General features: G+C 40.4%; 6 protein-coding genes across 11 annotated transcripts; 2 read left to right on the top strand and 4 right to left on the bottom strand.

The window, feature by feature from the left end:
- Positions 1–27,580: 27,580 nt before the first annotated feature.
- EPDR1 (ependymin related 1) lies at positions 27,581–63,411 on the bottom strand. Its single transcript, XM_030444647.1, has 3 exons — positions 62,936–63,411; positions 32,793–33,001; positions 27,581–30,005 (listed from the first exon to the last, which is right to left on the bottom strand). Exons 1-3 carry the CDS (start codon positions 63,409–63,411, stop codon positions 29,815–29,817), a joined length of 876 nt encoding a protein of 291 aa, XP_030300507.1. The 3' UTR covers positions 27,581–29,814.
- Positions 63,412–64,943: 1,532 nt separating this feature from the next.
- On the top strand, positions 64,944–74,903 carry SFRP4 (secreted frizzled related protein 4). Its single transcript, XM_030445476.1, has 6 exons — positions 64,944–65,461; positions 65,608–65,688; positions 65,781–65,846; positions 68,838–69,036; positions 71,510–71,573; positions 74,138–74,903. Exons 1-6 carry the CDS (start codon positions 65,020–65,022, stop codon positions 74,324–74,326), a joined length of 1,041 nt encoding a protein of 346 aa, XP_030301336.1. The 5' UTR covers positions 64,944–65,019; the 3' UTR covers positions 74,327–74,903.
- A 7,337-nt stretch (positions 74,904–82,240) lies between these two features.
- Positions 82,241–99,247, bottom strand: NME8 (NME/NM23 family member 8). Its single transcript, XM_008503397.1, has 15 exons — positions 99,215–99,247; positions 99,065–99,122; positions 98,058–98,164; positions 96,872–96,943; positions 96,063–96,179; positions 95,374–95,461; positions 93,862–93,932; positions 92,161–92,253; positions 90,294–90,445; positions 88,827–89,005; positions 87,600–87,744; positions 86,778–86,885; positions 84,236–84,387; positions 83,070–83,214; positions 82,241–82,463 (listed from the first exon to the last, which is right to left on the bottom strand). The coding sequence occupies exons 1-15, from the start codon at positions 99,245–99,247 to the stop codon at positions 82,241–82,243; spliced, it is 1,743 nt and encodes a 580-aa protein (XP_008501619.1).
- A 31,968-nt stretch (positions 99,248–131,215) lies between these two features.
- LOC103537122 (probable G-protein coupled receptor 141) lies at positions 131,216–132,079 on the bottom strand. Its single transcript, XM_008503382.1, has one exon. It carries the CDS (start codon positions 132,077–132,079, stop codon positions 131,216–131,218), a length of 864 nt encoding a protein of 287 aa, XP_008501604.1.
- Positions 132,080–152,788: 20,709 nt separating this feature from the next.
- Positions 152,789–153,723, bottom strand: LOC103537121 (probable G-protein coupled receptor 141). The gene is given in 2 exon segments (XM_030446072.1): positions 152,789–153,654; positions 153,657–153,723. Coding segments are annotated over 2 exon segments (933 nt in total).
- Positions 153,724–243,609: 89,886 nt separating this feature from the next.
- On the top strand, positions 243,610–555,591 carry ELMO1 (engulfment and cell motility 1). Of its 6 annotated transcripts, none has more exons than XM_030445753.1 (23): positions 243,610–244,202; positions 245,345–245,415; positions 292,041–292,190; positions 305,577–305,617; positions 306,728–306,800; positions 321,157–321,207; positions 331,879–332,048; positions 344,443–344,478; positions 352,224–352,323; positions 358,733–358,884; positions 359,782–359,860; positions 363,168–363,218; positions 364,434–364,556; positions 365,905–366,036; positions 386,782–386,886; positions 401,312–401,420; positions 444,230–444,366; positions 525,391–525,554; positions 531,708–531,820; positions 540,337–540,444; positions 544,127–544,209; positions 549,696–549,773; positions 554,264–555,591. In XM_030445753.1, exons 3-23 carry the CDS (start codon positions 292,113–292,115, stop codon positions 554,462–554,464), a joined length of 2,184 nt encoding a protein of 727 aa, XP_030301613.1. In that variant the 5' UTR covers positions 243,610–244,202; positions 245,345–245,415; positions 292,041–292,112; the 3' UTR covers positions 554,465–555,591. The 6 variants fall into 6 exon arrangements, with proteins under 6 accessions (XP_030301613.1, XP_030301615.1, XP_030301612.1 ...); XM_030445752.1 differs by lacking the exon at positions 243,610–244,202 and adding an exon at positions 244,414–244,732; XM_030445754.1 differs by lacking the exon at positions 243,610–244,202 and adding an exon at positions 244,791–244,875.
- Positions 555,592–576,716: the final 21,125 nt, after the last annotated feature.

The raw sequence follows: 576,716 nt of genomic DNA, 5'->3' as shown, positions 1-576,716 counted from the left end.
CAGGTGAATAGAGATCCCCAGTGCCTGACATTATTCCAGTTTACAAGAAGACCAAGGACAACAACGCAGGACACTATAGACCTGTCTAACCTCCATACCTGGAAAAATTATGGAGGACATCATGCTGCGTGCTATTGGAAGTGATTTAAAGGACAACACAATTATCAGGCACAGTCAGCATGGGTTCACTACGGGAAAGGCTTGTTTGTAATAATTTGTTATCCTTCTGCTATAAGGTCACATGCCCAGTGCATGAAAGGAAGGCAGTGGATGTAGTTTTTTTCTGGATTTTAGTAAGGTTTTCAATATTTTCTCTCAGAGTATCCTTGTGAACAAGTAGTCCAGCTACAGGATGAGCAGGTACATGGTGCACTGGGTGAAGTAGTGGCTGCTCAATGTGTTGTTGGGAATGGGGATACACCTGAATGGTGACAAATCAGACGCAGTGTTGTTCCTCAGGGCTCAATTTTAGGACCAGTTCTGTTCAATATTTTCATCAATGACCTGACAGTAAGTTTGCTGATGATACTAAACTGGAAGGTGGTGGTGCCTCTCAAGGGACAAGAGGCCTTGCAGAGTGATATGGATAGATCAGAGTGCTGGGCAGTCATCCATGGCATCGCATTTAACAGGAAAAAATGCTGGATTCTACACCTGAGATGTAGTGATGTTGGACACAAATCTAAACTGGTAGAGGGTCCCTCTAAACTGTAAGCAGCCCTGCAGAAGGGGATCTGGGGGTGCTGGTTGACAGGAGGCTCAAGAGGAGTCAGCAGTGTGCCCTGGCAGCCAAGAGGGCAAACCACATCTGGGATGCATCAAGTACAGCTTAATCAGCTGGTCCAAAGAGGTGATTATTCCTGGTGCAGCCTCACCCTGAGTATTGCATGCAGTTACAGGCCCCACAGTTTAAAAAGGATGTTAAAGTACTTGAATGTGTCCATGTGAGTGCTACAAAGCTCGGGGAAGGATCCAGAAGGCATGTCCTATGAGAAGTGACTGAGGATATGGGTTTTGTCTAGTTTGGAGAAGGAGACTGAAGGAGGACCTCACTGGCCTCAGTATCTTCCTGAGGGGAAGTGTGGGAGTAGTTCAAAGCTACATCCACTGGGGGAGGTTTGGGCTTGACATGAAGAAATATTTCTTTACCAAGAAATGGTCAAACTCTGAAACAGGCTGTTGATGCTCCATGCCTGTCAGTGATTAAAAGGCATTTGGACAGACCTATCAATGACACATTTTAACTTTTGGTTGGCCCTGAAGTGGTCAGGCAGTTGGATTAGACGATAATTTTAGGTCCATTCCAATGGAAATGTTCCCTTCCCCTTCCGTTTCCCCTTCCCCTTCCCCTTCCCCTTCCCCTTCCCCTTCCACTTCTGCTTCCCCTTCCACTTCCCCTTCCCTTTCCCTTTCCCTTTCCCCTTCTCCTTTCCCCTTCCTCTTCCACTCCCCCTTCCTCTTCCCCTTCCCTCCTCTCACCTCTCTCCCCTCTCCTCCCCTCCCCTCCCCAGCCTTCTTCTTCTGCACTCTTGATGACTGAAATAATTATGCAACTGTTACTTACCTGAAAGGTCAGGGAGGTATTTAGCTCAAAACCACTTCCAAGGACACATAGTACAAAGGATACAAGTGGAACAGGATTTTATTTTATTTCATTTTTCTTACTCTCTTTCAGCACAAATGTGCACAAGCATTTAAAGAGTGTGCAAGTGTAGCCAGGAGCAGGCTGATGCAGTCCTCAGTTTAGCTGAAAAATATCGCTTGGAAGTCTGGCAAGGGAAAGTCAGAGAGCTCCAAGAAAGTCAAAAATCCACTACATCTTGCGGGGAGCTGTGCACTCTTGAGACTGTATGAGGAAAAGGATTCTGGCTGATCCACATTTCTCTTGTGTCAAGGAGTTAGTTTCCAGCACAGATGCTATGACCTCGACCCTCTCCAGGCAAGTTTGCCTGTGGAGTTTCTTGCAATATCATGAATTATGGGCTGATTTTTGTCTTCCTGGTGAATATTTTTCTCTCAGACGCAGCGGGGAATGAACACACCCGTCTGTAAACATAATTCCTTCACAGGACACACTCTATTTTGACCACACATCCTTCCTGAAGCCTGCCATGTAGAATAATCCAAACAATGGGGCTGATGGAGCCAAGAGAAAGGATGCCAGCTGAACCCAGCCTCCTTCAGATCAGAGTCAGACACTGGGTCAGTCCCCAGATGATACTACCATTTTGAAAACATGTAACTAATATTGAAAAAAAACACCCTTAGGCATAGAATATTAACTTTTGACAGAAACAGAGAAGTGGATAACAGACTGATGCACAAAGAAGGTCCTTTCTTGAAAAAAACTCAAAGGTTTTAAGAATACGATTTTATCTCTTTTTGGGAAATTGTTTTTTTTCATATGAATTTGTATTTTGTCACTGGAGAAAAATCAAACTCCAATCAATCCCACAGCTATTTTGTAATTTTTTTCCTAAAATCTTGATTTGACTTTACTTTAGTTTACTTTACTCTTTATAGCTTCTATTTGGGGCAACTATCGGGACATTACTTTGGTGCTCTATTGACTCTCTTTGACTCTTGAATGACTATTTAGATTCTATTGGAAACTATCTGGACTCTAAAGTACTCTATAGCACTCTATTTGACTTTGTTTGGTCTCTGACTCTAGGCTCTGTTCAACTCTACTGGAGTCTGTTAGAGTCTGACATGATACTATTTCATGCCATTTGACTCTATTTGTACTCTGGGCTCTATTTGACTCTGATTCCATTTTACTCTATTGGGACACTATTTGACTATTGGGACTCTCTTTTGTCTCTCTGCTGTCTCTCTTTGAACTCTTTGGGCTCTATTCTGACTCTTATTTTACTAATTGTACTCTATTTTTACTCTTTTCCCTCAAGACTGTATTTGACTTTTTGTTTCTGAGTCTATCTGAATTTCATTTGACTCAATTTTATTTTACCCTTTTAATGCTTTTTGACTCTGTTGGAGTCTATGTGACTATCTGACTCCTTTGGGAGTACTGGGCACTTTTTGGACTCTATAGGACTCTATTTGGACTCTGACTATTTTGCTTTCTTGGTTCTCTATTTGGTCTCTACTGGGATCTTTATTGGGATCTATTGGAATCTGTTTTGACTTTATTTGGATGTTATTGGTCTATATTTGTACTCTGAGTCTCTGACTCTATTTACTTTGATTTGAACTTGGCTAGATTTGAATCTATTTAGCTTAATTTTATTCTCTTTCACAGAATCACAGAACCATTCTGGTTGGAAAAGATTGTTAAGATCATCAAGTCCGACCATAACCTAACTCTACCAAGGCCAATGCTAAGCAAATTTGTATGTCTTTTAAACACCTCCAGGGATGATGATTCAACCACCTCCCTGGACAGCCTGTTCCAGTTTTTAATTACCCTTTCAGTGAAGATGTTTCTTCTAGTATCTAAACCTCCTCTCTCCAACATGAGACCATCTCCTCTCATCCTATCACCAGTTTAGTCAATGGTGGAAAAGAGGCAATCCCCACCTTACCACAACGTCCTTTCAAGTAGCTGTAGCGAACAGTAAAGTCTCCTCTCAGCCTCTGCCTCTCCATACTGAAAAATCCCAGTTCCCTCAGCCATTCCTCCTAAGACTTGTGTCTCTAGGCCCTTCACACTAGGTTTTTTTTACCTTCTCTGCATTTGCTCCAGCACATTGATGTCTTTCTTGTAGTGGGGGGCCCAAACTGAACACAATATCTGAGGTGCAGCCTCACAAATGCCTTCTTGGCCACCTGGGGCACACTGCTGGACCATATTTAGCTGGTTGTCAATGAAGCACCCCCAAGGTCCTCTTCTGCCTGGCAGCTTTCCAGCCACTCCCCCCCAAGTCTTGTTGCATGAGGTTGATGTGGCCCAAGTGCAGGACCCAACACTTGGTGTTATTAAATCTCATACAATTGGTCTTGGCTTACCAATCCATCCTGCCCAGGTCTCTCTGTAGAGCTTTCCTACCTGCAGGAAGATCAGTACTCCCTCCTCTCAATTTAGTTTCATCTTCAGACTTACTGAGGGTGCACTCAATCCCTTCATCCAGACCATGAATAAGATATTAAAGAGAACTGGACTCAGTACTGAGCCCTGGGGAACACCACTTGTGACCAGCCATCAACTGGTTTTAACTCCACAACTCCAGTTCACTAGCTAGACAGTTTTTTTACCCAGTGAAGTGTACACTGGTCTAAGCCATATGTAGATAGTTTCTCCAGAAGAATGCTGTGAGAAACAGTGTGGAAGGCTTTACTTAGGTCCAGCCTTAGTACATCCACAGCCATTCCCCCATCTGCTAAATGGGTCACCTTGTCAAAGAAGGAGATCAGGCTCATCAAGCAGGATCTGCCTTTCATGAACCCATACTGACTGGGTCTGATCACCTGGTTATCCTGCATAATACCACCCAGGATGATCTGCTCCATGACCTTCTCTGGCTCCAAAGTCAGACTTAGAGTCCCATAATTCTCTGGATACTCCTTCTTGCCCCTTCTTGTAGATGGGGGCCACTTTGCAAATTTCTGGTGTAGTGGGACCTCCTTGGCTAGCCATGACTGCGGGTAAATGGTGGAAAGTGCTGTGGTGAGCACTTCTGCCAGCTCCCTTAATGCCCTTTATCCCATCAGGCCCTATAGACTTGTGTATGTCTAAGTGGTACAACAGCTTGCTAACCACCTCCTCTTGGATTATGGAGGCTTCAGGCCCCTGCTCATCCGTCTTTCAGCTCAGGGAACTGAACACCCAGTGAACAACTGGTCCTACTACTAAAGACTGAGGCAAAGAAGTCATTAAGTACCTGTGCCTTCTCCTCATCCTTGATCACTGTTTCATCCTGCATCCAATAAGGGACAGAGGTTCTCCTCCTTAGTCCTCCTTTTGTAGTTAATATATTTATAGTAGCATTTCTTGTTATCTTGGACAGCTGCAGCCAGATTGATTCATAGCACTCCTTAATATACAGGGCAACCCCACCACCTCTCCTTCCTTGCCTATGCCTTCTGAAGAGGTTGCAGACACTGATTACAGCACTCTAGTCATGTGAGTCATCCCACCATATTTCTGTGATGGCAACAATGTCATAGTTTTCCTGATGCACAATGGTTTCCAGTTCCTCTTGTTTACTGTCCATGCTGTGTACATTTCAGGTGGGCTGATGTCCTGCCACGTTTTGCAAGGAGAAGTCCTAATTCCTAGGTGACTGTTCTCAGGCACTTCCACAGTAACTAACCAACCAATGACTCTCACATCTTTCTTTCTGCATCAATCTCCATCCCTTACCTGCACTAGAATGGCAGACTGAAAGACCTCTCTACCACACCATCCCTGAAACAGGTGCTGGCTCCAGGCTTATTTCTAGCAAGCCTAGTTTTGTGCCCTTGCCCCTTCAACTCTAGACTTGTGTCCATCAGCCCTTCTATCTCTTGCACCAGGATCTTCTCCCTGCTTTGAGAGTTTCATTCATTCACTGATCCCTGAAACTTGAATGATAAAGGAGAACATCACCAGTACTCCTGATCCTACTAGCTTTAAGGCCCTGAAGTCTCTCTCCATTGCCTCTGGACTTCTTGTTACTACTTCATCACTGCTTACCTGAAAGATTAATAATGGGTCCAAGGGCTATAATAGGGAAAGGAGCTTTCTCTGAACATTTTTAATCCAGGGCCTAGGGAGGCAGCAGACTTCAGAACTGAGTAGCCTATGATGACTTACCTTTCTTTCTTTACTGGAGTGGTTTTGATGGGTGTAGTCTGATTCAGACTTGCTGACACCTTCAAGCTAGGTGGACCATTGTCTTTGTCAGCACTCAGTTCCCCTTGCAAAGCATTTTACCTGTTATGTAAGGGGAACTGAGAAGGCGTGGCTGAATAGACACCCCTGTGGTGTCTACTGCCATTTACCCCTGTCCTCCAAGTCATCATGTTCATTCAGGTAAAGATAGGCTGGGGACTGGTCTGTGTCATGAGCCCTGGCAGCCTTTGACAGTATTTGACATAATTTGCCTCTATTTGAACTCTATTGGACTCCTCTATTTGACTCAATTAGGGCTCTATTTTGGCTCTGCTTGGCTTCATTTTGGCTTCTATTTGGTCTCTACTGGAAGCCTGCCAGACTACATGTGATTCAGTTTGGGCTTTATTTTGGCCATATTTTACTCTCTTTGAACTCTCTTCAGCTCTCTTTGGACTCTATTTGTCTCCATTTGGCTCTGTTTGGACTGTATTTGGAATCTGTATGGCTCTTTTTGGACTATTTGACTATAAGGACTCTATTGGACTCTGTTGGAACTATTTTGTGTCCCTATTGACACTTTTTGACTGTTTTACTTTTGACTCTATTTAACTCTTTTGGACTCCACTTTGACTCATTTTTTTGTCTTTCTATTTGCTCTCTTTGGGCTCTTTATTTTGGACCGCATTTGGACTCTTTTGGGTTATATTTTTCTAATTTTTTATTCTGTTTAGGCTCATATTGACCCTATTTTGACTCTATTTGACTCTGATTCTTATTTAATTTTTTTTTGACTATTTGATGCTATTTGACTCTACTTTGACTCTGTTTAGAGTCTATTTGCATCTGTTTTACTGTATTTGACTCTTGACTCGGCTTAATTTAAACACTGTTTGGACTGCATTTGGATTCTAATGGAGTCTATTTGACTCTAGACCTTATTTGATTCCCTTTGCCTTATTTTGTCTCTGTTGCCTCTATTTTACATTATTTGACTCTACTGTGGGCTCTACAAGGGCTCTTTTTTTGGACTATTTGAGTCTGACTTCTGATTCTTGACTCAATTTGATTGTATGTAGCTGTATTTCATTCTCTTTAACCCCATTTGACTCTATTTGGTATCTAGGGCTCTGTTTGGTTCTGCTTCTTGCAGCATTATGGGAGTCTATTAGGCTCTGCTGGGGTCTGTTTTAACTCTGTTTGGATTCTGTTTGCTGTATCTAGCAGGATTACCCTTCAGTCCCCACCCTCCACAATTCCAGCCACAAACAGATAGGATGTGATGTTTCAACCACAGACGCCCAGGAGCAAGGGCTACAAGAAGTAACTCTAAGAGCAGCACACAGGGGATACCACAAAAAGAAATGACAGTATTTGTGGTGGGTGACTCTCTCTTAAAGGGCACTGAGAAACCCATCTCCTGACCTGACAGAGAGCCATGAGAGGTCTGCTGCCTCCTGGAAGCTGAGATCAGAGACATCACTGAGAGGGCACCACAACAAGCACACACTACTGCCCTCTGCTATTCTTTCATGTGGGCACAAATGACACAGCAAGCCAGAAGCTAAGCAGAATTAAGGAGGTCTATACAGCTCTAGGGGTACAGGAAAATAATCTGGTCTGCAAGTTATCTTTTCCTGCATCTTACCATATGGAGGAAAAGAGGTAGTCAGAAATAGATGTATAATGCATAACAACTTCTGGCTATGTGGGCTGATGCTGTTGAGAGGGTTTTGAGTTTTATGACAATGGGATTTCCTTCAATGACTATTACATGTTAGGGAGGGATGAAATACACCTCTCTGGAATAGGGAATATTTGGCAGCAGGCTGGTCATCTTAGTGAAGTGAACTTCAAACTGAAGGATTCAGAAGGATTAATTTCCAAGATGGAAATGCTCATGTCAACACTACCACCTGGGGAACAAACCAGGTCAAACAGACTTGCAAAAAATGCTCCTTAGCTTCCTGCAAAAACAAGAACCACAAGGCTAACCACTTAGTGCACAACTATGGTATCTCCTCCCACTCCTCTCCTGCTTGACGACCTCTCTGAATGCACACAGTATGGGGAACAAACAGGAAGAACTAGAGATCTGTGGTGCCATGATCTCATTGCAATTACTGAGACATAGTGTGGTAGCTCAAATGACTGGGATGGTGTCATGCATGCTGTCATAAGCAGTAGTTCAGACAGGCCAGCAAGATGGGATGGTGGAGTGGGCTCTATGAAAGAGCACCTGAAGTGTGCCTAGGAGAGGATAAAGAACCAATTGACTGCTTACAGGCCATAGTCTGCATGGGGGACTTCTTGCATTTGCTGGAAAGGCAAGACAGCAGGAAACATTCAGTACAGGAGATTCCTGCAAAGCATTGAGGATAATTTTCTAACACAGGTGGTGGAGGAACCAATGACAAGAGGTGTACTGCTGGACCATATATTAACAAAGGACAACTTGGGGATGTGAAGGCTGGAGGCAGCAATGGCTGTAGTGACTATGAGATGGAGTTCAGTATCCTCCACCCAGAAGTAAAGAAATATATAGGAATACAACCCTGGGCTTCAGGAGAGCTAATTTCAGTCTCTTCAAAGATCTAATTGATGGAATACCATGGGTATTCCTAGAGGGTAGGGCTGCCCATGAGAGTTGGTCAGTATTCAAATATTACTTCCTCCAAATTCAAGATCTGTGCATCTCTGCGAGCAAGAAATCAGAGGAGGCAGGAGACCTGCATCGATAAGTAAGGATCTTCTGGAAAAACTCAAATAGAAGAAGAAAATTTACAGCATGTGAAAAAAAGGACTGGCCACTTGGGAGGAATATAGGAAAGTTGTAAGATAATGCAGGGATGCAACAAGGAAAGCTAAGGGCTACCTGAAATTAAATCTGGCAAGGGGTATCAAAGGCAACATGAAGAGTTTTCTTACTCTATTTGGACTCTTTTCAACTCTTTTGTCCATTTGCCACTGCTCGGCCTCTATCGACCTGCATTGGCCTCTACTGGACTCTATTTGGATTCTAGTTTTACTTCAGTTTACTTTACTTTTCAGACTGTGTCTCAATCAGAACATTAACAACATGAGTATGTGAAGTCAGGAGCAGGCTGTTGCATTCTTTAGTTTAGCTGGAGAGAGAACATCCCTTGCCACCTGGGAAAGACAAGCCACAGAGCTGCAAAGTAGCAGCAGGAATCCAGGCCAAGCAGTCCCTGTCTCTGGAAGAGCAATCCCTATTCTTCAACAAGGATCAGGACCAACCAGCCACACACAAAAGGAGGTGTGTGGGTACTGGAGGATATTTTTAAAAATTATGACCTGTAGTGAAGACAAGCATGCTTTCTGCCTTCCCATACTTGATCCACTGCTGTGCTTCTTGCCTCTCTTGTGCCTGCTCAGCACTTGTGTTGCACAGATGAGCTAAAAAGTGGCAGCTGCAGATGGTGCATTCGGGCTGAAGCCCTTCCAAGCCCAAGCTGTTTTGCAGAAGCAATTGTGCTTGAAAATTTGGTGGCAGTATTGTCTATATCAGAGCTGCTGGATTCTCAGACATGTGGCTTACCAATTAAATCTGCCTCTCTGGAGGATCTTATTTCAAGGGCATAAGGAAATGTTGGATATTGGCTCCATAATGAAGCCAAGGGAAGAACAATGCTTGTTCCTGCTGAAAACTTGCAATGGGCAGGAGAGCCCAGAAGAGCCAGGGTACAAGTGGTACCATCGAGGTGCCAGAGCAGCAGGAGAGAACCAAAGCAAAAGGGCCCAGAGGAGCACTGGCAAGGGGCTGTGCTCAGTGCTACAGAAGAGAGGAAGCAGCCCCAGGAACCACACGTGGGGCCTACACTGGGGGTCTAAGCAAACTTCCTTCCCCAGATGTGGGGCAGGAGGGCCACCTCCTGGAGCAGGAGCAGCAGCCCCTGGGCACAGTGGCCCAAAGGAGCCGTGGCAAGGGGACGTGCTCGGTGCTGCAGAGGAAGGCAAAAAACCCCAGGGAGACTTGTAAGGCCCCGGTGGGGGAAAAAAAGCCTTCCTCCCCCCAGCTGCAGGGCAAGAGGGGCCAGGGTGGTGGTGCAGGAGCATCAGGCAGTAAGCCAGGCCAAATGGGCCAGAGGAGGCCTGAGAAGGGGTGCTGCTCAATGCTGCAGAGGAAGGCAAAAAACCCCCGGGGCCCAGGGCCAATCTGCCCCGGGGGAAAATTCCTTCCTGACCCCAGCAGAGCTGGCGATCGGCTGCTCCCTGAGCATCTGAGCGAGACTGCCTCCTTGACACAAGGGCACCTCCTGCAGATGCTCCAGCCCAACTCTGCCTCAACCTGGAGCCATCTCAGGGGCTTCCCAGAGTGGCCACATGCACCCAGCCTGATTGGCTTTGGGGAGAAATCCTTTCCCGTGCCTGGTGAGACATCAGTGGGTGCTCCAAAGCCCTGAGAGCCCTTGCAACATCTCTGCATCACTCACAGTTGCTGCCCCTGGCTCAGGAGGGGAAGAAGATGGTGACCTTGGGCTTCCTGGGTGTCCAGCTGAAAGAAACCTTGCAGCCTGGGGCATCTCCATGTGTTGGTGGTGGTTCTCATCTGAAGCAGCCTTCTCCAGCCTCCAGTCCTCCCTCAGCCCCCTTGCAAGGAATTCCAGGAGCTTCCTGAGGACTTGCACTCAGATGTCTTCAGGCTGCCCCAGCGCCAGCTCTGGCAGCAAAGCCAGGAGGATGCCCCCTTTTATAGTGTCCCGGGGCATTGTGACTGCTGCTTTGGTGGTGGTGCCATTGTGACATGGGGGTGATGGGGACAAACCCCCTGCAGAGCCCCTCCCCCCAGGGCTTCCTTTGGGAAGCATTGGGTGCTGACCCTGAGGCAGGCCCTGCCCTTGGAGGCCATGCTCTGGGCACAGCTGCTGGGTGTCCCTGGTGCCTTCTGAGTCTTGGCTCCCAGTGACAAAGCCAGTCAGTGCTGTTGCTTTTCTCTCGGGCCATGGCAGAAGGCTTATTTCTCTTCCTGTTATTTCTTGTATATGGTTGCTGTTTTAAGAAGGCCAGCTCCATCGTGCTCTGCTTTTTCTTTCTTGATAGTGTTCCGGGCCAGACACTTGTGGTAAAATGCACCAGTGGTCCTCTTGCTGTGACACAGGTCATTAACTTTGAGTGTTTTTCTGTTAGTTGCATGTTAGAGTTTTTCAGGGTTAATTTTTTTCTTTCGTAGACGTGGTATGTGGAGAAAGAAATATTTGGCTTTTTAGTGATGCTGGCATTTGTGAATTTCTGAATTCGTAGTTCACAGGGATTGAGCATTTTTGGTTTTGGTGCATTTGGGCTAGAAAGTGGTTTTCTTGATTTCTGATGTTGATCAATTCTCAAGGGTTCAGGCATGAGTTTTTCAGGAGTTTCACACAATTGTTCTAAGGCTTCATTTATGAGACAGAAGGTATTTAGACTTGAGCATTTGAAACTTTGTCAGACCATCCTAGTGAAAGATCCATTTTAATACCTGTACTTGTTGAAATGTTCTACATGATCAAACCTGTTTCTCGTGAGCAGGGTTACTGAATATCAGTGAATTCCCTCAGGAAGCACAGTACTACCAGTGCTTTTGCAGAAGTTTGGTGACATGGTAATGGGACGTCTTGTGATACCAGAAGCTGTGATTCCTCATGGTTAACCAGCAGCATCCCGCAGCTTAGCTGAGTCACTTGAAAGGATCACAGGTGTATTGTTAGTTGAAAAATCTTGTTAGAGGTTACCTTGTGTTCTAAAATGGGTGCTGTTTTTTGTTTTTAATACTGTCTTCCTGAAATGCTCTCTCAAGAACTCCCAGGGCTTGAGTTGGAGAAAACTTTTGCACCGTTTTGTTGAATAGGTTTTGAGGGGGCTGAGGGAATGCTGTGTGTATCCCGCTAGTAGAATAAATGGGCAGCGTATTTGAGGAAGAATCTTGCACTTCTGTGCTAGCCAAAGAGAAGGGCTTTTCCTTGTCCAAGTGGCATCTAAATAGCAGACCTGGGACCCGTCTTTGTTGTTGAATTGGAGAAATGAAACAAAGGTGTCATACATGTTGTTGTATGTAATAAAGCAGTATCCTAGTGGATGTTTGAAGCAATCAGAAATTAACTGCAACTTAGATATTTGAACATTATGATTATCGTACCAGTTACTGTATTAAGCTCTGGTCTTGTAAGGATTTTTCTGTTTCCTGTGACCCATAGTGTGTTGCTGCAGCCTAAACAGGTAACAGAAGTAGAAATGCAAGAGTTTCTATCAGAAAAGAAATCCTTTGGGAAGGACAGGGAGAGGTAATGAACTGGTGGGTTTTCTGTATCCTATATGAGGAAACCATGGGAAGGGAGTGCTTGATTTTTTTTTTTTATCTTGTTAGGAGTGGCTATTGCTATGGTTTAAGTGTCAGCTTTTGATCAGGAAAGACTTCAGTAATGAAAGCTTGTGGTTTTCACAATACTTTAGCATCTTGGCCAGAGTATTGGCTGTATCCTCTTACATTTCTGATTGAAAATTAAAAAATAAAAATCCCAATTTTTTTTTAAACTGTCACAGTAAACTCTTTAAGGTGGAAACTCTTGTGCAGCACTGTTGTCAGAGACATACATAAAGGGTGTTGAGGGTTTGTTTTCGGTAGGTTTCAACAGGAATTGTAGCACAGTGTTAGTTGGGGTGTGTAGTTATGTTTTCCCAGAGCAGGGTCTGTTTCCTCAGTGCACGGAGCCGCTCTGCACAGAGTCGAGGGATTTCTTTATTGCAGTTCTGCAGAGGAAGGGGTGCCTGGTGATAAATGCCCAGAGCTAGCACAGCTTCCTCATAACAGGGTTTCTTTTCTATTCCAAAAATGCTAAATGACCTGATCTCTAAGTATACCCAAAGCATTTGTCTGCAGGATTGGTGCACTTGTTCTTTGCTTGCCCTTAAAGCAGCAGTGCTTCTACTTTTCCCTGGGCATGGGCAGAGGGTGGGGGTCCTTCCACCCCGAGGGAGGGTATTTTAGTGTGTTAATGAGGTAAGTTCACAGTAAGTTGAATTAATGATTGTTTTCTGTTACCTGTTTTACTTAGAGCTAAGTGACTTACGTCTAAGTGATAGAATCATAGAATCATAGAATTGGCTGGGTTGGAAGGGACCTCAGAGATCATCAAGTCCAACCCTTGATCCACTGCTGCTGCGGTTACCAGACCATGGCACTGAGTGCCACATCCAGTCTCTTTTTAAATATCTCCAGGGATGGAGAATGCACTACTTCCCAGGGCAGCCCATTCCAATGTCTGATCACTCTCTTGGTAAAGAAATTCTTTCTAATATCCAACCTAAACCTCCCCCAGCACAACTTAAGACTGTGTCCTCTTGTCTTGCTGAGAGTTGCCTGGGAAAAGAGACCAACCCCCATCTGGCTACACCCTCCATTCAGGGAGTTGTAGAGAGTGATGAGGTCTCCTCTGAGCCTCCTCTTCTCCAGGCTGAACAGCCCCAGCTCCCTCAGCCTCTCCTCCTAGGGTCTGTGCTCGAGTCCCTTCACCAGCCTGGTTGCCCTCCTTTGGACTTGCTCCAGGACCTCAATCTCCTTCCTGAACTGAGGGGCCCAGAACTGGACGCAGTACTCGGAGGTGTGGCCTCACCAGGGCTGAGTACAGGGGCAGAATCCCTTCCCTGGACCTGCTGGCCACGCTGTTCCTGATACAGGCCAGGATGCCATTGGCCTTCTTGGCCACCTGGGCACACTGCTGGCTCATGTTCAGCTTCCTGTCAATCCAGACTCCCAGGTCCCTCTCTGTCTGGCTGCTCACAGCCACTCTGTGCCCAGCCTGGAGCTCCCCATGGGGTTGTTGTGGCCAAAGTGCAGGACCCAGCACTTGGCCTTGTTGAACCTCATCCCGTTGGAATAAGCCCAACTCTCCAGTCTGTCCAGGTCCCTCTGCAGAGCCCTCCTGCCTTCCAGCTGATCCACACTCCCCCCCAGCTTAGTGTCATCTGTGAATTTGCTGATGGTGGACTCAATCCCTTCATCTAAATCATCAATAAAGATACTGAACAGAACTGGGCCCAACACTGATCCCTGAGGGACACCACTGGTGAGCGGCCGCCAACTGGATGCAGTTAAGCACCACTCTCTGGTCCTGGCCCTCCAGCCAGTTCCTAACCCAGCACAGGGTGCCCCTGTCCAAGCTGTGGGCTGACAGCTTTTTCAGGAGAATGCTGTGGGAGACGGTGTCAAAGGCCTTGCTGAAGTCCAGGTAGACCACATCCACAGCCTTCCCCTCATCCACCAGGTGGGTCACCTGATCATAAAAGGAGATCAGGTTGGTCAGACAGGACCTGCCCTTCCTAAACCCGTGCTGGCTGGGTCTAATCCCTTGCCCATCCTGCAGGTGCTGTGTGATTGCACTGAGGATGATCTGCTCCATAACCCTGCCAGGCACTGAGGTCAGGCTGACGGGCCTGTAGTTTTCCGGGTTCTCCTTCCGGCCCTTTTTGTGGATTGGCGTGACATTCGCCAACTTCCAGTCATCTGGGATGTCCCCAGTGAGCCAGGACTGTTGGTAGATGATAGAGAGAGGCTTGGCGAGCTCTTCTGCCAGCTCCCTCATCACCCTTGGGTGGATCCCATCCAGTTCCGTAGAGTTGTGGGGATCCAAGGAGCTCAATAGGTCACTGAGTGTGTCCTTCAGGATTACAGGGGGGCTGTTTAGATTCTTGTCACCTTCTATAAGCTCCAGAAGCCAGCTGTCCTCAGGATAACCTATCTTACTGTTGAAAACTGAAGCAAAGAAGGTGTTAAATACCTCAGCCTTTTCTTCATCTGTGACAACTATATTCCCGCCCATGTCCAGTAAAGAATGGATGTTTTCCTTGCCCCTCCTTTTGCCATTGGTGTATCTGTAGAAGGACTTTTTGTTCTCCTTCACAGAGGTGGTGAGATTGAGTTCAAGTTGTGCCTTTGTCTCTCTAATTTTCTTTCTACACAACCTAAGTGTATTCCTAAATTCTTCCTGAGTAGTTAGCCCTTTTTTCCATAATTGGTAGGCCCTCTTCTTAACCCTTGTTTCTTTCAAAGTCTCCCTGTTCAGCCAGACCGGTCGTCTTCCCCACCGGCCTGCCTTTTGGCAGAATGCATCCCCCACTCAACTTTTAGTCACACAACGATAAGCTGAGTGGACCCCCCTCCCTCATCAACCCTTTCCTGGTCTTTTTTGGCAACTTTAAGTAGATATGGTTTCTCTGATGTTTTAATAGCATTGCTGTTTTCTAAAGTCAACTGCATGTAACACTTCCACGTTTACATTTTTCTGAAAAAATTTTTTTTTTTTTCTCTCTTTAAAGTCAGGTCACAGGTAAATGCTGCTGTGTGTTTTTTATCTTGGAAAGAAAAAATTGTAACTCCAGTTGTGCTGGTGCTTACGTGTGGTATGTTGGTCCATTAACATAGTAAAAACCAATACTATGGAATAGAAGAATCGGGATAGTGTAGTGATAGGAAGGAGAAGTTCCATTCTGATCCTGCATCTCTAAGAGATATGTAAAACTGACATGTGCAATGTGTGCTGTGTGCTTGTGTCAGTACAAGTGAGAATAATGATGTTAAGTAGGAATTTAACCTGAAACACATGGGCTAGCTCTTGCCATGTGTAAGTAAAGTCTTCATGAGGCTCTGAGGGCATGAAAGGAGTGCAGTGCTAACCTTGCTTCTTTTAATTAACTGCAGGTCTGGTAAGAGCTGAACTGTGCCACTCCATCTACTGCCCTCCAGTTGAGTCAAATGAAGGTGAGACTGTTCCTGACCTGAAATGCCAGGGTTGTGTTTTGGTTTTTTTTTTCCAAACTACCGTCAAGGACACATAACACAAAGGATACAAGTAGAAGCATTTTAATTTTTGACATTCTTTTATTTTTTAAGCTTAATTCCATTTTGCTTTCTCTTTCTTACCTTGTTTCAGGAGAGATGTTCTCAAGGATTAGCTGAGTGTGCAAGTGTAGCCAGAAGCAGGCTGGTGCACTGCTCAGCTTAGCCTGGAAAACATCACTTGAAGTCTGTCACAAGAAAGTCAGAGATGGACAGAAAGTGCCAGCACTGTTTGGAGAGCGTGAGCTCTGGAGCCTGCATGGGCAGTGTGGGTTTCTGTCTCTCTCTTGTTTCTTATGAGAAGGAGAAGTTAATGGCACAGATTCCAGCAGGATTGCCATGACCTCGAGCTAGCCAGGCCAGTTGGTTAAAACTCTGTTTGAACTCCCTTTGACTCCATTCAACTGTGTTTGATTTTGTGCCTTTGTCTCGCTTTGATTCTGACTCTCCCTGACCTTGCTACTGTTATTACCAATCCTGGGCTCTGCATAGGGCTCTTCCTGGCCTCTTTGGGACTTTGCTTCTCTCCTGGCTTTTTCTCCTTCTGGGATCCATTAAACTTGGTTTAAATGCTCTTGACACATTTTTCCTTTGCACTGCCCTTGTCTCCAGTGTAGCCACTTACCTGTTGGTGCTGACTTGACTCTTCCTGCCTTGACTTTTTCAGGAGTCTTCCTGAAAATTGAGCTTGTGTGACCTCTCTTTTAGTCTTCTTTTAGTGTTTGTGTCCTCCTCACGGGTGGCTTCTTTTAGTAGTCTTCCCGTAGCCTGTGCAGACTCTTCCTGCCCTCTCTTTGCCTTTGGCTCTTGACTAGCTTTTTCTTAGTAAGATATTTGATCCTTTTTGTTCCTATGGATCCTTTTGAGTCAAACTTACCTTAGAGATTAACTCATTTTGAGGCGTAATTTTTAGTCAGACTTTTGTTGACTACTTTATTCTTCGTCTTTGAGTCTTCTTCTTTTGAGTCAAACTTTTGGGGACTTCTTTATTCCTATTCTTTGCGTCTTCTCTGAATCTTCTCTGAGTCTTTGTGTCCTTCTCATGTCTGTACTCTTTAAGGAGACTTCCTGTATTCTCTGAGGACTGAGTCTTCTTGGGCTCTCTGAGTTTGTCTGTGTTGTCTATTTGTTTCTTTTTGGGTTTTGACGTTGTTATTCGATGCATCATGGCCCTATTTCCCCCTTGGGAATTTGGGACTCTGTTTGACTGTATTTTTATAAAGGCTGACTTCAGGGGTCAAGTTTTGGGTGCCAAGTTTTAGAGGCAGTGTAACCTTTAAGGTTAGCTCTGTTTTGGGGGCTGTGTTTAGACTGTTGTTTGGGTGTTCTTTGAGTCTTTGTGTCCTCCACGTGCCTGCTTGCTTGAAGGAGTCATCTTGTAGCCTGTGAGGACTCTTCCTGGCCTCTCCTTGCCTTTGGCTCTGAAGTAGCTTTTTTCATACCTACCACTTGAGCTCTTATGGCCCCATGAATCCTTTCTGTCTTATTGGGAATGCCATCTGACTCCATTTTCCTGTGCCTTCTAAGGGCTAGCGTGAGGTGCTTCTCTTTTGGTTCTGATTTCTGGATGCTGATTCATTTTGAATGTTGAACTTACCTGTAGAGGTTAGCTGATTTTGAGGCTACCATGTTAGGCTATCTTTTGGGGGCTGCATTTTGCCTCTTCTTTGGGTGTTCTTGAATTCCTCCTTGAGCCCTGTTTGAGGTCTTTTTCAGGCTTCTCTAAGTGTTTGTGTCCTCCTCCTGGCCGGGCTTCTTAAGGAGTCCATCCTGTAGTCCATGAGGACTCTTCTTGGGCTCGCTTTGCCTTTGGCTCTGAAGAAGCTTTTTTATATTAAGCTACTTGAGCACTTAGGACCCCACTCATCTTTTCTTTGTATTTTTCAGAGTCCCATCTTCCTCCATTTGACAGCAGTATCTTTAGGGACTAACTTGAGGTGATGGTTTTTGGGGGTTATTCTTTAAGGGCTAAGCCAGTTGGTTAAAACTGCGTTTGAACTCCCTTGGACTCCTCTCAACTGTATTTGATTTTGTGCCTTTGTCTCGATTTGATTCTGACTCTTCCAGGCCTCCTCGTGCATGGCCTGCTCTTCCCTGGCCTCTATTTGACTTTGGCTCTCTACTGGCTGTGTCTCTCTTTGGGCTTCTCCTGGGCTCTGTTAAACTCGGTTTGACAGCATTTGACTCTGTTTGAAGTGATTTGCCTCATTTGGACCCTACTTGGCCCTCTTTGGAATTTTGGGACTCCAGGTTGACTTTCTTTAACTCAACTTACCTGCACTTTTCCTTTCCTGACCTTTTCCTTCCTGACTTGCTCCTTCTTTGTTTTGGTTGGGACTCTTCCTGGACTGTATTTCATTCTTGATTGATGCTGTTTGGATAGTACAGTTGGACTCCTCTTTGTATCTTCCTGTCCTCTTCCTGCTTTGCATCCTTCAGCCTTGAGTCCTCCTGCCTGACCTCTGTGTGCACCCTTTGTAGCCTCTGTTATTACCATTTGTGGGCCCTGCACAGGGCTCTTCCTGGCCTCTTTGGGACTTTGCATCTCTTTTAGTAGCCTTTCTGTAGCCTGTGCAGACTCTTCCTGCCCTCTCTATGCCTTGACTAGCTTTTTCTTAGTAAGATACTTGTTCTATATATCTCTATATGGATCCTTGTCAGTCAAACTTACCTTGGAGGTTAACTCATTTTGAAGGTAACATTTTTGTCACTTGGTCTCCCTGGGGTCTCTTTACATGATCTCATCCTTTCAGGAGTCTCAGGAGTCCCGATGGAGTCCCATTGGACTCCATTTCATTCTGATTTTGGAGTCTAACTTTTGCAGGCTAACTTGTACACTTGCTTTTGTCCCTTTCTGGCATCCTCTTGCCTGGATTCTTCTAGGACTCTTTGTGGGTTCTGCTGGGACACTTCCTTGATTCTGTTAAGACTCTTGCTGGACTCTCTGACCGTGACTATGAACCTGCTTTGTCTCCCTTAGGGCTTTGTTTGACTGTGCTCTTTGATCAGTTCTGCCATAGTTGAGAACCCTTTGGAATTTTTCCTGAGTTCCATCTGAGTCGATGTGACTGTATCTTTAAGGGGAAACTATAGGGGTTAATTTGGGGGGCTGATTTTTTCAAGGGAGCAAACTTTTTAAGGTTAACTAATTTTAGGCTAATTTTGGAGGTTAACTTTTGGGAGCTGTGTTTGCCTCTACGTTGACCCATCATTTGAGTCTTCTTTTACTCTTCTTTCAGTAGTTTTTGGCCTCCTTGTATCTGGAGCATTTAAGGAGTCCTCCTGGGTTCTATTAAAGCTCCTCTTTCCTCTTCTTGATTTAGCACTGCGTTTGCTTTCTCTCACTCTGGGCTATTTTGCCTGTGTTATTTGATGCGTTGTGACCCTATTAACACTTTCCATCTTTTTAGCAGATGGATCGGATTCCAGGCTGTCTTTATGGGTTAAAGTCAGGGATTATTCTGGGGGGCTGACTGTTTGAAGGGTAACTAAATTTCCCAGTTAAATAATTTTAGGACTAACTTTTGATTCTGAGAAATATGTTTTGATTCTCTTATGACTATTGTCTGACTCCTCTTTTACTCCTGGTGTCCTCCTTTATGTTGGGCTTTTGAAGAAGTCTTCCTTTCCTTACTAAGCTCCTTCAGTAGCTCTTATGACTCTATTGATCCTTTCCATATTTTTGTGAGTCCCACCTGCCTCCATTTGACTGTATCTTTAGGGGCTAACTTGGGGTGTTTATTTGGGGGGGCTGATCCTTAAGGGCTAATTACAGAGATGAATTTTGAGGGTAATTTTTGAAAGGTGATTGTCTTTTAGAGGTTAGCTAAGTTTTTAGGGTTAATTAACTTTTAAATTTTAAGCATTTTTTAACTTTTTAGACTAATTTTGCATCTTTAAGGGCTAACTTGGGGTGTTTGGGGGGGCTGATTCTTAAGTGATTAATTTTGGGGGTAATTTTTAAAAGGTGATTGTCTTTTAGAGGTTAGCTAAGTTTTTAGGGTTAACTAACAAATTTTAAGCATTTTTTAACTTTTTATACTCAGTTTGTATCTTTAGGGGCTAACTTGGGGTGCTTATTTGTAGGGGCTAATCCTTAAGGACTAATTAGAGGAGATGAATTTTGAGGGTAATTTTTGAAAGGTGATTGTCTTTTAGAGGTTAGCTAAGCTTTTAGGGTTAATTAGCTTTTAAATTTTAAGCATTTTTTAACTTTTTAGTCTAATTTTGCATCTTTAAGGGCTAACTTGGGGTGTTTATTTTTGGGGGCTGATCCTTAAGGGATTAATTTTGGGGGTAATTTTTAAAAGGTGATTGTCTTTTAGAGGTTAGCTAAGTTTTTAGGGTTAATTAACTTTTAAATTTTAAGCATTTTTTAACTTGTTAGACTAATTTTGTATTTTTAAGGGCTAACTTGGGGTGTTTATTTAGGGGGGCTAATCCTTAAGGGCCAATTACAGGAGATTATTTTTGGGGGTAATTTTTAAAAGATGATTGTCTTTTAGAGGTTAGCTAAGTTTTTAGGGTTAACTAATTTTTTTAATTAAAGTATTTTTTAACTTCTTAGACTCATTTTGGTGGCTGCATTTTGGCTCTTTTTCTAAGTTTCACCTCTTCTTTCAGGCAAGGTTTTTTTGAGGTTTTGTTGTGTTTTGTGTTTCAGGTGGTCTAATTCTTTCTGGTTGATTAATTTTGAGGTGACCTTTGGGGCCTTTTTTATCTCTATTTTGGCTGTTCTTTAAGGGTTGTGCTCTGAAGTAGTTTTCATTGGGACCTTTTCTCCTCTTTATGCCAGGACTCTCTAAGGCCTTTTTTTCACATTCTTTTAACTCTTCCGCTTTCTTTTTTTTTTTGACTCTTTTGGGGTTTTTTGACTCTTTGCTCCTATTTACTCTGTCTGAGTTTTTCTTCTGAACTTTGAGTTTATATTTTGTCTCTAAGTTTTGAGGGCTGAGTTTTCAGTCTACGTTGATTCCGTGGAGATTCTCTCTCCTTTTGCTCTCCTTTGGGTCTTTGTGACATCATCACAGCTCAGCTCTTTCAGGACGATCCCTGTAAATCTGTTAGGACACTTCCCAGCTTCTTCTTTTTGACTTTGTTCTGTTTTTCCCCTTATGATCCCATTAACCCTTCTGGAGATTAAAGCCCAGTGCCAGGGTTTTTAGGGCTCTTGCTGTTCTCTCTTTGGACTCTTCGAGGCCTTTTTCTGAGCTTTGCTGTGTAGTAGCTTTGTCACCCTCTGGGATGCATTTGACTCTTTTTTTACCTTCTTTATGTGGTTTTGTCTTTTTTTTTGCCCTTTTGGGATTATTGGGAGTCCATCAGGACCCCATATCTGGACTCCATCTGGATGTTTTTTGACCCAATTTTTCTCTTTTTTACTCCTTCTGTCCTCCTTCATTATTTTGCCTCCTCCATGGAGGCCTCTAAACTCTTCCTGGCCTTACCCTTGGAGCCCCCCCTGGGGGTCTAAGCAAACTTCCTCCTGCCAGATGTGGGGCAGGAGGGCCACCTCTTGGAGCAGGAGCAGCAGCCCCTGGGCACAGTGGCCCAAAGGAGCCGTGGCAAGGGGCCGTGCTCGGTGCTGCAGAGGAAGGCAAAAAACCCCAGGGAGACTTGTAAGGCCCCGGTGGGGGAAAAAAAGCCTTCCTCCCCCCAGCTGCAGGGCAAGAGGGGCCAGGGTGGTGGTGCAGGAGCATCAGGCAGTAAGCCAGGCCAAATGGGCCAGAGGAGGCCTGAGAAGGGGTGCTGCTCAATGCTGCAGAGGAAGGCAAAAAACCCCCGGGGCCCAGGGCCAATCTGCCCCGGGGGAAAATTCCTTCCTGACCCCAGCAGAGCTGGCGATCGGCTGCTCCCTGAGCATGTGAGCGAGACTGCCTCCTTGACACAAGGGCACCTCCTGCAGATGCTCCAGCCCAACTCTGCCTCAACCTGGAGCCATCTCAGGGGCTTCCCAGGGTGGCCACATGCACCCAGCCTGATTGGCTTTGGGGAGAAATCCTTTCCCGTGCCTGGTGAGACACCGGTGGGTGCTCCAAAGCCCTGAGAGCCCTTGCAACATCTCTGCATCACTCACAGTTGCTGCCCCTGGCTCAGGAGGGGAAGAAGATGGTGACGTCTGCAGAGCTCTTCAAGAAGCCATTTCCTTGGGCTTCATGGGTGTCCAGCTGAAAGAAGCCTTGTAGCCTGGGGCATCTCCATGTGTTGGTGGTTCTTCTCATCTGAAGCAGCCTTATCCATTCTCCAGTCCTCCCTTAGCCCCCTTCCAAGGAATTCCAGGAGCTTCCCGAGGACTTACACTCAGAGGTCTTCAGGCTGCCCCAGCGCCAGCTCTGGCAGCAAAGCCAGGAGGATGCCCCCTTTTATAGTGTCCCGGGGCATTGTGACTGCTGCTTTGGTGGTGGTGCCATTGTGACATGGGGGTGATGGGGACAAACCCCCTGCAGAGCCCCTCCCCCCAGGGCTTCCTTTGGGAAGCATTGGGTGCTGACCTTGAGGCAGGCCCTGCCCTTGGAGGCCATGCTCTGGGCACAGCTGCTGGGTGTCCCTGGTGCCTTCTGAGGCTTGGCTCCCAGTGACAAAGCCAGTCAGTGCTGTTGCTTTTCTCTCGGGCCATGGCAGAAGCCAACTCTGCAGCCCAGGGACCACCCCTAATAGCCAACAATTAGCAAACCATCTGCTAGCACACACTTTGTGGTTGATTTATTTGCACATTTTTTTGCATTGCAACTTTTGCAATGCATGTAGAAAGGTGCTGGGCTACTTTTGTTCATGTAAAGAAGCTCAACACTTCAAGTCAAGCTCAGTGTGACAAGAGAGACCATGTGTCCCCGTGTCCAGATGAGATTCTGAGAGATGAGCAGGCAGAGCAAGGATTCAGATGAATTCCCTTGTCCTGATTCCACTCTCTATGAAATTCCTGTATAATTGGCACTGATGGCACTACCACACCCAAAGTAAAATAAATAAAGTCACATCTTTGAGCCAGTGTAGATGGAAATTTTTATGGAAGTGCTTGTGTTTTATTTTTCTTGAACAGTTTCTTGGCTTTTCTGAGTGTGGCCAGTGGTGGCCTGCTTTAGGGCTTGTATCTCATCCCAGGTGTTTTCCCATGAACACCATTGCACAGCAGGGCTCTTGAGGGGGGCACTTTTTAGTACAAAAAAGGGGCTGCTTATAGCACTCCAGTGCAACCACTCTGCTCACAGCCTCAGGTTCAGGTGGCCCAAAGTTCACTGTAGCACTTGAGACACCTGCCCAAGCACAGGCCACAGACATCCTCCTCCTCTAAAGCCCATTGCCAGCCATGGTTTCGGGCAGCTGCTGTAGAAATAGAGGAGGAAGCTTTAAAGATGTATTTAAACATCTGCCTGGTGCTTTTGGCTGGCTGGGACACAGGCTGCTGGAGAGGCAATATCCAACATTGCCCGTGCTGTTCAAAACTGTCCTGCAGAGAGGGAGATGTCATTCACGAGCAGCACATTTGACATCGTGGGAGCACTGCTCTAATTCAATATTAGCAGCATTTTTTTAAGCACAATAGCCCTTTGCTTCCTGTGGCTTAGTTTTTGCACTTGCCTGTTTTGCAAATCCAGCTCGGGTGGTTCGTGTGATGGGGAAGGCAGCAGGTGCACAGGATCATGTCCTACCTGGCTTCCTTCTGGGCTTCTCCCTTTGACTGTGACTCCAAATGTTTCCTCTGGGGACCATCTGTCCTTTCCATGCACATCTCTGAGGGTGAGACCTTTGGAACCAATAATCCTAAGAGCAGTAGCATCCTGGCAACATGAGCTCTAGCAGAAGGTGGAAGTTTAAAGGGGAGGGAGTTGGGTGCTTTCAGTGTCCAAATTCAGCAGCTCAGTTAAGAAAACTTTTCTTGCAAAGGAAAGAACAGGGTCATAAGTGCTGACTGTTGATTTCCACTGGCTGGAGATGATTTTGCACTCAGTCTGTCCAGTTCAGGAGGAACTGCAAGTGTTTGGTACTTCTTTGGTATGCGCCTGAAAGGTCAAGTGCACCTAGTGCCCCTTTCCTAAGGAAGAGGTGGAGGCCCACCCAAAGCCTCCTTCCCTCCACAGGGCACCCAGAAGCCCTGCACTGGTCCCTGTGGGGCTGTCAGGCACTGAGTATGGAGCGTCTACGTGAGCAAAATCCACCGTGCTCTGTCAGGCTGGTCAGGTCTTTCAGGGACCTGTATTGCTTGAAAAAAATGCTGATATTTAGGAACCTTTAAATTTGGATTTGATCCTCCATGTCTTTTCTGTAAATCCCCATAACAGGCTGAGAAGGGACAGGTAAAGAGAGTTCTTTCTCATCTTTTTTTTTTTTTTTTTTTTCCTCATGTTTTTTACCTCTTCCTTTATTTGGGGTGTGATTGAGGGGTACCTTTCTGAGCTACCACTCAAGTAACATACATGGATTTTTCCTCATGTCACTTCTTTTTTCACCTTTCGCTTTCCTTGCTGTTTTTCTCCCATTGTCACCCACCTGAAACACAAAGCTTACAGATTCCTTGAATGGGATTTCTAGTCTTAGGATGTCCCCGCAGGCAAGAAACAGGGAAAAATGTCATAAGTTTGGTTAAGCTTACTCCCGTGATAAGGGAGGCTGCCTGTTGCTCGTCAGCTGCTCTTGTGTTCAAGTATGCACATTCAACTTTAAAAATTCTGGGAGAAATCCTGCGCTGGCATAAACAATCATCTTTCTCTGGAAAACTACAGCGTGCCCAGAGTACACACAAGTAAAGAAATCCCATCCCTTTGACAGGATAAGGTGTGTAGAAAGAGGCAGCACCTTTCATTCCCTCAACTGGTATTGCTGGAAAAAGTATCAAATTCGAGGCAAGAGCCCCTCTTGAAGTCCACTACAGAAGCAGCATCTTTCAGAGCTGAGTGCCAGCTGACTTACTGAGAGTTCAGTCCTTTTGACAAGCTTTTCACATTATTTATTTATTTCAAAGCAGGAGTTCTAAGGCTGAAAGACTTCTGCTTAGAGATACAGGTTGCTTCATTAGATACCGGTTTTGGTTCACTGAAAGTCTTTGGAACTTTCTCCATACCATTTTTTAATTTGAAAGTCAATGTTTTCTGCTGGAAACAAAGTTTTTACTTAAGTTCTGTGGAAGTGTGCTGGGAAAAAACATCTGGTTTTCTCTCCTTTTATGAAGCAACTGCTCAAGAGCAAGCTGCAGTCACACGTACAGGATTTAGTACAGGATATTACTGTAATAAAGTAAATGCAATGTGGGCTGCCCAGCATAACTCTGAATGTTCTTTGGAGAGGTGTGGGATATTTTTTGGGGTGAAGCATATACAGCCTCTCCAGAGCCTCCTCCCCAGAGGCTTAGCACTGCTGTCATTCGTGGTAGTCACGGGGGTCACCAGTCACAGGATCTCTGCTGTCACTCATCATTACATCAGTATATTCACCCCATGTGTTCTTAAAAGTGCAAGCTGCTGCCAGGATCAAGAATGTCTATCACTGTACAAGTTGCTGAGTATGAGATACTGCAGCAATAAACAAGAGCTGCTACCTGGCCCCAAAAAATGCTGATTCAGCATCCCTGTGCCAAATTGCCCCATTAAATTAATAGCAGCCTCTCTCATAAAAGGAAGAAAGTAACCAGCTGAAGCAACTATATAAAAATGAATTTCTAAAGAGCATAATGGTGGGAAGAGCTTTTCCCTCACCTTTGCAAGTCCCATAGGAGGGTACAGAAGACCTGACAGCCCTTTGTATTGGGGATAGAGAGGTCCTTGCTAGACCTTTGGCCTGGAGAGTGGGGAATAGAGAGGGGACAGAAGGGACATGATGAGGAGCACTGAGTCACTGCCTTGGGGGTCTGTCACAGACCCCCAGATGGGGGAAGGTGGCACGAACCTCTCCCAGCCTGGCTGGGACAGCAGTGGCAGAGGCAATGGAAGAGGGCATGCTTTCTCCACTGAAAACATAGCCACTTGGCCTTGACTTAAAGATAATTTTAGAGCAGAGGGTGAAACCCAACCCTCTCCTTCAGCATGACACAGGCTGTATGTAATGCAGAGCTGGAAACTCTGCTGCTGCTGTTTTCAGGAACATCAAAGGTGCTTATCAGTGCTAGGCAAGCATAGGAAAACCCCAGCAGGGAGCAGATGAGGCCCGCAACCTCTCCTCTCCTCTCCTCTCCTCTCCTCTCCTCTCCTCTCCTCTCCTCTCCTCTCCTCTCCTCTCCTCTCCTCTCCTCTCCTCTCCTCTCCTCTCCATCTCCTCTCCATCTTCTCTCCATCTCCTCTCCCTCTCCTCTCCCCTCCCCTCTTCTCCCTCTCCGTAGGTGCTCAACTCCTCCCAAAATAATTGAAAATGAAGGTTGTAAACACTATTTTGTGTAGTGAAATGAGGCAACCAGGTGCCACTAATTGCCAGGGAGTGGGCATGAGCTTGTGTTAAGCCCACCTGTGCCTAATTAAGGCGGGCCCTAACTGCACATGAGCAGGATTAGGGGTCCAATAAAAGGTAAGGCCTGAATTCACAAGCTCAGCTCATGCTGGAACTCACAACCTCGGCATGCTTGGCTTTTTACTGCTTCTCTCAGCACCGCGCTAACCTGACTGCGCCCCTGGAGCTTTGTCTCAGCACTGCGCTAACTTGGTTGCGCCATCAGAGCTCTTCACCACTAGGGTGAGGCTCAAGTGGCACAGCCGGTTAGCGCGCGGTACTTATACAGCAAACCCGAGCAATGCTGAGGCCGTGGGTTCGAGCCTCACCCTAGTGGTGAAGAGCTCTGATGGCGCAACCAAGTTAGCGCGGTGCTGAGACAAAGCTCCAGGGGCGCAGTCAGGTTAGCGCGGTGCTGAGAGAAGCAGTAAAAAGCCAAGCATGCCGAGGTTGTGAGTTCCAGCATGAGCTGAGCTTGTGAATTCAGGCCTTACCTTTTATTGGACCCCTAATCCTGCTCATGTGCAGTTAGGGCCCGCCTTAATTAGGCACAGGTGGGCTTAACACAAGCTCATGCCCACTCCCTGGCAATTAGTGGCACCTGGTTGCCTCATTTCACTACAATTTTGGGATGGCAATTCACTGACCCTGGGAAGTAAAGGCTGGTGAGAAAAGAGATGCGAGGCTGCAAGGAGTAAGTGTGAACACTAGAATGAAATGAACTTCAAGGTGAAAAACATACTGGTTTTGTTACAGTGTCCCAAAATAAGAATATTGCACCCAAAATAAGAATATTACAGATTTCTTGTCTAAGGCTCTCTTTGACTATGGGTAATTGTATTTCTTCCTACATTCATGAAAGCTGGCACAGCCTGGTAAATGGCAGCACTTCCATGGTGTGCAGCATGGACTGAGGCAGCAAAACCTGGCCCTACTACTAGAGTTAAGCAAACTGTTAAAACAGGAACTGAACCAAATGCCCAGATCTCCTCCCCAAATTCAAACTTAACCTGTTTTGAGGTTCAGGAATGTTTGGTTAACTTCAAATAAAACAATGTTGTGTTTCTACACATCCTGCTTTCAGCGAAGCCTGAAATACAAAAATATGGCAGGCAGATCTATGTTTGCACTATTTCTGGCCCAGCTGAACCCAGGAAACACTGGAAATCTCACAAAAACATCTTTGTCTGACAGGATATCCAGCCCCCAGGTGTTGTCACTATTACCCAGTAGCATACAATCAAAGACATGTACACACAACTTTATTCTTAATTTTCAACCTACATAATTGGGAAAAATTAATTCCCCAGACTACCACACATATGAAAGCTCAATTTTTACTTTACTGTGGCAGCACACTATATGACGACTTTAATGTCCTTTCTTTGTGCTTATTCTTACTGAGTCATTGGCATAGTCACAAAAAGACACAGTGTCTCTTGTGGTACATGATAACAAACCACAGCAGGTAATAAACAAGGCATACACATTTTGTACTTAATAGTTGGTTCCTATCTGCTTTAAACCACAAAAAAAAAAAAAACCTTTAAAATACAAAAATTTTATTGTTTGGCATCTCTTTAAAACTCTTTATTTTTGCAGAGCATAAATAAGAAGACAACAGCATTGTTTTAGAGGTACATATCTAGGCGTTTAAAATTGCCCTGTAGGTTACAGCAACATTTTAAAAGCACTTCTGTGTACCAGACTTTTGCAAATTCATATTTAAAGGAACTTTTAATGTTATTGCTAGAAATGGTATCACTGTCAGCAAAACATAATTCAAACACCCTGATTACTCAGCTATCTCCTCCACCACAACAAAGTCACCCCAAACAGCTTCATGTTTGCTATCCAGTTTTATTATGTTTTCCAGATTCTAATAAGACACTGATATTAAGAAATGCATTTTAATCATTGCCCTAATGAGAACAATATGCAGTTAGCATTTAGACTGTCACAAAAAAATACAGAGGGCGAGTACAGACTAAATGCATTCTAAATTCAAGGAAACCCAGTCCCTCTTTCCAGCAGCATGTTTCAATGAAATAAGTCATGTCTGACAGAAAAGTTTAAATTAGCTACCTACATTTTAGCAGGTATGTGTATATGCTTTCAGCAGGCACAAGGCAAAGCAAAATGCCATTCTGACCACAACTGTAAAAGTGAAATAATCACTGTACCACTCACTTACATAAAAAGCACTAAATGCCTGCCTAGCATCTCACCTACAGAGACACCAAATTTCCCAGTGGTGCACTGCTTTCAAGCAGACAAGTTCTGGAGCAAAAAGCTATGCCATATGTGTAAGAGGACAAGAATCTGGCTTTAAACATATTTGCAAATAATAAATAAAATGCATGCCTTGACTTACAGAATAAGAGAATAAATTTCTACTGGTAAAAATGCAAACCTCATCACCATGCCACACATCTGAGGGCTTGAAGGCATATCAAGATTTGGTTTGATTTTTCTAAAGCAAAATATGTGCACTCCCTGTGCTTGTTTTGGTTAGTTATTTATTTTCCTTAAGAAACTCTTCCTGCCAGAAAGGATGTGGAGATGATAAGTTTTGAAACGCTGGCTGAACAGCAAATATGGCAGGCATCATTGGAGTGGGTGCAAAAGAAAGCAAGATTGTCATTTCTGCTTCAATTGAAGTGCCTTGAAATCACACCAGGCAGAAGACATCTAAAACCTCTCCCTCCTATTTCTTCTCCCACCTCCTCCCACTGGTCACACAGCTCTGTCTTTCCTTAGGTCCAGATGGCCAGGAACTTTGTAAACACTGATTAAGTCTTTACTAATTATGCATGAAGAACAGCTTCTTGTCACTTCTATCTGGGATTTTAAAGGTATTTTCATACCCTTTGAGTAAGGAAAGGCTTTTGGAAATAGTTACAAAATATTGAAGCCATTTAGAGTGCAGTACCTCTTAATCACTCAATCACTTTGCATAGGTAACAAATAGCAATGCCTTGAAAAGTGGATGCTAAGGTAAAATGACTGAAAAATGTCTCACTGCACTCTACTGCACAAAAAGTGTAATGAATTTAAGAAAACTTTGGCTTTATTTCTGGGGGAGGTCTCCCTCTCACCTTTCCTTCCTTTCATGCTATTCTTCCAAGAAACCGAAAAGTATTTTCTGTATGTCAGCTAGCATTGCATAAATAGAGGTACTCCAGCAGCTTTTCAGAAAGAAATAAAAAAACATCCTAAACATTAGACTACCAGCTTCCTGAACAGCAGGAACAAACAAAACCAACCAACCATCCAAACAAAAAAACCACAAAGCAAAACAAAACCAAAGAATGAATTTCCTTACTTTTGATGTGCATTGTTCAAAACAGAGCATTTTTCAGTTAGGGATGAGGTCCTACTCAGGACACATTTTTGCTTCACTCAAGTCCCCAGAAGCAACAACAACAAAAATAAAATCTAGCTTTTCCTTCTAGATGTTACCATTTATGCTTTGTCTTCTTGAAAAAAATAAATAATGAAACCTTTCAAAAAGGATAATCAGCCACAGTTTAAATAAATAGTATCTATAAACACTACCATAACGGTAACTATATAATACTGCAAGTGCATCACTGAGTAGACAGATGTGATGAAAGAGATTTTTTTGTGTCACATATTTTACTCAGCTAAATGTTTACATACACTTCCAAGTGAAAACTTACTGTTCCCGAAGGATCAACAATAAGCTTGAAAAATCAGGTTAAGACATCAGCAGCTGACTACAAATAACCATCCCCTTGTTTAATATTTGTTTTCCTAGGGCAGCCAGTGTCCGTAATCAGCATTCATCTTTCATCCTCCTTAGCTGGGCTGTCTGGCAGGTGCTGGGTGGGGTAAACACTGAGGGGTCAGCAATGCCCAGCTGGAGATCAAAAAAGCGAGTGGAGGTTGTCACACTGTAGTTCTTCGTATAGGTTTCCTGTACTGGGTAACAGTCTTTGACTGTGTAAACGCCGACCCAGGATTCCACTGAAACCAAGGAGAAACATGACTGCTTTAGATGAGAAGTATGAGTGAATGTGTCATGATGGTGTCAGTCAAAAAATGGCCACCCTCAGGCAAAGCCTGCAGGCTGGAGCTGCCCACAGTTCTGTTTATGTATGATAATACCAAGAAAGGCCACAAAACAAATACTAGACCACAGTGATCTTAAACCTGAACATGTTGGTGTTAAGCACATTTCAAATCATCAAGGCACTGGTATATCACCTTTCAGGTATACCTCTATGGAAGGACCTTCACTTCTGCTTTGTTGTGCTCTGATTTCCCTCATCTCATGCCACTTCCATGTCAGCACTTGCTCACTTTACTGCTAAAGCAATGGTCTATTTTTCCAGAAGGTAAATTTTGTTGCTGTCAGTTTGGGTAGCATGGGGATATTTCCTCTTACACTCTGTTCCTGACAAGTTGGAAGGTGAGATTACTGAAAATCTGTGATCCATTTCACAATGTTGACTCTCAACATAGCCTTTGACACTCTAAAACACTTAATCCTCCCAACTATGTAGGACAGCTGATTGCTTCCCATGCACAGAAAGTTCTGCGCTTACCTACCCGAGGAAGCACTTGTCCTCTGCTGTGCTGGAGATTCCTCTGTACCAGAACTGGCAGCCATAGCATCTTGCTTCCACAGCTTTGGTACTCTATAATCTTAGCTGTCATTCTCATGCTGATGATACTCACCACATCTTTAATCCAAATAAACACAGACTTGGTTCATCTTTTGCCATCTTTCTGTCTCAAGCACAGAGGGTTCGTCTCATTAGAAGAGGAATATTCCTAAATACAACTCCACTGCCTCCCTCTCTTCTTTTAACTCATTCCTTCTGTCCACCATCACCTATTGATACCATCTTTTTATCATGTTAATTTTAAAAATTTCTATCCCTCTCAAACATTTCTACTAGTCCATTATTTCAAGACTACACTACATGCAATGTACCAAGTCTGTCCCTTTCTTTAACTTCAGTTTAATTCCACAATGTGCTTACTTCAGAGATGTTTCCTTGCTCTATTTCCCTCTTATCACCTCTACTTTCATTACTATGCCATTTTTGTAGTCAGTACCATTGCAGTCGTTTACTTTGGATACCCTTCACTTTTATAACTTTTTTATTAACCACCTGCAGCCTCTTCTGATCTTTCTTTACCCCTTCCATCGTATGTCACTTCATTCAGTTCTTTTATGCATTTCAGGTCTCTTGACAGCACAAACTCAGGAGGCTAAAGCACAAAATCACCTTCTGCAGTCATAAATCAATCTGAAGGATGTTGTCACACATTTTTTCAGAGCCAAGGAGGCTTATTTTCTTTCACTCAGCAGAAAAAACTTACATACTTGTTTTCTGTCCTTCCCCTCCTGTGTCATATGCTGTACCACAATCACTTTATCAGAAATAGATAAGCCGTGACAAGAAACACAGATACAGTAGCTAAAGAAAGGATGGAAAGCTGAATAATATTTGAGCATACCCCCCCAGGGCATCCTAACATACAAAAAATATTCTGAACTCAACAAGTTTGGTTTTGAGTATTCAGAAATGGAGGCTTCTTTTCCTCAGTAAGTCTTCTATCAGAATTATGAAAAAAAATTAAGGTAAAATACGATGTTGCCAAAGTAGCCTATATCTGTACTGGAACCTCCATAATTTCAACATAAATATAGTTTTTAGAATTCAAGCCAATAGTAGCTGAAAGGTGGATGGGTAGACAACTGTAAGACATTATTTTTTTGAGTGATCATTCAGAAAAGCACTGTAGATACAAAATACTACAAGATAAAAATCACACATCAATAACTGAATGTATTTGGTTATTAAGTTCTGTAAGAGCTCCAAAAATACTGGATCTCAAAACCAATATTCTTGGCGCAAGTGATAGTTTGCCTCTTTTGGAATACCAAAAGATATACTGACCAGTTTACAGAGGTCTAATGAACTTATACTTCATTTTCTACCTCATTTTTTCTACTTTCATTCAAGAAAGAAATATTCCCTCCCCTGGCTAAATGCTCAGGCTCGTAACAAACCTGTATAGTAGGTGTTTATAACTCTAAGTATGGCCATTAGCTGAATAGTCCTATAAATTTAATGGGGATTTGAAAATTATTTTTATATGTTTCTGGGTTATCAGTAAACCACAGATGAAACTGAAGCCAATAACCTGCTATGCATCCAAAACCTGATACATTGAACCTTGAAAAATTCAGCCTTCCTTTATGACCCGGGTGTTCAGCTGCAAAGTGCAGAACTAAGCCTTTCAAAAAGATGCTTCTTGCTAATGTAGCAGAACCCAAAACTTAGGTGCCTGTGAAGGATGCCCATTGCTGCTGAATGGTGTGTTGGATCCACTCCATAACATTTGATAACAGTGTGTAGACACACACTGACACCTGTTTTGTTTCCATTATGCACACTCCAGTTTTATAGTGCCAGTTCTCCTCTAGATACATTTTGGATACAGATTGCTGGATTAAGACACAAAATTATACTGTTCCAGGTTGAAATCTGTACAGTATGAGCTAAAATACAATCAAGTCCCTTGGATGTATTTGATTCTACTGCAATATGAAACATTTTGCTAATAAAATGCATTGATAATAAAAATACATGCTGTGCATATGGTATATTTATTATTTCTTCCAGCATACTTTATAAAAATATGAAAAGCTAGGGTGAAACATGAATTATTTTATTTTTCCCTGGGTAGCAGAGACAACCATTACTATTAAGATGAAAAAAAAAAGGATGCACATACATTTCCTGGCTGGTTTTCTGTCAGACCATTCCTGTACCATAACTTCATCTCCAGGTCCCCCAATGTAGTACTGATCTTCATAAGTTGAATTGGCAGGAATATCATATGGATCCCATGGCTCTGTCAGAGCAATCTTTGAGCAAAGCTTTGTAACTTGTTCAATCTGAAACATCACTGCATCTTTGTAGAGCAATATGTACTCAAAGAATCTGAATGATAAAAAAAAAAAAAAAAGCAGTTATTAACTGTAGTCTTTTTCTATACTAAGCAGGGAGCATTGTCTTTGACTTCTCAGTATAAGACCATTTTCACTTGCATTAAACTTTGCCAAACTTGGAGAAAGACTGATCAGTTGGACTGAGATTTCCCATGCTGAAAGGTTGTCTCATCTGACTCTTTCCAAAATAAATAAATCAGGATGAACTGGTTCAGCCATTTCTGAGAACAACAGAACAACTTTTCTGAGAACAACTGAGAGAAAAACATGTTATTATTCCTACTTTTGTTTTGGCTTTTTAATAACTGTTTCATTAAAAAGCTCCAGTGCCTCCATGTTTTGGAGAAAGGACTTGAAATTTGGCAGGGGAAAGGTTTTTATTAAAAATTGTCCAGATTTGGCTAAATTATAAGACTTCAAAAAAATCTGCTTGCATTGGCTTGGATACATTCAATTCCCCATGAATGTGGTAGAGCCTTTGTCTGTGATAGAGTCCATCCTCACAGATGTTCCTCCATGTAGCTTTGGTGGTGAAGGGTCCAGGTCCCAAGTGCAGAACTGAGAGTCTGATGGTAAAGTTTCTGGACTCAAGAAGTAATTCAAGGAGAAAGCAAAGGAGCAAGATAGTCAGACAGAGACAGGGAGAACTAGATGGTGAGGTCAACAAAAGGGATAGTTAATAAAGATTTAAATACCATCTTCTATAGAGCATGAAGTGACAAAGTCCTGCTCTGCAAAATAATAAACCTCTTCATGGATACTTTCATTAGTCACTGGTTACAGTAGCTGAGTCTACCCAACACTGAAACCTTGCTGCTGTGCCAGAGGCTTCCTGTAAATATCTCAGCTCAAGTTTTGGGCTGGAGCCTACTGTTATGTAGTAATTCTAGGGAAAAGGAAGGGATGGTATTAATTCCCTTGAACAGCTTCCTCTTGCCTATCTGTAACAGTGGCTTTTTCCACATGTAATTCCTTGCTTATTCATCCTGCCTCCTTTTCCTGAATAAAAGAAAAGGTGTGGGTGTGCTTTGGACTCTACCTGATGGTAGCCCCTAACAGTATTCATCCTCTGCCATCAGCAAGATGGGAAGCTCATGAGAGACAGTGCATAATACATGGCATTGAAGAGATACTGCACAAGAGAAAGAGGAGACATCCTCTGTGGCATTTTCCAACTCCTGAATGTTTCTCTTCACACTCTTCACATTCTTTTGGGAAGGATGTAGAGTTTACAAAAAATAGGGCTGACAACAAAACAATCTGCAGTTTTGATTGTTGCACTACACAACTGCATTAGACAGGAATTACTTCCCCCTAGCACTGACACCAGAGGCATTTAAATGGTACACTACGAGAAGTGTCTAAGCACAGTTAAAAGGATCCAAGCAACATTCCCACCACTTCCTGAGAGGGTCATTTATCCAACACGTGTGGGAAGGCAGGCAGGCTGAATGGCATTAGCCAAACTGAGGGGTGACAAAGAATGTAAAAGGGGAGAAGGGGTTGACACGAGGTAAGCTGGGGCATGCCTCACACAAGACCTTGCACAACAGAGGAGGCAGCTTGTCCCACGTTGTGTGAGGGACTCAGTCACCAGGAGCTTCCCACAGGTGACTCACACACCGAGAGGCTGACAAGCTGCAGGTTTATGTAGCAGCTTCCCTGAGGTATATTGCTCTGCCCATATCGTAAAATATTCCTGCCTGTGTGATAACTTGAACAAACCTAAACTCATCTGCCATCTTCTTGGTCAAAGGCAATGTCTCCACGGTCATGATGTGCTACTGAAGAATTCAGTATATATCCACTGGTTCCTTATGGAAACCCAAACCTGTGCATCGACAAGAAACTGAACATGAGCCAGCAGTGTGCCCAGGTGGCCAAGAAGGCCAATGGCATCCTGGCCTGTATCAAAAACAGCGTCACCAGCAGGTCCAGGGAGGTGATTCTTCCCCTGTACTCAGCGCTGGTTAGGCCACACCTCGAGTACTGTGTCCAGTTCTGGGCCCCTCAGTTTAAGAAGGATGTAGAGGTCCTGGAACAGGTCCAAAGGAGGGCAACCAGGCTGGTGAAGGGACTCGAGCACAGGCCCTATGAGGAGAGGCTGAGAGAGCTGGGGCTGTTCAGCCTGAAGAAGAGGAGGCTCAGGGGAGACCTCATTGCTGTCTACAACTACCTGAAAGGAGGGTGTAGTGAGGTGGGAACTGGACTCTTTTCACAGACGACCTTCAACAAGACAAGAGGACACAGTCTTAAGTTGTGCCAGGGGAGGTTTAGGTTAGATATTAGAAATAATTTCTTCACGGAGAGGGTGATTAGGCTATGGAATGGACTGCCCGGTGAGGTGGTAGATTCTCCGTCCCTGGAGACATTTAAAAAAAGACTGGATGTGGCACTCAGTGCCATGGTCTAGCAACTGCTCCGGTGGGTCAAGGGTTGGACTAGATGATCTCTGAGGTCCCTTCCAACCCGGCTAATTCTATGATTCTATGATTCTATGAATGTAAGGGCATGTGTAACTTTTATATCACTTTGGTACAGAGAACACACTCACAAGAACACCAAAAGACACTTATTTATGTGTTTGGAAGCAGGCTGTAATGACCCAACTACTGTTCAGCTGCCTGCCCAGCAGCTACTGTAAAAGTGGGCTGGGGAATGCCTTACAGACGAGTCTACCAGTGTGTTTGAGCTACTGGAGTGATACTACAGTTATTTTGTAAAATATTGAAAAGCAACATAACAGCAAGCAAAAAACTACAAACTACTGGGAGTAAAATTTAAACAACTACATTTCCTTTTAATTTTACATATTACTTTAAACTTGGATCACACAGATAGTTTACTTGCATTTTTAGCAGTACTTTTTGCACGTTTCCTTTTTCTTTATAATTTCAGAATTCCTAATTGTTTCATGGAATAAATATCTTTCGTTCTAAATTTTGTCAAAAAATTGACACCACTGCATGAGGGTCATGTGCCAAATGAACACTGCCTCAAACTTCAGTCTGACAAATGCGTGCATTTAACTTCCAGCACCTGGAGAGCCACTGGGACTTCACCAGATGGCCTTAATGCTTGCAGAAGGAAGGCCACAGCCCCAAAAAACCCTACTTTTTCTTAACTTTGCCATCTCCCATGCACACAGCAAGATGTGCATTATGAAACAAGAAGGAAAAAAGAAATTAGAAAAATCCAAACAAATCAAAACCATCACCAAACATCTCTCTAGCACCCATTCTTCAGAGCAAGAGTCTCCACCAGCTCCATGTATGGTTCTGGGAGAGGCACAGGGAACACACGTGGAAGAGACACCAGCTGTATGATATGGTGCTACAGCTCCATCTGCACAGGATGGGAACTGCAGAGACTGTGGCTCTGCTCACTGTGCCTGGTAGCCCTGGAAAGGCAGTGAACATGATTTATATGGTTATTATTCAACCCTGATTCAACCTCACACTCAAGTTTTACAGCTCTTGAGTGTTTCCTGGAAACAGCAAGCACAGAAACTGAGATTAACTGCATATGAAAAGTGAATGGTTAAGATGTTGTTTTATAAAGAGAACTGTTTACCAGCCAACATTAATAACAAAATATGCATGAACATAAAAATTACGATCTAGTATATTTTAAAGTGAAATGTTTAAAAATAATTTCCCTGGTTTTCATTTTTCTTTCTTTTTTTTTTTTTTTATTGGCCATGTCCTAAGTATACTGCCTCTATTTATTTTAGGTGCCTGAGATTTCATTGGCTGTCTGAGAGGAAGAACAGACTCCTGAAAATAAGCCTTGGAAAAGAAACAGAAGACAAAATTATTTTTAATTAGTTTAGGTTTTTTTCAGAAAAAGCAAACCTGTTTTCTGCCGGTGCCCACAAGTAATATTATTTTTAAAATAATTACATTCCTTAAACTGAATGAAGTTCAAGAAACTCCAACCTGTTCACTGGGCACCTTCAAACAGAGGAGTTATTTGGACAAGCTACCCTATTTGCCTGATTATTTCAGTTCCTTTCCTATCCTATTCCATCCTACCCTGTCCTATGGCTCCCATCCTTTGCACACTACACCCTTAACAGGACTCATGGTCCTTAATACTCCCTTTGTCTGTGCCTGAAAATGGATCAATTCCAGCACATTAAGACAGAAACATGGTTTTTGCTCCTATGCTTTAAAAAAAGTCTTAACACTGGAGCATATCCTGGGCAAATAATTCCACTGACTTTGCTGGAAGTAATCATGTCAGACATGTGGGACACATGCTGAGTTCAGGGCTCTCTTTTCCCAAGCTAGGGAAGGAATTTTTCTGAATAAGAGACCAACTGAAGTCAACGCAAGGACAGAATACCAAGCCCACACAACCACTGAGGAGAAGCACTTGCGTTGAGAGAATACTGTGAGGCGTGTGCATGAAAACACCATCTTACCTCTGAGATTCCTCCTGAAATTTGGGAGAGAGATAAAGGTGTCTCCAAGGAGACAGTCCAGAGAACACACAGGCAGAGTCTTGGACCCTCATAAATGACTGAAACTCAAAGGTCGCAATAATCCTAAGGAATGCTATAGGCTTGGGGAAGAGGGGCTGGAAAGCAGCCTAGTGGAGAGGGAACTAGGAGAACTAGTGGCTGGATGGCTGTACATGAGCCAGCAGTGTTCCCAGGTGGCCAAAAAGGACAATGGCATCCTGTCCTCTATCAACACCAGTGTGTCCACCAGGAGTAGGGGAGTGATGGTGCCCCTGTACTCGGCACTGGTGAGGGCTCAGCTTGAGTATTGTGCTCAGTTCTGGATGCCACAGCATAAGAAAGACATTGAGATCCTGGAGCATGTCCAGAGAAAAGCTACAAGTCTGGTGAGGGGTTTGAAGGGTGTGTTGTACAAGGAGCCACTGAGGAACTGGGGTTATTTAGTCCGAAGAAGAGAAGGCTCAGGGCAGATCTTATTGCTGTCTACAACTGTCTGAAGGGAGGTTGTGGAGATGCCACTTTTGTCTCTTCTCCCAAGTAACCAGTAATAGGACGAGAGGAAATGGGTTTAAGTTGTGCCAAAGGAGGTTTAGGTTGGATATTAGGAAAAAAAAAACCTGGAGTGAAGGAATTGTAAGGCATTGGAATGGGCTGCCCAGGGAGTAACCACCCCTGGAGGTGTTCAAGAAGTGTTTAGATGTGGGGCTACAGGATATGGTTTAGTGGTTGTGGTAGTTGTAGTACAGTTGGGCTCAATGATCTTGAAGGTCTTTTCCAACTTTAATGATTCAATGATCCTATGAGACTTAAATAAACTTATTTAATGACTTGGATTATTGTTCTGCATGTTATAAATGCAGTTCAAAGCAATGAATTATTTCTTAACATTTTTCAGGGCACAAAAAGTCATTAGATTTAAGACCATGCAATCAGCTCTGTTTCAGGTACTCACTGAGTCCTGCCAAAACGTTCCCTATGTTGAGGCCCTTCCCAGCTGTCTGCCCTGATGCATGCTAGGATCCTGCTCGTCACTTAACACATCTGCCTGGCTCCCAGGGTTCACTTCTGCACTTCCAAAGCCTTCCTCGTGAGCATGAAACCTCACAGGAAGGAGCTGCTTGCTGTGTAGTTGGCTTTGTAGTGACTCAGAGGAGGAGAAGTGCTGGCAGTGGCATGTCAAGACCCACATGATGTATCAAAGCACATCAAACAAGGTCATTTGCTAGAGAGAAGCAAAATAATGGTCTGAGGCTGAGACTGGGTAAAAGAAATTCCTTGTGTGCTAAATCTGGCTCTGCATTGTTTTGCTCTGTGGCTTTGGACAAGTAACTTAAGACTTCCAGAGCCTTAAAATGCTATTCTCGTTATTTATTTCTTGATTGCTGTAGCACCGAAGACACACTAATCAGGAATCATGAACCAGCTGTGTGAGGAATTGTATTGACAAAGAACAAAACCACAATTCCTGCCACAAAGAACAATGGAACAACAATGGTTCTTGTAAAAAGACATATGGGGTTTCATGCATCCAAGGCTTCAACCTGTTGATTCAGTTTTCCCAGCTGCAACTATTCCATCCTTCGAACTCCGAGTCACATTAGCCAGGACTTGTATTACTTAGTATTATACAGAAATTGAAAAATGAAAGCATAATTTAATGTATGATTCGTATCAGAGACATTGCATTACTCGGCAGGGAACAGTATTTGCTCTTCAAGGTATCAAGTTGAGGTCACTGAAATTATTCCAAAGCTAACTTTGCTTTTCTCTTTTGAGATTAACTGAAAGCTTGAAGCATCTATCTGCCTTTGTGTTACTATGTATTTCTTTGCCAGTTCTGTTTGTAAAAAGGAATTTTTGAACACTGTGAACAAATTTAGAGACAATTCCACCTAGCAGAAGCTTGACTAAAAATATCCCAAATTATCTGTTCTAGTGTGCACAGACAGGTACATGCCAATTGGTAATTCTTCAGTTATCTTGTATGCTTTTGATACCCTACCCACGACAATATCATTATTTTTTACACATTTATTATTGAAGAAAGATGCACCGGGAGAATGAGAACCTTTACTAGAAGGATGACTACAAAACCTCATCTTCTCAGCTGTTCAGATTAAGAACATTTTCAAGGGAGTGAAGCTGCCAAGCAGACATGCAGACAGTTGATAAACACTCATCAGGTTAAGAACATTCATCTGCTTTTGGAAAGCTCTGGCGAGCTCTTTTCAAAACTGAGAAGCATTCGTTTTCCAGTATATTTCTGGGAACTCCTTTCCTCTTTCCCATGAAGTTTTCGGTAATTTCAGACTTGTGTTATTCTTCTGGTGTATCAGACCTCAACAACAACAGTAATTTACCATATTTGCTCTCATGATTGGCAGTGGTGTTGGGCTATGGTATATGGTACAAATACAGTATTGTGCAAATGCATGTGACAGCAAATGTAATCTGATATTGTGTAAAAACAGTATTTTTTAGTCTGACTTAAATCACTCACAGACAGTAAAGGACTTTTTTTTTTTATTTCCAAAGCCAGAAACCCCCTTGAATCAGGTACCTAATTAGCAAAGTATATGAGGAACCTTAACAGCACTACCAGTATTCAAAGTAGAGAATATGAGGCAGTTTAAGTCCTGTTAACTATTAATTTCATGCAGAAAGAAAACCTTAAATATGGGAATCAAAAGCTGGCAATTCAAAGCTACACCAGCTAAAGAATTACATATTTTTATGACTTTAATTCTGACACTCAATAAAAAAATTATGCAACGTATTAGCCTTTTAATTGTTTCCCAATAAATTAGATTAGCTGCTTTGGCAAATACTAAGGGCAATTAAGTTCTTCATCAAGAACAATGTTTCCTTGCTGTTCTTTTTTGTCTGTTTGACACTCCCTAATAATCAGTCTGATCCACCAGGTTCCATCCCTGAGAACAACGCAGCCTAATTAAAGTTGAAATTCGGGAAAACTATAAAACATTGTGTTTAAGGGAGTTGTGTTTTGCAAGGGCTTATAAGGTGCACTGTATTTAAGAGAGCATCCATGTGTTTCTGTAAGTAATGGAGCCTTCAGTAGAGAGCATAGCTCAAAAAAAGAAAGGAATAGATGATGTGGCCAGAATATCAGAATGCTTTCCAACAAACCAACAGAATCACCTCCTAGGGAATATGGTACATACTAGCAGAACCACATGATATCAAAGTATACTTGTAGTCAGAAATTATTTTCCTGCTCTGTTTTGGTCAAATAATCTAGTACAGTGAAGCCCTGCTGCCTTGAGAACATTATTAATAATAATAACAACAACAATAATGATAATAATAATAAAGGTTTCTGGAAAATCACAGCAGTGCTTAGGGGAAACCAAAAAAGAATGAGGAAGGCCTCTCATTATATACTAAAAAAATGTAGGAAGCACAGAATAATAAGAAGGGAAATTATAGATGTACACTGTAATTAATTTATTGTATTTCTCATCTTTTTGTCAAAAGGCGAGTAATTAACTGAAAGACTGCATGCTCTAAACTGAGATGTGGAAATGCTCTTTTGAGCATGCAATTGTATTAAAGCACTCTATGAGCTTGAAAAAAATGTAAGAAAAAGGGAGAAGAAATTTAACATGTAGAGAGTGACAGAAAAATTATGGTTACAGTGATTGAGAGTATCTCCAAAAAGAAAAAAAACAACAACACAAAAACTAAAGACAAAAGATTTCCTCTGTTTCTCTTTTTAATTTTACCTCTACTCCCCAGATTTATCTGGATTTTTCACACTTTTCTCTGAATCAGGATCAGAGATGGGATATTCAATTGGATCTTAACTCTGCCCCAATATGATAATATGTATTTTGCACATCAGAAAGACAAAGTAGAATGAGGTCCCTAATAATGAATAGTTAAATTAAAAAGTTAAGTAATCTCCCTTTTCTAGACACTGCCTTTGGATTAAAAGATTAACAAAAAATAAACACCAGTTTTTCAGATAGGACTAGGCACTGCATTTTCTTCCACATCTTAACTTCTGTGTTTAAACAGAGAAGAATTTTCAGATATCATGAAGAGGGACTACATTAAATTCAGGAGATCTAATATTACCCTTCCTTCAGATTGTAAATCCCCTCACACACATACTTGACCCGTTAGTTCCTTTTCAGTATGCATTCCTGTATAAAAAGCAATCACAAAGAAGCCAGAGGAACAGATTTTCTTTTTGAACAGTAAGTCCCTATTGTGATGGAGCAAACCTTTCTTTTATATGGAAAATTTTGTAAGGGTATGTGCTTTTACCAGATTACTGCCCCAAGATGTAATGATTTCCATCTTCCACCTGCAATGATTTCCTTTAGAGGGATGATTCAGGTCTTTCAGATATCTGTCCAATGTAAAAACCAAAAAACACTAGGTCAGTTTTCAAGGGAGTCTGGAAGTCAGGCCAGCTAGGATAATCAGACAACACAGTTTGAAAACTAAGTACACTTTAACTTTCTAACATCCTTATCCAAAGATCTAAATACAGCTTATTTTTAAATAAACTTTGTGAAAGATGGAGATTCACTTCACTGGCAATAAATCCAACCTGAAGTCCTGGCACTGCACTTCACTCTCCCTCCCCAGCTCCAAAATAAAAATAACTTCATTTCCACCAGACGTCTTTGTGCAGGTGTTTTTCTTCTTCCTTCAGCAGCTATCAGTCAAAAGTAATATTGTTTGCTGGGTGAGTGAGTAAATAAGTTACTATATTCAAATACAAAGTGCTGGTGTCTTGAAAGTCCAGATGGAGCTGACTGAAAGTGTGCAAAATGAAATAATTGCAGGAAAGAAAGGAATGTATGTGAAAGAAAACATATCATTAGGGAAAGATGTTAATTGCTTCATAGTTCTAAAGAAAATGGCATTCTGAACACATACCATTAAGACATGGCACAGTACACAGTAATGATTTAGAAAGGCAAGGCCACAGTAATGAGATGAGGTCAGGGTGCTAATGCTGTTCCCAGCTTTGGATGCCACACTTAATGGGACATATAAACAGATGGGATATAATCCAGAGAACAGCAAGAATGGTGTGTTTTTTAAGAAATGGGACCCATGAAGACACTGAGCATGTTTAGTCTACAAAAGGAAGACTGAGGCAGGACATATGATAAGCTATCCAGAATATAAAAAGCTAAAAAAAGAATACCAATTGTTCTCCATGTTAACTGAAGGTAGTGTTGGAAGAAAACAGCATCACTTTCAGCAAGGAGAGCTTACTTACGAGATACTCCAAAAACATCTGCATGGATGCCTTGTTACATTCCAGCTTTTATAAGAACTAGTAAGAACACCAGGTTCCAGAGATATCCCAAATAAAGTTTTGTTTCTCTGGGTTGGAGAAACAGGTTATATGGTGACTTGGAGACTATCCTAGCCTTACATGTAGGTGACTAGCAAATATCAATGGCTGCTCATGTCTTTTGGTAACAGACAAACTTAATCAATCAGTCCTGATATTGTCAGTTCTGTGACTTGGATACTGGCCACTGCTACTTGCTCAGAGATGCTGAACAACCTTTGGGGATCACTTTCTGAGACACCTCAAAAGCAGTGGTGGCAACTGTGCACACTCCCTAAGGAATCTCAGTAGAGGGCTGAGCCTCTATTTTATTTCACATGGCAAGCCTGGGGATTTGAAGGATGGTGCCATGTCCTGCTCACTACTGGACCTCAGCTTTGTTTGCTTTTACAGAAAACCCTCATTATACCATCACATTGTTTTCAGTAGCTAAATGAGTTAAAGACAAATACTGTCTAAAATCAGGATTGAGGAGACAGAATTCAAGTGATACACGCTCACCCTTCAAAGGGAAGAATTAAAAGGTTGAGTTATCTGTTAAAATTGCTCTTCACAAAACTTTTTTTTAATTTTTTTTGGGTTCTCTACTGAGTCATTGTGCTTTTTGTTGTTACAATTGTCAAGTAAATCACAACTTCTCTGCTTTTTCTGGGGGACTTTCAGCAGCTGACACACGTATTCTGCCTTTAGCAATCCTTTGTAAGCAAAATCCATGACGCATCACAAGAAACTGGCTGACCTCAGTATGTTAAGAATCAGATGAACTGCAAACGCATAAATAGTTAATAGATTAATGTGGATTTCAAATCCTTTCTCTTCAAATTATTGAGTACGTGCTTTAAGAGTAGGCTTTGGTGCATTGTGATGCTGAACCATCTCAGTTCATCTGTTAGAAAAACAGTTGTTGAAGAAATAGCCATCAGATAAAGCAAGCATGCTTGAGAACACATCTCTGTTTTTAGGAATGTTTATAACCATTTTGATTGTATTAAAACCCTGACACATTTATTTTCCTTCAACAACTGCCCTGAGAAGTAGTAGCAAGGAAGGCCAGACCTGTAAATAATATTGGTATAAATATACTGCTCTGGCACAGCTGAAAGTTTTCCATTACTCAGGAAAAGGTCACTAGGCCTATTGGACATGTTTAGACTACCCATGCTGCTTAAAACATGACAGAAATAGCTTTACCATTTAGCATCTGACACGAAGACAAACTGAAGTCTTTACAAACAGGTATGCCTACCTAATTTTGGGGTGTTTTCCTGACATGGAGCCCAATGGCATCCACACAGTGCCAGAAAGTCACTGTTTTCTTTGAGCTTTTCTTAATTAATATGAATTCAGAACTTTTGTACGTGCTGAAATAATTTTCCTTTATCATTCCTATAACCATAACAAATACAAAAATAACTCTTGCTTTTAAAGTAGAAATTACTTTATAATTATTTAAAATTTGCCCAGTATCTCATATTTGCATATTACAGTTTTTTGCTGTTTCTGATTACATCATTTTATATATTTAATGGCCAAGATTTTCAAAACTGACCACTGATCTTGAACAGCTTCTTTTTTTGGATGTTCAGCATGAAAATACTTGAACAAGACAAATTTGCAGAGGGACAGTATTAAATATTTTCTATCATTCAGAGTATCAGTGTAACCCTTGCAAAATCGAGATGCCCAACATCAGTAGACAGATTTTTTTTTAATTCAAAGACCACATAAGAAACTCTTGAATTATCTCCCCAGAGAAGTGTAGTAGCAGAAATAACTTTTCAGCCCATCAGATCTTCCCTCCCATCTCTCATGTTTCCCCTGGCTGTCAAGAGACAACTGTTCTTTCCACATCGCAAGAGCAGATCCTCATGTACCTGCTGCTGTTTATAATTTCCATCTACCAGCTGTGTAATTAGAGATAAATCTGGCTGTATCACTCCTTCTCCAAAATTACACATTAACCTGACCCAAAGCCCTCTGAAAGCAGCCAGAAAACTTTCACTGTTTTTTACAGATGTTAGATCAGGTATTTATTACGTGTTCCATTTAGAAAAGAAGCTGAAAAATGTTTAAAATCTAGCACAACTATCAGCTTATCTCCAGTGGGCGACTTGAAAGCAAACATAACATGTTTTATGCACTCTCAGCTTCCCAGAGTGTAACTCTGCAAGTTTAAGCTGACTTTCGAATATTCTGGATTTTTCTGGATTCTTGTTCTCTTCTTTACAGAGTTCCTGTGCTCTGCTTTTATTCAAAGTAATTAGTATCTTTATATCCTTAACTACAAATACTCAAATTATTTGAAATGCCTTTTTGTCATTACAAAATCCTTTTTATGTAGTCATTTTCTACAGCTAACCTTATGGAAATCCTTTAGTTCTGAGAGTATGGCAACTCAGAAAAATTAATTCGCTTATGAGAAATCTTTGCAGAATTTTTATTTATCCATTTGCTTTCTGGTCTGTTGTATTTCCTGGGGTACATGCAGGTTCTCTGCATGACATTAATCCTGTAGCTGGACTCAGTAAAGAAACAGGAAAGTGATTCCTGAGGGAAGGAGATGGTGAGGAGCAAAAAGCATAGAGGAAACTCACTCCTGCCAAGATGGTGATTCGGTTGCTGCTAACAAATTCTTCCAAAAAGCATCTGGGTGGAGGTGTGTGTAGTGAAATGAGGCAACCAGGTGCCACTAATTGCCAGGGAGTGGGCATGAGCTTGTGTTAAGCCCACCTGTGCCTGATTAGGGCACTGCTCATGCGCAGTTGGGGCCCGCCCTAACCAGGCACAGGTGGGCTTAACACAAGCTCATGCCCACTCCCTGGCAATTAGTGGCACCTGGTTGCCTCATTTCACTACAGGTGTGCCCAAAGGCCTTGATGAAATCCTAAGAGTAGACCTGCGTGATACATCACTTTTTTCACCCTGGAAATCCTCTATACCCTTAAAGCTTTACCTATCAGCAAGCCAAGGCTAGTTCATAACATGCTGGTTGTGACAACACGGTCTCATCTCCTCCAGCAAACTCCTTATTAGTGCTGCCACGCTTTGGGCATGAAGTTCTCTGCCCTGAGTCCCCTTCCTGACTGCATCCCTAGTGACACGGGTCAGCCCTTCCCAGCAGAGCCAGACACCCTCCATGGGTGTCAGTGGCCTTGCTGCTGAAGCAAGCAGAGCAACAGAGGATGGAAAAGGCTTTCTGCACCAACAAAAAAGCCCATGTTCTCATAGCCTGCCCCAGCCCTCTGCTCAGCTGGTGTATCTCAAAGGCACAGTAGCCAAAGGCTGCTGCAATCAGGTCTCTCAAAGCTTATCTTCTGCATAAGTTGCTTCAGTATAAACAGTTTGAGCTAATGGTTTACACAGGTTTTTGTCTTTATACCTTATGCTTGCTTGTACAGTAACACTAATTTCCTATGAATGTGTTGTAATGATATGTTCTCCCTCTTTAAATAATATTCTAAGTGACATTTTCAAAAACACAAATATAATTTATGGATTTTTACACCATGAAACTATATTCAAATATTTAGGAGGGATGAATTATGAAGGCCAGACTGATTACAGATGGGTGTATGGCACTTGCAAAGAGCAGATAAATCATTCTGCCAACATGGAGGAGAATACAGGATATTTAGAGAACACTTTTGTGGTTAAAAGTAGTAATCCAAGGGACACAGCACACTGAACAATGTTTATAGTTAATATTACTAGAATATATATAAGCATCTCAGTTACAATACATATCCTGCAGAGACATAACAGTAGTTCTGTAAGTTAATTTTTCCATTCTTTCAGAGGAAGGAAATTCCAAGAACTAAACTGTGTTTCAGAGGTCTGCTAGACTTCTAAAACGCAGGAAGAGAGGAGATCCCACTTAATCCATCATGGATTCCTTTGCCAGGCTCTAGTTAAACAGCTGTGGTACCTACATTTGGCAGTGCCTCAAACAGCAGCTTGTGCCTCCGTGCCATCACTTTTACCTGGCTTGACTACATCTGAACAACTGATGTTGAAGACTGGGTACCCTGAACATGCCTAAATTACACCTAATTCTGCCTCCATCTCTCATGTCCAACTGTTTTGTACTTCAGAAAACTAGATTACTTACATTGAGGATTTAGGAACCCATCTATGAGGTATGTTTCTTGTGAGATCACCTACTCTTAAAAGCAATAGAACCAACCAAAACTAAGATAAATATGTCAATAAATAAGGAATGTATAAAAAGGTGTTGAGAATCATTACCTATATGCTTACATTTGGTTTTGGAGACAGACAGCTCAGATCAGTTTAAAAATAGCAAGTCATTCATCTTCTGCTACGTTGAGGCAGTCAGACAGCCTCTTGCAGTTTCAGTTTTTGATAGCAAGGCGGATAAACAAAATGCAAGGGGTATCTCCACTCTCATACCCTTCTCTCCTTTTGTGCCCCCTAATTCTTTTCACCCTCTACAAAGACACACAGGAGATGCCATACCTTCAGACTTTATGAAGCCCATTATTGAAATTTGCTTCTCTGAATTTTTTTTCTGGGACAGGCAGGGCAAAAGACCAGGTCTGACTTTGCAAATCCATGTGTGGTTTTGGGCACAGGTATTTAAAGGGATACAAGGAGGGATCCAAGTCCTCAGATGCCACCACAGATAAGAAAAATCAAAATATGTTTTATATATAGAAGATGAAGGCCAACAAATCTGGATCTAATAGTGATACATTAATTTAGGAACTAATTATAAGAATTCCTCATTGTGTATGGAACTCTGCCTTCCAAATAATGAACATACTCCGGGAATTACTGTAACTGCATAGCATGAGTAAACTTTCCAGTGCTGGCTGCCTAAAAGTATGGCAGAATCTTAAGTTTCCTGGCAAGAAAAGTATCTGAATATGATAAAACCACAGTTGTAAATGGTATTAGGAGATAATGAAAGAAAAATGGGATCTTTCTTTGCTGTGGTCACTGCATTGACTCTGTGCCTCACATGAGTGTTTAAAAGCCATCAGTACTGCCATGCACAAATCTGCCCTTGGAAAACTTTGGAGGAAACCTGGCCATTACCCCTCAGAAAGACTCATTTCTGAAATAACAGGTTTCCATACGAAGAACAGGTTTCCATGCAAACAGACTACTTAAGAAGAAACTTTCAGCTATTCAGGAGCTAAGCGTTGTATAGGTCTCATACCAGCTTCTCTGTGTAGGGTTTCATCAAAACAAATGGCAAATGCCAAGTACTCCACATTTTTAGGAACTCTCTTACCTACTGGGACATCTGATTTTTGGATGAAGCAGCACCCTCACCATGAATTCCCACAAAGAGCTGACAGGAGGACAGCAGATATTGTTTGCTAAGTCAGAGAGTGAGGGAGCTGACAGAGAAATAGATGGGTGACACAGGAGGCTGAAATTTTAGTGGAATGTCTGGTAAGCAGTTGTTGTCATTGCTATTTTGCACCATTTTTTCTCTGTAACTGGTACCAAGCTCAGATAAGAACAAACCAGGACAAAAGGAGAGCTCTTTATCCTGCAGATAAGTGGCACCATTCTATGGAGGTGTTTGGGGAAGGCTTTTCTTCTGACTCCATTAAAACCTCAAGAAAAAATACATTAGTTCTCAGGAAAAAAAATTATTCAAACCCAGCATTCTTCCCAACAGACAACCTGGGATATTAGTTACAGATGTCATAAAACTTTTCCTGCTTCACTGCTAACTCCAGTAAAGCAGCTGACAGTGTGTTTGGAACATACACCCAAAACCATGAAATAATATTTGTCAAGAGCTATAAAGGAGGAGATTCTGAAGTGCACACTGCTGCACAAGAAGTCAATCAACACAGGTCAGTCAAGCCATTTTTGGGATTAATTACTTGTGAACTATTCAATTGACCAAAGGGTAAGGATGCAGGGTGCTACTGCCCATACAGGGGGCTTGGAATTAGATGATCTTTAAGGTCCCTTCCAACCACAACCATCCTATGATTCTGTGACTCTATGATTACAATGTTATTTTTTAAAGGGAATAAAGAAATAAGGTTCATCACAAAGAGCCTTAATATGGGATGTTGCAATACATGTGGTTAATTCTGGTCTTCTGCATTGTTTTGCTATCAGTCACAGTATCATGTTTCATGAACTGTCCTCAGGATAAAAAATACATGTAGAAAATAAGACATCCAGTAAGTATGCAATATTACCTTCCACTTGAGAAGGGCAAATGAGTTTAATGAACCTAGGGATAAGCCACTTCTTGGATATTTCATGTCAAAAACAATTTCAATTTCAATGAAGAGATTGCTTTTTTTTTAATATATATAATTAAGGAAGGAGCTAGAGTAAAACAGTTTCAGCCTTCCTAGATCCAAAAGACAGAAGCAACAAAGATTTTTACTACTCTTCCAGAATTCTAGAAGCCTTCTGTGCTTTTTTATCTGTAGCTTTTAGATGGCTTTTCAAGGGTACTTGTGTTGAATGAGACAGGCAGTTCTACATGTATTTGAATTAAGTTTTGAAACATGTTATTTTTTTATTAAAAAAAAAAAAAGACAAAGCTCCAGATTTAGAATAATATGGTGTCTATCAATGATAACTGATAATCTTGATCTTCTCAGCTGCCAAAATTTTAGTTTTGTTTTTTTTCTTGAAGACAATAAATTAATAATGTCCCAAGATCACTCAACCTTGAGTTGTTTTCTATGCAAAAGAAATAAGCTATACACATGTAGTTTGGCGGCTACACATACTACTGGTGTTTTTCTCATTACTCTTCCAATATGACAGTGCATACCACTGACTCTCATCCACAGTGGTGATGACTGATAAGGGGCTATTTCCAACCTATGCATCCAGTCCTTTCTGCTCTTCTGGCATGGACACGGGGACAGCAGCACAGGGGGATTCAGGAGCCAAACAACTATTAGTGCAACAAGGAGCTATTCAGTGGGGAAAGGCAGAAGGCTGGATGGAAGTTCCCTCTGGGCCAGAACTGACCAACAAAATACAGTCTGGATGATGCCAGAATGAAAGGGTAAGTTCCACAAGGAATACAAGGGATAAAATAGGGTTTCATGGAATTAATAGCTAAGTAACTTCAGAGACACATGAAATCTTAGTATCCAAAGAATGAAAAAATGTGCACTAGTGTGAGCACTATTAATAAGAAAGTGCATGCCAAATTCATGTTCTGATGCTAGAAATTCTGAAAAACATGAAAATCTGAAAAGAAAACCAGAAGAAGCAAAAATATAGTCATTGCTAGGTTATGGGAACAGCCCTACTAACTGCAGAAATGTTGCTAACAAAATTCTCAGAGCAAAGGCAAAAACTGCAGAAGTTACTCTTACCTTATTCAGTTTTTGTGGCAAAGGGAAGTATTTTTTAATAATCAAGTAGGACATAAAGCCAAACGTGTGCAGATACTCTTCAAAAGAATGATTAAACTAATTGTGAAATAAATCTTTGTCAAGGATCTATATTTATAAAAGATGGGGGTGGGGGTAGGAAAAGTACAAGTGCAGATGAAAACAAGTGATTCTCTTTTTCTTACTCACCTGTCATAAACTAGGTTTTGGACAAGGACAGTTAGGCTGCTATTGGAAATCCCTAATTTACTCCTGGATATGAAAGTAGACATGGTATCAACGCCAGAAATTAATACACTACTGAAAACAAGGACTGTCTTGAAAAGAAAACATATTGAGCCTTCTGTGCTTTCACACATGAGAACAAACTCTTGGCAGAAAATACTGTCCCTGACCTTTGGCTCTCAGGTATCAGAGAGTGACTATGATACAAGCAAAAAGCCACTCTCTAGAGCCTCAGGAGGACACAGTTTCCCTGTGGGATCTAAGATTTCTTGTCAACATACATACATCTCTCTCAGGACCATAAAAATGAAGCAGTAAGCAAAAAAAGCTGGAAGAAACAGGTCTGCTTGGCAGAGATGAGAAGTTGTTTCACTGGCCAGTGCTACTCTCAGGTTATGTAATGCCATGCTGGGCATAATGCTCCTTATTCTAGAAGAGCCAAAATATTGCACAAGGTGGCCCTGTTCCACCCAGACATCACCTCCTCCCCAGCACACCAGACACTATACCATGTCTTAAAAACACTTTGCAGAAGAAAATAATTTCCCCTGTGAGTTAAGAAGAGCAACAGATAAAAATACTTTGAGAGAGAACTTGGCAAGTTGCTGAGTATGCAGCTCCTTGCAAATCTACAGGGAAGTCCAACCCGAAGGTCATCTGAAAACAGGGATGAAGCTGGCCAACATGAAGGTCAGGAGCTGGATGGCTGCAGGAGCCACAGAGATGCACAGCCCAAAAGTCACTGGCCAGATGGCATAAGTCCATTTCTCCAGAAAGCAGCTCTAGTGTGACAGGCATTGGAAAAGACTCTTTCCTCCAGCCCTTGCACAGACTGGATGCTTAAATCCTGGCTTGAGAAGACAACCCTGCCATATATTCTACTGTGCTCACCCCTGCATTGTCAATGGTCCATTTCTAAGACTACATCAGTTTCTAATGTTACATATTTATTTACATGCCTCTGATTCCTCTTCCTACTACTTCATCACACTTGGCCACTGGGGCAAACATTCTTATTTCCCAAAGCTACTTTAAATTTCACATTCATAGAATCATAGAATTGGCTGGGTTGGAAGGGACCTCATAGGTCATCGAGTCCAACCCCTGAACCACCGTTGCGGTTGCCAGACCATGGCACTGAGTGCCACATCCAGTCTCTTTTTAAATATCTCCAGGGATGCAGAATCCACTACTTCCCTGGGCAGCCCATTCCAATGCTTGATCACCCTTTCGGTAAAGAAATTCTTTCTAATATCCAACCTAAACTTCCCCTGGCACAACTTAAGACCGTGTCCTCTTGTCTTGCTGAGAGTTGCCTGGGAAAAGAGCCCAACCCCCCCCTGGCTACACCCTCCTTTCAGGGAGTTGTAGAGAGTGATGAGGTCTCCCCTGAGCCTCCTCTTCTCCAGGCTGAACACCCCCAGCTCCCTCAGCCTCTCCTCATAGGGTCTGTGCTCGAGTCCCTTCACCAGCCTGGTTGCCCTCCTTTGGACCTGCTCCAGGACCTTGATATCCTTCCTAAACTGAGGGGCCCAGAACTGGACACAGTACTCGAGGTGTGGCCTCGCCAGGGCTGAGTACAGCGGCAGAATCCCTTCCCTGGACCTGCTGGCCACACTGTTCCTGATACAGGCCAGGATGCCATTGGCCTTCTTGGCCACCTGGGCACACTGCTGGCTCATGTTCAGCTTCCTGTCAATACAGACTCCCAGGTCCCTTTCTGCCTGGCTCCCATCTTATGTGACAAAGAATTGTATTTTTGTTTTTTTTTTAATAAGTCACTAATATTTGCCATACCAGTGTCCTTTCCTGGACTGAAATAAGTACTCATATCATGTTTAGCCACCAGCTCATAGCAAAATGGAGAGAACAGATGCATATTTGAACCCAGCCTTTCATATCTGCACCAGCTAGTGAACTAGCACAGAGATAAAGGCATAAATTTGTACCATTTCCCTGACTTCACTTGCCTATGGAAATGTTATCCGGTTGAAAACCTGTCCCACGCAGTTAATAAATGGACAAACCGGTTGATATGCAAAACAAATCAGTTCTATAGCCAGAGAAGAAAATTTTCAGATCAGGATGACCTCTGACAGGAAAAAAGCACAAGTGCATCTTCTGCATTACAAAATAGTAAACTTGTACATAAATTCTCTTGTTACATGAACAAATCAATAGGGGTGCTTAACCAATGAACAGCAATATCACAAAAGTTCAGCTCCATAGAAAGCAAAAGGACTGCAAAATGAAATAATAGAATCATAGAATCATAGAATTGGCTGGGTTGGAAGGGACCTCATAGGTCATCGAGTCCAACCCCTGAACCACCGTTGCGGTTGCCAGACCATGGCACTGAGTGCCACATCCAGTCTCTTTTTAAATATCTCCAGGGATGCAGAATCCACTACTTCCCTGGGCAGCCCATTCCAATGCTTGATCACCCTTTCGGTAAAGAAATTCTTTCTAATACCCAACCTAAACCTCCCCTGGCACAACCTGAGACCGTGTCCTCTTGTCTTGCTGAGAGTTGCCTGGGAAAAGAGACCAACCCCCACCTGGCGACACCCTCCTTTCAGGGAGTTGTAGAGAGCGATGAGGTCTCCCCTGAGCCTCCTCTTCTCCAGGCTGAACAGCCCCAGCTCCCTCAGCCTCTCCTCATAGGGTCTGTGCTCGAGTCCCTTCACCAGCCTGGTTGCCCTCCTTTGGACCCGCTCCAGGACCTCAATCTCCTTCCTGAACTGAGGGGCCCAGAACTGGACGCAGTACTCCAGGTGTGGCCTCACCAGGGCTGAGTACAGGGGCAGGATACCTTCCCTGGACCTGCTGGCCACGCTGTTCCTGATACAGGCCAGGATGCCATTGGCCTTCTTGGCTACCTGGGCACACTGCTGGCTCATGTTCAGCTTTCTGTCAATCGAAACTCCAAGGTCTCTCTCTGTCTGGCTGCTCTCCAGCCACTCTGTCCCCAGCCTGGAGCTCCCCATGGGGTTGTAGTGGCCAAAGTGCAGGACCCGGCACTTGGCCTTGTTGAACCTCATCCCGTTGGAATCAGCCCAACTCTCCAATCTGTCCAGGTCCCTCTGCAGAGCCCTCCTGCCTTCCAGCTGATCCACACTCCCCCCCAGCTTAGTGTCATCTGCAAATTTGCTGATGATGGACTCAATCCCCTCATCTAAATCATCAATAAAGATACTGAACAGAACTGGGCCCAACACTGATCCCTGGGGGACAGCACTAGTGACCGACCGCCAACTGGATGCAGCCCTGTTCAGCACCACTCTCTGGGCCCGGCCCTCCAGCCAGTTCCTAACCCAGCACAGGGTGCTCCTGTCCAAGCTGTGGGCTGACAGCTTTTTCAGGAGAATGCTGTGGGAGATGGTGTCAAAGGCCTTGCTGAAGTCCAGGTAGACCACATCCACAGCCTTCCCCTCATTCACCAGTTGGGTCACCTGATCATAAAAGGAGATCAGGTTGGTCAGACAGGACCTGCCCTTCCTAAACCCGTGCTGGCTGGGTCTAATCCCTTGCCCATCCTGCAGGTGCTGTGTGATTGCACTGAGGATGATCTGTTCCATGACCCTGCCAGGCACTGAGGTCAGGCTGACGGGCCTGTAGTTTTCCGGGTTCTCCTTCCGGCCCTTTTTGTGGATTGGCGTGACATTCGCCAACTTCCAATCATCTGGGATGTCCCCAGTGAGCCAGGACTGTTGGTAGATGATAGAGGCTTGGTGAGCTCTTCTGCCAGCTCCCTCATCACCCTTGGGTGGATCCCATCCAGTTCCGTAGAGTTGTGGGGATCCAAGCAGCTCAATAGGTCACTGAGTGTGTCCTTCAGGATTACAGGGGGGCTGTTTAGATTCTTGTCACCTTCTATAAGCTCCAGAAGCCAGCTGTCCTCAGGATAACCTATCTTACTGTTGAAAACTGAGGCAAAGAAGGTGTTAAATACCTCAGCCTTTTCTTCATCTGTGACAACTATATTCCCGCCCATGTCCAGTAAAGAATGGATGTTTTCCTTGCCCCTCCTTTTGCCACTGATGTATCTGTAGAAGGACTTTTTGTTCTCCTTCACAGAGGTGGCGAGATTCACGCAAAGAAGGTTAAAAAAAAAAAAAGCCTTCTGTTCTTATAATTAAAACATCCTGCCTCCTTTCCTGAGAGCTTTCTCTCCTCTAACTGGCAATCGCCTACCAGAACTTATCCTTGGAAGTGGCAGGGTGTGGACCAGATTCAGAGGCACAGGTTTTATCACTACATCTTCCAGTTCCACTCAGATGACACAGTACTGAAAGCTGTGCACCACAGTTATATCATTGCTGTCATCAATAAGGCTCAAGGCTAAACGATGGTTTCAGTTTTGGCAGTGTGGACCAACCTCAGGAATTAAGTTCAAGTTTGAACTGGAAATGGAGAAACGTCTTTCATATATATACCTCCCACTAGTGTCACAAATGTGCATCTAACATAAAGTCCTGGGGTGATAACCTTGTGCCATGGGCAAAATCCTTGTTGACTTCACTGAGTTTGCAAGCCGGAGTTCCAAAAGCAAGCAGAAAAGGAAAAATCAATTTGCTTTTTAACTCAAACTCTTGAGTATCCTCCCAGCTGTAACATATGGAGCTGTCATATTCAAACCCCGTCTTTTTTTTCAAGAAAAAAAAAGGTTCAGCTCCATATGGAAGATAAACAGTGGGACTGAAAAATTCAGTGTTTCCCCTGCTCTTACAGCTCTCTATGAATTCCAAGATGCATTAATACCTCCTAAATCCTCCTCCTGGGAAGAAGCCACAGCTGGTCCCCAGCTGATGGGACAATACCAAAGCAAATTCCCTCACCCTGCAATGCAGGGAACCCCAGCACACAGTCACTGCTCAGCTTGGGTACAGCTACAGCCACAAGAGGAAACTGGTGGCCACACATCACTGGGAAGACACTGTGCCCTAAACCACCCTGCCATGCCATGAGCTGTAATTGCAGTGATCCAGACTGGGGTGGGAAGACATCAAGAGCCTACAGACAGGAAAGATTATAGAGAGTTACAGTGGTGCATAAACTGATTGCACAAATGAATGAATTTCTAGAGGCAGAAATAAATACTCTCTAGAATACCCAAAACTGTTTTAAATTACTGGCTTTTTTACAGTGAGACCTGGATCCTTAACTTAAACATGCAGCATCTGCAGGGCTGACACATCAACTGGTACAGTGCCATTTGGATGCTTTAATCCCTCAGATTTACCTGAAAGCAATGTACAGCCAGGTTTTTTTTGAGCTCACAGCAGTGCAAGATCAGACCTAAATTAGAAGATTACACTTATCCTTCAGAGGAGATACTTTTTACACAAATGGCATTTGGTCCTGTGAGAATAGGTATGATGTTGCCTGTTGTGCCATCTGAATTGCATCAGGCCCCAACCTAAATGGAGCCCAAATTAAAATAATGAATATAAAGACTCCTTTCATCGTTTTTGTTTAGCTGTGCAGTCACATCATGATTGACTGCATGCTGTTTCTGAACACAGAACAAATTATGAACTTGAATCTCTCCTCCTATTCATCTCCACTCTAAGCCTCCACCAAAAGAAAAAAAAAAAAATCCATGTATAAAAATGAAACATGGCAGTGACTTATCTTGTGAAAACACTGGTCCTCTTGGCTGAGTTACAGAAGTGTAGGCACATTATAACTTTGGTGCAGCCCTGGTTTTGCCTTAATTTTTTACCATGATATTCAATGGTACAAAATGAGCCATGAGTTTCCATGCAAATTTGTTTCAACTCAGAGTTCAAATACACAAGGAAAAGATGGTAAGAGGGAGGAAGTACTCGCCTAACTTTAAAGGGTTCAGGCTATATATATTGATTAAGGCAAATATATATATCAACAGTAATATGGTTACAGTGGCTAGTTTTAACAATGTTTTTTAGAAAAACAAAACTTCTTATGGAGAACCTATTTTTTAAAGAACATTCAGTCAAGAATATCTATAACTGATGGGATGGTAATGACCCCAGTCAGTGACTGATAGTGGTTTCTAAGCACGTCAACCAGCATTCCAGCAAATCACCAATTTGGGGTCACTGGACATTGCTTATCTACATTTTCTCTTTATCTTAACAGGTTTTGAGGATCCTGCTCTTTCAAACTTAAGAGCCAGTTCATTTTTTGCAGTTTGGGTGGCTGGTGTGTTTTGGTAGCATATAAAACAGCTCCAGAGTACTTAGCTAAACAGGGGTTTTGAGAACACTACATTAAACAGAATGCAGCATCTCAAAGCAATGGATCTGCTTTATCCATACTTGTTTACCTTTTGGGTTCTTTATTTTTTTTTCTTTTCCACAAGTCTGACAAAGATGCTGCTGTTCAACAAAGTAATCAAAATCAGAGAACACAAAAAAAGCCTTGCTGAGACAAGAGTTCCCAGCTTCCTTTGATCATAGAATCACAGACTGTCAGGTTGGGAAGGACCTCAAGGATCATCTGATCCAACCCTTCTGATATTATTGGTTATATGAGATGTCTCAGCACCCCCTTGAGCTGAGACTGAAAAACTTCCAAAGTAGGGGAATGCACCCCTTCCCCTCGGAGACCATGCCAGTGTCTGACTGTCCCCAGAGTGAAAAATTTTCTTCCTGTGTTCAAACAGAATCTCCCCAGGAACCACTTGTGCCCATTGCCCCTTGTCGTGTCCATGGGACTCCTTGTAAATAGGGAGTCTCCATCTTCTTCTGCTCAGGCTCAATATTATGTTTGCCCTTGGAGCTAGGACCAAGGTTTCTCCCCACCTAATGCGTTCCATCTGGAAGTGAAGTTACTGGAACAGAATATAGCAAAAAGGACGGGGATGTTGATAAAGCCCTTTTGCTTGTTTGTGCTGCAGCTCGGTGGCTGAAGACTGTGAGCCTTCTCCCCTGAGCAGTGATTTCATCTCTTCCCATCAAGCACATCTGTAACAAGAGAGGCAATTCACTGCCTCCCTGAACTGTATGGACTAGCTGATCTACAACAAGATCAAGGAAAGAGAAAAGGCTGTCCCCCCTCGTAGGCAGAGCCAAACAAAACAAACAGTCCAGGTGAGACAAGATGCTCCTCCATGCAGCCCTTTTGGACCATGGATTCCTTTTTGTACAGTGCTCTTCTCCAAAGAACCAGCCACCTTGCCAGGGAGCATCACTGAAGGACTCAGTAAACCTGGCTCATAAATTGGCTTATGATGGAAAACCAAAAGTTAATGATGTACAGCCAGCCCTCCACAAACCAAGGGCACACAACTCCCACTAGAACAACTGCTGCGTGCTTCAGGCTATTGCCTAACATATATTCCCTAACATTTCACTGCCAGCCTGCTTCCATTGCATCAGCTTTCCAGTGCCACCTTTCCAAACTCAGTGGTTACCAGCAGTAGAAACCTGAAAGAATTTGGCACCTATGGAAGGAAAGTAAATGCAGAAGGTTTGAGCACCTTCCCTCAGTTCTTACTCTAAAAAATTACTTATATACAGCAAGCTTACGAAGCATGTTAGACCCCAAGAATTTGTGATAGATTTAGATAAACTGCTGAAAATTCAGTTCTATGTTTCACTGTAAATTAAAGGTCTTGGAAGGTCTGCATGCTCTACATAACCTTAAAAAATGGGGCTTGGGTTCCCAAGTAATGTGGCCAATTCTGAAAATTTTGCCCATGACCATCATTCATTCCCCTAAATGTTAAGCTGCAGAAACCACTCCCAAAACCAAGTATGGGAAACAAATTTGCAGTCACTCAGTGTAGCTCAATACTTAGCCTGTTGAGTCACCATAATGACCACAGAACTGATGGATTATATGATTTTAATAGGTCAGACACCACTGTTTTTTCCTTTACCATCACACATCTTAAAGCAATTGAGAAGCAGTTGAGATAAGTCAGACACACGTGCCCACACCATGTTTATTTTGAGAAGCCATCACCTCTTCTCTAGATGAATGCTGTCATATTTGCACCTCACCACATGCTGCTTCTCTTCAGTCAAGGACAGGGATTGACACATGCATATAAACAGCCTGACACAGTAGCAGATGTATTTCTCTAAGCACAGCTTGTCACTCCTCTATTGTACTATCAGGATTCGTCGCCAAGTGAAGGAGTTAATCCTCTTCATAGCCCTGGGTGTCTTTTGCAAATACAATCAAAACTAATTACCAACGTGCAGCTCTGTTTTTAAATTAACACTGATATGATATCTTCAAGTTGTTTCTCTGCTCAGTGTTTATGGTTGTTATGACAAGAACCCAGCAGTCTCAACCACACAGGCATCCCCTTGTGCTGCATACTCAGCAATGGCCCATGGAGGTTACTATTAAAACACACTCATAGAAGAGAGAAATTAATTTTCTTCTTCCTATTGACTTTCCTGACCACATGGATTTTTTTTTTTCCCCTCCCCACCTGATTTTTCATAGGACAAATTCTTACTGGGCCTCCCTTAAAAATAACTCTTGTGAAAAACAGCATGGAAGATAAAGGTGAAACTCTATGAACACGGCATATGACAAGTAACATTCCAGCCCTCACACACCACCCAGGTGATACCTGCTCTGCTCTCTACTTCATACTTTTCTTTCTTCATTACTGAGCACTAACGCCTGCTGAGTGGCTTCAGCAGAGCCAGGTAGTGTGCTTCTTGCTCTATTTCTCCAAGAAAATGAAAGGTGATGTAGGACATGTGAAGTTCTGGACACAATGGAGTCAGAAGGATTTTTGTTTTAGACCTTTTCTGTGCCAGGATTTCTTGCTGCTTTGCAGTGATGTCATGTTCAAATCTGAACTGGTCAGAATTACCCAAAATGGAACACTTCTGCCTCAACAGCAAAATCGTGCTGATAACTGTTAACTAGTTTGTGAAGTATCCTGAGATAGTGGTCAACAGGATCAAGAAATAATTAATAAACAGAAGGCACAAGAGGAAGTAACTCCATAGCAGGCAATAGAGCATAAAAAACCGTGCTGCATTTAACAGGTAACATGACACAGCCCTCCATCAAGAGCTCAAAGAAACAGCTTCAAATGGTGCCCTTCCACATTATATAATAATCCTACTGGCATGACCTCTTCCAAACAGGACAATCTACTCAATAAATCCTCTTTTTTTTTCCTTTTCTCTTCTGCTAGTATCAGCTGAGCACTTTACAAAACCAAAAAAGCCCTGTTCAACTTGCCTACCCCCAAAATTTTGATTTTGAAGGGCAAAGAAGCACTGGGACAAGACACACACACTGGATAAAGCATAAGGTGAACAGCAAGACAAAGAGTATAGCTAAGGCTGGGGCTGCCACAAAAACAAAGTCCAATTCAGTAATGAATCCAACCGGAATGGGTTCTCCCTTAAAAAGCTGAGCCTAAGATCACCACTAAGTCAACAGTATGACCCAGGGAAACACACATCCAGCAAGTTGGTGAAGACAGCCATCACTGACTGTTTTAGTAAACCAGCTCCATGTGGTTGTACAGTGGGTGAGGCTGTGTGCTCAGGTGGCAGGTGACAAGGCTGCATCTGGCCAGTGGCAAGCAGGCAGCCTTTATGAACACAGTCACTGTGTCCCAGGTCCTCTTGCAATGACTGGCAAGCAAAGAAGTGATGCTATCAAAGCAGCGATGGGACTTTTTACCTTATGGTTACTTTTCTGCAGTTTACTTAAAGCATTGGGTTGATGTAGGTATGAAAGCGCTACATAAAAAATTACATGGATTTGAAATGTTTATCTACAATAAAAACTGAAAGTTTCAGGGTTTTCTGTGGCTATGAGCTTGCAAGCCATTCCACACAGGCAGATCTTTGTGTCCCTGATTAACCTCAGTCAACCAACTTAAATAGGGCTGTCTCTGATGAAGGTCCACACTGGCAAACTTGAGAAAACACTTTGTATAAATATCTGGTTGTCGGCCAGCCCTGATTGCTGCATGTAAGTTACATCTGACTGAAGGAAAATGTGTCTCTTTGTGAGAATTTACATTGAAATTTCCTTAGAGACCAGGACAGAACTGATTTTCTTGTTGCTTTTGTAGTCACTGCCTTGGTGTAATTACCCTTTTCTTGCCAGCGTCCAAGTGAAGTGGGAGAGAGGTTCTCTTTCAAGAGGCAGGATAAATACCCTCGCCTCTGACCTCTGAAGACTTCAGTTTATGACTCACTGTGTCCATAGTGAAAAGAAGTTGTCATCACAACTCTAGACCTGATCCAACTCGCAGTGAAATCAAGGGGAATCTTCCTGGTGACTTCAATGGGAGCTGGGTCATGCCCTCAGCAGGCACTAACTGTGCAACACAACAAAACCACTCTCCAGTTCTGGATGGCAGAAAACATGGTCAACCTGGAAACAGCAGGAGTCCCTGAGCTCAGAAATTGTCGACAACAAAATAAACTAATAGAGGAAAAACCACCAGAGAGATGCTTCAAGTGCACCTGTCTGTGCTCTGCCAATTTCTACCACTATCAACCCAGATGAAGCTTCATCCAGAGCAAATATTTATTAAAAATGTAAAAAGAGCAGATCATAGCAAAAGTCACAATCTTCCCCAGAGTGGAAAATGCAGAATAATTATTCAATCTTAAAATAAAGTTTTCAACTAAAATAAACATAGGCTTCAAGAAATGAGCTCAGTACTGCTGAGAAGATAGCAAATGCTTGCATCAGACTTGGTTGCAGTTTCATGCTTGTCAAACATGAGGCAACCCAGGACTTCTAAAAGAAGGAGAGTATGAGAATGGCCAGTCCCAGACTCTATGTTGTATGTCAGCAGATCATCAAGAAGCAGCTAACTATATGCTGCCTATACCATTCCTCATATGGTACCTATATGAAAATCATCATAATAAAAAAAGCTTAGCTTTAAAATGAGAAAAATAAACATTTTTAAGAGTGTTTTTGGACTGCCAAAGAAAGGACTGAGGAAGGGCATGCACTTTGGAAGGATTAGAAAAATAAGTATGTGATGTTGGTAAGAAACTGATCATTGTCAGGAGAGAAAGCCAGGAATAAAAAGGAATATTGATCTTCAACAGCAGAGACCATTTAGTTTGGATGATACAGCATTTTTAGGCTGTTCTTCACCTTGGCTTACGTATCCTCAGGACTGAAACACTATTATTTGTACAATTTTTAGGTGGGAGAAGCAGACTGGCTACCCTCACACTGGCAGGTACATCTTGACATGGTGTCTGAGAGTTACTGATGCGTGGTACCCACAATGTCTTGCTCATGAAGGCCTCTCTGGGCTGAGCATTTCTTCCACCCAGCCTGTCAGGGCCTGAACTTGGCAGGTTGAGGATTAAAAAAAAAGAGGTTCTTCTTCATGGAGCTTTTTTCTGCACTTACTTGTCAGCAAATCAAGAAATGCACAATGACACAGGGATTTTGCTGGGTTAGGTACAAACTTAACAGAAATATCCTGTATAAGTTAAGAACAGGGAGGTCCTCCAGGGCTGGATGGCCTGTGCAATGTGAATGAGTAGGCTGTAGCACAGGTACCACCTGACACCCTGCAGCAGCTTAACACTTGTAGGAACTGAGAAAAAACAGAGAACTTGTAAAACTTCAAACTTTTAACAAAATACTGAGCTAGAAAAACACACACACTTCCCTCTCCATTACATTATTCCTGCACTTGAGTAAAATCTTTGTTATACGTGTTACACCTCACATTTTGGGCTGTATTTCTGGACTCAGTTCCTGCTCCATTAAAAAAAAAAAATACTTGGGAGAAAGGAATTATCTCCAGAGGTAAAAAGCTGACACTGATGATGATCAGTATCTCAAGATGATAGATATAGACGTAGACATAGAAGATACAGATGACATATATGTAACAGTGATATAAATTTATAGGTGATATATGTGACACAGATGTCATAGATACTATACAGGTAATTTAGATTATACAGATATAGGTATATATATGCTATACATTCAATATGTATTGTAATATACATGTAATATGCAATATGCAATATGTAATATATACATTCAATATGTATTGTATTATATATGTAATATGCAATATGTAATATGTAATATATAGTATATAACAGTATACAATATAACATAACATATGCAACATAAAACACATATATAGTATGTATAATGTATAATATATATGATAGATATATAGATATACGGATGATATAGATGGATATAGAGATATAGATATAGACATATATAGATTATATAGATATAGAGGATATAGATTAGATATAGATACAGATATAGATATAGATATATAATCTTCACGGAGCACGGATAGATATCATGTCTGTGGCAGGTGCTTTAATGCCGATCCTTGCCAGCAGCCACCCCCCGCTGCTGCTCCCCGGGCCTCAGGCAGGGCAGGTGCCGCTCCGCAACGCCGGGGCTCCAGAGACGCCCCCTCCCTATCTCTCTCCTTCCCTCCGCATCCTGCCACACAAACCCCTCCGGGAGCCTCCTCCGGGCTCTGCGCCGACCATCCCCGCCCCGCCCGGCCCGGCCCAGCCCCGTCGCGGGGTCCCACCGCCGGACACCTACTTCTTGCAGGGAATAAGGGCCTTCCTCTCCTCCAGGATGCGGAGGCGCTGGTTGGGGCCGTCGTAGGAGACGGCGGCGCGGGTGTTACGGCCCGTGCTGTGATCGTAGGTCACCGTGCGCCCTTCCCACTGCCGCGGCGCCTGGCACGGATCGGCCCCGGCCCCCGCCGCCCCGCCGCTCCGCAGCAGGAGGCCGCCCAGCAGCAGCAACAGCAGCCCCGGCCGCGGCGGCCGCAGCCGCAGCCCGGCCGCCGCCCGCGCCATACTCCGCGCCCCGCTACGCGCACGGCCGCACCGCACGGCGCGCTGGCAGTCGGGCGGGCGGACAGGCCTGCGCCGCGGGAGGGGGGTGGGGTGGGGGTGGGCGGGGGCGTCCCGCCTCCAAACCCGCATCACCTCAGCAGGGAGAGGCGGCTTCTGCTGCATACAGGCAGGAGGCGGTGGAAGGACGGGCGGCTGTGACTCTCGCTCCCTCATCTCCCCCCTCAGAACCTGGGGGTACTTCTGGGTGCTCTGTGTGGGCTTTGGGAAGGAGGGGATACACGAACAGGAAGGGGACCACCTGGGTGAAGCTGTTTTAATGTTAATGCCGAGAGAGGAATTTACTTTTTCCTTGTCGGTGGCTCCCCACAGACCGTATCAGCGAGCACATACACCCCTTCATCTCCCACCCCACTCTCAGGTCTCTCAGCCGCTGTTCACTCTCCGCTCTGGGTGATCGTTCCTCACACAGAGGGAGGGGGGATTTGCCCCGCAGGTGCGCTGTGGCACCCAGGCCTGCTGGGCCCAGGAGGGGGGAAACATAGGTGGCCACGGTACCTTGTCAGGGCAGGTACTTCTAACTCCGATCCACGGTGGGGTTTTCCCAAGCTACTGCAATAACCCGGCATTGACTTAATCTTTTTTTTTTTTTTTTTTTTTTTTTTTTTTTTTTTTTATCCCATCGAGTCCCTCAAAGACTGGGGTGCATCATTTGCCCCCAATAGAGGAAGAGCCTAAAGGACACTTCCGTGCACAGGGACTGCACGGGGGAGCAGAGGAGGGGAGAGAGCGAGCTTGCTCCTGCATCAGGGGCGTCTGTCCGGGGAGCACCAAGGAAAAAAAATTAAAAAAACCAAAAGCTTTCGAAAAGCCTGAAATTCCTTCTCCCACCCATCTGCAGATGCGATGGCGGGGGGGAGATTGTGGGATGGGGTCCAGAGGCGGAGGGGTAGCACAGCGCAGGGGGTGGCAGCTCGCAGAGCAGCCCGCACCGGATCCGCCGCCCGCTCCCGCCTGGGTCCGGTCTCCGCCTCATCCCCCGTCCAGAGCAAACCGGGAAAAGAGCGAGCGACTTTCCCGCTCTCCTCAAGCGTTTCGCCGTCCGTGACGAGCTCACGGAGGGAACTCTGCAACCTCCTGGAGGCTAAGGGAACAGCCGCCGGAGCTCCTCCAAGCATGTAAAAAGTTTCTGCTGCGCCTCCCTTGGGAAAATACAGCTTAAAGTTCAGACTGAGGGAAGGGGGACTCTGGTCGCGGCTCCCGCGTCCCTCCCTCCCGCCCCCTCCTCCTTTCCCGCGTCGAAGCTCGCAGCCCCGCGGCAGATGAGTGTGGTTTGGGTTTGCGTATCTTCCCCCCCACCTCGCTTTCCACCTGGAGGAATTTATGACACAGATGAAAACTGAAGCAGAGCTGGAGCCGCGGAGGAGAGACGCAGTGATGTCGCTGGGGGATTAAACGGGGTGGAGCTGATGTCACCGTGCCTGCACAGCAAAACACACACACACGCACACACATCTCCTCACTACCACCGCCCCTCCACCTTCTCCTCCCCCCTCCTCTCCCCCCATGACCCCCCCTCGGAGGAGCGGTGCTGCCAAGGGAGCGCGATCGGCCCCACGTCACTCGTGCCACCGGTATAAATGACGTCCCGCGATGTCCATGGCTGTCGGCTCGGCGGCTCCCGACTTGACTTTATCCGGGGCCGGGAGGCATCTCCGCTCCCCACCCTGTTCCGCACCCCGCTCCGGACCCCTCGTCCCGCTCCGCGCCCTTCGGCCGCTGCGGCCCACGGGGAGGCGGCGGATAAGAAGGAGGAGGAGGAGGATGCTGCGCGCCTTGGTGGCGGTGTCCCTGTGGCTGCGGGTGAGCCCGCGGGCGCAGGGCGCGCCGTGCGAGGCGGTGCGCATCCCCATGTGCCGCTCCATGCCCTGGAACATCACCCGCATGCCCAACCACCTCCACCACAGCACCCAGGAAAACGCCGTCCTCGCCATCGAGCAATACGAGGAGCTGGTGGCCACCGGCTGCAGCCCGGTCCTCTCCTTCTTCCTCTGCGCCATGTACGCCCCTATCTGCACCCTGGAATTCCTCTACGACCCCATCAAGCCGTGCCGCTCCGTCTGCCAGCGCGCCCGCGACGGCTGCGAGCCCATTATGCGCCGCTACAACCACAGCTGGCCCGAGAGCCTGGCCTGCGACGACCTCCCCGTCTACGATCGCGGCGTCTGCATCTCCCCCGAGGCCATCGTCACCGACCTGCCGGAGGGTGAGCGCCCCAGGGACGGCGGTAGGGCGGACCCCCACTACCCCTGCGGGGCGCCCCGGGCGAGGGGCGGCGGCATCCCCCCCCACCCTTCCCCCTGGGAGCTTCTCCCCGACAGCTTTCCTTCCCCGCCGCGCCTCTGTTTGCAGATGTCAAGTGGACGGACTTCACGCAGGGCGTGATGGTGCCGGAGAGACCCCTGGAGCCCAACTGCAAGAGCCGCGGCCAGGGTGAGCCTCGGGCATCCCCCCTCGCCTCCCCCTCCCTGGAGCCAGGCCCCCTCTGACACCCCTCAACCATTTCCCCTTCTCTTCCTTTGAAGAGCGATGCCGGTGCAAAAAGACAAAGCCTACGCTGTCGACCTACCTGGCCAAGAACTACAGCTACAGTAAGTGCAAGGGGGTTGGGGGAAACGCCTCACTTTGCCTGTCCCACTCCCTTTCTGCACCTCCCGTGAGGCAGGCAGCTCTCTGGGGGTGCTGCACCTACACCAGGCCCTGACCATCAAGCACAGTGTGATGGCACCTCTGCACCCCATCCTTTCCAAGTGGGCTTTTGACTGAGGGCTCCTAACCTTCCCCTTCTGAATCCCACCCAGGTGGTGTAGGCAGTCATTGCACAGGTGATAGTGTGTTTCTGATAGAAGCAGTGAAAAGTCAGGAATATGCCCTGGGATCAACAGGTTTCTCTGCAGAAATGGTGCTTTCTTCTGTAAAGGTCAGTTTAGTATCTGCAATTGCAGCTCCTGAGAGCATGACCATGCGCTGCTTGGCCAGCTCCTGTTTTCATCCAGCAGGTGGAATTAGCAGAGATTTGCCACCTAAATAAATCTTGTAAATGGGAACGAAGCTGGATCAAGGTAAAAAGTTATAATTTAGAAATGCCTATACTCTTTTTACTTACTACACAGGATTTCTTCTCGTGTGGAACTGTCAGAGATTAATCAAATTTAGTGATAATTTGCACCATCCAGCCAAGGAGTTTACCAATAGTTTTATGATATGTTGCATGACATAGTGGGAATACAAGCAAGCATTCACCTCTCTTCACCCTTGGCTTCACCCCCCATCCCTCTGGTTTTCTGCTGCTGGGAGTCAGGAGGGAATCTAATTAAGTTTAGATAATTACCACATAGAATATCTGCAATGTTAATAGAATATCTCTGTTAAGCATGAATTTAATATGCAGATCGTGGCCTTTTGTATTCTGTGGGCTCTTTCTCAGAGAAAAGTTGTTTCTTCAAGGGATGTATTCAGCTCTTATGCAATAGGATTATTATATCAATCCAGTTCCTATTTGTCTGATACTAGATCAAGTTTGTAGTTATTTGCCTGTTTATTCAGGGGGAAATTCAGGGGGAAAAAAATCCAGCCCTCAGTTTGTTGGGAATAATCAAGCTGAATGCCTGTCTTTAGATCAGTGTATACTTTTTTTGTCAGAGCACCTTGGTCCATTTATGTCATAGATTCTTTTTGTATAGTTCCCTAATCCATCACAGAACAACACAGTGATATGTTCAGGTGGGACAATGAACTTCCACATTTTTCTGAGATATATGAAAAAGCAGTAATATAAAATTACTATTTTATATTCTAAAATGAAATACAGATGTTAGCAACACAAACTCTGATTCCAGTAACTGCAATGTTGTTGCTTAACTAAAAACTGTAGGTCCAAAATTTAATTCCATTGACTTTGTGAAATCAAGTTTTTGTTTTAGACTGGTAGGCTTTTATTCAATCTCCTCTGAAATAAATAGACATGTTCAGATGTAAAATGCATTGAGAGACAAGACAAGGCACAACAAGTTACAAACAAAATTTTTCCTTAAATTCTTTGAAATAATATTTACAGACATGCTGTATTTCCAGCTGGTCAAAGGTTGCTTTCAATCAGACTTGAAAATGGATTTACTTATGAGAAACTCTCTGAAACTGAAATCCCTCATGGTTTTTTCTGGCTGTTACACATGCCCTGATAAAATTAACACATAAACCCCAGACTGCATTGAAATTTCTGATTTATTTTTTTTTTTCTTTGGGTAAAGAAAAGAAAATCCATATATTTGTAGGCTCATCTGAAGGCTTTTTACCTGGTGGCTGTGAGGGGCAGTGTTGCTGAAGGCTCACCACCCTGTGTCACATACATACACAGCTCACGCTGCTTTAGCTGGATAATTTTGTTACAGTCTTATAATTGGACCCTTCCTATTTTGACATTTCCTCGAGACAGCATCCTTTGTGTTAAAACTGTGCTTCCTTTTTCTGATTTGATACTTCTCCCAAGAGAGAACGCTTGAAATGCTGCAGTGGTAGGTACTGCCGGGGTTTGCAGGTGCAAAGTTAGCCAAGGATCATCCTTCTTGCATCCATGCAGACATGCAGTTTTCCTCAGCTAAAGGTAAAAATACGAATGTTTGTATATTCATAGTCAGAAGAACCTGTTTCAGAGCCTGTTTTATGTGAGGATTTTAATACTGATGGATAATCCCAGGGCAAAAGATGAAAAAAAGTATAAACCGAGTCAATCACTACAGTCCTAAGACTCTTCCTTTTTGGCTACTGATTTCTTATACTTAAAAAAAGACTTTTATTCCTGTGTACAACCTATAGGGAAATTATTTTCAGAACCGTAGAATGTCAGGTTGGAAGGGACCTTGAGGATCTTCCGGTCCAACCCTTCTAATATTATTGTTTATATATGTCTCAGCACCCCATCAAGCTGAGACTTAAAAATTTCCAAAGTGGGGGAATCCACTCCTTTCCCTGGGAGACCATTTCAATGGCTGACTGTCCTCATAGTGAAAAATTTTCCTTTTGTGTTCTAATGGAATCTTGCCAGGAGCAACTTACGTGCATTGCCCCTCGTCTTGTGACTCCTTGTAAATAAGGAGTCTCCATCTTTTTTGTAGATGCTCTTTAAGTACTGGAACATCATAATTAGGTCTCCCCTAAGCCTTCATGGAGGCTTTTATTACTGAAAAGACCGGATTCATGCTAACTGTGGGGTAAATGATTCTTTACTTAATTGGAAATAGCTGGATGTGGCTATGGAGTGGGTCCGATGTATGTGGGTTGTTCAAGTCTGAGTCAAAGGAGCTGTTTGTGTGTGTGATTCCAGGCAAGATCACTTGGCCTGATCTGGCAGAGATTTAAGCACATGTTTAATTTCACAGTTGTCAACAGCCCTACTGAAAACCAAATGGGGATCAGCCCTCTGTTATTGTAAGCCACTGTATGTGCCCACACATGAAGAAGTAGTTCTAGTTTCACAGCCGAAAAAAACAGCTTTCAATTTAGTACATTTTATTTGGTTTTCAGATGTGTTTGAATTTCTAAGACCGTTTGTTGTTCTCACGCCTCTGTTTTTTTAATTGCAGTCATTCATGCTAAAGTAAAAAGCGTAGAAAGAGGGAACTGCAACGAGATAACAACTGTGGTGGAAGTCAAAGACATACTCAAGTCTTCAATACCAATTCCTCTGTCTCAAGTGCCTCTTCTTACAAATTCCTCCTGCCAGTGTCCTCCTCTTCAGCCCAAGCAGGATGTTCTCATCATGTGCTATGAATGGCGCTCAAGGTGAGCCCTGGCCATGTGGTGCAGAAAAATGGAATAGATAGCTCTGATACACAGAAAGGAGGGCCAGCAAAGCACGAGCATGTTTTGCTGATAGTTTTTCTTAGGATAATTCACATATATGCCAATATGTTTCAGTTACCTTCTCCGTTAGCTTTTTTCCACTTAATCACCCTCAGCTCCATCCCATGATGTGGTGTTTACAAAACCTGTCTCACACATGGAGCATGAACTCTGGTGGCATTAGGTGAGGTGCTGACAGCATAATCCTTAATGCATCGTGCAGCAGATCAGGCATCTCCAGCTGTTCGGAAGTGCCTCTCCAGGACTGCTTTCCATAGCTGCTTTTCCAACTGCTTTTTATTCTACAAGCCTGGTGGTGGCTGTAGGTGGTGGTCTGTGTTGGCAGAACCATGTGGAGGGCATAATTCTGCCTCACTGATCCCAGGGAAGGGAACAGGAGATGATAACACATCTACTGTCTGCGGAGCTGTTGGAGACAGATCAAGGCCTTGTCCCCCAGCCTATCCACACTTCAGATAGGTGCCATCGGTGAGGTGTTTGTGACCCCACAGCTCTACTGAGACTAACCAAAGCTGTGGCCACTGGAGCTCTGCCTCCCTGATGGTAAATGAAAAGTAAATACTCTCAGAGAGCAGCTTGCCAGTCCTGCTCTACGGTTAAAAGGCAAAACAAAACTAACTTAACCTGACCTTTCGTCTGGAAGTCAGCCTGGCCCCAAGCATGGAAAAAAAATTAGCATGCTGGTCTGGAGTGAAGAGAGTGATGAATCACAAGTCGTTGTTCTTTCTGGGTTCTTGAGGCAGAAGGGGACATTCCCTTCTTCCCCTTATCACCCCATCTGTACCAGTAGCAACAGATGCCAAGAGGACAGGTTGTGTCCTGGTAGGTACGTGTGGCTCTGTGCTGCAAGTCAAAGGTAAGGCTCTTCCCAAAATGTGCAGCCTGGTTTTGTGTAGAGTGATATGGCTGTTAATTGGACATGCCCACTTGTGGGGACAATAGAACACCTACATGCAGATCTTGGTGGCCCATATTTTCAATGTTGATTGTAATGTTTATGTTGATATCTTGAAAGTGGTTTATAGGTGTTGTTCCTAAAAGTTGCCATCTGCTGCCTTATTACCTTCACTTTTTCTTTGTCAGCTAGAAGGCATGGTACCTTATTATTACACAGCACCTTGCTCCTCCAGATCTGAAAGCACTTCACAAAGATTAATTTAGAACCCTTTACTCATGTTAGCCATCTCAGGAATATGTACTCTGAGTCATGTAGAAGGACCAAAACCAAGATTGTGACTGAGGAGCTCTGAGCCACAGAGCTTTGTTGGACATGACCTTCAAGAGGCTGTCAGGGTGTGGAGGTTTCAAAAGTGAAAGATTGCAATCTGCTTCTCCACTACTGTGGAAAAAACCACCATTCACTAAATATTTTGTGATGGATTTTAAAGGTCACTGAGGTTTTTAATTTCATATAGCATACTAAAATGGATTTGAAAAAGAAACATAAACTAATATATGTGCTTCCTGTTGAACTTAGTGGCATTCAAACAGGAGGTTTTGAGTTACAGTAGCTTTTTAAAACATCAGAGGCAAAATGGGTGGACACTTCACTGAAGTCAACAGATAAACACATATTGCCCATCAGCAGGTTAGGGTCTTGCTCAGTAATTTGACCTGAACAGAAGCTGCATCATCTGTATACCCTGCTGTGGCTTCATTCACCATGATGTGCGTTTAACTGCAGTCCTATATGTTAATTCTCTGATGTCTCTTCAGAAGGAAGAGAGTATCTGTGTCAGCTTGACTCTCTGGGGCTTGCACCATCTGTAGTCCTTTCACGTTTGGGCAAAATGGATGCATAGTGTGGTGGCATAGTGTGGTTTTGTACTTTTTTTGAACAGGTATGAGCAGCAACATTTGTTCATGGAAACTGGAGAGTTAAGTCCTGCTACCCTATGTAATCCTCACCCACTAGCAACCTCCTGTGATCAGATAATGTGTTACCATTTGTCAGCTGAGCTGTATTAATTGGTGCACGTGAAGCATAGTTGAGTTTTTGGTTTTTTTTTCATTCAAAAGTAAAATACATTTAAACTACTCTTCTGTACACACAGAGAAACAGATAGTAGGCATAAGTAAAAATATATGTACATACAAATGTAAAGAGTTTCATGGAATGTTACCCAACCCATCATTTTTTAAAGTTTTAGACTTTTAACAGTCTAAATTTTTAGAATTTCAGAAGGGGCGGTGTAAATGTTTAGAAATCCATTAGAAAGCATTTAGAGATGGAGAAAAATATTTTTGTTCATATTGTCCCATACACAGCAACTGTGAGTACTAGAACCTGCTAGTGCATTTCAGCCTTAGTCTGTGTTAAATAATCTGGAACAACATCTCAGGAATCAAACACAGAAATACTTGTAATTTCTATTTATATCTTAATTTCCAGGTTGATGCTTCTTGATGGGTGTCTAGTTGAAAAATGGAAGGACCAACTAAACAAAAGATTTAAGGTAAGTACAACTATAGAGAAGAATGATGATATTCTTGATAAAAAGTTGAACACCTTTGTTCTACTTCAGCACTGAATAACTTGCCTGGCTTTCCAATATCATTAACTCCTCTGGGTATTATTATTTTCACTTCAACATTTTCATACCCCATAGCTTCACATAAGTGGAAGTGAAAATTTGAATATTTTCGTCTTGCATTTTAGGGACTCTGAAACTGTATTTATATTTTTTTTCCCACAAACTGTCCCTAAATAGGACAGTTGGATGATCTTTGTGTGAACTCTGGGTTATTCCAATACTGACTCTGTCAATTCCAGTCATTGCTAAGGCAAGTAGTTGTCAGATGGGTGATATGCAGATGAGTGCATACTGCACATTATCTAAGAGGGAAGTTGGCATCCACTGCGCTGAATAAATGAGCTTTACTGAATTAAAGTTTGCAGGCCCAAGACACATTCTCACCAGCTACTTCCCACTAAAGACCCACGAAAGTATTTGGCATCCCCTTCCTCTTTTCAGGGAACACTGGAAGGGAGAGTCTGTCCTATAGAGACATGAGGGACAGGAGCAGCAGGTGCCCCTGCCTCCTGGGGCTACAGAGTAGGACTTGCTATCAGTCCCTGCTTGTAAACCTCCTCTTTATAATGGAGAGAAAATCTGACTCAGGACAATATCTGGTTCTTCCTCACACTTTAGAGGTGGAAAAAAATTATTTCTGCAATTCAAGAAAGGTTTCAGAACATTAAGGGCATTCATTTTAATTATGGGCTGATTGGCAATTGATAGAGGAAAAAAGGTGCATCTTTCCATCAGCAAAAGATTTTAGCTTAGAGACCAGATTCTTGCAGGAAATAGTATTTGATGCTTCTATCATTCCCTTTTCTTCTCACTTTCTCATCTAAAATTTATGTGTGAAAAAGGAAACAAGCTTTAAATTTAAAAAAACTGCAGTTGATGATGATACCACATGGGATTTAGAAGAACAGTGGTGTATGACCGGGACTCTTGAAGTGCCTTAGCTGTCAACTAATTGGCCTGTTACTGGCACACTACATATTTTAGTGGCCTTCTCCCACTGCTTTGTCATTTCTAATTGTGTCTTGAAACCTATTTGGGTGTTCATTTCCAGACTGTCAAAAAGATGGATGAGTGCCAAACAAAATTCTGCTCAAAGCATTCGGCATTACATCTGATATTAACAGCTTCATAAATTAAATCCTAATGCAAACATTTTTGAGTGGGACACAAATAAATACCTTCTGATAGCTTTTTTTTAATGAAGATGCATATAATGACCCTGACTATACGAATATGGCCAGTATGGAGCTAGGTTTCACAGTGACTTGATTTCAGTGTCCATCATTCATCTCTGAAGACTTGCATCCAGCTTTTGGGTTACCACTGAAAATGAATGTTCTGAACCCTCTGTGGACCACTACAGACATCTCTTAACATAACCACAACGTAGCTGGTCTCTTCTCTAGCCAGGACAAGAGTCTGAATAGCACAAGGGTCAGGCCAGAAATACTAAAGATTAAAGCTGTAGAAAAAACTGTCTCACTCTGATCCCTGAGGAAAGTCCCTGCCTTTGGGAGTTTCAGAAGAGAAAGTTCATTTTTAGAGGAACAAGGTGAGACCCCTTCCAAGTTCTGTTATCTGCCTTGCTTTCCTTAAAAGAAGTAGTATTTCTGTTCCTAGAGGTGAGAGACTGCAGTCTTGTGGATCCCTCCATAGTTTGGAGCACATAACCATTTAATTTCATTATAAAAACCTGTTTTCTAACTGCTGCACTTTTGGGTTTGGAAATCTGACAGCTATGAATTTTGTTGTGCTCACCGATCTACTTGCATTTCAAAATTCCTCAGGGATGATGCTGAGAATAAAGCTGCAGGTGCATTCATCACAGCTGTCCTATTGCTACTTCCATTCTGTGTTTTCAGCATCCACCTCTGTTCTCTGCCTGCTTCTTTTAGTTCTTTCAATCCCAGGCGTCTGTAGCTCAGGAAAAGCAGAAAGGGAAAGTCCATACCACCTTCCTTTTTGGCTTTGTGTTAAAATATATATTGTGAAAATATTGCCTGCCTTCTGCAGACTTTTCTGAGGAAAATTCAGGTAGCAGGTTCAGTGCTAGAGCAAAGAACTGGTTTGCAAAGTAGTCCTGGTGTGCAGACACTGTCTTTTTGATGGCATGGCACCAGCTCTCCTGGATTTCTGATTGGGCAGACACTGAGAGCCTTGCTGTTAATTTCAGTCAGTGCAGCTCCTTATAAGAGACTTAGCTGAAAGCAAAAGTACAAGACAGAAAATCACCTTTATCCTGGCCCAAACCGGGACAGGTTGTGTATTTTCATCAGTTGGTATTGTGGAAATTGCCCCACAGAAGAGTGTATGTCAGGTTCCCCCCGCAGATAGCTGTGTTGAGATGGATGACCCTGCAGGACAGAGCATAAAACCATTCAGAGCAGCACTAGTGTCAGGGGTTCAGGGAAGCTTTGATTAAGGTGCAATTTTTTGGGGTAATATCTTTCTGTAACTCATCCTCTTTGTTTTGTGTGTTTCTACAGAGGTGGGAACAGAGACTTCAGGAACAAAAGCTGCGAACAGCCCGCAGTAAGAACCACAATTCAGGACGCAGTGGTAGGAGTGGGGCCCCAAAATCGTCAACCAAGAACACCAGCACCCTTGTCAGTGGCCCCAAAAAAGCCACCAAAATAAGAAATGGTCCGAAAGAAATCAACCCTAAAAGAGTATGAAATCTCCAAAAAGAGAGACTCTTCCTGTATGATGAGGGTCCAAATCTGGCTCACTCGGCACATTCTTTTGATCCAGAACTCATCAACTTAAAAACACAAGACAGTTTCTACACAGACATTTTTGCTGCACTTTACTTTTAAAAGGTTTGCTTTTCCTCTTCCTTTCAAGCCACTGCAAGCCATAGAGCACAGGTTTGTGCTAATGTGTGGCAGGCATATTCAAGCTGCCTGAACTTCAAGGCAGGGCTCTGATTTGCAGTTCTAGCTAAATGTAGCCTTGGGTCCTTATGCTGGTACCTTCCTTGCTTCTCTGCCAGGGGCTGGCTGCATGGGTGTCTCTTCTCTCCTCAGAAAGTGCACCCCTGGAATAGCTGGTGAGTTAATTAGTCTGTAAGTTTGTCTGTAAGTTAGTCTGCTGAGCTGGGAACCATGGCAGCAGAGGAGCAGTAGAGGGATGATAGCATCTGGCAGACATATGGAGCAGCAAAGCAACCACTGCAGCTGCTGGAGCTGAACCTTATCTGAATCTGCTATTTGGAATCATAGGCTTTGTTCAGAGCATTTGGGAGCACAGTTCACCAATAAGTACCTGGGTATGCATTATGTGGTCATTTTTATGTGTGTGCCAGAAATATGGTATTTGATCTTGTTGATTTGCGTAGCAAAAGTGCATTGAAAGAAGACATTTAATTTTTTATTGTACTTCAGGCTGGCTTCTGTTGTTATATTTTCAAATATATTTAAGCATCTAATTGAAAAATCAGTATTTTTTAAAAGGCGAGATTAAAGTGAAGCACATCCGATGAATTCTTAAAAGTAATACTTATTTTAGCTGTGATATAGCTTTGTTGTGAAAAGTGGAATAGAAGCATTATTCCAAACATAACTGATAGCTACTGTACAGTATGAAAGAGAAGATAGGACTTCTGGTGGCTCAGTGTTCATTTGAATAATTTTTTATCATTTCACGCTCTATTTCTAAATCTTTTTCTGATACCAAATCGTAAATAAATAAATAAATAAACAAATGACTTGTGCCTGTTCCTGAACTTCTCAAAACAATGGGGTACCTGCAGTTTTGTTGATCAGGAGGTAAAATTTACCCTGCAAAGGGTAACAGAGAAAGCAAATGCTTTTATTTGTGTACTGAGTTTTACTGACAATGTCTGCTGTGTGAAGTATTAAAGTAGTAAAGGGGATATAAATGGGGGGTCGTGGAGTCTCCTTCACTGGAGACATTCAAAACCCGTCTGGACACGTTCCTATGCGAAGTGCTCTAGGTGGCCCTGCTCTGGCAGGGGGGGGTTGGACTAGATGATCTTTCGAGGTCCCTCCCAACCCCAAGGATTCTATGATTCTATGATTCTAATAAGCATAACTCCAATGAGAGGCATTCATGCTATTCCTCCCCAAGCTTTACCTAGATAAAGCAGCATAGCTAGCACAGTCTGATTTCTATTGACACATAAGAAGATCACCCACATTAACATTGTAAGAGCTCATGATAGACATCTTAAAGACCTTTAAGAATTCCTGCAGTAAAATTATTTACTTGCCTTGGCAGTTCTGGTAACTGTAAAACAAAACAAGTATTTCTAAAATAGAGGAAATCTATGTCAATAAAAAAAAAAAAACACGCCAAAAAAATTTTGTGTGGGTTAACCCAAAGAATTATAACTGGTCATATCAGTACATTGGCTTATTACTAGAATTCCAGTGAAATTTGCACGCATTAAATTGAAGGCAGAAAATGCTGAAGATATTTTGGTAGCAACAGCAATATACTTGGCAATATGCTAACAACAGCTGATGCTAAGGTTGGATGCTTAGAACAAAGGGACAGAGGTGTTATAGAAATATAGAATAGTAGGATATAGGGTAGTTCAGGGGGAAAACAAAACAGTGCTACATGAGCATTGGTTGAACTTTGAGCAGCTGGTTAAACTATGCAAAGGTCAGCATTTGTATGTAGCCCTTCCTTCTGATTCTGAGCAGATGCAGAACTTCATCTCCTTCAAACATCTGCAAAGTCTGATCCAAAGTTCAACCCAGGTGCCAAGAATGCTGAGCCTATATTGCATCTGTTGATTTTAAGGGGAATGACATTTGTTCAACATGTCTCAAAAATATACCACAAACTTATAGCCTATAGGTGAAATCTTCATCCTGTACTATGAAATGGAAAAAACAAAATCAAACTCAAAGGAGACAGAATTTCACTACAGGTAAGTAGATTAGGTGACTTTGAAAATGCTGACTTAAGTAAGCATGATCTAAAAGGTCAGCATGACTAGAAAGCTTCTAAACTAGTGCCATCAGCTATGTAGCAGAAATTCTTAAGCTTAGATTACCTACTGATCCCAAATTAAAAAAGCCAAATAAATATGTATGTAATTAGCTATTAAAAATGAACAATAGTCCTATCAACGTGACATTGAAATAACAAGTACCAAAGTTGTGATATTTCACTTAAACAAGTTTTTTGGGAACACAGTAAAGTGTGATATTTGTTGGATGAATCTTTTGAAACAGTTAGCAGCTTCCAAGCAGCATTACATATTATTTCACAACTGTTAAAATCCCTCTTTTTTTCATATATTTTGATATCAGAGAAAAATTGTAAAACCTATTTTCTCCAGAGCATTGTCACCATCCCTTCTGGACATTACTATCATTAGATGGACCATTCCTGTAAGTTGCAATAAACTTTGATGCACTGAGCTCAGTGTTTCCAAACCCTTGATACTGTTATCTATGCTTTATGCTATCTTTCAGACTGACATGGTTAAAAAGAAGAAGGAAAGGCAATAGAACCAAAAGCGGGTGATAGCATAATACAAAGCACAGATGTGCAAATAGAAGGGATTAATTAGTAAGGCAGTGTGTTCCTAAGTGCATTTCTTTTTTATACTTTAAAAGAAGCCATAGGTCAGCCCAATTCAACACTAACATAAGTTGTGCCAATCCCTAACAATTAACTCACTGAGATATCAAAGTGTCACCTGAATCCAGACCCAAAACATCCCTGCCCTCCAGCCCACTGCCCTTTTCTTGTGAAGGCATGAAGGAGATACTTGAGCACTGAGGGTTGTTCAGGCAGGCAAATGCATCTCCCTGTGTCCCCATGTGGCCCTCTCACCCCTCCTGCTCCCTAGCATGTGACAAAAAGTCAGACTTGCCTCTCCTGACCCACATCCATGGCCAGGTGTAGTCACTGCCATGCTAGCGCAACCCAGCACCCGAGCCATGAAACCTTGGCTTGGCAGAGTGAGCAAATGGTCTGCTGATGGAGGAAAGTAATTACTGTACCCATTTACATCTGAAAAAATTAACAGCTAAATATTGGAAGTGTAGAATGTTTTTTCTTGGTGTTCCAGCTGCCTTCTTGCCTACTCGAGGGGCTTGGCATTTTTTTTGTATAAATTAGAAAGTGCCTGGAACACCAAACAGAGTTTTCTAGTCCTTTTCTTACTGCCTCCCACACACTTGTACCTGGTTTAGTTTAATAAGAAGTGCCACTGAATACTTTCACTAAATGTTCTAACCTCAGTTCCAAAAGAATGAAACCTGAACAAATATTTATTCTAATTGTGAACCAATTGGCACAGTTTTAGACGCTCACTGTAAATGCAAATCAAAGCTCTTTAATGAATCACATTTTAAAAAACCCTCACAAACACCCCCTCCAACAGGACCTGAATGACCCGGTCACTTTAATTCAGCTCAGTGTTACACATTTGTTACTTTTGTCCAGCCATTGCATGTGACTGAAAAATACTTCCTGTACAAATAAAAAGATTTTCCAGTCCAAAATACCCAAACAGCTCTTAAATTATTTTATCCAGTGTTGTAACCTGGGTTCCAAATGAATGAATCCTGAAAAAATATTTACTCCAATTATGCACAACCAATATACACTTTTTGGCTGCTCTCAGTAGTCGAATGTAAATGCACATCTGAAAATATTTCCTCAACCACATTTTTCTGGTAAACCACATCATTTCTCATTGATTTAGCAAATAAATATAAATCCATGAGTATGGGTCAACAAAGATTCAATACTGTGTTCCATTTAGGGTGAAAAAACAACACAAATAAGTATTTCATTTCTATAGAGACACATTGCTACTAATTAGATGTAGTCAAGACTCTACATTTAACTTCAGCTGCTGACACTCTGTTTCTTGTAACAACTCCAAAATTGAACAGCAGCCTTATTGGAAGGTGAAACAAGATTTCAGACTAATTTCTTAGAGATGCAGTAAATTCAGGATGTTCCAGGTAATCTGTTAATATCAGAATGACTTCTGTTTGTTGGTTTAAAAAGGCTTGTGGATAAAGCCATTAGGATGAATAAAGCAGTATGGCAATAAGTATAGAGGAAAGCACCTGGAAAGGAGGATGTACTCCTTTTGTCCAGATGAGAATACCAAGATCAAAATGCAAAAGTATTTTAAATATGTCAGACTGTCTGTGTTACAGTTAGAAGGTGAATGGATGCACCAGAATGGTCAAGCAATTCCCCATGCCTACCAACATCATAGATATTTCGATTACTTCAGGTTACAGTGTGATGAAAACTTCAATTTGTAGGTAGTCAGAGCACACCAGTATCAGAAAGTAATCAGAAAGCCAATAATTTGCTCACAGAAGAAAGCTGTGGATAAAGTGAATAAATACTTTCAAGGTCTGACCTGACAGGGTAGCTCATGCAGCAATCAGAGCAAGGGAAAACCAGAGCAGCAGTACACAACCACAAGTTGATTAACTCCATCTTCTTGGAGAGGAAAAAAGCTTTTTCCCCACTTCTCTATTTTATTATGCAGTAATTCAGTACAAGTGGTCACTATAATGAGACATACTAATTCTTCTTAAACAGTATTTTGAATTTTATGACCAGATAGTTTATCATTCTCAACTGAAACAGGACTTTAATATAGTCTTAGCATCAGATTATGATTTCCTTCAACTTTCTAAACAAGGCAGTATGTGGTCTGTTGTACAAATAAACATGCCCTGTGGTTCCATTTCTCTCCTGCTGGGACAAAAATCAGAATAATTGTTCTGTTATCTTGTGTTAGTGTTGGAAGAATTTTCATCACATAGCTGCACCACCTAATTCTGTGCTGAACCATGAGCTATTTTCCAAAGAAACCATCATGAAGGTCACATCCTTTTTTGGTATAGCATGTGGACATAAAAGGACAGAGACATATTTTCTTTAAGATCTTTAGGCAGAGGAGTTGTGTAAATTTAATGGCAAGAAGATTTTCATCTCTAAGACTCAATGAAATGTACGTTGGAACACATTTCTTCTGACTCTGGAAATGTGAATGCTTGCCAACACCATCACAAATGCTCTAATCCTTTACATTTGCCTTCATATGTATGCCACAGTAATAAAAAAACTGAAAAGAGTGGATGGCAATCTCAATTATGTGTACAACACCTAAGTGTTGAGTTAAACTTTTAAAGAAACAAAATGATCTCGTTAAGATACTGACAGTCTCTCAATTACTATGCTTTTGGATGCATAATATTTTGCTACCTGTACAAAAGTCTGTATCTCAAAGATATAAAACCCTTGTGGATCTGGATCTCTTCATCAGCTGACTGAAAGAGTTACCTTTATTGTTTTGAAATGTATCTCATAAATAGCTCCTTTCAAAAGGTATTAAAAAGCATCAAGATCAAAAACATATCTGTGAGAAGCAAAAAAAAAAGCATTAATATAGTACATGTTTTCACATTTCAGTTTGGGCTTGGATACTTAATCAATGTGAAGAAAAACTGTCATGGATCTATGTATAGTATTTCAGTGTAATCTGGATCATTTTAACCAAGCACAAAACAGGGATCAGAACTGACAAATGTGAATATATGAACCCAAATAAATGGAATCTTTCAACATCTAATAGTCAAACAGAAAAAAATGCTATACTGCATAAGAGTGATGTAATGGAGGATAAAGAATAATGGTTAAACAGCCAGTAACTCATTATATAAAAATATATCACATTTAAACAGGCAGGGCTAGTGTACCCCTACAGCTAATTTAAATTTTCAAGACCAGTTCAATAAATGATCTGCAGTACTAAAAACCTGTGTATGATGCCTATCAAGCCATTTGATTTGGAACTTACATCAGAATTTTCATGAACTTTTAATTAGACATAAATACATTTTGCTGTTTTCTGCATTTCTTCTCCTGTTAAAAATAATCCCATCTAAACTGTCAACATCGTATTTGCTCCATAGGTAGAAATACCATTAGGCCCAGCAAAGATCTTGGGAAATGAGCTGAATTGACGTGCCTGAAATGGCTTAGTAAGGCCTTTTCTGAAACTGCTTCTTGGCCTAAAGCTCAATGTGCCAGCACCCAAAAGACCCAGAATGCTGAAATAATCCCAGGAAGAACAGTTTTAGTGGAGTTTTGAAGTGAAGGTCAAGCCAAAGAACATACAACTCTGAAGTATGCTTCTCAGAACTCCTCTCACTGAGGTGGTACATAAAATCCCAACTTCCTATGGGCTAGGTAGCCTCAAGTTGAGTTCATGGCACTAAGGCAGCTGCAGGTGAAAATGGGCTATGAAGAGAATGCTCAGTCCAAGTTCTGCTGGAGGAATGTCAATAATAACAAATGCCCCATCACAGCAGAAATATTTGTCAGGAAGCTCTTTAGAACAGCGAGGCTTATTAAATACAATAGGAACAGGAAAGTGTGAGAAAGACTTCACTCTTTCTGGACTTCACACTTGCAATCAATGCCATAAGTAAGTGGCCTTAGTTGAATGTCATTTCTTATATCAACCTTTTGCAGACTCTGACAGCAAAAGTGAGAATAGAGCAGCTGCAGAGGGATATTTGTGTTCTTCGTGGAGGCCAAGTTAGACTAAAACAGGATACACGTTCAGTAGTTTGGCAAGGAGGAATACATCAAGAATAACTGTTATGTAAGAGCTGACTTTATATTTTACTGCCTCTAATATATTTGAACTAAGTAAATGGACTAAAAAGGACCTTTTAGTTTGTTATCCTACCTGTGGCAGTAATCATGATGTTAAAGGAAAGGATAAATAAGCAATTTAAGCTTAAAATAAGCTCAGAGGGAATTAATAGGCCTTAATAGCCCTAAGTAGTCTTACCTGGCATGCACATCCATACCATTGACTATCAGGCCCAGAAGCCCTATTTAAGATCACACTTGGGCTTAATCCTTACATGAGCTGTGTCGTTGGGGTACACTTCTCCATCTCCCTTGCCTTCTGCTCCTGACTGGACCCTTGAATGAGTCCAGGACCTAGCTCATTACTTGCCTTGCATGGGATTATTAATGATCATGGCTGCCCAGTTCTGCTTGGTTGCTGTGGGGCTGCACACCACTGGTAAGGGCACAGCCTGACCTGCGGTCATGCTTGGCTGATGGTTCTTTCTGTGGTATAGAGCATCCCCACACTTGCTACTGCTCCCTGTCAACATTGTAGCAGGGCTTCCACTACCTCTCAACATTTCTCCTTGAACTGCTTGAACTGGAGGACTGGATCCACCCAACAGTGGACCTGTCATTCGTGAAGTTTCAATGACCTTTCTTGACCCCGTTTTTTTTAAAGCTAGTTATATACAAAATACCTTGCAGTCCTGGAAGTATTGGAAAGGTATAAATCTTTTAAGTGATGAAAGAAAAACTATCTACTGAACTCACATTAAGAAATAATTTTTACAGTCAAACTTCTAGCAAGTTGATATGCTTTGCAATATGGTAACACCTGTAACAAAAAACTGGCTGATAAAAAATGGATGGAGTATGGAGGAAAATATGTGTGTATGTATTTGTAGCCTTAAATATAGATGGTTGGGTAGACATATGCAACTAATGACACAAAAATATATTTTCAAAAATTTCATTTTAATTTTTCAAGCTACGTCAAGCTCACCAAATATGTACTCAATGGTTTCCAGAGCATGTTCTTTAGTAGATGACCCATGAACAGCATTAGACAAAATGTCTTTTGCAAACTGAGCTCGAATTGATTCAGGAGAGATCTCTTTTGCCTCATCTGGATTGGTTGGACCCATCAGTTGCCTCCACTCTTCCACAGCATTTTCCTTTGTTAAGACCATTATCACTGATGGTCCCCTGTAAAATCAATATCAGGAAATTCTTACACTGTGCTGAGATGGAGACTTGGTTTTGACTTCAGAGATGCCATGAAGAGTTATGGTAAGCGTTGCACTGAATTTTGTTAAATTGTTTGAATTTATAAATTTGTTTCTCTGTGTTTTGTTTAAGACAACAGCCTGTATTTGAAAGCCAAAAAGGCTATGATGATCAGCTATTTGGATCTGAAGTTTTTGTCCTAAAAAGATTCTCACCTGATAATTTCTGAAGCAAGGCAAGACATACTGCTTCATCAACAGCTACACTAACAACATAATGGGGAAGATATTTGTGCTACATGGAAAGAACAAGGATTCTGTGAGAAATTAGTTCTCTCTCTCTCTTTTTTTTTTTTTTTTTTTTTTAGAAAAAAGTCCAAAATAATGGTCAGAATCCATGCTTGGAAACAATTTTAGATCTTCCTTTGAAAGGAACACTCCGTGCTAGTACCACTAAACTTGCTAGAAAGAGTGACAGAAGGTAAAATCCTTAGTGTCCTTTGGGTACAGCATGTTCTGTGGGCACTGCAAATTCAAAGTTTGATGTATACTTACATACCTCAATATTGTATAATGAGACACTTACTCAGTCATACAAGACACTAAGTCATCGAAAAAGGGTTTTCCTTTGTGCTGATTGTAAAACTTTGTAGCCATTTCATGAGTTAAAGCTTCTTCTTTAATCTTTGAGATAGTAAATCCAGCATTTTTAACTTTCTGCATAATGTCATCTAGGAGAGGAACAAGCAAACTCATTCTTGATTGAAACAGTTTAGACACACAAAAAAATTTTAAAGTTTAGATACATAAAGACACAAAAGTTTTAAAAGTTTTAGAAAATACAAGATTAAAAAAATTAATTTCACCAATAGCTATTAAAATTCTACACACAATATTAAGAAATCATGGACAAAATGGCAAACACTTCAATGGTCCTTTAAAATACCCACAGACAGTTGTCATTGCACTAGTCCATCTCTGTGCAGCTGACAAACCCAGATAGTTGTAAACTGTACCAGTAGCATTCCCTGATGTTTCCCATGGTGTACAGAATGTGGACTGTGTGTGTAGTTGGTGTTATAACACACACTAGGTGGCCTGCTAAAATCAGTCTGGATTGCTACAAGAGTGGAGGGTTCACAAGAGCAATAATGAATTAACATATAGAAAGACAACAGAAATTTGTGAGCACATAAAGCAAGAATGTCAAGAAGAGGCTCTGGAGAGAGGGCTTAGATAAAATGGCAGCAAAAAGCTTTAGGGTAAGATTCCAAATTGTGTGTAGTGTACTTTTTACTTTGATTTCTCCTCTGTATTACCCATGAATGATTGTGAGTTAAAGCAAGGATGGGAATATATCTAATTGAGCAATGGCCCATTTTGGGTCTGTTGAGATACCTGTCTGAACAAAGTAACATGAATCTGAAAAGTCTCCTTCTTCTTTGACTTAGGTGGATGCTTGATGGCTGGTTTGGACAAGTGCCTGGTGTTTAAACAGTTTAACCCAGCTAAAAACTCTCTCTCTTCAATTCACTACCATTCTTGTGAATGAAGAGATACAGGCAGCTTACATATAAGATATATGGTGTTTGAGACCTCAATGTGACTTACTCAAACCCTGTAAAAGCATGTTCCTGCATGGAAAAATATTTCAGAGAATAAAAATAAGACATCTGACATAATCTACTGCATTGTAGATCACTAATATTTTGTAGAAATTATACCTATATCCATACTTCCTAGAACACTTACCTTTATGATTTTTTGCAGCATCAGGTTTGATTAATGCCAGTGTGTGCTCCTGTGGGAAGAAGAACTCCAATTCCTTCTGAGCATCATCACGTGTAGAACTACCATGCAGCTGGTTAATAGGGACGTCATCGAATGCATACTTTGCACGCAAGCTGAGAGTCATTGAAACAGTAAGTTACTTAAAGGAATAGCCATTTTGAGCTTCTACTATGACTTGCCTTAATCAAAGAACCACAGAATTATGAGGATTCGGAAGGGACTTCTGAATATCATCTAGTCCAACCCCCCCCGCACACTAAATCAGGTTCACCAAGAACAGGTTGCACAGGATTGCATCCAGGCAGGTTTTGAATATCTCCAGAGAGGGAGAATCAACATCTCTCTCTCTGCCTTTTCCAGTGCTCTTCCCTCTCAAAGCAAAGAAGTTAAATATCCTGCGTTCCAGTTTGTGCCCATTTCCCCTTGTCTTGTCTCTGGGCACCACCAAGAAGAGTCTGGCCCCATCCTCCTAAGACCTGCCCTGTAGATGTTCATAAGCATTGGTTAGAACACTTCCCAGTCTTCATTCTGAACAAGATTTCTCAACCTTTCCTCATATGTTAGACTCTCCAGTCATCTAATCATCCTAGCAGCGCTCTGCTGAACTCTCTCCAATAGTTCCTGGTCTTTCTTCTACTGGGGGACTCAGAAATTGACACAGTCTTCCAGATGTGGCTTTACCAGGGCCAACTAGAGGGGCAGATTCCCCTCCCTGCACCTGCCACATTCTTCTTAATGCACTGAGGATGCCATTACCCCTCTTTGCAACAAAGGCACATGGATAACTTGATCTCCACCAGGATTCTCAGGACTCAGCTCTGCAGATCTGCTTTCCAGGGCATCAACCCCTAACCCACACTAGTGCACAGGGGTATTCCTCCCCACGTGCAGGACCCTACACTTGCCTTTGTTGAACTTCATTAGGTCCCTATCCACCCAACACTCTAACCTGTCCAGGTCTTGCTGAATGGCAGCACAGCCTTCTGGTGTCTCAGCCACTCCTAGTTTTTTAACATCAGCAGACTTGCTGAGGATACACTCTGTTCCTTATTCCAGGTCACTGGTGAATACCTGAACAAGACTGGATCCATTACTGATGCCAGGGAGCACTGATAACTACCAGCCTCCAACTAGAATATATGCCACTGGTTATAGCCCTCTGAGTTCTGCCACTCCGCAGGTTCTTAATCCACCTCACTGTCCACTCATCTAACACACACTTCCTAAAATTACCTATGGGGATGTTGTGGGATACAGTGTCAAAAGCCTTGCTGAAGTCCAGATAGAAACTATGCACTTTTCCCCCCTCATCTACCCAGCCATTCATGCCATCATAGAAGATTATCGGGTTGATCAAGCATGATTTCCCCTTGGTGAATCCATGTTGACTACTCCTGATAACTTTCTGCTCCCCTTGATTAGACATGATATCAAAAACATGCTGTTCCATCACCTTTCCAGGGATGGAGGTGAGGCTGACTGGCCTGTAGTCTCCTGAATTCTTTTTGACGACTGGAGTGATATTGATTTTCCTCCAGTCTTTAGAAACCTCTCCTATTCTCCATGACCTTTCAGAGATGATGGAGAGTGGTTTAGTAATAATATCTGCTGGTTTCTTCAGCATTCTTGGGTGTATTTCATTGGGTCCCATGGATTTGTGGGTGTCCAATTTTCTTAGATGATCCCTAACCTGGTCCTTCTCAGCCAAGGGTAAGTCTTAACCCAGTGATTATAAACTAAGGTTGATGTGGCCCCTTAAGTGCTTGATGATCTCTCTGTAGAAGTAAGAAGCCTTCATCGTATACATAAGGAACAATCAATTTTCTAATTAACCACTTGAAATACGAATACATTTCTTCCTGTCACTTTGTTCTGTTTCCAATAACAGTTCTTGATTAAGGAAACACAACAGGTAAGGTGATACCACAGCAGTTTCTTAGAACAATAAAATAAGCAGGTAGAACTAAGATGTTGACTTATAGAAACTGTAAAAGAAGCTAGGTCAAATATAAGATAAACTGCTGATGGAAATTTTTCATTAAGCTAAGAAAAAAAAAATATTACCAATATTTTTTGCACTTAGAAAATTGATAGCAATACTTCTGTAGACCACAAAGCCTAAAAAATGCCATGCGGGGTCACAAAGATCCAACTTAGCCAAGTAACTTATATGACCATCTGAGAAGTTCTGTAAAAGGATAGGTGGATTCTTCTGTGCTTCTTTCAGTCAAGGACTTTTCTCTGACTCAAGAGATTATCTTTTGTTTCAATATTATTTTTTAAACTCAGATTTTCATTATGTTTTCAGCTACCATATCTCAAAAAATGCAATAGCACTGTATGCAATAGAGTTCCAAGAACAGCAGACAAACTGCAGATGTATGTATCAACTTCCAGATGATGGCACTGTAGTTACACCAGTTGAAATCTGGTATTCACTGAGAGGAAGAATATGAAAGTTAATTGAAAGCTGTGAATGAGAGTTAACTTCTGTAAGTATTACCTCTCTGGATTTTCCTTCTTAGCCATTTCAACAGTCTTTGGGCCCAATCGATTTCTCCAGTGTTCTATAGCATTTTCTCTTGTTAGAGCAAGTACAAGAGTTGGACCACTGTAAAATGGGAAAACTGGCATTAAACACATCAAATATTAATTTCTCTCTAATTTGTAAAAGAAATTAGATTATATATTGTCCAGGCCAGAGAAATGTGCCCTTGTATTGGAGGATTTAAAAACTCATCTGTATTTAAGGAGCTACAGTCTTACAAAATTTTGGGTGCTTAAACATAAATTTAAAATTCAGAGTTACAACATGTTAACAGGACACCAAGAATGTTGTAGAATTAGACTATGTCTTCATTATTAGTGATAAAAATGCTGATCAGCTCCTAAGGTTTTGTATTTGTTCCAGCCATGTCCCAGCTTCATATGAGAGCAATATCCAAGCATGACTTATTTTTCTTCCCCAAGGAATTCAGCACATAGCCTGGATGAAGATTTCAGAACTGTCCCACAGACAACTTAAATGCAACCTTCCAGAGCAGAGCTCAGCTATTTTCAGCCAGTTCAATGGAACTGGCCACTGACTTCAACATCCTACATACAGAAGTATGGAGTAGCTTGTAATTGTTAAAAACCAGATTTGTTCATCCTCTATACATGGGGGTTATCTGATTATCTGCAGCTGACTGATCCTATTTTTGGCTTGTACTAGACTCTCAGATACATGTGTGCCTAATAGCCATGTACTATTCAGGATAGTTATTCATTGTAAAAAATTCAGTCTTATTTACAGATCCACACTCTCATTTTTCATTCCACATACCTGGTCATTTGTTCCAGAAGGGCTGGGAAGTAGTCTTCATTTTCATGCTCTTTGTAAAATTCACGTGCTTCTTCTTCAGTTAGGATTATTTCTTTCTGCATTGCAATTTGGAAGCCATCATCTCTTATTGTCTGAATTATAGAATCTGTTTAAAATATTGAAATGATGTCATTGCCATCCATTCATCAATCTGCACACTTGCAAAGAAACGACATGGGTTTTCCAATCACAATGTTAAATTTTGTAGGTGAATTAATATCTTAGCAGAAAACTAATTTAAAGAAACTGCTAGAGAGTTTCAGTAGCTGCCTGGACACTCAGAAAGCTGATGCTCATATTCTTAGGTCTTTCTGTCACTTCAGAAAACTCAGTTGGAATTTCTGACTGAGAAATATGGTATGTGTTGCTATCACCAAAAAAAAAGATCTATGGATTCTGAATAGGTGAATATTCATTTGACTAAATTTTAGAAGATCACATGCTCAAGCAAGCAGTGTTTAGTATGAATCAAAACCTATATTTTCTTACATATGAATTGCACAATTGTGGCTCTAGGCAGCATACTAGATAACAATCAACAACATAAATAGACAAGGAGAGATTAAAACTGTAGTGTTCAGATCTCTCTATAGAAGTTATTTCCAACCAAAGATTCTCAAGTTAGAAAGAAAGGTGCCATCTAGAATATAAGAAAAAAAAGGCAAATATTTTCCTGAGAAGAAAAGTAAACTTGTTTGATTGGAGCTTCATGCTAATGGGTTAGATTTTCTGATTTAATCTGTAAAAACATTGTCTGTATAGACCCATCCTTGTGCATCACTGCAGCATAGAAAATCCTGGGTCAGATCTTTTTCACCTTGCCATTGATCTACCTTTGACCTGCCATTCAAGGATAGTATCAGCTGCTTTATTACAGCAGGAAGAACAGTCCCCTACACTATACTTTTAAAATGCTAGGTCCTCTGAGAGCTCTAAAAACAGTCCATCCAAATATACAGTCTAAATACATTCTTGAAAAATCAGGCAGAAGAAGAAATGTTGACATTTACACCCTCTATGTGTCAAATATATTAAGCATGTAATATTTTCCTGACAAAGATTACTGTCGGCTTAATGCTGGGGAGACTATATAACCTAATAACAGTTCACTAGGAGAGTTAGGATTTTTAAAGTTTAAGTATGGGGCTTTATATATCTTAGATGGAAAATATAGTTATTAACAGTTACCTCGTCTTTCCTTCAAGAGAGTAGGTCTAATTAAGGCCAAAGTCTTTTCAGTTTTTGAGTCTGGCCTATTTATATCAAAATTTGGGAAAAAGAAAGCAAGTTGCCTGCTGGCATCTTCTAAACTGTCTTGCACATCACATACATTTAGGATACTCTCAGTTTCCTTGGTTTCTGCCAAGCTAATGAGACACAAAGTAAGACAATGTTTAGGTCACTGCATGAATTATATTAACAGTTGAATTATTGAAAATATATTTTCTTAAAGTTTAGTGGAGCATAAGACTAGAATGCCAAAATAAGCTTTTATTTAATTCAGATTTATGACCGAAGAAATGTTTTTGCCAATTATTAATCTTCTCAAAAAGTGCCTTGTCATGTGCTATAAAAGAAAATCCTAGCCATGCAGCTTTCCTCATTTGTCTCTAGCTTATTCAGAACTTTCTGTTTCCTTAAACAGAATTACTACTGACAAGTCTACAGTGTATAATGAATGATCAATTAAAGGATCTTTCTTAATTCATGTACAACATGATTATAAAAATGAGAGCATCACAGAATTGTCTTTAACACACATGGTCCTCATTGTCACTTGCCTGTACATCTAAGATTTATTTAGCTAAGTAAACACAGTCCCTCTTGGACACCTACAGAAAATGCAGGAATTTCCAGTTGTGCTAAATTATTGTATAAAGGGATAATGCAGACATCAACATAATTATCATGATGGTTTTTTTTTTTTTTAAACAAAGTATTTAAGTTTATGTTGCTTTAAGAAAATCCCTCTCTGTATAAAAAAACCTGATCCAATGTGTTAATATTTGTGAACATTCTTATTGTTGTTTGATGCTGTGTATACAACTTCCATCTTTTCCAAAATACTCTACTAGATACTTGGTACAGGAAACAAAAAGACATTTCAAGATACTATAGTTGTGAAACGGCAAATCCTTACTAAATTTTAATCTATCTCAGGGAAAAAAAACAAAACCACAAAACTCTGCCACTTGTTCAGTGGTTTTCACAGCATGGTCCTAGGGAGCACAGCTTGCCTCAGGTGTCCCCTACTCTCCTCTGGGTCACACCTACAGTTTTCCAGCATACATAGGAGTGCACAGCCTCAGTGAACAATACTGGCACTGGCCTGGTCTGAGTGAACTAGTATGAAGTGAAATTGCACAGGAATTTTAAATTGTACAGGCACTTTGAAGTGTAGCACTGTTCCCATTGGTCTGACAACCTGTTCAAGGCTACTTCAGAAACAACAGACTTTCTCTTTGCTTGTCATCTTTACCTGGGAACACACAGTTTCTATATTCCCACAGGAACTACACTTCTATCTCTAGTGGTGGTCTTGTGTAGGACCTGGTGCACAAGGGCACATGACTGTCTGTAAAAACGTGTCTTGATTTATGGTGTGCTCCAAATAATGAAACTAGATCACATATGCACATTTTCACTGGTATTTACCTCTCTGATGTTTCAGCCTCAGGGTCATCACTCCCACTCGATCTATGTAGTTCTTTCCAGTGAGGAATAGCATCAGCTGCTTCTTTTTTAGTGATTACCAAAACATGGCACGGTCCACTCATCATGAATTGAACAAAATCGTCAAAATCAGGCTAAAAAAACAAATTTTCCCCTAAAAATTGCAGGAACTCCAAATTTATTATCAGAAATGAGACTATTCCTTTGTATGTAAGTTATTACTCCTGTTCTAAAAAGGTATTCACATACTTGAAACTCTGTCAAACTGTTTGGGAAGTTTTTTTATCCAACATTTGAGACAAAATTATAAAATGTCTAAAACATAATAGAGATAAGAGATATTGTAAAGCTACATTAACTAAGTACCAGATCTTAAAAAGTAATCCAGGTTAAAATGTAATGACAAGAGTGAAAAAATGATCTAGAAACTTAATGTGATCAAATATATATGCATATATATATATACTTGCAGTAGCACATATAGTGTGGCATAACAAACTGCAATATAGTTCCAGATACAATTTTTGAAACTAAAAATCAGGTAGTTGGCAGTAAACATATGGCACTGAGACACTTGCAAGACATTTGTAGGGCTTTCTTTCATTATCTTGTCTATGTTCTCTTCGCTCCTTCAGTTTCAATTTCAACCCTTTAAATACACATTTTTATCAGCTTTTCAAGGTGTTGTGCATTTTTAATCATTTTTTCTCTTGTATGTCACTGTTCTCTTCAATATTTTCTCTCCTTTTACATATTTGACTACATCTATTCCTTACCAGTCACTATCATCTGATCGCTTATGATACATCTTTTTCTTCAATAATAAGATGACATATTTATATGAATGCTTTCAATATATATGTATAAACTTAATGTTTTGCACAAGACAAGTAAACTCGAAAAAAGAAAAAAAAGCAGCTAAAAAAAGTCAAGAAACAAAATTAATGCAAGTGCAAAAACATCTAGTACATGCATGAGGGGGGAGTATCTATACTGTTGAGGCTTCAAAAATAGACTTGTTAAGATAAATCAATTTGGCTATTCAGTTTGACCCTCCTGCATCACCCATCTTCATCATTCAAACAAAACAATTTCTTCATCCAGTTATTTCTGAAAGCTGATTGCCCTGAGTCTCTATTTTGATATAAGAGGCAGCCTTTAGAGCTTCAGCAAGCTTGAACAGTACTAAATCAGGCATTGCTGTGCTCACTGAGCGCTAAGGAATCTGTAATGTATATTGCCACTTTAACATAATTACTTTTCAGGTCAGAATTACACTTAAAGCATGGCAAATAATTGACTTCTCAATATGCATAGGGCCTTCTGGACTGCTTCTGATAGTTAATGGTAATTTTATTGTTCTCCTTGTCGTAATGTTGGTATGATCTGCTGTGGTGTGGTAGTGCTGCCATATATCAAACACTGCATACTTTTTCCCTGTTTTTTGTTCCTCCCATGATACCCCTTTGTTTATTTTCTGGCTGGAAGAGTATGTGCTTAATAGATACATATTGTCATATAGATGACACTGTATTTTGATTTTGTGCTACATTTCAGCAACTACCTTAACCTATGCTTAGGGCTATGACTAAAGGTCATACACATTCTGGTAACAGAAATAGCAACAAAATCTTTTGGTATTTAATTGGAGTGCAGCTACTACACCATATTTGTATGAGCTGATAAGGACGAAAGAAAGATCATATTTCCTTTTTTCTGTGTACTAAATCTACATTACTTCATTTCTTCAACAGATTAAAAATTCACGAGCCAGAGATTTGCAAACACATATAGCTACAGTTATAAGTTTTACCTGTCTCTGTTGTTTAGGTGTTTAGTCTGATTTTACCTGCTCTTTCTTTGAGTCATAGAATACTCTGATCTGCTCTTCAGTTAGCATTTTCTCCTCCTCTGCTTCAATGGCAAATCCAGCGTCTCTAATCTGCAATTATTCAGATATTACTCAGTGGCATTTGAAAATAGAAGTACACAAAATCATATGATATTGTAGAACTAAAGATTGATTAATCTCGGGAGCTAAATTAAGTTTAAAATTCTCTGAAATACTCTGAATATAACTCATACATATGACTAAACTAATGTTCTGCCTTTTTAAGGCACTTCACTAAAATCAGGATTACAATGCCCACTGAGTTAATGTTTATGAAAAATATAGTGCATTTGTATTTGTGTATTTGTATTCATTCAGTAGTTAATAATCTCACTTACTTCACTTTGAATAAACTCATTCTAAACATAGGAAGTGATTAACATGGAACCACTTCTAAAGTGTTGTTATAAATTATATTAAAATCACAGCAGTCATACAAATGTGCACTCAATAACAATAGTAATATTAGGGTAAACAACTTGGCTTTGGAAATAAACAAAAATAAAATCTATTTTATGATTACCTATTTTAAGTTACATTAGAGCACTAAATTCTAGTATGTGTAAGAGATGTACACTCGCATGTCCTATATAAAAATTCATAGGTCCACTGCTTTGAGATTTATAACATAGACTGATATTTAAACAACAAAGGCACTACCCAGCCCCATTGCTGATCTTATGCCAATAGCAATCTGTTTACCAGCACTCTGCTCTTTAGAAGCCTGTATGATGTTGCTAAGTGTTTCCAGACTGCCTTGACAATGCCAAGTGTGGAAAAAGTATGGGTATACACCTCTTAAGGCAATACAAAGGCAGATCCAACTAGCAGATCCAACTAGTAAATTAAAGCTAATTTACTTTCAAAAACTGTCTGCCTTGTTTCTGCACTTAATGAAAACCCTTTCTTTCTGGACAAGGTTGAGTAGTTGCAGAAACAACCTGTACAACACTCTGATTTTCATTCCTGCCAAGGTCACTGGCCCTGCCTCAACATTTTTCACAAATAGCATAATTTTATCTTAATATATCGTGCTATGAGACTCCTGAAATTAACATTCCTATAACATCATATTCCTGAATGAATTTTTCATTCACGGAGGACTTAAATAAATACTAAATCCTTGGATGCAGCATTGCATGCATTGTTCTCTTCATTACAGACCAAATATTTCTCTACTGAAAAATATTAGCATACATTCTCTGATTACTAGTCCATATCAATTAATGTCACCATCTACACATATATAGTGTCCTACTCATCTGTGCACACACACTCTTCCATGAGGCACTGGTTACTAGTGCCTACAGTTCTTAAAGATCCTGTGTGAAGAAATATCTCTACCAGTACAGTTTCTGGTTCTTGTTTCCACTGCAATATGAGGCAAAAAAAGACACTATTTGATTGTAGATTTCACACGTTGCTGATTGGCACAGTATAAATCAATGTCATTCCTCACCAACTAACATAAAAGACTAAAGTAATAGTATCAACCTGAATACCATGTTATTTCATGCCAAAATTATCTTGCTTCTATCAGAGAAGCCTTCACAGGTCTTGTTCTAAAGCCTAGGCATAAATTAGAATCTTCTTAATCTTATATCTTGCTACTATGCCTCTTAGCTTAATAGGATGAATGAATCTTCAGATCTGATCTACCCGTTGTTTAATTTCTTCTACACGTCCCTCTAAGACATCGTCAGGTTTTATAATTCCAATAGAATATTTTACTGCTTCTGGAAAAAGGAAAAAACCAAACATGTGTCAATGAATATATTTATAAAAAACATATACAACCAAGTTTTCTGTTACTTGCAAGGAGGTTTCTCTAAAGACTTCTCCATTTCAATGCTGGGATGCCCAAAATGTGGTTCCTAAAAATGAGTGACTCCAGTAATTAAAGTAAGTTAAAGTGTGGGACTATCCTTGGCCAACCCTGGAATTCACATTTCTGTGAACCACTGGTGTTTTTGGGTAATATGATGGAGAAAAAGTTCTCATGGAAGAATATATACTATATATACTAGAATATATACTAGCATACTCCATATATACAGCACTAAAAATATTAAAGGAATGACTATTAAGAGAGAAAATTCACTAAGTAAAAATGCATATGAATATTGGAGATTTCCAGTAAAAGATAAGTTTCTTGTAATAGCAGATGTTTGTTTCTATAGCATTGTGGATGCTGAAGTAATTTGTGATAGCTGTTGAAGTAACACATGCTTGCTAACACAATCTAATATTTAAAACAAGAAGTGTTCCTGGTTGTAGATATGCTGTTACACAATCCATAGTATACAGCTATCTGTAAAATGGCAGGTACTGGTCAGAAGAAAATATAAACTTCATGTTTCTTTGCAGAACCTGATGTTTACGATAAAGGATTAGTGCTTAATTCACTCAGATCCTAAATGCTATAGAAGTACTTAATGATAGTTCTAATGGAAACACTAGGCTACTTACTACCTGTTGCCAGTACTAGAAAAACTCATGGGCACCTTCATGTGGTAAGAAGAATATTACCACCAAGTGCTAGCGTATTATGGCTTCTGAGGGTTCCCCTAACCTGAAGCTGAATCCAAGCTGAAAACTTTGTTTCACTTTTAGGTTCTGTGGACTAGCATGAGGTCTGTATATAATTGCTAAAGGATTTACAATACTGTACTACTAGGTCTCCAGGAGTTTATGATAAAATAAAATAGACTAAAGCTCAGGTCAGGAGTATGTCACTTGGACCACAAAATAAAGATTAAATAAAGAGAAAGGAGGAGTATGACTGAAACCATGAGAGTGATGCCCCACCACAGAAAAAGGCAAGATGAAGAAGAAGACATGGAGCAATTTATTCCACCTGAACATTGTCAAATGATATTTTGTACATAAATGAAGTTGTAGGAAGCTTCAGTAGTCACAGATAACAATAAGAATAAAAAAGATTAAGTCCCAGCTAAAGATAAAAATCATAGATGCTAGAATCACAAGCACATACACATTTTTCAGTCTTTTTTTATCCTTATCCTAGTCTTGTGGATTTATGCTCTTACAGAATCACAGAATAGTTTGGGATTGGGAGGGGCCTTTAAACGTTAACTGGTCCAACCCCCCTGTAGTGAGCAGGGGCATCTTCAGCTAGATCAGAATTCCCAGAGCCCTGTCTAACCTGACCTTGAGTGTCTCCAGGTTCTTCTTCAGGTACATCCTCCTCAACAGAATCTTCTGATGATTCCTCTCGTACGAAAACAAGTTCATCTACCTAAGGTAATTGCAAACACAGCAAAATTATATCACCGGTGAGAAGCTAAAGTCATCAAGCACAGCTGTCAGCTTTTTGTTCCACGTTTATCTTAATGTAATAACATATCTGTTAGCCAAGAAAGCGATCAATTCTGAGACCTTGGGCTAGCCTGATATTTCCTTAATTGAACTACTGTTTGTTGAAAGTTGCTTTTTTTTTAACTTTAAGAAACGTTCTTTTATCTCCATTTCACTCAAAACATGCAACGAGACATGACTACTTCCTCTGTCCACATTTGCATCATGAATTATTCCTCAGTTATTTATAAAAAATATTCAGTCCTGAAAGAAAAAAGATGACCAAAGATTTTGTGTGCTAGTGACATTTTGTCCATCTCTCCATTTCTTGCATTAACAGATTAATCTGTAAATTTCTTGAGTTTTTATTAAGCAAATAAATGGAAATTTCTTTGAAAACCCTTTGCATATGTCACTTTACTGCTATTAATACCCAAAATACTAAATATTACATCACATAAACACTATCAGAAGCATTCAGAGAAACCATCTAAGTGTAATAAAAATAGAAATTTATATTTGAATATCTGTTTTGTGAGTACATGGACACGTTCCTTCGTTCCAGCTGCAATTTCTCTCTCTTCTTGCACTAGTTCTGTTATCCTTTTATTTAAAAGAGGACCATTTACACCTCTCACTTCTGCAATAATTTTGCCATTCTGTAAAAGAGAAAATAACTGTCATTGAGTTTTTGTTGCTTAGTTTACACATTAACTGGTGTTTTGGAATGTGATATATCTTGCTGTTTTTTACAGAAACAATCAGAAGTAAACCCAAGTAACTCTTAGCCCCTGGTTACTAGAATTCAGTTCCCTATTCAGAACCCCCCCCAGTCAAAAATCCCATCACCTTTTAAGTGAGCAGTGTTCTACAGTGGAGCCCTAGAACAATCTTTCTGTTTCCATCAGTGAGAGATAATAAATAATTTATACAATTGTTCAGGTGTAAAAAGTTTGACTTTGTCTGTTTATCTTAAAAAGGAAATTTAAACTCCTTTTCCCTGAGGGAAATCATGCATAAAATAGTCATTTCAGTGTTGCCACATGTAAGAACTTCATGTGAGGCAACCCTGGAAAACTTATTTGGATTTATCACTAAGCAACTACCAAAACTGTGGCTACCACAAAACTTCCGTGGCTGTATGTGCAGCAGCCACAACAAAATTGTCCCCAAGAACCACAGATCAAGGCATGGGAAGAAACCTCAAGTAAACCACGTTTGATTATATGATCCTACATGCTGTAAAATTTAAACATATGATTTATACAGTTTCATATTTCCTTTTAATCTACTGAAAAAAATAAGGCAAAAGCAGGTAACACATCAAAAAAAATGGATGTGATGTACTTACAACACAAAAAAGAAACACAGGTTCACATCTATTCCTAAATATTTCCAGTGCTGGAATGCTGTCAGCCTCTGCCTTCAGTCAGATGAAAAAGATTATTATTATTATTATTATTATTATTATTATTACTTACGTGTGTATACATTTGCATATATATTCACATACAAAAAGTATTTATATTTATATATATATAAATATAAATATATATATATAGATATAATTTTGCCTGGATGAAAACTTCAGTCTTACATACTTTGGTGTTACACACTCAAAACTGCAGTTTTAAATAGAACTAGGAGTCCTAATGGCATTTGCTGGAGGTGAATCAAAAACTGGTTTGGTCACATGGGGTTGGTCTCCCTTTGTATTACAACAGCTGATCATGGAAATAAAACCTTATTCTGCTTTCCCACACAGGTTGTAACAGTATACATAACTGAGGAAGTGACCTTTGCAGACTTGCTGAAGGAGATGACCCACTGTATAAAGTCCCTTGTGACATGGTCAGCTCTGTTAAAACACTTGATTAACTCTGAACATAAATGCCTGGGTTTTTGTGTATAAACAACACATGTATTTTCTGCAAAAGTGCTTTGATCAGGCAATACAAAGTTTTCAGTAACATGGAAAAGGATGAGCTTGGCCAACATGTGGGAGGAACAGAATCTGTGAAACACGTTTAACTACTTTAAATATGATATACACCTCCTATTTTATACTGCCAGTGTAGAGGAATATTTTTGATACTAGAGTTTTGTAATGATTTATATTTCCATTCCCCATTTTTGTCCTCTTAAAAATGAAATAAAAAGGAACATTTGGGAAAAAGCTGCAACAGCATTTTTCAGGGATGTTAGAATTTGAAATGTGATAATTCATAATGTAAAGTCTTAAAATTAAAAATTACATAGTCTGGATTTTAAAAGTTTCTGCAATCTTATAGAGGAAAACAAAAGCTATGGGATATTAGCTCCATTTCTATTAAAGCTCCTTCCATATTTATTACCATTTCTATTCTACCTCTAAACAAAGTCATACGAGGATGTACACAGAAGAAGAGGAGACCAGGCCAAATTATGATGACTCAGTACAAGGACAGTCTAATGAAAGCTCTATATATGCAGACAGATAAAAATATATATTTAAAATAAAATATAAATTGAGTTCCATACAGAATTTACATCCTTACCACTGCAAAATGCAACATATCATCTTCAGCCAACTCAGTCTGCAGTTTTTTGAATAAGCTCACCACAGCTTTGCAAGGACCACACCAAGCTTGATACACATCTATTACTAAAATGTAATAGTTTGGAATTACAAAGAGCTTACTTGTGGAACTTAAAAAATGAGACATATTTATGAGTGTGTTGGAACAGCACTTGGAAGGTGTTCAAATCCATCTTTCAGTCCTCTTCTAATCATTAAATGCATCATGAATATATCAAAGTACTCAGTGGATAGACCACAGTTTACTCTTTTATTTCAATCACTTTCGACATCAACAACTTATTTCACAGTATTATTTGAGATAATTAATCTACTACACATCTCTCATATTCTTTTTCCTTTTAATTTCAAGGATTTCCTTTAAATTTTAATTTATTTCATTTTAATTATTTTTCTTTTCCCACTACTGGTAGGATGATGATAATTTCTTTCCCATTGCTACTCATTTGTACATATGGTTACATTCCAGATTTGTTCCTTCTACCCAAATACAATTCCTAGGAGGCCTCAAAGACATTGTTGTTGGACTGAGCGAGCTGAAAACTGGGCATAATGCACATCAAGGAACACAAAATTTCAATAATGCTGACTGATTAATTGTACAGTATTAATTTGGTCTTTACAGAGGAAAAAAGCCTCAACAGAAGTGCCCAGCCCTCTAGCATACAGAACTCCATATCAGAAAGGTATTTTCTAAGGATGGGTATATAACAGTGGATAAAAGAATGCATAATGTGATTTGCAATGAGTATTTATTTATCATAGGAGAAAGTGTATATACATAAACAACATACATAAACAACATATATGCATTTATAAATTCATAAATATAAACTTCCTTTAAAAGACAATATGATATTAAAGATGATCTGATCTGATATGATATGATATGATGTGTTGTGATACGTAAATGTGAAAAACTCTGTCTTCATGAGTCACTAAACAGAAAACAGTAGCAGTTAGTACCTACTACACCTTTTGACAGCAACATTTCATCCCACTTGTTTTCATCGGTTATTATGGTCTGAAATAAAATGAATTGACATTTTAGCATCTTAAAAGGGCAGAAAAAATTTTATTAATTTCTGGAAGTGTTCAAGTAGTTAGAATTTATACCTGGAACTGGATATCTTTCTTCTTGCCTGCCATTTCCCTGTGATTATAGAAAACATTTCAAAATGCATTTAATGGCTTTTTAAAAGAACTTGTGACATGCAAAACTGATATACATGGTTTTCAGTACAGCACTTCCTTCTGATTTCTGTAAAAATTAAATCAGCTGAATCCCCTACAAAAATGGCAGGTAACACCTCACTTCAGTATTCTCTAGAGCAATATACAACTTATTTCCAAAACAAACATTACACAGGAAACAGAATAAAATCTAGTTTCTTAATCTATTGTGGTCTTAATTCTTTTTTTTCCTCAATAATTTTTCAAGCTTATAATTACTGTGTTCAGTAAGGCCATAGGGACCTTGGATGGGATGACAACTCCTCCAACAGTGGTACATTTCAGAAATGTATTGATTAAAGAGGTCTAATTACATCAAATTAGGCTTTGTATCTTTTAGGATACATGAAAAGGAATGACTTATATGTGTTTCATAACTAAAGTCCCAAACTGAATCCTGATGCATTCATCATTCTGCCATTAATAAAAAAATGGCTTTTATATTTAATTTTTTTTAGTAGATAATTCGCTATGAACTGGGCAGGAAAGCAATCTCAGTTAAGCTACATCCATGGATGAATTTTAACTTCAGCTTCCAAATGGAGCTTGATTGAACAATAAATGTTAATACTTCATCAGCAACTTGAGTATAGATTTCAAAAGTTCTTCGTAAGGATGGTAATCTGTTCTGGGGAAAATGAAAGTGTCACCATGAATGTGACCTCCACTGGCACTGATATCCAACCAGTCACCCAGCAAATATGTCCATAGTGAACTATCCTGTCACTCCCACTGGGGATGCTTCCTTAAGATTGAGGTATAGTGGCCAATATGAGGACTCCTGCCCTAATTCTTGTTTCATACTTCATCTAAAGTTATTATTAAAGAATAAAATTTTAAATGCAGGTTGTTTTCAAATAATTTAAAGCAGGTAGTGAGACAGGTAGTATAGCATTAATTCCAGTTCCTTAAAGACTCTGAGGAGGTGATGCTAATTGTATGAAACCACCAGATGAAAATATGCCATATTAGCAAGAAATTTTCAGAAAAAGAACACATCTTTCACTGTTACCTACTGTCACTGAGCCGTAACAGTCAAGGCATTGCAAGACTAGATCTACAATACAGACACCACACACATGACAATGGGCCGTGCTGCCCAATCAGCCTACACACGCTCCCCAGTTAAAAATGTGCACTCATATATTCTCAGATGGCAAATAAAAGCAGTGTAAAACAGATATGTGCTACTGCAGGCAAATATACAAATATACCTGTTAGTCTAGTGGAGTAGCTGTGGGAGGCAGATGTGAAAATACCTGTAGCATCTATACTTTAAAATAAAATTTTCACTTAACTAATTCTGAAAGTTATCATTATACATTAATTACATTATAATTAATTACATTATACAATAAATAATTTATTAATTAATCATTATACAGGTAAAACACAGAGAAGCACATTTTCTCTGGTACCTGTGATACAGACAACATGCTTCTCTAGCCTTGATACAAAGCATTTTGCTATCCACACTTCATCAAGTGTATGTATGTGCAAATTCTACACCTCTTACCACACACTTTACAACCCAAACTGCTTCCTCAGACTGTTCATGTATCGACACAGGCCTGGGTGCATGCTCAGATGCTGTCACACTGACACTCAAATATGCACGTGCTTTGCAGATAGACAGCCAGTATCCTAGCACAAACCTTCATGCACACAGATGCATGAAAATACCCAAGTGCTCGTGAGACATTGATGTGCAGCTGTGTCTACACACAGACGCGCTGTTCCCAGAGCATAAACACTTGTGCATTGCACTGGCTCCTACGTACTCTGACAGACCACCTGCTCCCTGCCCTTGAATTCCACGGAACGGGATGAAATAGGAAAAAACAGGGATGAAAACCACTCACTGAAGTAGACCACACTTCAGCTCACACACACACACACTGAATCCTGCGTGTTCCTGCAAGCACTCAGGGCCTCACGGGTCCACACACTGCTGCAAGCAGGGTGCCCAGGGGCTTGGGCAGCCCCTGGTTTGACACACGCACCTCTCGCGACACAAACAACGCTCCCTCACACAACAACTCAGACACCTCCTCACCACTGAGCTGAGGGCCCACCCAGCAGCAGGTGGGTGCCCCTGTCCCAGCCCTACACCCACCCACACTCCTCACCCCTACCCTGGAACAGCCGCTGGCCTAGGCAGGCTCCGAACCCCCACAACAGCCCTAACGGATGCCCTGGGCTGTCACCCTACCCCGACTCCTTCTCTGTGGGTCCCATCCCCTCTGTCACTGTCCCTTTTTTGGCAGTCTGGGGTTGAGAGGGCACAGGGAGCTGAGGAGAGGGGAGGGAGCTTGGTGGAGCAGGGTCCAGAGGGAGCAGGGTTATTTCCTTCACTGTTTCTCTGCTGTTTCTCTCTCCTCCAGGCAGAATCCAACCTTAGGCTTCAAAATGTGAGAAAACAGCCCTCGGGGTTGAATTAACATTCTGCCCTCACTCTGTGTTACTTGTGAGAGGACGTGGACTACAAGAGGAAATTGTGCATGTCATGGTGATAAAGGAGGGTCTTGAAGGCCAAATAATGGTGACTGCTGATGGGCACCCACTCTGCATGCAGGTCTGTCACTGCGCTGCTTCAGCCTGTAAGCTCTTCAGATGTCAGCTTGCATCTCTGCAGCCCCAAAGCTCACAGAAGGTAAAAGCAAAGTTCTTTTAAACAGGTAGCAAGCACAACTGTTCTAGGGTACTGCATTGCTTTTTTAACATATAGATAAACACTTAAAGGCTGGTGAGAATTTCTTTGTGGAGGTATAGGTTTAAGGATGATCACAAATCCAGTGTAGGTGTCTTTAAACTGTTTGCATTTCACATATATGTGTTAGTCCTGATTTATAAATTGTCAGTGATTACCGTTCCTTCAAAGTCCTGTGTATCTACTGCATCTTAAGAAAACCTACTTTCAGTGACAGTCTTGCTATTTTTCTTGGGATTTCTGGGACTGCTGACCAAAACATGACTCGCAAAGCACCTACTGGAGAGGTAATTTTGTTTCCTGAAAGTAAAATGAAGAAAACAGTAGGGTAACCACACTTAAAGAAAATGGATGTTCTTTCTCACCTTAAATCATCCCATGTTGACGGATGTTAATTCTGGAGCTGTGTGAATGAGACAACATTTTCACAGGGCTGAGGAAATTTTTGATGCTAAGATTGTGTTATGCTTTAACAGCCTGGATTAGATCGATTAGGTGACAGAAAAAACTGTTCATTCAGATCAGAAACAATTCATTTATATAGCCAACACTAAATCACTTCCTACATTTTTTAATTGGAAAACTCTAGCCATGGAGCTAGCATAAACTGCATTTTTCTGCTTTTAAGTGTGGGAGGGCCCTTGAGCAATGATAAACACTATCAAAAAACTCTGCACTTTCAGTGTAACATGTATAATAAAAAATAAAAGTGTATAAGTCTGTAAAATTCTTATTAATTTAATAACATACTTAGCTTATCATTGAATCACACTTAGGTTATCCAGACCAGAACTTTTGGTGGTCATTATAAGAGATATGAGGCAAACGGGGTTCAGAATTTACTGTCTTTTTTTTCTAAAGCAAAATAATTCTCTTAGTATACATGCGATGGATAAACCAAAAAGTGTTCATAATGCATGACTATGTAATTCTTATGAGTAACTGTAAAACTATTTCACTCCATTTTGTACATACCACTTGATTTCAGGTCTGCTCTTCGTCATGAGCTGTAATTGCCCAGACTAACAGTTTCAAACGACAAACATTCTTTTACAGAGTAATAAAAAACAGTTGCAGGCATTGCTGAGACTCCTAAAACTTGAGTCAAAACTATAGCTGTATTTCACTGTTAGCAAGTCTTTTCATGAGCCCTAGCACATGCTCAGGTGGCAGTGCCTATGCAGCAGTGATTACCTGCTGGAAGACACTGGTGACCTTAACCACCTTAATTTGTAATATCTTGTGATCTCTTCTGTAATCCATGGGCTGCATGCCAGTCCTGCAGCTTATTCAATCTGTTCTTTTTGCTTGCAAGGTTTACTAGATGCTTCCTAGTGCTGTTCCTCCTGCCTCTCTGCCTGGATTCAGTCATGTGCTGGTTTTCTCTGTATCAGTCTTAAGTAGAACATGAATCTGACTGCACTGGAAGAGCTTTCTGATTTCTAATATTGTTTTGGGAAACACAAAGGAAGTGGGGGGAATGATGGACACTTCCATTTCTTGAAAACCAATATAGATGTTGTGGTTGAAAAAGTTGCAAATTAAAGAACCTCATACTTGCTGCTGCAAGTATGCACAGACTCTTACAATGTCTCTTACAATCATACAATGGTGCAGTAGTTCTATGTGGCAGAACTACACTGGTAGAGAAACAGCATAAAATAAATTAACACTCTAAGAAATTTTCTTTAAGGACTTATAGTGACAAGCCACCAGCATGTGTGCTCTCTAGGTGAGAGATCAGATGATTTAATGAAAAAGGCAGTTAGCTTCTCAGTGGCAGTCCATGACTACTAAAGGTTAGAGTTGTGGAGGTTTGGGGGATAATTAGTATTAATTTTGCTCATAAATGGCAAGTAACAGAATGGAATTGACATCTTGTTTTCAGAAAATGACCTAGCTCAGTCAGCTGTATCCTTCTGAGTAATGTGACTACCACCTCTAGGACTTACTGCCCTAGAGGAAGAAAAGTCAGGGATTTTTTATCCTAGAGATTGATTGTAAGTGAGGCTTATGTAAGTATTTTGAAACAAAGTTAAGAAATAAAGACAGAGAGGTGGGTTTGAGTTTATCTTCAGGGCTTAGTTTAAGGACCTCCACAGTGGTTAAAAAGGCTGAACTCAAGTCAGGCCTCTCTATATATTATGGAACTTCAACTAGTTGCATATTTCAGTTTTAGCTGAAAGATCTTCAGTTGCAGAGACAATCTGAACAGGTGTACTGAAATGAGGCAACCAGGTGCCACTAATTACCAGGGAGTGGGCATGAGCTTGTGTTAAGCCCACCTGTGCCTGATTAGGGCAGGCCCCAACTGTGCATGAGCAGGATTAGGGGGCCAATAAAAGGTGAGGCTTGAAGCACAGGCTCAGCTCACTCCTGAGCAAGCCAGCGGAGAGTTTGGTCTATTCTGGAGCAGTAGCACCAACCCAGGCCAGCCAGCCCTGAGGGTAACAGACTCAGAGCACTATCCATGAGTTTTGGCTGGAACACCTGGCTGGACATTGAAGCACTGGGCCCTAAGAGAGGTTCATCTTGCTACAAACAGGTATGTGTATTAGAACCCAGAAGGGCAGAAAAATCAGGGGATTAGACAATTGCAACATGATACATTAAGGTGAGCACCAAACTATGCTTGATGAAAGGTTTTAGAGAACATCAGACCTGAAAATATGATGGAAAATTACTTGAATTGTGATGCAGTTCAAGCAGAATATGCCATTACACTCCAGTCATGGCACAAACTAGTTAACTGCACAGCTATACTGGGTATAAAATTCTCTAGTATGCACAGTACCGTTCCTTGCTAAGATAGGAGTGGAAATTGAACAGCACAGTAAAATAGCCTCAAAAAACTTTGTCAGAGACTAATTGGGGTATGTTTTTATGGCCATAATGAATAAAACAATAAATCAGTTGTAGCATGACTTGGCTGCTGTCAGAGTTTGTTTTGGTTTTGTATTTAAATTCCCTGCTAATTGGCACTATGTGGTCATTAAAAGGAAAAAGCAAGATAATGGGCAATTTATAAGTGGGAAAAATGCACAAGGCAGAGACAGTTGAACAGATCATGTTGAGAAAACTAAAGCTAAACAAAATTTTGTAAACTTGTCCTGAGTCTAAAGAGTGAGCAAAATTACTTCAAACTTTCCCATGTTATACTCATACCACCTTCTTAAGGAAAAAAAAAAATTGCTTTATTGAATTTTTCTGGCTCTGACCCAGTTCATACAAGTGAAAATGTCTGTATATTTCTTAAGAATTTGCTGTATATCTCTTTTAAGACAATCCAATTGTTAGGAACAGGAAACAGGTCTTGAAACAATACCTGTAGTCATCAAAACATCCAGCCAACCATACTTTAAAGAAATATGACCCAGTCCTTAGACTTCTGGTTAGAAATGCTGATTGCCAGCCTCACATTCAGAAACACTTTAACTATTAGATTCTGTTTCACATATCACTTTAGCATTCAAGGCTTTATGCTGACACAACTTGTTTAATGGGTAATGATTCCTGGCATGGACACACAGCATGGATCTGCATGTAGGAATACTGTACAGGGCAGCACAAATTTTCACCTGGCACAGGCCACACTTTTTACTGAGGACTTTGAGGGATAAATGCCATGTGCCTCCCCAGTATATGACAGAAGCATGATATAAACCACAAATCATCATTTCTGTCCTATGTTCCCATGGATGGGAAAAGGAAATCTGGGATTTGATTGTGTAGTGAGTGTTCACACATCAAAGAGGTTGGTCATGGGAGAGAGAATAATAGCTACTTGCTAGCTGAAGCAGGAAGTTTTGATGTGGTTGGTGGTGTATTTTGGTCTATAGATGAAGGGTCCTGCTGTAAAAGGGTGATGGAGAGCAAGCCCACGGCTAGATGACTCATCTGATTTGTGAGCTACAGCTTGGGTTTCTCCCAGGCTTTCCAATGTAGCAGGTACTAAAGAATCAGAAATTATCTTTGAGTCATCTCAAAACCAGGTCTTGCTTTGCTGTAGTGGTTTCCTTCCTGCGCTCCAGCTGCCCACAGTGCATGTGTGCCCTTGATATGCACAGGTGGATGTAGAGATCACAATTGCACACATCCCAAATGCCAAACAACCTGCCACCCCCATGGGCTTATCACAGTTTGGACTGGTAGCAAACTTATCTCCCAAGTACTGGTCTTGGTGCAAAGACAGAACGTATGCATATCCATTCATATATGCTGCCAATTCCTTACATGAAAATGTACGTGGCAAGTCGTTCACAGGTTGCCAACAGTTCTGCTGTCCCATATGCCATTCCTGGTACAGATGGTAACATGACCTACCAACTTTTTCCTGAAAAATTTCCTGATGGAATATGGTCCAAAAGTGAAATAAACTAATTGAAGATTGATTAGGAGACCAGGAATTTATGTTTTAGATACGCTGATGAAAGCTCATTTAAACTAATTCCTGATTATATTTAGCATTGCAGTTTCTATGTACCAGTCATTTTTTTCTTTTCTTTTTTTTTTTTTTAAACAAAGTCAGCTGCTGATCCATTGAATTATCCTCACTGTTCAAATTCATTGAACTTCAAGACCAAAGCTGATGAATTTCAATCTAAGACCCAACTGAACTTAGTTATAGACTTCCATGTGTTACTGATAACGCAGTATATAAAGACATACTGATATAGCTATATATCAGTATATGCTGATATAAATGTAATTATATGGTCATCATACTTGTCTGGCAGGCTTTTGCTGATAATTTCTTTTAAATTATTTCTTCTTGTCTTCTATATTGGTACAAAACCTCTACTGTGTTGCAAGTGGTTGTTTGATCCTTAAATAAGAGAGGTTCTAGCTTTATTTAAGTGTGAGGTAGGCTATAAAAATGGTAATCCTGTTAAGAACAGGTAAATGATCTTCTCGGTATTCCCAAGATGAAATATTATTTTAAGGTTTTGCTCTGTAAAGCAGTAGTGTAATTCAGTACACACATGTCTAAATTCATTTTTTTTATAACTATCAAACAGAACAAGCTTATTTGTTTTATACAAGTAGCTATAAATCTAGTTTTACCTTCAACTTTGAGCACATACAAGTTTTAAAATCTGATTGTACACATTCTTCACTTAAATTTATTCAATTTTTAAAATTTTCTTTATTCAGTTAATATATCTCATGACTACAAGTTTTCATTAATTCATGGTGAAAACTTTGAAACTTCTGTATGATCTATTTTCAGTTTCCCCACTTTGCTCCACATTTCAGAATCTGAAACACAGAGTTGCAGAAAAGTACTTCAGTTACAGTTACTCTTGTATAAAAATTCTGATAACTTTTACTTTCTTAATGCAATTCAAGTAGTGTACAGCACAATAGGGCCACCAACATACCTCACATTTTAGGTAAATGTTCTGGATCCAGAAATTGTTTTTTTTCCTTGTATCTCAAAATAATTTATAATTTCCAGGCTTAAATGAAGATGGTTCCAGGTTTTAAATATAAGTTACAAAATAGTAATGATACCTAGCTTCATCTTCAGGGCTAGTGTTCTATCACATCACTCAGCTTCACTTGTTTTGCTTTGCTTTTATGATCCACACCAGACAGAAGTGGTGGCGAAGACAGGCATGGTAGCAAAGACCCGATGAGTTTAACACATCTTAATCTTAGAATGCTGCTTAAAAGAGAATATTTGGTATTAAAAACATCTTCCAGAAGAAGAATCTGAACTTCAGGAATATCATTTTGTTGAAGGCTTCCCTGCTACTTGGCCAAGTAGCTAAATTGAAATGTTCCATGAAAGTTTTAAACTGTTTTGTCTATATGTGTGGAGGAAACCTAGCAGCAAAACACAGCTGTAGCAGCAAATTGCAATTGTAATGAGCAGAAACACACAGACAGCAGCTCAAGCCAAGGGAAAGCTTTCAGATTTTCTTGTTTTCCTTGTAATGTCTGTCCAGCATCAGTTCTGTATCATCATAGTTTGGTTGTGTCTTCACTGCTAAATTGAACCCTGTGCACAATTTCCTCATTGGTTTTCTTAGTGAATCTGTAAACTCTTAGCATCATCTGTAAATTTGATGAACAGCCTCAGGAAAGTATTCGTCCCTGACAGACAGAACTTTCTCTAGTCATCTTCTGAGTGTGGTATGAAAGTTGGGTGCTGCTATGGACCACTACCGTTTGCTGCTATGGATATCGCCGTGCTTGCTTTGACATGGTACACTGGCAATGTCTCAACAAGCTTCAGTACATGCTCTAGGTTCTACTTGATATACTGATAGCATTTTATAAACCACCTGTTCCTTTCTTTTTGACCTCAAATTGAAGAAGAGAGTGGGGTTGGAAGGATGGCTGCATTTCTCCTACCCAAAGAGGATCTAAGACAACAGTGAGGGAGTCCAGCTCCTCTGTTGGGAAGGAAGGACTGCAGGAGTGGAGGTGCTGAGTGCCATGTCCTGTTTTATCAAGACGCTGAAAAGACAATGGTGCAGGAGAGTGCAGGTCTGAAACCTCAGTCATCTACAGTTTGGCATATATAAAGATACTGTGTTGGTCTACAGACAGGCTTCAGGTCTGAGGCCTGGGTTGCAAGGTGGGAACCCCAAGAATTCAGTCTGCAGTTCCACTTTCAGCTGTGTATCATTGTCCAGAAGCACCATGCCAACCTTTAAGAACAACCCAGGTGAGAGGATCTTCTCTCCCCTGCTGACATCCTGTTCAGACAATCCCACTCAGCAACAAGATCTGGCCTGAGGTTTCCCCTGAAATAGGAAAAAAGAAGTTTATACCTTAAGTTTTCTCATGGGAGAGAGTGGAGCTGAATATTGAGGCAGTTCAGAGACATGCCTGTGGTCTGAGCCAATACACACAGAGGCAGGGAATGTGCTGTAGCAGATGGGAGGGGGGAAGGGAGGAAAGTCAGAATCTCCTCCTCAACTGCGAGTCTCCTATGGCAACAGCAGCAGATAAAGTAACATCAGCCAGAGCTTCCCTGCTAGTAACCAGACATAGTCCTCACTGGGACCTCCACACCCTGTCGTGCTTGACACCAGTGTGGCAAGCACGATGAAGTGCTTACAGCTGCCAGCTGAGATGGAGTTTGGCAGGCACATAGACTGTGTGTGGGTACATGCTAGCCCGAGGGTGGTAATTTTCATAGCCTGTCTCTTCTTCCTTTGCATGTGGGGCTTCCAGAGCTTTGCACACTCTGGCATAAACCAGACAGGCCACATCCTTGGTTACACAGAGAAAAAAGGCATAAACAGACCAAGAGATCACAAAGCAAGGAATACAGCTTGGCTTCATTTGTAGAGACAAGCCTGGTTGCTCAGGGAATGCCCATCTGCCATGTGCAGTGCTTTACAATGGTTCACACGTAGGGCAGGTGCAGGTAAAGGTCCACACATTGAGGAAGACTGTATGTAGGAGGTTTGCCAAGGGTGAAAGATAAATCTGATCGTTTTCAAAAATGTGAGCAGGATGTGAGGCTATGATGGTTTGGTGCAGTAGTTTATTTGAGAGTTGTGGTGACTAGCACTAGCCCTGAAGCAAGTGTACCAGATGGCCTAATTTACTTTTCTGTCTTTAGGTCTTGGGAGGCCAGGGGGACTGGGATGTCTATCCAGGTGTTGGATGTTCCATGTTCTCCTGTAATTTTGCTAGAAGGGTGGTGATAAGTACATACAATGTTCCTTGCACCGCTGTTCAACCTGTGCCTCAGGGCTTATCACCTCACTCCTATGTAGCCAAAGCAGCAGCCTGCTGCACACATAAAAGGAAGATCTCATGAAGCAGGATTTAATTAACAATATCTGATTTTGAATTCATGTAGAGGCAAACCAGTGTAGCAGAACAGGTATTTATATATATAAGGATTTCTGTACCTAGCAGCTTGGTAAAAAGTCCTACTGCAATCACTAAAAGCAGGTGTTGGTGTTCTCCATGCCAATCACACAAGGCTCCTGTCATGGTTTGTTAGATTTGTTATCAAAATGTTATGGAAATTTGCTGTGTAAACAGTTAGGTAACAAATGCTCCCTGTTGTGACGTACAGTCTAAGTTTAGAAGAAGAGCAGAATCTAGAACTGGTCCTATCTATCAATCTTCTAAGCATTCCTACTACAGAATTCTCTAATTCCTTATATGATATTTGATTGTACTGATTATATCCAGTCATACCACTTCTTTTGTTCATTTTAACAGATGGCTACTAAGGCCCACTCACCAACTCACTCCTTCCACTCCCTGGTGGGATGGTGGTAAAGGATCAGTAGGATAAAAGCACGAAAACTCACGGGTTGAGATAAAGATAGGTAAAGCAAAAGCCACACAGGCAAAGCAAAATAAGAAATTTACTGCTTCCCATCATCAGACAGGTGCTCAGTCATCTCCAGACAGAAGGGGCTCCATCCCACCTAACAGTTACTTGGAAGAAAAATGGCATCACTCCAAATGTACCCCTTTTCTTCTTCCCTCAGCCTACTCACTGGCAGGATGGTTCAAGAAGAGTAAAAGCAGAGCCTTGACTTTGTGTAAGCACTGCTTAGCAATAACTAAAACATCTCGGCATTGTCAACACTTTTTTTCAGCACAAATCCACAGTATAGCCCCCAACAAGCTCATATGAAGAAAATGAACTCTGCCCCAGCCAAAACCAGCACATTGCCCAACTGTGCATTTATCTAAGTCCACGGATATCTGCATACTGTGATCTGAAGTCGCATGTGGTCTGTGCTTTCTGCCAAATGACCATGTGGCACAGGATTGTAGTGGGTAAGCATCATCTGCTGTGAAGTGGCTCTCAGACCTTGTACAAACAGATGTCTGTGGGTAAGAGGAAGAAGCCATTTCAGCCTTGGGAGAGAGTGTTACTCTGGCAGCAGCAGAATGGTTACTGTAGATGGTGATGGCATCCATGAATCTTCCTTGATAGCCCCTCAGGCTTGCAGTTAATGTTTGTCAGACTCCTTGCAGAGACCACCAAAACGAAAGAGGAATTATGCTTCATGGCTGGAGGCACTACAGTGAGCAAATTCTGGTCAGCCTTGACAGCATGGTCTTGAGTGATAAACTGCATTTTGATGTGGTCTGTTGGTATTGTCCACTAACCAGTTGCACACTGTGGCAAAAAGAGCCAGGGGTAGCAGGAGGCCATCAAGTTATCACAATCCTGTTTTCCACCAGGATTGTCTTCCCAGAGAATGGCACTTTGACATTCAATGATTGGTTCCAAATTTTTGCGCAGGAGCAACTAAACTTGCTTTTTATGTAAAGCTCACTTTTGCCAATTGAAAAGTAAGTTGTTTTATTTTACTAGTAAAAAAATTTAAAATAAAGCATTAAATTGAAAATTTGCTCAGTGAGTGCATTACCACATGGCACAAAAACACATAACAGAGTGATCTGCAAGATACTGGAAAATGCATCTCATATGAGAAAAATAAGCCACCTACCATAGATCAGTACGATAGTTTTCTTCCCTCCTAGATCATGGAACAGTGACATAAATCATTGCACTAGTCATCCTCACATGCATTCAGCTTCAAAAAGCCAGGAAGTCTGTTAAGCAGATAGATTCAGGAATGGATTTCAGTGACTGAAAGAAAAAAACATTCCTGGAACACAGCTGCAAGCCTAAAGGCCTTTGCTTCTTCCCCTCTCTCCCACAGCTTTTCTATGTCTGCTGTGTCTGTTATTCATCTGTTAGGCAAGAGTTTCATCTTTCTTTTCTTTCTTTTCTTTCTTTTTTTTTTTTTTTTTTTCCTTCTGTCAGTCAGGTGGATATTAACATGATATCAAAAATCTTTATGTATTCCCTGAATCCTTCTTGGGGAAAAACCTTGGTGTCTGAAAGGTCGACAAGGCAGGATGCACAAACTACTAAATGTAGAGCTTGGGGTATTGTCAGTCTTTCCCTTCCACCTGTGACCAAAAGCAGATAGTAACTCTGAATCAGTAATTCACTGTCTGATTCACCAGTATGCAACAAAATCAACAGAGACCTCAGCAGCTGCAGCAGAGCTTGGCTAACCAGCAGGTACACCATTTCAGTGGAAAATTGAAACACCATCTAAAAAATATTACTTCCTTTGTACATCATGAACATATTAATTCTTTCTAGCCTGTTGTTTATTGGTTTTTTTAATTCCTAGCTGTTAATTAGGAAGTTATTACTAATGTGCTAGTGTAATTTTCCTTGCAAAAAAATAAGGGCTTTGGGCAGGTTTTTGAAGTATAAAAATCTGACAGTCACAGTTAGGGTGAAGCACGTGAAGAAGTTGCTGGTGAGTTTCAGATTACTTTAGGCAATTAATTTCTTCATGTCTAGCAGAGGGTTATTTACTGCATCAACTAAATGCCTTGAGAAAGAATCTGATGGTTCATCTGGCTGTTCAAGACAAACTAAAGGATGTAATTTGTTTCTCTTCTTAACCACAAAAGAATGAGTAGACAGAGGACAGATTTCAGTTGGAGTGCTTATTTATTGTTTTGAGGTCTGCTTTCCATAATTTTAGATTGATTAGCACAATTTGGTATAAATGGTGTGTTACTTGTTTTGATGAATTTTAAAAGTTTGCATGGTTTATAAACTGAAGTAACTCAAGATTACATTATAATTTTTCATTTGTGATTTACAACATGTCTTGGTTGCGGTATTTGTTTTTCAGAATCACACAGAAGTAATCTTCTGTTTCATTATTTTTCTTACTTAAAACAAAATAGTCATTATGGATTTTTATTTTTTCAAATGGAGATTTTTTTGTTGGATTTGCTAATATAGAAATTAAGGTGACACTTTGGGAAGCAAGCTTTGGAAAAAATTACACAGAACTAGCTATTGTAATTGTTAAGCAGTCTTTTAAGACATTCTTGAGATATGCTTGCTCTGTGCTTTTGGATTTAAAGTTCCTTATGAATAATGGGTTCTCTTCTAAAAATGCATAGAATTAAAAATCACAAACATTGAAGCTTCCAGTTGCTGAATTAAAATAATTATATTTTCTCTTTTTACTTTGGAAGGAAGAATTTGTGTAACTATTTGTTCTGTGGTTCCTTATTGGTCAGTTGCTTTTAACTTTATAATTGCTATAAAATTGCTCTATAAATAGCATAATATGACAGCATATATTTTCAAGCCAAACATAGTTTTCATGGCCTCAAGATCTCACCCCAAGTGAGATCTTGAAAATTGTTTACTGATTTATTTGAAATCAAGTTCTTACTGCAAAACAAGTTCAATTTAACTATAATGAAAATTCACAATATGGGGTAGACCCTATCTAAAATATATCTTATCCTTGCACAAGTGAAGGATGCACACATAATCTCCTTTAAGAGGAAGAACACTCAGGACTGGGTTTACTTGCAAAATGATGCTTCATTTCCTATGAACATTTGTTTTAATGTCAGACAAACACAAGAACCTCTAGAGATGAAATAAAGAGCAGTTAAGAAAGGTGAATAAAATTCTCACTAGTGCCCAGTGAAATCTTGGAACATTGATTTCGTACCAGAAGAGGCCAATTCTGGTTTTTGCATGGAAAATTGCATACTTATACTAGTTTTGCATGAGTAGTAGAGGAGTACTAGTGTTTCAGTAGACAAGTGGTTATTCATCACGTCGTGTCTCTTCTTCTTGACCTGATTCTATATACACAGTGAGCATAAATTTGTGTGGCATAGACAGCTATACTAACAGCATCTCTGACCTGATTTTGATTAACTTTGCGAAGAGGTACCACTCCAGCTTAATTTAAAGGGACCTGGCAACACTCAACACTGGATTCTCATAGTTTGGAGATAATGTAAAGCCTGCATCATCCATTTTAAAAAAGCAAATGAATTTGTTCCACTGACTAGAACCACATCTGCGGCTAAAACTGAATGAGGATGCACTGTGAAAGGTAAATCATGTTAAGTGTAGCGTTTCAAATATTAATACAGAGGAAGGTTTTAAATTAAACTTGCTTATACATGTACACAGTCAGATGTAAAAGAATAGGAAGGAACCCATGTTATTTTTCAACATTTGAGATTAATTTAAAAAATCAACCTTGAATTTTCTGCACTTTTCAGTTATGTCACATTCCTGGACTTGGGTTTTGTTGCTGATTGCTTGCTTTCATTCTCTCCCTCCTCCCCCCCCTTGACCTGTGCTGCAGTTCAAGTACAAATTATTTCTGTAGTCAAGTTATTTACACTGCAGATTTCACAATTGTGTTCTTTTACATTGTTTGGAGACTTTAAAAGGGATGCTACAACATTGTGTCTCATAAACAGAAAGGGTAAGCTTGCAAAAAATACTAACAAATCTGGAAAAGGAATAAATTGTAATTTTGTAATACATGTTCAGCATGCATTCAATTTTAAGAATTAACATCCTGGAAAATATGTGTTTATGTTTTAAAGTCCAGGCATATGTTAAAAGTAATTATCTTGAACAACGTATTATATAAGTGAAGCAGAATTGTTTGCAATCCATTAGATTCATTATTTTTGGTGTCACTTGCAAGCTTTCTACTGAATCTATCAAGCATTTTTCAATAGTTGAGATTTTCATCAATCTTATTTTTCAACAGATGAAGTAAATTAAAAAATTAAATGTGTTTATTACATGTTAGAGTGAAAGTAGATATGTTTTGACTATCTGCTGCCAGAATTCCTACAGATGCCTGGAGCACCATGCAGCAATTCAGCTGTGCAACATGTGAACCACAGGTCCATCTCAAAAGTGTAAAGGTGTCTTTTGAGGGCATCTTTATGGAAATGACCCTATATTAGCACTCCAAGTTCATCCCAAAGTTCAGTTGTACCATCAGTACAAAGCCATAAGGGCGTGCTTTGAAAACATCTCTTTTCCTTGGTGTTGAAATGTCAGGTAGTAATCCTGGAAGTGCTACACAAGTGATGGATTGATAAAGCAGTCGATGGGCTAAGCAGCAGGCTGTGTCAGCCACAGGACCTTAAGATGTGTTTCTTAATATTCTTATCCTGTACATGGTATATTTCCATCTCTGATATCCATTTAGACCTGCCTGACATCCTCAAAATAGTTTCAAGCCAATTTGGAATCTTATTCATGATCTGAACGCCGTTTCAAGGTGCCCTTGCAGCTCTGGGAATTAGTTCCCCGCTGTCATGGAGTACAGCACGGAAGCAGATTCCATTACTGTGCCATAACCTGCTTCTCACTGTGTTTTTTTTTAAGGGCACTATACCAGCTCAAAAGTAGTAAGACTTACTTCTCAATCAGAATCTGTGGGGAGACAATAATTCCCTTTGAGATAGGGATCTCCTGAAAATCCTGCAAAGGATGACGTGTGTTCAATGTGGGCCTCCTTGTGGTGTTAGCATGGAAGGTAAGACTTTTCCAGCATGGGCAATAAATTAGAAGACGAGAATATATTTTCAGGAAAGAAATAAAGCAGAAGGTTATAGAAGGGCAGAAAGGCAAACTGACTCCTATTGACTTACCAGTTAAAGAATTGTTTCATCAGTTCCACTGCCCTCACTTGCTGCATAGAAAAAATGAGTGCTTCACCAGGAATGTTTTACATGGTCTTCAGACATTCCACTACTTTTATGTTTTCAACTACTACTAACTTCTCTTAGTTCTGTGTGATCATCTCTGTATCACACTGTGAGGCTTCATGTTTATACTCTATACATTGTATATGTTTACACTCTATACTATACACACATTCTCATGCTTTAAATTCTCATATTTAACAATATATACTCAGAAAGTTCACTGCACAAGCAGAAACTTCTACCTGATGGTTCATGAGACACAATGTGGTGAATTTAAAATACATTTTGTTCAAAAGCCCATCCTGTGCCAAAGCTGAGGTAATTGCTGATTTTTGTCATGCCTGGAAATAGAGTCCGACAGGCTTTGTCAGATCCTGAACCACTTCTGCATGCTAACCCAATGGTCTTGACGCATTTCTTGGTCCTTTAAACAAGGACCCAAGAGTAGAATATGGATGGTGCACCTAAAAATTACATGAAATTGGAAACACAAGCCTGGGTCTGGAAAAGAAGAAACAAACCAGTTACCATTCCTTGTACCTGCATCTCTCTCTGCTATTTGAAACTACTTGAGTGAAGTTTGTTGTATGAAGCTTCTTTCCTGTTTTGATTTTTCCTTTGGAAAAAAATATATTTATGAAAATGAATTAATTTAGGGCTCCCAGAAATATCCTAACAAAAATCCTTGACAGGAACAGAAGGTCACAAAATTCTACCCCTATCTACTAACATAATGACTTGCAGTCTGGTGAGTCCTTCCCAAGCATCAAGCAACCCAACCTTGTGGGCTCCTCTGCTTACATACAGAGGAAGGGGCAGAGATTTCTTCTACGTACATCATCCAGAATGTCGAAAATCTCTGAAAAAAATACAACAGCTTTGAAAAAAAAATCGCAGGATATAAAAAAATCCCTAAACTCTTGTTGCCTCCTTAGTTGATCCTATCCAGTGTTTGTGTTCTTTTTTGCCATTATTGTTACTGATAATGTGAAAGTAAAAAAGCAAGACTCCCTAGGAAGACTAGGGAGTGAGGTGATAACATTAATACCAAGATGTGTGGTTAGGAATAATTTCAGAAGTTTTAAAAAAATGGCATAGTCTGCTTGTAAATTGTGTTAGTACATCAGCAGAACTGGATTCTGAAGAAAAATATGAATGGTGCAGGAGTGGAGTGAGGATATGGTGACAGCTGACAAAACAGTAACAAGTTTGTACTGAAACTTCACACTTACTTTCTTCTTCTGTTTTGAAGTGACAGACATGTCATATCATATGAACAGCCAAGCAACACTGCTGTTACCAATGCTTCTTCCTTCCTGCAGTCACTCAGGTCCTTTCTCTGGAGAGGTTTCATCTTTTAAATAAGAACCAACTGGAGAAAGGAATAAAGTCTTAAATGTATTTTAGTTTGCACTGCATAGGTGGATTATTCAGACATTTTGTTTAAGAATCTTATTCCTGATAATTGACATATTCTTTGGAACAATCTCCTTTCTCTTGGATTTTTGTGTTCTGTGAAGCTTCCTTCTGTAATACTCATGTTTCCTACAAAAGTAGGAGTTTTGTTCTAGCACATTTAAGGCAACACTTGTACAACTAGTCAGTGATTTAATGCACTACTGTGGGGTAGATCTTTACTACCAGGCTGCCAGTAGTGCCAAATTATATCACAATAGTTGTTTTTGCTTGCTTTTTTTTTTTTTTTTTTTGAACATCGGTTTTATCCTAATCTCAGTTTCTTAATTTATTGAGCTGAGTAGGATGCCTCGAATTTCTTCCCCAGAGCTGAGTGCAGCGTTGCAACCTGTACTGGAAGCAGAAAGCCTGCAGGTGGCATTGCCTGCACTGGGAGAGTCTCTCCTCCCGGGCTCGGGGAACTCAGAAACTCACAGGTCGTGTGTGATAATGCAACAGAGATTTGAGACATGTTTCGTGATGTCACTCCTTTCTATGGCAAGGCTGAATTTACCCTTTAGAAAAAGACAGCTGAAGTAAAAAAGCAACAGTCTTCATAGAAAGACTTCAGGAAAAAAAAAAATTTCTCCCTGTGTGATAGGGAGTTTGATATATTTATCTTGCAGGTGATTAAGAATAATTAGAAAACCAGAATAAAATAACAGTGTGGCTATTGTGCAAACCCATACGTTTCTCACCCTCCCTTTTTTCTATCACAGAAGAACCTTGATTTTGAATGTTGTTTAAAAATGTGCCACAGACTGGCAGTCTTTTGTTTTCGATGGAAATATTTCTTCTCCCTTTCTGCCTTCCCTCCCTCCCTTGTTCTCTGTGTATGTTAAATTCTGCTTTTCTTAGTTCTTGATTCTCTCTCTCTTCTGAGCTTGGATTGTATTTTAGCATCCTTTCCTATCTTTCCATTTCTAGAAACCCTCATTGGATTTCAAGCTGGGTACTTGCAGTTTGCACATGAGTTCTTGTCTTCTGAAGTTTTATTTCAGTTCAAAGAATAAGTTATAACAAAAAAGGAGAGTTTGCTTTTAAAAGAAAATTGATATAAAGGCTGTTTTTAACAATAGATTCTGGGCTTTGTTTAACTCTCTATTCATGAATCACTGAAATGCTTCTTTTCCTAGTAACTGCTTTCTGCATAATCAGGCTTTCTGTCATCAATCACATTGTCTGTTCAACCAGAAGGGAAAAATGTAAAGAATTATAATATTGCAGTAGCACTGATGTGGATTCTCAGAGCTTTAATAGGATAAATGTCAGCACTGATACGCCTAAATATTGTCTATTGCAGCAATACTGAAAAGTGGAGGAAGAAGACAGTTGAGTTAGTTGACATTTATATATGTATCTTATGCATGATCACCTTAGTATTTGCTCCCAACTGAATGCAAAAGCATATAAAGGAGAAGATTACGTAAAGTGAAGATTACTACTGTAAGTACATCACTTAGTAATCCAAAATTATGAATGGAAGACTACCTTTCCTTGAGGAAATCATCATTTCCTTGAGGAAATCATCATATTGAAGGAGAGATAGGGCAGGGAAGAAGTAAGTTCTTCAAACAGCTCAATGAAGCAGCTCAAATGCAGCTCACTTCTGAAATGTGAAGCAGCCCTGGTACAAGTTACCTCACATTCTCATCTTCTTGGGTTTCATGTTTGCTTTTATTTTTAAACAAAAAAAATTATTTTTAAATATAGTGATGTCAGTAACAGGATGGTTTCAAGCATACCTTGCCTCTACCTGCTATGCAACTCGTGTGCTGTGATTAGTGATTAATATTGGAGAACCTAAGACTAATTCACATCACTCCACCAGGTGTAATGCCATGTGATTAATACCAATTATAAATTCTGCATTGCTCCTTTCAAAAAGCTCAGGTTATTCAGATCATTACCCAGAAATCTATCAGCATTATACTACTGTTGTGGCTCACTTACTGTAAATATTTCAAAAAGAATAAAAAAATGTCCAACAAGGACATGAAAACTAAATTGTAAAGCAATGTGAATTAGATCAGTTAAGCACTTGACCATATATATGTAGTGGGATGCACAGACAACTTGGGTGTTTGACTTGGGAGTGTCAGTGGGGTGACCAATCAGTTTTGTTTTCAGAGCCAATGAGAATGGGTGGGAGATCAGTGGAAAAAATATTTCCCCTATATTGCCAGAGGTACATGTGCTTTCCTCATACTGGGTTCTAGAAGTTAGAATAAGGCAGATATCTGGGGTCTCTGAGTAGTGATAGATACAGGCTGGGGAGTTCAGAAGTTAATTCTTTTTTATCTTAAGCCTCTATTTTTGAAAGGTATGGACAGTCAGCTGACAGTACCATATCTTCAAGATGATCAGCTTAAACTATACAGATATCTTTTGGGTGGCCACAGCAGCAGCAAGTGGCTTTGTGATTAACAGGAAGTTTAAACAGTGGAAAGACAAGGAGAGATTAACACCGACCACCGGGTGAATCGTTACAACCAAATGAAAAGATGATCTTGTAACATTCTCTAATCTTTTTAAAAAACATTCTGGAAACTGCTGTTTTTCAGTGTGTGCTTTTCAAATAGTAGATTACCTGACATAACTGACTTACAGTAGCTCCAGTGGTATGAACGATATTCTCAATTCTAGGTGTTTTTTAGTGGCATGTTTGTCTGAGGAAGTGTCCATGAGGGGTAGAGAGAGGTAATCTGTTGAGAGGACAGCTGAGCTCATGGTGAGGAACCTGACAAACCTGGGTGATCTTTGAGAGGGACTAAAACGTAGGAAGCACAGAAACTATCCAGTCAAGTTTAAGAATACCACTTGTTGGCTAGGCAAATGCTGAGGAGGAAGTATATGGAAGTTTATAAGAGGCTTCCTGAGAAGCTGATCAATGGGACAACACATCTGAGCATGGTGAAGAAGGAAGGGAAGTCAGTGCTGGAGAGTAATCCCACCTGGATCCCACTTGACTCTCATGACACCAAAACCAACACAAAATGTCATGATACCACCAAGTACCCCAGTTCTGTTAAACAGATGTGAAGGGAATTGTGTCTAAAGTACTTCTAATGATGGCACTATTTGAGTCATCGAACAGAAATTATTACTGCATGAACCATATAAAGCAGTTATTTGAAAATGTGTCTGGATGACCTGAGTTAGAAATTGAATTGTTACGAAAGCTTCATAATGTGGTGCTCTCCATGCTGCCACAGCTGTTACCCATGCACATACTGCATTCTGCCCAATAAAACTAGTATGCCACTTAAAGTGACAAAGCTGCAGACTTTTTATTCTCATGACATTACAGGAAAAGCCATTTGATAAAACAGAAGTCAAGCCACAAGAAGGAAGTGGTTATGTGGCTGGGTTTCCAGTTGCTATAGAGGTTGTGCATAACTTAGCTACCTTTTTAATAAAAGAACAGGTGTCATCAGGTGTTTAAGAGAAAGATGCTTCTATGTTGACCTACAGATCTTCTGTCTGAGACCCACCAAATTGACACAGAGAGAGAGGATCTCTACTGGGTCCTGGCATTTTGATGGACCTCTAAGCATTAGAGAAGGGAAAAGAGGAGCATTAAAATAGGACCCAGGTTATTACTGGTCCCTTCTTCCCATTGCTGGAACACAATGATAATGCAGCTAGAAATGCTCAAGTTTTGGTTCATACTGAGGCAGTGTTCAGCTATGCAAGGCTTAACAGTCTGAGACTACTACTGCACATAGGTCACTAATACCTATGCCAAATACTATTGGTTTTCCTCAATATCATTTAGAATCAAACTACCACTGTAATGCTTATGCACAACACAAGAACTTTTGCTAAGAGAAGATGGGAAGTTATCCACAGCTCTGACAGATGGGGCCAAGTGCAAAAGATGTCTGCAGCAAAACCTGCAAAAGATATCTGCAGCAGAAATTTTATTGAGTGTTCTGAAGGTTGTTTTTTATGTGCTGCCCACTAGTTTACATGAGGACATGTAGTAAAACTCCATTTAAGAGTAATGAATCACAGCGTGACAGAATACTCTCATGGTATTGTTTTGTGGCACAATTGCACCTTGATTCAGAGAGGTTAACGAGTTCTTTCCCCTGAAAGCTTTTACAGGTTTCAAGAGGTGTAGCCCAGAGCAATAAACATGGTTGTTTAATGACTGGGAAACTGGGTCCTTGCATCACTGTCCAGTCTATTTGAGATATTCCACCAATGACTCTTCTAAATCTGTGTAGAAAGGTTTTCTCAGGTTACCAGATGGATTAATGGCATATTTTTACTGCTTGAAGTCTTACTGTAATTTTTTAACATGCATTCACATAATTATTTTTCCAATTGGCTAACATCCATCTCATTTAACTCTCTGAAAGTGTACTTTGTTGGTTCAGCTAGCTTCTTATAAACTCATATTCCCACTACCTTCCTCTCCAGGATCAAGTGCCCAGCCATGCTCCACTAGCCAGCTGGCAGTACCTCATGAAATGGTCCCACTGCAAGGATATTATTCACCAAAAAACAAAGGCTGAGATTTACCCATAGCAGCAAGGAATATTAGATATTCTCTTCTAGTTTTGCAGGAGGAGGAAGAGCTGATGATTCAAAGTTGACGAATTGCAGTTTTGAGCAGACTTTATGGGTGGGAAGCCCTGTGGACTCTGTTCTATCTTACAAACTTAGAATAAAAGGCCAAGCCCTATTTTTCTAGCTATGTGCTAGGTAGCTATACATAGCTATGTCCTATGAATGCTTCTAAAGCCCAAGGACAGTGGCTTTACAACCTGGCAGAATATGCATCTATTAGATGACATTTGCATGTATTAGATGACATTTGTTTTGGTCAGACAACATCCAAGAGCCTTACTTACCCCTCCTTGGCTCCGTTCATTGTTCTGGTACCATGATATCCCCCAGCACTCTGTAGCTGGATTACACAGTGACACTGCTGGGGTGGAAGTGCCCCCATGACACTTCAGCTGTACTCCTTTCTGATGGCAGCAGCACAGGGAAATATCAGTGTGATGAGACAGTGGGGTGGCTGGCAGCCTGTTACCTGCTAGCAGAAAAGCCAGGATGCTGTCTTTGATCAGACACCCACAGGCTCCTTACAGTGTGGGTGTTCAAGAACAGAGGTGACCTGAAAGCTTTTTCCCAGGAGCTATTTAATGAGGAACTAGCCTGACTGTAGGAATAGAGCCTAGTGTAGAGGATATATTGTTTTCTTATTAAATTATTAATCTCTCTGATCAGACAGGTTCTGATTAAACAGATTTTATTCCAGCTGATAACAACAGAAAAGCATTTCTTTTTACTGAGTTCTATTTCAATCTCTCTGAGTGGTAGTAAAAGAATAATTATAGAAAAAAAAAACCACGAAGGAATTGCATGCTGTTATACTTAATAATAGAGATATTATGATTTTATGCTTCATATGATATTATGATACTATGCTTCAGAGAGCGATTAAAATTCTGCAAGTGAAATCCATGGTTTTGGTCTACTAAGATTCTCCTAGAAATGACTTTCACTCTCCCCTGGCATTTAATCTTCACTGTTACTCCCTGTTCCTGTGTATTTCAGCCACCTCTGTTTATCAGGCAGCAATGATTGTTTGGCTTTGACCCATAAAATTTCATTAGCTTACTTCAGAGGCATCTTTTTGAGCAGCTTCTTTTGTTTCTTTGTCTCTTTATCTGTTTCTCTCTTACACTCTCTTAACATTTTTGTACATTTAAATAATTAATAAGCAGATCATTTTGAGCTGCACTTTCCCATCTTCCTCCATGCCCCCTTGCATTGTTTTATCTTGATGTATAATGGCCTGAGTTTTGCAATTGAGCTGTTTCTCTTTTATAAAGCCTAGGAATTCATTGTCTCAGTTTTGCAGACTTCTCGGAGTCATTTCCTCTGTGTGGCTCTAATCTTACTTTAATGCTTCATATGCAGATACTGCTGTTGTGAGATTATTTCATAAATTATTCTTACATTAATACAGAGTGTTCTGTCTGAGGAAACTGCTATCAACACTACTCAGATAAAAAAAGCCCTGGCTTTGGAACAAAGATTGTGTTGTGAATCAGAGGGCTGTGTCCATTACAGATATGATATGGATGCTTTAATGAGGCTTTTGAGGAGAGGTGTTTGCATGGTGAGAACCTTCTTAAACAGCAGATGGGAAGTGGACAGACATGAGGCTATGTATAGTTTTTGTTACCTGAATTAGCTTTGAAGCTGTTTAAAGCTTTTGGAAAGTGATTGTAAACACAGCATAACTGTTTTAAGTCAGTGAGTCTCAAACATTAAATCTGTCTAGACTCCTCATGTCAGAACTGGGCTGGCAACAAAGCAATCTATCTAAGTGTTAGGGTCATCAATAACAGACTAACTCAAGTCTAGAAACCTGGACAAATTGCAGTGAACTTTCTGATGCTCAGTGAGTCAGTTTTCCCATTGAAAAACATAAAAAAGAGTATTTCAGTAGACAGTTCCAAAGAAATAGGCAACGAAGAGATGAACAATGTGTCATAAGATACAAAATGCCTCCTTTCTTAAATGGGAGCAAGGGCTACTTGTGAAGAGCTTTTCATTCAAATATTGTTGAGCATACATACACTAAATTCATTGTAAATCATAACTTGTGACTTTCTGTTGCCATGTGAATGGTGTGACATAAATTGTAGGGAGATATTTTATTCATCAGCCTAAAGTTTTAGAAAGTTGTAACCTAAACCAGTAGTAACTTTAGCTGATGTTACTGAGGGAGAGCTAAAGGGTGAAATTTTGGTGGAAGGAGGAAGCTTGAGATAAAAAAGACTGGTAGTTTTCAAGACGCATTTGTCTGAAAACATGTTTCTCCTTTGAAGAGTTCTAGAAGCTGGGAGGAAAGATTATTCATAATCAGCAAAAGCCCCTTTTAACAGATAGAAACGTTTTTGGGGGTAACTGTAGTAGGTAGGAGTAGAGCTAAATCAGGAGAATGACTTTTGATTCATGTTGCATAGGCTGTTTATGGGAGAGGCCCCAGCAGCCTGTGCACTGGCATTTCAAGCTTTCAGCAGAGGACTGAAGGACAGTGAGCGAGACACCAGGAGCAGCAGCTGAGTCATCTTGGTGTTCCCTAGTGCTGAAAAGACTCTTCCTGAATTTTTTTCTTCATTAGCTCCATACACAGGCAGTCACCTTGTTGGTTAAGTATTGGGAAAGGAGGCTGATATGGCAATGCCAGAGAGAAAGTAAAGTGTGAAGCTTGTGAAAATTTCCCATTATTCTTAGTTGTTTTTATAGTTCTGGGGAGAGGAAGTTTTTTGCCAGTTGGATAGACTTCACATTAATCTGCCAGTTTTCATATTTCAAAATTTTAGAGGGAGTTTCCACAGAGAAGTGGTGTGGAGATGAAAGAGGAAGAATTGCTGTAGGAAAAAAAATTTAAAAAAAATATATGAAGGACTGTTTATTACTTCTTTGGGTAAATGTTATTGAGGTACTGACAAATGTGTCACTGGATATATCTGCCAAGAAGAGCATGAACTGAAATCCATATGTATTTTTATACTGTTCTTTAATATCCTATAAAGATTCAACCTTATCATAGAGTTTTTTTATTTACTTTCTTGTTCAATAGATTAGTGAAATTTATTGACATGGAATATTACAATTGACATTGTTTTATGCAATGATATCATGTCTTGGGTAACACAAACCAGCCTTCCTAAGTATTCAAGAAAAATCATGAATGGAAGAATTTTCAAGCAAGGCAAATACCTTCTACATGGTCTCCTGCAGTCTTCTTTACTCTGAAGCATTCATCATCTCCTTCCTTTCTTGTCAGGACCAAAGAGCAGGCAGCTACTTCCTTGTCTTTCCTTGTTAGCCCTGAGGCAGATTACTGAGAATCAACTTCACATCTTTCCTTGGTAGACTGAAAACTACTTCATCTGGAGCCTAACTTTCCCCTCTTCTACTGTTTCCCAACCTGTTGCTTCACAAGTGACATTCACCAGGTTGTGCCTCAGTGCTCCTGTGTGTTTGTCCATAAATGATTACAAATATCTACTTGAAGCAGGATTGTCTGTGCAGGTGAGGATGCCCTGTCAGTCCCAAGTAGGTCAGAAACTGGGACATGGGTGATGTCTAAGGTGGGGAGAGACAGGTGAGAAGCACAAGGAAGAACAAGTCTACCAAAGAGCTGATTTCACTGCTAGCACAAGGAATTTGTTTGCTGAGAACTTCACATCGTCCTGGAGAGAAGTTCCTGAGACTGGCTGGGAACACACTGGATGGATCAAAACCATGAACTCTTTCAAAAGGCCAGGTAGAAGCTGTGAAGTCTAAAGAATCAGATATGGGGTTGCTCAATGCATCTGTCAGGTGCATTGATTTTGTGCTGTCAGATGTTTTCTTCCCGGAAGTTTGAATTCTCTATCTATTCAACACAAGAAATCTTACACCTGAGGAACAGGCAAAGCAGCTCCTGGTACTGCCTGTTGCAGCTCCTTGCCTTGCCTGTTGTTCTGGTAAGAAAAGGGACTCGATGACCATGAGTAATTACACTTATCACTGATAGCATTTAGAAATAACATTTTTTGCTATTACCTTGTATGGCTTCAGAGATTCAGCTCTTTCATCTTTTACAATATCAGCATCTTCTTCCTGAGCTGTGGCTTCTACCTTTTGACTGTTAGTCTGTTGACAAAATTGTCAACTGATAAATAAAATAATCTGTACAATTTATGTGACACCCTTTTTGAGACAACAGATGGTTATGACTTGCCATAGATTCAGCATGTGGCTTCTCACCAAAGGAGAAAACACTGTAGTAAAGAAGACATGAAAAAAATATGTTTTCTGTTGGCCATTTGTAGCTTGGTTTAGGTTTTTTTGTTGTTTTTTTTCTTTTATTTTTTTTCTTAATGTTTCTGTAGGATTAGTTTTGTCTGATATTTATTATCTGTGTAACAATAATTGCTGTAAAGGCTGCCCTTCTGTAGCTTTCCTGCTGTTTTCATTTGTGTACTTATGGATAAACCTCCTTTCCTAAGTTTATCCACACGTGATTTTGAACTGTATGTCAGATAGCTGCTCCATGGCTCATGGTGGAACTCAAAACCCCAAACTGGAGTTTATATGATAAAAGGCAGGAATCACAGTGTGTTCTTCTCTTTAAGATTTCAATGGCAAATGGCCATGGTAAGGGGGTTGCAACTAGTTGAACTTTAAGGTCTCTTCCAACCCTAGCCATTCTATGATTCTATGAAACAAATTAAAAATTATATGCATATTATGCAGTTTGCCTGTGGGTGGGCTCATACCATCCTCAGCACCATTTAAAAGGTCACCTGAATTAGGTAGAAAGAAGCCACATATGGCAGCACTGTAGCTGTGACAGAAGTAAGCACACTAACTTTTGATGGTAAGAATCTTCTTGCTCTGCCTATAGCTTTCTGTTATCAAACTAATTCAGGGAGTCAGGTGTAGAAATGGTATTTTGTGGTGGCTTTGTTTGCCTGCTCTTTTAGTGCAGAGCTTCACGCAGTGAGCAGCAATGGAAGAGACATTTAGCAGTCTGATGTTCTTTCCTTCAGAATGTCTGGGAATTTTCCCAGGGCTCATTTGATGGCATTAAAAAATGAATGGGATGACTAAATGGCTTACAATTTTGCATATTCAGTTAAAGTGAAAGCAATTACTAATGTGTAGAATTATCTCCAGAATAACTTGGATCACACAGATGGCATTCAAACCAACTGTTTTCCAGGGAACGTGTCATTACATAATTCACAATAAGAAAAGTATCCTACAGTTTGAGCTCAATATTATTGCCCTTTCAGATTAGCCTGCTGAAGAGTGATAACTTTTTATCTGAACCAGTTTTCCGAGTGTGTCCAGATCTCAGCAGGGAATTGGGTATTGATTACAGCTTAACTATACCACTTTAATGTGAGTCTCAGATGTAACAATATTGGGATCAATGCTCAGTCCATTATCTTCTAAATTGAGAGGAACGTACTGAGACCAGTGAGTGTTTTGGCCCCACATGACTGAGCTATAGTGTTGGTACAAGAAAAATGGTCAAGCATTTAAAAAAAAGAAAAAGCATTTAAAAAAAAAAAAAAGCAACTTAGACTAAAATGCAGTAAAGACAGATAAGCGGTGAAGGCCAAGAGGAAGAGGGGAGTGTGTTTCATGGGTAGGGATGGAGAAAGTGACTGCTGGATGGAAGGAGGAATGGGAATGAGATATAATCTGGATGGTACAGCAAACACTAGAATGAAGTTCTACCTGAAACCTTGATGCAAAATTTTTGTTTTTTATTAACTATGAGAAAAAGATGAAGCTTAAACTGCGTTCCATTTGTTACACTTTCTCTCATTGTAGTGGTTAATAATAAGGGCTGTTTGATTGTGGCTGCAAGAAAGAAGCACCACAGATGCAAATTTCAGCTACATCCAATTTTCTGGATACTGTAGGACAGTGATGTCACTGACAAAGTGATTGTGGTGGGCTGACTCCATTCAGCAGATAAGCACCCACATAGCGCCTCTATCAAGTCCCTCCACCCCCAGCAGGATGGGGCAGAGAACAGGAAGAACAAAACCAAGATTCATGAGGAAACAACAAGAAGGAAATTACCAGTTATCTTCCTCAAGTAGATCGATATCCAGACAGCCTCTGAACAAGTGCCACCAAAGACGTCAATTCCCTCCCTTCTTCTTCTGCCTCATTTTGCATTCCTGAGCATGACATCGTATGGTGTAGAATATCTCTGGTGAGATCAGATGAGTTGTCCCATCTGTGTCCCCTTCCAATGCCTTGCCACACCCCCAGCCTACTCACTGTGGGGCAGAGTGGAAAAGAGAGAAAGCCTGGATACTGTGCAAACATCAAGCAATAGTCTAAGCAATGTGTGTTTTAGCCACGAATCCAGAACACAGAACAGTATGGGCTGCTATTGATACTGATTATTAATTGAAACAAATAAAATTCTGGGGGAAAACCACATGAAAGAGAACAAAGGGTCATGTACTACAGAAAAAAAGCTTAAATAATGCTGAAACAGCAAGAATTAGAGAGAAGCACATCCCAAGTAGTCAATAGCCTATCCTTGACATGTAAGCCTCCAAGACAGAGTAAAGGGATGGAAAGGAGTACTCTCCACAGTTTACCTTGGCTATAGTCTTGAGAACTAGGTAGAAACTTTGGGTAATCGGACTCACCCTCTCAACAGTACATTAATGTCCTATTACCATACTGAAACACCCACCCATAGACTAGAGAGACCCGTAGTAACAAAAAGCCCCTTTCTCCTTGAGCATGCATAGTGACGTTCTTAAGCACTCTCACTTTAAATAGAAACCAAGAACTAGTTAAACAATCATGCATACAAGTGAGAAAATACAATTTCAGATCAAGTAATTTCACATGTTTCTGAGTATAAAGTAGCCCTTGTGTTTTGGGAAACCAAGTTCACTTTGTGCAGTGAACTTGGCTCCCTTTCCTGCACAGACCTGGATATTAAAGGAAATAATCTCGACTCCATGTGTAGATCAGCTCCTTGCACACCAGACGATGGACCCAACTTTCGGGACAACACTGTGAAGATTGTTCATTCCATCCCACACAATCACAGCACACAATCCCATGGTACCCAAGCAAGTTGAGCAGAGCAAATCCAGTGACAGCCAAGAGTTTGTTGTTACCAGACAACTGTAAAGAGCAACACAGCTTCAGCCTAAGGTCAGGAAATCAGGACAGTGGGTCAGGTTTATTTCAGCAAGGTACAACGACAGACATAGGTAAAAAATATTGGGATAGGAAAAAAATGTTGGAATGGCCAAGGATGAGGGCACCAAAGCATAGTTTGTTACCACAGCTGAGAACATGATTGTTATTTCCCCTTTTCTGTCCCCATATTACACACCATTATGCTGGACTGCTAGATCATCAGCATACTCACAGGCAACAAAGGACGACTCTGTTCTTTGTCAGGGAAGTCATCAGAAAACACTGATCAGTGAGAATAGGCCACACAGGACACTCCTTCAAGTAAGGTTTTGATATTTAGCCACAGGAGTCCAGTAACCAGAAGGGGAAAACAATGTACTTTTTGCCCCACCGACAGCTTCTCTGGATTTTTTTAGGGCTCTGGTAGATCCAGCTTATCCTAAGTCAACTCTTTCTGTTGGCAGAGGTGCAAACGGCTTCTCTGCAGGCCTTGCCTCTCTCTTGTTTTACTCAAAAGTGTCCTGAAATACCAGAACTCTATCTAATTTTTTTCACCTTGAGGTATCCTGGCTCTCTTATCAGATACCTATGATGCATTTGATCTGAAAAAGCATCTGAAAAGCTGCTGGTTTGAGAGCTATTTGCCCATTTTTAAATCTGTAGCTTTGGATTTAATCTCTGTTGAATAACTTTGTACCTCTGCTTGATGCCTTTGAAAATCACAAGTTGAGCAGATGTATTGTATTAACAGGAGTGGACATGGTGTCACCAGAGGAAACCATAGAGACAGGAGTTTCAGAAGACTTCAGGACTTGTCAGTGGCCCCCTGGATGCCTCCCACTTTTTAAATTAGGTAGAAAGGATCCTGGAAGTACAGGGAATTTTCAATAGTTTTTCTATAGAAATGTAAAGACAAAAATCCTTTATTCAGGATTGACAAAATAGGTATAAGAACTTTTGTTCAAAGAAACGCCATTAATCTGAGGCATCACAGGCATTATTTCATAGGCATAACTTTTTAACCTTCCTAAATCAAGTTTTTAATCTCTTTTAATCCAGGGACCACTGAATTTCCATGGCAAAGATCACCAGCCTAAAAATTATGGCAACTTGTGGGGCTATGAAGGAGGAAGTGTATGTACCCTTCTGCAGCTTCTGGGAGAAATCTGGCCTCAAGCTGTTGGGCTGCAGCAAATGACAGCAAGGCCTTTGCCAGAAGGGTTAGAGACCTTCTGTACTGAGGAGAACAAGCAGAATGCAATAATGAAAAAATAATTTACATAATGGAGATAAAACAGAGATTCTCAGTACAGATGTGGTCTAAATATACAGTTTGCCTAATGGAGAAAAGATATACTAGAGCACAAGTTTATGTGTACGTACATGAACATATGCTAAATGATTAAACGCAGTTCATTTCATTTATTTGAGTTTTGCTTTGTTACATGTGCAAATGAAAAAAATATGGCATCTGATAATAACTCAGCAGGCAACCAAAAGTGAACAAGCATAAAAGGTTTTTTGAAGATAAAATACTTCCCCCTCCTAGAGAGAGACTGATCCTTCAATAAAGGACTAGATCCCTCAATTTGAATTCCAGATCAAGTTAGTGGACCACAGTAACTTGTGTTTCTTTGGCTACAATGGACCTAAGGGTTAATAGCCACAGCTCTAATTCTGATGGGAGAGTGATATTAGGCAGAAGTTTTGAAACCTGTGCACATTCCACTCCCATTATCATAGAATCATAGAATCATAGAATCATAGAATTAGCCGGGTTGCATTCACTCTAAATGTGTGGTTACCACAATTCAATGTGCTTGTGGTTTTGAAGTTAAGTAAGAAAGGTGAACTTGTGAGAATGGCAGGTGTTTTAGTATAATTTATTTTAATATACATTCTGTATAAGTGAACAAAAGAAGTGTTCTGCTGAAATATGCTACTACAATATTTTGTCCGTACCCTGCTTCATGCCTTGGATACTTTTTATTTGAGTAGAGTTTATGTCCTTGCTATCTAAAATCACTAGTACAAAAATCCTGTGACGTGATTTCTTTCTTCCCTCTCTTCCCTTCAGTATTTTACTTGCCAAAAGAAGCTGCAAGACCTTCAGAGTAGGCAACTTATTTGCCACAGTGGGTTGTTGTTACTGAGACACTTTGAGGAAAAAAGTAGAAAGGGTTCTCTTACTTTAATTTTCAGAGAGGGACAGCTGAGGAAAATCTTAATGAAGCTTCAGGGCATGACTCTTTGGTCAAAGACTAGATTGACTCATGTGTCTTCCTTCAAGAGAGTAGATAAAAAACAGTAGCTTCTGAAAGATGGATCTTATTAGTCTGCAAAAGCCAAACCCTACAGACCTGTACAGCCAGATCGAACCCTCAGCAGTCTCCTTAGCTCAGAAAAGTCCTGATACAGTTTTATTTCTGACAAAACACAGTATTAACACAATGCATATGGATTTCCTGGTAGTTCACAGTTCAGTGGGCTATTCCCGCTATGAAGCACAACATATCCAAACAGCACATTGTTGTTAAAGCTAAGAAAATTTCATTATATGGCAGTAGTTTATGGTCTTCATCCAGGGCGTAGTTTTGGATGTAATATACTCTGAATACATGGTGAGGCATAAAGCACACTAATGATACCAAGAGGAAGAATAAACTCTTTGCCTGAGCTCTGAATTCCACATGTGATCTGATGGCAGGCCAGTACTTGGCAGCCAGTCGACAGATCACGGAAAACTGGATTGTGGTGAGAAGAGCACAAACTGACACAAAAATCCCAATGAAGCAGTAGTTTGCAATCACCATAGGTGTCTCTCGGATCTCCTTGTGGAACTGGAAACATTCAGAGGAGCGATATGTCTTAGAGGTGCCATAGTATGAGAGAAGCACGGGTGTGATCACCAGTGCTCCCAGCAGCCAGACAGCAGCCACCCAGGCTGCAGTGAACCACTTCCTAGACTCCAGCTGAAAGAGGCGTATTGTGATGATACCCACATAAAACACAAAGGTGGTGTACATGTGGAAGTAGATGATGGCACTTGCTAGCTTGCAGGAAAACCTCCCAAATTTCCATTCCTGTAAAATGTAATAGCTGAGGCGGAACGGGATGCTGAGCAGCATGAAGGTGTGCAGCACCAGAAGGTTGCTGATGATAACAGTCATCACAGGTTGTGGTCTCCTTTGGAACAACTGATGGGACATCATGATGACCCCAAGGATGCCTCCAGCCAGGTTGATGATGTATAGGGGTATGAGAATGCTGTGGAGCCTCTCTGAGGGGTCTGGCAGCATCACGTTGGAGGAAAGGTTATGCTGGCTTATGCTGCTATTAGGCATCCTCCTAAGTTCCTCTTTCAAAGGTAACTGAATGTGAAAAGAGGAATTTTTAAAATAAACACATTTTTTCTGTTTCCTCTTTTATTGTTAACTGTGCAATGTCATATATTAATGAAGGGACATTTTACTTAATTGTGTCTGAAATGGAGTTATCCCATCTAGTATACAAACTTGCAACTATTGTCATACTGTAAATGATAGCAGTAACCCATGACTCTCAGTGTTAAATCTGCATTTTATATGATGATGAATACATTTTTAATGTATTCAACTTTATTCTAGATTGTTTTTTCAATTATTTCCCTCTAGATTCAGATATCTGAAATAGCCAAGACACTGTCTGTTTGTAAATTATACAAGTCTCATCTCCACTCATGTAATAAATCTAAAATTGAAGCTCGGAAAAATGCTGAAATGTGAAGAGGTTGTACCTGTAACTTACAAAGACACCTGACCCACCTTTTTAGCCTCTTGCTGGATGGGTGCAGGGTACCCATGGGGCAGCAACAATTTCAGTTTCTAGATACGTAGAGCACAGTGAAAATAAAGATCTGCATTTGAAAACCCAATTTATTTTTGTTTCAGCTCCAAATTTTTTTTGCTACAGGATTTCACCTGAGCTACTCTTCTATGAAAACTGAAGAAAACTAAAAATTATTTTAGAAGCAATCTTGTAAAAGATCTAATCTTATTGGCACTTTTTGATCATAACCACAAACAGCTGCATTCTCATTTATAATTAAGACAAAATATGGACTAAGTTGTTTGGGTTCATATTCAGATATTTGTACAAGTATACAGGGACAGTTTACAGGATACATGCATACTAATGAAATATGTCCTCACTTTATAAAGAGTTTCAAAAGAATAAAGACATGAAGAATGGTCTCTTAAAAAAGCAATATCTTCTCATGATTCCTCTGAAGTTTGAAATCAGTAAGCCTGTTTCAATCAGTAATTCTTGATTCACTTGCATTCACCTGTAAAATTATAGCCTGAAACAGCAAAACATTTTCAGATAAACCTCTTATTTATGAAGTACCAGGCAAAGCATCTTTAGAAGGTCATTGGAGTGTTGTGTCCAAGACCAATATAAACATTTCTGTTCACTCCCTTTCAAGTGCATGAAGCATTTAAATGGTTAAAATTGTGTACTTGCCTAATATTCCTTATTCACTTTTTCAGAAACTTCTCTATAACAGAAGTTTTACAAGCTTTAGGAAGATAACTTTCTGCTCTTGACATAAATTAATTTTCCAATTTATATTGTTAGTATTTCAAACTGGCCTGAGAGACCACAGTCTTTTTGTTGTTATAAACAGCATAATTACAGACTAGTTGCCAACATTTTATATTACTCAGAAATATATTAGTTTTTTTTTCCCTATTTTATAGAAATAACACTAAAAGTTTACCTTATGTCTCTTATTTTTGTGACTTCCCCCTTCTTATTTGCCATTTCAGACATCCATAGCTTTTGGTGCATTCAATTAGCATGAAAAACTGAGCCTTTGGTGCTACTGTTTGGTGGAGAACTGTTGAGGGTTTTGTCAGACCACATACAGGAAGGCCCAGACCTTATTTCTTACGTCACCGTGATAGCAATCACATATGTTTAACAACTAATGCTATTTTGTTCATGCAGAGATAACCACTGAAGAGCTGATGAGCTGCCAGAGATCTTTGTTGTGCTTGGACATGCAGGACACACCCACCCATTGGGACTTCTGCCCACAATTTGATCAGTTCTCAAGTTCAGGTAGGCAGTGAGCTGAAAAACTACTACAAGGTATGGAGTTTTGCCACTAAGCAATTCAGAAATGCCACTGATGAAATGAAGAAATATGGAGCTGAGCAAAGGATTTTTCATTATAAATGCACTTTTGCCCTGAACTTGTTTTGTATGTAATAATTAAGCTAAACATGCCAAAATATCAAAGTGTTTAGCAGTGTTAGCAAAAGATTTCAGTCTAACATGCTATTAGATCTTAAAGAATTCTCAGGACATTACTCACTGTTTCAATATTATAAGTAAAGATTCATACATGTATGAAAAGCAATTTAGGAGTCTTGCTGTTAAAAAAAGACATGCAGAAGCCAGTGGAGCCTGATGATTATGCTTGACCTGCAGGCATGTATGCTGACCTCAAATCATATTAGTATCAGGTAGCTCACTAAAAAGAGGAAAGCATTGAGTCAGGGTTCTTCTAAAGACAGTAAAAACAGTTTCTTGACTAGAAATTAAATAGAAAAATGTTAGCCCAGTTTGGTTTTCTACTGGATTTTTAGACCACAGTCAGAGTCATCAGTACTCAAACCACAAAAGAACAACATGCAAAATCTTGTGAGCAACGACATAAAAACAGTATTCCAGCAGGGCTGAACTGGCATTGCTCCTGACAATGTGCAGTCATTCTCTAATGTAGATAAGAGGATAGTTCCCTCCATTATGCTTTTCTCAAATTTTTAAGTACAGTCATTGGAAAGAACAAGTTGGGAAAGAGAACTATGAGAGGTAAATAAATGCAAAGAGTCATAAAAACAAGGGTGTAAGAGAAGCAGAAATGTTTGTGAGGGTGAGCAAGAACTAGGAGACAGTGGTCTGAGAGAGATTCTCATGATAAACTCTTGAAAGCTTTGAGGGAATAGTTACCATCTAATCTAGACCAGGATTTCAAACAGGAGGGATGCCCATTTTGGATATTGCATATACTCACAGGCTTGGGGTAAGAGAAATATATGATTGCACTAAAGAAAAACAGTTATGTAAATAACTGTACTCACTGGGTGTGGTTCCAGCATCACTTAATCCCACGTAAGGAGAGGTTGCTGCCTGACGTGATAGCAATATTCTTTGGGTGGCCAAATCAGCTGGTTCTCTAGAAATGCCCAGGAAAGTAGGGAACAGCCTGGGGGTCAGACACTGATGGTTTTGATGGTATAGAGTGATCGTGAAACTACATCCATCTCTGGGTAAAGAAGGGAAATGTCTGCAGCCTTGTGCTCTGTCCACGGGATCTGAAGTGATCCACAAAGCTTGATTCACTGAGTAATAATGCAGAAGAGATGTGAAAAAATTGCTTTCCTGAAATGGCTACTATTTTACAGCCAGAATTCCAGACAGAGCCAAAGTAGGCTACGAGATCAAGAGCTTTGCATGCTATGTTACCTGGTTGCATCCCATCACTCTTAAGTTGAAAGTGATCCCCCAAACTTGCAAAAATGTTGCATAGATAATTCCCTTGTCACCCTGTGGAGAGTGCCATTGGCTGGCACCTAAAGTGCTGGGGATCAGAAACTGAACTTCTCAGTTGGTATCATCTTCAGGTTCTTCTGTTAAAAAAAAAATAAATATTCCGCTCAGGTCTGTAATCTGTCTGAAAAAGAAATGCAGATATACACATCAGAGATCCAGGTTAAGACCAACATCACAAATGGGTTAAAAGGTTAAAAGGAAGGACTTGTCTGGTTCAACATTGAAGAAACTGAAGAGAAGAAAGGTGAAGTTTTAAATTATAAAGATTAGCAAAAGAAAAGAAATAGAAGCAATAGATGAAAGAGAAGGAACAAGTCCTGTCAGATGTTCAGAGATGGGATGAAATTCTGAGGAAGTGTCACCAACTGTGCCTCTGCATGGGTGCAGTACAGTTCCTTTAAGCAGGGGCTAGATCTGCTAGATCTGAGTTCTTGGTTTCATTTCATTACTGCACAATTTCCCCTGCTTTCTGTGTCACTTTGTAAGAAATGTTCTGTTTACCAGTCAGTATGATGGCAACCAAGGTTTCATCACATCCGAGCTTGAGAGCTCCTTTCTATCTAGCAAGAACCATAAAACTGTGCTACCATGTGTTACTAAATAGGTTTTCAATTTGAGCTGCCTCCAACCTTTAGTCTAAATTGCTGATGATTTCAATTATTTATCAACATTTAAACCTGTACTGCTAGTTACTTATCAGAACTGAGTTACATATGGACTGAACTAATCAACAACAGTAAGACAGGGAGTACCTGTCATGTTTCAACATCCTGCTTTTTGGGGGATTGCAGATGAAATCACAGTTCTTGCTGGCTGGCTCCCACTCAATTAGACATGAGTCACAGATACTGGAAAGTGAGCAAATCATACTCCATGGTTAGTTGACTTGTAGGACGAACCCTTTAATTTGCCAATCCCACCCACCCATGGAGCATGAAGAATTTAATAATTTCAGCCAGTAAATGCTCAACAGAGATAGCAGGGAGATTTGAAATTCTTGGGCTAATCTACTAGCTTGATTGCAAATTTGCTGAGAGGCTTCTCAGTATTTGTTTATTGGGGTGGAAGAGTCTATCTGGTTCTCTGTATATTAGAAATAATAAAATATAATTGCCTCAGTGTTGTGAAATGAGTCAACCAGGTGCCACTAATTACCAGGTAGTGGTCATAAGCTTGTGTTAAGCCCACCTGTGCCTGATTAGGGCAGGCCCCAACTGTGCATGAGCAGGATCAGGGGGCCAATAAAAGGTGAGGCTTGAAGCACAGGCTCAGCTCATTCCTGAGCAAGCCAGCAGAGATGTGGGTTGATTCCAGAGCAGTAGCACTGAGCCAGGCTAACCAGTCCTGAGGGCAACAGACTCAGAGCACTATTTGTGCACTTCTTCTGGAACACCTGTTGGACCTCAGAGTGCCGTGCTCTAAGAGAGGTTCGTCTTGCAACACCTCAGTCATGCCTATTTAAAATGCCTCAAAAATAGACATGTTTTCTTCTGTTAGCAGAAGTAATACATTATGGATTTCTGTGGAGGAATTTGGCAGAGTATATCACAGGCAAGTTATGACTTGCATTTTGAAAAACTTATTTCTTGTGTCTGATGTGAGGAGAGAAGATTTATTATTAGAAGCTCAGGAACCTATGATTGATCTCTTGTGCCAGTACATACCAGTTTAGTAGTAAGTTAGAAGATTTATGAAATAGTTATGTCCTACTGTTTGGTATAGTTGCCTTCTAGCAGCTCTAGAGACAATAAAAGTTGTTGCTGCTTTAGGTCATTGCAGAAATTTGATAACACAGGCTTTAAAGCACCATTGTACTTCAGAACAGCTGCAGAGAACCACATGTGAGCCAAGGATCTGGCATCTGCAACAAAACCTTTTTCTGGTCCTAAATGGTTTCTTTGCTGTTTGTGTCCATCCACCCATCCTCTTGGTCAAACTTAATGGCCTTTCTCTTCAGTCCCATAGCCAACCTCAGAAATCTGTGTTTCTAGGGACACACCCAGATGCTGCTGCTTTACCCTGTTTCTCCTGGTCTTCTTCTTGATACAGTCACAGCCACAGAGACCAAATGATTCTTTCCTGATGATAATACATAGAGTCAACAAGCCTGAGTTTAAAATTTTAATTTTTTGGCTAGTGTATTTCACCACAGAAGCTGCTTCTTTTAAGTCTCTGGAAGAAGAGACAGAGCCAAGGTTTGCAAAACCAATGGTGAGGCAAATCCACAAGCAGAAGAAATTCCAAAGCTGAGGCCGTTTGTGCAGTGAACTAAGTTCTGTATTTTAAAAAACTGACTATCTCATCCTTGGGGTGCCTCCTCTGTAATGCAGCCACTGCTTGCAGAAGAAAATACAGCAGCGAAAAAAGCAGTTCTGCAACATTCAACAGCAGCAGTGGTTGAGGAAGCAAAGCATTGTTCAGACAAAAATAATGTAAAAGAATTTAAAAATTGATGCTTATAATTTATTTAAAGTATACTTCCTGTTTGCCTTGCTTTGGAAAAGCTTCTGTTGACTTCTTCAGAGATGCCAGTAGCAATGAATGAACCTGTATGCCAGCCAGTCCATCACCCATGGTAGCACACAGAAGTTCAGGCAGACCCATATATTTTCACAGGGCAGAGTTATCATTTTATGTTCTAAACACAAATGTCACTGGCATCGTGAGATATGGAAACTTGGTGGTCTATCGAAAGACTGTCAAATGTACCTAAAACATGAATATCACTATGGGTGTCTCTGTGCTTTCACTCTCTCTGGACGCTGAGTTTCTCTCAGGTACAAAGCATTCAGTTCTCTCTTTAGGCTGAGGTTGCAGACCTCTTAAATAACAACAGTGATGACCACAGGTGCTCTGACATATTCAGGCCAGTAGTTCTGCTCCTTCTAAGTCTATAATAAGTAGTGACCACAGCTTATTTACGGAAGGGTATTTCCTTATAGGAAAAAGAATAATGGCATTAGAGAGGAAAGACATTTAAATCAATAAAACAGTCTGTACTCATTCAGGTCTTACTTGGTTTGCTATTTGGTCAAATGTAAATAAGCACTACATGACAGCATGTGCCAAAGAAACTTAGAAAGGATTTTTGCTCACTATGTTAGATAATAACTTTAAAATTATATAGAGTACATATTGCTAAATAATTCAGCCACCTTCAGCCCTTGGAAGTTGAAAAAACAATGTCATTTCTTTTGTCTTTTTGCTAATTGGGAAATGCCAGTGCTTCCATTGTACGTACTGTTTGCAAGAATGAAATAAAATGAATACCATGCCGTATGTCTGTTTATACCCCATACTCTCAACACATGGCAAAGAGACTATGTGCAGCCAGTCAGAAGGCTCTCATACTAAAATAATCATGATCCTAAGTACCATCAAACTGTCTGCACCAGTTAATTCAATAGCTTTCACTGTGTCTTTGTTTTCTCAGCTTAAGGATTTGAGCAGTTACTGTAATTGTGAGAACATTTCTACCCCAAAGCATAGATGGGCCATGCAGCTAATTACCATACTTTAAGCTAACTCTATGAAAATGAAATATGTGATAGGTTCCAAATGAACCATTTAGTAGAGGCCTGTTGGCCTTATCTTTTCATTGTAACAAAAATAGATTGTTGAACATGAGAAAGGGATAGAGGGGAACATCTGAAATGAAGTGATTAACTTAATTGCTTTTCTTTCATCCACCAGCAGTTCTTAGAAGTGAAGGATGGGAGAAGCCTTTGTTAATATAGAAGACAGAGGGAGGAAATTATTTATCTCTGTGCAACACAGTGTTGTTTTATAAAACCTTGCGCTCAGCTACCAGTCATCTTTGAATGTCTGAAACTCAAATAAGTATAAAATGTCACAATTTTGAAGCTTGAATAGTTTAATGAATCAGTTGCCAACTGAAGAGAGGCAGGGTGAGAAGGAGTCAAGATCATTGCATGAATCCCTCCATTCCAAATATTGTCCCAGAGTAGGCAATCAGTCTCAGCCCCAGAGACACAGGGGAGGGCTACCTCTAAAAGCAGAAGAATCTTTAGGATGCAGCAGTTACCTCCTTTTGGGAACAGAGGAAACTCTGCTTCTAGTGCTTTTTCTCCAGTTTCCATGGGAGTATGCAAGGGTTACTGCATGACCAGTATTCTTGAGCTCCAACACACCTTACCTGTCTCTGCTTCTGGCTTGAAAGTCTCTGAGAAAATACAGTAAAGAAGAGCTTAAGAACCTACTGGTCTTCATCTAGAAATTTGGTACATCCACAGATCCAAGAAGAGCCTTAAATCCATGCAGTAACACTTGCTAGTGATGCACTTCTTTCCTGAAGAGCAGAGGGAAAGACTGAGGCCTGTGTATGGGGAGGACAGACTGCCGGAAGCACCGTAGCTTTAGCACCCAGCTGGAGTAATCAAGTGCCCAAGTTGTTTAGAGATTGAGGGAAAAGCTCAGCCCCAGGGTTAAGGTGTAGAAAAAAGGGTTTAAAAAGCTCTTGGCATTAGCTAAGACAGATGACAACTACTTGTTAATGCAAAAAAAAGAAAAGGTACATCAAAACGAAACTGAATATCACAGCTTGGAAAAGTGAGGTTGCTGTTGCTCAGCAAAGAAAGTTAAGGAGAACAAGAACTTTGCTGCTCTCATCCCCATGTACAGCAGGAATCAGACACTGCCCATGAGGCACTGGAAAGATTTCCTTGATAGTACTTGCATGGAGGTTCTTCCATTCTGATAAGAATTAATGTACCCTTGCAAACCTGCCTAACTGCCTATTGTAGAGTGACAGAGCTGTCAGAGGGCTCTTTGTACAGATCTCCAGGACCTCAGAGGGTACAAACCTTTCTGTAGGGAAAAGTAGTCATCTGGACCATTAAATAGTTATAAGGGCCTGAAGACCTTGCTCAGCTCTCATTTTAAATATGTGTGAGTAAATTAGACATTGGACTTCACAGCGCATGACAAAACTGGCTCAAGCCATCTTAGGTTTATAAATCATAATGCTTTTAGATCTGACTCTTGTACACCTTTGAAATAAATACAAGACAAAAAAACCCCCAACTAAACCAACCAAAACCAAAACAAAACAGCCCTCCCCACCACCCCAGAAAAAAAAACCAAACAGCACAGTCATTTCTCTACCTTACCTCTACTATTTCTTTCCACTTGAAGGGCTGTCCCATGTTCATATAAAAGCCTTTGAGGTGGTACTGGACTTAGTGTCCTACAAATGCTTTCCAAGGGTGATGGGGAAGGCAGCTGTTTCTCCAGGGTTATCACTGAGCCATGCTACAGGTTTTCTTCTCAAAGTTTTTACCTGCAGGATAACTACTGCCATACACACTTGCATGGTGAGATGGTCTGTGGATACCACACTCATTTACCTACCCCTACCACATGCAACATCCCTTAAGTGGCTATTTATTCATAATAAGCTCAGGACAACGATTTTCTTTTCAAGAGGTCATATTTTTCCTTTTAGCAACTCCTGACCTCCTTGGAGTTTTGTTTTATTTGAATCTGAGACAGAAAAAGCTGCCTTAAATATGATGAATAATTTGATCTACAGAGTAAATGAAAATCAGGGAGGGATTTACCTACATATTTCAGAGGTATGAAGATTTATGTCTTTCAGCTGTGAATTTTCAATGTACAAAACAGCAAAAGTAAGTTTAGTAGAAATAAGCATCTTTAAAATCATTATATCTATCTGTTAAGATGAGGGCCTAATTAATCTAAAAACATGAAGTTAAGTTCCTTTACATCAGAAGTTATAAACTCTCAGAAATTAGTCCAGGGATTATGTCCTCAGTTCAAGGAAGGCCAGTGAAAGAGCAATCAATTATCCTGTTTCTTTTCTTTTTCATTAAGAACTGTTTTAGGCATGACTTTCAAACAATTTTTTTTGCCAGTATTAAACAGCTTTTGCGTTTGATAACCAAAAAGCTTATTTGAAAGTTCCTTGTCTGATCCTGCTGATACTTTAAAATCCTCCTGATTTAAAAAGTAATAAATATCATAGGTTTTTCATGCTTGATATTGTGCATTTTTTAATTCATATGTTTATATTTAACAATTTTAATAAAATAAAGGTTGTATAAAACCCCAGTTTTGTTTTCTAAACTAAATCTCACTGAAATCCAAAACAGGATTCTAAAGATTTTGACAGTCTTTTAATTTACTCTTTAAAAATTTGGCTTAAAACTGGAAGTGTAATGAGTTCATCCCAGCTGGCACCTAAGTTCCCACTTATTGTTCACTCAGTCTCCCCAGATGGATGGGGGAGAAAATTGGAAGGGAACAAGAGAGACAAAAACTTGTGGGTCAAGATTAAGATGGTTCAATAAGCAAAGAGGGGGAAAAAAAGCAAATATTAATACTAATTAAGGGGTGCAAAATCTATCATCCCTCACCGCCAGTAGACTGTTGTCCAGTCAGTTCCCAATGGCTACTTTGACCCTCCACCCTCCAGTTTTATTGCTGAGCCTGATGTTATGTTAGGGAATATGGAATATGGATGGTTCAGGTCAGCTGTCCCAGCTGCACCCCCTCCCCAGATCTTGCTCACCCCCAGCTCACTTGCTTGAGGGGCAGAGTGAAAAAAAAGGTAATTCCTTGCACAGCTCAGCAAGAGCTAAAACATCAATGTGTTATAGATGCTGGTTTGGTCACTAATCTAAAACACAGAACCATGCAACCATAGAAGCTGCTATGAAGGAAACTAACTCCATCCTAGCCAGTCTCAGTACAGAACAGAAAAATGTAGTTTTGAAGTAAAGACAAGTAAAATTCCGAAAATGTAATAAAGTATGAATCTGTTAAAAAGGAAAACTTCTGTTTGGAAAGTATAAAGAAAAGAAAAACAAACCTATGTTCCAAAAGATTTTCTGGAATATGGATTACTCCAGAAAACAAATATCTCTAGGGTGTGTTTTAATCTGAATGGACCATAGTTACTTAAGTAATAAGGATCATGCAAGCTTGATGTTTTCCAAAAAACAAATGTCTGTATGCCAAGGTTTAACAATTGGCTGTCAATGAAATAATTGTCAGATTCTCTCTATGAACTCCTTTTCCTTCCCAGAAAGGTAAAGGAAAGAGAATAAAGGAGAGAGACTTAGGGGTTGGAAACTAAACTACAGAGCTTTAATGAAACAATATTGATAAATAATAAAACAATAAATATACAGAAATATGTATAGATGTGTAGATACAAATAGATACAAACACACGATTGGTTTCCCCTCCCAGTGATGCTGATGTCACCACTGAGGCTGCAGGGCATCCCTGACTGACACTGACTCCTGGAGCCATTGGCAGACAGGACCTGGATTAAGGAACACAGAGAGCAGGATTGGAGGCAGATGAACAGATAGAGTCCTGGAAAACTGGCTGTGGGTGAAGAGAGCTTGACCCTCACAGTCCCTCAGACTTATACTGAGTATGAAACCTGTGGGATGGAATATCTCATTTTGTCAGTTTTGGTCACCTGTCCAATTCACTCCTCTCCTCAAGGGGACTGCAAGTGTGACCGCTTTTCCTCCCTTTTGTTACCAGAGCAGAAGTTGTGCTTGATTCTGCATACCATTTTCTAACAGTAACCATAAACATTGAGTGCTATCAATCCTAGAAAGAGACACTGACTGAAAAACACATCAGCAAGTGTAGTACTTAGAAGTAACTACACTTAGAAGTTACTTAGATTTAAATGAAAAATACAATTATTAAAGAGAAAATTGGTTCTGTCCTGGTTCAAACCAGGACACTCCAATAGCTGAAATCCTTCTTCTTGTTTGTAGTGGAAGGCAGTGGCAGAGTGGGATGAGAAGTTAGGAAGTTATAAAGACATTGTAAGATGGGGCATATCAGGTGAGAGAGGACCTCATGTATGAGGGTCAAACATGGCACTGAAACTCCACTGAAGAGGAGCTGGCATGCTCCTCAGTGATGGATCTGATACCCTGCAACATCCTCACCATGACCTGTGTAACAGGGCAGAGCTTCTTGGAGACCACCAAATGGGGGGAGCAACAAGAGGCTGGAGGGCAGGGCTGACAGCCAGAGGGGCCCTGGCAGGCAGGGGGAATGAGCCAGCAGGAATCTTATAAGGGTATTAAAAATTGTTTGATATTTTCAAAGGACAACTAGATACAGTCCTGGGCAACCTCATCTAACCTGGAGTTTAGGGCAGGTGGCAAGAGTATAGGTGACCTTTAGAGATCTCTTACAATCTATTTTTTCCTATGACACTGTGATTTTAACTTGTCCTAATATTGCAGAAGTTAACCTGCCTTCCACATCTTTACTTTGTGTTCACAGCTTTGCAAAGGTTCAGGTTACTAAATCTGATTGCTAAATATAGTAACTAACTTCAAGCAATTATTAATGTGGAACATTTAGTAACACAAATCTAAATTACAATTTGCTCTTATACACATTCTTGACATTCAGAAGGAGATTTTGTCCTTGCTAATATTTTATCAGCTCAGGGTTTTTCTGTTATAGCAAAAATACCCCTTGTCGTTATAATACATAAAACCACTTCGGTCCAACATAATTATTATTTTTTTTCGCTATTTTTACTTCACCAGTAACTGCAGTGATTTCACACTCCTACACACTTTTGTAAAATGTGTTGTTATGGTGATGTGTTTCACATGCTGTATTTTTCCATCTACCTCTATTACCACTTTTTTTGTGTCCTTTGTGTAGTTAAATATGCCCACAAGTGACCAGTTTGGGGTACTTAACCAAGAAACAGCTGAGATTTTTTTTCTTGCAGATTAATTTTTGTCTCACAGCTTGGCTTTACTTATTTGTCTGTGAATTAACTGCTTATTGTTTAATTTCACTTGTCATTTTCTTCATCTGTTCCCGTAATTTTGGTATTCCCTGGACTGCATATTCACTGGGGTGAAACATTTGCTGGTGTTGTTTAATCTCCACATCCAACTACTGCATCACAAAGAGCTCCATGTCTCCTATAGCATCTGAGCTGGGTCAGCCTTTCAAATTGCTTAATTGACTAAGCATTAATAAAAAAAAATAATTACACATCAATTGAAGAGATAACAGCTCAGGTTTGCAGGCTGCTGTTAGTGGTAGACAGAATGAGAACTCTGCTTTCAAGTGTGATTGGGGTTTTTTATTTTAGTTGTGACTAAATTTCCAGGTAGATTGTTGTGGAGGCAAAGTAAAATGCACGAAAGTGTGGAATATCCACACAGCAGCTCTGAACAGAGCATATTCTGGAATATCAGAGCAGTGTGATGGTAAATTGCCTCTTTATTTATAACAAGATTGTGTATAGAGGAGATACAGTTGACCATATTAAACTGTGCATATTAGTAATGAAGAACAACCACGCTAATTAACTCTGCTCCCTAATGAAATTAAATTCATGCAGTGAAAGACATTTCTCATACATTCAATACAAACCCAAACTGTATCAGTTGCTAATTCCTTCACTGTGGCAGGGTGACATGAACATTATCATCATTATGTGCTAGCATGGAACAGTAACCACTGCCAGGGAGGAAAGGAGACTTTGTGTTTGTAGGCTGAGGTTGTTCCAGTTTCCACCAAAGAAAACAAGAGTTTCCTTCCTCCACCCCTTCCTCCTCTCCAGGCATGATAAATTAGTGAGCTGTTATATCTCACTTCTAAGTAAATTTTGGAAAAAGAGGTTGATACATTAAATTCCTTAAAAATAATGTAAGCTCAAATGTAATCGTGGGCAGGAGACTTCAGGCAGCACGTTTTCCCCACTGAGCTCACAATTATTTTTGCAATTGAAACAATGGTGAGAAAGGTCTCTTCCATTTTTCCCTTTGACATGTCAGTCAACCTGCTTGCTTGTTCACCTGGGGAACAGTCATATTCTATCTGTTGTTGCCAGCTGAATGGTCTTTTAGCCATACCTTCTCATCTCAGATGCAAACCATGTCATTCTACCCATTCAGCTTGGCCAGCCATGCTTCTTCATCTTGCTAGTGAAAACTAAGTTCATCTTTGGAGTCTGGAGTAGCTGGTGGGGTCCTCTGGAGCTGCACAGGCTGTGGGGACAGCTGATACAGCACACAGAGAAGGTTCTTCTCAGTCATTAGCACCTGATGATATCCAAGAGAGGAGAGATTGAAGTGAGCTCACACCTGGGATCTGTTCAGATCAGCTCTGAACAGAGCTACATATGGTGCAAGGATTCTACCTGAAAGGTGAGGCAAATTCCTGGTAAACTGCACAAAGTGTATTCCCACAGATCAGTTCCACAAATTATTGTCTGCCATCTTCTCCATAAACATCTCCTAAATATTGCTATCTGGATGCCCTGCTAGTTCTTGGCCTCAAGAGTGTCCTGATTTTCCTTGCATTGTGCTGAAAAATACTTTATTTCTTGGATGACTTCTGTAATAAATTCCATTCCACCATTGACCCTGCAGCACCACAGGAGATACAAAAGTGACAAAGATGTCGAGAAGCTGTAAAGACACCTCAGCTGCTTTTGGTTTTGATGTAAATAGAAGGAGAGAAGAAATTTTGATGATGCCCTTCTGGCTCATGCACTTCAAGCAGTGTAGGCACATGGACTGCATAATGATAAAGCCAGTTTACCCCTGTGCTAACTGCTCCTTGTTCAGAGCAGACTGGTCAGCAAGCAGTTCCCAGTGGTGCCTTCTTTCTCCTTGGCACATTCCACAGAAAGATTTGAAGAGTTCAACAACATCTCTGATGTTGTTTGCATATTTAAATGACAAGTGTTTCATGACAGAGTTGCAGCCTCTATGGTCAGTATCCATATATGCTTTTTTAAATGATATAGGAATCTTCAATGTTCACTTAATATATGAGAGATTCCTCCTTTGTCTGTGTCTTAATCAACTTCCCAGTGTCTCCATATTGTAGAATTTCATTTTTGAAAGAATAAACATTTTACTAGCAATAATGCTGTGTATCTGAATGGAGAACACTATTATGTATACACATAAGATTTAAAAAAACCAAAAAAAACAAAAGAGGAGGTTCTCCATACGTACTTTGTAAGCAGATAGTATTAACATCTTACTTTGACTTGGGATTCTGTTTTGTCTTCTGTATTTCAACACAACTGCACAATACCCTGCCTTTGGGACTGTGTTGTTGGAGCATTTCTTATATTTCTGTCTAGTTCTTCACAAAATTTAACTTCAAAGTTCTAAGGTATCTTCAGCAACGTTTACTTAGCAAGTAGAGAAAACTGATCCAGCTTCCTCCTTTTATGTACTCTTGCACTGGTGCTCTTGCACCAGTTTTGGACATATGATAGTCATACTGTGAAACCAGTCATTTTGCAAAATTACTAAAACCTAAAGACATTTCTCAAAATTACTTCCAGTCATTTAGCAAAATGACAGAAATCAGTTGGCAGATATTATGCAAAGTATCTAATCTCTAGGTTTTTTAACTTATTAGCTCAAAAGACAACAGAAAGGGTTGGTTTATTTAATTTTATTTCCCAAACTGCTGAAAACCAAAATATATTTCAGAACAATCTAGATACTACATTTTATAAAATAGAGACTCTCATGAGGTCAACATTACTTTGCTGAATTTGTAGCAGTTTTTAATGTTTTGTTCCACTGGACTGAATTTTGAAACACCTTATCTTCCCCACTAGAACAATAATGACAATTGTTCACATGTTGTGAAATTCTAGAAAACATCAGCCATTTCAGGTAAAATGAAGAATGCAGTATATTGGTGTAATAAAATTGCCATTACTTTCTGAAACTCCTGAAACCAGTCATTTTGTGTATCTGAAACAGTAATTTTCAAAAAGAACATACATACAGCCTGGCTGCTGTTTGTCTTTAAAATTCTGAAGGCCTGTTTACTACAGAGATAGTCTTATCCTTGCAAATTGAACTTAATTTATGAAATGCTTTTCATTACATGAAACTTTGTGACTTTATTTCTAGCATATGGAAACTTTCATGTCTTGAGCAGATCCTGATTCAGACGCTTTCTCTGTAGCAGAGAGTGGGAACTGAGGTCTCTCTCCATCTATGTGGAGTCCTCACTCATTTGTGTTTCTTGGCCTGAAGTCTTCAGACTTCTGAGGGTTTCCTCTCCAGGAGCTGGCAGGTCAAGGTTGTCCATCACTGGATTTTCCAATAATGCAGATACAGTCTGTGCTGTGCTGTCCTCTCTTTATTTTCTTATTTTCTTCTGTGCTTTTATAGGACCTGACTAGTGGAGTCTCTGTGAGAGGGACTCTGAGAGTCTCTGTGAGACTCCACTGCCACATCTCTGATTTGTATTTCCTCACATCTGCTGAGGAAAGGCATCAGGAAGATATAGTCCTATCTGCAATCCTTAGAGGTCTTTATTAGAAATGATGGTGCTGCCACCAGTGTACACCCACCCCTTCATCCATAGGCAAGCTGTTACAGTTTTATCCTATAGACTTCTTAAAACAGATGTGGGACTCTTAGCCCTTTTCCATGAGTCTCCTTCCCTTGGCATGCAGCCCCTGCCAAGCACAAGTCAGGAACTTACTTCCCAGTTTCAGATGAGACATTTGGAGATGCTATTAAATTTCTGTTCTACCATCTGTCTTACATCTTCTGTAGGCACTGAGCATGTGGCCTCTCCTGCCCATGAGCCTGCTATGGATGGGGTTCTCACTGGATTTGATAGCTGATTCCCCAGTTGGTGTTGTATTATCTTTCTCACACATGGGACTTGCACTGTTTTCATTAGCAAGACCTCAAAGTCAGGTGGGATCCAGCCAGTGATGGGTGAGGTACAATTCATTGATGGCACAGATACCAGAAATAAGGAGTTAGCCTGAAACTCCCAAAATGAAGGTGTTACTGCCTGAGAGTGAAAGCAGCCAGGGGATCTGTTTTACTGCTTCACCAGAGGAAAGAGGACTATACTTCAGGGAACTGGTACTGTATGTTTTCTGTATTGACATTTCTTTTTCCAACAAAAAAATGGCTTATTGAGTAGCTTTTTGCAAGTGAGAAAAATTACCTCACTGAGTACCAGAAAGTTTAGCTTGATTTTTCTGAAGTTTCTGGCTCAGTGGTCAAGCTGATGTTCTGTTAATGACCCCTTGACTTTTGAAACCAGCCCCTGCTTCCAATGAAGTCCTAGCCTTAGGGTTTACTTACAGGAAAAGTGCAAACAAAGTCTTATTTTTCTGCAAACATCAGAACTGAGTAACTGAGAAATACATGGTACTGCAACAGTGTTGAGGTTTTTGTTGAGGAACTGCTTCCTCTGCTGCCTTCAGGAGTAGGAAAGGGACAACTGGCCACCACAAACTGGCTGCTGGAGGCTTCTACACCACCAGCTCTCTGCTGGAACAAGTGGCCACTGATCAGCAGATGGTGTTTGTTCATCAATGTGAATAGAACCAAGAGAGCAGATGGCTCATGAGGCTCTGATTCCTGCAAGGAAACTGTGTATATGTAGGAGGGGTTCAAGTGTATGACTCACACAATTTGTAATGCAAAAAAATTAAAGATTAGTTAAAGGCAACTCTATCAAATCTGATATGTTTTTAAAAATTAATTTTAAATTAATGCAATTACAAAATCATCAGAACACAGTATTTAAAACTGTTATTAAACCAATGTGATTAAAACAATTTAAAAACATTTTAAAAATGTTAAACAAATGCAATTAGAAAACAACAAAATATGTTTCTTAATAATGATGTTTAGGGCTGTGACCTGAAACAAGCTGTTAATAAAAAATATTTGATTGTGTTGTCTTTACCTCATGGTTAATTTTTTGTTTCTCATGTTTGATTGAGTTGTTTTATCTCATCACTAATTTTTTTGCAAATAGAAGTGGAAATTTCAGGTGATGTGAGTATGTGGAAAACTGCCTGGAAAAAAAAGAACTGGATCCTAAGGTGAATTAGACAAGCTGAATTACAGTCTGATAAGTGCCCCAAATCAGCATTGCTATAAAAAGCAGTCTTGCTGTATGTATCCCTCCACTGACTCACTTTTCCATGGGTGAAAGAGGGAACTGATGCAACTGAAAGCCATTTAGCAGAAGAATCCCAGCCCTATGGAAAGAGCAATATGGGAGTGGGAGCAAGGAATGATGGAGCTCAAGTTTGTCCCTGGCAAGGAGAGTGCCACTATTTTGGCACCTCTAAGGGTTCAATAAGCAACATGAGATCAAGGCCAGAGACACAGTCTATGTCTTCTTGCCACTGTGTGGCAGAAACATACTAATATTCTGCTCTCCTAATCCTCATCTCCTACCACGTTCTTCAGGTCCTCCCCCCATCTACATCCTGCTGTAATACAGCTTTTTATGTTTGTTTTCTAGCTGTTTAGTTATTTTTGTTCATGTTGTTTTCTAGTCCAGAACTATCCTCCATGATTCAGACTCAGCAAAATCAGGGTCCCCTTTAAGCCTGTGGTGCCTCTGACCCAGATGGTGGTAACTGGAAATTCTCCCTTCATCTGTAGGTCACCTCCCACATGTCAGCAGTTTGCCATCACTGCCTCTGCCATCCCCAGCCACAGGAGCCACTTGGCTACATTTCAGATGCTGTTCTGCCATTGCCTACACTTTCATTTCCAGCAGTTACTCAGACTCTTCTCTTTCAGTGGCATTTCCTGACAGCGCCACCACCCCTCCTTAACCCTCCTGAAGGACACAAGCAGAGAGGGTGGTTGGAAAGAGGGGTGGGAGAGAGCAAGAAGCTGGTGAGGAGCAAAGCAGGTTCAAGTTGAAGGCAGCAGCAATTGTTCCTGCCTGCAAACCCTGTTGGCACCTTCACTGGAAGCATCTCCACTATCAGAACTTGGCAGAGCAATTCCTGCCAGTGTTGATGAAAACTTCATTTCCCCAGGGTGGAGGAAGGCTTTCTCCACCTGTAACAAAGTTTCACAAAGCAAGAAGAGTGGAAAGTGTAAAGTTTTCTAAGACAGTCCCATTGAATTACAGCCCCCTAATTCTACTCATTATCGTCCTGAGTTAACATTAACATCAACTTTTATTTGGAAAAAACCCCAATATCTAGTATTTTTTGTGATGCTATGTTTTAGAGTATTGCAAATGTGTGTGTTTTTACAATAATTAAATACATTGTGATTTTATCACATACCTGAACAAGATTGTTAAGCTGTATGATCAGGAAGTATTTTTGTAAGCATATGGGGTTTGTTTTTTTCTAATTTTGCCAAATACAGATACAAAAGCTTTTCACTTACATGAATATTTGCAGGAAGGACTTGCATAATTTTATCAGCATGCAGTAATCTTGTTTGTTAATAATTTTATTATGATGGAAGGGTTATAATAGTGTCACAAGGGTACACAGTGCCCACAGAACACACTGAAGGTATTTTCTTCCACCAGCAACATTCCTATAGGAGAAAACAAAGACTTTGTGCCATTTTTCAATCTTCTTTCCTGCTACAGAGCAAAATGGGTTTGTTCATATTGTTTTAAAAAAAAATGTAGGACACAGCAGTTTATTGTTTTCTACATGACACACAGTTAACTAGTAGTGAAATACACATTCAAATTGACTCCTTCCATGCTTTAAGTTCCTGTAGTCCCCTGACTACACTGAATCTGTCAGGTAGTTGTTTTCCTTTACCATGAGCTTCCTCAAGAGCAAACACCTGCTCAGTTCTGTCTTGGATCCACACACACTGCAAGCTCTCACATTCCTGTCTTAAGAACTGTTTGGATTCAGGATATGTGCCAAGGGTGGGCCATGAAAGCACCCCCACATCTCACTTTTGTTCAGTGATTTCCAGCTTTCCATGTTATACGGTATTATTAAAGCTCCTGTCTGAAAATACTTTCTCGTGACCAGACCTCTCCAGAGATACAGAGGAGCTTCAAGCAAGAAGAAAGACAGGGAAGAAAGACTATGGAAGATGTTGGATCCTATAAAGTAACTACCGTATTTGGTGGGACAAAAGCAACAAGCATAGCAGTAAGATTGTGCAGATACATCAAAATCAACCAATAGTGGATTGACTAATGTCTGACGAGCAAGAGGTCCTGAAGGTGAAATATAAAGGAAAAGAAAGAATCAGAGGCATGAAAATGTGGACTATAGCATCATAGGGTGAGACTGTCGCTGGAAATCAATCATCTGATAATCTCTCATTTGCCAAATGATTAAAACATTATTCCACTAGCTATAGGTGAAAAGAATATGATCTTAGGCAGATAACTAGAAGAAAGAGAAATTAGCCATTACTGCCTTAGGTTATAGAAGTCAGAGCTTTATACTTTTAGTAGGGATGTAGAGCACCTGAGCAATGAAAATCTGGATGTCTTTCACAGAATTATTTTTCTGAATTTTTGCTCTTTTTAAGTGGAATTCAATTCTTTGTTCAGAGATAGCAACTCACAATGCCTCATTGATATATAATAAGCTTTAGCTGCATCAGGCTTATAAGCTTTTTCCATCTCTTCAAGTAGGAACTTGTTAATTTCTTCTACTAATAAAGGTTGCTAACTTGATAGAGTGATCTGAAGCCAAAGATACTGTGAGTAGTTATAAAAGTTATAATTGCACAAAATCAGCATTGGAGAAAAATCCATTTGTACTCTGGAGTCCTAAAATATTTGATTTCTTAAGAACAAACAACTGCTGTCTGAATGACCTAAATAAAATTATCGTCACTGTTAAATATTTTTTTGTAATTAAGCAGTTCTGTTAATAAAAAGTACATGGGTTTTTTTGAAATTACAGTATTATTTTCAGTAATAATAGGTAATTTCTGTTATTAGGGACACTTTCATCATGTGAGAAGAGAACAAAACTCTTTTCAGATGACATTATACCATCTCCATACAGTGCCTTTCATAAAATATTTTAATAAATAGATATTTATTGCTGGTTTGTTTCTTACAGAGTTGGTTTAAATGTTCAGTTCATTTAGGAAGTTACTCTTGTCTCTACAGTGAAGGAACAGACCTACTCAGGATGAAATGATTTTTATGAGAGCTTGTGAAGAATAAATGAGAAAACTATATGGTAAATCATGTAGATTTTTGTTTCAAAAATCCTTACCTTAGTGCATAAGAAACCTATTTTTCTATTTGTGTTCTTCTATCTGTGTTTCTACATACTTAGCATATTTTCTTGAGTCTCCTCCCGGTGTCTTTGACTTCACAATCGTTGATGTAAAAAGAGTAAGAAGGAAGAGCCCATTCCCTTTCCTCCCTCTCCCCAGGTGCATCCACAGCTCACTGGGTAGCATGGTGCGAAAATCCCAGACGTAATCTTCCAGTTTATCAGCTGAGACACTGGAAGTGTTTTACCCCTTTATCTGGGGGAATGGATGTGTAGAGCCCTGTGCAAGGGTGTTGTGCTCTTTCCAAAGCCCAGCCCGAAATGCAGAGGATGGGGTAGGCTGTGCCTGTCCAGCACCATGCTTTTCCAAGTCCAGGTCCAAATCCAGGTCCAGGTCCACACAAGCTGCAGGAGGCTGATGCTAGCAGCAAGACAACCTGCTTTGCAGCATGACCACGTTTTGCTTGAAGGGGCGACTGCCACCCAGCATGAATGACAAAAGGTACAAACAGCTGAGGGCAGACAGACTCAAAATAACTTCATTGTAGCTTTCTAATTGGTCAAAATCATTCACATGCTGTATATAGTAGGCCCTAAAGAGGTGATATGGAAGGAAGCAAACTATGATGACACAGATGAAAATCAGGTTTTTCACCTGGGCCCAGAACTCTTGGTGTGACCAGAGGGAGGTAGAAAGTTTTCTTGCTACTTTTACCAGGATGAAAATCTGCAAGGCCAAGAGGACACAAGTAATGCAGGAAACAACTGCAATTATGGTGTAGTTCAGGGCTTTTACACTCTCCTGCTGTAATTCTTTGTGGAATTTAAAGCATGTTGTATCATTGTATGAGCCTGAGCTTCCTTACTCATAGTACAGAACTGGCACCACGAAGACCATGACGAAGACCCACACAGCAGCACTTGATTTAGTGGCATGCAGCTTCCAGTAAAACTCCACCTTGTCCTTTCACTGAAAGAAGATAATCCACTGGATCACCAGTGTGATTACATAGAAAAGGAAGGTCAGGTACATATGGATGTGCACCATTGCTCTCACCATTTTGCAAAATGGTATCTTGCATACCCCCTTCTTTTTGACACAGTAGTGCAGGCAGAAGGGCACTGTGAAAAGGAGGTGGCTGTGCACAATGACCAGGTTTATGATGGCCGTAGTGGTCACAGAGAGAGTGGTCATCTTGACCAGCACCAATGACATAATGATGGACCCAATCACACCTCCAGCAAAGGCAACTGAGTAGGCAGTGAGCAGTATGGCACTCATCGTGTGAAGGCAGAGGAAGAGTCACTGCTGTTCCTATTCTCTTCAACCATATTCCTGAAATCTTCCTCGTACATGTTCTAGAAATGAAAGAGTATATAAGCTAAGACAAGGTAGGAATGAGAGTGCCCACCTGAAAATCCAGCAGTTTTCTACCTGGATCTTGCTCAAGGGGTAATCCTGGAATCTCACAGCTGGCACAAGATGTTACCAGCAGTTTAATCCAAATATCCTCCAGCCAAAAAACCAAACAAACAAAGGGCTGAGAAGACTAGGCAGAGAGACTGCTCCAGTCCTTAAGACAGTACTAACCATGGTCTTGAAAACAAGCATGAGTTACGTGTGGGAGGAGAGCATCTTCAGACAAATGACATGATTCAAGCTCTCTGTGTTGTTACTTCTCATCTCTTCTGAGCATTTCCATGTTTTTGCACTGAAGATCAGAGAGTCCAAATTCTGCTACTCATTCATCAGTTTGTTTATTTGCAACACAAATATGCCCTTCCCAGAGCCAAATAACCATATGTTGCTCTATCAAAGCTGCAAATTTTGTTTATTACCCAGAGCTGAGTTTTGCACACATTAGAGCCAAACTGCTTCCCTGTGGACAGTTTATCCGAGTAATGGATTAAGCACCATGGATACCCACGCTCCATGGAAATCCTGCTCAGATCCTGCCACATGGAGTAGCGTGGGCAGTGCTGTCCTGGTGCTCAGGGACATTTCAGATCTTGTATGTGGCAACTGGGTGTTACAAAAAGGGCTATTAGAAAAACATTAGGAGAGGACATCCTAAGTCAGTGCAAATAAGTCTGGCTGGCCCAAACTGAGGATAGGTATTGGCAAATTTAGTAACTATGCTATACATTTTTAATGTAGCACTGTTTCAAAGAGAGTTTAAGTAGAATTCGTGTAATTCCAAACAGTACTTCCAGTAGGATTTTTAAGTACTATAAGATTGTGTGGGAGGGGAAGAGTTCAAGTAGGGTGGTATCCTGAACCATGGTTTCATCTCTGAAACTATCAAGATGATATCCAGAAAAAAAGTGGGTAGAATTAAACAGTCCTGGGCTCTGTACTATTCCAGCTATACTGCTGCTACTACTTGAACTATAACTTAAAGCTTACTTTGATATGTCATCCATTTTGCTGGTGAATCCCACAGTGTGCACAAGAGGGGGTTTTCTTCTGTGTGAGTTTTTACATTTTTTTCTTCCAATAATGGAATGTCAATAACACCACAAAGTAGTTCTTCTACTTGTATGACTGGTTTTTCAGCATATTTTCATTTTTAGGTGGCACATATTGCCAAATGTGGAGAGGGGAGAAAAGTTCTGTGAAAAAGAGGAAATGCCTGTAACAGATTATAGACTGGTTTTGCTTGCAGTGAAGAATGACTATCTATGACATGTTTCAGATATTTTGTGTTGTTTCTTAGCAATACTTGAAATGATTTGCCTCTACAGTAGATTTGCCTCTTTATACATAGAAAATTTAGTTATTCTCTAGCTATCTCAACACACTTATGACTCTGGATATAAACATAACTGCTCCATGTCAAGTTGATATACTGGTTGTCAGTACTTACTGCCCTTTGGTGTTTGAAACTGCATTTCATAGAATCATAGAATCATAGAATCCTAGGGGTTAGAAGGGACCTCGAAAGATCATCTAGTCCAACCCCCCCTGCCAGAGCAGGGCCACCTAGAGTACATCGTGCAGGAACGTGTCCAAGCGGGTTTTGAATGTCTCCAGTGAAGGAGACTCCACGACCCCCCTGGGCAGCCTGTTCCAGGGCTCTGTCACCCTTACAGTAAAAAAATTTTTTCGAATATTCAACTTGAACCTCCTGTGCTCCAATTTACACCCATTACCCCTTGTCCTATCACTGGTCATCACTGAGAAAAGCCTAACTCCATCTCCCTGACACTCACTCCTTACATATTTGAAAACATTGATGAGGTCACCCCTCAGTCTCCTTTTCTCCAAACTAAAGAGACCCAGCTCCCTCAGCCTTTCCTCATAAGGGAGATGTTCCACTCCCTTAATCATCTTAGTAGCTCTGCGCTGGACTCTTTCAAGCACTTCCCTGTCCTTCTTGAACTGAGGGGCCCAGAACTGGACACAATACTCCAGGTGCGGCCTCACCAATGCAGAATAGAGGGGGAGGAGAACCTCTCTTGACCTACTAACCACACCCTTTCTAATGCACCCCAGGATGCCATTGGCCTTCTTGGCCACAAGGGCACATTGCTGGCTCATGGTCATCCTCTTGTCTACCAGGACCCCCAGGTCTCTTTCACCTACACTGCTCTCCAGCAGGTCAGCCCCCAACCTATACTGGGACATTGTGTTGTTCTTCCCCAAATGCAAAACTCTACACTTCCCCTTGTTGAACTTCATCATGTTTCTCTCTGCCCAACTCTCCAGCCTGTCTAAGTCTCTCTGAATGGCAGCACGGCCTTCCGGTGTGTCAGCCACTCCTCCCAGCTTAGTGTCATCAGCAAACTTGCTGAGGGTACACTCTATACCCTCATCCAAGTCGTTGATGAAGATATTGAACAACACCGGTCCCAGTACCGACCCCTGAGGGACTCCACTAGTCACACACCTCCAACCAGATTCTGCCCCATTGACTACAACTCTCTGACTCCTTCCTTTCAACCAGTTCCTGATCCACCTCACTACCTGATCACCAAACCCATACTTGGTCAACTTATCTACAAGGATGCTGTGAGAGACGGTGTCAAATGCTTTACTGAAATCAAGATAAACCACATCTACCGCTCTACCATCATCTATCCACCTAGTAATTTCCTCATAGAAGGCTATGAGGTTAGTCAAACATGATTTACCCTTGATAAAACCATGCTGACTGCTCTTGATGACCCCCATGTCCTTGATATGCCTGGAGATAGTGACAAGAACAAGTTGTTCCATCACCTTTCCAGGGATGGAGGTGAGGCTGACCGGTCTATAGTTACCCAGGTCCTCCTTCTTGCCCTTCTTGTAGACTGGGGTGACATTTGCTATTCTCCAGTCCTCAGGCACCTCTCCTGTTACCCATGACTTACTGAAGATGATGGAGAGTGGCCTAGCAATGACCTCCGCCAGCTCCCTCAGCACCCTTGGATGCATTCCATCTGGACCCATCGACTTATGGATGTCCAGATTACTCAGCTGATCCCTAACCCAATCCTCATCTACTATTTCAGAGTTGTGTGAGGAGCTAATTCCAGTGCATTATGAAAAGTTAAATGGGTTGCCATGAAAGAACGTTTTCTCAAAGGCACCACTAGTTGGCACAATGCAGGTCTTGCATCAGAAACACACATGCAAGTTTCTTCCAGCTCTCTTATTTCTGAGACATTTCTGCATTTCAGCCTCACAACCATGCAGACCAGAAGGAATTACCACTAGCTGTTCATCGGTTCCTCCAGGCTGTTAAGATTTAATTCAAAATATGTCTGTAAAAAGTAGAATTAGGGCACTGTTTTAATTTAAAATGCAAAAACTGTAGTGAAATGAGGCAATCAGGTGTTGCTAATTACAAGGTGGGAGGCGTGAGCTTGCGTTAAGCCCACCTGTGACCAATTAGGGCTTACCCAAGCTACGCATGAGCAGGATTGGACAGCCAATAAAAGGCCTCCCACTTCGTAATTAGCAGCACCTGATTGCTTCATTTCACTACAAAAACTATAAAATTTTACAAGTGCCACAGGCTGGAAATACTGGTTGATGTCAGTAGCCCCAGCAGCAGGGCTGCCCTAGGAGAGGAAGAACCCCTGAAGGTCACCCTTCTGAGCCTGACAGTGAAACTTGAACTGAAGGCAGTAAGGAACAGATAAGCAGAAGATAGATAACTGACATTTTTCTCAGATATTCCTACTAGGGGGACAACAAGAGACTTATTTCTGTCTGCAAATAAGCAACCAAGACACTGAAATGCAGGTTTCTGAAGAGCTTAAGAATTTTGCACTCATTAAATCCCTTCATTGTAAGATTCAGCAGGAAATGTCATTTTCATTGAGCTTACAAAAAAAAAAAAAAAAAGCGAGTGGCAGCTATGATATGAGATTATCAGCTCCCCACTGAACTATCAGTGTATGATGAATACAGAGTCCAGCATGAAGCTGGATGTGTTTCACAGAGGAAATGCTGCTTTCTGGTGAAATGAGGTGTCCATTGTACTGACATTCACATAGCTACAGCCTACTGACCTGCAGTACAACTAACAAAGTCCTCTGGTGAGAACTTAACAGGAGGCACATGGAATAAGAGCGAATACAGGTTTTAAGAGAGACTAATTATGTGACATAAGCCTAAGCACTGACCCTCACTGGAAATATGAACTATAGAATATTGCTTCTATACTGAATCCAGCTTGCTTAAACCCAGCTTTTTAAACTGCTTTATTACCCTGCATTTCAGAGTGGCTGCACCCTGCATTCCAGAGTCACAGTTCAATCTCATCCTGCTTGCCTCCTTCCCACACACCCCCTGGCTCAAAATAATGTCTGAATCACCAAGGAGTTCCTTCAGGATGGTACTTTGCAGTGTTGCCTCACCCAGGTGGCTTCTGTAGCCTGATATTTGGTGGTCCTGTGGGTGGGGTTCCGTGTGAGGGTTAGGGCCAGCAAATGTTTTCATTGGTCCCTCTTTGTATTTTTTTGCCAGACCCATTCGTGTTGCTGTATTACCAAAAACCTCAAATATACCACCCCTCTGTGGCCACTCTCATGGTTACTCAATATGGCTCCAGAACTCTATACCAAAGAGCCTGGCAAAAAAATTCTAAGAGTGACCACTAAAAATCTAAAAATTTTATATGATTTTTGTGGAACATAATGGTCACAGGTGAACATGGCTGGGAAAACATTAAGCAATGAACTGAAAATCCAGTGATGAGCTGATCTGGACTTCCAAGTCAGAGGCAAACTAGTAATATGCATCTTTCCGCGTCCAAATGCAAAGCTGTTCCTCTACAAAATAAATAGCAGCACAACACCAATGAAGACAGATTAACGAGGAGCTACAAGTATGACTGGGATAAAGAGAAAATACTATATTCTCTCTCTCTTATCTCTACTTATCTCTCAATATCCATACGGAAAGTCAAAATGTGACATATCAAATCGATTTGAGATATCGAATAGTTTTCATAAATTACATGATCTGGCCTGAAGGGAGCAGTCCAGGGAGTTTCTGTGGACTGTGCTGTGCAGAAAGTCACATGAAATGCATGTGATGGCCTTATCCACACTGATAGCAATTGAATCTTTTTTTATTATCGTATTTCTGTAAAAAAACCCACATCATCTGACCTCCTGGCAGTCAACGTCCTTTGTCAAACTAAAACACAGTTATTTTGGCGATTGTCCCCAAGCCCTTGGCACTAGCATATGTCCCCTTAACCACTATGGCATTCAGATGAAGTGGTTGCCCATTTTTCAACAGCCTCACAGCCATTCAAAGAACGTGGCTGGCAGAAATTTAGCAAAGTGATGAAAGGCTTAACACAGAAGAAGTCCAAACCTTGCTCCAAAACTTGAGCAATGTCACTGAACTGGCAGTAGCTAGAGGAGTTAGAAAAAGAGGGAAACAAGAACACCTCCTTGAGAAGAAACTCTCTGCCTTTGGATGTGCAATGGGAAGAGTCCTCTTAGTAAAGAAGTAACATTGGATTGACAGGAAGCTGAACATGAGCCAGCAGTGTGCCCAGGTAGCCAAGAAGGCCAATGCCATCCTGGCCTGTATCAGGAACAGCGTGGCCAGCAGGTCCAAGGAAGTGATTCTGCCCCTGTACTCAGTGTTGGTGAGGCCACAGCTTGAGTCCTTTGTCCATTTCTGGGCCCCTCTGTTCAGGAAGGAGATTGAGGTCCTGGAGTGGGTCCAAAGGAGGGCAACCAGGCTGGTGTAGGGACTTGAGCACAGACCCTATGAGGAGAGGCTGAGGGAGCTGGGGCTGTTCAGCCTGGAGAAGAGGAGGCTCAGGGGAGACCTCATCACTCTCTACAACTCCCTGAAAGGAGGGTGTAGCCAGGGGGGAGTTGGTCTCTTTTCTCAGGCAACTCTCACCAAGACAAGTGAGGGCATGGTCTTAAGTTGTGCCAGGGGAGGTTTAGGTTGGATATTAGAATTTCTTTACGGAGAGGGTGATCAGACATTGGAATGGGCTGCCCAGGGAAGTAGTGGATTCTCCATCCCTTGGAGATATTTAAAAAGAGACTGGATGTGGAACTCAGAGCCATGGTCTGGTAACCGCAGCAGTAGTGGATCAAGGGTTGGACTTGATGATCTCTGAGGTCCCTTCCAACCCAGCCAATTCTATGATTCTATAAGTGTGCATGGAGGGAAACCACTTGGGTGAGGCAACACTGCAAAGTACCATCCTGAAGGAGCTCCTTGGTGCTTCAGACATTATTTTGAGCCAGGGGGTGTGCGGGAAGGAGGCAAGCAGGGATGAGATTGAACTGTGACTCTGGAATGCAGGGTACAGCCATTCTGAAATGTAGGGTAATAAAGCAGTTTAAAAAGCTGGGTTTAAGCAAGCTGGATTAAGCTGCAAGTATAGAAGCAATGCTGCTACGGATGGCAAGAGCTTACAGCAGCTGACATTTGTGTGAGGCTAAGCAGCATGGGGTAGGACTATATGCCAGATAGCTTGATCCTGTTCTCAGTGGTCTTTTCTGTTTTTCGTCCTCTGCTGTGAGATATTCTATAGTTCATGTTTCCAGTGAGGGTCAGTGCTTAGGCTTATGTCACATAATTAGTCTCTCTTAAAACCTGTATTTGCTCTTATTCCATGTGCCTCCTGTTAAGTTCTCACCAGAGGACTTTGTTAGTTGTACTGCAGGTCAATAGGCTGTAGCTATGTGAATGTCAGTACAATGGACATCTCATTTCACCAGAAAGCAGCATTTCCTCTGTGAAACACACCCAGCTTCATGCTGGACTCTGTATTCATCACACACTGATATTTCAGTGGGGAGCTGATAATCTCATATCATAGCTGCCACTCGCTTTTTTTTTGCTTTTTTTTTTTTTTTTTGTAAGCTCAATGAAAATGACATTTCCTGCTGAATCTTACAATGAAGGGATTTAATGAGTGCAAAATTCTTAAGCTCTTCAGAAGCCTGCATTTCAGAGTCTTGGTTGCTTATTTACAGACAGATTAGGCATACATATCTTTCTTCCCATGCTATGGCTTAGATGATGAAAACTCTATGGCAAAACCAGATATAAAGCTGAGATATCCTTAAATCTAGTCTTGTTCCTTCTCAAATTAGTTATATTGACTTGGATTCCTTCAGTTCTTGTTCTGGAATAAATACATCCCATTTAATAGTGGGATGAAAGCCAAGGTATCGTAAAGACTAGTGGGTACCATTTAAATATGGGGGTTTTAACAGTATTTAATACTTTTGACACATGTAATAAGTTAATAAATATGTTATTGTGCATAATATTGATGTATAGCTTTGATATATATATGATAATCACGTAACATATAAATAACATAATATTATTGATAAATAACAATATTGTTTTCCCAAGCAGTTATCACAAATGGGGTTTTCCAGGTTGAATTCGTTCTGTATGTTTGCATTCTGCAAGTATTCAGTCCTTGCAATGACCAAGGATTAAAATAAGTATTGAAATAGCAGAATATGGTCTGGGAGAGACATCCTCATTATCTTTTTTCTTCCTTAAGCTGCAGTTAGTATCAAACTCTGGATAGGTATAGAAAGCTTAATAAACATGACTGCAATTCAGTTTCACTGCTAAATGGATGCAGTTTTGATCAAGATTTAACAACAGCATATATAATTTCTGGAGTATGTTTTTCTCACTAAGGTTCAAAGAATAGATTCCAGACTGGTATGTGTAGTTTTTCACCAGTAATGTACATAGCTGGTGGCAAAATGTGATTATTTTAGAGTCAGCTGAATCTTAACAGGTGTTAGAAATGTACATGTTTTGTAAGTTTCGAGTAATTGCTTAGGGTCTTAGCAATACCCCAAAACCTACAAATATGATAGTGGGTTTGCACAATGCCATTGTATTACCTGGGTCAGACCTTCCCCTAGTTTTAATTTACATTATAGCAACAGTTTCATGAGTCAAGGCTGTTTAACAACAGTTGAGAGTCTTGCCCAGATTTCAAGGACTACTTTTTCTAAAATCTGAGTAGCATCAAGGCTCCGTTATCTTGAATTGCTTAAAAGGCCCTTGAGAAAAGAGAACCATGTCCTCTAGGCTCAGGCATAATACATACTGATAGTGATTTTTCAGCTGTTCTGAACTCAGAGATGTATGCAGAATAACCATGGCAACACAGGTGTTCTGTTTTACTATGCTGCTTGTGCCAGGACTAAAGTACTAATTTGGGAGTCGACCATACAGGGTTGCAGGAGGCACACAGGTGTAGTGGTTGGGTCTTCCAGAAAACTACTCCTCTGCTCCACTTGCATAGGTGGCAGAGAGCAAAAAAACTAATTATTAATGGGTTCCATTAGTCCCATTGTTATTACACTTGCAGTAAGCAACGAGCCTGATTCTCCTCTCCAGTGTGTAGTGGTGATGCTGTTCAGTTCTAGTTTCACTGATGGAACCTCCGATTGGGTCCTCCTAGAACAGCAGGTCAGGGCCCTACTTTTTTCATTTTCCCTGTGATTTGCTGCTGGATACAGAACAACCAATAGCAACTATGGCACGAAGAAAAGTTCCTCTGAAATCGCCTTCCAAAATTGTGCAGTAGAGATATCAGGGGACTGGTCAGATTAAATAAGGTTCCGTTTCTTGACAGGCTGTCTGATATAATCCATCCTTTACTAAACTGGGTGAAATCCCACACTGTCATGTTTGTCTACAGGAAGAGGTGGTTTTAGTAGATGTACATGTGGGCTCCTGAACAACAATCGTTGGTCACCTGTTCCTCAGGCCTTTTCTTAGGTTGGGTCAGAGCAGTGTTCCCAAGCAAGGGCAGTGTCTGCTTCCTAGGGAAAATGATGAAATACAGGGAGAGCATTGTTCACTACATATTGCACTCCTTATGCAAAGACCAGATCTGCTCAGACAGTCTCCCAGTGCCAGCTATGGGCCTGGTTATAGTGTGTAAGGTTGGCTGGATTAGTGATTCAATTGTAGTTGTGACAGGTTAATTGCAATTTATCACTTGGTAAAAGATCAGCTGCTAATGCGAATAGCTGAAAGACAGTACTTTGTTAGAGTGAGTAACTTTTACCTGCTATCAACACAATTATATTTTTGACTACTATTACTAATGTGCCTTAGTATTTCAAGCACTTAAATAGTAAGATATTAATGATCTGCAAAAGGAAAAATCCTTTGTATCAATAACAGCCAAGATCACTCTATGGATAATAGGTTTCTTAAAATGTCTCTATCTGAGGTCTGAAGCAGTTGTGATTTGTGGTTGTCACCCAAGAAGTACAAGGCATCCTATGAGTGAGAAGCACTGCATGTGACACATCTGAAAGGACGTTTTAGAAAAGTATAGGGAGGAAAAATGTGACTTGCAATCCCTCATTTCACACATCTTTGTGCAGCAGAGATATAAATTCAAGCTCTTCTGAAATATATCTTGTGGCCTCCTCCTAGTTCCCTTTTTGAACTTTGGGGTTAAAAAATTCACCTTGTGAGTTACTATCCCTGGACGTTATTACTCAAATTTGCTTTAAGGTATCTGAGTCTGGGAAGTGTGGAGGGAGTCTGTTTCCCCTTCTGTCTGCCTCACTACTTTCCCCTCCTTTGGAAGCACTAAAACTGCACTTCATTCCATAAAAAACACTACCTCAGATTTCTATTCAGCTCTTACCAGACTCCAGATCTTTCAACAGAAAAGTACTGCAGACAAAACAAAACCTAAACACACATCAAAATCTGAGGTACTTCTTTAATAGTGTGTGTGGGAGGGATCACAAATCTAGACAACAAATATACTAACACAACTTGCCCAACTTTCCCCATGCCTACTGCTGTTTGCTACTGCGAGGAGCAAACAGAAGCATGTAAAAAAAGGTATCCATGCAGACCCCAGTCTAAACAGACATTTTTGAGAATGTACTTGTTTTCAACAACTGCACATTTCCAGCAGTCTATCACCAACCTTAAAATTATCTTGTTCTGCAGGATTTTACTATTTCCTATCTGTCATATGCCAGTTGGAGATACGCCTTTCATCAGGAATCCAGCACAGCAATGCACTCATTATCAGAGCTTGTTCACACCAGGATAAAAAAAATTATGGAGGGGGGACCTGATTGACAAGGAGATGCATTACTCCTGCCATTAGGATGACATTAGACTGCAGAGTGTGAAATCATATACATGGTACCATGCTGATCCCATAAGCGTATATGCCTTTCCAAGAAGAAAAAGCCCTTCCCTCCACCTGAAAAGACAGTGCTCATCCTAAAATTTGTTTGAACTCCATACTAGCCTCTCAATAATTGCTTGCTGAGTCAGGCAGCATACTACAAGGAGGAACACTTTTTAAAAAAAAGAACAAAAGATTACAGAACAAGGTTGTTGCTATTCACCATTGAAATGCTTACAGTTGTTGCTAATACTGTTTTGTTCTCAGATTGTTTATTTAATTTGATTTCTGACCACAGAGTAATACAAAATCTATCATCAGATGCATGGAAAATATCACTTTACTAATGATCACTTTCGTTCTGAATATAGACACACAGATATTTATGGAATTTAGTAAGCTGAAATGCATTGCCTGTGTTGGGAGAGGAACAAACCTCCCTGCAAACCTCCTTTAAGAGGGGCTGCCTAGGAGCAGCACAGAAAGCAAAGCTTAATACCAGTATTGTTAGACCGATAATGAAAGATGCTTGTCTACCTCAGCATTAGCACATTGAAATATATGACTCTGGTACTCAGTTGTGTTAGACAGGAATTCAGGGTTCCTCCTTCCTCTTTCAGAAATGATGAATTTACTGCAAGGGAATTTGTTCCACGCTGCATTTGTAAAGTGCATTGATTTCAAGAGTCTTTCCTGAGCAACATGACCAAAGACTGTATAATGGAATGAAGCACTGTATGCATGCAAGTGTTCTGTCACATCAAATTCTGGGGGCTGAAATGTTTCATTTTGCTGTTAAAGCTGGAGGTTTCTGTTCAGAGCTAGTGATAAGTATTTGTGTTGTACTAAGATCTTTGCTGCATCTGTCAAAGAGTAAAGTTAATTGTGTTAGGAATAAGCTGATTACTGATGTGTTTTTTAGGACTTTTGCCCATTTGAAGTTCATCTGAAATATTTAAGGATGCAACTAGAGTCCAGCCAGAAGAAGCTGTAGAAACACCTCTAGTTAAGGGCTACTGTTCAGGGCTGTGAAAAGAGTACCCATACCTTCTCTCTGTCCCACCATCCTCCTACCTTGCATTTTCTTAGCCTCCCCATTTCATTGACACAGACTTCCCCAGAAAATCTTGGGCCATGTTGCTTGTGATCATGATGGTTTTTTCCAGTCCAAATCTACTTATCCATTTTCGAAGTGCCTTGTGTCCTGTGCCACTGGGCCCTCTTTTGGTTGCTCTTTGGACCTCTCCATAAAAACCAGAATTGAAAATAATGAACTATTCATTAGCTGCCCTGCCTACCTTCCTTCTTTTCATTTCAGCCAGGTTATTTGGTGTTCTGTACATTCTTTCACAAAGCATAAGCACCAAGTATTTTACATCATTATTCACTATTGCTCTTATGAGCTCTTCTTAGCTGAAGAGAGACATGGGGGCAAGATAGGACATTCCCATGTGATATTATGAGCCCTACAGAAGAGTTGTACAGGAAACAAGAATATTGGTAAATCCACCTGCAGTCAGCAGAGCCCAGTGGAAAGCAGCCCAAAATAGCACCCAGGTAAGTTCTACAACAGTGTGTGGTGTAGGAACTACCTTGTACAGATGTGAGTTCTGATCCCAAAGCAAAATAAGCCCAGTAGTGCAGTGACGTGAACTTTATCTTTCTAACAGGATTTTTTACACTGGTCATAGCAGCATGCTATGATTCTGGTGCTCAAATTAGCACGTTAAGTACAAATTCTAATACATCTTCACAGAAAAAATATTCCTAAAGTAGCTTCCTGTTGATATCTGAATTTGGGGAGGTGAAGAAAACAAAGCACACAGTTAATCTGTTTAATTGTGCTAGTGAAGTGGAAATGAGAAGCTCCAACTCACTGAGGAGAGATTCCCATTGCTAGCTTCCTTTTCTCTCTGCATCTTTAAATCCAGATTGTAACTGAAAGTGATTCAATTATTTCTATAGCACTCATGCTGAGAGATCTCACCATTCACTGCTAAAAAGGGTCTGGGTTGATGAGAAATTCAATATGAGCTGGAAATGTGTGTCTGCAGCCCATAAAACCAGCCATGTCCTGGGCTGCATCAAAAGAAGCAGGGCCAGAAGGCCAAGGAAGGTGACTCTCCTACTCTATTCTGCCCTGGTGAGGCCCCATCTGAAGTACTGTGTCCAGCTCTGGAGCCCTCGACACAAGAAGAACACAGAGACATTGGAGTGAGTCCAGAGGAGGGCCACAAAAAATGATCAGAGGCTGAAGCACCTCTCCTATGAAGAAAGACTGAGAGAGATGGGCTTGTTCAGCCTGAAGAAAAAAAAAGCCTTTCAGAAAGATCTCATAGTGGCCTCCCAGTACCTGAAGGGGCTTAGAGGTAAGCTGGAGAGTGACTTTTTATGAGGACAAGGAGGGAATGGTCTCAAGCTGGAAGAGGGTAGTTTAAGGTTCAACACGAGGAAGAAATTCTTTACTATGAGGGTGGTGAGACAGTGGCCCAGGCAAATTATGGATGCCCCCTCCCTGGAGGTGTTCAAGGCCAGGTTGGAAGGAGCTTTGAGCAACCCACTCTAGTGGAAGATGCTCCTGCCATGGCAGGGGGATTGCAACCTTTAAGGTCCCTTCCAACCCAAACCGTTCTGTGATTCTATGTACCATTACCACAACAAAAAGTGCAGACAAAGCAATGACTATTGGGTGTCCACTCCAGATTTTCCTTATGCCTTTTACTTAGTCTGAAACTATTTTGCCATTAATTTCACTTAAGAAGAAAGATTTCACTCTGCTCAGTGAGCTGACTATAAAATAATGAATTCTGTACCAAAAGCTATCTCCATTTAATTTTCAGACTCAGTTTCCTCTAGACAATTTACTGGCATCTGAGCTCATTTCATTCCCACACCTAAGTTTATCCTCAGATGAACTTAATTTCAGTTGTGGACCGGAGATCTCTCCTAGGTTAGGAATTAATCTCACCAATTAATCTGGTGAGAGGTTCTAGTATTATCTTCTGTTAAGTATCTTTTTTGAAGTATTTTTTTCTCTGAAATGTCTTGTTTCAGACTCAGAGGCAGTTTGCACATGCTGTTTTGCAGGTAAAAGGGTAAATTCATTCAGTCTTTATGTATGGAATTGGCAAAAGAAGACCTGAGTGTTACCATGAGAGTCTGAGGTATGCGTGTAATTCAGAATGTAACACTGTGCAGAAATACCTGACCTGGCTTTAAAAAGGTAGTTGATGATAAATCTGTGTTGGTGTGACACTCCCTCTTGTCAGATTCATCCCAGTTTTAGAAGATGTAGCATTTCCAGTGCTTCATTTATATCCTCCAGAGCTTTTCAGTGTCTGTCTTGGACCAGGAAGACCAAGGCTGGACACAACATCCCAGTTGTGACCTGAGAGGTGCTAAGTGGGGTGGAATAATCACCCAAGTGACCTGCTGGCTGATGCAGCTGAAGATAAGATTTCCTTTCCATGCAGCAAGGGTACACTGCTGGCACATGTTAGGGCTGCAGCCCTCCCAGACACACATTCCCACCCCCTGCTCTATGGGATTATCCTTCCTTGTAGGAGGCCAGTGGATGAAAAGAGGCAAGTCCTGAGATATGCACAGCTTGAGCTGGCAGGCCTCTTGCCATCTCATGATGCAGAAATGACTCTCCTGCAATCACTTGCTTCTGCCGGGGTGAAGCCGGAAGGCAAGCATTCCCAAACATCAAACTCAGCTTCTGAAGTACAAGGTTGGCAGAGATCAAACTAGGCAGGGTCAGGTAAAGCCACCCCTATTTACCCACACCAAGTTGGGATGTAAACTGAGGTGAAAATTCCTACTTTTGTCTCTTAAAGAAATTCATAATAGCACATTTAGTAAAAAAAAAACCTCACAAACCAAACAAAAAACCAAACACATAAAACCCACAGCAATTTATCAAAATAAAGCACTATGCTGCAGAAATTTCTGCAATTGAATAAGGAGAAAATGTAAGAAACGATCTGGGGCAGCTTGTTAATACAGTCACTTTATTCAATCTAGCTTTGAAAGGTATGCAGATACTTTGTGAAGATCAGCTGGATGTCATGACAGTATCATCATTATATGAATTTATACGTAACAGTAACAAGACTCTAACTATATTATCCAGATTTTCGTATTGCTAACTTTTTCTGCTTATAGAATCTCAAGTAGAATCTGCTTCAAAAGCATTGCTTTTGAGTAATGTCTGACTTTTACAGCAGTTCTCTTAGAAAGATGAGTCTGGTTTTGGCTAACCACCTAAAGAGAAGTAGATACCCTTTTGTTTTGGTCCAAACATAAACAGAGTACTCAAAGGAGTGGAGCTTTTCCATGGGTGCTAAGAACACTGAGAAGATTTAAGCTCTCATGTAGTGGGGTGCTCCTGGACAACAGCAAGTATGTGGATGATTATTGGGGGGTATCTGGTGTCCTTCAAACCTGCAGCCTAATTTTTACTGCTGCAGGATGTTTTTGAGTTTCAGCTGATAATGCTGTCACCAAGATGAGAATTGCTGTGGTGCAGTTCAAAGCGGAAGGTGAAAAGCGAGGTCTGCTACTTTCTGCTGGTTCAGGAGGAGGGGCATGGGCATGTGGGTTCACAACAGGTGGAGAAAAAAAGCTGCCACTGCTGCTACAGAGAGATTAAAAAAAATGCATCTGATACATGATCACACAAAAGAGTCCAAACAGGACGTCACTGCATAATTACCTGAACAATGCACACACACGTGGGTGTGCATTTGGTGACGTGTCATTTCTGCTGGTGCACCTTCTGATCACTTGTCTCTGTCCTCCCGCCACAGCTCTGTCTCGTCTGATTTATCCATATCACACAGCTCATGCTTTTCTTTTCCCTGATCACCGAGAGAGACACTCATCTACTCTTCCTGGCTGACAAGGGAAAGCTCTGCAACATCAATAAAATGAAAAAAAACCAAAACATTGACCAGGATTTCTTTGTTGCCTGCCTAATTGCCTTCTGCACACACTGAGCAACAAGGAGAACAGGGATATAAAATTCAGTATTGGAGCAGATAACCAGTGAATAAGACAGCCATCCACAGCCCATCATGAAGTGGACACTAAGCCATTCACCAGCCATCCTTGCAGAGCTTGCATGTCTCACAGTATCAAGGAAGGTGTCCAAAAACACCAAAGTGAAGGCAGAGCTGGAAACCCTCTAATTATCAGGAGAACTTGTGATCCTCAGATTCTGAGGTGATTTTGAAAAATATACTCCTCATGAAAGGGTACCAAAGTCTATGAGAAAGCTAGTTGAAGAACAATGGACATTCCCCTATTAATTTTTGCTTTAAGATTGATTGTCAGAATCAACAACACTGTTCTTGTCTTTGTGTTTTACATTTTCTTCGAACCAATTAATTTTCAGAAAGGATTATGAAAGTATGGATGCTATTGTAAAAGGAGCCCAGGTGTCCTTCTGGCAACACTGACTCCCAAAATGCACTTTTAATCACCTTCTACTTTGCTTCCACAGATTTCACAAAATCTGACATTAGCAAATGCTGCAGTGGACTCAAAACCAGAGGCACTTTCAACTTCCATCCTATAACATTTCTTTCCATCTTTGTTTTAAGATTACCTCTCAGCAGGAACTCTTAAGCTCCATCCAGATCCACGGCCTTCTCATTTGAGGGGTAAAATTCCCCCTTCTGCATGTCTGCCTCAGCACCTCTGCTGAGGACCTTTGCAGCATTTACATGTGGACCCTTCAGCAGGGTGGCAGAAGTCTCCCCTCACTCTGGACAGCTTGATTTTTCAGAGAATTGCTGCTGGGGAACTGCAGCTGAAACTCAGCTCTTTCTGCTTCCTGGAATGTCAGCCACTGCCCACAGACCACAGACAACAGACAAATGTATTTGGACTGATTTTTACAATCTCATGTACTGAGTCTACCAATGTTGATGCATTTAGATGTTTTATTTATTCTTGCTCTGTTCAATATATGGTAAACATTTCCAGTTCTTTCGAAGTTTATCTGCTTGTTAGCAGTTACAGGTGCTAGAAAGAACAAGAAATAATTGTCCTGAAAATGAATAAAAATTATGTGGGAATAGGCCTTTATAGTCCTGTGTGTGGACATATAGATACATGTGTTTCTCTCCTGTGGTACAAAGGCCGCTCAGCCTCTCAGTACCACTTTCTCAGATAACATCTGAGAGGTGAATATATTGATCTGAGAGCTCCTTCAGGAACTTACCTCATGATGAAGCAGTAAAATATATTTAGTAATCCTGAAGCAGGGCAGCCCGCAGGGCTGAATGCTTTCTGGTACTCCTGAAATGCTTCTGTCTTGTTATCAATCAGTAGTTTTCCAAAGAAATGTGAGTACCTGCTCTGCATGTGGTTTTAGTACACTACAGTCTTTTTATAAATGAAAAGTATTGACTCAGTCTTTTTATAAATAAAGAGGATAGGGCATGTGAAAAGAAGAAAGTTTTGGCAGCGATTTGCTAGAAGATTATCATGATCACCTTCATTATACACTGTTGGCTATATTCTTAATTGTATCCAATTTATACATCTGCTATCAGAAATCTGGCAGAGAAACAAAGGTACACAGAAAGGTTACTATTTCTTCACCCCCTTTAATTTCAAGATGTTGTTCTCTCTCAGTGGTGCTCAGAATAGCTGCAAAGGCTGGCCATGCAAGATATAGCAGGATAAACTTATTTCTCTTCAATAGTCTGAAGATACATTCTCAGGAGTTTCAGTATGAATAAGAAAAGTGTTCAGAATCAGGTTATTCTCTTTCTTTCAAATTAGGGGGATATGCTTGGGGAATTTTAAATGCAAGAGCTCATTAAAAGTTGTGTTCTAGCCCTGTGTTAAGATTCTACAAGATAAAAAGCAAGAGCTGTAGAAAATATAGTACTATCCCTTGCAGTGTTTAACTGCTCTTCATAGGGTTTAATAAGGAAACTACCGCTCCAATTACTGGTTGAGCTTATGAAATATTCTTGTAAGATTTTAGTGATCTGCAGTTTAAAACTTACAATCAGTTCAGTACAAAAAAGACTTTTCATCAAATAAAAAGTGCAGCAATATTTTCCACTGAATACACCTGAATGCCAAAATGAAAAAGTGTTAGATTCATCTCAACTGTGTAATAGCCTACTAGTCCTATAATATAGGTTATGAAGGTAAGGCATGAAAGAGTTCAGATGATTTCTTCAAAGTCCCTTAGAGAGTCTGCTACTGAATCAGAATTAGGCTACTTTTCTCCTAAAGTTGTGTTTTATGCTTTAAACTGTTGGCTGTATTTTGCCTTTCAGTAAGAGTAAGGAAGGTTTCCAGAGCAAAACTCTTCATATTAACTTGTGAAATTCAGTAACCTCACTGTTGCCTCAAGCCAAAAGCAGCTGAAACTTATTAAGGAGCTGCTCATCCTCAGCATTTACATGTGGCGTTGAGTATCCCTGAGACTTTGCTTTTTAGAAGAGTAAAGTTTGCACTTTCCCTGGAAATGTAGCTTTTTCCACAGATCTTAAAGAGTGATCTAATTGCAGAGTCCTAGGATAATACAGGATATGGACTTCCGTAGGACATCTGTTTAAAATTGTCACTCAAAGCAGGGCCAGCTTACACCAGGTAGCTCAGTCTTTGTTTCAATGGAGTCTTAGTATCTCCAGGAATGGAGATCTCATCAACTATGGGCCCTTGTTCCATTGTTTTATCACCCTCATAGTGAAAATATTTTTTCCTAACATCTAACTGGAATTTCCCATTTGGCAGCTTATATCCATTGTGTCTTCTCTTATAGCTGTATAGCTTTGAGAAGCATCCATCTTTTTCAATTGCCTCTCACATGGTATTAGGAGAGAGTGATTTGTCTGTGCTTTTGGTAATGCAACCCGAGATGTGGTTGGCTGCCTTGGCTGCCAGGCCCCATGGTCAGCTTCTCTACTGATTGGTCCTTTTCTGCAATCTTGTTTTCTAGACAGACAACACTCAGGCCATACAGTTCCATGGGATTATTCACTCCCAGACGCAGGGCTTTGCATTTGACTTTGCTGACTTTCATGAGGTTCCTGTCAGCCAATTTTTCCAACATATCCCGATCCCCCTGAATGCCCTTGATCCCTGACATTGACTGTACCAGCCACCTTCCCTGAGGTATCACCCTCAAACTGGCTGAGGTTGGATGCCATCTCATCAGCCAGCACATTAATACAGACGTCAAAGGTGTTGACTTCAATATCAGATGAAAAACACTGCTAGCAGCTGGTCTCCAGACAGACTTCACACCATTGGTCCCAAACTCTTGAACCTAGTTGGCCAGCCAATTTTCCACCCAACTTACTGCCACCCACCCAGGATATATCTCGCCCATTTGGCTATAAAGATACTATGAAAAATTATGTCACTTGCCTTGCTAGAGTCCAAATATAAAACATCCACTGCTCCCTCCTCATTCACAGACCCAGGCATAACATCACAGAAGGCATTTAGGCTGGTCAGGAAGGATTTCCTGTTCCAAACCCTCGCATCTTTTATGAGCTAAACAGATTCTTTGACCCAGAAAGATTTTTCCTATGACCAATTCCCATAACCTTCCTAAGATGATCGAGAGTATCCTTGTAATAGTATCAGCAACTTTCAGCAACCGTAGGTGAACATCAGATCCCATGAATTGGACCCTGTGGGATGTTGGTTGTGAGCAGCCAACACATTGTTGTCCACTGGTGAAGGTGTAGATGAGGCTAACACCAGACATGGAACCTGCCCATCCTGCCTAGTGCTTGCATCACAAGGGCTGGAATCACCAACTTCCCAGGCCCGATCTCTGCATTCACAGACATGTCCATCCTCCTGCCAGGTAAGCAGTAAGAAATATAGCAGTAAGACAACAGTTGTTGCTTATCTACTTGGTTTTGAAAGTAATTTGTTCTTATGGCTTGAACATGCCTATCAATAAAAAACACCAGACAACCAAAGCCTTCAACCACCTTCTTAATCTTTACAAGGGAAAACTGCCTTGTGCATCCTGTTACTTCCAGAGAAAAGGAGCAGAAGTATACAAAGTTTCCTACCAACTACAGAACCACAGAGAGAAAAAAGTTTGAGCAAATATGCAGTCAATACGGCATTTAACTTTCATGGCTTTCCTCTTCTATTTGCTGTCCAGTTCTTTTTGCTTGCATGCAAAGGGAGTCTCGATAAAATGTAGTAATGGAGGAAAATGGGACAGGGAAAGAGGGGGTGGAGAGGGCAGGTGTGAAGACAAGGTCATTGTCCAGAAAAAATGACCACACCTCCTGACTGCCTATATGTCTTTAATTCTCCTCCCTGACTTTCTTCTTCTCTTTTTACTTTCTTTTTTTCCTTGATCTTTCAGGTGAGAAATATTTGACTCTTTTTCAGGTCAACAGTCGTAATCTTCAAAGGATCAAAAGTGTATGAACATAACATATTCTCTTAGTTCCTACATGGCTGGAGGAAGTTATTATGATCAGAACAAAGTCAGAGCTTGGCAATTCCCCCTTGAGTTATCATGACCTTTCTCCAGCCTTCAGAAATTTTATATTAATGGGCCAGAAGTTCAACCAAATATCTGGTCTATGTGCTACATCACATCATAGACATAGCAAAACCCTTTCAACTTGCTATTATAAAAGTCTGATGCATTGTGAAGAAGCAAATAAGAGCAGCATCAAAGTGCTGCTGGATACAAATGGCTTAAGCCAGCAAGTCTTCAGCCAAGTGTTGTTTCCTACCCTGTGCAATGCAACTTCTCTGTGAGGACTACAGTTGCATATGATGAAAATGGGAGCTGTAAAAATATAGCCTTGGTGTGTTGCTGAGAACAGACCAGAGGACATTTCTTCTTTGCTTCTAAGTATCTCTTAGAGCAATGAAGACAAGGATAGTGGATAAGCCCTTGAGCACAAAACCAGAAATTGCACATTGTGACTTCTATCATTCCAGGAATATTGTCATACAGTATGGTCTAGATTGATGAAGGCTGCAAGGAACCTGAAGGGTTCAAGAGTGAAGATGTCACCCAAACTTACAAGAAGGTGTCTTCACTAATTTGTACAATACACTTGACCGGACATATTCAGCAAACACGGTAGATACTTGTTTGCATTGAGTTTTTACCATTTTCTCTGAAGTTTTTCCCTTGGAATCAAAGTTTAGCGATACACTAATAACAATTAAGGTCTCTGATCGTGTGTAGACTATTTGCACACTGAAAAGATTATTGAATTTCTTCAGAAAAGCCAATTAAGGCACAGTTAATTTTAGCTGACCTTTATCATCCAGAAGAAGCATGGATCTGTTTTACAAACATTTCTCGTATCTTTCACGAGACAGTATAGCAGCAGGCAGTGGTCAAGAGCAGCTGCTGAAGCCTTGAGTTATCCATCTTGGCAGTGAATTCTCTGAAGAGTTTATCTTGTCTGTAGTGAAGGATAACATGTTTTTTTGCTGCAATACCTGAAAAATAAAATTGGTTGGTTGCATTGTGCAGAGAAAAAAATAGAAAGCATCCTGTACTTCTGCTATTGTGGTTGGCAGTGTTTGGGAACAAGTTCATCCATGGGCAGACAGAACTGGTTTAGAGGCAATCTGTGTTCTGCCATTTGGGTTTTCCAGTGCAGTTTATCAGTGAAGCATGGTTAGAACCTTTGGTCAGAAAGGAGAGGGAAGTGGCTTAGATGCAAAAAAGGTAGATTAGAAACCAATCCTAGATCCTAGAAACCAATCAGATTAAAGAGGTGGATTTTTACAACGTTTTAAAATACGTCAACTCCTTTGTGTCTGTGACTTACTTTTGCAAAACAAACTGAAATGCAAGGAATTCCAAAGATTTCTGAATTGGAGGGACCCTTTGTCTGTCTCCTCTCCTGGAATAATCACAGAAGCGTTGGTCTGCTGGGGGGGTTCCCAGCCTCAACCAATGGGACGTGCATATAGGACCTGTCTGAGATGAAAAACCAACCCAGTTCAGATACTGACATGTGGTTGCCACAGCTGACAAACCTGGCTTAAAAAACAGAACAAACAAACATAATAAGAACCAAAATGCCAAGAAAAAATCCACCCCCACCAAAAAAAAAAAAAGGAAAGGAAAGGAAAGGAAAGGAAAGGAAAGGAAAGGAAAGGAAAGGAAAGGAAAGGAAAGGAAAGGAAAGGAAAGGAAACCCCAAACAACAAAAAACCCCCAACACAGAACAACAGGAAAATCAAGTCATCAAGTCTTTCCAACCACATATAAGACAAACTTATGTACTTTAAGCACCATGTCTAATAAATCAAGGTACAGGCATCCATTATATGAACGTTCATAGTAGACACCCTTCTCTGAGCAAACAGATTTTGAAATATGAGAGGATTTTTTAAAAATGCTATGGAATAAACAAGGAAATTGGACTTCAAAAACTCATGAAGGACAGAGAGCAGTGATGAAATCTAATGTGAGACTTTTTACCCCGACACAAGCAAGACATTTCTGGATAAATGACCATTCATTTGCCCCAGTAGGGCAGGTGCCTGTCTGTACAGAAGAGTCAAAACCCTTGCGTTGTTCTAGCAAGATCCTCAGAATCTGGTGATCAGAATATGTCATCTTCCTCTGGTAGACAGCAGAGCTGTCTTGCGAGCAATTGCAAGAAGAAGCCCAGAACTTTCACAGAGTAAGGGTCTGAAAAGTTCCACTAATGTCTCAAAAAAGGAAGATAACTGTAATGTGTGAAGGAGTACAATCAGGAAAAAAAGAAATTAGAAGGCATGAAATCAGGCATATGATCCCACTGAGACTGCAAAATCAGGCTCTCAGAAGTCAGTAAATGAGGAAATTTGGGCAGAAGGAAGCCAACTCTGCCGAGGTTACCTTCAGAGCCATATTCCTCCATATGGGAGATGGTATTTCCAATTTGCTAAAAGATGGTAGGATGGAAAGGGCAGAGACTACAGCTGCCAGCAAACTGTTAGGGCTATCCTGATATGTCTAGAATGCTCAGGCTGAAGACTGTGCCTTCCCTGGTTTCCTGAGTCACACTATTTTGGTGATATTTATAAGAGATCTGTAGTGAAATGAGGCAACCAGGTGCCACTAATTACCAGGCAGTGGACATGAGCTTGTGTTAAGCCCACCTGTGCCTGATTAGGGCAGGCCCCAACTGTGCATGAGCAGGATTAGGGGGCCAATAAAAGGTGAGGCCTGAAGCACAGGCTCAGATCATTCCTGAGCAAGCCAGTGGAGAGGTTGGTTGAATCTGGAGCAGTAGCACCGAGCCAGGCTAACCAGGCCTGAGGGCAACAGAGTCAGAGCACTATTTGTGCGCTCCTGCTGGAACGCCTGTTGGACCTCAGAGCGCCGTGCCCTATGAGAGGTTCGTCTTGCAACAGAAATCTGTTGAATGAGAAGACCAAACTGATACTTTCTCTTGAGTCAGCTGGACATTGAACCTTAACATATTTCATCTGAGCTATAGCTGCTAAAATAGGAACCATTACGGATGTTCTCAGGGGCTGGTAGGAGAGCCCCAGGGCACTGGCTTATGTTTTATACATTGCTGAGAGATGATCACTGCCTAACAGAGCTCACAGTCTGAGCCGGAAGTTAAAGTAGAGCTTCTTGAGGCAATAGTTCTTGTTGTTTAAATTGAGCCAAATCAGCATCCTCCTAATTACCTAGGCCTCTTATCTCAGCCCCTATACCATTACTGATTAAGTCAGTGACCCTCTGTACTACCTTGCCTATGGGCAAAGTGTCTTAAGGCTTCAGTCCCACTACTTTATTAGTCAAGACATGGCTGCTCCTTTGAAGGCTGGTTGTCTTTTCCATCTCTAGATCTTCTTAGAAGTGGATTCAAAGCCATCAGCATTTAGTCCTAGTCAGGTATTAAGTTGGTTCCTCTAGAATCTTTCACCTGCATATATTCATTCACACAAACACAGCTACATATTGGTTTTGATAGACTCATTTCATAGTCCATATTGAATACAGGTTTTGGATATCTGAACAAAAAATAAATGCTCCATTATAACACATCCCACACCCACACTACTAAAGTTGCATGATAATTATAACAGCCAGCTTTCCAGTTCCCTTTTTGCAGTCTTGGCAGTAGACTTCCAAAGAAGACTTCAGTGCACTGCACCAACTCTTCCCTAGAGGCTGATCTGAAGAACATCTCTAAAACACAGAGGCACAAAACCAAGCTGCATGATGAATCTAAAACAACAACAGCAAAATCATTCTTGTGTTTAAACTTAAACTGAGAAATCCATTTGGGGACTAGTGGAAATAACCAGCTCCAGTTGGTCAGACATGGAATGGAGCAACAATTGGGCACAGGTTATTGAGTTCTGGACATTAGCATGTACCACCACATCTGTATTTCCTCAGGGACTTTGAAAAATGACAGCCCAGCTGGGCTGCTCACCACAAACCTCAGTAATAATAGTATGGTAAACTAGGATGTTGTGAGCCAGTAGCTTGCTGTATTAACCACTCCAACTATCGTTGCATAAGCTTTTCTCCATCATACAATTTTTGTTAAAGGAGCTGAAAATTTTGACATTGTAGTCTTCTCCTACAGAATTATGTGCTATAATCAGTAAATTCCTCAATTTATTTAGGTTAGGATGTCTCTGTAGTTAGTCTAGATACAAATGTACAGTATAAGGTATCATGGTTAGCAAGTGATAGGACGTGGTTTATTTCCTGAGCCTACTCATAGTTTACACCCATGTAGGAATACATTTGACTTCACACACAGACAGTGTGTATCACTTCTAGTCACTGTCTTCAGCTCTATCTGTGCAACCTTGCAAATAACATCTTGGCTTTTCTGCTGTCCCCTGCTCAGTTAATCCTTCTGTCACTCAAAGGCACTTTTTAGTGGGCCTGCTGTGATTCATACTAAAAATCTCAGGACCCATGTGATGCCAAAATATATTTAGTGTTCAGGTTCCACTGAGACTGCCTCAAGGGAGGAGAAACGCTCCCTGTTTGTCTTTTAATATATAGTCCATTTGTTCACTAAAGCATTTGACTGACAGTCACTGAGGTGTTGGCATGCCGTCCTTTCTGCTTGATAAGAGTTAACACGAAAGAAGCCAACACATTTTCAGTCACTGCTATGTCATAGTGAATATTGTTAGTGTTTCAAGGCCCCATCTGCATCTGTTTTCTCCTTTGAGGAAAGTCCAGGGCATCTATTTGTTAGCTAGAGCTTGTAATTGAGTAGATTAATGATTTGATTATCATTATATAAGGCCCCATTTTAAAAGCACACAGTTAACTTAAAGCACCAATATCCTTATTCAAGTCAGTGATTATTCCTTTGCTTAAGTGCTTTGTTGAACTGGGTCCTGAATATGAAGCAGCACTGTGTTACCAAAGTAATTGCCTCTCTGCCCCAGAAGCTTAGCTGCTTCACTGACAGAACCAACACAGGGAAATTATATACACTTATAATTAATAGTGCCACTGATGTGATGGGTACCTGAGAGAATGTCCATTAGGAAAAAGGGGACCTCAAAGCAAACAAGGAAATGGCAGGGACAGTGCTGTGGCAGGGACACTGGCAAATCTCTTTTGGTTGGGAATAAAAATGAGTCTTGGAGAAGCCCAAAGTCAAGATGCTGAGTAGTGCCTGTTAACTTAGAAATTGTAAGCTTATGCCACTTCACTGTACCCAAGGGCCTTGGTTGTGGTAGACACATTGGGAACCACATTTGGAAAAGAGTTCATCTTTGGTCTTCTGCAATCAGGGAGTGTGACTCTCTGATTTCAGCTTTTACTTTCTGCATCAGCTCTTCCTTAATTTCCTTCCAATTTAACTGTATTTTGTTTCTGGCTTGGTCCAACTTTCTGTCAGTGTGCAAGTGAGTCTGGGTGGAAGGATGGAGTGAAGGTGTAGAAGAGGCTTCTGGGTTTTTTTTGTGAGTTGTTGCCAGGTTTGTCTCTCTGCTTGCTTCATCTAGACTGGTGAATTTTTGTGGAAAACTGCAGGGACAACACAATTGTTTCTCAGAGCTCTCTGACCCTTCATTCCTTCCCCTCCACAGTGCAAGTATTTACAGGGTAATTCAGAAGACAAACTTCTGTAAAAATCTAAGGCTGTTTCCCTGCCTAGATGACCAAATAGAGAAGGCTCAACGTAAATTAAGTGACTTAAATAGTGTGGCTTTTAGAGAGAGGAGAGGGTGTAGGACACTGTCTTCCCTAGGAGCAAAATGTGTGTAGATCAGGTGGTATTATCCCACATCATTTTAGAGATCATATCTAAGACTATAGTGTTGTGCAAAACCTCTTTAATTTTTTTTCTCATGTTCTCAATTCAGTACAAATTTGTTTTGTAATCATAGAATGGTTTTGGTTGGGAAAAATCTTTGAGATCAGCAAGTCCAACTGTTAACACTGCCAAGTCCAGACCATACCATGTTCCTTAGCACTACAGCTACAAACCTTTTAAATACCTGCCTCCAGGTTTATGGCAGAGTTGTTTACACTGCCAAACTGAGATGCCCCTTTTTCCTCTAGCACCATGCCTACACCTGCATCTCTTGCCTCTCACCTCATAGGTATTCCTGCTCATTTGGACTGAGTTGAGGCATTTTGGTGATATGTCCAGCTGCCCAGACACCAGTTCTGCCCACAGACCTTCAAGAAGCTTCAGGTTGCATCTGCAGCAGCAGCCAAGCAGTTGCAGCATTTAGAAGGGCAGATGTCCAAGATATGTCCCTCCCTTTATATCTGTCAACCTTGCCAAAAATGCCAGAGAAAGAATTCAATCTGTTGTATAAATAGGATGGCAGAGCTATCTGTGGAAAATTCCTTCAAAATCTCCCTTCTTGCAGACTCTGTTGTCCTGCACAGGATTTCATCAGAGCTTTCTGTGCCTGGGATCAAGAAAAAAATAAGCAAAACAAATCACCAACCAAAAAGTAGCATCAGGGCCTCACCCAGTACTTCCTTTTGCTAAGCAGGGGCCAAGTGAGCTGCTGTAGCCCCCTCCATCCTTCAGGACATGGGTACATAGTCCTGTGCCTGTGTGATCCTCTGAGCCAGAGCTTGGATGGGAACTGTTTTTTCTGGCCAAGTCTCATGATGGCCTTGATCTTATTTTTTGTCCAGATACCCTGGCTAAAAACACAGATAAACTCAGCACTTATATTATTAAAATTAAAATTAAAATTAAAATTAAAATTAAAATTAAAATTAAAATTAAAATTAAAATTAAAATTAGACCTACCACATCTTTTAAAAAAATAAATATCCAAGAGGATTTGTGTTTGCCCTTTACAGTTTTCCAGCAGTCAAATATGCTATGAAATAAATGGTATTGCACTTTTAGGAATTAATTTGAGGATAGGTTTTCTCCTGGCATGTCTCAAAATCTGCAAAAAAAACTGTGAGGTCCCCAGATATAAAGAATTTGGGAGAGCAAATTATATGGCCCACCTGAGCATCTCATTTCTTTTCTATAGGAGATGGGACATGACACAGTGTTTAGTGCAAACCAGCAGATTTTCTGTGCTATGTTATTGTAGGAAGTCACCTTTTTCAGCTGCTACTTTATCTACAGTGTGATGACAGATCTCAGCAAGATGGTTTCCAAACTTTCTGATGAAAACAAGCAGACCTTAAGTGAACACAGGCACTTCAAGAGGTGAGTTCAGCCTGACCAGGTTCCCTTGTTATTGTGTCTCCTAGAAAAGGCAGAAAACAAACTATTTCTGGAGTATTTCACATAATAAGGTTACAAGGTGGACATTTTCTGATGTCGGATAGACCTCAGCAAAAGTACCAGCACTTCACATCTCAGTCAAAATTCACCAAGAAAACACAATTTCCTTCCAAGATTGTGTCTCCTTCCTTTTTCTTGTTAGACTAAAATAAATGTGAGATGTTGCCTATATATTTTGGTGCAGCAAGTCAGGCATTGAAGAAGTGCAATAAATGAATGGAATAAATTAATGTAATAAAATGTTTTGGGGATCTCATAAAAACCTTTCATTGGACAACATTATTTCATAAAAACATGGAAGGAGAAAAGAAATGCAAAAGGAGTAAGGTGAAGTTTGAATTTAGGTTTAAATGCACTCACTCCTGCCTTGCCTATTTCCATGCAATCAGAACAATAGCCCAGGATGTGATCCTTCACATGACACTGTAATTCTGTAGTTTTCAGACATCATCTGTGCCCTTGAGAACTGAGATGAGATGGAAAGATGATGCAGACTTCACTTCTGCAACGGACAAGAAAAAGCTGGAGTGGCAGATGAAAGAGGTAGGATGGTGGCTGCTAAGGGATCTGCAGTCAAGGACCTGCAACCACCTTGCAGTGCCACCTGCAGCTGATTCATGGTGAGACCCTGGGCAAGTAGCTTGCATTCCCTTGGTCTCATTGCAGTCAGCAGAGTTTTCTGGGTGATTAAAAATGGTTTTCACCCTCTGTTTCATGTGCTTTTAGGCAGAGACAGGGAGAGAGCATGCATATAATCACATACTAAAATATTTGCCAACAGCATCACAGTAAAAGAAAACTTAGGAGGTCAGGCAATGCTTTACTACTTTTTCTACTGTAGCTAATTTCAAAGAAGGAAAAAAAAAAACAAGTTTTACTTATGTACTTTCCAAATACTGTGAGCTTACTGACAATTAAAAACAACAAGAAAATATCGCCAAAATACTTGTTACAGTACTTGAGGACTTACCTTGAAAGCAGCTTTCATCTTTCCAGTATTCCTAAATGACACTTAGTGTTATCTTATTATTTCAGGCATGTGTTGAAAATTGTTTTTTCCTTGATGGGAAGCATAACTAAAATGGTTCTTTCTGTCAAAACACATCTTTAGAAATTTTTACATTTTTGTGCCAGTCTGTTTCATAACTATGCCTCACAGAGAAACTTTTTGTCATCTTGCACAGAAACACTCAGATCTGAAGAATCAAGAACCCTTATATAAGGAGAATGGAGAAAAACCTCCTATTCTCTACTTCTTCTTAAGAAAATGAATTTTGTTTTAATTTTTTTCATGGTTTATATTTGTGGTTTTTTTTAATTTTCAGGTTTCTTCGTGCCATTACTATGAGTTGCCTAGGCATCAACAGGCTTCGTGTTTAGAGAATAGATGTCATTCAAAGGCAAGTAGTAAAATAACATATTTTATAAGTAACATATCCTGCTATTAATGATTTGATAAAATCTGTGATACACACACTTTACACATTTTGACTTGATACACAGAAATGTCCAGACACCCCCAATTTCCCAAGGGGTCATTAACTTGAGCAAGATCATCTTTTCTGGGGAAGATTGCAGGTAAAAGACACAGGTGCTAAAGCAAGAACAAAGTCACTAACCAGGAGTAATGTTTGGTATACAAGCTATTTTACAAGCTTTAGGAAAAGTCCAGTTTCTCATCTAAAAGCTTTGCAGTTTAGACACATGCACAAGAACACTGGAGAGCAGAACTGCGGTGTTGGTAAAAACCAGCAAGAGAACCTTTTTTTCCCTCTTCATCTGGCTCTTCCACTGCTTCCTGCATATAAATGCAGTAAAGAATGGGCCTGAACTTACAGGCAGACGTGTGTACACACACAATTCCTCACTGTCTTGTTTTTTAAAAGTAAAACAAAATGCAAATAACTGGTGTAGGAAGGATGTGATATATTAATTTCTGATAAGAATAGACCCAAATGGCATAGTTAGCCTTAAGAATGCCTGTGGGTAGGTACTGAGACATGGAAAGTTAACAAGAAAACTCGTGTTTTATCTCCCACCTTGCCAACCCCATGACTTCTCCCTGTGCCTCACACACTCCTAATCCTTTTTCTGTCACAGATATGTTTGCAGGAGCTGATAAACACCTTGGAAGAAATGGGCAGGAAACTTATGAAGGTATCTCTATGTCCTTGTGAAGAGTGTGAGAGTAGGCTGTAAGATTATTAAAAATAGATCATAAATTTGGACTTGCCCCAGAGCAATGAAGATCACTTCAAGGTAACTGATGTCTAACTCTGCTCAGATGCAGGCACACCAAAGATTTTGCTGGCTGCTGCTGGCATGACAAAAATCCCCTATCATTGCTGTCTCTGAGTACAGGAATGGCCTGAATGATTTTCAGGATTCTGGATGAGTCAGAGTGACCGTGAGTTTATGGTTCACTGAGTCTTTGTGGTCTCTTCTAATGATGTCCAAAGCAGATCACAAATTATTTGCTCTTCAAGTGTGAAGCTATCCATGAAGACATGGTCCACCTTTCTTTTACAAATATCAGCCAGTTACAGACCAGTTTTCAAGCGCATGGTTTCCTAATATCTTTTTTTGTGAGTGGGGAGGGATAATCATAGAATCATAGAATCATAGAATCCTAGGGGTTAGAAGGGACCTCGAAAGATCATCTAGTCCAACCCCCCCTGCCAGAGCAGGGCCACCTAGAGTACATCGTGCAGGAACATGTCCAAGCGGGTTTTGAATGTCTCCAGTGAAGGAGACTCCACGACCCCCTGGGCAGCCTGTTCCAGGGCTCTGTCACCCTTACAGTAAAAAAATTTTTTCGAATATTCAACTTGAACCTCCTGTGCTCCAATTTACACCCATTACCCCTTGTCCTATCACTGGTCATCACTGAGAAAAGCCTAACTCCATCTCCCTGACACTCACTCCTTACATATTTGAAAACATTGATGAGGTCACCCCTCAGTCTCCTTTTCTCCAAACTAAAGAGACCCAGCTCCCTCAGCCTTTCCTCATAAGGGAGATGTTCCACTCCCTTAATCATCTTAGTAGCTCTGCGCTGGACTCTTTCAAGCACTTCCCTGTCCTTCTTGAACTGAGGGGCCCAGAACTGGACACAATACTCCAGGTGCGGCCTCACCAATGCAGAATAGAGGGGGAGGAGAACCTCTCTTGACCTACTAACCACACCCTTTCTAATGCACCCCAGGATGCCATTGGCCTTCTTGGCCACAAGGGCACATTGCTGGCTCATGGTCATCCTCTTGTCTACCAGGACCCCCAGGTCTCTTTCACCTACACTGCTCTCCAGCAGGTCAGCCCCCAACCTATACTGGGACATTGTGTTGTTCTTCCCCAAATGCAAAACTCTACACTTCCCCTTGTTGAACTTCATCATGTTTCTCTCTGCCCAACTCTCCAGCCTGTCTAAGTCTCTCTGAATGGCAGCACGGCCTTCCGGTGTGTCAGCCACTCCTCCCAGCTTAGTGTCATCAGCAAACTTGCTGAGGGTACACTCTATACCCTCATCCAAGTCGTTGATGAAGATATTGAACAACACCGGTCCCAGTACCGACCCCTGAGGGACTCCACTAGTCACACACCTCCAACGAGATTCAGCCCCATTGACTACAACTCTCTGACTCCTTCCTTTCAACCAGTTCCTGATCCACCTCACTACCTGATCACCAAACCCATACTTGGTCAACTTATCTACAAGGATGCTGTGAGAGACGGTGTCAAATGCTTTACTGAAATCAAGATAAACCACATCTACCGCTCTTCCATCATCTATCCACCTAGTAATTTCCTCATAGAAGGCTATGAGGTTAGTCAAACATGATTTACCCTTGATAAAACCATGCTGACTGCTCTTGATGACCCCCATGTCCTTGATATGCCTGGAGATAGTGACAAGAACAAGTTGTTCCATCACCTTTCCAGGGATGGAGGTGAGGCTGACTGGTCTATAGTTACCCAGGTCCTCCTTCTTGCCCTTCTTGTAGACTGGGGTGACATTTGCTATTCTCCAGTCCTCAGGCACCTCTCCTGTTACCCATGACTTACTGAAGATGATGGAGAGTGGCCTAGCAATGACCTCCGCCAGCTCCCTCAGCACCCTTGGATGCATTCCATCTGGACCCATCGACTTATGGATGTCCAGATTACTCAGCTGATCCCTAACCCAATCCTCATCTACTACGTCAAATTCCTTGTCTATCTTGACTACTTCTGGGGCTAAATGAATCTGGGGCTCATGTGGAAACCCTGCAGGAGTAAAGACAGAGGCAAAGAAGGCGTTCAGCACCTCTGCCTTCTTTATATCCTCTGTCACCAGGGCTCCCATCTCATCCCTTAGTGGGCCAATATTGCCTCTAGCGTTAGTTTTACTAGCTATGTATTTGAAAAAGCCCTTTCTATTATCCTTAACCTGACTTGCAAGGTTAAGTTCCAAGGAGGCCTTAGCTTTCCTAATTGCCTCCCTACATCCTCTGACGACAGTCCTGTATTCCTCCCAAGTGACCAGCCCCCCCTTCCATGATCTGTAGATTTTCCTTTTCCACTTAAGTTTTCCCAGCAGTTCCTTTTTTAACCATGCTGGTCTCCTAGCTCCCTTACTAGATTTCCTAACCATAGGGATGCTCTGATCCTGTGCTTGCAAATAGTGGTCCTTGAATATTGACCAGCTATCTTGAGCCCCTTTATCTTCTAACACCCTGTCCCATGGGATTTCTCTTAACAGTTGATTGAGGAGGCCAAAGTTTGCCCTGTGGAAGTCCAGGGTTTTGGTCCTACTGGGTATTCTGTTCCTTCCACACAGGATCCTGAACTCTACCATCTCATGATCACTGCAGCCAAGGCTGCCATTGACCACCACTTCTTCGACAAGGCCCTCCTTGTTGGTTAGTATAAGATCCAGCAGCGCTCCTCTTCTAGTCGGCTTGTCCACCATCTGCATTAAGAAGTTATCATCAATGCACTGGAGGAACCTCCTAGACTGTGAAAGGCTGGCTGTGTGAGTCAACCAGCAGATATCAGGGTAGTTAAAATCCCCCATGAGGACTAGGGACTGAAGTTGTGAGGCTGCTTTCAGCTGCCTGTAGAAGGCCTCATCAACCTCTTCGCCTTGATCAGGAGGTCTGTAGTAGACCCCCACAACTGTGTCACCCACACCAGCCTGCCCCTTAATTCTTACCCACAGACTTTCAACTTGCCCCTCATCAGCCCCTGCACAAAACTCAACACATTCTAGTTGCTCTCTCACATAAAGAGCAACTCCACCACCTCGCTTCCCCGCCCTATCTTTCCGAAAAAGTACATAGCCATCCATGGCCACATTCCAGTCATGTGACCTATCCCACCATGTCTCTGTTATCGCTACCAGATCATAACCCTTAGCCCGTACACTGACCTCTAACTCTTCTTGCTTATTCCCCATGCTGCGTGTATTAGCATACAGACATTTCAGGAAACAAACAGAGCACACTGGTGGGACTAAATCCTTCCTAGACCAACTGCCTTTGGGCCCTGGTTTGTTCTTCTTGTGTTTGTCCCTAACAGACCCAGTTTTCTCCCCTTCCCCCTTCACATCTAGTTTAAAGCTCTCTCAATGAGCCCTGCTAAGTCCTGCCCCAAAAGCCTCTTCCCCCTCTGGGACAGTTGCATCCCACCTGTCACCACCAGGCCAGGTGTCTCATATAGCATCCCATGATGCTGTCTTTGGCACCAGTCTCTTAGCCACTCATTGACCTGTAGACTCTTCCTATATACCTCCCCACCCATTCTTACAGGAGGGATGGAGGCAAACACTACGTGTGCTCCAGACCCCCTAACTAGCCGTCCCTGAAGTCACTCTTCATTGCCCTTACATTTCTTGTGATAATTTCATCACTGCCAATCTGAAAAATCAGCAGTGGATAGTAATCAGAGGAACCCACAAGATTAGGGAGTTTCCTTTTAACATCTCTAATCCGAGCCCCAGGGAGGCAGCAGACCTCCCTGTGGGATGGGTCCGGTCGACAGATGGGCCCTTCTGTCCCCCTTAGAAGGGAGTCACCCACCACAACTACTCTCCTTTCCTTCTTGATTGAAGAAGTCCTAAGGACACGGGGTGACTGACGAGTCCTAGGTGGTTCACTAGGTGAGTCTACCTCTGTAACTACATTTTCATGTCCCTGAATTTCCAAGGCCTCATACCTATTCTTCAAGGGCAATTGGGAGGGAGGAGGGGGTCGGGAGGATTTTTTCTTGCCCTTCCGAGGCCGGACCTCCTTCCATTCATTCATGTCTCTTAAGGCCTCTCCTTCTGTCTGGTGGCAGGAGGGGTGGGGATCCATCATCTCCTCAACCTCTCCCGTCTGCCCCTGCCTCAGGCTGTGATTCCACCAGTCTATTTCCCTCTCACATTCTCTAATGGATCTCAGTCTCTCAACCTCTTCTGTCAGTTTAACCACCTGCCTGAGGAGATCATTTACTTGCTCACAACGCACACATTCAGTGTCACCGGTTCCATTTGATACCAGTGCCAGGCACAGGCATTCACTGCAGCTAGAGACTTGCACTGCTGCATGCCTGCTTGGGAGCTCCGTCTGAGTCCCCACATTCTTTTTCACTGTGGTTTTTGTCCGCGTTGTGACCATGATGTATCTATCTACTAGTTGCTCCCTGTTTAGCCACGTGCCTGCCCTCTGGAAGCTAGCTGCCGCTCTCTGCTCCGCGCTGCCACGTGCTTACTCCTGCTTTCTTTGCCTGCACGAACTGCCTCGCAAACTGCCGCGTCCCTTCCTGTTTGCCTGCTCCTGTTCGCCGCGCTCCGGCAGGCTTTCTTCTCCTATATTATCATAGGAGCAAATACAAGCATGTGGGTAAATGATGCTTTGCTTTGTCCCTCCAAGGTAAAGGGTCCCAGGATTCTAAACATGCATCTGGGATTTAAACAAGACTTCTGGAAACACAAAATCTTCCACATTTCATCATAAGGCTTTGGAAAAGCACAGTGTTAAACAAAAGAGGATGATGTGACCTACAACTTCCTTTTCCTTCCTCCCTCCTTGAGTGGCTGATAGGCTTTTTTTGGTGTTGTTCAATATGAATAGAGGGGATTATTTGTTTCCCAGCAAAACAACGAAATGCAAACACTTGTCATAACAGAACTGCCAGCAAACTTTTGAAATGGTATGTATATCTGTGTTTTCATGGTGAGCTCTAAAAACACCACTTCTATTTTGGAGAGGCCTCCACGAACCAAGCCAACTTGATTTCTGATTCAGCAGAGTCATGGGATCACAGAATAATTCAGGTGGGAAGGGACCATGGGGGGCTCTCTGGCCCCTGACCTCCTGCTAAAAGCTCAGGCCAGGGTTCTCAGGGCTGTATCCAGTCAGGCCTCCAAAACCTGAAGGTACAGAGTCTTTGCAGCTTCCTCGGCACCAGCACAGCCACCCTGGGGCCTCCCTGAAGTTTTTTGACATCCATCAGGGACTGGGAAAGATGTAGTATTTGCATGTGGTCTAACAAGTGCCAAGTGGAGGCAGATAACCCCTTCCCTTGACCTACAGGCATTGCTCCTGCCCATAGGGGTGGGATGCTGCTGTTCTCCATCACTGCCAGGGCACACTGAAGGGCTCATGCTCAGTTCCTGACCCACCACACCAGACCTTGCCCTCACTGCCCAACTCCTGAGGATGGATGCTCAGAGCATTCTGCATCCAGGACACACAGTTTCTTGGCTGTGTGTCTGAGGTGGCAGAAAACCTAGGATGCTTGGCTGATTTATAGAATCTTGCCTGAGTCTGTGTCTGCATGCACAGTGTCCTCCCCATCACCTCTCTTCACAGAGATGTGGCTAAGCAGGTCTGAGGGTCGCTCTGGGCATCACCTATCCTCAGTGATCTGCCTGTCAGACCAGTATGGCATGTAAACCAGGAGCTGTGGAGCATTAGTTTTGCTAACAACAGAAAAAAAAAAACAAAAAACATTCCAAGGGTCCTAGGTAGTTTGATTGTGTATATATCCTGGGTCTGATAAAATAAACCACCCTCAAAGCACTTATCTCAGCCAAAACACAGCTTCACCTTCTGCCTTCCATCCGGCTGCCTATTTTTACCTAACAGATAGGAATTTAATTTCTGTAGGATTTCCCTTCACTTCTGCTACCAGCCATAATTTCCAGGGCTAGAAAGACTGTCAAACACACAGTGTGATCACATAATATTCACTTTTGATAAATGATGGATGGATAGAAAGTACTGGTTTGTAGCTTTTTACTAGTGTCTTTACATTGAAAGTTTAACCAATGCTACTGTCTTAATATTAATACTTTTACCCTAACAAGTTATATTTGATTTTGTTGATTTTTAGGAAAAAAAGCAACTATCAGAAGAAACAGGATTAATCATGCAACAGAAAAAAATCTTAGAGGTACAATATCCTACTGCATATCACAGTACCTGCTCTTTCTGAGTTCTATTCCATTCTATGATAGCTTCTACAAAGGTAATTGCAAGGGTGTCAAACAAAAAAGTGATAGAGTAAAATATAATGGAGTTAAGAGTGAAGGGAGAAGGTTTTCCAGGAGTCTCAGGAATGCAAGAAACAAACGAACAAACAAACAAGCAAACAACAAAACCTAGTTGGATTACAAGTTTTGCAGACTATAATGTGAAAAGAAGCAGCTCTATCTTTTAAATGAGTAACCTTGTATTAATGGGAACATAAGCCATCCAGAAAGTTACTGCAATATAAAACTAATAACAGGAGGGCAGATAGCTGTAGATTTCTATCACAGCCAATTTGGGAGAGGAGAGTATCGTATCTGCAAGGGCAGAACTGGTGCTGAGCTCATGCTAATGACCTCTGACTTGACTTTTATTGCACACCAGACTGATGGACTAATATTAAGATTGTTTGCTTTCCTTTTAAACTTTGAAGGACATGATGATAAAACTAAGCCACTTAGAAGAGCAGCTCAAGAACCGTGAACTAATTAGGTCGTAAGTATTAGCAATGTCATCTATTCTGGCTTTCTTACTTTATATTTCCACAACAGCCATACATGACTGTAAGTTAATACGATTTATACGTGCATAAATGATGTGCATCAAACAAGCCCTTCATACACATGTAGAGCAGACAGCTTCTTTTTGTGTCACGTAGTCACCCAATCACTGAAATATAAATGAAATTTAGATTTGCAAAGTCTCATCTCACTCTCAGCAGATTCCAGGAGTAGCTTATTGTTTCCTCAGAAGGCCAAAATTGTGGGGCATATCCTGGATATTAATTTTAGTTCTTTTTCTGTACTGGGTACATGTCATTCCTTTGCTGAATATGAAGCAAAAGCAGCAGCTTGAACACCAGCAGCAGCAGCGAAGTGATTTCTTTTCTTGGCCAGAGTTCAAGGGCCATTAAAGTCATGCCCCTCCCAGCCTCACCTCACTACTGCACTGTAGTTTCCTCTACATTTGAGTTACATGGAACCTCTGGATTTCACAACACCAAATCTGTGTACAGCTCCTGTGGGTCTAAGCACCAGACTTCTCATTCTCCCTCATCCCTTCTTCAACTGTGCTGCAATGCAGAAATCCTCTAACTTCAGTGAACATAAGGGTTTAAGTATTCCTTCTAGCAATCACTCCCCAGTTAAGCACTAAGTAAAAAGTGTCAGCATAAGTATGAGCCCTGTTAAAAACTCCTCTTTCAGTCATGTGAAGTGGTTTGAGATGCAGTTTTTGTGTTCTCTGTGTTCCAGAGATAAGAGCCATTTAATGACACTATATATGCACTGTATGAACTGAAATATAATGCTTAAAATAACAAGAATTTTGAAGGTAATCTGCTGCTTGCATTAGTAGGGCTATGCCCATAGCTGAGGGGCAGTACAGATCCTCTGTATTGATTCTGTTGTCTCCATCAAGTAAAGTTAGACAACACTGTAGAAGACAGTACCAAACCCTTCTTCTTACCTTGTTACCATGGTAGCACATGTTTGATGGGAGAAACCTGGCAATGCTAATGTGTTCCTGCAATAAAATAATCTAAAGAGCATTAGCTCTGTGCTCTTGCTATGCTCTTACCACTGTGTGGCTACTTCAGGGTTGCCTAGCTTTGCCTGTTATCCAAAACTGGATGAACCCATGAGCTCAGTTTTTCCGTATAGTAATTCTTATGAAGGTGCATCAAGTAAAAGGGGCTCCTGATTTAGGTGCTTACAAACTCATGAGAAGGTATAATATCCCATCAGAAGACTGAGATTCTCTGTATATGGTTGTGTAACATATAGCAGGGGAATGTAGAGCATAGCAGACCTTGCATGATCCTGAGCACAGCTAAGGAGATGAAAAATCATCTTTTTCTTTCTTATTACATAAATATTTCAAAGCAATTGTGGAATGAGATACAAGTGTTCAGAGCAGGAAGCAGGTAAAAGAGACAGGAAGATGAAAAAGACAACACAAGGTAAAAGGTGTGTGCTTCAGGACAGGGGGTGGTTTTAGCAGCCTGTCAATAAAAGCTGGCAAGAAACAAAATCCCAATTTCAACCTGCTAGCAAAACAAGTTACATCAGTGCCTAGCAGGGAAATTCAGCATGTGCTTCTCCTTGTCCCTGCTGTTGCTCCTGAAGGCTGACTCCATCCTGGGAATTCTTTCTGGTTCTTGGTTGCCTAGGTGGCTGCTGGAGACAGATGCCTTTTGGACGCTGACTTGTCCTCACACACCAGGCTCTTGAGGTCCTTGCTTATGCCTAGTCAAAGCAAAGTAAATAAAGGTCCAAAATGAAATACAGCAGCATGTACTTTTAGAAAGAAGAAAACAAAAAAAACCCTCAGCATAGAAATTTAGGATAGGGGAAAATGGGAGTGAGAAATTATTTTTCACAGGGTTCTCAAAGGAATTGCTAGGCTTTGCTTTCCATCTAGTCATTGACATTTACTGTGTTGCTGTGCAATAATTTTTAATGCAATTGCCTCTGTAATGGAAAGGAGTAAGAAAACCTTCTCTACTGGCGTATGTTGGGTTGTAGCTCCTCCTCATGCTTGTAGCTTTATCGTCTTCATTAATGAGCACTTCTTGTAATGTGCCAAGTCAGCTGCTATCTCTGTTGTTGTTTCTTTTTGCTTCACAGACAGCAAGAAGAGAAGGTGGTAAAATGCTCAAGCTCTCCCACTGAGAAGAGGGATGTGATGACACAGGTAAAAGAGAACTGCACTGCTCCCCTTATATGCACACTTGTAGGGCATCCTACGCCTTTCTTTTTTCCAAGCAGGAAAACACCTTGTTTCATCAGATGTGACATACTTTTGAGGTTTTCATCCCCAATGAATTCCTCATATTATCTCAGCTCCCATGTTGCAGGTTCATCACTTCTTCAGCTTTGTTAATTTGCAAGACAATTGTAATCTTCAATGTTTGCTGCACTAGAAGCGAGAAAACTTCAGTTCAAAGTGATTCATGTCTATTCTTTCCCTTCCTAGACCCAGATACCAAGGACTGGCTACCTCAAAAAATTCTGCTTCTATCTTGGGTACGTAAAATATTTTCATTGCATGTACACTCAGTTACACCTGGAGCACCATGGAATCGAGATTATTCTGACTAATGTTGGAAAGTCATGGAAAAAACAGTATGAGCAGGGAGGAGAAATATGCAGCAGGAGTAGAGTTGTGTGTGTGCAAGCTCAGTGGAGGAGCAGCCTGAAGTAATCAGAGAGCAAACCGTTCTGGCCCTTGGGTACATTCATTTATGAATCTGCTCACCTGCCATCTCTGAAAACGCAACATTTACATCCATGCTGGCAAATGTCTCCTTCTTCCCTTATTACTAGGAAAGGGAGGAGGGCCCAAGGCCTGAGCAAGTGGTTCTCTCCTCCTAAGTGCAGCCCTGGTGAGGCCACACCTTGAGTACTGTGTCCAGTTCTGGGACCCTCAGTTCAGGAAGGATATCGAGGTCCTGGAGCAGGTCCAAAGGAGGGCAACTAAGCTGGTGAAGGGACTCGAGCACAGATCCTGTGAGGAGAGGCTGAGGGAGATGGGGGTGTTCAGCCTGGAAAAGAGGAGGCTCCGAGGAGACCTCATCACTCTCTACAACTCCCTGAAAGGAGGGTGTAGCCGGGTGGGGGTTGGTCTCTTTTCCCAGGCAACTCTCAGCAAGACAAGAGGGCATGGTCTTAAGTTGTGCCAGGGGAGGTTTAGGTTGGATATTAGAAAGAATTTCTTTACCGAGAGGGTGATCAAGCATTGGAATGGGAAGTAGTGGATTCTCTGTCCCGGGAGATATTTAAAAAGAGACTGGATGTGGCACTCAGTGCCATGGTCTGGTAACTGCAGCGGTAGTGGATCAAGGGTTGGACTTGATGATCTCTGAGGTCCCTTCCAACCCAGTCAATTCTATGATTCTATGATTATCAGACCACCATTAAACAGCTACTCTGCCATACCCCGATCATCAGACAGATACTGAGGGGTTGCCGGTGAGATGCTCCTCTTGGAGGGGACATTTCCCTTTCACCTGCCTGATCCCAAGTAGTGTGGACTCACTGAGCATTAGGGCAAGCAACACTGATTCTCTATTTTCTAAGCCTTGGCTGAATGTAGTTCGAATAAAAGGATATACTTATGGTTGAACTCTTTAGTTACTCACTTTGTGGTCAGGGTACAACTACTGCTGAAGTTATTTATAGATTATTTCACAAAGGATGATGGTGTTAGAGTCACCAACCACTCCAACACCATCAGGACTGTCTCCTAAGATATATTTGCCATTCTGTGATAGTTTTGTAGTGCCTTCATAAAAAGAAAAAAATCTTCATGGAGAAGCAGTACTGACCAAGAGCATGTCTGGGCTCACAATGAATGCTAAACACTTCCTACATGACCAGAGGCAAAATTTCTCCCCTCCAGGCTTAATCTGCCCACCTGTAAAATGACAATAGTATTTATTTTATCTGCTTTGTGTTCTCTTCATTAAATCTTTGGTGGCTAGAGCCATCATTAAGTATTAAACACTCGCCAGTGACAGACTCCATGGTAATATTGCCAGCAATAGGAAGGAGGATCCTGCTTTGATCTGGGCAATGAAATAGAAGATTAGCTGTTCTAACAATTTTTAATGTTAGTAGAGCTACTTTACAGTGCCTGTGTTTTTCTCTGTGCAGGGTCTTACTGCTTCCGTGCTTACTGTTGGTCTTGTTTTATAAATGCTTACCTGATGGTATCTGGGAATGTTACTACTGAACAGAATCTCTGAAATCATCAACTCTTGTCAGTGGCCACAGTAACCCCAGAAGATTTTAACAACTCCAGACTGGATTTCTGTTGGACTACTCTATTACTTCTGGGAAGAACCTGCACTTTAAAATAAACCACTCATGAATGCTCAAGCAAGTGATAGTGCCTGTCTTTCCTGTGAGATCTGCATTAGCTCCTCAGAGGAAGAAACTGGAGCCTATGGGTCTCAAGAGGGAATATGCTTAAATGCATTTAGTTGTTTGCTGTTGGAGATGGGTCTGACATGCAAAAATTGCTTCAACATCCACATTCTGATCTACTCCTCAAATCCCTGGATGTCCTGCCTGAATTACTGTGGACATGAGTTCAAGAAATCTGTAATTAAATCTAAATAGGTTCTTCTGTTAATGCAAATTAAAGTGACCCCACTATCAGCAGAGCAGTGATAACTGATAGGAGTTGGAGCTTTGTCCTCAAATATGCCTCCTGGCTGGCTCAGGACCTGCCAGTTCTGGGGCTTAGTATAGCAGCAGACAACCTTGCTGCCTAATGACAGAAGTCCTGAAAGTGGCCTCTCTTGTACACACAGATCAATACTACTGCACGCCCACAGCAAACCCCTCATGAAGAACATGGGGTTGTTCTCTTTGCTCACAGCATAGGGGCTTTCTGCAGGAAAGCTCTGGTGTACCTTGGATGGACCTGTCTTACACAGACCATATGTGTGACAGTGTCACAGATTCCTAATGCCCTGAGTAGGGAGGGGTCTTTCCTATGCCTTCCATGGGCTTCACTGAGCAGTCAGGACTTCCTTATCCACTGCAGCATGCAAAAGACCTTGATTAAATTGGTCCCACAGACAGCTCTTCTTGGATTTTTAAGGATTTCAGTGCAACTTGCATTCTGGGCTTGGCTGCCCTGAGAGCAACCGTGCCCTAATTTTCTACCTTCCAGGAGGGCATCATAAACCCTTTGTCCTTGAATCAATTTTGGAAGTAGACTGTCTTTGATCAGGAGGGAAAACATGGTGCCTCACAATGCTATACCCAAGTGTTCTAGGACATGCAGGTTGCTTGTCCTAGTTACAATTTTTTGTGCCCAGTCTGAGAGAGAATGATGAGAGAGCCACATACAGAGAAGCTGTGCATACTTCTCTCTTTATAAAAGGTATCTCAGTGCTTCAGCAAATATTGGCTGGTATCTGTATATCCATGCCTTGCCAACAGGATGTTTTTCCCGGCATCTCCCAAATTCACCACACATCAGCTACATGAGAGAGATGGGAAAGAGTCCTTCTTGGCTGTTGTTGCTAAGTCAGTGAATTAGAGCTGCTGACGATCAAAACAACCCAGAAAATGGTTTTAACTTCCTTCTCATGTTATCTCCTGCTCCACATATTTTTGATTTTTTTTTCTCAAATTAGGAAGAGCATGAAAACCACTCTCTAATGAGACATTATCTTGCAGGGCTGTCTTGTCATATGCCTAGTTGCCTTTCATGGTAAGTACCTGATGTGAAAAAGGAGCTGAAGCACCAAAAACTGGGAAAGCAAACAGACGTAAAATGGTTACAATGGAGCAAAAGTGAGCTGAAAGCAAAGCATAGTAACAAAATGTCCTCTTCTATGTAGAAAATGGAGCCTTCAGATTTGAAAAGGAAAATTCACTAAATTCACTATGAGGAGGGGATACAGGTGTAGGAAGCTCACCTTATGGTGACAGAACATTTGTAGGAACTCATAAAAAACCTTAGCATATGACAAGCAATTGTAAAAACCTGTGAAAGTGTCATCTAATTGATGTGGTAGGCTGCATGGTACATCTCCTGCTGCACTGAATGTGAGGCTGGGTCTGCGTAGCCTGGAGGAAAATTTGGAAGTGTGAAAAGAACACCTGTGTTTGTTGTCCTGTCTTTTAAAAAAAACTTATATTATAATATATATATATAAATAATAATAATTTAAAAATTGTTCTAAACCATCTCCATGATTGCCTATAATTGCCATAACCCACAGGTTGTGATCCTTGTGACAAAGACCCTTAGCAGAAGGAAACATAATGGGGGAAAATATTAGTACCATTGTTTGGCTCTGTAAGTGTAAACCTTTGTGCACAACTTGACCACAGTGTTTAAAACACAAAATAAAGCAGCTTGACACTTGCTGGTTGCATGAAAGGAAAGAAAGCCAATTAAACAGCCCACTTTGCAGCTGTGCCTGGTGGAGTGTGTGGGAGCTGCTGCAGGAAGGGCATGTGGGGGCAAGAGTAGAAGTCTGGGAGTGACCAGCTCTTTGTTGCTGCTAAAAGCCACATTTTCCTGTCTTGTCAGCTGACAATTTCTGCTCCTCTCCCTGGGAAGGATGAAAGGTACTTTCTGTTCAACCTCTGTGGTGCTGTGGTAGATGGAACACAGAGGGAATCTTGTGGGGAGCTATGGGGGAGGTGGTGATAAAGGTGCTGTTGGAAGCAGACTTTGAAAACAAATACATACCTTGCGAGACTTTAAAAAGGGTGACAATACCACTGCTTATTTGCTTCCTTTACACATCCTAAATATTGCTTTTTTACTTCTGACTCAGTTTACCCGCCCTGGGCATACAGTGTGTTTGGTGAAGTTGGAAGGTTTTACAGCAGCTTTCTTACTTTTGTTTTTCCTTGCAAGGTTTATCTCGCTCACTAGTATCCTCTCCTCTTGTGGGAGCTGATTATATGATTATATTGGTAAAGGAAGTGAATCAATCAGCTCTTCGTTTCTCTGCTGCCCAGGGGCACCTTATTTCAGGGGAAAAATAGGAAGCAACAGTAAAGATGGAGAGAGGTGAAAGCCCTGTAGTCTGAAGTGGGTTTTGCCAGCCAAGCCTTACTGGCCTGAGAGGGGAGAACCTATTCCTAGTCTGCTATGGCTTTATAAAAGGATCAGAGTCCCAGGGGATGGAGTGCCCAAGTACAATATATAAGCCATGTCCTGGAAGAGAACATAATTCCTCAGAGCCAGAAAAAAGGGAGAAAAAGCCCAAGACAGGGACTTCAGTTGTGCTGCCACAGCATCATCATCCTAGAACCCTGCCATGACTGGCAGGTGCTGCAGAAGCCAGGTTGTGTGTTGGCTCTCTGGGCACTTTGGGGAGCCCTTTCCCCATCTCTGTGGGTGGTGCACACTCACTGCCAGGAGTACCTGGGTGAGCAGCAGCAGCAGCCTTGCTGCAGTCCCTTTGCTAGGTCGTGGAGCATTAGCAATGAAAAACAAGACAAGGTGGCCCTCAGGACAGGACAGCATGTTAGTCAGCAAATGAGCCTGCTGACAGGTAATCCAGCAGTAATGCAGCATTTTCATTTATTCTGGAGTTTCTGAGCAGATACACTGACAGCCTGCAGTTTAGATATTCATGTAGGTTGTTTGTAATGGTACCTGCACACCAGTCTTCTGTGAGAACGAGCAGCAGTGACTTATCAGGTATTGTACTAATCCAGACCTTTTGCTGGCAGGCAGAGATACTCAGCTGTTTCTAAATAGAGGACCAAAAGGACTAGTCCAAAGATGTGAATACATTCCTCCCTGATTTCAGTGGACTACAGGTCCAGGCATTTGCATTCATTATCTGAATTACTGGGCAGAGGCTTGAGGCTACAGGAGTTAAAGCTAATAATTTCCATATCAAAGAGCTTTCTGAGATTTCTGAGGAAGTACCAGAACAGAAGTTTCCCTCTCAGTATTTTGGGAGCTTTTTTTTTTTTTTCTTCCAGTGATCAGAAAGAGTAACAGCTTCATCTTCTTGAAGAAGCCTTAGTAATTCCATAGGTAGTGTGGCTCTGGGATGAGTTTCGTAACTTGTATCTATAGCTGGCCAACCTCAAACAAGCAAGAAACATCTAGTTTCAGAAAAAGCTGGAGAGGAAATAATTTCTGTAATTTTCAGGGAAAAATTGCCTAATGTATTTTTAAAATATACATTGAGTATGCATTAACGTAATTGGTTAAAACTCAGAGAACTATTCTTCAAAGTCTGAGCCATACCATCAGGTTCTATTCCTGCCCAGTGTTCTCAGCATATGTCCCAAAAGAACATATTTATTTTTCCCTTCTCTTCTGTCTCCTTTTTATTCTACCTAGCCTCATTAACTTAGATTTCCTTACACTGAATTTATTTGCCTTCTCCCTTCATCCAGCTGTATGATTCTGAACACCATTTAGGCTGGACTGGCAACTTCACATTTTGCCTTTTCAGAAAAGTTATTCCCCTTCGTGCATATTTATTCTCTAAATCATGCTATATAGGGAATTTAAATGGTCCTAAGGATGTTTTTTGCTTTACATTACTGCTTATTCCCTGTCACCACAGGGCCTTTTTCATGTCAATTCACTCTTCTTTTTCCAAACTCTCATGTACAGAAAAATTGTGGTGATAAGGCAAAGCTGCTACCTGCTCAGAAAAATGACTTTGAGCAGCCCTTGTATGCACAGTGTTTTATTAACTACATGATTCTCCACTTGAGTGAAACTCCTCGAATAAGACCTTTTTCGTGCTAAATAACTTGGGGAGCACTCTGAAGAGTAATTTTTTTGCTCAGATCCTATTAATGATGTTGGTCTTCAGGTGTGGATCCCTCGTGGGAATATCTCTGTCATAGCATATTTATTAACTTTAGCAAGAAGAAAGTAATGCTTCACCCATTCTTGCCTCTAGGCAATCTGACTGTAGTTTTTGTGACTGTGGAAAACTACTCAAGCAACAAAGAAACAAAACTTGATGAGTGTCCAGCTATCTGATTTTTTTATGGTGGTTGTAGTCAGGAAAATATTGCCAGCATTGTGGAACATGTGTTTCCATTAAATCTCTTCCTCCAGCTTCTTACTGTCTGCAAACACCTCACTGTAGAACCAGCTTTGGTTAATAGTTCCCTCAATATTTCTAGAGCCATGCAGAGCTTCCATCCAGGTTTGTGTCCAAAGTATGAAGCATAGCAGCCACAAGGTATTTTTCCAGTGCAGGTCTGCTGGGCACTGCTCAGGGTTGTTTATACAGGCACTGTTTATGCAGAATTAATGCCCACAGAGGCATATAAGAGCAGGACTACTGACAGATTATTGTGTTTCTATGGAAAGCAGTTTAGTTGCAAGGAGACAGACAGGTCCAGTGTAGCCACCTCTCCAGCAGAAACTGCATATCCTCAGTTCTCTTTCCAGATATGATCTCTGCTTAAAAGAAAAGGGCTTTCCCTAGTCCACTATAGAGTTTAATACAGTGATGTGTTCAAAATATAAGATGGAATTTAGATCATTGTTTGTGCTTCGAGGGAGTCACTGTGGTGGTATTTCAGCTTCACTGTTAACCAATACAGCTCAGCAAAAACTCAGCAGTGTGGGAAGAAACAGATGTGCTGCTGTCCTTAACAGGACTTTATTGACAAAAGGTTGTTTAACCTTAATTAACTTCTCCTAATGCAGCAAGGTTTCATAAAATAACAAATGCATCAACATATGGTACACACTTGATGTTTTCATTTGAGTTTCACTGATGACACAATCCTGCAGTAGAGATTTGGAAGAAAAAATAACCAGCTCAGTTTGGAAAGAAAATACAATACAGTTTCTCAGTAGGAAAACTACAGAGGCAGCCTTCTGTTTTCAGGGATGAGAACAATTTTGCTGCCTTTCACCAGCAGAGTAGGAAAAGCTAATTCAGCTGAGAAACCATTGACATTATTGCCCAATATCTGTGGTGCATCTTTCACACAGTAGAAAACAATTTCAGAGGGACCTAGATAGGCTGGAGAGTTGGGCAGGGAAAAAAATTAATGACTTAAAACCAGAGCAAGTGTAGTCTTGCATCTGGGTAGGAACAACCCCAAGTACCATTACAGGTTGGGGACTGAGTTCGTGGAGAGCAGTGAAGGGGAAAGGGACCTGGGGGTGCTGGTGGATGGAAGGATGACCATGAGCCAGCAACGTACCCTGGTCAATGGCATCCTGGGGTGCATTAAAAGGCAGGTGGCTATTAGGTCGAGAGAGGTTCTCCTTCCCTTCTACTCTGCCCTGGTGAGCCCTCATCTGCAATATTGTGTCTAGTTCTGGGCCCCTCAGTTCAAGAAGGACAAGGAACTGCTTGAGAGAGTCCAGTGCAGAGTCTCCAAGATGATGAAGGGAGTAGAACATCTCTTCAGCTTGGAGAAGAGGGGAATGAGGGGTGACTTCATCAGTGTTTATAAACATAAAAGGAGAGAGCCAGGAGGATGGTGCCAGGCTCTTCTCATTTATGCCCAATGATAGGACAAGAGGCAATGGATACAAGCCTGAGCATAGGAGGTTCCATATAAACATGAGGAGAAATCATTTCACTGTGAGGGTGACAGAGCACAGGAACAGGCTGCCCAGGGAGGTTGTGGAGTTTCCTTCCCTGTAGATATTCAAAACACATCTGGAGATGTTCCTATGTGACCTCCTGTAGGTGACCCTGCTCGGGCAGGGGGTTGGACTTGATCTTTCAAGGTCCCTTCCAAGCCCCAACTTTCTGTCATTCTGTGAAATTTGACCAAAGCTAATGTGCAGCATAGCAGCCACGAGTATTTTATCTCCCTGGCATGGGAAATGCTGTGTTAAACACAACTACAAATAGTTATTTAAAGAAAAGATGGTCTTTAGGTTAGGGCTTTGGCTTGACACTTGGGATACATCTAGAGTATTTCCTAGCTCTGCTTTGTGCCATGGGCAAACCATTTAGTATCTCTGTGCCTCAGTTTCACATCTATAAAAGCCAGACACTGGTTATTATTTTTTCTGCTCTGTCTTTTGAAGTGGGCAGGACTTTCAAAATCTAAAATACACAGGTCAGCAAAGGATTCACTATGTGTTTGAGGAATGCCCAATATGACTGCACCCCAGCATCAGGATTTTTGTCCCTAGAAAAGTGGAGAAAACCTGTTGAAAACAGGTGATGGGTATCTTCCTGGAAGAGCTGTGACTGACACTGTGCTTCACACAGGGGCTTTGCCTCTGAAGACAAAGCAGTGCATGCCATCTACAGCAGCAATGCTCTTCCTGGGGCAGAATCCCCATCTGGAGGGAACCTCCATCCTCTTGCAGAAAAGGGGACAGAGGAGACCTCAGGTCCCTCTCTAGGGACAGACTGCCCCAGAACCACCTCTCAACATTTTGTTTTCCCAAGCAACTGTGGGAGAATGGAGGAAAATGCCATCTTCATTTGTGCTGAAATTCTCTGCAGAAGAAAACTGCAGCCTTTTTGACCTGTTGCAGCACAGCTCTGTATTGTCTGATTTGCCAATACCACAGGCAATAAATAAATCACTTCACTCCACTCCACTCCACTTGCCACCCAGAGGTGGCATAACACTTGCCTGAGGGCTATCCATGCCTCCTGAGAATCCTAGTGAACACCTGAGGTTCAAACAAAGGACCAAAGCCATGAAAAACACAGCAGATGCAAGATGCCTTCACTTCAGTCAACTTTGCAAATTGCTTCTCTTTTGGTGGCCCTGAAGAATATCTTTTTATGTTGAAAAATTATTAAGTCAGTTGTGAGTTGCCATGGATGCAGCATTCAGTTTATTGCAGACTTTGTCTCTTACTGTGCAGGACTTCATTCTCAGCACTCTCATGGGCTTATAAATATTGAATAAATTGGTCCATTTTTTCTCAGAAGTCAGAGGCAAAATTGCCACTAATTTAAAGGTGTGGGTTCAGGCCTATTATATTGCATTGTATTTTTTGTAGCATTGATCACCTCTCTTTTGGCAGTCTCCTGATTCTGCCTAGCAAGTCAGACTTCCACTCAGGTATAAATAAATCTTAAAAGCAATAAAATAAAAAATAATTCCCTTTCCCTCTATAAGCCAACCTGGGAGACTCTCCCTCTCTGGGAATGTTTTTGGCTGGGACTCCATGGCAAATGTTCTCATGAGTACACGGAAAACTGTAGAGAAACTGCCTCTGCATTGCAGCAAGGTATTTGAAGAAATCCAAGGGATCTGCATATAGTATGTTGTTTAGCTGCAGTAGTTTTCCAGCTGGTCACAGCGTCAGGGACAGAGTGGATGGTGCTGACAGATAAACATTTGAGAACTGCTTGGATTGACTGTAGGTGTAATTACTGTAATGTAATGAAATTTGTCTCTGGCCCTCTAAGAAGTTATTTACAAAGAAATGGATAGGGATAGGGTCTCAATCTTCGAAGCCAGCTGGCAATATTGCTAGAAAAATGTATGGAAATTGCTTTATATTCTGTTCTTCATTCTTCTTCCACTCTAAACCATTAATTCTTTTCAGAGCAAGGAGCTCTGCAGATGCACAGATATCTGTATAGATAGATTTTCTCTACAATTGAATCTTAAGCATTTCTTCAGTGATTATAAAAAAAATAAAAAATAAAGAGTTTCAACATTCCAGGGCCACTCCTGAATCTGAAATTGAATTTTCTGAGCTCTAACACACACCATCAGACTTTAAGCTTCCTATTTATTCTCCTGTGCAATTCAAGTCACTCCAGGACAGCTTGGACTGCCACAGAGCAAGGGGGGCTTACCAGAGCAGGACCTTCTCTGTGAGATACTCCACACTAACAGAGCCTGGGGTGGTTTTCATCTGGGCTTGCTGGTATGCATTTAATAAAGCATCTTGTGATTCTTGCAGTGGTAAAACCTTCCAACAGATTTCCTCATTTTCTCAAAAACTTTGAAACAGTCTACAGTCAGTGACCCCCACCTTTCTCAGTAAGATGTCTGAAGCAGAGAACCAGGATAATGTAATGACTTGGCCAAAGGTGATTTAAACAGTGGTATCTGTCATTATTGTTATTTATTCAGTACTGATAGCTTGTTTCACTTACTTCCAGACAAGCAAAGAAAGGAAAATGTAGAACTTCAGTTCTCCTCCCCTAGGACCTGTTACATCCACCTCACTCACCCTGATGTCAGCACTCGGTTCAGGACAGCATAAGTAAAGGGAGAATTGGATTCACAGTCACCTTCCCAGCATGAACAAAATGAACCAGTTCCTAACTGGGCTGGTCAGTAGGAGAAATATTTTAGTCTGACAGGTTGATTAAACTGATTCCCCTTTCCTCTGGCCTCCTGGCACCCATTTTACGTTTCCAGCCTATAGGGAGCCAGAATGTTGCCAGGTCTCAGCTGAGACAAATAGGGATGAAAAAAAAAAAAACTTGGGGTGCTCCTGTGTAGCTTGAGAGGACTTAAAGCCCAGTAATCTATTTAGGGATACACTGTGCATGAACATCACATAACTCATGGGGGAGGCACAGAGGGTAAGGTGTAGGTTTATCCTTCCCTTGCAGCCACCCAGGTTGTGGCCTCACATCTTAGTTTTTATCCTTTAAAATCATCTCTGTCCTGACACTGAGATCTCTGTGTGTCATCCAAGTGCAAGTGCCAAGAAGTGCCTAGTCCTGTCCTGTCCCCTGAGGAGTATCTCTGCCCCAGCAGGATGCCCTTTGAAGGATCCAGGATGAGGGTACTGGACTCCCATCTTCATGTGACTAGGATTTTAGCCCTTCAGTTCCTTTAATTTTTTCCCAGACATGTGCTTGCAAAGGGATGTTTTCAGCTGGACAGCAGTTCTCTGAGACAGAGAGAGAGATGGAGAGAGAAGTGCTCAGGGCTGCTCCTTGCAGCTCCTTGGCTCAAGACAAAAACACAAAAACAACAGCAACACAAAATTTCTTTGCAAACTGTGAGTTTTTTCCCTGCGTTGACTGAAGTTTCTCTATAGTTACGGAAAATCAGGGAGGGGGAAAAGTGAATTCTGGAAGAGAATTGCAACAGCACTCAAAGTACATCCTGAGGTTTACTGGACCATACCAGGCTCAAGGTGATTGGAAATACTGCAGGTGAAGGGCAAATGTCACTTGACAAAAAATTGTGTGGGTTTGACTTTAAATAAGATTTCATAAATCCAGGCTTTGAGAAGTGAGAGAAGACTGGGAGAATGAATCATCCCAAGCAATTTCAGAGTAGTTTACATAGTCTGACACTTTGTGTCAAGCCACCCAGCTTTTCTATTTTTAGTACAGAATATGAGGATTATAGGTAATACTTCCCAGCATTGGCAGATCTTCCGATAGAGATTTTTGGCTTGACTGTCAGCAAAGATTAGGTGCATCTGCAGAGTTTGGAAGCAAAAACATAGACATTTTTTTCCTAAGGTTCAGGTTGCATTGTGTTTCAAGGCTTTGGTTCAGGAATGTTTTCACAAATCAAAACCAGAAGTATTGGAATTGTGGGAACAATGAAGGAAACAAAGGTTTCACCCTGATGATAGGTTTTCTGCTATTCAGTAAAACATATTTTTATGATTGAAGCTCCCATAGCTTTTTTCTCTATCTTTTTACCCTGGATTGAAGTCCAGGGTAAAAAATTCTATTAGTACACTGTTGTTCTTATTTCAAAATTAAGCTATACAAGAGTTACAATTCATTACACTGAAAGTTTGGAAGTATGGAAGAACTTTAATAAGAACACTAGTTGTTAAAATACAATTAGATTTTATTTCTGTAAAGGTTCGATTCCTCAAACCCTCATCACTTTTTCTGATTTTTACTTGGAATTGGAGGGAGATTTCAAATACCCCAAGGAATATTGGTTCTTCCATCAGTAAGATTTTGGTTTGCCATGCATGGCTGGTATCTATGGCTGGTTTCTCTGTTAAGACTGAAGTGAAAATATCTTACCTGTGTAAATGAGATAACCATATGAAAGGACTGGTTCTAAGAGAGACACATTTTGTTTGCTTTCTCACACATGCTGTTCACATACCTATTTTCCTATGTTTTCCTATGGGATTTTTTTGTTTGTTTTGTTTGCTTGTTTGTTTGTGGGGTTTTTTGGTAGGGCTTTGGGTTTGGTTGGGTTTTCTTTTTATTGCTGTTAGAGATTTTTTTTTTTTTTTTTACAGCATAAAATAAGGGCTGGTGCCCCTGACACTAAGGCAATTCAGGTCCAGAATTTTACCTAGGAGCTTTTTCTGTTCCACTTGCTGTGCCAGGGAGACTTGACACAAACCATCCCAATCAAGGTGGTCACCTTTTGGCAAGTTGCCAAGTTTCCCAAGTTGCCAAATATATGTTAGAAATGGAAAGCCAGGCTGCTTTTTGGGTTTTTGTACCACTGGCTACAATGGTAGAGTGGTGAAGGGCAGCAGCTATTGCTCGAGTCCCCAGACCTGGATGGGTGGCTTTCTTCCATGTACTACACTAGCAAAGACAACATTATGGGGTATCACAATCTCTATCTTTCTCTTTTTGACAGGCCAGTCAAAAATGTGTCTGCAAGTCTTTAATTCAGATGGCTTTACAGACATTTCAAGTATGCTCAAAGCTATTCAAACCTTGATTAGATTAAATGATTCAATTTTACTCAAACTGTGCTCTTGACAAGCACATGTGCCAGAGCTGCTTGTTTTCATGCCCACAAAATGAATAAGCTCAGATGTATGATATTTAATGATAACAACTTTTTTAAACTGCCAGTTAAAAAAAAAAACAAACAATAAAACCAAACAAAATGAGGAAGGAAAAATACAAAAAGGGGGGGTGGGAGGTAAAAAACTCATTAAATTCCAGTTCCCAGTTTTGTCTGGGAGTCATAGGATCTTGTATATTCCTGTGTCTAAGCCAGCAAAGACTTCCATAATATCTTGACTTTTGTTTATGGCTAATGCTGGTAGAGGGATTGTTTTGTTTTGTGGGGAGAGGGATCTATCCTGGCATACCATGAAGGATGAGAGACTTTAGTGAGATTTTGCCAGTTAGCAGCTGATTGACAGGAACGTGTTTCCAGCACACAGAGGAAAGGTAGATGTAAAAGACATCTTTAGAGCTTTTTTCATCCCTTCTTAGATGGGTGAGTTGCCCACAGAACAGGCAGTACTGGATTCACACTGGTTGTGATACACAATGTAAAAACATAATTTTTAAAAAATTTATTTCTTTTAATAAATAAGCTACTTCTATAGCATTTCTTTCAGAAGGAGGTCATTGCAAGAAGCTTGAAGAGTTTCCCCAAATGATTTATGTGAAGGGATGAAGGGAGGTTCCTCTTGCGCTTCACCACGGGGAACTGGGGGAAAACTCAGGAGGAAACTCTCCATGTGGCTCTTATCCTTTGCCCCCCAGTAGCAAGAGCACGAAGCCCTTTTCTGCTTGCCCCTCCAGCAAAAAGTTTTCCCAAGAGCATTTAGGTAGTTGTGGGAAGGCCCTCAGGACCATGCAGGAGGCATGCAGAATTACTTTCCCCTGAGAAAAGTGTTGTGGTGATCTTTGGTTTGTTTCCCAGCACGGTACAGATATATCAGGATCACAATGTCACAAAGTGGTTGGGGTTGGAGGGGACCTCTGTAGGTCTGACACACTCCCCCTGCTCAAGCAGGACCACCTACATCCAGTTTCTCAGGACCATGTCCAAATAGCTGTTGAATATCTTCAATAATGGAGACTCCACAATCTTTTTGAGCAGTCTGTGCCAGTGATTGGCCACCTCACAACAGAAAGTGTTTCCTGATGTGTTTCACACAAAGCCTCCTGTGTTTCAGTGTGTGCTCACCGCCTCCTGTCCTGGGCACCACTGACAGACTCCGACTTCATCTTGTTTGCACCTAGTGTCCTTCAGGTATTTATATACATTGATAAGATCCTTTCTCAGCCTTCTCTTCTCCAGGCTAAACAGTCTCAGTCCTCTGAGCCGTCCCTTGTGAGTAAGGTGCTTCAGTTCCTTAATCATCTTCATGGCCTTTTGTTAGATTCTCTTCAGTTTCTTCATGTCTCTCTTGCATGGAGGAGCCCAGAAATGGACCTAGCACTCCAGATGTGGCCTCACCAGTGCTGAGTAGTGGGGAAGGATCACCTCCCTCAACCTACTGCTGATGCTTTGTCTAAAACAGACCAGGATACTTTTTGCTTTTTTTGACTCAAGGGCCCATTGTTGTCTTGTGTTCAATTTGCTGCTCACTGGAACCCTCATGTCTTTTTTTGTCAAGCTGTATGTCTTTTTCCAGTTGTGTGGCCCCTAGGATTCATGAGAAATCATAAGCAGAAGGATCTGCTTCCTTCTTTTATCCCAAGCACAGGTCCTGTCTTCCCTTAGCCTACAACACCCAGTAACTCCTCCATCCACCCCCAGGATCTCCTTCCCTTACCAGCCACACTGTGTAACCAATAACTCACTCCTGATATTTCACTTGTAGTGAACCAATTAGTCCCATCCAGAACTGAATGAGCTGTTCTGGGAATACAGCAGCTTGGAAGAATCTGTGCTAGATTTGCCCCTCTGCATTTTACACTCCCACAAGGCTACACCAGCAACATTTTCACAGATAAGCAGTACCTGCTATAAAAATCTCCCTTTTAGTAAGTAGCAGTGCAGCCCTCATGTTTTTATGGACACTTCAACTGGAAGAAAACTCGAGTTACGAAATAATAACTGTAGTTCAGAGCTGCAGGGGTATCATATGGGGACCAGAGGAGTGGCATGGCTGAATGCTACCTGTGTGGACAGTGCCACCTGCTCTGTAGGACTCATCTGCTCCTCTTCTCCTGGAGACCAGGACCTATACACTGAAGCAATTGCAGTAAGCAAAGTACTTTAAACAGTAGGAGGCCACATAGTCTTTATTATAGTAACAGTTATTACTGTAATTATTGCAGGTTATTCTCCAACTGGGCAAAGAAAATTGAACTGATTTCTGTCCTTCAGCATCTGAGAGCTTTGGCACATTTGACAGCAAGGATCTATTCTCTTGCTGTATATGCCAGCAAAAACATATTGAAGATGTGTTATTTAAAACCAAGTGTGTAAAACAACCATCATATATCTAAATTTAAAGCATAGGTATACTATGAAGTAAATATTTGCAATCAGTACATCTGAGTTCATGGAACTGAATCTTCTCTCTTCTCTTGCTACCCCACAAGATGACTGTAGTACAAGTGTATGTCTTGGCCAATAAAAGGCAGCAGAACATATTTTTTATCACTAAATATAGGAAACCCCATGCACCAGCAGTCCTGTAGCTGAGGTTTGGCATGCTGACATAAGTCAGGATAATTCAAGGCTATGGTTCTCTCAGCAACTTTATTTCAGTCACAGTATATGTACATAACAAGACTTAAAAGTTAGCATCACATCCTCTGATACAAAATGTTAGGCGCGCCCAAGGGGCTCTGAATTATGATTTTTGCAGGAGTTAAATTGGTGCTCTTAGTGGAGTGATTCCTTTAAAGATGTAGTCAAGGTAACAATTTACATTTAATTTCCCCATTGCCATTTTCTTTGGCCTTCTCAGCGGTAAGAAAAAATCAATGGTGCATAGCTCCCTGCTCATGTAACTAGGTAGTAACAGTGGTATATAGAGACATAGTAGGGATGGCACAGATGTGACTGTACCTACTTAAAACTTCTTGGAGCTTGATGATGTGCTGACTTAAGGGGCTGTTTCTTTTCCGGATGCTTAACCTCAACCACTGGAAAGACACCCATCAAAAATTATGGCCTAAAACAGAGGCAAGATAGCTATTTTCCAATAATTGTTTTTCTATTATTGTCTGATCATATCACAGGTTCATCTTCAATTTTCCTCTGAAACTCTTCACTCTCTAGCAAGCTATTGTCCATATACTAATACAGAAACACTCTCCTGGTACTGTAAATCACAATATGGCTTAATAAAGTGTTCCCTCTAGGGGTTCCTCCTGGAAAAAATACATAACAATAAAGCTAAGGGGAAGTATTTCCCTAACACTAAGCAAGTGTCATTCTCATACATCTGGGATGCCTTGTTTCTCATCAAGTGATATAACTCTTCTTCTTGCTCTCTCCCTCCTTTGCTCTCTTGAAAAGGATACCTCTAGTAAGTGGAACAGGGAAACCAAGTGTTGTTTGTAAGAATGTGTAGCAATAACCTGAAAATCCTGCTTAATTTATCTCTTCTGATTAGTTATTTTATACATGACAGATGTACTCAGAGTAGTGACCCAGACATGAGCACATTTCTCAAAAAAGCGACCAGGTCCATGTGGTATCATTAGCAAAGACACAACAGATGCACTGTGAAATTTAGATGCTGAAAAGCAACTGGGATTTGTTGGTGAAGCTCAGGTTTCTGACTGATAGGAGAGGGTAGCAAACCTCCTATCACTGCTGTATAATCCTTCATCTGTTGCTAACCATAACGGATGGTGTTTTACATATTGCATTTCATCCACTGAGCCAAACAACAGTGGGCAAGAGTTACTCCCAGTAGTCCCAATTCTATGCATGCAGTAACAGAAATGCAGAGGTTTTGTAAAAGTAAAGATGGGGGCCTATTTTCAGGGACTTCACCAAGGACAAAATATCATGCTCTAGTTAAACAGCCGCAGCTATATTTTCACACATGAAGCCTGGGTTTTTTGTTTCCAAAAAGGAGCAAGTTCACACAGGCCTACTGGGAATCGCAAGCACTCGAAGTCTTTGGAAAGTAGGTCATTATTATGTTTGTGCCCAATTTGAGGAAGCCAAAATTTCAGTGCTCTCCTGATTGCCACAGAAAAATAATATGCTGCAGAAGAGTTAGATAGTTGAGAATACACACTGGCTGTCCAAAACTCCAGTCCTGGTCATATCATGCTTTCTGCTGGTTAACGATGGGGACAAAACCTGAACTGCCCCTTTTTTATTTGTCTGTGAATCAGGTTATAAATCTTCTTATAGAAGTGCCTAGGCATTGCTGCATCCACATTAGGAGATTATTGTATTTCTCCTCTGGACACTATCACAGCCAAAGAAAAGAAGAACATTCTTTTTTGTAATGAGAATTTTATGACTTCTTTGTCCTTTCCTGTGCCTGTCCTAGGAAATCATACCCTTGTTATCTGAGGTGGCAGACCTTAGCTGATGTAGTAATTAATTGATCTGCAGGTCCACTCTCATCCCGCCTTCTCAGGAGTGTCTCTGCTCTGCATCCACATCCTTCTTCTGTCAGATGTTGGTACCCACAGCTTGGGGTGGTTCCTGTTCTACAGCAGCCCCGAGGCAGAGATGTTTTTTTAAAAAGAGATAAAGTGCAGACCGAGCAACCTGTGTGGTGCTACAGTATTTCTGGACCAAAGTCTCAAAACGAATGGGTGAACAAAGTAAGTAAGATTGGAACTATTTAGCCATATGTCCATGCCCACATGTGTGTGAGACGAAGAAATGCTGCTGCACCCTCCCTAGCTCTCCAATTGCAAAATGTCAGTGCTAGAGCCAGAGGATGAGTGGGCTCCTTGCAGCCCTGATGACCTTTTGTCCACACCAGGTCAGCAGAAAGAACTGCCAGGTGCTGACCCAGATACCTCAAGTGGCTTTGTCTTATGCTATAGAATGTGTAAACTGAACAATGTAACAAAACAGAGATGTTGGAGAGAGTCCGGAGGAGGACCACAGAAATGATCAGAGGGTCAGAGCACCTCCCCTGTGAAGACAGGCTGAGAGAGCTGGGATTGTTCAGCCTGGAAAAGAGAAGGCTCTGGGGAGACATTACAGGGGCTTTCCAGTACCTGAGGGGGTCCTACAGGAAAGCTGGGGAGATATTTCTCATAAGGGTGTGTAGTGATGGGTAATGTTTCTAAATGTTTCTAAACTGGAAGAGGGTAGATTTAAGTTAGACATTAGAGAGACATTCTTTAGTGTGAGGGTGGTCAGACACTGGAACAAGTTGGCCAGGGAAGCTGTGGATGCCCCATCCCTGAAAGTGTTCAAGGCCAGGCTGGATGGGGCTTTGAGCAGCCTGGTCCAGTGGGAGGTGTCCCTGCAGGGGTATTTGAACTAGATGATCTTTAAGGTCCCTTCCAACACAAACCATTCTATAATTCTAGGATAAAATAATAGCTTTTCTTAAGACAATGGGGGTAGTTTCCATGCACCAGGGAAAGCACAATTATCAGAGTGAGGAAGCTGCCCACTTGCCTGCTGCATGCACTGGAAGCCAAGGTGAGGCATTTAATAGCCTAAGGTGTTAAGAGGCTGCAAATCATAGGCATCCAGACAGATAAGCTGTGCAAGCCAGCATTGCTAATGCTGCCAATGGCAGGTGCATGAACCCCATCAGACAGTTTGTGCACTTCATTTGCTCATGAGCAATGATGGAAGAAAGGCCAGGAGCTGGCAGACCAAATCATTCCCATTTTTTGCTGGTGCCTAATGCTTCCTTGTCTGCTTGTGATTGCTTTAAGCTCAGGTAGCAGCTCTACTGACCCATAGAACATTGTGTATCTGTACAATTTTGGATTGGGAAGTGGTTTAACAGCAAATAAATCCAGTCCACAATGGGATTTCATACAGTGGTGTTTTTCCATTGTTAATTATGTTTTGCTCAGTTGAGCTGAGAAACAAATGTTTAGGACTTACTTCATTTATCACTGAATATGCAGACAAAAGCTAAAAGTAGCCAACTAACTCAGGTTAAAAAATACTATGACAAGCAAAACAGTACCTATCCTATGCAAGTTATTTAGTGGGCAATATTTCCTCTGAGCCCATGGTGGCCGTAGAACTAGGAGATGAGCAGCAGGTAGTGCCAAAAGAAGGAAGGGTACTCACAGACAGAGAAAAGGGCAATTTACAGGGAGTTTCTCCCAGCAGTCAGGGCACAAATGCAGAAAGCAGGGAGCTGCTTGTTAGAAATTTCCTGCACAATGTCAAATGTTGATTCTCATATGTTATGTCCATACATCCATACTTCTCCATCCATCCTTCACTTCTGTCTCCAGGAACCTTCCACATAAAATTGCTATTTTGGCACAAGTCTGAGCTTCACCTGTGACTTGACACCGGTGGCAATTACCTAAATGGTGAGCAGGAGGGACAGACAGGTGTATTACAGAAGCAGACTTCAATTTTGGAGGAGCAAAGGAGACACTGTGGGTTCACCCTGCAATCCATAAGGGTTTTGGAAAGTCATGTTGAAATGGGACTGAAAACACTGTGGGCATCTTCACAGTGTAGCCACCCACTTTGGAGAGCCTGATGCAGACAGACTGCCAGAAGTTCTGAAGGAAGATAGGTAAAAGACAGTTGAGACATCTCTATTCCACAGTATGGTTGATAGAATTGTGGATGTAAGCCTTGAAGCCAGAGATGCTGTTTCTGTCAGCCTTTCTGTGACACACAAGAGGAAAGGAGCTCAAGGACACAGGGGACACCACCATTGAAAGTAACATAACATTTGAGAGCTCGCTGTAGCTAGAAGAAAATGAGGAGAGCTGTTTGCTGTCTTTCCTCATTAAAATGTAATGCAGTATCTTTGTGCTCTCTGTAAACATGAGTATTGCTTCTTTTCTGCCTGTGAACTTTGAACATATATAAAACTTGGGTATATCAGGTTCCAAAGGAAATATAGTCTAAAGTGTTCTCCCAAGAAATATCAAAAAAAAATATATATTCACTATGTGTCTTTCGTTATGTATATATATACAGTGGGAGCTGGAATATAAAAAGAAGGGGAATTTATCTCAAGCTTTTATCCTGTCCATTTTGCAAAATACCATGGCTTAAAAACTGCCCAAGTGTTCTGTAAAAGCTCTAAGAGGGTTCCTCACCATCTTTATTCACCACCTAAAAGACCAGTAAACATGAAATAGCTGGGTCTCCAGTGGCTCTTCCTGCTGTTGTTTTTCCTTCCTGGAAAACTAGTTGCTCTTTCATTAACAAACACTCCAGCACAAATTATTCTTCCACATCTATTGCTCACTTCTGCTGCTCTGCCTTCAGTAAGTCTAACCTGTAGTTTGCTGTGAGCTGTGTGTGTGAAACTGGGACCAAGAGATAAATAGAAAGAGCTATTCAGGCACTGCTCCAGAGCCATCATTTCTTGGAGACCCTTTGGGGTCACTGTCCATCTCCTACTCTAGCTGTCCAGTTTCCAAGGAGAAGCCACCAAGCCTCCTGTTTTTGAGGTTAAGACATTTCTGCTTGGAGAAACAAAACAGTGTGAAATCTCTGGCCTTAAAATCCAGGTGCTGCTCTGAACTGCCCCTCTATCACTGATGGTTTGGTGCAACACTTCTCTTGTTCTGCTGAACTAACAACACACCACACAGAAGCAAGAGAACCTTCATTTCATTAGTCCTGCACCTTGCCTCACCCTCTGCTTTGGGTTCTATACTGATATGCTATGATTAACTTGAAAATATTTTCCTTCCAGTTTGTACCATTTTAAATGAGATTGGCCCCTGAGACCCAGGGGTATCTCCACTGATTTTAGTAACACAGCTGGAAGACTGAGCCCACTTTTGAAAATGTCGTGTCACCTTCCACTTTCAGCATCGGTGACACCATTTAGAAACAGAGCATGACACATATCCAACCAAGCGGACGTGGGGTAGAGCGAAAATGAGAAAATAATGTAACACATATGGCTCTCTTTTCCCTGCAAATCATGTTCAGTTGAGGACATAATAACTTATTCTAAAAGCACATTTATCTCTAGTTTGCTTCTATATAACAGAACAGATGGAGGAAATCCACAGAGCTGTACTTTCCTGCATAAATAAGAATTACTGCCTTCATATCATATTAATTTTACTTTCTCTTCCCCCCTCTATCTTCAGCTAATTGATTTTTACACATAAAATATCTTGACAAATAATTTCTGTACTGAATTTATGTAAGTCTTATCTGGGGGAAAGGGGTGAGTTCCCAAGAAAGCACGTAGCCATTGCTGTGCAAAAACACCTTTGTCATTCTGCTCTTCCCTCTTCTTCCCCTTGTCCTATATTCACACACAAACACCATTGTTAGGATAAGGCCTACATTGTTTTGAGTTTTACTTGTGAAGAACACACTGAGCAGCAGAGGAATTACATATATTCCCACAGCTGTGCTGGCACAAATGGAGATGCTGGTGCATCAACATGGGAGTTATCAAAACAAAGGCAAATAAGGCTGTATTGTTTTATTTTCATTGAGGAAAACAAGAGAGAATATTTTCTCTTCTACTCTTGGAAAAGGAGAAAAATCGTATGACTGGTCTTGTGTCATTTCCTGTTTGAGAAATCGGAATCATAAGGAATTTCTAGGAAGAGAAAAAATCTCACCTTGAACAGTTAAGATCAGATTAAAAGCCTTGAGGCTTCCTATTGCTTTTCTTTCTGTTTGCCAGGCTTGCTTCCCAGGCCAGCATCTCCCAGCCAAAGCCCGGGCTAGCAGCCTTGGCTGGATTAGTCAGAACCAAGGCTGGGTTGCCAGCCTAGTGCAGGAACAGCTCTGAGCCAGCAGCCCGCTGTGACTCCTTCCAGCAAACAATTTTACAGCCCTGGAAATTACTCTGGGCTGGTAAATGACATTATTTTTATGGGCCATTGCCTCAATGCGGCACTTTGCTCCATCCACTTTAGCATAATGTTTCTTTTTATGCACTATTTTACCACCCTGTTATCTCAGCTCCTCACAGAAGCATCCTGCCATAACTCTGGTTCCTACCATGCAGGGAATATGCCTTGAGGGCACTATGCATGAGACTCAGCATCACTCACCTGCCCTCAGAAGGTCCAAGACCATTATTGCCCTAGGAGGGGAACCATTCATAGGTGTCTGCAAGGGCTTTGCCTCCTCCATGCACATTTACACCCCTTGCCCACTAAATACTCTACCTTAGGCTAATGCCTGCACTCTCACAAGCTTTGCACCACTTCTTGTTGTCCACACAGCTTCTCCTTCCACTCAGGGCAAAACGTAGGCTTATTCTGGGATGCTTTTCTTGGGTTGGACTGGAAATGTGCACAAGAGAAACATGAGAGTGAGGCTAGCTGGATCTGGTACAGCTGGCACTGTGGCTGGGGTCTGTAGGTCTCAGAAAGCTGTACTGGAGTTTATTCTTGTCTTCAGGAGGAGGAATCTGAAACCCAGAAGATCCTTATTTAATTTGCCTCTTTTCTATATAGAGACTTTAAGTTTTTGAGAGCTTGAGCAATCTCATATATGAGGGAACTGCCTAGTTCAACAAGCATCCCACTTCTGGGGCAATTATGGGCTATATAAGACCCATATATATTAAATATATAACCTGCCCAATCATAATGGTATGCTTTGAAAGTTTGATTCAGTGAGCTTTAGACTGCTTTGAAAGTTCATCACTGAAGACAAGCAGAAACTCAGAGGAGAGGACAGTCACTTTCTGGAAGAGAGTACTTACCTTTGCAAAGTTTGGAAGGTGTACAGACTAAACATCTCTGATGATTCTCATTCCAGCTCTGGCTGTAGAGCAATGACTTTGTATGACAAGAACTCATGCTGGTGGTAGCTAATTAGCCATTCAGCCCTGAGCAAATGAGCAAATTAGAAGTCTGAAAGTCCTTTTTCTAGGAGCCCAGGAGCCCTTCTTTAGAAGCCCAAGAGTTCTTCTTTCCAGAAGTTAATCCATTAATGCTAAAGAGTAAACTCTTCATAGTTATAAAGGTAAAAGACAATGTCAGAGACTTTTTTTGAAATGGAAGAATTAATACCACTGAAACCAATTAAAATTCCATAGGATTTACTGATTGTCCAGCCATGCACTAAAGGTCAGGAGGTGAGAGCCCTCCTCTATAAATTAATGAATCATTTGCTACAGTGACCCAGCCTTCTAAGCATTCAGAGGGCATTTTTTTATTTGATGTTTTTATACCTGTCCCAGATGTCTCTCTCCCATCTGCTTCCTCAGCATACTTTGAGCTCAGTTTCATTCTACTTTTCTTTCTTACCATTTGGACTTGATGATCTTGGGGGTCTTTCCCAGCCTTAGTGATTCTATGACTATTCTCCTTTTCTTTTCACTGTCTTCCTCATAATTAGCCACTGTCACCTGCTCCCCCCTCCCTCATTTCAAAAATAGCATGATACAGCCTGTTCTTCAGTCCCTTGGGCTGCTTCCCTCACTACCTGACCATGGTTAGGCATATCTTGCTGCCTAGCTTCACAGAGGCCCACAGCATGGCAGCTTCTACACAGAATAAAACATTAATAAGCTGCAGGTTTCAACCAGTTATGGGAAGTGTCAAAATATCCTGGGTACTCACAGGCTTAAAAAATGATCTGACAGGAAAACAGAAGTCTGTCACCCTAGTCAACAATCCTTCTTTTCTGAGAAAAGCAAAAATTGACTCTAAAATGGCAAAGGCAACTTTGCACCATGGTGAAACTAACATCACCAGGACAAACATTTGTGGCTCTGGACCATTCCCCAACCTCACATGCATCAAACTAATTTTGGCATCCCTAGTGTGCTGTTTTGATCCTGCACACTGGGAAAGGATGTGGCTATACTTGGACTCACATGGGATCAATGTAGCCCAGTGGAGAAGGGAGGACTTTATACCTTTACTCCTACCAGTCATGGCTGGCAAGAGGTCTGAGAATTGAGTAGAGAGCTGTGAAGGGAACACCATACCTTCCTAAGAGGCTGATTCTCAAAATATGTATAGCTAAAGGCTAGAAAGGCTAAAATACAATTACTGCTTGGGAAAGGATGGGAGGTGGGGGAGCTGGGAGTTGTTGATATATTTTGTTAGGTTTCTTTTCTTTTTTCTGTTTTAAAAAGTAAAGTTTGCAAATAGTAAGGGAATTGGTGAAAAAAAGTCAGTGTTAGAAGTCTTACATTTGTGAGCTTTTTATAAGGAATTAGAAATATTCAATGCATTTAAAACTGGAAGGACTGAAATCCAAAAAGAGATGTAAATGCGTCTGTCCTGAGTACCAAAGAGATTGTCCTGTGATTTGCTGTCCCTTGTGTATTCCATTTGCAGCATTCGTATTTGTTTATGAACCTCCTCAGCTATGAGAAATGATGATTTCTGAAAATTGTTTGGAATCTAAGACTCTTGCTTCCTGTCAAACATCTGCATATAGCTTTGTACAACTTCAAAGCTTAAGTCAACTGCATTTAATATCTGAATTTGTCTCTGATGCAGCAGCAGCAGCAGCAGCAACTGACAGTAATAAAACCCTACAGGAAATAAACTCTGAGTAGAGCATGTGTGAGCCAGGTCTTGGTTAGATCTATCTTGAAAGCCAGGATAAAAGGCAAGGCCAAGAGGACATTACATCAGGAGGTTAAAAAATGGTTGCCAATTGCTTGTTGGAATTAAAGGATCTTATAGAGCTGTGCTATTCATCCCTCACACTGAGACTGCTAGGTGTTAAGTCAGCCAAGGGTCTTATATTTCTAGTAATTTTGGTGCATTCTGAAATGGTTTCTATTCTTAATACTCTGTAGTCATTAAATTACAGCCAGCTGTGTCCTGTCACTGACATTTTTTGCACTGTTTTTAAAACTTAGTGCTTGCAGTTCATAGATGTTTGGTTATCTGAGAGCTGAATGACATAACAGTGTATAACTCAGCAGAGCACACAGCAGCCCACGAGCTTGTTCTGTGGTGTTTCACAGCTAATATGAAGGGCAGTCAAAATGTAGAAGGGACTGGACACTGAGAAAAACTAATCGTGAGGGTTTATGGCATAAAGGAGATAAAAGCACAAAGTGACTTTGCTTAAATGAGCAGGAGTGATATTTTGACATATCATTTAGCATTTCTCACGTGGCTTCAAATAGATTTAATCTGAAAACTTTCAAATCATTTTCCTTGTGTGCAAAATGACCTTTTGCAACAAACAAGAAAAAAAATCCATAAACTACTTTACTGTTAAAGCTATTTTAATTAAACAGTTAAACTGGCCTGTGCATCTCGCAGATGGGGAAGTCTGGGATGCTGCTTTTAAACAGCAGCTGCTTGTGGCACGTTTGCTGCATCGGAGGGAGAAGAGGTGAAAAGAGATGAAAGCCCTCCTCAAACCTTTCACCTTGGCTTCAGAGGGGTTCACTCAGTTCTAGCCACATGAGTCTTCCTGTCATGTGATTCACCACATGAAGATAAAAAGCTGATAGTGATGTTGTCAAAATACTTGTGCACAGGGCTAGGGCTGCTGTGTGGGAACAGGATTTCCCAGCTCTGCACATCCTGATGGTGCAGCTCCAAAAGGCTATGACACATTTGGCAGTCAAAATCAGATATCTGCCTTCGAAAATTGGGAGCCCAAACATGTGAAGGTAAGGTCCCAAAGCCTGACGAGTTCCTTTCATCCTCTAGACCAAGTTTCCACTCAAAGTTCAGGATGCAGAGTGGTGCTATTAGCTCTGTGTCACCCCACACTTCCCTTGGGAGTCAGAAGCTGTGGGAGGAGCTGTGCATAACCCAGGCACTGGCTGACACTTAGCAGAAATAGCTAGACAGCAGAAATAAAGGGAGGAATAAAAAACCAAAAATAACCCACAAAACAAACAAACAAACAAACAAACAAAAAACAAACCTAAAACGAACAAACAAAAACCCCAAAAAACAAAAAAAGCCCCCAGAACAGCAAAACAAAACAAACCACCACCAAAAAAAGGCAAGAAGTCAAGATTCTCCTGAAGATATGTATTGAAAGAAAAATTTGTACAAAAGTGTAAAATTGTAACAAGTCTCCTGACCTGTTTGACCGGTGACCTTCATCTGCCTTGCAGGGGAACTGCAAGCCCTAATTAGCCACTGAAAAGCCCCCAGCTTTGCTGAGGAAAGGTGCTCCCAAAGGGCAGGGAAGTATGAAGAGAGGTGTTTTGCTGTAGCCTTGCCATGCTCCATTAGTATTGTTCAAGGGAGCTGTGTGCTGGGATTTCAAAGGTCCTCTTTCCACTGTTGTGTGCTTGAAGTCAGGGTTTTCTATTCGAGGAACAAAGGCAGAGCTAAATCTGCCAAGGCCAGAAATCCCAGATGGGGGGGTGGTGGTATCCACCACTTTGCAAAACAAATTCATTTTTTGAAGTATACAGCATAAAATACTGGGAGGACTGCTACTTCTTTGCCATAAACATACCACTCTTGGCTCTTGGCAGAAGTTAATGTTTGCCTCAGTATGTGTGGCAGGAACAGGTCTACATGCTCAGGGCTCTTCTGCAGTGTTCGTTTCTGCAGTTCTTGTCTGAGTCTGAGAACTCTTGATTCAGTTTCCCAGTACTGCTGAATAACACCTGGCAAGTGACACTTTAATTTCCACCTCTTTTTCTGGAGTTACCTTGTGCAAAAAGATTACCTGATAAACCCCCAAAGAGAGGGGAATCTCTGAATCTCAACAGGACAGCAAGCAGCCTAGTTGATTTCGTCTTCTACTAATTGCCTGATTTTCAAGGAACAACTGCTGCAAGGTGTTTTGGCAAATAGAGGCAACTCAGACTGGAAATAAAGACAGACAGTGACTAAGGAATACCCTTGTATTCCTTATTTTAGTGAAAAAAACACAGCTGAGCATCATCTTCAGGAAAGAGAAGCTAGAGGAGGAAAAGCAGTGATTTATTGGAGAAGGGAGTTTAAGGATTTTAAAGATTTTTAAATGTGGATGGCACTGCAGTCAAGATCATGACAGTTCCTTCTCAGAGAGTAACAGCCCTCTCCAGCAGGAAGAAAAACCTGCAAAATCACAGCATCTTCAAGCATGCTCAGTTGTACAGGGGAAAAAAACCCAAACCCATCAGCATCAGTTGACATAAATTCTAATGAGGAGGTGAAGTAGCAGCTATAAAACAACTGCACCAGGTAATAAATCAACTTCGCCACGACTAAGACCCCTCCAGTGTCAGAGGCTCCCCTAATGTGGATATTCTCCCAGTTTCATTCTTCTGTGAGTCATGACTTGGCACACTTTCCTCCTCACTCCTCCAAAGGCACAGCAGCAGGAGGAGCACATCCCTGGCCAAGCTCAGGGTGGGCTTGGTGCCAGCAGCAAGTGCTGCTCCCTGGCCAGGGAATGACCAGAGGATTTCTGTCAGAGGGTGTTTTACCAGCCAGTAGGTCTTAGGTGACCAGCTCAAAAGGAGTGATGTCTTTTTCTCTTCACTGCAGGCACAGCTCAAGCACCCTTGCTGAGGATGAGCCCACTACACCAGTGTGGGACTGGTTCCTGAGTATTCCTAATGGGGCTTCAGCAAGCCCTGTTCTAAATTACTTCATTGACAGAGCTTCTGCCACCTCCCTTGAGATATTATTAGCCCTTTGCAGAATATGTTTCTGAACAGCATCCCCTCTGCTGGGATGAAACTGCTTTCCTCTGCGCTAACATATTAAGGGTGAGGAGAATGTAGGCTGCTTTTGTAAGATTTGGGTTTTTTTAGAATGGTCTACAGGATTTGCACAATGCATCATATTGTGTTGTGTTTGAATATGAAAGGATCACTTTTTGCTCAGAAACTGGAGTGGGAGAGCAAGTGTCTGAAATCCCATCAACCTGTTCATTAATCTCATCAACTGCTGTTCATTATCAGCAGTTACCAGGTATCATGTGCCACACTGAGTACAGCCTGTTCAGGTGAGAATGGTGGCTTGGGAGTTAGGAGAAAGTAACCTTCTTTGCAAATAAAATTACAAAGGCATAGCCTCAGTCCAGTCATCAAGTGGATGTCAGGCTTGTTTGCTGGCTGGTAGCCCTATACCTGCTGCCACCCCATGTCCTGACAGTGTTCAGGGTTGCAGTGCCCTGGGAGATCACAGCTCTGCCTTTTGTGATTGACAGTATGCATTCATGCTTTCCTTAGCTCTCTTATCTTGCTAACACTGTAGCAGAACATTCTGGTACTTTGAAGAGAGTCACAGGAAGTAAGAGTGAAGCTTCTAAGTCACATATTGATGTTGGGGGGTCAAGTTATAGGACAATAAATACACAGAAGGCTGTTCTTGCTGAAAAGTACTTAAATGTAGCTTGAATACACTAATACAAGGACTAGTGATGGTCAGAACTACTTGATGTTCTTCCCCCACATCCTCTGACCTCTCAGGACCTGATCCTGTCCTTCCTGGTCCCATAGCAAGAGGACTGCAAGGGACTCAGTCACAGAAGGATAGAGGTGGGAGATGGAGGGACTGGGGTTTTGGTGCTCCACATAGAGCTGTGAATGGCAGAGAGGAAAGGGGCACAATATTAGTATTTCAGATACCACAGCAGTATTTGGTAATTTCTGATTTTGTCTGGAATTGGAGGCAACTTCATATCATGGTATTAGTGTGGCAGTAGTGTATCACCCATCACTGAATGCATGCTCTGTACTTGGTCCAGCTGATTGAGACATGCTGACTTCTTTAGAAAAGCCATGTGTATCTGTCATGGCCACTCTTGTTGACATTCCTCACCTCTTGGCACCATCCTCTTGAGCAGCTCATCTCATTGAGGCTCAAGACAAACAGCAACAGTCAAAGAGTACTGAAAGCAATGGTGGGACTCCATCCTTTGAAGACTTTTCAGCTACAAGATCTTTCTGGGTTTATGTAGAAGAACTACACCAAGACCTGTGATTTCAAGCAACAACTAAGTCCATGACCAGAGTAACATCAAAAGAATTACTCCTAGGGATGCTGCTCACAAATCCAGGATAATCCAGTGTTGGAGGCAAAATATAGGACAACACATGGATGAATAGGTCTGAGACAGTGATGGCAGTTTCTGTGCCTCTGCAGGAAAGGATAATGTGACTGAGAGCCAGAGGAAGCTGAGCAGTGAGGACAGACAGCAAAGGCCTCCAGAATTTATTACTGGTTAGTTTACTGCAAAAAAATTGCAGTCTTGCACAAATGCTAATAGAAGGCCGGAAGCTCAGTGTAAGTTATGGAAAGTAAGTAGGGTATTAAATAAGAGATGAGAAATGTTGATAATAAATTGTTATGTCTTTAAGGTAAATGTGTTACTTTTCTGAAGTGATTTTAATGAGCAAATTAGGAGAGAGAAGAAGTTTTGGAAACTGTTACCAAAGATTTTTATTGGGAATCACTGAAATGTACCCACCAAACCGGCCTGATGCTGCTAAGGAAACCTGAGTGGGTATCAATGGAATATTTGGAGAGAAAGAGCTAACCCAGAAGTGCTGACCCACCCACATCACCTCTTGGGATCAGGCAGTTCGTCATGTGGGGATGATTTCCTTTGTCATGTGCAGCCATTATGTACACCAGATAAATCAAGATGTGAGATCGACCATGGCAAGGAGACTGCAGGTCACATCACTGGTCACTTGGTAGGCTTCACTCACAGCCTGCACACATGTACCAATGCAGAAAGAGAGACAAAGCCCTGTGTCATCTGCCCCTAACTTCACAGTAAGGAACCTAAAGCGGCTGTAGGAGCTTATGAGATATATCTTTCTAGACAGCTTCTTCCTTTGGTGTGCTCCCTGCCATTCTCAGCTTCATCCATAGTATGCTATGTATCAGGAGCAGTCCAAGAGCAGCTTTAAAGCTCCTTTGCAGTTCAGGCATTAAGATGATCACCTCCATAGGAGGAAAAGCTGAATCCTCAACATGGCCTTGATACACTCACTGACTCCCTGAAATCTGCCTCACTGAATGGGGCAGATGTCCAACACCAAGAGGTTCAGAATAGAAAGGTAAATTTTTCTGATGGTTTCTATGGCACTCACAGCCTGTGAAAAAACAGAGATATCTGCAGACTCATGGTTTTGCTGCACCTTTCTTTTCTCATATCAGATCTGTGGCTGCATTACTGGGCAGAAGATCTGAGCATCTTGGAAAACAGCCTACTCAATCATTCATTTGTGGATCCTCATATATTAAGCAGGAAAGACTGCTCACTTTCTCCAAGGAGCACTTCAGGACATCATAAAGACTGTGTTTGTTGCTTCTCAGGATACAGTGACCTTTTGAAGAAAAGGAATTCAGAATGCAGCTGGGTTTTAAGAATTACTCTGCTTCTCTTCACCACTTCTGTTTGCTAACAATGAACTGTCTGTTTTTAGATAAACAATAATTTTTTAAAAATTAGCAAACAGGGGTACGTGTGATTTGTTGCAATGTATGAATATACAAGTGGGATGCTAATAATCCTGAGACCAGAAGAAGGTTGTTCAGCCTGGAAAAAAAGGAGGCTCCAAGGTGACCTTGCAGTGACTTTCCAATGCTTGAGAGGGCCTACAGGAAATCTGGGTAAGGACTTTTTTTATGGGTATGTAGTGAAAGGACAAATGGCAATAGCTTAAAACTTAAAGAGGGGAGATTTAGCTTAGATATAGAGGAAAATATTTACTACGAGGGTGGTAAGACACTGGAACAGGCTGTCCAGGGAAGTTGTGGATGCCCCCTCCCTGGAAATGCTCAAGCCCAGTTGGATGAGGCCTTGAGCATCATGATCTAGGGGTTTAGAAATAGATGATCTTTCAGGTCCCTTCCAACCCTAGCCATTCTATGATCTTGTGATACTCGATGAACAGCAGTTAGGACTAGTAACAGCTGAAATGTGAACCTAGAGCCATTCCCCTACAAACAGATAAATTACAAGGTCTGTAATAACCAGTAACCTGGTGATCATGATTTGAAAAGGTGGATGCACAGTTGTTTTATAGTCTTAAGCAAGAACAGAGAGGTTTCGTGATGATCCTCTTAGGCATCAGAGGGTTTCAGTTCACGGAGGGCTCTTTCACTCGGAAGATCTGCATGCTAGGCAGCAGGCAGTCTTCTATTTGCTACCAATGTTTTAATGAAGGCAATAGTCTTTCGGCAGTAGAATAGCAAAAATCCTGTTGATATCTTTCTCCTCACTAAAAAGTCATGCCAGTTCATGAAATGTTTTGGGAGAGGCTCCACCACCTGTATTTGAGCCCTGGTGCTCCTGTCTGCCTTTCAGCTGCAGTTCAAAGTTTTTCTATTCAGGGACTGCTTCCTTCCAGACAGAGCCCACAGGGGACAAAAGATTCACTTTCAGTGCAGCTCCTGAGGAGCACAGCCCAGCAGAACAGCCTGTCTGAACCATTTGCAGCAAGATAAACACATGGGATACGTTTCCTTTTCCTAAGGGCTCTGTGCTTTATGGGTGTCTGCAGGGCAGGCACCTGTGCTGACAGCCTGCCACTCCAATTGCAAATGAGAGAGCTCCAAAGGTCATCAAGTTGGTTGTAGGAAGTGAACCAGAATAAACAGCCTCTTTATCAGGTTTTATTTTCTAGCAGACTCACAGAGTGCTCCAGTTTCACTCTCTGAGGGAAGCTGCCTGCTTTGAGATGCCTGGGGATTTATCTGGCGGCAGCTCAGCTAAGTTACACGCTTGGTCTCCTCTCCCACATCTGCTTCCTTTTCCACCTCATGCTTGACACCTTCTCCTTCTGGCGGGTGAGCTGTCTGTGAGAGCCAGTTCACCACTCTGTGGGTTCAGGTGAAGACTGTACTGGTGATGTTACCCTATATAGATTTTTTTTCCCCCATATTTTCCTCCTGGGAAATTAACTTGCTAAAATGAGAGCACTTTCATGAACTACTCGGAATCCTCTGTCTAGGTTGCTGTGTACAGCACATCTCTGATTTCAGATGGGATCTTTCAGCAAAATCTGGGTGTGATGTGGTTTGGATATTCGGGGAGCAGGCTGTTATGTTCACCCTTGCTCTGTGGACAAAGGTAAGCATGGTGCTGCTCACCCCAGTCCTGCCCATTTGAACAAAGAAGAGGAAACAGACTCTTTTCTTATTTCCCACTCACTAAAACAAAGGCTTACTTACAAGGTATCATGCTTTTTCTCAAACTCCATTTCTCCATGGACAACTGCCACAGACCAACATGTACCGATAGCATCAAAGTTTTCCTTGGAAACCCTCCAAGGTATTCAGCTCTGTGGACCACTTGTTATTCATACATGGCTTGGGAGCTACTGATCTGCCTGAATCCAACTAGACTTTTTTCTTTGTGCCATTGATCTCCTACTTCTCTCAACTACCAGAATGCAGTTTGCATTTCCCATCTCTCTAGCAGGTAACAGTCTCTGAGCTTCATCTGTGCATTACTTGATATGCCTGTACCCACCCACACACATGCACCCCTTGGAGCAACACTGGCCCAATCCTCCAAGATAAAGCTCACCTATTCTCTTGTTTTTAAAATGTACTTAACAGCTGCATGTGCCTAAGAAAGAAGGGAACATTTAGAGAGGTCAGAGCCAAATACACAGCTTATAGACTCCAAAATCCAGAAATCCAAATCCAGAAAGATAGGACAGAAACACTCAATGGAAACACTCAGTCCTTGAAAAAGAAACTTTGAGATGTCCTTGCTGTCAAGTTGCAACAAATCTCTCCATGGTGGTTCTTAACCTAGAACTCTCCCAGATTTTCATGGGTCTTAAGATTACACAAGGGGATTGCTTGCTGGATAAGTATCTTTGCATGTTTTTCTGCTGGAGTTATTTGAAACCTCCCTGAAAAACTAACCATGGTGTTGTGAGGCCCATAATAAGGATTATGCCTTTTCAGAGTCCCATTTTGGATAATTTTTTTGGCCCTTTCCCCAAGCTACTGGTCTGTGATTTCCCTCCTGTCTGCATATAATTCACAGGGAAGCATCTGCTGAAAAACAAGAGGAAGTTTTCGTAACGGCTCTCAGACTACGAAGCAAGAGTCTTAACTGTGCAGCACAGACACAACCTGTACTTTCTTATGCTCAGGCTGCATGAAAAATCTCTGCATAATTTATATCCCTGCACAATTTTATCCAAATGCTTTTGCTACCAGGAGAATTCATGTATCTTGCAAGACCTTTATTTGACATCTTGTGTGTTTACTGTTTGGGGTAAGTACACAGACTGATAAATGGTTTGGTGGGCTCATATTCTTCTAAGAGTTGAACAGGCTGCAGGCTGAGACCTCTGCCTACTCACAGCTTACCCAAGTGCAAAGCAGCAGTGGATGCTAGAACTGGGGACAGCCAATGGGGACATCATGGGACTGGTTGATCATTCTTAGACACTGCTGCCCTGAGAGTTCTACAGGGCAGTTCCATTGGGCTATTCCTTTGGAAACCACTAAAATCCTGTTTCTCTACATGAGGACAGAAAGCAGCCTGGAAGTTGTGTTCCCTCTGAAGTTTTGAGCTTCTCCTACCAAGCTTCACTCCACCTTGGCTTACACTGCATTAAAAATAACTGCATTTTCATGATGTTTAAGGCCTCATTGACAATATGCTAAACCAAGTCTGACTGTATTAAACATTGCAGTATTAATGACTTGGAACAGATGCTCATTAGGAAAGGGTTATTCTGCTATGGACAGTTTGTATAGCAAGATGTCCCTTCAAAGAGCACCTCTAGCAGGTAAAAGTAGTTGTTTGTGGGGAATAGGTACACTGTGGTGGTGTTCTGGATAGGAGCTGATATTTCTACAGTCTGCATAAATCAATTTAAATGCTCTGGAATGCCATTCTCACTACCATTATTCCTGTTTCTAAAAGTATTTGTTGGCAAAATTAGGCGTGAGGGTCTGACTTGAGCTGTGGGAGCTCCCATCTATCCTCTGCCATGGTTTCCTAGTTTGTTTTTGGGCAAGTTCGGTAATTACACTGGGACCTTGTTTGCCAGCCCTGGAACTCATATAATAAACACAAACACACACACACACACAAGCTTTTCTGTGACACTTAAAGCCAGCCACTGATTCTGCCTTTCTCCTTCGTGCCTTCCTTAGCAAGGAGCTGCATTAATTTCAGTGAAGCTGTTCCTTGTAATAAGGGCTTCTCTGGATAAGGGCAGCAGTGAGGTCTGTGGTGATGAGCCAGCACTTGGAGATGTGTGGGGAGAAGACATTACAAACAACTGATCACATTATTATTAAGTTCATTACTGTGTCCTGGTGAAATGATCAGTATTCAGAGCCTGATGTATTCTCACAAGAAATCAATGGCATACAAGACTATATTCATTTCTTTGAGAGCTCAGTAGATCCTTAGTGAAGACAGTGAATGGCATAAAGTGCTATTTAAAAGGTAGTTACTGTGCCTGTTCAAGAACACACGCGAAGTACAGCATAAAATTTGGCCAAAGTGCATCATTTTATACAGAAAGGTTTTATTTCTTTAAAGTTGAGCAATAAAAGCTTACAGATGGTTTAGTATTTTTTTCTTATCAGGTAATTTTAGAATGGCTTAGAAATATTTTCACCCTCCCTCTGTGTGAGCTGCTCTTTGTTTCCTCTTTAGGCTGCAGTGAGCATCTTTCCCAATTATTATCACTCTCTCTTTCTCTTCTTTCCCTCCCTCCTTTGACTCTTGTTGAAATAAGCTGTTCTAGACAACACAACATTATAGTCTGCACAGATTTTGGCATTTCTTTGTAAACACACAGGAATGCAGATTAAGATTTTGGTTATTCATCAAGGATAATTCTGGTACTGAATAGCTGTTACCATTTCAGCTGCCCTGCAAAGGGAACACCAGGTTCTCTGATCAACAAAAAAAAAGCTGCCTATTTTCACTCTAGCACTAGTACAGACTACTGCATACTTTTTTTCTCTTCCTATCACAGCTGAATAACTCTCTCTGAGCATGTTCCCTACCCCAGTGACTGGCAAGCTGAGTTGGTACTGCTCAGGGGATGAAAAAACTCCAGAACTGCAGCAAATGATCACTAAATTAAGGTGACCAAAAGCTGGACTTTTAAGGGTAGAAGATCAGTAGAAAGTATAAAAAAATTAGTTTCTCACTATGGTAAAAACACTAGTCACTACTCTGATGTGTTATGTAATCCTGCCTTTTTCTTCTAAAGCATCTGTACTGAGCAGTGGGGAGGACCTTGGATACAGGAGCTCTATAATCTGTTGTAACTTTTTGCATTTTCTGAAATAACAAAACAAAATATCACTTTTGTGCTCCAGCTCCCCAAGGCTCTTTTTTTTTGTAATGTTCCCACAAATTGACAAATACTACACTAACAAGACTGGGTGAAACTGCATTATATCTCTATTGATGTGCTGCTGTTTTGCAGTTGATTCTCCCTGGAAAGAAAGTAAACAGAGACAAAATTCAACCTGCTTTATTTTTTCTTGCTTTTTTTTTTTTCCCTTCCTTTTTCCAGACAGCTACATTTTTCTATAGTTTGGTTTTGCCAGATCCTCCCAAATCCTCCTGGAAATCATAGCTGGCATAATATGATACTTGGACAAGCTGCTGATATCGTACTTTACAGCAGTACTAACTAAGCTGGGACACAGGTAAAGCCCATGCCAGCCTCATGAAGTTCAAGAAGGCCAAGTGAAAGGTCCTGCACAATGGGCTGAGGCAGTCCCAGCTGTGTGGAGAATGAATTGAGAACAGCCCTGAGGAGAAAGACTTGGGATGTTGGTTGATGAGAAACTCAAGATAAGCTGTCAATGTGTGCCTGCAGCTGTATCCTGGGCTGCATCAAAAGAAGTGTGGCCAAAAGGTCAAAGGAGGTGATTCTGCTTCTCTGCTTTCATGAGACTCCACCTGAACTATTGTGTCCAGCTCTGGAGCCCTCAACAGAATAAGAACATGAAGTTGTGTGAGAGTCCAAAGGTGATCAGAGGGTCAGAGCACATCTCCTACAAAGACAGGCTGAGAGAGTTGGGGCTGTTCAGCCTGGAAAAATGAAAGGTCTGGAAAGACCTTAAAGCAGCCTCCCAGTACCTGAAAGGTGCCTACAGGGAAACGGGGAAGAGACTTCTTGCAAAGGGCATGGAGTGATAGGACTAAGGGGAATGTCTTAAACTGGAAGAGGGTAGATTTATGTTAGACATTAGGAAGAAATTATTCCCTGTGAGGGTGGTGAAACACTGAAACAGGTTGCCCAGGTAACCTGTGTATGTGCCCCCCCCCAGACCCATCCCCCTGAAGTGTTCAAGGCTGGGCCGGATGTGGCTTTGAGCAACCTGGTCTAGTGGGAGGTGTCCCTGTCTATGGCAGAAGGTTTGGAATGGGAGGATCTTTAAGGTCCCTTCCAACCCAGACCATTCTATGATTCCATCATATTTGGATTATTAGTGCTCATATACATACAAAGGAACTTCTAAAACCTCCACAAACCACAGGGTACAGATGCTCTTTTAAACAGAACTATGGATTAGTCCCTTCTAGCCTATAAATTCTGCATGGTACAAAACCTGTACATTTTTGTTTAGAGAAGAGATATTATGCTAAAACCCTTGGGATCACATAAGCAAAAGAGAATTTTGTTATTTCCCCAAGTGAGATGTGAAAATATATGTTAGGAAGGTGTATTTCTTTCTTTTCCCCTCCTCAAGATGATGGATGAGTAATGTCAGTTTGTGCTTTGTTAATGCATGTGTCTGTGCTTGTATTAAAAAAAACCCCAAACACAAAAAAAAACAAACCAAAAAACCCCAAGATTTAAATTTTTAATGTAAAATATGTTAAAGAGGGACGGACATAATGGAAAAGTAGATAGCCCTCTGGCTTGGTGCCCATAGTGAATTTTCCTTAACTTGTGTTGAGGACAAACTTCCTGGTCACCAGCCAGAAACTTATTATTCCAAGAGGTTTATTATCAAGCTGGTTCTACAGTGAAAGATGGTGTGAAAACAAGGGTTTGGGGACCCAGGGACATTGTTTTTTGCTGGAACAAAACAAGAAAATTCTCAAAGAGGGCTTCTTCTTGTGTAGTCCAGGACATGGTAATGCATTGTGCATGGATCCAAGCATTAACAAACGAAAGAATTCCAGTCATAGTAAATTCACCACAGCTTCTGTGAGAAATGCAATGACACCAGACCAAACTCTGCTCCTGCCTGAAGACAAGAGACATGAATAAAAATACCCCTCTCTCCCTGTGGTGTGGCATCTGGATTTATACAAGAATAAATCAGTACCAAATTCAGCCCATTGTGTTCTGTTTTCTTCTTGTTTGTTATACACAAAAGAGCATTGCATGAAGTTCTGTCTAAGCAGCAGCCTCCAACCAAGCTATTGTAAAGGACTGCCTCATTCTTGGGACACGTGGTTGGCACTTTTATGTTTCTTCAATCAAATATCAAAAATGACAAGCAACTTTTATAAAAAAAACATGCTCAAAATGATATTATTGAGTTCTTGTGGAGATTATTAAATTAAAAGAAATTTTGATTAAGATGGCAATTCTGACATGTTTAAGTCCATGGCAAGATTGCTACTGGATTGAATGGGGCCTGGGTTCCCTCATTCTTATTTTAACAGCATCAGTGCTCATTCTCCAGGGGAAAAAAAAAAAAGAGGAAATGTCAGGGGAAGATTAAATTTGTCTTTCCAAGTTATTCTTGTCAACTCTAGCTAGTGGAAAATCTGAGTGTAGATCCCATTTGTGGGTTATGTTTTTACCTAAGGAAGTAAATGGGGAGAAGAAAACCAGGGCAGAAATGCCTTCTTATTGCTTAATAAGCAGTTATGCTTCCAGAGCCACCAAAGCCAGGCATTCTAATCTAATGAATAATGTTTTTCCACTACTCCTGATCTTCTGTAAATTAATTACTAATTGTTTTCAGTAGCACCCATCTGTGACAAGCATTTTTAAGAGATTGAGTCAATTAGGAGATCACCCTGAATTTACACACCAAATGCAATAAGAGTGAGCGAACAGCTGCCTCAAATGTGAGGTGAAAAGGTTTTGAAGCTACTTCATGTCCTCAGGTAAGCAGACATACAGTGTGAATCCTTCTCCTATGAATCACATTGTGCTTATCAATTGGTGGCTTTTTTTGTGATTTGCTTTGTAGAATGAATCAAGCTTGCTTAGGCTCTTTTGTCCCCTATGGCCCTGATAAAACCATGCAGACAATTCTGGCTTTTAGGTCCCCTACTTTGAGATCCTGATTTTTATTTTCCCCCTGCTTTTTCCAGAACTCTCCTCAAGGGTATTCTTTCATTTAAGGTCTCCTTTCTATCTCACACAAAGAGATGACTAAATGCAACGCTCAGAAAGAACTAGTTCCGAACTGCTCATCACCTAGGGAAAATGTACTAAAAGGCTCTTGAGAGCAAACTGTAGAGAGAAATTGGCAACTGTAGAGCTCATACAAGTGTGTGGGTACTCCAAGGATAGCAGGTTTGGAAAAACAAACTGCTTTCAGAAATTCCAGAAATTAACTGCTGCAAAAATGTGATACTTTTGGTTACATATTGCATGGCTTAGGTCAATAGTGTGCTCTGTGATTCTTTTGTACTGAAAAAAGCCCCCAGAAGACTTTTCTGTCAACATGTTTAGCTGGGAGTAATGCAGTTTCTCTGCTCCTGTGCAAGTTTACTGGTGTTCTGCTTTTCTTGCAAGCATGTACAACATCCCACATCAGACAGGTCTGTTTAAGATCCATGATTGCAGCAGGCAGCCAGGGAGCAGGCCCCCAGCTGGAGAAAACCAACTGAGGCCTCTTGATTTTAATGGGTGTCTGCTAAGACACACCACTCCAGCATATGTCCCCTTCATCTTGGGACACAACTAATTACAGCAAACAATTAGGTTTCTTCATCCTCACCACATCCATTTTGTAATCTATTTTTAGTATTGCTTTGCCAGAAGCCTGTCTGCACCCTAAAAAATTATCCAGAAGCCCCTTCCCCACAGTGTTCCTAGCAAGCAATAGTCATTCCTATTTTCAGTCTCACCATCTGGCCAAAAAAAAAAAAAAAAAATCCCTATGGGTTTATTTGTAAATTATTTTAGAGGTGGAGAAAACAGATCTTTCAACACCTTCATACTTCACAGAGAGCCTTCAGGGACCTTTTTTATCTTTATATGAATGTCCACCTTACAAAGAGTGAAAAATCTCTAACAAAGCATGCTAATAATGGGACTTCACAAAAGTCTAGTAACAGTTTGCTTAGTACATCTCTGGGGGGAAAAGAACCCCAATTATTTCCAAGAATCAGTGGCTGCTTTCTCTACACCAAACACTCTGTTAATTACAGCACAGCTGGTATCCTTCAGGTTCACAAGTGATCTGTAGCACACAGTACATCAAACTGCCTGATAAGGACTGGTGTGATCACTTTCTTCCCACCTCTCTTGAGATGCCTGTGTTTTTAACATGAGTTCTGAGCTCCTCATTGTGAGATTGTGATTATAGAAAGCAAAAAGAGCCAGAAAGCCATTCCTTGGGAAAACATTTTTTTAAGTTCTTCAGCAGCTTTCTTGTTTCCACCAAACTACAGCTGGTAATGGGCTTTAGTGACAGCTTAAGAAAAGAAAAAAAGGTTTATTTTGAATGCAAAGAACTCAAGACTGTTCTTTAGAATTTTCTTCTGGTACTGGGCAGCAAAGGCTTGGTCTTTTTTGGTGGGTTTAATTTTAGAAGACATATTGGGGAGAAAGAGGCTGTCACATAAAACCTCTTCTGTTATTTAGCAAGTGTATTTCTGGTTTCTTCTGCTCATGTGCCTGGGGCCTTATTCTAAACTGCATGTGGGCTGGAGGTTGCTGAGGGGACTGTTAGGGTTTCCTGGGATCCAAGCAGCAGATTTTTGTTTATTCCCATCTGAGAATAAGGAGGAGTGAGCTGTGTGTAGGACAGATGCAGTCCCGTGTAAGTTGCTTTCGTGTTTTGGTTAGAACAGCTGACTCTCCAGAGCCATCATGGGCAAGATCTCTAAGGTGAGGCAGTGAGAGGAGATGGTGCCCACATTGCACAGCATGGTAGCTCCAGGGAAGTGTGATAATAGAAGAAGGGGTTGCCTAGCCTGGATGGAGGGCAGAAAGGATGCAAGAGGAGCCAGAACCTACATATGTTGCCTGAGAGCTGCTGGTGCTGCCCTCTGCCTGGAGTCCTGCTCCCTCCCTGGGTTGAGTCAGAGGGGAATTGATGCTGCAGGAAGCTGCACCCCCAGCAAGCCCCAGGTAATGAGGATGCGGTGACACAGTGTAAGCTTTGGGCTGGCAGGGGAATTCTCCACATGACAAGCAGCTTATGGTAATTTTAGTTCCTTTTTTATGTTGGTTGTGGGAAAAGCTTAAGAAGAAGCCTGGGGTGACCTGGGATCTCTCTGGCCCTGATGCCATGTAAGTCAGAAAAGTTGACCTAGGGTAGAAAAGTCCAATGTGGAAGCAACGAAATGCAGATTGCTCTGCAACTGACAGGAATTAATGTTTGCAGTGATTGACAGTGTGAAGAAGACCTCTAAAGGGCATTATCTACTACTTGGCCAGAAGAGCCAACAAGCAATGATCTTTCATAAAGTACTGAGTGTCGGGAATCATCCATGACTGGGGTAACTGGTTTGATAGTCCGTGAAAGAACTAAGCAGAGCACTGAAAAAACAAGCGGATCCCAGCAGGGATATCTGGATTCCCATCTGAGAAAGAATTTGCACTGCAATATCCAGACAAACACGGAGAGCTCTTCATGAGCGAGCACAAAACTCCTGCCGATGCGTAGGATGAGCACAAAGATGCATTTTATCAGCTGTGTAAAAAGGACTCAGCTGGATTTTGTGTTTGTGATGCCTGCATCTTGCTGTTTTATTGATGAGTGTCAGAATCCATGAGATGATAAAATGTTGTGGCAGCAAGTCATGGGAAGGAAGAGCCTGGGAAAAAAAGAAAATAAATAAAAAAATTAAAAAGAAATAAATTTGCCTGGATCTTGTCAAAACAACTCTTTGATGATGAGATGGGTGACAAAAGACTGGGGGGGGGGGGAGGGAAGAGGAAGGGTGACAGAGTTTCTGCCTTACTGAGATAAAATAATCCCTTCTATTATCATTATAGGAATACAAAGTCTTGAACAAACGTGGCTACCAAGGAAGAGAGCAAAATGATGTGATGGATGATAAAACAAGATAAGCATTTCAGATAAACATGTAGAACAAAGTGGTGATAGGAACAATATTTAGAGATGTGTGCATGAGCAAAAAGGAAAACTGCCAATGGCATAACTAGAATGATGATGATAAGGATAAGAATAAGAATTCCACTTATGCAGCAGGTACATTTACTGCAGAAACCCACCAGACAGAAACCTGCAAAGGGAGAGAGAGAGGAAAAAAATGGAGCAGAAACGTGTCTAAATTATTTCAGAGATAGAAAAGATCTTAAAAATACCGAAAACCAGATAAAAACAGTTAAGCCATAACTAGTGAGCATCAGTATTGTTGCACTAGACCAGCTTTAAGCAGGTTGACTTCACTTTGACTCTCTCTCCCATCTGAGGAGATTTCCAGAGGTAAACTGGAAGAGAGAAGGACATTGGTGTATTCATTGAAGGGGAGTTAACTGTATGAAAAGCAGGACACATCAGAGAAGTGAGAGGAAAGCCCAAGCAACTTAGTTGACAAACATACTGAGAAATAGGTAGAAAGAAAACTTTTGTACTAAGTATAGATGAATGAAGTCATTTAGTTAATCAGCTTGTCTTCTGTTGTTTGATTTCAGGTATAGTAAAAGAAATGCAATTTAGTTACATTCTCTGTAAATTAATGAGTATGCATCAAAGATACCAGACTCCTCTTTAATATCTCTTTCTAATGAAAACAAAAAACCTTTGAGGTCTGAAATATTTGGCTAATGACAAAGGACACAGCATGAAGCCAGAAATAACAGTAAGATGTAAATGATAAAAACAACATCAGGACAAATAAGGTATGGGCAAAGGAAAGTGAGTTAAGTTTCTTTTGGTGGTCAGTATTTTTTTTCAAACAAAGAGCAACTGCCTGGCCTCTCACTTGGAGCAATATGGAAGTGGGTAGGTACAGGGGAAATTTCAGCCCCATAAAAATCCTTTCTAGAGAAGTGTTTCAGGGTAAGGCTTGAGCACTTATGCATGTAGCGTGACCTGATATTGAAGTGTGGAGACTTCCAGCTAAGTCATGGCAGATCCTAGCTGCTACTGAGGAGGTTGATGAGTATTCATCAGAAAGAATTGTAGAAATTGGAAGAGATCAGATTCCTTCTGAAGCAGAGCAAGGAGTCTCCACTGCAGACAAACTGACTCTCCAGAAAGGCGGCCTAACATCATGGGGGTGCTTACTTCACACTCCTCACAGAAAGCTCCTCATCCTTTCTCTGCTAAACTCCTCTCCAGGTATTTAGGTCCCACTTCCGCATGGAAAGTGAAGAAACTAAAATAGGAAAATCATGATTAAAAAAAAAAAAATAATGAAAAAATCAAAATCATGCTCATATATGCCAAGGAGTGATCTAACTCAACTGTGAAGCACTGATGGAGAGCTGTTCTCAACATGTATGTACCTAACGAACCTAACGTGTATATGTAAGGACAAAAATTGAAGGAGAGAAGGGAAGAAAACCAAACCAAAAGTCAAAGCATGATCAAGCTTTCTGTAATTTATACAACTTAAATGTCCGAGAGGGGGGAAATATCCCAGAAAAAAACAGCACTACTGAAACATGTTTGGGAGAGGAGGGTGTTATCTTGTTTATGAGCCTTCAGTTGTAAAAAATTAAAAATTAGCTCTGTGGTGGGAAATATTTTCATCACGTCCTTCAGAAGGTTTATCTTATTCTTTATTAATGAGTGCATTGTACTGATGAACATAGGAGTAATCTGTACTTGACAACATTATGCCTTTGAAAGTGGTGTTCCGAGCAGTTCTGGTGGGCAGGGTTGATGCAGTTAGCAAGTTCAGCCTATAAAATCCTGCCTGCATTTGTTATATTCTCTCCCTCTGGGTTCCTCTATAAATCACACATGGTATGTAAGTGTGAGACTGTTTCCTAAGGAATGGGTCAGAATTGATAAGCCAATTAACAAAAGCTTGAGCACCATCTGAATGTTCCTACACCACACCAATTTTTACAGCAGAGGATCACAATGCTGACTTTATCATAAATCATTTGTCATTATTTCTTTCAGCAGAGGCCTTGACAGCTTTCTTTGTGTAGTTTAGTGGAATATTCCACAGGCTGGCAAAGCAAACTTACGTTCAAGGATCTGTGCAAGACAGTAATTACAACAGGGTGTGAGGACAGGTGTGGGAACAAGATGTAGTGAGGGACTTGCAGTGACACATAATCCATTCAGTTCCCCATAGGTCTAGCACTTCATTTACTCTTGGGAAAACATTTTGTAATACTATCACAGACAGGAAGGAGAAGAGAAAGGACAATTGGCAGCATTTGATGATATTTCACAGTATGGCAAGACAGTGGGGAACTCTGGTTCATAAAGTCAATCAGTATTAAAGTTTCTTCTCTTTGAATGCTCACAGCTGGAGCAGAGGTTTTTGCCATCCTATTCCTCCAGCTGTACGCCAGTTCAAAACGAATCATATGCACTAGTGGACAGTGAAGATAGAAAGTGCTTCCACAAAACAGCTCTTTTACAGAAAATCTTTAAAGTTAAACCACAGACATCTGTCATGATAAAGCATAGATACACTTTCCACCTTCAGAGATCTTTACAGACGTTTGCTAATTAGTCCTTGTGACATAAGAAAACCAATTTTTTCTCAATTTAGATTGGGAAGTCAGCAGGGGCAGCTTGTATCCTGAGGCAGGAGTTTAGACTCCCCATGAGGAAGGAGAATTGTAATCCTTTTAGAGAAGTCAGCATTTTCAGGTGGGGAGGGAGTGTGAGCACTTCTACCTTCACTTAAGCACCTGTGACCAATTAAAGGCTTGATTCTTTCTTTTCACCACTGCTGCACATCCAGATACTCCTCTTGATTTATAAATACTGAATGTTCAATTGGAATAAGAGCTGCAGGTTCTCAGTCCTTTGACTATGAAGCCCTTAAAAGGGGCATGATTTAGGCCTACACAAGTGTCCTTTGATTTATCACCTGAACTGTAAAATATTTCCCATGCTCTAAATGGTCTTGAGTTGATCTGAAAAATTGTTATTTTTAATCAAAATGACCTTCTGCTACCACACTTTTTAATTTTAATTTTGTGCCAATTAAAATGTTTTATTTCATTTTCTGCACTGATTTAAGGAATGAGAAGTCAAGGTAGCTTAAGTCTTGAAGGGACATGAGCTCTACCTCTATTCTGTCATTCAGAAATGCCAAATTAAAAACTTCCACTTTTTAAAAAGAGAAAATTTTTTGACCTAAAGTATTGATCAAGTTTGATATGAATCCATGAATAGTTTCTGTTGACTCAAAACTTCACATTTCAGTAAATAGGTCATTTTCCAGTCTCTAACTTAAGGCTTGGGAACTGAACCCCTGACATTCATGAAGTGATGGTAGCTCTCCAAATGCAAATTTTGTGTTCAAACTCTGCTTGTTCAGGCTAGGCCATTTCTGGGACTGCAGCCTCCAGCAGTCTACCTTGCCCCTTTTCAGAAGGATACAATTTGCCATGGAGCTACAACAGTCCACAAGTTATTGTCAACGTAGGTTTGTGTTTTATCTTCAAATGTCAGGCTGTGGACCAAGGCTGCTGCATCACAGTATGCACCAGTTTGGCTGAGCCATACCCAACCCTTGTCCTCCTCTCCTCCATTAGCACTGTCACTGGGGAAGGAAATCTACCCCAAAGTCTTCCTATAGGATAGCTCTCCTTAGAGCAGGAAAGACAGGTAGTGAAGGATCATTGAAGAGAGGTGAGAGGTATTTAAAAATGGTAAGTAGGAGAAATGTGATGCAGTGACCATGATATGTTAGGAATGAAAAACATATTTGGCACTGAAGAGGCCACACATCAAATCCTCTGTTCAGTTTTCGGCCCCTCACTACAAGAATTACATTGAAGTTCTGGAGTGTGTCAAAAGATGGGCAAGGAAGCTGGTGAAGGGTTTAGAGCACATGTCTGAGAACCATCTGAGAGAACTGGGGTTGTCTAGTCTGAAGAAAAGGATGCTAAGGGGAGAGCTTATCCCTTTTCAGAGTTCCCACAAATCAACACCAAGTCCAGCAATTATGTGAATAAAATATAGTATTTAAGCCCTTCAATTGTGGACACTGAAGCAGGTTGTTTCAAAAACTGCAGCCCCATTTTTATGTATGTTTGTGATAAATGAACAAATTATTTAGGAAACCATGGGTTTTAAGGAATGTGTGTTAAGATGTTTTGAGCTGTCCTTTGTAACCAGCTTCGAAGCCTAATGATATTTTTTGGCATGGACAATTGTTTTCAGCCATGAGCATTACAGTCCTTGAGAAATATGCAAAATGAAATGTGACAGTAAGGCAAAATCTTTTTTAGGCCAAGTGGTTTCCCATAATAATGGAGTAATACACGCAGAAGAGGGAAAGCCGAGTGAAAATGCTGAAATGCATCACAAGTGCATTTGTGCTGCCCCTGTGGTTGCTGGATTGCAACTTGCTCATGTGGATGCATTCATTGAAGCATTTGAAGTTAAATCTCCTCACTAGGGAGGTGGGCATCCCACACACCTTGGAGCAGTGAGCCTGCACTCTTCGTTGCTGCTTTTCCTGCCAGCAGTTACTGTGATCAATTACTATTATGAAAGGGTTAAAATGGATGATAGACAGAACAGTGTGTAATTTTCAATAAGAAAGTCACAAAATCATCAAAAGACCTGAGTGAGTCCTAGGGAGGATTCACCAGTGCAGCAGTATTTGTTGTGCTGCTATCTGGGACAGGAGGATTTTGACCTTGATTGGTGGTGAATAGTGAGGTGCTGGTGCTGGAGACAGATGTTGCCCTAATTCTGACTTTCTCTGTACCTGCTTGTTTCCCCTGTGTGTTAAACTCTGTGTTTTGGAGAAAGGATGGCATTTACCATGAGTCTGAGCTGTGTTTAGCTTTCTTGCCAGTTAAAATCTCTGTAACCTATTGCAATATAAATAACACTGCTGCTCCCCAGAAAAGGTGGAACCCGTCTTTATATTAAAGATCAGTAGTAGCCTGCAACATGGCTTAGCACCCTTCAGACCTCAAACACACATACAACACAGCTGCTAAATTAATAAAAATAGGCCACTTTTATCAAATATTAATCTGTGCAGAACACAAGGTGACTAGAAATTGAGTGGGTGTTAAAGATGTATTGCAGGATGTTGAAAGAATGAGCAGCCTCTAAGTTTTGTGGCTTTTTTTGTGTACTTTTTTTATGGTCTATGTGTTAGCCATTAAAGTTATTATCTAAAATCAAACAGGATAGCAAATTAGATAAAGAGGTAGAAATCTCAATAAAAATGTTGTGGGTTTCTTTACAAGGTTAGGATTATTAATAATAAATGCCGCAGTTATATCAGGAGACCCCAAATGAAATTGGAACAGAAATATATTGGTTATCTAAAAACACATAGAGAAAAATAGTCTGTCTTGAAGGACTTAAAGCTTAAACTGATAAGGTTAGGAAACAAACTAACAAGTAGACAAAAAAGAAACCAAGGGAAGGGAACCCCAAAGCTGATACAGTTCACCCACTGTATGGTGGATTAAGGTTTCACAGCTGTGTCAGAAATCAGGAGTCTCATTTCCCTGATAGTCTGGCTCTATCCCTTCAAGAAGAGGGAAACAAAAACCAGGCTAAAATGAGTGGAAAATATATTGATCCTTAAATGTTGTGGAAATAAAGTAGGAGGTTTTGTCCTAAAATGTTATTCTGATGGCAGATAGAAGGAACATCACAATGTGCTGAAGCAGAAAATATGGTATGCAGCAAACAACTCTATTATGTCTTGGAAAGGTGATTAAAATTCCACTAGTGTCTTCTCCAAGGACTTCTATCAGTCCTTTTATTCTCCTCATTCAGACAGGCATCTCAACTTGGAGCTCTGAAGAAATCAAGTTCTCTTGTCTGCTAAACTCTCTTCACAGTTGTGAACCACTGGCATTACACAGAGCATGGGCTCTGTAAATGAGGCCCTGGGAATGGAGGGTGAAAACCACTATTACTCGTCCATTCCTTCTATTGATGGCAATGCTATGGTGAGCCTTTTTTTCTGGTGAATTACTCTACCACCAATTTGAGAATGAACATGGTGAGAACTATCCAGGTTCCTTGTTATTTAAATTGATATGCAGAATTTCTTATCAAAGTCAGTGAATTCTTACATGGAAGCTGGGAAATAGCACTGCATTTACTACATGATGCAGACTGTAGGACTTCCTTGAATTCTCACTTGAAGTTATATGAGATTTAGCTTGTACCAATGTCTCCACAAAATGCCTGGTTTGACTTAAATATTTCCAGTCAGGACCAGCTTATGAGTAGCTCTGGGCAGCTCAAGTGATTTTTTTCACTATACTAAGAGAGAAGCTCCTCTGAAGTTAAAGGCTTGCTGATCTTCAACACCAATTTATTTTTTTTAACCTTCTCAAGTTTTCCCCCAAAATACAGAAGAAGATTGTGGTGAAAGCAAGTCTAGATCTTACTGCTCATGAACTCCTGAGGAGGTCCCTCACAGGCAAGCTAAAATATAGAAGAGCAAGTCAGTGGCAGCAAAAACAGTTGATAAATGTGTGTTTTTATTTGCAAAAACACAGTAGGGTAATGATATTAAAATTCTGAGAGCCATTCCTGACCTCTTCATTCTCCTGTGTGTTCATGCTTGGATTTTATAACTGGTGTGATGATCTTAAGTATTATAATTTCACAACCTTAAATTTTAACAGTTTACTTTGTTGGAAATCTATGTCCAGATAAGATGGAAATTAGTCCATAAACAGACCAAAAAATACATTTCATAATGAGGTTGCTTGTTTGATAATTAAAAGATGTCGTACATGAGATTTAAATGTTTCTTCATTAAGCTGGCTATTCTGCAAAGGTTATCACTCTCTGCACATGTTACATACAAATGAATATACAGAAGCAAATTTACAGTTTGAATAGGTATACCAAAACTGAGTCATAGTAACCCTTACATCATACTGACCTTGTTCAATTGTCCTGCACCAATTATTCCTATATAAGTATATGTGAATATGAAATTCATATAAGTCTATATATATAAGTCTATAAGAGCAAACTGACAACTATGATTTAGAGCCTGGAGTAAGGAGACCAACAAGCATAATGCAGCTTAGAAAAATGAGCCTGAAGTTTCTGATACAGTCCATTTTTATTGATGTCACTGTGTATTTAGGTCAGATCTTCTGTTTAGGAATATCTAATAGGTTATACATGCACATGTATACCCAGCGTGCATGTATACACAGAATATAAAAGTATGCGTGTATATACAGACAAAATGTTTTCATTCAAACACAATAGTTAACAAGTGTTATCAAAATAAAGAGAAATTTATCTTTGACTTGTAAAAAGTCAAAATGCAATGGTAATCCAATATTTTATTTCTATATTACAGCCAGCATCCTGGTATGCTTTATTGGCTATGAATTAATTGTATACAGTATTATTAAAAGCCATTCATAAAACCTACAAAAGCAGAAAAACCCAACTGTCGTTGCTATTGGCCATAACAAAGGGTATCTTGGAGAATCTGTGCCTCAGAAAGATTTTGGCTAGAAGTATTATGACAAAACACAACATCTTCAAAAATTGTCAGGAACTCTTTCAAGTCAGGATCTAAGGTTTTCACACGATTAATGGCTTTGGCTATGGTTTTGGGGACAGGCAAGTTAAGATTTCCACAGGTGATTAGCACCTACTGGACTATCCTTAAACCTCCTTGTTGTCATCAGATCCAAGCAGCAGCCCTTCCTGGAAATTTCTTTGTTTACTTACTTATTTTTGAGGTTTTAACAGCAATAGCTACACAAATTAAAATGCTTAAATCATGGTGTTTTCTGTTCCTGCACTCCCTCTTCTGGTTTTCCAGAATTATTTAGCAAACATCTTGTGCCCACATCATAAGAACAGCTCTAGTATTGGTTATAAAAGCATCAGTTATAATGATAATATGCACTTTGGTAGCAAACATCATAAAAAGGGACTACCACTAAATAAATGCAGCCAAGGGCTTCTGTACATATGCATTCCAAGTAAAGGTTCTCTGGGCTTTTGGAGAGCAAAAATAATCCTAATATTGGTGCAATAGTTGCAATATTGTGGATATTAGACAGGGACAGGCCTAAACAGAAGGCTTGACTGGAGTATCCTTTCCAGAATTCTAGTCTGCTCTCTCTTCAATGGTGCAGTGGAATGATGTGCTTAAACTTGGCCCCATATCTATCATCCAACTATTGTAGTAATATACAGTTGAAATAAATTTTAATGGTTTTCACTGCTGAGCCTGAGAGAAAAAGTAAAAACTGGTGAACAAAATTGTGCTTTTAAATATTGTTCATACTTAAAACATTTCCAAACATCTTTGCTACCACTATATACATGTGCTTTTATCTTCACAAATGAAGCCAACCCCTAATGTAAGCATAATGGGAAACTGGTCCTGAGGTAACAGAAAAAAAATGTGGTAAACAAAACTTTCTTGCATGTATTATATTTAAAAGAGCATTTTTTTAAAAGTTGTGAAGACTTTTTTGCTTTCATTTCAAGCACCAGTGTCCAGGTAACACACACAGAAAAAGGTCTCAGTGCTACAGAAATGGTTCAAATGCAAACTGAACAGCCATTTACTTGTCTTGTTATTGTTCCTGTTTCAATAAGCTCTGTAAGAAGCCCTTGAGATGGTTTGATAAGTATTTTCAGTGTGCAGAATAAGAATTATATATATTTTTCAACTTTGGAGTGGCTACTTTAATATAGCAATATGAAAAGGTGCTTTAAAAGGTATACTAAACACAGGAACCAACACATTTTGGTTCAATATGCTAAGTACAGCTTCTCCATGGATTTTAGCATTCAAGGAAGTCCTAAAACTCAATGGTTTTAAAGAAATGTTCCTTGATTGTGGGGAATTCCTGCCAGTAGTGGAGTTACTCAATGCAGAACCATAATGTTTCCCACCCCAGCTGCCCTGGTTCTCCTTGTTATCACCCATGCCAAGCACCAGCTTATGAGGTGCTAGAGGAAGGGTGAGCAGGCAGGCAAATGGAGCTTCCATCATTTTGGGGTGCCCCCTCAGCCCCTGTCATTTGGTAGAGTCTATTCTCTAGTCCTACAAATATAATAATATAATAAATATAATAATGTGTGACTCAGGTAAGTCATGCCATTTATTGCCTCACACCAGAATATTTGGTCAGATGTAGCATGAAGTATTTGCTCAGGTCTAGCATATGACTGGCACAATGCATTACAGCCTAAGGGGAGAATCAAATCCTGCTTACTCTTCTGGGAAGTCCCAGCAGTTTTGCTGGGTATAAAACCCTCATAAGTGGTTGTGGTACTTTCAGAGCAATGAAGCTTGTAAATGTCAGCTGATGCATAACAGCATGATTGTGGTCTGAGTACCTGGGTGTTGCAGAAGTGTGGTTTGACAGGAAATCACAGGCAATTAGTAACCTGTGTAAAGATAAGCTCATATATATAATTATTTGCAAGATTAGAGCCAGTAATTTTCCAACCTCTAGTCTTCCTGTGTCATGTGATAGTTCATAAATAGTGAAAAATAGACAATAAAAATTGCAGTATCTCAGAAAGGCTTCATGGTTATGCTATCAGTTGTTATCATAGTGAAAAGCACAGGGTTTCAAAAAACAAACAGAAAGACCTCACTACCCATATAGTTTGATGGCTTGTAGTGTCACAAGTCAAGTGCAGTCCATACAGTAACTGTGAGTTAAAGCATTATTAAAAACAAAGAAAAAACAAAACCAAAAAACTTACTGACTTCTACCCAGAGGGATCTTGACAGAATCACAGAAAATCCCTTCCAATCCAAAACTTTTAGTGATTCTGAGATTTATATATTTATTTATTTTGGGGGGAGGGTGTGGAGGGGGGGAGCTGGGAACGAGAAGCAGAGATCTGATATTTTACTTTTCCAGGGAGCAAAAGCCACGAGTTTCATTGGGCAGTCACCTCACGCCGGTTGGAACGGGCCCCGAAGATGCTGGCAGCTCCGGCCAGCCCGGTACCCGGGGCCGCTGCTGAACGCGGGTGCTGTCGCCCCCTCCCGGCCCGGCTCGTCTAGGGGCGAGGAGCGTTCCGGGCTCGGTGGGGCTCTCCCGGCTGCTCGTTCTCCTCGGCGGAGAACCGTATGTACGCTGCAGCGCGCCAGATGTGAGTCTGTTCAGCCGCGTTCTCTGGGGAGAAACGCAGCAACAACAAATAAATAGTTACTCCAAAGGCAACGAGTAAGCCTCAAATCCCTCCCGAGGAGCTGCGGGAGGAGGGACATCGGTCGCACCGGGCGGGAGAAGAGGCGCTCCCGGCCGGCGCAGCATCAGGTAGAAGGAGGCGGGGGCGGGGGGGTGGGTATCACCCCCGCCCGCAGGTGCTGCCCAGCCGTGGGACCCCCTCGGTCAGCGGCCGGCCCGGGGCTGCACGTCGCGGCCCGTCCAGCAGGAGGAAGGAAGAGGAAGTGAGAGCGGCGGCGGCGGAGAGCTGCCGAGTGCCTCTGCGAGCCGCGGGATGGGATAGCGCCGGGAGCAGAGCAGTGCAGCGCACCGAGGCGGCGGCGCGGAGCCTCGACTCCCGCAGCGGTGGGCGGCCGAGCGGTTCCGCCGGGCCCGTTCTGCGCCGCGGGCGGGGGCGGTGCTGGCCGCCCCGGGAGGTAGGCGAGCTTCGGGGCTGATGGGGAGAAGCGGCGGAGTGGGGGGACGGAGCGGGCTGCGGCGCAGGGAGATGCGGAGGTCTGCGTGGGAGGAGGGACGTGATGGGACGGGGCAGGCGGCAGGCGAGCCCCGCACCTGCCCGCGGCGGGGGTCGGCAGCAGGTCCCCCACAGAGGGAGGTGCTGGGCGGGGGGCGGTCGGAGGAGCGGCCGCTGTTGCTGTGAGGAAGAGGAAGCGCAGCCTCGTGCTTGTCAGTGCGGCGGGGCCTCAGCCGGCGGCTGCTGGCGGACCGGGGGGGTGTGTAGGGGGGTGAACGACCTGGCCCGCCCTGGATAACAGCTCCTCCCGCCGCCCTGCCCTCTCTGCCCGCCGGCCCGCTTATTCCACAGCCTCCCGGCTCTTCCCGGCGCGACTTCGTCGGAGGCTGCTCCGCCACCGCCTCTTTCCTGCTCCGTCACCTCCTCAGCCCTTTCTTGTGCCCCGGGCGACCCTGCCCACCCCCTGCTGCGCCTGGTGGTCGGAGGGCTCTGGTGAGGGTCGGCGGGCGGGGACCCTGCACCTCCGAGGGCTGGGGGGTGAGTGGTAGTGGGGTCTCGCCCGAGGCGGCGGGATCGGCGCGTCCCTTCGCCGTAGCGGCTGGCCGGGAGGGCGGATTTCGGGGACACCGGCTTCGGTAGGTCCAGCATGGGTTAAGGCGTAGGGTCAGGCTCGGACGGAGGCTCTGACCGCAGCAAGTGTCCTCACGGCCGCGGGCGCCGCTCGGGAGGAGAAACATCAACTTTCAAGCAAGTGCATCCCCGCTTGGAGCCGGGTTCTTGGCTCGGTTTTGGTACCTCCACCTCCTCCGAGGGCATGCCACCCCCTCGACCTGGCCTTCAGAAGCTCTTTTGGATGGGGGAGGCTGGGGGCTGTGGGGGGAGGGGGCAGAGTGAGCCTTTTCATAAGTTTGTGCTCATGCGAGTGTTCAAGCCGCTGATGAATTTCAAATGAAATGATTGTTCTGAAATGTGGGTGGCGATTATGCAAAGCCACGGTGCGCAGCCTTGTGAAGCAAGTGGGTATCGGGTCCAGAAAGTTACGTTTATGAAGTTTCTTGGCTCAAAGCCTTGACAGAGTTTATTTTGAATATCTTTTCCTTGCAGAACTAATACAACTGTCCGGCTCTCCCCTGAGAATGGTATAAAGTAAATATAGGAGTTCCTGAAAAATAACAGTGAGTACATTTCGTATCAGCAACCTTTCCTTTTTTTATTTTTTTAACTTTATAAGAATATCCCTTAACCTGCCAAGGCTCAAAATATGCAACAAACACATTGAGAATGCCAATGATAATAATAGTACAGGAAATATACCATGTGTTAATTGCTGTAGTGTAAACATGGTTGCCGGTGATCTGTATTTCATGATACAGCAGTTATGGTGTGATTTCAGCAAGAGATGTTTTGTGTTTTCATAAGCAAAGGGGTTTTCTTTTGCTTGTGTCCCTCAGCTGCCTGATTGCCTCTTGTTAAAATATATTTATCTCTTGAGAAGAGGGTAGGAAATTGACTAAGAACTCTGCAGGGTCCTGTATCTCTGAGTAAGGATGTTGTTTCCTCCTCTGCCCCTCAGCTCTTTCTCTTCCTTTCCCCCAAATGCACACATAGGCGTATGCTGCCTCATCCTCTGTTATGTAACCTTGTAGACATTTATGGATCGTTCATTGTTCTCATAAGTTCCATTCTTTCCATGTCAGTACTGCTTGATTGAATGACTTATGCAGAATATTATACCATAAAGAAAAAGAGGTTTGAATTTTCATAAATTTCTTCCAGACTGTTTTTTTTTTTTTTTTTTTAGCTGAAAAATAAGTGGTAGGGAATCTAGTCTGATAAGAAGGAACAAGATTAGGAGGAAGAACAGTGGGGACAGTTTCCTGGTAAAAGTGTCTCATATGTATTGTTGTATTGTTAAGAAAATGCCCGTTAACACGTCAGGCTGTTTAAAATACTGCAGCAACTTTTAAAAACTCACCTGTCAGTGAAAATAAAGATTAACCTGGCTAAAATAGCAACATTATGTGAAATGGGTATTATTGGAAAATACCACCAGTGCGGTCTGTGGATCTGAGTGTGTGATTTGAAAAGTCTAGAGGTGCACCTGAGTCCTCAGTTCATTCATGCCATCCAGTTTGTGTAAGGCTAATTGGCTTTCATTTGTCTCTTTTTATAAATCTGTTTGAAATTTGTTGTGCAGCACAACACACTTGTCTTCTCTGCAGCTTGCAACTTTGTTGCAAGTGTTATTGTTTGAGGGCTTATTTAATTAGTTTTTTTTTCTTGTTGAGAATGGGGAGGGGAGAGAAGGGAGCCAGTTTCCATACTTAGCGCTTTGAAATTTTTTCCTTATATTCTCCATATGCCTGGAAAAACTTGATAGGTATACAATTCAGATTGGTGAAGGGATAGGAAAATTTCTTACCTACTTCTTCTGTAGCAGCCATACGTGGTCACTGAAAGTATCTGCAGTTTGGTAGTAATTATATAACCTGGCAAGGTTTGTTCTTAAAAATGAGCAGTTCTGATTTCTCACTGTTCAGATGCAATGTATTGCAAATATTGTCCTAATAGGTGATTTTTTTAGTGCCCTTTCATCCTAGTATTCACAAAAGAAACCTTCTTATGCTATGTAAAGGTGTAACTGTTGCTGAAACATTGCTGTGTGGGCTTTGCTTCCTGACAGCAATGCTGTTCTGCAGCAAATTGCAGATCAAGAGTAAAATGCTGCTCCACCCTTCCTTCCGCTGTTTGGTTTTGGTTTTTTTTCCTACCTAGTAGAAGTCTCTTTCATTTTAAGGTTTGGGCTCATAGACATGTTTTCTCACAGTGTCCAGCCTACAAAAAGTTGTGTTGGACTGTGATCTCATACTTTCCATGCTGATACACAGACATGAGAGCTCCCATTTTCATGCATAAGATGTGTGGCTGCCTTCTTTTGATACTCTAGATGGATTCACTATGTGATGGAGTGACAGGCTAATAATAGATGTAACTCTAGGTATGAAAAGGTTTCCAAAGATCTCTGCCAGTGCACCTGCAAACTAATGTGCAGTGTCCTCCTGTTCCAATTACAGACTTCTTTTTCGGGTATATTGCCAACCACAATGTTTCTAATTCAGAGCTATTCAGATAAGGTTTTGTTTGGGACTTGTATAAGGCCACCAAGTACAATTTTTCTTTCGAGCTGTGACTTTGCTATAATGTGATTTTCAGTTTCCTCAAAGTAAATTATCTTCTTAAAGTTTAGGGGCTCTCTTTGTCATGCTGTGATGCTAATGTGCAGTATGTCCTTGTATCAAAAAAAATATTTTTAGAAGGTGGTGGGATTTTGGGAATCCTGGAGACTAGAAAACATCATACACCCTTGGATATGAGGTATAAGTACTGTTATTTCTTCTGGTTTATTTCTCTACACAGTTATGCCTGGGTCTAGTAGACTTTATTCTCTGATATATCCCCTCACTGTTCTGAAGGTACAACTTTGAGCGAGAATTAACTGGTCAGGTGTGCCTCCCTGGTCAGACACTGTACTATTAAAAAGGAGATTTCAAGAAGATGTTTTATGGTTATGAAGTCTTCTGTGCTTTGAATGCTTGTGACTAGAAATGGCTTTGTAGCAACCATCAAACCACCATTCAGTAAGGTCTGTGCTGTATCTTTAAAAGATTTTCCTGCTTTGGATGAGTTTTTTTTGAAAAAGGTTCTTGTATTCGTGGCAAGAGGAACATGCCAAGTACACGTTGTTAAACTTGTGTCAATTTAACAGAGAAACTGTTAAAAGGATTTTGGATGATTTTCCTACTACTTAGTCACTTTTTTTTTTTTTTTTCCCTCTTTCCAAATATAACACTGGAAAAGGAGAGAAAGAGAAACTAAATGCAATTGGCAGAAGCTGGTATGTTGGCAGGCATTTGATAGTATGGATAGTAAGAGGTGTTAATATGTATGTGGCACTTAACATAAAATAAACTGCATGCATATGGTATTACAGAGATGAATGGAAGAATAATCACAAAATTGTGAAGCTATCTTTCAATCAACATTTTTTCATCAAGTTATTTGCAAGATTTGTTTGATTTTGTGGTATGATCTTTCATTATGGCAAGTGTTGTGAGAGGCAAAAGATATTGAAGGATAATGTCACAAACCTTCTGTTAGTTTCCTTGGTTTTTCTGATAGCTGTTAACTTTTAGCAGGAATATTAATATGAAGTATTTGCTGCAGAGGATGGCTAACATGTTTCCTCTTCATTTAAGATCTGACAGATGCAAACTTCTGTGTTATGGCCAAACAAAGTGGCTGGTGCCACATGTGTATTACCCATTAGTAAGCAACTAATTTTCCAAGCTGTTGAGAAGATTTGTAAAGCACATGCTTGTGGTTAAGAGCAAGGTGAACAGTGATTCATGTGGTGCTTGTTTGCAAACTCTTGAAAATGCATCAGCATATTTCTCCTAGTGTCAGGTTTCCATTACAAGTGTTTGATTTGACTGTATAAGGCTTGTTTTCAGTGGCTGCTGGGAGAGGGAAGTTTTGTGGGAGAGTGGAAGTGATGGACAAAGCATTTTTCAGTTCAGGGGTAAATAGCACTTTGAAGAAGACTGGAAGGCACTGCTTGTAGGTGTCCCCTTAGAAGAGTGTTGTAGTTCATTTTATGAATTAACTCACTTTGGTACATTTCTAGTGAGCAGCCTTTGGAGTTCTTTAGAAAGCTGATATACTACCTGCTGTTGTTATGCAAATGTGATTAGCGACCTATTCTTATTGCTTACTTGCTTACTCATACTTCTGCTGTGTTCCATTTACAGTCAAATAGCATTGCAAAACTCCAGGGGAGCTACCAATCACTTCTGAGGGAAAATATTTTCCCTTCCAGGTTGAATTCAGTTGATGTAAAGTGTTTGTGAAACATCATTTTCAGCAAAGAGGCTGGTGTGAGGAAGAGGGGGGGAATAGGAAAACAAGTTGTTCCTGAACAGATCTCTTACAAGGTGATAACTGTGTCCTAACTGTATGTATATTCTTGTCTTTTGCTTCTTTGCTTCTTTTTTTTTAATTTCTCAAAGTTAACCTCTCCTCATAATTTCTCCATGCACATTTTGCCACCTGTACCTTGCTACCTTATTTTTTGTCCTTTGACATATTTCTTTATGCCGACTTTTATGGTATCACCAACTTCATCTGATTCTTAAATCCTTTCATGGGTATCCTTTAGATTATTACTTCATTAAATAAGTTAAGATTTGCAAGAATATCTGTGGACTGGAGTGTGTACCACCTCCTATGTCCTTTCAGAGTTCAAAGGGTTTATTGTACAGCTCTAATTTATGGGGACCATACGAAGTGTAAAACTGCCTCTAAAATATTGCATCATCAGGGGCTGAGTAAATTTTCTTTATTAGCCACAGGAATGCATACACAGTAATCTAGCTTTTTTTCTCATTGGATTTGCTTCAACTGAAGGAGGGAATGGGTCACTGCTTATAACAGAACTTCAAATTCTGGAGATGTGATGGCTTTAAACTCACATTCTTTAATACAGTAGAGCATGTTTGCTAGAAGATGATCTAATTTCCCAGAGCTTTTTGCAAATTGGAGAGTGTGCATGAGCATGGACAAAATGCTCTGTGTGGACCTTTTTTTCCTTACATATTAAGGCTGACAACCTGTAGGTCAATTTACATCCAACATTTTAAAATTAGGCAAAAGGAGGGATATGAATGGTATAACACTGGGCTAAAGTAATGCTGTCAGCACATCAACCATCCCTCTTCAGTTGAAATTTTATGTATGGTGCCTGGGACTAAATGGCTGATGCTGTGAGAGATGTTTTTCTTCTAGCTCACTGTCAACTTGATAGTAAGAATGGGAAGAGTCAGTGTTCCTAATTTTGTCTGTTAGAAACTTCTGTCTGTTAGTTCAGGCTTTTTTCTGGTTTCACTGGAAATCTGCTCTATATTCTGTTGAATCTTGCTGGAGTAACCACAGTGGGCATGACTCTTTAAATTGCTGCTTCGTATTTTAAGAGAAATGGTAATCTGCTGAGGTAGGGTGATGAGGAATTTTATAAGTATTCACATAATACCCTGTGGCCAAACAGTGAAGTTGATTTGCACATTTCTTCTTCAATAATAAGAGGAGAAAAATGTCTCTGACACAGGTTGGTATAATATAATTTTTACTCCTAGTGCCAATGCATATATTTGTTACATTCCAATACAATCTTTTCCATTGCTTTGCTTGCTGGAATACAATTGCACATCAGTTTTCATAGCAACAGTCGTGGCTTCAGCTGGAAAATGAAACCTGGTAAGTGTTGGCTTAGTGTGTGGACTTTTGGCCAAACTTTTTCAATGACACTGAGCCAAACCAACTTAAAAAAAAAAAATTCCCCCAACATAAGTTATGGAAAAGATATCTAGCATACCCTTTGATCGCCAAGCTTTTGAAATGTTGGAGTATTGATGTGTGGTTTGTTTTTGGTTTTTTTTCCTTTTTTCCTGGTTTTTTTTTTCCCCCCTTTCTTCAAGCACTGGGGCACTCATCTGTTGAAACTACCCCCTGTGGTTCAAGTACATTCCTGCTATCAACCTTTTCACCCTACCTCCCACAGTCCCTCTTCACACATACTCTTGACATCTCTTCTGCTCACCAAACTCACAAAATTCAAATCTAGATGTGGGGTCTAATTCTGAGCTATGCTTTATGTAGCCCTATAATCTCTTGTCCACACTAGAGATATCTATACAAGTTTCTTATTGTTCTTAATCTTCTTTTCATGAAAAATGCAGAAAATATGAACAAATGAGAACATCTACTAGAGAGCAAAAGAATATTAGGTGTGCTAGTTGTTAACTACTCAAGAGAATAGTGTAAAGGGTGAAAGATCCAACCAACCAACAAGTCTACGAAGTTGAAAGAAAATGTAAGGACTTTCTCACTTTGGACCACTTAATGCAATTTTAACCATGTCTGTGACAAGTTATTAAAGATTTGGCAGCTAGCGCCAGTTCCAGAAAAGGAAAAAAAGGGTATGAGAAATGATCCACCTCTTGAACAAAAACTCCAGGTTTTGGTTTTTTTTTTTTTAATTGTAACTAGTATTAGAGGTAGGTCAGTTTATGCAGTCTTTTTTTTTAAAAAGACTTATTTTTCATCTCTTGTAGCCAAAAGTGAAATTGTTATGAAAGTGCAATTGTGGAAAGCAATGTATAAAATTTGGGAAGAAAAACAACCTCTTCTGTCCTGTGCTACTCTGAGCCTTTCCCTGTCCCAGCTTCTTTCTCTGACATATTTGGGCTTGACCTGTTGAAATTTCTGCATTAGTTCTTCCATCTGTATAAAAATGCCAGTGATTTCACTCTATATTTCTTGGGTTAGCCTTAACATGTACAGCACCTTTCATAAAGTTTTCTGATACGCAATGATCTGGGCTTTTATTTCTTCACCTGCCAAAAATAACCTAATTTTTCCTTCAGCTACCTTAGGAGGCTGGCTTGTTGGAAGAGTGTGTGTGTGCAACAGCCAAGAGTTGGTAGCATTCTACAGTGTTGGGGTGGTTTTCTGGAAGGCAGAGATTTCAAGGACTTCATCTCCTGCAGCTGTGAATGAGTCAGAAAACACATTAGGATAAAGGAGAGATGTGTGCAGAAGGAGAAGGGAAGAAAATAATCTACATAGTCTTAAATCCAAGTTGGAATTTGAGTTCTATATAACTCTATATAACATACAAATAAAATGGTCTTCGGCTATTTGCACTGAAATCTTAAAATTTTTTTGCTATCTCGTGTGCCACAGGAGTCAAAACATCCACAGTTCAGTAGTAGTGATGTGTAAATTCAAATGAAAACAGTAGGGTGTTAAGGTTGTCTTTTTTTTATGTTCCAAACTGCTTAAAATTTGTAAAATTATTCACCTCACACTAGAGATGGCAAGACTTTTAGCTTCGAATTAAATTTGTATAATGTACGAAGGTTGAAAAAGCAACTGTGCAAGTAGCCTATGGGCTACTTTTCTGTAATTAAAGGAATGATGGCATAAGGGGAAAAAAGCAGTCAGACTCCCTACCCCACCCCCCCTCAAGCAGACTCCCTCCCCTAAATCAGTAAATAGAGAACCACCAAACTAGACGAGAAAATCAAACTTAAGTCAACCCGCAGGTCCTTTGTCTCCAACTAATTGTTCTCTCTGTGTTCACTGGTCCCCATAAGCTTGCCTAAGGGGATAAGCCTTGCTTTCCTGTCCCCAGGCTTTTCTCTCTTGATCTATTGAAATTCAGAGCTGAGGGCCCCCTTTAGAGAATGTCCTGTCGGTGGCTGTCCCCTTTGTAACAAAGAAGCTCCAGCTGTGGATATGGATTGAAGAGAAAGGTAGCCTCTAGGACAGGCAATTTGGAGTCATTTAGGAAACCGGGAGTTTTCATTTAATGTGGAAACGGTAAACCTGAGTCTCAGTGCACTTTTTGGACTACTGTTGTCCTGCCCTTGAATTCAGACAGTACCTGGGCTGGCTCAGTGTGTCTTACTGGTTCAGTTTCTCAGATATGTAATTTTAATGGCATAACGTTGTTAAAGCTGCTATGTAACTGTAATGTGATGGAAGAAACATCAGAAGTCACTGGTGTGACACTGGAAGAATTTGGAATCTTTGCACGAGGTAAAAGCTGTCATCCTAAGTGATGCATCCTTAGGACAGCTTCTGCCTGGTGTTTCAACACTATCTGTGTTCCTGCAGGAGAGAGTAGAATTCAGAGCTGGCACAGGAGTGTGAATTCTGGTTAGGCATAACCCCATTTAGAAGGGCTCATAAATTGTTTTCTGCACCCTCTAGTTTCTTCATCACAGTCTCTTTCAGCAGCTTCATTGGTGTTCAGATACCCAGCCATTAGTAATGCATGGATAATTACAGCTATGCAGGTAATTCACTGAATTAGCAGTATTAGCCAAAGGGAAAGAGAGTTGTGTTTCAAGGATGGTAGCCATGTGTGTTGTCATTTCATATGCATACTAAATGAGATGCAACACCAGTTAAAGAGAAGCCTAGGGAGGCTTTTAGAAGATTAATCTGAATCTATTGTTTTGACAAAATAGTACCACTGAAAAAGAGTGATCAGTTGTAATACCTTTAGTTTGTAAGAGCTGCAGCAAGATCTGTTAATCCACAGTCTTTACTGAAAGAGACAGGTAAGTCTGGTACAGTCAGCATGGATACATGATCTTTACCCATCCTATGGAGAAGGTACAAGTGGGAGCAAGGCACAAGTGTTTGAATATTGATAAAGATAACCTGAAGCAATTAGAAAATATTCAGGTTGTTTTGAGTAGCTTCCCAATGTTAGTGTAAAAATGCAAAGGTAGATAGAAGGCAGAATGCAGACGTGATGGAATATATTTGCAAGCTATTCTCTGAATAAAAGCTGAGGAGATGCAATCCTGCAGGACAGCATTTGCAGGTGTGTGCATAAGCACTGGGAGCTGTTGTTCTTTTCCTGCTGCTGTTCAGATTGTAACATGAAGTCACTGCTGTAGCTCCTTGGTGAGCTGATTCAGCCTAATTGGGCAGAGATGATCTGTGATCAATTCTTTTCAGACACAGGCAGAATTGAACTACTTCACCTACTAAAGGAGCTCCTGTCAAACACTGGGAGGAGCTCAGGGCAGCTCCTTTAGGTCTGACTGTCCAGTATTTTATTCAGTAAATCTACATAACAGCTATAGCTGGATATTCTGGAACTCTTCTAGTATATGCTGAAGGCAAAGGAAAAGAAGTATTTGATGGTTGGATTCAGTTTGAGATATCTGCTACTGTTTGTTTTCTTAATCTAATGCTGGCATAAAGCCTCATGAATGTGAAGTCAAAGAAAAGTGGGCTTTTTTAGAGGTACTTTGTCAACAGATGTGAACAAAGGTGATTTAAAGTGTTACTGAACCACTGACACAAGCTCTTAAAGGAATGTACTGAGGCACTCTGGAAACATTTAGATTTCTTGAAGGACATCTTTCCTCACTGAAAGAGTTGATTGTTCCTGCATGCAACAGGAACAATCCAGTTCCTCCTGGGCTGTAGATACTGAGTGTTAATAAGAATGTCCATAGATGAAAATCACAAAGTGGCCATCTGATTCAGTTGAAAAATATTAATCCTTAGCATCTGGCATTCTCCATATTTTTCCGTCTTGTATGTCTTAAAAAATCTAATGTGGTTTTTGGTGGTTTTTTGATTGTTTTTGTTTTTTTCCAAAAGATGAGCTGTTTGATAGCTTAATGGACAGAGCTTAACAGGTGGTTTTCTTGATCTCATGCCATGAAATCTGGTAATAATTTGCCATAATATTTCCAATAAAAACCTTAACCAAATAATCTTGAACTGCTGGCATGACAACATTCAGTCCAGTGTTGTTAAAAGCTAGAGAGTTTGGCCTTTAGCAGAGGAAGGAGAACTGGTCTCAGAGAAAAACCTGATCTAGTGGATGGTGTCCCTGCCCATGCAGGGGGTTAGAACTGGATGATCTTTAAGGTCCCTTCCAACCCAAACCATTCTGTGATTCTGTACACAGTGCTGTAAATGTTGTCTCTTCAGCTGTGACCGGTGTGCAGCCTCTTTGTGCAAAGAATCATTCCATGGGTTCACAGTGCAGCACTTAACAGTGTTGAATGAAAAAATGAATTCAAAGGGAGGCACTTTCCTTGAATTGTCTGAGGAATTGATGCAGATTGTTAAAATGTCCAGTTACTTTTTCCTTTCTTAGGTCTGATGCTGGTCTTCGGGTACCACTGAGGAATACAGGAAATGAGTGAAAACTGAGAGTGATACATGTGATGTTTGCAAAGGCTTTTGCTACCTGCAGAACAATTTCAGTGCTGTAAGGGAAGAAGTTCTGTGCTTCTTTCTCACTGGTATGCTACTAAAACAGAATACTTGTATTTAAGATCTCTTATTTTGTGTTAGTAGACTAACTCTGTCTTAAGAACAGCAGTTTCCCCTTGCTCCCCGTGTGTGTGATGAGATTAGGTTGCTGACAATTTGCATAAAATGATGCATCTTTCTGCAGTAATTCTTTTAAACCATTTACAATTAAAAATAGTGTCTTTCTGCAGTTGTCAATGGCTCACCTTGTGCAATTTTTGAAAGAAGAGCAATGCTGTATTTGGAAGGACCAGCAGAAATTTGTAGCCTTTGCCCTCACCATTTGCTTCTGCAAAAGCAGGGTAGAATTGCTGGAGTATTATTTTTATCTGTGGGTATATGAAATCAGCAATGTAATGTCTTTTCCTTCTTTTCTGCTGAGTATTTTCATGTAGGTAGGAGGAACAGGTGCTCATTGAAAGCTGTTGTATGCTACCTGGCCTTTTGGAAGGGAAACTTTGTGTGGTTTTATTTAAAACCTGCCAATGCCAGCAGCATTTTTTCCCCCCCTCCTTTTGAAAACCGTGTCTTGGACTTGCTTATCTCCTCTCACAAAAAAAGAGATTGTTCATTTTCAGGCTCTTTGTTACAGTGGTACTGCCAGGAGCCTTCCTGGCCTCTGGCACTATCAACAGAAAATGCTGCTCTTGAAAGAATGGAGTATAGTTTTGGATGGGTGGGGTGGGGGGGATACCAAGACTGATAATGAAAAGCAGGACTTGACTTTGCAAAGAAATGGCTGAAAAAATGGCTTTGTGTTCCTTGGAACTTTTGACAGTGGTAGAATAAGATTAATTCAAGGAGGAGAAAAGAAAAAATAAAAAGGGGAGAGCATTAGCAGGCCCCAAAAGGAGTAGGCATTTTAAAGTTTGTGTATGCATTGTCTTGTTTTGTAACATAATCCTGGAATAGTGAATCAGTGATCCCTAGTGTTGTAGTTTAGTAATTTAAATCAATGTGACACATAATTATGTATTTTTGGGCTTTTTCTCCTGACTCATCAATCTCTAGGTGGTGGCACAGCAGGACCATAAGATGCTTATTAATAATCATTGCATCCCCTGGGGTGAATGATGAAGCCCTGTTGCAACTTGTAATCTCCTGCAGGTCAGGAACTGTGTGAAGTGGCTGCTCTCTCAAAACCATCACTCTGGACTTTCTCTAAGTTTCCTCCCCATCCTTTCTCTCTTATGTTGTAAAGCCTGTTTCAGTCCTCAGCATACAGCATTATGGGCTGTCTACCATACGGCTACAGTGGGAGTAAGGAAGCTCTTGAGCTAGGAAGCTTTTGAGATTTTAAGGCCAATCCTAGATTATTCTGGGTCTTTTAAGGTGGGTGGGTGGGTGTGAAGACAAGGAAGATTCTTATTCCCCATTAAATTACAATTAAATACTCCCTTGAGTTTTAGGGTTTTTTAATTCAAGTAATCCTGTTGGTTCTGCACAAAACAATGCGGCTTTGGGTCATACTCTTTTCTGCAGTACAGTCATGAATAATAATGGAGAAAATAAATGCATGGGTCAGATCAGCTGAGTGGGAAGCACCCATCTTATGCAGCTATGCTGCTGACAATAGCTACTTTCTAAACAGCATGAAAATATTCCTGTGAAGGTTTTTGCCATTTAGGAGGCAAGAGATTGTAATGTGCATTCACATAGCATTCTTTTAATCAAAATATTTGGCTTATATATCCATGCACACATGTGCATGTGTGTAAACATTCAGTAGGACAGTACAGTAAGCGGGCAGTAGGGTCTTTGCTAATTTTTTAATGGTTGTGAATGTGAAGAAATTAGACATTAAAGTGTAGATGGAAACTAAGTTCCTCAAATTTCATGGGAACTGTGGCTGGATAACAGGTACAGACATATGGCTATGCTCTTTATCAAAAGAATCTGAAGTCTGCTGGATTAATGATTTTCATCTCATTTCACTGACCTTTGATCCTCGAAATTTTGTGTAGCTAATAAATCAGGCCAATAGTGGATTATTCATTTCAGAATTTTGTTTTTCTGTAAAAATTGTCATGTTTCTCTCGTAATAAAGATGAGCATTATGCTGCAGCAGTTGGGTGTCTCTGGCACAAAGCCAAAGGCAGCCTGCTCCTCGGTGCTGTGAGCACACTGTGGGCTTGCAGTTGTTGGAGCATGATTGCATGGATTATATCCTTGCTTTTAGAAAATGTTGGGTGTTGGGGTTTTGTTTCCTAAGTATCTCTTGGAGGGTCCCCTTCTAAGATTTGTTATTTGTTATTATGTCATTTGTTATTATGGGATATTCTGACTTCTGCATCAGAAAACAGTGCTGGGTATCAAGGTAATAGGCAACGCATTTGAAGATTTTCTCTAAATGTTGTTGCAAGACCTGTGGAAATGAGTGGATCTCCTGAGTGTTAAAAAGATAATAAAGTTTTATTGCCTTTCTGTAAAGCTAGTGGTGAAGGGAGTAGTTATGCTAATGCAAGATGAAGTTTAAATTTAAACCAGCCAGCCAGTGCTGGTCCATGTAGATAGATGAATGTAGACATACTTCTTCCAAAATAAGCACCTATTTAGAAGATGTTGGGGATAAAAGGTAGTCAGTTACAGTTCAGGTTAAATTAGGGGCTTTTGGGTCATTAGAGTCTTTCCTTTCCCTTCTGGAAAGGAGCCACACAGGCTTAAGCATGTAGTGTGTTGCTTTAGCTACCAACTTTACCACGGAAGCAAGCAAAACAAGGAGAAAGAAACATTTTTCTTTGTTAAAATTTGTTTTCCTGAGTATTCTGGCTGTCCTAAATGTCAACTGTGCATGGGAAGTTACTGGCAGGCCCTTTACGGAGTGTGCAGCTTCAGCAGTGTGGCTGCCAGTGAAGCCAGCAGCTTATTAATAATTGACTAATCATTTCTGTCACACCTGCACAAGCCTTTCTATCTCTCTCAAACACATTAGCATTCATGAGAAGTTATTGAACCATGATGAATCACAGACACATTTTAAGTAATTCCTTTGTTATTCTCCTTGGGCTAAGTACACCTTTCCTAAGCAATAACTTATTTTTCTAGTCTATGGAATCTTAATTTTTTGTTTTTTTGGTTTTTTTTTTTTGAGTCTGAGAACTGAAAATCAGAGAAATTAAATCCTTTCTGTGTATTCAGGCTTTCCTTTCAATGAGGATTTTGTACCTCCACTTCTCACTTTCTTACATCTGAGCTCCATCATGTGATTAGATTAAAGAGCGCTGGTCTGTGCTGGTTTTATTAATGCAGTAATATGGCTAGATTGCATAATGTGACACATTAGTTGGGAAGCTTTGGATGCCAATTCTGTCACCACCCAGTTAACAGCTGGTTTCCATGGAGGGCTGTGTCCATCTCAGTATTCCTGCTCATTGGGTCAGATGGTGGTTACTTGAACTGCACGGGAACTCCGCAAGCCTTTTCCATACGAGAGGGCCTGTGCTATTCCAGGATCTTGCTGTGATCTCACCAATCTGTGCCTGCCAAGCACTTAGTTTGATTTACTGTTCTCATTTTCTGTGTAGACTTAGGCAATCACAAAAGGAAAGATTAAATCAGAGTGGGAATGACTAAGCAAGTAACTGGTGGAAATGTAAGAATGAATAGCAACAGCTATAAAGTTGTTTAATTTTGGATAGTTATTTGAAAAGGTCAGTAGTGGTAAGGTTGACCAAAAAATGCCATGTTTTGCTGGGGCTGAAATGAGGTCTTGTACCATTGAATGGAAGAATTAACTGGAATAGCATATAAAAAAGAACCTGGGGTGTAATTGTCTTTATTACTTGATGTTTCCAGCATCTGTAAGCTGATGGATGGATTGTTGCTGACAAACTGTTGTATTAAGTGTGGAGAGCAAGAAGGGCTTCTATTTCAAAAGTCTGGTATCCCCCCCCACCCTCTCAGTTTTTAGCTTTGGGAAACAGCAATAGATTCTCTTGTTTGCATGTATGGGATATGAGCCTTATTTGACAGCTGGAAACCCGCACTGGGGATTCAGATGGATTTGCCTTAGCCCTGCTGCTCACAGAGATGCTCTTAGCTTTGCTTGGTTAGACATATGTGTGAGAAAAGGAACCTCTCACTTTTCTAAGGAAAAATGAAATTAAATGAAAGGCCTGAAATCCAGAACTCATGATATAAACAGGTTGTCATTTCATAACTTACCTACCTGACTTGTACTGTGAAACATGTGGGGTGTGATTTTACTGTACACAAAGCCTCGCTGTCAGCATAGTTATAAAGGGCCTTCTAGAAAACTGAGATTCAGACTGCTCTTATGTTTTCATCAAATATTTGGGAGCACCTACTTTGCTCATAAAAGCTTCAAACTTTCAATGAAACACTAGATTTTATTCACTTTTAGGCAATTCTGTGCTGATCATACAATAAAAGAGCAGAATTAGAGCAGTAATACTGCTAACGAAGGAGTCTTAACAAAAACATGTGCTGTTTGTCCATATGGAAGAGTGCTGTGCAGATGGTAGACAAATACAGATGAAGAGTTTTAAACTCTTGCTTTACTAGGGAGCTCAACTAAAAGAAACTTTTTATTGCCCATTAAGGATGGATTACAACTTAATTTTATGCATTTGGTAGGGGATCTTTTGGATCTTAAAAGCATCCTACAATGTGAATCCATGCTGGTTAGATTTGTTGTAATTGTAAAGTCCACATATTATTTTTTGCCTTTTGATAAATGTTTAAAATTCCACAGGGATGCAGAAGGGAAGTAAAAACTTCCCTGAACATGATGGCTAAGGAAAATATGATGTTAATTGTATCCAAATGCTGGCTTGTTAAGTGGAAGTTACTACTCTTCTCCAATTGGAGGTGCCATGTGAATTCAGATGGCCAGTGGTAGTGAGGCACCAGGTCTGGTGAGGTCTTCTTAGGGCTGGTCTGATAGTAGCTTCTACCATGTTTTTCCTCAGACCTCAGTTGGTGGTTTAGGTCTTCCTTTTGACTTGCACCTATATAAGGGACTGACCAGGCTAGGTTTTTTTCCAGCTGAAACCTGGAGAAAGAACTTGGGAGTTTTGCTATTCCTCCAGGCCAGTAGTACCATTGGTTACTTAAAACCATAGAATGTTTTGGGTTGGAAGGGATCTTTAAAGGTCACCTACTCCAACTGCAGTGAACAGGGACATCTTCAACTAGATGAGGTTTCTCAGAGCCTGAGAACCTGAACCTGAATATTTTCAGGGATGTGACATCTACCACCTCTTTGAGCAATGCATTTCAGTGTTTCATCACCCTCATTAAAAAAAAAATTTCCCCCTTCTATCTAGTCTAAATCTACTCTCTTTTAGTTTAAAGCCATTACCCCTTGTCTTTTTGCAACAGGCTCTGCTAAAAAGTTTGTCCCTATCTTTCTTAAAACTCTCCTGAAAGGCTGCAACAAGATATCCCTGGAGCCTTCCTTTCTTTACACTGAACAACCCCAACTCTCTCAGCCTTTTTTCATAGGAGAGGTGCTTCAGCCCTCTCGTCCCTTTTGTGGCCTTCCTCTGGATGCAACTTCTAGTACCTGTTCATAGATGAAATGAATAGGTGCTGTAACTCAGCATCTTTTTAATTTTTTAAATAATTCATTCCTCTCCTCATGCTTAGCAGAAATTCCTTCTTCAATTTGAGGAAAGTGTGCTCCTATGTGTCTCTTCATTCTAACCTTTTTTTGGGATTCTGTTGCTTTCTGAGCCCTTTCTGTTCCTTTCTAAGCCCCTTGTGGCAGCAAGAGTGGTGTAAAGTCTATTGTAAAATACATCTACCAGTTGAATTACAGTTTTCACTTTTGGCTGTGTTTTATTCCACTTCAGTCCTTGATGTCTTTTTTTTCTCTAGCCTCTGAGGTTTTGGTCCTTTCTGCCCGATGTTTTTTAATTCTCACAAGTCTATTTCATTTATAGTTCTTAAAATTAGATTTATTTTCAAAGTCGTTTCTGAGAGGGAATGTGTGGGAATATGTGTTTAAACCCTAAAAAATGCTAGTCCTTCGGGAACCACATTATTTTACAGTTTGTTTTTGTACCTACTGATATCTTTAACTAGGCCATGCTTTCCTTTCTTCCCTCCCCCTCAGGGAACACTATTTGAGGTGAACTTTCTTCCTTTAGGATTTTGTATCCTAGTCAGAGAAGATTCATTCCTCTTTTGCAGACATCAATTCTGTGTTGCAGCTTCTGTCCCAGTCCTGAATTTTATGTGTCTTCTGGGTTTGTGGGTTAATGTTAATTTAGTGCAATTATTTTCATCTGCTTTCTTTTCCCTTTAAATCCTATACTCTGGTATGCTAAGCTAATGAAATATATCTATTGTGGCTTACTCACTGCTCCACTCACTGAAGGCACTTGCAATATGGAACACACTAACTGAGATTTCCCTGTCTGCAGCACATGATGGTTCATAAAGGGCTGCAAGATTTTTGCCCTTTTAAATACTTTTTTTTTTTTTTGGCTTAGTTGATTCCCACTTTCTTCCATATGGAATTGTTGTTTTTCTTATGTGTCTTGGTAAAAAAAAAAAAATAGAGAAATCTGAAAATCACTTGGTGTGGAAGGAAGGAGAGTAAAAGCCTCTTCTCTACTGACTCACCTTTCAGAGTAACACACATCCATCCTGCCTCTTATGTATTTTAAGAACTATGCGCTCAGGATGGCGGAATTTATGCAGGTTCTTTAACATATGGCACCTGGATGGTATCTTTCAGGATGCTTGTGGTGGTAGAGCTCCTGTTAGCTTATTGCAGTAAGATTGTGCTGTCAGGGCTGGACTACTTTCCAGCTGAACTAGAAGTGCCCACCTACTTGAGAGGGTGCAGGATTCGGCTTGAAGTCAGCAAGATGACTTCACTGCTGTATCATGTAGGAGGAGAGGATTCACTGCAAGGGAGGCAACATATGTTTAAGCTTAAATATCGTATAATTAGCCAAACTGGCGAAGGAAACTGTGAACAACATAAGGAATATGTATTAAGTCCATTTCATGATGTTGTAAGAGATCCCCAGTGTGAGAACCCCTACTCCAATATTAATCTTTTCAAAACAGTCCTATCCTAGTAAGGGATATATTTGTCAGCTTTGCTCTGCTTCTTCCCCAGTGTGTTGATACACCTGTTGTGGTGAGGAATACACTCAGACAGGGAATCCATCCAGGTTAAAAATAATTTTTTTTTTTCTTCAGATTATTTGTTCATGCGGTTACTTGAGGCTTGGATCAGTTCCCCATGTCACACCACAAATAGTTTGCCTGATGTGACTGAGGTGCTCTGCTAGAGGAGGGGATATAAAACAGGAGAGAAGGGGGAAAAGAGGACATGAATGGAAAACTTGGGCCCTGGGAGAAGTGTCTCTGCAAATAGACCTTTAAGGGAAGATCGTAGGCGTCATTAAGGATACAGCAAACTTGTGAATGAGAGCAACATGCCACTCTTCCATCTGTACATGCTTTATAGAATATTAACAGGTTTAACTGTGTGGGTATTCTTCATTATTTAAGTGAAATGATGGGTTTATTCTTGGCATAGCAGATCCTAGTAAGACCAGCCCTCTTTTTTACTAAGGTATTATTCAAGCCTACAGGCTGTTTCTCACCAAAAGCTTTTAGAGGCAGTCACTGCTTTGAAGATACTGGCCTAGTTGCCTAAGATAATACAGGGTCTTGGAGAGGAGCAGTGGCACCAAGAAGCAGTTTGCCTAAGGCCATAAAGTGGCTCAGAAGCTGAGTCAGTCACTGAGGCAGTTCTCCTGTGTCTGCTACATTTCCTACTCCCAGCCCAGTCGCACTTGGAAGGAACAAGGGGTTTTATTTACAAACTTTTCTCTGTGGGGTTTATGGTGTCTTGAAATTCACTCATTCTGGATGTGACATCCGTTTGTTGTAGAATCACAAATGTGTGTTCAATTCTGGCTGATGATGCCTGCAGCAGCTACTTGATTTGCATGCACATGTGTGGTTTTAGGATGAAAATCCTTTAGCAGGGTGATCCATTATTTACGCTGACTGAGAGCACTTCTGTTGCCTGACTTAAACCCTTTGCCATACTAGTGTTTGAACAGGGCTAGCTACCAAATCTCTCCGGGCTAGCTATCAAATCCTTCTGTCCTTAGTGCAAACTGTACCATGGGTGTGAATGTTATCAGCCTTTTGTACTTTAGCCAGACTTCAGAGAAAACAGTGCATCCCACAGTGAAAGTGTTGCTACCATAATAAATTTTTATTCTTGCATGCATCCTTTTTTTTTTTTTTTTTAATGTAATGCAAAAAATCCCAACCCAATTAACTATCTGAAAATTGTCAAACTCCTTATGCTTTCATATGGTTTCAGTGAAACCATCTGGTACCTCTTACTTTGTCTGTGAGGCACTGTGAGGAGACAGTTCTGTTTGACTATCTTCATCCTGCACCTTCATTCTTCATTTTAAGAGTGATTCTTCCATTACTAGCAGAATTTCTCACAGCAACTTTTAAGTATTGAAGAGCAGCAAAAAGAACTTAGTGAAAGACTGGGAGGGGATTATAATTTGAAGGCTTATATATAAGAATTGCTTCTTTAGTAGTCATGTACCACCTTATTCTTTTGATTGATGACACTGTGTATGAATCACAGTTTCATATGGGTCTGATTTGTTTATTTAATGACACTCTGCTGTCATCTGTTAGAAAAAGTAAATTATTTCTGGGGTTACTTAGAAAGCTGGCACAGTGAAGCGTTTTATGGAAAAACAAAACAAAAACTTACCTTGTACAGTTGCCAAGAGTGTATCTGCTGTCCTTTTCACTTGGAGTACCACCAAACTGGGGAAAAACTAGTCTTCTATCAAAGAAAACAAACAAACAAAAACCGTCTTATTCTCTCACATGTTTGTAAGCGATGAGAAAGGGAAAAAGAAATCTGAGGGCTGGTATAGGTTGAGGACTTTGGAGGGAAAAAAAGAAGATGCTTATTACTGAAACAAAACCCCATTTGTCTAAAGCCCATCTGTTTTTATGCTGCCAAAGGAACTCTTGGCCAGTTCACTCACAAACTTCATAAAGAAATGTGACATGCTGGACCTCTAGTAATGAACATGCTCCCAAGGCTGAGAAGTTCGCCAGAGAAATTACTCATCCTTTTTTGCCCTAATTGTGTAACTATTTGTATCACACTAAACAGCTGATACTGAATTCCTTCATCACCTGCCTTCATCAGATGGGTCTCCTGAATAGCCATCTTGATTTTTCTCGCTGTTCTGTAAAGCAAGGTTGCTCTGGTTTATCCCACCACCATTACATCATCTTGAGCTGTGATTTCTTACAATAGCTCTCCCTTAAGTTCATGTTCTGAGTAGTGATTCCAAACTTGTCATTTTTGTCTCATCCTGACTTTGGCTTTCACTGTGCTAATTCTGTGTCTGAAATACTTTTCCAGTAGTCTGCTCCACCGTGCTTGCCCACGTGTCAGCAACTCTGCAGCAAGAACTTCAGCTCAAAGGTGCTGACAGGAAGCAATCAAATTCAAAATACAATCAAAATATTTCTCATTCATCGCTGGCTTCTAACTGCACACTGTCTATTCCCTTTTGTCATTTAGATTGTCTGTTTCTTAAAGCAGAAGACAATTTTCTTTGTAACTTGGGTAACACTGAGCACTTTACAGGCACTCAATAAATAGCATATTAAAGAATTTATATCCATGTGATAGCCTGTTTTTACACAGATAACATGTGCTTGTCATTTATATTTTGAGTCCCTGTTTTTTATCCACTGTGGAGAGCTGTATTTACACACTTCAGTCTAGTGTTGGAAATCAAATCAAATCAGTCTTAGAGGTAGTTTTTTTAAATAGTTATTTTAGGTTTGGCTTTTTTGGTCGTGCTTGGCTTTTTTTTTTCTTGGATTTGTTTTTGATTGTTTATTACATTAAGGATAAAGATATGTTATCATTCCAGTGCTGCTTGGCTGGCACTATACCTTACATTATATAGCTTGTTAACTATGAAGACATCTGGTTGGTGTGCGTAAACTTTGTACCTTCAGGACAGCTGGTGTTTTTTGGAGCTAACTGATCTGATGACCCTTATCTTCCATGCAACTTGCTTTTGCTATCTACTCTTTTGCTGGAGCCTAGATCAGCAGCATTCATTATAAAAAACATGTGGGAAGGAAGGTGAATCCACCCTGGACTCAGAACTTAAGATGCTACGGCTGTACAGCTGTATCCATGTTTTGTGGTAAGTGTCTATCATGGTCCCATCTTGGTCCCACCAAGCCTCCACACACTACTTTTCTAATGGTTCAGCCATCAGAAGGAGATGGACATATGTCACAGGCTGAAGACAAAATCACAGTGTGTCTGGGGCTTGAGTGGACAATATTTATCTTTAGATGAAGATCTAGCCAAATGTTTTAAGAGGCACCTGTGCCTTGTCAGGCCACCTGTGCTAATGACTGATCATTCCACATGAATTTGCTATGGTTCTGCCACACAGGTTTTTCACTCTGGATGATTCTGTGTGTGAAATGCCATCTCCTTTGGTCAGAGAATGAATGTACTCCAAGTTTAAGCATCATGTCAGGAAGAAGAGGCTGGTTTGTTGTTGCAGAAAGTTTGTATTTAATCAGGTTTAAAAGTTCTTCTTGTACTTCTTCTTGTGACAGAAGTGTTTGCAAATATTTTGTGCTCTGTACGTTGAGCAGTCCTGGTTGAGTCTGCTTTATGTTATACCATATAGACCCCATTAGCTATGTGAGTAATTCATCTCCTTCACTGTAGTTTAATTAGTTGTTCCAGGCCTAGGATGGAAAAAAATAATCAGTTTCTCTGGGTTATCACCTCACATATATTCAGTTAAGTTGCATGTACTTATCCTCATTTCACCCCAGATTTTGTTTCTGGTTATGTTTAATAAGTACAGGGTGAATGCACTTCCCATTTATATTGCTTCCATGTTTTGTGGGGAATATTATCTTTTCTAACCTTTCCAACCCAAAGTTATTCTTACAAGAAGAACTAAGGTTCAGCCTTATTTGTCACAGGAGATCTAGAGTTTTTTTCTTGCTCCTGAAGTTGAGTAAATTTACACCATTGTTCCATTTAAATGCTGTCTTTGTGCCTACGTGCTCTGCTTTTTGTATACTTCTGGTTTACATGATTAGCTCCTTGTCTTTTATTGATTTAGTAGCTAATGCTGTCTGGTATTGCTTTCTGAGAGGGGCACTGTGAGAATGTGTGTAAATGTGTGAAGAGTTGTGAGGCAAGAACTTAGAAAGAACTTCAAAAGATTGTTTGCATGTATGCTGTTAAAATATTCATGAGTTCTGCAAGTTGTGAACAATAATATATTTAAGATAATGGAAATGTACCAAAAAAAAAAAAAAAAGAAACTACATAGCCACAGAATTTTTACTGGTATTCAGAATAAATTTGCAATTTCAAATACATTATTTTACTGAATACTCTAAATCTAGGATTACACATTCATGTCTATAAAGCTTGGTGCTTGTATCCTAATGTTTGGGATATCTAGTGTGAAATATTAAGTGAATAACAAAGCGGCGATAATGTGTTTTAGAATGCCTTTAAGCTAATGAGAGAGATTTATTTAAGTGAGATGATGCTTCATAGAATATTGTTCTCTGTTCTAGATTACAAATTTCTACTATATAAATATTTTTCTGTAGGGAATGGTGATAGGAGTGAGAGGATATGCATTTCTAGTTTCATCTGTATCCTTGAATTCACTACGAAAAAGGGTGGGTTCTTAATTTAACTAATTTAAGCTATAAGTAAAAACACAGTTTATACTCTTTCGCACAAACTTCACAAATGGTTTTAATTTTATAAGTGTTTTACTTCCATTAATTGACCATATTGGAATGTAGGTTTTTCACAGCAAGACCAAGACTTCAAATACCAACCTGCTGTGTTCTTGTCACTTTAATAGCTGAGCCTCCTTGCCTTCTCCTCCAACTTTGGCTGCTGACACATTTTTTCCTTGAATAGGGAAGGGTGGCTTTCTCTTCTCTTGGAGACTAGCAATAACGCCTGGTAGAAGTTCTTTGCTTGGTTTCAGATGTGGCTGTTGGTGCTGGCTTCTTCTGAGCCTCACCTCACTGCAAGGTGGATTAGGTGGGATGTTTGACTGTGGCTTGCATGCAAGAGTTGACCTACAGAAGTTTCTGTGGCTTTGCTGTGGAGTAGGAGTTCTAGTGGGAAGACAAGTTTAGGAAGAGGTACATCTGCCATGGTTCTGCACTGCTAAATGTTAAGAACTGCAAACCAGAGTACTTCTGCATTTTACAAACAAGTTTGTAAGCAGGTGTCTGCCTCTCATACTGGGGTGTCTTGGTGAAGGGCTTTACATGTGTGGCCTTTATATACATGAGGAAGCTTTGCACACTGAAGAGTCAGCCTACTTCTCATGCCCTCCAAAATCCTACTGTAAAATATAGTGTCAAGAGTCTAGAAAACTCTAATTGTGTAGGAGCTGCATTTTGTTTGACTGAAGTTAAAATAACTAACCTGATCTCCTTCTATGACAAGGTGACCTGTTTAGTGGATGAAGGAAAGGCTGTGGATGTTGTGTAGCTGGACTTGAGTAAAACTTTTGACACTGTTTCCCACAACATTCTCCTAGACAAACTGACTGTTCATGGCTTGTATGGGGGTATGCTCATTAGGTAAAAACCTGAGTGGATGGCTGGGCCCAAAGGGTTGTGGTGAATGGAGTCAAATCTAATTGGCAGCCAGGCACATGTGATGTTCCCCAGGGCTCAGTATTGGGGCCAGTTCTCTTCATCAGTGATCTGGATGAAGGGATTGAGTGCACCATCAGTAAATTGGCAGAAGACACTATGTTGGGTGGGAGTTTGGTCTGCTTGAGAGTTGAAGGGCTCTAGAAAGAGAGACCTGGACAGGCTGGACTGATGGGCTGAGGCCAATTGTATGAGATTCAAGAAGTGTCAGGTCCTGCATTTGGTTCACAGCAACCCCGTACAACACTGCAGGCTTGGGGAAGAGTGGTTGGGAAGCTTCCCAGCAGAAAAGGACCTGCGGATGTTGGCTGACAGCTGGCTGAGTATGACCCAGAAGTGTACTCAGATGGCCAAGAAAGCCAATAACATCCTGACTTGTGTCAGAAATAGTGCGGCCAGCAGGAGAAGGGAAGTGATTGTCCCCCTGTACATGGCACTGGTGAGGATGCACCTCAAGTACTGTGTTCAGGTTTGAGCCCTCTATCACTAGAAGGACATTGGGGTGCTGGAGTGCATACAACGAAGAAGAGCAATGGAGGTGATGAAGAGTCTAGAGCACAAGTCTTCTGAGGACTAGCAGAGAGAGCTGGGGTTGTTTAGCATGGAGAAAAGGCAGGTGAGGGGAGACCTTACCACTCTCCACAGCTACCTGACAGGAGGTTGTAGTGAAATGGATTTTGGTCTATTGTTGGTTGGTCTCTCTTGTCGTATCAAGTTGTGCCAGAGGAGGTTTAGATTGATTATTATGGAAAAATTGAAAGGGTTGTCAGGCACTGGAACAGGCTTCCCAGGGAAGTGGGGGAGTCACTATCCCTGGAGGTGTTTAAAAGGCATGTAGATGTGGTGCTTGGGAACATGGCTTTTGTATGTTAGTATGCTAGGCATATGTTAGTATGGATGGCAGTATGCTAGGTTAATGGTTTTGACATGATGATCTTAAGGGTATTTGCCAAGCAAAAAGACTCTATGGTTCTATGATCTACATGAAATTAAATGAAACAAGCTGTAATGACCCATCTGCAGGCAGCAGTCTTTATAACTGTAGATAAAAGATCAGATGGCACATGTGAAATCCTCTGGATGTGAGGTGCTATAAAACTAAGATCTATTTTTTCCTACTATCTCAAAAAAAAACCCACACAACTTCATTTCTGCAAGTTGGGAAACATGGAACCTCAGATTGAGGATGTCTGGATACTCTTAAGGATATGTAAGTGGGATATCAGTATGTCATAAGGTGAATGTATAGGTCACCAGCAACTCACTAGAAATCTTACTCTATTATGCTTAATGTAAGGTATTTTATCTTCTTTGAGAAAGCTGCCTATGAGTTTGTGTATGCTACACCCTCAGTGTAGCTGAGGGTTTGTCTGCATACGAACACTTAAAAATCTGGATTAAGATGTGCTTTGGAAACGATTTAAGTTGCATGGTACTTCTATACAAAGACTTCCAGAATTGAAGTGGCTTTAGTTTTAGTTTCTTCACTTTTCCAGTTAAGTACATTAAATCAAATTAAAGGAGTTTAAATTTTACTCAAAAGCCTGTAAAAGTTTCATGTAATCTTGTTGACCTTGTAAAGTTTGTTTGCATTTGCTTTCATTATTTTCTTGTAGGAATACTGGTGGCATGTTCAAATGAGCAGTAGATAAGATTAGCCAGTTTAGTGTACATTCATAGTTTTTATTTCTTGTGCACTAACTTTCTCTCCCTCTGCTTACTCATACTATCCAGCTCAGTCTTCTGGTTCTCAGACCCCTCACGTGCAAGTTGTCAGTAATGATTCTGATATCCCCAAAAGGACTAAGAGCCCTCTGTCTGAGAAATATTAAATAACAGCTGTGTGGTGATATTTGATTATCATCCAAATGGTAATCTGAAATTTGTCTGTGGCTTTATTCATTAGTGTAAAGGTGAGGGTAGAGATGGGAAAAATGAATGATTTACAGGAACTTTATTCATGAGTACAGTTATTTTTCCTTAAATTTATGATAGACACAAGCAAACTGTGGTTTTAATGTAACACAGAATTCAGGTATCTACATCTGCTTTTGCTGCACCTGGCTTATTCTAGTTGTGTAAGATAAAATGTGCTCTGTTTTTTGCAGACTCTTAGATGAGGGACATATACACACATTAATCAACAGATGGTAAATACATTTGTTTGGGTTTTTTCCCCCTTACAGAAGTGGAGACCAAATGTGAGAGAAACCTTGCTTTGACTGACCAGAACCTAATATTGTAGAATTTGGTTTGCAAAATGGCAGCAGCAATTTTATGCCTTTCAAAAGACACTGTTTTTTCTTTGTTGCTCAAGGCTTGATATAAATGGGGTACTTGAGAATAGTAAATATTGCTATGCCCAAATGAGAATGAACAGCTTGAAATTTTCATGACAAATTACTCATGTTGGCGTTGCTGCATGAGGGCTGTATAATGCTGCTGCACCAGGAGGCAGGCAGTGATTGTAAGTGCTCTCTCTCTCTGAATATGCAGAATGGTGATCTCTGGCATGTATTTTTCCTGGATGTGGCAGTATCTAGCAGTGGGCAATTCTTACATCTGATTATTTGAATTGTCAAGTGATGCCTTTGCACTCCAATCAGTAAGAAACCAACCTTTTCCTCTCCCACCCACAGCCCCATTGAGAAATGAAACATACTGAGTTGCAAAAAGTATGTCAAATATGCATTTAAATGCCTTGCTTCTCTGACGTTTCATTCGATATGTGCTACATGTGACTTTGAAGCATAATAGCACATTGTCCTAGACTGATGGGGTTAGACAGTGTTTGATCTCTTCAGCTGAACAAATGTATTGTTTTAATGCTAAGGAAAAAGGCTTTTAAATAGAATTGATTTTATACATTTTTAAAGAGAAGCCAGGATACAGCTGTGGTTTCTTCTTCCTTTTGGATTTACAACAGTATGACAACAGATAAGTTACGTTCCCTCAGGCTGATAAGGTTGAATGCATAAGAGATGGGAAATTCTGTGGTAACATCAAGCCCCCCAAAACCAGTTACTTTAGTTACACAGCCTGTGTAGTAAGTTTTTCTTTTGGTGTCATTCCTATAAATTGCTGACAGCTTTGGAAATTAAAATCCTTAAAATGCACATAATCTAATGAGAATATTGGAAAATATGTAACTGTTGACCTGCTATCATGCTCAGGAAACACCTGGGTGACCTGCTGGAAAGGAGCTCATAGCTGTACTTACTAAAATCATGTTCCTATGAATGTAGTGCAGGTGAGGAAGAAGAAAAGCATTCTAAAATCACTTCCAAATATTGATTTGTGCTAGTAGCCTTTCTTGTCAACTTCTGGCAGCATTTTTGATACACCAGGTTTTAAATCATGAAGCATCAGCTGTGGGTACAGTTAAGTTAGTGGTAACTAGTCTTGAACACAACTGGATCCAGTGGGTTCTGTACTTAGCCTGCATTTTTTGAAATATTGCCAAAATTGGCTCTGTGCAGATGTGAACTGTACATCTAGTGGATAGTTCTGAAGTAAGAATGTTGTCCTAAGACTGTTTTTAGGATTAACTTCCCTTTTGCTTTCTGCTCCCTCACCTCCCCTTTTTGAAGTAACTCTATATTTTGAGATAACTAATTGGCTGGTATCCCTTGTGTATGGTTCCTGGCTATACAAATTTAGGTAAGAGCACGAGCAAAATGTAAATTATTTGGTAACTCGGCAGAAGATACTATTTCATCACAATTGCTATTTAATTTTTGCAAAAGAACCTCCCACACTGAATGTTCTCAGAGTTATTTGGAGTTGATTTTTCATGAATAAAATTCTTAGTCATCATCAGAATCTATGCAATATCTTAAAGAAATAAAGACTTTGCACATTCCAGTAGTTAGTTGGTCTCCTTTTGTATCTCTCTTGATGCCTGTGCTCCTTGCTGTATATGTGAGAAGTTACTCTTAAGGCTGTAGCACAAACCTTGAACTTGGGACTTGAGGTGTAAAAGCTGACCCTCATGGAAACCAATGGTAAAGAAATTTACTTTCTAATCTAAGCTCGCATTGTAACTTTCACCAGGCTGGTGAAGGGACTCGAGCACAGACCCTATGAGGAGAGGTTGAGGGAGCTGGGGCTGTTCAGCCTGGAGAAGAGGCAGCTCAGGGGAGACCTCATCACTCTCTACAACTCCCTGAAAGGAGGGTGTAGCCAGGGGGGGTTGGGCTCTTTTCCCAGATTACTTTCAACAAGACAAGAGGGCATGGTCTTAAGTTGTGCCAGGGGAAGTTTAGGTTAGATATTAGAATTTCTTTACAGAGAGGGTGATCAGGCATTGGAATGGGCTGCCCAGGGAAGTAGCGGATTCTCCATCCCTGGAGATGTTTAAAAAGAGACTGGATGTGGCACTCAGTGCCATAGTCTAGCGACCGCAATGGTGGTTCAAGGTTTAGACTTGATGATCTCTGAGGTCCCTTCCAACCCAGCCAATTCTATGATTCTATGATTCTGCATGGCCTTGGAGTAAAGGTCTTATAAGAATAGTTTATGGAGATAATCTGCACCTGGACCTGCCAGAAAGGAGTGTATGTGGGCTGCCATGTTGCAAAGTTGGATGCAAGTAAATGATACTTGATGTATTCCTCCTGTGTTGTACAACTCTTGATAATAATTTATGGAAGGGAGCACCAGGGTGTTGTGCATATTGGCCCTTTAATTGCTGCAATGAACACAAACTCACAGAATTGTTTTGTACTTAAGTATTGAGATATATTTTCATATTTAACAGCATATACCAGAAATACATCAATTGGGAAGTTCCAGAACATCCTTATGAATGACTTTGAGGTCACTAAAAGCTAGCAGTGAAACCAACTCCTGTGTTTTTATTGCAAATACCAACTCTTGATGCTATTCTAAAAGCCTGAGCTCATGAAGTTGAATGACTGCATCGAAAATAAGGTTTGTTCATGAGTAATAACTCCCATTAGTCTAATTGGTATAGCTGGAGAAGGTAAAAAATCCGAGTTGCAAAAAACTGTTTCTGTTATGAAATAGAAGCAGCAGACTTCAAAGCCAAATTCAAGGTAGAGTGTACATGCTTTGAAGTTGCTTAGGTCTGTATCAGTCTGAGAGGAGAGAGAGAGATTGTTGGTATCTGCAAAGTAAAGGACATGGTAAAGCAAAGAAAGGAAGAAGGCTGTCATGTAAAGGAAGGGATGAGTCAAGTAGCATATGGTCTGTAGAACATGGAGATTATTTTTATAATGTTCAATAAAACTACTAAATCTCATCTTTTGTTATATATTATAGCTATGAGCAGAGGCTTATTTCTGGAAGGCTGGTGGTAGTTTGTTTCTGGGGACTGTTTTTGGGGCCGTTTGTTGGGTTGTTTTGTTTGGTATTTTATTTTGCTGTGTTGTTATTTTTATTATTTTTAAATCTCCAGTGATAAGTGGTTGTTTCTGTTGGTTTTGTTTTAATTGGTTATCCATGTGAGTTTGCTGTTGTGCATAGATGTGTGTATTTTGGATAGTTAATTTAAAATTGCCATGTAAAACTAATTATTGAAACAGTATCTCTATATAAAATCTTATTTTTTTTAATCTGCAAGATTTCATAGTCATCTTAGTAGTGAAGAGAATGAATACCATCTGAGAAAGGTAGTTCTTGATTTATGTTTAGGTACGGGGAGTAGCATACTTGAGGCTTAAGTGCCTTTAGAATATAGCAGCCACATCAGAAAGGGAAGAGAAAGGCCAAGTCTGAAAAGCACTCTCTCTTGCATTGTTAATTTGAAAAGGGCCTCCAGGAAAACTTGCAAGAACCATTTTGAAGATTGCTAAAGAGTTTGAAACGTTTTTGCTTTCCAAATCTGTTGCCTCTGCGATTCCTATTTGATTAAGCCTCAGGACAGCTTGTGGAGGGCCAGCAAATTTGGAAGGTGTGCCTTAATACTTTGTAAAGCAGTGTGCCTTTTATCTACTGGATATTGTGGTCTTCTATTTCATGTATATATTATTCTCTGTGTTGGAAATATACAATCCCTGTCAGGGTTTTAAATTTGGGGTTGTTTTGGTTTGGGTTTGTTTTTTGTTTGGTTGATTGTTGTTTCTTTTTGTTTGGCTGTTTTTTTTTAAGTGATCCCCATCAAAAATAGACTGATGTTAACTAGACTAGCAAATATCTGCTTAAGTTTTGTTTTGTTTTTTGATGGACAGAGGGAGGAAACAAAAACTAGGTAAGGTGTTGGGTACCCCTGGTGTGGGTGGTGGGCTCTGGTTCTTTGATTAAGGCTTCTCCCAGTGGCTTTGGTGTTAGAAAGGGGCAACCAACCTCTTCTTTAGCTCCTTCTTAATTCTGTGCAAGTCTGGGAGAAGAAGTAATGCTTTCATAAGTTGGGTGGAGTGGTAATATCTTCAGATCTTAAGAGATTTGAAAGTCATGGTCCAAGTTAATGTGATTGGAGTGCAGAGCATGCCAGCTGGGGAGGATGGATTTCTCCTGCACTGTGGTGCAGTGCAAGGGAGGGATGCTGTGTGCAAGGCTGAACAACTGCCTGGCCTTTAGGTTATTCTCTTCTAGATCACTATGCCAGTGCAATTGCCTGTTTGTTTTCCTGTGCTGGCCTTTGCATGAAGGGCTATCTTTAAGCTCTCTCCAGTTGCAGGGTTTGTATTCTGAGGTCTCTTAATTTACTGAGCTTCTTGAGTGGTACAGATGTGACACATGCATGGGATGTTTAATTGCTTTATGAAATGCAATTTTATTTTGGAAGCAGTGAGTTTCTTCTTGGATACCTGCCTGTCTTATTGCTATTAAAGTGGTTTTGTGCTGTACTCTTTATGGAATATAAGTGAACTTGTCTGAACTAAACTTACTTCAAGAGGAGAGAATGGAGCTAAGCTTAGCAAATAAAAGTTCAAATAAAATCACAATGGCTTTAATGTGAATTTCCTTTTTGCTTTAAAAACGTATTCATTTCAAGTTCAAAATAATCTTTACTTTGAAGTGAGGTTTCTTTTTATGGTATAACCAGGAAGTGTTATTTTATCTTATGGATGTTATTTTGCTATTGGATAGAGCTGTAAAAGCCACAGACTCTTCTTGGCGACTGGAAGGAAGAAAGCCTTTTTTCTTGATGTGAAAAGCCAATGACCATGTTATCAGGAAAAGGCCTTAATGGCTGTAGCTCACCTAATGAGGGTGTTATCAAATGAATCTCCTATTCACAGATTTATAGGGTGGTATTTTTAAGACCTAATTGCCTTTCATCCTGCCATCTTAAATTTGTAGTGGTATAGCTGTCGATTTTCTCTTTCAGGTCAATATAAAAATATCATAGTAATTTTTATTTTGACAATATAAGTGGAGATTTTTTTCCCAAAGTTACTGCTTCAGATATCCTTTAAAGTAGGCATTTGAATGAAACTAAGTTCTGACAAAGGTCCCACTTTTTAAATGCTGAAGTTGCAGAGGTTTTCTGTAAATTATGAAGAGGTTGGGTAGGGCTGGGACTGAATTTGTTTTCTTTTCAGATTGTGGTATGTTATGATTTTGTTTTAAGGGTATGGGCTAGAAGAGGCAAATTAATTGCTGTTGTGGTGTAGAGGCATGTAAGAGTTTGAAAAATTATGGAGTTTGTGTTATGCTGAATTGGGATGATGAAGTACGGATAACAGGCCACAGTTGAGGCCACAAATTAGGCTGTTCCAAATTTAATGCTCAAAGTATTGCATTAGAATTGCTCTTCTAGGATTACCATGTGGAAATTCTGATGAATAAAACCAGATCTGAAATGGGGAAGCTAGAAGTGTGTGCTGCTGCAAATGCTGGCTGAGGATTCATTGTTGTAAAAATAAGGTGACCACTTTCCTAAGCCAGAGCAGTGCTCAGCAGCATCCTGTTCTTCAAGAAATTCCCCAGGGTTTTTCATGTTAGCATTTCCTTAACGAATTTGGGTTCTTAAGTCATTCCTTCCTTTTACAGCCAGCATGGCTTAGGAGAGAATGAGAGTTGTGGTTCCATATCCCCTGCTCTTATGCAGAATCCACCAGTAGGGTTTGTCCAGGGGTGTTTCTGGAAGGTGTTTAAGCTTTGATTCAATTGAAGTTCTGTGCAAAGGCCTCCATATATAGGAGAAAGCAGAAATGTTCAAAAAAACCTTTCGGCTGACTAGCAACTCCAGGGGCACAGATGATCCAAGACCATGAACTTGGGGGCACTGGCTGAAGCTGTCATAGCTTCCTCATGGTTGCCAGGGTCCTATAAAGTTGTCAGGGACATTGAATGCCTGTAAAACTAAGGAACAGCTCTGGCCAAGAGAAGGTTGCTTGTGAACTTTGTTTATCCCACAAACACCAACTCTGTAATGTATAGGGGCTGTAATCAAGAAGACACTGAGTAATAGAAGACTGTGCAGGGTGCATTTCTGCACACACACATCCCTCCCCCCCTGAATCTTCCTCAAATGCTCTCATTCAGTGAGTGTAGCTCTGTGCTGACCTGCAACATCCCATTCATTGTTTTTTGTGCTAGAAGTTTCCTGAATGCTCCATGGAAAGTGTGACACACTTTGTGATGTGGAACAAATATCTTCTGGAACAGGATACAACAAAAATGATAAAACTTTGTTCAGTGCTGTGACTTGAATCCAGATTTGCACTCCAGTGTAGGACTCTGCAGTGGAGAAGGTGACTGGAATGTAAGATAGTGCAATGTAAAGCACACAATTGTTCCTTGGATTTGAGGATTTATATATGCACGACTCAGAATCAGTAAATCTCTGACCTTTTCAAAGGACTCTTCTTTTTTGTTGTTGATACTTTAGTATCTTTCAAATGCATTTGACATTCTAGTGGATTGACTAGGACCAGCTGATGTCTATATACAGTAGCAGAGGCTATGTTACATTTGGGATGTAGTATTGTTTGCATCAGCCTGCTTTTGTGACTTTCAAAGTGGAATTCCCATCTGGTCACTTTTGAGAGAGAATGTAAGATTGATGGCTATTCTAATATTTGGTTTATAAACCTTTAATGATAAATTGTTTTCTTCTAACTCCTCTGTTCCTACTTACTTTCATAATCTTGAAAAGCACAAACATTAATAAATCAAAGTAGGTTAAAGATCAGGCACGTGGTTTTATTTTAATAAGGGATAAAGCTGAAATCTCACTGAGTGTACATTGTTCAGCACTTGTTCTCTAGGGCATATGAATCAGTCCCTTCATTACTGCTCTGTACGCATTTCCTTTTGTGGTTACAGAGTATTTATATCAGAAAAACCAATGCAAGATAATACTCAGTGTGTAACTTGGTGTTTATGTTCATGTGCAAAGTTAGTGTTAAAAAAAAAAAAAGCCCTTTGTGGCCTTGTGAAGTTTTGACTTCAGAGAGTAAGTTTGCTTGATTTATATCTGTCAGCCGGAAGGGTATTTTGCTTAAAGGTGCAGTAAGCCTCCAAGCTTGAGAAAGAGGTGTAATTTTCATGGTTATGCCTTGTGTGTCTGGAAAATGTTTTCCCAAGGGATTCACAGTAAATGTACTTTTGGGAATGTTCGCTCGGGGGTGGGGGGGGAAAAGACAGAAGGAGATGTGTTTCTCCTAGCCTTTTCTGATTGCTGGTAGTTAGCATTTGGGACATTGTGCCCTGAAGAGGGTGAGGTCAGAGGAAAAAGGGGACTCAGAAATAACAGATTTTAAAACTTTAAGACCCATTCCCTGATTCCTCTTGCTGTCATGCTTACACATCCGTTCACCCTTTGGCATCTTTTTATTGGAATTGTTGGAAAAGGCTGTTAAATGAAGAAACCAGCTTTCCTTTTGAACTTTTAACCTTCATGAAAGGTACAGTAATTGGCTTCTGCAGAGAATAGATTGTTTGACTCTGACATTAAAAGAAAAAAAAATAGCACCACAGGAAGAATGAAATATCAATGTGCACTACTACAATTCCCAAACTGCCAGTGATGGTCTTACTTCTGTGTGCTTTAAAAGCCTGAAAAGTGCAGAGAGAGACAGGGGAGGGCTGGAGTGTCCCTGTTGCATCTCAGCCTGGATGTGCTTTGGCTGAGATGAAAGTGCAGCACTTGGTACAAAACCTACCCACCTGGGGGAATGTGTGTGAATGCAATCACTTTGAGGGACTGGAAGGAGACTTGAAGAATGGGTCTTGTAAAGGGAAATAAAATACTGTCAGAAAAAAAAAGAGGGGGGGAAAAGGGCCAAAGGTGAGAGGGATGAATTGTACTGCTAGGCTAAAAGTGAGTATTAGGCTTACATTACTTCTATGAATGAATACCCTATTTAAAAAGAAATAAATGAGTGTTTCCCCACTTCATCCATGTTAAAAAAGAACACAGTAAAACTCCTGACAGCTATTCTTTCTAGAAGTTGATCATGTAGAACTTTTATATATTCAAAGGCAGGGAAAGCACATTAAGTCTAATCCCTGCTTACTCTAGTGGGTCTTAAAGCTGTCATCACTTAAAAGTCATACGAAAGCAAAAAGTGTCTTAAGTACAAATGACTTTTTGCCTCCAATGACTTTTAATGCACCATAGTATAAGTCAATAATTAAAAGATATAAAAGAAGATCCATGTCCAATCATGCTTTAGATGAGATTTAATCTAAAATTCTTGAAAGCAGCTTTTAATGAGTATGATTTCTAGCTTTTTCATCTATATAAATATGTAATATATTTTTGCAGCCTGGAAAACAAAAATTTAAATGGGCACAGACTGACAGCAGAGACCTGCAGCCCTTCCTTCCCTCACACAAGCTAATAGGTATGCTGCTGCATACATCATCACATGTGTAGCTGCTGAAAAGGGAAACGTGCTCAACAAGGATTTTTACTTCTCAGCTGCTAGAAGAAAATGCCAATCTTTGACATGGTTGATTTTCTCTTAACAGAAAGCAGCAATACATATTGTAGTTAACTTAGCTGGTGGCATGCAAAACTACATTGCTGCTGCCTTCCTTTTAGGATATGATTCTTCTTACTCAAATAAGGTTGTTTAATGAACCATGACAAATAGTGACAGATTTCAGAAAGGAACTGTTAAAATTGGGCAACTCCTCTATTTGCTGGTAGTGGTTCAGTTTGATTTTGGTAGAGATGAAATGGCTTCATGCAAGATGCTTTGAGCACCTCACCCTGAAAAAAAAATGGACCCTTCATAGCTGTGGGAGTTTTTTTTTTCGTTATGTGTCTTTAAAGCAAGATGCAAGTGTTTTCTGTCATGTGCCTGTCTCTTTTAACATCTGTTATTTCCACTTCAGCAGTTAAATGACTAAAAACAAAGGCAGGAGGGTAAGGTAGCCAGCAGCCATGCATTAATTTCACTGTGTAAAACAACAGATTATTTGGGGCCACAAAGAGGTAATTGTCACAGGATGGTGGTCTCTTCCTGTCATGTGTGTGCTGAAAATAAGGCAGTTGCCAGAAATGACTGAACCAAGGCACCAGATGACAGGTTATTCCAAAGCTGACAACAGTGTGAACCTTCAGAGCTCTCAAACCAAAGCAGAGTGTTTTGCAAAGTCACCTGCATTAAATGGTGAAAGCCTGAGTAGAGGGAAGAATGCAATAAAGAGGTGAGCAGTAGTTGCTTACTGGGCTGTTTCAGACTTTTTGCATCGTGATTGGCTCCACAGACATTTGTGTGTGCTTTGGGGGACTCTTAACGTAAGGAAAAACAGCTTTAGATATAAAGAAAAATGGCAATGAGACTTCAGACTTCTTCCTTACAGCATGTTTTTGGTTTTCAATGGCAAGTGTTGTGTTTAAGGTTGGTAGCAAAAAATAGGTCCCTACTTAAGGCTCGGAAAGATAAAATGCAGGAAGAATTGGGTGAGTTGTCTGAGCACACAAATTAGTAAGGCACTGCCCATTCTGGACAATCTGTCAGCCTGATTTAGATACAACCCCCTGTAGCCTCTAAATGCCTCTCAACTTCTCTGAGGAAGTTTGGTGCCCCATTTTATACTTGGGGGTTGGAGGCACAGAAGGCCAAAGGGCAAGTACGTGGCCACACACAAAGCCTTTGAATATAAGAAAATTAAGCACAAGTTTTCTTGGTTCCAAGTTTAACATCATTGTCTTTGAAGCAGAATTTCTGTTCATTTTAGCAGTGTGATTACTATGTCCGGTAAGGAGTTCTCTTTAATCAGTGCTGTGGGGAAAAAACCTTGGTAGATATATCCTTTTGCAGGTGTGGGGTTTTGTTTTCTTTGTCAGTTTATTTTTCTGTGGTGTATCTTCCTCTAGCTGCTAATGATTCATTCTCTCAAGGAGACCAAGGTCAAATAAGAATCTGGGGGTCTTGTGTCTCAAGAGGTTTGCTTTGAAAATGCAAGAATGCATTTTTCTATCTTGTTTGAATAGGAGCATTCGACTTTGTCCTGGGCATTGATGCAGCCTATTTACCTATAGGCACTGCTGTTTCAGAATTTTCTGCAAGTGCCTCAAATGCAGTTAATGTCATCATTGTTTTTTCCGCAGTCCCAGTCAAAGTTGTTGGCATAGCGAATGAGACCAGCAAGGTAAAACACGTGGCTGAAATCCATCTAATCCTTTAAAATCACAAAAATAGAGCTTGTGAAGGTGATGTGGCTGCTATAAACCTGCTCTGTATTTTGGGGAATAGCACAAGTAAAAAGGAAACTTAAAAAATCTTCAAAAACATCTATTCCTCCTGTACACTCTCAAGTTGTCTGGAGGCTTTGGGAACAGGACATCTCCATCCTGATCATACTCCTTACTCCAGATTAAGACTGCCTAGATGGGCTGTTGTTACTGTTCTGTGAATGCAGCATGAAATCTGCAAAAAAAGAGTAACCTGAAGCATCAGTGTGCTGTGGGATGGTGGAGCGGGGGTGGATGACACGCAACAGGTCAACAGAGAAGAAAGTGGAGTGTTCTTTTAGTAGAGGTGTGCACTGCAGCTTTTTGCAAATGCTTATACTTTGTGTGGAACCTGTGAATATTGCTTAATACAGCGTAAAGTGAGAGTGGGTAAGGCTCTGTGTTTGCTGTTTTCATCGTGCTGCCAAACCTGTAAAGCTGTGTTTAAGTCTTTGCAGCAGAAGTGCTTTTCTGAAGGGCAGAAAAAGGACTCCACTCTGTCCTAAGAGCATCAGTAGCTAAATTGCACTTACTACTTCAACATTTACTGATGTTTAATTACTACTGGAAGCAGTTGAAAAGTGCCAAGGAGTTTACTGTGTTGAGCTTTGTTTTAGTGGTGCCATTGTCACATAAAGAGCTGTTCAGCCAGGTGTTAGCCCCCTAGGAAGGTCAAAATACTCCACTTCAGTTGACAGCTTAATTTGAAACACTTCCAACTCTGTCAAACTGAACTACAGTCGTTACTTCAGTTAACTCGTTCAGTCGTTCTCAGGGGGAGTGATTTGCCCCTCCTCACCCACAAGTGCAGTGGGAAAATTTATTTTGGGAACGCTGAGATCTGAAAGCAAGAAGGATAAACAGTGGTTACTGGCATAGGGGACTAAATGAAGAGATGTTACTTTGTATTTCTGATAATAAGTCTGGTAATAATCAGAGCACTAAAAATGTACTTGGATATTGTCCAAGTGCTTTAATCTTTTAATGTCTGTTACAATTATAAAGGAGCTCATTGAGTTAATGAAACATACTCTAATGAACTTTGTAATTGCCTATTTTTACTTTGTTCTCCTCTGTGGAACCGACTCTCAGCAGTGTGACATTAACTTTGCACAGGTGAAATAAACCTCCCCCCCCTTTTTTTTTTTGGGGTGGGGGCTCAGGGCATGGTTTCATGATGGTTTAACATGAGCAGTTTCTATTCCTGCTTTCCTCTTTGCTCATTCCTTATGGGGGTCCTGAAGGTCGGGTGAGGGAACGGTGAGTGCACTCAAGGGGCTAATCTGGCTGAAACTGTGCCTTTGTTTTGGTTTTGTGGAGTTCGTTTTTGAACAGTCCAATTCTCTCAGCTTACTTGCTGGATAAATGCCAGCATTGGCACTGGGGAGGAGGAGGCCAGGCCATGACACTGGGCATGCAAAACCATCAAATTGACTGTGGAACTGGACTTTGAATGGCATAAGCCTGAGGTTTTTGGAGTAGGAGGATTTCATTATAGCAGCGAGCATAAGGATGGAGGCTCAGAATAATGTATGTATTACAATATTTTAAACTTAAGCCAGTTATGAGCATCCATTTGTTTGCATATAGTAAGTTAGAGGCATGCATGTTATTATGCAGCAAAGGCATAGTATCCTTTTGCCTGTTGCTGCCACCCTTTCCCTGTTCTGTAGTTAGCATTTGTAAGTTCTTAGCAAGTAAAATACTTGGCAATAACTCCTGGGTGGAACCAAGAGAATATTAAATTATTTGAGGCAGTCTATTTGTTTTTAGGATAATAGAGAAAAGCATCACAGAGCAACTGCTGTTTCATTTTGAATAGGTGTTTTGATAGAAGTTGATTGAGTTGCAGCAGCAATTGGTGACAACTGATGCTCTGGCTCCTGAGGAGAAGGAAATTGCCATGAGATGTCTAGCAGAATAATGTGGCTGGCATAGTTCAGTCATCAGTGTGCAGACAGTGCTGGTGGCATTGTCTGGATGCATGGATTGTGGGAAGGTTAAGTACTCGTTTATTAGCCAGTTGGAAACAGTGATTCTTTTGCTCATTCTTGGCATAGTTGTGCATGTTCCCAGAGAAGCTGGAGCAGGAGCTTCAACTGTAGCATTCTAGGGGAGACACAGCTGTACTATCATTAGCTTTTAACAGTGAGTTAAATTAGATGTAGCCTTTGTAATTATAGTTACTTGCCAGATAGAAGATACTTAGAGAAACAGATCGTATGAACTGTATAGGTGACTTGATAATTACTTTTTTAGCCTGGCAATGAAGTAAACATATTTACTAAATTAGCTAGTATTTTTCATGAGCCAGGTTTCTTCATGAAAGTATTTCCACTTTTTCTGATAAGAAAACACGAGACAATCCTAACGTCTCTCTTTAGCTTTAATGGTAGTGGCTTAATTGATGGCTCTCCCCTTCTGCTCTTACCCCCTTTTTCTTTTTAGTAACCCAGCATTATAGCATAAATCACATTTGGTGGGTTTTTAAATTAACACGTTGTTGTAATTTCAGAGTGAGCACATGGCCTGTTAAAATATCCATGTTAAAGTGCCAGATCTGCTGTTACTGTCACATTTAATGCAGTTTATTAAGTGTTACTTAGGACACATCTGTCCTGGAAATGGACTGGTTATTGACACTGCTGTTATCTGGTGGTCAAGTTTTTTCTGAAAGGTTTCTAGCATCTCTCCAAAAGACCTTCTGTGCTCTGGTTGTATGAACCCAGAGCTTGCCCTGTTCCTGGGCTCATCAGTATCTTTTCATTTACCTTACAGTGATTGTATGGTTAACCTGGAAATATAATTGAGATGATTCCTCAGGTGTGTAAGCTCTTCCTGATCTAGAATCACAAGTGATGGCCCCAAGTTTGTGTCTGTTGAAGAGAAGGGTGATATCTGGTTGGGACATCCCCAGAGCAATGGTTCCAGGCCTGCAGGTACACAGACTGAGCAGTACTCTGCAAAGCCTGGTGGGATCACAGGCATATGCACAGTAATTTTTTTTGAAATGTGACTGTGTCCATCTTTGTTTCTTTAGGACCTTGGCATTCCTGTTGCCAAAGTGGGTTTAATAACATCCATTGAAATGCCAGATTAGTCTCAGCAACTTACATTGTTTGGATACACAGTCTCTTTAATGCAAAATACCTCAAATTATTCAGTAAGTTTTTGCTTATAGAAAAGGTCTCTAATATTAACTGTGCCGTACTTTTTTTTCTTTTTCTTTTTTTTTTTTCCCTGAATGGCCATGACTGTGTTTCCCATTTTTGAAGTCTTAATTTTCTGAATATCCTTCAGAGAGAAGACACTGAAAAATCCTCAAATGTTAAGGGCAAACTGTTCTTTGTGAATATGAGAGTGTGAACTGGAAGAGAGTTAGGAATCTACAGAGGTGGATTCAGAGTCTGTGTAGTGCTGAGAAGTCAGGAAGCTGTGAGGTGTTCTTGACCTCTGGCTGTTTTGATGCATTAATTTCAGTAAGTGTATGAGAAACAGTGCTGCTAGAAACACCTCTGTAGATGGAGCTACTTTCTGGTGCCAGATTACCGACAGGTGTTTTTTTTCCTTCTCTTGATTTTTGTTGTCTTTGAAAAGCAGTGCCTGAAGCAAAAGCCTGGTGTCTTCAAAACTTCCGTGTCCTCATTATAGTCATAAATAGTATATAGTTTTTCTTTTGCTATTTCTTGTACTTCTGATGAGCATGATGAGCATCAGGCTCTGCTGATTCACTGTGGAGTATCAGTACGTCTCTCTTTTCCACAGTACTTTTCTTTGCAGAATGTTTTCTTTAGAAAATAATTGCTTCAACCTTCAACATCCTGTCTGGGCTGCCAGTTAACATGAGTATTTCCTTCAGCATTCATGCATCTCTATTGCCCTCTCTTCTTCCATTTGACTGCAAACTTCCTGCTTGTACCATTAGTTCCTCTGCATGTATCATAAGCATTGATACAGTAAAAATTTCTTCTGTTTTTTTGTACTGCTGCTTCATCTTGCTTCTATCAGGAAGTTTAGGGTTTCCTCGAGCCTTGGCTTTATCTTCATATATTTGTTATCTTATGTGGGATATAGCTAATCATCACTCTCTTGATTCTACCTCTGCTAAAGTGAAGCAATGAAGTGGTATCATCTTGACTCAAGATGCTCTTTTGTGTATTCTTTCTAGCCCCCCCCCCCCAGTTTATCCAAATTCCAGGAAAGTCTTAAGTACCATAGTTAGATCATACAAATGTTAGAAAAGGTGTGTGGCTTTTTGATATTTCTGTTCTTTCTTCTCTTAGATGAATTCTACTTAGGATTACTTTCCTGATTTGCAGCACTTCTGATGAACTTCTCTGTTTCTCTTCACCTTATTTTCAACCAGCTTCTAATAAACTTATTCCATTTCCAGTTACATTGGACTCCTTGGGGATGTGCTTAGCTTAAGTATATTAAAATATACCCACCAAAAAGAAAATTACTTGCACCATTCTTTTGAGTTGTAATAGATATAATTGTTTTATTTTAGTTTTTGTTTACCAGCACCAGTTTTCTTGTTCCTTTTGTCTTCCTTTTAGCTTTCTTATTGCTAAAAACTATCCTTGCAACCCTTTAGGAACAGCAGCACCACTGCCTGAGATTGAGGCTTTGTTTTTTTCCAGTTACTTCCCTCCTACCTCTCAGGTTATGTGAGGCTACCCTCAGAGGCAGGAAAAGAAAACTGTATTCATCTGGAATTAAAAAGATATATTTTCAGGAAATATATTTATAAATATATATGTATATTTAGGAAATATATATATTTTTGCTTGCTTCAGTTTAGAAACGTCTTAAGTACAACCCAGTCATGAGAAACAACTTCAAATAAAGTGGCAAGCCCTGATAAATTGTGAAAAGTTTAAATGGATACTAACATTTTATTCAGAATAGTGTTTGATTTGTGTTTCTGTACTTGATACCTGCCATGGTTGTTAAATTCCACGTGCTAGACAGGTACTCAGCACCCTTCAAAAATCATGCTTTTTTTGTGAAGCTAGAGAGACCTTACTTCTGACTATCAGATTATTATTGGTGTGGTGGTTGTTGTGGGGTTTTTTGTTTCGTGTTCTTTTTTAATTTTTAAATTTTTTTTAATGCCTTGGAATTTCTTGGGTTTTAGAACCAGTGATTGGTACTGTCCTGATGTCTAATTTGAAGAGCTTATATATTAAATTGCCACCAAGTTTCAGATTCCTTGACTAATCAATACAAAGTTTTGAGTCCTCTCTCTTCTGAATTATAGACATGCAGCTAAAAGTTCTTTGATAGAAGGTTCTCCAAGAAGCAGGGTAGTTCAAGTTAAATAGGTACCTGAATTTTTCTGGTGTGCTTCAATATGTGCTTTGGAAGCAATACCAGCCAGCCTGCTTGCTTCCATTCTGAGTACATCCAGTCTGTTGTTTTTTTTCCACCTTTTCTTTTCAAGCACCCTTTAAAGCCCATTTTTCCACTCTATTTTGAAGAGTACTTTTTTTGAAAGCGGGCCTGTCAATGATAGTGAAACCTCAACCACATAAAATCCTTCCTAAGGAGAGGAACAACATGAAAAATATTCAGAAGGGTAAAAATATTTGGGATTAAGTTGTTAGGAAAGGTTATGGGTGAGAACAAGAGAGCTGATAACCACACAGATGTTCACTGTCTTTCCTGGGTGGCTTCCCCAGTGGCAGAAATTGTCCTGTTCTGTACATTTGGCACCCATATACCAAAAATTTCCTCTGTACTATATTTCCAGGTATTTTGGAGAGAAAAAGTGGCGTATTTAAACCTGAAGAGTCCAAAGCTCATTTTATAATAGTATGAAATGGTGCATCCCTAATGATGTGAGGCATCATTTATTGATCAGCAGATTGTGGGTTCAGCATCAAAGAAACATCCCATTGGGAAGCTGGTGGACAGCAATGGACTGTGGAAGTCTGTCAAGCAGGGTCAGGTCTTCCTGCAGTGTTAGTGGCTGCTGCAGAGGGAGTAGCAGTACTCCAGGGTTGCCTGCTCACTGAGATTGCCCCCTCTTTCCCATCACTTCCTTGAAAATACCTCATAGCTCCTATAGAGCTTTATCTTCCATTTGTGGCAAAGCATCTGTGGGTTTTATTGGCATGGATCTGCTGGGCCTTTGACTCCTGTCTAGTTCAGGGGTGAATAGCACTGAACACAAAAGGGACAAAAGCAGAACGAAAGCCTATTTATGTACACAAAGTGTACACATCCAGCCCCCTGGCTCCTGTGCCCTGTTTTTATTTCTTGCAGAGATGGTAGAGCATGTTTACAGATCCTTAGACTCGGCTGTTCAGTCATGCAGTTTAACTCCAAAAATAACTCACTTGGGGGATATTAATCCAGCGCTGGATTATCTTTCTAAAATCGTTAATCAGACTTGGTCCCCGAGGGACCTTCCAGCTGAACTTGCCACTTAAGTTTCTGTGTGCTGGGGCGGCGGGAGCCGAGCGGAGGAAGCTGATGAGGTTTGACAAGAAGCGGTTACTTACGTAAGGTCCCGAGTGGAGGGACCCGGCTGCATCCTCCTCCGGCTGCATCCTCCTCCAGCTCCAAGTCCCCAAGTGCCCGGGCAGGGCTCAGCCCCCTCCTGGCACCTGCTGTGTCCTGCCCTGTCCTGGCTGTGTTATTGCCCTGCTCTCCTTTCACCTCGTCTCGCCTTGGAGAAATGCCATGGGAAAACTTGCTGGCCATGGGGGAATGGATGTGTGTGTGTCTGTGTGCCAGCTCCAGGTAATTCCTTTGTATGCTGCCTTTTCTCCAGGGAGGAGAAACACAGGCCTTATTATTTTAAATTCTCAAATGTGTACAGTGTTCCTTCCACTTTTTAACCACTGGCTTCCTTACTTGAGCTGTTCATGAAGTGGCCTGGCTTGCTGTTTGAATCTTGCCTGTCTGCTGCAAAAGAGGAAAATAGCTGTTGTAGGCTGCCATCCTCAAATACAACTAGAACTGCAAGTTACAGAACTCCTGTAAGCATGCATTTTTTTTCTCCTGGCTGTAGATTAAGAAAAGAGCTTATTTCTTGAGATATGTTCTCTGGTATTTGTGCATTATTTAAAGTACTTTGAGATCCTGTATGGAAAATGCCAGAGAAATTACAATACAAATTTAGGGGAAAAAAAAAAAAAAAAGACTTCTACTGACATCTGATTTCACACAGAAATAAAATCCTGGTTTCCACATGCAGTGCATAGGTAGAAAGGGAAAATTCAATATGTTTTGCTGACAAACGTGCTCACTCCTATCCAGGCAGGTAAAATGAGAGCTTGATTGTCTGTGCTGATGCATTTTTGCATTAAAACTAGCATCCTTTGATTTCAAACTTGAGCATTCATTACTGTGACTTAGTAGACCACTGGAAGCTCTGCACAGCATGGCTGAAATGCAAAAATATAATTTATGTGGTAATAACAGTAACTTGAAGAAGTTCCACTTTAATGTACTGATCTGTTATAGTTCTGAAAAAAACACTGATATAAGAAAGTCTACTCAAATGCTAGGGATGTTTTGGTTGTGGGGATTTTCTGCTCAAATTATAAAATAGTGTGCTGATGGGCATGGAAGGTGCTTAAACCTCCTCCAGCTTACACCTGCATGCATGCATGCATTAGGGAAAATAATGGGAAGTTGCCTTCCTTTTCCTCAGACCCCTCTTTCACTTTATAGACTCATGCCTGTACATGTGTCTTGTTGCCTTCAGATCCTGCCTTGAAAATAAATGTTATAAAAATGAGTTGTGAAGTTGGCCTTACATGTCAGTACTTCTCAGATCCCCCTGGGAGAAAAAAAGGAATTGTACTTGAGAAAATTCTGTAACTAGCAGAGCTGGACATTTTAGCAATGTCCATATTCTTTTCACTGCTTGACTTCTGCTGGCATAATAAAAAGCAGTTCAAATTGCTTCTAGTTTTTCATTCACATCATGAAAATTGCTTACTAAATTGGAAGTGTTTCACACCAGGGATTATGCCTTTCTTATTTTACTGGAAAATGTCTAACACAGTGTGTATCACTTGAAGAAATAAGTAGTTAGTAATTGTATTTTGTAGAATTTTCTTTGCAATCATAATTTTGTGATTACACCTAAACATCTATTTTGGCCTAAAAAGATTTAAAAATATGATGTGTTTCTCATATTGCCACATAGGTAGAATTAAATTTTTATCTTTTATTATCTTAAATTCTTTTGGATCCTGAACTGGATGAATGAGATTAGAAACTAGGAAAAAAAAGTTATCATCTTTGCCTAGAATGTCCCCTGAGAACTAGAAAGAAATTATAGTGATGAATTTATTTGTGCTTTTCAGCATTCAGACTATATTGGTGTCTCTGAGTTGGTCTTCTGCTAGTGGGAGAAGTGGAGCTACATCCATTTGTGTAGTTAAAGATCTTGTCACTTTTCTTTGTGTTTTATGACTATATAAGCATAGGTGTGTTAATGGTTATTATTATGTAGGAGATCTGTGCTAGCCTGCATTAAAAACTGCTCTCATTGGAATTGTCTTCTGGATGCTGTGTCAGACTTCTCTTGCACCTTGCTTTTGAATGCAAATGCTTTTTTTCCCCATTGCTGAATTTGATCAACTTACTGTCAGCTTTGCTATATTCTTTCTTAAACCATTTGCTCTATTTAGTAAACTCACCATCACCTCTCCTTGACTCCTCTTGCTTAAACCATTTGCTTTCTTCCCTTGTGACTTGTAAAGAAGAACCACAACTCGCTAAAGAAAAAGGAGTTAATGCCCACATTTGTATGTGAGAGTAGGGTTTTCTACAAATTTATTGCTGCCTGATGTTGTTTTGCTTTCATAGTTTAGGTCAGTGGTCAGGAGTCAGCGTTTTTTCTCCAGCATTCATTGTGAGCTTTGAAGTTAGCTTCTCCTCCTAGGAGAGGTATTGAGCAGTGAATTAATTACCTTTGCCTCTCCCAGTGAGAAGCAGCAGTGCTCTGAGTTGCTTCACTTAAAAGAAAGTGTGTTTGACCATGCATTAGGTGGATTCTATAGTTTTTATAGGTCTCCCTTCTCTCTCTCTCTCTATAGGCTGGTGGCCTACAGGTATCTTTTTTGAATAAAAAACTGTAGCAGGAATATGATGAGGAGGAAATAAGATCTTGCTCATCAGGAGCTGTCTTCAGTCAAGTCTGTCTGACAGGAGCTGCTGCTGCTGCTCTTTTTGTGTTGTGGTCAGTAAACTCAGGAGGCTTCCAGCATCTCTCCTGCCAGGGTTGTGTTGCTGTGCCAGGGAACGTGAGGAGAAGCCTGTCAGCCAGCTCCACTTAAACACAGTGGGGTGTTTAATACCAAAACATCACCAGGCTGAGACTGCCGAGGACTATTCTGTTGGGGAGGTGGGAAACGCTGTCACTGTGAGTGTGGGAGTGAAAAGGTGCCAAGGTCTCAGTTTTGTTTGACTGCTGAGCTGGATTAACAGCTCATTGCTGGCAGCAAGGCTCCCTTCTCCTCCTCCCCCACCGCCATCCCCTGGCACCCCTCAGATAGTGCCACCTCTGGGAAGATGTTTAACTCAAACATGGTAAAAAAACAGATGATTGAAAATACTTTTTTGGCTGGTTAATTGAGTCAGTGCACTGTGTAAAAAAGGGGAGTGCTCATGGGAGATGCAAATGGCAGGAGGTGTCAATGGAGATAAGGCAGGAACTTTGCATCTGCTCAGGATCCATGGGGGCAAAAGACAGCCAAAAGTGGGTGTCTGGCTATTCTGAATGACCAGCAAGCCAACTGCATGCTTTCATTGTGTTTGTTCCTAGTCTCTGTAACATCTATCAAATGTAGGCAATGTCTCTGTGTTTCTTAATCACGTTGTTTAGTCTTTCAAGGCACTTCCTGCAATCCGGTCTTATTTATAGGCCATCCATTGTCTTATTTACTGCCTTGTGCTTTTCTTTGTGGCCATGTGTGATCCTGTTGGCATCAGAACTGGCATTGTTGGAAATAAGAGTGTTAAAGTTTGTAAGTTGCTTTTATAGTATGTGTGAGAACCCCATGTAGAATTTAGCAGGACTTGCAGATGTGGAGGACTGAACCTTTTCAGAGTCGACTGAAGGACAAGCAAGAAAAAAGGAAAGGTACAGCCTTTCCATGAAGGCTGGATTTCTTGATAGAGAGATGTTTTCCTTATTTTATTAAGGCTGCTGTGAGTTCATGCTTCTGCTGCATGGGGAAGGGTTGTTAGACTGGGTTAGTTGAATCTGCAGCTGAAGGTGATCAGAGCCTTTTTTTGCCCTGCACCTGTCTGAGGCTTTTGGAGGTCTGGTATATTCTGTCAGCTCATCTCCTGCTGAACTAAGGTTCTTTCAGAGGGTCTCTGTGCGAGCATGTGTCTGTCCATGCTTTCACCACTTCCTTCTCTTTTCTGCTAAGAAGAAGTGGGACTGCCACCTGTGGGGTTTTTCTATGGCTTTGTCTCGTTTTGTCATAGGAGATTGCAGGGGATCTCAGCAGAGCAAGCAGGAAACACTGCGACTGGCACAGAGGGCTTGGCAAAGCAAGCAGGAACCTGCCGGTCTGCAGGAGGGTGCAGGGGTTGCTGTGGCTGAGAACTGCAGAGCTTTGCTACTTTGGTGGCTGTCCCACTGCCACCGGGCCAGGAGAGTGGTGCAGAAGGTTTGTTTTGCACGCCCTGGGGTAAGCACTACACCCACATGAAAGATGTTTGTTGTTATTGCGAGGTTACAAATTTTGACAGTGCCAAGAGACAGAACTTTGATTCTGCCAGTCCCGAGGATTTGATTCTTCCCCTTTCTTCTCCTTCTCCAGAATTTACAGCCTGCACTATGTGACCTGAAATTACTGTTGATATTTGCGTTCTTGCAGAACTGTGAGGTTTTGTGTAGCTTATAGTACCATTTTGAATGTATACTGTATCCTTATGTGTCTGATTCATGTGTCTGAGCTTTGCCATATCCAAGTATTTATACATGGGTATCTTTGGATCCGTTAGGTGAGGATGTGTGTGTGTATGTATATGTGGAAACTGCTGTGTGTTCTGCCTTCCTCCTGACATCCTGGTTGCTATAGTGCAGTGATCTATTTGTGAACACCCAGAAGATCATTGCTATAGTTAAAAGAAACAGTGTTTCCTGGCCATAACTTCCTGGGAAATCTCTTCTCCAGGAGCACCAGCTTTAGCTGATTTGGTCAGGTTCCCTGAGACTCCAGGAGTGACACTGTAACAAGGAGCTTCCTTCTAGTTTGTCACTTTTCCCCACTAGCGTTTTTGATAACATTTAAAAATAGTTTCTCTATTTAAATCTAATGCATGCCTATTATTCACCGTACGTTTCAGTGCTTCAGCCATCTTTCTAACAAGCTGTCGAGCCGTGCAGTGTGTTGTGGCATTGTATCCTCTGTTTGCTCCTGGAAAATGTGCTGTTCTTCTGCTCTTTACACATACATACATACGTTTGTTTTCATCCACCTGCCCAGCCAGGCAAAATGTAGGAGGTGAAGCGGCAGCGCTGGAGTTCTGTCTGGACTGCTCCGGTATTATTTAATTTTTTTTCCCCTCTTCTCCCTGCAGGTGTGAATGAGAGAGGCTCTCTGCGGTATTTAGTGTCCGGGGGTACTGGCTCCGAAGAGCAGCAGCGTCGCAATGCCCCCTCCTGCTGATATAGTGAAGGTGGCAATCGAATGGCCAGGTGCCTTCCCCAAGTTAATGGAAATAGATCAAGTAAGTGCCTGTGTACGTGTGCTCGGCTGGCCCTGTGATAAATAAGTTCTCTCTGTGTCTGCCTCTGCATTTATATTAACTTCAATGCACACATATATTTCTGTGAGTGCATATGTGATAAAAGGGGTGTAACCCTCTTCCTTTCATGCAGCTTACTGTTTTTGATCTGTTTAGCAGGTTTGTTTGGCATGGGGTTTGTTTTTTGTTTGTTTGTTTTGTTTTGGGTTTCTTTTTTTTTTGTTTTTTGTTTGTTTTTAATTTGCTGCTTCTTTTTAAACAGCTGCCTAAACATGATATTTACTGTGCTTGTGACCCACAAGCACTAAGGCACTTTGGTGCCTTAGTTTGCTCAACTGTAAAAATGTGGTGATCTTGTTACCTGTGGGTGGAAAGTTAAAATTTTCAGTCAGTGCTATTCATTTGGAGCAGGATCATACTGAATGGCTGCAGCAAGTGCAGATTTTGGAACCTAAGTAGTGGTGCACTGTGAGCAGGAGGATCTTTGCTGTTTCATACAGGGGTTGTCCTGTTTAGTTGTGTATTTCTAATGCAGTGGCCCCATGGAATGTTTTGGGTCAGTGTACAGAAACTAATAAACTCAGAGACTGTAGGAATTTTCTTTTTGGAGAGGAGAACGGACCAAGTCAAGTTATACAAGTGACGTGTTTTATGTTGTGGACTTCTCTGAGATTGTTTTTGTGGCACATGTATTAATGTTAAAAATAACCTCTCTAATATTTAAAACCTTATCCATAATGTTTTGAAATCACACAGCATGTTACCTCTTTAGAATAATAATTTTTGTAAATAGTACTCAGAGTGAAGGAAAGCGTTTCATAATAAGCTTTAGACTGTAGTATCTGGGGACCAAGCACATTATCAAGTTCTATTGGAGAGGAGAAAATTTAAATTCCTGCTGAAAATGCGTTTCTGAAATAAGATCCTAATTTCTTTATGCAGTGCAGTCAGTTTCACTTCTGGTTAACCCTTTTCTGGAATATCCTTAGGAAATTCCCGTGGAACTTCGGAGAAATATGGTACTAGATAGTGGCTGATATAACAGCAGTATGATTATTAGGCACAGTGAAAGCCCCTTTAGAGGAAAGGGGAATTCCCAAATGGTTAGGACTTTGTAGTTAGATTTCCAGACCTGCCTTCTTCTTTTCCCTTTGCTTGAAATTTTTTGGTAAGCATGTGTCAACAAATATAAATCTCTTGCCTTCTGGACTATAAAATGTTTTACTTTTTTTTCTCCTTATGTAACAAATGCTAGATACTGTGCATTCTGGGTTCAGAGAAAGATGCATGTTCCATCCTGGTGAACAACATCTTATTGCTACAGTGGGGACAAAAATGAACAAATATTATTCAGTTTCTTTCCAAGCTGCTGTAGTAAAATATCAAAGTGATTGTTTTATAAATAAAAAGAACAGCTTAAAGTAATTCTCAAGAAACCTTAATATTTTATCTGAAATACTATCTTACTGTCCTAGAGCCTTGGTTTTACCTTTATTATATAAGATCTAGAGAGTACAAAAAAGGTCAGTGCTGACTTATGTTGGGTAGAACCTTCCCAACCCCACCTGCCAAGGAGTCTGAAAGCTTTCCGTGACACTTTATGGGGAGGAGAAGGAAGAAGAGGGAAAATAAGCTTGAAAGGAAGAAGGCTAACAGCAACCTGCTCTTGATGCAGTGGACATTTGAGAGTCTCATTGCTCATCCTTCTGACATGGAAAATACAGGTGTGATGATAAGAAATGAAGATGTGAAAGAAACATCCTCTCCTTATACCCATACACACAAACTCTTGCATTTACCTTTTCAGGGATGGGAGCAATTTTAGAAGGGTCCCATCAAAAGCATACAGGGTGATACATGCTTCTAAACATGCAGCTCTGCCTTGGGTTCACTTAATACTAACTTTCCCCAATCTCTTCAAAGCATCTATTTAGTTGAAGAGCTGTAGTGGAGGAGATGATTCATACCTCAGATGGAGAGCTGTCAGAGATGATAAAGGGGAGGAGGGAAAAGGAAGGTGGAAAAATTACTTGCCCCTTGACCAGTCATTATAGCCAGTGTCACTGTCTGGTAGGATCTGCTTATTCAAGCACCATTTGACGTGCATTCAGAAAATCCTAAGAACTTTGTCAGACCAGTTTCCTCCCTCTCTGATCCCTTGCTGGCAAGAAAGGTAGTATTTAAAAGAATAGCACTGTATTATTACTTCTAAAAGAACAACAGAAAAACCTCACTGTAGCATGGCACAAGTTCTTTATCTTTCAGGGCACTGAGGCTATTCCAAGTATTGAAGTCTAAATACCAAATAAAAGCTCAGAGGAAAATTTGGATATTTTTTTTTTTAGGTTGCTTGTTGTATAGCTTGGTGTTTCTGTTTAGTTGCACAGTATCCCAGTTCACCTGCTGTGTATATACATATTTTGCTTAGCAATTATGAGAATAAAGTATTTTCAAAATGAGGAAATATCATTGTGAAACAACAGTGATTGACAGTGGTGTACTAGAAGTTGTTGGGCCTGAAAAGAGCTCATGAGTATTTTTTCAACTAAGTGTTATTAAACTTTCCATTAAAAACCTCCCCTTCAAGTGCATGACTTGTGACAACTTGGACTTCGTGAGGCACAGAATTTTTTCTAGTTGATGCTTCCCACTTCATTTCTGTAGGTTTTTCAACCTGGATTCATCAATGACAGTTTTAACTTTAATCATACGAAATTAGTCTCACTTACTTAGAAAGACTCTTTGCTTGCACAATTAATATATAATTAAGTGCTTTGCAGAATGAGCCTCTGTGCCAACCTTTCATCTCGTTCATTGAAATGTACTATCTGATGTCAGGTTTTTACAACTGCTGTTTTCCTGGAAAGTTGCTTTAAACAAGGAGGGCACAACTGCATATTACTTACTGCCCTTTCTCTTTCCAGGTGGGGACTAATTAAGTTGCAGTAAACCTGGCAACTGGCTATTGCCTGTATGCATTAAAGCTGATTTTAAAGCTTGTGCAAGCTAATGTTCTTATCTGCTTTCTCCTTCAGAGAGGGACTTTGCTGAGTTCAGTTAGTCTTTTGCAGAATACTTGGTTTTTTTTCATTTACGTTTCCCCCTATTTCTATCACTTTCCTCAATCGCAAATTTAAAAAAAAAGAAAAAAAATCTAGACTCTTCTCTCTGCATAAATTCCTTCTGGCAATATTAGTACTGTGTTCCAAATGAATTTTTAATGAAAAGATAGGATTTTGACTTAAGAGACAAGTATAGGGGTGACCTTCTACTTTTAAGTATTCCTGTCATGTAAAGAGAGGAATTAAAATAAGTTGGTGTCTGAATTTGCATTGGGATCTTTTTGTGGCCTTTATAGGTGTGCAGTCTGAGGAAGAAATGAATGGTAGACACTGACTGCATCTCTCTTCTCCCAGTCTTCTGGCTGATTATTGTGGAAGATGTTAAGAACAGGTCTGCATGGTCTCCATACAGGTGAAGGGGGACATTAGCTACTCCATCCTGTCTTCTCTTTATTTGACCCAGAAGTAGCCATTTCATAAGTGGATGCTATTTCTTGTGTTCAGATGGAGATTTGCATGCCTTTACTTGTCATGTACAAGTCATTCCCAGCTGTTAGGCTGCATTTTTATACAGCACAAATTATTTTAGGTAAGCCAGTGCTGCTTACCTGGATATTTAGTTCTGTGGACTTACAGCTTCACTGTTCCTGCTGCAGGGAAAACAGCTTCCAGGAGAGGCAAGAGGTGGATATTTGGGAACAATAAATATTTTAGCTTACCTCATTTAAATCCATTCTTCTTTGTTAACACAAGTTTTACTGAAAACAGATTTCTCTAAACTTTAGGCTTAACTTCTTCATGCTGGAGGTAAATACTATTCCTGTGGAAAGAAACAGTTTGTAATTAAACTTGGCTGTGCAGTCTCTTCCTCCAGGTTTACTTTTATCTGCCAGATCATTAAATGGAGATTAAATGAGCAGATGTGAATCTTTACACTAGCCAAAAACAAACAACAAAAAATACTCAAAACAAAACAAAAAAGGTAGAAAAAGTAAGGTCTGTTTTGCTTTTCAAAGCACAAATCTGGTACAGTGGGCAAAATTTACAGGAGCACTGTCAAATGACTATTTCATGTTAATGCAGTGCAGTGCATGGGAGCAACCACAGGCTGCGTTACTTTAATGCTTTCTCTAAGGTTTAGATTTAGTTAGCAAGTTTATTTTTTAAGAGTTTCTTTAAGTTTTCTGTTCTCCTCTGCCAGTGTATCCTGTAAATGTAATTTTAACTGTAGGGTTTTTTTATTCAGAGGAAGTCATTGTACTTCACTGCGTATTAAAAGGAAAACAGTAAGGGAACTTTAAGGGAACTTTCAAATTGTTTTGAGCTTCAGACCTAAATCTGAACCCTTGAGGATTGCTAATTGATTTAGTGCTGTGTTTCTCAAACTGTGGGGAGTAACGTAGTTCAAAAGGGATTGTGACACGCTTAATTAGAGAAAAGAAAGTGGCACATCACTTCCACCATGCATGTGGACTAATAATAGCTGTAGTTTTTGCAAGTGCTGTCAGTAGTAATAGCAGTATACTGATACAATCCTAGCATCACAAGTCTAAATGTGTGCAATATTAGGAAACACCAGCATCATTCCAGTGGTGAAGAAGAAAGGGATACTGATGTCTTGCTGTACTAGAGGCTGTACCATGAAGTGTTGCTCCTGTACTTAGTAGCCTAAGTGACTCAAAGTCAAGGGGCTTACTGCTGAGGAGATGGAGGAGGAGAGCTGCTCTTACCTTCTTCCCACAAGCCTGCAAAAAATATATGAAGTCTTATCCTAAAAGTGTAACTGTGTTGCAGCATCTGGAGCTGCTGATGTATTGTGAAGATTTCCAATGCTATTGCACAGAGTTTAAAGTGGTTCAGGGAAATACCAGTGCCTTTAACAGTTGACAGGATACCAATTTCTTGAAGATGGAGGATTAGAAAGCAGCTCAGGATGGGGTGGAATCTTACACTGACTTATAGAAGTGTTTCCTGCCTGGATTTGCTAGCAGGAGCTGCAGGAGCTTCTTTTCCATCGGACTGGAGACAGTGGCTTGTGCTTGAAGCTGCTCACTGCAGCTGCATCTCATCCCTTACATGGAGAGGACCCTGATTCCTGCTGCTGGTAGACTCTCCCAAAGAGAGATGAACCAAAAGGTGGCTTCCATTTCAAAAAGATTTGAAAACAGTCAGCTAGCTCAACTCAGTTTCCTAAAGCTAGGGCTGTTGTAAAAGGTTTCAAACTGACCCTAACAATAATTCAGTGAGTTCTGTTGTTCTGTGTTGCACCTGTTAATATTTCAGTTTCACAAAACAGAAAATGAACGAGTTTATCTTAAATCAGGTACTAACCAGCATATAAATGCAGTGAAAATATTCAATTTTTTAACAATTATTTCATTTTTATTACTATCAGAGATTCTTAATAGAACCGGTGAGAAAATCATATCTACTAACATAATGTGACATTTTCTTTATTATCTTTTCTTTATTGGACTAATGAAAGGTGTCATTCTGGAGGGAGGGAAGAAAAGCCATGTATGCGTGTATAGACAGTGCTTTGTTAACATGATGAGCTTATCATTGTTAAGCACAATGGGTATTTAAGAATAAGATTTCATTTTTTCAGGACTGGCGGGTTGGAGCAGTCATCATTAGAGCTCCAGTTCTTTGCTGTAGTGGCAGCCAGCCAGCCTAGATGAAAGGGCAATGTTATTGTCACATCTTCTGTTTTATTAATTTGCCTTGTCCAGTGCCACATTCTCACTGGTTGGTTGGAATTTTTCAAGATGAGCTGACATCCTGTGGTGTGTGGCTGGGACCTCATCACTGGAAAATACCTTAAAAAGTTGTCTCATACTGTTGAACACAGAAAAAGCAGCAAAGCTTAATAGATTGAAGAGGCAGTAGCTATAGAAGATGGTTAGAAATTGTGCAAGAAATGAGGAAAAAAAGAAATATAAATATTTTAGTGAGTTACAGTCTAATGGATTCTATTTATGCTTTCTGCTTGGTGTAGTCTTCTACATTAGGATACATTAATTAAATGCAGTAGATAGTTTAAGTATTTTTAATAAGAGTGGAATTAGGCATGAAAAATATACTTGAAATACATTCCTCTTAGGGTCCTGCAGAAATGCTGTCATATGTTGTAGTAAAGGATGATCAGGAAATAACATTTTAGGGAAGAGATGAAACAATTAATTCTTTCCTTGTTCCTGGTGGTTTTGTTGTTGTTTTATTCTTTTTTTTTTTTTTTTTCCTGGCTTTGATTTTGTCAGCTTCTTAGTGCTAGCCAGAACCTTCCTGAATTTTGCTGCCTGCAACTGATGACATTTTCAAGATGAGAGCTGAATATGGCTGTAAGGTTATTGCATTGGCACAGGAGGACGTGCACACAGAGATACTTTTAACAATTTTTTTTTTTTTTTAAGAATCAGCAGAAGTGTTACCTCTTAGAAGTTAAGTCTGCTATATTTAAAGGAAATGTGTAATGATGAGATTCTTAGAGTTGCACACCATGGAACTAGTTACAAGGTACTTCATTCACATTCTGACCAGCTGGAATATTCACGTACACTTTATCATTCAATTATACTCTCCTTCAAGACTGTAGTACAAAAGAAAGTAATACCAAAAATCCCCCAGTGTACGTTTTTAGTACCTTCATGTAGAGGCTTTTCTACCCTGGTTGGCCAGCAATGTGTCAGTCACAAGCTGTGGGTTTGGGGTTTCTTATTTCATCTATCTTATTTCATCTTATTTCATCCAATAAAGTGGTTGTGTGAAGACCCACATCTTAAAACCCTGCTTTGTAACTCTTCAAGTTCTTTGAGAACTGTATTTTAAATATGTGGTGGGAGTACATTGCAGGCAAACATGCTGAAATTCACAGCTGTAGATTTCTAGGTGGTTTATAAACCTTCAGTATTCTTGACTGGGAGTTTTGGGTGTCCCTATCTGCAAAGTATTTGAGACAACAGGGAATGTTTTGGCTACATTTGGAATGTTAGAACACCAGGTGTGGAGTAAGTTCCTGGAAAATTCTGGTTTGTTTGTTTTGATAAAATGTTTCACTGCTTCCTGCTTGTAGTCAGTTTAGCATCTTAAACATTTGATCTTGGGTCAAGGCTTAGATCTGCTCAAGTGCAGGTTCAGGAGTGGGGATGCCTTTGGGAGAGGGAAGTAAGTGAGTAATGAGGAAACTGCAGCTGAGAGTAAAGGGGAAGAAGACATAACACATATGTTTCCTCAAGTCTTGTGTGCTCTGCAGAACCCCTTCTGCTATATTTATACTGAAGTGTTCCTACTGATACGTTAAAATTTACACTTTAAGGGCTGTGTACTGAGCCAATAAAAGCTGTCTGTCATCATCAAGCTGCACTTGCTTGTGAGAAAGGTTTTACCACTCTTCTTGGGGATGGTGGAGTTTTGTGTTTTGGGTTGTGTTGTTGCACTCAAAGTACTGTGGCGTTGTTTGGGTTTTGTGGTCTCTGTGCAGTTCTGGGGTATCCCTGTTCTTGAGGTATCCACTCCTGTGCTCCCCTGAGTCAGGGAAATCCTGTTCTCTATCTTTTACAGATGCCTGATGGCTAATGAGTGAGTCTGGTTTTGCTAATCCTCCACTGTATCCAATTGAGTATCCAATTAATTCCCAAAGTGGTTCAGAGCAGGAAAGGCTGGCTTAAGAGGCAAGCCCAAAGCTATACAGTACCTCCCCCTTGGAGGAGAAAAACCTCACCTCTTACATCATGAGAAGCCAGAGGCAACGTAGTACATCAAGGCACCAGGTGTCCTGGCATCTGGTGTGTTTGTCACTGGGCAGTCCTGTTTCTGTTCCTGTAGGCCCTACTGTGTGACAGTAATAGATCAAGCCTCCACTTACCATGAAGAGAGGTGTTTTTCTGTTTTTTAATAGCCATAAAAATGACTTCAGCACTAAAAGCTTTGTTAGTAGAATGGTGGCATTAATTATAGACAGAATGGGGTATTTAGTGGCTTGAGATTCTGGTTTTTGACAGATGCATGATCAGGAACAGAATTATTATTATTATTATTATTTTTAATACTGAGTGTTTTCCAGTAACAGATGTGCTGCATCTGCTGTTTTTCTGTGGTAGGCTTAATGACAGCAAGGGTTGAAGTTTTTTCTTGCTACATCTATGATTAAAAAGTGTCAGCCTGGGAGGATGATACCCTGATCAATCTCTAAAAAAAAACACGAACCAAACCAATAGCCAGAAAAAGCTATTAATCTCTACTAGTCATTTGAAAAGGAAAGATTCACCCTTGGCCTGAAATAAACCTGTCTGCAACCCCTGGTGTAGCACAATCAGTATGTCTGAACTGCATATATAACATGTTTCTACTGAGTCTGAGGCTTCTCTCTACAATTTACACACACACACACACAGAACTGCTGTTTGATTTGGAAGTGCTTTAAACCCAGTTCAGTGCACTGGTGGTTTGAACTGGACCCAGAGCTTGGTGTGCACTGTTGTACTGAATGTTCTTAGCTTTCTTTTACTCATCCCAGAATTTCCCTGGAATAAAACAATGACCTAGACTCACCCAGCCTAAATTCTTGGATACCTGTGCTTACTGCTTCCTAGTGACTGGTTACCTCTATGAGGAACCCAGAAAGGTTCCTCATAGACAGGAAAGAATGAAACTGGTGAAGAAATCAAAGTGGGAAATAGCAATGTGTGTTCTGAAAGTTACTTTAGAGATGCTACAAAATATTGCACAAGCAGCGACCTCCAGCACAGTGCAAGGGCAGAAGAAAACAGTTGGGGAATTGTGTGCACACAAAACCTGGAGATGTGACCTGAGACCTGTAGGTGAGGGAGTGCCGGAGTGGTGGCTGGGTATTACTGCATGGTGAATGGAATTAGGGCTACACTTAGCCAGCATCTTGGACACTTGTATGAATCAGCCAGCCCAGCTAAAGCTTTGCCCTGTGTGTAAATTCACCTCAGCTTTAGTGCTGCCTGTGCTTGGTGTTGGTGGCAGGATTCTCCCTATGTACACAGATCATTAAGTCATGAGGCCATAATACCCTGTCGTCATTTCCCACTGGATTTCAGATATCAATTTAATACCTGCCTTAGGAAAATATTTTCATACTAACTGATCCATTCAATGCAGATGGCTATGATATGGTTTGCTGAAGGGGTTATTTCCTATAGAGAGTGTAAGATTTACTTTAATCTCTGTTTTTTCATACATTGAAGCTACAGCTTGATTTTCTTAGAGCTTTAAATGAGCATCTCAGCATGTATAAAAAAGCACACTTCATTTTTACTATTGTAGGGAAGGACATAGAGGCAAAAAACCCCATAACTAAAAGGCACCAGCACAAATTACTTATTTTGATGAAGGAAAAACTTAGAAATGTTTTTGCTATCTGATGGTAAGGAATTCTTTGAAATACTGTAACTAATAAGGTGAGTTAGAGTTTTCAGAACTGTAAAGGCAGCAAGTATGGAATATAAATATAAATATTTATATTAACTATAAAATAGTTTTATGAAGATAAAACTATAAAAATAGTTTTATGAAGATTAAAATAACAAAATCACAAGTCCATTTTCTTTGATATCAGTATTTCTTTGAATATTTACAGACAGGCAGAAAAAAAACCAAACAAACTATCTTTGAATGGCCTATTCTCTACTCTGCAGAGAAGAGAAATAGGCTTTAACCTCATCTTTCGTGTTCCCAAAATAAAAAAAATATAATAGTTTACTTTTGTCTTCTAGTACTGATACATTACTGATACAGAGACATTTTCTGCACATTTCTGTTGCATCCCATCATTGATGCCTAAGCATAGATATCTCTTGCAACCTTTAGTAGCAGGGCTAGGAAAGGTTTCTGGATACTGCTGTGAAGGGACCGTGGGAGCTGGCAGCTTGCCTGCCTGTCACTCCCAGAGCAAATAAAGGATTTTGTTGATGCTGAGGCCTGGCCATGTAGGGCAGGAGGCAGAAGTGCTGCTTAGCCATGTGCAGGCAGGGCAGGAGGCAGAAGTGCTGCTTACCCGCTCTGCGTGTTGCCTGCCAGAGCCTTCCCACAGCCTGTTCTTGCCAGACCCAACCTGAGCCATGGCACAGAGGGGGATGTGGCAGCCCTCTCCTGTGTTCAGTGACATCCACTGTGAACTGGGTGCTGGTGACAGTTTGTATGAATGGGGGAAAATGGAAAAAATTTTGTCTAGAGACGTGTGTAGGGGGAGTGCGGCTCTAGAGATGATTAGGAGCAGCAGCTTACTAGGATTGCAGTGTATTTTGTGTTACATTTATTAACTTGTAAAGCACTACAGAGTTATTAATGGCAAACTCTGTATCTCAGAAGAGTTCCACGTTTTCATCCTGCTGCTGTTAACCAAGTGGTACTCAGTCACAGCAGCGCTGTAGCAATCGTGCCATAGGAATCATAGAATTATAGAATTGGCTGGGTTGGAAGGGACCTCAGAGATCATCAAGTCCAACCCTTGATCCACTACTGCTGCAGTTACCAGACCATGGCACTGAGTGCCACATCCAGTCTCTTTTTAAATATCTCCAGGGATGGAGAATCCACTACTTCCCAGGGCAGCCCATTCCAATGTCTGATCACCCTCTCTGTAAAGAAATTCTTTCTAATATCCAACCTAAACCTCCCCCAGCACAACTTGAGACCATGCCCTCTTGTCTTGCTGAGAGTTGCCTGGGAAAAGAGACCAACCCCCACCTGGCTACACCCTCCTTTCAGGGAGTTGTAGAGAGTGATGAGGTCTCCCCTGAGCCGCCTCTTCTCCAGGATGATGAAAGGCTGACTGTGTTGAGGATCCATCTTGGTTTTGTTCTTTAGCTGCCCGTTACAGCTTGTAGTTGACTTTGGTGGGATTTTATTTTTGTTGTCTAAGTTTTTTAATTTCAAGTAATGCCATATAATAGTGCAAAGATGGCATAGAATAGGAAAAAGACATTGAGAAAGTAGGATTGAGTAAAAAAAAAAAAAAAAAAGTAGGACTGAGAAAGGACATAAAAGCTCATGGTGTTGAGAACATAGAAGTACCAAAATAATGATTTGGAAACTAATTGTATCCAGCCTTCCCAGTATTTACATTATTGCCAATTTGGGTTGTTAAAGTGCTTTCTGTCAGTTTCAGATGGAAACTATAGTTCCTATGGGAAATAATAGGGAGGAGAGGCAAGTTACTCTTCTGTCCTCCATTGTCTTCAATCTGTTTGCTGATAATAATTTACTTTGTAAAAAGAATTAATATCCCAGATACAGATTTTGTCAAAATGGGAAAATATTGTAGCAGGACCTGCAGTAGAATCCTGAGGAGAGAATAGGAAGCAGCATGCAGAGATGTTTGTTCTGTTTGGGTAGCAGCTCACTCACAGGCTGGCACGTATGTGCTAGATGGCAAACTGGCAATATCCCACTCCAGACAAATATATGCTTCTCCCTCTGTACCTTCCCAGAAATGGAGTTTACTTTTTTGGGGGGAGTGTGGGGAGGATGGAAGAGAAGAAGGAAGCAAAGATTGCAGTATTGCAATAAGCTACAGAACCCCTCAGGGTGGAAGACAGCAGGTGAAAGCAGCTGCACATAAGTGACAGAGTAATCCAGACTGAGGAAATGATCAAGCTAAAAATTGTGGGGAAGAAAACGTGTTTTGTTTGTTTGTTTGGGGGGTTTTTTGTTGGTTTTTTTTTTTTGTTATTTTTTTTTTAAATCTGCCTGTCCTGCTTCCCAGCCTGGCTTACAGCTATGCAAGCAGCTGAGCCAATGCAACACAGCGAAGCTGTTGTGAAGAAGGGGCATGTTGGCTGCTTCAGGAGAGAGCAGCTTCACAGCCTGCCTTTTCTCTCATGTGCTGCTATTTGCTAGTAATTTAGGTACATAGCAAATCAGATGAGGAAATTGGTCCAGGTTGAAACTACCAGTTTCTTCCTTTTTCTTAGACCAGTTTTTAGTTTGGTCAGGTTGACCAGTGTGAATCATCAAAATAGAAATGGTAGTGAAAGAAGAAGGGTAGAAACCAAGGACTGAGACAGTATGGAAAATGGGGACAGGATCCTTTCAGTAGATACTTTCATTCATATTTGATTAACATGGTCTTATGGATTTTTTTTTTTTTGCCTGTTTCTAAACTAACTTGCTTAAATGACTATTAAGTAAGAAATCCTTCCTTGATTCTGACCTAACTAGAGAGTCCCTTCTCTGACTTTCTGTCTATGCAGTGACGCAGTTCTGAAAACAAATCCAAGGGAAAAATAATTCTCTCTCTGCATAGCACACCCTGCTACTCATTTAATTTTTAGCCTCATCAGTTTTCTATAAGTATTAAAAGCAAACAGCTTGGTGTGACAACAGTGTTGGTTTATGGGTGGTTGTATAGGGGGTTTTGTGGATCCTGTTTGTTCTGCTTGCTTTTTGAGAACTCAGTGAACCGTGATTCTTTGAAGTAAATAGAGAGGGGGTCCTATGCTATTTAGGCTTGGGACATCAAAAAGAAGGAACACATCTGTGTGACTCACTCAGTACTGGAGAAAAAAGGCTCAGCAGTCACCCCAACTGGTGAAATTTGGTCTGTTTCTTATTGCCATGCGTTTTTCCAATATAAAAATGCATTTTCTTTTAGCCAGCAATCTTCTAAAAGTCACTTGCATTTACACCCTGTGTTTATAAAAATGTTCAGAGCACTACAGCATTGCCAAAGTAGACTGTTCCTTCTATTTTGGGACCCAAAGCAACAGAGCTGTTTTCAGTCAGTCCTCATGCTTGCACTCACAGATGTAGAGAATAAAGCAGAACTGATACATCTGGGATCTTAACACCTTCCAGCTGGTGTTTTATCAGAGGGCAACCTGCATATGTCTGCTTAAGAGAGGGGATTATTGTCCTCACATGACCATATCTGAAAGGGACAAAAGAAGGTTTAAAAATATTGAATGTCTCCTTGCTTCAGATGTCATTGCTGGAAAGTGCTCATGTTGGTATCTAAATCTTCTATTTCTGTTGGGTAATGAGATGCAGTGTACACAAAAGACCCTTTGATTTCTCAGTTGGGAAGTTGAGTTGATGCCTTATGTGCTAATGTTGACAAAAAGGACTGATAATGTCATCATGTGTATGTGTAAAATTGCTGTTATATAGATTATCAAACCAAACCAGTAGAAGATTCTGTGGTGCTATCAAGCTTGATATTAAATAAAAAAAATTCAATACTACTAAATTGTTTTGTTCTTTGTAGTGAGCGGTTCTGGAATATTTTAAGGGTTCAGGGATGTTCCAATTTGGTGACATTTTTTCTTTTTTTTTTAACCAGAAAAAGCCCCTGTCTTCTATAATAAAAGAAGTCTGCGATGGGTAAGTTCTACCATATAATTCATAATAGACACTATACTTTTTAAGTTATTAAACCAACCAGTTGGTAATTTTTTTCTGAAGAAAATCTAGATATCCTATATGACTACTTTCGTAGATCTTGTAGTTTTTATCTTCAGATTTTGGATTTGCAGTATATGTTGGAGCAATTATTTGCAAGATGAGTTTCCTAACAAAGTAGCTCCATCATGTGGGTGACTCTCATTTAGACTCTTTGTTGGTTTTTTGCACAAATGTGCATTTTACCCACATTTATACTTATGGTCCCTGCAGTTTGTGGGTTTAGGAACTATAGCACTGACTGTGGCTTTGAATTTTGAGTGCTAAGTTTAGTGGCTAAAGTAAGCTGGTCAAGTTGATGTGACTGCTCACATCAAGCTGAAATATTAATCACAATAGTTGGCTAAAAGAAATGTATTGCTTTAGTTTTAATATGTTAATATCTGGGGACAAATGCTGTTTTTAACCAAGTGCTACCACACAGGAGAAACTTATTAATATTTATCAAATTGCTGAGTTAAAAAGGTGGTATTTTATGCATAATGTAATGTATCAAGTTAATATTATATGCATTGGGAATTGTATAGGCTAGTGTAAAATATTCATACTGTAATTATTTTTTTGTGTGTGTTGTAGTGGTTTAGTGATCTTGCTTACTGCAAGCAAAAGTTGTGCTTGCTGTTTTTGATAGACCTGGAATGTATGTCAGATCATTATCAACTTATTTTTTGAGCACTGAAGTATCACTGTGGTGACAAAATAATTTCTCTTCTCTCCACCCTCTCTCTTAATCTTTGTCTTTGAAGGAAGGTGTTTGTTATGCAATTTCTTTCTTGACTGTGGTCAATTTTAAGGCTTTGTTTCAGTTATGCAAAGGGAAAATCATATTCGTAGGGTATATTTACACTCAGATTTTCCCTTTGTAAGCATGCTTTTATCTTAAACTTTGGAACTCACTGAAAACTATGGAAACATGTATGAGGAATACTTGGGAATGACAGGCACTTTTTGATCTTGGTAAAATTAAGTAAAGGGTATTTTTGAATTTGTAAAGATTTTATTTGGTGTTTAATTTATTTTCATATTTCTTAGGTGGTCTCTTGCAAATCATGATCAGTTTGCTCTGCAGCATGCTGATAGTTCTAATTTCTACATCACAGAGAAGGTAGGTAAATTATTCAACAAAGTTCTTGCATATCCTATCAAAATGTTTGCCACAATAATTTATTTTAAATTACAATATACAAAAATACAGAATATTTCCCATCATGCGATGCCAATGAGAGGGTAGGTACTAGGACACCTGGTTTTAATGATTTTTGCTCTGATTTCTTCTGTTTGGAAAGGCAAATATAAATTTGGATGTACCAAGGCCTTCATATCTGAGTTTTAGCACTGAGTCTGAAGGCTTTGCTACCTCTGCGTGTTTAGTATTCCACTGACAAGTGGTGCACAGGAAATTGAAATCTGCAAAACATGATGGGCTCTCTTTGAGGTCTGAGCAGACCTTCCGTGCGTGTCACTTCCTTCTTTGACTGATCAGATAGAAATGAGTTTTGGTGACTGTGTAGTATTTGCTACTCTTTCCCACCTGGTGTCTTGTCCTTTTCCATTACTGTATGTCAAGCTATCTTAATTTTACGGTCACCAGATAGCATGACAATAGGCAATTCATGAAGTGATGTAATGATTTCAGTACAGAGTAATAAAATGGCTGTAGCTGTAATAAAAATGGAATGTCTAGTCCAAATAAATGGGATGTGCTCATCTGAATGAGACCGAGTAGTACATTCATTCCTAGCATAACTGATAGTATTGCTGAAATGACTGAAAATATTAAAAAAAAAAAGATTAATTTGTTTGGAAGAGTGTACACGTTAGTGCTGCAGAGGTACCATTTCTAGGTGAAAGGAAAAGAGCACTGTTCAAAACCTGCTGAAGTCTGCATGCAGGTTCCTGCCTCTCTGTCTCTTAGTGAATTTTGAGCAAACTAGACCTGAGCTTAGCTTCATAGATATAGCTGCTTCTTGATTGTTTTGTCATCAGATTATTTGGCTTAGTCTTGAGCTGAAAGGGTCTTTTAAATTTACTTCTGCATTTTACAGTTTTTTAGGGTTTGCTAAACACAGCTGAGACACGAACACTTTTCTTGCAGTAATTTTTTACTCCACCCAAGAAATGAAGAAAATTTAGGCACATTTAAGCATATAGAAAGACTAAATTTAGCAAGACAGCTATAGCAGTTGCTTGTAAGATAGTGCTTCTTTTTTCTGGTTTTGCTGGGGTTTTTTTGTTTGGTTGGTTTTTGTTGTTTTTGTTTGTTTGTTTTGTTTTGGGTTTTTTGTTTTTTTTGTTTAACAGGCCAGTTTCAGTTTTTCATTTAACTCCTTGCCACCCAAGATAACCTTCTCCATTCCTGACAAGTTTGTTTTGGGTTCTCCACTCTTAGGCTTGCATGCTTTTTGTCCTTTCTTTTCAAGTTTCAGTAGACTGACACTTCAAAGGCCACCACAAGGAAAACTGTTGAAGTATTTATTGGCTCCTGTTTTGCCTCCACCCAAACTAAATAGTGAGGCTGTGTTTTGCTAATTGCCCTGAATTGTGACACAACATTTTCCAATAAGCCAGACACAATTGAATTTGCCTGTTGGCATTTAAGCTCTGATTGTACAGTGAATGTTTCCAAGAAGCTAGGACTGAACAGTTGGTTGAAGGACTTTGTCCTAATACAACTGGAGGAATCATACAGGCTCTGCCTCTACCTTTGATGGGAAGGATCCTGCAGCTCTGGAGAAGAGAAATGTTTTCTGTTCTGCATAGAAGGAAGTCTGATGGCTTTTGGCCGTCTGTAACTTGCAATAAGGGTGGAAAATTATGGTCTTCTAGAACATTTTGGATTGTATTGCAGAGAGGACTTTGAGTTTGTTTATTCCCTACTGAAAATATGCAGTGTCTGACTCTGAGTCACATAAATAAGAGAGAGGATCTCTAAATGCCACGAGTATTACTCAGATGTCTGTGACTTTTATTAGATATTGTTCACTGTTTATCACTGCTTATTGGACAGTGGCTATAAAGAGAGGCTTCTATAGGCCATCACCCCTTCTGCATACTTTCCCTCATTTGTGTGCAGTAGAATGTTGTTGCTTTCTGCATTACAAAATGAAAAGCACCAGGCATGAGGAAAACAAATGCACTTCAATGAAGCTACAACACAAATCATTAAAGCCCACACTGCTTTAATCTGCCTGTTACTAGGATGTGAGCAGAGCTCCTTTGCTACTACAATAACTTCTGATAAGTAAATATTTTTCACTGCTCTCAAAGATGAATTGTGTGTTGGTAAATATGCAGAAAATATTATGCATAGGTCATGTTTCCACAGAGCCTGGGTGACTGCTGATTTATAGCCTTGCAGGTAGAGATCCCTTTTTTAAAAAATACTACTATGTTTAATGTTACCAGAAAAAACCAAAAACAAAAAACAAAGCAATTAATGGATTCTTGTACAAAGTAAAAGGAAACTTTGAAGTGAAAATGCTGTAGATGTGGGACAACACATGGCTTACAATTATATTTTTGGTTTTGGGCGGCAAACAGCTCATCTGTGTTTTGGTTATCATGTGCAGAACTCTATCTTCTGTAGATGACCTTTATTTCCTGATTATGCCATACACAAATGAAAACAACGCCCAAGCAGTTCTGTCTTAATTTTTTTTTCTTTTTTTCTTTTTTTTTTTTTTTCTTTTGCCATATGATTTGGAAAAATGCTGCTACAGGAGTAGCAATAACGCCTTCAGACAGTGTAAGGACCTTTTTTAAATAAAACTTGAGTCAGCCAATATTCCTACTAGAAATAGGGCTTATCATAGAAAATACAGTTTGCACAGTTGCCTCTGGGGCTCTCGTTTGGCTATATCTGTGTCCCTGACAGTGCAGTGCAAATTATTAATTATGTATTTTAGTAGGTTTTTTTATAGTGGGAGAAATAAGAGGTTATGTGAACAAGAAAACCAAGCAGGCATAGTGCCTAAGCCCTCATCAAACATCTAAAAATCTGACTTCTCAATCAGGATCTCATTGTGTTAGATAGATAGTGTATAATTGAGAACAAAAATCACCTTTACTTAGATGTTTGTGTCCATCAGGCATCCAAGTGGCTCATGCAGCAGGTTGGTGGGCATGGCTGGTCCCTTATTGCTGCTCACCCTTGCCTTTCAGACAAGGTCTGGCTCCTGTAGATCCATTTGTGTGCCTACACTGCCCACCATGGGCTCTGGCTCTGGGGGGGGGGGAATTGTTAGCTCAAATTTGCTGTCTCAAAATGAAAAGATCATGAAGGAGCTGGTTCATTTCAGCTGTTCAGATTACAGTGCAGCCTCCAAAAGGTGGCTTTGCAGAAGTACGGGGCTGGGGAAGAATAGAGTCCAGGCTGGCTTCACTGCTGGAGGCAAAACCCTGCACCAAAACAACTATCAGGAATAAAAAGCTAATTCACTTGCTGTTAGTGGCTTTGTGAGCCAGCTCCAAGCTATGTTTGGCACACAGTGATGATACTGGTGCCATTTTTTTATGTTATCTTTGAAACATAAAAACTTTTTGTGACTGCAGCCCATTTTTATTGCCACCATTTTGTTGTGGTCAGTTTTTTACACCTGGAGACTCCTTGTATGTTCTTCCCCCCCATATTCCCTAAATCCTGCATTTCCCTTTCATTCTTATGTCCTCCTTGCATGAACTGGAGGAGAGCAGACACTGAGTTCCTGCCATTAATTTTGGCTGGCTTTTCTGCTGGTTTGCACAGGGAGCTGCCCTCACCTTACTTTTGTTGTCATTACTCATCTCATTGCTGTGTTTTTAGGCCCTGTCTCTCCAAGCTGGGAACCTGGTTAAAGTCCCTGGTGTTTGTTTGTTCTCAAAGGTGCTTTTGCTTGTGACCTATTTTTTGCTGAATGCAACCTGTAATTGTATATTCATGTGAAATTCCACCATGCCACTACAGGCTCCCTGTGTGGGAGTGTATGCAAATGACAGGATAAGAAATGAGCCACTTGTAAGGTTGGAGTTTTTTGCTTTTTTTTTTTTTTCTTTCATGTTTTTAGTATTCATCTATTTTCATTGAGTAATTTGAACTTCAGTGAGTTGAAAGTAGACATTCTCAAAAATAAATGTTTCTCATTCATTGAAGGACCTGGTACTTTCTAAACAGCTGAGAATGAGAACTAGCATGAAGGCTGGGAACTGAAGAAAAGTTTGAAATGATCTGTTCCTCATATCTGCCATTTTTTATTATTCTTGATAATATAATTGTTAACATTATTACATAAATGGCAGATTCCAATCCAGATTTGGCTGAGATTAAACTATGCCTGCCTTACCCTTTTCTGTTCCATCATTGATGTGGTATTCTGCACATATTCCCAAACTTCTTACTATTTTGGGACATCTGCACAGCCCTGCAGATATTCCTCCCAATAAGAGAGAGCAGCATATTTTTGGGAATCAGAGTCAGAGTGGCCTTGCTTCTGCCTGCTTGATGAATGCTGGTAGCTCTGCCTTAGGACTCCAGTAAAACTAGCAGCTGCTGATATATTTTGCCAGGGGGATAGAAGAAGAACATGAGTATCCATACACTAAATCACTTTCAGTCCTCCTTCATTCAGGCTGATTTGAAGAACAGTTGTTCATCCTTCTCTTAGGAAATTAGTCCAAGTTTTTAGGACTCATTTTGGTAGGACTTCAGGTTTCATACTATATTTTCCAGAGAAAATAATTTCTGTCTACTCAACCTTTTTATTTTCTGGCCCCAGCACGACATCTTGGTTCTTCTGTTTTCCTCCTTTTTAAATATTCACTGTGACAATATCTTCTGTTTAGTTTCCTTACTTCCATGTCAAAGGCTGTTGAGATGGATCAAGTGATTATTTTTCTTAAATTTACTTTGTAATTTTGCCTCAATCATGAAAAGAGGAAAGGCTCTGAAAAACTTTGTCTTTCTGTTATGGCACTTGAAGGCAGGTGTGATACACCAGAGGCACAGTGGGACTGTTTGGGGTTCAGCTGATAGCAAACAGTTCTGTGTAAGATCTGTCTGACAGAAAAATCCCATATACATTTTCCTTCATGCTTAAAAATATCCTCTTTTGATGAGCAGTTTTTCAACATGTAGTGAGCAGTCATCACAGCTCCCTCCTGAAAGGGAACAGTTATGATTTCTTCTCCCTTTCCCCAAGAGGTACTGCTACTTCATGTCTGCAGGATACAGCATTTTTTAGACAATTTTAGGTGGTGGCGGCAAGGGGGAATCATTTTGTGCCACAAATTAAATTTGAATTATAAAAAGTCTGCCTGATCTGGTGAAAGGGTGAGGCAGGACCCTTGAATCAAGTTATCACATAATCATTCTGGTTGGAAGACTTTTAAGACTATCAAACCCAACTGTTAACCTAACTTTACTGAGTCTAATGCTAAACCGTGTTTCTAAATGTCCTTATGTCCATCATTTGTTTGTGGAACTGGCTTAGGCTGATGTGGAATTAACTTTTTGGCAAATTCTGACCATTGTAATAAATGGAGGTTTGTTTTACCTACAGTCTGTGCATCTGAGGGGAGGGGTACAGGCAAGGGAGGAGGAGTGGGATGTACATGTTAGAGATATATATGCACCTGTAGGTTTCCCCCTTAAACAAATCTCAGTATGGTTCCAAATGTGGTACTGGCCCTCTTACCTACTTATACAGTAGTACTTCTTCCTGTCTTTCCCCTTACAAGCTGGACAAAACCCAAAATGATAAAATTTTCAGCTAGTTTAGTTCCCTTGTTGACTCATCAAGTAGCTATGCAACTGTTTATGCCCCATAAAAACAGTAATAGGAATGAACAGAGACTGAAAGCAAGATTCTACTTTATGGTGGCAAGCTGTGCTTTCATTTGGCAACCATGGTCTTGGCTTGGGTCTTCAGCTACTCCTCTGAGTAACAACATCTGCTTTAGGAGCTACTGCAGTGACCCCTCAGTGTGCAATTGTGTTGGGCGAACTGCATCAAAGAACAGATTTCAGTTTGACAATCCTTATTTTAGGGTGGGGTGGGGTCTTTTTGGTTTGGTGGTTTTTTGTTTTGTTTGGGTTTTTTTTGGTTTTGTTTTGCTTTGTTTTGGTTTTGGATGTCTATTCCAAGCTGCCTGTTCTGATTTCCCCACATGATCTCACCAGCAGCAGTTTGAGCCCAGCTAAGTCTGTCATTTCCTGATGTTTATTTTGATGGGGCTGTTTGTTGTCTGCCCACCCCTTCCCTGTTTCTGGTACAGCTGTCTGCGTGTCTGTGTGGTTGCTTGAACAAGGGAAGTGATCCAGGGTAAAAATAACTTGTGTGTAACTTCTTCTAATGTGTCCAAAACATGTCTTCCCATAGTGGAGTACCAGTGCTGCTCTGCAAAGTCTTACCTGATCATGTTGTTCTTGTAGATCACTCCACCTAAAGACAAGTATGGACATCTACTTAGGATGTGGCTTCGGTGACATTGAAGCCAGTGTAACTGTGCATTGCTGGAGAAAAAGGCAGTCAGCATTCTTTCCCCTGCCTCCCTTGCTTCATTCCTTCACTTCTCTAGCATCCTTGTGACTGTACTGTTGAAAAGTGAGTTGGCTCAAATCATGGATCTGGCTGGAGACAAATCTAGATTTTTTTTTCCCTCCTTTTTATGAATAAAAGAGAGGCAAAGAGGTAACATTTTAAGGTTAGGTGGTTGACTGTGCTTCTGTGTGTTGGTAAACCTGATGTACAGGAAGTGCTGGGAGTCCACGTGCTGCAAAGATATGTGTAGAATTGTGCCTCCAGAAAACTTCTTCTTTTTAGAAACTACTTCACTACCAACATTTAATTTTTTTAAGAGAATTTCTAATGTGAAGAACAAGAAGACATTCTCTCTGTTCCCAGCAGCTTCACAGAAACAGAATTTTATCAAAAGATGAACTGCCTCAGTATTTCTTCTAAAACAGTACAGCCCTGTCATGCCAAGTAGTACGATGTTGATAATTACCTATATCTCTCAACTATCACCTTATTAAAGTTTCTGGTGACTAAAGATAAACTTAAGAAATTTCCTACCAAATCATCCAAATGTTGTATCTAACCTCATGGTCTATCTTCAGCTGCAAATGCTATTCATGGCTTTCCCTCCCTTCCTGCTTCCTCAGCGTTTGCATTTGTTGTACTACAGGTGTTGAAGTCTGCACTTAGTCCCCTCAGGGTTCATATAAGGGCCATAGAATTCTTCCATCTCTTGCTGAACCTCCCGATGCTGCCTGCTTTCACGACCTTTTGTGACAGCAAGCTCAGGAAGTTCATTGCCTGCTGAAGGAAGAGGTACATTCTTCATCAGCCTTAAACTAATCACATGCTGGTTACATCAAGTTACCTGCTAGTTCTGATACTGTAGGATTTGATAACCATGGTTCTGCACTCAGCTTGTCCACAACTTTCCCTTCTGTGGCTTTTGTCCCTCCAAAATGAGATGACCTTGCCTTATGAAGCAGCTGCTCAAGGCCACTGAGATTTCATTTGCTTCTCTCTGCATTTTCACTAACACTGCTGTTGTTGCCCCCAAAATGTGGAGTCTTTCACCTGGTGTGCAAGAAGCAGATCCACGTGACTACTTGCTTTAATATCTGGTTCTGCCCAGAAAAAGAAGCAGAGTGGTATTCCACAAAGCAAGCTTAATTTCCTGAAATTTGAAGTGCTACTTTTCTACCCCAAAATGTGAAAAATAACTGTAATTATATTTTGTCATTTGTATGCATGATTGGTTTACCAGCTCCTCACTTCCATTGAAAGTGGCAATGCTTAAAAATGTCACTACACATGCTCAAAAAGTAGGGGGCTTTTTGTTTGTAGGAGTCCCTCTAACCTGTGGGTGGTATTTTGCTATACTAATAGTACATTAATATTAATGACACGTTAATATAGTGAGTCCAATTACTTGGTGTTTTCTACCACGGCCATCGTGGTCAAGGCTATAACCAAGATAAGTTGTTGGTAGTACTCCTTTCCATCCCTTTCATTTGTCTCACAGGTGTCTTGTCTGTCTAAAGGACAGGCTGCTGAATACTTGGGACATGTTTTCCTCTACTTGGGATGTTTCTTTTTCTAATTCTTTCCATTTCACTGTTATATAAGCTCTGTTTTTATTCTGCGTGTCTCTTTTGTTTGATATCGTGTGATTTTTCCCCAAATGTGATTTTTTTTTCCCCCCCAAATTTTACTTTAAATCAGTTACTGACACCTATTTCCCCCTTTGGGACTTCAGTATATACAAACTTCTATTCACTTAAGCATCACTCATATTTTTCTTGTTGGACATATTTCCCTGGTAATATTCTAACAATTTCCACTGTGTTTTCTCCTCATTAAGATGGGAAGGAGTTTTCTTTGAGAACTGAGCTTGGCTGTAGCATCTTATAGTGCATTGTACAAGTAAAGATAAACACATAAAAGCTAACATAAAAATTACTGCTACACCTCCAGTTCTAAACCAGCTACCTAAGCCTGGAAATTAAGAAGTATACCAATTCCATATTTCAGGAAATCCAAGAGAGATATCATTCTTTTGTGTCTCTTGTACAACTCAGGCCTGTTGCCAGATTTTCTTCAGGTCTGTGGATATTCTTCCACCCTGGTCCATATACACACAGCAACTTGTATTTATTACTGTGCATACTCCCCCCCCCTTTGACACCAAGAGCAGCATGTCCAAAGCCCTTGTATACTGTTCTGTAATTTTTGCCAATTGTGTAACTTCCTCATGGAGGGCTTTGATTGCATCAGCAGTCTTATTTTCAGTTGTCTTAATCATTGCTGAGATATTTATTACTGCTTTTTCCAATTCTCTTACTCCAAGCCAATGGAAAAAAACATCTGGAAATGAAGAAAAATGTCATATTTCTCCTAACCAGGGGGTTGCTACCTCTTTTGTTCCCTTTGAAGTTTCTGAGCTGTATTTGTTGGTTTTACACAAAATAGCATTTTGTATATTGAACAAAATAACATTTTGTTAATTTTTCAGTTTCTCAGTAATGGTCACATTAGGGACTACAGCTCCTGAAGTGCAAATTCTGACCAATTTCTTGGTAAGCACCTTTCTGGATTTGTCTCCATATATCCAATATCAACTTCTTCCTTCTGGAACTGGCTGATTTTTACAAAAGGCCATTGAGGGAGTCTGGGCACATCCTGAATATCTTTCCACAAAGAATGTATCCTTCAGACAGTTAACTTATCCATGGCTTTGGAGGGATGCACCTTTGTATACAAGTGCAATACTTGTTCCTTGATACTGGAGTGATTATTTCTCACTCTTGGGTTGTATTTATCCAGAAGTTGGTCCTGGAGATATTGGAAGGAGTAGGGACACCAATCATAGTCAGGTTACCTCTTCCTCTGAATGTTCAAACAAATTAGTACAAATCCATCAGCTTGACTTGTTTCATGTTCTTTTCTTAAGGCATGTGAGATGGGCCCATTGCATATATTCCCAAGGTTTAGTTATTAATATAGCTGACATCACTGGATCCTCTTTAGGGTGTGAAGGTCAGAACTGCACACAGTACCCTGCATAGGGGTTCATGAAGTTCTGGTGCCTTCTGTCTGGTTTGCAGAACCACTTCTGATGATGCCTAATGGTTACTGGCTGCTGTAGCCCATTTTAATCAATACTTTAGGGGAGCTCTGCCAGCAAGGACTTTGCTCATCTCCTGAATTGCAACTTAAAAATTAACACTATTGTGTATCACTTTGTCCATATTTACTGCTGGCCTAAAGTCATCCTGGTGAAAATGTTACAGTCTCTAACAAAATAAATTTCGTATTTCTGATTTTTCTGTTGTCTCAGTTTGGAGAGAGGTGTATTAAAAATAATAGGAGCATGAAAATAGGAAAGAATCTATTAAAGAACAATACAGACATGTGAAGGATTTTAGATTTCTCTCTTTCTCTTTAGTCCAGTTGGAGAAGGAAACTGGTCAACATTAAAGAATAGTGCTGAGTGAGCTATAACCATGGGGACTAAGGCTTCTAGGTCTTCCTCAAACATATTAAGGAAACATTCCTTTCCAACCAGTTGCATAAGCTGTATCATGAGGTGTTTTGCTGGGTATAACAGAATATTAAAATAAGACAAATACATGGCAAAATCAACTTTAATTTTGCTTTAAATTTTCCAATGTGTCTCTCCCACAAAACTCTGAATAAATGGCTCGATTGTTTTGATTTTTTTTTTTTAAGGGAATTTACACACCTTCATCCCTCTCCATGCTTTGGTAGAGTCTGTTAATGCTTGAGGCCTTCAAGTCTCTGCAACTTACCTGCACAGGGCAAAGTCAATGATGGCTCAGTAAAGGCAGATCTTTGAGAAGGAGCAGGATCTGGTGACAGATAGTGTAGTTTCATGTTGTTCCAGCTGGTGAAACTGGAAGACTGAGGGCCCCAAGACAAGGCACACAGTCCTAGGTATCCTCTGCTTCCCTCTGTGTTTTGTTCTTCATGTGTTTTCATTACAGTAGGTGTCTGTCTGACTGAAAAGTCAAGCTTGGAAAGTGTTGTGCAGAACTATAATGCTAGGAAATACTACCTACTAAGTTAGAAAAAAAATGTCTCCTGAGTGTAGATTCAATATTGCCAATGAGGCTTATTTGTATCCATAAGATAACTTCTGTCTTAGCCCTCCTAGGTAATGTTTATAACAAACCTATTTTTGTGTTATGGAGGGTTTTTTTAGGGGCATTTTGGACAGTGATGTTTCACAAATTCCATCACTGCCCAAAAATTAAGATTTCCTAATACAGAACAGCAGCACAAACAGTATCTACAAACCTGATGCCCACTTGAGAAAAAGGTCAAAAATGCCATGGAACAAGTTTTTGGTGATGATGTTCCCTGTCCCGACTAGCAGTGGTGCTTACCAGTACTATTTCCAAAACTGGGCTGCTGTGTTGGAATGACATTCTGTTATCCTGGAAAAGAAATCCACAGGATACTGTCCCTAATACTAAGCAGATTAACTGTGTGTAAATGTTGCAATTGAAATTAAATGGCATGGTGACTGCTGCATCACACAGCTAATGTAGGAAATCCTCTTGGCTTAATTGTACGCCTCCACGCTGTTTCTTGGTAGGCACTTAAGTCATTATTTAGAATGGATAAACAAAATTGGATTTTTGGTTGGGGAACAGCTAACCTTTTTCAAGTTTTGGCTAGCCTGCTGTGTTGATGCTTTGAATATTTCAGAAAGAAGGCATGGGCAGTTTTCCTTAAGCCTTTGTTTAAATGGGGAGCTGAAGACAAGCTCTCTCTTTCTTGTGATAGCAGAGATGGTATTTACAGTACAGGGCACTTATGTCCTTTTCTGTGAGCTTGGTGTGATGAATCGTCCTGTTGTGAGCTCTGACAAGTGTTAAAACTTTGAGTCTGGAAGTTTTGGTCTTTCAGACTGGGTTTGATAAATAAACAGATCTCAAAATTCCAGCAAGACACCAAGCAAAACTTGCAGCAGTGCTTTTATGTACTCTGTGCTCTTTTTCATCTGCTATTTCTTATAAAACCTGCTAACACATGGTCACTGTGGAAAGCAGTACTTGTGTACCTATATGTGGTATCTGAACTTCAACCAGGCTATCAGCTTCTCTTTTTCCACTTGCTTTTAAATTCCTCTAACTATGGAGAAATGGCAAACTTTTAACAAGATATTTTCCACTTGCTAAATTGGCTGCAGATTCAATCTATGCAATCTGTAAGTGTCCCTATGTAATTGGAGGTTATTTTTTAACCTCCATGCATGGCACTGTAGAGAGTGTATCAGAATAAGCCAAGCTTTTTTATGGGCAGGATTTTAGCTTGTGACAAAACTACTGTAACTGAAAAACTGTGGAGTAGGATTTCAGCCTGAAGCAACTGCCAACTAATGTAATTCAGGTTGTGGTTGACAGCTTGCTGCTCCCTAAAAGAGATGGTGTAACTCTTCCTTGCACCTCTCTTGTTCTCTTTCCCCATCATTTCTATTTCACCTCTCTTGTTCCACCATCTTTCCTGGGTTAGTGCTAGTGCTCACTTTCAGAGCTTGCTTCTGTTTATTACCTTAACAGAAAACCTGTCACAAACCTGGACAACTCTCCTCTCTTTCCTCCCAGGGCTGCTTTCTGCCAGGTTAGTGGGGTCCTATGGCTGACCCCTCAAACAGGTCTGTTCAGAGTCGAGCTGGTGCAGGGTAGAACTGGGAGCACACAGGCAGGAGGGTGATGAGGGAGTCACCCTGCCTTGCAGTAGTACTCCACTGTTCAGCAAACTCCTTGGACCTTCTGACACCACAGTGTAGCCTTCTCACACAAAGGCTGGTGTATCTCATGTTTGCAGTGGAGTAGGAGTGTTTGTAGACATGTTTATTGTGGCCCAAATGAAGTGACTTTGCTTGTTAAACCACAAACTAATTTGTACATCTCATTTGGTAGTTCGTGCTAGTTAGAGCAGGAAACATGAGAAGCCTTGAACTTAGTTATGCTGCTAAAGAAATAAACCTCTCTGTGTGCTCTTGCTTATGTTTAAGAACAGTCTATTTGCTTAGCTCCAAAGTTTGCATATGGATATCTGTGAACTTACACTTCTGAATGTGACTGTTACTATTGAAGTTGTGTTGTCTCATCCCCTAAATGGTTTTAATGCTGCTGCACACTGGGATTTGCTATCTTCCTATAAAGCTGGGGGAACCCTGGGTGTGTGTCTGGCCTAAGGCAGCTGAGGTCCAGTGGCATAGCCTGAGCTGTTGAGGGAGGTAGATTTAGCCTATGCTGATTGTCCTTTAGGACAAGCAATTACTCAACTCAGTTACACAAATCCAGGAGGTGATAAAAGTTTAAGCCACTGCAAGTGTTTGCAAAGTGAGTTTGTTTCACCACTGATTTAGATTAAACCACACAAATGTGCTGGTGCCACTTCATACAAATTCCTTATACATGATGAGGCGTAGCTAAGTCTGGTGCTGTTTTACTACCAGAAAATCTGGCACTTCGTTAGCACTGTGGGAAGTCACCCTGTACTTAGCTGCTCATCCGTTTTTGCCCCTCTCTTTAGTATAGCCTGGCTGGCCTCCCTGGGGCTTTGCTGGCAGAAGGAGACTGCTAAAGGCTGAGATGATTTAGCTGCATATGTAAGGAAAGATGCTGTAAAAAGCTTCTCCCTTTTACCCCTGTGTTGTCTGGCACTTGAGTTATTTTAGTTAGAGTGAGGAAGTGCTTGTGGGTGGAGGGTGATCTTGCATAGAGCTAGAACCAAACTTACAGAGGACTTGGGTACTAAGAAATAGACAATGTACTAGTGGTTTATTTTGGGACTACTTGACCTGGTTTCAGGCAAGATTTATTCTAGTTTTAGGCTTTTGGATTTGAGCTTTTTGAGATTTTGATCTGATTGGGAGTAGAAGAGTGAAATGAAATTGGGAAAGGATTGCTTGAGGAGAAATACACTTTCATTTATTTGGCTGAGCAGCCTGCAGAAAGCCTGCAGTGTGGTCTTTAGAACAAAATTAGCTCTTATCTCTCAAACTCTTGGGGATTCCTTTGATTTCTTTGAATTAGGGTGATGCCTGATGGACAAACTGTTGAACCATGAACGAAGTTGTGACTGTGCATTGTCCTGTGCATGGTCAGTTTGTTCATTGTGCTGGGTACTGCATTCTCTTAACCTGTGGTGAGCAAGAAGTAGCTTGTTGGAAGGAGGAGCTTCCCCTATGATTACAGGAGAAGAGAATGTATCCTGACATTGGCCACAAAGTTGTGAGGATATTATAAGCATTATGTAAGCTTATGCCATGGCAGCTTTTTTATTAGTTTAGTTAAACATTTTATGCTAACTTAACCAAAAGAAAATGTTTAATGCCACTTCTGCCTGCCAGCTGGGTAAGGAGAATGACTTACGGCATGTTTGAACTTTATTTACCACCAACAGCAATGCTTTTTTTTTTTTTTTTTTTTTAACTTTGATAGAGAATGCAAATTCGTGGTAGCAGAGCTCAGTGGATTGGTTCCAGTGGTTTAAGTCAGCATATTCTTGTTATAGAAAATGGAGAGCCAGTGGATAGATTTTAAATCCTGCAGATGCTTAATGACAGGTTTCAGCAAACTTACAAACTCCTCAACTATGTGAGCGATACCAGCGCCAGGCACCCTGGGCAGTATGTTTCATATAAATATTTAGAAGTTGCCAGTGGAAGCTGAACTTTGAAAATCATGAAGTCATTCTAGAAAGGGTTTGGATTTGTTAAGTGCTATATGAACAGCCACCTATTTGTTGAAGCTAATGTTAGTATGCCTCAGTGAGGTAAATACTGAATGGATGTGGACTCATATGAAAGAGGAAAGCTTTTGCATGCAGACAGGGGAATGTACTCTTGTTGGCTTAGTGTGGCATTCTGTTCATTCCATATTTCATCATTTTATGTAACTCTCAAATGAAACCTTTTGGATTTTTCTCTTTCAGAATCGTAATGAAATAAAAAATGGAGCGATCCTTCGGTTAACAACGTCTCCAGTGAGTTACTGTTCTGTTCTTTTCTCCCTTCAAAATGAAGATTTAATTAGTAAATCATGGTCAACAGATGTATGTATTTTTAAGATTTAGCCATGTAGTATCCCACAAGCCTCCTGCAACAGAGGGTGGTGGTATGCTCACCAGATGACTGTATGTCTTTTTCTTTTGAGTTATTTGGGAGTAGCAGTGGTATCACTCCGAGTGGCATTCAGTGATAGGGCTGGCAGAACTGAGTGGGTCTTGTCTCTCACTTCCCTCCCACTGGGAACAGCTTTCAAGCCTTCATGTCGGAAGTACCTGTGCTTCCCTGCTGACATTGCAGCCCCACAAGTTCTCCATTTCTGCCCCACAGTCAAGACAAAGGGCTGGAAGTTGAGTCACTTCAGAGTTGAAGAGCTCTTCTGGGCAGCTTAGATCAGAGTTTTCATACTTTCTGTGTTTCTGTTGAGTGAGCAGCAGTTGTAATCTTGAGATTTTACTGGTTATTTTTTTTTTCAACACCACCTCCTTGTCAGCTCCTCAAAAAGCATGGCAGAGATGCTGCCTGCCTTGCAATGGGCTATTTTCCTGCTGAGTTGACCAGTACTGTTGCCACATGATGAAAGCCACTATTAGTCCCAGAAGATAGATGTTTAAAGGCAGCAGCAAACCCATTTGCTTGCTGACAAATGTAGTGTGCCATTAAAATGGTTTACCTCTTCATACTGGTGTTCTAGCTTGTGCAGATTTGAAGCATTCTTTTGGCCAAAATCTGCCACCCTGTACTGCAGCTTATTTATATAGGCAAGAGGGAGCTATGGTGGTTTAACTTTTGGCTCCAATTGAACTTGTTAAGAGTGGGGTGAGTTGCTGCCACAAAATGTGAAAACTTCTATCTAGAAGCCACGCAGAGATCACAGATATGTTCTTGGATGGATCACTTCTCAGCTAGTCAGGCCTGTGCTCAAAAAAGAAACAGAGGAGTATATGTTGTTACTAACTTCTGAGGTTCTCTTGGCATCAGATGCATTTCTAATCCTCTCCAGCCTTCTCAGCCTGATGGTGATAACTGAATTTTTATGAAGGTTTGTGTGAAAGTGGAAACTGAAAAAGCCTATATGAAAACATATAAATGCCTCAATTTTTTTCAGTAAGTGGCTGCAATATTAATCTACAGGAGGCTAATGTCTTAACAGGAAGGGCTTCTAAGCAACAGCCAGCTGGGAAAAAGAAAGATTTTCCATTATCCTTCATAAATTTTTTTCAGTGATTGTTGTACAGTCACAAGAATAAACAGCAGTTTCAGACCACGGCTTCATCAGGGTCTATGTGACTCCAGAATCTCTTGTCATATGTCACCAAAACAGCCTTGTATGTGGGAAAACCACTTGCTGGTGGAATAAACCCCATTTGATAAAACTTCCTAAGAAACAGCCCAAGCACCAGCTCCTCCTAACCTCTGGGACTTCTTAAAAGCAAGTATCCACTACACTTGGAAAAGGACTGTGTTCTGCCCAGACTTGGGATTTCATCAAATCAAAGTAGCTTCTCTGGTTCATCAAGAACCAGTGTGGTCCAAACACACTGCATCATTCTTTTGTGTAACAATGGTATGGAGTGATAGCATAAGATGACTCATGCAATCCTTCCCTTTCTCAAAATCCACAACCAGTTGTACCATGTGAAACTGAAGGGAGGCTGTGCTCTGACTGATCTGTGGAATCATAGAATCATAGAATCGACTGGGTTGGAAGGGACCTCAGAGATCATCAAGTCCAACCCTTGATCCACTACTGCTGCAGTTACCAGACCATGGCACTGAGTGCCACATCCAGTCTCTTTTTAAATATCCCCAGGGACGGAGAATCCACTACTTCCCTGGGCAGCCCATTCCAATGTCTGATCACCCTCTCTGTAAAGAAATTCTTTGTAATATCCAACCTAAACCTACCGTGGCACAATTTAAGACCATGCCCTCTTGTCTTGCTGAGAGTTGCCTGGGAAAAGAGAACAACCCCCCCCTGGCTACCCCCTCCTTTCAGGGAGTTGTAGAGAGTGATGAGGTCTCCCCTGACCCTCCTCTTCTCCAGGCTGAACACCCCCAGCTCCCTCAGCCTCTCCTCATAGGGTCTGTGCTCGAGTCCCTTCACCAGCCTGGTTGCCCTCCTTTGGACCTGCTCCAGGACCTCGATATCCTTCCTAAACTGAGGGGCCCAGAACTGGACACAGTACTCGAGGTGTGGTCTCACCAGGGCTGAGTACAGAGGCAGGAAGTGCCTTCCTGTCTGTCTTCGTGAGCACTTGAGCAATTAGAAACACAATCTACAAACACAAAAGACAAATTTTGGGTTTATAAAACCTTCTGCTAATATGGATGGGTGAGAAGGTGGGGTTTTGCACAAGAGCAACTTCTGTTTGTTCTGTTTCTTCAGTCATTTTCTTCAGGGTTAGTCAGGCAAGAGAGAGGATGGTCCTTGGGATGCTGAGGACCTGAGTATACGTACCATTTTGCACCAACCTGCAGCTATGAATGACTCAGCCACCCCATTACAAGATAGGAGGCCAGTCTACTTTTTAGTCTTCAGTATTGATATCTAACCCTGGAAAGGTGCTTATTTTAAATTTTTCCTGATATCCTGATATTTAATTATTTTTTTTTAACTTTTTCTCAGAATCAGGGAGGTTGCTTGGAAAAAAGTTTTGAAGTATTGGATTGTTTTTTGTCAGATTAGAGAGTATTTGTATTCTTAAAATAGACATAAAGTGAAGTCCTGTGTGTTCCCACCCTACAAACAGTATCTTTGGTTTTAAGGTACTGTCAAAGTAGTCATCACAGAAGTACCTAAAATAGATAGATTAAAGGCCTCCAAGCTGTGGTTTTCAGACTGGTGACCCACACAATGCTTGTAGTTAACCAGCCATCTGTTTCCATTTTTCCTCTAATAGCCTCTATGAGAGCAACAGTGATTGGAGGGATAATGTGAAGAACAGACTGCATGATATTCTTCTGCAAAATGGGAAAGATGCTTCCTTAGCCGCTAGAGCTGGTGGGAAATGTTTTTCTCATCCTGTGAAAATACTAGGATTCTAAATTTTTTTCCCCTTTTTCCGTATCCTTCATCAGTACAAAGCTGAAACTATCTCCCCATTCCCCCAGGGAAAGAAAATCATACCAAAAATACTTTTTGGAAAGGTGGATGAATTAGAAAAAAAAAAAAAAAGACTGAGGGAAACTAAAGAGGAACCACATGCAGATTATAATCTTGAGATTTTACTGGTTATATTTTTTTTTCAACACCACCTCATTGCCAGCTCCTCAAAAAGCATGGCAGAGATGCTGCCTGCCTTGCAATGGGCTATTTTCCTGCTGAGTTGAGCAGTACTGTTGCCACATGATAAAAGCCACTATTAGTCCCAGAAGATAGATGTTTAAGGCATACATCCTTCCCCCAGCGAAAGAAAATCATACCAAAAATACTTTTTGGAAAGGTGGAGGAATTAAAAAAAAAAAAAAAAAAAAAAAAAAAAGACTGAGGGAAACTAAAGAGGAACCACATGCAGATTATGTGGTGTCTGTGATGTACCCATGTAGTTCCAGAGAGGCCTGAACTGCCTACTTTCTGGCTATTGCTGGCAGAAGAAATCCATCCTGAACTTCACAAGTCTTTTGAAGAAATTTCTTTTCCTTTAAAGAGTTGAAAGGAATCATTCTAACCAGTTCTGAATGCTACATCAATTTAAATACTTGTCTAGTTCTTAATTTTCATGCAATTTATTACCATGACAGCCAGTAGTCTGGCTGTACCCATTCAGAGTTTCATGCTGCGAGTCATTGAAAATCAGGTGAGAAGGATGAGGTATGATCTTTGAGTTCTATTGTTATTATTCCATTGTTATTGTTATTAGCCCAAATTGTGTGCTGCTCACATACCTAGAGCAGGTACTCTTGAAAATTAAAAGGAGGGAGGGGGGGGAAAAAAGGTAGTTTTATCTAGAGTAGTAAAACAGCATTTCTGGGTTGGCATTTTAAAATTAGGATTTGAAATTAACTCCCCAGATCTAGATGTTAAATAATATAAATAATATAAATGATTTCTGTTCTGTAATCTCAGATTTAGTTTATTTTATGTGTTTATGGGCATCTTTTTCTGAAAATCATTGTTAATATTGCAAGGACAAAACTGCAGTTATGACGTGCTGCTAAATCCATTATAAATCCTTGCCTTCAGAGATTTACAGTGTGTCTATTTTAAACTTCTTTGCCTTAAAACTTTGAAAATGCCAGTCTTTAGGTCTGGTGGGAATTTGAACTGCCTCTTTGATTCTGTAGGCCTGTTTGCTAAGTTTGTGTGATTCTCTGAAAGGCTTTTTTTTTTCTAAATAGTGCTATTTTTTTTCCTCTATAAACTACTCACCACACAGACACTCTGTTTCCTAGGTAACTGGAGTACAGATTGAATTTCTCCCATATTATCTTTGTTCCTATATCATTTTTCTTATTTATTTTTAACCTCTCCTGTCATCTTTCTCAAGAATTCTTTGTGCTATTGAAAGTTTTTGCAGTTTTCTGTGACCTGTTTTCTTCCCCCTTTTCTTCAACGAGTTCAGTTGCACTTCTGAGTGGACTTATCAAAAGTTTCTTATGCAACATTTCTTCGTATTTGAACATATGTAAGAGTTGAAATGCCAGATCACTATTGTCTGTTTTGTGATACCCATATTCCAGTGGATGGTGGGTAGGTATAGAAATAAATGAGCTGTAATTTCTTCTGAGCGTGAGACTCTTCCAAAAGGACCCTCACGTCCTCCAATGCAGCAGGCAGAGTCCAACCTTTTAGTGTGTGCCACAGCAGGATTCTTTCAGTTGGCTCCTGAAAATCCTGATTCCAGGGACTAATCGTTCTGAAAGGATGCTAAAATACTGGGAAAATTGAACTCAAGGAACTGGCCTGTTTTGTTGATGTAATGGTTTTCAAATAGAACTGATCACTTGAGCATGTGCTGTTTATTTGAAAGTAGCTTCTTGAACACTTAGAAAAAACTTTACTTGCTCAGGAACTTTATACCATAAACACTGAGCCAATGGGTAGCCTTTTTGAATGCAGTATTTATGGTGCCTGATCATTTTCTTTTGCCACATGTTTTGCTTTGATCCCCTGGTTGGAGAATGAGTTCTCAAACATGTAAGTTGTGTGTAGGCATCTGTATTAGCATTCCTAGCTTGAACTATTTATATATATAGGGGTGTTTGTTAATTGTCATCATATTGTTTTCCCTGAATGCTTTTACAGCTTGTTTGTTTATATGGGATCTACACAGATAAGGAATTGTAGAGGTTTTTTAACTTATTTCTACTTAAGCATCTGAGTCCTTTATCTCTTAGTAAAAGTTTGGATGTTTGGTCTATAACCTTTGATCTACAATTGCTTTAACACATGCTGAACTGTTTTGATGTTCTTCAAGTTCAGTAAATGCCTAAATATTTGCAGATCGAGCTTATTATTGTGATTATGTTTATCATATAATGGTGAATTAGTTATTATTGCACTATACCACTATACCAGGAGCACTGACTGTGGAAGTCAATGAGCCACTTTTATATTTGTCTGCTCATAGTACAAGAAGAGGGTTTGGGTTGATTTTTGTGTTTTCATAGAAAAAGGTTTCATCACATGTTTTCAGATTTCCAAAGGTGTATTCTGAATAGTGTGCAAAGAGGATTATTGCAGATGCTGTAAGATGAAAAAAAAACCCAAAGAACTTCTCAAGCATTCATAAGTCAATATTGATTGCATAAATTTATTTTAGGCATATTTACATAATACATACAGCTATGCATCCATAATTTTTTTGTTGAATAATTAGTACATGACTCCAGACATGAACTTTTCCCTGCTCTCTGTTTCTTCCTTCTTAACTGTGTATAGTGGTACCATAGGATTGCTCTGTGTTTTACATTTGTACAGGGCTTTAGATGTAGAACTTCTGCTTGAGTATTATTGTTAACAATTACCGACTGTATTAATTAAAATTGAATCTCCTTGCATACCTGGAAGGAGATACTCATCAGCCTTGTGGGGTCTGTTGAATCTGGTTTGTGTAAAGATGACTTTGGAACACATCCATTCCTCCATCACTTTCCCAGTGTGTACACAGTTGTAGGTGAAGTGGAACTGACAAGCCAGGAAGCAGCAGCAGTTTAAACCACCATGGTGTTTCAGTACTGAATGATCTAAATCACTGACCACAGAAATGCACCTTTTTTGTTAGTACAAAACTATATTTGATAGTTGCTGCATGCCCTTCTTCCAGCAGACAGTTGAATAAGTGGGTAACATCTACAAGAAAGATAAAAATACTCATATTTTATTTGTTTTCTGTAAAAGATAAAGGTGAAAGCTGATCACATAATGGCAAAGCAACAATCCTAATCAATTGCCCAAATATCTTCTATATCATGATAAAATCTGATAGTGGTTGCTTTTGGAACCTGTGTCCACCCACCTTCCCTGGCTTGCTGTATTTTATATTCTGTATAGAAACCCTGCATACATGTGGGTAATAAGTTGCTTTTAAAGTTTGCACAAAGTGTTTGGTGGCTAAGAAATTATAATTTGATCAGTAAAATCCCTCGCTAGGATGATCTTGGGATTCCTAACCTCCAAATGGCTATTTGAGTCTCTAAGCAAGTCACATCTTGGATTTAGGTCATTAGTTTTCTTTTTAAGCTGACAATCTCATTAAGCTGTTCCTTTTAAGAACTGCTGCTCCCTAAGGGCAACCTTTCTGACTGTCCTTAGAGCAAGTCATTTAAGACTAGACATGTGGTTTATGCCTCTCAACAACATTTCAAAATGCTGAGGCTTCCACAGCACATACTTAACAAGGTTCCTGTCATCCTTCCTTTTTAAACAGGAGAGCAGTTAATGCTATCTTCCATTTACTTGAACAGCCATGTTTCTGTTAATTCCCTCATAATAGTACTTTGGGCAGATTTTACATATTTATTTATTCTTAATCTGAATGATTCTTCAGTAAGAGCAGAGACATGAGAGGTAGCTTTACTACTGCTTTAATGAGCAGTGCTCTCTGTCCATCCTCTGATGGTTTGTAAATCATTAAAATAGCTCCCTAGTAAGCACTCAGAGTGTATTTCATCTAGGTTTCATTTTTAATGCAGTTGTAAGCGAGCTGTGCATTCCTTAAGCATGTATGAGTGCTATGGCAACAAGAACTAGGAGGTTTGTGACAACTTCATGGTATTCACTAAAGCAATATTTTCACCCATCAGACACTTGTGATGACAACAGCCAACATTACTTTTGGCCACATTTCCAGTGAGACGTGCACCAGCACTGCTGCTGAGCCAAATATTTGTTTACCCCTGTAATGAGGAGGGCTGCTCTGCCATCTTATGTTCTTTTCTCATAATAGAAGGAGCAAGGTTGATTGGATGCAGTGTCTTGCAGAACTTTTTTGCTGCAAGAAAAGCAAAGCTGTGTAGAAATTTTGCTGCTGGGGTATTAACATTGGCATAGTTAGATAAAGCCTGTGATGATGGTAAGCTGTCTTTTATGTGCTTAAAACAGACCTGAATCACTTTTGTGTTGGAGGCACTGCTCTATAGATTTTTGTGCTCTGTAGAGAGGAACAAGCTGCCTCTGATCTTAGATTATACTTTTAGTTTTAGTGAATTTCAAAGCTCTCAGTGACTGCAGAGGAAGGAGGATTATCTTATCTCTGTGGATAGGTTAGTCCCACTTGTCCTGCTGTTCTGCAGTGTAGGGGAGCTGGTAATGCACATCCCTATACTGATGTTCTCAGTTTTAGTGTGAGGTGTAGGGTTAGCTCCTTCCATGCTTGTTATTGATTCATGTGTAATGGTAGTCCAGTTGGGATGGCAGCAGAATTTCACCAGCCCTGGGTGTTAAACACTGGGAGCAGGAATTCTTCCTCAAGAGGAAGGGTGAACGCAGTCATTAATAAGCTGTTGTTAATGTGAATAAAGATGGGGCAGTGTTTAAACAGCATTTGTAGGTGTGAAGTGGAGGGGTTTGGAAGTGGATGTTCTCCTGAGTCTACTTGAATGTCCTTTCTTGCTTGCTGCTGTTCTACAAAGAAAATTTGGGGAGGTAGGAGCTGGCTGCTGAGCATCTTGTTCATATACTAATGGTGGTTGCTCTAAATTTTTAGAATCATAGAATCTTTAATGTTGGGAAAGACCTCGAAGACCATCAAGTCCAACTGCCATCCAAAACCCACTGTGCCCACTAAACCATGTCCTGAAGTGCCACTTTTTCTGAATATCTCCAGTGATGGCATTCCACTACTTCCCTGTTCTGATGCTTGACAACTCTTTCCATAAAAAACATTTTTCCTAATATGCAAATAATTCTAATATCTAAACTTCACCTTGTGCAACATGAGGCCATTTGCTCTTGTCCTATCAATGGTTCATTGGGAGAAAAGAGCAACACCCACCTCACTACATCCTCCTTGAAGATAGTTGGAGAGGGTGATAAGGTCTCTACTTGGCCTTCTCTTCTTCAGACTAAACAATCCTAATTTCCTTAGACTCTCCTTGGCCTTTGTGCTTCAAACCCTTCACTAGCTTTGTTGCCCTTCTTTAGACACACTCCAGCGATTCAACGTCCTTCTTGCAGCGAGGGGCCCAAAACTGAACACAGTACTCAAGGTGCATCCTTACCAGGATGACCACCTCTATAGTCCTGCTGTCCACACCATTTCTGATGCAGGCCAGGATGTTCTTGGCCTTCTTGGCCACATAGGCACAGGTAGCTGACTGTTCAAGAGTACATTCACAAAACTTCCTTCAAACACTCTTATGAAGGGAAAGGATTGGAGGAAGTATTTATTGTGGTTATCCTGGAAGTTGGAAGTTAGTGGAATCTATTTTTATCTCTTCTGTAGCCTTCACCAAGTGATTTAGCTTACCAGCTGCATGAGTTTGAGAAAACATTCTTTTAGTACCATTTGGACAGGCATTGCCATTACAGAACCTTGTGCAAGGCATTGTTTCCCCGTTACAACTCAAACCAGTTGATAGAGTAGGGAGCTTAGGGTGGCAGAAAGACCTTTTGGGTGACAGGATTCTGCCTTTTTATAGATAATGGAACTGCTATGGCTGCAGCACTGTATACATAAGACAGAGGAAAGCTCAGGGCTGAAGGTAATACTTTTCTTTTCAATTCTGTCTAAACTGAAGATGTTGACCACAGTCATATTGACAAGAAAATATTTCCTCCCCCTACATGCTTCTCACTGCATTGGTTCTGGCCATGCATTAATTTTTCTTGGGAAAAAATGGGTAGTAACAAACTTTGCTGATCTCAAAGGATATTGGTACATTTAATTTTATTCATATTTGTGAAGCAATCAAAGTTATGTAGATAGGAAGCTGTAGTAATGACACTGTGGTGTTTTATATGTTCCCTGTTTTAATATTCACTTGCACTAAAAATGTCTAGTATCTCAGGGTCTTGATTTGCAGAGATGACCATCTCTGTGAAGAATATATTCATTATTTGAGTAGAAAAGTAATATAGAAAAAATAAAATAGAAAAAAAAATAGAAAATTGTCTGTCAGCACAGCCTTTTCTTAAATTTTTATTCTCAAGGAGAGAAAGAATAAGCATAATCTCAGAGAAAATAACTCTTAGCAGATTTTACTATTACTTTGGTTTCCCAGTGACATATAGTTTATCTTTCACCTTTCATTCAGTGCCGGTAAGAAGTGAATTTTAGGAAATTGAATTTTGAAAGTATCTCTGTGTTCCCTAGGAAGATTAATTTTCTAAAAAAAATATTGGCTAGCTAGCTATTAACTAAAGCTTTTGAATATTGTGTTCAGGTAAGTGAAAGGCTCAAAGTGAAAACGTGAGATGTATTTTAAGTAGCTGTACAGCTAAAGAGACAGTTTAATATGCATTATTTAAATATCCCTTTAGCTTTTTACCATCGGTGTTCATTTTGGATTTCACTGCTTCATCCTGTATTTGAAGCAATGGGCAGAATGGCCTAATACATGGGGATACTGGACTTCCATAAAGATGCATGAATTATAAGATCATAGTATTATGTGGGAACTAATTATTCCTATTCTTGTAAAAGAGTATGTGAGTTTTTTTAATTGATTGCGAATAAAAGAAAGAAGGGGGAGGCCTTCAGAAGGCCTGAAGTTGGTCTCTACTGCCCTAACCTGATTAGGACAGTATGTGGTCTTTGTTGTTAAAGGTCATGAGAAGTGCGTAAACTGAGTAAGCATTGACAGAAAAAAAAAGTGCTGCTGTTGTTGTACTGAGATTGTCTGATGCAATTTGTTTTATTTTCCTTTCTACTTTTATTGATATGACACATAAGCTCTTCAAGCCAAAGGCTGCCTTTTGCAATGCTTACATTTTGCCTGAGACAATGAGATACCCATCCATTGCTCAGCTTACGATTCTACAACAATCCAAATAGTAACAGTAATAATGGTCTAGTACATGAGTAATATACTTCTGCAAAAATAATTCATATGTGAACTACTTACTAATTTCTGAGCATGAGAGCGTTATCATTAATATTAAACATGCTTGCTGTTCCTGCTTGTGCTAGTGTTTTATTCATTGCTGCCACGGTAACAAAAACTTTTTTGTTGTTTTTAAATTGTCTGTTTTGTTTCTCACTTAGGCTCAAAATGCACAGCAGCTCCATGAGAGGATCCAGTCTTCTAGTATGGATGCAAAGTTAGAAGCACTGAAAGATTTAGCCAACTACTCACGGGATGTTACATTCGCCCAAGAATTTATAAACCTAGATGGCATTTCCCTCCTAACACAAATGGTTGAAAGTGGCACAGAGTAAGTATTCAGTTTACACTCTGACAGTCCTCCCATATGGGGTGCTTTCATGCTCACTCCCTGAGTACCTGAAGTATTTCTGTCTACAACTTCTAAGATTATATAAAATAAAACATCTGAAGAGCTCTGAGCTGCTAGGATAGGATATTCATTATCTATGAGAACATTTTTAAAATTTCCTTTAACAATGGGCTGGTGGGGGTTTTGGGATGAGCAAAATGAGAAGTCAGAAGTACCCTTTGTGCCTTAAGTTCTGGGGAGGCAAGCTCCTTCTCTACCCATTGGAGTTCAGATAAATTGTTGAGAGTGTATTTAATAGTTGATAGTTAAATGATGTAATACGAAAAATGCTTTAAAAATTATCTTACTGAGAACATAGGGAGCAAAATTGAATGCTTTTTTTTATTTCCAGTTTTATTGCTTTAATTCTGGCTAGTGTTTTTCAAATAAAAATGGTTTTTTGAAATTTAATTGAAAGCTGACCTCTGAACAAGATTTATTATTTACCACATTATCTTAATGATTTTTGCCATTGGTGAAATTTAGGACAATTGTCCTCAATAAGTGTCTGTTGGCTTACTGTAAATGGTATTATGTAAAACTATCAAGTGGATTGTTGATCTATTAATTTATTTTTTTTAAGTTAGTATTTTAAGGAGGATTTTGCTTTCAAGTAAAATTTTTAGTGCTTTGCAGTCAGTGTCAACCTCTACTAAATGTGAAAAATCAACAATACCCACATCCTTTCCCACGAGAAATAAAACGCTTTTTAAGTAGCTTTCTTATTCATTGGGGTTGTTCAGTCTTGTGGACTGGACTTCAGAAATAAATTGCTGAAATTAATCCAAATCCCCTCTCAAATGTGCTTGAGATCACTTGGATTCAACAAAGTAAATAGTGTTAGGGAGTAAAGCAAAAGTAGTTAAGGTAGGCTTTGAAATGGAACACAAATTGTCTCTGATGGTCTCAAAAGAGATATACTGGAGATTTTCCACAGCACAATTAAGAACTTTTCAGAATCCAGTAGTTCTTCGATTGGGAAATGTAAAAGCACACTCTCACTCATCACTGCCTGTTCTGTGGTCAATGGTATATTTGATTTCATACCTCTGTTGCTTAACTGCAGCTGTATACTGGATTTCCAATAGCTCATGGTTTCCTCTGCAGTGTTTTGGAGTTTTGGGTTTTTTTTTTTTTTTGTTGTTGTTTTTTTTTTTTTTTTTTTTTTTTTTTTTGCTGTGGTATGATCTGTGTCATAGAGCCATTTAAAAAAAAATTAAAAAATTCTTTTAGTTATCAAATCTATCAACTTGTCCTGTATTCCTATAATATTTGTTGCTTACAAAAAAAATCAAATTAAAAACCAGACAGCTTAGGTTTGTGTAATCATATGCACAGTTACTGTACTAATTAAAGGCTTACTGAATGGGCAGGCTCACCTGTGCTTATGAAGATCAGAACATAACCAAATTAAAAGTAACTGCTTCTAGTTTATTTTGTCATTAATTTGTTTAAGTTAAGTGGTTTAATTTACTCCACTGTGGAAAGCATTTAAACTAAAACATTTTAATTTTTATTGAAACAGACGGGGAACATTCACGTTTTTTACAGACATTTCTTTTAGCTGCATCAAAAGAAGAGGACATGCCCTCTGCACTCTCCAGATGTATCTCAACTCCTGTTTTGTAGCTGTGGGATGGGCCAACATCTAGCAGACTGGACTGGGTTAAAAATAACTATTTGGGAGGAAAACCAGTGAAGCCAGCACCACTACTGAAAGAACTTTTCAGCAAATTACACCCTTGTAGTAATTCCTGGATGAGAGTATAAGTTTTCAAACCACACAGCAGGCTTGTAGACTAGAAGGATAAGTGGAGTCTATTACTTTTTTTTTTCTTCTTTTTTCTTTTTTTTTTTTTTCCTTTTTTAATATTTTTTAAAGAGTCTTGCATTTGGAGGGATTTCAGATTTTTTTTTTTAGCTGGTGTAATATATCACCAAGGATGCACTGATTCATCTACCTGTCTAATCTATTTATCAGTTTCTGCCTGTGGGGAGAAGCTCTGTCTAGTTTGGGCATTGAACAAAGACTCAAGAGTGTAAGAGTTTCCAGCAGCTTATGTGTGTTAATGAACTCAGTGCAGTCTCTTCTGTGTTCAGCAGCAGCCTAGATGTTCTGCAGTTTCTGAGGGGTCTGCAGGTCAGGGTTTTCCAAGTCTGGCTTTGCAAAGGGAGTTGTAAAGCAAGAACATATGTGCTACACTGTACATTTCCTTCTGCTTTTATACACTTTTTTTATCGGTGCATCACTGGCTGATAAGAGCATATTTAGCAGAAATTGAGATTTTTTTAAATGAGTAAATCCTAATACATACAGACAGAGCAGCCATAGCCTGCTATGGTGCTGCTGCTGCTTTCATTTCTCATCCAACTTCAAACTATTGATCCTGTCCTCCCACTTCAGGGTCTGTCACTCATTGATATTTCAGCACACAAGGCCAAAAATGTATTTCCACAGAAGAAGTTTTGGTTTGGGGTTTGACTTTGTTATTACAACAAGCTGGCTTCCTAAAATGGCCTGTGAGTGAACAAAAATATGTAGAAGACAGAGTGGGACAGGGACAGCCAGCCATTTGACTGCCCTAGGATGTCAAGGAAAAGCATCTGGAGTCAGTCAATTGCCCTCTTATGTTCTCTATTCCTGTTTTCACTTGGACCCCCTGCAATACCATTAACAAGAGGATCCTGTGAGATGCTCAGTGAATTGGCAAAACAAGCTGAAGGCATCCTTGCCAATAGCTCCTGCCCTGGGCTGTGTGTCCTCAGCACTGTGACCTTGTGGGCTGTGATGCTTACCAGGGCATTCAAATGCTTCAATGCAGAAACATATTTTCCCTGCCAAAATACCTGCCACTTTCTTTTCGCCAGTTGCATTTTTAACTCCGGGCACTTCAGTATTCATAGGTGGACCTACCCAAGCAATTATATTAGCATTAGAAAGGGGGACAGTATTAGAGGAGGAATGAGCAGCCAGAAGTTTCAGAGAAGGGCATAAACTTCTTTGATCATCCAATATTAGAAGGCAGTGTATTTTGTAAAGATACCTGTAAGGTGTGGAGTTCTTACCTACCTTTGAGTTACTGTTGAGCCAGTTTTGCTTGAATGGGAAGCTATGACTCAACCATACAGCTGAGAAGAATCCTAATGTCTTGGTGCTGCTAAGAGGTGGTCCAGCTCCCTGCCAGTTTCTCCCAGTCCTTGTGTGTTAATCCCTGCTCTCCATCCCAATCCTGTTTCCTTCCTGGAATTGGTTCTGGCATCTGAATGCTTTTGCAGACCCACTCCTGCTAACTAACTTTGCCAAAAAGGATCCACACTTGTTTTGCAGAGTAAGTTTTCTGCTGAGTTTGAGACCTGCAGAAGCAAAAGAGGAGATGGGTATGACTGGATGCAGAAAAGGCCCCTTTTTTTGAGCAACAGACCTAACTATGTTGGCATAGATCTATTGGTGAGCCACAACCTGAGAGCAGGCACGTTGTGAACTAGCATGAAAGTAGCTCTCTCTCCTCTCATAGCAACCTGAAGGCTTGGCAGTAAGACTCTGAGGGGATGAGAACTGCAACACAGCCCATTGGGGTATCTGCTGCTGCTCTGCAAGAAGCCCCTCTGTGTTCTCCCAGCTGCCCATGGGTTAATGCAGCTGAAGACAGCCCTGCATCAGTAAGCCCAGGCTGAGTGGCGCCTCTGTGGTGCAGCTGTGCTAGAAATGATGAATTTTGTTAATTCAAGCTTTATTCTCTATTTTCCCCAAAGGGGCAGACAGTGCTCGTTAAAAGTACCGTTGTGCCCAGCCTAAGGTTGCTCTGAGGTTTTCTTTGCATGTGGAACTCATGTTAGGGGGAGCTCTTAAGTTATAATTTGAGTGTGTAATTAAGTTTTAGTGGGCAGCCTCTGGAAAGCAAGACTCCAGATTTTTTGTAATTGTCACCAAGGAAGATGCCTACGCTTTGTTTATAAATAAAGTTGGCTTTATTTAGTGTGCTACTTACTTGTTTCAGTGAAGCTGATAACTGTAGAGGTACAGTGACCAGACTAAGAGAATGTAAATCCCGAGATTTCTAGTTACCTCAGCTTCAGTTTGCTAGTGATGAAAAGTAGTAATATAAAAAGGTAACTAGAATTAACAGTGTTGTCTTGTTAATTTTCCTCATGTTATATTGCTGAATATTGAAGAAAATGAGAATGCATTAGAGAACACACTTTTCAGTTTCTTGCTGTGAATATAGTTTGAAATATTTGAAACATTGACATTGAGAGAGGGTTTGTTTTTATTGTGCAGAAGTATTGAAAAGTGGTTTTAATACTATGTGTAGATACAGTAATTTGGGCCAGATCTCTGCGAATGCCTGCTGCTTAGAGCATATGAACTGTAGATTTGCTGTGTGTGGAGACAAAGCCGTGGGGCTGACAGACTGAAGGGTGCATCTTGTCAATAGGAGTGGATTTATATCAGCAGAGATGCAACATGCCTCAGAAACTGTCCACATGTATCTTGATCCTGTTGTTGGTTTTTCCTTCAGGCTCATTCTTGCTTCCAGAACATGCCTTAAGTCTCCTATTAACTGAAGAAATAAATAAAAAAGCTAGTTTTGTGCTTATATTTGTGGTTCATGTGACCTATAAACTATAGCAGAGACTGGAAGACAAGTTAGGTCATAAAGAATAAGTAAATGCTGATTCCATGTATAACTATCTGTGGTGTCCAGTCACTTCTCAGACAGTGCATCTGTGTCACCACACTAAGGGTGTGCAGACAAAATTACTTTCTTTTTCAGAGACTGTTCAGAAAGAGATTCCTAATTTTTTGTCTTGGGCCAAATTTATGCCTCATTTAAGGAGAGTTGAATTCTAAGTCCATCTGGTTGGATGTACAGACAGTGTTAAAGGGAAGAGTGAGGATGTGCTGTCTCTGCTTTCCCTTGAGTGCAGTGCCCTAAAATGAGGCAGGAGAGAAGTGCTTAGAAGGTCCTGGCTACCAGAATGACTGATGAAAAACGTGTTCAGGAACCAAGCTGGAAGTAATTATTATGTTTCTTTGCTATCCATTCTGAAATGATGTAGTTTTCTCAGTCAGATCTGTATGTCACAGTCTGGGCCCAGAATTAATATTTCAGAAAATCATGTTTGTATGGATAGTCTTTCTGATGTAACAGAAGACTGGTAAAAATGTGGTAGGGTTGTTTTCCTTGGCGTAACAGAAGAGTTGTGTGACTGGGACAGACTCTCAGCCTTCCTTAAAAGGAAAAAAACCCTCATGTTCCCTTATAAAGTAAGGAAAGAAATTAAAAAAACCCAAAACAACAACCCAACAACCCAGAAGTTACAAGCCATAAATATTGAAAGACCCAAGAGTTTATACCAGGAATCCAAATGTATTTTTGTTATTACTGGTAATGATAATAATGATGTAATGACTGAGAGGAAAACAAGGAAGGGCCTATGCAGAATTTTTGATATTTTGCTTGCGTTATCAAGGTCTCTTTCATTTGTCATTTGGCTGAAACAACAGTTTCTGCCAAAAACCAGACTATGCTAAGCCTAGTTGTCTTGTCAGTAAGCAGAACTGTTTCTGGCAGTTGTTCTTCAGAGGCTTGCTTCATCAATGTGGCAGTGCTGAAAAACTTAATTGTAATCTATCCATGGCACAGGACCTTGCTGGTTGGTGCTTCTTGAACATGGTTGAAAATATCCCAGTTTGAATTTTAAAGGGGTTGTAATTGCTTGGTGGACAGATTGGAGAGAAATACTTGCTTTAAATTGGGGTGGTTGTTAAATTTTGTCATCTTCCTATTGGGATTAATAAATGCAGCTAGATGGGGTTCATATAAGCTTTTAAATAAATATGTAATATTATGTTTTTTTGACTGTCAACTAGGAGGTGTCTTCTATTGAACGCAGGCAGTTGCAGAGTTGGCTGCTTTACAGCTGGAAGTCTCTGAGATGGCAATTATGCATGCTTTAAGGACAACTTGTATTGTTTAGTGAAATTCTAGCTCTTGGCTTGTTGCAGAGATAGTACTGTATACCAGCCCAGTGGAAAACTGAAGACAGATTTGGAGTTATTCCGACTGTAACACACTTTTTGGGACAATTGCTCACATACCTGCTAATGTTATTTTCCATCTCAGCCTGATGAGTATTTCAGTAGTGCTGTCAAAGCACTTAAGCCAGTCCTTGCTCACAGCCACTTGTTCCTGTCCTTTTTCATCTGAAGAGTTATACCAGAACCATTTGTAGCAGACTGGACTGGAAAACTGATGTAGATTATTAAAAGTGATACTAAAGGCTACTTTCAATACCATATTCTTTTATCTGGTTCGGTTCCCTGATTGAGCTCAGATGGCTGCCCCAGAAAACAGTCTTGCAGGCACAACTCACTGGGTTAAATGGAAAATGAATTTTCAGAAAATGTGGAGGATGCTAAGTTCGTAGGGCTTTGTTACAAAATAAAGTAGTCTTTTTCCACTCTTCCCCACCCCTGGATCCATAGTACGAGCTCCCTCTCTTGCTCAGCTCCAGCACTCACTGGACTCCTCAGTGAGCCAATTCAGTTTGCTACTACAGCAGAAAATAAAACATGTGATGGAGAGAGGAAAATAATTTTTATTTTTGACAGCACTGGGCTGTTAGACAGGCTCAGCCATCCCTGTGAAGCTTCACCTGGAAGCATAGATTACTTAATCTGACATTGCTGCCAAAATCAATTCTTGTCCAACAAGGGCTTTACAGTCTTCATTTCTTAGTGCTTCTGTAATGTCGGGAGAGGGTGACTATTGTCTATCAGGCAAAAATCCAAAATAGTATTTAAAATCAGGTTATCCAGTTTTACCAGTGTGGAGATGGTGCTAACAGCAAGAGAACAAGAAAGGGCTGCAGCCTAGTTTTTCAGTGCAGTGAGGTAGCATTTTTTCTTTGAGGGAGGATTTTTTTTGGTTGGCTTGTTTTTCTCCTCCTTGGTGTCTTCTGGGTTTATTTCTGCCATTAGTCTTCAGGCTGGATTCCACTCTCTGTCTCAACACACACACACATGAGCACAATTTCTTGTATATCCTTCTAATCAATGTCATACACTCAGAGCACACTGCATTTTAGATATATGATTCATCTGAAGACTGAACCCTCAAAGATCTTATCTTTGAAGAGAACAGTTGCTGCTTCTTGCACTCCCCCATCCTAAATACCTTTTCTTGCACTTTTTTCTTGCCTGTGCTTAAGAATATTAGCATTTAAATGACCCTGCTAAATGGTATATCAATACCTTGTTGACAGGAATAGGGAAGAGGAGAGGGAACAGTTCTACTGTTCGTTGTTTGGTAACCACGTTTGTAAAATATGATAAAAAGACTAATTCCAGCAGTGGATTTGCGAGCACCAAGCTGGACAAAAATAATTTTTTTTTTTTTAAACTCCAGACTAAAATATAGTACTTGAGAAACTGTTGTCCCAAAAGTGGGATGCATCCCCCAGGGTGCAAGAAGCTGATCCACACAGGCTTGAGATATTTGCTTTAATTTCCAGTTCTACATGGAAAAGGGAGTCAGGTGGTACTCCACAAAGCAAACTCAGCTTCCCAAAGCACAAGGGCTGCATTATACTCAGAAACATGTGAGATTATTTGATCTGAAATTATATTCTATCACTTGAATAAGTGATTGGTTAACTTGTTCTTGTCTTCTGTTTAAAGTGACAGTGCTTAAAAATGTCACTATGCATGCTGAAAGAGTAAGGGGCTTTTTTCTAGTAGGAGTCCTGCTAGGCTACAGGTCGGTGTTTTAGTACGTTAATAGGATGTTAATATACTGATGAGATGTTTATACTGAGGAGATAAGACTGAGTCCAATTACTCAGTGTTTTCTACCTAGTGATGAGGGCTATAGCCAAGGTAAGTTGTGGAAAGTACTCCCTTCCATCCCTTTCATTTGTCTTTCAGGCTTGTGTCTCAAGGACAGGCTATTGACCACTTGAGATGTGCTTTTCTCTAATTCTTGCTGTTTCAATGTTATGTAAGCTCTGTTTTTATACTTAGTCTTTATCACTTCTAAGTGATTATTTTCCCCCAAAATTTTATTTATTTCAATTAATAACCAACATCAGAAGCAGCAAAAATAAGGAAATATGTTTCAATTTCTACAACTTCCCAGGATGTTTTTGTCTCTTGGACTGTAGTAGCTGTTTGGTGTTGTGGCTGCAAGGAGTGGAAGTACTACTGCATAGCTTAGTAGTAATTTTGCAGATTTCATCCAAGACATCATTTATATGCAATGGCCACATCTGATACAGATAGAAGCCAGGAGTATGTACTCCTGTGTATTTGTCTTGCCATATTTCTAAGCGCTGTTACTCAGAATGTTGACTACCTTTGACTGAAAACCAGTAACCAAATACTGATTTAATGTGGTTAAGCAAGTTGTTCATCCATCATCCCATCAGTTGTTCTATACAGGAGGAAGGTTTTGTGAACACCTTCCACCTTTGTTAATAACTGCCCTCTCTGGGGCCTTATTGCTTGAAAAGTTTTTATGTTCAGTGGTATTTTTATCCTACTCTGCCTCAGACAGTGTAGGCTCAGTGATGTGGTGTTACTGCTTTAGCTGTTGGCATCACTAACTCCACACTGGCTCCTGCAAGGAGATGATGTGTCCATACTTCTGCCCAGTGGCTACAAGCCCTTACTCTGCACTTTGTGTTCTTCCAGCTGGGGTTTAGATTTGGGCTGTCTTTGGTCCTCCTACAGCAATTTTTGCACATGAGCACATAGGCGTTGATCTGGTTGGATCCTTGCTAAGCTGATCTCTGCTAGAAGTTTGTGACATAACCTGCAGTATTGAGGCAAGAATTGTCTATATGGCTTGGGGAAGTCCAAGGAAAGCTGCTGCTCCTTGGGATTCAGATGGAAATGTATCACAAAGTTCCTTTGAGGCCAAGCAGGAAACATATTATGGTAATGAAATGTCTAAACCTGTGACTTGTTGTTAATGTTTATTTTGCATTATGTTGGCATTTGTTTTGAGATTTCTCCCCTTATAAGAATTTCTGTCTGGTTTTGTCTTTCACCACTCTAGTATTTGAATCTTTGACAAATGCTATTTAATGTGTCCTCATAACATTTTGGCTGTGATTTTGTTCCCATCTGTGCAACTGCAATTGAAGTATGGTTTCTTCTAAGAAAAAAATAAAATTACTGAACTAATTACAGTATCTAGAGCAGTAAGGCTTTCAGCATTTTTGGCCATACCTGTGGCAACTCACCCAGGAAGTGTTTTACAGAACTGATACATTGCTACAATGGAGTCAACCCTCTAGAAGAAACAACAGTTTTGTAAAGAAAGAAAGAGGAAAGCTGGCAGAGGTAGCACACTGTACTTGTTCCTTTCCAGACTGACTTGCTAGAAGAGTTAGCTTGGCTACTCCTTCAGTCGCCACTTTAGTCTGCTCTGTGGGCAAATATGAGAGGAACTCTTGTTCATGTCAGGTCCTTCCATATTAGTTTCTTGGTTCAGTGATTGGATGAAAATAGCATGCAGTCTTTTAGAGAATGGCCTCCACCTCTTCAGTGGTAAAAGTCTATCTATAATCATCCTGTACAGTGCTACTGCAACGTTTTATGTCTTTGATTAGGCTCTTATCACACTAAAGCAAAAGACTGGTAGTTGTTTGTTGTTTGATCTAATACGATGGTTATCCTTCAAGTCAAAATTTCCATCTTTGTGTTGCTTCACCAGAAAAGTCCCGTATGACTCAGTTGTTTCTCAATATTATTCTAAATTTCTATTTTCTTTAACATTGCACATCTTCTGACCTGTTTGCCAGTTAACTCAAGACGAATAAGAGTTCTGTAACTGCTAAGAGAGTTACTGTCTAAAATGTTTTGTTCTATTGCTCAAAGGTTTATTCTATAATCCCTGGGCTCAGTCATGGAGAAAATGCACCTGATTGTGGGAATGTGCCTGTTGTGAAAAAACACTGGCACAACTGTGTCTGCCCTTTAAAGTGCTACCAGTGTGCAAACACCACTCTTGTTTCTCTGATATCAGACAGACACAATACCAATTTCAGGTTTACTTGCTACTTAACCCAAGCCAGCATCTATATGAAAAGCAGCTGGTTTAAAAACTGTGCTCAGGAGGGTGCTATGAAGTTTTGCTGTCATGTGCTGCATAAGGTTGCTTGGATCCACATGCATTTGGGAGATGACAAAACCAATTTTGTGGTGGTGATTTGTCTTGATAAATTTTAGCAGATTCTTCTGCAGCAAGGAAGCACTCTAGAAGCACAGGAATGACATTCAGCTGAAGTTGGGATCATCTACTGTAGAAATTGCTTTGAACTTTTTCTACTTCTCAAAGCCCGAGTAGATTAATTTTCTCCTCTTTTTAAGGCTGTCTGATTGTAAGAATGCTTTTTGTTTGCACATGATTGCTGTCTACACAGATAGTTAGTGCAGCATAAAAAACCCCTGAAGCCATGACATTTAAGAACAAAATCTCATCACATTTCTAATTTGAGCTAGGCTGTAGTCCAATCTGTGTGTTGATTTGTCATAAACTGTGCCATCATTGTCTTCAGGTGTGAGTACTGTAGCTCACAATTAGCAATGTATGATTTCAAATTACAGTTCTGTGATGGACTCTGTGTTTTCTCCCCTGGTGATTACACAAGCCAGCCCAAAAGCTGCCCTCCCTGAGCCTGCTCTGTCTCTAAAAGGAGGTCTTTGTGGTCTACGTAGAAAGCATAACTTATGCATAAACAGTGGGAGGCAATACTGCTGGACCAAAAGGGAAAAAAATAATCTAGCCGAGTTCTGGTAGAGAGTCAAATCAACAGCTGGAATACTTGGAGTCCTAGAGCTCCTGTAGGCTGAATGGTATGGCAGCAAGTGCAAAGCTCAAGGGGACAAGGAGGGAGGAGGAACCTCCTTGTTCTCCATTTGAACAGTAAGTCTGGCCAGTGTGGAGCTGTATCCAACCCTCTGAAATAAAACTGTGAAATAGATTTACGAGATACAAGGTGTTAAGTAGGAGCTAGATTTTTTTTTCTTGTCTTGTTTGTTTGTTTTTCCTAAATAATGTTTTTTATAGAGTTATTTATCTCATGCCATTTTTAGCATTGATAGTATCAGCTTAGTAGCATAATCAACAGTTCTGAAGATGGTTATTAGCAGGATGACTTGTAAATTGTCATGAGTGGGCTGCAGCTTTCAGATGCATTTATTATTTTCTCCCCTTCCCCCTCCTTCCCCCCCATAATATTGGGCTTTCAGTTTCTGAATATGTGATGCCATAGCTTCTGGTTTGCTAATGATAGACAACAATGTATACCTAGGGGACAAAAATAAGAAATGCCTAAGTAAAAAAGTCTTGGGGTACATTAAACCTTCCTGCAATTAAAAACCAAGTTTTTTGGAAGCTACTAGGAAAGCAAGAGCATCACATGGAAGACTGTGTGTGCAGCTTGGCCTCTTAGAATCTTGACTCAGTGACACCATTAAGGAGGTTGTTGTCTTTCTCAAGTGGGTTGAGTCAGCAACTTGGGTTTAGGCATGTTCATTGGTGTTCCAATTCACTGTCAAATTCACTGTACTGGTTTGGGCAGTGAATTTTAAAAGCAACAGAGTTACAGGTAAGCTTACACGTTGTGTTGGAATAAGGCTGCACCACTGTATTTGTGTGTCATGGAGCTGGTACAAGATGCTTTTGAGTTGTTGGGTCTCTGTTTAACAACTCTGTGGTTAAAAACACAAGGTAAATTGTGTGCCTTCCATTGAAGTCAACAGAAAACTTGTCCCTGGCTTCAGAAGGCTGGGATTTTAGTCTCTTGGTCCTAGCTACACAACAACTTTCTTCAACCCTGTTGACTGCTCTTACATCAGCATTACTGATAGAGTATGGAAGTAAATACGGAGATTTTCATCTGATGGAGTTTTCCAGGCAGTGGACCACATGTCATAGCAACAAGACAAAATATGTAAATCGTTATTGTTTTGTACCAAAGGCTCCTTTCACACAAATACCTAACTAATTTAGGATGGCTAGAAATGTTTAAAGGTCAAGAGAAACACATTTTATAGAAATCTGATCCATTTTTCCTATCAACTGCTTTTTTTCCTAACAGAAGTTAATACAAGCATTCTGAACAAATATTTTAAACAAATTTTGAATGTCCTTTACTAGTTACTGACCTCTTTTTATTCACAGCAAATTGTTAGTAATTTACTGCCTCTTACTGTGTGCTTGTCTTTCAGTTTTATGAACCAAGTATGTGTGTGTATGTGTAGGAAAATAGAGAACAGATGTTTTAAAGTGTGTCTCCTCACGTGTAAGTTTTAATTTTGCAGACGATATCAGAAATTGCAGAAGATAATGAAGCCCTGGTAAGAACCTGATTAGATCATCACCTTGCACACTTCCTCTTCGTTTGCATGACTAAGTTCAGGCCCTTGCTCTAATCTTTATATGTAAACACAACTGTGCATATTCATTTAGCCAGTCTTCAGCATTCTCTGTTTTCTGCTCTCTGATGCCTGTTAAAATTTTCTTATGAAGCCTTTTTTGCTTTGCTTGTGGAATGGGTGCTTCGTTTCTGTAACTTCTTTAGGGGCTTCTGCTATTTCCTATGTAAGGCTTTTGGTTTGTTTTTAATTTGAGCAAACAAATCTTTTCCCTGTCTTCTCCAGTTCCCCTTTTAAATTTGTCTGGCTTACACAATAGCTAGTAAGCAATTTTAATTGTAGATATTAATGAGATGAAAGTAAGAACCATTGTGCCAGCTTGAACTCCTGCTATTTGCTGGTGCCAGGTAATGCTAATTGTTGCAGATAACTGTAAAAAGGAAAACTGTAATATAATGAAGGGCCTCTTATCAGGAAGTTCAGAAGCGTGCTTATTGTGTGGTGATTTGAAATGGGACTCTTCTGTATGCTTCAAGTTAAGCACATAGGCTTTGATACATTGGACCCCAAGAGATACTCTAATATCTTGATTGACTTGCAAGTTTGACAAGTCAAGTCTTGCAAGTCAAGAACAGCTAAAACCCAGGGAAGCAAAGGAATAACTAACCAATTAACTTTGTATCTGACACTCTGAGAGCTCGATACGGTTTATCATGCAGCAGATGCAGCTCCCCGTCTGAAACCATGCTAAATCATACTTTCACAAATCTGCTATAAACCATGTTCTGAAACATTTATTATTAAGTCTTTGCCTAATAAATAAATTAGACAGTAAGAATCAATTTGGCAGGAAACACAGATCCTTTCTCTATGTCACTTTCTCAACCTAATGCAAAGCAACTTGTTTCATAATAGAAAAGTTTAGATTCTGAGGAAAACGATTAAAATGGCAAGAGGCTTTTGGAATTCTTGGCAGCATCACCCCTGTCGAGACAAGGTACCTCCTGTGCATTTAGATGGTGGGTTTATTCTCACTGCTGTGAAAAATGTTCACTGTGAAATAAGTGTTATATTCCTTCAGCACCTCTCTGCTTCTGAATTTTGTTATACTATAGGATTCTCTACGTTAAATTATGTTGCTTTCCTCATGACAGTACTAAAATGCTGACTTATATAATTGCATCACGCCCTGGTGCTGGGACTAGATTATACTGATGATCTGAATTAATTTTTTCTACACAGTTCAGTATGGTTTCCTCATGGCAATAAGCCATTATCCACTTGAAGAGGATTGTTATTGATCAGTGTAGCTACAGCATATTAGTGAATATAGTCAAAAAGGAAGTGTATGTGACTAATGTTTATTCTTACTTTGCAAGTTAAATCCTTGCCAGTAGAAGCTTCAGTTTACATCAGGCACACGGTTTAATATTTAGATTTCCATCAGTAGTATATTAAATGATACAATTACAATAACAAAAAATCTTGAGTTTGGGATTTGTACTAAAAGAGATACCAGAGCCATTGGTCAGGATGTGAAACCATGTTCAGGAGGGAGGTCTGTACATTTTGAAGGTTAAGTATATATGCTGCTGCTCTATGAATGTAGTTATTGAACAACCTGACAGTTTTTCACCCCATGCTTTCATGGTATTTCACCACCCATGTATTAATGAGAAAAGGTCCAATGAAACAACAACTATAAAGAAAACCTCAGTTTGATGTTATGAAGTAAATTTAAACGCTTTTAAGCCCCTACCTGTTGTCTTTTTGACTAAAGTAACTTAAAGAAAGCAAATGCTAATTAAAAAAAAAAGTTGATTTACAGGATGACATATTTCATAAAGTTCCAGTATTTCATTTTAGCTTTGATCGCTTGCACATGCTTTCCTGATTTAATTAAAACCTGGTTTTCACAGAGAGACTTTTTTTATAGTGTTCTCTGCTAAAAGAAGTTCCTCTTAAATGTGAGTTTCTTTTTCTCTGTCTTTTTATTTTTAGTTGTTCCCATTTTTGATTTCCCAGTTTTGGTTTCCCATTTTGATTTCCCATTTTTGGTTTGGAATTCTAATACTTGGATTTTTAAAGAAATCCCTTGAGGTAGCTGTACCTTTGCACTGGAGTTCTGAGTGGCAGTCAAACCACTCTGATGGCAGAGGGATGATTTTTCTCTGCAGTTTGTTAGTCCTGCTCTTTTAAGAAAAGCTGGTCCATTTAAGTAAATTACCATGAAATGAACAAAACTAGGAATTTAAAAGATGGGGAATAAGAGAAAAGGTAAATCTAATTAGATCTTCATAATGAACCAGTGTGTAATAGTTCCTCCAGGCTATTTTCCCATGCAAACAAATGCTTAATGTAAATCAAAGTGGATTTAGTCATATTTCATAACAAGAGTATCTACACCTGGATTTATTCAAGAACAGTTACAGTTCTGTTTAAAATTTGCAGCTTGTTTTCTTTAATCAGAGTTAATTTCCAAGCTAGGCAAAGCCCTGATACCAGGAGTGCAAAGCTATTTCAGGTTTTGGAACACAAGTGGTTTAAAATTAGTAGGCCTGATCCTTTTTAGTTAACACAGTGAAACTGTGCCATAAGGGAATATTTCAGTGGTGCTCATTACAATGCAAAAAAAAAAAAAAAAAGATAATAGATCACTATCAATTGCAGCATACCAGTTAAATGCATTTTCTGTCATCATGTTGGAAAGTAGGGGCAGCTACCCTGCAGGCTGTTCAGTCATTTTCAGCTGTACTGAGTAAGTATCAAGTAGGTGTGAATTCCTCCTTTGATTTGATGGTGGCTTAGCATCACCCTTGGAAAGGTTACTTGAAGAAACAAGGCAGTTTAGAAGCAACCAAGAGGAGTCATAGCAATAAAAAAGGGACTTATTCACTCTGTGCTTGCAAAGCATCCTGCTGCATCATCAGTCTTCACTTTAGACTTAGGTTCTTGCCCTCAAAGGTCTTTCAGAGCTCATGTCCTCTGATGATTAGATGTATTCTGCACCCCTGTTTAAATTTATTCATGGCCATTTATCATTGACAACTCTAACTTAAAGAGCTGTTCTTACTCTTTGATGTTGACCTCAATGATGTCAGGCCTTTCAGTTGCCCAGTATTAATCTGTGAGCACAGTCACTGAATGATAAGAGACTTAAAGTTAACTGCTAACTTAACTCCAGCATTTTGTAGCAGGCTGCTACTCTCTTTCTGCTGCCTCCTGCCCAGTTTAAGTTGTTTCTTTGCTGCCTCCCCTCTGCACCATTAGAGATCAGCTTTGCTTCCATTTTGCCCATGAAAAATTCTTCGTGTAAAGGTGTCCTGTCTTTGGCTTCTAGTCCTGATGGGATGGTGGCTGTGTCCTGGTTGTGACTGACAAGCAGAAGTTACTTTCCAGGTTCTCCTATGCAACTTTTTTCAAGTAAAACACATGTATAACATGAGATAGTCCACCAAACTTTATATGGCTTTTTTCTTTCCTTTTTTTAATTTTTTTTTTTACCTGTTGAAAAGTGAGTGTGACTATCTCATTTTAAAGAATAAATTAAACAGCTGAATATTTTTTCCTTCCTCAATTGCAATGCAGTGTTCGTTTTGGTATGTGTATTAAACATGGACTGGGTTGTAGTTTTTTTCAAAAAACATCTAGGGGATCTGAGTGCTTAAGTCTCATTAATTTATTTTGATAAGAAATCCAAATTGCTTTAGGCATTTTTCAAAATATCAGACTTAGTTCAATCTATACATTTTAGGATTACTTAGCACACATAAAAAGATGGTTTGGCATGTAGAAATGATACTAGGAAAGCAGGTGAGACAGATGTGGTGGCTAGGGTCACATACACATTCCTGAGATTTTTATTTTTAGGAAAGAAAAGCTAATATCAAAATGCATGAAGGTTTTGGGTTTGTCTGGTTTTTTTTCCTTCACAGTTTCTAAAGGTAAGAATGCAGAAAATTCTTAGGAATGTGATTTAACAGGCTTTGACCTGATATTTCTCTAAAACCTAGAGGTGTGCCATGCAACTATTGACTTATTCTTCAGTCAGGTTTGTGTGAGGGGTTGAGGTGCACTGGCTGTGGATCAGAGTACAGCCATCTATTCCTTCTAGAACAGGTCCTGCTGGGACAGCCAGTGATGTTACACACCACAGCTTTCTGCTGCTTCTGAGGCTTTTTGCCAAAAGCTGCTGTGTCTGAGGTGGTGCTTACTGAACCAGCTTGCCTATCTTTACAGCAGAGGTTAGAAGAGGGGATTCAAACAGCAGAGAATGGGGAAACTTTTTCAGCTGTCCCACCGTAAGGTCTCCCCACCTAAGAGCTGGAGCCCTGAAGAGCATTCATGAGGGATTGTGCAAGTAGGTTGCCTGATAGCACAGATCATTAAAATGTCAGTGTTAGTGAGATATGAAACTGCAATTACACAGTGTATCTCTCTGGCCATTTATCTCTTCTTGCTGTGATGGCACACATTAAAAAGCACCTTCATCAGGAATTACTATAAAGTCATTAAGGCAATTTGCCCGAGCAGAAAGGGTTTGATATTTACAGAACTGCTGTGCCTTGTGCTGTGGATTAGCCTAAAAAGATTTTATGAAGAAAGAGGCCCCATAATTTTTCAGACTTTCTTTATGACTAAAACACTCACTGATTTTGAGTTAAACAGCTCCTGCTGCATATTTTCTAAGATTACTAATTTTATGAACAAGCTTTGATTCCCTTGAAGTTTCTACCTTTTACTCTGTCTGCTGCTCTTAACAGTATGAGTGTGTGTGTGTATGGAAATGGATTGCTTGGAAGTCTATTTCTACCTATCTGCTTGTGTTTAAACACATAACAATGAATCAACACCTCTCCCTTCCCCCTCCAGATACTTTAATCCTTATCTTGCTCTGGTTACCCTGGAGATTACTTTCATCTCTAGCTGTGCTATTCCTAATGCTTATCCTTTAAGCCTGGCTGTTGACTTTTGCTGTGCCACTTATTGTATACATATATGTTCATGTGCATCTAGATACAGCTATATATTTTTAAAAAACACATACTAGGTATGTGTGGTGCTGCATAATATATGGAGATGGAGTGTTTGTTGCTGCTTGATTAGTGTTGCACCTTTTCACTCTCCTTAATTATTTGAAGCAGTGTCCCAGGAGTGACACTTAGTGGGGTGTCTGATCATTTTAAATGGAAAAGTACTTCCACCTTCTGGATCCCAAGTGGTTCTATCATGGTCACATCTACTAAAACCAGGTTTAGAGATGAAAACCAGTATTTTTAGATCCATTAACCAAATTTCCCCTCCAAAGCTGTGGGGGTAGATGGAGTAAGTTGCAGGATTAATCAGTCGTTTTGGTGAGAAGAATAAATAAGATTGCTGAATATAAAGGCACTGAACTAAACTGAAGCCCAGCTGCTTCTGTCCTGAAGGTGAATATCTATATGCAGGCTTAACACAGTTTAAGTAATCCCTCTAAACTCTACCCACTGTTAATGGAGATTAGTTTTCATGTTCAGTTAGTTTATAGAAGAATATTTATATCTTAAAGGTTAATTGAATAAAATTTTAAACAATACATGGGGAGGTAAATCATCTGTTTAGCTTAATGCTCGGAGAGATACCTTTACCTGCTTTTCAACCTGTGTGGCCTATATTTTGTAGATTTTTAAAAATATATTTTCGTTTGGATCTGATTTAGTCTAGCTTCTTAAAAAACAGAATTCCTTATCTTTGTGGAAGTATTCTGTCATGAAGTTGCATGAGAATTCAGTACAAGGTTTTAGAAGGATGGCTTTCGTTGTTTTATTTGTGGATTCATAATACCCATATTATGCAAAAATAATGGATTGGGGAAAATGAAGGGACTGGAGCTCATTAAATTTCCTGCAAACTCTTACTGTTATCTTATTATGAAATCCTTGGTTATCTGGAATGCCAGTTGTGACATTTTGAAATTTTGAAAATTTTGAATTTAATTTAATTCTCAAAAGATTTGCAATATTTAAAAAACCAAGAACACAAAAACAGCCCCCTAACCTCCAAAACAAAATCAGAAACTTCCAGATCCTGTACTTGCTGAACAAAATATTCCTTGCAGAGCTACCATTAATTTTTTATAGACACTGTAATTGCCTTGTTTGATGTAGATTTTGTCATAAATAATCAAAGCCACTGTGGAACACCCTTACTTACTGTGGAAAAGAAAGGTGTGTTTGGGGGGTTTCTGCTTTTGCTCGCAAAATGTCAAGAAATTTCTTTAGTGGGAGGCACCGATGGAGTTTTGATGAACAAGAGCTCCAATCTGAATTGAAGGGTCCACCAAAGACCACATCACACCCTAAGAAATCCCTAAGTGGCAGATTATAGCAAATCCAGTACACTCTCTGTTTAAGTTTCTACACTGAAACTGATTTTCTGCCTTATTCCTTACACTGCAATACACATCTTCCATTTGAGTGGATTTTTCACTTATTTATATTGAGTTGGTGCAGGATCGTAGAGGAGCAAACCACACAGTAAACATCAGTAATTACATTGCTTACCTGTGGCTATAGTATTAAATTCAGATTTTCAACATATTAAGCATTGCATTTCCAGTGTGACAGAGGTCTGTTGTTGGGTTGTTTGTTTTTTTTTATTTTTAATTTTATCATTTTATGAGGTATGCTGTTGCATTAAACTCACTGGGACTATTCATGCTGTTTAGATTGATTGTATGCTTCTGCTAGTTAATGGCTTAGTGGCAGAGTACCTTGCAGGCGGGTTGGCATGCCCTTAAAATAATATGCTCCTTCATTTTGGGCTCCATGCCCTGCTGCTTGTATTGAGTGGTTACCTCATTGAACGACTTCATTGAAATCGTTATGGCTGCTGACTCTTTGGGGCCCTGAGTAGATGGAGAAATGAAGCTAATCTTTAAAAGCTGGTTTTTAAGATGGAAAATTCCCATGCAGCTAATTAGGTTAGAGAGTATTATTTATGTTGGGCTTAAACTTGTTTTGGGTTTAGCTGAGTTCACACAAAGATGCATTGACTCTGAAATTTACAGGTGTATATATACAGGCTGGGTAGCTGCCCGCAAACCCTAAAAAAATAGAGCTGCATGCTTGGATAAACCATGGGAACTTTGGATTTCACTTCATGTGGCTGCCCATAGACAAAAAAAGGAGATACATCTTCAGATCTCAGAAAGAGATTGAGGCATCAGCTACTGGAAAACTGCTGCTCAATAGAACATCTCCTCTGGTGATTTTTTAAAATACATTTGCTTACTTGTAAGAGAAGGAACAAATAATCCTCTGCCTGCCAGTCTGCTTGATACAGAGGTACCAAAACGTGGCACTTCTGTATGACATTTAATTAGGAGCATTTCCATGAGCTGCAAAGAGCGAGCTCACTTATTTTCTCCTGTTAGATCAAAACCTCTGAATTCATAAGAGAAGATTAATTTGGACTTTCTGATTTCCTTGATCATTGCATGTGGTGTTCTCCTGGGGATTAGTTCTTCTCTTAAAAAATTGCTTTCTTCCAGGTGTCTGTTCTTGATGTCCGTAATAAATTGTTTTAGAGAGTGTCTGTTGCACGGCTTCTCTTGCTCTTCTTTTACCTCTTAGTCCATAATTGGCTTGATTTTCCTGCCTTTCTGAAAGCTTCCTGCTTCATTATTCCCTTGGTCGTTGCCCTGCTGCATCACTGGTAAATGTTGTCATGACTCCTGTCTCTTGCAGCTTTGGAGATATGTTGTCCTTTACACTGACTGCATTTGTTGAGCTGATGGATCATGGGATTGTATCATGGGATACATTCTCTGTGGCATTCATTAAAAAGGTAAATTTGTAATCAATGCTCTCTGTTCTATATCACTTTGCATCTACTATTTTAAGTTTTGGAGGTGAGTTGGGGGGTTATTTCTCCAGGGGCGTTGTTTAGGTCATTGATAAAAAATACATTAGAGTGGAATGAAAGTGCTGTTTTAAAATATAAATATACATAGTTACAGGATCTGGCTCAACTTCTGCTGAAATCAATGGGAGTGAAATGGGGTCAATGCTGTATTGGGTTTACTACACAAGAAATTGCTTGCTTAATTACAGGGTGACCTGTACAGGCACTCTGCAGTTAAGCCAAAAATTAGTATTCTGATTTAATGAAAATTAAAATGAGTAATACCATATTTCTTTAAAGAAAACCAGCACTAAAATATTTCCTCTGGGGGTATGGGAGGAAGTGAAATTAATTAATTTAAAAATTGAAATTAAGCTGATATCGACTTGAGTCCATCAAGTTAATTCTGTCTCCCCTGAATCTTGCAGCAGAGTTCTATAATTTTGTAACGGATCTTTCCACACTGTGCAACTTTTTTCTTTTCTTTTCTTATATGTAGGAGATAGACAAAAGCAGCAGAAATATGGGAGTACTCTATGGAGATGCAATAGACTTCAGAAAAAAATTTTTTGATACTCAATTAACCCTTTTCATTTACACTGTGGAAAAAAAAAACCCAGCTTCACTTCTTCACAAAGAATTTTCAAGCCAGATTGAACTCAAAATTTATGTTAAATTAAATTCTGTTTGTAGAGGTCCAAAAGATACCAGAGTTTTGTCACTAAAATGATACCAGTAGCAGTAATGAAACAAATACAACCTGTGGGAAAGAGCTCTTCATTTTAGCAGTGTGTCAGAGCAAAGACTTATAATTTAAATTTGTTTAGAAAATTGTTGCAACCAGAGGAAAACACATTTAAATTTATTGCCAAAAGTGAAAGAAGAATCAATTATGAAAACAAGCATTAGATGTATTAAAGCTCAGATTCGACCATTAAAAATAATGGTTGCTATTTGTATGAAAAACTTGTAGAATTGATGTCGTTTGTGTCCAGCTAGGTAGTGATGATGATTGTTATCTTTTCATGGCAAAGAAAATAGTACAGCTGGTTTTTTCACTGACTCCTTGCTCGTGGAGCCAATCAAGAAGCATATGAAGAAACGTAAATGAGTTTAAATTGATGTACTTTGTTAGTGATTGAAAACTACTGTCTTTATCTAACCCTATCAACATCTTCTGCCCTGTGGGTAACTACAGGAGAAGGTGGATGCAGCAGAGCTCATCTCTTCTGTCTGGCACATCCCGAGGTTTCCCTGGACAGTGACCCAATTTGAAAAAAACTGAACAAAAGACACAAACAAACAAAAAAAGACACAAACAAAAGCATTCTCACAAAATCAGCAATGAATGCCAAAAGTGGCAAGTAAAAACCAGAAGTGGTATTTCTGGACAAGAAAGGGATCAAGAAGAACAATAGGACAGTTGGAAGAGAAACAGAATGACAAAGAATGACAAACATAGATGAGAGTGGCAGGAGTGTATCCTGACCTGCCGTGCAGTTGGGAGGCAGAACAGCAGAGCCCTCAGTGGGGCTTTGTGGGCAAAGGACAAACCTGCAGGATCACTTTTGGACCATTTCTCTCTGGTGGCCACCTGCAGCTTTACTCTGACTTCTTTCTCTGCCCTTGGCTTTTGAGAGGCCACTTGAGGTTGCTGATGGGCTGGCTCAAGTGTTTGAGAGGGTGGATAAGGGAGCTTGAAAGTTTCTGCTTGCTGAAGGTGAACTTTGCAGTCAAGTGCTTCTGCCCTTTAAAGCTGTTTTTCACGTTAAACAGAAGCCAAACTGAAATGATGAAGAGTTAATCTAAACCTTTTTCTTGAACAGTTTGCTAACTTTAAATGCAAAAGCTGGAGGACACCTCAAGGGGAACCTCTAACTGCTTTTAATGACTAACCACTTAGTGCTGGATGCATCCTTTGGGTACATAAAGACTGCTGTTCCAACTGCTGCAAATAAGAATTGACACTTTCAAGGAGAGCATTGTTCCTTTTGCTAAGGGGAAATATCATTTGAAAAAAACCTCCTTATGATATGCAAGATTCTCTCAAGACATTTTTCTTGCTTATGACAATGAAGTTTATTTCCAGCTTCCCTAATATCCTAAGGGATTTGGATGCCCAGTTCTTAGAAAATGACATAATAATTGGTTGTCAAAATACACTATACAAATTTAAGTTCTCCCATCTTTACTACCTATAAGAGGAGAAGGAAAAGTTTGCAGTATTGATTGAGATAGTTATACAAATAATTCCTCAAATATATTTTTAATTGCTGTTTCATAACTGTGTGATGCAGTTTTAACCTTCTTTGCTCTGCCTTCTAAAATGTGTACTGTGCAGGATATGGGGGAGGCAGTAGGGAAAGTAGCTCTGTGTCTCAGAACTGTCAGGTGTTTTTTCTGTAGTCAAGTGGAACTACAGCTCATTACCAGAAAATGAGATGCATACTTGAAAATTTTACTGTGCATTTTGAACTTAACAGAGAACAAAATTTTGCCAGATTTTTCTGTACATTTCTGACATCAGAATGGTTCAGGCAAATAAATAACATACCAATGCTAAGAAAATTCAATTAGTTTCCCTCATAGGCTCTTTCTTTGTGTGGTTTTGTATAGTGGTTTCTAAAAGTCTAATTTTATTTTATTGCTTTCAATTCTTCCTTCCTCTTTCCCCCTCCTTCTCTCCCCATCTCCTTTTTTCCTTTTTTCCTTTTTTTCCTTTTTTCCTTTTTTCCTTTTTTTCCTTTTTTCCTTTTTTCCTTTTTTTCCTTTTTTCCTTTTTTCCTTTTTCCCTTCTTCCCTTCTTCCCTTCTTCCCTTCTTCCCTTCTTCCCTTCTTCCCTTTTTCCCTTCTTCCTTCTTCCCTTCTTCCCTTTTTCCCTTTTTCCCTTTTTCCCTTTTTCCCTTTTCCCTTTTTCCCTTTTTCCCTTTTTCCCTTTTTCCCCTTTTTCCCTTTTTCCCCTTTTTCCCTTTTTCCCTTTTCCCTTTTTCCCTTTTTCCCTTTTTCCCTTTTTCCCTTTTCCCCTTTTCTCCTTTTTCCCTTCTTCCCTTCTTCCTTTCCTCCCTTTTCCCCTTCCCTCCCCTCCTCCTCCCCCTCTCTTCCCCTTCCTTCCCCCTTCCTTCCCCCTTCCTTCCCCCTTCCTTCCCCCTTCCTTTCCCCTTCCTTCCCCCTTCCTTCCCCCTTCCTTCCCCCTTCCTTCCCCCTTCCTTCCCCTTCCTTCCCTTTTTCTTACTTTTCTTTTTTCTTCCTTTTCTCATTTTCTTCTGTTTTCTGTTCTCCTTCATTTTGCCTTCCTTTTTTTCCTTTCTTTCTTCTTTTTCTTCCCTCCCCTCCTTCCCCCTTCCTCTTTCCTCCCTTCCCTCTGTCCCTTCCCTCTCTCCCCCTCTCCCCTTCTCTTCCTCCCTCCTGTTTCCCCTCCTTTTTTCCTTCCTTTTCCTCCCTCCCTCCCTCCCTCCCTCCCTCTCTTTTTTCTCTTAATTTTGTTGGTTTTTCTAACTTTTAAATTCTTTCCTTTACTTTAAGTGATGCTAAAGCAGGAAGAGAACTCAGGTGATGTTGTTTAGTTTGCTATAGATTTCTTGTCTACCCTCACTTTACATGATTGCCTCCCTTTTCAGCAAAGCACTGGGACTAAACTTGTAAAGGCATTCTGATTCCTAATTTCCTTTGAAGTCATTTGGAAGTTAAGCATCCAGACACTTCTTATATATATGACTGTATGTGTCCTGGTAGAACTATGCAGATCTTAAGGTTACAAGTGTTTTGCTGCACAAATGGCTTTATCCTTAATGAGACACTTGTGACAGTTTTTCATGTAAAAGTGCGAAGCAATGAAGTTGCTTGTTTCTGGAGGAGAGGTGGTATTTCTGTGAGCTTGCATAATTTTAATCAAAATTTTGATAAATGAGTACAAGGTTATTTCTGCATGCTGAAAACCCTCCCTATGTGTGGTGCTCAGTAAGAAGAGAACAGCAAATAACATTAATTTGAATTCATATTGATTCTTGGCTCTTTTCAAAAAAGGTCCTTTTTTTTTTTTTTTTTTTTTTTCCACATCCAGAACTTCAAGTATGGTCATAGAATTTATTTTTAATCTAATTTTGCTCTCTCTGGAACTGGCATGCCTTATTTGTCAGGGTAGACAAGCTTATTATTTTTGGCCAGACTTCATGCTTCAGTTTGGTGGTTAGGAATATACGTGGCCTGACATGGAAATTACCTGGAGTATGTTCTGCATGTATGTTTGGTGTGACATCTCATAGGTTTTTAAACATGCAAGGCAGCTTCACATCTTGGATTTGTGGTTATGATTAAAGGACTTTATGGTCCAGGATCAGAAGAATTAAACAGGTCTAAGGCAGCCTGTCCTAGACTGAGGTTTTATTTGTCTATACTGTTAGAGTTCTGCAGGCCTCTGGTTTGAATAGGTTCCAGTCAAGCATTTACACTGCCACTTAAAATATCATGGGAAGGAGCTGCCACACCAAGAATAACTCATATATGTCAGGGCTTCTAAAGAGGATGGTGACAGTAGCCTGATGAATTTGGATACACTCTGAACATATTGTATTCCTGCTGCACAATTGATCCATGGATGCCTGGTGACCGTGAGGCATCCAGAGTGTATTCAGCTTAATTTGTGAGCAGTGCAGGGTTGCTCTGTGCATACACCATACGCCATCTATACTGTGTGCCTCTGGACATCTGACAGCTCTGGCTGCAATGCATCAAAACCCAACCGGATTGCTGTTAAGAGAGGCAGGGTTAGTACAGTGCTTCTGAGGAACAGCTTCTTGCTCTCCAGAGCGTAATGTGCATCATATACTAATGTAAATATTATGTGGGCTTGGGACTTGCAGGCAGCAAATATTGATACATCAGAGTAGGAAAAAGCTAACTGAGTTACTTCTATCCTCTGGTTCTCCATGCATGCATGGATTGGTTTATTTTTTGCCTGTACAGTCAATGTGTAAATCCTGAATTGAGTTACATTCAGCATACCGTGTTTGAATTGTGGCAATGCAGACCAAGTAGCAGGGCAAATAGTAGTGCTGCAACAACTTAGAATAAAAAATTATCTCTTTTTCCTCATCATCTCCAACCAAAGTTGCAGAAAGGGTATTTTACTTCTCCGTTACTACCCAAAATGTCACAAGTGTAGAGCAATGTCATTGTCCACGTGTCAATATTTAACTGAATTTTACAGGCAGCTAGGCAGCTTTCCCAAGCACAGGGCATGTCTTTCTTCCTCCAAAAGGAAAACGATGCCAAAGCCTAAGCAAGCATCCAGAATCAGATACAGTGTGATCACCTTAGTGGCTGGTAGCAGAAATGTTGAAGACACGCGTGGACTTGGAGTTTTCTGAAAGGAATGCATCAAACTTCAGACGTGGCCACTGTAGTCTGTTCCTTGGCTGTAAGAGCAAATAGCTGTGGTCTCACAACATTTCTTCTGTCTGTCTGTGCTTCCTCAGATGCCTCTCATCTCAGCTGTGCTGTTCTCAGTACATTCATAGAAAAGCCAGGCAGTTCTCCTTTCCTGTGTCAGCAGAAGTCAAGCTTCTTCCTGGTCAGCTGGGTCTTTGGACTGGGTAGCACATGGCAGAACGCACATTCCCACAAATCACTGCACATCTGTGTTGGCTCTGCAGATGTGAGTGTGCAGCATGACATTGCCACACTGTAAAAAAAAAGCAGAGATCAGGCCTGGGTTTGATTAACATGCCATTTATTTGTAGCAGCTTACAGTAAAAGTGAGGGTTATTAATACATGAGCACTTAGTAAGGCTGGACTCTAAACAGAGCCTTGGAACCAATTGTTCTGACTGATCATCAACAGAGTTTTAATTTGTAACCTGAAGGGAGTTGCTGGTAACAGTAAGGGAGGGGGAAGCCAGAGAGCTTATTTTGCCAGAGAGCTACGTGTAAATTTCAATTTTGCAACAGTTGCCTTGAGCCTTAGATAAAACTATCTGCACAGGTTTCTACTGGGCAGAATAAGAAGTTTTTTTCTTGTCCTTTTCAAAGTTTTCCTCACAAAAAATATAACCGTTCTAGTTCTTTAATGTTGATTTATTGTGTTAATAATGTAATGTCAAAGCACATATTTTGATGGTATGAATACTGACGTAAATCTATGGTAATCTGTGCCAGATGGAGAATGTGTGCCACTGTGTCCTTTGAAGGTATCTGCAGTGTCTAGATGATTGCCTTCAGATATTCACTGACACCTGGCATGTGGACAAGACTACTTTTACTCTAATGCCTTTCTGAACCACATCCACATTTTTCTTTCTTCACTTTCCCCATTTTCCTGACAAGATTTAAATTCTCTAAATGTTTGGATTTGTAGATAGCAAGCTATGTGAACAAATTTGCCTCGGACATCTCTATCTTGCAACGGTCTCTGGCGATCCTGGAGTCGATGGTGCTCAATAGCCACGACCTGTACCAGAAGGTGGCACAGGAGATCACAATTGGGCAGCTAATCCCACATCTGCAAGGGTGAGTGTCTTCCACGGCCACCTTGATACAGTGGATTTTCTTTTCCCCCCAAATCAGCACAGCAGTTGGACGAAGAGTGGAAGAGTGGCATAAAGACCAGTGACCTCCTGTATGACTTCTGCACCCACCCTTAAATGGCTGGATGACTGGCAGTCAGCTTTTTGGAGCTGCTTGGTCATTGAGGTTTTGTGTTTTTTTTTAAGTTATTAATTATTTTTTTTCCATGCTAAGCTGCCTGTGTAGTTGCAGCTGGGAAATGAGGAGAAGAGCACCCTGTAGTATAAAATTCTTAACACCTTTAGCATACAGATGGTGGTGTTTTTCTTGTCACCCTCTGGGAGACATGTAAGACAAAAACTGGTCAGCTCTTGGTGAAGGTATATTTGAAAAGGGAGAGGTTCTATCTTAAACAGTAATGTGCAGTGGTTAAATGGATCAAAACTGCTTCTTGTAGTATAGGATAAGGTATTGTGTTCGATGTATAGCTATCCTTGTCACCCAGCTGGGACATCTTCCACTTGCCTGAAAAGTGTTTGGTACCAGCAGGTTCATCTCTAGAACCCTTTAAGGAAGATTCCTCTTCCTGCCTCAGCTTCATACCTCAAGCTGATTGTCTGGGCTCTGGCTGTTATAACTGGAGGGTCAATGGTACTTCAAGGGTGTCATTCGTTCCACCTTTCTTGAATGCTGATTCACCCTCTGGAACTTCTTGTCTCTGTTAATAATAGAGATAACCTGTTCATGACCAACTTTGACTCATTGCCTAATTTATATGACCAACATTAAGTGCAAACAGTCCCTTCACATCTACCTGCTCTAATACAACTGCAAGATCAGTTTCTACAGCTCCTGTGTATTCATGTTCTTTTCTCATATTTGTAATTTTGTTCCAAACAGGACAGACCAAGAAATTCAGACTTATACCATTGCAGTAATAAATGCACTTTTCCTTAAAGCACCAGATGACAAGAGGCAGGTAAGTTGCCTGGTCTTTTTTACCTACATATTTGTAGTGAAAGTGTGTCATATTCATACCTATGGATGTCCTAGTCACACTTTTCCTGCAGTTGATTCAAACTGAAATTCTGTTACTTCATGCAGACATAGCATTCATTTTAATGGAGCTGCCTTCATCTTGCACCAATATTAGTAGAGATTAAACATTCTTCTGTGTTTTTGTAGTTCCCTGTAACCTCAGATGAACCATATTGACTGTGGCTGGCTGTAGTATTTATTGTACTGAATTCTAGCCAGCACAGCTTGTAAAAGCAGCCTATTTTTTGGTACTCCCTCCCCTCTTCCCCCAAAATTTTAAATAAAAAATGTGTTCCTTTTTGAAAATGGAAATATCTTGCCATGTAAGTGTTTCATGACTTATAGTGTACTATTTTAAGTTAACCTCAGTGCCACAGATCAGAAGTCTTAAAAGGCAATATTTAAAGATTGCTAGTTGCTGTTAAACGAAGATGGAATGTTATGTATTATGAAACAGAGAAGTTTTATCCATGTTTATGAACTCGTTAGTCTGTGTCAAAATAAATTTAGTCATTTATTTATTTAGCATTTCGGTCACCAGGAACACTGTGATGATCCCTGTTAGTGTCCAGAACAAGTTCATTCGTAGCTGCTCATCAGTTCTGACAAGGATTTCTCTCAGATTTATTTACATTTTTGAATGCTGGAGATTATTTAAACAAACATGAAAGCTTTTTTTTGCTTTATCTCTATATAAAAGTTCAAACATATTTTTAAAATTGCAATCAGGGCAAAGTAGAACCATGGTTTAATTGGAACAATGGAAAAACAAAACAAAACAAAAACCCACAGAGTGAAGAAGATAGGTTTCCATTAGCCTCAAGATAGGGATAATTGACCTCATTTACTGAGTTCTGTCTTTTCAAGAGAACGAACTCAGATGATGCAGTCTCAAATTATTACCTGATCCTGGGTACTCAGAAGTTAAGGTTCAGCACTCACCACTTAACCACCAGACTCAAGAGTATTTGGTACTCTCTCTGCTGCTGTCTTAAAGGGACTTTTGTGATGTGAATGACTGCACTGCAGTTAAGGAAAGGATTGGTGCTGTTACCTGAATTTCTTCCCTCTCTTTTTTTTTTTTCTTCTTCTTTTTCTTTTTCTTTTTCCTCTTTTCTTTTTTTCTTTTTTTTTTTTCCTTTTCTTTTTTTTTAATGAGGTTTTTCTTTTTTAATGAGGACTCAGGTTGATTTACTACTTATGCTACTATCAAAGACAAAATAATTGAGAGAAGCCTAAGTTCTTGGGTTTTTTTTAAAGTGTTTCTCAGGATGAGCTGAGAGTTTGAGCACTGAAATGATTTTGTGAATGTTTGAAATATTTTTTTGGCAATTGTCTGCATTTTGCAGAGACTTGTTGCTATGGGAAATGAGACTGCAAATTTTCTCAAATAATCCTTGTTTTCATATGCTACTACAATACTTATTTTAGATGAGCTTCTTGGAGACAAAGTTGATTCTGGTGCAGGAATTGTGTGAATGCTTGTTGTTGCTCCTATCAGTTTTGATCCAATGACAAAAAACAATGCAACAGCATTTAAAATTACTGGTATAAGAAACAGGCTACAATTTTATAATCCTCTCAAAAAATAAAATAAAAGGATTCTTTTTTCCCCTTGAGTGCAGAAAAGACTGCCTCCTTGATATTCTTTACCTGTCCATCTTTTGTCAGGGGATATATTTTGACAAAAGCAGCCAATCTGTTCTCCATCACATGCAGTGTATTGTGTGCCTGGCACTCCCCCTGCAGCTCAGTTATGCATTTCCAAGAGAGATGGAAGCATTCTGTATCATTCTGTATCTGTATTGTCTTTGGTCCATTCTTCTTTCCTTATTGTTCCTATATGCTGTTAAAGGTCCTTTTAACTTTCTATAAAGAGAACAGCCACCATCCATGACTGCCTTCTGCCTTGAAATTAGAATTACTTTCTTTTGCAAGCAAGTTCTCACCCTTACACTTGCTTTAATTACATTTTTTTCTGCAACCATGTTCCAGCAATCCAGTTCTTCCTATGTTTTATGTAGTAGTCTCAGTTTTCCTCTTTTCTAATTTCTTTATAAAAATGATGAATATACACTCTCTATTACCCCTCAACTCTCACAAAGCCCAGGATTTTTAAAAAATTTGTTTCTCCTAAAAGTGAGCATTATTTTTGATTTGATGCCAGCTGCACAGAATCACAGTGCATCCTAAGAATATCCATAAGCATCTGTCAGCATTGATGTGATTAGTTGTACTCTATTTCTAGTCAATAATCTACTAATTCCAAACATTACCCTTCTGTGTACATTTAAACAGTGTCTAAATAGCAGTGTGCAAGACATTACCCAAATCCTTAAATAGTACATTTTGAAAACAATAATTTAAAAATAATTCCATGATGGTGATTGCTATAAGTTGTATCCGTTGCACATGCTAGCATATTTACACCACTTACACACACACACACACACACACACACATACATATTTCATTATTGATGAAAAAGATCATGGGACTTAAAAATAGGTGTGCATTTGTAGTTATGGTTAGGATTAGACTCTTAGGTGTGATAAGTATAAAACATGTCCTCCTATGCACTGTAGGACGGTTTGCAGCATGGACAGCCAGATCAGCTGCTTAAATATGACAGTAAAAACATATTATCCTTGATAATGACTTCAGACACATCTAGAAAGACAAGTTAGCTTAAGACAAAGGAGAGGACCAATGTTAACATTGCTACCAAAATACAGGGAAGAAGTATTATTTGCTATGATGAAACAGTACCAAATTGTAGACTGATTTATTGAGTGAAAGTTAGAGCACTTGACTTGAAAACAGCCAAAATATTAATGTAAATAGGCATTTTGTTTGATGTATTGTTTTGAAGTCCTGGGTGGCTTCCATTCCAGGCTTTCCTCTCTGTTCTTGGGGGCTGTGGGGGAAGGTTGTTCTTGAACAATTGTGTGTAAATTGCTTAACCCACAGAGATCACTTCTGAGTCCTTTCGTTGTTGGTTTGGGATCTCCAAAGTCTTCAGCTTCTGACAGACTTTTCACATTTTTGCCCGCTTTCTTACAGTAGAGTAATCTGAGTTTGTGATCCTCAAAATAATGTGTACAATCATATACTGATATTCTGCTTCACTTAATTTATAATGAACACTGCAGAAAATTAAGAATAAAACCTTTAAAGTCAGTGTTCTAGGTGTGGCACTAAAATACCTGTTTCTGGCAAATTTTTAATTGTTATTTTATTTAAATCAGGAAATGGCAAACATTTTGGCACAAAAGCAGCTTCGGTCCATCATCTTAACTGTAAGTATATAATTTTCAAAGTTATTTTTCACTAGCAGATATAAAATTGATTCCAGTTTTGTAATATTCCAGTTTATTGTAATATTCTTTAATTACGCTTCTATTCTGCTATGTTTTGAAGCCTGTAATATGCAAGATAAAGCTCTGGTTGTTGATTGGATTCAAAACTGATTATCAGAAAGGGTACTTTCCCAGTCAAGTAAGGTGTGGTTTCTTTGTGAAAGTACAGTTCATACTGAATATATCTGGGGTTTGGTTCTACAGATTACTCTGTCATGATAGATATAGTTGCATAGAATTTGTCACAACTCGCACAAAAAAGAGGGGATTGTTTTTTCAGAAGGTTTAGTTTTAAACTGTTTTGGCTCATAAGAAATTTACACTTCTTCTGCTCATAAAAACTCTTAGTTGCACATTTACTATTGTAAAATGCTCCAGTGCCTTTTGGCAGCCAGATTCTTTTATTCCCTGGACTTGTACAGTATTGGTTGCTGTATCCATCTTCTCCTTGATGACTCTTTCCTTACATATGCTTTGTTGTGTTTAGTAACCTCAGTCTGCTTCCCATATGGAACCCCTTGGGGTTTTTTTTTGGTTTTTAAATTGTTCATTAGCCTGGTATCTGCTTTCTGAATGGGATAATTCTCCACATATGAACATTGTATACTAAGGTATTTCTAAGCAGTCTTCCTCATACAGAACAGAGTTTTCCAGTCAAGGTAGGATTGTGGCGTGGAGTTGACTTCTGCAGCAGTAGCCTTGTTATATCACTGTATTTGTTGGTGGTGTTTGCAGACTGAATACTTTTTTGCTCAGGCAGCTGTTCTGTAGTATTTTCTTAATATTCTCTCTTTTTTATTTTTTACAGAATTCTAATGCTTTGTAAGGAGTTAATTTTTCTTTAGAGTGACTTCTTAGTACTGATTTTTTTTCATGCCACTTCTCCACATATGCACGGGCTCAATCTAGTGGCTTTTAGTGCTTTAGGCTTCTAGTGGCTCGATCTAGAAAGCTTTACTGCATTGTTATTGTAATGACCTGCCCCTTGAAGTTACTTATATAATACCTAAATCAGTAGCATTAATCCTGGTTTGATTTTATTTATTCTGGAGTGTACATACACCATTGAACAGCAAACACATACTTACTGAAGTCGAAACACCTGAGTCATTTTCTGGTAAGATGACATTCACTGGTATCTCTCTTTCTTTACAGCATGTTATCAGGGCACAGAGGGCCATCAATAATGAAATGGCACATCAGCTTTATGTTCTGCAAGTACTTACCTTTAACCTTCTGGAGGACAGAATGATGACAAAAATGGATCCACAGGATCAGGTAAGCATCTGGCATGAGCTGGTGAGAACAAGAAGAGGGCAACTGCTCATTGCTGTGCCTAAAGCTGTTTATGGAGGAAAAGACACTACTAAGGATGTTTATACAATTGATTCATTCTCTCTCTGTGAAGCTGGATTGTTCTCATTGTTAGAAGATGTGCTGGCTATTGCATTCCTTGTGCAAAAGTACAACAGCATGGTCAGACCTTTCTCCTTAGCATGTAGTTCTGTGGACTGAATCTGGTGTCGTCCTGAGCCAAAACTCTGAGCATCAGTCCAGCATTTTTATTCTGTGTGCTTTCCAGAAGCAACAGAGATACATGGTCCTTTCTAAAAGTACTTCTGCAAGCTAAAATTAATGTTTAATTGAAAACTATCTGTCGTACTAGAGCTGCAGTTAATTTGTGTTACAATAAAACCCTTTTTTTGTTACTGAGAGCTTATATAATAGTTAATAATTTTTTTATTACTGGTCAAGCACCAGATTTAATGTTGTTCATTGTGCAGAGGAGCCACTTACTCCCCTAAGAGATTCAAGTTTAAACAGAGAGTCAATGAGCCATAGAGAAAATGTGCTTTGTTTCTTTATTTTTGGTGGCCTCTTTTTAGGCCGTGTACAAGGAGAGACCTGATTTCATTTTTAAGAGGGTGTTGTGTTAGGACTTGTTGATTATTTGGAGAAGAAGAGGTGGGAAACTGAGAGAGAGTTGTAAACATGTATAACATTGTCCTGTAGGATTTTACCCTTCCTGTTTCTTGAATTTGAGGCAGGAAAGTTTGACTCTCAGGAATGTACATACAGTTAACTATTGCATATTTCCAGAGAGGGTAAGAAACACAGTGTTCCTTGTGTTGACAGGGTGGTTATCACTATCTTGAGACATTTATAGTGATCTGTAACTGTAGTAATTCCTCTCCTGGCTATTCCTGTGCCAGCAAAAATTGACAGTTACCAAAAGAAATGCTGAGTGCTGACCAATTTTAAGTTCAGCCAGCGAAGTGCTTAAGTATCAGCTTGATTTGAAATGTGTGTGATCTCTTGGCTTCTGTGGCTTCATGACTGTGGTTAAAATCAAGTGTGTAGTTAGTGGCTTTGCTAACATGGGCCCAGCTTCTGGAAGTCAGCACTTAAGCATCTGCATGTGAACCCCACAAAGGCAAGGACTTTGGAAAAATGGAACCAAAAAGTCATTCTTGCTGACTGTCTCTCTGGGTATGAAGTAGGGAATTTTGACAAGAAAGGTTGGGGGGTGGAGGAAATAGTGTTTTCAGACAGATTTTGTAGCATTGGTTAGTAAAGGGAGAAGTAAGTTATTTTAACCACTTTTTTTGATGTTGTCTTAACATAGGCTCAACGGGATATCATATTTGAACTCCGAAGAATTGCATTTGATGCAGAATCTGAACCTAACAACAGCAGTGGCAGTATTGAGAAACGCAAATCTATGTATACTCGAGACTACAAAAAACTTGGATTTATTGTGAGTATTTTTGTGTGGTGGTGCACTGAAAAAGTGGGTGTCTGCATCTGTTCTAGTAAATCATATAGTCAATCACGACTCTTACTATACTTTCTTTTTTAAATGCAAATTCTGTTAACCCCAAGTGACAGCTTTAGCAGAAGTTAGGGTTAATTGGAAGCAATAACTACCCGAGGTTTAAGCACAGAGTTTTGCATGACATGCTGTAATTCAAATGTAAATTGTAATGGTGTCTTGGATGAACAGGCACTGTTTTTTTGATCTTTAGCAGACCTGTAGAGTCATTGTACTCTCTTAATAATAATATGGACTGATGAGCAGAAAAAAATCTCAGGTAGGATAGTACTTACTTACCAGGTGGTACCTGTAGGGCCTTGTGTTTTGGCTGCTTGAAGTCCTTTCATCTGTGAGTGAGGGATGCAGAATGTCTTACCCTGACTTAACCAGACAAATGGGAGTTCTTATCTTGCCTGAAACTGTGCTGGGGAATCGAGAACAACCTGGCTAAACTGTTACATACATTTTTTATTGAATAACATGATTTATATTATTGAATAATGTGTATTTCTTCCCCTCTGGAAACAAAGCATGCATGCATACACTGCAAACAGGATCTTGATTTATTTTTTACTCTAGGTTAGCATGAAATTTTATTTCTCCTTAGGTAAAATTTTATGCTTCACACATGATTCATTACTTTACTGTTGGTCTGGCAAATATACACTTAATATAGAGCAGTAGCCACAGTTGCCAACAGAGTGGTTTTAAAGGCTGTTGGTGCAAGCTGGAGCTCGCTGTGTGGTTGGAGTCCTCTGCTCAGCTCTGTGGTGTAGGGTTCAACATTACCCGGTTCCCTTGTGGTTTTGGAAGGAGGCTTTCTGGGTTCTAATAGTTGTTTTCATTACTGATGAGTGGGGAAAATTGCTGCTGTATCAGTGCTTGTTTTATCTGTAAGTAGTCATAAATAAGTAGATGGAAAGGTAGGAAGTCACCGCTTTGGGACTGTAAGCACGAGATAAAAATAATGCTTTGAAGCAGCTTTTGAAGCTCAGTGCAGTTTTAGGTTGTCTAAGGAATCCGTTCTCAGTTCCTGTGCAACAGAAGACCATTGCTATCCTAACTTCTGAGATGAGCAGCTCCTATGTTGAAATGAGCAGAGGACTTTGTGCCCTCAAGGCCAAAACGAAAAGGAAATGCAGGCCCTGGCTTAGAGACAAATGGGCTGGATGTAGAGCCTCCAGCTCTCTCTATGAGAACAGAGCTGGGGGTCACTGTCACAGGAGGATGAAAATGAAGTGTTTGTCAAAGAAAGAAGTGTTGACATACAGAGGAAACAATTATGGGTTTGCTAAAGTCATGGTGGAGCTGTACATACAGAGATGGTAGCATATGGAAGAATCAAGGAGATGACATTTAAAACAACTGTTCTCTAATTCAGTCTGGTCACTTTTGGGTATCTGCTGCTCACTCTAGGCTCCTGACATGTTGAAGACTCAGCTCCCACAGCCATCACTGGCACATAACTTCTTAGCATCTCCAAAAATCTGAGCTTGCTTTCTGAAAGCTGGAGCTGAAAAACTGAGCATGTAATGGAGCATCCAACAGAAGCTGAACTGGGACTAGTGCACAGATCTGAGTTCCAATCCTGTATTTTCTGCTGCTTAATGAGAACTAAAAATCACTAATAGTACAGGTTGGCTATGGTTCTTCCAATACTTTTGTTAGTTCCACGGGATATCTTTTGATTCTGCAGAGCTGAAATCATTGACAACAGCTTGTTTTAGCTTATGGGGTTGTAAGAAAAACCCTCACTGGGAATCAAAATGTATTATACTCCTGTCTGAGTTTGCAGCTCTCTTGCTGTGCTTGTGCAGCAGGGACTTTTCCATCACCTTCATTTCTCTCAATTGGGCTGTTTATTTGGAATCCTACTGAAAACAATCCAACAGTCAGCAATAGTAAGTGCAGCATTGTTTACTATTTAATTAAGACTAATTTAATTAGTCTTCCATGAGGGTGTGTGGAGCAAAGTCTAGGAGGGAATGAGAACTGGGATCAAATCAATGAAAAAAAAAGTAGGAAGGCATAATAGGAGACACGAAGAAATATGGGAAAGTGAGCTGTGATGTGAGCACCATAGCAGGATTCCCAATGGGAAGCAGGCTATCCTGCTAACAGTATGATGAGGCAATGTACAAATAATTAAAAATATCACTAGTAAACTGAGGAGAGTTATTCTACTCTTGTATGGAAGTTTTACTTTGTTTTAATTTTAGCTAAGAGTACAGGTGACGCTGCTTGTACAACTTTTCTCACAGCTGAGAAGGAATGTGACCTTCCTCACAGAGCTGAGGAAGGCAGCAGAACCGGTTGTGAAACCTGACTGGTGATCCTTGCACATGGGCTGTGCTTGTGCCAGTTAGCCTGGCTGCTTTCACTCCATCTACTTCTTTTCACTCCATCATTAAGGTGTCTTTAGTGCTTTCATAAGCTGCAGGGAGAGGGATGCATTAGCAAACTGATCTGTGGTCTGAAGAATGGGAGGTTTCTCTTCCCCCTGTTTTGGCTGTGTGGCACAGGAAGAAACCCAGCCAAAACAGGAGGCTGCCTTCATTCTGTTAGTGTTGGTTTTTGGGATGCTGATTTCTTGAACTGATTAAACATCCTTTCTGAGAGGGAGAGTAAAACCATGTCTTTCCATCAAGTTTTTTCTGGACTGTTTGTTCTCTTTCTCTAGATGAAATGCAAATAAAAATAAAATAAAGTACCTAACTACATCCAGTTAAAAGAACATAAGACCTCTCCAGATGGTTGTGATGACCTGTGTGAAGTTTATTATGGGCAGAGACTTTTAGACAAGACAGCCTTGAAGAGTTTTATTAAAATGCTGATGAACACAACAAAAGATGACCCAGTTAGGATATCTAAGATATACTCCTCCCTATTTAATAATTTTATGGGTCAGCTGAAAATTGAAAAGCCTGAATTTCTTTCCCCCTTGCCTCCCCTTTTAGAGTGTCTTGGCAAGGAAATCCCAACCAGTAGATATCCCTGTCAATTCTTATAGTAGTAGTTTTGAAAACTTTCAAATAATAAAATAGTTATGTTAGAGATACTTAAAAGATACAGCCACATGTATTGGTAATGATAAAATCAGTCCTAAAATTCCTGATCTGTTCAAATAGTTTAGAATTGTAAAGTTCATTGTATGTTAAGCTTCTAAAATTTTCTTGCCTTTGAGCAAACTTAGTTTCCATACCTGAGGCAGGCAATAGACACAGCTCAAGAAACAAGTAATCCTGTGTGTTTTCATCATAATTCTTTAACCATTTTTACAGCCACTGAGTGTAGTGAAAATGATCAGTGGTAAATCAGACCAAACTCTAGACAAACTTAAATAGGTTAAAAAGTTGGAAAAACAAACAAGCAAAATCTCATCCTAGAACAGTTTTTCTTAAGTTTGCAGAGTGTAGAACTTCTGGGTTTCTTGTTTGATTTTTCTTCAATAAACATTTCTTCAGTAAAATACCCATTGTTTCTATGAATGCGAAAAGCAATTTGGAAAGTGATTTTGTACTATTGCTGTACCACACTGAAACTCAGTGTAGCAAAATAAAATGTGGGTTAGTAGAGGAGATAGTAGAATCTCTTTGGACTAGAGAAATAGAAATGTAATTTTATTCAGAGATAAAAAGTGCAATGGTGGTCATTTAGGACCTGGCATGAATTCCTTCTGTAGGAAAATATCTATCTACAGGAAAAGATAAGAGGGATTGTGCAATGTCGCTACAAAAAAGTCAAATGTTAAGCTAGAATATATCTGGAAATATAACAGCTAAACTGTTAAGGCCATGTTCTGTATTTCTGAGACAAGCTCTGGCTTTTCCCTTAGCTCCCTCTCTCCACCTCCTCTGTTTGTTCCTCCATCAGTATAAAGCCTGCTCAATCTCCCAGCTCTCATTTCCAGCTTTTGCACTGGAAGTTGTCAGGACTTTCTAAAGACAGACCCAAATTGCCTTATTTTTTTGCCTGTGTTTTATTTTCAGATATGGATGAACTGAGTTTATCAGTATGCTCCAAAGATTATTATTTGCCTCACTGTGGAAAATTTTTGTTGTGGTGATAAGTGCTGTCCAAGCTATGAACAACTGAGTACAGGACTTACTAATGGGAATATTGGGCAATGATAGTAATAGCCAGCACTATGAGCCCCACCTCTAACTGAACTGTAGATAAAAATTTCCTTTGCATTTTTTTACTATTAAGTGTGGGGGTTCTGATTTACATAACCACAGCTAGATTTTTTTATTTCTTTTTTTCCTAAGGTCAGGGTCAGGCTTATTATTTTTGGGCTGTGAAACAGTTGCATCCTGGTTTTGAAGAATATAACGTAAATTGTTGATTTATTTTAACCCAATCTTAATGATAAATGATAGGACTGAAGATTTGAGGTATGCGTTTACTGGGGATGGTGTGTGTGTGTGTGTCTGTGTGTGTGTTAGAAGAAAGTTCAGATTTCTGTTGTCAGAAAGACAGTAGAGAAATAGTTAGATTTCCATGTGATAAGTATTGATCCTTTATTACAGACTGATAGAAAGATTTCAGATTAATGGTATCAGTCTGCCTGGGTAGGGAGAAAACCTTTCTATGAGAGAGGATGAGGGGCAGATGGACAGAAGCAGACCTAATGTGGTGCATTTATTTAGCTATTCCTCTTGAAGACCTGAGGATGGTCATCCCTTTTCTTCCTAAAAAAGGAAAACCTGAGTGCTTGAAGTCTTACAGCCTCATGAGCTGTAAGACTGGGAAAACCCTGAACAGGCAGATGAAGTTTTGTGATTGATTTGGGGACTAAAATTTGGAATTGGTGTAAAATAATGGAAAATTCAAAGAAAAGGTGTTGATTGTTCATTTTCAGCTGTTGTGTTCACAGCTCTCTGATGTTTCCTCTTGTTGGTGACATATTGCAATGTTGGGAAATGTTGCATTGTTTTTTCTTCAGAGGAATATTTCAACTGTAAAAAAAGTAATACTTTCTTGCATTCAAATTTCTCCTCTCAGCTTTGGCAGTGGCAGCAGAACATTTTTCAGAATTATACTGTGCCAATTTAGATCTGATTCTTTTTTGAATTTTAAATTTATATGATTCAGTCATTGGCTTAATGATAGAATACCATAGATGACAGGTTGTCTGTACTGTTGAAACTGATTTGGAGTTTTTCATCCTCCTCTCTCTACTCCCACAACCCTCTCTTTCCTTATCTGCTATTTCAAAACTCTTGAAATCCCTTGTTGCTGGAAACATAATCAGTTTGAGAAGATTTCATTCTGTTGAAATATTCAGATATGCAGTGGCTGAGGCTGCTTTGCCTTGGCAAAGAAGTGCCTGACCCTCAGTTTAGTTGCCATATTTCTAGATGTAGCAATGGCCTATTCTAATGTAAAATCCTCTGTCATTAATTAATGATGGCTGTAAGCACCATGAAGCAGAGCAGAAACTATGTCTGATGGCACTAGAAAAAACATGATTTTTCTCACCTTTCATTGTAGTACATAGTTCATAGATTTTAATGCCCATTTATTTAACATTATTAAATTCACAAATGCTATGACCAGAAAAAAAACACAATTTGCCCTTTGCCACTGATATTGCTTTAATATTGAACCAGTGAGGTAAGATAGAAATGGGTTTATCATTTACTCTCTCAATTTTACTCTTTTGACCACTAGAGGTTGCTCTTCTCCATCGTTTGAAAGCTTCACTCTATTCTGTCATTTAGTTTTGAAGCTGAATTTTTTTCAGCAGGTATTTCAAAAATTGGCTCTGGCTGGTTTATTCCTCAGAATAAGTTTTGGAAGGTGACACTTTCCAAAAATAAATATTTATTTCTAGATGTTAGGAGAGAGATGTAGTTGTACAGTGACTGTTAACAAAAGAGAATTTGAGGGTCAGTTCTATAATGTTTTCAGAGAGTCACATTTATCTGTGTAGTCCTCTTATTGTGTATAGGGATATCACATGCACAAGATGTAGTCACTGGGAATGCCAAGATGGATCACCCAGGACGTCATGTAACATTGATCTTAAATCAGTCTAACCTGCCTTGTACAGCAAAGCTGAATGCTTTTGAGAAAAGTCACAAAATAAGCCTTTTAAGCCTTAATTCATTCCCTTCCCTCTGTCACTTTTGTTTACCGGCATGTGTAATATTTCTTCTATCTGCCTTACTCTTGTCTCCTCCTTTACACTTTGCTCAGCATTTCTGCTGTGATTTGTACATCCTCAGGCTGATAATTATAGTCCTTCCCTTCTGTCTTGGTACCTGCCCTACCTCTCTGGCTCTCCTTCTTCCTCTAATCCTTCCCACTCCCAAAAGCCTGACTTTGACCCTTGTCTCTATTTTTCTGTGTTCCCTTCTACTTCATTTTCTACTCCACTTCTAGTTTGCTTTTTTTCTAAGTCTTGAAGACTGGGACAGAAAATGCTTAGGGCAGACAGTGTCTTCAGAAAAAAACCTGCATGCTCCAAAGAGATTTGTTAAATTCATTTCATCCTGAGTTTTTATAAAGTGGGCAAATGCAGCATACATTCCAGAGGAATTGCAAGGCTGATGCCAGGCTTTACTAAGCTAGAAGTTTTTCTTGCTGAGCATGAGTGGGCTCGAGTTTCTTGACAAAGCAGCTGTGTAAAAATGTATTTAATCAGACTAAAATCTTCCTCAAAATGATCAAATCATTTGTGGAAATGTGCTGCAGTGTTTGAATGTAAAGGAGATGCTAGGCTTCTCCTGACACGTAAATAAGTTGCTAAGTATCGGAAGAAAAAAAGTCTCAAACTGGAAAATGACAACCTGAACTGCAGGCAGCACAACCAGTTTTACTGGTAATTTAAACATGTTTCTCAGGTTTCCATTTGCTTTGGACTTCTTGCTTCTCTAATGTTTCTGTAACATTGCTACTTGCTAGATCTCTGGCAGAGCAACCTGCAAGCACAAGTACCAAAACCTGTATTAGAAAGGTTAACAAAGTGTGTGAAGAACTAGAAAAGTGGAACAGAATGGAAGAGAAAGGACATATAAATGAACTGATTATAGTACTAAAGGTATAACTGGAAGTTTTGCCATTCTGTGTTGGCATTTAGAGGAGTTGCAATCAGTAAACTCAACTGTTAGTTTTACAGTTAAATTTCCTGAGTCAGTATGGAGACCGTTCAGTTTTTATGCAATAATTTATTTTATTTTATTTTATTTTATTTTATTTTATTTTTATTTTATTTTATTTTATTTTATTTTATTTTATTTTACTTTATTTTATTTCCCACTGGAAAAAAATGCTCCATTTCACTTGTTGAAAAGCAAGGGATTATTTTAATTTTATTAGTTTAATATTTTAGATTATTTTGCAGTATGCAGCTCCACAAGGTATTCTCACAGAATGTTTCATAAATGAATAATACATCTTCTCTTTACAGTAATACTGAATGTTGGTCAGATTTGCTTTTCTTCAATAATCACCTAAAGATTGAATTCTTTGTTTTAATGTATTTGTATGGCTTAACGTTATTTGGAGTACAGCTGTTCCTGCCCACGTCAGGGGGCAGGATGATGTTTAAGGTCCCTTCTAGCCCAAATCGTTCTATGATTCTATGAACCTCATTTAAAAAGAAAGGATGCTCACGAATTTGTAGTATTGCACAGCAGAGGGCACTAGCATCATACCAGTTGTATGTTCACAAAGATTGTTTAACAGCTCAACTCCAGGGATACAGACTCATTTCAGCCTCAGAAGTTGTAGAAATAGCTGTTCTGGGCTGTAAATTCCCATTTCTCAGTTGAATGCCAGCAGATGTTTGATGTTTAGGTGAAATAATGCTTCTGAGGGCAATGAAAAGTTACTTGATTTGGCTTTCATGTTACAGTAGACTGTAAGTAGAATTAATTTTCTCTCTGGCACTTACTGGTGAGATATTTTTTCCCTTGGAAATAATAGTTTGTTCCTGTGTCTGAGTATTTTTCACACCTGTGTAGGCTCAGTGAGAGGGATACTTTCTTTCAGTCTGGATTTTATAGGGTTTTGTTTTGTTTTCTCAGCAGTCTCTGCAAATCTGTAAAAGATGAGATTTTATAAAAATCTGGTCAGAAAAACCTATGTTTCATTTCCAGCTCAGGCTCCTGTTCTGCAAATGTGAGAAAGAGCAGGAAAAGCCCCCCTGTGCTTAGAGCTGTTAGGAGCCCATAGGTGTGTGCCCTACTCCATTCCTTCCCATAAGTATAGCTTCATAGCTTTAAGTTACTGCTTTGCCATAAACAAAGCATTCCACAGTTTAATGTTGAGCTATGCATTTGGTGTTAGGTTGTGAAAGCAATAGGATTGTGACACAGAGAATGAAGCATGGTCTGCAACTGAGCAGAATTCATCCTGAACCTCTCCACACTGACATCTGGATTTGCCAAGACCTTCAAGCCAGTGTGTGGCTGTGAGGAAGATCTCCTCTGGTGTAACCTAAAAGGGGATTAAACCCCCAGGGTTAGTGTTTGAGCAGCAAATCTCTTCTGTTGAAACCCCGAACCACTCTGACATCTGGATTTGCCAAGACCTTCAAGCCAGTGTGTGGCTGTGAGGAAGATCTCCTCTGGTGTAACCTAAAAGGGGAGTAAACCCCCAGTGTAGTGAAATGAGGCAATGAGGCAATCAGGTGTGGCTAATTACAAGGTAGGGGGCGTGAGCTTGTGCCAAGCCCACCTGTGCCCAATTAAGGCCTACCCCAACTGCACGTGAGCAGGATTGGGGGGGCCAATAAAAGGTGAGCTTCAGAGTGCATGCCCAGCTCACTCTGGAGCAGCCGGAGGAGGAGGTTACCTGAGTCCGGAGCAGAAGCACTGAACAAGGCTAACCAAGTCTAAAGGTGACAAGATCGGAGCACTGTTTGTGCACCCCAACAAGAACACCTGCTTGACTTTGAAGCGCTGTGCCCCAAGGAAGGTTCTGTCTGCTACACCCCAGGGTTAGTGTTTGAGCAGCAAATCTCTTCTGTTGAAACCCCGAACCACTTGGAGCAGACCCTGAACCCCTGGTTGCCCTTTGTGTACATGAGCAGGGCAGAACTGGTGATGTTGGCTTGGGTACAACCCTCCAAGGGAGAGGGGTGATCTCTTCTGGTGGCAGGGGCATGTGCTGTTAGGTGACTCCCATAGCTTCTCAGCCAAGTGTGGTTGCAGTGTGGAACAAATACTGGAGAATTTAAAAAAAAGAGAGAGGAGATGGGTGATAAAAGCTGTGGATTGGTCAGTAAATCCAAACAAAGGCAATGAATTTACGACCAATCTTTGGTCGTAATCAGACTGTGGTCTGCCAGCCCTGAGTGCTGAGGGAGGGATGCAAGAGAGAACTGCTCTTGTTTCGAGGAATGAGATTTTAAATGGCTGGAAGAAAACCTCAGAAACTATTTCCAAAACTTAATCTGTCTGTAACCATGAAAGCCTGACCTCATGACGTGCAATGGATGCCGTCTATGTACTGTTGGTCTGAGGCCCCTGGGTCAAGTGCATCATTGCAGTGACCAACAAGTGGGGCCAGCAAATCCGTATGTTAAAGCTGTTCTTGTTTACCCTGCAGCTGCATGTGAGTTACTAGGACTGTTTGTCAGAAATTATGGGTGTCTGGGCCCCTCACTACAAGAAAGACACTGAGCTGCTGCAGCGAGTTCAGAGAAGGGCATCCAAGCTGCTGAAGGGTCTGGAGGAAAAGTCCCATGAGGAGAGGCTGAGGGAATTTGGAATGTTTAGTTTGGAGAAGAGGAGGCTGAGAGGAGACCTTATTGCACTCTACAACTACCTGAAACCAGGTTGTTGGGAAGTGGGTTCTGGCCTCTTCTCTCAAGTAAATAATGATAGGACTGGAGGAAATGGCCTGAAGTTGCACTAGGGCAGGTTTAGACTATATATTAGGAAGAATTTCTTGACTGAGTAGTTAGGTGCTAGAACAGGCTGCCCAGCTAGCTGGTGGAGTCACCACCCCTGGAAGTATTAAAAAAACATGTAGATGAGGCACTGCAGGACATGCTCTAGCAGGCATGGTGATAAAGATATTGATAACTAGATTTCATTTATTATATTGAGGGCGGAGAGGATGTTGATGTTTGGATGCGGTGATCTTAGAGGTCTTTTCCAATTGTGACAATTCTGTGATTTTGTATCTAAAAATATGTACATTCTTAAAACAAATAAAGCAGTCATTTACCATATACTGCTGAAGTCCTCTTAGCTTTAGTCCTTCGAGAGGAGAACAGATTAAAAATATATATTAAAAAAATAATTTTTCATGGGATGCCAGGCTTCTTTGACCTTTTAGTGTTACTTTAAGAATGAACTTAAAACCAATCAAAATGAAATATCTGTAGATGTGTATCCATGGGAATGAATTGACTTTGTAAAATCTCAGTCTTTTTGTATTTTTTAATACTTTATTTGACAATTTTGTACTTACTATAAGGCTTTGTTGGCAGGATCATCCTTTAAATCAGTTTCTTAATGACAGGATAAGTTCTGTTATTTTGCAGAGGGTAAAAGAGTTTTAAAAAAATTTTTTGTTTGCTTCTGATATTTTTAATTGTGGAATTGTAAAGTAATAATCTTAAACTATTCATCATTTTAAAGAGTACGCTTCTTCTGAAGAAATTCCACTTACAAATATAAATGTGCTAATCTAAAATTAAGGGCAACAGAACATTGCATCTCTGGTATACGTTTTTTTTATGTGTTATCAGAGATTTCACTGTATTGTTTTTGTTTGCTGCTCACTTAATATGTGCATCCCATTTATAAACTGGTGAGGGCAGGCAAGCTCCATGGATTTTGATGTGCTAAGGCTGAAGAGTTTGTTTCAAGTGTATCGTAGTAAGTTCTGATCCCTTCACTTGGAAAAAAATACTGAACATCTTTCTCTGGATGTTACACATTGCACTTGCCTCAGAATTCGCATACAAAAATATAAGATAAAGAAACAGGTCCCCCAAAACTGGTCAGACATAATGACATCTTTTTTGTAGTGTGGGCTTTATCTGTTTCACAAGACTTGACTTGGATAACTGATTCCACAGAAATCCTTGCTTGACATTAAAGTGTAAATTCAGTGTAAATTCAATTTAAAGTTTATCATTGCAAATACTTTAGCTCTGTGCAGTTTTCCAGTGTATGCATACATGCAAGCATGTATATTAATTAAATGAACCTATCTGTTTCCCCTCCTCTCATTTTTCAAATTTATTTTGGCCTTCATGAAATTTAAAGGACAGTTCTCCAGGCATTCTCTTTGAATACGTGATATCACCATCTTAGGCCTGTGAATGAATTAAAAGACATGGAGGAGAAAAGTGATTCATTTATGAGTAAAAGAATTATTTCCCCAAACTTGAAACATGTTTTTATCTGAATTCTGAATGTTTTGATTGTTCAGTGTAGTAAGCTTGTTACACAACCACTTCATGAGCAGTAACAGTATGTGTTCTTTTAAAAATCCTTAATTTAAAATAATCTTCCTACATTTTGGTGCAGCTACATCTCCATAATGATGTCTATCTGGAGGAAACTGGAGTCAGAGCAGAACAATGCCTAGACATACAAAAGATATCTGCATTTTGCAGAGCACAGCTGTAGTCATGAGAGCTTCCTATTTCTGTGGAGGGAGGCAAAGAAAAATGGAAGTCAGGTGGACTGAAATTCCCTAATAAATGGATCTGGTGTGGGCTGGGGTTTTTGTTTGGTTGGTTTTGTTTGGTTTGGGTTTTTTTTTATTACCTCAATACAGAGGCCAGCTGAGGGTTTGCTATAGGATGAGCATAGGGCTGTTGTTGACTTAAGACAGAAGCATCAGCTCAAAGGTTTTAGGAAGGATTGGTCCTTTTCTTTTCCAAATCCATCTCTGACCTCTACAGGCCTAGCTGTTTCTACTGACACAAGGAAAAGATTTGACTGTTGAGCTAGTCATTGTGGGACTTATATCCAAAAGTAACTAAAATATATGGTGATGGTGACAGTTCCTTTAATATAGATCCATTTTCATCGTATCCTCTGTGATTACTGGAAGCATGACCCAAGTCAGAGGTAACAAAAGCAGCAGCAGTGTGTGAACCACAGAGCTCTGCAATGGCAGCAAGATTTTAGAGCTAGGGCTGCCAGTCTGTAAGCCTTGCCACAGATCACATTTCAGCTCAGTTCCCTGGTTTTAAACTTGGGCAGCTGTTTTATCTTTCTTCCAGGCAGTCAGTAGATTCACATGGTTGATTTGTTTTGGAGTTTTCTCAGGCACGGGACTGACTTCTCTCTCTTCTTTATATGAACTAAACACAGCCTGGCCTCTTCCTTTTGCATGACAGCCATTTTAACTTGCTTGCTTGAAAAGGGAAAATATAAAACCTTTCTAGCTAGAAATGTCTGGGAGCACAAGATCTATCCAAATTTGCCTTTGTGACACTTAGCACTGGATTTAGGTTCCTTGCAAAGCTCAGAACAATTCAATTTGAAAGGATGCAAGCTTGTCCTTAGCTATGACATTCATCTTCATTAATGAAGTCCAAGGGAATCATAGTTCACTGCCATTCTTCTTGTTCTGTGCTTGTGCCATACCTACCATAGTACATAAGCATGGTATCTTGTGCAGGAGCTCACAGTTTTTACAGAAGGAATGATATGATTTGCATGGAGTTTCACTGCAGTCTTCTGAGTGATGAAGAGTATGGAAGAGAGAGGGATGCACGGGAGAAGCAACTGCAGCAATTTAGTGGGCTGCCTCACATGTGAGTTCCCTGTAGATACAGATCCTTGGGAAAATTCCAATCATTATTTTTACCCTGATCTTACTCAGTTGCTTATAATTGTAGTATTTTTTCTTTAAAAGAAACTACAACTGAAGCATGTTTTAATTAATGCACATTAGTTATAGAAGCAAATATTATGTCAAAAAAGGTTTAGATAAAACTGCCTGAAGTGTAACTAAAACAATAAAAAAGATGCTTTCCTAGCAGTCTTAGGCTTAGAAGTCTGATTCAAGCAGCCCAAGGTTTGGTAGAACTTGGCTTTCAAACTTTTGCTTTCCTAAATAAAAAAGGTCTAGAACCGTGGGTATTTTTTCTTATTGATGGGCTATGTAATTCCTGTGTTCTGTCCATATACTAGAATATTTATTTTCATGCACTTATTAACCATTTTGTCCTTAACTTTTATACAGATCATTAAAGAGCTCTGAATTTCTCCTTCATAAGTAGCTTTGATGCATCAATCAGGAGCATTAATGCCTGTACACCTTTATTCAGCTAGACAATGCCAGCCATTATGCTTAAATAATGAGTGGAAGTCACAATGTACCTTAGTCAGCAGACATTAAGCTTACTGGAACTCAGAAAAGGCTTTTCATGCTGAAATTGGACTTCAGAACAATTGAAGTCTAACTATTTACACATCTGATAGGATTTGAAAAGAGGGATGAAATTATCAAGGTAGATTTTGATTCTGCTGCGTCTGACTTACATCTAGCTGAAAAAATTTAATCTAAGTTTACTTACAATATTCAAGTTTAGGTGAATTTTTTTTTCTTTCTGTTCCTGCTAGCACTGTTCATGCTGTTTTTTCACACAACTGTCTTCTTGTTATCTTGATAATTATCCTGCTGGGCCAAGATGTGAATTCGTGCTTTAGATCCTGTCTGTGTAGAAAAGGCAAACTGCTTTGATGACACTGGTAAAATTAAACCAGTCAATCTCCTGACACGTTCCAAAATCATGAAAAGGCCTACATTTATAACACTATTTCTTTTTAGGTTGAGGATACTGCATGCCAGTTTATGGTGCTGTACTTCTTGAGTGCTTAGTTCAAGCAACACAAAAATTGCTTCCTGGCCAAGACAGGGAAATATACACTGTACATGATTTTGGAAGAGCTGAAGCTGTCTGAAGAGCTGTAGCCCTTGGTTGCTCTTCAGCTGGGAGGGTACCTGCCTAGCATCCCTTAGGCTGAGCCCTCAGAAAGTCTCCTGAGAATAGTCCCTAATTGCCTGCAGTGAAAGCTGTCTGGATTGATTAGCTCATGCCTTGTCCAGCAGTAGCTTCATCTAAACCTGACTTTGCCCAGAAGTATGGGACAAGAAATCTGGTGGGGCTTGCTGGGGTGATGTTAAATGAACTGGTAATCTCAAGTGTGGAGTAGTAATAAACAAGTATGGCTTTTAATTCTCAACCCAGTCTAGCTAGATCTGTGAGGGGATGCTTGAGTGCTTATTCTGTTATTCTGTAAATTTAGTGGATACTGGGAGATATTTTGTAGTAATTTCCCACGCTGAAACAAATGTAATTGAAATGACCATGTCCTATTGATTAATTTTAAACATCCCTGGGAGAGTATGTGTCCCGTTACTGCTTGATAACTTCATTTGCCCAGAAAACATTACTGCAATGATAAGAAGTCAGCAATCTGTGAAGCGCTAAACATGTCCAACTTTAAAGTCTGTCCTTATTAAACGAGATAAAACATGAAAGGTGGTTCATAGTTGTCATGCATTGGGAAAGATGTGATCACTTGAAGTTACAGCACTCAGATTTTCTTCAACAGTCCATAGGACATAAGATCTTGGAATCCAAAGCATTAATTCCATGTAACTGTAAAGCGGCAACATAGGCATGCTTGAAGTACAAAGAATTATGCGAGAGCTTTATGTCTTGCTTTACAACATAATTTATTCATGGCTGAAAATATACAGTGCTTTCCTTTTGACATGTCCTGTTACATTTTACCTGATAAATTTAACTGATTTAGTTACACCAACATAACATTCAGAGATTTGCAGTTCTGACCATCGTAGCTTCTAATCATGGCTGGGACAGATTTGTGGTGGTGACTTCTGTAGAACTCTGTGGTGCTTTGTATTAGGCTGTGTAGTAGCTTAGTGAACCAAGAGAAAAATGGCAGTCAAATTATTAAGTTTTTTGAAAAATTTTTAATAAAGCAAATATGTGCAGATTGTGCTTATGACTTATTTGCTATTGAGAAGATCAGTTTTATACTGGTGAACTGAAACTTGATCCAGAAAGGCTGTTGCTTAATAAGTCATGTAGATTAGAGTTTTAATATTGGAGGATATTAATACTAATATGTATTGCAAAGCTGCTACTGAAAACAAACAAAAAAGTTAAGCAGATAGAAACAGCCAAACATTTTCTGAAACAAACCTGAAAAAAGCTAGAAATATGTTAAAGTGAAAAAGCTACCACTGTTTTAAGCAAGCATATTTTGTAAGACTTTATGAAAACCATATCCAGTTTTTGGCTTACTGAATATGCACTGTAGTTCTTTATATGTGGTGGGGTAAGAGGTTGTCATTTAAACAATTTGCACCTGAAGTATTTTAAAATACTTTCTTTCTATTCTTTCAAAGATATAGTAGTTTCTGAGCTTGGATACTTCTAACTGGAGGTAGACATTGTTTTTATTATCATTATTATTTTAAATTCAGTCATCTTCCAGATACGTTTTCATTCTATTATAGAGTTTTACTGGAAAATGAGAAAAAATAACTTTGGAAGACACAAAATACACATTCGTGTATTTAAAGGGTTATCAAGGGAAAAACAAATCTGTTAGTTCTTGCTTTCATTGAATACATGGAAGCTGAAAACTCCCAAGATACCATTATATCTCATTTAATTGGATATGGAATTTGTGTGTATCATCATCCCTTTGAATATAGTGATACTAAATAAAAATACAGGATTGCTTCCTCTTTATGAATTTTAGCTGACTACCACTTCACAAATTTTTTAACATAGCATTTTTTCAGATTTGTAATCGTTGTGTATATGAACAGATGGGAACATTTTGCATGTAAAACTTTGGGATTATTTGGTGAAGGGATAAGTGGGGAGGTTGTGGGCTCATTGATACTTCCAACATAAATTTACTAATTCATCATTTACTGTGAATATAATTTTAAAGTTCCCACATTCATGGTCCTGAGTTTTTATGAACAAACATCCCTGTATATAGTACTTGAATGTCCTTGTTTGATCTAGGGAAGGTTTTTGCGGAGGTGCTGTAGAACCAGGTGATTGCTTTCCTTCCTAGCCCACAGAACCGTGATTTAGATTGAAAAGAAGGAAGAAAATGACTAAGTGCAAGTAATTGAAGATGAGAGAAAGTGATTACTGTCCTTAGCACTATCTTCGAAGACAGATTGTTCCTTTTTCTGTAGGAAAAAAATGTGACCAGTTTTGACAGGGTTCACTTTAGATCGACACGATTTAAATTGGCCTCTTCAGATCTTCTGAAGTTCTTCTGTCATCAGTACTTATAGAATCCTAATTTCCCCTTGGGAACTTCTGTAGTGGTTTTGTTATACAAACCTGGAGAAGTGAGGCATAGAGAACAGGGTTTCACCTGAGCTGCTTTGGAGCTGGGAAAGCAGAAGTTTGATCTTCTCTGTAGAACAGATGTTACAGGTCTAGAACCTCCTTGCAAGCAGATTTCAGGACAAACTGGCACAGCTTATTTATGTAGTTGAACATACCAGTGACCCAAAATCAGCTAGGCTCTGAATATCTGTTAAGACAAAAATTAAAAGTTTGGACCTTATTAGGGTAGGAATGCAGAGAAATAAATTATTTCTGTGGAGAAGTGATTTCAGCATATTCATGTGGAAGACCCTATCATTAGGAATAATGTGAAATGAGCAGTGCTTATTCCATGAGCAGTTATCTATGGGTGGTAAACCCCTACTGTTAATAGGCATCTCTGTGTGAGTATACCTTCCTGTGACTGAAATCTGTACATAGTTTAGAGATTGCCTTGGAAGACAAAAGTAGGACAGTGGAGCCTGTTTGGGGCAGAGAAGAAAGCTTTATGCATCTAGGACTACATGAGAATGTTAGATTTTTTGAATAAAATTACTGCTCTGGAATTTATCCAGAATATCTGTAATTTTTTATTTTTTTTTTTTTAATGGCATAAGCAGATATGATTTGGAGTTTCCATCTTACCAAAAGAATGAACTCTAATTTCCATGATAATCTGCTAAGCTGGCTGACAAATTCTTGGTGTTTTTAGTATGTTAACATGCATTGTATAAGCTGCTAAACACTGCTCAGATGCTGAAGCAAAAAGATGCATAGGTACTACTTAGTCTAGTGAAAAAAGTAAAACATTATGTAAAAAAAATAGAGGTAAAAAAAATCTGTTCCATTTTTATTTCTTACTTTTGGCTTTTTATAAGAGAAAAATGCAACAGACTTTATACTGAACAGATGCAGCTAATGAGCCTGAGGCATTATGTTCCATATATTTAATAAATTATTTTGTAGGTGTGTGTGTTTGCATAATTGTGAATTATTCACTACATCATTTGAAATAACCTAGGCTTGTATCTCATTTCTAAACCCACTCTCAATAACTTAATATTTCAACCACAGACATTCAATGTGTTAGGAAAAGTCTAATTTTAGGGAGAGGGAGGAAGAAGGAAGGGAACAAAGCAGCTGGCATTCCTTTTGAATCTGAAGGATAATTGAAGATAATACGTTGTCTCACACATGCCAGAACTATCTTTTGGATCCTCAGCTATTATCAGCCAGCGTATTTCTGGTTATTTGATTTAACTTAGCTGAAAATCAAGCCTTAGTTATCCTGGGATCCAAAGTTGACAAACTTTTGAAACAAAAAACTGAAAATAGTTGGGTTTATGGGTCTTGACTTGGAGAAGAAGTAGTAACTATGGAGACATGGCCTTTTTTCTTAAACATAGAAGTGTAGTGATGGTAAGAGGCAAAAAGAGTCATCCTTACTAAATGCAATGAGATTTCTCGTGTCCTCACTGCTTTTTGTCAACCTTTCTATATAATTTAAGATGTGGGGGTGAAGGAAAGAAGTAGCCCAAGCAACAGTAGATGAGCCTTTTTATTTTAGTGCCCTGCTTTATTTTAACATTGTTTGTTAGATACCAGTAAAATGAATGCTAATGTTTCAGTAGCAGGAGAAAGGTAGATGAGATTTGATATTCTCTGCTTGCCAGGTATTTATCCAAGTTTACCCTGCTTGTCGCTACTTCTTGTGGTTAGAGAGAATATGCACAGCCCTATGCTGAAGTTCTGCTTGGCAAAGGCTGGTGCTGTTTCATTCCCTGTAGACAGCTTTCCCAAGGAAATATGCTCATGGTGAGGAGAAGTATCAAATGATGCTCCCCAGGAACTGTACTTTATACCCAAAATGAAGGTGGTTTCAAGTGTATAGAATGGTCCTGATAAGGTGTTTGTGCTGGGATTGGTGGGAAGGGTCATAGAATCATAGAATTGGCTGGGTTGGAAGGGACCTCAGAGATCATCAAGTCCAACCCTTGAACCACCATTGCGGTTACCAGACCATGGCACTGAGTGCCACATCCAGTCTCTTTTTAAATATCTCCAGGGACGGAGAATCCACTACTTCCCTGGGCAGCCCATTCCAATGACGGATCACTCTCTCCGTAAAGAAATTCTTTCTAATATCTAACCTAAACTTCCCCTGGCACAACTTAAGACCGTGCCCTCTTGTCTTGTTGAAAGTCGTCTGGCAAAAAAGACCAACCCCCACCCAGCTACACCCTCCTTTCAGGGAGTTGTAGAGAGCAATGAGGTCTCCTCTGAGCCTCCTCTTCTCCAGGCTGAACACCTCCAGCTCCCTCAGCCTTTCCTCACAGGGTCTGTGCTCGAGTCCCTTCACCAGCCTGGTTGCCCTCCTTTGGACCTGCTCCAAGACCTCAATCTCCTTCCCAAACTGAAGGGCCCAGAAATGGACACAGTACTCGAGGTGTGGCCTCACCAGGGCTGAGTACAGGGGCAGAATCACTTCCTTGGACCTGCTGGCGACGATGTTCCTGATACAGGCCAGGATGCCATTGTGTGTCTGCCAGAGCCAGCCTCCTAAAAATGCCTGGAATGCTTGCAAATAGCAGAGAGAGGAGTTTTTCCCTTCCAGAAGCTAAAGTCTGTTGGACTTACGATCTGTGTAAAACAGTCTTGTACAGATTTTAAATTTTCTGACTGATAAATGTATCACATGTGGAAGATGGAAGGTTGAGCTGGGGAAATAACTACAAATTACTTCAGTTTGTCATTCAGATGAATGTTTAAATGATTAAAAAACAAATCTTTAAAAAAGATGAGTTTTTTAAAGCATCGCTCTGAAGAAACCTTTTTTTTCTCACTTTAGGCTACTATCCTGAAATATCTACTGCATGTAAAATCTATGACTTCAGACTTCCTCTGATTCCCTGTTGCAAAATGATAAACCTATGATTACATTGCTTTTACACCACTTCTCCTAAGCTGGAGATAGAAAATGAACAAATCGTGCAAGCCATCTGCAGCACAAAATCTTTGTCTGCTTTTAAAGTGGCAGCAGCCATCTTAATGTATAATTTTTGCTTTCTAGTGTTTGTGATCTTTCACATGACCATGAATTATTGTCTGGCTAAAATGAATCTGTCATACAGCTAAAAGTAGGGTGGGCAAAAGAGTGGAACCTCACATTTCTACAGCTTTATGGCCTGACAGACTCAACAGGAGAAAAAATAGTAAAAATCATGCTTTTGTTGGTGGGGTGGATGGATCAGATCTTGAGCATACAGCAGAAACAAACCAGTGAAAGATGAAATCTGTGCTGATTCTTGCCATTTAGTTTTCTGCTAGTTAATGCACTTCTAAAGCCTGTGTCTGCTGGGTCTTACAGAATATAAATGACATCACAAAGTGACTGGGAAATCTTTCTGTCAAGTGATGAGTGGAGCTGGAAATATTGCACAGGTGATACTGGAAACAGAGCATATCAAACATTAGGCTTTTTTTGGTGGAGACATACTCTTGGATCCTTGTTTTTCTAAGGATCTTCTATGGTGTTTTCAGGTTTGTCCATAGCCAGGCAAATGTTCATATCTAAACCATGAACTACATGAAACTTACTCAAATTAGTTAATTCTATAATAAATTTATTCATTAACTAGTTAATTAGTTAATTCTCAAATAAGTTAGTTCTATCTAATCAGAAGATGGACTAATTCATATTTTGAGCAAAGTTTCTTATCTAGTGTGTGAAACTGAGCTTCTGAAATTTGTAGGAACATGTGGAAGCTTTGGTGATGTTCAGTCTGTTCACTCATTAATTCCATAGCTGAAAGTCATAGTTCAGCATGTAACAAAAAAATTATCTGATTTCCACAAGGTGAATCTGTTGAATTTAATAAACTTTAGTCTGAGGACCTTTGTGTTCAGGAGTCCACAGGATCCAATAGACTTAATACAACTTCTGAATCAAGTAACTTTTTCTTCTTTTGGTGGTTTATTTTAACAGTTCCATGTCAGTTTTAAAAATGGATGTTTTGGTGTCCCTTTGCATATATATAGCTTCATTTTCAGGAAAATAGTGCTTTTAGTCTCTAGTACTTCAAGGACTCTATCTGCCATGAAAGAGTTGCAGGTCTCTGCTTCCAAAGTACTCAACCTTTGGGGAGCTCCATTCCTTAGCTACAGGAGTGAATGGCTGACATCCCAACCTCACTGTGTTTGCATTTGACTAAAGTTGCTTGAGGTGTCAGCCATTTCCTTGTTTTCTGCTCAGTGGAAAGACTTCTGTTGCTGGAGTTGTTGGCACAGCATGCTAACGTGGTGCACATCACTGGGAAGCTGAAAGCTTTTGGAAAGATGCTAACTGTGTGATCTTGTTTATCTTTTTACAGAATCATGTAAACCCAGCAATGGATTTTACGCAGACCCCTCCAGGAATGTTAGCCCTTGACAATATGCTGTACTTTGCTAAACATCATCAGGATGCTTACATACGGGTAAGGCTTCTTCTCTTATCTTTGAGATCTCTGTGGTTGCCTCCTCACACTGATTATGTTCTGTTCACTGTTGACTTGGAAGAGGAGGTTCAGAATCCTGATATCATTAACAGCAAACTCTAGGAAGGCAAGCCACAAAATGCTAAAGCATGACATAAATATGTGAAAGATTTGGGAGGAAGCTATACAGCTGTCTAGTCTCATTGCTGAGTCAAATATTATAGATACTACTTCTTGCAAATGTTACTTTCTGCTTAGGCCTGCAAAGAGAAGGGACATGAGCTTGTGCTCAGATGTATGACTGATGTCCATAAGCTCAGAAAGTACTAATTGTGCAGAATTCTCTGTCCTGCTCTAAGTCTACGTAAAACTGCTGGGTTTTTTTATGGAAAGGAGGCCTTGATGAGCAAATACCTTTATAGGTGACTAAGTTGACAGAGTCCTGAGAATTAAGATGCTCCCACTGAAACTACTGCTGTAGGTGAGGTAATAGCTTTGAGAAAAATAGGTAAAAAGCATCACGATTCACTTGTACAAACCGTTCCTGCCCCCTGCCCACTCCACTTCCCACACTTGTTATTTCAGAGGTAGTTAAAGCAAGTTACCTGTTGCATGCTTACAAGAGACATACAGCTTAATAACACCTGCCTCTGAATGTAACAACTTCTCCAGACCTTTATTGAAGTAGAATGTTTGCCAAGCACAAACCTAACAAGCACAGGTGGGCATAGAGGACAGTCTAGAAAGCCAGTGTCTTGAGGTAGTTGACATGGTCTAACTTTCCAAGAATGTGTTCACATGCAGACCTGCTTAAGGAAGGTTGTGTGTAGCACCAAGACAGTAGACACATCAATCATTTATACTGAAGAGTGAACTTTAAATATCATAGAATAATTTGTGTTGGAAGGGGCCTTTAAATGCTATCTAGTCCAACCCCCTTGCAATGAGCAGGGACATCTTTGGCTAGATGAGGTTGTTTAAATATGCATTATGATCTTGGATTTGCTCAAAGTAGAAAAAGTTCTGATAGGTTTGCAAAGTGTGTGCTGATATCCAGGCTAGGATGTTCCATGGGCATAACAGGAGACCACAAGATTGTCAGGTCTGTTTTTTAAAGATGTCTTTCTGCCTCAGTTTGAATCTAGCAGTAACCCTTAAAAAAAAACTGTAGTAGCATGCAATACAGCAATATTTATCAAACCCTATAAACCCCTGAAAGTAAACATTATTTTATGGACAATGACTATGTTTTCCAGTTATGCTATTCTGAAATGAGGTTTTGTTTATAATAGAACTAGAGAATGGGTTACTTTTTCTCATGAAAATTTTCTAAGATCTGAATGATGCAGCTTCATAGATTTCTTTTTGAAAATTCTTAATCCGAGGAATATGCCAGTGATCCAAAATGATAGTTGTGTTTTATAGAAGTCTGAAAGAATTTAAAGATGATAGGAATTGTGTTGAAATAGAGCTCTCATTGATATCTTACAGGTTTTTTCTTATTTTCTGTTTTCATGCTGTCTTAAAAATTGGGTTCAGTGTAGCATGTAATTAGCCATTCTTTAAAAAGAACGTTGATGCTGGCTCAGTTTTGCTTCTGTAATGCAGTATTTTTGCTGCTACATTTCTGAGATTTTTTGCTGTTATTTTGAGTTGTTTGTTTTCATTCTTGCATGGTTCCTGGTAGTAGAGTGTCTCAGTGCCTCATGTATTTCCCACCTCAGAAGAATACATGTACAATAGAAATGCTATACCCAGGCACACTAAGATAAAATGTCTTTGCTCAGAGTTGCTTTGGGAACTATTAACACACTTTGAGGTGTATTTTAGCTTACCCATCTGGCATGGTAGCTCTCTTGTCCTTAGTGGTCCACCTTGTCATCCTACCAGCAGACTGAACACCTCTGAGATGAAGGGTGTCGTGCAAATCCTACAGCATTGCTTGTCTTTGATCACAAAAGACAGCTGCTCTCTTTTCACCTTTCCATCTACTCAGCTTACTAGCTGGTGTGCTGGAGTTTCCTGTGAGCCCTGGCATGTTTGTTTCCTTCTCATTTTGACTCAATTACTTCCCATATAACATTACCTTTTCTTCATGGCCTTTGGCTCCCAAAGGTCCCACAATACCAGTTTGCCCTCCTTGTATAGCCTGTTAACCTTGCTTATTTTTTCAAATACATTTGCTACTTGTATACCCACCCTAATAAAAAATATCTCTGTGGACAAGGCTAAATTTCTATGAGGAATCATCAGCTATACAAATAATCCTTAAATGCTGAACAACTTATTTTAAAGCTCTTCTTTTTTTTTTCATTGTTGATACCTGTAAAGATTTTGGTTCCTAGTTGGAGAGCTTGTTTTCATCTTGACCCTTTGCAATATAGTTGAGTGTTGTACCATGGGTTAACTCCTAAGCCACTGCATGAGTTATCTATGGTGTGAAGTAGTTAAAAACTGAGGCTGTAACTTGGAATCTGTGAAGTTTTTCTTGGCAGAATACAGTGTATTGAGAGAAGATACTATCAGGAAATAATGATGGTTTTGAGGAGTCTATTGGCAGTGCTGCATTTTAATCAGCAGTACAAATCACTGCAGGCTGACCTGCCATTTTCTTAGGGTGCTCCATCTGCGTGGCCCTTTGGTAGCTTCTTGCATTGCTGAAAAAAATGGATAAGGAGAAGTTAGAATAGAAGAGAGGGAATGAGTAATCTCTTCCATTTTCATTCCTTGTTTTGCCTCTCATAGGTGATGCTGTTTAGAAATAGTTTTTATAATAAATGGATTAGTTAGTTGGGAAGGATACCTGAAGCAGAAGTGTCCTTTTGGGGGGAAGAGGCAGTAGGGCATCAAAGACAAGTACCAAACAAAAGTACTGATGAAAGAGTAAATACAATTGTAATGTGTTGAAGAACATGGGTATGAAGGCAATGGAGCAGATGGGTAACTTCATATCTTGAAAGCTAAAAGCACTTCAGGATAAAAACGTGTCACACAGTGATTCAGGAAACAAAAATAACTATATGGTTTTCCCTGTATGATTCTTTCTTACCTACTTCCTCACAATCCATTTCTTTTATTCATCTTTCTCCTGATGTACACTTATTCCTGAAATTAATGTAGTGTGTTTTCTGTACTTGATGTCTTTCTTCAGATGAGCAGTGATTTTTATTTATTTTATTCTATTTAGACAGTGAATTAATTTGGTTTGATTCCCAGTTTTTATTTATGATGCAAATATGCGTGGAACATCCAGAAGAAAGATTGTTTAGAGAAAATTACAATGTTTCCATTGCTTGTATGGTGTCCTTAACCATCCTTTAAAAAAAAAAAAGTTTCTTATTGAATTAGTTTTCTGTTGAGTTAGATTTTCTTTCTCTTTTTTATTAATTGTCTGGTGCTATCAGTGACTGCTATGCACTGCATTTTTTCATGTTCCACTTAAATAATCAATTGCTTCACTTTTAAAAGGTGGTGATGCAGTATGTGTAATACATTGATGGAAGTAATGTTGAATATCTGCAAGAAATTTTCAAAGTTTCCACTGGAAACTATTGGCAGCTTCCCAAGCTACATAATTATAGGACAGCCAGAGTGTATAATTAAAGGTAACAGTAAAAAAAAAAAAAAAAAAAAAAAAAAAAAGAAGAGAATGAAAAAAAAAAAGGTTTGAATAAAGCTATGTGACAGAGAGTGGTTTTTTGTTCTTTTGGAGCAGACAAGTCCACCCGCCTCTCCCCACCTTCCCTCAGTTCCAATTTGCTTCTTTCCAAAACTACTTCAGCTTCATGTTCTACTAATTTAAAAATAAAATTATAAGTTACCATTTAAAACAGATTTCATTCAGTTCAGACATCTTGAGATTTTTCAACTTGTAACAATGTGCCTTTGAAACTTTCCTGAGTGTAAAAAAGGTCTGAGGAAAAGCCTTTTATGGAAATACTGTTATGCCACCATTACTATTAGCATCTCCATATATCAGTGCTTCCTTATTGATTTGTTTGGGAATCTGTGGTGCAAGACTATTCAGAAGTATTTTATTTAAAGATGAGGAGAGAGGTATTAATATATATAACTGAAGTATTTTTGTATGCATGTTTATATAGGAGTGTACTAACTTGCCTAATTTTATTTTTTGCATGCATGCACTTCAGTGCTTCCTGGTATTGATGTAAAATAATGATATCAAATCTCTGCTTAATTTGATGTAAAATGCAAGCTGGAGGAACTCAACAGAGCACTCCTTTTATTTGTAACCCAAAAAGATAAATTTGACAGTTGTTGCCTGTGTTTAAATGTGCTGTGTTTGTGCCTGGGATGCTTTTAGAGAAACACCAGCTTTGCAGTTTCGATAAGTTGAGCCCTATACGTACAGTGTTCATTCAGGTGTTCTTGATAGCAGGCAGCAAAATCCAAGCTACGGTTCCAGGTGTGACTGGACTGCCATTCATCTCAGATTTTGACTAACTGAACAGTGTTTCCAGGCAGAAAGATCAGATACTGTTGTGTAAACTGAATTTACAGCAGGTACACCTTAGCTTCTAATGCCCTACTATTGAATTATTCCCTTATTTTACATTTTCCTCTCAGTTGTCTGACTACAGTGATAAGCTTCATGTGGGAGGGAGTGTAGGATTTGACTAGAGCTTATTGAATTTCACAGTAAGTTTGCTGGGTTGCAGAGAAGCCCTGTATGAACTTGTCTGGAGTGGGGTCCGTATTGCTCATGGTAATGATTTTGGTTTTGATGACTCATTGGTGACTTGTCTACATTTTTCTTCTGAGCTTATGACCAACCACATTCTAGGAGGTCTCACTGCTACTTTGGAGTGAGATTCTGCCTTGTGAAGATGCATATTGTTGTTTCATCATTTTGTTTAACCACAAGATATTGGTGTTACAGGCCGAAACAGCAAATAAACTTTGCAGTGCTGGGTCTGATCCATCTGTTTGGATTCTGCCCAGATTGCTACCCAAGCTTGTGCCCAATTCTTTGCCATTTATTAGAGTAGTAGGCTCTTCATATGCTAAGGAAAAAATAAGTGCTTCTTGGATGTAAAATTTTCAGTATAAAATATTGACACCAGGATGGAAAATCAGTGTTGAAATCCATGCTGAAAAGTTTGGCTTCTTAATCCCTTGGTATGTTATATAATGGATACATTTCTGCTACACTTTTGTGAATGATGTGTATGTTACTAGATTTTCTGTTCTTGTGTTTAAAACAAATTCTGAAAGTTATAAAATGCTCCAGATCAAAGCAATGCTTGGACTCTGGCTGAGCCAAGAGTTATTTTGATTACCTGAAAAGTAAAAAATAGAGCTGGCTTAGGGTCAGTAATAGAAAATCCCCTTTCTCCTGCATCTACTGAGCTGGAAAATAGGTTATTCATACAGCTGAGATGCAGAGACACTTCTTCCCCAGCAGCTATTTGAATTGATGCTGTTGAGGGGGTTGAGGGAGGGAGTTCTTTTCCTTTTGAATCCATCAGAAGTCACAGTGGAGGAGCGGGTTCTGTTTGCAAGGGCCAGTGATGCAGGCAGGAAGATTGCTGGCATCCTGCAGAGACCTTTCAGAACTTTAGTGGGTTGAGTCATAGTCAGACCAGCTGCTGTATACTTTCTAATCTGTGCAGTTGTTGTATAGGAAACCACCTACACGTCTTTCTGTCAATTCACAAAGTCTCCTAAAGCCTACTCATTCTCACCTGATCAGATGTGAGTAGTCCAACATATGATTTCTGCATTTCCTGAAATAAAACTGAGCCTGATTTCTGCCATGCCATTTTGTCCTCCCAGAAATGATAGGAAAAGGGATGTAATTTATTTATGTTCTGTTAAAGGTAAAAAGAAAAGTGTGCTTTGTTACATGTACCTTGCTGGTGTATCTCACAAAGGAATGCAGTTTTCCACATAAGACCTAATCACCTGAGCCCAGTCATTCCCAGCTTGAAAATGCCTCTTCTTTCATCTGCCAGTCTTTCATAGAATTTTAGAGCCATTTTTGTAGGAAAAGATCTTTAAGATCATCAGGCCCAAACATTAACCTAGCATTGACAAGTCCAGCACTAAACCAAATCCCTGAGTGCCATATCTACACATCTTTTAAATACCTCCATGAATGGTGGCTTGGCCATTTCTCTGGGTGGCCTGTTCCAGTGCCTCATAACCCTTCCAGTGAAGAAATTTTTTTCTGATATCCAATCTAAGCCTCCTCTGGCATAACTAGATGCTACTTCCTCTTTTTGCTTTTGTGACCTGGGAGAAGACACCAACCCTCATGACCCTACAACTACTTGTCAGATAGTTGTGGAAAGTGTTGAAGTCTCCCTTAGCCTCTTTTTCTCCAGGTCTAAACATCCCCGTTTCTCTCAGCTGCTCCTTATAAGATTTGTTGTCTAGAGCTTTTACCAGCTTCATTGCCCTTCTTTGGACACACTTCAGCACCTCAACGTCCAAAAGTGAGGAGCCCAAAACTGAACATTGTTTTTACCTTCCACTCAGATATCTATTTTTCAGCCTGCATTTTGCTTTTTTTCACCAAACATTGCTCAATGTCTCTGCTTTCCATACAAACACAACAGGAAGGTGTGTTAAGGCAGAATTGAGGTTGGGTGTCCTACAGTAAAGAGGCAAAAGCCTAGAATGGCTCATTGCTGCATAAACACAGATTCTAGTGCTGAGGGAAGATAACTGTAAAGGAGTCATAACAGCATCTGCACAGCCCTGTGTGGGATGCACGATAGGGTACACATGACAGTGTTACAGTCCAGCATGTGTTCAGATCAATTCTCACACACCTAAACTTTCCCATGTATATGCAAGCTGTTGGCTAAATGAGATCCTGATCCAAAAGGCCAAGAAGTTGTTGCAAGTCTAGCTTTTGTCTTCAGAAGGTTTTGAATCATACCATGCACTAGAACAGAAAGATTTGGTTGGTTTTTGTTGAGGCATGATTCCTCTACCTGCAAAGCTGGTATGTGTATACGTGGGGAAAGAAGACTTGATACAGTCTCACAGGTTTTCCCATTTACTTTGTGACAGAAGCTTTTGCACTGCTGCTCTAGCAGACAGTCTTGTTGATGTGCTAGAAAGGTTGATGCTGGTCTAATATATCTGTCTGGTAGGGTGGTTTCACATTTTTTAGTTTTCTCCTCTTTCATAGAACCTGGTGCTGCTCTGAAGAAGAAATGGCAACCAGCCCTTCTCATCATGGCTCTTGCCAGCATGCTTTACAGTGATATGGTTGCTTCTGCATGGAGTGGCAAAGGAAGGAGGAGTATTACCAGAACATTTTTAATTCTCTCTGTTACCTATATGTTTTCATATGATGAAATGATTAGATGCTTTTCTTTTCCCTCCTGCCCAGTATGGCTGTGTGCCTGCCAAAGTGGGCTCTGTGCCTTCTGCAGGCAGTTCTCCCCAGGAGCAGCAGGTTACAGGGCTTATTCATAGTTGTGAAAGCACATATCAGACTCTTAGTGTCTGATCCTTAACGTGATTCTGTAACTAGATGTCCCTCACATAAGGCATAGTTTTGCTTCTCTGTTTCTCATGTCAATGGCTCCTATTTTTTTTTTTTTCAGCAGCTGTAGCAAGTCTCAGCTCTTCTCTCAAATTTAAACTTAAATTGCATTTCTAGTGCTTTCCTGAGGAAGGCAGATGTAACTGTTGCTTTATATTAGTTTTGCCATGAGGAACTGCTGTAATGCCTCAGGAATGTGAAGAAAGGCTGAGATAAGGGAGAGAGAAAATTGGAAATAAATGGCAAATTGAAAATAAAATAATGAAGATAAAAAGACAGGTTAGAAGGGACAGTGCTGAGAGAAGGTTCTTGGTAGAATTCCAATGCTGAAGTTGAGGCAAATGACAAGCTGCCTTATAAAAAAATAAAATTGGTGAAGAGGAGGAAGAGAAGCTGAGTCTGTCTGCAGTAGAGTCCCTTATCCTTTACAGGAAGCATATTCTTAGGACTTGCTTCCTTAAAGAGTTACTTGAAGCATCTAAATGAAAAGGGAATAATGAAGCCTACCATATGTGAGGCTTAAGAAAGGAAAAGCAGTGTCAAGGAAAAGAAGAGCAATTTTTGGATACTAAAATGCTGCCTGACTTTTCATTTTGGATCTAAGGAGGTTTTTACCATCTTTACTAACCTGCTCTCTGAAGCTTTTGATACTAACCTACAGCAGACTGCTAGAAACTGTGGTATCTATTAAGTACTATGAAATAGGTCTGGGGAAATGCTTGGTTTAACAGCATAGCAATGGTTGTTGAACTGTCTGCTGTGGGATTTACAATAAGTGTTGATGCAGCTACAGTGGATCTTGCCTTTCACTTCTGTATTTACTTCCTAATTGTAATGAATCTATTTTGTTGTAGAGCTTTGAAGTTGGTTCAGGAATTGGAGAATTACTTCTGCAGTTGCTGTGGGCAGTATACTTTGAGCCAATTTAATCTTTAATGTGAAGGATTTAGGGGCTGACTAAATGGATATTCCTTCCCAGTGAAGAAGGAGTATTTCTCTCTGGTGGCTTCATCCTCCTGGATTTTGACAAGAAAGCTTTTGACGAGAAACCTGTCTTCAAAACTTTGCCTTTTGTCAGTCATTAATTCTTAGTTGCAGATATAAGCTTCATTGTTGAAGCTGATAAAGGTTCTTAAGCTCATGGTAGTCAAATGTGGGAAATTCTTTATTTAGTCCACTGCCTCCATGAGGGTCTGTTTTGTGCACCTGAGGTGTAGTGATAAACTCAATAATTCAGTAGAAGATCGTAAAGGAACACAGCTGAAAAGATATAAATCTTTTTATTTTGTGGTGTTTTTTCTTTTTTTTTTTTTTTTTTTTTTTGATTGGAGATTCTGTACTTTTTTCTGTAATCTTAGCATGATACTTGAGTTTATGAATTACATGGTGTTACTGCTCATGCCATTGGTAGATACCTAGTAAAGGCAGGTGAGCTTTCTTTAGGTGATGCTGAACACGATTGGTTATAACACAAGGGGAAGTACAGAAGATCTTGAAGTTAAAAACCCCCACATAATGTATTCTTTGAGGAGGAATATTCTTTCCTGTATTTCTCTAAATGCTTTCTTGGACAATTGGATGTTGGAGGGCATTCACTTCTTGAAAAGATGTGGCTTCAGAGGAGACAGGGTACGTCAGGAAGTTGTTATGGCTACATCCCAGAAGAAATTTAGTTCTTGCCAGTTGCTGACCAACACTACCTGAAATTTTTACCTTGGGAAACATGAAACCTTCATTGTTCATTGTGATCACTCATTGGTTTTGTTTGGTAATCTGAAAATGTTTATCTTCCATCTACAGCACAAAGTTGTAAATAAGAGTGGAAAAATATATAGAGAAGACAATTTAAAAATACTAAAAAGTGTACAGATCTGTATTCTTCTACAAATACTGTCAAATTCCTCTGCCTTAACAGTCTACAGAGTTTAATCTCCAGAACTGTCAACAAAATGGATAACACTGGTTTCCTAAAAATTTCACCTCCTTGCATTTTTAAAAACGTTTTTAAACCTCTTCCTTTCTCCTCTTCTGCTGCTAGGTTAATATCATTCATCTTGTCATATAAAGTTCTCATCCTATGCTTGTCTTACTCACTTTCAGTTTTTTCTCCCTTTTCCTGAGCTGCAGTTTGGTGGTGGTTTTTGGGGAATTTTCAGAAAAATTTGTTTTTAAAAAAAAGTGACTCTGTTCTGTCTTGCTTGTTAATGTCTTCATCATGCAAATTTTTTCCTGTCTTTCCTCTCTTGTGAATTTTGCTTCCCTTTTGTTTTCTTTATCTTGAGATTTTTATCTGGATTTTTTTTCTTTTCACTGAAGAAAAAAAAAAGTTGCTGTTATTGAGTGTTTCACATCATGGTGGTTTTCTACTTTGCCTTATGGCAATAGGCAGTATTGATCAAAGAAACAAAAAGATAAGAGGATCTGTAGCATTTAGTATTGCCATCCTGTGATCTGGGTTTGGTTTTTGTCTGTGTAACATCTAGTGTGTGAGAAGCCATGTTTTTATGTTGGACCTTCCCAACTGTGTAGCTCTGCAAAGACAGAAGAAGAGAAAATCTGGCAGAAATAAATACCGGGTACCAAAGTAAAGGAGAACTGAGCAGATCAGAGTGGAGGTAAAACTGAAGGCAGATGGAATATGAGCTGGCAGTGTGCCCAGGTGGCCAAGGCCATTTAGCATCCTGGCTTCTGTCAGGGATGACAGGAATAGGGAAGTGCTCATCCCTTTGTGCTCGGTGCTGGTGAGGCCACAGCTCAAACACTGAGTTTGGGTTTGGGCCCCTCACTACAACAAGGACAATGAGGTGCCAAAGGGTGACCAGAGAAGGGCAACGAAGCTGGTGAAGAGTATGGAGCACAACCATTATGAGGAAGGTCTGAGAGAACTGGGATTGTTCAGCCTGGAGAAAAGGAGGCTGAGGAGAGACCTTACCTCTCTCTACAACCACCTGGCAAGAGGCTGTAGCAAGGTGGGGATTGTTCTCCTGATTTACAAGTGATAGGACAAGAGGAAATGGCCTCAAGTTGTGCTAAAGGAGGTTTAGATTGTATTGTTAGCTGTTCATACTGTCCTACAGTATTCTTGGCTTCTCAAGAAGATCTAAGTGAACATTATGAAAAATACAGTAACAAACTTCCCTCTTGTGTTGTCAAACATTGAAATGGGCTGCCCAGGGAATTGTCTGAGTTACCATCCCATAGGTACTTAAAAGCAGCACAGATGTGTTGCTTGGGGACATGATTTAGTGCTGGATTTGGCCATTCACTAGGTTAATGGTTGGACCTGATGATCATTTGGGTCTTTTCCTTAAATGATTTTATGATTCTGTGGTGACAACTGTTTTGCAGTGTCCATGGTTTCTGCCTCTCTTACTTGTTTTCTCCAAGCAAAATTTAACCACCATATGTGCTGACTGTGAGAAGTCTGGATATGCCACTGGCTGTGGATTTATGTGGGGGAGGAGGGGAAAGACAGTAGAGTGCAGCCACTTCGTAAGCATTAATGACAGACCTCCATTTGAGTGAAGGTTGTGTGGGCTTTGTGATTTCCTCACCACTTTCCTTTCCTTGGTAAAGTAACTGTTGTGATGGAAATGTGAATCAACCCAGCAGCATGCTGTGTAGGCACACAGAAGTATTTTCAGTCTAGAGTTGTGTACTGTTTCCTTCCCTGCTATTGTTTTCAGCAGTTTAGAAAGTAAATATGCCCATTCCCTTCTTATTTCTCCTGCATAACCAGAGTGATAAAGGAAATAACATTAACATCATGCCCTTATCAGCTGTATTTATAGCATTTTACTTTGGAGCAGAATATGAGTCGCAAAGTCACGAAAAGAGTATTACAAATATAATGACTGTTGTAAATCTGATGCCAAGATTAGAAATGATTTCTCTTTGAGTATTTATAAGAAATTTTTTTCCCTTTTTACCACTGCTTTTTCTTACTGAAGATCTGTATCTGTTAAATTTGCCTACAGATATTTAAATGTAATAAGGGGCCTTCCATCTTCCTTTTTTTACAGAAATGTAACATGTCAGATCTGCCATATTTTGCACAGCAAATGCTAAAAGGTGATGTTTGCAGAGAGTGTGTCAGACGATCGTTTGAAGGCTGCTTTACATATTGATTACTCAAATTGCCATTTAATTTGCTGTATAGCAATACACAGTGCCTTAACTATTCCTCTGACATTCTTATTGATTGCTGTAATTCTGCCTTAGAATATATGCAGATATGGTGTCACCATTAAATATTTATGTGCTCATGAAATGTTAATATATCTCATTAATGTGAAACTCGACAAAATGCATTTGCCAGGAGTGAGCAGGAATACTGATCCGAGTCCTTTCCTTTCCCTCCCCCTTAGCCTTTCATTTTGCCTCTCCATTGATTTTACTACCAGTGTTTCTCTGCTGTATCTAAATTTGTGTGAAAGCACCCCCCTGCTCCAGTATGCAGATTTTATGTTTTATTATGTGAGAGGAAGAGCACAGTAATAATAAAACAAGAGATGTGATCTCAAAGAGGTGTTGAGACACAGCTTTACATTGAATTTGTGCTACTCTATCCTTGTTCCTGCATTTGTGTATGGAAATGTAGCTCTATCCTCCATGAAAGGGACTCAGGCACTGTGACTCATCCAGAATGCAGTCCTATTCAGGTATTCCTTGAACAGTGGCTGCAGCAATGTAAAACAAAAATTGCAGGGGTGTTTCTTTGATTTGATACAGCTGGTGTAATTTAAACCAGAAATTTTAGAAGGAAAAGTAACTCCCCTTGGCAAACTGGTGACCATGATTCCGATGCCATCCTGTTGGAGAAGGCCAAAAAAAAAAAAAAAAAAAAAAAAAAAAAAATTTATGGGGGTCAAATATTATCAGGTTGGTGAAGGGACTTGAGCACAGACCCTATGAGGAGAGGCTGAGGGAGCTGGGGCTGCTCAGCCTGGAGAAGAGGTGGTTCAGGGGAGACCTCATCGCTCTCCATAACTCCCTGAAAGGAGGGTGTAGCTGGGTGGGGGTTGGGCTCTTTTCCCAGATGACTTTCAACAAGACAAGAGGGCACGGTCTTAAGTTGTGCCAGGGGAAGTTTAGTTTAGAAATTAGAAAGAATTTCTTTCCCGGGAGGGTGATCAAGCATTGGAATGGGCTGCCCAGGGAAGTAGTGGATTCTCCATCCCTGGAGATATTTAAAAAGAGACTGGATGTGGCACTCAGTGCCATGGTCTAGCAACCACAATGGTGGTTCAAGGGTTGGACTCGATGATCTCTGAGATCCCTTCCAACCCAGCCAATTCTATGATTCTATGATATTCCTAGTGATTTCCTAAGGTTCTGCAGTAAGTCTAGGTGATTAAAAAAAAAGGGGGGAAAAAGCAACACTTGGATTCATAAGAAAATGATCATCCACTCTTATAATGCAGATAGCAGTTGTCCTTTTACATTCCCGGCTGATGAGTTGGGAGCAGAGTATTAGCATCCTCCTACCCTTGTACAGTAGGATTAAAGTAGATACTTTGGTGAAGAGGCCTTGGTATACTGTGTGAAGCTGGTAGTATTCCTACAGTCTTCTGGATTTTCCCTCTTTTCCTACTTTTACCTTTAATGGCTTCACAGAGCAGGCTTCTGTACACGAGAAAGCTTGAAACAGTCACAACTAAGATCTGGGGTGTGTATGAAAGGTTTTTCTGACATCCAGTGTTGGGTCAGTCCTCTCCATCACATGGTTTTGAAGGCAGATCCAGCCTTGGACTCTTGTAAAACTTTCTTTGTTGACAAAATTGAAAAATTTAAGACAACAAAACAAAACAAAAAAACCAAAACAACAACCAACCCAAAACAAAAAAACACTCAAAACCAACCCAAAAAACAACCCCACAAAAAACCCCAACACAGCAAAACAAACAAACAAACAAAACCAACCAAAAACACAACCAAAGAAAAAGCCAAGTAAGCAAAAATCATAAAGATGGGAGCTAAGGAGACACGAGGCATGCAAAGCAGAGAGCAATGTCTAAACACCAGGTTGTCAAGAAAATTTAGAGAGCCTCTGAAGTTCTCTGGTGCTTGAAAAATTTCTTACCTTTGAAATTCATTTTTTTCTTTGTCCTCATCCGCAGGCTATCCAGCAGCTGTTTAGGATGAGAGGATTTTTTTCTTTTTTTAAAGCTGGTGGCAAAGGCTGTTACTGCAAAGACAATTCATACTGCAAATCTGATTTGAACATTTATTTTCTTTTTCCAGAATGTATTTAGAACATTTTTTCATCTATAGTGAAATAATGGATCTGATATGACAGAGCTTTATGGGTATAAAAATATCCAAGGAATTCTTTTCTCCCACTGATTTTGCAGTGTCATTCCACAGAGATTATAAAGACTCTCCTTGCGTTGTTTTTGCAGTATTCATGGGCTTGATTCAAGAGTGATCCCTGAAATGTTTTGCATGCAAGCACATGTTTCTTCCATAGTAAAGAAAATAAGTATATTTTCTCTTTTTGTAATGTAACTTTGGTCCCACGTTTTCGGGGGGTTTTTTTGTTTTTTTAATTCCTGATAGTGTGTTCATGCCTATAAATCATTATATCTTAAATCCTTTAATGGAAAAAATTGAAATAAAACTATCTCTTTGGGTTCTACTGCACTTTGTCCAAGCTAGGAGTGGTGTTGAACTACAAAGCCTCCTACTTGGTGATGGATCAGGGCTGCTTCTTTGCTGCTGACTGCCTCAAACAGACGGCATTTAGCTGTGGTGGGGAGGGCTGAGGTTTCTGAAAACACAGCTTCCACATACAGTTGCCTAAATTCAGCTTGTCATATCCTGTAAATGTTTGGATGTGGAGGAAAGCACTTCCATTCATGGACTCTTCAAATCAGTTCTTTTCCATTTTTATTCCTCCTGCAGATTGTCCTGGAGAACAGCAGTCGAGAAGACAAGCATGAGTGCCCGTTTGGCCGAAGCAGCATTGAGCTGACAAAGATGCTGTGTGAAATACTAAAAGTAGGAGAGCTACGTAAGTTGACCTCTTTGTTTGACCTCTAAGAGCCATGGAGTGTGATCAGTGATACCTCAAGTGTATTTCAGTGCAAAATTTCTTCTGAGAAAAAGTCTGTATTGCTGCGTGTTGTACACTGGCACAGTATATAACATGACTAATCCTATTTTTCTGTATTTCTTACTAATTTGTGGACATACCAGGGATGAGGGTGGAGCAGGGGAAATAGGCACTTGGTCTTTTACTCTCTTCTATATGAAGCAGGGTGGTTGCATAATTTCCAGAAGAGTCACCTAATTTCCTGTCAGAGGATTTGGTGTAGTAAAATTCATGGTCTTTTTCACAGACTTTTTTTTTTATGACTATTACAGTTGTTCTTTGTGGGGTTGCTCATCTGAAGTGATGCATCCTGTTTTCTCCTGGATATCTAAAGCTCTACCAAAATACCAGATGATATATGTGTCATGTACTGTAAGAGTATGATACAAAATATTGTATTTTAATACAGAGTAAACAAGCTGTCTTTGGCTTTGATTACAGTCCCTTGACAAATTGTTAGATACTATCAGATAGAAGAGCGTGTCTGTATCTTCATTAGTCCAGAGTGTTAGTGTTTAATTCTATCAATATATATAAACTTTGGTTACCCATCAATAATGTTTTGGATCCAGTTGTAGTCTGGTTTGGCAAACACCACCACAAGCTTCATTTTCCCGTTGCACAAGCAGGGGACACCACCAAAATGCTTTGTTTTCTTCACCCATTTTCCTCCTTTTGAATCTTCTCCTTAATAAAGATTTTTCTTTTATCTTTACACCCAACTCCATGAAATGTAATGAGAGAAGAACAATGCAAAAGGAAACAAGAACGCCTCTAAGTATCATTGTTTCTTGTTCCTACCAGCTGTGCAACAGGCATCCAAAGCTCTGTTTTAAAAGTGTGATTTGGCTGTTAATACATCTAAAGCTCTTAAATGCAGTTTCTTGAGAGAATGTATTGGAAACATAAAGGAAAAATCTGTCTCTCTGTAGTGGGCCAGGATAACACCTGTGCATTGCTTGCAGCTTCCAAATTGACACTCAGTATTTGAGAGGCCTGGGTGAATATGATGTTTACTTTTGAATACTACCCTAAATAAACCAGTGTTATTTTGGGACACATTCACTATGTCTATAAATAAACAGTTTAGCAACTATTTTAGATGTATGGTAATGAGGTGTCTAATGCCAAATCATGCGTGATAGGTCTGTCTGAATTTTTCTGCTGGTTAATGTAGGGGAGGCATACCATCTCATCAAAGGTGTATCCTGCAATTTTATTTTTACAAATGTACAGAAGAATACCTGAAATACAAACTATGGAATGTACAAGGTGGTTTTTTGGATGTCCCATCACTCCATGGGACTTGCACTGCCCTTTGCTGCTAAAAAAGGTGATTAATCTATAGGTTAGCCAGATGTCTCAGACATTTTCCTTGCTAAGAATTCTCTCATGAAATTTTATTTTTTTTTTCCCCACAGATGTGTTTGTTGTCCACATGCAGGGGTCTCTTTGTATGTCAATGATTTGCCACTTGTGGTATATTTGTTCCTGTTGCTTCTAGCTTCTGCAGATAGCTCCCTTCATGTTTTAACATTTTTATTATTTGGTCTTTTAAAGTGGGGACTGTGAAAAAAAAAAAAAAAAGAGGATCTGGGGTGGGAGTTCAGTTAACCATATGAGGAAAATATGAATGGACAGCTATTTTTTTGCTGTCTTAGCATTAGAAATGGTTATTCTTGTTTTTTGGGGGTTTTTTGTTGGTGTCTTGTGGAGGGTTTCTGGAGGCTTTTTGGTTTTTTGGTTTGTTAGTTGTTTTTTGTTGTTTTGTTGTGTTAGAATAGCTCTATGGTTGGCAAGTGTTATGGTTAGAAAGAAAACTGAAAGCTTTGCCAAGGATAGCTCTGGCAAAGGGACTTTACCTATTAATGTTCTGACCCCACTTGCTTTGGTGTTACTAAAGCTGCAGATTTCTGGGATGGTAGTTTTGCTGGTTTGCAGCAGGATCCCCTGGTGTTCTTCTATAGTCATGTGATGTTGTACAGAGAAGATCTGATGTTGAAGAGAAGTGCAGTGGTGCTTCTGTTGATAGAAACCAGATGTAGCATGACTGACTTCTGTAAAGTCGTGCTAATTTACACCTACAGAGCATCTGTCTCTGGATGCAGCAATAAGATTGTGTCATAGCCTCTTATTCCCAGGGGACAGAGCTAAGGTCACATCTAACTCATCTTGATGACTCACCTGTTCATCAGGATGTTTCCTTAACGGTTTTGTTTACGTGTAATTCTAATTGTAATTTTTAAAGTCTGTAATAAAATATTTAAAATAATGTCCAGAAAAGCAGTTTTCTTAAAAATGGCTGTCCCAGATGCACATCTGAAGTGACATGTGATCAGCCTTTTATTGTGTTGAGAAGTGCACACTCAAACTGACATCTTAAATGTACATTCAGGTTTAGTCTTCACTTGGAAATGAATACTGTATGGCTGAGCTGGATTGGACAGCTTATAAATAGTTACAGCTTGGGGCAAAGATGTCACTAGTAGTTTGTACATGTTAGTTTTCAAAATATGAATGCAGGCTGCTAGTTTCTTAAGGAATTCAAAACTTGTCATTATTGTATTGGAACACGGAACATTTTTCCTAACCGTTTCTGAACTGTATAGTTTAAAAGCTGCAATAAATTACTTTTGCTCAGAAAATATTCAGCAATGGAAACTTTCTTAAAGTGCAGAGGAGATAAAAGCTGCTAGGCTGTTCATTGTTTATGGAAAGCACTTTAATGCTGATTATATCCCCCTTGCCCCACTGTATTAGATAGCTTCAGGCAACAAGGTGATTTTTTACTGTTTCTTTTTGGTCCTTTCAAGCATGAATTGTCCCAGCAAGGACTCACAAGAAGGTGTTATAGGCATGCTATCTCTACTGCTTTTTGTATTTCCCCAAATCCAGGTAGTATACTTCTTAATTATTTGACTTTGGTTCCAAAATGTTCATGACTTGGAAACTGAGCTCTTCTTCAGCAAAACATTTAAGCATATATGTTTAAATCTTGTCTTAGGAAAGAAAAGTCAAGAGCAAGCTGTAAGTTGAGCATATGGTAACTGCTTTACAGAGGTGGACTTGTAGAGTAGGGGAGTTAAAACAAGAGAAAGGCTGGTGTGATGTTTAAGTAACAGGGAAGTTTGTTTGAAACATGTCTGTAAGCCTCTTCAATGAAATCTTGGGAAAGAGTAGGATATTTTACTGTAAATGTTGTGCTACTATTGCTGTTAAAAAGGCATTGATGAGAATGGCTTTACTGAACATTTGCCAAGGCAAGTACTCTTGGCAAACACTGTGGTAATTCTGATTCCTCCAGTAAAACCTTTCTTTGTATATCCTGGCTAAAAGGATGATTTGCATCTTGTCCCCTGTGCCTTGGAGCTGCCATCAGACAGTAACACCCCAGATATCAACCCTTCTTCTGTAGAGTAAGGTTTGCTTTGACTCTCCATGTGCCTGGTGCACTGATAACTTTACAAAGAGCAGAGAAGATCAGACCATTTGTATTTCCTCCTCAGTATCTTTGAAAGCTAAGGTAGCCTTAATCTTTCCTCTTCTTCTAAACTCTCAGTAAGTGACATATATATGCTATGGGGAGAAGGAATACTCATATGTCAGAGTACTGACTTTGCTGGGAGGCACTGACACTGCAGAGAAATATAAAAATTAAAAACAAGATCTGAAGAACCATCCAGATCTGGACTTGGTAAATTTGACTGGGGAAATTAGAGTTTATTAAAACCTAGTATTTGTCATAAGAAAGAATTTGAGCTCAGCATTATGCACAAGTGGCCCTAATCTACTCTCTGAGCTGTGCCTACAGTATATCTCTGTGACACTGTTTCTACGCTCAAAACCCCTCCAAATTCTCATTCCTTGTGGGAAGTAGTATTTGGCTCTCTAACCAGATACATGCAGAAGTGCTATAGCTTCCATACAGGTTCAGCTGATATTGTTCTGGGTTTGAAGCTGGTGAGGAGTCTTGTAGCTGAGAGATGAACGATAAATCAGTGCTGTGTGCTACCACAGGAGCTGCTGTCCAGAAATGTTCATAAGCCGATATTGTTGCCTGCCTGAAGTTATTCTGTAGTTCAGGCATGTCACTTTGAGTATTTTTCAGTGTATTTTTGAGCAGGACACTGATGTTGAGCTGTCACTGTTCCCATTTGATTGTTTTGATGGGTGGTGTTTAGGGGCTTTTGCAAAAATCTGCATTCGAGCTTTATGACAGACCCCAGGGGTATATGCCACATGTCAGATATAGATATTGTCATATGTACATATCCTGCTGAATAAACAGAAGTATTGGGCATTTTTGCTTTTCTGTGTGGGGAATTGTCATGGGGTTTTGTTGGATTTTTTCAGATTTCTTAATTTGAAAGAAAAGATCTAAATACTAATGTATTATAATGCCCTTATAAATGTTCTTACTATGGATTTCTCATTGCGGTTATTACCCAGGTTGCAGAAATTCTCACATTACTGTCCCTTTATTAAATAGAATGTACTTGGCATTCGAAGTTATACAGTGATATTCATGGTTGTACCCACTGAGATGAAGGTAATCAAATCTCATGCTTCAAAGAGTAAGCTGATTGCTGCAAGGGTCAGGAAGCACTTTTTCATCTTTGCACAATTTTTCCTCTGCATTGCACAATCCATAGTGTGCAGGGTTGTTTCTTTCTGTTGGTCTTTACCTAAAAGCATATTCGTCTCTGCAGGCTCAGCTTTCGGGACCTGAGGCCTCACCTGGTTTTATTTTTCTTCTGCTACAGCAAACCCAATGTGTTTATAAGTGAATGTTATACTTTAGATTTTTTCCTCTTGCTTGAGAGCTAATTGCCTTTTCCCTCTGCTCTTCCTTCTCCTTTTCTGAAATTTAAAAAGAATAAAGCTCCAGAAATAAAATTTGATAAGGGAATTTTTTGTATTCTCACACTACTTCTTGCAGTTTTATTTTCTGGAGACTGAAGCATTTTTAGGAGTCAGTGTTTGCTAAGAAGCTGAAGAACTACTTTTTCCAAAAAAGTATTTAGTGAAAGGTAGTAATTTTCTGTTTCATCCTGAGATTTTATCATATCTTTGGACAACGATAAAGTAATTAAACAGAAATTCTAACCTTCTTTGACTTAGTTTTTTATTACATATCTACCTTTTCTTATGTATCCAGCTTTTTTATCCTCTTGCCCAGGCCATCACCACATCAGATGACTCTCAGTCACAGCAAAAATGAAGCAGATCTTGAGTGGAGGCTACAAGATAAGCAACATCTGAAAATAATTTAGGTAGCAGTGATGGGTGTAGGGGAGCAGGGAATATCTAAAATAATCTATTTTGATCTTGAGTTTCAAGAGTTCCTTTGGAAACATTACTAGCAAATTAGCCATTCCTGACTACAGGGACTTCAAAATCTGCCTGTCCTAGATGCTAAGCTAGCAGCTTTCTGAGTAAACTGGATAGTACTTTTCTTTATACGATAGCAGAATCTTATTTTATCAAACAGTCCTCTATTTACTGACAGTCCCATAGGGGAGAGAAACTAAAACCTTCTTTTGCTAGGGAGATATTAATTTCTCTGCAATTAACCCATTCTTACTCTAAAAATCCACAATACATTCATGCTTATGGTAAACTGTGAAGTCTCTGCAAAATATCTAGCAATATCCTCAAAATCTATGAGAATATGAGCAATGAAGCTGCAGACACCTTTTGAGCAAGGTGTCATTTTTACCTCTGAGTGACAGTGAGAAAGATTTTTTGAGTGTTATTTTCTGCACATAGTACTCTTGGCTTTGAAATTGGTACAATATTGGCTTCTGGGCCAGTGTCTAGTATCAACTTATGATTTTTCTTACTGTCTACAGTCATATGTCTGCTCTTTGAAGCAGGGATTGTAACTTGCTTTGGATGTGCAAAGTGCTTATACTTGTTGTGTCCTGGCTGCAGGATTTGTTAACTTCTTTAAAATTACATTTACATGATTTTCAATGTTACTAATACTGAGAAAAAATAACTTGAGGGGGAAGGATGAATTCAGAAAACAGTTCAAGGTAAGAAAAGGTGTGAATACACAATTAGAAATTGTTTAAATTAAAAGAGGAAACTTGATTAAGTGTGAATATCTCTTTCATCTGGTAATGAAAGAGACAACAAGAAACAAGACCTGGAAGTATGACATTCAAATGGGGAGTAGGGTGTAGGCATTAGCTTTGAGGATGCTGAACTAAGGAACTAGGAGAACAAAAAGTTGTTTTGCTGTCATTACTGGAAGAAAAGGCTTTGGCAGACTTGATGATGTGGTAAAACAATTGTAACTTGTTTTAATGTGGTTACTGGGATTCTAGGATTGATTTGGGATTTTTAATAGGCTACAATGGAAAATATAGTAATTTAAAAGTCTGGGCAGAAGTGCTAACAAACATATCTTAATATTTTTGGATTATTGCCCCAGGAAAAAGTATGGCTAAAATAAAATCTTAAAAATATCTCCCATTTTGAAAACTCAGCATCTCTCCTGAGCCTGGAGAACTACATTAGCTCTTCATTCTGTGTATTCCACAGCACTTCATGGTTTCCCAAGAAGATATAGGTTAATATGGTGAAAAATACAAACAAACTTCCCTCTTGCATTTTCAAACCTTGGAACAGGATGCCAGGAGAAGTGGTTGAGTCACCATTCCTGGAGGTATTTGAAAAATGTGTAGACAAGTTCTCAGAGACAGAGTTTAGTGATGGAAGTGTTAAGTTAAAGGTTGGATTGGATGGTTTTTAAGGTTTTCTTTCCAGCCACACTGATTCTGTAATTTTAATGGAGTCTGCCTTAAAGAAGGAAACAACAGACAAAGTCTTTTAGTTAAATTCATGCTTTTGAAATTCACTTGTAAACCTGCAGAAAGAAGGAGCTTCAGACACCTGAGATGTAGCCAAAACATTTATTGCTTATCTAGAGCAATTTCTATATATTTTAGGGGTTATTGTTTGGGAATTGTTTAAAGCTGAGCACACTGAAATTGAGAAAAATAAGTTTTAAATCCATTCCGGACCTTGTTGCTTCACAGTGTGTTAATGCTTTATAGATACAGACTTATTAAAAGTAACCAAAATCTCCTGTATTTTGCAGCAAGCTGTGCTTCGAATCTGAAGCAAGCTCTCATGGTTGCACAGCACTGCTGTGCAGCAGACTGGAAATTTTGCAGCTGCTTGTATTAAAAGAGGCATGTAGTTGCTTAATGAATTGTACACAGAATCAAACAAGGTACAGAAGCCCAGTGTTGTTTTAATGGCAACCTTCAGTGTATTTTAATGTTGCTTTGTGTATTCTAGAAATGTTTGTGTTGGCAAAACTAAAGGATTTTCAAAGTGGAAGTAAGACATAGTAGATGCACTCGAAGATTTGGTCTCTGGAAAATGCAGAATGATTTTGAGATTTGAGGACAATTGTATTAGCAGGATGTCTGCTGACATGAGAACAGTATAAATTGCTAGTTCTGCTGTTCCCAAGACAAGGCTGTGCTTTGAAAGGTCAGAAATGTGCAGTATTCTGTGGGGAAATACATGAGATCTTGCAAAGAATACCCCTTGCCTTGAGTAGCTGAATATCCTTCTAACAACTCTGTACTGGATTAACTCTGAGGTAGTGAATGCAGCAGTAATTGTCTCAGGTTGTCCCAGCACATGAAGCTTCATGGATGCTTGTAAGGCACTGGAGCCACTTCTGAATTGCTTAAGGTCTGTGTTGTCAGGTCATCTGACAGAAAACTTTATGCTCTTTGGACTTTTTAACTTTGTTTATTCCAAGTAGAATAGAAAACTCATTAAAATTGGAATCTGTGAGGGGAACTTCTTGAGCGTTAGCAGTATTTAAAATTCAAATTGCAGGATCTGGCAGGATGACCCAATGGAGAACCAACAAGGGATAAGGTAGGCACTGAGTACAGCTTCGTTACATTTATCTGAATCTTTTCACTGGTTAACACGTGCTGCTTCCTCAGCCATGCACCATATTGTAAACATGCATTGTAAACATGCTGTCTGTATTTATTCTGGAAACCACAAGGGTTCTTTCTGTTGCTCGGTGGACCAAACATATGCATACATGTTTTGTCAGGAAAAACCACCAAATCAGGGAATACGTAACTTTCATCATTAAATTTTGGCACCACCTGATTCTGTGGAAAGCTATTTTAAACTGACTGATCATATACCATCTTGAAACTGATGAAAGAACTGTTTTCATGAAGGGCTTATACTTGGCCATCAATCAGTCCTATCAATTAGAAGGGCATGTCCTTGAGTTTATTTTTTTTTTCTCAAGTATTTTCTCAAAGGGTTGATCAAAACAACAAGAAACATGTAAAACATGATCAAACTGCTCTTAAGGAATTTTTTTCTAAATCATTACCAGCCAAGCTGTGTCTTTGCAAGTAAAAATAACAGTAATGGTGAGTTACCTGAAGGACTGGAGCTGCACTGTGAAGGTCACACAAATTTATAATGTTAGTGACATTATGTACACGTTGAAATACCATCCATCACTTTCATTTCTCTTGAAATGCTTGCTAATGAAAAACTTAAGAAAATTAGTTTCCAACAATTAAACTTCATTTGCCCTTCTTGAAGAAGCATAGATTAACTGGAACTGTGACAGGAGAAAGCTATAGACCCTCAGGACTTTTACAGACCTTAAAAATGTTTGCATTCTGTGAGAGTTTTTAATAATGCTGACAAAGTAAAGGAAAAACAGGAGCTGCAAGGTAATATGTTGTTCTGTTCTATGAAGAAGAATTTAAAAAGTGAGTAAAGACACTCTTGAAACTTCCTTTTCAGCTTTACTTCTTCACTCTGTATGTGTATCATTCTCTTTTCCTGGGTTAGCAGAAACTATGCACAAATATTTGAATGTTGTAAATGCATCCTATGGTATATTTCTTCATATGTGACAACAAATTTCTTGTTTTATATGAGCTGAATTTCTGGTCTCTTCTTGCTGAAGTTTTGCATGGCTGTCTGTTGTGAACTGAGAAATAACTTAAGTGTAATATTTAAATATAAATCTTTAATACCTGCGAATAAGGGAGAGGAAAGGGGATTCTTAATTTTTTTTGTGAGGAATCCCAGATAGCCTGGGGAACTGGGTTATGGCATTAAAGCAGCTGGAAATGTGTTGTAGGGTGGAGCAAGGAGGAAATTGTGATCTAGAAAAAACACATTAGGATCTTGCATCTCTCTTGTAAGGCACTGGAAATGGAAGTGTTGGTGTGTCTGGCCCATTATTTAGCTAGCATAGCTAGACTTTACATTTCTTTCTTTCATGAGAACTTTGAAGAAAGACAGCCCTATTTCTTCGTGCAAGAGTACAATGCCTCTGACATTTTTTTTTATCTCACTGTGTCTGGAAGCCCCCGTGTGCTCTAGGATACCTCTCAGAAACAGCAGAGCATAATTCCTGCTCACCATTTTTTGGACAAATTAGAGCTCCACTCTCTGTACACACTGGTTGTGTTGCTATATATGCTGATAAGACATTAGAAGAATATTATTATATACTTCCTATTCCACCAGCCCATCAAAATTGGCTGTGTATTGCACCCATACGGGTTCTTGGTCTTTGTCTCTGAAACCAGGTTTTTGTATGAAGTTAGGTTCCCATAATTTTTATTTCATATATTAGGAACATCAGGACAAAATGGAGCTCTCTATGAAGAGTTATTAGATATGTAAATAATTTCTGACAGAAAGGTTGCTAACTGCCCCTAAACACCTTTTAATGTATTCTATCTATTCTTGTCGTTTCAAATGCTGTAGAGTAAGACCTCTGGCCTCCAGCAGTTTGAGGTTGCCACTTTTTCAGTATCAGGCTATCTACTTATTTTTCTTGGGCCTTTGTGTTTTAGCATGTGCACAGCATGCTAAATTACTTGCTAATAATCCTTCAGCTGGCTGGTGGCTCTATTTTTTCCCTAATTACCACTACAGAGCATCAGTTTAATTATTCTATTGAGCCTTTAAAAAAGAACTTAAAACATCCATCAGCTCTATCTAGATTTGTTGCCTCTTCACATCAAAGACCCACTTGATGACAGACATTTACAAAAACATAGCATAATAATGTTAGCTATAGGCATGTATGGAGTGACTGATAAGGAGCTAGGGAAAGTGTTGGACTCTTTGTTCATCTGATGTAGGCTATTTAGACATAAAAAATAATGAATTGATTGTGTACATGTGAGTATGAAAGAGCTTGTTGGTATGACATGGACTTTCTTAAGCTTTTTTTAGTCTTCTCCTACTGGATAACAAGTCGTGTGTTTGCTCTTTGTGTATATTTTATTTTTTAATTTATAGCCTTTCAGCACAGAATATAGTTGGTATTTGTATAGTAAACTTCTAAAGCAAGATGTCTGACAGTTTATTATTTGGGCCCCTATAAGCACTCAATGAGAATTAAGCACCAAACATACCAAAACAGAAAGCAAAGATAGTTGCTTTATTATCAGGCATTTCACTTGTGTTTGTCTTAACAATGAGAATATATTTTGTCCTTCACATGTTCAGCTGTCCATAAGTTTTCATGTCTGGCATCCAATACAATACAATTTATTCATCCCCATCAGTGATGAGACATTGATTAGATGAACTAAGAAGAACAAAACACAACAGAATTCAGCATAGTTTTATCACAGAATGGAGCAGAGTTTGCAGGACCTAGTTATAGGCTCTCATGTTCCAAAATGTAGGCTGTGCAGCATCTTGGTGAATAGCTTGGTTACTATTCATCTGGGGTTTTTAGAGTAGAAGGCAAACCTCCCCTCAGATATTTCAGGGTGTATACATAAGCTAAGCAGGTAAAATTGCCTTAAAACTTACATAGGCAAAAAATTGTCTGAACCATAACACAGAAAGCCATGAGGTTATGAATGATTCTCCTCAGAAAAAAAGGTTTGAGTCTGTTTGTCAGTGCCCTAAGTTTATTGGTTAATCTGGCTGCAATTGGTTTTAATTTAGGCTTTTGATTTTCATGATTTGCAATAGAAAAAATTCTTGTATTTCTTGACCAAAAAAACTAAGAAACAAGCCTCCCCCCCATGTTTTATAAAAAACATAAAGGCTTGGGATTTTAGACGTGGCAGTACTGCAGGTATCTCACAACCAGATGACAATGGGTCATGGTGTCATGGTGCAACTTGACCAATACCTTGAAAAATAATGAATCTTTTGTTCTAAAAAGACTTCAGACTTTAAGGACAATGTAGCTCTCAGCTTTTTATTGCATGCTTTTCCTGCACCCCTATTTTTCAAGTATGTTTTGAAAGGGGCTTGTGGCCAGGCAGGAGCAGTTTCTGCAGTGAGCAGCTGTGGGTGCTGTCAGAACTCATGTCCCTGGTACCAACTGATGGCTTAGATGCTGGTAGTCTTTGCCTAAATTTATGCCTTAAAGTACTTCCAGTCTGGTAAGTTCACCACCTTTTCATGTAGTAATCCACAATCAGGACTGTCATAAGCCTCTAATCTGGAAGGGCTAGATGTGTACTATATACAACAGTATTTTGTTGATGTGCTGTATTTAAAAGCATTAAAAGTCTTGAGGATTATTTGTGAAGAATTTTTGAGCTTTACAGGCAGATGTCTGGAAGCATGTCCTGGAATTCTATTCCTTTTGGTTTCAGTGGTGGAGCCATCAGCCACCCCTGCCATTTCCTTCTGATTCTATACAGCCAAGATGCAAATAATTTCCTTGCATTTGGAAAATTTGTATTTTGGTTTTTGCATCTGCAGGATGCAACTGGTCTAGAACTCAACTTATTGTATTCTTTGGCTGTACTTTATTTGTGCAATGATGATATTCCGTTTTATTACTTTTCCCCTGTTTTAAAATAGCACATCAATCATGTTTTAGGAATATTTGAGATGCATTTTCAATCTTTTTACCAATATTTGCATATTAATAAGCCATTGGAAAACATTATGTAAATTTCATATCCTGGTGAATATATTACCAAATCAAATGGCCTTTATGGGTAATTTTAGAAAGCTACTATCAGCTAGGGAGATGAAATTTGATTGTATTTAACTTTTCTCTTTCCCCGTATAGTTAAAGTATCAAAGGCTTGGAATTGATATAGGCATTTCAGAAATGCCAGTGAAATGTTGGAGAGGAGGCACACCTTGTTGGGCTGTTTGAGGGTTTGGTTGTTGATTTTGGATTTCTGTGGCGTTTTGGGCTTTGGGTTTTTTCCTGGTTTTGCCCAGGAATTTATTTGTTTTCTGCATAGTCACAGCTGGATTTTTAAACGTATTTTGCCTTAAGGATCTGTTTTGCTTGCTCAAGTCGATGTTACAAAGCTATTCCAGTGTGTGCATCTGCAGCTTCAAAATTTTTTTGCATTTAACAAGTGTTCTCTTTACCAGACAATTGAGGCAAGGGGAAGAGGTAGTCTCCTCCCATTTTTAAATTAGATTAAATGCCATTACATTAAAGCCCAAGGCTGGCTTAAAAATCACAAGATCTCTTTTAGCTGACCCTTTTTGCCACCTGTTTTCTTCAAATGTCTTTCTCTGCATCTGTCATAATGAGCTTAGAAATAAATAGTAAAATTAACATTCTTTTGATCTCAGTAGATGGAGTTTGGAGATGACACCATATATGACGTGACATGAGAAAAACTCTGTTTGTTATAACTTAAGGATTAGGTAGATGAAACACCAGGTAATGATGGATGTATTAGGTTGAAATATTCATGAATCTCCATCAGGATTTAAAATCTCATTAAATTTATATCCTCTACACTTACCAGTTAGATGCAGTATAGCAGCAGCATCTTGCATTACATAGCTTTGAAAAAGCTGATCTGACTCTCAGACAAATTGACACATCATCTCAGCACACTGGCAGAGCTATTTCTGTCCCTGCTCACTGACAATGAACAAATAACTGAACATTTCTATCATCAGCAGTTCCTTTCCTCCTCTTTTCCACCCCCAGATTCCAGGAGTGGGTGGTGACAGCTTGAAGTGATTAGATATATTTTCAGATACCTATTCATTTTGAAAATTAAAAAAAAAAAAGTGTTTTTCCTTGTCGCTGTTAAATTATGATTTTTTTTAGATGTTTTTGGAGATGCTTTAGGAAAATTGCCACTGTTATTTTCTATTATTCACTGCAGTTTAAAACTTCCTCTGCAGTGTGTGTGTGTGTGTGTGTGTGTGTGTTCCTTTTTGTTTTCTCATCAAATGAACTACTGTAAAATCCAATATTACTGTACAAGTGTTAATGGAAAGCAAATCTTCTCATGCAAGGACAGTCACACCACAAGTGGGGTGTTCTATTGAGGACTGGATTTCACAGAGTAGGGCAGGGAACAATATTCCCAAAATGCCTTGCTGGAGCATTGGCATAGAAGCAATTATGAAGGCTGGAGAAAAGGGTCTAATGCCAGCCTCCCCAGCAGGATATTCACAGCACACCTACTGAAGCAAAACATCCTGTTGCTCAACAACTGATTTACTCAGACACTAATTCTCACTTCCCTATGTTATTCAAAGTTTCTATAAATTTCCCCAGGACCTTTTTCTGATTCATAAAACTCGTGTTCCCAAAAGAGGTGCAGTGTCAGGTGATTTGCATAAGGGTATTGAATTGTGGTATATGTATCTTGAAGTATTTATGATCCCAACATGGTTAAGCAAAACCTATGTATTATTCTTTAAGAAAAAGACAATGGAAAACCTGGACAAAAATAAAGTGCATCTTGTTCCTCACAGGGAGGCAGCAAAAAATTACTATGCTATTTTATTGTCACTACAGTGAAGAAAAGCTTCACATTTTTTCATATACCCTGGTTTTGCCAGCATATAAGAGGTGGGTCAGAGTCAGGTTTTGTGTCCAGATGCTCTTGACCTCTCTCCAGCAGAGAGAAGGGTTTTTTTTCCATCTTTTTACAGACGTGGCTATAATATTACCAGGTTTTGTGCTTTAATTTTATCATCTTCCACAACTTCCTGCAGATAATGAAGAGTTGTATGAAGATTTGCTGTGCTGGGTACTCTTCCAACCAAGTTTCAACAGAAAGACCGCAGGTCAATAAGCAGGTTAAAAGCCTAGGTAATTGTCAATCTTCAATGCTGGGCTGGCAATTGAAAGACTGACAAGTGCTCACTATTAACCCCATATCCCTTCCCAGAGAATGAAAGAGATGAAGGGAGGGAGATTTATGGGCTGGAAACTGAACTACACAGCTTTGGTGAAAACAATAAGAATGAAAAAGAAAATAATTAAATATATAAAAATGTATACAAAGCCACTATCAGGCTTCTCCCCACTAATGCTCACATCACCACTGAGGCTGCACAGCAGCCCTGGGAGAATTCGAGATTGTGGCCCTGGAGAAGAAGCAGAGAGGAGCTGGATTCAGGAATGCATGGATTCAGGAACACGTATATTGGGATCAAAGGCAGATGAACAGACAGAGTCCTGCCAGGACACTGGTCATGGACAAAGAAAACTTGACCTTCACGATTCCTCAGATTTATACTGAGTATGATGTTTATGGGAAGGAATATTTCATTTGGCCAATTTTAGGTCACCAGTCCCTTCCTCTCTGCAAGGGGGTTTGCAGGTGTGATCCCTTTTACTCCCTTGCATTTTTGGCACATAAGTAGTTTAGCATAACCAAGCAGTGGCCTTGGTTCTGCATACCAATCTCCAGCAGTAGCAATAAACATTGAGTCTTATCAATCCTAGGAACAGACACTGACTGAAAAACATGCTGTTGATTTCAGCAAGTGCAGCTACTTAGAAAAGACTTAGCTGAAGAGTAAAATTACTAGAAAGAAAATTGGTTCTGTTCTGGCTCAACCCAGGATGTTAATCTACTTTTTTTTTTTCCAGCTGAACTAAAGGTTAAGCAAAGATGATATATTCAGTGGGGTTTAAAAAACAGATACTATCTGGGGAAGTGTATGTTCCAAATAAATTTTAGAGGATTAGTCTTTGCACTTAAGTGAGATGAGATGTGAGCCCAGCTACTTTGAAGAATTCCATATGAATCTAGCTTCCCTATTTCACTCTCTAGGTCTGATTCACAGAACACTGTATCTCTGTACACAATTAGTTATTGTATATACCTGTCAGGAACTCCAGAAGGTATCAGAAAACAGAAGAGGAGGCCATAACATCATCCCACTGACACTTTCAGGGAACCCTATGATACCAGGTCCGGTATTGCTATTCCTTCAAAAAACAAAAATTCTTCCTGGTACAAGAGGTACTAGTGTATTGGGGAAAAAATAGCTTATAGAGCAAGCTTGTTTTATTTTCTTTTTATTCAAACATTCATTTTGAAGAGTAGGCTTCTGTAAACCACCTCATTAGTGGGAACCCATCTGCTCACATTTCTTCCAAGATAGTCTTATGTGTGTGGAGTGTGTCTGTGCATGCATGTGCAGAGGTTTCCAGTTCTAGTCAGTGTTGATTCCCATTAGATTCAGGCAGAAGAAGAAAGATTAATGATTTGTGGAGAGGAGAGAAAGTTGAATGCACTTGTCTGGAATGGCTTAACCTGCAAATAACATCCATCTATGGGTAATAAGAAATCTGCTCATTTAAGCTGTGATAATGATGCTTCTTACTGATTGTACATGGGCCCTGATGTGAAACAAAGTGTAATTTGTTTGTCATGTGCTTTCCATGTGTATATCATGTGCTTTTCCAACCTATTTTCACATTTTGCCCTGTCCTTGAAACACAGAGTGTTTCAAGGAAGTATTTGTTTGGTATGTTGAGTCTTGCAGTACCTCCTTCTAGACAAGCCGTATTACAGGACCTGACTGTTTTATTGTAAGGGAAAGATCTGCCTGAGATCTTAGTGAGGAAGTGCTCATCTCTCACTCCTGGCACTCCTGTCTGAGACATGGAAAGAATCCCACAGCAATTGGACTTCTGTTTTCTGACTTCTGTTTCATTACTGAGACATTTCAGAGCTGATGGAAGCTGTGACTAGAGAATTCCCAGGGGCAAGACTGAAGGTTTTGTCCCTTAACCACCTGCATTTCTCAAGTGCCACGGACTTTTATTACACCCCTATCAGAAATCTCAGGAGTGCCTTTCACTCAGGGCAGATTGATGGTGTTTTGAATCTTGTGGTCTGAAGAATGTACATCTAGTCTTATTTTGGTGCATATATAAAAAGCTGATTGTGTTTTCAAGATGCAGAAGTATCTATATATATTTTATATATATATATATCTTCTCACAGATGTGTTATCTTTTCATTAAAATCTCTTAGATCTTTCATATGTTGAACCTTGAATCTCTAAGGTGAGATCAAGGATGTGTTCATTGATATTACTCTGTTCTGAAGCAAAAGACAAAATGTGGCATATATGGAACCTACTTCTACAAAAAATGTAAATCTCTCGTTTGTGTGAGAAATGAGAATAATGGCTGATAGTCCTGTTCTAGCTTATGTGTTTCCAGAAGCTTTGCAGTGGGCTTCAGTATTCTTTATGGGGATTTCATCTGCAGTCACATATGCTGAAAGCTGTATTTTTTTTTCAACTGGAAGCTTAAAACTTACATACGTTAGGGGGTGACATTTAAGTGTGATAGACATGGATACATCCCAGCAAAAATAGCTAGGAATTAGGCTGTGGCTGAGACTTTGTCCATCAGTGACTAGTAACTTTGAATGTTTCAGTTCTGGAGCACTTTGAGTCCAAAGTCCGTGGGACTTAATTTTTAGACTGCTGAATCACCTTGTCAGAAAATCAGAAAACAAGATCTTTGATACTATTAACACCAAAGTAGAAGCCCCAGAAATTAACTTCTGAAAAGCCAAGATCAATGCACTTGGTAGAGATTTTTTTTTTTCTCTTGAGACATTGGAAGTCTCTGAAATACATTAGGTTTGAGTGCAATTTTTTTTCACCTAGGAAAAATGTAATACTGGCAGTATTAAATATGATGGAGCCATTACTTCTGGAGGTGAAATATCCCTTCTGTACCAAATTGAAAGCTTTCTGCTGAGACATCACTTTCAAGGAAAATGCATGAGCCTGTCAGTATTTCATTTCATCTTGTCTAGGGGTAAATGCAGCTCCCCTGGAACAGACAGAAATATCCCAAGTAACTGTATGAGGGCTGTGTTGTAAGGAAAAAGTATTACAGGGAGTACAGAAACAGAAGAGGGGTGTCAGGTATATGACGTAAATGGATACTGACTATATTTAACAATACAAAGAAGTCCATTTTCAATTAAATTTTTTCTGTCTCTCCTTCCTGCCTCCTTCTTTTGAGTCACCCCATTTAACACCGTGGATTAGTTAGCTGGCTTTGAGATAATTGATTTTTAGCATGCCAGTTTAGCTTTTGTGTTGACTCAAAATAGATTTGAGTAGATGGATGTGTGTGGCTAGAAAAGGAAAGAGTTGATGGATTTTGTGATGATAAGAGCAGAAATCAGATAGACCTGTGCCACTCAGAACAACATAGATAAGCAGGTGTGACAGAGGCACAGCTGGATCAGTAACTAATGCAAATGTCACTAAGATGGCAAAGGGGAAGAACTACTTTGTGTAAAAATGGGTTGAGTCTTCTGATGTTGAATGCTTGTAGGCTTGCAGTAATTTATTAAATGATGTAGATTGCCAGCGTGAGCTCACAAATTCCATTTCACTAATGAAATTTAATTTTTCGGTGCGTGACTTCTAATTGGCAGTTTTATATCCTGCCTGGAATTGGCACTCAAAGGCAGGAGCCAGGTGTTGCTGAGGCAGGTGTTGCAAAAGACTCTTTAAATTAAATCTCAGTGGCTGGGGGCCTGCTTCTAGTCCAGCTTTCACTGAATTGAGGTACATTTAAGAGAGGTGCAGTGAAGGTTACAGTGGCCTAAATTTTCATGTAATAAGTCATATCATTAACACCTTTTTTGGAAGCCTTAAACTTTTGATGTAAAATCTTTCAAGTGATTAATAAGTGGAGTTTTATATCTTTTTTTCTTATGACCTTTAGTAAGACATACTGTAATTTAACATTTAACATTTAACCCAGTTACTTCTGAGTAATTCAAGGCCAGGGCAGTAACTCTCTCAGTAGCCTGTGAATTGTAGTGCCAAGGGTGATGGGGTCAGGCTTGGATACAAAGCTGTCGAGGGTCATTTAAGCATCCCTTGGAAAAAAAATGGCATTGTCATTGGAAATGCTTGATACAGGAGTAGTACAAATACAGAATGGTGTCAGCACACAGGCTTATGCTGTCTGGTTTCTGAGCTGCAGAAGGCTCTGTTTTATGTTGCATGTGAACTGATGGTACAGAGTCACCATCCTGAATAACTTGAGCCCACATCTTCCTTTCAGTTCTCATGTCAGTGGTTCTTGGAAGCAACCAGTGACGTTTCCTCACAGCTGGTATTTTTATGGTGAATTGGTTGAGTATGTTCAAGGTTTTAATTCCTAGTTAAAATTTGAATATTTTTTTGTGTGAAAATTTCTTCTCTCGTGCAGTTCTTAAGATGAGTAAATCAAGTTACCATAAGCATTACTGTACGGAGATAAATTAGTATAATAGCAGTCATTGTTATTATGTGTAGCATTTTATAACATTATATTTAAAGGCTTTTTTTTTAAGAAGAGGTCAGTGTTGTTACTGTAATCTTGTAGGCCACAGCTGACCATAATAGAACTAAAAATAACATCTAGGCAATAATGTCTTAACACAACCAATATAGCTGGAGTCTTAATGGGTTGCATTATGCCTAGACCTCGTGGTGATCCATGGTGGAAAGAGATCACAGGTATTATTTTCTGCTCTTGGAAGCCCAGTTCTATTTGCAGTATTGGCACAGAGACACTGGTACTAGAAGAAAAAGGTAGCATGGACCTCTCTGTTTTACTGGCTCTTAAAGGGCAGCCAACACACAGAGATTACACAAGGCTCCAACAACAAACTTTGTCTACAGAAGTGCCCTAACTGCTGCAGGCAGCTTTTGGTGGGTTCTGCTACACTTGGAGCCACTTCTAAAAAGGTTCTGAGACAGGGGATGTAGAAGAAAACTAGTGGAGAAGCTAGATGTAATGCTGATAGGAGGAAATGTGTCCTTGGTAACTTGAATTAGAAGTGGTTCTCAGAATATAGAATCGCTTGGCTCCCCAGTGGTCTCTGAGAAGAGAGGTTCTGTGCAAAAGATTCTGGGAATGTACTGGTGACTTGTGTAAGCCTATGGTCATTGGAACATAATCCTACATCAACCCCCTCGTATACCCTGGAGCTACCAAAATTTGGCATCTCTCCCACAGAATGACCACGTTCACTCTGTAAAATGCATAATGCTTTGTGTCAGAGGTTATCACCACTTGCATACAGAGAGAAGTGGAGAGAGAAGTGTGCAAATGTGAACACACTCTGAAGGCACAGCCCACATCTGCTACTAATGCTGGGGCTTTTGTTTTGGGTGAGTAATGCAGAAATCTGGATACCTGCCTCTGAAGAGGTAGAGTTGGAATAGCAAATGAGAGATGAACATAATCAGCATACTAGGCAAGCATATTAGTTCAGTGAACTTCTGCCTTCATTAAATTTATGGTTTGCTGCTTATACTTCTCCCAGGGAAGCGTGGATGTGTGCAGCCTACTGCTAATAGGTGTTTTTGTTTGTTAACTTTTTGCCAAATAACTATTACTATTTTAAAATATTTGCTGAAAAAATGGTTCATGTCTTTTTCAGGCTTGCTCAAATGAGTCAGCTCAAACATTTTAGAGCTGCTCCCAAATTATATTGCAGTTTTAATTGTCTGCTTATGAGAAGTGAAAATTAAGCCAGCAACTGAATTGTTTAAATTTGCAGGTAGTGGTAATACAAATATGAAAGGCCTGAGTAGGGTATTAAAAATGTATTTGAGATTCTGTGAAACTACTGTTCATTTAATGAATTGATCCTTCTCTCACTTGGTGTGATAGTCCAAGCAAATCAAAGACCAAATGTGTATCTAATGATTTTATGGGACATGGCAATAAAATGAGATTCAGGCTGGATCCTGAGGTTTTGGAAAGGCTCAAGCTAGAATTCTGGAAAAATACTGCAAATACTTTAAAAACAACTGGACTGAACATTATAGCATATAAGCTAATTTTTAAAACAGTGGTATATGAAATGTTCCTTGTGTTCTGTTTTGTGTTGTCCCATATGAAACAGAAGGAAAACGAACGTAGAAAATGCAGGAGTTTATTTTACAGGCTTGGAAAGAGAGGTGCCATACAGACTTTCAGTTGTTGCAGTCCTAGCAAGCTTAAGGACTACTTGCCTGGTTTAAGGTTTGATTTAGTGCTCGTCTCTAAGATGCCTGGGTTGATGTACCTGAATTAACCAGAAGACAGACCTATTTGAGGGTGCAAAATACAGTTTCCCCATTTGAATTGAAAAGTTCTTCCTTTTTCTCAGTGGAGACTGCAGTCTGCTTTGCTCTTATGTTTCTGGATGTGTCTTATTATGTCTCAAGGGAAAAGAAGCATATTTTTCTTTCTTGTCTATCTACTAGAAGAATGGCCTGCAGAGAGCAAATCAGGGAAGAACCTGCAATACTCTAAGTAGCTTTCTTCCATTAGTCTATTGAAGAATCTTACTTGTAATTAATTAACTACTATAAGGTTTAAACCAGTTTTTGTATTGTGGTGTAATGCATAGAGTTTACTGTATTTTAAGTAGGCTATGAAGTTCTAAGAATAGTTTATACTGGGGATTCCCAACTGTGCAGGATGTATATGAATAGCTCACTGAGCTGGTTTTATCTGTCAGAGTGGTAGTTTGTCTGCCATCTCCAAGTTAAAAATAACCTTTTGTTTTCTGAGTTAAGAGACACCTTACTAAAGAGAGAAGACAGGAGGTAGCATGAACTGTGAGAGCATCAATATGCATGAAAGTAACACTCTTGTGGATGAAGAAAGAAACCAGAATACAGAGCAGTTTTCTGCAGTGAAAGTATGCTTCTGATGGTTTTTGTTTCAGATATTATTAGGTGGTGTTGCATTTACCAGCTTGATTTTGACAACCTCTAGAAACAGCTCCAAGACTGATGATTTTCATCAATCAGTTGTTTCATTGGCATGCCATAATCCACTTCACTCCATGTGGTGATACTTTAGGTGTTCAACACACTCATGTCTCATGCTACCTGGTTTTGTTGTTTGTTTGTTTGTTTTAAGATATGAAGCTGCCACGATTCTTTAATATAATTCTTTGTATTGTTACTAGATTTTGGTTTCTTTTTTTTCTTCTGACTGTTTATTTTTGTATTTCAGTCCTTTCCCCCTCTATTTTAAAATTTTATTTGACTTAGAAAGGCAAAGAGTTTCTTGTTTTCTTCAGTTTGTTTGCTAAGAAAACGAACCAGATGTGATCAGATTGTCCATGTGTGTCTGTCCTTCGCAATAGTTTGGGCACATGAGTCAATGTCAATACAATTCAACCAAAGGAGCTATGAAGTTCTGAAAAATGTGGAGAAAATAGCTTTCTGAATACAGTAGGTATACAGCAGGTACAAATATGGAACCTGTGCTCCTGGTCTGGTATGAGCATGCACTGTGCACCAGTATTTACCACCAGTAACACTTTGGTTCTTATGTGCCAGGCTGTTGAATCCACAGCATCCAGTAAAGTTGGTTATCCCTTTACCTCCACCTGTCCGAAAGCACAGTCCCTCTAATTTCCCATATACACAATCCCACCAGTTGACAGCAGAAGACACCTGAGAGATCTTTTGAAGTGGAGGCTGTCAAGAGAGGTAGAGTCAACACAGTTATGGCTAATGGGGAATATTAGAATTCTTAAATGCTCTCATAAGGTAATGGTCTCCCACTGGCATATCTGTGTGGAGACATTTGTGGGTAATTAATGTCAAAGCCAGACAGAGATGTTTGTGTATCAAGGAGACAGTGATTCTCTAGCACTGTACCAGCATATAATGACTTTATTATCCTTATAACAATTGATTGAGGCACTATCAGTTATTTTATCTGATGGATATTGGTGCTGCAGAGTGATGGTTCCTTCCTGTAACATTATCAAGTTACTTGATACAACATTGATCAATTGGCTTTTACTTGCTGTGTATTATACCCAACTATGGAGTTCCACCTATAAAATGTACAATTTTTATTATGAGAAGTTTAATTATAGGAAGAAAAAAGTGTATCTGAACACTTGAGCTCAGGAAATACTTGTACCTCTGGAGCTTCTTCCTTTTCCATTTCTTTGTAGTGGAACATAAAAAAATTAGATTTCTCCCTTACACTTGGTGCAATGCAGAGGAAAGTGTGGATTCCCTTGGGAAAAGTGTATAGAACAGCCTAACTCTCATCCATTGAAAATTGTCCACGTAGGGTCTGAGGAATGCAATGCCCTTGTAAATCTGAGCTGCCAAAATTATTCATGAGAACTCCTGCAAGTATAGCAATAAGCTTGAGTAAGATTGCATTAAGTAGAGTCTGGAAGAGCTGATTTACCAGGCACTCTCCTTTCATGATGAGGCTCCAGTTGAACCCTGTTTGGACTTCAGAGGCCTGCAGTTGCTCAGGAGGTGTTTCAACCTTTAAAAAGATGTGAAGTGCAACAGGCCTCTTCCTGTGAGAAGTGTGTTTCTGGAAACAGGGTCTAGAGACCTGGTCTCCCACATAAATGTTTATGATAGATCCTGAATATATACAGTTTGGGGATTTATTTTATTTTATTTTATTTTATTTTATTTTATTTTATTTTATTTTATTTTATTTTTATATAGAAGGCATACTTTTGGAAGTCTTCTTGTGATAAACAAGGTCTTCACACAGCTCAGGCTTACAGCTACATATTGACAAATTACCCTTATCAGTTCTTGCGTTATCTTCCCCTCAGACACAAGCTATGTCAGTTTTACAGAGTGGTCAGACACTTCCCTCATCCTTCTTTCAATCCCTAAGTGCTGTTGGGCTCTTTCTGATGCTTCCTCATATCACATCAACCTTCTCTGCCCAGAAGAAAATATACCCTTTGTCTGTTAAAAAAAAACCAAAACACTGCAATCCCCCTCCCCAAAATAATAAAAATAAAAGAATAATTTTAAAAAATCTAACAAAAATACCCAACCCAGCCACAGTCATGTGTAGTCTTAGGCAGATGGTAATTAGGTAATTACAAGCAATTAAAAATGTTTTGCCTGCTTTTATAATGTGAAATCAAACTTTTTTTCTCCCTCTTGAAGTATCTTAACTGAAATGTCATGGTATTATATTGAACCATTTCACTAAAAAATGTATCATCGTAATACGTATGTTATCTGGACCAATAAAATGAGCTAGTTGATTCATTCAATAAAAGTTCTCCGCTCACCCCCTGAAAAAATCTAAAAAAGTTGTGAAAATCTTCAGAAAAAGAAAAAATAGATTTTTATATATATAAATAGAAAATATAACTCATGGAAAATTGTGAAGTAAATTTAAGTATTTATCCTTCTGAAAATGGCATCCTGGCCAGTTCTGTTCAGAACATAGCCTATTGTAATCTCAAAAGTTATTCTTTAACCTTCTTTTATGTATTAGCCAAGAGATCATTTACTGAATCTGTACATAACTTCATCTTTTCTCTGCAGGTCAGGTCCTGGAACTTCCCTTGCACCAGTTGCAAGCGAAACATTTTCCTTCAGGAATAAGTCAACCCAAAATCTAAACCTATATAATTTGGCTTGGATTGGTACATTAGTCCCATACATTTAAGAAAGACCTCTGAAAGTACTCCAATAAATGCAGGGCACAAAGTAACTCACTGCTGCCTCTGCAAGAGTGCTTCATCTTCTTTAGTCTTAAGATACTTAGTCAAAACTGAATATGCAGAAGAGAAAAAAAAAGCCTGCATGCACATGAGTGCATTAATGCTGTTCTTCAAACACTTTTTCAAAAGTCTTCTTGACACCTGTCTGAATATATGTACAAAGAACAAAGTTTTTGTGTGAACAGTCTCTTTGGCTTCAGATAATAGCTCTTCCAAATAATTAGAAGAAATTTCCTTTGGAAGCATTTGCAAGACAGTTTATCTTGTGACAGATTAATGCTAGTAAAACTGAAGAAATAATTTCTTACCTTTCCTTTCCCTTGCCTTGTCTTATCTTTAAGATGGCTGATTGTTTCATTGTTCCAGGCCCCTGACCACAAATGTTCACCCAAGCCATGTGGTACTTCTTTGTGTTAACTGTGTCAAGTAGTACCCTATCTGCTTCTGTGAATAATTCTGTTGTGTCTGCTAGAAGGGTTTTTTTCTTTTTCTTCTTTATGTTCTTTTTTCTTTTCTTCTTTTTCAATTTTTCAAGCAAGTGGGTTTGAGTCATAAAAATGGCTTGTATCCAGCAATATGCAAATAACAATCCTCTGAAGTGGAGGAAGCATAAAGGATGAAAAGAAAAAGAACACCCAAATACATACACACCCACCTCCCTCTAACTGCTTCCCCTCTCCACCCACATTGAATTCATATCACAAAATCTGTGCTCTGGACTCCCTGGGTTTCTTTTTCCTCCTATTTTTTATCTTGTGCTTATTAGTAGTATGCTTATTAGTGCTAAGCCCAGATTGCCTCTCACATGACTTGGAAAGTACCTGGGCTACTTTAATTAAAAATACTGCTCACTTCTGCCAGTGCTGAGCTTTTCAACCAGACCAGCTATCACCCTCCTCTACATACGTAGAGTATAACAAAGGTTTACCTGCACATAACAAAGAGATCTCCTCTGTGATAGGTACCACCACCACAACCATCACAAAATGTTGTCTGTTTCTCGTTCTGTGCTTTCAGGGCATTTGCAGAGTTGCTGGTATCGGTACGGTAACTCAAGAGCCTGTAGATTCTTCTGCGCTTGTCTTTAGATGATATTCATGCTAAAATTTAATTGCTATAATCTGTCAGGAGAGATGGAGGTTCCAATCCAAGTACAGATGCTTGAGGTGAATATCAGGAGCCTTGTCGGAGGATTCCTCCTGTGGAGTTGGGTGTAGCACAAAGGAGAGCCAGAGTCTCAAGAGGTACTGATTGCAAGGTCTGGTTTACTGTGGAAATAAGGGTCACTGCAAATTCCTGTGCTTTTACCTGTGTTTTCTGGTATTATTAATAGATTAATAGTGATGTTCTTAGGGAGCAGATATCATCATTACATTCTGCATCCCTGCTTCAATTTCAGTTAAGTTCTTTGAGTCATGGTCTAGCTGGAAGTTTGTGTTCTGGGGGTCTTCGTAGTTTGTTTAGAATAGTGTGACCTGTATGGTTTTTTGGGAAGGACCTCTTGCCACCCATGAACTTTGTAAGTCCTTTGAGGACTTCTCTGTCTGTTTCTATGCATCCTGATAGGATTAATACAATTGAGTAAAATGTGCTGGTAAATATTTAGGTCTTGAATATAGAATCATAGAATCATAGAATTGGCTGGGTTGGAAGGGACTTCAGAGATCATCGAGTCCAACCCTTGAACCACCGTTGCGGTTGCTAGACCATGGCACTGAGTGCCACATCCAGTGTTGCCTTTCGGTTAAAGGCACGACCTGGTTCTGGGGTAGCACGCGGTTGCTAAGCAATAAAGTAGTCAGACGCCGAGATGGGATGAGCAGCCAAGAGAGCCAAGAGAGAGTTTATTGCCGCATGGCACGGGTTTAAATAGACGCGCCTTGTACCTTGTTGCGTCACTTCCGCCGTGTCACAGCTCACATCCTATTGGCTACAGGGGGAGGGGCCTCTGACTTCCCGTAACATCGCGAGATCTTCCGAGCGCCAGGCCTTATCTCACCACAATCCAGTCTCTTTTTAAATATCTCCAGGGATGGAGAATCCACTACTTCCCTGGGCAGCCCATTCCAATGCTTGATCACTCTCTCCGTAAAGAAATTCTTTCTAATATCTAACCTAAACTTCCCCTTCACTTCATCATTCACTGGAACAAGTTGTCCAGAGAAGTTGTGGCTGCCCCATCCCTGGAATTGTTCAAGGCCACCTTGGATGGGGCCTTGAGCAACCTGATCTAATGGTAGGTGTCCCTTTCCATGGTGGGGGGATTGGATCTAGATGATCTTGAAGGTCCCTTCCAATCCAGATCATTCTAAGATACTATGTGCATCTATTTGAAAACAGAAAAATGAAGATCAAGGACAGCCAGTTCTCCTTATCTTTCTGAAGAGACTCCAGCTCTTCTCAGTTAAGTCCTCAAAGGGCTCATTCCAGGATATAGGCAGCTATTTGGTTTTTTTATAGTATTCCCCACAGGTAAGATGCTACTTAATAAATGTTATTCTAAAACAAGCTAAGTTTTTTGGGAAAAAATTTTTAGGCTAAAAAATACAATAGTGGGAAAAATTGCAGGTATACTAATAGAACATCATTGCCATGACTCATGAAAAATGGGGATCAGCACTATTCATAATTTAAAAATGGCTCAGAGGTTATTTTGAAACAATTGTTGAACTTCTCTTTTGATGTAGAATTTTGATTGTTTGTTTTTGTCTCACTGATAAACTTAGCATAGCTAAAATACTTGTCAGGGAAATGTAGATGTATAATAAAATAGGGATGTTTATTGCATGCAGATATCTTGGACTACTTTGCTTAATTCCTGCCTTTGAATCAGAGTTTGCTTGGTTACCTTGTAGGTCTTCTGAAAATGTTCAGATTCAGCAGTGGTTTATTCCATGTTAAAAAAAAAAGTTTCCTATTTTTGATGATTGGGCTTGCTGATCTTACCAGGTCTTTTTCAACCTTAATGCTCTATGATTAATATTATATGGTGCTATGAGCTTATTTCCCATGAAATTTGGGTGACCCCCACTTTAGACTGGAAAGAATTTAAGCAATTGGAGACCTGTAATGAACCTCAGCTTCAGCATCATTTGGCTGTGGGAAGGTAGAGGATTTAGGCAATGAATAATATATTCAAAACTCAATTAAATAATCTTGTTCCTGGTATATTCAGGACTAGGTATGGCAGCATCCATCATTATGTGCTGCATGGCTGGGGTTAACACCTCCCTGCATTTATGTAATCTAGAGACCTACTTTAAAAAATAAAGGACCAACTTTCAAAATTTGGTATTTAAATGAGAGTTGACTATTAAGACTTTCCGTGATAATATTTCAGGGGGGTAATCTCTTTTAATAGGAAATTCTCAGTCATCTATTCAGTAATACTGAGTAATCTATTTAATAATAAAAACCATCGTGCCTCATTTCTAAAGCCTGTTCTTTTTCCCACTAGTGGGAGTCTGAGATGGGATTGACTTTTACACCATCTTGCTGAGGCAATGGAAAGCCCATTTGTTAGAAAAGCTGAGTGCTCCTCCTTCTGTCAAGGCTCAATTGAATTATGGGTCCCCAGGGAGAAGTAATTTCGAACATACTGGTAGATTTATCATTAAAAGCAATACATCCAAACAATCACTGTCAGAAGAAGAAAGGAAATATTAACCCTATTTTATACTGGAGAAAACTGAGTTGGGTGATACAGTTCTTGTGATAGCAAAAAGAGCTTGAATAAGTTCAGTCCCAGTTGATATATCCTGGTCCATAGCTGATGAGCAAAACTACTCAAAACAATACTATTTTTGGCCCATCTCTGCAGCAGTAGCATTGCAGAGGAGGTGTGGGATTTGTTGCAAAAGGCTTAAAGGTATTTTACTGTTTTTCTGAAATTCCATCCATTTCCACTGAGAGTACAACAAAAGTTTTCCAAAAATAGGAAATCTTTGCATAGATGAGCATGTGAGGAAAATAGTTGAAACTGGAAAGGGAGAAAAACTAGCAATGGTATATTTGTAATCGTTATGAAACTGTTGGAAAGAGTGAAAAGTATAGGACACATTCCTTAGTTTACACTCTTATTTTAGGCATTTATAGATTATCATTTGTTTAGCTATGTAATAATGATTGTTGAAATATTTTTAATTGGCCTAATGCTTGCTCTGACTAGTTTTGTAACACCGTCATTAGTGTATTTTAGTTTCTAGTAAAAAAATCACAAAATCTTAAGTAAAAAGGATTCCTAATGTTGCCATCAGAATGAGTATCTTCTGTTTCTTGAGAGGTAGAATATTTTCATCTATTCCTGTATGGTACCTGCAAAAATGTGATTTTTTTTACTTCAGTAAATCAACATTAGTGAAAATAAGGAAGAAAAAAATTAATGCAGCATTTCCATAATAGCTGGCCTCAAGCAGGTAGATTGCCTAGGCTTTATGATATCAATGCAAAAAACAGCCCTACTGCAGAACTGAAAATGAGGGGTTAAGCTGGAACATTGCAGGTAGCCACATCATATATTCTCATTCATGGATTTATTGAACTATATCGTTATACTAATTACTGCTCTTCTCATGCATGTGAGGATTGGAGACTTTTTAATTTCCAGCTTAGACATTATAAGAATGATTTTAAATTTACTATCATGACAGCTTTGTTCTTTATTTAATACCTCTCCTCTCTCTGTTTCTCCGCTCTCCCCACGTATTTGTATTCTTTTATTTCAGCCTTCATTCGACAGGATTAAACCAGCACAGTAGTTTCATCCATTCCAATACCATTCTCCAGCAACCATTTAATGAACCTTTCCTTCCTTGCACTCCATTCTCATTTGAGGCCCCATATCTTGTGTATGGGTGAGAAGATATCCAGGCATTGTTCCAGTTGGTGTGCTACCAGCATCTTGTGTCATCGTTTTGATACTTCATGACCTGTGCTAGTAATTTCTCACTGATTGTGCTTTAGGATTACTGTTGTGGGGCTTTTGACACAGTGATGCCTCTGTATACAAGGTGTATTTTTCTCTGCTGTTTTTTTTTAGTAACTGATGAGTCTCAGCTTAGAGCAGAAATCTTTTTAACTACTCAAAATCTTTCACAATATTCAGTGTCATAACATTCTGATTTCTGCAGAGCTCGACGACCTTCCTTTATGACACTGATCATCTGTTAGGATACCATCAGCAGTGCCATCACCTTAGGGCTCCAGTAAATTTTCCAGACATACTACTAGATTTTGTGCCAACATCTTTAATGAAAATTCATAGTCTGAGACTGACTTTTGAAAAATTCCAGTAGTACTACTCTTAGCTTGATTACTCCTTTACTTTTTTGTCATTTCCCTATGTGGTCAGCATCTCACCCACCTCACTGATTCATGTGTCAAATCCCATTTTCTCCAGTTGAATTGCTGATTTTCAGTCTGGCACACAGTGTTATATCAAAATATTTTACTTAGGTCAGATGTAGGAGAACTAATCTGTCTGCTGTGCAGATCAAGTCTGCTACGTTTCACCCATGAGAAACAATAGTTATTTGTCAAAGAAGATAAGATGAGTCAGACTTGTTCTCTTCTTGGTAAGCCGTTGCAATTTTTATTCCAATCTCAGTGTATTTTTACGTACTTTCCTTCAAAATTTGTTCTGAAGCTTTGTCTGATATTGAGAACAGCCCTGACAGCATCCACTTTCACCTTTCCTTCCTCCCCTTATTTCATATGTGTTATGTTTCCTTTCGTATTCTCTTTACGTGATAAATCTTTTAAAAATCTGCCTGACTTGCAAGGCCACTTATAGTACAAAGGGGGAGGACTTAATGAAGTACCCTTTATGATGAAGGGATGGGCATGATTTCAAAAAGGGGGTGTTTCAAATGAAGTAGATTGTCTTGCAGATTTTATAGAAGTAAGTTTGGCGCATAATTTGGATACCTTCATGTGGGTTAGTTGGGAAAAATTAAGCTTCTTTAAGATTTAAAGTCTTAATGAAGCATGGAGGAACTACAGCTATTTACATATTTAAACATCAAAAGCATCAACAAAGGACTGAACTATTGGCATGACAAGGAGTGAGGTCCATTGCTGCCTGGTCTCAAGGCCCAGGGGGGTGCCAGGCCAGGTACCACAGCAGGGCTCCATCACCAGGGTGGCTTTATGTCCCAAATTGGGCATCTGCACTGCTCCTTCTGGCAGGTGGCAGAAATCCCTCCTCCACTCAGGCCCACACTGGAGCACAGCAAGGTAGCTCAGCTTCAGCTGGTCGACCACTTGAATCTTAAAAACCTTGACTGTGCTGATTTTAGTTTCAAAAACATATCCCTCAGGTCTTTCAGGCATGTGAAGGAAGAAAGAAAGAAAGAAGCCTGTAAGTTTTAGTTTCCTGCTAAACCTACTGAAATAGAACCCCTTATATTGTGTGAGGAGGGGCTGGCCTTTGAAATAAATGAATACATAGATAACAGAAGGAGAAATCAGTTGAGTCCACTTGGAATTGCTTCCATTTTGAGCTCATCTGCTGACTGAGGTCTGCCTCAGCTTTAGGACTGGTTGTTGTGAAATCAGGAGCAGTTGGTGTCCCACAGGCAGATGCACGAGGGGCTGCAGTGGTGGGAGAGACTCTGCCCCTGGGCCAACTCCTCTGCTGGAACCAAGGTCCCATTCACTGTCTTCCCACTGAGTCCCAGCTTCTCACCAGCTACCTCACTCCTTCAGCTCTGCCAGGTGAGAGCCAGAGAAAAAAAGGCACTGTGGCTGTGGGAGCAGAAGTAGAACTAATGCTGCGTTTGGGCAGCAAGAGATGGAAACTCATGTGAAAAGAGAGGTAAAGCTTTATTCTGAGTGCCTTGCCAGATAGATGCACACACACCAGTGAGGTGAGACACACCACTGAAACTGTCAGCATAGACACAAGATGCAGGTGATTTTGAAGCAAAAATAGAGCACTTCTTTGTGGGAGAAACAGAAATCAAAGCTTTAGTGACCTGCCACTGTAGAGCTGTTTGGCTGCAAGGTACCTCCAGCAGGAGTAGAAATATTTGTACTGGCTGCATTTTAGTTCCTCATGCTAAACAAATCCCAGCTGGGAAGAGGGTTTTGGTATTCCATTTGCAGTTGAGCCATTACTCTGAGCTGCCAATGGCCTTGCACCTTTTAAGGCTGCTGCAGTGTGAGTTCACAAACATTTCTGAATAATTAACCATCTTCGGATCCAGCTGTTGTTTTGTTTTAAATAAACAACCCGAACCCCCAGAATTTTAGAATTGCTTCAGTTCAGGCTCTGATTCCTTGCTGGCAAAGATTTCTTGCTGCTGAATTTTAATCTACCGTAAGAAAAATTTCTATGACTTTTCTCAAGTTTAAATGAGAAGAGCTTGACGTTTATTGTTCTCATAATGCCAATTTGGTTTTCCTTTTGCCGTAGAGAATTTGAAATCAACAATTTGACTCTGTCCTATTGGTAATTGAGAAATTTAACTGTTTCTCAAAAAAAAGCATTTGAAATCTTGTTTTGTTTGGAAATGTTATTTCTGTAACTTGTCACAGTAGGCTACGAAATGCTTTTCTGTTCCAGTTATATTACTTTACAATTTTTAAATACATCTGTACATACAGATGTCACAGCTGATCAGTTTCAGTCAAGAAGGAATTGAAGAATGCTTTCTAAAGGCATGATGACATTTTTTCAAATGAACTTATATTGTTTAGCCTGTGTTATGAACCAGGATATTTTAGCAAAAAGCAAGGCTAGTACTCTTGGCTTTTATGCAGTATCTCTTGAGACATGACTGGGATAAGGCTTTGTAAAAAAAACAGCCAAGCAATAATCCTAAAATTTGCAAACTAATTTTAAACAGAAATGCAGAAGCAGAGGCCTTGTCTGAGATTACTTTAATTTTTTCCATTTGCAATTACTGTGATGGTAGTAATAGGAGTGAGTTTTCTAAGCATGTTAGCTTAGCTCCTTTTTCAAATACAGCCACAGTCCAACAGAGAAATTTCAGCTGAAGCTTTTTGCCTGCCTTTTTTTTTTTTTTTTAATTCTTTTTATTCTGAGAAATTATTGTTTTCATCTTTGTATGTTACTAGTCTGTCATCCTCATGTATGCAGACAGATTTATGCAGTGACATTTAATAATACACTTGGGATAATAAGGCCCTCAAGGAAAAAAGACAATTACTCATGGTCAGTGTGGAATAGTGATAGAAAAGACATAGCTGTCTTCAGAAACCTCAAGGCATGATGTAAAAATTACTTTATTCAGATTTTGCTGCCAACAAGGACAAAACAAATAATGGATTTACAATACAAAAGAGAAAATACATATCAAATGACAATGACAATAACAAAGCTAGAAACTAGCTAAGTAGTGGAACAAGCTATGAGGGAATTCTGAGCAGTTACCCATGCCAGAGATGGTTTTGTTTAGACCAAATTTCTTCCTTATTTTCCTTACTCTTGTAGTTTACGAAGATATGACCACAGGTAGTCTTAATGTGTTTTCTGGGCCTGTTTCCTTTCCCAATATCCCACACATTCATTTAATTTATACTCTGGGGCTTTTTATACCAAGTATCATGGGGGAACCTGCACTACTTCCCTAATCTCTGAACAAGATTCTCTATGCTTCTTTATAAATTAAAAGGTTTGGGATTACAGTGAATTATATCTGTTAATATACAATGCAAATACCCTAGGATATAGAACAGGTATTAATATAAAATATAGGTATCCTCTAAAACACTCCTTAGCAAGATGTCTGTTTTCCCAGACTAAACCACAATGTTTTAACATGGAGGGTTTTTTGTGGGTTTTGTTTTTGTTTTTGTTTTTTAATAGCGATGTCACTGATACACTGGTTTAATGTTTTGATGTGTAAAGAAGAGCAATAAGAGAGTTGGGCAGTATTACAAATTAATTTAACATTTCTAAAATATGACTTTTGATGACAGTAGTTTTACCTATCCAGAACTCCGCTGGGGCAGCCATAGTATCAAAAAGCTCAGTTCATGGTAGTGTAAGGAGTTAAAAACTCCGCTGGAGTGGCTTAAGAGCTGAAAATGTTATTTAGATATGTGGTGTTTAAATAGCTTAAGCCTGTGGTTTCATTAAATTGATTTCCTACTTGTCTTTCAAGAGTTAAAGTTTGACATCTGCAGAGTTAATGTTAACTTATGTCCTTCTAGAAACTGATTAATATTCAAAAAGCCATTTGAACACCCTTGGCTCATGAACAGGGCATTTGGCTGGTGCTCTCAGATAAATACAGTAAAAAGCACGGAGTTTCAATGTTTCCCAATGTTTCCCAAGCAGTTTGCACCCTAGCACATCACTGCTTTCCTTTTTTTCTTTTTTCTTTTTGTGATTAGCAATTACTCAGTTTGGTCTGTGTTAAAAGAGTCTGCTTTGGCAGTTTTATTTTTCTTCTGCCAGTCTGACTATGGGACTCTAGCCCAGATATTTAAAAAAACATTATTTAGAGATTAATACAATTTATAGGGTAAAAAAACAATTCAGGCAGTTGTGTCTGAATAATCAAGGTGCCTTTTCCGCAGTGAATTGATGACCTGCACCTCAGCAAGTCCAGCTGGGTACAAATAGGGACTGAGTTTGTGAGGAGAGGGAAAATTAGTGTTTCCCTAGAGATCGCTCTGTTGTTGCTGCCACACTTAATGATGACTGCCTATGGCAAATCAAGAAGGGAGTAGCTATAAACACGCTAAGGTGTTGCCAGCCTGGGGTGTATTGCAGAGGATTTTGCCTGTGCAAACTTCTGTTTGGTTCCGATTCTTCTTTCTCACCTTTTCCTCTTCCAAAGGGGAGGGGAAAAAAGTTATTTGGCAATTTGGCTCATATATATATAAATATACGTATTTTAAAGGAGGTACACAGCTTGTCGGAATACAGAAGGGGAGGGAGGAGAGAAGTTATTGCTAAGGTGAGTTGTCCTAAATGAAGCTGTAGAAATGGTGGTACCAGACGTATTTTCAAAGAAGTCCAGGAAATCTAGTAGGCATGCATCTCCTGGTTCTTGAGCAAGCCATGTAGCCTCAACACAGTTCAAAACCAGATTTGACATGAAACATGACCTACCTGTACTCTAGAATGTGTGATTTACTGAATTCCCTCATCTTATTCACAGGCAATCAATTATCTATTGATATTAATGTCATCTTTCCCTGTCAATCTCTTACCTTATTTGGTATTTTGAGTATTTCCAGGTTTGATACAAAGCAAGTGGTTAAATCCAGAGTGCTTTTGTTTTGTTGCCTTTTGTGATGGCAGGAAACCTAGGGTATGGTTAGCATGCTACTCACTTTCTAGATAAATGGTTATTTGTCCTCTCTGATTTCCACTTCTGGAGCTAGCCAGAGGTAGCAGGCAAACCTGCTATGAAAGGCATCTCAGTACACAGCTCAAGGGAGGGAAACATCAAGGGTGTGCACAAGCAAAGGCAGGCAAGTGCCCTCTTCTACACCTGCAGACTTCCAGCCCTCAATGTTCAGCATCTGTAGTGATGCACCAGTCAATAGTAACTGTGCCAGAGTATAGCATTTAGGAGTAAACTTTTCCAGTGAGTGTTGTAGGGCTAAAAAGAGTGGCTAAGCAGTGTGACTGCCTTTATGCTGCTCTTTATAAATGCTGAAAATATCTACCTCCTCCATTGCTACTGTCAATATTCCTGATTTGTCTGGTGATATGGTTAAGGCTAGTTTCTCTGAGGGCTTAGGGAGAAGAGGGATGCAACAGGGAAAGGACTTAGAGTATCAACATGTAACAGATGTGATAAGGGGTTTACCTTGCAAGGGCTGAGCTCAGCTTGCCTCCTGTCAATGTTACTATCTGCATCTTCAAGTAGTGAGACAGACTGGGGGCTTAGAAATTGTCAGAAATTCTTTTTACTATTATTATTATTATTATTTTATTTTATTTTACTTAAAGATTTTTTTTGAGCTTTTATGTAGCCATCATTTCCTTGTGTACTTTGCCAAGGTGTCAGGAGTCTGGTGTGTTGTAGGAAGTTTTTGCATAGTGTGTCTTCTTGTTAGACAAGCTTTTGTAGACTCAGCTTAGTATGTGTAATTCCTTCTTGTGTGTGTAATTCCTTCTTGGTCTACAGATTTACTAGAAGTGACCATAAACACTTGATAGTCCTAAGCTAATTTAACACATTGATTGGTTAAAATTCTTTTTATATTATTATTCAGGGATACTGTAAATATTCTGGAGCATAATTGTAGATCTATACTTACAGTTCTGTATTTTATTCACAAAAGGCATTTCTTTCTGATAACAACAAATTCCAACCCTTCTTTTTTCATGTCGTTTCCACTTCCATAGAGTTTTCTCCTTGAAATGCATGACTAATTCAATTGAAGTGCTTTCTCACCTCTGAAAATGGTACGCTACCCAACTTATTTATCACTGGTCTTTTTGGTTGGTTGGTTTTGTTTTCTTTTTATGTTTGTTTTTTTCTTTTGTGTGTGTTTTGGGGGGGGTTCGGTTTGGGGTTTTGGTTTTGTTTTGTTTTTTGTTGTTCTTTTTAGTTTTGTTTTTTGTTGGTTTTGTTTTTTTTTTTTACTGGGATTAGTAGTGTGAAGAGGGAAGCAGTCTACTTTCCTGTTCAGTGTGCTGTGACACATTGTAGAGGCAGTTTACAATTACTTGTTTCTGGAACCTGTTTTGTCACAGATAAATAAGGGCTGCTTCTGTATGAGATAGGGAACCTTTATCAGCACAATGCTGATTCTTTGTAGTCTTTTTCTTTTCCTTGTTGCGTGTGAGTAACTTTCCTCTCTTTGCACTTTGGCTTTCTCTTTGCATTTCCAAACCACTTTGTTCGGTCTTCAGCTCCATTCTCAGTAGGAGAGGTGTGATGAAGTGTCATAGTTTGAGTGGGCCAGCATAATTTTTGGTACCAGCATGAGGACCTAGAGGAGAGGATCTTTAGGATGCTAAGAGATCTGAGAGGGGCAGAACACAGAAGGGTCTATTCCCTCCCATTTCTTACCCATACCCTATAAAAGTCAGGTAGAGTGGCAGGCCCCCTCTTTTTGGCCTACTCCTTGCTTGGCTGCTGCTCCCCTGGGCTCCTTTGCTCTTAAGAGTCCACATCCATCTGGTGATATCTTTTTATATGCATTTGTATATTTGTTCCTCATCCTATGTGTTACTGCCCTTCTCCTGTTCTACTAAACCTGTTTCAGTTTCAATTTCCAACTTGCAAGTCTCTCATCCTTATTCACCTTTTATCTTCCCTTGGGAGGGTGGATAATAGAGGGCAATTCTGTCCTCTGGTTTTTGGTCTGCCCAGGCTGCTAAACTGACATAAAATCTCCGTGTTTGGTGAGAGTTGCAAAAGGAGTTATTTTTACAAAGTCAGCCTGCTTGAGCAGATGAGTTCCCTTGTCCTTCAGTTCACCATCAGCTCTGGATAAGGCAGGGTGAGTCTGCCCAGATACTGTTCTTCAGTCACCTCCTTATGGATGTAGGACAGAAGCCAACCCCGAACTGCTCGATTTTTTGGCAGTGGTTACTGCAGGGCTTTATTGACTCATGCTACAGTAGTCAGGGTCTTCTTCCACTACTCTCTTTTAGGAGAGAGACAGACTGGGGTCAAGGAGGGGTGTGGTTTTCATACATTAAATCTGGGATATTTAGTGAAGAGCTTGAGGATGAATATACCATAATCATACTAGTTCTGCCTGTCTCATCAGGCTTGAGGCTTCACGGAATTCTTGTTTTTCATTACATGATGTAGTGTATTCTCAGTCTCAAAAAAGGAAAGCTTACCAGACTATAGGAAGCCTTTTTATGTGTACTTTTATTCCAGTTTCCCTCTATAGTTCCCCAAATGAGAAATCTCATCAGTTCAGAGAAATGCTGTTGCTTTGCATCTTTATGAGAAGTTTGAGTTGACAGTTTTGCTGCATGTTGAGCACTTTCATATCCGTTCTATTCCAACTATATTTGTGATTAGGTAAGGTAAGTTGCTGAAGGTCTCTTGTAGCAGTGTATTTCTGAGTAATTTTGGTGCTATGGAAATGCACCAGGTTAAAGAGGGGGCATTTTTGCCCTACTTTTCCTGATCAGCTCATTTTTTTCCCAAGTAATTGTGTATATGCTAATTTGGTGCTGAGAATTTTGGATTTGGATTCACTCCTGATATCCTGATATATCTGGGGTGACATTTCTGAGACGCACACATGTGTCCACAGCCCTAGGAAAACCAGTGGCACACCTTGTGCAGTTCAGTGGGATTCCTTATCCCCTTTTTATTTCAAAGAAGGCAAAACAAAATCCTCATATAATTTATGTAGACTTTGAATTTAGCAAATGCAGCTTAGGTTTTTGCATTATTTTTGCTTGTCTTGAATCTTAATTGCTTGTATCTTATTCTCTCAACCAAAGTAAAAAGAATGAGTGGCTTTTATTCTAATACCAACTGAGCACTGATCACTGGGAAAGACAACTACATGATTGGCAGCAATATTACTACTTGATTACGGCAGTGCCATTGCTAGTGACCTCCCTTGCCTTAAATTACAATATTTCCCTATCACATGTCAGAAAGGTAGCCAAAGGTTTTTTCTCAAATTATTGCCAGCAGACTGCAAAGATCAGTGGTGTAGATGGCTTGGCAATTGCTGTATCTCTGCAATATTAGGTGCTCTTTATCTTTTATATTCTGTGTTACTGAGAGAATATTTGATCCTGTGTATAAAAATGGTCGTGGAAGTAGTTTGTTTTACTGTATCTCATCTTCAGGGAGCAGAAATTACAGTGCTCCTTCTCCTGAGAGCTAGTGAGAGTTAGTTGCTCTTTGGTTGTCCTTGGTTATTGACAAATATAATCCCAGAGGAGGTCGTGCGAAGCGGAGATGACATTTCCAAGGTCCACATTGCACCCTTCATATGTGGATGTTGCTGTACTTCAAAAAATGCAATGGATCTTTCCACCCCCCTCTGATCAAATGTCATCATCTCCATTCTGCGAAGCTGGGGAAAACAACAGAGGGGATAAATATAAATGAGACTTACCCAGAATTAAGCAGAAGTTCAGTAACAGACAACACAGATCTCTCTGGAGACTGGATTGCATGGAACCTGAGTATCTTTTAAACAGGGAGATGTTTTTGGAACCTTCTCTACCAGGGTCTTTGCAAACCAGTTTCCCAGAACTTTGTCATTGCTTCCCTCAGCTGAAAATTGTGCTGATGCAATTTCAGGATGCTTTTCCTTATGAGTTTCAAGGTGCATAGGATCTGCTAATGCTATCCTCAGCACAGAGGCTTCCTGCTCACCACAGGTGTCTCTATGTCCCTTTGTGTGTGACAGCATTAATGCCAGGTGACCATATTTAAATGATTGATTTAAGCTGTCTGCCAGCTTTTGAAATATTTGAGAATACAGAGCAGTGTCACCACTTTCATTTATTACCTACTTCATCAAAGCTATTCTAGTTGTATTTTGTAGACCAATTGTACATGTCTGACATTCATGAATGAGGTTGCTTGTGACCGATAAATCGTCTTTCCTATGCATGCCTGATGTGATGGATACAAGCCTTACATTTACAGAAAAAAAAAAAAAAGTGGCTCTTTAAATCATCTCATCTTGTCCCCACAAAGTATCGTGAGTGGATTTTGAAAATAAAGGGTTGAGCAGCTCCTAATTTCAGACATTCTTCTTCATGGTAAATATTGCTATTTGCTATTTTGCTTTCACACCAGTATGACTTTTTTTCATTTCTTGAATTCAAGAACTTCACAAGGGAGGTCAGAATGACCATCCATATGCCATTTTAAAGACATTGTGAGGGATCAGTATCAACACAGCTGTTCAGTAGTGTCAGGCAGAAAGCAGAGGTTTCTTACGATCAAGGGCAGTACCTTGCCTAGAAAGGTGTCTTCCTGTATCTCTGTCTGCTGTGTAGCTTTGAGGGGAGGGAGAGGCTATCTGTGTTACTTGCATAAAATAAATTCTAAGCTAAAATTATATTATGTATTTTTTTGCTTTTACCTTTCTAAGTTGAAAGTAGCTATAGATGCCTACACACAGACTACTTTTTAAGGTGAGGGAAAGACATAATCAGTTCTTCCAGCTATCAGCCAGCTTCTGTTGAACTGGTGGCCTTTAGTTCTCAGTGGTTTGGACAGTGAAGTGGCACCACCAGCCTTGTTCTGGTGCTCTTGTTCTTTCCCTGAGTCTATATTGCATGCAGAAATCCCTGGTGTCTGTATTCAATTCATCACAGCAACTCTGAAATTTAAATCTCTGCTGTACTTTAAGTCAAACACTTAGTGAAACATCATCATGTAATCTGTGCCCTTCCAAGACAGGTTTATGCAAATACATAAATACCTAACTGTTCTTCACACAGCTAAAAAAAAGTCAGCCCTGATGATCTTGTTTCTCAGGGGAAAAGGCACTCAGAGATGGGGTAAAAAATGAAGGTATAATGCTCTTCTTCCCCAGTTTGTTTCCTTTTTCCTCCTATTTTCTACTGATGCTCAATGAAACAACATAGCATATCAAATTTGTTTAGCACTCAAACACTCTGGGATGCTTGAATGTCTTTGTTGTAGTTTAGGAAATGAACTGACAGACAAAATTGTGTTGGATAGACACTAAAAATACACACTGAAGGAACCAAATAAACTCCCTGGTAGAAATTAGCTCTTTTTTTGCCAATGCAGTTTATGGTGAGAAATGAACTAAGCTTCTTCCTTAAAGTCGCAGCTATAGATCAGCTAGAAGCTTGAAGGACTGCTTGAGTCCTGAGAGGTGGCACATTGATCTACAGCTCCGAGAACTGTGCCAGGAAAGGAAAATCAACAAAATCTTCACCTGATTTATGTAGGCCAGACATCTATGACTTTCTTTTTGAAGGTGATCTCAGAGAGCCATAATTAAAACTTGATGGTGTTATTAAATAATCATGATGATTTGCATCCCTGCGTTGCAGCTGTGTGTGTTTATGTGTGGTTATAAATGTGGTTAGTCCCTGCCTGCCAAAGTGAAGGTTGGAGAGTGCTGTCTTTAAGGGCAGGAATTTTGTATAAAGCTCTTGCATTGAAGGTCTCCAAATTATTCTAAGGCTGGAACTCAGTTTCAGTTTAGAAGCAGTCAAATTACCAGTTAGTTAAAAAATAAATCCATGAAGTTTTTAATTAGTAAATCTGGACAGCCTCTAAATTTGCCCACTCTGCAGTGCTGTCATACTGGAAATGCTGACTTGGGGTTGGAGTGAGTGGAGTAAGGCCCCAGGTTTTGACTTGGTCTTTTCCTGGTATGGAAACCACTGGTAACACAGTATTGCCTTTTCGTTCATCTTTGTCTTACCTGTCAAAAGGAGAAAGAAAGTATTGAGATGAGAATTGTCTTTCATTAGACATTGAAACACTTGAAGCAGAACATAGACGTGACCTGAGCTGCAGATATGCTATAATATAATCACCACTGATATGCTTCATTTATGATCTTTCCATTGAATTGTGTTATTTTTGATAGAATTTTTTGAGACATACAAGAAGCTACCTTTGAAGTCAATTATGGATTTTTTTTTCCTCTACTGTCTGGATGCTGGTGGAAATTTTAAGCAAGCTGTTTACTATTTCATTTTGAATTTTCCTTAGAATTTGCTTTGTGCTTTAAGACATTGATCTTGCTTTCTCGCAGGCCTAACTTTCTCCATTTATAGCTATAATAATGATTTTTACTCTTTCATTTTCAGACTGAGAAGGCATAAAACAAAGTATGTTGCCTACTTAAAAAAAAAAAAGGGAGGGGAGGAAGGTGGCACCTCTGATTCTGCATGCAGACTAGTCCACATAGTAGATATGTTTTGGGGCTGATTGTCATAAAGAGCATGAATGAGAACTGATGATCAAGTTTCTGAGAATCTCTAGCCTTTCCATTAATTTTGATTTATTGATTTTTATGAGCAGGAGCAGTGATAAGCTCAGGCTCTAAAGAGGCTCAGAAAGGCCAGTGCTTGTTGAGGGTTATTGCCTTGTTTTGTACTGTGATTTATATAGCAAAGGTACTGGCTGCATTCTTCTGCTTGGTGTTGTTTCTTCTCATCATTATAGTATTTCATGACTTAAAGACAAGTGCCCTCTGAGACTGTCCTGTTGTGTCTCTGACATTATTACAGGATGAAGGTCTGATTATTGGAAGTGTTGAGCCCATGCAGCTCCAGTGAAATGAATGGAAGCTGAAGGTGCTCTGAAGTTCATGCCTGAGGCATTTTATTCTTTTGAAGGGTTTGAGTTTTGCCTCATAAATATAGGTCTGTGCTTTGACTAATTCCCCCTTGTCTGCACAACCTTTGAAGTAAACGGAGCTTACTTGATTAGAATGAAACCTGTGCTCCAAAATTACTTCTCATCCTTGCTATGTAACTGAGGAATTGATTAGATTGTAGTAAAACTGATGTTAAAATTAAGCTTCAAGTTTAAAATTAAGCTTCAAAGTTGTGCTTTATAATTGGGATGCTGCATGTTGGGGAAGATCAGAAACCTTTTTTCTTTGAGGGCTCAGGTGATTCTAAGAACAACTGATGTTCCTGTGACAGGGCTGCTGGTGTGACAGAAGTAACTAAACAAGCTGAAAGGGTGATTTTGTGGCTAGAAGAGGTACCAGGACCTGGTACCTTCCTGAGCCATTCATGTTCTCTAGCAAAGAATCTTAATTCTAATTTCTTTAGTTCCACTGAGAAAAAGCAGATGTCAGACAGTGATCCAACCTTCTGAAAAGCATGATATATTCCAGTACTCGATAATTCTGCTGTTCTTGCAGAGGAGGAAGCTTGCCTAACAGTGGCTGTATGAAGTAAGGAAAGATGCTTTTACATAGGCATGCGAGTGCTGGAAAAGTCCAAAGGAGAGGAGCACTCATGCAGAGGTGAAAGCTGAAGCTGAGAGATCTGGGAACTGAGTATATGAAGAAAAGTTTAGTCAACTTCGGCTTCGTATGTAAATGATTTTTTTTGTTACTTTTTGAAGAATACAAATATGCAACCTACTGAGATGGCCCTGCAGGATTTAAGAATCCTTTCCAGTCCTTGGCTAAAGCTGCTTCTCTTCCTAGGTTGCTCAGATGTGCCTAGAGGTCAGCATTACTTCAGCCTTTATTTTTCAAAAGTCAGTTCTTTGCTCAAGGAGATTGCAGCAATCTTGTCAAACTTTGGTTTTCCCTTTTGAGATCATCACTATAGTATTCTTTTTTTTTTTTTCCTTCCCTAATGCCAGTATTTGTTTAAAAAGGGGAAATTTGACTTTTGGGTTCTTTATTTTTTTTCCCCTTCTGTCTTGCACATATAGGACAGACGACGGAAAATACATTTCTTTTTTTTTTACCATTATTTTCAAAGACCAAATATCATCAATTACATTTTCATCTGTGTGTCTCTGGTTTTCTCTGTGGTATATCCATTTACAATAGGGCAGATCATCTGCCCTGCTAGCAGAGCTTCATGTTTCAGTGTGTACATTGATCTGATACTGGTTTGTGACTGCTGGGGTTGGGTGTTTGGTTCTGAGTATGCAATCTGGTACATGCTGCCAGCAGTGGGGAAGGTGAGTTTTTTTATGAGGAAACCTCTGCTTCTTCCCTGTGTCTCTCTGTCCCCACCTGAATACCAAAACTTGGCACAAACAAAACACTCATTGAGAGAATATTCAGGCAAACAGGTAGCTGCTTCCTCTTGTTCTTGCTTTCAGTCTCCTACAGACAGGCTCTGTACTGTTTCATTGTCTTTCAGACTGTAGAACAAGCCTGGCTTTTTAAAATAATGTTTTGATAGCTTTACCAAACCTCTTTTTCTACTAGAGCTATGCTTCCTTTTGATTACGGTCTTTTCTAATTTTTGCAGCTGATTGTATTTTATGTCTATTTTCTGAAGCTCCTGCCTGTACATATTTTATTCCACCCCCCTTGTTTTTCTGTTTTTAGCCAGCGAGACCTGCAACGATTTCCATCCCATGTTCTTCACCCATGACAGATCGTTTGAGGAGTTCTTCTGTATCTGCATTCAGCTCTTGAACAAGACATGGAAGGAAATGAGGGCAACTTCAGAGGACTTTAACAAGGCAAGAAAAAGGGTGGGATGGTAATTTGTCAGGATGGTGAAACGAGGCCATCTATTCTTTCCCAGGAGGCACAGGGATTTACTAATCCCCATTCTGCTGAATGCTCTGGAGTTTTATCTGCTCAGATTCTTTGCACATCAGAGCACCAGCATTCAGAAGGCAGGGGTATGGGATGGGAGGTGTAAGGGAGATTCACTGACCTTTTTCAATCATGTTGCACTGCAGACTGTGAAGCTAAAAACCTGGCTTGAGGGGAAACTCTGCCTCTTTATGTTAGTAATATTATGCTGAAGTGCTGCAGCCTCCAAGGTTGTAAATAATGCAAAGAGAGTACTGCAGTGATAATTCTGTGCTTCCCTTTTGTTTCATGTGAACACTAAGGTGATAAAATATTCAAGAGTGGACACAATCCTGACAAACTGCTGTGCAGTTTAGCCCAGTAAAACAAACCAAAAAAACCCCAACCAAACAAAAAACCCAAAACTGCAACAAAACTCTTCACTATTGCACTATTTTTATTTATTTATTTTTTTAAAATAAGACAGAATTCTGGCAGTTTCAGCCAATCTCCTGGCCCTCAGCAAAGCTGTGGAGAACAGGACTGTGTGTCTTAGTAGTCCCTAGATACCCTGTTTTAACTGTCTAATTTACCATGGTTCTGAACAGTATCTTTGGCATTTGGTAAGAAGAACAAACTTGTGCTTTTGTGGCCAGCTGGCATCCTTATCTTTTGGGATCCTTTGACTGCATCTTGAGTCTCTGTGAGAGATGTTGGTTATAGAGCTGCTGGTTGAGAATGAAAAGTGAGACTGCATCAGCTTGTGCCAAAGAAGAGCTCTGAACTCACCAGACTCAAATGTTGAGAGTTGGTGAGAATGATCATGCCTAAATTCTAATTGGAACAATTTATTACTGAACTAGTCTAAATGTCTGTTTTCTGCTGTAGAGTGAAGGTGATTCCTTAAGACATGGTTTGGAATAATCTTTGTTGAGTTATCTTTTTTAGGTAAGATAGCTGTCAGCCATACCAGAGCCCTGGAAAAAGAGAGAAGTGAAGTCCAAAATGTGTGCTGTTGTAGCTAGATGGCCTAGAGGCTTGTTCTTGTGTGCAATTCCTGTCATGCTTCTCTTACCTAATGGTCCAGGAGCACAGAAGGTGCAAGATCATTCACTGAACTAGTGTAGAAACCTAAAATAAATAGCTTAAAAAAGCAACAACTTTAAAAGACTACTTCATAGTATGGGTTTGTTTTAAATAGATATGCCTATCACTTTCAGACCTTCTGTCTCAGTAGAAGGATTTGTGTACATAATTTCCTACAACTTGAATTGGAAAATCATTAGAAATCCAAGAAAAGAAAGGGGCTGTTTCAGACAACAACCCAGATCACCCTAAAAAGAAAACAAAGTCCTTAACTTTTCAGGTTAGGCAATGCTGTGGAGCCTCAGGGAAGAACAGGTAGTTTCTTCTCTGATCTGACTAGTTTTCTGTTTGTGTTTTCTGTTACTGAAAATCCCGTGGCTTCAGTCAGCAGCTCTTTCAGGTGGCAAGGTGAGCAGTAGGTCCTGCTGCGTGTGTCATTGAAGACAGGTGATTCTTAACTCCAAGGGGCAAATCTGAAATGTTTGCCATCATGCTGCCAGGATTTGTGTCTGGCAGTGGCACTGTGGTGCATGAGAGATGAACCCAGTATCTCTGCCTGCAGAAATCAGCCTTGATTTTGTAACTGGTTTTGTAAACGGGAGGGAATATTAAACAGTTGCGACTTTCATTTCTAAGAGCTCTGTAATTATGTTCTGCTTATCTAAATCCTTTCTTTTACTCATAAGGAGATTTTTGTGCTCTTACGTGCCTCAAATGACATGTGGTGGTGATGTGCATTACTCAGCTGATAAATGTCTAAAGGGATCTGTGAGTGAAGCAAACTGTGTTGTTGCGTGGGCTTGTGAAGCACTTCTGGATTTGTGGGGGATGATACATTATATAGTGGTACCAAGGTTTACCCATCTGGTTGGTGGGTGACAGCTGCCAGTGCTGATAGCTTTACCAAACTAAATAACACCCTTTCTACTCCTTACCTGGCAAGGGGCTTTGGTGATCATGGCATGTTAGTATTCTTTCTACATCTTTCCTGTGTGTTAAGGGTACCAGTTTCTATGCAGTCCCTTGTGAAAACTTGGCAGGTAAAAGCCACATGGACCCAGGGAGCATTCAGCCCATACTTTCAGAAGTGAACAGGAGGAAAGCAAAGCTTCACAAGATGCCATAGCTTAGTTGCTGTGAAAAGAAAATTGCTTTGTACATCTTTGTATTGCTATTTTTCAGTTCAATAACTTGATTGTCATGGTAATGTGTGAAATGCCACTTTGCTATGGTTTGCTACCCACCTGGCTGATGAGTTCATTCATTTTCTTCTTTCTTCTCTTCTTCCCCCCAAATCTCCAAAATTTAACACTCTCAATATATTTGATGGTAATTCTTGAGACATGGAGATTCTGCTAAAAAGCTAATCCACTTGCTTTGGTCTTTAATTGTAATGGAAGAAAAGGAGCTTTCTGTTTAATTTTGATTAATCACAATAGCTTATACATTAAGGGGCTGTAGGAGGTCTGTGTCCACATACAGAGATTTATTTTCTCCTCTAGCACTGGAAAGTGATGGGCTCTAAAAGAAATCAAGTGATTGAATAAGTCCCTTCAGATTTCAGTTCTCAAGGGGTTTTAAAGCCACAGATTAAGACTTTCTTTTGATGACAAAATGGCATACTGTGGCATCATAGTTCCTCAGTTCATGTTGTGAATATTTCATACAGGTTTGTTCATTTTTAAAGCTTAAAAAAAATAAATAAAACAGCACTTTGCTCATGAACAGAAGAATTTTATGGTGTTTCAGTGAAATATTTATGATCTCATGCTTTGTCTCACTGAGTTTCTTTCATTAAGAGAGACACCTTTTGTCAAATTGTTCATTGGAAAAACTCCTTGGATGTCTGTGGTGATAGAGTGATACTGCCAGACTTGTAGATATCTGAATAGAATAGTTAGTCAGGCAGCTAAGCTTATACTATGCCTTTATAACCTTTTAAAATATGCATAATTCATGTCTAATGAGTTTTCTAGAGAAATTAAGATGGAGTTGGATAGACAGATGTGCAGGTAGCAGCAGTTCCACGTGAAACCTTTTCTTTAAATTTGAGCCTACAGATGATCAAAGGACACTTTAAACCCTTTGTCTTCCGCAGTCATTTATGAGCAGACAGCATGGTTTATGACTTCAAAAATATAATCTTGTCTCCCTCCAAGCTTTACATAATGCTACATGTTTTATTGCAGTAGAAGAAAGCCTTGTGTATTGATTTTTGGAGTCCATGTTGATTGTAAGAAAGCTGGACTGAGTTAGCTTGCACTCCAGCATTTAGAAACCTTAATCACCAGCCTGCCCATTTAAAAGGGTGCTCATCAGTCAGTTTTCCGCCACATAGGGACCACCTACACCCTTCTCGGGGAACCAGGCCCTGCTGTCACACAGACAATAAGGTACTTAAATTGGTTGATGCTTTTTTTTTTTTTTTTTTTAACAAGTTAGTACGTGAGATTCAAGACAATAATCTCTAGAATTCCTTCCATGGGGCCAAATGAAAGCATACTCCCAATGGAATTTTTTGAATTTAAGTAAATGCAAATATATTGCCCTAATGATCATTTATACTGAGATCACTATCTTGTTAGTGATTTCCTTGTACAATACAAATATTGTTTCTGGTGAGACAAGGAGTCCACAGACAGGACATTATGTAGGAGACAAGTTTATTCTCTTAGCTCTGGTCTCCAGAGATTTCAGTCTGCTGCTTTTGTAGGCTTGAAGTTCACATGCTAAAAGGAGGAAGGGTAAGCAAATGGATTATTTTAACTAGAGAGACAGCCATAGCTTGTTATTAGACCCATAGAACGATATGACCAATTTTGCTTAGTTTGTGCCTAGTGCAGTGCCATCTTAAGCAAACTGAACATTAAGAATAAAAATTGCTGCTTCCAGTCCCAGTGTGGAAGGAAAAGATGAAAGTATTTAAATCACCTTCCAATGTTTTGAAGCAGCTTTGTAGATATTGAGTCTAATGTTAGTTGCTTTTATTAGTGTATTAGCGTAGTTTTAGGTTTTTAGATGGCCAAAAATGACTACTCATAACAAGACACAGATTATAATTTCAATATGGCTAAAGTTAAGTAGGGGATGCTAAATCCAAAAACCTTTGGAAGGTCCTCTTATATGATGCTTGAAATCAAAACTGAATTTGTGAGCTGAAACTACAGGTTTAAGGAATAGGAAAGTGGGACAAGGCAGAGTTGTTCAGCCTGAAGAAGAGTCTAGGAAAACCTTACAGCAGTCTTCCAGTACCTGAAGGGGGGCCTTGAGGAAAGTTGGGGAGGGACTTTTTGCAAAGGCGTGTTGCAATAGGACAAAGGGGTAATGGCTTTTAACTTGAAGAGGGGAGATTTAGGTTAGGGTTAGGAAGAAATTCTTAAGTGTGAGGGTGGTAGGATACTGGAACAGGCTGCCCAGAGAAGTTTGGGATGTACCCTCCCTGGAAGTATTCATGGCCAGGTTGGATGGTGCTTTGAGCAACTTGGTCTAATGGAAGGTGTCCCTGTCTTTGCAGGTGGGTTGGAACTAGGTGATCTTTAATGTTCTTTCCAAGCCAAACCATTCTCTGAGGTTAGCTAATGATGCTGCCAATGCATTTTTCTCATTACTGAGAACTTTGGTAAAATTATTTTGCCTGATGGACATATGTTTGAGATCATCAGAGTATGAAACCCTGGCTTTTAATTGTTCTGTGAAAATTTATTTTGTAATAATAAAAACATTCCTAGTAACCCCAGAAAACTCTAGTTTCAGCATTTTGGCAAAGATAGCATTCACTTTAATTGTCACACCTGGGTGCCCAGAGCAACTGCACATGAGGCATCTGGCTATTTCAGTGACACACCAAACTGTGGCACTGGATCCCCGTGCAGGCGTAGGGTCTGCTCACACAAGGTGATAATATATGTCCCTGATAAATATACACATAACAAACTGTTCTTGTGTACTAATCAGTAGAATAGACACTGTTCACCGTGACAGCAGATGCAAACAATAAATGCCCCACACGAGTCATTTAATTAAATACCAAAGCAAACAAGGAATCATTTGATAACTGCAAAAGATGTTTATGCTCAGACCTTGTGAACATTTTTCCCTGCTCTATGACAAGATAACAGAAAATGTAACCAAGCATAACATAAAAATGAAAAATGCCATTTCCTTGCTCTGTGACGGTTCAGAGATGTCATGACATGGGTTTCTCAGCTTCTCTAGTGCTGTCATGCTTTCAGCAGCTCTAGGATAAATAATTGTGTAAGGCTAGCTTCAAAATATGACAAAGAGTTCAAGGGCAGACTTTTAAGGAATGTACTTCTGGGAGTGGTGTTTTGTGTGGAAACACATGCTGTGGGCCACCACCACCATCAGATAATGTGATTTACCTGTAAGAACACAAAGTAATAGAGGATCTTTTAGAAAGGATCAGAACAGCAACATGACAGAGGAGCTGTCAGCAGTTTTGCTGGATCTTCTGTGAATCTGGGAAACTCCAGAAGCAGTCGGAAATGCTTCCTGTAAACTTGTTGTCCTAGGTCTAGTAGTTTCCATGGTAGTGCCATGCCTAAACTGGAAGTATCAAGGCTTTGCTGCATACCTGGAGGGGAGGAGCAGCTCTCTTGGCATCCTCAAGTGATCCCCCCTAGTGATGCTATCTAAGTTCTACACTTTTCTGCTCATTGCAGAGTTAGCTTTTGGTTAAGTCTCCATAACTATTTCACAGGAAGGAGGTAAAGACACAAATCTACAGCACAAGTGCCTTGGCAGTGAAGCAGTGGCAGGACCAAAAGGGGAAGCAGAATATCTGGCTGTTTGCTCCAGCCTACTCCATCACACTATCTCAGCTCCAGGCTGCCACAGCAGTTCCAGCCCCAAGGTTGCTGCTTCCATCTGTGTCTGTGCCCCTTTTTCCAACCCCCTCACAGGGATGCTTGGAGGAAGATGGCCAATGATAGCTCCAACAGCATGAAAGAACTGTTACCTCAAGCAGGAGAAAAATTAATTCAAATGAACTTGAATGTAAAGTCCTTTGGCCAATCTGTAAATCTGTCTGTCACTTCCCTTTCCTTGCAATGATAAATAGCTCTTCACAGATGCTCTCCAAAGCCTTTATTATTTATTTTTGGGCATTTTTTCACCAATTTGAAACAGATGCATTTAATTTCCTTTGAGAGAAGCTTGGAAGGCTGTTCTGTTTGCATTTTACCTTTGGAAAATGCCAAGCCAGTGGAATGATTGCACTGTTAGCTTTATTGCACCTTCTCTTGGCAATGCTTTGTTTATATCAGTTAAGGGCACCACAAATAAATTGTTCTCACATTCAATTCAGCATTCCCCAGGCTTAGGCAGATTAGTACCAATTAAGTTCCACATTTTCATACCTGAGGCAATTAGCACTTCATTAAATTCTATTGGAAACCGATAATTGCTATAAATTTATTGTATAATTAATTGTGTGATGCCTTAATTTGTGAAAAATATAAATATATATCAAATAATCCTTTGCTAGTCTTCTGTATAGTTTATACAGAAAATGTGACTTTTTTTAATTGAGGAAAAAATCATCTTCCAAATACAATGAGATCTTCTAGAAGAGCATAAATGGGTGCAGGAAGGGTTGTCAGGTCTTTTCCATTAGTAACCACTTCCTTAAGAAGGCTCTGTTCCAAGCAGTGCAGTTAAATGTGATGTAGGGAAAGCCTGTTGAAGACTTTTCCCTACCATTTTGTTGGTATACCTGCTATGCTTTTTGTGGCCTGGATATTGCAAGTTTGTTCCTTCACTGGCTGCTCGTTTGTGAATGGCTCTGTTAAGTCTTTTCCATCTCTGTATATTTGTCTGCACCTGTCAGATCTCCAAATATGTCCCACTATTTCAGAAAAAAAAAGATATTTGCTGCCTATGAAGGAGTTTGAGCTGCTTCAGAAGTAATTGGGCCTGAGGCACAGCTCCTTCTGGTACCATGACTGACAATCCTAAGTGTTCAAGGGGAAGGTAGCATCCACCTACCATGCCACTGATGCTATCTGAAGTAAGTAGATTGCCATAATAACACAGATACCATGAACAGGGAGTCTCAATCACTCAAGCATCATGGAGGTTATCACAAATTGATCAGAGAGTACAGCATTTGGGCTGCTACCAGAAGAGACAGTGCCAAGGAAGCCCCTGCATATAAAGAACTCTCAGATCTTTTTACTGATGGATCCTGCTGTCTTGCAGGGAACCAGCAGGTGAATGAAGCCAGTTTACAGAGGTCAAAACCAGCCAGCTGGCCATAAGCATTGCTGACCGGGAGAAGGGGTGGGTACATTCATTACCTGTACACTGATTCCTGGGTGGTAGCTAATGCTTTTAGGGGGTGGCTGGAAAGGTGGAAACAAGATCATTGGGAGCAGAAGGGGAAACCAGTTTGGGCAGCTGGCCTGTGGCAAGATATTTACTGTCTGACTGAGTTAGTAAGTGGTGAAGATACTGCGTGTAGATGCTCACATGCCTAAAAACAAGGCTACTGATGAGCATAGAGACAACCAGGCTACTAAGCTGCTCTAAATGGATCTAGATTGGGAACACAAAGGTAAATTATTCTTAGCTCAGTGGGCCTTGGCTTGTTGCTTTTGGTCATCAAGGAAGAGATGGAACATACAGATGGCCCAGAGACAGAGGGGTGGATTTAACCAGGGATGTTATCACCCAGGTTATCCATGAGTGTAATACTTGTGCTGCTGTTAGTCAGGCCAGATGGTTAAAAACTTTGTGGTATGAGGGATGCAGGCTTAAACATAAATATAGAGAGGCCTGGCAGATTGATTGTATCACCCTTCCTCAAACTTGCCAGAGTAAGCACTGTGTGCTTATGATGGTAGAAGCAAGCACTGGGTGGCTGGGAACATCCCGTGCCCCATGCTACTGCCCATGATACTATTCTGGGCCTTGAAAGGCAAATTTTGTGGTGGCATGGGACCCCAGAGAAAACTGAGTCAGACAGTGTGACTCGTTTCAAAAACAACTTAATAGATACTAGGGCCAAAGAGGCATGCTATAGAGTGGATCCATCATGCTTCTTATCATCCACCAGCTTCCTGAAAGATTGAACATCATGATGGCTTGCTAAAAACCACCCTGAAAGCAATGAGTGGTAGAACTTTGAAAAACTGGCACAAACATCATTTGTTGAGACAGGTCGCCTTCTCCTGCCTTCCCAAGTAGGACCAGCTTGGTGTTTTCAAGGTTGTTATGAACTGTCACTGGGACCTTGGACTCAGACAATCCCATCTGCTGTCCAGTCCAGTGTGGGACTTGTCTGGTTGAGACATAATTACCAGAGCAAGGGTTCCAAATTTACATTTTTTAATATATATATTTATCATTTGCCATCATTATTACTGCTTCATTAAACCTATCCTAGTTTTTGATTCCAACCTTCAAGTCTCAGTTCCTTATTCCCTTTTTTATCTTCCACTGGCAGGGTAGTGGGGGCCTAATGGAGAGCATCTGTCACCTGGTTACTGGCAAAAACTGACAGATTTATTGGTGCTAAATGTGGGAATAAGGTGAATAACGTGGGCTCCTCCTCATCTTGAGGAAGCTCCACACCATCAGCCATCTGAGCAATGGCCTTGGAGCTCATGGTGCCTCTCCTCTGGTGCTGCCTCTTCCTCTGTGCCTTTTGAGATCACCCAGTCCATCCCCTGCCATGGGCAGGGCCATCTTTCACTAGATGAGGTTGTTCAACATGTCTGCCAACCTGGCCTGGAACACTCTCAGGGTCAGGGCACCTACAACCTCTGTGGGCAACCTGCTCTGGGGTCTCAGCATCCTCTGGAGCAGAGACAGTTCCCTCAGCCTGCCTTCATGTGCCCCAAAGGGCTGGGCCCACAGCCCATTCCCCCATGTCTCTCATGGCTGTCACGGTTTAACACTGGCCCGGCAATTAAACCGAGTGACAGACTCTCTCTATTAATCTCTCTCTCCTCCTTGATAAAGAAAGGAGAGAGAATAAGGGAGAGAGACTTATGGGTTGGAAACTAAACTACACAACTTTAATGAAACAGTAATGATAAATAGGAAAAATTACTAAATATATAAAAATATACAGGAAAATGGAAACCACATTCCTCTCCCCCAGTAACTCTCATGTCACCACCGAGGCTGCAGGGCAGCCCTGGGAAAGTCCAGGCTGGACTCCTGGAGTCAGCAGCAGTCGGGAACTGGAGGCAGGAACACACAGATATGGGCTAGCACGGATCAGGACCACAGGCAGACGAATGGATGGGATCCTTCCAGGATGCTGGGTGAAGGAAGGGAAGCAGGAAATCAGGAAATCCAGAAATCAGAAGTCTGGCTTGGCCCTTGTGATGCCTCAAATTTATACTGAGTGTGACATATATGGGATGGAATACTCTGTTTGGTCAATTCTGGCATCTATCTTGTCTGTTCCTCCCCAGAGGAGGGCTCAGGTGGGACCTCTTTATCCTCCTGGACAGTAAAATGTTTTCCTCAGAGCTGAGCAGTGTCCTTGGCTCTGCATACCAGTCTCTAGCAGTAACTATAAACATCAAGTGTTATCAATCCTAGAAGCACACACTGTCTGAGAAACTTGCTGTTAATTTCAGCAAGTGCAACTACTTAAAGAGACTCAGTTAAAAGCAAAAGTACAAGTCAGAAAAATCACCTTTATCCTGGCCCAAACCAGGACACATGGCTTAGGCTAAGAATACCTTGGGAAGTAGTTCAGAAAATCCAGGAAAACTGGATAGTTTTTCAGAAGAAAGTCTTAAAGGTGTAGGAGCTGGCTGTCTCCATGTGTGATAAGGTGAGGTGGTGGCAGGCTGGGGTGGAGTGGCTGGAGAGCTGCACAGGTGGCCAAGAGGACTGATGGCATCCTGGCCTGTATCAGAAATAGTGTGGTCAGCAGGACCAGGGAGGTGATCTTACCCCTGTACTCTACAGAGTTCAGTTTTGGGCCCTTCACTACAGAAAGGACATTTTGCTGCTAGAGTGTGTCCACAGACAGGCAGCAAAGCTGATGAAGGGCTTGGAGCATATAGCTAAAGAGGAGTGGCTGAGGGTGCTGGGGTTGCTTAGCCTGGAGAAGAGAAATCTGAGGGGAGACCTTATCACTCTCTACAACTGCCTTAAAGGAGCTTGTGAAGAGCTGGGGACTGGTTTGTTTAATGAAGTTACAAGTGCTAACACCAGAGGTAATGGGCTCAAGTTGCTCCAGGGGAGGTTTAGATTGGATATTAGGAAGAATTTCTTCACTGAAAGGTTTATCAGGCTTTGAAACAGGCTGCCCAGGGCAGTGGTGGAGTCACCATCCCCGGTAGATATAGTGCTTAGGGAATATAGTTTAGTTAAGGACTTGTCAGCATTAGGTTAATGTTTGATGATCATGAAGGTCTTTTCCAATCAAGGTAATTCTGTGATTCTCTTTGTCAAAGCCAGTTTATTGCTTGTCTGTTACTTCTAACTACAGGAACCTGAGAAGGGGCTTTTAAGACTCAAAAGATGCCGTTTTCCACTTATGGAGGCATCTGTCTTAAAAATCAGATCTAAATTTAAACATTCATACCCCAAAAGTTGGGACTGTCTGGCTCAAAGGGATTGAAAAAGAAGACTGTATTTTTAAATTTAGTTGGTTGCTTCCTTTTGGAAATTTTTCAGTCTTAACTATCATTGTCAAGAATACAAATATATTTTAAAAAATTAATTTGTGAAGTATAAGTACTTAGACTGGTTAATGAAGCAGTAAGGGAACAGCACTTGCCCTTTCTCTGCACTTTGCAGCTTATGAACTATTTTTCTAGTTTAATTTTTTTCTCCATTATAAATAGCATCTTTACTACTTTCCAGCTTGGCAGAAGGCTTTGAAGATCTTTGGTAGCAGGATCCCATCTAGGTATTATCCTAGCTGAACTATCCTTGTCCAGTGATCACATATGCAGTGATTTTATGGAGGGCATACGTTTAAAAGGAAAAGCATTTTAAAGCTGAATTGCTGTCCATTTATATGCGAGGATGGGTACACTAAGAGAGAGACTGACTCTTCAAGGAAAAAGCAAGGAAGGGGAGAGGTATCTCAACAAAACCTCTGTTATTAAAAAAAAAACAATTTTTGGTATAATCCATTCCTTGGTTAAAAATTTGTCTTATCCTTTCCCTAGTAATGAAAGTTGCTGTTGGTTTCAGCATCTTATTTGAAAATCCTAGCTGCCCTTGGCACTGTGCATTTTATCCCCCAGCTTTCTAATGAAGTCTGTGTGTTATTGTGGAACGTGTACAGGTCTGCTTAACACCCTGGAGATGGCAATTTTTAAAACTGTTGGTACTTCATATTTTCAAAGCACTCTTCATTTTCATCTCTGTGGGTGCTGATCAAACCAATAAACATCTCAGCCTTCAAAAAGATGATTGAGTGGAAAGCCTGATAACCAGAGGAGAACCACTGAGTGAAGTTTATCTGTGATAACTGCTTTTTTTTTGTACTCTGCAGAAAACCTTTGCACTAGGAAAAATATTCCTCACTTGCGTGTAGGGTGTGTCAGTTGCTAAGGTAAACAATCTAACCTAACTGGAACTGTCACCAGAAGGTATTTTGTGATATTGCCCTTGTCATTCCTGTCCTAAAGTGTGGAGAGTAATCAGATCTTGGGAACCATTCTTGTCTCTGTATTTTTATTTCTTCTTTCTAGGATATGTTTTTGTAGTACAGTTAAATCAGAGGTGCATGGCATATGGCCTTTTGCTGCATGAATTGCTGCTGATGTGAATGTCAGTGGGCATATAATACCAGATTTTCATTTTGTGAATCACAATGCATAGAATTCAGTCTGAGAGCTCCCCAGACTATAGACCTTATTATAGGCAAATAAAAAAGGGTAGGGGGGGGAGGGGAGGTGATGTCTTGGATATTTTGTTTCAGTTGAAATGAGGTTATTATGATGAATGATGTAGCTGACACTGAAATTTTTATAGCCTCTCATAGAGTAGCAGAAGAGCTGGTATTATTGTTGCTTCACGATAAGTAATTGTAATCTAAATAGCACCATGGTTGAAAAGAGCAGCAGAAATCTTTCATACATGTCTCATCAGCAAAGCCAGGGCACTTTGTTGTTTTCATCTCATCTGTCCTTATACAAACGCCCTTCATTGTTTGCAATTTATGTCTTGTGTATTGTCTTGATTGAACACGTCAGTCACCATTTGCCCCTCAGTCGATGCTGCTGTGTGTGTATCTCTATTTTTAGCACATGAGGTAACTGGCCAGACCCTGACAAAATCATCCTGCTACCCAAAACAGTAGTGTAAACTAAGACTGATTGTGGCATATGAGAGGGAAGGGCTGCTAGGAGTCGGAGTGGGAGGTGGAGATGGTGCACAGCAGCAGAGGGGCTCTCCCTTCCCCTTCCCTCCTTTATGCACACCAGCTATTTCAAGCCATGTCTGCACCGTGCAAATGGGACCAAGACAGGTACCTGCCTCTGTAAACTTTCTGTAGGTTACCTTGAACAGAAACAATAGGGCAGCTGTAGCAGAACGAGTCCTGCATGGGCTGTGCAAAGATTTCTTAAATGATGTTCACAGGCTGTGGTGTGTTAACATGAGCTGTCCCCAAGTTCCCAGAGACTGGATGAGTGGGAAAGTGGAGGAGGATGAGAGGGGGGTTATTTAGCATGTACTTTCTGAAGGAAGTCTTAGGTTTTGTCCCACAGAATATTTGGGCTTGAGCCCACAGAAGGAATAGTTATTGCTTGGCAATGGTAGTGAAGCTGAGATCTGTGAACTTCGGTTCTGCCACTTTTCCACTGAGAGCAAAATAGCTTATTGGAGGGTGGAAGGTGTTGTGTGTGCCACTGAAAGTGGTAAGATGCTTTTTTCTTTGCTTTTTCACCTCTATACTGTTGAATACTCATTAAAAAAACATTTTGGATTTATTGATTACTGAAAGATATTTTATTGACTTACTCCCTCCTCGTTCCTCAAGTTACCATTATATGTTGGTTATGGCAACAGAGAAGCAAAGCCCCAGGTAATATTTATGAAAGATGGAAGCTGAGGAGTATCACCTTCTAATTGAGTGTGTGAGTGGAGAGAGACTTGGTAGCATTTAAACCTTTTAAGCCAAACACCAGAGATGTGGATAAACCAATACCAAATTCTGTGTCAGGATTCTTGAAAAAGTGCAGCTGATTGAAGATCTTGCCATATCAATTGAAGATACTCATTCCATGACCATAAAAATGAAATGCTCAAGAGCCATCCTTGTGTCAAGAATGTCAAGGCTGTGCCAGGAAGAGTGGAAGCATCTGGGGAAATAGCTCACAAACAGGTATTGAATTGTGTAGTAATTCTTCTCTCTGGAGATGTGTCTCCAGATTTTAAACATCTTTGTCATTTTAAGTATTCTGTCTCAGGGAAGCTCACTGATCTTCATTGTGTTGCTGATCTGAGAACCTCAGCAGCAAGAATTTAAAAACCGCAGTTGTATCAATTTTGCTTGAATAGTAAAGGCTGCCTAAAACTTTTTATTATACTTCACCAAAAAACCAAATAGAACTGCAGGTCTTACTTTGTTATTGTTAAACTGTCAGTTTCTTCAGAAGCAATTGATCAGCGCTTCATAGTGAAAATAACATCTCAAGAGTCACCAAGTAGGGAAATGGAACATCCTTGGTTTTGTAAAATCAGATTTATGAGGTAAAAGATGTAGTCTCATAGCTGCCAAGGTTTTCAGAATCTTTCCAAGAAGTCTTTTCTATGTAAGCTAGAGATTTGGAAGTTGTTAATGGGCTTTTATCTTGTGATTTTTTTTTTTTAATTTTTTTGTCTGAATCAATCTGATTGTTATATGACTGACGCTTAAAATACGCATTTTAAGGCCTGTGTGTGATTATTTAAAAGCACATATATAAACTACCAATTAGATGTAGAAATCTTACTGCATTTCATTATGCTAAGTGAAGCTTCCTTTTGCATCTCTCCCTGTTCAGTTCTCTGACCTCCAACAGTATTTATTTCCCTCATCTTTCCTTCTGCTGTCCCCTTTTCTTTACGCAATGTCATGGCTCATACAGCATTTCCACCTGAGCATGTTATCCACTTTTCTCACTTTCTATCAATAGAATGCTAGCTGACTACTTTACACAGCCAGACCTCCTGTCAAAAAATCAGAAAAGACCCTTTGAGATCACAGAATATTGGAGGGCAGTTGGTGAAGCCAGGATGGGGGTTGTCGACCACTGTATTTTCAGCAGTGATAGAAATATGAAGGACACTGTTAAAATTTTACAGTCAAAATGACACTCACAGAGGTGTTTCTTATTCCTAAAAATATAGCTACAGAGACAAAATGTCTTCTCTCATGAGTAATGATGTGAATACAGCATTTTAATGACGATGCTAGAGAGCAGGTTACTTGTTTATCTAGCCTAGTTCCACATACAGTGGGCTGCAAACTTTAATTTATGTAGACAAATGAGCAGTCTCCTGTCTCCACCTATCTAACAGATAAACTTTGGGTAGAAGGTATTAGATGTGTGCAACTTGCAAACAGCTTCAGTTATATGTATCACCTAAATGGCCCTTCACTGTGCAAAATCCTTAAAGTTCTAGTTAAAGCAAAATCTTTAAAATGGTGCTTCTACTTGGGGAGAAAAGAGAAACCCTCTCCATAAAACTTATTTAGCTCTGCATGGGTTAGGGATTTTTTATTGCTTTGTTGCTTTTAAGCTCCAGAGAACAGGATGTTTCATAGCTGCTCAATTTGCTTTAGTTATTATCATTTGAAAGAATTTGATGATTCTAATTTCCTTCTCTACGCTTCTTGATTTTAGTACTAGGGTAACACTTCGGTATCTAGCATTGAGTTTTATGATAGCAAGGGCTTTGATATTAATTTCTGTACCACATCAAGCTGAGGGCAGGCAATTGCTAATGGAAACTGAGGACTTAGAGTATTTTCATGTTTTACAAATATAATTGTAGGTGTTTGCTTCTAGGATGGTTGCTGTGTGGATGAGTACCATGAATCAGCAGTGCACCCTTGTGTGATGTGGACTAACTGCATGCTGGGTTGCATTAGCTAAAGCATAGCAAGCAGGTCAAAGGAAGGGATTATCCCCACCAACTTGGCATTGGTAAGGCAGCAGCTGGAAGGCTGTGTCCAGTTTTGTGTCCCAGCAATGGAATAAGTTTGATTAAATAGGACTAATCCAACAAAGGGCCACCAATATGATTAAGGGGGATGGAGCACATGGTCTTCAAAGAGTATACAAAGGTATTAGATTTGTTCATCTTGGAAAAGGCTAGGGGAAGGAGGATGGATCTAGTTGTATCTTCTTCCACTGTCTGAACAAGAAGCTGTGAAGAAGTGCACAGTGACAGAAAAAAAGACAAGCTGCAGTGAAGAAAACTGGTAGGACAAAATATTCCCAACCCTTGATACTGGTGCAGCACTGGAACAGCAAGTTGCTGTTCATCCTTGGAGAGACTCAAAACTCACCCAAAGAAGGCCCTGAGCAACCTGACTTAGAGCTGAGGTTGCATGTTGCCTGGAAAATTAGTAGTGGAGATAGGCACTTGGTCCATCTTCTACTTGTCAGTGCTTTAATGGCAGAGCAACCTTAGTTTCTTTTCTCATATTCTGATACAGAATTCTGTTAGCAATACTTTTTTTTTTCCCATGGTGGAAGCACCTTCCACATGTAAGCAAGCTATTTCCCCTTTGTTTACATCCTTTAAAGGTTAAAGTTCAGAAGTGCTTAGATGCAGAGTTTGCTGCACTTTTGATGTAAATGGCTGAAATGAAAAAGTGTTGCAGTTTGGGACAGTAATGAGAAAGGATGAGGAGGAAGGAAGAGATGATATTCACACTGCCTTTTTGTTCACGTTCTCTCATGCACAGTGCTAGTAAGTAGTAAAAACAAGAGAGCAATGACAAGAGAACCAGAGCTATCAAGATTAAAATTTTCTGTTTCTCTCTCTTCAACTGACTAGGATCAGTTGATATTAAATAACAAATTCAATAATCAACTGGTCATTTTATTAAAATGTGTGTACATGAGCACAGCATATTCAATGCTCACTGTGATTACCAAGGCAAACAAGGAGAAGCTGCACTCACAGCAAGCCCAGGATGGCAGCTGGCTTTGGGTGGGTGGGCTTCTGTGGCTGCCAGAGATATCACAGATACTGTGCTGGGCAGAAGATCCAAATGTGAGACTGAGACCTTGAATTTACTAACCTGCACACTCACGTTGCCTGGCATCAATAATACAAGCATCAATAACAACAAGAAGAGACTGTGCATCAGCCTTTCTTGAAAAAAAAATCCTGCTGTCCAGATGTGAAAACTAGTTTCAGGCTAACACAGAAACATTGAGCACCACTCAATGTTTGTGGAAGTGTGGAAAGCACATCTCATGGGGGCTGAAGCTCCAAGAGGAAGGCTGCCTACAGTGACTGTCAAAAATGGAAGCTTTGCATACTACAAAGCAAAGATGTTCTGATTAAAGTAATCATTTTTAAATAAAAGAGCTGCAGAGGAATCAATATAACCAGTGAATCACTTCTTTCTATTTTTCCACATACTACCAAGTGTTATTAAAAAAAAAAAAAAGCAAAAAAAAAAAAAGCTGTTAAAAATATATTCTGAAATCAAAGGAAGAAAAACAAGCAGAAAAATTGTGCAAGAACCGTTTAACTGCGGAAATTTTCTTTGGACACGTTGCAGTGCCTTTTCAAAGCAGCATATGGGATTTATTCTTGTGTCTCTAATTTTAACATGAATGGGAGTCACGTGGAATACTCCTGGCATACTGCTTTGAAAATATATCCCTGTATGATTAAGGAAGACCGAAGTATTTTTAAAACTCCAAGTTTTTTTTTTTAAACCAGTTCTGAAATATTCTTAAAGAGAAGCATTAATGGGATGAAAATGGTCCAACTATGAATAAAGTGGTAACATAAAAGTTAGAAATACTGACTTTACACCATACATATGTTTGTGCTTCAGAAGCTGAGAAATGGAAGCAGAAGAAAACTTGGGAGTTTGTACCCACTGCTGCAACTGCTTGTACATTGCTTGACCTTTATAAATTTTGCCTTTTCACTTGGAAGCTGAAGTAATCATTCCACCTACCTTGTGTAAAGAGCAGTGAGATTCAATGAAGAGAGCTAATACAAGGTGAGATTTGCCTCTGAGATGGCAAACATGACCATTCTGCTATTGACCGTATATTTAGGTCATGGATGATTGAGACTGAAGGAATACATACACTGAAGATTAATTAGGGAGAGACTCATTAGTGTGAAGGAAGTTCTAAACAGATGCAACAGCTCTGACAAAATGAGCCAGAACACTGATAGAGCTGGGCCTGGTGTGTGGGCTGAATGTGAAAGTAGGGTTGCTAGAGGGAGGTTCAGAGAGTCCTTTCTGACAGCCGGTCCTTCCTACCCATCTTCAGATAAAACAGTCTTAACAGTTTCTTGAAATGTTTTGGAAAGGATAAGACAGAAAATGTCCATAAAACTGTATTGATGAATACAGACATGAGGATGGTGAGGAGTGTGGACAGTTGTCTGGTGGCCTTCCAAAGACGCGAAGATGCAGAGAAAGAGGGGAAAGTTACTTTTCCTTTACTAATACTTTTTTTTTTTTTTTTCAACTGAGAATGTTAGGTTTATTTTTACAAATTTAGTTGTGTGTGGACTGGTGCTTTAGTGATTTGTTTCAGTGCTTTAATTGCTTCACCTTTGCTTGCAATTTCTTACTACCTTTCTTACTGATATTTATCTATCTCGAGGTTGCAGAGACACACACATAAAAAGAAATTGCCTGCCTCTTCTCCTATTGACAAAATCTTCACCAGGGATATGTTACATCAAGATGCTGAACTCACCTTCTTGTCTATTGTCTTTCACAGTGGGGGGTTTAATGTGCTTTGCTGGGGTTTTTTCTCCATTCATTCCAACATGGTTACCATTTTCCAGACTTAAACACCAGGACACAACCGGCAGCGCAGAAGAAAGAGGAGTTATATCAGCCTTATTTAAGCAAGAGACTTCATTTAAGCAAGCCTATTTATATAGTGAGGTTATTTATACTACATTTGGCTGTGAATGGATGTGTGTGGGCTTGCTTCTGTTGTGCAAGCGACACGTGTTTGGGGTATGTATATTTGGCTGCACATTTCCATGTACTTGGATTGAAAAAGTGAATGTTAATGTCTTTGAGAAGGGGGTGTTTGCAAAGCCCAGCTTCACCAAGGGAGACTCTGAAGCCTGCAGGTACAGACACATGATACAGAATAGCAGCACCAGTAGTTTGTTTGGTGAGCTCTGAATTGCCCTGTTGATGGTATGGAGGATATGGCCCTTTCTAGCTAAAGCAAAATGTCTACTTGGTAAATTGTTTCCATTAAAGTATACTTGCAAAAAAATTATTACTTGGTAACCAGCCCTAACTGTTCACTCAGCATATGTGAGCATTAATTTGACCTCCATGTTTGCATGAGATGGAAGCAGACAGAGCTTGTTCTTCTCAAAAAAGTTTCTTGGGCACTTGCTGAATCTGGAGACTAGCCTGTGTTTTCTATTCTTCTCATTGACTGTAGTTTTGGTGATCACCTTCTGCACCTCCAGAGTTTTCTGATGCTTTCTCTTCCCTGTGCATCTGTGATGTGAAAGTAGTGTGCAGTGGATGTGATAAAAGGTGAATAGGCTTCCATTAACAGATATTAAAATAATGGTCTGAAGGTCATTCAATACCAGCTGGTAAGGTGAACCAAGACAAAGATAACTCTGTAACTGAGCTGTTTTCAGTACACACTTTCTAATCATCAACCAGCATTGTCATTCTGGTCACAGTCATACAGTTCCTCCCAGGGCTTCTGTTCAACAGTCTTCAAAGATTGCTACTCTCAAATAACATAGAGCAGAAATTTTTGAAATTAAAACACATGTGTAGAAAACTCTCATGAATAAAAATCCTTTCTTTTTTCCAGAATGCCCATTCAAGTGTTTAAAGGGTTTTTGGAAACCCAGAGATAGCTAGCACCATCCATTGTGCCAGTCTTAAGGGCCTGTTGGAAAAAACCCAAAGCCATTGCTTCAGGTCTCACTCAGCTAACTTCTTCCCCATTAGCAAGAGAGTGTATGAGTTTTGTGTGAACAGGTTTAATCTTCCTGTGCAGCAGATGTGCTGACACATGGGCTTCTACAGTCTATGGGGTAAATAATCTCCTCTCTAAGTAGTTCCTAAGTACCTACTTAGGTAATTAACATATAAAAACAATCATGTGTCATTATTTAAATAGTCAACCATGGCAGCATCAAAGTTCAGATACCTGAGACAGATAACTTTTTCTTTTATTTTGTCCCCCTTATTTGTTCTTTAATTTTGTTAAAGGTAAAATAAATAATTCTGTTTCCATTCCATATGATCACGTAGAAAATTAACTTCATCTACTAGAAGAAAACGGCAGTGCACTAATGAATAAAATGGGGGCAAAGGGGGGGGACTGTGTGGTGTGTGTGTGCATATTAAGAGAGGCAAGACCAAATTCACATATGGCATCATCTGTTTCAACAGTGAGTTTCTGTCCTACAGAGACCAAGCATTAAAGGGAAGTCTCCAACTGTTTTGAGTTGGGAGATAAATTAAGCTTGTGTTGTTTGTCTGGCAGTGTGTGGAAAGCACAAGCTGGAGGAGTATCTGAAGGTAGAAGAATATTGGAGGTTAAGTGCTGCAGCAATTTTATGTTGTTCTGTTCCTGGCTATATGTGCTCCAAACCAAGTGAGTGAATGAGAGATCTGAGATGAAGAAGACGTGGCTGAAAATTCTCTCAGCGTGTTGCAAAGGGATTTGATACAAAATGATGATGTGCAAAGGAGAAAGCAGGAAAATCCTAACCCCAGCTGCAGATGATGAATCAATTTGTGATAGATTTGGCTCATGTAGGGATGTAAAACTCATAAGGTGATTTCTGTGGCCATTGCAGCTGTGTGCTTAAGGGTGCTGCAAAGGGAATCTTGAAGTCAGCAGTGTCTGCTGTGAAACCTTTTTCTGTCTACTATCTGGACTTCTTATAACTGATTTGAAATTCTTCAGTGCCCTCTAATGCTATATAACTGTGATGTGTGTTTTAAATGGCAAGACATAAAGGTTACGGACAGCCGAGGGGGCTTGTGTATTCTAAGGGGTTTTTTTAAGTGGTAGCTATAGAAAGACAAACTAACTATGATTGTAGATGACACTGCCTCCAAACCTAAACATCACTTGAGATTATTTGTCAGATTGGGCTCTGCTGTCCACAGTGTCAAGGTTAGAAATAACTTTGTGTGTGTGTGTGTATCAAAATCTATCCAACTTCAAATCTGTTCATTGTGACAGATTAGTCTTTCTCTAAGCAACCCAGTTTTTCTCTTTCTTCCTTTTTTTTTTTTTTTAACACTAGATTTCTTTATGTGTGGTTTGATGGCTTTATTCTTTTTGTTTGGTTTTTTGTGGGTTTTTTCAAGATAGGGATATTTTGCTTCTGCATTAAACATGAAGCATTTTATATCTTCTTGGAGTTAACATTTAGAGTGGAAATGGAGCCTACAGTCTTGCTGTCTAGACTAGGAAGTCTCCTTTCACCACCCAGACTACATGTAATCATTTAGCAATGAGAAAACTGAGAAATACTCGTGTCAGTTCTTGTAGCCAATTTCAGGATTGTTTGTAGGCTGTCTTCAGCTTAGCTGAACAACTTCAGTTGTCAGAGGAGATGAAGAATTACTGCAAATTCAACGCCCCTAGACAGTCATCATCCAGACTGCTGTTGTCTATCTCCAAGACTGTTCCATGAAACTCTATAAAGCTCTAATTTCATTTGTGTAAGATATTTTCTATAATGTACCTCCCTGCATGAAAAAGGCTTTTAACACGTGTGTGCACCCTCAGAAGGGGGGCACCTCACCTAATGATGCAGGAGGAGACTTGAATGCTCCCTGTGCTTGAAGTACAGAGGTAGTGAATTCTGGATATGCACATTGGTGTTTGGATGGTGGGAATCAAATCTGTCCATGCTTTGCAGAATTTAAGGTTCTGTGGTTTTGTGATTCATATATACCTTCCTGGGTGTTACAGTGGCAGATCACCTCAGAAGGTCACGTCTAATCTGATTTGCAAAGCTGTGTTCCTGACACTGTTTTCAGCAGCTTATACATCAGTTGGTGTCCCTAGTCAGATAAGCTCTGTGGTTTGTAGTAACAGTCTTAAGTGGCAGAAAGCATAGGTATGTCTTTGAGGCCAGCATTTTGGTTTTAATTTGTGTTTATGTTGTTGCTATCCAAAAACTTCTTTCAGATGCATTAATATTAGAAGAAACAAGCAAACAAACAAAACCCCTCAAACCTGCTTGTTTGAAATAAAATGTAGAACATAAGGTCTTCTGATATCAGGATTTGGGGTAAACCAAACTAAATGTGAAATGTGGCTTTGCAAGTCTCTGAAATACTTGTTTGCATTAGCTACTTCCTAATTGCTGCTTCGAGAATAGAGTTGTAGTGAATCTTTAGGTATTTCTGAAATAAATTGTTTTTCCTGCTGCAAAGCAGATGCTTCTACAAATTTTTGAAAAGGACAGAAACTTTACTGAGAATTGGCAGGTAATTTATGGCACTGAAAGAGGAGTCACTGGGAGCCAAACAGCAAAGTCTGTGACTTGAGAAGTCTTAGTAGGTCAACTATCTTTCCTATGTAGGTATCTAGGCTAAAGAAAAGTAACACCCACCATCTAGAAGGATGAGTAAGCATTATATCACCATTATATCACCATTGATTGTTCCTCAGCTCCCACACACAAACAGGTCTCTTGCCCATGACAGCATCCTGCTAAAAGCTGCTGTTGGATTGGCAAGCAGCAACTGCAGTGGGAAACCTTCCTGGAAATCTTTGATCCTTTCGGTTGACCAACATAATGTTATCCTGCTTTGAAGATTTTTCATTAATCTTGTTGATTGTGTTGCTTTGAAATGGCCTGGATTGTTCTGGCCATGAATTTTGATCTCCCTTACTAAGTTTTTTTAGGTGTCTTACCCTCCTTTCAAGTGCAGCGAAATTCATAGTCTATTTATTCTCACAACACAACATTAGGAGGAAAAGAAATGGAATTTACAGGGGAGATTGCTGAGAAAATTACAAAGGGTGAGTTTTCTTACACTTATATTTAACAGCTTGCTTCTATCAGAAAAGAGATGTCTTGTCACTTCTGTTCTTTTTCTATGGCAGGAAAAGACTTGAAAAACAGGTCTGGTGAGTTCTTGACTGGTAGCCCTGGTCTGGGAATGCATGGGTGAAACACGTGAAGAGCTTTGGGCCAAGGGAAGGTTTCCCCAGATACTTCAGAGCTGCACTAATAATCATTATATTTGCTTGCAGCAGTGCATAGTTTAACAAAGCTGAGCCTAATGAGGAATTTTGAACTCTATGTATAATACAACAGAAAGGAGCAATTTATTTGACTAGGAGGCACACCAGTTTATTATTGGCTTAAAAAAAATAAATTCCGTATAGAGACCCACTCGGAATGTTACAATTGGTTTTTTTGTTGTCCTGTAGCATTTTGTGTATTTATTTACAATCTGCCTGACTATTTTAAACTCTATATATTGGCAACACAGCCAGTCTGTAAGACATGACAGCAAAATGAATGTTGGAGTGGCTGAGCTGCTTCACCATTCACATGCAAATGATGGGGTTTCCTCTACACCCTCAGACCAGGCTCTCCCCTATGTGGTTTAGGTAGAAGGAGGGGCTGGAGAGGGATGGAACTGGATACATTGGCGTTTTTTCCTTCAAGTCCTGTCAGCAAATCTCAGCTTTTTAATTAGCAATCCCTCTCTCCTTCACCTAAAATGCACATTGAACATCTTCCCACAGTTTAATGTTTCAAAACTAGAAGAGTGATACCAAAAGCCTACAAGCTCAGGGCCATGATTATAGCAGTGGTGCTGCAGTAAGTAGGAGGTGGTGCTGCTCTAAAAGAAAATGAAAAGCTGGGAGAAGTACAGCATTGCAAGAAGTGAATCCTTAAGACATCCTGATCCATTAAAAAATGCAGTTTTCTTAAAATTTCCTTTCTCTCTTAAAAATGGTAATTGAGTGACAGATGCCCTGAAAAGCTAGATCTCCTGGTGTTACTCTCTGTTCAAGCCTCCTGCTTGGGCACTAGACCTTCAAAGACCTTTGTGGACTCTGGATTAGGCACAGATAGAAGACATTTCACAAGGGGTGGTCTTTACAGTCTACAGGGAATCTACCTGCAGGGCTCTGTCATGGTGCATTTCCAAACACCGCTATTTATGGTTAATGTAGAAGATTTCTGTCATTAGAGAAATACAGGAATGTAGGTTTTTTTTTCCAGAAGGGCCTTAATTTTTTCTTTTAGTTAAATAAATGAAAGTAAATGCTCATGAAGAAGGAATGTATCCACCATTTTTGCATCTGAAATTCATCTCTAACACCATCATGATAGTTTGTCAGTGTCTCATAGTCTGTTTGGGCTTATCTTTGTAATATAAATGGATGCATTTAGGTATTCTCCCCATTTTGCATTTTAAGTAACTGCAGAAGCATAAAGAGAATGGAAGGGTTTTTTTAAGTGTCTCAGTGAAAATCTGAAGAGCAGCCAGAAATTACCCTCAACTGTCAAGTCCTGTTGCTGACCTATGAATCTTTTAATTCTCAAATGTTACTTCCTTTTCTCTTCTGACCTAGTCATCTCTCCTTTTTTGTGTTGTCAGAAGGTAGGACAGAGGTTTATATCTGTGGGTAATAACCTTTGTGTATAAAGTTTTCCTGGTGACATGCTTCATCAGGCCCTGGGCAGAACAGGGAACATCAAGGCTAGAATTAGGTGATCTTTAGGCATTTTTAAAGCCTTGGCTACTACAGAAGTCAATGTTGATTCAAACTCCCTTTCTTTTTTTTTTTTTTTTTTTTTTTTTTTTTTTTTTTTTTTTTAATTTTTTTTTTTTTGTTATCCTTTCAACCCCCAGCTAAAGGATTATCACAAATGATCCAGGGCAAAGGAGGGTAAGGTACAGCTCACTGGGTTTTGGCAGTAGCCTCCAGCATTGCCCTGAGAAGAGCTTCTCTGTAATGTCCCATTCCTGCAGGAGATGGGCTTCAGCCTCTGCTTTTTCCTTGAGATTTCAAGGCTTTCCTGAAAGCTCCTGGTCTTCATTCTGCCTTCTGCAAAGATGCTGACTCTGGGTCTGCAGCCAGCACGTGGACCTCTCCTCTATTGTTCAAGTAATAAATGATAGAACAAGAGGAAAGTACCTCAGACTCAGGTCACCATCTGTGGGTTCCAGATATAATTTTGGAAACCCACAGGCAAAACAGCAGAGTACTTAGGAAGTTTCAAAATAGACATGTCAGCTTTTGACCCCATTTTATGGAACTAGAAAGCAAAATGTAGCATTTTGACAGCCCGTGTAGCAGTCTTGTCTTGTTCTGGTCCATTAGTAACACTTGAAATATTTGCAAGGTGTGTGATTTGGGTACACAGGGAATGTGCTTCCTTAGCATGTGGAGTCACAGAATTGTGCATGCATGCAAGTGATTACTCCTGATGCACATACATGCACATACAAATGCCTGTCACGGCGTATTTGTGCAGGAAGAAAGTCAACTTGTGCACAGCTCTGTCTGCGTTTACTTTCCCAGCGTGTATGAAAAGGGAAAGCAAACTCACAATCAAATAAGCAGGGAGAGCAGGGGGGAAAAAGATGAGATTGCGGTTGATTATGAGCCTGGCAGCAGATGTGCTACACAAATCCAGCCCGCTGCATCCAGGCTGTTTCCATGGCGATGGAGCGAGTAATTGTGGAGCTCTGGCGCGCTCCCCCGCGGCCCCCTCCAAGGTGGATGCGGGACCCGGCACTGCCTCGCTCCCTCCCTCCGGGCAAGCACCAGGCTCTGGGGAAAAAAAAACCAAACATGCCACACACACAAAAAACAAAAACCAAAAAAAAACCCTAGCAAGCAGAGAGCGGGAGACCTAGAGATGGGGAGCTCCGATTTGTATTTCCACCACCCCCTCCCCTCCCCTTCCTGATAGTAGGATGCTAGGGGAGCGGCGCTCTTCCTCAGAAATATGGTCTCCCAAGATGCTAAATAAATGGGCAGGAGTTTCCCCGAAACGGGAGCGGGTTGCGATTGGCTGCCGCCGGCGGCCGTGCCAATGGGAGCCCGGCCGGCCCTCGGGTACCTGCAACATAAGCAAAGCTCCACGCTCGCCCCGGCGGCCCGGGGACCGGAGAGCAGGCAAAGGTGTACAAAGGAAGGGGGGTAGGTGGGGGTCCTGCTCCTCTCACATGGCTACGCTGAGGAGGGGTCTCGTTAGAGAGCTTCGCCGGAGACCATCTGCCGCCCCCGCGCGTTGTGCCCCCCGCAAAAAGCAGCATTAAGTCATTCGCTGACTGCCGTGTGGGAGGGTGAATTTGTCATCGGGGAACGATGGAGCTACGGGATCTCGGTAAGTGAATCTCTCTACTTTATCCTGCTGTTTCAGCCCGGGCACGGATCGATATACAGCGTCAAGGAACAGAAAAAGCAAATTAGTGGCAGCTGCCAATAGCGGGAAGGGTTTCTCAGTTTTGTTTCACATGTAGCCAGCCGTGTTCTTCCTAATGGTTTCAGGCATCGGACAAACTAGTTAGCTGCTTGCGTTGCCTTGGGTGATTGTTTAGCCTAATTAAGATTGGTCTGTGGAAGGATGCTGTATTCTCCGGAGCATTTCAGAATGTCTCTGTGTTTGAAAAGGCAAGTGAAACACATGGAGCAGAATATCACGGGCACAGAAGTCCGAGGTGCCCATCTGTAGTCACCAGCGTTTGTGGTGTCAGTATTGTAGTAACAGGCATGTTATTTCAATGGTTTGTAAAACGTTAATTCAGACCTTGAGACAAGAAAACGTGAGTTGTTTGTCATCCATCACTGTGCTCAGCACAGAGAATCATCGCTTTTCCAGCCCTCTGTATTAGTTTTATCTTCTGTTTTGTTGTTGGTTTTCCTTTTTTTGATTAATTTCTCTTTTGGAGGAGGCTTAAATATATATATATATATATATATTCAAAGGCATTCTTGTTTGCTGATGAAACAGGTGAGTGCCTGATAAGTGTGGAGAGTTTCCTTTTTCACCATTGCGGGGCATGAGTTAGAAGTTGATTCCTTTGCCTGTCGGGACTGTGCTTTTCATTCTGTAAAGCAGAAATGGTATATTTAGAAGTAGGAGGCAGGGTGCAAATCTGTCCCTCTGCAGCCCTCTGGGGTTAGAGGCTTACTTGAGTTACACCAGCCATGAATTTGGCTCAGCATTGTTCGTGTTTTATCAGATATTTGCTGTTACACAGAGAGCTTTGCTGCATGGAGCTCACGGATGACTGTGCTTAACCCTCGCAGAGGCTGTAGTCATCTTATCTGGTTTGTGAAAATGGATAGAAGAGAGGACAGAAATAGGAATAAAAAGATTTAGAAAAAAACTTTTTGTATTATTATTCTCTGTCTGGGCTAGTCATACGTATTAGACATTTTATAATAGCCATATTAGGTGCAAACATCACATGAAATTGCCTGATTTTTAGGGATCCATTTTTGGTGTCTTGTATTTCTTTTAGAACTAAACACACAACTTCTTTTCCCGGTGTTAGGAGCTGGGAAGCCCCATTGCTGTCTGGGAATCTCAGGCTGAGGGTCTGATTTTTGTATATGACTTAACTGGTCAGCTTTACTTTTGAGATACTGTCTTGAAAGTTTTGGCAGAAAGGTGTGCCCATGGATCTTACCCCTTCAGTTAAAGGAATCAGCATCACCTCAGATGTTGGTGCTGAAAAGAATCGTTAGTGTTTTCATGATCTGCTTGATCAAAATAAATTAGAAAGATATGGAACATAGAATTCAGTGCATCGGTACTGTGAGAGTGTCTGTTGGTGGAGGGTATAGTAAGCCCCTCTCTGTACTTTTGAGTGTTAAAGCCAATGTATCATTAATGCATTAGGACCTCTAAGTTGGAATTGTTGCCTTTTCTGAAGATGTGGATGCAAGTCACTTTTCCCTATGTGTTCCAGGGAACACTCTTTGTTGAAATTATGTCCCTGGGCATCCTATGAACTGGGTTTAAAAATGTAATTTTCCTAATCTGTGCAAAAGAGATAACTGTTTACTCTTCCTGCAAAATTTATATTTGTTTAGCTGTGATACAAGTACCAAAAATAAAATTTAAAAGTGGAACATATTTAACTGCCATGTCACCTTGCCCTGGGGCTTGTATCATTTATTTGTGTTTACTTAGCATTGATGTAGCTGGAAATCCCATCACATATGGCAGTCTAAGCAAACTGCTCTACTCCTCATCCTGGAGGTGGATCCTTTGGGCTAGACTGAGATATTCCATAAAAAGCTGAGGGAGAGCTTGGACTCTTGCACACCTGGGCATGGTTTGTTCCTTGTTCCAGGCTGGTCATTTTTAATACCTTTGGTATGAATCAAAATGAGGCTCTTTGGCATCTGTGGGATTTTTTAAAATTCTATACCTAGTACCTTCTGCTATATTTTCTGACTGATAATGTGTCTGCCTCAGAGAACATGGTCTTTTAAGGTCACTGCAACTCTTAAGATGATGTTTTAGTTCTTGTTAGCATTCCAGGGATATAGTTCAAACAACATAAACCTCTCAAGTTTAGTCACCAGCATTAGGCAAATACTGTGTGACTGACAAGAGTTCCTATATCTCCCATAACCTTATTTGAAGGGATTTGTTTGCTTCTCTATCCCTGTGCATTAGCAGATAAAAGGAGGGGGACAGGGAAGGAGAGGGACAGCCTGTAACTGCTAAGCTTTGGATAGGCTTGGCTCAGTCTGTCTGAGGGCTCCAAGCCACAAAGATGCCTGAGGTGCAAAAATTTGTGTTGCAAGGACACACTTCCATTAGATTTTTGACCCAATGCTGCAGAGAACAGTTGCTTGTGCTTGGGGATGATCTATGTGGGAGAAGCATTTCAGATTCCCAGGCTATAAGAGTTCCAGCACCAGAGGAGTGGGTAGGCTTCTGTGAGAGCTGTGGCACGCTGGCAGCACTTGGGAGGATGAAGAAGCTGAAAAATGCTATCTTGGGGTAGCTTTAATTGGTTGCATTGGAAAACACTTGGTTTGATAGGCTCATATGTCTTCCAAAATGCTTGGTGCCAGACCAAATTGGCATACCTCCATTGACTTACACAGGTAGCCACCAGACATTGATTCAGTCTTCAGTCTTATCCTTTCATTTTTCTCAGAAGAGCAAAATTTTCACAAAGGCAGCAGTTTATTTTTGCTCTGGATTTGCCTCAGCGACAGTAATATTGAGAACCTGAGTGAAATGGGCATGCCACTGGTTTTGATTTGTTTCCACAGGCTTTCAACTTAATGGTTTATCCTTCATCTACTTGCAGAGCCTCATTCCCATATATTAGTCTGTAGTGGAAGCCTAGATCAGAAATCCAGAAAGTAGGCTTTATACATGTCCAGAAATACTAAATTCAGATATTTTGTTCTTTCCTTGGATCCTAACCCTACCTCAATTATGGTTCATATTCTGGGTAAACAGATGCTAGAGCCACCACTCTTCGGTTTTGCTTCAGTTGTATTTTTGTTTTCAACCCATTATTCAAGTGAATAGATACAACTTTTACACAAACTACAAACCAAATACTCTTCTCTAGGTGGCTTGGATGAATTGCAGACAGTCATAACTCCAAATGAGACCGACAATTCAAATGAGAACTGTACTTTTGTGTCTGGGAAAAAAAAAAAACAAACCAAATCATTTTTAGGAAAAGTTACTCTATGGCAGGACTTGACTTACCTAAAGAATCATGCCAAGATGCAGAAAGCTCCCTGTTTGGTACATGCACATTCACATCTCAAATGGCAAGTGCACCCAACAAAAGCAACACCAAGCACAGAATAAAAATGAAACAGCAGTAAAACAAAGACGAGGGAATTGTGAAAAGCCCATGGATTTGCTTGACACCCATTTTGTTCAGCATTGTGGAGTGCTAATCTGAAAACTCCTGTGCGTCACAAAAAGTTTTCAGAACAATAAGAGCTGTCAATTCCAGCAGATATTACAGACCTGTCATTATTCTTCCATTGTCTTGAAGCACTGAGTGGCATACAGAGGGATTTTTGGCAAGAGTTCAGGAGTGGTCTAGTAAAGAGGAATCACATGTTGCTGCCGTACGTATATTATCATTTGTAATTGAGAGTTCAGCCCAGTTCAGGCCAATAGAAACATGTCTGCCCCTGTCCAAGTGTGTTAGTTTTATGGTGCTCATTTATTTTGTCTCTTAAAAAAAACACAACCACAAAACACAGCTTTTTACTGTTCTTAAAAGTAAGTAATTATAGATGTCTTTCTATATTTTGACTTGATATCTTCCAGAGAACTAGAGTACTACAATAAATTAATATCATGCCCCACCTGCTTCTCCTTCAGAAGAGTGGGAACAACAGTGATGTCAACAGGCAGAATGTTTTTATTACATCCCTTTCTCTTGAGATGGTATCACTAACTTCTCCTGTAGCACCTGGATCCTCTGTTCTAGCAGAGCAAGATTTCTTCTGCTCTGCTCTGTGTTCTTTTACTTCAGATGCTTTGCCTTCAATTTAGAAAAGAAGTGTCTCTCCACACACCCACATGCCATCATTAGAAACTACAGCCCATTTTGGGACATGCCCCTGTAAGGGGAAGCATGATGGGAAGAAAGACTGGCCTTGTCTCAGGAAGACTCAACTTAAAATTCTTTATCCAGAATCTGAGGCCATATAACTGGACAGTGTTAATGCATTCCGTACTTAGTCTTCTCAGTGTAGCATCATCTACATACACACATCACCCAAATTCAGTAATGTTTCAGTGCAGTAAGGGTCATGACATTCACTCTGAAAATTACAGTATGAATTGAGTTAAGCATCCCTGGTATTGTTATTGGTTACTTGCAGAACCCATAGATATTGCAGTACATCTGCAGCATTTCGCAAAGTCTGTGGGTTTAGATACCTTTTTTGGTGGACTTCCCACAAATTCTGGCAGGTTTTTCTACTTAACAATGTAGTGGTTTTTAAAAAAAATATAAAAGACCTCAGAGGACACATGCAGTTTGTATAAACTAGAACTTTAATCAGCTATAGTTTGGGTGTCTGTACTCTGTAATGCACAGTCAATCCTGTAATAGGGTGAAAAAAGAGTTCTTTATATTAATGCTAGTACATGTTTAAATTAATACATCAAATAATATGCTCTTATCCTGAATTGGTTGACTGCTTTTATCAGTGCTTTTGATGTGGCAAAGAAAGTGCTTGTTCCATAGCTACAAACACAACTCTATTAGTTTTCTCTTCTCTTTGAACTTTGGTTTTCTTAAGACTTGGAACATGGTGATACACAGAGCAGCTTTCACTGCTAGGTATTTCAAGATTCACATCCAAAGGCATATTAGAAGGCACAGAAAGGGATTTTCTTTTAAATGGGGATTTCAAGTATATGTAACCTTCTGGATTGACCTCTGGATCCACTCCCAGCCTGCATTTTAATAAAAAGAATCTACTCATATACTGTTATCTTCAGTAAGATCAAAGTTGTCACTGAGATTCTGACACCTGCGAAAATGAAATTAATATATTAAAAAAAAATGGGAGGAATTGTGAAAAGACTTGAATTAGTTCATACTTATAAAAGGCACTCACCCATGGATCTTGGAAATGAAGAGAAAACTTTCAAGATTAGCTGGAGCTCTTTCTTTCAGAAGCAGCAGAATGTTTATTTGTTAGCCTCACCAAGGTAATCAATAAATAAAAAATAATACTTAAAAACAAAACCCGATTTTCTAGATTCCTACCAATATAGCTCTTCAATCACTGCTGTGAAAGTTAATAAGGTTCTAACTTCAGACTGAGTTTTCTGACTGGTGCCTAACAGAAGCCACTGCAAAGAATGGTCTGATTTTATTCTGCCTTTGCAGCCCCTCATCAAGGTGTGCTGGCTTGCCCAGTTTCCACCCTTCTCTGGCAAAGGTGTAAATAGTCATGGGTTCATCCCAGCTCCAGTGACCACTTTCTGAAGGACTGTCCCGGTGTGTACCTGCGGAGGGAGAAAAGTATCTCTCTTCATTTGGACTGGGGGAAAGCAGCAGAGTGGCTTTGCAGAGCCTGTTTGCCCTCCATGTAGTTGGATATGGGCATGAAGAACAGGGGAGCCAATGTGTGCCTTTTGCTGTGTTGTTCCCTTGCCTCAGCACAGCAATCCACAGCTTTCAGCTAGCTGGGATGTGCTGGGACATGCTGGAGCTACTACCCTGAACCCCCAAAGGAACCCCGTGAACCCAAAGGAAGAGGAGTTTGTCCCTCTATTTGTCACCACCACATTGTCACCCCACAGAATTTTTACCTCTGCATCTGACAATTCAGTGTAATGCTGAGTAATGTGGCTGGAAGAACCTTGCTCTTCAAGAAAACTAATTCTCAGTCCCTGTATTCAACACAAGGGCTTAAAATGTACCTGTCACAGGGAAACAAGTCACAGGGAAACAAAGGACCATAGACCAAGCAGTCTTCTTTCCTGATTCTGTGCCTTCACAAAGAGACCTTCTCCTCTCTTCCTCCCCATACTCACCTTTTCTAGGCTAGAATTAAGGCATTTGGCTGACAGAAGCTTTCAGAAAGGGGAGCCTCCCTGATGTGAGACTGTCTATTGTCTGTTCAAGCTCTTGGGTTCATTCTTTGAAACAGCTACAGCTGCAAAGAAGTACGTGATGTCCATGAAACCTCTCATTTTTACACCACTGTCTGCTTTGGTGCATAGAGGAAATAGGCAAGAGCTTGAGTTAGAAATAACTCTGATGCTTTGTGACTGCAGGGAGAAGTTGGATTATATTTATATCTGAATAGCACTTGAATTTTCCAACCTTTTTATGCTATTACAGCCCAGTTAAATATTTAATAGAAGAATTTAATCTATACACAGTTCTTTCACAAATAAATTACTTTATTCTCACTTCCCAACTTACCTTTACAAATCTCCTGTTCACGTTATCACCATAGCTCAAACAGCAACAGAGTATTTTGGGTTTATGCTTAGAATGACTTATGTCTCATTTTCAGTTGCACGTGGAATTATGCTCATTTCTAGTGGTACAAGAAAGGTACAAGTAAATATCAAAATTAAGTTCAGCCTGTTCATGCCTGAAATTATATATCAGCCCACGTTTACATGCAGGTTTTCCATCATTCAGAAGTCCTGGACCTCTTCTCCAGACAGAACTTTGCACCAATCCCAGTAACAGTTTTCACTGCCGAAGGTTCTAGCCCAGCGAATTTCAAGGCTTTGAATTCCTATTATGTATTTAAGGTATAAGCTAGAAACTTCTAACCAAGAATTTCTTTCTTAGAGTAAATATCAAATGTTTCAGGCATATGAATCTGATCATTAGCATTTACCATTGATTTGTTAAGGCAAATAATTGCTGGGCGTGTGTTGGAATTTTTTTATTATCATAAGGCACTTTGCTGTCAGGTTTCAACCAAGAAGAAAATAGTCACCTTTCTAATTCTGTTAACTGTTATTGGGTATTGGTAATTGAATTGAACTTGTTTTTTTCCAGTCAGAGATGCACAACAGATTTGTAATGTGAAAAGTGTAGGAAAGCCTCACAGCTAATTACATTCTTTTCAACTTAAACACCAGAGCTTGGATGTTGCTTGTTCCAGATGTTTGCCTGAGTTATGATTTAAGGGCTTTATAACAAGAAAATCCCAGAGGTTGTTGCAGTATGCAATACTGGGCTGCCAAGGTATAATCACAGTGTGAAGTTCTTGTGGGTTTTAAGAAATTTTCACATTTCATCATGACTCCTGCACAGACAGACACCTGGACTTGAATCCAGATCCATTCAGATCGTAGCTCTGGTGTCCTCATCACTGCTTCTGCATCACTGGTGCTTGCAAACCATGTAACCTAGCAAGGGGACTGTGTCACTGATGCCACAGCCCATTTGCCACAGAAGACCCATGAAAGCTGAACACAGGAGATTACTGAGCGTGTGGTTTATGCAGGGCATAGCAGTCCTGCTTTGCAATTCCAGTTGCCTCAGTAGTATTTGTTGCTTATATGAACATGGTGTTTAGGGTGCAAACTCAGGAGCTGCCTAAAAGGAGCACCAATGCAGAAGGTGAAACCCTGGCTGTGTTAAAACAAGTGCTAAAACTCCTATCCATCAGAATCAAGAGGTTGTCTTATGAAGTGATCAAATTGTGCCTTGAAGTCAGTTAAAAGGCACCTTCTCTTAAAGAAAATTAAAGATGGCAAAGAGTTCTACATGTGTCAGATACAACAAAGCAACAATTTTGATTACTAGTATATAAAAGCAAATGTTTGTCACACCAGGGATAACAGCAAGTTACTTGCTTTGCTCTCAGGAGGCAGAGAAAGGAAGAGAAAATACTTGTAGCCAAATGGGCTGCAGCAGTCCAGTGGTGCAGTCAATCAAATTGTTCCATCATTCCAAGTCATTCTGTAACAGCAGTGATTTATCTTGCTGCTGTGAAATTCAGCCTTGTTGACAGTTCCAGGTTTGTCAAGAGATGGCAGAGATTTTGCTGAAAACCTGCAAGCTCCTCTTACCTGCAACCTACAGCAGAAAATCAAAGTAAGACTTCTTCTTTCTCCTTGATGCCTATAAATAGTCCATGCTAACCCAAACAGCCTAAAAGGCATAGGGAATCTTTTTTTAAAAAAAATAATCCACTATTTTTAAAACCCCATTGACTCAGCAAAAGTAGACATGTGTGTTTTAGATCATGATACGTTGATAATCAAGCCCTGCTATGAATCCTTAGCTCTTTAGTTCTGAATGTAGCATTTTACGTTTATTTTAACTCTGTGGTGGACTGGCACAAGTCTTCATTTAATGGCCAGAAAGGAGGCAGCTACATAATTTTGTACATATATTAAAAATAATTTCTTAGGTGCAGTTTTTACATTTTAGTTTTCTGTGTCTTCAGTTTCTCCTGTGTTTGTGAGAAAGAAGAGAGATAATTAAGAGGATTTCATTTGTATCTAGGAACAGGTTGCTTTATTATAAATTCTGTAGTTCTCCATTGTGCTATGCAGAACTTGTCACAGGAGCCATTTTATGGTTTTCAGTGGGATTACTCCAATATGTAAATGCTATTGGAACATGACTAGAGCTACCTTGAAAAGTAGATGAGGTTTTCTTAGGAATGCTGAGTCCTCTGGTTTTGGGGGCAGGAGCTTTTTTTTTTTTTTTAATGTGACACTGGTATGCAAGAATCCAATATTATTAGAAATTACAGAAAATGCAGTTTTATGAAGTAGGAGGAGATAACCAGGAAGCCTGGTGTTTTAGATGTAAAAAGAAAAATGGTTTGCTTTGTGTGTATAGATGTTATAAATAATCTAGGAATACTTCACTTTTTGTTTTGCTCTGCAATCCTAGAAGACTTCCATCTGATAGAGTTCAGAGGCTCATATCGGAAGTATGTTTCTGCATAACATGAACATCTTTGTATCGACAGGTTATTTTTATTTTATTTTTATTTTTGTGGTGATCCAAGGCAGATTTAAAAAGCATCTTCCAAAAAAAGTAGCTGAATTAATACGTACACCATACTGACAAATGCATAAGTGAAACAAGGCTATGCTACAGCCTAAAGATGTTACCAGTTACTTTTTGCTGGTATCAGTTTTGGGGAGGTGAGTTCTGAAAATATTTTACCCATAAAAAGCCTGAAAAGGAGGAAAAAGAACAGATTTCCACTATTTAATGCATGTTTTCAGATTTGATAGAGAGGAAGATTAATCTCTGTGTGTTTGACAGCAGCATTTGATCACTGAAGTGAGATTATGTCCATTCTGCCCTTAATCCTGTGATAATTCAGGATCCTTAACCACCGGTTTCTAAACATGATTATCCAAACCCCCTGCAGTCACTTGTGTTGGTCTCACTAAGAGCCACAATGGACTTTCTGGTCTTTAAATAGAAAGTAGTTTAACGTAGCAGCAAGGTAACTCTTGTTGGATTTTCTTATAAATTAATTTGACCAGTGTAGTAGTTGGTTTCAGTGTAGTGCTTAGATGTCATTCTTCTCTTTGGATCTTTTGAGGATAGCCTTGCTGCAGTAATGATGAAAATTATTCCTTCTTAGGAATCCCACCTCTGGTGAAATTTCAGTTAGCATCATGAAAAAGAGCTTTTCTGTACAGGCTTTTCACTTTGCTCACTGATCTGGCAGTCGGTTTCCCCGAGTGCTTTGCTTTAGTCAGGACTGCCTTCACACAGGGTAAGTAAGAGCGAATACCTCACAGTAACTGTCAAAGGTTTTGTTGAAATATCAATGTGATCTGGTTACAACACCTCCAGTGGAGATATCCTACCCTACATGTTCTAGATTGCTATTAGAAAGAAGGGGAACCAGTTCTTAGGAATATCAAAGCCCAGAACACAAAACCCCAACCTAAATGCTGTTAATGACCCTTCAGGATTAGGTGGATCTCTTTTTTAATAATAAATCATTTCACCCTATATTCACCTCAGTTCTATTATAGAAAATCATTCTTAAGATAAAAGAATTCAGAAGCATAAATACTTAGATGATGCTTTAAAAGCAGCGCTCTTGTTTTCAATAGTGCCAGTATCAGGAGTCAGACTGTAGATGTTTATAGATGCCATCCAGTAGCTTCTCATTGACACCAGTGAGCACTCAGGTTTGCTCCAGCTTACTATCAGAGTGGCATAATAAATTCTTCATTGGCCAAATTGATCTTCTGCCAGAAGCTACTCCCTAAGCATAACAGGAATAAGCTGAAGATACATGATACCAGCTAGCAGTCTAGCTACCTGTTAGATATATACTAATTTAACAGACAGAACTGCTGCTCTCTTCTATCAGGTAAAGAGGCAAGAAGGTCACCTCTTCTAGGGATCTGTAGTTTTCTTACTTAAAACAAGAAAAACCAGGAAAGCAACTTGTCTCTAAAGCTCTGGAAGGGTGAATCAGAGTTGTTCTGAGTGTTACCAGAGTAGAATGTTGGCCAGAAAGTACTCCACAAAATCTGAGAGAAGAAAGCAGGGTGCACAAGTCCTTGTAGTGTTTGAGGGCAAAGAAGAGTGAACAGTGGGAAAAGCAGAACTGCAAGCCAAGATTTGATGTAGCTGGCAGTCTGTCTTGTGAAGGGAAGAGAGAACATTCATGCTGTATCCAGAATGGAAATGCTAGGACCAGCCTTGAACAAGAAGGTGTTATTTGTGTTGGGTGGGCTTTCTCTGAGAAGCAGCAAAGGACAAAGCACTGTTTCATGGTGTGATTGGTGACTGAGTCAGACTGACTCTGTGCCCCAGTTCCTCCATCCACTTTTGATTTGTTGTGCCACCTTAAACCAAGCAAGAGAACTTCACTCTTGCTCCTTGGGTTTCCACCTGTGACATGTGAGCAATAGCACTCTTCTGACTTAATGGGATGTCGAAAGTATAAAATATACTGAAGATTCAATACTGTTCTTCAGAAAGAGCAAAACCAGATTGAATTTGTAATGTGAAGGCTTTCTTGCAAAGGGCCTGCAGTAAAGTTTAAGACTGTAAACTAATTTTATTCACCAACACACTTTTGAAGCTAAAGCCCCAAAATTCTAGTTCTGCAAAGGAGATGTGACATTTTCTTTAACAGAAGTGGTTTTGTACAGAAAGAAGAAGTAGCTTTGTGCTAACCTTAAAATTTTTCCTGATGTTCAGTTAAACTTATTTCTGGTTTACTGGGTCCAAATGAGCGCTACTCTTCTTACAACTCAAATTTGTCAGTGTCAGAGCCAAATTTGGATCTGAAAGAACTAAAATCTGAATAAATATACTTAATATCATGTGAAAATACATAGGTAAGAGTTGGGCACTGTTGAGGTTTAGACTAGACCAGCGATGCCTGCTTGCTTGTGGGTTGAGCAAAGTTGAATCAAGTAAAAACCAATGTGTCCTCCTGTGCTTTTACCCTTTCTCAGAATAAAACGTAGGCTAAGGTCAAGTTTGCAGGTTGGCTTCTTGTGGAGGGAGGAATGAGGGAACTCTCAAAAAAAGGAGAGAGGGAGGGAAGAAGCAAGAAAACAGGGCATATTAATTGTTTTGAAGGCACTATTTCAGTCACTGGAATTCAATTAAGTGCCTTCTAAGAATGCCTTTTCCACATTTTTTCTACAAATGGTGGGTTGGGAAAGGTATTTGAGTGAATCCTGTATCGTTTACATTTTCCAGTTACATAGGGGTGCTTTAGTTCATCAAAATAAATAAATGATAATGTAGCATCTTCACTGTGTCAGGTAAAAAAGAATCATCTTCAAGGAAGAAAAGATTGAAGATAAAACAATAGACTACCAAAATGTGCCCATGAGGATAAAAAATTGCTGAGTCCTAGGATGTTTCTGCTGTTAATGCTTTGCCTCTTCACCCCCTTTTTTCTTTTTATAGCCTGGCAGTAGTAGCTACTGCAATAAAGTGCTCCTGCACAACTTACACCTAAAGTTACATAGTCACATTTAGAACCTGACAGCGTTCTCTTTCTGAAACAGGAACACTGCTCACAGCCCACAGCTGAAACAGTTAGCTTTAAAGCAGAAAACAGCTTAATAAAGTCATAATAATTTTTAAAAAGTGTTCTCTGGTCTACAGATACGTTTTAAGAATTTGTTGAAAGAAAACAAAAGAAAAAAATCAAGAAGTCAGTTGAACAATACTCAGGTTACTTAACCAGATGTTATGGGGTTTGAGAACGTAAATTATTTAAATTAAAAGTCATTTGAGAATATTTAATAAAAGAAAGGACTCTTGACAACAGCAGAAGGAGCAGAATAGAAATTATAATGTTGCTATATGTGTGTACCCACTTGCACTAAAAACAGCAACTGAAAGGAGGAATTTGAGCTACACTCTGTGAACATGTATCCTTACAGCTCTTATTAATAGGCTGTCCTGTTCCTCTCCCAGTTTCTCTTGACCCTGTTCTGAGGGTTAAATTAATCCCTGGTACAGCTCAGCTGAGGATAATAAAGTTGCCCCCAGATACAAATGCAGCCCTTGGGTTTGACCTACAGAAGGCTGATCCTCTATTCTTCACGATGTTTTCAGGCAGTTTTATTTATGTTTGATTAATAAAAATGCCCCTTCCATTCCCCAGTCTTACATGCTCTCCTGTGCAGAATAAAGGAGGTTCCAGGCTCACTCAGCCTATCCATATCTATGCAGAGTGGAAAATGCTGCTAATGAAGGGAACTTAATGACCTCGATCATATCTGTGAGCAAAAAGGCAGCTTTTTTGGTGGAGTTGATGTGGACAACGTTTATGATGTGAGGGATAGTTTGGTTTCCTACAGGCTGTTCTGGTGCTCATTGCTTATGTTTCTTGAACCATAGGTATTGTTTGCATTAAGCCAGTAAGGCAGAGTTTTATTTTCTGGAGGTGAAAGCAAGGTGTTCAACAATATGGTCATCTGCAATTTGAATTAGGGTAGATAAATTGAAACACCTTTCTCAGTTCTACATATCAGATTTTTAAAAGGTTACAAAACAGATGCTTCTCTCTTAACACTTAAATACATCTCTGCCCACGATTGGTGCAAGTTTGGGGTCCAAAATCTGGCTTTATCCAGTGTGAGAGACAGATTTGGATCTGGTCCAAAGCCACCCCATTTTTCTGATAATTTTCACTGCAGTAATTTTCCTCTTCATTTTCTTACCTTGGCACAGGTTTCTGCCATGCCCATCTTTTCTTCCCACATCCCTCTTTCTGTTATGCCAGGTACCATGTAGTGGCCATGCTTTGCCATGAGGCATCAAAAGCAAAATGGTATTGAGAGAGAAGGAAGTTGCCCTCGTGAGAGCAGAGTGAGAAAGCATGTGTGTTCTTTATTTACCTGAGTGCCATGAAAGCTAGGTGAAGCTAGCCAAATCTACCTCCCTCCCTCCCCCCTTTTCTTCTTTAATCCTCTAAATTGTCTGTGTATTGGGGTTTAAGCTGGATTTAAAATAGTCTGTTTATATTAGTTTATTCCTTCACAGATCAGGAGACCTGGCACATCTGTCTTAATATAAGCATTTTATTTCAGTGTTCAGGAACAGCAGAGACAGACAGGTTTTTTTGTCATGAAGACAATGGTTGGCTTCTGACAACTTGGAACTCTCCAGATGAATTGAGAGCACCATACCTTATGGTCAAAATCAACCAAACACCGAAAAGGAATTTTCAGGAGGTCCTTAACAGATATCACTGTTTTTTCTGATGGCCAAGCTGTGTGCTGGTACTTTGCTGCTGTAAATGTTTGATTATTTGGGTACCATCTGTCATGAGGGTATTTTCAGCCAAAGGAAAGAGTGGTGGGCTAAGAAAGACTTCAGGGTCTGTAGCTGTGTTGGATTTGGTTTGCAGTGAATCTAGAGCATGCTGATTAAATATAAATCATCTTGTACTGCGACACTTGACCAAGACCTATAATCATGCCACTACTTCAGCTGTGTCTGATTGAGAAGTCCCCAGATTAAGCAGAGTACTCAGGGTAAGGAGTCCCCTCTTTGCCAGCTGGGAGGTTGAAGCCAGCTGCATTCTGAAATTTGAAAGACAGAATCTGCAAACTGCTTTATAAAATGGTCTCTTCCTCATTACCCTAATCACATAAGTATGCTGAAGGCTGCAATCAGTCTTTTTCCTTTTTTTTTTTTTTTTTTTCCTTGTAGATCAGGCACAAGAAAAGACAAAAATGAATGTTGGACTGGAAAGGATCACTTGGGTCATCCAGTTCCCATGCCTGAAACTCAGTAACAGACACTAGAGCAGAGGAAACCATTAAACTTGTATTCCATCTGGGTTTGCACACTTCAGGACATAAAAATTCCCAATTCCTTTTAAGCCACACAGATATACATAAAAAAGTAAGTGGCATTTATAACGTGCCTTACTATATATCAAGGGTACTGCTTATCTCGGGATTTTATTTCTTTAATGAAATAGTTTAATATCTGAAAATTACATTTCTCAGATTAAGTTCTTAGGTAATGCAGGGGAAAGCATATATACCAAATATTTTCAGTTGCCCTACTAGATCTTGTTTTCCTAGCTCAAAGTCTTATTGTTTTAAACATTTGAGCATTTGAGCAAGGCCCATCAATGAGGGTGAAACATGCTAATTATACCTCTATTACTGGCTTCTCCTGGCCACTGTTATACATGTAGTAGTGGCCAGTCTTCAGTTCTGGGGAGAACAGTAAAAGGAGAATGATTGCATGAAAGGATTAAATGGTCTGTTCAAGGTCACAGTAAGACACCTATGGCATTAAACAGTCAGATATATGCAGCCTAAATATTAATGCAGTGTGTCAATTAAAGGGCTGGCCTTCCAAAGTTGTTAAAAATTGTTTTTTAGTATTTTAAGTGAGAAAAGAATCTAATATAAGTATATATATGTATATATATATATATATATATATAAAGGTATCCATAATATGGTCCTTGCAAAGTTTTTAACTCCACTTTATTCAAGTGGTCACCTTCATTTAAGCAGAATTTCTGGGTGTCCATGGACATGTTTTACTCCAGTCTAGTATATAACTCAGCCTGTGCCTTCTCATTACTATTTACATGAGGTTTCTCTTCTTTTTAAGGAGAGTTTATTGTTGTGACCTCTGTCAAAACTTAACAAATGAGTAATGGCTTGGGATAGGGGCACTGCTTTCTGGTAGGTTAGGACAAATATTTATCTGATCAACACAGAACAATAGCACAGTGGTAGCTAGACCAGATCTGACAAAGCACAGTAGAAGCATTGATATTGCAGATTTAAAACTTGGTAACTAGTGAAGTGGAATGAAAAGTACCATGCTGTGGCTATGGAGTGATCTGACTGCAGAAGAACTTTGAGCCCTAGCAGTCCAGTAGCATGCTCCAGATGTATGTGTTAAGATAAAGAAGAATTATGTCACTTTGGATATAGTGAACATAGGACAAAAGCCTTTATCATCAGTAGATTGATCCTGTGAGACCCTGAGCAGTATCAGCTTTCAACATTTTTGTTGTCAGCTTTAGAAAAAAATGGACTCTGAGTACAGGAGACAAGACAAAAGAATTCTCTCTCCCCACCCTACCCCATCATCCCACAAAAAAAAAAAGAAAAAAAAAAAAAAAAGAAAAAAAAAATTGTATCTGGGAGCCTTTTGTTTTGGAGGAATGGCTGTGTTAAAAATGTTACTTTTCATGATTGGGTATCACTGCCTTGCATGTAACATCCCTGCTTTGCATGCCAGATGAAAGTCACATCTGTGGCTCCATTTATCTAACAAGACATTTTCCTTCAAGCTCTCTAATACTTACCCAAAGGGGAGTTCATAGACCTTACCTGAGAAGAGAAATTACTTTGTTGTGGCTTTGACATGCTCTTTAAACAATATTCAAAAGCCATCTGAAACCATATTACATAAAGAGGATCCTTTTTTTGAGTCTCAGTGGAGAAAACGAGCAAGAAATTTTCTTGTTCCATTTTCTGGCTTTACTCTGTTTCCTAGCCAAGGGCTCAGAAGCTGCTCAAGTCATGGGGATCAGTAATTATTATTAAAACAAACAAAAGCAAATCTGACATACTTTCTGCTTTTCTTCAGTGTCCTTATTCACCTGTTCCCCTCCTCATTTAGACAGCTCCCAGACTGGCATGTACTTAAACAGTGTCCTACTTCCATTGGTAGTCACCATCCAAATCACAGCTACATTCCTCATCTGACAGAATAACGTGATCCTTGTTCTTTAGACCACTTTCTGAAAACTGGTTCTACTCTTCCTACTTTAAACCCTGACCTGCTTTCTTCACCCCTGTTCTGTGAGCCTGCAGGATACGTAAGGCTGCTACCCAGTGATGTGGCAGAGTGCTGACCTCCTGATAGCTCGTTTGGAGTTGAACCTCAGGTCCTCTCAGGAGCTGGTTTTGAACCTTGAGCCTCTAAGTTATTTATGGCATCAATTACACTCTTGTGTTAATCGAAATGGAAAATGATACAAATTTATGGTGCTGGGTTTAATTGCCACTTTCAACAGGACTTTATCTCTGATTACGGAAGAAGTCTTAATACCAAAAGTTGACCATTGGAAGCTTGAGCCCACCCATGCATTTCATTCCTGGGACTTAGCTGTAGAATTTGAGATCACTTTGGAAGGCACATATACTGAAATTTTGTATTTAAACTTCTCCCTTGCTTGAAAATAGTGGCTGTATGCTTACAACAGTAGAAGCAGCAGCCAATTTAAAAAAAAAGGAAACCTTTTGGTTGTTTTGAGGGGTGGGAACGATTGGGGGGGGGGGTTTGTAACATTAAATCTCAGCTTGGCCTTGGCAGGGAAATGCCATTGCCGCTGCTGCTGGAACAAGACAGAGAAATGGGCTCTTTAGGTTTGACATCACTTTATAGCTTTCCAGCATTCTGGAGGATCCCCAAGGCCCCATGGAAAGCAGATGCATTCCTGCTGCCACAATTAACGTGAACGACCCTTGCATGAGAAACGTTTGAGGGGGTGAAACATTACAGTATTTTCTTTTGGAAAATTCTACGATTGACACGAAAAACAGCAGGGTAACAGTAAAGATGGATTGCAAATTTTGACAGCACCGACAGGTAAATATTGGCTTTGTGCAAACAAGTTTCTATAAATAACCCGTCTGCTCCAGCAACTCCACAGATGGCAGCAGGGCTGCCGGGGTATTGATTTACCCACTGTGCTCAGTGCAGAAAAGCACAGCTGTCAGCTTTGCTGTTCTTCTGGTTCTGAGTGTTGCTTTTGCTCCTGCTGAGAGCTCTGTGCCCTATTCACCATTTCAGCTTGGCAAGTAGAGATGAAGATTAAGAGCCCAAAAGAAATAATTTGAAAGGAAAACCTGCCAAAAGAAAAGAAAAAAAAATGAACAAGTACAGAAAGTAACTGTAGGGAATGCTGTATATATGTATTCCATACACCAAAAGCAACAAGAACTTGTCTCTCTCTTGCTCAGTCTGTATCAGGGAACTTAATGCAGCTCACAGGTGTGGTCTGTAGAGGTCTAGGAGACCAGGGAGGGCTGGAAGGGCAAGGAAAACTTATGAGAAAACAATAAAAGAGTTTGTACATCATGGGGAGTAACAGGCAGAGCTTAGAGCTGAGGAGCGGAACCTGGTGCAGTTTTCTGGGAGATCTTACAGTCAAATGGAGGTTCTGCCAAAAATCCTTAGCAGCTTGAGGACTTACAGATAAATGCAAGCCAAATAGGGAAATGCTTAAAATTGTCATGATTAAGTTTTTGGCTTATATGATCCATTTGAGGCTAGTCTAAATCTCAGGATTATGATTTTCAGACAGCTGAGTCATATAGTGCAACCACTGTCTCATTAACAAAAATGTTGATTTACAGGTATAACATATGAAACTGCTCTTTAAATTAATATCTTAGGCAGACTTCATAATCTGAATTCCTTAAAATGTTTGCCTATGATGCAGGTTTTCTCCAAGGGCTCATAAGAAGCATAACTGTGTATCTCCTGGGACAGACCCAGCATATGTCATTTAAAGGCATTTCTCTGATGGTTTTCTGTGTCATTTTTGTGTGGTTGCACAATTAACCCAGACAATAAAAGTTCCTCTGTCGTTACAGCTACATCTGCACCAGAGGTCTGCCCAGAATTATTGGGTGAAGATTTCTGTTGTAATCTTGTCACGTGTGGTGACTTTTGGCTTTGTTTTATTTGTTTGGTTTGGGTTGTGGGTTTTGTTGTTTTGTTTTTTTTTTACATTTAGCTTGCATAACTAAAGTGGCAAAAAATTAAAAAGTCAAGATTTGGCCTAGTTGAAATAGATGGTTAGGTTGGGTGTTTATTTATTTATTTGTTGGTTTTGTGGGCTTCAATTTTAGGTAGTGTGAGCTGTTCTCCTCCTAAACTTGCTGTGAAGTCTGCAAGAGGGCTGCCCAGGGTTTTTCAGTAGAGTTCCTCCTGGTGTGTGCAGTTAATGGTATCTTTAAGTGCTTACCTGGACAGAGGCCTGGATTGGTTCATTTATCCTATTTCTGTCTGAGTTTTAAATTATTACAGGAAAAGGCAATTTGGTCAGTGAAGAGTATAAATCAAGAGTTATGTGCTTACATAAAATTCAAAATCAATGCGATTCTGTCTGAATTTTGGAAAAAAAATGAGTGGCCAAATGAGAAAGGATTTTTCCCCAAGATAGACCAAGAATCTTTTTTGGAATAAGAACATGACAAAGCAGTGGTGTGGAGAGGACCATGCAAATACTATAGAATTTTATATATATATATATATATATATATATATAGTTTGCATTAAACGATTATTCAAATTGATTATTGTATAAATCAGATAATTCATAAGTGGCAGGGCATATGAAATTGTAAAGACAAGACTTCTGTCTGAGTTACAGAATGTTACAGGGCTGAAGGTGCTAGATGCTCCCTATTTCTGGAAAGCTGCATGTATATTGCCCTCATTCTTTAAAAAACATTTTAAAGTATTAAGTTAGGAATCCTGTGTACATCTTATAGAAGCCATACTGAAATTCTGCCTTGTTGTGCTGGAATAATGGGCAGAAAGAATCCTGGCTTCTGAGTCTTAGGTCAATAAATTCACAAATAGAAGGACAGGTCGGCAAGGTTGCTCTGTGCGTATGGTCCTGTTGCCCATTGTGGTTGTAACAAGCCCCACAAGATTCATACTGATACTAAGATACCAGTGTCCTGCTACCATCCCTGTCAGCTTCTCCACGAGAGCTTTGTGAGTTTAGAGGCTGCCTTCATCTGTTAGAGCTAGATGCACGTGATGAGGTATGCAAACTACAAACTCCTCTGAATATGATATGCTAAAGGTATCCATGCCGAGCACACTTCAAGCATTTTGTTATTTTCTCTCTCATGTTATATCAATGTATATATTTATATAAATACTTAAACTGTCCCTGAAATCAGAGTCCACTGTCTATTTTGAAATCTCATTTCTTACGTCACAGATTCAACACAGGAATAAAATACCAATTTGTGTCTGCCCAGAGGAGGGGAAGGGGGCAAAAGGGCATTCTGTAAGAGTATAATGCAATGTGATGTTGGTTGCCACTGCCTTGTACTACTTAGAGGTTTAGTGTCCTATGAGCTGCCATTTCCTTGCTCTCTCATTTGAAGTACAGTTGACAACATTTTCAGTGTACAGTTATTGCAGTCTTTTATCTCAAACCTGACCTGAGGGAAGAGTTATGTGTTCAAAGAAAGCAACATCAAAGTGTTTCCAGCAGACAGTCCCAACTTCAGCTGGTATTAATTCTGATAAATCTTGGTTGGTGATGGCAACTGTTTACATGGATTGGCCACCTGCCTGTCTCAGGATATTCATGGGTAATTGCAGACTTCTCTGACACTTTTTTTTTTTTTCCTTAGGAGATGTGTTTGTGTTTTCTATTAGATGTTATTCAGCAATAGAGAGCCAGCAGTATTGAATGCACTGTTACCATAATAGTGGTAATCAGAGGTCATTTGGAATGATAACAGCAAGGTTGATAAGAGCCTTGGAAATGTAGGGCAAGAGCATTAAATAAAATTTAAAAGTAGAAAGTGATCTTCTACATTGGATGTATTCACCTAAAGAGTCTTAAAAGTCTGTCCACAATATATGTACCTGTGCTACTATGGAGCAGTTATTAGATTTTAAATCAATGTCATTGTTTCTTTCAACATTATTTTCCTTTTTTAAGTCACAAAAGTTGCTCCTAGTTTATGAATGTGAGATCAGGATAAAAGAAAAAATTGGATGATTTTCATTGTGAATAATTTTAACTCAACTCTCACAATCAAAAGGAAAGTGTAAATTAAAAAATACAAATAGGAACCTGGTTTAGTGGTGGACTTGTCAGTTTGCTAGGATAATGGCTAGAGTTGATGAGCTGAAAGGTCTTTTGCAATCAAAACAAGTCTATGATTCTAAATATTATCCACTGGTAACGCAAGCATATTGCATGAATGGACTTTGAAATTCTAGTGTGTACTGAGTCTGCAAGTATATGCAGTTGTGTACATATATATATTAGCAACAGATCTGTACATCCTCTATAGTACTGTCTTAGCACTATTGGTTTTCATATCTCTCTGCCAAAACATGTGATGCATTACAGTAAGCTAATGTCTCCCTAGGTTAATCACTAATCTGCCTGTGTATCAGTAAATATGTTGCCATGGGCACTGTAATAGCAGAACCAAGGGATGAGCTTTCGCCTGGTTGGAGCTGAAAAATGTCTATTTTTACTTTTGCTCAACCACAAATGAGGATAAGTGGATAAAGAAACATGTTCCAGTGCCTCTTTTAAATTGAATTATAGAAACATTTTTCATGTGTTCCTGTCAATATGCAGATAATATTTACTATATGTTCATTACTTGTAGTGTTTGGAAAAAGCTCTCTTTTTTGTTGGGCTGTACATTTCTTCACCACAATGTTTTGCAAAATGCAGTCTCCTACATAAGATCAGCAAGGAGAAAGTTATACACATACCTTGACCTTAACATGAACATGCTGAGTTCCATTACTTAACATTTCATTCCTTCCCTGAAGTTACACCGTGCTTCCAGGATACTGCATAATAAGATACTTAGATATGCAGATTTAAATCCCAAACTGACTCTTGTCCCTTATTTACATTTATGAAAGAAAGAAGATTAAATTGTGTAAATTCTGGAATGGTGTGGGTTAGAAAGAACCTTACAGATCACCTATTTCCAGCCCTCCTCACACTGGCAGGGACACCTCCCACTATGGAACATCTTTATGGTTTATTTTGTTAGCATGTGTAGTGATGAGTCTTTGACCTACATTTCGTGGATATAATGAGCTCTTGCCCTATATCTGGATAATGCATGACAAAAACATTGGTGTGGGTTGACCTCTTTTTGGTTTATTTTTTGGTCTCCCTTTTTTACATATGGGACATACTGAGATACAAATCTTCAGTTGAATCCTAATAAAATTGAAAATAAAAACACTGAAGAAAATATTTAGGCACAATATCTGGTAGATAAAGCTATTTAGAATGTACATAAAAGGCAAATCTGGAGCCTGCTTTTAAGTCTTTTGAGGTTTTTATGTAATAGATGCTCATGGACAAGATTATGCAGCTAGAAGTTGCATCCTACAACCGTATATATCTCTTTTTAAAGGAAGTTTTGTAAAATTTGAGCTGAGTTAACAAATCATCCTCTGACAATGACTTTCTCTGGATGCTCTAGAATGTCAAGGTAAGTCTCTGTGCTTGATGTGAGTCTTCCACCTATTACTGTTCTGAAGAAACTGACCTCAAAGAGATGCATGTGAAAACTCATTCATGACTGTCTTTCCCTGGCAGTGCTGCTAAAAGAAGTGCATGTATGTAACCTCTATTAATAGTAATGGTCTTTACTCTTCAACAGAGCTATTTAAGCCTGTAAGACTCAGAAGCATATTTTGCCTCCCTAAGATTGCTGTCAAAACACCTTTCCCCCTTGCAAACTACTGATGAGGAAAACAGATCTGAGAAAATTTACCTGACTGAAATAAATCAGTTACTTCTGAATTTTTTGATGTAGTTTGCTACACAGTGAGTGTAGGCACTTCAAGAACAACATGGAAGAACAAAATTACTGAAGTTATTTGGTATTAAAATTAGTATGACATTTTTATTTCTTTTAAAGTCTGATGTCAATAGTGATACAAAATTTAAAAATAAAAACTTAAAGAGGGAACCTTTCTAGAGAAGGAAATAGATTTGCACCTATGTCCTTCAGCAATCTGTTTTCCAGCTGATGTCCAGCCAAGATCTCAGGTTCTAGTATTTCTAGAAACAGCTACTCTGTATAACTTGCTCTAAATTGGCACATATATCAACAGTGTGAAAAAATGTTCACACCTCTGGGAAACAGAGCTAAAAGGTCACTTCTTGACAAATTCATAAGCTGGCAAAAACAAACCTAGCTTTCCTCTGAATTCTAACAGCATTCTTTTTGCTCTGTGAAGTCCGGAGGGCAACACTCTCCAGTATAAAATAACCATCTGAATGACCCAGTGAGTGTTTCACACAGACTGGTGTGCAGTTGTTTGGCTGCTGAAGTTTAGGTTTGTTTAAATTTGCATGCCATAGGTCTGATAGGTATGTCCATCAGCTCTACTTATTTCTAATCCTGGGTCATATGTGCAGTATTTGAAAGCTTTTCATGAGGCTTTTATTCTACAAGAAGAAAATATCTTTAAGGGCTTCAGTTGAAGACTGGAAATCTTAGAAAAGACATGGGAAATACATTTTTGGATGGCCATATGGGGCCTCAGGAAAGGTTATTTACTAAAAAATTTTATGTTAGAGGAAGCTGGTAGGAATTTTAGCAAAACTGGAAACCCACATAAGTTATGACTCAGGTGTCTGAAAAATCTTATCCCTTTGTTCACAGGAAAATGGGCTGCTTAAATTCCTTCTTTCAGTTCTAAATACAATGTTTGCAAAACTGCTTGAATGGTAAATTATATAGCCATACATAAGTCACAAAGACTTTTTGCTGTGCTGCAGCATGGAAAGGTTAACAGGTGACCAGGAATTTCTTTCCTCTTTTTTTCTCCTCTTTGTTTCTAATACAGCCTTTTCAAGGCATTGAGGTGCCAATACATGGGATCTTAGCACATCCTGAAAAACCTGCTGTGTTCAATAACCTGTAGGTTGTAGGAAGGATGACTGCAATCAGCATGGAGTTCTATGGCTTCACTTTAACTCCTGATCGTACTCATTCTGAGGCATGGGAGGAGGTCTTTCAGGTTGGTCTTTCAGAAACTGAGTCCTAGCTTCTAGAGGGCTTTAACTACCAGGACTAGGATTTCAGGTGGCTGAAGTTTTAAACCAGCAGCTGAGACAATTCAGATGATTCTTGTCTATCAGCTTCTTTAGGAAGCCAGGTGAATGGTGCCCAACTTTAATACTAACTTCCTCCTACTGCAGCCAGCAGTCCTCATAAGGGTGGATAGTAGAGATGGTCCTCCTCACAGACCCTCACCCTGTTTTTTTCCTTCACACTGCTACTCTTTGGAGAAATAATTGGAAATGGAGAAACAGGTATTTTATGTTAATTTTCGTGATTGAATTTGGCATGGCTGCAATCTTAGACCAAAGGCGTGTGGGATTTTCAGACATACCTTATTTCTGTGTTGTCTGCAACTGCCTGAAGCCTAGGGGCAGCCTGGGTGGAGTTGACTCTATACAACATTTTTGAAAGAAAAAGTACAGATTTGTAGTTTTATTCAGTTACGGATAATGCCAGTAGGCGGGTAAAATTATTTGATTTCAAATAATAATTCCATGTATTGTTTTCAATACTGCTTCACCCATTTAAAATACTTTTTCTTGAGATACTGATAGTGCCATAATGGAAAAAGGTTTACAATAGAAACAGCTGAAACCGTGTTGTTTTATTTTACATATACTTCACAGTATGGTTCCTCATGTTCCTCTCTAGAGTGACTAACTTCCTATTTACTGGTATATGTGATTTTTTTGAGGGATGAGTAAATAACATGTTCAGAGTTTTCATGGCAGGGGGTTTAAATAGTTACTCATTTCACACGGATATGTGAACTCAGGCATTTGTATTCAAACTATTTGATGGAACTAAGGTGACCTAAAGGTGGCCAGATAGATGCTCTGCATCTCTGCAGAGCATATTTTTAAGATATATGAGCCTATACTGTTAAGATATATGAGAATATTTTTAAAATATGAGCCATATTTTTAAGATATATTTCTAAAATGGGGAGCAGGGTCTTTGGCACTTGACATCTGTTGCCTCTATGGGTTTGTGTGTGCTCTGAGTCATCATAATTTTCATGCATGGAAAGAAACAGTTGAATATAGAGTTCAGTACTTAACAAAAGCTCATTACAACCAGTGAAAACTGGGTTGGGATAGAGCCTGTATACACTTGTGCCAAATAAATTATTTAGTTTCTGTGATTTTATGCTTGTTCAGTTAAATGGTTCCAGTTCCTACTGTGAACTTTTAAGTGGTATGCACTGATACTAAAAATTCTCATCTCATGTGGGAGGGTATCAAATTACTGCTACAGATCCCCTTTATATCTGTATACTTTCCCCCTCACTTACTTAACCTACTCATTAAACCACTTCTTCAGGAATGTGGTAGCCAACCATGCTGGCTATGGGTAACCAAGGCAGACAATGAAATTTCTTTTCAATCCCATAGAACAAGGAGGTGCTTGCAATATTATAGTATCTGGTGGATAAGAAATCCCAGAAAAAGACAATTCTTGGAATATGAACCCAAGATTGTTATGAAGATATTTGTATTTTTGCAGGATTACTTCCATGTGCATGGGATTCTTTTTTTCAGGGTTTCTTTCAAGTAAGTGTTTTTATATTACACTTACATAAGATGAGGAAGTTTGTAGTTGTGCATCATGTGACCATGCTCTGCTTTAGTTCTGGGTTTTAAAAGGGCAGGTAGGCTTCTGTGGAAGCCCCTTTTATTGCAGAGAATGTGTCTCTTCTCTGGACCACCCAAGTACTATTGGAGTCATTGTCAGAGCTAACAAGGTGCTTAAACTTTGGTGTGCTCTGTTCATGTCTAGCTCCACAGGAAATCCACAGCATCTGCACAAACCTGGCAGGTGTGACAGGTTCTGCATGTGCTCCCAGTCCTCTCATGGTGTCAGCTGGAAGTCACAGACAGATATGAGAGTCCTACAGACACTTGAAACCTAACCCCTTTTGGTAGTATCTTCTTAACTGTGCAGGAGAAAAGATGAATTATGTTTATTGTGTTTGTCTGTGGAGACATGTATGCTTGGCAACATGTCAGTTTATGACATTAACATTAATGTCATAATGTTGGCATTAACATCAACATGATCATCTCTGGAGCACTGTAATTACTGCTCCTATGATTACTCTGGAGGACAAGAACAGGCTGATTCAATATTTAACTCAGAATCACAGAATAACAGAAAGTTGGGGCTTGGAAGGGACCTTGAAAGATCATCAAGTCCAACCCCCTTCCTGAGCAGGGTCACCTACAGGACGTCACATAGGAACATCTCCAGGTGTGTTTTGAATGTCTCCAGGGAAGGAGACTCCACACCCTCCCTGGGCAGCCTGTGCCTGTGCTCTGTCACCCTCACAGTAAAAAAATTTCTCCTTGTGTTTATGTGGAACCTCCTGTGCTCAAGTTTATATCCATTGCCTCTTGTCCTATCATTGAGAAGAGCCTTGAGCCATCCTCCCGGCTCTCCCCACTTCCATATTTATAAACATTAATGAGGCCACCCTTCTTTATCCTCTTCTCCAAGCTGAAGAGCCCCAGCTCCCTCATCCTTTCCTCATAAGGGAGATGTTCCACTCCCTTCATCATCTTGGAGGCTCTGCACTGGGCTCTTTCAAGAGTTCCCTGTCTTTATGGAACTGAGGGTCCCAGAACTGGACACAATATTCCAGATGTGGCCTCATCAGGGCAGAATAGAAGGGAAGGAGAACCTCTCTCAACCTAATAGCCACCCCCCTTCTAATGCACCCCAGGATGCCATTGGCCTTGTTGGCCACAAGGGCCCATTGTTGGCTCATGGTCATCCTTCCATCCATTAACATCCCCAGGTCCCTTTCCCCTTCACTGATCTTAAGGAACTCAGTCCCCAACCTGTAATGGTACTTGGGGTTGTTCCTACCCAGATGTAAGACTCTACACTTGCCTTGGTTGTAATTCATTAAATTTTTCCCAGCCCAACTCTCCAACTTTTCCTATAGTCCCATTCCGTGGTTTAAAACTTTAGGATTGTAGAATTTTACTGTGATGTAGCTCAGATACTTGGTCTTAGCTAAATGTGTCCCCATTAAGTTGAATCTATGCTAATTCTGTCCCAGTTAAACAGCAGATCATGTTATTGGCTGCTCTGCTGAATTGCTTTCCTAGGAGACATCCTGTTAAATAAGTGATGCACCCAAAGTGGAATATAATGAATTACATTTTAACTTAAGCTTAATATGTTTTACATCTGTAATCAGGATAGAATAATGTGCACTGTGGATGACAAAAGACTTCTTAGGTCATGTTGTCCAGTCCTCAGTGAGCATGGAACTTATAATGTAATTTGATCGCCTCATTTTTAAGTAACCTATGCTTTTTCTCCCATGTGTGTTGGAAGGTGATTTGACAGCCTGACATTAGTTTTCTAATATTTAGCTGAAATGTTGTTTTCTCCTGGTTTTGTTTATATCCTCCCAGTTACTCTCCTCACAGACTGCTTACGTGCCAAAAGCATTTGGGCACCAATCCATTCAAATAAACTCCCTTAATTATCTGGATAATCTCACTAAAACCAGAATGGCTGCATGAATTTGACTGAAAATTTGCCCTTTCATTCGTTACAGATGCTAGTTGCTTGTTTCAGGTTACATGTTCCCTCCGTTCTATGACAGCTCTTTATGCCACCAGGATCCAGATCTGCCCTCTGCTCTCATTTGAGATATTGGCAGCATTTATTGGGAGGACAAAAAAGGAAGCAGAAGGTCTTTTACCAATGTGAAAGGTAGAGCAGCATCTCAAGTAACCTGGAGGTGAAAAAGACTCCCATTTCCCAGCAGACTGATCTTGATTATAATTCATGTAGTAATAGAATGAATTGCAATGATAATACTTTTAGGCACAAAGGTTTGCTTCCTCCAAAGATCTGTTGATCTATTTTTTGTAAGGAGACAGTTTACAAGTGTTTTCATATGTTTAAGTACAAGCCATGCAGTCATGGAGAACGACACAGAGCCATTAAGTATGGCTCAGAGACCAGAGTGTTGCAGGGCAGAACTCCTCAATCTGGCAAATAAGGAGTGTTTGCTAATCTCCTTCATATGCCAGAAGAGATGGGAAGTGTGGAGACCTAGATTGGGTATCAGGCTGTCTAAAGAACTTTGATCAAGAGATAAATTGTTTGTGAAGAAAGGTAAAAGTTTTGTGCCCTAGTCACTAAGAAAGAAATACGGCTGTTAGCTACAGCACCAGCATGTACTTTCCATTTGTGCTGCCTGAGGAGGAGTCAAACAATTATTTCCAGGAATCCTAGAGCTGGGAGCACAATAGAAAGCCACAGCATGCAATCCATGTCAATTGTAAGCTTGATCTGAAAAGTCTTTTCAAGAATAGCAAGAAACACAGTGGTGTTGGTTTCTGGAGTGTGACAGTAGATATCTTCTCTAGTGAAAATTGAATTAATATAAGCTTAGTAAGCAAGAATTCTTCAAGAAGATAGTTAACTAAGAAAGATTTCTCTGAATCTCATCTTCCCTCCTATGAAGGATTTTGAATCCTTCATAGCAATTTGAGAAGTTGATTATTTGAAAGGCTACTTGTTGACCTTGAGAGGTGACCTTGCAAAGCTGTACTCTAGTGAGTGATGGGTGGCAGCATGTGCTACATTGAGTGTGAGCAAGAACAGTGGTTTGAAGGGTCTCCTCACCTCCTACTGTTTCTCCAAATGCATCCTCTTCTGGTAGGTGGTATTCTGTAGCTGTTTTCATAAACTGAAACCTTGTTTAAAATTTAATATTTTAATATTAATATTTTGCTTTAATATTTTGATGAATCTGTGGTCAGAATTAGCAGGACTCCACAAACCCCAGTCTTCTAAATGGTTGAACATTCGCTGGGTTTCATTTGCACTGTGAGAAACAGTAGCTTCTAGAATATTCCAGGTGTAGAAGAAGAGGCATAATAGTCAAAAGGTCTAGAGCAAGGACTGTGTCTCTGGGGCAGTCCAGTCCGGTTTGTGTGGAGCTGATGTACAGTCTTGTGAGTGCTCTTTCCTCATAAACATGTTCTATATCAGTTTCCTTATGTAAACTACAAGTCTTTGCAGCATGGATGTATCTTGCTTGCTTACATGGTGATCAGCCTATGTGATAACACACCATTGCATAAATAACAAGATGATGGTGGGAAGGTCCTTTCATTCTCACATGTTCAGTCTAGATAGCAGAAATAGGATTGTGGTATCATTTGAAGAGACATTGTGCATCCATCTTCCTGGGGAGCTTGTGGAATAGATTTTTGAGATGTTAGATACAATGCACGGCTGAAAATGTCACTGAGTGAATTACTTGGCAGTGTAGCATGGCATTCTCAGGGAGGCTGAGGGCAGACCTTATTGCTTGTTACAACTACCTTAAAGGAAGTTGTAAAGAGGTAGGAATTGGTCTATTCAATGAAGTTACAAGTGATAGAGTAAGAGGCTCAGCTTGTCCCAGGAGAGGTTTAGATTGGATATTAGGAAGAATTTCTTCACTGAAAGGTTTATCAGGCATTGGAACTTGTGGCACAGGGCAGTGGTGGAATCACCATCCCTTGGAGGTATGTAAGAGTAGCTCCTTGTCTTGAGGTGGTTCCACGTCCACCAACTCTCCCTCATCTTGAGGTAGCTTCACACCATCAGCCACCTGAGCAATGGCCTTGGAGCTCATGGTGCCTCTCCTCTGGTGCTGCCTCTTCCTCTGCGCCTTTTGAGATCACCCAGTCCATCCCCTGCCATGGGCAGGGCCATCTTTCACCAGCTGAGGTTGTTCAACATGTCTGCCAACCTGGCCTGGAATACTTTCAGGGCTGGGGCATCCACAGCCTCTGTTCATGACTTGTTCCAAGGTCTCAGCATCCTCTGGAACAGAGGCAGTTCCCTCAGCCTTGCTTCATGTGCCCCAGTCCCTCATCACCCTAAAGGGCTGAGGCTGGGCCCTGTGTCTTTGCTGGGCTTGGAGAGCAGGAGGGGCCAGAGGAGTCCAGATGCAGTTGCCAGTGTACTAAATAAGAGGGAGGGAAATTATTTTCACTGTAGTTTTCTTGGTTTATTTTGATTTTAAAATACGTTGTGCCCCAATATTGAAAAGAACGAACAAAGTGGTGAGGAGGGGCCATAATGCTGAAGACCAGTGCTTCTCCCTGGCAGAGCTGTGGTCTTCTGCTACTGCAGAGCAGTGGCTGTCTGCCTGGTGTGTCCTCTTCATCTGGTGCCATTCCTCCTGCACTGCAGCCAGGCAGCATCTGCCCTCCTCTCTAACCTCCCTTCAGGCAGCATTCTGGTCTTGAGGCCAAACAAAGCCCACGTCCAGGCCCCAGGGATCTCATTGGTCTTCTGAGGGCCTTCTCCCAGCATGGCAGCCTGGCAGAAGCCATGCTGTCTTCTCCCTATTTTCCGTGGCTCAGAGGGAAGATGGCTGCCCTTCAGAAGGGCTGGAGACAGGGCCAAGTGTGGGAAGGAAGGGCTGACAGGAGCTGCGGCCATCAGTAAATGAATTGTTGATGTTGGGGAGATGGAAAATGTGAACCTGCAGGCCAGCCAGGTGCAGAGAAAGGGTGTTCTGGAACATGCTAGGCGTGGTGGTGGAACCAACACTTGTAGACTGGCCTGGCGTGCCTACGGTGCCACCTTGATGGTCATGTGGAGGGAAGCCCTATCACAAAGTGGTGCTGCAAGGGGAGCCATCTTGGAGGTGAATCCTGCTCCTGGGATGTATCTACCTCCATGGGCTCTTCCTTGTCATGAGGTGGATTGACCTTCCTGGGCTCCTGCTGCTCCTGCTCCTGAGGTGGGTCTATGTCCATGGGCTCCTCCTTGTCGTGAGGTGGGTCCACTTCCATCAGCTCCACACCATCAGCCACCTGAGCAACGGCCGCGAAGCTCATGCTGTCTCTCCTCTCACACCACCTCTTTCTCTGTACTTCCTGCAAGTGCTTATTTGGTTGCCTATGGTGGACAACCCTTTGCTTGGCTTTGGATCCTGTCCTCCAACTCTTGTGGAGTTCTAGTGCCCCAAAGCTCAGTGAGTGTGGGCCAGCTTCTGGGGCCTGGTATTTATAGGTTTTGGGTGATGACATAGCTTGAGGGTCCATTATGATGTCATAGCAAATAACCATACATGGCTTTCCTGGTCACATCTGGTCACTTGGTGGGCCTGTGTCCTTAAAGGTACCCTATTGTGATGGGAAGAGAAGGGTCAGGGGGACTGAGGGCCACTTTCCCTGGGGATCACTCCTTTGTGTCCATCCCTAATGGATGGGCAGCCTGCCAGTGCTTGTTGGTAAAGATGCAAGCAAGATAATTTTAACATCCCTAGAGGTGTTTAGGAGTCACAGAAGTACAGTGCTTAGGGATATAGTTTAAGGACTTTTGAACATTAAGTTAATGGTTGGATTCTGTGATCCTGAAGGTCTTTCCAACCAAGGTAATTCTATGATTTTGTGATTCTTTTTTTGATTCCATTAGCTCCAGAAACAGTCTTAGAAAACTCAAACGAGGAAGAAAAGATGAGATTATATTAGATTTGGTATCTAAGAGTAATAATCCCATTGCAAAAGCACCAAGAGGGGAAAAGAACACAACTAGAGTACATATGACAAGGGTAGACGCAGGGATAGCATATTTTAATGTGGTAGGTTGTGTTTCACAACACATTTGTATTAGGGAATACAAAAATGTATGCAACTTTTTTGTTTCGGTGCATTCATGATTTGACAATTCATGGCTAGGAATTGGCAAGAGCCTTTGTTGCTTTCTTGTTTTGTTAGTTGTCAGGGAAGGAAGTAGGCATTAACTCAAGCTCTGTTGGAACACAGCACCACCATTCAAGCACATCATTATGCCATCAAGTTCAGGACCTACATTCTCCCATATGCAATTTCAAGTGTCCTCTGCCAGTCACACTACTAACATTCTTTGACCTGATTCAAACCACCACTTAATACATTTGCAGACTGGTAGAGAAAAATGGCAGCTACCTCAGTTTAGGATTTTGAACTTCATTTTACAATACTCCCAAACCCCTGCAACCAGCTAATCTGAGCAAACACACTTTGCCACTTTTGTGGGAAGGGCTAGGGAGAAGAACATCATGGGGCAGGCTTGGAGCAGACAGAAGAGTATGTGTGAGCCTGCATTACTCTATCTCATCACTTTACATCCATGCAGATTGGTCCAAGTGTTGGCAAAGAAGGATTTGTGTGGGAAGAAAGGCTGCTTAAGGCAGCATCTGTATCTTGAATATGTTCCCACAGTAATACCATGCTTTCAGCATGAATGCACTCCCACCTATGGCTAAGACTTAAAAGCATCTAAACTGGGTATGTTAACTGGTATGTTGTATGTGCATGTGTCTAGGTATGCATTAATTCCTTTCTGATTGTCACTTCTGTAATTTGTATTGTAGGCAAATATCTTTATCTGGACATATTTCCTACATTGAGAATAAAAATTAATGGGTTTTAGTAGCCAGCAGTACAGTAGTCTGACATTAGATGTCCTTTTTTAAAAAAAACTCTTCCCAATAATCACATTAAAGATGATTTCAGGTTAGTTACACTATTGCACACACAGTAAGGAAAATCATAATATATATAAGGCCTGTTGCAGTTATGTAGCCACAAAACGATGCACCTTTTCTCACAGAAGATAAACTCTGTCCTTCTTGCAGGCAGTTGTGACTAGGGAGAAGGGAATTCTTGTGAAATTGCCTCATGTACAGCTTAGGGCATGGAGCCAACTCTGAGATATATCAACTCTGAGATGTTTTCTTGACCATGTCTAGTGGAGGATAGATGAGTACATATGTAAATGTACATGGATGAGAAATGAATGCTGAGAAAATGCGAAAGAGGGAATTTTGGTGGGAGCATTAGAACTCTTTCTGGTGCTTTAGCAAGAATGTGAAGTTTGTTCTATTTTGTTCTAATTTCCCCAATTTTCATGCATTTTTGCCAATTTACTTCTGTTGAATACTGTTGCTAAAAGCCAGTTGCAGGATGTTAAGTGTTATTTCTAAAATCAAATGAATGTAGATACAAAGACTGATAAATTAGTCACCCTGAGAGATGGGATCCCTTCCTCTTGGTGCCTGCCATTCTGAGCCAGATGGTAGGCTGAGATGGTTTAGAGATCTGAGCTTACTGAACTCAGTGCACATATAAACTCTGCAGAATACAGTGACCTTTGCTGAAGAGCAATTCAGAATAGTTGGTCTAATGGTCCCATCTGAACTGAAAGGCTCTCATTCTTGCATGTCAAATTACTGAAAATTGCTAAGACTGAAGAAAGTGAAGTGGGGTAACTGCAGCTGTTATAATGCACTACAAAAAAAAATTAAGTAAAAAAGGTTTAGTAGACATTGCAGTCTGTTTTTCTCAAGCTAGAGAGCAAAATTTGGATACTGCCCTGTAAAAGAGATGGATGCATTTCCTTTGGCCACAGCACTTTGCAATATTGACTATAGCTGGAGACAAATAGCTGCGAAAGGAGATGCTCATCTCATTTGTCGGGTACAATCTCGGTTCAGAAAAGGACAAAAAAAAAGAAGCTGTATATGACTTGGCATTCCTATTAAAAGCATAAAGATAAAACATAGTTGAGAGGCCTGTTCTGTAGACTTTTCCCTCAGCATTATTGTTTATAATGTGACAAACCCTCTACAAAATATAACGTGTATAATTTTTTATTGGAACAAATGAAAGCTTTTAATTGTACTCAATAGAGCTAAGCTGATTTATTCCAAAAGAGTTTTGCAAGATGAGTTATGGCAGCTGCAGCAAAAAATGTTACTAGTGAGGGCAGTCCTACTCTAAAATGTTTTTAAACATTGTCCCATCTTATCCAGTGAATATCTGTCTGGGCTGTGGGTGCTTGCTTACTAATGTGATTTTCCTTTACTTTTTACTTCTATTTATGTGGGCATGGGTGAGAAGGCTGAACAATTCTGGTTTCTATACAATGTGTATAATTGCTAGTGAGCATCAGATTTTGGAGCAAGTCTGCAATCTCCTGCTCTCAGTTCGGGAGAAATTTCAGAGCATGAAAGCAAGGGAATCAACTACAGCTAAGTACCCCTACCAGTGCCCCCCAGTATGTTTATTAATACAACTTTTGCAATTATAAATGTACAGATTTCAGAGTTCCCTGACACATTTACAAAGCCCTATTTCCCAGCTTCAGCTAATCTCCTACTTGAGTACTGCTGAGATACTGTTTTGCTATTGCAGATATTTCTGGTGTCTGCAACAAAATAAGCTTGTCTACCAAACACCTGAGATGATGAATACTGGGCAAAAATCCTGTGGTTACAGAAAATGTAACAGAACCTTTGATAGTGGTGGTTTGTATTTCCTGTTTTACCAAACCACTGGGAACTACCAAAAATAATACAACATGTTATGCCTGAAATAGCATCATTAAATTCTCTGCTCTGACACATTTGAAATTGGACAGAAAGAACAGATCCATGCATTTCTTTCCTTCCTGAGGAACTCTAGCAGCTTTCTCACAGTAAAAATGGCTTCATGGTAAAATCCTTTTTAATGGTAAAATTTTTTTTTCAACTAGAGTGCTCTGGACATGTCTGAAAAAATACCTCATTTTCATTTAAGTGACATTTGTGTGAAATATAATAGCAATTTAGTACATTTTAACAAAATAAACAAAGACAGAGGCATAGCAAGCAGGCAGATGAAGGTTATAAAAAGTTATAAAAGCCCATAGGATGGGTTTCTGTATTGACAGAAAGAAAGATCTCTGTTCCCACCATTGGCTGTAAACATCTATTTAGTAAGATATGAATTCTCATCAGTCTCATCTTCCTTGCTCCAAGAAAAAGCCTTTCCTTTCCAATCTCTGTGTTCACTGTGAACCTCACTGCTCAAACCCAGGTTCTTTCTGTTATTGGGATGATTGAGAAGCACACGTGTTTTTGCTAACACTTTTCATAACATCCAGTGAAAAGCAAAAGCATACTTCTCTTTTAACAGCAAAATAGTTACTTAGTTCTCAGGCAGAATTCATAACCAATCTCACTGTGACAGTTGTGTAGTGGCAGCTTTCAGGGGATATGCTGCAACCAAATCAGCCAGTTTTCATGCTCCCTAGATCTCTCACCAAATAGGTATTTCAGAGAATATTTGGAAAAACCTTTTATTTAGCTCTTTCTTGAGTAAGTCTTCCTTGATTAGACTTATCTGAACATCATATTTTGGCAAAAAAATCTATCTAGAAAGAAGCAAGAATATACTGCAAAACTCATGACTGTCCCTTGCATTCAAGTGGGAGTTCCATACACAAGAGACCAAAATGAACTCTGATGATGTAGTAGCAGCCAAAGTGCAGAAGTCATGGTGGGAGTCTTGATATTGATGAGGCTAATTTATTATGTACTGTGGGGAAAAAGAAGAAAAAGTCATGCTGACCTAGCTAAGGCAGTACTTATATGTATGTGCATTTTTGTGACAGGGGACAGCAGTAGGAGGAAAGTTGAGGAGGAAGCAAGAATAAGTAAAACAAGATTGATTTATCGGCTCTGAATTGTTCATCTGTATTCCATTCTTCACTGTGCTGCAGAGGAGGAGAGTGGCTCTGGCACCATGGTTGGGGAACAGAGCAAGAGAGGAGGAGGAAGGTGATATCTATCACAGACACCAAAAGTGTTTTCAAATTGCTAGAGGCTCTGATTAAACAAATGTTGCTGCTGCCTGGCAGCTCTTGCAGACTTTTGCTGGGGCAGAATTAATCAGGAGGTAATTTGTCTGCTGAAATGAGCCAGGGTGGCTTGGCAGCACTGTCTTGATGGAGACTTTTTTTTTCTGAGTTTCCTAGGAGCAATAGTACTTCCAAACTGCCTTGTGTGCCGCCAGCTTTTCTAAAGAGGAGGATTTGCTACCAATTGGCCCAGGTGGGCTAAATGACAGCCACAAACAGTGATATATGACTGTTGTGAGGCTGATTAGGGAGCCCTGGTAATTACGAAGGAGAAGGTCAAAAGGAGTGATCCATGGGAGTGATCTAAGAACTGCTCTTGTGCAGAACTAAATGGTGCTGAAAGCAGCCTAGGCTTTAGTTAGGCTTTTAGAGGTTTTCCCAATGCATAGAGAAACAATTTCACTGCTGATGCTGCCTCATGTAAATGGGAAGAGAGAAATACCTTGCATTTAAGAGTAGTGCATGGTGTCTGGGAATGAGCAAGGTAGCAACCTGGTAACCTGGTGTGCACACCAGGACTATGTGTCGAGAATGGTCACAACACAGCTGAGTGCAGGTTGCCTCAGCTGTTGAGGGAAGCTCCAGCACAGATGAAGATGGAAGCTGGTCTTCCATGTGCTATTTTTCCAATTTCCTAATCACATGGAAAAGGACTCATGTGAAATGATTACTGTGACCTGCAAGGTATAAAACTGTCTTGACTTTTGTTCTCATATGCAGTGCATGAAAAGGCCCCATAGCAGTGGTACAGCTATAGGTGAGCAAGCAGATCAGCACCTAAATTAGCTGAACTCACTTTACCCTTTTCTTTTCACCTCTTCTTTTCTTAAGTATGCTACATGATTCTATCTTCTACTGTTCACATATTATCCTTACAAAAGCTTAGTGACAGTATAGCAGATGAGTGGTCTGTATGAGCTAGCAGTGGGCCCACTGTCCAGGAGGGATGAAGGCAAAACTTAATTATAGGAACTACCCTTGGGAGTGGTTATAAGAATCTTAATACCATTCTATGAAGGGCACAGGTATTATAAAAATCTTATTTTTGCAGTGAATTAGGAAGTTTAAAAATAAATTTCTGCAACTAAAAGGCAGTCTGCCTGATTAACCTTTAGTCCAAATGCTGAGGTCTCATGGGGAAAGATTAATTCTAACTGATGTAAAACAGCTACAAGAATGACTTAACATTCCTGATGGTGAAACTGTTGTCATTTTAACACCTTTGGACTTAATGTGACTTGAGGTAAGTACTGTCAGCCATTAAAAGGTAGGAATCTCACTCTTGCAATGTCTTTGACCTCCTTTTTTCCAGGTGTGTGGAACTTTGAGATAAGAGGGGTCCTTAAAGTTCTGATATTCTATTGTCTAAGAAAATTGTTGCTAGGCCAAGACTGAGTCTTTGCCTCTATTGGGATGGACTTAGGCTTTATGTCCAGTTCTGTTCATTTGGGGGCTTTAGTCCTTTCTAGTGAAAATGAAAAAAAAAAGTCTTTATTTTTTCAGTAAAGATACTGGGAATGTTGCTTAATCAATTGTCTTCATAAACCAAAATTAGTTTCTTGCTGGAGTACTTGTGGAATTGGGATGGATGGATAAAATCAGAGATTTATGAGTGGAGGACAAGTGATACCATGAAAGACATTTCTCTTGTGCCTCTCATAGCTACAGGGCACAGTTACAGACATGGGGAGAAATGTGCTTGCACAGAACAGATTTGTCTCTCAGCTGTACTTACACATTTGCATTGTACTCAGAAGTCTAAAGTAAGAAGTGGTCTCAGCTGGCCAAATCTTTCAGCATCTCAGGAGTGGAAAAGCTTTCCCCTCTGCTTGGAAACTGGAAATTTAACATCTGCTCCTTCCAGAGAGTGAATTTAGTAATTCTGAAAGAGATGTCTTTGGATATGCAGGTTTATCACCTCTTTGAAATAGAAAGTTGTCTGTCCTCTCCAGCATTCTGTTTTCTGTCCAGAGGAGCCTAAAACTTGTTTTATTCCTCTAAGGAAATGTAAAATGAAGAGGCCGAATCCACAGCACACTCTGCTGAGTTCTTTAGGAGGATAAGATATTTTGCAGTCCTTGGGAATGAAATGTTCTCTGCATACCAAAGAGAACCTCTTTCTGGGTCAGGGCCCTCCCAGCAGGGCATCCACATGTGCATCAGAGGTGTCAGTGCTGCAGCCATGTTCATCTTCTACAACCAGTGTGTGTGCCAAGCCTTGGGTTTTGTTCTTGAAAACAGGCTTCCTTGTGATTTGCAAGGAAAAAAAGCACAAATCACTGTCACACCTACTTATGCTACAATCACTCAGAACAGCAGCTTGCCTTTTCTCATTTTAAAGAAGGAGAAAAGAACAACAGAAGAAAAATTGTGGAGGCACAATTATTATATGCATGCCATGTTTCAAGTCTGGCTCTTGCTTGAGGATAAGCAAAATATCTCTGGAAAAACACAGTGCCAAAGGAGGACAAGGCAAGTAGAAGGGCTCAACAAACACAGCTGGCTTTAGGTAACAAATGGTGTTAGGCTGGTCTCCATTAAAGGAGATCTGCTTGTGGGATACCATAGTTAAAGGGCCGAGTTTTGGTCCTCTGGTAGATCTTGACCTTCAATGCGAGCACACTCTGCTGCCCTGCAAGAAATGCTTACTGGCTGTGAGCTTTTCTGTTGCTTTGAGCCAGAGCCTCCATGGCAGCAGCGAATGTGCAGCAATCCTATTGTTCCAGCTGACATCCATCCCTTTAGCCCCTCAAGCCTTCAGCATCCTTGTGAACTGTGGAACATCTTCCTTCTTCCCCAGGTGGGGGGACGTTGTTGAGAGAATGGATTATTTATTAGGAGGTTGTGATAAAAACAGTGATCTAGGAAGACTGAAGTTGACAGAGATGCTGCAGGTGATTACTATATCTAACATCCTTGGAGTAGGAGGAGGGTGTTGGGACAGGGGGGAAGTAGTGAGTAGAGGCAGTTTTATTGGGCAAGCTAAGAGCTGCAGCAGGAGGAGGTTGACCCAGGTTTTATCTCTGACTAAAGGGGAGTGTTTGTCAGGTGTTCCCTTAGAAATGCTGGCAGTCATAGCTCTGGGAAGAAAAGTATGGAGGGCACCCACTGCCTCTGCTGCTGCCTGCCCCATCCGGATGTAAATGATCCAAAGGCTGGGGGGATGTTCCAGCTGCTGCATCCCAACCCTCTCTTTGCCCTGGTGCTAGAAAGGATGTGCTTCCTCAGGAGGCACTGTGCCCTAATAATAATAGTAATAATAATATTCATCAGCAATAAAAATGCACTTTTTTTTATGTACGGAGCCTGAGATTAGTCTGACCCCGTAATACCCTTCACCACCAAGCTTCTTAAATCAGACATAAAGACCGTGGAAGGAAAACTATGATAATTTACATCCTCTATATTCCCCACCATAGGCTCATCACAATAGGGTTCCTGTTCCCTCTCCTTGCCTTCCCTTCCTGGAGCAAAGCGCGGTTCCTCCCACCTGCCCACAACCCTTCAGCAAGCTCGAGCACAACTCCCACTCAATTCTCCCTGCCAGAGTTTCAGCTGCTGGTGCTGCTTCAATGCACAGGCTGCTCTAGTTGCTGTGCTCAGAGAGTTGATTTTTAAGCTGTCTGTTGAGGTTTTTTTATCCCTCCCCATCTAGCTACATTTGGCTAGTGATTTGCACTCCCTTCTTGATGTCCAGATCCCAGTTTGGGCATCTATTGGTGCCAAAATACATGGGAGAGAAGCTGGAAGCAGAAGTTCCATGGTGGGATGAGAAATTTGCATTACTGGTCACCAGTCCTAGGGTCCACATCTGCTTTTTTACCAGATTGTTCTTTGGTGGCCATCCCATACTCACCTAGTCTGAACCAACACCTGGGTGCCCCTGACTCCCTAAACTCTGTTGGGAGATGAGGGCATTTTAACTTCACAGGTCTGTAAATTGTGAATATGTTTAGTGGATATCAGCCATTACTCTAGAGATGTTTCCTCTCATAGGAATTCTTTTATCCATAAACAGATTTTGCTGCTTGATTTCACTTCTTACCTCTATTTGCCACAATTAATAATAAGATATTCATGAAAGTTTTGTCACTAACACTTCTCTGTTGACCGGCATGTAAAACCCATTAGAAACTGATAATTTGGATTATTAAATTTTTTTCCAGGCCATCCTATATCTGATGTTCTATTGTTAGTTTGTTATTGATTAAGTAGCTCTAGTCTTCAAATCACTGAATATTCCTGATGCCCAATTTTTACTAATGGTTCATGGCTTATTTTATTTTAAGAAGGCACAAGCCTTGGGTCTGGAGGCACAAGCAAGAAAAAAAGAAAAAGGATTACAATGACAAATTGACCAAAAAGAGTAAAATGACAAATAATATGTGGGATGCACTCTTCAAAAAATCCAAGAATAAATAAAACTTCTGTTAAAGTGCTTTGAGGAGGAGGTTGATGATAATTTTTAATCTTTATTTTTTTTTTCAAAGTGACATCTCTAACTTGTTTAGATAAATGTTTTAAATGTCCTAAAACCTAGCCCATGTTAACAAAAGCACCTCAGAATAGATTTTTAATGGACTATTTTTTTGAAAAGAAGATTGAGGTGAGGGGAAAAAAAAATCCAAATTAATTGATAATGCCTGTGTTAGATACATTCTTGCAACAGCAATCCACATTCAAGCCACTTGCATGCCAGACTTGCACATACATGTCAAAAGGCTTATTCACAGCAGTCCCTGCTGATTGATGTTGGACTGGGTTTTTTTTGTCCACAGAATAAACTGACTTTTGAACAGGGCAGGTAACAGATCCTTAAGTAGAGTCTGTTCTTAAATGGGACTTCTCAGACGTTTCTGACTAGGTATGCATACTTCTTTTCAGTCCTTTGAACCATTTTTCTCTGCCCAAGTTTTATCTTGTTTTGTGGAGGAAGCTTACATTCTGAGGAAATAGAGTTGTTTCCCACTCAGTAACATGGGGTTTAGTTTGGCCTTTTTTTCTTCTTCTTTTCTTCTTCTTTTCCTTTTTTGGTCCTTTTTTTCTTCTCACTTTGATAGTCACCTGGTGGCAGTGGAAAGCAGTTCTGAAAATGGATATAAACTAAGGATTTTTTGCTGATAGAAGTAGTATGTGAACTTATGCTCAGATGAAGACTCTTCATGTATATGGGAAGCTGCTGTGTTGCTCTTCTTTTGCTTGGACAACTAATTGTAGAACTATGGAATGGTTTAAGTTGGAAGGGGACTGAAAGATTACTGAGTTCCAACCCCCCTGCATGGGCAGGGACACCTCCCACTAGACCAGGTTGCTCAAAGCCCCATCCAGTCTGGCCTTGAACACTGCCAATGATGGAGCATCCACAGTTTCCCTGTGCAACCTGTTCCAGTGTCTCACCACCCTCACTCTAAAGAATTTCTTCCTAATGTCTAAGCTAATGTCTAACCTCTTCCAGTTTCAAGCTATTTTCCTTTGTCCTGTCACTACATACCCTTATAAAAAGTTCCTCTCCAGCTTTCTTGGGCTTGAATCGTTGCCTGAACAACCCCTGTTAGAGGCACCACTTTCCTTATCTTTGCAAAAACCTTCTTAAATATGTTTTTTCCTTTGCAGCCACTGGACCCTATTGTGCACACAGTGAAAAGCTGGCATAATTTAAGCAGCTGTTTTCTCTGCAGCCTTTGCCTCCCAGGGCTCTCAACCATGCCTCAGAGCACCCAGATCCAGGGTCCATGTGGCAGCTGAGCACCCAGGAGCTCTAGGAACAATATGCTATTAGGGAATATGCTGGCATGTTTTCCTCTTGGTACCTTCCTCAACAGAAAGCATTCCATCTCAGCTAATAGTGGTATTTCTGTTGAGCAGCTCTATTGGTTGTATTTGTAACAATATTGGAAGTGCTCCTGTCCAAACCTGCTGTGTTGCTCTGTGTCAGTAGTGCTAGCTGATTATTTGGAGTAAGATATAGTTACCACCTCTGTTTTTTACATGGATCCTGCCAACTTAAAATCTGTGAGCTTTATGCAGACCTGTGAAGTACACTGGTTCTGGGAGGGCAGGCAGATGCCCTTCCCACATGAAGGGAAGGGAAATGGAAGGTGAAAGGAAAGGGTAAGGAAGGGAAGGGAAGGGAAAGACCTTGGCATTGTACCTAGCAACTGAAGGATCCTCCATCAAATGTCATTGTTGCAGTTCAGTTCTGATTCTATATCAAAAGCTATGCTAGGTGTATTTGCTGTTAACATTCCATAAGAAAAGAATAATTTTGTTTTCCTTGAAAAATACTTACCTGTCTTTGAGTTCTACCCTGCTATTTATTTGTGGACATGTCTGTGCCAAATAGTTATTCTGAGGACTTGGGTTTACGTAGATGACAACAAGCAATTGACTGACCCTTGTACTTTCACCCCAAGTCTCCTCTCTTTTAAAAATTATGCTACTTAGCTTAGATTTTTATTGAAATAATTTAATTCCTTCCTCCGTAATAGATGGCTTCCCATTTACTTTCATCTTAAAACTGTCAGAAATGGCAACAAAGTGTTTTGCATCTACAAGTCCTTTTATCTGATCAACTCAGGTGTGCATTATAAATGTTGGAAGGAACTTGTAATCTTACCCTGAGTGAAATACAATAGATGTTTCTCTATCCATTCTACAGCAGAGGCAACGTGTCACATGAGACATGTATGTGCTGCTTTCCTAAGGCCAAACATTTATATTTATGTTGTGCAAGAGAGCCTTGTGGAGCTCCAGTATTTCACTCCAATAATATTCTAATGTGTAGTTAATATGTGTGCCACTTATATGTTGATGCAGGACTCTGCTACTGTGATGTACAGTACTGGATCAGGATAGTAGCTTCTTATTTTTACTTGCACAAAAAATAATGGCAATTGTCTGGATGCTGCTTTCCACAGGCTGTGCCTCCAACAACCATCCAACAACAGACCATTTTGTCTGCTTGGTAGGTGATGGCCATGAGCTACTGCAACAACCCTGCTAAGGTCATGTTTACTTTGGCAAGGATTCATGACGTGCGGAAGACATTTTTAGGGCCTCTCTGTAGAACTGAGGGTTGCAAAAGCCACAGATCAGCCAGCTTTGGGATTGTGTTGCTTTGCTCAAATTTTTAAAAAATTTATTTAAAGCTAACCCAGCGTTTTGTGCTTCTGTAAATCACTGAAACCCACCAAAGTGGCACAGTACAGTGTATTCTGAGCTAGGGAATACATCCCCTTCCCAGAAGAGATGGGACTGAGGAAGCTGAAGTTGTGAGCAGATTTGAATTGAGCCCCCTGAAGACACAGGTGCTTATGGCAGGTGAAATGGTAGGAGGTATTTCTTTTCCTCATTCCAGCAATGGTACTTCCCACAAGCCATTTCTCCTGCCTCCCTGGCTCACTCCTCCATGGAAACCATCCATCCGGTGCTCACTGCCCCTCACCACTGGGCCCCTGGGCACTTTGCCCAGTTCACAGCTGCCGTGGAGAGCTGCTATTTTTCTCTCTGCTACTGTAGTAGCATCCTTATGAGGCTTCCCTCAGCCTGTCTCTCCTCTGCAATAGAAAGTTATATGTTTCTGTGTGTGGCTTATGCTGTGATATTGGGGATCATTCAGTGTGCTCCTGAGAATGCATCTTAACTCTAGAAGGAAAAGAAGGGAGACAAAGAAGAAGAAGAAAAAAAAAAAAAAAAAAAAAAAAGGAAGGCCAGAAAAATCCTAGAAGATAAGATAGATAGATAAAGAAGAAGATGAAAACAAGAAAAGATTATGAACAGTAGAACTGCTTTTACTAAACTGGCTGTGCACAGGTGACAGTGACAGCACAGGCATCTGCCTTCTTCTGAGCAGGCTTGTGAATGATCAGAAAGCACTGGGAAATCTCAGTTTTTCAATGGACAGTCAGTGATAACAGAAGTCTACTTAGAGAAAATGCCAGAGGTGACTGACCTCAACAGTTTTTGGACTTGATGCATTCTTGATGCACGAGAGAGGGTATGGGGGGTTCCAAATGAATCTGGCATTTATGTATTGGATGTATCTTATTTTACAGTAAATACCTGCTCTGTATTGGTGCCACGTTCATTCAGGCTTAAACCCTTCATTATAGAACTCAAGCAGAATTTTTTTCCAAGTGTGTTTCACACAGTCACTTCCAAGTTAGGCAATTACCACCTTTCCCTTCCTGAGTCTTTATTACCTTCTCCTGGCTTTACAGCCCTGATAATACCAGCCCCCTGCACCTGCTGTGCCTCACCTCTACCCAGTGGTTTCCCCTTGACTCTACCACAGTGTCTGCAAATATTTCATACACAGAAACACAGATTGCATCAGTCCCAACTGTCTTTGCCTTAGGGAACTTCCTTCCCCTTTCTGCCTGACTTCCAGTAGGATAAAGTATAGAATATTTTTACAGAAACTTTTGCTTTTATTGTCTCATCTGCTCTTACTGCACTCTAATCACACAATGCAGCAGAAGCTTCAAAAGGGGAAATAGCATCTTTATATCTTTAGCCTCAGTTCTAGATTTCTTTTTACCAACATTAAGACAGGGATCTGGACACACCATGTCTGTCTCCCTAGTCTATGTTCACTGTAGCATGATATCTTCCATTATTTTCTTTCTGGACCCAAGTGAGTTTACCAAATGTGATTACCTTGTAATCACATGTAAGGCAGTAGGGGAATTAGAGAATGAATATGATCCTTTTTTTTGTTGTTGTTGTTGACTGCTGCAATCTACAGTGCACAGAATTTGACTATAATCTTTCAAAGGAACACAAATAGGTTGCATTTAGTTCTAAATAAATCTTTTTTTCCTAGAAAACCACCAAGTAAATAGTCTTGGAGTTGTAGGAAAGAAGGAGCCTGCTGCCGTATTAGAAATGCAGCTTAATGACAATATCAATAGAAGTGCTGTGGTTTGTGGCAGTGTGGAAAGAAGTGCAGTTTTAGCATTCAGATTACCAGAGGAAAAGTCATTTGTCAGCAGAAGATTGTAAACCTTTCTCCATCATCGATAACTCACTGGTTGGTTACTGGAAATCACACCATTTTAAGACATTATTTACCCTTCTAGGCAGGATCGATGTGTTTCTGGAGATGTATGTGTTTCTTTGTATGTCATTGGTAGTTTCAGATCAATAGTGGGAAGTATACTTGAAGTCAAATACTGCAGTCTTGTCTTAATCCTTCTGTGAGTAAATTTTCTTTGGCTCTTAATTTAATATGAGTAAAAGGAACAGGGGGGGAAAGGGGAGAAGGAACAAAAAGGGAGAATGTGGTATGGACATAGTATTCGCTGAAGGAAAAGAAGTGTAATTTTTCAGGTGCTTCCTATACACATAGTGAAGGCAATGCAGCAGTGGGACCAATCTACACAGGTGTGATGGTCACTGGTAAATCTCCAGTTTAGATTTCATGTAGCTGTAGATGGCTTGCCCTGTACTTGTGGAAATTTATCCTGTGCCTGAAGCAAAGGATTGGGTTCATTCCATTCCTAATTTCTCTGGCTAGCAGGTCAGTTCTGTAACCATACTGAGGTGATTGAATACGAATTGTTGGTGTTAGTATTAGGTGTCAAGTAAATCACTGCTGTCTAATCCTGGGGAGTAGTTTATTTCCCTGTACTGCTTAGAGATCCCAAAAAAAGGCTTGTCTTTGATCTGAAGGAGAAAAGATTGCTCCTTTGCAGCAATCTAAAATATAGGTCTCTGGATCCATAAGACATTCCACTGCAGTTTTTAGAATGAGGTATGGCAAAACATGTCATGTGTGATTTTTCTTCTTCTAAGAATAGTCTAGTTGAATTCCTTATGTGCTTGGTTATGTGCCACAACTCACCCAACAAGGGGAAAAATAGTATGTGTTGTTCTTATTTATATGATCAGCACAGAAGTGATAAAACTACCTGAGTCAAAGATCTCATCAGACTTGACTTCACAAATTCAGAATTTTCCAAAACTGTGATTCAAAAAGTAGAGAACATATTAAAATGGCAAAATGTTCTTTTCCTTTCACTTTTTCTTGGACATAGATATTTTGTGTATGTTTGGTGGTTACAAGCAGATCTTGGTTTTTAATAGTCCTGACAGCATTTTATTACGATCTGTCAAGTCAATAATTTGTGAGCTCTGAATTTACAGAATATTTTTTTACTTAGAATCTAACAAGTCACGATGGATTTAATCCTCTCATTGCTTCATGTATTTTTGTGAATCATTGAGTTAATTCATGCATCTATTTTTATTCTTGTGGCACTGGCTGGACTCACTGCTACCAATACAACTATCACTTGAAACAGTTATTAATTTTGAGACATACTAAAAAAAAATGGTGTTCTGTAGACGTGTTTTTCAGCTCACTGTTTTCTTCAGTGACATGAATGTGAAAACAAAGGTTTACCTAAAAATTATTACAGCTTATTTGTTGTAAATTACAATACCTAATAATGCCTGGGTTCATTCAGAGGCACAGCACATCTGCCCAGCTGCCTTTTTTGGATGGTTCCTGAATATTCAGCCTTCCATTAACTGGAAGGATGTGCAAATAACAGGACTGAATGAATAGTCCAACCACTGCACTGAGCATTTGTTTTATGCATTCATCAGATAAACCTAATTTGGAGAACTGAACCCAAAAACACATTTTCAGTCTTTCTGGTCATTTTTGTTCGGTAGAAACTTTGGAAGTTTGTTGGGTTTTTTTTGTTTTGTTGGGTATTTCCAATAAAATGGCATGTAAAAAAACCAACCAAACAAAAAGTTGGCATTGGGGTGTTGAATGCCATTTAACTGAAGTCAGTAAAAGGAAAAGCTGGAGCTTTCAACTTCTGCATATCGTGTGAAGTGGTACTTTTAGTAACCAAATAAGAAATTTCACTATTTGAATTGTGGGCCAACCTTTGGAACTGCTGGAGAAACACCTAAGTATTAGCAAAGCTAGGAAAAATAACAGAGTTTTTGTGTACGCAGAGGGGATGAAAAATTTTCATAGGCAAAAATCTCCTTCTCTGTCAAAAAATGTCCATGGAAAAAATGGAAATGTTTCCTTTCTCATATTCCTGAACAGAGACACAGCTCTAGGGCACTGTAAGAATGTTTAAATCAGTTGCTTCCTAAATTATTAGCTTTATTCCATAGAAGCTTTCAGTATTTCAAATTCTGCTCTGTATCAAGGAAGAAGTGATCATCAAAACAATTACTCAAGATGAAAAGTCTGTTTAATCAGGTGGAATTTTTTATCAAAAAAAAACACCAACTGCCAGCGAGAAGAGTACTCTGTGGTTCTGAAACTCCCCGAAACCCACTCTTACTTTCCATCTCTGCCTACAACCTCCATGGTGTCCTTCCACATCAATACCTTACTGATAGCCCATGACCCTGGGCAGCTAACCAACCCCTGCAAGGCAGGTTATTCCCTGGTTATACCTCTGTTTTATTAATATGTCTATCAAAGTTAAGGAAATAAGTTGGTATTAGAGCTGCAGAATTTGCTACTGAAAGCAAGTGAAGTTCATTCACACAGACTTTCAAGGTCTGTCAGATTTGAGATGTTTACAAAGAGGGAATGCATGGAAAAGAAGAGGTAGAGAAGCTGTTCCTATATTGCCTGGTGATTTGTGCTAGCTAATTTGTGATGTGTGTGTCTGTGATTCTTCTGGATAATTAGTGATCTACATTTCTCTTGGTATTAAAAGTCACGACCCTGGTGCACCAGCGGTCCTTCCATTTAGAGATGGAGCTGGAGAGTCCCTGGAGTTGACTGCTGACAGGGAAAGGGACAAAGCGAGCAGGGATACTGGCAGGCTTGGACCATGTGCAATTCCATGTGGCCATTCTTACCTCAAGCAGGATGGGGTTCAGTACCATGGTTTGCACTGGTGGAAGGGCCTGGAGGTCTTTTCAGAAATGCAGCTGGTCAAGCCTTTATTTTGTTTTCATCTCAGCTGAAGGAGATAGGAAGCTATGAAGCTGTAATTCAAAAAGGATTTACATTTTCATCCCTTTGTCAGATGTACTGAGCAATGTTTCTGACCTCTTCCCCTTTCTTTTTTAAATAGTTACTCCCCCACTTTTCCTGTTTTTCTGCCCATTCAAACAGGTTTTTTTATACATTATTAATACCCAAAACTTGAGTTCTTTGAATTTTGCTCTTTCCTTTGGGAAAAAAACTACCTGTTAGACTATAGTTAATTTTAATTTACTGTATGCTATTTAATGTAATTGTGTATTTTAAGGGAAGCAACCCAAATGTATGTTTTTAATCGTTGATAACTCACATATTATTTTCCTTTAGAATTCACAAGCATGTTATTTGACATGTTAATTATTACATTGGTATATGATTAAGGATACAAATATCTCCTAGCTTTTCCTGTCTCCTCACTTAACATTTTGTTGCAGAAGATCAGTACATTTAATCTGTGAAAAGCCCTGGATTAAATGCCACCCACAAGTTATTTTCTGCATCTATTATTTTGCCAAAGGAGGTTGTCAGACATTGGGGGAAAAAATGTAATATTGGCTGACCTAAGACTTCAATTAACTAACAAGAAAGTTTACAAAAAACTGTCATATTAACTTTGCACATCATTTTACTGGGGCAGAAACACTTTGCCACACAGCATTTATTCTTTCTTTGCTTACCTCAAGGCACAAAGCACAAAGAGGAAATAAATTTATTCCTTATTTCCGATGCAAATAGTGTTTTGCAAATGTTAAATGTGGAAAAAATTTCCTGTCTATCAGTCATTCCTGTTTCAGCCCAATGCAATCTGAATAAGTGGTATTTGATGTGTGTTTAGATTAGTATTGTTTTGAATTGGAACCTTGGATTTGAAGCTAGCATCTGGTTCTACTCCTGCAAGAAGCCATTGGGCTGGAAAAACTAGCTATCACTTTGTCTTTTTATCAAAATGGTTGAAGACATGGGTAGTGTCTATATATACTTTGATTATGATTCTAAATCCACATGCATTTCAGGTTTGTAAAGTATATTCTCTGTATATTATGATCAATTTTACCTTTAACTTCTTCAGGCCAGTCTTTAAGGAAGGTTTCCTTTCATTCAGCTGCTTCTCAATTATTATATATATATTATATATAGTATATCTCTCTATATATTATATCTATATTATAGATATGTTATTATCTATATATAATCTAGATATAACATTTTGCCCTTTCTTTTCCCTTTTCCTTGGTTTCCCACCTGTTCCACCGATTAGTCCATGGAACATAAGCTGAAAAAATCAAGAACTTCTCTGAAATGTAAAACACCTGTGGGCCTCACTTCATCTTCAGCCTTTTCTCTCTACATCACTTAACCTTCTGGCTCTCAGGATCTAGTACCAGGTCTTAGTCTCTTCCCTCTTTTCCTCACCAGAGGGCAGACAACTTATATGGGTCCTGAGGCTCTGAATAAGATTTCATATTGAAGAAATCTATTGCTATGCTATTGAGTTTTTAGACACCTGCTACAGACTCATTTGAACACCTTGAGTGGAACTGCAGTCATGTTTCCTCCCTCTCATTTCTAACGTCACATCTGCTAGGTGTGCTCATTTCTTCATGGTAGGTGTTCCCACAAAATGAGAGTCACTGCTAAACTGAATAATTATATTGATTCAGATACCACCTGGAAACAGACTGCTCCAGTTGATCAGAATCACTGCATTGTCTCAAGTGTCTTGTCTGCAGACTGAAATTATCTTGGTTCACACTAAAAAAATATAATCACAAGCAAAAGAGGGGGTTCTTTTTTTTTTTAAAAAAAAAAAATAAAATAAAATAAATAAAGCTAAAACCCCATCAGCACAAACTTTTTTTGCAATGAGTTTTCAATTCTGCAGAAAGTGAAGAGGTAAAATGTATCAGAGCTTATACCTGCTAAATCCTCTGACAGCTGCTTTCTCATCCTGCTGCCTGAAAATGAATCAACTTAATTATTCCTGTGACTATGTACATCCAGACAGCTTAGAGCTGCCTCTTTATCGCTGGCTACAGTAACTGTCCTTGTGCTCTGGAATTGTTAAGAAGATTGAAAACTGGTTTTGGGGTTTTTTTAGATTTGGTTTTTTTTTGTTTTTTGGTTGTGTTTGGTTTTTTTTTTTTTTTGTAGTTCCAGAGTACATAGACTGTAATAGAAGAAACAGTCCAGAATCTTGGAGTCTCTTGGCAATGGTTAGACTGTGCCAGCACTGAGTTTAAATTTACTTGCGTAGGATGGCATGTTTGGATTAATATTCTAAAGTAATGTGGAGTGGAAGCTTGTTGCAGGCTGGGACCAAAAGACTCTTGTAGTGAATTCACAGATTGCAATAGGCAGTAATGGAGAAGGGACCACCATTAAATTATCTTCCAAGGACTTTGAATCTCTCAGAATGACTCTTGTGCGTACTCTGAAAATATAACCATTGATCTAGTAAAGACGATTTATCCTTTGGAACAGTCTAAAAAAATTCTCAAATTACCTGGTATACACATTAAACTTGTGAAGTTTTCATTAAAGGAGTTGACAGGTTGCTTGTAAACTGAAGTAATGTCCTTTCCCTTCAGAATTAGATTTTCTTTATAGCCTCCTTAGTCAGTAAGTGCTGGTCATTAAGAATGGCTTGGCCATTTCATTCTATAACCTTATTTTTGCCTCCTCTGTGTCTTTAACTGAGGGAAATCTCTGTGACTTAAGTGATCAAGCTGGCTCTCAATCACCAAATGATGTTTTCTACTCCACTCTTTACCCTATATAAAGCAAGCTGCTTCTTTTTAGGAGCATTTAAGTAAAAGGAAACTAGGTATAATTTCTTGACCACTAGTTTGCAAAGAGATTACTTTCCTAAAGTTCTGTGTATCTTGCCTTGTTGATTTTTGAATGGTCATGTGGAAAAGGTAATGAATGAAGCCTTACAATTTCTCACATCTCAGGTGCTTCAGATTTGATTGTAGAGAGGGGTCCATGGATATAACACAGTCCAGTGGCAGCTCTTTTAAAATATGCTGCAACAAGGCAGGGCAATCAGGGTATTGCATTATTTGCTTATTTTGAGCCAAACTAGGGATGTACTGAACTAAGCACACCATTGTAACGTGGGCTCAGGATTTATACCTAAGTCTTGTTTCTGCAGAAGGAAATATGGACTGTCAAGATTAATGGCAATTACTCAACATATCACATTGACACAACCACCTGAGCTAGTCACCAAACAGCAATCAGTGTAATGTGTGTCCCAAGATAATTAGAGGTACCACTTAGTGGCTTCTGTCATGGTCTCTGAATGTGTTCTTGCTGCTGTGAGAGGGTCACTACAAGTGCAAGAGCATGCTTATTCAAAAGAAATACTGATATATTTCTGATATATACTGATAAAATACTGATAGGAAATGATGAGAAGGGTTCATCTTCTGTCTGGTGCTGTAGATAGGTTGTTGTGAACAGCCTGTCAGGCTGTTCTGGGGGAACATTCAGACAAGACTGATGCTGTGAGTTCATAGAATGAGTGTGTCTAGTGAGTGGACGGCTCAGACTAAAATTTCCAGAAGCTTGCAGGCATTGGTAGGCATCTGAGATGACAGCCTGTCTTCTCCAGTCAGTACCAAGGACAAACTTTTCATTGGTATGAAGTAACTAGAATAGAGAGGTTTGTGATTTTTATAATTGCAAACAAGCCACTGAAGTGTAGTCAGTGGGAAGTTGCCATTAAGTTCACTCTGATAGACTCCTTTTTCTGACTCTGACAACTTCCTTTTGTTTTGTCCTCTTGTTGTAGAGCCCAGGTGTTCAATCCTCTGCACCATGCTGAAAGGAAGAGGCTGTTTATGTAGGCAAGCAAGAGAAGAAAGTTTAAAAGAGGGGGTAAATGTTGGAAAGGCGTAGTCAGAATCTGATATGACAGAGATGAGGTCAAAGAAGCTAAACACAAAGCTAGACTAAAACAGCTTACCAAAAAAAATGCATTATTTAATGTTGTGGTGATACTGACTGTAGAAGTGGAAGACACATTAAGATTGATACAAATATAGGGAATAAGGTCCTATGTGATTAAACAAACAAAAAAATTACTATTTTTTTCCTTTTCTCTTAGGTTCTTTAGTGTATTTACCCGTCTTATTTGTAATGCAGAACTTGGTACTCCCTTGCTATGCACAAGGTTGTCAGAGGAAAATGACATGATTTAAAGCAAATATGCCCTCTGAAACACTCATTTCTCCATAAGAGTAGCAAAGTATAATGTAATTAAAGCAACTGTCTATGATATTTATGTACAATCACATGGAGTAAGGAACACCCTTAATTTCAGTGTCAGGTCAGACAGATGGGGAGGAAGGGTTGATGCTGTCTCTCAGACAGCAGTAATCAAGGGTTGGCAACTCTGCTTTGGAAATTGAACAGATTAGAAGTTCTTGGCATTGATTCTCAAATGCTTAGGAGACTCAATGCAATCAGCAGCTTTGACATTTTGGCCAGCTAGTTAAATAGTGTTGGCTATAAACATTACAAGGCAAGTGATCACCCCCTCATGTGCTGGGCCTGGGGCATACTCTTCCTGCCTTCTGTCTCAGGAGCAAGGGGAGCCTCTAAACCAAATTGCTCTTTGATGATTTCCTATGAGTAATGTTACAGTTCATAGCAAATAAGAGGAATTTGCATTGTTTGCATGTTAACCACATGAGTGAGTACTAGAGAAGGGAGATGGGTTTATCCAGGATTTTGAAACTAAGCATAAATGACAGTGCCCTAAGCCTACCGAACTTGAACCTCCTTCATAATATTTAATTGAGAATAAGCACTGCTTCAATGATGGTTCGCAGAGCAGACTGAAAAGATCCACAGACATGCAGCTCCATAAAATACAGTATTAATTTGTTTGTCCATTTATTTTGTGGGAAAAATTACTCATAGAAGCAGTTTCCCCACTACGAGTGCCTGAATTTAGGAAACTAAACCTTACATATGTAAGCAAACAAAATGCAGATCTGTGCAGATATTTGAATGAATGCATGAAACTGAAACTGCATTCATGCATAAGCACATTGCAGGAATTTATTTGTTTGCAAATCTAATTTAGCTATGAAAAATCAAGGTGATGTGACAATGATAGTTAATATAGCACTGTAGCATGGTTAGTTTAGCAGTTATGCTATGCCTCTTTTTCTGACCTTGCAGTAATTTCTTTTTTTTTTGATGGCTGGGGAATTTGATCCTATGAGCAGCAATGGGGATTATGTGTTTGCATTAATATACCTGGTTTTGCATTCTTTTGCATGACACTGCAGAAATGAAGGCTGCAGGCAAACTGTAAAACCACAGGTAACGAAGTAGTTTGGCACAACTTCTCAGCAGACCTAAGAAAGCAGAAGTGAAGCCAGTGGCTGAATGTCATGTTAATGTCACACTTCCGTGAGGGTGGAAAGTTAAGCCTGGTTCACTGGGAGCCCAGACAGTAGTGTTGAGAGGTACCAATAGCTGGGGTTTTTTTTCAATGGGCAAGGTTAGTTTCAAGCCTATCCTCTCTTCTCCATTCCTGTTAATAGTACTTTAAAAATTATAATTAATAATGATTAGTCGTAATGAATAATATATAAAATATGAATTAAAAGTAATTAGCAGAAATAAGTAGTCTTTGTCAAGAAGGCAGAAAGAGGAGGACGAGATATTTTTAAACACTGAACTTGTCACTGGGATTCTCTGCTTCGTTTTTTCCCACTATTCCTTTGGGGAGATTTCCTTTATTATATTTCATAATCCCTTCTAGGTATTGAGCAAAGACTCAGTGAAATCAGAAGGAGCTTGCCACTCACCCTCTTGGGCACAATCCATTAATGTTCAGGTGTTACAGTTGTTTGTCCTCCTGGCTTGTTGTTTCCAAGGTGTGGCAGCATGTTCTTACTCAGGCTGGTGGGGTCCAGTGGGTGCACCCTGAATACAGCCCAGGAGGTGTCAATCCCTCTGAGCAGCCAGATGGCAGTCAGGAGTTTGTCTTTCAGATGGAGAAGTAGCTGCTTTCCTGCTTGTAGACCAGCTAAGGAACTCTTCACAGAGGGATTTAATTGCACATGGCCACCATCTGTATATGAAAAAAGTGTATGCAGGTGTAAAGTGTAGAATTCAATATTGCTTTTTACCACCAAGCTAAGTTTTAGAAGACTTCCTGAAATACATAACAACGTACCTGTTAGATTTGTAGGAGTGAATGGAGCTGAGCTCAGCTTCTCTGGGTGAGGTTTGCAAGATTCACCAAGAGTAGAATCTTAACTGCAAGGATGCATCCAAAGCAAGGCCCCAGCCAAGTGAGTGGGGGTAGGCTGCCTCATCCTGGGATCAGAATATGGCAAAAGCATTTCATAGAATCATAGAATTGGCTGGGTTGGAAGGGACCTCAGAGATCATCAAGTCCAACCCTTGATCCACTACCGTTGCAGTCACTAGACCATGGCACTGAGTGCCATTTGCTGCCTACCTGAGCCAACACCTTTGGGAGAAGCATCTTGCTCCTCTTGAAGTAGGTTTCTGGGATGGACATTGTCCCTGCAGTAAGGAAAGAGATTATCTTCAGTTCTTTATTGCTTCATTTCATTGCTGGACGCAGCTAAAATAGGTGCTTAGATCACATCTGAGAAAGAAGTTACATCCCAGCAAGCTAAAGTAGAAAACATAGTGCGGAGAAGTTATAATATTGAGGCGACACATGTGAAGCAATGAAATATTCATGTAAAAAGAGAAATTCTCAGAATTATTAAGGAACCTCTGAGTGGCTAAGCTTCTATTTTAAGATACACCATGAAAATTAAAGATTAGAGGTAAATTAACAGTGCAGAAAAAAAAAATTTGTCCTCGATTTGTGTTGCTGTGTATTTCTGTCACACCCACTTTGATGCCAGGGATGTTGTCATATCCTACTGTATTTTAGTGGTTGGTTTTGGGAGGGATGGGTCTTTCTATGTCTGATAAATTCTGGGTTTCAGTCAACTTAAGTATGGCTTCATATACATTTTTCAGTGTGTGATTTGCACCAGCACCAAGGAAATGAGTCTAGGATTGCAGAGACAGTAATCTGTGATATGTATCTATTTCAACTAGAGCCAAGCAATTCCCCTTAGTTAACTCTGTCTCAGCAGTTTTCTTCTGATAAATTAATTAATATGCAGATAGATGTCTGTTGCCCAGCCATCCTTCATTCTTATTTTTTGGTTTGCATTGTTTATGGCATTGCTTCAAAAGCAATGTTCTAATATGCTTGGAAATTTGATCTCCCTCTCCTGAATAATGGTCTTTTAGCACGTTCTCTTTCATTCACTGTATGGCCATAATATACCTGCAGGGTAAGGGTCTCTCAGAACCACAGCATGGCTGAGGTTGGAAAGAACCTCTGGAGATTGTCTGGTCCAGCCCCCCTGCTAGAGCCCAGGACCCTCTCCAAGGATGGAAACTCCACAACTTCCCTGGGCAAGCTGTGTCAGTGCTCAGTCACATTCACTGTGAAAAATCTTTCCTGATGTTCAGAGGGAACCTCCTGTGTTTCGGTGTGTGCCTGTTGCTTCTGGATATAGAAAATAAGGGAAGCAAGGGGCCACAGTTAACAGCTTTGTGCTACTGACTTCTGGTCCGGTGAGCAGGTCTAAGACCCAGCAGGAGAGCTGTAAGAAAAGCTCTGCAGTCTCTCTTGTGGGCAGTTAGATTGGCCCTAGGGGCTTGTGCACACTGCCTGGGTTGAGCTGGCAGAAGTCAGGATGTCTATCTTCACTCTCAGTCAGCTCCCTGGGATTTTATTCTGCTTTTATAAGTCTGGTGTTGGATGTGTGCCTCTCTCTGACATGATGGGAGCATCATCTCAGCTCAGAAGTGCAGAAGAACCACACTGCTGCTGCTGGCACACAAACCAGTTACAGAGCAGGACTTAAAATCCTGTAACCAGCAATTGCAATTTATCTGCAATAATAGATTAGCCAAGCAATAGATGGCACCCTTCCCACCCACCCACCCACCCACCCACTCCCCCCCAAAAACCCAAAATTTTCTTGTTGCAGAGCAGGTGAGCTTTTGTTTTAAGCTGTGATGCCCTGTCAGATGTTGGTTTATTTTCTGGTTGTGCTACTGAAAAATTGTCTTGAGGCAACATAGTGCTTATCATTGTCTATACCTAGCAACCTTACTGAGACCCAGAAATGAAACAAAACCACAGAAAGTTTTAACACAGGTTTTTTTTTCCCTTCCTTGTCAACTGCAGGTAATGCAGGTAGTGAAAGAACAGATAATGAGAGCTCTCACTACCAAGCCTAGCTCTCTGGATCAGTTCAAGAGCAAGCTTCAGAGTCTCAGTTACACAGAAATACTGAAAATTCGACAGTCTGAAAGAATGAACCAGGAAGATTTCCAGTCTCGTCCGATTCTGTAAGTACTGTCTTCTCTCCCCACTCAATTTTGCATGGAAGGATTAGCAAGTGTGAATGACCTTTGTGAGCTCTTCTGGGGTAACCCAAGGAGGAAAGCTGCCCAGGGAGCTGTGCTCAAAAGCAGTAGTGCAGCAGCTGCTTGAAGTACATTATGTTTTCCTCTGCTGGGAATCATAACTTCTTTGAGTACAGTTAAACCAGATTCAGCAAATCCCTACAGATTCTTACATGATTTATTCATATAAAACAATGCTTTGACATTTCCCACAATTTGCATGATTGTGAGCCTTGTTTTGGTGCTGATAGTGCCTTTAAAAAACACAACAAAAAAACCCCAAACAAACATACAAAAAATGCAAAACAACAAGCAAAACAAACACCATGACTTTGTCTCCGGTCCAATGGCCTTTAAAAATTCCAAATGTCACTTCTTTGAGTGAGACCCCAAGAAGTCCAGAAGAAGAAGAGCCAATAAACACTGACTCCACAAAACACTGGTGTTGTGTATGGTTGTTTATGGAATTATCTGTGGTGTTAATGACAAGTAGTTGCTTGTTTGTAACAGATAACATTCTGGCAGGTAGCCAACGGGATTCTTATTTCCTTGCTGTCTACTGTGAATTATCAAATGCTAATATCTCCATCATAGCTCCTTCCTATTTCTCAGAATACCCCTTGTTCTGGTGTCTGAAAACTGGAGGCCATACTTGGTTCTGAACCAAGTCTGGGCTTGTGGCTGAACTGGTAGCACAGGATAGATGCAGACTCTGTGGTGCACAGGTGATATGCTGAGAATAACAGAAAGCTTTGGAGATCAGCAGAGGAATGGCACAGACTCCAGAAGCACCAGCTGAAATGTCATGAAATCCTGACCATGTTTCAAGTGGAATGGCTCATGATTTCCAAAGGCAAAGGTGTAGAGAAAAAATTGGATCAGAGCATTTCAAGGTTTAGAAGCAGGATGTTCATTTTGATTTGTTTCTAAAGGACACATATCTAAGTACAAGGTGTCAGGGCACATTTCTTCACGTGCAATGCAGAAGCATAAACTAAGCAGTATTATACACTTAAATTTTAATCATACCAACGTGGATCAAAGGGGGAATGGTTCTTTTATGTTTTCAGTGTATTAGAAGGTAGGACCTAATGCCCAACTAGAACTGATATCACTCATATTAATGCATCATTTAACAAGCTACAAATAGTTCCAGTCAGTTTTGCATTATTATGCTGCTCAGAAAACCTCTGCCAGTCCCCTGCAATGTTTAGTGGTTCAAAGCCACTGAGTACTGCTAAGCTAATTGACAGGAAGCTGAACATGAGCCATCAGTGTGCCCAGGTAGCCAAGAAGGCCAATGGCATCCTGGCCTGTATCAGGAACAGCGTGGCCAGCAGGTCCAGGGAAGAGATTCTGCCCCTGTACTCAGCGCTGGTGAGGCCACACCTCGAGTACTGTGTCCAGTTCTGGGCCCCTCAGTTTAGGAAGGAGATTGAGGTCCTGGAGCAGGTCCAAAGGAGGGCAGGTGAAGGGACCTGCACAGACCCTATGAGGAGAGGCTGAGGGAGCTGGGGCTGTTCAGCCTGGAGAAGAGGCGGCTCAGGGGAGACCTCATCACTCTCTACAACTCCCTGAAAGGAGGGTGTAGCCGGGGGGGGTTGGGCTCTTTTGCCAGAAGACTTTCAACAAGACAAGAGGGCACGGTCTCAAGTTGTGCCAGGGGAAGTTTAGGTTGGACATTAGAAAGAATTTCTTTATGGAGAGGGTGATCAGGCATTGGAATGGGCTGCCCTGGGAAGTAGTGGATTCTCCATCCCTGGGGATATTTAAAAAGAGACTGGATGTGGCACTCAGTGCCATGGTCTGGTAACCGCAGCAGTAGTGGATCAAGGGTTGGACTTGATGATCTCTGAGGTCCCTTCCAACCCAGCCAATTCTATGATTCTATTCTATGATTCTAAGCTTGTCACCAAAGCTTCTTGCTTTCCTGGGAATCAACTGTTTTAAAGGCTGATGCAGGTCAACTATTTATATTCACTTGTACAATCACCTAGCCTTGTGAAACTTCCCAGTGCCCTTTGCAAGATCTTTATTTCCAGTATCAGTCCGGCTAGTTGCTGCCACAGTGTGGAGTTTCCTTCTCCATCATGGAATGAGTGACACAGCCAACATAAATAGTTAAAAGCAACTGAAGTGTTACCTGAGACTCATTTCAGACTCAGGACAAAGGCTAAGCCTAAGGGCTCTAAAGGCTAAGTAAATCAATACAGTGTTTAAGCAATCACTACTGCGTTTGCAGAGATTTAACTCTATGCATTTGCATTTTGATTGCATCCATGATCACTTATTCTTGACTGTCAAAAGAAATGTTTCTTTCATTTTACCCTTTGATTTGATTCCCTGGGCTGATGAAGTCTCTCAAATTGCATAGATGACACAATTGATAGAAGTACAGAATCATGGCCTCATTGTAGGGAAAAAGACTGTAAGTGAAGAGAGCAATCGTGACTCTGCTGTATATTTCAAAGCCTTGCAGATATGCTGAAAGAGATTGTGTATGACAGTGACTGTAAAGGCAGCAGGGCTTGTTTAATTCTGCATGAGAATATGGCAATCAGGTGATGTTTTTTCCAGCTTTTAACATGATAGGAGTCTTTCTTCTGTTGTTCATTGTATGAAGCACTGAAGTTTTGAGTTTTCAGTCTGATGGATTAGAGAAGCTTCAGTTAGTTGGATTTGAACATAACCTGGAAAGTGTTGCCTTAGATTTTGATAACTACAGCAACCGTGTTTTGCAGGGGTTAGTTGTTTCTCTTGTATGGGCATTGTTGTATAATGTGAGAGGAAGTTTTTTAAATAGGAAAAATAAAATGTCCTTCAGAACAGAATCCATTCAAGATTCTGGTATCACTGTTGATCACCCACACTGCTCAATGAAACATTAAAGTATCACACCACTCAATGAAACATTAAAATATCACTGGTTCATTTTGAGTGGCTGTAGAAGAAAATGTTTAGGAATCCTATGGGACTGTAGAGGTCCAGAAATCTCCTTGACATATTAAATGGCAACAGAGATGGGTTAATACTGGATAAAGATCTGACATCCAAGTGGAGGCTTGCTGGTTAAAGGAGAGTTAATGTCAGCTCGGGAGCCATTGCTAGTTAATATCTGTGAAAATCAGCAAGATAAAGGGAAATGGAGGTACGTGGATGTTTTTCAACTTTTTATCTTACAGATTTGTCTGCAGTGTTAGCAAGAGTCACTAATGCTGGCTCTGAATGTGTGAAGTGATTAGTAGAGGGCATAGCTACAAGCCAGAAAGATAAAAGGACAAAATACATGAAAGTACTTCTGTGGTAATAATTCTGTTGCAATTTTTCTGTTTCTGTAACAAATTGTGTTGTAATGACTTAAGTGTCTGTAATATGCCCTATCCTTGAAGGAAAACAGCTAACAAGAAAGTCTTAACTAGATCATGAAAGTTAAAGCTGGGGAGAGACATAATTGCTGCTGAAGAAGAACTAGTATATTGAATGTTTTAATCTAATGATTTTCAGATTTGTTGACAATTCAGGTCTAGTATTTTAAAGCAAATAGTTGATGTCAGTATTACCTATAGTGGTGAGACCACTGAGATCAGAAAATTAGAGATCATATATATATGTGTGTGGTTCTCTCAACCCTTTTGTCTTAACATACCACTAAATTTTGACATTCCTAACACAGGAACACAGTCAGAAACTAATAACAACTTTAAAAGGCACTGTCTCCTTCAACTTTCTGAGTTTTTTCTCTATCTCTTCACAATGCATAAGCTGTTAAGCCAATGTCATCTGAAGTGGTGGTTTCATTGTTCTGGACCATTTCTGTCACCTGAAGTGGTGGAACAGAAACTTTGACAGTGAGGAGCACTAAGTGGCAGGGTCACTTTGCAAAAATGTATCTGAAGTCATGCCCTCTGAAGAAGAGCTGAAAACCACACAAGTGGTGACCAAGTGCTGGCATGAGCTGCTTGAGGTCACTAGGTGCAGGTCACCATGGCAAGGGATGGATGGACTTATGAGATATCACTAAAGACCAAATTTACTGAAGATTCTTTTTCCAAGGAGTAACCTTGGAGTAACTACAACCTCTGTATGTTCAAGTATGGGGACTGTAAAACAGAAGAGAGTGCTGCCTCTGAGTTTCATGGCTGTGGGAACAAATGTGTGTACCTATGTGGGGGGACTCCAGAACATCAGAAAAGGGAAAAGTTTCTCTTATTTCGTACCTCTCTCCCTCTGGTGGAAAGTCTGCCTTGGACAGGAAAGTACTGTTGAGAGGATTACCTGTGTCTTTTTGGATTGGTTAAAAATCCTTCTTTTCCTTCCATTTGGAAGGGCAGATATGACTTTAGAGGACAGAAAAGAGAATACCATGAGCAAGCAGCCAAGTGTTATTGTGCTGGGTGACCCATTTGTTTTTGTTTTTTTCAGTGTTGTATTACAACTACGGTGTTATGATGTCTTCAACACTTACTTAATGATAACCATTGAATTTCTGAATTAAACTACCTAAATATCACACTGATGTTTATACCAGTCCTGAATGTTTGAAATCAGTCCAGCTGGAGATTTTATCTGCAGCCTGGACTGCTTGGTAATCCACACTGTGTTTTAACTCTGTTCTTGGCCCCTACTCTCAGCTCTGACCTGAGGAACAGGGAAGATGATCAGCTTAGTAAAGAAAGAGCATTTATTCAAGCACAAAATTCTTTTAATCAAAGTATTTAACCACTCATCACATTCATATCTTAGCGCACAATGAGAAAACAACAGTGCTTGAAAATTACCCTGAAGGACTGATGATACATTTCCAAATGTGGCCTGTTTCTATAGTTACAATGCTTCCTTGATTTTTGACCAGCTAGATTTTCTCAGCTTGTAAGTATGCAGTGAGTGTCAAGAACTCCAGCCATTTTATTAATACTGGGGGGAAAGATGGTACTTTTGTTTAAAGGCCTGAAATTCTAGCAGAGGACTCGGTGGAGGTCTGGCAGATCAAATGTGCAGGATCCAAATAAATGTGGCAATTAGCAGACACTGAGCTGAAGAGAGAAGAGAGAATTTTTTGTTGTCTCTATGGGATACCATGGCTTTTCTCCCTGTTGATAATGATTGCTGGAACATACTGCCAGACAGAATGATTTTTGATATTACCTAATTTGTACAGCAATGCAAAATCATGGTTCTGAGACACTTCATATTTTATAAATCCTATACAAATCTGGTTATTTTTTAATCTCACTAGGCTTGCTGTCGAGTTGATGTTGAAACCTGTCTTTTATGTATTCTTAATGAATCTAAGTGAGGATATAACTGATGAATTCAGACATCTGTGAATCCATGTGATGGTGTATGAAATCAAACTTTAAATACTTTGTGCATATGCTTTCTGCCTTGTTCTTGACATGTTGAACTCTTATCAAAGTAAAATGTAGAAAATAGATTTTCTGAAGGATATGAAAGATTTTTTCTAAATTCACTGTGGGTTTCTGCACTCCCAGGCAAGGGTAAATTTTAATACTTGAGCAATCCCTAGCCATGGGTTAGTCTTCCACAAAATAGTTGTAATAATGAATTAACTCAATGGCATGGACTTAGGAGTAAGTATATAACACTGCTCTTATTTTAGCTCATTGGCATTGTTTACTCTCTTTTATTGTTGTTCCAAAATGTGTTTTAGCCTGGTTGTGTTGTCCTAAATAATAGTGCTAGTAAAATATAACAGCGAGGGATCAGGCAACAAAAGATGACAGAAGCCCATAGTGCTCCAGTGATGAAAGAGCATTATTTGTCACAGAAAAACCTTGCTGATACTTTATTGCAAGTGTTATTTTTAGATGAGTAAAGAAACAAATAAGTGACTTGCCTGAGTCATCCACTGATGTCTTAGCAGGGAGAGGTCTGCAACAGAGATATCCTTCCTGACTCCCATCCTTTGTTATAAGAAAAAGGTCTTTTTTTTTTCTGGAACAGTCTAGATTCTGGACCTGTGACTGTTGTGCCCTTCAAACTCCTTGCAGGAAACATTTTGTGAGATTCTGTCTCTGAGGAAGGAAGATGGTCTCTGCTTGAATTTGACAAGTGCCTACTTTTTCTCTTCCCAAGGGAACTAAAAGAGAAGATTCAGCCTGAGATCTTAGAACTGATCAAGCAACAACGTCTCAATCGACTTGTGGAGGGCACCTGCTTTAGGAAACTCAACAGTCGGCGACGGCAAGGTACAGCTCAGGCTGCCTGGTCTGGCTTTTATTGTCACTTTTGTCTAAAAGCTGAGATGAGGAATACTGCTTTTACTTGCAAGATCCTTGGTTGTAGTGCCATGCTGACTGCTTTTACTAGGGAGCATCTGAAAGCATCTGAAACCACAGCTGGTTTAGGATTTCCTGTGTTACCCTGGAACTGGTTTTGGTTTTATCACAATGATCATGTGAAACAAGTCCAGTATTTGACAAAAATCACAACTAGCAGCCTTGCATTCTAAACTGAGTATTCTGATTTCTGCCTGGTTCTCCAGGCTTCTTGTTCTTCTCCTAATAAAATCTCTGCCACTGCAGGAATAGCACATTAAACATGGTGTAGCCAGAGTCTGAATCTCTCAAGCTTGGACCACCTTGATATATGTCATGAGGTCATTCTGCACCCTTTTTTCTATTATTACCTGTCCTTGGTTTTTGTCTTATTATATTACCATATACATTAAGTCTATTATGATGTTGAAATATCTTAAAAAAAGCACTTTGGTCAGTAATGTGTGTACCTTCAAATGAATACTTGATTGACATGAGAAGATTATTTTCCCAGTTGTATTAGTCATTGCTCAATGCTAGATTTTATACAATGCTCAATGCTCATTTTATGCAGTCAAACTCTCTATGGTTCATTTCCCCTAGGAGAGGCACACTTCTTTCTCCAGACAAAATAACAGGGACATTGTGTGAATTCAACAGATTAGTTAGAAGTTGTATTCAAAATTTTTTCCTTTAAAACCCTTGTTTCATCAGGATACAGATTGTCATTTGTTTTCTGCTGTAAACGCAATACAAATTAGAAAGGTACAAAAGCTATGAGTAAGAATTGGCAAAGATCAATATTTGAGACCTTTAGATCAACTGAGGAAAACTGCTTTCTTCACAGAGAGAAGTATTCCTGCAATGCCTCCTTCCTTAGAAAAAAAGGAGGCAATTCTCCTTAATGTAGGGGGATTATTTGGGAAAATTTCAAAGCCTTTATAAGAGGGCTTACTTGAAGAAAAATGTGGTGCAGATTTATATCCTTTCTGTCAAGCGTATAAATGCCTATGAAGCCCACTGCAAAGAGTTTAGGGAAAGAGCATTAATATTCCTTTGTGACTTTTTTTATAGATTTCATAGGGAGACATGATACATTTTTTCCCTTCAGCAGCATATACACACAGTGAAAGTAGCTAAATAAATGCATAGAGTGGTTTGGCTATCAGTAGTGGGGGCTGTTTATTTTACTCCTCCCAAATGACTGAAATTCTAGAGAAGGAGTAGAGTTTTTGGCAAATGTTCTTCTCTTGGCAATTCTCCAAGAGGAAGATTGACTGTTTATGATATCTTAAGCTGTTGTTAGTTCATGATTTATAGGATCAAAAGCCTCAGGGGGTATAAATTGGTTCAATTTGTATGAATGAGAGTTCAAAAAAATATTTAAAAAAAAAATCAATGTAATCTTCCGGTCCACAGTTGAGGAGCTTGATGTGTGTCATGCCTTGGAGTGAACTCTCTAGGCCACCAGATTAATTGCTTTGATGTCATATTTAAACAGGGCCAAAAAAGTTCACAGTTCTTTGGAACCAAACAAAACATGTGACCATGCCTCAAAGAACTCAATATTCTCTGAAATATATTTGGTTTTGTCATTTTGCCATTTAGAAGGATGTGTTTCCACATGCCCTTGAGCTGCTTATATTTTGTGTTAGACTCCCTGCTGTATTCCTTGGAACAGAATTTTTAATTGTCCCCCTAGAGAGAGGGACCAGACACAACCATTGCAGAAGATGATGATGATGCATGAGGCCACCAGGACTAAACTCAGTAAGATCTAACGTTTTGCAGTCCAATGAACCAGCAAAGTACAGTTTGTAAACACCATACTATAAGCTATAGTATATATAGCTATATAAATATAGCTATTTGACCTACAAGCTCTTGGACTGAGATGCTTTTTTAAGTATGTACAGTGCCTGGCACAGTTCAAATACCAAATAATGGCATCTGGCACAAAGCAGAAGCAGCTCTCTTCAAATCAGCCTTTATCCTTCAGGGTGTCCTCTACCCCAAGTAGAGCAAGCTTTAAGACCAGGACAGTCATCATGTGAAGAACTAGGAGGTGTAATAAAGTGACTGGAGGACCAGAGGTTAAACATCAGGTCAGTCTTCCAGACAATACCTCTGAACATCCTGATTAAAATAGTATAAGGTGTAGTGTAACAAGGCAACCAGGTGCCCCTAATTGCCAGGGAGTGGGCATGAGCTTGTGTTAAGCCCACCTGTGCCTAATTAGGGCAGGCCCCCACTGCACATGAGCAGGACCAGGGGGCCAATTAAAGGTGAGTCCTGAAGCACAGGCTCAGCTCAGTCCTGAGCATGCCTGCAGAGAGGTCAGTCACTCTCAGAGCACTGTATTACCTTCATTGCGCCACTAGCGCTCATCACCCTCAGGGTGAGGCTCTGAGGAGTCTTAGAACCCGAGGCCTTGGCATTGCAGTACTGGGTCTTAGCCGGCTGCACCACCAGAGCCTCACCTTGAGGGCTAGGAGCGCGAGTGGCGCAATGAAGGTAATACAATGCTCCAAGAGTGACTGACCTCTCTGCAGACATGCTCAGGACTGAGCTGAGCCTGTGCTTCAGGCCTCACCTTTTATTGGCCCCCTAATCCTGCTCATGCACAGTGGGGGCCTGCCCTAATCAGGCACAGGTGGGCTTAACACAAGCTCATGCCCACTCCCTGGCAATTAGGGGCACCTGGTTGCCTTGTTACACTACAATAAGGTGCAAATTGCTGAGTGTGTCTTTTGGCAGCCTTAGCCCACATCCCATCTCTTCTCCCACAACACACCCATGGGTACTTGTGCCCTGTGCTCTCTGGGGCTTCAGGAGCCCTGTCACCTGCCCACTCCTCCAACTGAATTCACTTGCCATGGAGCATTATCCAGGCCCTTAAAAGTCTGATGTCCATCCAGGCAGCTATGGAGCTGAAACAGAAATGGTGAGTGCTGTGAGGCATCACGTTTTGCCTGCTAATGTAGCAACTTACTGGTAAGAGTAATAAGATTAGGAATGTGGTTTAGTATATGTTAGTACATATACTGATTCTTTTACCTTTCCTATTATTCTTTCTTTTCCCTTGAGACAATCCTGAAACAAATGTCACAAATCTAGAGGTTGTAGATCAAGAACTTGAACATGTCCTACACAGGAATAGCTAAAAGCATTAAATTGCCCATTTAGAGAAAATAATTAACAGGCATTATCCCATGATAAAGACTCCAGAGCAAATTTCTGTTAGGACTGTAGTTTGGACATGTGGTAGGACACGCATGGTTAGTTATAGTAAATTGAAAATGTGAACTTATAAAAATATGAGCAGGGACTTTACAGCCTCATATGGTCTTTTGAGAACAGGTGAAACACTTTCAAATATAGTTGGCACTGGAAAGCCTTCAATCCAGCAGGTGATTCATTGGGGGCAGGCTGAAGATTAATCTGTGCAATATCTGAAGTAAGATCTCCATCTTTTGTGTTTCAGCACTGGATTATTATATCAGCAGGGTCTCTCTGTAGCCAGAATACAGAAATGTCAGTGTTGTCCCAGCAAGATCCTTAACACTTTCAAAGAATTGATGGCCTTTCCCTTACAGAGTTTCATAGGAAAACTGCAGCACCAACTTCTGTTTTTATTAAGCACTCTTAATCAGTTAGAAATGAAGCAGCAAAATCTAGCCTGCCCTTTTGGTCATTTTTCAGCAGTAGATCATGAAGCTCTGCAAAGCCCCACTTTGTTCCTAGACCATGGACATCAGCTGACATACAGACCTCTTCGGATTTCTCCTTCCTTAGATAATTCCTAAAAGAAAGAAGATTGAAGCAGAAGCCTGCAAAGCACTTTACAGCTCTAGAAGTTGTTATTTCCAGTAGAGCTAAGTAGCAGATAAAGGCATTTTATTGAGGATAATAGATACTTCTTATGCTGTCATCCAGTACATTTGTAGTTTATGTTGCTGGGTGCACTCCTGGAAATAAATTCCCCTTCTAGCTTTATAGAGATTATACTAAAATTGCATGTTATTGAAGTGGGTTTGCAGCCAAAGTTTCTTGATCAGTAATTTTTGGAAAGGAAGAAATGCCTAGTGATACACATCGAATTAAAAACACAAGGCACCATGGAAGTGAAAATTAACATTAAAACAAGAAAACAAGTGAAGGCAGGTTTTCCATCTCTTGCTAGGATAAGTAACCCACACTTCTGAACAAGAACACACACTTAGTCTTTTTTTCTCTGTTTACAAGCCTCTTTGATACTGCTACTTCATCCCACCCTCCTTAGTCTTATAAAAATAATATTCTGTGAGTGTGTGATTTGCTGAGAGGATCTGGATAACCAAATATGCCTCCAGCATTGCCACAGGTCAGTTATTCACCAGTCAGGGCCTTCTGGCTGTCATTTAAGCATTTAAGACCAGTTAGAGTGAAAGTGTCACTACAGTTGTATTAGAGAAAGACAACACAGTGAAAGAAAAAAAGGTGAATCCACATACATATATCTAAAATTTACACAGCTACATGTGTTTTCAGTGCTATATTTAAATACGTGTTGCTGTTGCTAAATCAGTGAGGAAGATTTTCTTTGAACAAAATACTTCTTTAATAATCTGGAACATATCTTGAGATAAAATATATACTCTCAGACTTTTTTGGCAGTGCATATCTGAGCTATTTCCCCTCCCAGATTCTAACTATAGAGCACTGCTGTACTAACCACACCATTTCTTTACTTGGGACAGCGTTGTTAAGGGCATATGAGTCATTGATTATTAACACACTTGAAAATACACTGTGAATGGCCAAGCACTCTGTAGCCCATCATCAAAACATTCTGTGCTGTATTTGGTCACAATTTTGAATATTACTCTTCTAGCCAAACTGTAGCTGATTTGTTATTGAGGTGTTTTTTTTAACCTTGTCTATAATCTTTAACAATGTGCTGCAATATATTTAACCCACTGGCTGCTCTAGCAATTATCTGAACATCAGAACTATTTGTTTGAAACATTTTCAAGTTAAAAGCTGAAATGATTCATTCTACTTCCAAAAAAAAAAAATCTCCAGCACCTTAATTTCTTTGCATCAATGGTCTGTGAGCTACAAGACATAAGGACTCACTCACTGGAAAGTAGAAAAGATTTAGTGTCTGAAAATTGCCATGAAATCACAAGCCCATATCATCTCTGAAGACTCTGCTTTGCAACTGCCTTCCCTACAGCAGCTTGCTCTGAGGAGCTTTAGAGAAGCAGGAGTAGTAAAACTGAACACAAAATAAGAGCTGGAGCTCATAGAAGGGACTTAGGCTTTGGGGTAAATTCATGGGGCCTAAAGTGACTGGGCCTAAAACTAAACCAGGCTCCACTCCTTCCTGACCAGGCAATTGCCCCATTCCAGCTGTGAGCATACACCTGGATCTACCAGCTGGGGGGTACAAGGACTACTGAGAAATGCCTGTCCTATCTTTAAAGCCTTGTGACACTTTGACTCTGTAGACTTGGATTTAAGAGCTCTGGAGTGTTTGGACAGTAGTTCTTTGCTTTATAATCACCAATTTCTAATCATGCTTATTTTTAATCAGTTTATACCTGAGAGTAAATGCTGGCTGCTTCCCGTGTGCTGCTCTGCAACTGAGATTTCTTCACCCTTTCTTTCAGTGGAAACAATTTCATAGACATTTTATTTTGAATGCATGATTATTTTATACACTACTTTCCCAGTAATACTGTGTTCAGTAAAATAACATGTTTAAAACTGCTTTGCTCCAAGGCAGAGCTCACATAAGTAGGATGTTGCCCAGTAAACTGTTCTTCACATCATGTAGATCTGAAAAAAAACCCAAACCAAACAACACTCCAGCTGATAAGACTTAGGTGGTTGCAGAAGCAAGGGTTACCTCCCATCACTGACATGCTGATCACCCTCCTCAGCCTGGCTGATGCAGTCATTTAGTGGCTGCAGTAAGGAAACCTTGTTAGTTCCATTTGTAGGTTTCATTTAAGGGCTTTCCCCTTGACAGCAAGGCTGTGGCATGATGGCAGCTTTTAGTGAGCCCCCAGGAGAATTGTGCCAGACGTGCTTCAAGCTACAGTCTAGGGCTGTTAGTTCTTTAATTAACCTTGGGTTATGGGGAATTTCTGTAAAAGGCTCCACAAGTCTTCAGAGCTAGGGTTTCTTCCCATAAAGCCACCCCTTCCTAAAAATGTAGAAAGACATTTTTGCAGAGGGGTTTTCTCTTTTTTGTTATTAGAGCAGGGCATTGAAACAGGACCAAGGTTAGTAAAACCCCTAGGATTTTAACAAGAGCCAAACTTTTTGTTGTTGTTGCTAACACCACCAGCCCCGTTTGTGATAAATAAAAAGGAATTAATGGTATTTTTTTTCCAGTTACACCAACTTCCTGGTCAGGTCATTGGCAAGGCAATGAGGCCATGTTGGCTTTTATTAGGAAAAAAATTACTGTTTTAATCTTAAAGTTGGAAAGGTATATTCCTTTGTACAGCCTAATAAGCAAGGTTGCAATTAAAGCTTGACATGGAAAAAAGCTTGACTCCTGCTACAGTTAATAGAGAGAGACTTGTTCTTAGGTAGACAAGGGACATTTGAGTTGACTCTCAGATTCAACAGGGTATATTTTTCAAGCATTGGGTTTTGATATGGTTCTGGTAGAATTTCCTGCAAAAGGTAGGAATCTCCTAAAGTTTCACATGCATCCTTCTGAGATACACAAACTGTCCAACAAGCTGATTGTGTATGTGTTCTTCAGATCAGAGTCTACTCAATGAGGTGCTTGCTCGAGTTTCAGATCTCTCTACAAAAGTGGGTTTTTGCTCCTGACTCTGCACTGTGCAACATTGTATGTACTGCTTGCAGTCCAGAGATCCTTGTATTTCAGCATATCTTTTTTGTATGCATCACAGAATCATAATCTCAGGCTCTTTGCCATAAATCTTCCAGTATTGTGCATGCCTGTAAAGAAGATAACCAGAATCTTGTCCGCTGGCTTTTTTGAACCTGTGTTAGCAATTTGTAGGGTCTTTTGAAACCTTTCTGTACAAAGGATTGCTCACTCAGAAAACGCTTTGAAGTGTGTGGGGTTTTACCCCAAGCATTTTTACCTAACATGACAGAGAATTTTAAAAGGGCATGTGGAAGCCCACTTTTGGAAGCTCAATTCAAAACTGAATTGCCCTTCTCTGTGCTGTGTTGCACTGCATTTTTCATGGCTGGCCAAGAGACTGGAGAGTGTCCTTTAGAAGAAGTTGGGTCCATAAAGCCAACATTTTACTAACAGAGCCAAGAAGCCCTTCCTTTGCTAAAACCCCAAGCAGGCTCACATACACTGGCTCTGGTGGTTCTACAACTCCTTTCCCATTTTATATGTACTGTGGTTCCATTCACTCCTGCAGCACCATGGGGCTCTGTCAATGCTGATGTTCCCCTTAAATTGTCCCTTAGGCTGCTGCAGGGCACAGCATCAGCACCACCAGCAGCAAGCAAAGCACAGAGCCTGAAAAGCCCCCTGCCCACCCCTCCCAGCCCCTCACTGGCATTTTATAACATGCTCTGAGCTTCAGGAGGTTCATAGCCTGGATGTGACAAGATCGTATTTTTGACAGCTTTACATCATGTGCTCTGTTTATTAAATAAAAAGTGTTCTTACAAGGAAGGGTAACCTCATTCTTGCCATTTCAGAATGGGAATTGGCAAGCACCACCCTTGCATGCAAGACAGTGTGGTGGCCCAGCACTGCAAAGGCGATGTTCTTCTCAGGATCAGATTTTAATAAATACTGTTAAGGGGAATTAAAGCCTGTGAGGCAGGAAGTGGCAGCAGATATAAATATACATCTGCTAGAAAGGGCTAAAATGCAAACTGGAGTGTCACTGCATGGTCAGTCATATATTTGTGAGCATGCAAAGCACCGAGTTATCTGCAGGACGAGGGAGTTAATGTCTGCTTTTTAAAACCTGGCGTGTTTGTTATGTCCAGTCCCTTCATAAATATGGGGGTGTTCTCCCATGTCTATAAAAAGACGTGAGTCATAATTTTTCATAAAGTATGGGATATTTCAAATGTATCAGTTGTGACTGTCCCACACAAGACAGCTGGCAGGGCTTAATTTTCACATAGTGAGTGCTAAAAATGAAGCTTTTATGGGGACATTAAAGTTGTCCTCTCAAACCAGAGGTTACTTTGCCAGTCTTCAGTCCACAAGGATATATCATATCATGCAAAACTAAGTTTGCTAGTGTTTATTTTTTGATCCAGTGTCAATAATAATTAAAAAAAAACAAAAACAAAAAAAAAACCCCAAAAAAACCAAACCAACACCACAAGAACAAAAACCAACCAAAAAACAGTCTTGAGTAAGCTTTTTCCTATGGGTGCCAATGAGGGTGCTGATGAAGACATGTTAGTAACCTTGTTTAATGTGTTTATTTTAACAGACAAATTTTGGTATTGTCGACTTTCACCTAATCACAAGGTTTTACACTACGGAGACTTGGAAGAAAGTCCCCAGGGAGAAGTGCCCCATGATTCCTTGCAAGATAAATGTAAGTCATGCACAAAGATTGTACTACTTTTGCTTCTTCTATGATAATACCTCTTGATAATTTGAAGCAGGTTTCTCTTAACTCAGGACATTATCAACAGCTTTGTTTGTGGAGACAGAGGGCAGAGGACATTTCCTCTCCATTCAAATACTGCTGTCCTGGTTTTGGCAAGCATGTGTGAGGACTGAGCTCAGTTTTCCAATGAGTTTATAATTTCATTCAGCTTGGAAATGTCATGCCTTTCATGGGGAGGAACACTGTTTATTTTCATTGCTCATCTAACTGCAGATGTCAAATAAGAATACTTGGGCATATTCAGAAGCACTTCCTGTCCATAGGGACAGATGTTTCTTCTGTGGCAAACAGCCTAGTGACTGGAGGAAGTATCTGTGGCAGACAGAGGTCTTTTTCATTAATGGAGGGAGTGGACTTAAAGAGAACACATTGCTGGGAATAATATTGAGAGGACCTCACCATTATTGTATACTCGACTGGAAGAGGATGTACATCTGTGACAACTCCTTCCAGGGAATTTATCAGGATTTTTAATGGGTGAAAGTAATTTAAGAGCCCTTAAAAAAAAAATCATACTCTTCAGATAATTTCTCTTTTGTCCTTTAAACATGTGTTGTAGAAGTTTGACCTGAAATGCTGGGAAAGCTTTTTATGATAAGTGAAATAATACCCAGTGTAGTTCTGTCACAAAGAAGTGACTTTAAGAAATCAAGCATTAAATAAGGAATAATTTCTTCTTGTTCTTTTCTGAACCTCCATTAGTGATAAATGCCATTCTTGGCACTATCACATTAAACATGCTTGTACGGGTATTTCAGTGGGTAGCTCCGTTTCTTTCATGGAATGGCAGAACGACTCATTTTTCAGAAGCTGGAAATTTTTCCAGCCTTAAAATTGAGAAAGGAGAAAATCGGTGATTTAAACTTTCCTGAATGTTAGTAAAAAAAGACTCCCACAGCTTGTCCCTAGGCAACACCTTTTAAAATTTTGAAGTGCTCCCAGATACAGTCTGGAAGGGAAAGAGGAAAAGCCCCTCTGATGCTGGAGCTCTGACAGTTCACAGTCACATTTCTCTGTTTTCATTGCCTCACAGATTGCCTCAAGGATGTTTCACGCTCTTACTGCAGTCTTGGCAGAATGTAGGACAGGGGCTCACGTTGCTGCATTGGCACTGGAAGAGGCTGGTTTTTTGGATGATGCTTAGGGAAATAGCCCTTGAATGTTACAGTAGCATCCGAGTGACAGGAGAAGAATGAAGGTCACACTTGAACAGCAGGCACTGCTGTGACCGCAGAAGTTCCCAGCTTTGTTTGCTTTGAGCACGCTTCCACAACCAAACCCCTGACCCTGACAGCAAGCTTCATCTTGCATTTGCATTTTTTGTAGGCTCTTGAGCCTACTTAAAAATGTCAGGATCCCGTGGGAACAGAAGGCTCCTATTTCAGAAGCCACCAGGCCAGACCCACATGCTCCCTGCACGTGCCTGTGAGCTAGAGCAGATACTGATGCAGTTTGAGAAAGATGTGGTTATTTCATCAGTATCTCAGGTTTTCAGTCTCTCAGATTTTCCACAGTGCCACCCACTTTAGAGGTTAATTGTTGAGAATATTATAAAATGAAGATTATAAAGTGACACTGCAGTTTGAAATGTGTCAGACTAAACTGGCTTGGGAGTTTTACAGAATATTTCCCAGAAATATTCTGGTGTTCTTTGGATAAACAAATACTGAATTTTGAATTGTTAAGATCTGAATATGATAACCAGATTGTCAGCATATAGGAGAAGGTCAACTGGTGAGATTTCCCAGAAATATTCTGGTGTTCTTTGGATAAACAAATACTGAATTTTGAATTGTTAAGATCTGAATATGATAACCAGATTGTCAGCATCTAGGAGAAGGTCAACTGGTGAGACAGAACAGGTGGGTAAGAAAACAGAGGACCAAAAAAAGTAGTATAGGGCACTTTGTGTACTCTTTGCCAAACTTGAAAAACTCCTGTCTATCTCCAAAGATCAATGTGGGGGTTTTTAACCTTTTCACTTCTGTGAATGTTACCTCTCTCAGTCTGGCAGGCTTAACAAGCCATGCAGACTCCATCTGGGACAGAAAACAGCTGCCCTCTTTCTCAAAGTTTTATCTGTTTTGAGCACATCACATCTGTGCTCACACTCTCCAGCATCTTGCTAGTCAGCTTCTGATACCATCTGAATTATGATTCTATTTTTCCAAAGGAAGGAATAGACCAAGTTCCAGGTGGATAAAGATCAGGATATCGCATCAGTCTGTGATCTCCTGTGGTAACCTCACTCCAGATCACAGAGACTGGGTGTAGGGAACCTGGAGGTTGAGAGGTCTAACTTGAAAAAACCCTACTGTATGTAATCAGAGAAGCTGTTTTTCTAAACATCTTCAGCAAATGTCAAGACCTCTTTCTTCTTAAGACCTTTTTTCCATACTTGCAATCAAATAATTTTATTACTTCCCAGTGTGTCCTAGTTTGCTCTGTCCTCTCAAAAATAATATTTCTTCTGGACTAAAAATAGGGACGTTTCAGAGACATAAAAAGCCAGTAGGTCCCCAGCATGAAATGCTGAAACTGAAGGCAGAAGAAGTTCTATAGTAAAGAGCCAAATAACTACCATTTCTTTAAGTTCTTCATGCAAAGAAAGTTCTTTAACAATGTCTATTATAACCCAGGCTGTCCATTTAACCATAGTACTGAGGTCATCTGTAATAAAGTACATTGTGTTACTGTACTCAGTGGAAGAGAAAATGCATTTTTCCTCTCCAGTATGTCCATTAGAGTTTGTAAAATACTAGGTAGTAACAGACAATCATATTATTGTGCTGTTCTATATATATGATGCTATTCCACAACCACAAGAATAATGGATTATTTGTAGATTGTAGAAGCTGTCACTCATTGACACTGTATTGTGGAGCATGTAGATTCTCTATAATGTAATTACTGTTGGAAAATTGACTTCCAGTTGAGACTCATATATATTTATGTTTTAGTGACCTTGCTCTGTGAGCTATTCTGAGTGGCTTCCAGTACTTTTTTCTTACTTTTTTTTTTTAAACAATGCTTTTTGATCCTTTCATATTTTAAAGCAATCAGAAGGGTTCTTTGTAAGCCTCAGTAGTCCTTATTCCTGTCAATACTAGAAAGTGACTAAACTGCTGATGTTAAATAGAAAACTATTTGACAAATTCATACAGGCATTAACAGAAGAACAACAGCATCCTTTGAGGTAGGGTCCAAGTTGCCCAGCAGAAACTTTACCTGAATGCCTAGGAAGCAGTAGAAACAGGGCAGGTATATTACATTAGTAAGGCAGGAAACAGTGCACTGTTTCTAGATACATGAAAAACTGTCCAGACACAGATACCCATCTGTATGAAGCACTCTTACCCAAAGTAGTCTGAACAGACAAGAAAAAGCATGCTCATATTTTTATCCATCTGCCTGAAGTTTTGTCATTATGCATGGATTCCTATTTTAGTTGTTTTCTTCCAATTTTCTTTCTTACCACAGGCTGGTAATGGCAAAGGTAGTGGCAATTTTAACACATTAGTCTTGCTTCTTTTTAGATCCTATAGCTTTTACTCACAGTGCTTATAACTAATTTTCTGGTTTTTGCTTTTGTTTCTTTTCAATGCAGTGCCCGTGGCAGATATAAAAGCTATTGTGACTGGGAAAGACTGCCCTCACATGAAGGAGAAAGGAGCCCTTAAACAAAACAAGGTATGGTTCTCAGACTGTTACAAGCTCACACACTGCAGAATACAAAGCTTGTCAACTTGACCTTCCCTAAAGTAACAGGTATTTTTCATTCCAGCCTGCCAGCTTTCAATGTATGCACACACACTTTGTTTTCCCATCAGACCATTTGAGTGAAATTATTAGGACAGTCCTTTACTCAGATTTCATGGCAGATGTGCATTGTGATATGTCCAGAGCACATTAGGATAGACTTCTGTAGTGGTGTCGTCTTCATCTAAAGCAAAGCAGTTTTTACTGCTGCCACAGAGCACAGCAGCAGTGACTATTGGTACCTATTCCTATATTGGCTCTGATAAATAACTCATTGGTTCCAGCTGTTTTCTCTGTTGAGCTCACATTCAGTGAACACTGGCATGTGCCATATTTGCAGATAATGTCCAGCTGATGATAACTTCAGGCCCAGTCAGGTAGAAAATACAACTGCCAACAAAAGGATATAAAGTAAATGCTAGGCAGTTAATGAGGTATATAAAGCTGTGTTCAGCAGTGCATTTGGGAAAAAAATGTGTAGCAGGCCATGGTCAGCTTAAATGAGATTTATGCTACCTTTCAGAGTTTCAGATCAAGTTCTGTGGACTGACAATAGACAATATGACTCAAGCTATACAGTGTCAGAATCTTGCAGAGTTTTTGTTAGTAGGAATTGCCACTACAAGGAGAAATTGAGTTACTAGCAAAGCCTGGCATCTTGGTTAGTAATGGTAATGGTCTTCATACCATTTTGTATGAAGTCATCAGGTCATGCTGTCTGATCTTACAAGAAGAAGGGACACTCTAATGATATTATCAAGCCACACCCTGAGGTCTGGGAACCAGACTAGGAAGATGTGAATCAGAATTTCTTGTTACCTGAAGCTAAGAAATTTTGGGTCCAAGTAGACAGATATCTTGATGGACGAAAGTTAAGAGATCTGCTTTAGCACTGTAAAACTAAAATGCATGCATTTAATGTTCAAATAAGTACTGGGAAAAAAAATAAAATCCCCAGTGCTGCTAGTAACAACAAAAAATGAAAAGGCAATGTCAAAACTGCATCACACAACTGCTGCAGCTTCCTAGCTGCTGTTTTTCTTTAACTATACACAGATACACAGGGCATCTTGAGTATTCTTTGTGTTTCTCATACATGAGTTGCTTGAAGTCTGTCAGGATGCTGTCATCTCCTTTCAGTATTGGCTTTACATGGCTGGAAATGAAAACATCAAACCACGCCAGGAAAAAAATCCCAGGAGTATTTTTCTTTGTTGATTTTTCTGAATCAGGGCACTAACACACATGCACACAATAGATTGCATACAACTCCCACCTCATGTTACAGCTGAACCGTCAGCAACATTTGGCTGGGGCATTTATATGATGCATATAAAATAGTGTTTCCTTCTCTTAGCATTCAGATGTCCGCACAAAAAGAAAAGATGAGAAGAAGGAAAGCAGTGGGTGGCAGTGATGGAAGTGTCATCTTTATGGGGCAGTAATGTCTAGATAGTATTAAATGCCAAATAGCAATGGTGGAGATGAGTTTGTCCTCAGCTGTCACCCCATTTTCTCAGGTAAAATTGCTTTGAAGTGACATAAAACTGCTGGTTCAGAATGTGAAGATAAGGAGTTGGGAGGTAATATGGTTGCATCCATTCCTTTTGTGATCCCAGCAATAATAATTGCGATTTATTTTTTTTACTATTTCTGTGGTGGAGAGGATTTTGTGGTTTTGGAGGATTTTACCTTCCTCAATTCCATATTGGTTTTTTTTTCCCTGAAGATCATAGGATTTGTGAAATTAGTTGTCATCCCAATCGAACTGTCAAGAGTGATACTGCACACCAAAAAACCCCAAAACACTACCAAACATAGAATACAATTTCACTGATTTTGGTGTATAAAATCTTTAATTTCCTGAAACTTCACAGTTGGTGATCCATTTTTTTAAGAGGCCTTTTAATCCTGTGCTTTATTTGTACGTGTATAACAACAACTTTATTGTTTATTCATTGTCAGAAAAGAAAATTGCATGGCAGAATGCCAGTGCTATGAACTGGAATTGACAGAACGTCCGTAGCAAAGCCTTCAGCATCTCTTCATTTGATGGCACATGGATGTTATTCTTCCAGAGGGACCATTTAGAAATAAATAAGAGTTAAACTGAATAGGAATTTGCATGCATATGAAGCTGGAACAAGTTGATAGGACCAGACCTGAATCCATTGTTACTCATCTGGCTTATGCTTTTAAATTAGGTTTGGTTTTAAATACCTGACTTTTTGACTCTGTATTATGAATTTCAAGGAAATTCGATTTATTAGATTTTGTGGGCTTCAAAACAAACTATGGAAGAAGAATTTGGGGAAAAAAAAGCGTTGTCATATATTTCTGAGTTTCTTATCACCCTTTCTTTGCTGATATGGCAGGCTTCAGGCTTGGTGCCTTTTTGGTCAGCAGAAATGGTTCTGTTCACTTCCCTCTTTTTCTGCAACTTCCTCTCTGTCATTTCATGTTGGCTGAAGAATTTCCTCTCACTGCATGTATAGATAATTCTCTATCAGGGATCTTCCAGTTCTGGTAAGCAAACTCGACATGGCTGTGGCTCAGCCTCCAGCAAAGACATGGTTGTTTTGAGGCTGTAGATGACAGTAGGCAGAGAGCGGTGATGTTATTCCAGCAGTTGGCACCAAAAATGCCTGTTCACCAAAAATTGCTTGTCTCTGGCCCATGAGAGGGGCTGGTGGAGATTGTGGGAAAGGGAAGCTCAGAGTGTGGGAAAGCAAATTTCCCTTCATACCACCTGCAATAGCTTTCCCTGCAGAGTGTGAACCACGGACTGGGAATTGTCCAGCAAGTAGGTGCAAAGTCTCTGTTTCCAGCGAAGCTCAAAGGAGAGACATGTCATGGATCTCTGTATTGTTACCTTTGACAAGCATCTAGGGAAGGGCAGAGGTTTGAAATGTGCAGAAGTGGAAAGAGTTAGGAGTGTCAAGGGAGTGAGTTCAGCAGATGGAGATGGGGGAGGAGGAAAGCAAGAAACAAGAGGAGAGGAGCAGGTTGGAAGGAATGGGAGAGAAGAAAGAACAGAGAGCAAGAGAAACTGGTGGAAAAAAGCTGGAGTGGAGAATGACTTTGAGAAAGGTTGACAAGTAGGACAGAAGAGGGAGGAGAGAGCCACAGATGGCTGACAGAGAGTGACCAGGTTTCCTTTAGGAATTGCCAGTTCTTCAAAATCACCTGTCATGGATGGAAATGTAGGAAAACCAAGTGGGAGTGCCTAACAAGTCTGCCAGTTCAACTTCTGAGGCTACTGTCAGTGTGCAGGGCAGCTAGCAATTCCAGCCCCTTAGGCTTCCATTTTCCTTGACTGTTTGCTGTGCATGTGGCAACATGCACAGATCCTGGTACCTAGAAGCTGTAATTCCTGAGCCTGTAGTCTCTGGAGCACCCAGCAAAGAAGCTGAACTGGATACAGGGCCGCCAGACTCCCACTTTTCCACATAAAAGGGAGTTTGGTGCCTTCAGTGTAGCCCTTTCTCATTCTCTGCCTAACTGGGATTGACCAAACCCTCAGCTTCCTGGGATATTCCTCCTTCAGGCAGGGTTTTTCCTCTCCTTTTCATGGCTTTGAGATGAATAAAAACTTCAATTGCTTGGAATTTCCAGGCCTATGCGATTGTTGTTGACCTTCATGAAATTCAGGTACATCATAGTAAAGCAGTACTAGACCTTTTTTTACTGTGATACATTTTACTTAAAAGACCTCAGATGCATGACTTGGCATCTTCTGTCAGTAATTCTGTGTAATCACAGAACTGTAATGTCAGTAATCACCTCACAACTCTGTAAGGAGATAATGCATAGTTTGTGTGGACAGAGGTAAATTTATTTCTGTAATGAGGGACATTACTCTTAATAAGATGTGGATGAGAGTCATGCTTAGAACACAAAAAGAGTTTGCTGAGAGCATCAGCACTGTCAGGATCTGCAGCTTCTGTGGGGATTTAGCCCTGACTTGTCTCCTGTGGCCTGGCAAATACAGCAAGTTCAAACTAATAACTAAACTCTAGGAAACCAATTGTATTTCCCATGAGAAGCGTGATCTCTGATCATTCAAGATTATCCCTGAGGACTGCAAGTTTTATTACTCAGGCTCTGCTTTCCATCACACAAGTCTGAAAATAAAATAACCTTTATGGAAATCCAAAGACCTGTGTCTGTGCAGGCCAGGAGATCAGGGGTAGCAAATTAGCACAATGCAAAAGGCTGCAGTCCCTGAAGTCAGTTCTTCCACTTTAAGATTTAAGAAGCCGTGCTCATGATGCTGCTGGCAGCATAGGGACTGTCATCAACTGGGAAACAGCAAAGGTGATCAGTATTATGGGGTTCAGGAGACCAAGAGGAAAAAGGAATGATACATATATATAAAAGGAAAGGAAGGATACATACATAGTGCCATAGTCTAGCAATCGCAACGGTGGTTCAAGGGTTGGACTCGATGATCTCTGAGGTCCCTTCCAACCCAGCTAATTCTATGATTCTATGATTCTATGATACGATATAGATCAAAGTAGTTACAAGTCAGCACCATCCTCTGTAGACATGTCTTAGTTCCAGAGACTTATTGTATCCATACCAGCTAGCTTACAGGTTGTGAAATCCTTGTAACAGCGCTTGTAGTGATGGGTGCAGTAGCTGTGAAAACACAACATCTTTACATACTCACTGTTGGCCAGTGGAAGTTTGTTATTTATTCAAATTGGATGAGTTTCCCCATAGGAACACAGGTCCAAATGGACTTTTATGGAAGGTCAGTGCTTAATTAATTAATTTTGGCACCTTTCACATTCCACCTTCAGTGCTGAGGGGAAAAAAGATTGTTTTGTCATTTCCCAAGGTTCATTTGGGTCTTTATGACCCAAATAACCCAGATAGTTCAAAGGCTGCTGATTCTGGTTCAGGTAGAGGCAAAATGACAGCCATCTCTTGCAAATGTATAATTTAATAGATTTCCATCAGTGAAAAGAGCAGGAGTATATACCAGGAGATAAGCTGTCCTGCCAAAATTTTTGACACAGGGATCTAAAACTTAGAGAACTTTGTAGATTTAATCCATACAAACTGAAGATACCTTGGGTCTTCATGAAGAGTTTGTTCCAAGTGTACTATTACAGGATGTATTGACTGTAGTCCTCACCATTTCCTAGCTCAAATAATCCATAACCGAGTGAGCTACAGTCAATACTGAGGAGGGTGAGTTTGTTTTAACTGAAGCATCCTTGTTGGGGTTCTTGCTGTGCTGATCTGTTGCAGTGGACTGGTACTGCTGCAGCTTTGGCAAGGCAGGAGAGTACCATACCCTATTTTTCCAGCTGTTTTGTGGAATAAGTTGTGGGAAAGAAAGACAGAAGTGAATCATATTAATGTCTCTCTTGTGCAGTATTAATGTATGTTTCTTTACATTCCAGGAGGTGCTAGAGCTTGCTTTCTCTATATTGTATGACTCGAGTGGCCAGCTGAATTTCATTGCCCCAGACAAGCATGAGGTAAGTCAAGTTCAGAGAACAGAAACTCTGTTGGAGCCCTGTTAGTTCCCTTATGGCAGCAGCCATTTTTATAAGAGCATAAGAATGGTCATTCTGGCACAGAGCACAGGTTTACCTAAGCATTTGTCACATCTCACAGCCAATTGAAAGCAGAGGCAATAGTATGGGAGCAAGATCTTCTGCAATTTTATGCACATCCTGAGCCACAGAAGGAACCTGTTATGGATTTGTACCTCATAGAGCATGCAGGGGTTCAAGAGCAGCATTTCTAAGCCTTACTGAAGTAGGAACCATAAGTAAGAGAAAGAAGAGGGCTTGGGCAACCTCACTGTTTCCACAGACCTTGCTCACCATTTCCTGGGGTAGTAAAGATTTCTTCTGGTCTGGTCTACCCTGAATAACTTTTGCTGTGTGTTCACCCTGGCCACTTTGGTTCAACACTGAAAATTTGTACCAAGCTCTGGAAGAATCACTGCCATCCTCAGCTCATCTTGATGAAGCCAACATAGTTGCTAGAGGATATACCTTTCCTGGGTCTCAGTTTCAGCCAAAGGCTTGTGTTCTCCAGAATAACATTAAAGGTGATCAAAGAAGGTCTTCTCTATTCCATCTCTGTAGGGGGTTGTTTTGCAATGGGTCTCACCTGTGTGAGGGCAGTGTAAATACCAATAGCAAAGCAGAATGGCAACCTCCTCCCTGCTTCCTTGTCTTAAAATCATTTCCTCTTGGAAAGGGATGGAACTAACTTAACTGATTATGTAGAAGCATTGCATGTCTTTCTCTCAAAAAACTTTCAAGTACAGATTTAGCAGAATGAACTATATTAAAAAAAGAAGAAATAGTTCTTCCTTCTTACTTCTAAAGCAACAAGAATTGCTGTTCCATTTGCACATTTTTTTTATTTATTTTTTTTTGTGGTATCACATTTGGTCTTAGTTCAGGACACTGTGTTAAGATTCTGATGAAACAGAAGATTGCATTAAGCTGCATTACACTGTGATGTTATTAAGGGGCATGAAATTGCATTACAAGTGAAGTGTATTTAATTACACAGCTCCAACATTTTCAGTTCTGGATCAAAACCTTCAAATAAATGTTCTCTTTTTTAGAAGGAAATAAAGTTATGCTCATCTGGGTTTTCCTGGCTATTAATATTTGAGCATCATTTTCAAGTATGTTAATTCCAGAGAAGTATTTTCTGGTCAGCTTTGTTTTAAGACAAAGTAGCAATAGGATCCCAGGCATAATGTGCCATCAGAGCTGTAGGTCTAAACAAAGCATGGTTGTCTTCATCTTCTGAGCTGAATATATGTGTTAGATGGTTTCTGATACACATTTTCCAGACAGTGAATTCTAGTCTGTTCTTGCCCATACAAGCAAATGGTCATGAAAATCAACACATTTTTTCAGCCACTTATATCTCAAATATAGGCTGTGGCTACAAGTATTTTAAATTGTCTAAATGTTCAAAAACTGCTGCTGCACACCACTGATAGGCAGTAGCATTGTGAGATGCACTAACCCAATTGCTTGTGTTTGTATTAACACACCTGTTATTCTTATTTCCCTTATTAATCTTGTGCAGCTTCTTTGAAACAAAGCTAATACATTCAAAAAGCAGCCAGAAGCAACAGTCTCTGCCCTTACTTCACAGCTCCCAAGTAAATGCTTTGAAATGGGCATCTCAGTTCTTCTGTGCTTTTCCATGGCCTACAGAAGAGTGAGCTGTACTTAAAGCAGAAAGCACAAATGTTCAGAGTAAGCACCCACAAGGAAAGGCAAGTAGCATGTTAGGAAGCCTATGACACCATCAAAATAACCGGGATTCCAGGCAATAGAAGTGCTGATTCAGCAGCATTGTCAGCTTGGGAGATTTGGTGGGTGACATCTCGAGATTCAGAAAGGTCTGTGTGAAGCACCAGGAATTATATTAGTTCAGTTAGACAATCTCAGGTCAGACTTACAGGGTTTTTTTTGAGCACTTCTACAGTCCTCATGATTGTAGAGTGGGATCTGACTGTGGGAACTGAGTGTGTCATAAAACCAAAAATTGAACAAGGAGCATAGGATTATTCAAGTCACAAGGGACCCTGGGGTTGTCCCCAGTCTGACCTCCTGCTCAAAATAGGTCAACGATGAGCTCAGACCAGGTTGCTCGGGGCTGCATCCAGATGGATGAAGCCTGCATAACCTTTCTGGTTGTTGGGTTCCACTGACTTGATTCCCAAGCTATTTCTTTAATAAAATCTCATTACTGAGCCAGTATCATTAAGATTTGGACCTTGTTCTTAGACACTTGAGTTTGGCAGTACCCGTAGCCATCTGTTGGAGCTTACTGCTAGCCAGAGGATTCAGGACTGTGAGATCACTCCATCGTATTTGGTTTTCATTTAAATACTAATAGCTGGTTTCAGCTACATAGCAAAAAGGTGGATTAATCTTATCCTTTATTTTTGACAGAGAAACTGGTGAGATAGGCTATAATTAGGTTTCATTGGAGTTTTATGAAAATGAATCTGTAGTAAATTAATTTTTCATTAGCTCTTAGTCTGTTTTGCATATTAAAAAGAAAAAAGCTTCCGAATGAATGCCTCTATTTTTCTGCCATCTCATTAGGTTTTCTCTCTGCTGAAAATGTACAGGAGTTTAATTAGATGCACTTGCCAATATGGAGATTAGAGAGGAAGCCCCTTTTCCATGCCATTGTACCCATCAGAATTACGGCCAGTATTTAGTTTCTGTGGGCCCTGAATGAGTTATATCAGGAAAAAGAAAAGAAATGCAGTTCTGCTTTCCAGCTCACTAGGATTGCTCCCCAGAGAAATCACTGGCCATACTACCTGAGCAGGTGATGGACGATTTACATCGGGGGCTGCATCTGTTGAGTGGATGCTCTGTGTTTCCATAACCTGAGCAGAGCCCTTTGCCTGTCTGTCCCTTTCCTCAAAGTGAATTCTGAGGAAAATTTTCTAAAGGAAACTTTCAAGTTGATCATAAAACACTATAGTCTGTTTAAAAATAATTACATTTCTAGGATAGCATCTTTCTTTTCCTGATATTCTTGTGTACACTCCAAAAAAAAAAGTGACACATTTGAGAGCCCAGAATAGGCAGGCTGAGTTGTTTCTTCAGTGCTTGTTAGCAGGACAGTCTGAATCCTGAAGTCTCTTCTGTGCAGCTCATCCAATATTAAAGCTGCAGCTCGGCTTACCCACACCCTGGGTAAAATCATAGCTCTGCTACTGTTTTGTTACTGACTTAAATGGGTCGGATTTAACTTTAGATGTTGCAATATGTTAACCATCCTATTTTAAAAAATATGCCCTTTTTCTGGATGAAGACATACCCCAAGAGGGGATTTTCTCTCTCTTCCTTAAAAAATAATGCTCATTTCTGCTGTAGGATGAAGTCAACCATGGCTATCTTTAAACTTGGCAATATTGTGTAGCAAATGGTCAGCTAAATTTAAAATTCATTTTTTGGCATGAAATCTAGCAGAAGTATTTGTAAGATAAAACTGCAGTTACGGTTGATTTAATTTTCTCCTGCAAACTAGGACACAAGTTCATTATTGAAGTCTTTATTTTTAGATGATAGCATTTGAGTGCTTCTGTTCATAGTTGAATAAATGGCTTGTAGGAATAAATGGAAGTGATGTATTTGATAGAAGCTGACTCTAGATCACCAGTCTCCCTTGGGCTTGTTCCTTATTTAAAATGGTTATTCAGCCCATGTTTACCTCGAGCTGTCAGCTGTTGGGAAAGATGGCATCTCCTATTAGGAAAAAGCTAACAATAAGGAAGAGATTTTCAGAGATGACTTCAGTATTTGTGGCATTTAGACTTGCACCAGGTAGTTTGGAATTTAATTTTTATGAAAGACACAGCGTTGATTGATTCTGCCAATTTTCACAGTGTTATTTGGTGTAAAATACTGGTAAAGTAGGCATAGGCATGTGAGAGCCTATCTTTGTGTAGGTCAGTTGATTCCACTTAACCTATAGGAAAGCAAACCACAGTAAAACTAGATAGTTGTTAGAGGATTTCTTACAAGACGAGTCAAGAGGGGTTGTGGGTTGGAATCAGTTTATTTAACTTTGATTGGAATTAAAGGCCTCGTATCAGAGAATCAGGCTCTTTCTGTAAGTATTGGGGAAAGAAAGTGAGCTGGAGAATAAGATACCTCCAGAGGTATTGTTATTTCTCCCACAGCTATTGAAAGTATTTAGCAAAAAGTTTGGAGGATACACCTAAATATCAAACAACCAAATGCTGCAGTTTCTTTTCATTCTTAGGGAGATGTTTGTCCATTTTCCAAGTCACTCAGGGGAACGTGCCATCCTCACGATACAAGCTATTGAAATGAATCAACTTAATTTTAGGTATCTTTGTAAGTCTCCGTGGGAGCAATAACTGTAGAGGACCAGGAGAGGCAAGCAGTCTGTGTACAGAAAGTTTACTAATTGTAGGTTTTATCTTCTCCTTGTGCAGTATTGTGTATGGACCGATGGGCTGAACGCCCTCCTTGGGAAGGATATGTTGAGTGATCTGACGCGGAACGACTTAGACACACTGCTCAGCATGGAGATAAAGCTACGCCTCCTTGACTTGGAAAACATACAGATCCCAGATGCTCCCCCACCCATCCCAAAGGAGCCCAGCAACTACGACTTTGTTTATGACTGTAACTGAGGTGGCCCCTGAAACTTTCTTCGAAACTGGAAATATTATAACTGGAGAGATATAAAAATAAAAAGAAGAGCGTGAGGAAAAAGAAACCCACATGTGCACCTTGGATTTTGGCTTTGGGAGGGCTGTAGAAACACTTGCATTCCTTCCTGTGCCCTGCGTCCCTTCCTTCCCCATTCCCATCTTCCCCATTTCTCATCCAAATCCACATTGCTTTAATTAACTTGTAATTGCAGGCCGTTGGCCTTGCTTAAGGCAAAGACTGCCACTAAGAAGCACCCTCCTAGGACTTTTTTTACATTTTTAATACTGGAATATACATTATTAACTGAAGGATGATGTTATCAAACTGCATGCCTGTGAAACCCACTTGGCAGGGCAGAGGCTTTAACTGGAAGGAGGAGGGAGGTAGGGAGCAGAAGCAGCTACTGTAAGCAGAAGATTTCCCCAGGCACTCCCAAGAGTCTTCTCACAACCGAATCCAATGTGAGGATGAAAATCATTAACTGCTTCCCAGTGCTTGCACCATTCATCACTGTCATTGTTCTTTCCACTGCACCTCGTCTCTTGCCACCTGCCTTCACCCAACTGATCGGCTCCCAGAATGGAAAGTCTGCAGGTTTTTGCTGTACCATATGCTGCAAAGCTGCAAAAGCTTTTAACTTCTTTTCCTCCCAGCTCCTAAATAGCCCCATGCTAGCAGCTCACTCACACAAACTGTGTATGAAGCCACTCACTCGTGTGTCCCATCTCTGTAGCGTTCCCTGAGCCTTAGTTGCCTCTAAAATTGGCGTGTTGCTATTCAAAGTGATTTTTATTTTCTTGGTCCAAAGTTCAACAGTAATTTCCACAAATTGATTACAACTGCCAAACATCCAGGTTTACATTGTTGTCATTGCTACAGTGTTATGAATTTGCAAGGGATTTTTTTTTTCTTTTTTTTGTACGGGTTCTAATTTTTAAATTTTATTTTGCCAAACAAATTTATTTAATGAAAACTAATTTCATTGTGAGTACTTTTGGGGGGCAATATTTTTACTTAATTTCCATTTGAAACATTTGCCCTGAAGGGAGATAATATTATTTTCCTTCAACTTCACTGTTGAATAAAAATCTAAGTTGTGATGATTCTTGGAACTTGGTTTTTCTTCTGTAGTTGTCCTTTGTTCTTTGTGCTTCCTAGCAACTCTGAATTGTTTGGTACAAAGAGGAGAGAGAAAGGCAAAACCTTTCATATATGCCTCTGATTTAATTTGCTTATTTGTGTGTGATGACAAGGATGAGTTGCATTCCAGAGGAGTCCATTGCCACAGGTACATGGGCTTTTCAGTAGAAAGAAGAACCCTTTGTGAAATCCAAAATTACAGCATACTGAAGTACTCATGAACAGTCTAAGGCTGCTGCCTTTACTGAATTTGCTGGAGTAACTGTCTTCCTGGAGTTTCTTTTCCTTCACTGACTGTGTTTCTGGCCACAGTAGATTGCTAATGGGGACGTTTGGGCTTTGTGGGATGGATTCCCTCCCTCCTCATGTCCTTCTAGGAGTTTCACAAAGTTCACTATCTCTTACTCCAGAAGTGCTGGGTCTAGATGCAGAGGAACCCACCAGCTTTTTCCCTCCCATGGCACAGGCTGAGGACAGATGTTTGTTTGTGTGAGTTCCTCCTCTATTCAGACACAGCTGAAAAAGACTGTGAAGGGATTTTATCAGAGCTTGTGCTAGTTAGAAACCTGATTGGTGGTTCCAATTTAGGCAGACACAGAAGACCTCAACTGAGATTGCTTTTGCTCCATCCAGCTGGCTCTTGGGCAGGCATCTGAGCTGACCTCAGAGCAGGTGAGGAAAGATATCCCACAGGTACAGCAATGAGGAAGATGAGGGGAACTTTGTATTTATTCAACCAGGAGGGTCCTATGAAAGGTGCTGAAGGTGTGTGTGCAGCAGTATCACCAATGCCTTGATCTAACAGGGAGTTGGTTTATGTGGTAATGGATGGTAAAGTAAGGAAAAAAGATACTCTGAATTAAAACACTTGAGTAGGAAGTTGCAGTGAAGTGTGGCCTTGGACAAGATTCCATCTGAACGAGAACAGGATGTGCAACATGAAATGTGAGAGTTTGAGATGTTTTATTCTTCCAAGCCTTATCAGCCTGTAGCAAAGGCAGGAGTCAGGCATGTGTAGAAGCAAAGGCACTGCCTTCCACAAGGATTTTGGAGGGGTCCTAGAGGTATGGGATGGACGTAGAAACTCATTTCTTTGCACGTCACTGATGCTGTGTTTTGTCTGTGTGGCTTGGAGCAGAACAGAGAATCTGAGTTGTTTTATTAATCTCCCCAGCCCAGCTGGATGGCTTGGCTGTGCCTAACCTTTTCTTTTTATTTACAGACCACAGAGCTGGTGCTTCAGATGGGTATTGCACGTTGTCGAGAGAGACACCTTTCACTCCTAAGTTATAAGAGCCAAATGCTGCTGACTCAGTGGCATTTCAATGATGCTGTGATCTTAGCAGGTAGGCATCTGTGTGACAGTCGGAAAGGAGCAGAGAAAAACCCTCCTCCAGGGGACAACTTGAGCCAGAGGGAAAGGCCAGACTTGCCTGCCCAGCTAAGGTGAGTGCCCCAGATTGCACACCAAGAGCCCAGGGGAGGTGGTGGGAGAAAGCTGGCAACTCAGCCCTCGGTTTTTACCAACACCTCATGTTCATCCAATCTACAGCGATGCACATCAGCAGCACCCAGGCAGTGTGGGGCTCTTGAGCAGGAAAACACTGGCAGATGGGACTCCCCAGGGTGTACAGAGCTTGTCTGGGGCTGGCTGGATGTGTGGCTCTAACTCACCACAGCCCTGTGTTAGAGGAGCCCCCATCTCCTTGCATGGCCCAGCTCTTCTTGTGGGCTCTGTATTGTGTGGGATGGTCACGTGAGCAGGCATCCTAAATTTATCATCCCCCCACGTGTCCCACCCTGCCATAAGAAAGAAGAGGCTTGAGAGATGCGTTGGTGTAGGAGCCCATTCAGCTATTTTGAAAGTGAAGGGCTGTGGTGCAAGCAAGAATCCTGCCTTCAGTTTTCAGAACTGTCATGCAGGCTCACTTCACCATGATGAAATTAAAAAAAAAAAAGTGTTTAACGGTGAACAAATATCCCACTGCTTCCCATTCATTTGAAAAAAAAAAAAAAAAAAAAAAAAAAAGAATGAAAATGGCACATTCATTTGCTCATGCTGTTGTGTGTTCCGGAAAAGCTTTTAAGGCTTCACACTGAAGGAGCTGCAGCAGGAAAAATAATTGCTATTGAAGTTTCTTGTATAGTTTCAAAACACTAAGTGGGTAATTACTTGTAAAAGCCATGAAGGGGAGAGGGAAGAAAAAAGTCATCAGTCCAATTTTAGCTCCTGTTTTTGAAATAACTTTGCTTTTGAAAGTTAATATATTATTTTACCAGGAAACTTGAATTTAAAAAAAGAAAAAAAGAGATTTGTCCTTTTAAGTCAACTGCTTGCCCTGCTTGTAAGGACAAGGAGAAGAGCAGCAGTGCCAAGTAATCCTGCAGAAAAGAAAGCTATGTGTCAGAGAAAGAGGGTGCACTCTCTGAGCTATCATTACCACTTTTCAGGAGCAATTCTTTTTTTAGAAAGCTCTTTTATTAAGCCTTACAGCTTGAAGGGAAAAAAAACATTCCCTTGCAAAGGGGCAGGTGGGTGATGATGGTCTTTTGGGTTGCAGAATGACCGTGCAAGATTCTGGTTACTTTATTTACAAAATCCTTTCGTGTCTTCACGCTCTACCCGGGGCTGCATTTTGTTGGCCCAGGGTGCTTGTTATTGACATTTTTAACTCCTGTCAGTAGTCCCAAGTAATGCAAACATGTCATGTGCATGGCAGAGGGAAATCTGGTGGGATTCAGTGCCTAGAACAAAATCCTGTCTTCTCTAGCAGACAGCTGAGCCCCAGGAGAGCCCTGCATGCCTGCAGCAGCCCTGTAGGAGCAGCACAGGGCCACACAGGCTCTGGCCACAGAGCAGCTCTTGAAGAAAGGAGGGGTGAAAGGGAGGAGAAATGAAACTCCTTCCTGGTTGGGGGGAAAGAAGAGAGGGGCATGAGCATGAGACTGAACACCAGTCTGCTTTTGGGCTGCTTGTGATTGTGTTGGAGTGCAGTGATCATAAAATCATAGAATTGGCTGGGTTGGAAGGGACCTCAGAGATCATCAAGTCCAACCCTTGAGCCACTACTGCTGCAGTTACCAGACCATGGCACTGAGTGCCACATCCAGTCTCTTTTTAAATATCTCCAGGGATGGAGAATCCACTACTTCCCTGGGCAGCCCATTCCAATGCCTGATCACCCTCTCCGTAAAGAAATTCTTTATAATATCCAACCTAAACTTCCCCCGGCACAACTTAAGACCGTGCCCTCTTGTCTTGCTGAGAGTTGCCTGGGAAAAGAGACCAACCCCCACCTGGCTACACCCTCCTCTCAGGGAGTTGTAGAGAGTGATGAGGTCTACCCTGAGCCACCTCTTCTTCAGGCTGAACAGCCCCAGCTCCCTCAGCCTCAGCTCTACAGTGGTGCAGACTTTTAATCCTGAGCAACAACCAGCAGTGGAAGATGTTGTGAGTAGGAGGACACTCTTGTACTGCCATATTCCCCCTACTCTCTTGTTGCTGCTGCTGCACTGACAAGTAGATGCCATTAGCTTTACTGTCAGGTGAAAGTTGTTAATTTAAGGAGCATAATGTGATATTTCACCCCCTTGTTTCATTCTTGAGTAACTATTGAGAGTTAAAAAAATTTATCTCACCTGTAAATCTAAGCCTTACTTACCTCAGAATATCTTAGGTGCCAGAAGCAAATCTGGAATACAAAGTATCTGACATAAAAAAAGAGACCTTCCCCTTACAGCCACATCAAGAAGCTGGAAGTGGAAAGGATTCCCTACAACCTCTGCATGCTGCTAAGGGTAAAATCCCTGCAAACTCTGCAAGACATTTGTAGGACAGAGATTTTGTCACTTATTGATGCTGAGTTGTCATCACTTTCCCTAGAGCTTGCTAAATCAGGGCAAGGCTCACTCAGTTCTCCTTCCCTTCCTAGATAGTAATCATAGTTGAATATTAAACATCCACATGCCTTACACAAGTTCCCTGATTAACAAAGCATTCATCCATGCAGGAAAAAAGGTTTGACTTTTGTTTGACAAATAAGCACCTAAATTTAGGTGGGTGCTTGTGGTTCTGGCTGGATCAGGGTCTGTGTGAGCAGAAAGGCAATTTTATCTGTTACTGAGGTTTTGCTACATACTTGGAGGTGATGAAAGTAATGCCTGATGTGTAATATGATTGGGTACCACTGGTACTTCAGGAGGTCGAACAAGGTGCTGAGTTTTTAGCATCACAGCAGCTGCTTCAGGTACCTCTGGGACTTAACCAGTAGTAAAAAGTATTGAAAATAGGAACCCCTTTCTGTTTTAAATCAGGCTGAAACTTGAGAGGTGAGTGGTGTCAAAAGCACAAGTTTGTTAGGGCATGACCAGGTGTAAAATGGATGTTGGAAGAGCCATGAATTTTTATAACAAGGTTATTTTAAAGTGCTGACTCAGGGAGCGCTGTCCTGCAGCCGCCTCATGAGGGCAAGGTTAAAAGGAACTGGAGACTGTTTCAAACTAATTTAGTAGCATATATTTACACTTTATTTTCATTTATGCCTGGGAGGCCTTGAAGGTCTCTGAAGAGCAGAGCTCACGGGCACACATAGAGTTCAAAAGAGACATCTCTTAGCCATCCTTCTCTAGGTGGAAAGGTTGCTATTGGAAATAGAAGAGCTTTCTAAACTAATGTGTTGTTTCAACAGAGGATTTCTCAGCTTTACCACAGCCACATAGCAGGAGGTGTTTTGTGAAGATCAGCAGCTGTTAAGGTTTTGTAATGTCTTGGAAGAGCCAAACAAGCCTCCTCATGTAGAGAGCCTTGCCCAACACTCTGTCATCCTATTTGCCTCTTGTTGATAGACCATTTCCTGTAAGACATCCCCTATGGGACAGGCACAGAGCTGGAGGACCCCGTGCTGCCTGTCTCAAGCAGGATGCCAGCCTTGAGTTTCAGCCCAAGGAAGGTATGGTCAAGAGACATCACTGCACAGAGAGGGTGGGAGGAAGAGATACACCTAATAGAATTTGGCCAGGGGTTGCAGCCAAGGGTAAGATTTCTTTTCTGTGACACGTAAGGATATGTCTTGAATGACTTTGTTTTAATTGTCATTAGAGGATTTTGCAGCCTGATTGAGCACTGCAGTTAAACTCTCCCTTGATGAAACCTTGTGAGTCTAATTTTAATCTTGCAGGCAACATGGTGTTCAGCCTAAACTGATTATGTTTGGGGACTCCTCTGAGTTGTTGTGAGGGAGATGGAGGCTGGTTGTCTTTTACTTAATATGAGGCAGCGTTTTTTTACAAATTACTTATTCTCTTAGTTTCTCTTGAGGTGCCCCAGATTTGATATTCCATTTCCACCCACCTTTCCTCAAAGTGCAAAGGCACCCTGGAGACCTTTGCTATCCTATTGGCAGGCCAGGCACAGGTGGGAGGCTGAGCCCATGGGACTTCATTTCCTATCAAATAGGAGTGAGTTTGTTGTGTGGGTGTGGTTTTTGGAGAGGTCATGAAAGAATGTAGGAGCCTGTCAGACTTAAAAAAAAGATAAGTTTTTCCTAAATGCTTAAAATGAGGACTGCCTGCATCTTTCCCAAAAGAAAATGGCTTATGCACAGGGTTTTCCCAGGGCACAGTTACCCCTTTCCTTCAAGCAGCAGAAGCCTGGTGCATTTGAAAATCTTGGAGCTGTGAGCAGGGAAACATGTGAAAGGTTTCTCTGCCAGGAATATGACATTTAAAGAGTGCCAATACAATTATTTTGGCTGTTTTTTTACTCGTACTGGTCCCTCTGTACATACTGCTTGACACACAATACACTGTGTCAGTCACTGACCTTTCTCAAACCATAGGTTTTCCCTTTCTCTCCACAGCCCAGGGTGGGGGCAGTGATACTTTACACCTATCCACCATTTCACTAATCCCAAATAGCCTAAGTGCAGCTCAGCCAAGCCAGCTTGCACATAAACATCCATCTCATGCTCTTAGTTCTTTCATTTCCAATAAAACTTGAGGTCCATTGAAAACTGAGGTTGAGGCATTAATATGGGCTGGCCTGTGGATGGCTTCTTCAGCATCCAATAAGGTTGGTTTCAGCTCAAAGCTTTCTCTTCAATGAGGACCTTTATTGAATACTCCACACTGATATTCACACAGCCTGCAAGCACATCTAATTTCTGAGCCTCCAACTTCTCATCAAATCTGACAGCTCACAGTAAGATGCAAACACATACACAAAGTACAAGTGCCTCAGATGCATTTCCCCAGAAAACCAGGTTGAAACCAGCACCTTTACAGCTGGGTAGTGTTCAACACTCCAGCAGGCAGCACTGAGATGAGAGGAGATGGAGGAAATCAAGGCTGGGGGCATCCTGATGAAGGCCAGCAGACTGCCCAGGCTGCACAGGAGGGAACACAGGCAGGGGAGGTTGAGGCAACATGAATGAGCACCCAATCTCACTGTCAAAAAAATTACTTACATCTGCAGCCATTCCGAGACACAAAGATGAAGTGAGGATAATGTCTGAGGGCAGGCAACAACACTGAGTTGCTGAGCTGTGGGTGGGGAACAAGCAGGGACCAGAAAAAAAAAAACAAAACAAAACCCCCCCCCAAAAAAGCCACTTTCCTGAGGGCTTATTTTAGATTATACTTATTATTTTTAACTATGATTATTATGCCTTGTAGAAGCACCCCATTGGCAAGGGTGTGCTCCATCACTGTGTTTTCATCACCTTGAATCCTCTATAAGAAGCACAGTGAGGGGAGCACTGGTGTGATGCTGAGATGGCCAGGAAAGGGGTGGTGAAACAATCTCCCACCCTAAAATGCCACTGAAAGAATATGAACATGCACACAAGATGTGTGAATGTAGCTGAATTGTTGATTTGGGAAGGGAAAGCAAGAAGCTAAAGTTGCTGAAACTTTCTGCTAAAATGGCTTTTGCACTGCTGTGGGTCACAGCTCTCCTGTAAAGAATGAGTTTCAGGGCTTCTTTTTAGTTCTAAGATTTTAAGTGCCACAGGAAGCTGTAACTGAAAAAAAAGTGTGATTTTTTTAAATTATTTTTTCACTTCTACTAGAAATTATGTGTTGGTTTTTGTTTCACCTCACCCCCCCCCACCTCAGAAAAGAAGGCAAGTTGCAGCAGCCTGGATACTGTCCCCCTGATGAGGAATTCTAGTCCACAACCTCCATCACCAAGCCTGCATCACCTGAAGAAAACCATCCTGCCTGCCCATACAGCTGACCTAAATAAAAAGGTACTTGTAACCATCCATAGTATCTCCAGCAGAATTAACTGCAGTATTTTTTGCCCAAATATATTTCCAAATTGATTTGATAAAAAAAGCAGTCCAAGACCCCAACTTTTGTGGCACAGTAAGGACTGGCCACAGGTATGAATGGAAACAGTGCTCATGGAGAAAAATAAATCAAATAGTGATTGCCTCATTGATTTGTTTTTGGTTTGTTTTGGTTTGGGGTTTTTTTGGGTTTTGTTTTTTGGTTTTTGTGGTTTTTGTTTTTCAAACCTGAATCAGTTTAAATTCACAGATTTCAGGAGGCTTCTCAGCAGTGAGTTTCTTAAGAAAGGTTTCTAAATTAAGCTAATGAGTCATGTGACTGTCACCCTGGCTGGAAAAATAGAAAGTGGTGTGGGTTTAATAACTTTATTCACGCAGAGCATAGAAATTAAAGGCAGCCGCCGGCAGCACTGTTGTCAGCCTTGGACCCAAGCACTAACTCGTGTGTGACAGCCCTGTGAGGTGTCTTGTCTACCTCAGGATGGGTGGCAAGTGCCTGCTGTGTCAAGCAAACCCTTGCCAGCATGGAATTGCTGCCTGAAATTTTCTAGTGCTTTCCCAAGTGTAGTTTTCCAGACATGTATACAACAAGGTGCAAGCCCATTGAGCAGGTAGATGGAATAGAGGGGCAATTGCTTGCTTCTCTTGTTTTGATGAGGCTTGATAAACCTTTCATGATGAATTTTGCAGCACTGCAAGACCTTTTAAATCTGATCCCCCACAAGCAGAGACACTGATGGATGATTTAGCACAGTGCCTTGCTTGAGGGGTTTGAAGAAGAAGGTCTCTTGAGAGGCTTTGCACCACGTGCCCAGCACGCTAATTCTTCTCTGAGGGATGAAAAAAAGTGTCTTTTCCTCAGAGGAGCCATCTCCAGGTACCCCATGGTTCCCCAGTGGGGCTGCTGCATAGGAAAGTCATCTTGGGAGAGCATGTGGTTCCTGCTGTTGTCAGCTTCCCCAGGGTGTGCTTGCCAGGTCCAGGAGCCCCAAGGTGGCTCTTTTGGTCCCCAGTGTTTCTGGATGGGGCTTAAGCTGCACTTCACATGCTGTTAAGAGAAGGACAGAATGTCTATAACTGCCTGGTTGGCCAACTTCCTGATGAAAATTAGTACCTTAGTGCTGCTGAGACCATCTTGTCTTTCTAAGGGCATATCAGGGCACCCAAGATGCTGTAGGAGCACAATTTTGTGCCATGTGTTGTAAAAGAAAAACATTACAGTATGGTAAGATGAGACCTCATAGGTGCTCGCCATTTGTTAATGGGTTAGTAATTCCCTTGCTGACACATTACCACATTAAAAAAGCATTTTCCAGGCTCTTGAATGTGTCAAGGAAGGCCCATTTCCATCAGCTTTCTTTATAGTTTCACAGCTTCTGAAGTCCGCTGACGCGGGCTCCTGTGGGCAAAGGTATCTGTCTGCCAGCCCATTCCATAATGCACCATGGGTTCTTCCAAAGCATTCTGAAAAAGAAGATGCAAAAGTAACCCCTAACCCTATGTCAGTATTGTCTAACACAAGCCAGCAGCACAGCCACCAGGTATCACTTAGTCTAGGGTTTATCCAGGTGCCCACACTCCAGCTGAAGATGTGAAATGTTTTTTCCCTTCCTGATGCGATGACTAATTCTTCACTCCTGAAATATCCTGGAATGAAAAAGGAGAACTTAATCTTTTGGGGAGATAAGAATGCTTATCTTCAAGAAAAAGAACTGCATTAGTAAAGTAACAGAGGATTTGATTCTAGTGTTGAAATGAAGATAATAAATATTCATCTCTGAAAGACAGAGGTGGATGTGAGGATGATCAAACAGCTGTGCAAGACTGGAGTGGCAGGTGCTGAATAACTCATGAGGAGGATCTTGGGATTTAGTGGTGGCATCAAGAAATTTAATGTCTTGCATAAGCTGTTCTGAGCAAACAGAGAGAATAAGTTCTGCTCTATCCCAGCGATTCCCCCTGGTATGAGCATAAAGAATAGCTTCCTGCAGCCCGTCACACTTGGGACAAATGCAGGATTAATAATGCCTCTTTTTGGCCTGTACCCTACCTGCATCATTGTGGTCTGAATCTCCAGGGGATGGGGAGGTCCTATTAATTAATTCTCTTTATTCAAGCATCTGTAACAGATTTATATGCAGTCTAGGGCCTGATCCTGCAAGGCATAAACTGACATTGGCGAGGCTCACTTTCCAAATTCCCAGCAGAGAAGAGTTACTGGATTTTGTGCTGCCACAGAAGCAGTAAGGGTAGCAAGGAAACTTCTACTGTATTTTTTTTACTCAGTTCAGTTAATGCATGGCATTTGTTGCTCATTGATGCTACAGATACAGCTCAGCCAAAATTCACCTTGTAGGGAAAGCCGCTTGCTTGGTTTCATCCATGGGCAACAGCAAAGTCTGAAAGAAGATGGGAGAAAACAGTGTTGGAAGGGGATCTCGCTGCTTGGGGATGCAAAGAATGAATTGTCCATCCTTTAGCAAGGGCTTGAGCTGGTCCCCACCAACTGTGTGCTCTGTTCCCAGATCTGCTGCAGTGACCAGCCTGCTTCTAATGCAGAAAACAACTCATCCCAGGATGGTCCAAACAAGTGCATGCATGCTCACTGCATGGACAGAAGCTGATGCTGTGGTCCTGCTCCTCTTCCTTCTGCAAAACCCCTGTGCTGGATCACACCTGAGGGGCTGAGCTGTGGAAATGTAAGCAGGGCCAGCAGCTGATGTTTGGCAGCCTCTGCCTTTCCTGGACAGCAAGACCGGTAGGTGTGACAGATAGACCATTCAGTGGGTTGTGGAACCTTTCCCACTCGCAGATGAATCACCAAAGAAAGAAAATACCCAAACAATCAGGCAATATTTTAAAATGAGAGGTAACAATAAGGCCTTGTCCTGCTAAGACTGCAGCTTCTGGGCTTGCTCTGCCTCTTAACCTCTCTGCTGCCAGTGTGGATGAGCCCATGTCCAGACAGTGTCCCTCCATCCCTACGCAAACATCTTTCCTGCAGGGATGGGCACATCCTGCCTGTTCCACCCTGGGGTATGATCTTCCTGGCCAGCTCATGAGCAATCATAGCAAACCTTGGCAAAGACATTTGCCAGAGGAGCCAACCCCAGGCTACCTGGCATCCTGACCCAGAGCCACACACCTCTGCCATGACTGCTGTGCCCTGGCATGGGTAGAAAAGTGCCCATTGCACCCCTTCAAGGCAGTGCCTGAAGTAAGCAAATGCCACATTTATTTGTATTTGTCTATCTAGTGTGTGAGACATAAGTACAAACTGCCATAAAAATTATATTTACTTATTAGCACTGAAATTGGCTACTAAAATTCAGCAAGACCAGTCCTGTCGTGTTACTCATATTGAAGACTTGCTCCTTGAAATGCACAATAAGGTATTTCAAAATTAATTGTCCTTTTGAATGCATATTGATTCTTTCCTTCCCCTTGTATTGTAGAAATGCCAAACAAAGAAACAAACAAAAAGAAAACCACACCACTACAAAAGCCCTTGAGTTAGCTGTTGCAGATAGATAAACTAGCAGATCATACAATCTTTCTTTAGTCAAGAGGCAGAAGAATTTACTTCCTTTTTTTCCTTTCCCTGTAAATGTGACACAAGCCATATCTTCTCAGGTATGAATCTTTTGTCCCAGAATGTATCCAGCATGTATGTGTTCATGCTTATGTGTAGAGTCTTCCTTCAGTACAAAAACAGTAATTCTGACTGTCACATTTGCCCGTCTCTGAAAATGCTGAAAGCACAGATTTTTGGTACAGCAGTATTGCTCTGTGGGTTGTCCCAGGTGCCCTAAACAGAAGCAAGCAGGTTTAAGAAATGATGAAATCCTTGGCTACCTGTGCTCAGGGAAAATGAACTTTTAGGGCAGATACAGTAAGAGGCTTCTGTTGAAGGCATTATTCTCTCTCAGAAATGCTTTAGGAGACAGCTAAAAATTGAGCAGAATAACTGAACATGGTTGCCCCTGGACAACTGGCATGAAGAGACAGTCAGCACCACCAAGAAGGCTGAGAACCCACCAGTCATTCCCTGAAGGTGCTACCCACCAGAGTGACCACATGATGCCAAGGGGAGCAGACTCCAAAGTACAGGTGAGGTTGGGAGAGTCCATAACATATTTACTTTGTAAGCGGTGGCAACTGGGAGGTCAAGTTTTAATGATTAAGTTCTTGGGCCAGGGTATTCCAGCCATTCAGTATTTTAAAATTTGCCTGATTTTTTGGGGGGGGAGGAGGGATACAGCTGGAAATCTTGCTGGTTACTTTCCTCTTGCGAATCCAGAACCGAACTTCAGACTGCTCGTAACTGGAGCACATTCTGCTTTATCTTGCTGAGAGGAAGAAAATGATTTCTTTTCACCTGGGTACCATGATCTCCCGCAATCAGGCAAGCATTCCTGGCATATCATTGCACTTTCCTATGGCTTGTTTGCTCACCAGCTGAACTGGGAGGAGTGAAGCCCATGTTCAGAGAGCCTGAATGGCAGCTCAACAGCAGCATGTTGGAGACACACCAAACAGCCCACAACAGCCCACACTTGAAGGACAAGGGAGTACACCTCTTACTTCATCTCCTGGTGATCTCCAGAGAGCTACAGCTAAACATGGAGGCACTGTTATGGTCCAGAGTGTCCTCCTTCCAGCATACCATTTAGAAATGTTTATCATCTTCTGCAGAAAACAAGCTCACCATGTTAGGGGAGCCCTTTAATGAGGTAGATCCTCCTCAGGGATGTAAGGGAGCACCAAGGATGCTGTCCTGGATGCTGTTCACAGGCAAAGTATGGGCTTGGGAGTCCATAGAGCAGCTGTTGGTCTTGGCAGGAGCAGGGCTGGGACACCTCTGAAAACACAAGCCATCACCTGATGAATATAGTCAAAGAATTTAAGATAAAAGTCACAGCTTACCTCCATCTGTGGTGACTGTACTTATTTTTTGCAAATCATCAAAAGAAACTGCTGGATGTAAGATTAAAGCAAAGCAATGATGTAAACACATAAATTATGAATTTTGCATCATGAATTCTTGCCTAAAATACCATAATGCACCAAATGCATCTAGGGCAAATGTTCTCTAGGTTTGACAGGCTGGAAATTACACCAGCTTTAAGGAAAAGAAAGTTTCTCTGTATATCCTAAAACAAAATTTGGTGACTTTCCTTTACTTATTTGACATTTAATAGTTCCTAATCTCTATACACAACTTTTCCACAGCTGTGCTTTTCAGTTTGGGCTACTCATCTTTTGAAGGCTTCAATGGGATTTGGTTTTCAAAAGGTCAGTGCTAAGTGTTCGCCAAAACCCAGCCATCAAAAGAGGATCAGAGAATCAAACACTGGGACATGCAAATGCAGATGGTCACTCTTGGCAGGAACATAACTTTCTATATCTTTCCTATGTCTTCTCACTTCTTCATCACTAAATGTTTAGGAACATGCAACAAGGGATCATTAAAATTTCGCAACTTTTCTGGTTTCCACATCAGAGCTTTGGGGCAGATATCCTTTCCAGAGGACTCTCTAGGCAGGAAATTGTCTCCAGAGAACTACACAGGGTGAAAAAGAGAAGGCTTGGGTAGAAGAAAAACACCAGTGAGACCTAAAGGTACAGATAGATCACTGGGCAGCTGCATAAATTAGTTTACTGTGTCTAGATCTCCTGAGCTTACCCCTCTTGGTGTTAACCTTGGCCATGCTGATGGGACACCCACCTATACTGTGTTCCACTTCTGCCCCAGCCCAAAAGAGCCTTTGGTCTACTGCCTGCTCAGCTCCTAATATGAAAATAAGTTCCCTGTCTTGCACATCAACTTTTACCTGTACTTCTCTAAACACCAGGATTGCTGTATTGCTCAGAGGCAAGATTATTCCAGTTTCCCTGCTGGGGATCTGCAGCATTATCATTGCACAGCAAGAAGTGCACCCATAAACCACAAATGGAGATGTTTCCAATGTGAGTGGAATAGATTTGGACATACCCAGATGTATAATTATGATTTTGGCTTCCTGGACAAGACTTCTTGTGACCTTACTGCTGTTGGGAGCAGCTGCTGGTTTGTGTTCAACTCAGGGCCTGGAGATCTCCAGAATACACCTGGTTTCTTCCCTGGTTTTGTGTGTTGGGAATTTAGCCCAGAGAGCCAGACTGGGTGTCTGTCTGTCACCTTTCTGTAAGACTGGAAGAGCTGCTGTGTTTGGTCCCCAAAATGCATTTCCTCTTAGGTATCCTTCCAGAGGCCATGGAGAACCACAACTTTTCCTCCTCATGGTGAAGTTTGGAGGGTGAAAGTTGTTCAGTCCCCACTTTGTTGGTCTTCTGGCCATAGTGTTACATCAAGATGTTTGCTAAGGCATTTCCATTTTGAGAAATGACTGCAAAGAGGGGAAGGAGTTTTATTGGAGTTTATTTAACAGCTTCAAGTTTTTTTGATAATTTATGCTGGTTACTTTAACTAGACATAATCTGAGTCTAAATAGTAAATGATGACCAACAAAAACCTGGGAGATGAAATCCACCAATATTTCAGTGATAATTTATTTTCTAAGACAAGAAGGTGAGGGGGATACTACTTCTCTGCCACTCTTCAATAAAACTCTGGGTAACATTCCTGAGTTGTCCTCTCTCTACTTACCAGCTGGTTGTATGGCGTTTGCCCTACATTATTTAGGCAAAGAAAATATAATCCCTGCTGTGGTGTCTAGCTTTAAGATGATGATGATGATTGATGATGATGATGATAATATGAAAGGTCTGAAATATACTTTTTTTGTAGTTGTGGACATAAATTTGCCAAAAAAGGAGGTGTATCCGGACTCAGCAGGCTTGGAGCACTTTTATCATGGCAGATGGATTGACTTGCAAGGCAGAAGATTGCTTGCTCATTTTGTCTGAACAATTTAGTTGGCTAGACTTTGATAATGCCTATACTCCTGATATTTAATAAACCTTGTACCGAGCATATATCAGGTTTGAAAAAGGATTCAGTAGCTTATTGAGAGATATTACAACTCTTTTTTATGCATCCAGAGCAAAAGCAGAAAGACAGTGGGAAGGTATTATGAGACCATGAACATTTATGTGAAATGCTATTTATATTTCATTGAATTGGCTGAAAAGGAGTGCAGAAGGCCAGTAACGAGCAAGGGAGTCAGGGAGGCAGGCAGGCAGCCACCCCACCGTGCATAAAGGACGGTGCCTTGATGGATGATTTAATGACTCAAAAATGTGTGTAGAGGGGACGGAACCCAGGAGGAAATATTCTGCATTCAGGGCACAGCTTGAGAGGGGAAAAAAAATGTGATGCAGTGCCTGATTTCTCTCTCTCACACAGCTTGATGGTCCTGGTGCTGCTGGTTTTGATTCTCACAGGGCTGTTCCTCATCATGAAGGCAAGCGTCATGCCTGCCTTCTCCAGGTTCATCTGGGATGGAGTTACTCATCAGATTTGCATGGAGCCACAGCCATTCACCTTACTGTATCCCTCAGAAATAGCCTGAACAAGGTTTGTTGTGTTTAACCATGTATTTTCCCTGATTTCTAGAATGGGACAGAAAAAAAGAAAATATAGCTCTGAGTCTGAAGCTGGGAAGAGAGAAATCTGGGGGATTGCTCAGCCATGGTAAGGAAGCAAGAAGAAGGAAGAAAGGTTTTTCTGAATGCAGAGCCAAGTTGGAGGGCCATGTTTCTGCATTATGGTGAGGTGGCTATGAACCATGGTGATTAAAGCCAACTGCCCATGTTGTCTTCTCATATATATGCAAGACTAAACCACCTGTGTCAGACATCAGCATAAAATCCACTGCTGGTGAAAAAAGAGACAAGAGCAAATAAGCCCTCCATGAATTGCCAGTGATAGATCTGGAAGATCAAGTGTTTAGGGTTGACCTGGCTTGCCTGTATAAAACCAGATTATCAGTGATGTTGGTGCAAGCTTTATGGACTGTAAACTCAATCTCAGATTGTTTGAGTTAGTGGATATATAGTCCTCCAAGTGTTTTGAGTACTTTTATACAGCCTGACTTCCCCATTGACCATGAAAATTCTGTACATGGCTGGCTGGCTGGTGACTTGCTTAAATAATATAGGAAATATCAGCTTGCTCTGCCTTTGAATATTCATCTATCCATGATGGATGCTACCCCTGCAGGACCGTCTTGCTGATGGAAACTGTCCAGCTCACCTGTAGGTCTTTTTAGTATTGAAGCGAACCAGTGAAGAGAGTCTTTGAAAACAGAGAAAAAAAAATCCCCTATCTTGTTATTGAACAGTGAAGTGCCATAAACAATGCATATATTGGACAGATCCCATTTCTGAGCACAGAAGTCCCAGCATGAGCCTCTAACAATGTGTTTAAATAATCTTGTGAACTTCGGTATGTGCTAAAAATGTCTCCAATGACATTTATCACTGTGTTCTTACCCAGGAATTATTATCTTTTATTGACACATGCTCTGTGTTGAGATCAAGGGGCTGCTAGGTTGCACTTCTTTCATTTGTGTTACTGGAAAAAAAAAAAAAAAAGATCAAATGGAACAAATGTAATCAAACATTTATTTTTCTTCTTCTTTAATGCTGTGGTGCTCTCATTGTAAATACTTGAAACCTGACAGCATCTCCAGTAAGATCTTCCCCCTCCACCGTCACTTCAATCAGCACTGAACTGAGAGACTAGTAGGGTCATATTTCTGACAAAAAAACCCAAAAGAGTGCAATGGTGGTAGCTGTGCAGGTATTGATCCAGTAGGTTTGATTTTGGGTTGCCTAGCAAGCTACTAGCTATTTATGGCAAGGCCATAATGGGAGAAAAACACCATCACGCTGAGTAGGTAATGCTTGGCTCTTACTTCTTCAGTATTGAAATGCATGCCCAAACTTCAGGGCAGCACAGAAGCCTGTCCTGGGCTTCCTGACTCAGATTTACAGCTGTCTCTGAGTGACTCTAAGGCCCTTAACCAAGGCTTCCTAACTAGTCCTTTCTCAGGAAAGTTGCCACACCCTCTTGCTCCTTAATTGCCAGTTGTTTCTTTTGTGTAGATGACAGCAAGAACCAGGTCTTCCTTAGGTGTGGAAAAGCCCACAATTGTGTCCACACAACTTGGCCTGCAAAACCCGTGCTGGTAAGGTTGCTTCTGGATTTGTAGTGTCCACTGCACCTATCAGGAACACAACAGCTAAATTTGTTTTACTGCATTAAAGCTGATCAGTCAGGAGATGTACTGTGTCACCAGTAATGCAGCTGTATTATGTTCCTCTTGGAAGACCCTATGAGTCTTGTTCCCACAGTTTGTTGTAGCCCAAAATTAAGGATGTTGTGTCAGTTTTTCACATTTCCCAGGGCACAGGGCTCAAAAGCTTCTGCAAGCTGGGACAGTTAATTTCATTAAAGGTTGTGAAATAAGGGATAATCATGTCGGCTACAGCTTGGCAGTAGCTTGGAACAAATTTTCAGATGTGAGGGTGGGAAATACTGGTTTCAGTGCTTTCCCTTTAGCTTTGAATGATAATGAGATGGAGAGAAAGTCTGAAATAGATGCATAACTTGAACTGCAAGTAGCAACTGATAAGGAAACTGGGGCAGAGGGAATGACTCAGTTGGCTGTGGTGCAGGAGCAAATCCACATGGGGCTTTGGAAATGTTCATCTGTGCCAGTGCTAATGCACCAACTGCAGAGATGATTATGACAGTCAGAGAAATTCAGAGAGCAGTAATGAAAAACAACCAACGCAGCAAACCAGTGGGAGCTTCAGAGTCAAAGGGCACAAAGGACCACGTTTGGAAAATAAAAGGAAGAAAAGGGACTGAGTGGATCTTTGATCTAAAGGCTCCTTCCTGCAGGTCTTATCTCTCCAGATAGAAAAATACAAGGCTTAATTCTATTCCTTTAAGAGCTAACAACACGTCAAAGAGAGAGGGAGAAGAGACCTTTCAAGATTACAATTTATCATCATAAAGATGCGTGCATGAATGCTACAAAGAGGAAAAAATGGCATATATCTTAAAAAGAAATATATAGCACAAATCTAACCAAATAATAAAGGAAACAAAAAATTTTAAAAAGCAATTCTGTGTGTAGTGACTTGGACAGAATAAGATGTTAAAATATACACTGCCAGCTGATCTCCTTTCATAAGATGACTATTCCATATTTCAAGGGAGTGTCTCTCTGTCTCCCTTTTTCAAGCAAGTGGTCCCTAATCCTGACAGGTGACACATTGATGCTTATGTGTCCTGTTTTTGAGGCTTCATGTGAGTATTTTCCATTCATTTTTCTTTTCACGGGCTTTATTCACTGTATTTTCTATATACATAAACAGGTCTTTAGGGAACCATTATAGAAAGCACTGCTGAGAATAACTCCATTCTTGCATCTCATTCCACACTTCTAGTGGCAATCATATGAAAGCGTCCCCTTTGGTGACTCTTCAGTTGTGTTTGCAGAAGATCAGAAGCCCTAACTTGGTTCCATTGCATTTCTATCAGGGACAGTAAAGGTGGAGGCTGAAACCTTACCTGTCCCCTTGCTTATCTGTCACCAAGACCCAAGCCTATGTACATTATGTGCCAGGAACCAATGTGCAAATAGGAAAACAAGAAATGGAGGAGTATTGTGGATCCTTCAGACCCCAGAAAAGATGATCCTCCTCTTGGGATTAGCTGTGAAGATTGTGTTTCTTTACTAGCTCTGCACATGCCTTTACATGATGTGTCCCCCACAGACTTCACTTGGTACTGACCAGCATGTGGGAATACAGTAACTGGTATTGAGCTCTGTGGACCCTCACACATGGTGTAACTCCCCAAGAAACATAAACTGGAAGGATTTAATAATCTCTTGCATCAAGGAGGGTGAGATGAGCAAGAATCTCAGTGTGTGATGGCATCCTGAAAGCAAATTGCAGAGGGCTGCAGGATTTCCCATCAGAGCAGTGTTTTACCAGAGCCCTACAGAGAATGCAAACAACGTGCATCCCTGCTTACCCATGTGCTGAATTAGGTGAGCTACAGATCCCTCCATTTCCTTGGTAGGAAGTAGTAGTGTGTGTGTGCAGAAATACAGAAATACAACCCCATTAGGCTCCCCCCCAAAAATATAATGCATAAGTACACTTATTTTTATTTATTTATTTATCATCACTAGTTCAAATTCAGGCTTTAACCTGTTAGATTTCTTTCTAACAGTGAGAAAATGACCTGTGTGTCTGCAGAGCTGGGCCATTGCCAGAGAAATGAGAGTTTCCTGGATGGAAAAGGTGGTGTTCTCACCATGCCTCTGGCTTTGCAGTCCTCACCACTTCTTCAGAAATGAGACATGGAGGCCCGAAGAGAGACAGAACATTGATTGCATTCTTGATTTAAAGAGTGCAGTGCTGCAGGCAGGTGCTTAGTGAGGCTTCCAGAAGCATCTCTGCAGAGGTCATTTCTGCAGTCCACCTGGCTCTTGTGGTCCTGCAAGGCAAGTGTCAGGGCCCTGGGGCCATTGCCCAGGAGCCCCATAGCAGCTCAGCCCTGAGCAACCAGTCCCCACCTGAATTACACTGCTCTGCCTCCCATCTGGACCTGGTGCAAAGCCAGGTTGCAAACACATTGGAAAAACAAGGGGGATAAGGAGACAAAGATGCTTGCAAGCTGTGGGGTGACCCTGCCAGGCCTTCTTTTGGGGGTGGAACATCCAAGGCATCACCCCTCTGCCGTGGTGTTTTGCAAAGGACAGGGCTCTGGTCTCACATTGCTCTTGCTGCCACACTCTTTTTCTTTCTAGGCAGGCAGCACCTCCTAAGTCACCCTTGTCCCAGGCTGCTTCCCTGGCTTAGATGTTGTATACAAGCCTAATGGAAGCATTTATGATCAAATCCTTTCCTTTGTGACAGATCTGATGTGGTTTTAACCTCCCCATTAACATCATTCATTCACATATTAAGATTAAAAGACAACATCATGTGCTCCTTCGTTGATGTACAAGGACAGCTTTAGGTCTCACTGTCTTAAGGACTTGGAAGTAATATAAAACCTACTTGGCAAAAGGCAGGGCTTGCTATCTGATTTGAGTGGGAAGCAGACAGATTTAACACCAGGGGGGCTGGGGAGGGAGGGTTACATCTGTGTCACCTTCCCAGCTGGCCTCTAAATCTACGCATGCAAATCCCTCATTTGTCTGACCAGACTGCATATTTTAAAAGCTCTGGGGTTTTTCTTTAATTGGTTTAAGGGATTGGCTAATGCCTAAGGTATAGCAAGAACCAGCTCTGTGTTACACAGGCTTCTGGGTTATCTCACCACTCTTTCCACAGCCTGAAATGAAAGAAAATAACACAGCTGATAATGGGCTAGAGCTGTATGCTCTGCAGGTTTACATGCCTGGGAGCAGCTTGGGATCTATCTATATACTTTCTAACTGCCGTTGTTTAGATTTGTATTTTGCTATAGATACAAAAGCAGAAAGCATTCCAAAGACCTCTCTGCTAGGAAGATTTTGTTTTTTTCCTTGCCTATTATTAGTGCTCTGCTTTTGCAGCAAGCTGCTCATAAGCCAATATGCAGAGTTTTAAAGGACTTCAAAGTGTCATTGGGAACCAAGTGATATGTGTGTTAAAAAGGGTTTAATGGAGCTGCAGTCGCTGTAGCACAGTGTCTTTTTATAGCAAGTTTTTACAGCATAAAGAAAAACATCCTGCAGATTTCAGTAGGATTGGCATATGGATAAGGCACTTTGCACTATGATTTTTGTTTATCTGCTATTAAAAAAAAAAAAAAAAAAAAAAAAAAAAGAAGAAAAAAAAAAAGAAGAAAAGAAAATAAAAAAAGAAAGCAAGCCAGCATTGCTAGCTATAGAGAGAATGATAAGCAGGAGGAGGTCTGCAAAACTCGAGCAATAGCTACTATCTCTATTTTGGGTTTAATTTTTTTTTTCCTTTTTAGAAGAAAATCATACATTTGGAAGCCAGTGGCTTGGTTTAGAGAATAGAGATATGCAGTGATTTGTATTCACATTGAAGCTTTTAACAGCCTTTTTTCCCTTCGGAGCCACTCAGTTATATTATTATCACAAGGCAAATTCTGCTTATCAAAGTTGAGTCAAACTTTCTGGGACTGTGTTTGAAAATGTCATAGGTCAGGCTCCCATTGAAAAGAAGTGGTTTGCAAAAAAGCACATTAAATACTAAAGGTGACCTGGTCTCTGAGTGATCATCTTGGTCTGCAGGAATGTCGGAAGATTTGGCAGGGAGTCACTGAGTTTAATATATTCTCTATTTCTTATTTTACAACACCATTTCTGAGTCTCCTTAAATTATGCTCAGGAAGCATGTAGGGATGCCAAACGAGACAAACTCCTCATTTCCGTTTACCGATCTGACAGCCTGCCCACTTCTGAAAGAGCCAGGCAAGGAGTTGAAGGGTAAAACAAGTACCAGTGACCCATGGCAGGGGGAAGAGAGTGGGCCAGGGTTATACAAAAGGGCAAGGGCAGAGGTAGGATGTAACTCTGGCCCTCCAGAGCTTCAGTCCTGCATGGTCTCTGTATAGATACCTTTGCATCCACAGTGGTTGGGATTCAGCTGTCTGGGCTTGTTCCAGACTGAAGTGACATTGTTTCGACATGTTTTACTCTCTGCTTTTTTTTTCAAGCTGGGGAACGAAGGGTTCCTGCCTTATCTGGGGGAATTTAAGAAACAAACAAAGAAGAAAAAGGCAGGGAAACCTTTAGTCACTCTGACTACCAAAGCAGGAAAAGATCAGGATTTTTTTCCAGCCTTGCAGGCAGCTGGAGGCTGGAAACAAACATGC

This window comes from Calypte anna, chromosome 2, assembly GCF_003957555.1.
Source record: "Calypte anna isolate BGI_N300 chromosome 2, bCalAnn1_v1.p, whole genome shotgun sequence".
In the NCBI taxonomy this organism is placed as follows: domain Eukaryota; kingdom Metazoa; phylum Chordata; class Aves; order Apodiformes; family Trochilidae; genus Calypte; species Calypte anna.
Note: the sequence above shows the minus strand (reverse complement) of the source record. Positions and strands in the feature narration are given on the sequence as shown.

Coding starts and splice junctions, on each gene's coding strand:
- EPDR1 (XM_030444647.1), bottom strand. CDS start 63,411: ATGAGGGAGCGAGAGTCACAGCCGCCCGTCCTTCCACCGCCTCCTGCC. Junction 33,002..62,935: donor GCCCTTATTCCCTGCAAGAA/GTAGGTGTCCGG, acceptor TTTATCATTCAG/ATTCTTTGAGTACATATTGC. Junction 30,006..32,792: donor CAGAAAACCAGCCAGGAAAT/GTATGTGCATCC, acceptor CCTTGGTTTCAG/TGGAATCCTGGGTCGGCGTT.
- SFRP4 (XM_030445476.1), top strand. CDS start 65,020: ATGCTGCGCGCCTTGGTGGCGGTGTCCCTGTGGCTGCGGGTGAGCCCG. Junction 65,462..65,607: donor CGTCACCGACCTGCCGGAGG/GTGAGCGCCCCA, acceptor CTCTGTTTGCAG/ATGTCAAGTGGACGGACTTC. Junction 71,574..74,137: donor AACTAAACAAAAGATTTAAG/GTAAGTACAACT, acceptor GTGTTTCTACAG/AGGTGGGAACAGAGACTTCA.
- NME8 (XM_008503397.1), bottom strand. CDS start 99,247: ATGGCAGGCAAGAAGAAAGATATCCAGTTCCAG. Junction 87,745..88,826: donor TCTCTTGAAGGAAAGACGAG/GTAACTGTTAAT, acceptor TATTTTAAACAG/ATTCTATAATTCAGACAATA. Junction 82,464..83,069: donor TTAGTGTCTTGTATGACTGA/GTAAGTGTCTCA, acceptor TTGATTTTACAG/GGGACCATCAGTGATAATGG.
- LOC103537122 (XM_008503382.1), bottom strand. CDS start 132,079: ATGCCTAATAGCAGCATAAGCCAGCATAACCTTTCCTCCAACGTGATG.
- ELMO1 (XM_030445753.1), top strand. CDS start 292,113: ATGCCCCCTCCTGCTGATATAGTGAAGGTGGCAATCGAATGGCCAGGT. Junction 306,801..321,156: donor ATTTCTACATCACAGAGAAG/GTAGGTAAATTA, acceptor TTTCTCTTTCAG/AATCGTAATGAAATAAAAAA. Junction 344,479..352,223: donor CAGAAGATAATGAAGCCCTG/GTAAGAACCTGA, acceptor TGTCTCTTGCAG/CTTTGGAGATATGTTGTCCT.